Raw genomic sequence first — 575,395 nt, forward strand, 5'->3', positions numbered from 1 at the left:
GCGAAGGGCTGTGAGGCACTGTCCAGGTCCACAAGAAGCTTTCTTGCAGTTAGGCTGTTTTATAACTGTTCCCAAATCATGTTAGCGCTGGAATCTATTTTAGGAGCTCCTTTGGTTATGAACCATGTCTTATATTTAATTTTGATTCTCTTTCTCCTCCTGTCCTGGATTCAGTTAGCCTCATATCCACAAACGCGGTGCGCCTGCCATTGTCGTAGGTACCGGAGGTGCTTAGAGGAATCAGAGATACTTGGTAGGAATGCGTAAAGCATCTTGGGCCAGTGCCTGGAACAGGCACCCGAGGGCGTTAGGCCCTCCCTGTGCCATCAGCTCTTTCACGTCTCAGAGGAGCCTGCGCTGCCGTCTGGAGCCCGTCGGTCTCTGTGAGGCGCCAGGCACTGAGGCAGAGGCTTTGCTCCTCTTGCCCTTGGCCAGTGAGTGTTCTGCTAACAGTAAGAAGTTCACCCCACCCCACCCCCGCCCCAGGGGACTCCATCCTTGCACCTGCCACCTGAGGGCTCTGACGGCCCTTTGCTCCTTTCTCTCATCTGCTGTGTGTCCAGGAAGGATGGTGCCTTTCTGCTCTTTGCTGAACTCACTTCTACAGCGAGCAGCGGGGGGGAGCCGCTAGAGTCCCTGGTCTGTGACTCTCTAGGAGAGGGTGGGTTGGACAGTCCTCCCACCACTGGTTTCTGGCTCCTCGTTCTCAGCCTCGCGTGGGGCCAGAATACCAAGAAAACCTCCTGGCTGATGCCCGAGGTTCAGGATCGACGTCGCACCATTTTCAGCACAGGGCACGCCGCCCCCAGCATCCTCTGGCCAGATGGTATTTGTGAAAACACAGGTTGGCAGTCCCCTTGCTGTTTCTTGGGGACACTGTCCAGAAGTTGGAGAAAGAGGAGTAAATTCACGTGTGACAGGTCTGGTTCACAGAGAGGAGCATAGCGGGAAGCTCAGAGGACCGGTGCGTGCAGGGTGGGACTCAGACCGAGGGAGCCCATTTCTGGTGAGTGTGCTGAGGCCTTGGGGGGGCCGTGTTGACAGGGAGGCCTGACTGCCTGGTCAGCCAATCAGCAGGAGCTTAGTGCTGGAGAGAATGAATGGGGAATTGGGAACCTGGCCCCGGCCTCGTCTTTGGAAAGTGCAGACTCTAGTTGGAGGCACAGATGAGCACAGGTGACGAGACAGGACAGCTGTTAGGAGCCTCTGACGTGTAGCACAGGTTGCACATGCTGATGGTGTTTGGAGAAGGGAAGGACCAGCGTGCGTGGCTTGCCATCCGCCCCGCCCGGGAAGGACCGGCGACTCAAGGTGGGTCTGCTGCTTTGTCCCCTAGAGACCACGGGTCTCGGGTCCTCATCCAGGGTCAGCACACCATCCCCCTGCAGGAGCCTGGCCAGGTGGAAAGAGTCCTTCCAGGGAGTCCTCAGGACAGCGGCACTGAGCTCCAGGGTCAGAGAACAGGGGTCAATTCCCAGCCGCAGGAAGTTGAGCAGATTGAGAGACATAATTCATGTGAAGCATCCCACTGAGTGTTTTTCATATAGAAAAAAATCCAGCCAAGGTTTATGGACACGTTTGTTCCCAAGGTCACGATGGAAAGATTCCCGGGGAAGACGGCCCAGCAAGGTTTCCACGGGGGGGTGGGGATGAGGGGGCAGGGCAGCCACACCCGTGGGGTAAACCGGCGAGGGAGGCGGTGAGAGCCCTGCCGCGGTTCTGCCGGAGGCCCGTCTGCCATTGTGCGGCTGCTCCGGCCACCTCTGGAGGGCGGCTCCAGTTCTAGATCCCGGTGAGGAGGGAAGGTGTCAAGTGAGAGTGCGGTCCCAGGAGGGCTGCTGGCGGGGAGGAGGTAGAAGGCGCAGACCGACGTCCCCGAGCGGGGCGGGTCCCGGCAGGCGGCAGGCGGCAGGCGTGTGCTGGGCACCGCTGTAGGTACTGAAAGGACTGTCATGCGAGGTGGGTGTCAGGCTCCCTCCGTGGCACTGCAGACAGCGGCTCTGTGGCCAGTGGGTGACCGTGACAGGGAGGCCCCTGTGGATGCAGGGAGCTGGGTTATTGTCCTACCGTCTGAGTGTGAAGGGCGAGGGTGAGCACACGGGTGACTCTCTGAGGAACTGGCTCCTTCACTGGGGCCCTTGGTGTTTACAAGTAAGTCGAATGGCCGCCCCCCAGGATGCCAGGAATCAAAACGCCTCCCGAAGGCTGGTTGTGTACCAGGCAGTGGTACCAGGTGCTTTACGTATGTGGGCTCATTGAATCTCCTCCAACACTGGGCAGGGGTGTGAGCAGCTCATCAGCCCTCCGTTATAGGTGAGAAAACTTAGCTGAGCAATGAAGTAGCCCACCCTCCATCCTGCACGCTGGCCACCAGCTCCAGGCCGGTCGTCTTCTTTTGGTGAGAGGGGTCGGGTGCCTAGAGCCCCACGTTCCCAAAGGCTCCATTGGGCGGGTCATCTCAGCCCTCCTGATGGGGTTGGGGCAGGGATGGTGGTTGCTGCCCTCCCTGTGACTTCGCTGGGACTGGAGGTCAGTGGGAGGCTGGCTCCTCCAGCTGTTAGGAACTGGCCCTTCTGGGGAAGTGGCTGGGGAGTCCCCAGGCTTAGCCCCGGATCTCACCTCCTCTTGTCTAGGGTCCCGTGATCCTCTCGTGACTCTGGATTCTCAGAAGCACCAGTGGTCCTGGTTTTGTGTCAGCTGCTCCAAATCCCTGAGTGTTGCCAGCGCACTCGGTGTCCCCCGTGTCCTTGGCTCTGTCGCTCCAGAAGGGCACAGAGCACTGTCTAGGGGCCACACCCTGGAGGGGTCAGGACTTGAGCTGCCTTGGGTAGGGGCCAAGGTGGGATCACGGAGCCCCCTGTCCCCTGCTGTCCTGGTTTCCCTGTCCTCCAGCCTCCGGTGAGCAGGAAGGCCTCTGCCAGCCACGGGCAGGCTTCTCTGAGGAGGGCCCAGCACCGCGTCCGACAAGCTGTCAGGCTCAGACGCATTTTTTGGAATAAATAAGTGGCCCATCCTTGGAGGACTCGGCTGCCTTCTCAGAGCTCCCCCTGGGCCCTGAGGACTTGGTGGATTTTAGGGGGACGGTGTTGGAGGGTGCTGGGGTGCTCCTTCCCCAATGACATGGCATTGTGAGAGGGCCTTTCCGCATCATCTTTTGTGTTGGGAGGCGGAGCTCTTACTGCTGCACCGCTTTGGGGGGCAGCACACCCCCGTCCTCAGAGACCTGAGCCGGATCCCAGCCCGAGAATAGCGGCTGCTGGCAGGGGCCAGAGGCTTCAGAGATTCGCACCGCCCAGGGTTGTTCCGGCACCTCCCTCTGTAAGTGAAGCAGTCCCGGGACTGCCTCTCACTGAGCGCGTGACTCTGGTCGTCAGCCCTCCCTGCTCTGGAGCTCTGTCCACAGAGGGTGGACTCGTGTCACCAAAAGTTTTGTGAATCTCACTTCTAAGGCTTCATCTGATGAAAATAACCTAAAATGCATCCCCGCTATTGCCCCGAAACATGACGTTAAATGTTATTTATGTATTTATGTATGTATTTATTTATTTATTGTCCTTTCAGGGGCACACCCGCAGCACATGGAGGTTCCCAGGCTAGGGGATGAATCGGAGCTGTAGCTGCTGGCCTACACCAGAGCCACAGCAACGCGGGATCTGAGCCACGTCTGCGACCTACACCACAGCTCACAGCAACACCGGATCCTTAACCCACTGAGTAAGGCCAGGGATCAAACCCGAGTCCTCATGGATACTAGTCGGATTCCTTAACCACTGAGCTACGACGGGAACTCCCCTGTTATTTAGTGCATTATGTATGTATTTATTTATGTATTTAATTTGGGGGGCCTCGCCTGTTCCACGCGGAAGTTCCCAGGCCAGTGATCAGACCCGAGCTACCGCAGCGACACGCCGAGTCCTTGCCCGCGAGGCCCCCAGGAGCCCCTCCGAGCTCAGCCCCTCCTCCCTGTCAGGAGAGCGCCCTGTTTCTGCTCCAGCTCCCGGCAGGGTCGGCACTTTGCTGAAAGTCTGGCCTCTGCGCCCTGGTGTGCGCGGTGGCCCCAGGGTCGTTCCTCTTCCCTCTTCCCCGAGGCCCCAGGCTCCGGCGCGGGCGGGCCCCTGCAGGGTGGGGAGCAGGCCAAATGGAAATGAAGGCACACGTCAGCCTCTTGTGGGGAACCCCCATCCGCCTCGTGTGTGTGGCACCTGCCGTCTAGTTCTGACTCAGCTCAGCCAGGCCACGGTTGGGTCTGGGGCAGGAAAGAAGCTCCATGTTTGAGACTCGTGGTGCTAAGCTCATGTGGTCACGCAGAGGTCGGCACGGCCCGTGAGTCATCAGTGGCCCAGGTTCTGTGTACCCCAGGACCGTCTCCTCCCGCCCAGAGCTTCCCTTTCCGATCAAGATCGAGGACCCCAGGAACAGCAGTCTGAGGGTCCCCACCTGTGCCCAGAGGAGTCAAGGCCCTTCCCACCCCGGCCTTGTCTGGCCCGTGGCCCAGGCCGCCGCTTCCACCTTGCAGGGATGGGCCAGAGGTCCCTCCACGTGGGCTCCCATGGCCCAGCCACAGGCTGTCTCTCTGGAAATTATTTCTGTTCATTGACAGGGCCAGGATTTCATGACCAGCCGGCCAGGAGGCAAGTTGAGTTACCCCCTCATTCCCAGGAGGCTTTGCCCCCAGCATTGTGCACAGGCAGCCCTGGAGGCCCCTGGACCCGGGGGCTTGGGCACATCGCACTGCCCATGTCCTCTGTGCCCTGGTCCGTTTTCAGAATAGCAGGTGCTGCTCCCATCGCCGGCCTGGATTCTGCGTGAGGCTGCATGGGGAGCTGTCTGTGGCAGCAGACCTCACCATCAGTGGCCTAGCCGAAGACAGTTGGCCCCTTGCGTTTTCCCAGGAGGTGGTGGAGGAGCCAGCTTGGGCAGGACACTTCGGAGCCTAAAATTTTGGCCCGACAGACAGACAGAGTCAGTCTGCTCAGGAGAAAGCGTCCCCTCAGAAAGAGGGCACACACCCGTCACAACATCCGCCACCTACGCCTGACCTTCTCTGGGCGCGTCTGCCCCGTCAGTCACTGTGCTGGCCTTGGCATGTTCCCCTCGGCATCTCTGCTGGTGCCGGGGTTCACTCCTGCCTGCTGGGGACCCGCCCTGGCCCTCACGCATCTTCCTCCGCCCTGCACGCAGGGGAGGCCCGTGTGCCCAGGGCCGATGTCTGCCAGGCCCCTCGTTGTCTGCTTCCTGGTCCAGCTCCCCGCCCGCGGCGGCTTTTTCCGTGTCTGCCTCTGCCGTCTCACCTCTGCCAGGACCTACCCTCCAGCACAGGCTGTCCCCAGCCCTTGTCTCTCGGATTTTCACTTGGCACGTGGCACCGCATTGTGTCCTTGGAGTGTTTGTTGTCACTGCTGGGGCCTACTCTCGCTTCAGCTCAGCCACCTGCGCGGAAGTGCCACGGTCCCTTGCGTGGGGAATTTGATGGGAAAAGCTCCTCAGGAGTTCTGGGGTCGCTGTTCCTGGAGACTGACAAGCTGTGGTTGTAGGACGGACCACATCGTGGTCAGGATTGTTGATCGAAGCTATTAATGGCGCTGTTCTTTCAGGAACCTTCTCCCCGTGGGTACCATCAGACTTCCAGTCTGTGAGTACCGTTTCCGACACGCGTCCCCCACCTTGACCCCGCACATGCTTAGACTCTCTCTGATTATTCGTATTTATAGATCCCGTGTTTGTTTCTTCTTAAAGTTCCCCAAGATTAGAATTTCCTTACCAAGTATTTAACTGGCTCAGCAGTTTGGCTTTTCCTCGGCATCTCCATCTTTTTCCTCCAAGCCTTCTCCGCCTGGGCCCCCCACTTGAACACCCTCGATCTCATCTGCTTAGTCTTGTCAGGATGAAGCTAGGTGTGGTTGTGCCTGGCTCGGACGTGGTCCGAAGACCAAGATTGCCAGGAGCTGTGGGTCTTCCGAGGTGTTCCTGGGCCTTCTCTGCCGGTGCCTGGTGTGGTGCCAAGCACACCATCATCGCTATCCGTCATCGTCGGCATCGTTACAGGGATGCTGGCATCCGCTGAGCAGTAACTTTGTGTTGGGCGTTGTGCATCTGTATCGCATACCATCCTCCTCAAGAAAGCCCCTGGAAAGGATGAATGGAGCTGAAACTGGGAACTTGGGATGGTCAAAGAAGTTGTTCATGTCTCTGTAACTAGTCGAGGCTGTCCTGGCATGCAGATTCAAGCCGGTCTCGTTGGAGATTCTGAGTTTGTCACCACTGTCCACGTTATCTTTGCTTAGTGGTAGGTACTCACGGAATGCTGAACGGCAGGATTGCACCCTCGGTCTGGCTGGGCGCTGAGGCGTCACCACGGCGAGGATGGCACCTAGTGTGCTGGAGTGCTCGGATTGCCAGGCCCTGTCGGGATGTGATGAAAGGGCTGTGCCTCCGACTCATCTGCTTACCCCTCACAGCTCAAGGAGGACGGCTCCTCGCACCTCGCAGATTGGGAGACCGAGGCTCAGCAAGGCTGAGTTCACTGGCTCAGGATCAGCCCGCTAACCTGGTCCTGACTTTGACGCCGATCGTCTCTTTAACCAGCTTCGGTCTGTTCTCTGGATCGTTTCTGTCATTATCCACAAAACCCAGGCTCACGTCCCCCTCTCTGCCCTTCTTGCTGCTGTCCCCTTCCTTAGCTTCCGATGCTTTTTTCCTGCGTCTCTTTCTTCTCATCCTGCTCTTTCTGAGAGGCCCAGACTGGGCTCAGACTCTGTCCACACTGAACTTTGCTTCTCCGATTTATATTTTCTGGAACTTTACTTGTAGACATAGCTTCCTGTCAAAAATCACCTGATTGAAGGCTGGGGTGCTACACTACAAGAGGAGAACAATTTGTCTATCTGATTTTGATCAAAGGAATGGAACAGAGAGCCTAGTGACAGCCCATAGATATCTGGACACTTGATTTATGACACGGGGGCACTGTGGGGCCGTAGGGAATGGATGGTCATTTTAATAATAAACAGTACGGGGTCAGTTGGATGGCCACAGGAAAGAAATGAGTCTTGACCCCTACCTCACGTCATACACACAAATAAATTCCAGAGAGATCATCAATCTCACGGTGCAAGTGAAGGCAAAATAAAACTTCATCTACAAGATAATGTAAAGAGTCTTCGTCACCCTGAGTAGCCATGCGTTTTCTTTTAAAGAAGGCACCAAGAGCCCTGGCTGTAAAGGAAAAGATTAATACGTTGGATGACGTTAAAATGAGGAACCTCTCATCATCAAAAGACATCAGTAAAAGAGAAAAGGCCAGCGGGGTGGAGAGGGTGCATGTGATACTCAAAGCTGGCAAGTGGCTTTGTACCCAGACTATATAGGGATCCAGCAGACACACAAGAACAGGAGCCCCTTCCCCCTACATGGGCAAAAGAACCTCCCCTGCTTGTAAACGGAGTCGTGCCCCGTTTTCGGCTCTCCTTCCCGGGTTTTGACCATGCGTCCTGGATCATTGGCACGGCCTGCTGGCTGGCCTTGGGAACTGTCGAAGCCCCCGGCTCACCGTGACGCTCCCTTTCGCCGGTCCTGTGTTGCTCAGCCGTTTATTTTGCTACAAGGACTCGTGAATGCATAATACGTACCTCTCTTCCTCTTTTCTTTTGGCTTATTCACTTCTGTCCAGCTATTTTAAGACTATTTCTCTCCGGCTTCTTCTTCCCCCACCATCCCTCCCGCCGCCTCCTCCTCCTCCTTTGTTCATTTCCCTTTTCGTTCCTCCTTGTGTCGCCTCAAAACTGGTAGTTGTGAAAGTCATCCTAAAGCATCCGAAAGCCTCCGGGGAGAAGGCTCCTTCCGTGGTCTCCAGAGGCAGCGTGAAGGCTTACGGCTGGTGGCTGCTTACCTGGGGAGAGAGGTCTTCTCAGCTGTGTTCCCTCGTCTGGGGCTCCAAAGGAGGGCTGGGGTTACTGACTGAAGCACAGGCCAGGCAGTGCCTTGGTCACCGTGTTGCTTATGGGGGGCCCCGTGCCTTGGATGGTCAGCTGGATTATGACCGTCCAGTCTTACCATCATATTGCCAGCGCCCTGAGCAGACCCTTTGAGGACATTCAGAGCAGCAAGTCCCATCTGGGGGACAGGGTCCATATACAAGAATGATTCTTTGGTCCTTCTGGTGGGTCAGGATGGGGCGCAAACACGAGCACTTTATTTATTTATTTATTTATTTATGTCTTTTTAGGGCTGTGCCCGCGGCATATGGAGGTTCCCAGGCTAGGGGTTGAATCAGAGCTACAGCTGCCGGCCTACGCCACAGCCACAGCCACACTAGAATCGGGTAGAGTTAAAAATAATTCTGAGGCTCCTCCACCCGCGGCCTTCAGCACGGGGCTGGTTGACAGCCACTGACCCAAAGGGTGGGATTTTCCTCATTCTCCTCCAGGCCGTTCTTTTCTCCAGCGGCAGCATCTGCAAGGCCCATCTTTTGTTATAGTCTCTGTTGATTTTATTCACAAACTCACTTGGGCAGTGCCTGCTTCTGTAGCATAGTTGGAACACAGAACCACAGGGGACACACAATGGAAGCTCCGCAGATAGGTCTTGACTTTAAAAATTGGGGGACCACATTTAAAAATCAAGAGTTTAATGGAGCACATAGATTTTTTCGTCTTCTGAAAAACTGGACGACCTGGGCCCTTGGGGTCTCCATTCCCAGGGAACCCCAGTGGGAAGAGCGGGAGAGGGGCTTGTACCTTCTTCCACTCTCACCTTCCCTCCATCCTTCAGGACCCACCGAGCGCCCCCGCCGCCCTGGAGTCTGTGCCTTCCCAGCGTGGATGGGACAGGACTTTGGGGGCTAGCCTGGGAACCCAACTGGTATGGTTTTTTTTTTTTTAATTTATGTTTATGAAAGTATTGATTTTCAGTGTTTTCTCAATTTCTGCTGTACAGCAAAGTGCGGTACAGTAGGGCCCCATTGCCCATCCGTTCCAAGTGGAACGACTGAGTACGCCGAATGCTGTTTCAGTGGGGAAATGAATCCCAGCTTTTAAAGAGCAGATTTTGGAAATATCAGCAACACCCACTTGGGAATGCCGGCAGGAAGGGCTCTCCGCTAGAACGTGTATGTCTAGAGTGGTGGCCGGTGTCGTGTGCTTCACCTGTGCTGACGCTTGCCTTTAGCACCTAGTAGGTACTTAAGCAGTGATTTACCCGTGGGGCCACCGAGCGCCCTTTGTCTGCCCCCTCCCAGGCAGTAAACGGAAATACCTTCTCCCCCGAACCTGTCGGGTCTGCCTGAGACCAGACCTCTAGAACACTCTCTAGCCCTCAAAACTTGCATGGGGTTTGGAATCAGCCCCGGCACGGCTCCCTGTCTTGAGAGAAATGCCTTTGCTCCTGATGGAGGATCCAGCCCCTGCCTAGGAGGCCCTGATGGTGAAACAGAGAGGGCCAGAGGCCCACGCTCAGCCGGCGCTCCTGGCTGGTGCCCATAGGACTGGAGCCGGTGGCAGTGACAGAGCGCTTGCATTCCAAACCCAGGGCAAGGGCCGGGTAAAAGTTCAGCTCATTCCCTTTAAAGAAAAAAATTCTGCCTCTTTGGCATTTCCAAGTTTTGACCTAGATCAGTCAGAGGCCACGGAGCGCTCAGGATGTCTGGAGACTGTGTTTAGTTCCCGAGGCCCCAAACTGCAGAGAAGCTGGAGAGAGCCAGGGACCTCGGCGCTTGAGTCGAAGCCCTGCCTTTTCCAGCCTCCCCAGGCCTCACAGGATGGACACAGGGGGCCGGCACCTTCCCCTCGGTTCGCATTTCTCCCCGCCGCCCCCCCGGAAATCAGACGCCTCGTGCAGCACCCTGTAAACCTGCTTCCTTGTCGGCTAAGCAAACATCCTCCCATGTTTTTGGAGCTGAATCCATGTCTGCTTCCTGGTCATCCCATTTGGGTTTTCCTGTTCTGGGCGCCATGCAGGATCAGATTAATAGAAGGAAGACCTAGAATTAGGCAGAGCCATCGAAAACGACTGTTTCAATCTTAGTAAAACTGGAAGAAGCAGCAAAGGTTTAGATGAAAAGTGAAATGAAACAGAACCTCCCAATCACAGTGCTGTCAGAATGCTTTGCAAGTCAGAGTTGGTTCCTGCCGAGCCCCCGAGAAGGGGACCTTCCTTTGCATGGGCTCAAGCTCGGCTGTGCTGTGGTTGATCCACAGTCGGCCTCCGTCTGTGGGTTCTGTGGCCCCCCCTGACCCTAACTTGCTCTTGTTCCGCCTCTCGTGACTTCTCTGCCTCTTCTCTCTCGCTGCCACCCACCCGTGACATCTCCATCGCCATGGCAGTGAGCCGGCACGTCATTCACCAAGTTCGGGTGATGGGCCAGTGCCGGGCTGAGCCCTGCTTCCTTCTGCTTCTCCCTCCTGAAGCAGGAGGCTCCCTGGCAGAGCTCAGAGCCCTTTGTTTATCTGATCCTGGGCTCTTGGATAAATCAGGAATGTCCTGACATGAACTTAGGCATGTTTTTCTTCCATGGAAAAGGAAACTACGGCAAATGGTATTTAAGTGGGCAGAGGACCATTCCGGGGGACTTGCTCTGGTGCCATCAAGGCCACATTCCTTTGGTCATCAGACCAGTAGGTGACTTCTTTATTGGCATGCTCTACCCTGGAGCCCAGAAGGTGTGAATTTGAAGCACTTTCTCCCCTGCTGAGAGCCTGGCACACCGCTCTGGGCTTCTTTTAAAGCTGTGGCGTGCCACGGTTGTCTTCCAAGTGGTCTTCTTTCTGCTGGGTGAAACCTTGGCCCAGAGTTGTTGCTTGATGAAGCCTGCTTGGGAGGCGGGGTATGGCCTCTGGTTCTCAAGCCGTCTTGAAGTTGCCAGCACCTCGGTGTGATACACTTTAAGTCGGCCACGCCAGGACCCACACACGCCTCCCACTTCCGATCAGGGCGAGGCTCTTGTGGTACCATGGGTTGTCAGGAACCTTTGCGGTCTGCCTTCTTTGGATGTGGCGCTATGGGAACCCAAGACGCCCTGGGTCCGTCCGGGTATACGGGGTCCAGGGAGTTAGCAGGTGAGCTGTTCTGGGAACATTTCTGAGTCTGGGGGCAGGGCAAGCTTGGGAGCTGTGTGCTTTGATGCCTGGAGACCTGGCAGCATCCAAAAATAACCCCGGTCAGTTTCCAGAGCCTTGGTGGGAAACCCCCTCCCTGTTGAGAGTTTCCAGGTATGTGAAGGCTATCCAGTACCAGGTAATACCAGGTATGACTGTGGCGGGGGCAGCGGGAGCTGGGCTGGTGGGTGCTCGTCTCCCTTGGCCACCTGCCCCGGAGAGAGGAAGCCAGTCGTTGGCCACTCCAGGTCCCGGCTTGGCGGCCACTCTGTTTTGCTGCTTTTCATGGTGTCAGAGGCTCTTCTTGGGAACAAATGACTCAGCAACCTGAATCTCTGAGACTGAGTAGCCTAAATGCCTTTTGAGGAGTAATAGGACGTAGCCACCTAGGCCCTCAAATTCAGAGCCCAGGAAGAGCGGAGGTCCAGACTGCTTCTCCTGCAGATGCTTTAGGCTGCTGTTCAGTTTGCTGTTTGGTTTGGTTTCTCCAGTTCCTGCCCCAGTAGAAGGATCTCACTCATGGGGTAAGCAGGCCGTGTTTTAATTACGCTTTTTGTCCTTAGGAAATTCCAGGGAGAAAAAAGTCCTGGTTTGTAGCCAGAAAAGCAGAAAACAACAAAAATCAGCTACGGCTGTAATTGTGGACGTGTCTGTGGCAGAAAGAGTTAATGGGATGGTAGTCCTGAGGGCGGGGAGCGTCGTTTTCCTCGGGCCCAGGAGAAGCTCCTATGGTTCGAGAAAAGATGACGCCACATTTAGCATGGGACAGCCCTGTCTGGGTTCCGGGCGCCGTCGCTCACAGAGTTAAGCCAGTCTTGTGGCTGGGGAGCCCCCAGGGAAGGCATGGGCCTGCAGGGACCAGGCCCTCTCCGCCCCAGAGCACCAAGGTCTGGGGTAAAAGAGGGGATGAGAAGTGTGGCCGGGGAAGTGGAGTGTAGGCCCAACTCTTTTTGCCTTGTTTGACCAGCCTTGGCACTGCCCTCCGGCTCTCCAGGGGAAAAGCTGCAGTTCTGCTCTTGCAACACAAGGAGCAGACTGGAGAATTTAGATCTGCGTCACAGAGCTCAGAGAGAGAGAGAGAGAGAGGAGAGAGAGGAGAGAGGGGGAGAGAGAGCGAGCGCTCGTCGATAGGTCTGCTAGCAACAGCCGTGCTGCAGCAGAGAGAGAGAGAAATCAAGAAACAAGTCATAGCAACACCGGGCACCAGGTTCTGCCAGCTCACTTGCCAAGGGCTCAGAAATCTGCCGTGGCCGGAGGCCTCTGGGTGGCCTGGCTAAGGGGATGACACGCAAGGTGGCACGGGCGGTTCCCGCGGGGAGGAGGTGGGGCCGCGGTGGGGGCAGGGGCGGGACAAGAGATTTGGGGGCGACGGGGGACGGTTTAATGGGACCAGTTTCTGGAACATTCGGGACTGCGGCACCTCACGGCCGACCGGGATCTGGGTCTGCGCAGGCGACGATGGGTGGTCCGATGGGCTTCAGGACTTGATGGCGTAACCCCCTTCTTACCCCACGTACGTATTTGCTGGGATTGGGGGCCATGTCTGCGTATGTGGGTGCTCTGTCTTTCTCACCTTCTTTCTCGCTTTTGGCTATTTTTTTTTTTCCTTTGAGGGAGGGTTTTTTCCACTTTAATTTCTTTTCCTTTAGTGTCAGCTGCTCCAGCCTGACCGGGGCAGAGAAGAGAGGAGCAGACCGTCCCTGGCGGCCCACCTAACCTCCCAGCCTTTACCCCCATTTCCTTCTACCAGACAGATAGACGGACTGGTTTCCCAGGTTGTCTGGGTGTCAGCGTCTGTCTGTCCATCTGTGTGGTTCTCAGGTGGAAGGTAGGGCGTGAGAAGTGCTGGGAGGAAGGCGAGGGGGGCGGCTTTCCAGGGGTTGCCTTGCTAAAACGTTCGGCCCTGGGGATCTGGGTCTGGTGGGGAGCCCGTGGGCAGGATGGGGCGTGGGCCGGGAGAAGCGGGGGCACGCGGGTAGGTTTGTCACTGCGTAGTTGGGGAAAGTGGGGACTGGTGACGCAGTCACTGTGGGATCTTGTTAGGCGCTCTGGGGGGACAGGTAGTGGGGCTGCCGGGACCTATAGGGCCAGCTGAGAGGGGTTAAGGATGAGCTGAGAAGGGAAGCTAGCATTTAGAGATTAAATGTCATCCTTTTGGCGTTGGAAAGTTGTTTACCTTGCGCTCTCTGTGTCTCCATGTTGGCACCCTTCCAGTTCACATGTGATGGCCTTCCTTGTACTGCTGCATCATTAACTAAGTGACTGAGCTGGCCTTCCATTGGCCAGGGGAGGGCTCTCACGCCAGACACTTCCTCTGATTGGTGGGCGGGCCAGTGGCAGGTGAAAACCTCTTTTTGATTGGCTGAAGGCAGGGTATCAAATCTGAATTTGCATTTCACTTGCTTAAAGGGGAGGGGGAGAAGCCCAGCAGCCTTCTAAAATCTGTTTAGGGGTGTGCGTATGCTCCTGCGCGTATGCTTTCTTCTGACTGACCAGTTGAAGCCTCTTCCTGTGCCTTTTTAATTATTTCAAGCGCTATGAGGAAGAGGAGCCGAGAGCTCCCCAAACTTTTTTTTTGTTGTTGTTGTTGTTGGGGCGAAGGTTGAGGAGATGGGAGCGCAGGGGGATGACCAAACTGGAAGGAAATATTCGTTCTTTAGTTTGGTGTCAGAAAAGGGAATTTTCCAATCAGCCACACCTCAGTGTTGCGGCAAAATAATTCTTGGCTCCCCTGGAAACGCATGGGCAAGGTAGGGCAGAGCTGCTGCTGCCACCACCCTCGGCTTCCTGCTGACTCTGGGCCACTCCCCGGGGACAAGAGATTTGCATTGACGTCCCGGGCTGTCCAGAGCTGAGCCCATTATGGGAGGACCTGCCTTCTGGAAGCTGCTGCTCCCTGGTGCTCAGAAAGGTGAGGATGAGGACTGCCCCGGGCGCTGTTCAGAAACTGCGTATTTGGTGGGATTTCTGGGAAAGCCACGGGACCACGAGGCGTCTGGAGGTCCGAGGCGAGAAGGGTTTGTCATCCTGGGGTGTGAGGAGAGTGAGGGCAAAACTAGGGCAGCAGGCTGCTCGCCTCTGATTGCGAGGGGAGGACCTGGGGAGATCGGGGTCCCGACGCCCCTTCCAGGCCGTGTCGCAGTGCCCGCGTCTGTGGGGAGGGGGTTCCCGAGCCTTGCGCAGTGGCCCCCACCCGTGACTGCGCATCTGGGAGCGCACTGCGCCCGGGTCTCCGGCCTAGGACAGCACCGCCCTCCTTATTACATAACCGAGGGCACGGCTGTGCCTTCTCGGCCCTTCCTCGCAACCCTGCCTCCTGGTCCCCCCCCCCCCCCCCCGGCCTGGCCCGGCCCGGCCCGGCCCCTGGAGCCGGGGAAGGGGATGGGGGAGCAGGGGAGGACCTCACGCCCTTGGGGGGCGAGCTCCGGTCCGATTGGTGGCAGAAGTGGGCTGCGGTCCCTGGCTTGGGGTAGGAGCACAGAATGTCCTTCCAAATGCCCCGTGTCCCCATGGGCCTCAGGACCTCTCGAGGGTGGGGGTGATGCCCTCTCTTCCTTGTGCTTTCTGCCCTGGGGAGGGAGTTTCTGAAGGGAAAGCTGACAATTGCGAGCGTAAGGAAGGGTGGGGGGGGCGGGGGTCGTCCAGTCGGTGGGGAGGTGGTTGGCAGTTCCCCCCTCTGGTCTCTGCCTTCCCCTTCCCTGGCTGGTTGGTGACATTTGGGGGCTCCTTTATCCCAAAGCTGCCATTTTGGTGCTGGCCTCCACCGCGGTGGCGTTGGTGCTCCTGGTCCTGCTGTGCCAGTTCCGCAGAGTGGGCGGGGGGCGGGGGCGGTGACGGAGGAGGGAAGGGGGGCCGCAGCGCGGCGGAGGCGGGCGCAGTGGTGGCTGCCGCAGTGAAGGTGGCCCCGGGGACAGGACCGCCCTGTCCCCCGCCCTCGGACGCCGCCCCGGGTGGGGGTTCCACTGGCTGGGACCCTGCTTTGCCAGAGCCTGGGCTCTGCTCACCCAAGGCCGGGGTCTCCCCTGCCTGCCATCATCAGCCTGAGGCTTAAAGCCGTCTGGGGGAGAACCGGGCTGGGGGGCCGGGGTGGAGGCAGAAATGGGGCAGCTCCTCAGATGTGTCAGACCCAAGGCTTGTGTTCCCCACTAGGCTCTGGGTCTGGCAGCCCCCCCCCGTGGGGCCGGGGGGGCGTCCACGGCAGCGCGGAGGGTGAGGCTGGGTGGCCGTGCCTGTGGTCGGCCCTGCCCTCGCTGTCCCCCATGTCCCTGCGGGGCCGTGGTCCCTGCGGTGGCCTGTCCCCCCCCCCCCCCCCCCCGGGAGCAGCGGCCATCTTGTCCTTCTTGCTGAGACATTTAAAATGGTTTCTCGGCGTTTCCAGCCTGGGCTCCCTTCCCCTAGCAGGATGCCGGAGGCCTCGGTAGCCGGCCTTCTCCTCGCTTCCCTGTGCCCTCCCAGCTCTCTGAGCTTCCCCAGGTGGACCCCGCATTCCAGCAGAACCAGGAGCCTTCTTCGGCTGGCTCTCTCGCGCCCTGTCCTCACGAGCGGGGCGCTGCGGCCTGCCGGCCAGGCACCCACCTGCGGCGGTCCCGCCGTCTTCTGACGCCTCCCACAAGGAGCAGTCCTCGAAACCGCCCCTGCCCTCCTCAGCCAGACGCCCCTCTGCTTCCTGCCTCTTTGAGGCTACTTGACCTGTGCCGTGGTTCTTTGTGGGTGTCTTCTGTCCCCGATGAGATGGGGAGCTCCAAGACGCTGGGGGAGAGAAGAGAGGGAACACCTACCTGTTGGGGGCTTTCTGGTTGCCAGGTACCACGTCGGGCTCGTTCACAGCGGCTGTTTCATTTGTGCCTCATCCCACCCCTGCGAGGAGCGGGCCGTGGCCGGTAAGTGTGCTCTGATTGTGACTAGAACCCTGGCTTCTCAAAGCCTTTGCACTTTGCTTCTCTCAGTCGTCGGGGTCTGCAAGATGCCTCTTAGAAGGTCGAGGCCCCACAATGTGTCTATTTAAGGAGCTTTCCGAATCCCTGAGGCTCTGTGGACGCCCGGGTGGCTCATGTCCCTGCGCCCAGGGTCTGGGTCACGTAGCTCTTGCAGGCCCTGCTGCCTCGTCAACTTCCTCCTCTTTCTCGAGGCCAGGTTCACCCCAGATGACGGGGCTTTTCGGTAACTGAAGTTGACGGAGTAACACACTTCCCTTATCCCGGTTGCCTTCTTCTTAGAAGAGGAGGCGGGGGTGGCGTGGGCTGTAGCATCTTCGGAGCAGGATAAAGCAGCCCTGGAACCCGGAGGTCAGTGGAGGCCGTAGAAGGCAGGAAGCAGAGACGTTGCACTTGGCCACACCTAGGTTGGCATCACAACGCTGCCTCACCTTAGCCGGGCGGTTTCAGACCAGTCATTTGGGTTTTTTTGTTTTTGCTAAGTCTTCGTGTCCTCAGCCCACGGGATGGAGCCACGCTAACTGCTCCACAGAAATGCCCTAAGCTGCTGCCAAGCCGGTAGGTTCCCAGCAGGGAATGATGCAGCTCCCTTCCCTCTGCCCAGGTGTCTTCTGGGCTCCTAAGGAAGGAACAGGCAGGTGGCTCGGGAAGACATGAGGGAGGGGAAGCCTGCCTGCCTTTGAGGGTATCTAAGGGGCGGCAGGGGAGGAGACCACCAGGCAGTGTGCCCCTGAAGCCTGCGTGGCAGTGCTTTTCCCCCTCCTGGAGCACATATACCCCCTTTTGCATCAGGAGCTTCTGCATCGGGAAAACGCCATGGGAACGGAGCCTTGAGCATTGGTGGTGGCAGAGTGAGGGTTAACCAGTGAGCCTTCCTGGGAGCTTTTTGATGCCAGGTTCGTTTCCAAATGCAGCGGTGGCTGCCTGCTTCCTGACGCGATTGAATCCCGTGGGAGGGGAGTTGGACACCCCGAAACCCCTCGTCACCAGTTCCGGGGCTGCAGAGCAGAGAGTGACGACAGCCCGTGAGTCGTCAGCCGACGGCAGCGGGGACCCTGGTGACGGCTGCTTTGTTGTTTTTTTCCTCTTTGGATGATGACTCAGTGTGTCGGGAGCTGGGAGATGGAGCACTCAGCCGAGCGGCCAGGACGTTCTGTCAACATGAAAGCAGCAAAAACAGCTTGTCGGGGCTGGGAGCTGACCCTGGGCTGGGGTCATTTTCAGGAAGGGCTTGGCAGAGGGAAGGACAGCGCCAGGCATCGGGTTGGGGGCGACGTCCAGTAACTCATGAGGGCTCTGTAGACCCTTGAATTTGAGAATTGGAAAAGAAAACGCAGCTGTTTTGTGCTACTAGGTGAGCTTGGCCAGCGGGATCCCTTCTTGAGGTTCTCTCTCTGGTCCCTAAGGCGAGACCTCTTCCCAGGTCCAGCCGTGGCTCCTTGCCTTGAATGGAAGGCAGGTCCCTTCTTGGGGTGGGGTGGGCCCAGCTTTGCTAGCGCCTGTCCTGGGGATGGTGTCGCCTCTGCTGGTGTCTCAGGAAGACAGTGGATCCCCATGGGCGGCCTGGAGACCAGCGCTTGGGCAGCCTGCTTCAGACTCGCCTTTCCTCGCCAGCCCAAGTCAGAGCTTGTCTTCCCCCCTGCGTCCCCCTCCCTTCCTTCGTAGGTGACACGGTGGGCCTCGAGCTCCTGACCTCTGGGTGTAGCTGCGTGGCATCATGGCGGCTCAGGGTTCCAGGCCCTTCTGGCCTCTGCGGCACTGCGCTAGGTGCGCGTGACATCCCCGCCCCGCCCGCCCGCCGTGCCTTCCTGGGCGCAAGAGAGAGGATGGGCCTCCACTGCCACTGAGTCTCGGCCGAGCCTTGTCCCCAGTGTCTGGTCGCCCCTCTCTCTTCCCCCATGGCAGCCAGCATCTAGGCAGAGGGACACACACCTTGGGGGGCCCTGGCTCTGGGGCTCTCGGACCCCTTCCCGTGTGCCATTTTTCAGCCTCACGCTTTCCTGAGGATGATACCAGCGCTAACATTTGTCGCTGAGCGCCTCCTCCTCTCCCCAAGGACCTCCCCGCCTGACTCATTTGGTTTCTAGGAGTGGCCCTGGGGCCTTGGGAGCCAGAGGGAGCAGGGGAGTGAGAGGGGTGGGGGGTGGGAGCGGGCCGAGCCGCCCGGCGCAAAGGCAGGCCCAGCTCCTTGGCGTCATGTCTTTTTCAGCCTGGGAAGAGAGCAACTTGACCTAAAAACAAGTGTATCTCTGTGAGTGTTGGGTCCTTTGTGGCTCCTTGTCCTGAAGCTGTGCCTCTGATGAGAGCCCAGGGTCTGTGTTTCAGAGAGGTCTGGGGTCCCTCAGGCTCGTTTTTAGAGAGGTGATGCGTGGGCGTGAGGAGACCCCGTGCCCACTGCGACTCGCCTTTCTCTGGGACGCAGGGCCCGGCAGGTCTTGCTTCGGTCGTTGGATGGGGAGCCGCAGCGGAGGGTGGAGTCCTGGGGCCACATAGCAAGTGCAGAGGGGACCCGGACTGCCGGGTTGGTCCTGGGCGCTGAGCCCCCTTCACTTCTTCCCTGCAGAGAACTCCGAGGAGCTCAGCTCTGCGAGTAGGTGACGCCCTCTCGGAGACACAGGCTCAGCCGCTGGTGGTGCTGGTGTGCGGGCCATCGTGTGGGATGAATGGGCGCCCGTTTGCATGTATTTGGAACAAAAAGAAGGAGATGCCTGGCAGCCTGGCGCTCTGCAGTAAGTATTTCGTCTGCGTTCTTTTCTTTCTTCCAGCGTCGGAAGTGCGTAGCTGTGTATCGAGCCCCGCCAGCTGCTGTGCCCTCTCTGTTCTTCCCCGCACACCCCCGCCCTTGGTCCTCCAGAAGAGAGGACTCGATCGATGTTCTTGTGCTGCGGGAGAGCTGCGGAGAGGCTGGACCTCAGGGTTCAGCCCCCACACGTCCTCCTCCCATTCAAGAGGAGTCAGTGCTCCCAAAACGGAGCCAGAAGGCCAGGCCCTCAGAGCAGCGTGTTCGTGGGCTGAATGGAAGGGTCCTGCCGGTCCCACTGCCCCAGCAGGGGCCGAGGCTCTCAGGTGGCTGGCGGGGGAGGGGGCCTCGCCAGCATCTAGCATGGTTCTCTGCCAAGTTCTAGCTCCAGATCTCTGGGCCGGTAGGAGCCTAGACTATATATAGCGTTGTGCTAAGCAGTTCTTATCAGACGTGTCTGCCCTCCCTGCGGGGAGGAGCTGTTCTATCAGAGAACCAGAACCTGAAGCGCGAGCCCTCTCCATGGGGCCTTTTCCTCCAGGAAGGGGTGTGTGTGTGTGTGTGTGTGTGTGTGTGTGTGCACGCGCGTGTGCATGTCTGTGTCTGTTCAGGGCTGCCACGCTTGCTTTCCTTTCCCCGTTTAGATGCTGGTAGATTATTCAGAACCATGTGGATGAGGGCGCCGATGCAGGTGAGCGCCAGGAGGGGCTGGGGCCGCGTGGACACTGGGTTTGAGGCGAGGCCGGGCGCACTGCGGCTGGCAGCGCCGTGTGGCTGTGGGGTATCTTCCCGGGTCCCTGTTTGCCTAGCTCTGCCCCGGGGTGTCCTCTGGCCTCTCTTCTTTCTTTGGACCTCCTGTCCCCCTGCCCTCCTCCAGCCTCGCTTTGAGTTTCTGGAGGATGTGTGCGGTGTGGTCATCCGGAGCTTGTCTGCTCTCCGCCCTCCCTCACGTTGGGGGTTTCTGGAAATCTGGCTTGACTGGCAGTGTCGTGCTGGGAGGGACAGGGTTTTGGCCTCCTCCCTTTCGGGGGGCGGTGTTGAGCCCCCCTTTTGTGCGGCTCAGGTACCGATGGATGTGACGTGGTCCCGGTCTTGTGAGCGAACCATCACCAGGCTGCTTATTGGAAACCACGCGCAGCCAGGACCATCAGGGCGCACCTGCCCTGCCTCCCAGGTGAGCAGGTGCGCATCGCCCGTTCCAGCCCGCCCCCGCCCCTGCCCTTCACGTGGGGGGTGTCGGCCTTATTCAGGCGGCAGCCCTCAGAGCTCTCCATTCACAGTCTCCCAGACAATCGCTCTCTTCTTTCCATTTCTCCTCCTCCTGGCTTTTCTGTGAATGGGTTAGTAGCCAGCGAAGGCCCAGGGCAGCCCAGTGACTGGGCCCTGGACGTGTGGGAGACGGCAGGGTGGCGGGGTATGCTCTCCCTGGCCCCCCGCCTCTCGCAGGAGGTTCTGGATGCTGACCCCTCAGAGGAACCGGGAGTCTGCCCGGGAACGGGGCCTTCTCGTCCCTGTGGCGTCTCCTGTTCTAGAAGCTTTTAGTCTCGTGGGGTCTTAGCCTAGGGCTGTGGTCTGGCGCGGATAGACTCTGGGCTGCGCAGTGGACTTGGGGCTCTTTCAGTAGTTTGGGTATTTTTTTTTTTAAGGGAGTGGCTTTTTTCCTCTATGCCCTCATTGCCTTTACTTAAAAGAAAATTTCTGGCCCAGTGAGAGCCATGGCAAAGCATCTCCAGGCAGGTGACGTAGAAAGGGGTTTTTTCTCTTTTTTTCCTCTGCCTCACTTGATGGCTGGTCACAATAACAGCAACGGTGATTGAAGACGCTGAGGGCCTGCCGAATGCGGGGGTCTGTCGCGTTACGGAGACGGGGCACAGAGCAGACTGTGGGCGCGTCCACGTCCCCAGGAACTCTTTCTCCTGTCAGGTAGGCCCCTGCCCGCTTCTGGACCACATTCTGGTAGGGCTGGGGGCAGTGAGCTGACGGCAGGTTTATCTGGGGTCTAAGGATAAAAGGGGATAGGACTGGGTAGTTCGATGGTGCCCTTGGCTAATTTTAGGGGTACCCTTGGGATCCCAGCTTTCTGCAAGTGCCTCGTGCAAGCGGGCGTTGCCCCCGCCCCACCTCCGGGGAAACTCTGGTGCATTTCCCCCCCAGTGCTTTGCCTTCTCCCCTCCCATCAGAGACGAGGCTCAGAGTTGGCTCTGAGGAGCCTGAGATCCCCGCCCCGTGAGGAAGCCAGGGCCCTTTGGAAGGGACTGATGTCTCTTCCTTCAAGGAATTTGATGAGACTCAGCCCCTCCAGCAGTCCCACGGGGGGACGGCCAGGGGTGTTGGACCTGGACCGTGAATAAAGAGGAGAGACCAGCTTTGCTGCAGCTGGGGACGTGGAGAGGAGCCGGCCAAGTCCCTCAAGATGTGTCGGCGAGAGCCTGGCCAGCACTGGCTGTGGGGCTGGACCCAGATGGAGCTGCTGGCCCTGCTCAGGAGCCCATGGCCCTGCTCAGGAGCCTCTGCTCCCCCGAGCTGCGCGTCCCCAGACCTGGCTCGGCAGCTGCCGCCCTCCTCCACGGCCCTGCCCTTGGCTGGATGGAGAGCACCGGGGAGCAGCGCACGGGGAGGCTGGCCTTGGCCTCGAGCTGCAGCTGTCTCTCCAGCCTCTGGTGCTCCCAGGATTGGGGCTGGTGCTCCCAGGATTGGGACTGGTACTCGCCTGCTCGTTTCCCCAGCTCGGCCCCTCCCATTCTCTCCTTCCTGCTCCGCAGCCTGGCTTCTCCTGACATGGCATGGAGCGTGGCCTGTCAGAAGGTCGGGTAGCAGAACAGGCAGAGCCCTGAGAGGAGCTGGACGGAGGCTGGCGCTTCTTTCTTGACCTTTGATCTCTGCGGTCTGGGGGCCAGGAGGCAGAGTGGGGCCTTTCCAGCTGGGGTCCGCCGGAGGTTAGCAGAGCTGGGAGCCCCGGAGCCGACGGTGGGGCCCTGCCGGGAGGCCGGGGAGGGAGGGGCTCTGCCAGGGGATCTGATTGGTCAGCAGCTTCTTATTCCACTGGATCCTGGTCAGGTCAGGGCTATGAATTGTTTAATGCGTATCTTGCCCTGGCCCCTGGCGCGAGTGCCCCGAGGCTGCAGCCGCAGCTGTAGAGAGGCTCTGTACCTCGGGCTGGTCACTTTTTGGGGCACGTCGCCTCCCTCTGAAGTATGGGAGAGCGAGTGCCTTTTGCGCTCGCCGGCTGTCTGTGGGAGGCCCTCGTCCTGCATTGCTTTTCTGGGACGTGGAGTGTCTGGTGAGGGAAGCGCAGACTGGGCTGGGTTTCGCGCTAGCTCCTTCCCCAGGAGCTGCTCGTGGGCTGACGAGGCCAGCGAACGCCTCCAGGCCCCAGGCCTATGGGAGCCTGATGCAATAGCGGGGAGCCTGGGCGGGGGAGGAGGGGGCTGAGGATGGAGAGAGCCACGCCGGGAGATGGCTGTACAGCGTCTGACCACAGGATCAAGGCCAGCAGGGGTAGGAGGATGTGTCCAGTGTCCAGCGAGGGCTGCCCGCTGTGGCTGAGTGGACACGGGTGTGCATGGAGCCCAGATCGGGGTCTGTAACGCGGCCCGAAGGCCCGAGACAGGCAGCGGAGCTCTCCGCCTGCCACCCAGGGCGAGGGGGACTGACCTTAGTTAAGAAGGCTCCCCTTGCTTATTTGATCCCTCTTCAGAAGAACTGCATAAAGGAGCTGTTACTTCCCTTTTATGGTTAAAGACGCTGTGATTATTACGTGACTTCACCGAGATCACACACTCGGTAGGTGGCATGGTTGAGGTTGAAACTCAGATGCTTCTGATTCCAAAGTCTGTGCCGTTTCTTCACCGTCTGTGGCTGAAGTCAGACATTGCGGGAGCCAAGACCCTCAGGGGGTGGGCAGCCAAGCCAGCTGACGGGACCCAGAGTGAAAGGCCAGGGCCCGGGGGGCTTTGCAGTCACAGAGTCGGAGTTGGAGGCACCACGTCTGTTTCTGCGGAGGCAGGGCCCCGCTGGGATCCGTGGACACGTAGGCAGATGCATCCCTTCTCCACGTGTGTCTTCAGTCTCTGCGGTGTCTCAGCCGGGGCCAGCGAAGGCCAGTTTCTGCTCCTGGGCAGGTAGGTGCTCGTGCGGGGAGAGGTCGTTAATAAGAACAGAGAATCAACAGTAGAGCAGACGAGGTGGAAGAGAAGGACACCCCTGCCTACGAAGGGGGCCCAGGTGTTGGTCAGGATGGGGAGCTGAGACCGGGAGGACCTGGGCCACCTGGGCAAAAGCCATGCTGATCGAGCCTCCAACGTGAGCTGACGCAGATGCTCCCCCCACGCTTTTTCTAACAGCCGGGAAAGCCCACCCGAGGCCGCGTAGCTCATGGGCCCTTGCGGTGAGTCAGGAATCGAGGTGGCAGTAACCGTCGAAGCGCTGGTCTCCGGCAGAGCGGGGTTCCTTCCCTTCGCCGTGGCTGCCCTGCTCTTACACCTCCCACCCTCCCCAGGTGCCAGCTGGCCCTCTCCCGCAGCCTGGTCACCGTGCCCCTCTCTCGTCCCCGCAGCCCAGGGGGACACTCAGGTTCGGTCTTTGCCAAGTCACTAGTAAAACTCGTGCCAGCTCGGCCTCTCCTGCCGGAACACGTCGTTCCAGATTATTGTGCCACAGGGAGGGGACAGGAGGAGGGCGGGGAGGAGGGTCCCCTTGCGTGGGACTCTTGGACCAGCTTGGTGTCTCGAGAGTTGAGGCAGGTTGGTGGCTGCAGACGGGGAAGGGGACGTTTCCTGTGGGCAGCTCAGGGCTCAGGACTTGTGCCCTGTTTGGAGGGCAGCGGCTGCCGGGCCCAGGGTGCGCCAGCCCCTGCGACTCTCCCGCTTCAGCATCCCAGGCCTGACACCTGGCCCACCCCGGCCACGGAGGCTGCCGCTTGCTGCCGGCGGGCTGATGCTGCACAGGCACAGGGACAGGATGCGGGTCTCAGCAGTGGGCGGTGGGGGGGTGGGAGTGGCAGGGAGCATTCAGACGAGTTGGCAGGCCTGGGTTCTGGCTCCCTTGGCACACACCCGCTCCCTTTGCCTCTTGGACCTCAGTTTCACTCTCTCTAAAGCAAGAGTGGACGGAATCATCTTGGAGGCCTGCTCACGCCGGCGTGGGGCTCCCTGGATGGGCTTGCGGCTGATTCTTAGCTAGAAACGCGGGATGAGGGAAGAACCTAGGTCTGAGGTACAGGAAGCAGGCGTGGGGGGACTCTGAAGACCCCTCCGAGAGCAGCTGTGCGCCTGTCTTCCGAAGGGACACTGTTGGCATAAATTAGGGCGCGCGGGTGGAGACAGCTTTTGAAGGACCCCTGCCCCCCAGAAGTGAGTGGAGAGAGTGAAGGTAGCGTGAAGGTGGCAGACAGCGAGCCTCCGTCTCCCACCAAAAGGCTCGTCTGGAGCTGGGCCCTGTGGGAGCTGCTGGGGACCTGCTGTGCTCCAGGAAAGACATGCCGTCCTACTGGCCCTAAATCCTGGCTGGAACTCGGGACTGCAGGGCCCTGTGTCCTGCCTCCCCTGAGGCATCCCTTCAGGGTCTCTGCCCCTTTGCCAACAGGCAGTTTCCCTGTATGTGTAGCCTTCCTTTGCCGTGTGGTTGTTTGAGTCCTTCTATTACAACAAAAAAAGACAAGAGAAGAAAACAGAAATATCTCGGAGCCACCAATTCCATTTTGGCTTTTTAGTCTTGAGGCAGTCTCTATTTAGTATTAATTTTTTTTTTCTTTTTTGGCCCCACCCGTGGCATGCAGAGGTCCCTGGACCAGGGACTGAACCCCCGCGCCACAGCAGTGACAACGCTGGAGCCTTCACCTTCCACACCACCAGGAGCTCCTTGAGGTACTCTTTAAAAGACAGCAAACCTGAAGCACACACAGCAGAGCCCAGGGTCCCAGGCCCTTCTGGCTGTTACACAAGGCCCGGCTTGGGCCAGGGGTGGCGGGGCCCTGGCCCCGCTTCTCCCTGGCAGCTCAGGGCCTGCTGTCCACTCTGTGTGGGTAGGAGCCCTGAGGCTGGGGCACATACCGTGCAATGCACTAGACAGATCGCAGAGCTTTAAAAATAGCTGCGTTCCTCCATGATGCTCTCTGCTCGCCCCTCTGCTGGACACTGAGCTGGACTCATAACTCTGAGTCCAGCCCCGCCCCCCCCACCCCCCGCACCTCCAGGCTAGTGTGGGGAGCAGGGATTTGGGCTGGGCCGCAGGCTGGAGAGGAATCAACTAGCAACCATCGTCTCCCCGCACCCCGTGTGATGTTTCGTGGTTCTTTTCACGTTTGCCAGCTCTTGTGGTCCCTACACAGTGCTCTGGGGACAAGGGGTAGCATTAGCCCTGTAGCTGATGAGACCGAGCCAGAGAGAATCCTGCCAGGATCTAACTGCTTGTACCTACTTAATTTGGGACACCTGCCCAGGTCCCCTGACTCTGGTTGTCATGTCCTTGGGTTCGAATTGTGTTCCTCCTTGACCGTGGGGCAGGGCAGGGATGGGGGCGGGTCCTGGGCCATTGACCTGACCTCTCCAGGCCTTTGGGTCCCTTCTCTATATTAGCGAAGGGGCGCCTCAGAATATCTGGGTTCTCCTGTTATCCGCTCTTTCAACTTCTGGGTGCTCTTGTGAAAACTGGCTTGCAGTCCTCGGCTGGGAATCCAGCCATTCACTGTGCGTATCTGGTGAGGTTTCCTACCTTTGAAACTTCTCGAATACGGCTGCTTCATTCTGACCCATCTGGGTGGCACGTCATGCGTGTGTGCACACGGTCCTGTTTCCGCTGAGTAGCCCTCTTAGAAATGAGCCTCATCGCGAGGTCCTCGAGATTTTTCCATCAGATTTTTAAAGTACGCCCAGAGCCTGGCCCAGGATGTACCTTGTGTGTATGTTACATGTCAGTTAGCTGCTTGACACTCAGAACCTGCTGCAAGAATTGGCTCACGTACACTGGAAAGTAAGATACTGCAAACACTGGCCTCAGCTCTGGTTGTTTGCATCATGACTGGCGAGAAGAAGTGGGCCGTTCCCGTGGACAGGAAGGTGGGCCGGAGTGGTCTCGGGGGCCAGTGTTCCCTCCCTCTCCGAGGGGTGCTGAGGCAGAGCGGCGGCCACCGGGCTCCTTGGCTGGGTGGCCCTCTGCGTGATCGTCATCCGTAGACCCGAACTCCTGGGTGGGAGAAAGTGTTCGTTTGCAGCACCTTTAGCCGTGGTGGCTTAGGCTTCATCCCTTAGCCTCATGGTGTCCCTTGCGGAGGGACTGGGGTCGGACAGGGGCAGCGTACGTGTCTGCAGACGTCCACCCACTCGTCTGCCTGGAGCGCAGCCTCAGCTCGTAGAGCGGCCCCGTGATGGGGAGGCCACCTGGGAACTGCTCCGGGGCTGCCGCCTTCAGCAACTGTGCGTGTGAAGAGGTGGCACATCCGACGCTGTTCACCTGGAGGTGGGGACGAGGGTGGCTGGACCTGCTGCCGGGCGGGTGACATTGGCTGGACTTCAGGGACAACTGTGGCGTCTCCTTGGCTGCAGGCTTCCGGAAGAGGAGACTTCTGTATCTGAGAAAGGGAGCCTGGGCATCCCGGACAGGGTCCTTCCAGACCTGAGTCCGAGGCCACCACAGAGCAGCACGAGGCGTGGGAGCCGGGATCTGGCTGGGGCTCCGTCTTTCCTTTCTGTCCCTGAGGCAAGCCTGAGCCCGGGCTGGGCTCCTCGTGAGCGCTGTTTCTCTCGCAGAGAGAAACGTCTTGACCTGACCCTCTAGGACGGGTAGGGTTGCAGACAAGCAGGGGAGACAGCACACCGCCCTCGTCCCTGCCAGGAAGGAGCCCCGAGTGGCTCTGATCCTGCATTTGCATCAGCACCGCCGCCAGCCCTGCCGACTCCTTCCAGTCGTAGGGACCTTTGACAGACACGTGAGACGTGAGGGAGAGTGTGTATGGTGGGGGGTGGGGGGGCAGAACAGGAGGCTCCCCGGGCAGAGCCGGAGGTCGTTGGCTGGGAAAAGGCCGGAGATGGAAGGTGACAGTCTCGGGGCAGGGGCGTCCCTCGCTCTGGCCCCCCCAGCATTGCGGGTGTGTGTCGAAATGGGCACACTCTTTAGTGTGACCCTGGGCCAAGATCAAGCAGCTCGTCACCAAGTGAAGGTTGTATGAAATACAGAAAGTCGCACATCCTTCCGTCTCACGCTGCCTGCGGATTTAGCATCTAAAGGCGGGCCAGGTGGGAAACCCTTCCCTGGGCGCCCCTGTGTGTCACGTCTCGCTTCTTTTCCCTCTTTCACTCTATCTCCTTTCTTTTCTGCTCCCCGCTCTCACTCCCTGCGCAGGTACACGGGAGCGCTTGTCCTTGGGTTTGTCTGTGTTGTCGTGTCTTGGGGTACAGCTCTTCCAGTGCCTCTGACGTGGCGGAATGGCTTACCTTTACGTCCGATGTGAACAGAGCCCAGGCTCGCTGCAGAGGTGAGAGACGTCTCTGCGAGGGCGCAGCTCCCCACCTGGTCCTGGGGCGGGTCGTGCAGACCCCTCAGGAGATGGAACTCGAGGGTGACCTCGCGGGGCCAGCTCGGCGCCCGTCATGCCTCCTCTCTGGGTGGGGTTGCCCACCCCTCAATCCCACAGCCCTGTGAGCCGTTTCTTCTTCTCAGCTTGAACCCTGAGAAGTGGCCTTGAACATCTGAGACCACACGTCCCCTGCCAGGTGAACAGGAGGCCGCGAGGGAAGAGAGGGCCTGGGATGGGGAAGAAGGGAACACGGGCTTCTGGCCGCTGGCCTCTCTCCAAGACAGGTGGACTCTGCGTTCAGAAAGGAGCTCATTTCATCTCTCAGCCCTAAGTGGCCGCTATTTGCGTTTTCTCTCCTTCTCGCTTTCCCTCCTCCCTCTCCCTCGCTCCCTCCCCACCCCCACCCTGGCCTCCAAAAGAATTTAATCTGCTGGACAACAAACAATACTGTTATAAAACTTTGAAAACAAGAGGGCGAGGCCTCCCTGACAAGGAGAAGGGCATGCCGGGTAAGAGCCCAGGGAGTCTGCCAGGCCCGAGAAGGAGCCAGGCCAGAGCCCAGTGGGCTGGGCACCTGGGCGCCCGCCCCCTGCCCAGCCCACCAGCCGTGCCATCCCCGGTCCAGAGGGGAAGGAACCGAAACCAAAGTCTTGGGGCGAGAAGCGCTCGAAAAGGGGAAGTGGTGCGTGTTCCCCTCGAACCAATCTGGTGGGAATGCACTAGACTGTGAAGCTCTCCCCCCCCCCCCCCCGCTCCTTCTCCCCCCTCCCTCCTCTCCCTGCCTCCTCCCTCCGCTCCCTGTTCCAGGTCCTGAGACTGGCAGGCAGAGGTCCTGATAACAGAGCGAGGCTGGCACAGCTGTGTAGGTACAGCCGGCCGGGCCGGCTGCAGGGGAAGCAGGAGAGAAAGGGGTTCCGAGTTGGCCTCAGCTTCCAGACCTGCCCTCTGTCCACCCAGCCTCCCTTCCCCCCACCTGGGGAAGTGGAACCAGGTCACGGGGCGGGGTGGGGCGGGCCCGGGTCCACGTGCTTCTCCAGGTGTGTCCCCAGGTACCGGGTAGAACTGCGGCTGGGAGGTTAGTGGGTACGTGCCAGGCTTCCTGGTGCCCGCCAGGGGCCGTGCTCCCCGGAGGATGTGACCCGAGGAGAGGCTCTGCTCCCCTTCCAGAAGGGCTGGGAGATGTGCCTGTGGCCAGGCACACCTCTGGAAAGGCTCCTGGGGACAGAAACCTGCTTCTCCCACCAACAGGTGTGCGGTCCTTTGAGTGGGGCTCCTGGTGGGATCTTGCACCTGCGAGTGACTCGTGGTGGCGGAAGGAGGGGGTGACCCAGCCCTGCCTGGGAAGATGGGGAAGCTGGGCTCTGGGCATCTCTCCCCCAGTGTCCAGAGTTAGACCTCAACTGAGCCTAAAGTGTCACTTCCGAGTCCAGCTTCCTTGGGTCAAGTGGATGCTTTGAGGGAAGGGGAGCAGTGTTGGTGGTTCTCCTTCAGATCTGCCTTGCTTTGGACCCGTGAACTGCGGTGAGCGCTGTGCGTGTGTGTGCGTGTGTCTGTGCGCCCGTGGTAGACCTGGGCACACTCCCTCTCCCACTTGTGGAAAAGCACCCCCTCCCTGAGAGTAGGTCAGGGCTGTGCCCACCTTCTGCCTGGGTTCAGCCATGCATGAGGAGCGGGGAGGCAGCCTGGATCCTGTCTTCACCCCCTGCCTCTTCCTCCCCTTCGCTGCCACCTCTCCTGCCGCCCTCCCAGGCCCCGCGGCATCCCCCGGGCAGGGTACGCACGTGCCCCCTCCTGGCCAGCCGGCCATCCCGACGAGGGCCTCTCTGCCCGTCCTGCGTCTGGGGGGTCGCGACACCTCCAAACCCAGGTTTTTGCTGGTGGTGCAGAGGAAGGGCTGGAGGGCTCCATGCTCCTGCCCCGAGAAGAATCAGGATTTTGCTGACACGGGGCCTCCGAGGAAGCCGAGGCGGTGGTGACTTTTTGCCCCGTTACCGCGACAGGCATTTGGGGGTTTCACTGCATCTGGAGCGTGTCATCCCCACTTTGGGATCCGGGGCCTGGGACGTGTGGCAATCCCTGGAGGCTGAGCCCCGCTCTGGGTGGGGCAGGGGGCCCCCGGCTCCGGCCTGAAAGAGCCAGCTCCCCGTTCCCCCCACCCAGCCCCCTACACACAGATCGTTCATTTTATCACCCTTTCCTCTGATTCATTCGCCGCAGCTCGTTGGCAGCAGGCCCCACCCTGACAGCTCAGGACAAAGCATGCGGGGCCCTGGGCTGGGGCTGAGGGACACGAAGCTGGGCCAGGCCTCTCGGTGCAAAGCACAATGGTCTGGGGCGCACACAAGGGCACACCCCTGGTCCCCTTTTTCGAAAGGGCCTTCTCTGGCCCCTCTCTCCCCCGGATGACTCTTCCTCGCTACCAGGAGCCCCGAAACCAGCATTCCCAGTGGCAGGAAGATGGATGACCAGGCTCCACTTCCCCGGCTCCTCCCCCGCTCTGGCTGGAACTTGCGTCAGGCCCATAAGTCGCTGTGACTCAGCACCCAGCCGGTGGGGAGGGAGGGAGAAGCTGCTGCCTCGCAGGAACCTTCCTGGCGTTCTGGATTTGAACACACGGTGGTAGCGCAGAACCAGCCAGCAGCATTATGTTCTCAGAGGCCAATATCTGTTTGTTCTGTGGGTTTGCACACGGATTTCACAAACAAGGGTTCACTTCCTTCTTGCTTTCCTTCTGTGTTATTTGGGGGTGGGGTGGCACCACGCGGGCCATCAGATTTTGGGGACTTGAAACGACACAGACGGCGTCGTTTCTAGGCTGCAGGAGAAGCTCTCCTTGCCATCTAGATTCGTGTTTAACCCCCAGATGTTTGGTTTCCTTTTTAAAATCGTGTCAGACTCTGCATGCCTTTAGACAAAACATGGCCCATCCGGGTCACTTATTTCTGTTGCACGTTGTTGCTGCTTCTGTGTCTTCAGCTTCCTGCCCGACCCCTCTGTGCATTTGAACATGTCGTGACGGGCCTGTGCCAGCCCCGCTCTTTCGGGATGGACACTCCCAGGCCCGTTCCAGGAAAGCACAGGCCAGTCCCCGGAGCCCGGGCTGAGCAGGAGTCCAGCTTGCTGTGTTCCAACCCCCTGTGCAGGTCAGGGGGAACCTTTCCTCCACCCTTGGGTCCCTGCCCAGGCGGAGCAGTGGAAAAACCTCCAAAGAAAATATGGGCATAGAAGTAGCCTTGGGTGACACTGTGGCCCCCAGACCCTCTTCCTGCCCAGCGGTACCTGCAACGCTGACACAGCTGCTCATCGGGGGTGACTTCCCTCGTGGGCAGCCTCTCCCCCGTGGGTCAGCTCGGATGGCGCTGCCAGGCTCCGGCCGGAGGATCCTGCCCCTGCCTTTGCCAGCAGAGCCCTGGGGGGGCCGGGGCTGCTGCTTCCAGATCAGGGTGACCCTCAGGGTGGGTGCCAAGAAGAGCAAGCCGCTTCCAGCTGCTCCTCACCACCTGGCCACACGCAACTAGGGAACAAATGCAGCCGCTGGTTTCGGGTGAGTCACTGCTCGGCTGACTTGGAGAGAGAAGCCTGGTGCTGTTGGGGGGCTGCGACCGCAGCAGACCCTTTTATCCGGGGGACTGGAGGGTAGAAGCTTCGGGTCCTAAGATGCCTCCCCCCACCCCCCTTCTTTTGGAATGTTTACAATGATGCATTCTTAATGACTTTTGTCTCTTCTTCCAGAGAACCAGGAGCATTTTAGAACTCAAGAGTAGGGCGCCCAAACTCTGGTTCCTGTCTCTAAGCTCCCTGGGCGCAGCCTCCCCTCTGGACTCAGGGCGGACGCTTCCTGGGTGGCAGGGGAGACGTGACCGGACGACCTCGGTATGCTCTGAAGGAAAAGCAGCGTCACCAAGAGCCAGCCCAGACCGGGAGCTCTCCCAGGACAGGCTGGCTGGGCGAGACCTGGAGGCGGCTCCAGGCCACCAGGCTTCCTTGGGGGAGGGGCTGGGGGAGGGCTGGTGTCACGGGAGAGTGGATGCAGAGCATCCCAGGACGAGGGAACCGCATGTGCCAAGGCCTCGCGGTGGAGGAGGAGGCGGCAGCCTGGATCATCCAGCGACTCCTGGGACCACATCTTAGGATAGGGTTTGTGGGGAGTGGCAGTTGGGCATTGCCAAGGCAGGAGTTTGGCTGACGTGCCGAGCAGGAAAGCTGGGAGTGCCCAAATGCCGCTCTCCGACCCCCTCGTGTCTGTAGGAGTCAGGCCCTACCGCAAAACAGTCATTAGCCCTCACTCCCGACCCTCAAGCCTTAGCAGTCACCTGATCCACAACCGCTCCTGCCCTGCTGATGGCAGGTGTCCTCACTCTGAGCCCTGCAGGCAGTGCCCACCCCCAGCCCCAGTTCTCTTATCTGTGACCAGGACCTCGCCAAACACCAGGGGCTGCAGAGCTCAGCGTGGATGTCAGGATCCCTCAGGCGTGCAGCCCCAGCGCAGCAGGGCGTTCATCCCAGAGGCTTCCCCACTCCTGCAGCCGCGTGGTGGAGACGGCAGAGGCGCCAGAGGTGCAGGAGAACAAGCACGTACCAAAGCCCCCGGCCCTGGCAGGACCAGGCGTGCGTCCACCTCCGCGGGGGTTTAACAGGTTGTGCGGTCAGCAGCGTCCCCTTCCACGCAGAGGTAGGTATGGTCGCGGATTCCGCCTGCACTCAGTCCTGCTCAAAATGAAGTTCAGGAGCAGAATGAGGTGATAGTCCGGCCACAGAGCAGGCGTCAGTGGGCAGGGGGCAGGAACACAGACTTTGGCCTTAGACCTGGAGCCCCACCGTTCACCAGTCATGGGACTGTGGGCAGGTTTTTGCACAGCGCCGAGGCTCTGTCCTTCTCCTGCAGAAGTGGGAATGAGACTTGCTCTGCCAGACTGTTGGGGGGTGTCAGGAGCACAGCTTGGTGTTCAGATTTTATTTCCTCCTCTTCCCTAGAGCAGTGCATGATGTTATTTCCAGGAGGCATAAAAATACAAGCCTCTCTCTAGAGACCTAGAGAATTAGGAGGGGATCTGAGAGATACAGCTTCTGTGTCTCGTCTTTCTCCTGGTTATGGAATCAGGAGCAAAATGCACACATAGCTTCTTAACTTCAAACTACTGAAAAAGGTGATGCAGATAGGAGGTGGGAAATCTAATTTGAACACCATTTGCAAATCTTTTAAGACAGAATTTAAAGACAACACAGAACAAAACCTCATTTTTGGTGTGTGTGTGTCTTTTTGCCTTTTCTAGGGCCACACCCGCAGCATATGGAGATTCACAGGCTAGGGGTCTAATCGGAGCTGTAGCCACCGGCCTACGCCAGAGCTATAGCAATGCCAGATCCAAGCCGTGTCTGTGACCTACACCACAGCTCACGGCAGTGCGGGATCCTCAACGCACTGAGCAAGGCCGGGGATCGAACCCGCAACCTCATGGTTCCTAGTCAGATCCATTAACCACCGCGCCACAACGGGAACTCCAAAACCTCATTCTTACCTTAGAGGGTTTTCTATGTTATACAGTGATAGGACACCAGTTTTTTGTGTCACAGTAGCGTCTAAATAAGACGGGCAGTTAGTGGGGTCATGTCCTGGGCGCCGGCTGTGGCTGGGAAGGAGGAGCCCGTGCTCTCCCTGACCAGGGCACACGGAAGAGGCGCCTGGGCTCACGTGAACGTCTCCTTAGTGCAGTGGTTATGGCGCCTTGAAGGCGGATGACGGTGTCCCTCTCCTGATGACGTGAGAGAACATCGGGAAATGCCTTCCAAAGCAGAGCAGCGCAAGCGTGAATACTGACACTGTGTAGTAATAGCTTTCACTGTTTTATTTCATCTCATGCAATAATAATATATAGGGACTGGTTGCGGAATTGATTGAATTAGCCTGGAGTTCCTGAGTTTTGTATTGCGATTGTCTGTCTCTCTGAGTTATCAGCCATGACTTTGCTGTTGCCTGAATACAGCTTTGTAACTCTCCTCTGTGCCTGCACATGGATCCACATTTCTGCCCGGTCACCAGTGGAACTGCAAGAAGATAGTTCTGCTCGAGACAGAGGCTGGGCCTGCCCATCTCATCTCCCTTCTTTCTTCAGTGACACCCTCTTCTTCTGGAAGCTGGTTTCACATGGTGGCTTAGATTTTTCCATCTTTGTATCTAGCACCATTTGAAATCAGTGTTTTAGGAGTAAGAATTGCAGCACAGCCAAAGGCCAACTGCAGAGGAGCAGCTGTTCTGGGACCAGCTCCCCCCGCCTCCTCCACCTGAGCCGGTTCAAGAAAGGAAGAGCCGGAGCAGCGCAGCACACGCTCGAGTGTGTCGGGCGGTGCAGGGGGACAGTGCAGGGTGGGAATCGTTCAAAGGAAACGCAGGGGCTTGAGCAGGGCCGGGGCTTGCGAAGGTCTTCGTGTGCACAGGTAGCAGCAGCCACCAGCCGTAAGCCGCTGGTCAGACGTGTGCGCGCGTGGGTGGGCCGTGCTGAGCTGGGTGCTCCACGGCCGCAGGGACGGGAAGGCTGTGTCCCGGGAGGATTGTCGCGTCGCAGCCACAGTGTCCTCCGGCTCCTAGCTGCCTGGAACCTTCAGCTGCAGGTTCCGCACAGCTGAAATCGGACCTGCCTCCTGCAGTGCCACGGTGCTGGACCCCACCGAGCCCCGCTGGACCCATCTCTTACACAGGCTGACCGATTTCTCCTGGTGTTCAGAGTCTGTTTTTGTCTAGCACCATTTGAAATCGGTTATGATGTAGGGGGAAAAGCAGCAGCTTCGAGGCCTCACGCCACGTCTGGTCGGCGCAGCCTGTGGCTCCTGGAAGATGGATGGGCAGAGAGAAGGGAAGGAAGATCACGCTTCTTCCTACTAACTTCTTTAACTACATCTACAGGGCTTTGCGCAGGAGTAATAGATCATGAGATGGGTTTTTGAAAACAAATCCGTAGTATACCTGATGCCCTCGGTTTGCTGAAGGGTGACTGTGCTATAAACTCTATAGATTGGTTGCTGTTGAATTATCTGTTAAATCTGTTCATGCATCGTAACCTTAATAAATGTTCTACTGTATTCAATTTATCAAGTCTTTGTTTCTCATCTCTTATTTTCCATTCATAATTATACATTGAGAAGTGGGGGTCCTGAAAAGTTAATTTGCTGTGCAGTTCTTACCTGCTTCATAGAGAATTTGAAGTCAGTGACCGCGGACGGGTGTTAAACATGTAACCCGTGAAGTGAAGCATGACATTCTCTGAGCCAAGGAACAAAATGCGAGAAAAGGCTGCACAGAAGAGCTGCAGGCCTCGACGGAAGGATGCCACCCGTTGCTGGGGAAACTGAGCTGCAGCCCCGGCACCTCTGCCGTCAGTGTCCCTCAGAAACATTGGCTGCGCCGAGCCTGTACTCACATGGCCCATAGAGGGAGGAGCCCTGATGGCCTCAGCTGCCTTGTAAGAGATGCAGGAGTTCTGCTTTGGGGTTTGGTTTTTCTCAACCCTCGAAGACGGGGTTCTGCAGAGGTGCACTCAGAGAGGAGCCAGGTTTGGCCGCACAGGGGACCAAACTGCAGATTCCACGTCCTCTTAATTGACCTTTTTGCGCAGGAATTACGAGGCCAACGCTGACCTCCCTGCAGGACTTCTGTTTCACACCATTGGTTCCCAAAAGCGGTGGCATCGTGAGCCCCTGGGAAGCCTTTCTGGGTCCACACCTGCCGCTCTTCCCCTGATGCTGCCCTGCCCAGCGGGCTGGGGTCGGGTGGGGCTGGTGAATGAGCTTTTGCTGAATGGCGAATTCCTGTTCTGATTCCCACGATGGGGGGTCGGGGGACAGTTAAGACCCTGACTTCTTTCTGTTCAGTTTTCTGCTGAGGTAAAATGTAGACCTCTGGGCATAACAGCTTTAGGTCAGTTGTAACAAATTGAACGACTTCTGATTCATCTACGGTGTCCCTAACTCCAGCCCAGGTATTGCAAGAAATCAAGTGAGGCCTGGATTCTGCCAGCAGGTGGCTCTGATTTCAGTCCCCGAGAGAGAAAGTGCTAGGAGATGGAATTTAGCAGTAAAGCACAAAAGCAATGATTTGGGACACCTTTCCCAGAAAAACAGTTTGTGATGCACCCATGAATGCTTAATTGTACAACAGCGCCTGTGGCCAGGTCATGCGAAGCAGACACGCAGGCCCCGAGTGACAGATACCGTATCTCACTTAGGACTATGCTGCTTTATTCATCTGGAAGCTGACAGCCCTTTACCTAAAACTGCCACTCCCGTGTGGTTCTCCTAACAAGTTGCCAAGGAGAATGTTTCCTCTGGAGACATCCTGAGTCTCGTTTTCAAGGCCGTGCTTCCCGCCTCGGTCGACAATGCTTCGTCGGCTCGTGTCCCACTTACCTGTGTCTCGCCCTGTGTTTCCTGTAAGCGGAGAGGGAACCGGACTGAAAGCCCACGCAGCCTCGTGCGGCTTGTCCCGGCAGAGAAGTCCCAGCGAGGGGGCTAAGTGCTAGTAAGTCTGGGAAAACATGAGGACAGGTAGAGTCTTCGACCCACTTAGGGGAGACCAAAATGTTTCCCCTGAATCTCGAACCTGGCAAATCCTCATGCAAGACATTGGCCCAGCCCTGCGTTTTGAGAAGCTGGTGTATGGTTTCATGGGGGTACCTAGCACACAACTGTGTCCACGTTTTGGGGCAGTTTAAGGGTTTTCCTTGAACACAAGGAAAGCTGTGTTTTGTGTTTATTTTGTGATACTTCTCCAGCCACCTTTTCATTACATTGACCCCTTAGTGACTTTCAGATCCCACCTCTGTAGGTTCTGGTTATACTTCCATAGGAAAGGGGTCTGGATATCCACCTTTTTTGTTTGAAAGTTTCTCAGGTGATTTCACTGTGCAGTCCAGGCTGAGAGACCCTCTATGGTTGTGCTTCTAATCAAAGTGTGGCTGGAGGACCTGGAGCATTTGTGTCTTAATTTCCTGTGGCTGCTGTGTCACATATTCCGGCAAACTTGGTGTCTTCCAGCTGCTATAACCAAACGCTACAGACGAGGCAGCTTGTAAAGAACAGATTTATTGCTTTTGAGACTGGGAAGACCACGGCCCACGTGCCAACAGATTCCGCGTCTGGGGGGAGCCAGCTTTCCGGTTCTCACTGCAGTCTAGCCATAGCTTCCTGGGACAAGGGGTGAGGGGATTTTGGTTTCTATTTTTTTTCTTTTTCTTTTTTTTGGGCTGCCCCTGAGGCATATGGAAGCTCTCAGGACACCGGTGGAATCAGAGCTGCAGCTGCCGGCCTACACCACAGCCACGGCACTGCCAGATCCTTAACCCGGTGAGAGAGGCCAGGGATCAAACCCATATCCTCAGGGACGCTATGTGAGGTTCTTAACCTGCTGAGCCACAACGGGAACGCCTTTGGTCTCAATTTACAAGGAGGTCGGTCCCATTCACGGAGCCTCCACCTTCACGACCTAATCACTCCCCAGTGCCCCCGCCCCGCCCCAATACCATCACCTTCAGGGTTAGAATTTTAACAGGCCTTTCCATGGGACACAAGCATTCACACAGTAAGTGTCTAGAACAACACAGCTTCATTCTTTCAGTGATGGAAGTCAGAGTCTGAAGTCAAGTCACAGGGCAGGGCCACGTCCCATCCACGACCTGGCAGAGAATCGCTTCCTTGCTCTTTCCGGCGTCCAGAGCGGCATTCTTTGGCTTGTGGTCCCTTCCCCCCACCTCAATGCCAGCAGCATGGCATGTTGCTTCTGTGGTCCTGGTGCCTTCTCTCGTGGCAGACCCTCCTCTGCCTTCTTGTGAGATGATCTCCCCTCCCGAGATCTCACCTGCAAAGGCCCTTTGCACAGAAGGCCACATTCTGCGTCTGGAAGCACAGCGTTCCTCACGCAACCTTTCATGAGCGGGTTTGACATACAGCATAGCATCGAATGGTCCTACCTTGCCAAGCGATCCACGACATGAGTGGGGGTAAGGCACAGATAACTTTCAGATACAGTTCAAAGCGACGGCAGCTGGATGCTGAGATGCAGGGTGCAGTTCCCAGGAAGGAGCTCGCCGGTGCCACTGTCACGGCTCGGGCGTGGGCGGCCTGTACAGAGGTTCACAGCACAGTAAATGCTGAGCGATGTTTGTCTTTTTTCATACAAGCCAAAATCCTTTTCAGATTTCTTTGGATGAATGAACACAGGTATGTTGTAGGTCTTTTGTAAAAGCTTTAAGTGGCATAAAGCAGACTTCCTGCAAAGAGGCCTCCACAAAGAGCAGTCCGGGGAGCTCAGGGACATGCAGAACCATGGCCCTTTGATTCGAGAATCTGCATGTCGGCAGGATCATGTGATTCACGGGCACACGAGAATGTGACAAGCATGGTTGTATGGGACCCGACCTAAGGCTCTCTAACACTCGAGTCCATGTCAAATACAGGTTAAAGCAGGATTTTCCCTGGGGCCCCTTTCAGGAGCTAGTGGGTGATCAGGTGCTTATCTAAAGGGCGGAAGTTTCCAGAATTCCCAGTGAAGCCACAAGCCCTAACCACCAGGACACCAGATCTCCTACTTGTTTCCAAGAGTCCTGCACAAAGCTTGCCACAGGGCCACACAGCCACGGTCGGTCTCTAAAGTACACAGAGGCGGGGAAGCACGAGCGGCTGCCCGGCTAATATGAAGTTTACGACCCCATACAGCTTTTCCAGGGCTGGTGGCTCAGGCCCCAGGCGGGTGACACTCTCAGTGTCATCCGTCCTGGAGGCCATGTGGTCACAGAAGCTCGTCTGAGCCACAGGGAAGGAAAGCTCATTGACCCCAGACTCCAGTACTGTGCTTCCTCCATAGGGAAGCACAAAAAGTCAATTTCCTGGAAAGCAAGCAAAAAGAGCTCGTTAAAATAAAAACCTCATTCAGCGGGTTGAGGACCCAGCGTTGGGGGGTTGCCGTGAGCTGTGCTGTAGGTCACAAATGCGGCTCGGATCTGGCGTTGCTGTGGGTCTGGCATAGACCGCAGCTACAGCTCCGATTCCATCCCTAGCCTGGAAACCTCCATATGCCGCGGGTACGGCCCTAAAATAAATAAAGAACAGAACAGAACAGACCCAAACCTCTGAACAATCACGTCTGAACCAAGGAAGGGACTGTCAGATGCCCTGAGAGTCCACAGGAGGGCAGCAGTGCCAGGATTATCAAGGCCGACCACCATGCCAGGATAACCTTTTCTGGATGAGCCTGGACATGATGAAAGCAAAGCAGCCTAGAGAAACAAAAACCCGTGTACGTTCTCTCAATTTTGCCTTGTTTCTGGATAGACTATGCTTTTGGATACAAATATGTAATATTTTAATATGCGAAAATATCTATTCTTGGTTAGGATACTTAATTCAAGACCTTAATTCAAGCTTCAGGCATTTTCTGATTTCTTTCATAGGCTGAATTACAGAACAAATTTATTCTGGAAGCATAAGCATTCGTCTTATGTCTTTATATAAAAGTCCATATGTAGAGTGGACTCTCAGGCTTGAGAACCCCTCATGCAGAGGGTCTCAGCCTTAGCTGCATGTTAGAATCGCTTGGAAGCTCTAAAGAATCCCAGGGCCAGGCCACAGCCCAGGCCATGACATGATAGTTCTCTGGGCAGGGCAGGAACCATGCATCAGTAAAACTCTCCAGGGGATTCCAGTGTGTAGCCGTGGCTCAGAAACACAGAGGAGGCCTGATGTCATAGTTTCACATATTTAATTCAGATCTGCCAAGAGAGCAAGTATTTTTTTCCTTTTTTTTCTTTTTTTTGGCGTACATTAAAACTCCATTATCAGTTCCATGCACACCAATGCTATGCTTTCTTGGTTGGGCCTCGGGTTTCTCATCACCCAGCCACACCCATGCATGAAACCGATGCGGGAGAGACATATTCTACCACACACACGGACACAGATATCTGAAGGTAGTTCAGTCAAGGCCAGGAGATAAGGAGGACTCTCAGAGCCGGGCAGAAACCACAAGTGCTGCACAGGACAGGCACTGAGAGCTGGGCCCTGGAAGATGCCCGGACGGGACAGGCCCAGAGCTGCTTCAGGCAGCAGTGAACCAGGACCAGAGCAGAGAGCACAGAGCAGGTGGTCTGGCTTGACTGAAGCAGGTTATCTGAAGTGTGGCAGAAAGCGAAGGCTTGGGAAGAAGAGCTGCGAATTAACTATAGAAAGTCTTCAAGGATCTTGGAAGAAACTTGGGCTTCATGCTGTAGGCAGTGTGGTGCGACTGAACACATTTTGAGCAGGGGAGGCACATGATGGGCTGGGAGGGGAGAAGCCTGGAGGGGAGGGCAGGAGTGGTGACTGGGGGAGGGAAATACTTCGAGAAGGTGGGCCCCAATTAGCAGCATGTTCTGGTATGAGACGAGACACTGAAAACCACACATCATCACAAATAAAGCTGCTCTGAAAGTACGTCTTTTATAGCAGGTGAGAAGATACAACTTTCACAAAATTTACAATAATACATAGCACATATCCATCTAGTACGCATATATTCCTGCAGGTTTACGAGCCCTTTAAATTCAAATACACTTTTTTCCCTCTACATTTCTAGAGAACAGTGGTTTCCCCATATGTTTAGGTAAGTGACAAATGGTTTGACAAGCAGAACATCATATATATTTACACACCCATTTCAGTCTCACATATAAATAAAGTGGAAAGACTGAATCCGAAGTGGAAACTACGAAAGTCTGTTTTGGTAAGTGCACATCTTTGGTTGCAAACACTCCTTGAAGGGTTTTGAAGAAATAAGAACGACAGCCACATCCCTTGCTTCCAAGAAAGTGCTACATCCTTGAAAAGTATGTGAAAACAGGTCCAAACTACTACTTGATGGTTAATGCAGAATCCTTGCAAAGAGAAGCAACACTTACAGCGTCTTAGAAACACGTCCTTAGAGGGTCACATCATTTTCCCCTGGTTCCACGCTTGATTCCTCATTCCTCTCTCGAGGCAACGCTTCTCTGGCCCAACCTGAGCTACTAACTATAAAAGCGTAGATGCAAGAGTTTTAGCTGAATTGGAAGGGCAGGCCATCCTCTTCGGCCTCTGGCTCTTTGGAAAGAGTCCCTGCCAGGTGTGAGGACAGAGGAGAGGGCCGGGATCTGTGTCACCTGAACATCAAGAGCCACCTGGGCTGTTGGCTCTTTTCCTCCCTTTGCATGGGCGGCAGGGGAGCCACAGAGGTAAGTTTGCTCTTCTGAAACACGTGGCTTCACTTTCACTCTGTGCTTTACGGACGCGGCGACGTGACCTGCTCTGATGAACTTTCTCTACATTAACTGCCTACCCGTGGGTGACACGTTTTTCCCTACGAGACGCCTATTCAAGTTGGGAGGGAAGGCCACCGATGGCCAGAATTTAGAGTGGATTTCTCATCCTCTAAAGAGTGGGATTCTCTTGAGGAGAACTGGAGGCCGCTTTGGACTCGGCCGGCACTCTTGCTGTGCGTGTTAGAGCCCTCCAACTGTTTCTAGAAGCCTGGAACGGACGCTGAGTTCTTTTTGATTACTTGAGACTGCCTTCCTACTATTGAAAAGGGTGACTGCCATGTATACACTTTATAGCTTCTCTCAGTCGCCAAGAAGATACAAATAACTTTTTAAATACAGTTTTACCCCATTAAGAGTATTTTCCGATAATCATTATCAGGAAGACAAATGTGTTTAAATTCTCAGTGTTCAGTATTCTTATTTTTACTAAGAGCTGAAGCAGTGCACACACACATTTGTAAAAAGAAGTGTACACACATACGTAAAAGACATTTTTAGGACTGTAGATGAATGAACCTGAAGAGCTGGCATGAACCTTTGAACAGAAAAATTTTCAACATCGCTTTCTTTACAAATGAAATGTAAATATCATCATCTTGAATGCCATTTCTCTGAGTTCAAAGACTGCAGAGAAGCAATATTTGCCCACCCTAACACCCGGGGATACTGTGTTGGCTTGCCCTGCAAATACAAGTGTCACTTAACGGAAAACAAGAGGTTCAAACCTAAATTCATACACGTTTCAAAGAAGCACAAAGGGCCACACTCCAGCCCCAGTAAAATGTCAGCATTACAGTTTAGCAGTTCTACTCCTGATACTGTGAGAAGCCAGGAAATAATTGTTACAGATTTTTTTTCTTTCAGTACTGAGACATGTTTGACATACAGCATTGTGTAAGCTTCAGCTGTACAGCAGGATTTGATAATGTCTTATTGTAAAATGATCACAATTAAAGTTTAGTTACCATCCATCACTGCACAGACCTACACAGACCTGGTTTTCTTCTAGCTGATTACAGATTTAAGTATCTGCGGTCCTAGCAACCGGCCAATATACAGTATCACTCGCAAACTGGAGTCACTAAGCTGTGCAGTCCCTCTCAGTCCCTGTTTATCTTACAGGTGAGAAAGTGTAAAAGGTGTATGTCTTCTGCCCGCCTTCACTCAGTCCTTCCCCAACCACCCCCTCCCCCGTCCCCACCCCTTCAAGCCGATCTCCTTTGCCATAGAAAAACTTTTTTGATTCCACATGTGAGGTCATACAGAACTTGTCTTTTCCATGTGAAAAAAGGAGGACCTAGCTCCTCAAGATCTTTCTCTCAAATGCTGACATTTCCTTCATTTTCAAGGGTTTGTGGAAGTCATTTAGTCCGTCTATTCTGCTGGAGTGGCTGCTTTATCCTGGTAGGTGCTGTATGAAGCACTAATCTCTGTTTTCCTACAAAGGAAGGTAAGAACACAGCATCAGAAATGAACATAACTGAAAAAACGGGCTTCTGATTAAATGCCAGGAGCCCATTTAGAACATGGACAATTAACAAAAATGTATTTATACTAGTCAGTCACTGTACAAGTAAACAGAGGATTCCTTTAAAGTAACTTCAAATGCTCAACTAGTCTCACTTTTTTGATCCCTGTATCACATTTTCGATTCCCTCCAAGACAAGAACCAGAGCAGTCACATATACTTAGTAAATATTCCCTTATTTTAATTTAGGGCCAATGGAAAAGACTAGAGAGAAACACAAAATTTCCTAGTATTGCAATTCAAATCTGGCTCTGAGCTGAAACCTTTACAAAGCTAAAGGTTCCAACAGCGTTTCAGTTCAGCGATGCCTCATTTCCCCTCACTGTCGGGAAACCACGTGTCCTGATTGGAGAGGCCCCTCAGTAACGAAAACCCACAACATACTTTTTTGGTAACAACACTTTTCTAAGATCTATTATTCAAGTCCAGCATTATCCAAAGACATACAGACATGACATGAGACACGCAGGTAATTCTCAATTTTCTAGAAGGTGCATTAAAAAAAGAAGCAGGACAATTAGTTGTAAGGTATTTTACTTGACCCCAATTCTTTGCACGGTGTCTTTGAATCTGGTGGGTACTTTCCACTCAAGCTCACCTTACACAGATGAGCCACTTCTGAAATCCTGAGAAGCCCCTCAGGGCTGCTGGCTGTGGGATGGGGAGACACACTGCCACTCCCAGCATAGGACACGTACGCTAACAGGCAAACTACAACCAAATGTGGGTCAGTCATTTACAGTACGCCCACACCAGCGAATGCTTCCGGACGCCCACCTCGGGAAAGAGCCACCTGTGTTCATTTCAGACGTTCCTGTTGCCCTTGGGTGGGGGTGGCATCTCTATGAAGCATGACTGTCCCAGCCCTGCACTTGTAATAGTTCAGCAGCCCCCAAGAACTGGTGTGGAGGGTCAATAAAGAGGCCTGGCACTGAATCCGCCAAGACACTAGATTTTTCTACTTGTTGAGGTCAATACTTTTTTTTTCTCATAGTAGCAGAATCCCTTTTTTAAGAAACAGAATTTTAAATAGAATCCAATATTTGAAAAAGATTACATCAGCATTAATATAAATTTAAAGAAACATTCGTTTGATATAACAATGAAGCGATTTGAATTTGATTAAAATATGAAAGTGAATTACTAACTAGGGTTGTATTATATTACAACTGCAGCAGTCATGAGATTAACTTCAAATGTCTACAGACACCCTGAAGCTCATGGCCATCTGAAAACTACTTTCCTGCTTGGCTCTGGCCTCAAAGGTACCCTTAGAGAGCCCAGCAGAAAGACAGGGCTGGGGAGGCCCACACCGCCTTCCTGGCTGGTGTGTTTTGCCTTCCCCTTGTGGCGCCTGTGATCAAACACCACTGTGCTTTTACCAGGACACTGCCCTTCCTGTCACTGGCCTTTGTAGAATCTGCTCGCAAACTCACTCAGGACTAGAACCTAGGGTAGCGCCTCCCGTCATCGTAAGTCACGGGAGCATCATCTCCTCTCGTCCCGGCTCTGCAGACACACATTCTGGCACAAAAAGGAGGCACTTCCGATTCATTTCATTCAAAGACAGAGGTGGAAGGGGTTAAGTGGCTTAAGGCAATGCCTTTCACAATTTCTCAAAATCTGAGGATTTTTTGGTGGTGGTGGCGGTGGTTTCTCTTTTACATGCTGAAAATAACCGCAGTCAAGGGAAACGCGGGTCTTGACAGGATATGTACCAGCTGAAATTGAATGTCTGCAAAATCTGATACAATGTCTTTTGGCTTCTGTCCAAGAACAGTTTTCTTCTCTGCAGTTGACACGGGATTATTTCCCCATGGGCTAAAATACTGCCCTTGCTGGGAATTCACAGCTTCTAGAAGGCAGAGGTGCAGGATGGTCTGGCAAGCGGACGAGGGCACATCGCTCTGCCGGTGCCCAAGTGAAAGCAGGAGCTGGTGGGTCCTCGGCACCTCCCGTCACAGCAGGGGCCGCAGGACAGAACCGCAAGGACCCAGCAAAGGGGACAGACGAGTGTCCTCTTGGATGCCGCCTGTCCACACAGCTTAGCTGAGGTTACCGACAGCTACATGGTCATGGACCATTTTTCAGATGGGGAAAAAAACAAAACAAAACAGAAAGCAGGTACCTTTCATGACAAAAGCAAACTTTTCTCTCCTCTCTCCTCAGAGAGAAATAAGATGTGCTTGTCTGTGGCCCCCAGCGGGAGGAGGGTGCTGCACGGAAGAAGAGGAAGGGGCTGAATACCAGTGACTCGGCCCCAAAAGGAAGGAGCTGTGGCCCAACAAAGGGGACAAAAGCCAGCGGGAATGCTAGCGAGTCTCACTGGGGAGACCGGAAGGAGAGCTGACCACGAGGTTCCTACATCCTGGCTCTCCCGGTTCCCCACAGGAACCTGGACCAGGCATTCGGCGCAAGAGGGTGCTTGGAGTTGGACGCCTTATCCGGCAGACACAGATGCCACATTTCCCTGCGACCTGTTTACCGTGGAGGGCGCGTGGCCGGAACCGAGTAATGTAAACTCGCGTTCAGAGAAGGAAGCCGTATGAGGAGAAGGGTCCTGGTCTTCAGCACCTTAAATTGAGAGGCGATCACAGAGCAGGTGTCGGCTCCATGCCGATGCCGCGTCCTGCGCATCTTGCACGCGGAGGAGTTTCTTCCCGCCGCACAAGCGTCTTCCCCCGAGGGACGATCTCCGTAAAACTTCATGGATGACCTTTCATTTTCCTGGGATGCATCCAAACTTCAGCAATGTGTTCTCTCGACTAACGACGAAACCTTTGTCATGTATTAGCTGCTGTTTTAAAGTTTTTGAAACCTCTGTGGAATGCCCAAGAATTTGAGAAGAGGGTTTAAAAAAATGTTCAAGCTATTTTGCTCCTTCACCGTTTTGGCCCAAGTCATGCTACTCCCTACCACCTGAACTGGATTAACTATAGTACAGTCAAAAAGCTTCAGTAAGATTCCTTTAAGCAGGAGTTCCTGTCGTGGCGCAGTGGTTAACAAAGCCGACTAGGAACCATGAGGTTGCGGGTACGATCCCTGGCCTTGCTCAGTGGGTTAAGGATCTGGCATTGCCGTGAGCTGTGGTGTAGGTCGCAGACGCGGCTCGGATCCCGCATTGCTGTGGCAGCTACAGCTCTGATTCGACCCCTAGCCTCGGAACCTCTATATGCCTAGGGAGCGGCCCAAGAAATGGCAAAAAGACAAAAAAAAAAAAAAAAAAAGAAAGATTCCTTTAAGGAGACAACTAAAAAAATTGCAAAGTTTCCGTATCAGCATAACAGTAAATTATTTCTAAATTGCAACAAAAAACAAATATCCTTAATGGAAAAAAAGAAAAATTATTTGGTCACGGTTAGTAAAAAGCATAAATTACACAATAATTCTAATGCGTGGATTCAGTGATGATTTAACTCAAGTAGAGACAAAATCATGCGTTTAGGCAAAAAAATACGAACGAAAGGCATTTTTTGGAAGCACACAGTCATGACATGCAAAACGGGACCCAGGCAGTAGCACAGGCGAGGGAAGGGGCTGGGTTCCACGTCTGGAGAGAGTCGTAGAAGAGTTAGTTACGAAGGGAAGAGGAAGGAGGGCAAAGATGAAGCCCATCAGACCAACGGGCATCCTGTCCTGCTCTTGGCTGAGAGCTAAGACACCGAAAACTGTCGCAGAGCACTAAACATTTTAGCCATTTTTCATCATAACGTAGTGATCATAAGCGACCGTGCAGATCTTTTTCATGCTTTGCTATAAAGCCCAGAGCAGGGTCACGCTGTTCCCAGATCACCATAAATACAAGTTTACACTAAACCCACCGCGTATCACGTGTGAACACCAACTTGGATTATCTGTGCCTGGTACTCTGCTTCCAGGGTTATCTTGAGAAATATAGGAGTCAACTGCATACACTTTATAGCCTTGGAAAGGAGTTTTTAAAGCAAGAAAAGCAGTGTGTGTGTGTGTGTGTGTGTGTGTGTGTGTGTGGTGGGAGAATACGATGATTTTCGTTTTTTTCCATTAAAGGACAAGCAAAATAAAGCTAGGTGTTACTGCACGTCCTTTTAAAAAACATACACATAAATGAGGAGTCTTTTACAAAATCCAGTTATCTTGAACAGGTGAAACATTTCCCAGTAAGCCTGATGGCGGTTCTTCAAGTTTAAAGAGCATGGGCACGGCCGCAGAGGCCTACACCCTGGTTTCTCAAAATGTATTCCAGGCGCAGCAGCATCAGAGCCTGGGAGCTCATTAGAAATGGGGTCTCAGGTCTCTGATGCCACTGAAACTTTAATCTGCAGGCACGGTGATCAGATAATTGTTTGGAATTAAAACACTCGATCACTGGTCGCTGGAAGAGTTCGGTGACTCCTTGTTAGGGAACCTTTAAAGTATTTTGGATTGTGATGTTTAAAACAAAGAAGGAGAATGAGGAGCATAAAGCTATTTTGTTTTGTTTTCTTCAGAGGACATTTCTACATAAATCTTTTAGACTTGGCATATGTCACTGGTAGTATTTCCTACTCACAGACTGCAGTGTCTCCATAGTTTTAAAAATACGCTACTGGAGTTCCTGCTGTGGCACAGGGGGTTAATGATCCAGCATTGTTTCTGTGGCGGTATGAGTTTGAACCCCAGCCAGGCACAGTGGATTAAGGATCTGGTGTTGCTGCAACTGTGGCACAGGTTGCAGCTGCAGCTTGGATTCAATCCCCAGCCTGGGAATTTCCATGTGCCACAGGTGCAGCCAAGAAAGAAAAAAAAAAACAAAAAACAGTGCTGGTAGAGAAACCAAATCTGCATATTATGTGTTCTACAAATATAAGATTTAAGACTCAAATGAAGGTACTGTGGGTATTTTCAAAATATAACCAAGAAGTTATATTTTATATAACAAAAAACGCTTGAGCTCTTTATGAGTGAAGAATGTACTTTTATGATATAGTCCAAACCCAGGGATTAATATAAAAGGAATATATATCATAAAGCCATGAATACCAATAGTTTTTGTCTTTTTTTTTTTTTTTTGTCTTTTTAGGCTAGCACCTGAGGCATAGGGAGGGTCCCAGGCTAAGGGTCCAATCTGAGCTACAGCTGCCAGCCTACACCACAGCCACAGCCACGCCAGATCCGAGCCACATGTGTGACCTACACCACAGCTCACGGCAGCGCTGGATCCTTAACCCACTGAGCGAGGCCAGGGATCGAACCCACAACCTCATGGTTCCTCGTCGGATTCGTTTCCACTGTGCCACGACGGGAACTCCTACCAATCGTTTCCAATTATTAGTTTGAATTCAAAGCTATTTCAAAAGCAATAGAGGAAGAAAAATCATTAAAAATCAGAAACGTCAAAGCACCTTTTCGAGGTCTGTGCTCCAGGTTTCTTGCCTGAATTCCATGAGATTTTAGATTAACTAAAGTTCAAGATATTGTTTAAAAACTCTGTTCTCCTTAGAAGATGCATTTGTACCTTTTTTCAATTCCAAGCCCCCCACTTATTTCATTTTTATAGATTAAAGGACAGATAAAGTTCATGAGGTGCCTTGTAAATCTTACCCTCTCAGCAACTTTTACTTTAAGCACATCAGTTTTACTTCGACCTAGTAAATTAAGAGAACATAAGAGGGAAATCAAATAGTGTTGCTTTTAATTTCCCAGTGTAGCTTGTATAAAAAACTTTAAATGAAAAGAAAGCAAAGTGGGTATCTGAAGGAGCCACCTACATAATACTTCTTAGAACTAAGTTATATGGACAGCTGAAAAGGTTCACCACAAAAATTTCAGTGACTACCGCTGTCAAAGTCTCCACAGTGGATCATTTTATATTTAATCTTGCTCATTAGTCCAATTTAGGAAGCTGGATACACCCAGTGTAGGGAAGGCCCCATAACAGTCCATGATTTATTTCCGATAGCACATAAACCTCAAATCCCACAGAAAATTTTCTTGCATCATAATTAGCTGAAGCGACCTGCACAGATTACTCTTCTTGCAATGTTATTAAAAACAAAGGAAAATATTATTAGCAATGACATGTAATTCAGTGCACGCATGCAGGCACATTTTTAAAAAAAGACAGCATGCAGTACAAAAAGACGCTACACAAAAGTATGTCCACAGGAAGAAGGACTGATAAGCTAAAGAAACATACTTTCACTTACCTTTTCTTGCATTTATGACGATAAAGGCATATACCAACAGCAGCAACTACTGCAATGCCAACTAGTATGAGAAATCAGGAAACAAATGACATGTAACTATAAAAAATCATTGCCAAATTCAAATTTTTCTAGCAAAAGAAATAAATTTGTCAGATCTCCATGGGCAGAAAGTGTTACCTTCTATAAGCACATATACATGTGTATTCCATCTGGACTCTTAAGCATCTAAATCCAATTACCATAGTACACAAGCCACAGTAAGGCAGAGTCCTTGACTTAATTAGAAAGTCACTCAGACAATATTGGAGACGCAAACTCGTGTGAGTAATCACCTTGAACTATGTACTGTTTAGGGTTTGGAGCTGGCCGTGCAGACTATGAAGCAACAGACAAACAGGCTTTTTTTAAAAGGTCAGGTTTTCCCGCCCTCCCTCCCGCCCTCCCTTCCTATGTTTTGCTTTTTAGGGCCGCACTTGCAGCACATGGAGGTTCCCAGAACAGGGGTCAAATTGGAGCTACAGCTGCTGGCCTACACCACAGCCCCAGTCACAGAGGATCCGAGCCGCATCGGTGACCCACACCACAGCTCCTGGCAATGCCGGATCCCCAACCCACTGAGCGAGGCCAGAGATGGCATCTGCATCCTCATGGATCCTGGTCGGATTTGTTTGTTGTATCACCATGGGAACGCCCAGGTTTTCTTGTTTTATTTAATTTAAAGCTATAAAGCTATAGAAACTGCAAAATTATTTTAAAAAACACTGCCCTTTTTCAGAGTAATGCCTTGATTTAATGGGCATCAAAGTCTGAGATACTTACAGAGGCCCACAACAATTGCAGCGATGATTCCTCCACCTGAGAAAAAAATGAGAACATTTTGGGAGGTAATTGAGGACATAGGGTCTCCAAGTAGCAACTGTATTTTACCTTGATCAGGGCATCTATAACCATAAAACACAACTTGGGAATCTAGTTTAGCACCTTCGCTAGTGGTTCCAGGTCATTCTGATCACAGAACCCTTCCAAACAGATTCCAGGTACAGGATCCGCTTTGTGACACTCTGAACAGGAGCCTCGTTTTCATTGTTTTAGCTACTGTATCTGGTTATTTAGTAAAGGTAACCTGAACAATCAGAATTAACTAGAGGAAAAGAATTTTAATTTTGGAAAGGGGGAAGGATCAAGATGGCAGAGGAGTAAGACGTGGTGCTCACCTTCTCCCACAAACACATCAGAAAAAGCCACCTCCGTGTAGAACGATTCAAACAGAACATCTGCTAAAACACTTGCAGAAGAAACTTACACCTCCAAAATGCGCAAGAAACCCTCCACATAACTGGGTAGAACAAAAGGGGGAAAAAAAGAGAGAGAGAGAAAAGGAATCAGGACGGGATCAGCACTCCTGAGAGGGAGCTGCTAAAAAGGAAAGGAACCCACACCCTGGAGAGCCACCTGACCTCGGGGAGATCAGCAGAGACAGAAGGTCCTCAGCGTCGCAGAGAAAAGTGCAGCTGCTGGACTAGAGAAGGCAAAGTAGAGTGAGAGCTGCACAGACCATCTGCGCCACCGTCCCGGACAACAGAGCTGGAGACGCTCGGGTCGGGGCTGGGCACGGAGACTCAGGCTCCAGAGGTCAGTTCGGGGGAGAGGACCAGGGGTGGCTGTGTGGAGACGGCCCGAGGGGCTAGGGAGCGGTGCGCCACAGGCGGGGAGCCGCGGGAACCTGGGAGGAGGTCTGGGCCCACAGGAGACGCGAGGCCCCGCTGCTGGAGAAGGCGAGAGGAGGGTGGACAGCCAGAGGAATGTATTTCCCTGGGCATGTGCCGACTCTGGGAGGGCAGGGCACCTCTGGCATAGGCTATGGGTGCTGCGGCACCACTTGCGAGGGCTGCGGGCTGAGGGCAGCGGGGGTCTGAGTGTGATGTGGCACCTCTTGCGTGGTCTACAGGCAGTGGGGACAAACCACAGCAGTCATCTCAGACACCAGAGGGGGACGTGGCCTGCCACCACCAGGGGCCTGTGAACAGGGAGCACCTGCGACCCCAGTCACCTCAGAGGTCAGCAAAGAAGAGGGCACTGCAACCGAGCACCACCTGTTGTTGCTCTCACTCCCCTGGGAACACACCTGCCCTGCTGCAGCCACTGCCAGAAACTCCGGGCGCCACCTATACCTGCCTGACCACTGTCACGTCCCAGGGCCCTGCGGCTAGGAGTAGCCTACGCCACCTTCCTGCAGGTCCTTGCCACTGTCAAGGGCCCGGCAACCAGGCACTGGCTACTAGCCCTGCCCACTGCCTCCATCTCCCTGGAAGCACACACAGAACCTTAAAAATAAAAAGCAAGCTCTCACAAAACACCCAGGGGCACCTGCACATATAAATATCCCTCCAAGACTACCGTAGTTGTTCCCCCTGAACTCACAGAATAAGAAAAATATAAGTGAAATGAAGATGACCAGGAACCATTCCCAGTTAAAAGAGCAGGAGAATTCTTCCCCTGAAGGAGCAAACAATGAAATAGACCTGTGCAGCTTAACGGACACGAGTTCAAACGGACACAGCAAAAACACTGAAGGAGAAGAGCAGATTACCAACAGTAATGCAGATTGCTTTAGAAAGAAACTAGAAAATACAAGGGGAAGCCAAGAAAAATTAGAAAATTCATTTGTAGAGATGCAAGCTGAGTTAAAGGCACTCAGGAGCAGAATGAATAATGCAGAAGAACCAATTAGTGACTTAGGAGATAGAATAATGTAAATCACCCCATCAGGACAGCAGAAAGAAAACCAAATGAAAAAACATGAAAGCAATATAAGAGATCTATGGGTTACTATAAATCAGGCCAATCTACACATAACAGGGATTCCAGAAGGAGAAGAAAAAGAAAAGGGGGGTGAAAATATATTTGAAGGAATTATGGGTGAAAATGTCCCAAATCTAAAGGAAGCAGATATCAAGATACAGGAAGCACAGGGGGCCCCAAACAAGTTGAACCCAAACAGGCCCACACCGAGACATATTATCATAACAATGGCAAAAGTTAAAGAGAGGATTCTAAAGGCAGCAAGAGAAAAGCAAAGCATTAATTATAAGGGAACCCCCATAAGGCTATCAGCTGATTTCTCTGCAGAAACACTACAGGCCAGAAGAGAGTGGCAAGGTATATTCCAAGTTCTAAAAGAGAAGAATCTGCCACTCTAGCCAGCAAGATTGTCATTTAAAACAGAAGGAGAAATGAAGAAGTTCTCCAACAAATGAAAACTAAAAGAGTACAGGTACCAAACCCACTCTAAAAGAAATACTGAAAGGCCTTCTCCAAATAAAAAAGAAGTGAGAAGAAAGGATGGAGGAATCATAGCTGGAAAGCAGTTGCTTAAATAAGCCAGTATTTAAAAATTTCAAAGGAAAAAAAAACCCTATTGTGCAAGCAACAATAAACACAAAGAGCAGAAAAAGACAAACATGAACATATTAAAAAAGAACTTCAAAATCATAAAATGTGAGGAAGGAAAGGAAGAAAATCTAGATTCTTTTTTTTTAAACAATGTGTTTGAGCCTATATGACTCTCAGGCAAAAGCAGAGAGAGGAAGGGGTTAACATACTTGAAAAACAGGACAACTACAAATCAAAACCAAACATTACATTTACAAAAACTATAAATAAGAGGACACAAAAATAAAATAAAAGAAATCATGCAACCAAAAAAGAAAGGAACAAAGGAGAAAAGTACAATCGACAGGAAAACAAGGTTTAAAATGGCAATAAATACATTATTTGTCAATAAGTACTTTATCAATGTAGTGGATGCTCCAATCAAAACACACAGAGTGGCAGATTAGATTAAAAAACAAGAGCCTGCAATATGCTGTCTCCAAGAGCATAAACTCAAAGTGAGGGGACGGAGAAAGGTCATGTGTGAGTGAAGAACGCAGGAACGCAGGAAAGCAGTGTGTGCAACACTCACACCAGACAAAACAGACTTTAAAACGAAGGTCATAAAGAAAGACAAAGAAGGACACTGCTTAATGATACAAGGATCGACTCAAGAAAAGGCTATTACAAGGGTCAATACATATGCCCCTAAAATAGGAGCATGAATACTCCTATATCACAACAAATAGTAACAGACATAAAAAGGAGAAACTGATGGGAATACTAGTAGGAGACTTTAACACCCCTCTCACATCACTGGACAGACCCTCTAGACAGAAAATCAATGAGGCAACAGAGATCTTAAATGACACAGGAGAAGATTTAGACTTATTTGACATTTTCAGGTCATTACATCCAAAAAAGAAAAAAAATCAGTAAATACATTCTTTTCAAGTGCGCATGGAACGTTACCAAGGATTGACCATATACTGGGCACAAAACTAACCTCAACAAATTTAAGAGTGTAGAAATTATTGCAAACATCTTCTCAGACCACAATGGCATGAAATCAGAAATCAGCCACAGGAAAAGAAATAAGAAAAGACTGACTGCCTAAGATTAAACAACATGCTACTAAAGAACAAATGGGTAAAAGAGGAAATCAAAAGGGAAAATTAAAAAAATACCTTGAGACAAATGATAATGAAAACACAACCATTCAAAATCTATGGGATGCTGTAAAAGCAGTACTCAGAGAGAAATACACAGCAATACAGGCCTTCAACAGAAAAGAAGAAATACCTCCAATTGACAACTTAAGCTACCATCTAAAGGAATTAGAAAAAGAACAAATAAAACCTAAAGTCAGCGGAAGGGAGGAAATCATAAAGATCAGACAGGAAATCAATAAAATAGAGGTTCAAAAAATAATGGAAAAAAATCAATAAAACCAAGAGCTGGTTCTTTGAAAGTGTAAACAAAATTGACAAACCTCTAGCCAGACTCACCAAGAAGAGGAGAGAAAGACTCAAACAAAATACGAAATAAAAAAGGAGAAATCTCAAAGGATACTGCAGAAATACAAAGAATCGCAAGAGAATACTATGAAAAATTACATGCCAACAAATTCGACAACCTAGAAGAAACAGTCAACTTTCTAGAGACTTACATTACAACCCGCCCCCAAAATGAATCAAGAAGATATAGATCAACTGAATAGACTAATCACTAGAAGTGAAATTCAATATATAATAAAAATGTTCCCTATAAACAAAAGGCCAAGACCAGATGGCTTCATAGGCGAATTCTACCAAACATACAAAGAAGAACTTATACCCATCCTTCTTAAACCTCTCCAGAAGGTTGAAGAAAGAACACTCCCAAAGACATTCTATGAAGCCATCAGCATCCTTATATGAAAACCAAAGATACTGCTGAAAAAGAAAAGTATAGGCCAATATATTTGATGAATACAGATGCAAAGAATCTCAACAAAATTTTAGCCAACCGAATCCAACAACATACAAAAAACAGCATACACCACGACCAGGTGGGATTCATCCCAGGTGCACAAGGATGGTTCAACATACACAAGTCAATCAACGTCATACACCACATTAACAAAAGAAAAGTCAAAAATCACATGATCATCTCAATAGATGCAGAAAAAGCATGTGCCAAAATCCAACATCCAGGAGTTCCCGTCATGGTGCAGTGGAAACAAAGCTGACTGGGAACCATGAGGTTGCAGGTTCGATCCCTGGCCTCGCTCAGTGGGTTAAGGATCCAGCGTTGCTGTGAGCTGTGGTGTAGGCTGCAGATGCGGCTCAGATCTGGCGTTGCTGTGGCTCTGGCGTAGGCTGGCAGCTACAGCTCTGATTAGACCCCTCACCTGGGAACCTCCGTATGCCACCGGTGCGGCCCTAAAAAGGACAAAAGACAAAAAACAAACAAAAATCCAACATCCATTCATGATAAAAACTCACCAAAGTGGGTATAGAGGGAACATAATTAAAGCCATTTATGACAAACCCACAGCCAATATAATACTCAATGGAGAAAAGCTGGAAGCCTTCCCACTAAAATCTGGAACAAGACAAAGATGCCCACTCTCCCACTTTTACTTAACATAGTATTGAAAGTACCAGCCACAGCAATCAGACAAATGAAAGAAATAAAGGGTATCAAACTGGAAGAGACAGAGACGAAATAAAACTGTCACTCTATGCAGATGACTTAATACTATATATAGAAAACCCTAAGGACTCCACACAAAAACTACTCAAAGCAAATCAATGAATTCAGCAAAGTAGCAGGATACAATATTAACATTCAGAAATCAGTTGCATTTCTGTATACTAACAATGAAATATTAGAAAAGGAACATAAGAATACAATACCTTTTAAAATCACACCCCCCAAAATTAAACACCTAGAAATAAACCTGACCAAGGAGGTAAAAAACTTATATGCTGAGAACTATAAAACAGGAATTAAGGAAATTAAAGAGGATTCAAAGAAATGGAAAGATATTCCATGCTCTTGGAATGGAAGACTTGATATTGTTAAGATGGCCGTACTACTCAAAGCAATCCACAAATTCACTGCAATCCTCGTCAAATTACCAGGACATTTTTTACAGAACTAGAACAAGCAACCCCAAAATTTATATGGAACCATAAAAGACCCAGAATTGCCAAAGCAATCCTGAGGAACAAAAACCAAGCAGGAGGCATGACTCTCCCAGACTTCAGGCAATATTAAGAGCTACAGTAACCAAGACAGTGTGGAACTGGTACCAAAACAGACATACAGATCAATGGAACAGAACAGAGAACCAGAAATAAACCCAGACACCTACAGTCACTAAATCTTCAACAAAGGAGGCAAGAATATAAAATGAGGAAAAAAACAGTCTTTTCAGCAAGTGGTGCTGGGAAACCTGGACAGCTGCATGTAAATCAATGAAACTAGAACGCACCCTCACACCATGCACAAAAAATAAACTCAAGATGGCTTAAAGACTTAAAAAAGAGAACATAGGCAAAACATTTTCTGACATCAACTGTACAAATGTTTTCTTAGGTCAGTCTCCCAAGGCAACAAGAAATAAAAACAAAAATAAACCAATGAGACCTAATCAAACTTAAAAGCCTTTGCACAGCAAAGAGAACCATAAAAAAAGGCAAAAAGACAAGCTACAGAATTGGAGAAAATAGCTTCAAATGATGCAACTGACAAGGGCTTAATCTCTAAAATATATCACTGACTTATACAACTCAACAGCAAAAAACCCAACAACCCAACTGAAAAATGGGCAGAAGACCTGAATAAAAATTTCTCCAAAGAAGACATACAGACGACCAACAGGCACATGAAAAAAATGCTCAACATCTCTAATTATTAGAGAAAAATGCAAATCAAAACTACTATGAGGTACCACCTCACTCCAATCAAACAGCCATCATTAACAAGTCAACAAATAACAAGTGCTGGAGGGGGTGTGGAGAAAAGGGAACCCTCCTGCACTGTTGGTGGGAATGTAAATTGGTACAACTACAATGGAAAGCAGTATGGAGGTCCCTCAGAAAACTAATTATAGAACTCCATATGATCCAGCACCCCCACTCCTGTGTGTACACACACACACACACACACACACACACACACACACACACGACTGGGTCACTTTGCTGTACAGCAGAAATTGACAGACCTTTGTGAATCAACTATAATGGAAAAAATAAAAATCTTCAATAAAATAAATTAAAAATAAAAATGTAGTTATCTTGTTGTAATCAGTTTAGTTCAACCGTCTAGTATTACTTATGATTTTATTACAAATTTATATATTTTCCCTAAATGGGTCTGTGGAATAAGTCATAAATGGAGTGCTATTAATACATCACATATATGCTATTTGCAGAGTCTTTACAAACAGTACCTTATTGTATCTTCATAGCTCCTATTCCCTCTTACTCCAAATTAAAACATAGTCCTAACTCCCAAGGAGATTCTAAAAATGTAAATGAAACAGCAGAGCACAAGGATAAAAACTATGCAAAGAAACAAAACCCTGGCATTTTTGACTATCCAGAGAGCAATAAGTAATACCCCCAAATCTTTTATTTAATCCTTTACCCATTTTTATTTTTATTTATTTACTCATTTATTGTGGCTGTGGTGAGCAGTGGCTTGGTGTAGAATCTCAGTTCCCAGACCAGGGTCTGACCCCGGGCCATAGCAGTGAAAGTTCCCTCGGGTCTAACTACGAGAGCACGAGGGAACTCAATACTACCAAACCTTAATGCCTAGAAATGCTCGTCAGTGGTACCTCTGCTGCTAAACTGCCAATATTTTTATTATCTCTAATTCAAGGTACAAAATGTTATGATCAGCTCTATTTTTTTTTTCACTTCATACATATTATCCAGTATAAGCATCTTAAGATGGCACTGAATTCGCCTGGCACAGTGGCAGTTTGACCACAGTGTTCCAAGGGAAAATACAGCAGGCCTCAAGTGCATTTTATAAAAAGATTAACTTTATAAAGAGAAGTAATAGTTATTTTTCTTCATTCCCTTTCGATAAATCTTTCTTCTTTTGGCCACATGCATGGCAAGCTGAAGGCCCCAGGTCAGGGATCGAATCAGCGCCAGAGCTGTGACCCGAGTCACAGCAGTGACAATGCCAGGTCCTTAACCCACTACACCACCAGGAAACTCCATCCTTATCAATAAATCTTCACATTTCATTGAACTGTCACAACTACACTCCATCAAGTTCTCTAACGTGTACTGTGTGAACTCTGTGAGCCAACATCAACGGTGACTTTCCAGCCTGTTACAGGGAAACTAACCCAACTAATAGCACTTTAAGGCTTGTGTAGTCCAAGTACCAAGAGCAAGAAAATTTATCTAGACATCACCAACACAAAGTAACACTGTCACAAGGAAAGCAAGCTATGCTTTATATATTTTAAACTACACATAACTATATTATTTAAGAAAGTAAACTTACCATGCTAGGAATCCTAAGTTGGGGAAATTCTTAAAAAATTATATTATCTACATGTATCTTTACATACTACCACTTTTATCTGTCATGGTACCTGCACCTTTAAAATAAACAGTTTTACAATTAAAAATGGAACAATTATCAGCAGTTTGTGACAGGTTGTTTCTTCTCTAACTACTGATAATGGTAATATATACACATAGAAAACTAGTGCCTCATGATAAAGGGTTATTAACAACCAAAATAATACCTAAACTCTCAGCATCTTTAGGTGGTGATGCATCACTGGGACTGGGAGGTCCTAGAAAAAAGGAAAAACATAAGCAGAGGAAAGATGAAGGAGAAAAATAAAGCTTAAAGTCCTCTAAATTCATAGGTGTTGATTTTTTGCCTTTGTACAAAAATCCTTATAATTTAATTTTCCTTATACGAACTGTATTAATTTTTTTCATTGAAAGTAGTATCAAAGTACTATAAATTTCTTTCAGTATCAAAGCATTCTTCTTCCTGTCCATTAACATTTCCTGGAACAATATTCTGTGGTACAGTAAGCAAATTTATCATTTGCTTACTGTAAATGTCAGAATTAGCCTGCAGATTCAATGTGATCATACTTAAAATACATAGAACAACACAAACAGGTAGAGGTCAAACAGTATGCTACTAGGAGTTCCTGTCGTGGCTCAGCAGTTAATGAGCCCGACCAGCATCCATGAGGATGTGGGTTCGATCCCAAGCCTTACTCAGTGGGTTAAGGATCCAGTGTTGCTGTGAGCTGTGGTGTAGGTCACAGACGCCACTTGGATCCAGAGTTGCTGTGGCACTGGCGTAGGCTGGCAGCTACAGCACTCACTGATTAGACCCCTGGCCTGGAACCTCCATATGCTGTAAGTGTGGCCCTAAAAAGACAAAAAACAGAACAGAACAAAACACAACAAAAAACCAGTATGCTACTAAACAAGCAATAGATTACTGATGTAATCAAAGAAGAAATTTTTTAAAAATCTGGAGAAAATGACAAAAACACAACAATTCAAAATCTTTGAGATCGAACAAAAGCAGTTCTAAGAGGAAAGTTGACTTCAGACTATACTACAAAGTTACAGTCATCAAAACAATATGGTGCTAGCACTAAAACAGACACACAAATCAGTGGAACAGGATAGAGCGCTCAGAAATAAACCTATTCACCTACAGTCAACTAATCCACAACAAAGGAGGCAAGAATATATAATGGAGAAAAGACAATTTCTCAATAAGTGGTGCTGGGAAAACTGGACAGCTACATGCAAAAGAATGAAATTAGAGCAGTCTCTAATACCGCACACAAAAATAAACTCCAAGTGTATTAACAACCTAAATGTAAGGCCAGATAATATAAAACTCTTAAAGGAAAACACAGGCAGAACATTCTTTGACATAAATCGCATTATATTTTTTGAGCCACTTGCTAGAGTAATGAAAATAAAAACAAAAATAAACAAATGGGACCTAAATAAACTTAAAAAGGATATCATAAACAACTCATTAAGCTCAACGTCAAAAAAATAAACAACTCAATCAAAAAATGGGGCAGAAGATCTAAACAGACATTTCTCCAAAGATATACAGATGGCCAAAAAGGACATGAAACGATGCTCAGCATTGCTAATTATCAGTGCAAATCACAACTATATGAGGTATCACCTCACACTGGTCAGAATGGCCATCATCAAAAAGTCTACAAATAATAAATACTGGAAAGGGTGTGGAAAAGAGAGAATTGTCATACACTGTTGGTGGGAAAGTAAATTGGTGCATCCACTATGGAAAAGAGTATGAAGCTTCCTTAAAAAAAATTAAAAATAAAACTACCACACAACCCAGCAACCCCAATCCTGGGCACATATCTGGAGAAAACCGTAACACTGCTCTAGAACACCCTAAGAGTTCTCATGACAAGGAGAACCATTTCTTTTCTTTAATTTTAAATTATACAAGATGATGGAAGTTCACTGAACTTACTGTGGCAATCATTTCATGATGTATGATAGCCACATCATTAAGATGTTTGTTGTAAACTTTATACAGTGCCATGTGTCAAGTCTATCTCACAGAAGTGGAAGAAAAAAAAAATTAAAAGATACATGAGGGCTTAAAAACAGTTTAAGATCTGATTTGCAACAGAAGGAAACTTTAGCACAATAAAGGCCATTTGTTGAAAATCCGTAGCTAACATCATTCTCAATGGTGAAAAACTACAAGTTTTCCCCTTAAGATAAGAAACAACCCAGGATACCTGCACTTGCCACTGCTGTGCAACATAATACTGGAGTCACAGATGAAACAATCAGGTAAGTAAGAGAAAGAAGAAGCATTCAAACTGGGTAAGAAGAAATAAAATGATCTCTGTTCAAGATAACATGATCTTATAAAAGGGCAACTCACAGATTACACACACACCCCCATACACACAGACACAGATACATATACACAAACCTGAGAGAATAAAAGAATTTAGCAAAGTTGCAGGCTACAAAAGCAACAAACAAAAATCAGTTCCATGTTTACACATGAACAATGAACAATCCAAAAAGGAAACTAAGGAAATAATTCCGTTTACAGTCATTATCAAAAAGAATAAAATACTCAGGAATAAACTTAACACAGGAAGTAAAAGATTCATACAGTGAAAACTATAAAACATTGCTGAAAAAATTAAGATACAAATAAATAGAAAGACATCCTGTGTCCATGGATTGGACAACTTACTATTAAGATGTTAATATTACGCAAAGTGACTTACATATTAAATGCAGCCCTTATTATCATCTTGAAAATCATTTTGATGAAATTAAAAGATCCAACTTATAATTCATATGGAATCAAGGGATGAGCAATAACCAAGAAAAGCTCGACAAAGAAGAGCAAAATTGAGAAGGCTGACACTTCCCAGTTCCCAAACATACTAAAAAGCTACAATATTCAAAACAGAGTGGCACTAGCATAGAGACAAGACACACTAATGCAACAGAGAGCCCAGAAATAAACCCTTGACATATTGTCAAATGATTGTCCACAAGGGTGCTAAGAACATTCAGTGGGGAACAACGGGGAAAGGCATTCATTTCAACACATGGTTCTTGGAAATCTGATTTCCTCATGCAAAAAAATGATGCTGGATGCTTACCTTACACCATATACAAAAAGTAATTCAAACAGCATCAAAGAACTAAACATAAGAGCTAAAGAATAAAACTCTCAGGAGTAAACACAGAGGACAATCTTCATGGTGTTGGAGCTGGCAATGATTTACTGGATGTGACACCAAAGGCACAGGCAACAAAAGACTAGATAAAGTGGACTTTATCAAAACCAAAAACTTTGCAGAGTTCCCGTCATGGCGCAGCAGAAACGAATCCGACTAGGAACTATGAGGTTTCGGGTTCGATCCCTGGCCTTGCTCAGTGGGTTAAGGATCCAGCGTTGCCGTGAGCTGTGATGTAGGTTGCAGACGTGGCTCAGATCTGGTGTTGCTGTGGCTGTGGTGTAGGCCAGCGGCTACAGCTCCACTTAGACCCTTAGCCTGGGAACCTCCATATGCCATGGGTACGGCCCTAAAAAGACAAAAAAACACCCACTAAAATCTTTTTTGCATCAGTGGGCTCTATCAACAGAGTGAAAAGGCAATAACACACAGAACGGGAGAAAACATCTTCAAATAATATCCCTGATAAGAGATTAGTACCCCAAATACACAATGAACTCCTAAAACTCAACAACAAAACAATTCAAAAATAGACAATGGACTTGAGTAGACATTTCTCCAAAGAAGATCTATAAAAGACCAATAAGCACATGAAAAGATGATCAATTATTAATCATTAGGGAAATTTAAAAACACACACACACAATGAGATGCTACTGAACATGTGAAAAGGTGTCTATTCTTTTAAAAAAAGAAAATAATGAGTGTTGGCAAAGAGGTGGAGAAATTAGAACCTATATGTGCAGTACTGGTGAGAAGATAAAATGATGCAGCCACTGAGGAAGACATTATGTTTGCTCCCCAAAAAAAGTAGGCACAGAATTACCACATAACCCAATGTATTTTTCAGAAGAGCAAAAAGGTGGGGACAACTGAGGTGGCTATCAACAGATGAATGGATAAATGAAGTATGGTATAAACGAACAATGCACTATTAGGCAGCCCTAACAGGGAACACAGCTCTGATACGCGCTACAAGACGGGCGAACCTGGAAAACCTCATGCTCGATGAAATAAGCCAGAGGGGATTCCACTTCCTGACCCAGAACAGTCCCATTCAGAGAAAGTAAAATATTGGTCATTAGGGCAGGGGGGGAGGGAGAATGGAAGGTTACTATTTAATGGATTTAATGCTTCATTTTGAGATGAAGAGAAAGTTCTGGAGACAGTAGTGACGGTTGTTCAACCATGTGAATGTACTTTATGCCACTGAAAGGTATACTTACAATGGTTAAAACTGTAAAACAACCACAACAAATACAGCTGATCTAGAAAACTTAACAGAGCGTGAACATTTCTGAAAAGGATGTGTCCTGACAAAGAGTAAAACATATCCTAGTACTGCAATCCATTTGATGCTGGCACACGAATGGACAGAGTTCAAGGAAACAGATAAAAGACGACTAGAACGCCTATGAATTTACTTAGTGTGTGGTAAAAACTGGCACTTCAAAGCAGCTGGAGAGAAAGAATTTATTCGACAAATACTGCTACTTAGCCGCTGGATGGGGGTGAGGGGTAGAGTGGAGAGGGACCCAGTCTCACTCCACGCACCATAATGAATTTCAGGTAAACCAACAACATAATGCAAAGAATGCAATCAGGGCGCCTGTTTGAAATGTTCAGGTAATTCCAGCATGTGGGGAAGTACTGAGGCTTTTATAAGAAGGACACAATACCCATAGCCCTTAGAGAGAAGACGGACATACGCAACTACACCTATAAATGTAAACCTGCACATACAAATTTCCAGATAGGAGAATAAATAAAATAAGGTATATAGCAACATTGTCATTAAATGGGATGGGAAAAAAACAGAATACAATGCTGGTTCAAGACATTAAGTGGAAAAAGTGCAAGTTTCAGAAAAAAAGGAACAGCATGATGCCATTTTTGGTTAAGAAAAAAGAGAAAATACCAAAATATGTGGAACTACATATCTGGAGATGCTGACGTACAGGAAGAGATTAAAAGGACACCCTGAGCTACTAAGTGACGATGGAGGAAATGGACTAAAGAAAGAGAAGTAACTTTTTACTCCGTGTACTGTTTTTTTCTTTTCTTTTCTTTTCTTTTTTTTGGGGGGGTGTCCCTGGCATGTGGAAGTTCCCAGGCCAGGGACTGAACCCACACCACAGCAGTGCCCCAAGCCACTGCAGTAACAATACTGGATCCTTAATTTGCTGTGCCACAAGGGAACTCCATCTGAATGCTTTTATAATATTTGAAATTTCACAAAATTATATTCATTTAGAATTTATGCAATTAAAAGTTATAAAAAGCAACATTTATCCAGTAACATAAAATCTTAAAAGGAACACTGACTTTGAGTAAAAATAAGGCAAAGAAAAAAAAGCCGAGGAAAAAAGTTCACTTCATGAGTTCTGACAAATCAACAAGCAAAATATTTGAGACCAAATAGAAAAATGAAAAAAGGACTTGAATAAATAAATGCCAAGTGAAAAAATTCAGCTCCATTGAGAATTAAATTCATCACCATGTAAAGTTCTAAGCAATATAAAGAGAATAAAGAATACTGAACCTGGATGGCTTGGTCCTGGGGTTGCAGGTGTACCAGTAGGCTTGGAATCTGGAAAAATATATTTAATTCAATTCTGCAGCCTTATCAATGCGAAATTCAAAATTATGGATTTAATTTTGATTTTCAAAAAAGATTATTCTTCAAAATGATTTATCAAAATGAGAAATACACATATTTTCTAAACTTTGCAATTCTACTTCTGTCAGATTAACCTGAAATGTATCTTTACTTAACTACATAAGAATGTATGCCTGAGAATGCTCACTATATCTTTGTATTATATAAGGGAAATCCTAGACGTTAATAACAAATCGCAAAAATAATGTGTTCAGAATAAACATACGAATCTAAAAAAATGCCATCTACATAGTATCATAATACATAATTGTACCTTTTTCTTTTCCACATAGTAGCATGACCATTTTTCCATATTTGCATAAGCAGATTTCATCATCACTACATGTCATTAATGACCCTTTTCACAGTCTTTCTCTAACTGAAGATAAAAATGATGGACAGTCTCATGAGGAATTTTTATTTTTGATGTTTTAAAAAAGATCTTATTAACTCGTCCTCACAATCCCAATTCTCTCTTCTTTCAAACACAACTGTATCGGTATTTTTATTTATTTATTTATTTATTTATTTATTTTTGGTCTTTTTTTGCTATTTCTTTGGGCTACTCCCACGGCATATGGAGGTTCCCAGGCTAGGGGTCGAATCGGAGCTGTAGCCACCGGCCTACGCCAGAGCCACAGCCATGCGGGATCCGAGCCGCGTCTGCAACCTACACCACAGCTCACGGCAACGCCGGATTGTTAACCCACTGAGCAAGGGCAGGGACCGAACCCACAACCTCATGGTTCCCAGTCAGATTCGTTAACCACTGCGCCACGACGGGAACTCCATGTATCGGTATTTTTAAATCCTTCTGAAATGCTTATGATCAATCCTTTCAAAAGAGCATATCAATAAACTTAGTGCATATTCCCACTAGGACCATGTCTGTAAACATGGGCGGGTCGATGAGGGTAGCTTTCACATGCAATCTTCACACACCATCTGCCGAAAAACCATCTCTTTCCCCACAAAACTCCTCGGCGCTCATCAAGGTACTCGAGGAGGCTGCTGGGCACCGGGTCTACAGGCATCACAGCAAAAAGGTGTTCTCAGCATCATCTCAACATCAGTAACTCCCCTCAAGCCTTTAAAATATCAGGACAGTAGGAAATGAATTAGACGCCAATAACTGACATCCTTTGCGCTGTTAAACAACGGGAAATGAAGCCCCATGGAAGCGGTGTTCCTCGTGTGAGAAGGGCGACACCAGGACCCGGGGGGCCGCGTCCCAGGCCAGTGCTCTTCTCCCCTTTCCTCTGGTCTCTGGCTTCTGCCTCAGCCAGAGAGCAGCCCCGAGAGCAGGAGCGTGACTTCTTCCGCACGTCCGAACAGTCCCTCAAGTCTTGAGCAGAGCAGATGATCAGGCGTCCCTGCCAGAAATGACCCACCTCCTGTTGATAAGTAAGGACTTTGCCTACCTTTCGGCTGCTATGAAATTTACTTTCTGTTGCCAAATAAAAAATGCCCAGTAAAGTGAAAAATAAGAATTGAATCAGGTGAGGTTTGGTGGGGGTGGGAGAAACACCGGACCAGAGAAATTTCCCGGTTTATAATATGAACCAAACTGGCTGCAGTTCGTGAAATGAAAGAGTCCTGGACCCAGAAGATACCTTTGTAAGGTCTCCACAGACCACTTAAAATGAACAAAATAGCAATGCTGCTGACACAGAAAACATAAGTGTTTACAATCAGACATCATGGATCTTCCTCTGCACTAATTCACTAAGCACTTCACTAAGCACTTCACATTTAAGTGCTTCCTAATGCCAGGTACTGTGTTAAGCACTTTAAGTGTATCTTATTTTAGGAGTTCCTGTCTTGGTGCAGTGGTTAACGAATCTGACTAGGAACCATGAGGTTGCGGGTTCGGTCCCTGGCCTTGCCAGTGGGTTGGGAATCTGGCGTTGCCGTGAGCTGTGGTGTAGGTTGCAGACGCGGCTCGGATCCCGAGTTGCTGTGGCTCTGGCATAGGCCTGTGGCTTCAGCTCCGATTCGACCCCTAGCCTGGGAACCTCCCTATGCTGTGGGAGCGGCCCTAGAAAAGGCAAAAAAAAAAGTGAATTAGATCAATAAAAATATGGAAATCCATTAAAAAAAATGTATCCTATTTTAAACTTACTATCACTCTGTAAGGAAGGCCTGAAGTCATGACACATGGAAATGAACCTGTTTTAATTTTACTTAACTTACCACCTGCTTATATCTGAAAACTATTGCAAATAATGCTATAATCACTAAGCTTTTTATAACAGCTAAAATTTCTGTTAAAAGGTTCTTCCTCCTTTCATTTCCAAAACTGATGAGTGAAAAATCATAGGAATCTTAAAGATTAAAAAAAAAAAATCACAATGAATTTAAAAGACTTTGACATGCATAAGCAGGACGTTACTAAACCTGAGACACTAGGAGTTGGAGGTTGGGTAATAGGAGGAGTTGACTCTGGAAAACAAAAGAATGCAGATCAAACACTTGGGGATTACTGCTTTCTTCTCATTAATATGAATTATGCCTTTCGTTTTTGACTTATTTAGGTAAAACTTCCTACGCTTTAATTTACTCTGAAAAAATGGCTGCTATTCATTTTTAGGTGTAAAAATGCCAAACAGGAGAAATGTAGATGCGTATATGATGTCTATAAAATGCTAAGACCCTACAATGACGTACAGAATCACAACAGATTCCTTTGAGAATCTGAAGTCACACAATGACCACAGAAAACATAAGTGTTTACAATTAGACATCATGGATCTTCCTCTGCACTAATTCACTAAGCACTTCACTAAGCACTTCACATTTAAGTGCTTCCTAATGCCAGGTACTGTGTTAAGCACTTTAAGTGTATCTTATTTTAGGAGTTCCTGTCTTGGTGCAGTGGTTAACGAATCTGACTAGGAACCATGAGGTTGCGGGTTCGGTCCCTGGCCTTGCCAGTGGGTTGGGAATCTGGCGTTGCCGTGAGCTGTGGTGTAGGTTGCAGATGCGGCTCGGATCCCGCGTTGCTGTGGCTCTGGCATAGGCCTGTGGCTTCAGCTCCGATTCCACCCCTAGCCTGGGAACCTCCCTATGCTGTGGGAGCGGCCCTAGAAAAGGCAAAAAAAAAAAGTGAATTAGATCAATAAAAATATGGAAATCCATTAAAAAAAATGTATCCTATTTTAAACTTACTATCACTCTGTAAGGAAGGCCTGAAGTCATGACACATGGAAATGAACCTGTTTTAATTTTACTTAACTTACCACCTGCTTATATCTGAAAACTATTGCAAATAATGCTATAATCACTAAGCTTTTTATAACAGCTAAAATTTCTGTTAAAAGGTTCTTCCTCCTTTCATTTCCAAAACTGATGAGTGAAAAATCATAGGAATCTTAAAGATTTAAAAAAAAAAAAAATCACAATGAATTTAAAAGACTTTGACATGCATAAGCAGGACGTTACTAAACCTGAGACACTAGGAGTTGGAGGTTGGGTAATAGGAGGAGTTGACTCTGGAAAACAAAAGAATGCAGATCAAACACTTGGGGATTACTGCTTTCTTCTCATTAATATGAATTATGCCTTTCGTTTTTGACTTATTTAGGTAAAACTTCCTACGCTTTAATTTACTCTGAAAAAATGGCTGCTATTCATTTTTAGGTGTAAAAATGCCAAACAGGAGAAATGTAGATGCGTATATGATGTCTATAAAATGCTAAGACCCTACAATGACGTACAGAATCACAACAGATTCCTTTGAGAATCTGAAGTCACACAATGACCACAGAAAGGAATACGAGACAGTTAAAAACAACAATTGTTTCTTTACAATTATTCTGTATCACTGATACTTAACATCAAAGAAATAAAATACAGGGGAAAAAAGGAAAAGACAATATTTATACCTTTGATACATTGGGGCATCTCAGGCTCCCACATGCTGTTTGCACTGCAGACAACTGTGTCTCTGCCATGAAGGGTAAAACCAGCATTGCATTTAAATATAACCTCTGCTTTGTAGTAAAATTTTGATCCAAATCCTGATACAATTTCTCCATTTGGGACTACTGGATATGGACATTTGACCACTGAAAAGTAGAGAAATTCCAGAATTAATGTAAAGCTGCTTTTACCTAAGGCCAGAAAAACTAGTGCAGAGTAATATTTTCCAGTGGGGAGAAAGAAGCAAGGAATGAAAAGCAAGATGTTAATTGAAAAAACAAACAAAGACTTTATTTGTACATCTGAATTCCAGGCAAATAGTTTTAGAAAAATCTAACCATGCTTTTTTTTTTTTTCTTTTACCTAAAACAAACTATTATTATTATCTCTTTGCTTTCCTACGTTCACTTTCTATTACTGACAAGTTTTGAGAAAGCTCTGACTACCAGATACAAATTCAGGGTAAGTTCAAAAGGAACTTTAGATACTCTTTAGTTCTAGGATTTTTTTAAGCTCATGCTGACACTAATTATGGTACCCTGCTCTTTTAGAGAGGTGGCGGAGACTTTTCTGAGAAGCTAAAACTTGAGCTCAAATTTAAACTCAAAAAGAAGCGAGCCATGCCAAGACATGAAAAAGAGAGCTCTGAACGGACAACACATAGGAACTGGAATGTTCAAGAAATACAAAGACCAGCGGGGTTTGGGCAGAGTTTTCCAAACATTTTGGACTGCAACCCAAGGATCCAGAAACACATTTTGCCTGAGAAACACACACGCCTGAGATAACGGTAAAAGTTAATACCTGGCCTTTATACCAATGGACTCTGGTGTTTTCCATTTTACTCCTTAAAAAGTAAAATACGCATGTAGACCCGCTAGATTGACTTCGGGATCCATTAATGGGTTTGGCAAAGTTTGGAAAAAACAAAAATCGAGAAACGCTGGGCTGAGCAGTGATCAAGAGAACCTCTTATGAGATTAAATCTGAGCAGGATCTAAGTGGCAGATTAAATATATATTAGCCTTTGAAACCCAGAAGAGTGGTCCTCCTCCTTTCCTGTGGGTCTGAATTCCCATCAGGCATCGTTTCTCTTCAGCCAGAAGAGCCTCCTTTTCAATTCTTGCAGCGCAGGCAGCTAATGACAAATTCTCTCAGTTTTTGTTTATCTGAAGCTGTTCTTCCTTCACCTTCGGTGGTGAAAGAGTTCTCCCTGACCCGGAATTCTAGGTCAAGCGCTTTATTTTCCTTTCAGCCCTTTAGCAGAAATGACTGTCTTCCAGTCTGCAGGGTTACTTGAGAAAAGTCCGTCTGTCGTTCTCAATTTGGGGTGAGGAAAGGAGGGTGTAACCTGCTTAGGTTTTGTTGTTTTTCCCTCTAACGGGCTGCTGCTTTTTCTTTTTTGTTTTCAGTAGTTTTACCATGACGTATTTAGTTTAGTGGGGTTTTGTGATAAATTTTTGAAATATATTCCCAAATTTGCGGGGTGGTTGTTTTGGATCAAATTTAGATAGTTTTTGGCCGGTGTTTATTGAAATAAGTCTCTACAGTGCTCTCTCTTCTCTTCTGAAACCACGACTACATGTACGTTTGACTCCTTGCTTTTTCTCCCACAGGTTTGTCTCTGTTTCTTTTTTAAATCTCTTTTCAAATTATTGTTGGATGGCTATAGCCCTGTCTTCGGGTTCACTGATTTTTTTCACAGCTGGGCCACTCTGCTCTTAACTGCATCTAATGATTTGCTTCTGAGTTAGGTTTACTAGATATAAAGTGAATACAGTAAAACTCGCTTTTTAAAATGTACAGCTATATTAGTTTTGATAAATTCAAATAATCAGGTAATTACCACTACAGTAACAAAAGTTCCACATCTCCAAAAATACTTCCTCATGCCACTCTGTAGCCAACTCTCCCCACCTCTCAGCCACCTTCCCCAACCAGCCAGCCACTGACACAGTCCCCATAGCGTTGCTTTTCCAGAATGTCATAATGGGATCAAAGACCCTGAATGTGCTCATTCACTTAGCAGAATGCACCTGAGATTCATTCCTATTGCTGCGCACTTCAGGACCCCAGTCTATGGGTGAGTCCCGGCTTTTCATTCATTACCAGCTAAAGGACGTGTCAGTTAATTCTGGTGTGGAACAATTACGACAAATGCTGCTACGAATATTCTCATGCAGGTTTCTAAGTAAACATATATCTTTTTACTCACATTGTTGAGCTGTATGGTAAGTGTATATTTAACTTGATAAGGAATTGCCCAACAGCGTGCCGTAACGATCATACCACTTGGCAGTCTTACCAGCAATGTATTAGAGTTCCAGTTGTTCCATGTCCTTGCCAGTGACGGTATTATTGGGTTTTAGTTTTTGCTTTTAATTTCAGCCATTCTAACAGCTGTTGAGTGATATCTCGTTGTGTTTTAAAGTGCATTTCTGTAATTACTAATGCTGTGGAGCGAGTTTTCATATACTTCTTTGGCATCCACATATTTTCTTTGATGAAAAAGGTCTATCCAAATATGTTGCACATTTTAAAAAACTGCATTGTGTTCTTATGATGTTTTATGAGATGTTTATATAATGTAGATACAAGTCCATTAGCAGATGTGTACCTACAAATGTTTTCTTCCAGCCTATGGCTTATTCATTAACAGTGCATCTGAAACAGAAGTTTTGAGTTTTTAATAAGTCCAATTTATTAATATATTTTTTTAAGGATCATGCTTTCAGGATTATATATAAACCTAATCTTTGTCTAAGGCACAAATGTTTCCTATGCTTTCTAGTAAAAGCAGTATGGTTTTAGGTTTTACATTTAAGTCTATGGTCCATTTTGAGTAAATGTTTGCATACGGTGCTAGCATAAACTGAGGTGCTTTTCTTCTGTGCATAACGGATGTCCAGTTGAGCTTGTACTTTTACTATTTTTCCAGTGAATTGCTTGTATACCTGTGATGAAATCAAGTGGATATGTTTAAAAAGGTCTATTTCTAGACACTACTCTGTACCATTGCTCTATGCGGCTAGCCCTTTACCAATCCCACACTGTCTCGATTCTTAGAGTACGTTCTATAAGATGCCTTGACAACAAGTAGGATGAGACATAATTTTTTTTTCAAATTCGCATTAACTATTATAGTTCCTTTATTTTTCTAAATAAATTTTAGAACCTGTTCGTCAAGTTCCGCTAAGATTATATGGGATTATACTGAACGGACAGATCAATTACGGAGAATTGACATCTTTATTATATTGTGTTTTATAATACGTGACATTGACTTTTCCCTATTTAGAAGGGTCTTTAATTTTTTTCATAGGTGTGTAGTTTTTGTTTTTTTTCTTCCTAACCACTGAAGTCTTTCACATACACTGCTAGATCTATACACGTGTATTTCATATTTTGGAGCCAGTGCAAATACCGCTTGAAACTTTTCAATTTCTAATGATGGTTTATTAGTATATACACGTATCGTTGATGTCTCTAGGTTGATCTGTGTGTAGCAATTTTGTTAAAACTTCAGTCTTGGGAGTTTGGAACTTCTCTTGTGGTGCAGGGGATCAAGGATCTGGCATCGTCACTGCAGCGGTTTAGGTCACTGCAGTGGCATGGTTCAATCTCTGGCCCAGGAACTTCCACGTCTTTCAACTTTTCTATAGAAACAATCATATCGTAAGTGAATAGTTTATTTCTCACTGTCCAATATCAATATGTATGCCTTGTTGTACTGGCTAGGAGCTCAAGAGTGGTGAGAGCAGACCACTTGCTATCTTGTTCCTACCTTAGCGGAAAATAAAATAGTCTTTTGACCAAGTACAATGTAGCCTGGGGAATTTTTATAGTGCCTTCTGTCAACTTCAGATGGTTCCTTTATATTCCTAGTTTGCTGAATTTTATCATGAAAAGATGATGAATTCTGTCAAATCCTTTTTTTTTTTTTTGGCATGTTTTAAGGTGATCATGTGGTCTTTATTTCTTTGTAGTTACTTGATATGGTAAAAAAATATTGACCACTTTTAAAATTCAAATTGTCCGTATATCAATGGAATAAATCCTAACCTTGATTATGATGTACTCTTATTTTTATATATGAGAAGATTTTTTATTAATATTTTGTTAAGAGGTTTTGGTTCTATGTCCATTTGGCTATTGTTTGCAGTTTTCTTGCAATGTTTCTGTCTGATTTTGGTATCAGAGCAATGCTGTCCTCATGAAATGAACTGAGAAGCAGTCTCACCTCTTGTATTTTCTTGAAGATTTTGTGTAGAGCTGCTACAGTTTATTCCTTGTACCAAACACATGTTTGGTATAATTTCCTAATGAGGACATGGGCCTACGGTATGCTTTGTAAGAAGGTTTTGTAAATTTTCATTGACATATAGATGGTTTAAAATATTGTGTTAGTTTCAGGTGCAGAACATAGTGATTCCTTATTTTTTTTTTCAGACTATATTCTATTATAGGTTATTACAAAAGATTGGGTGTAATTACCTGCGCTATATAGTAATTACTTGTTGATTATCTATCTGCTGTATAGTAGTTTGTTATCTGTTAATCCCATGCTCTTAATTTGCCCCCTATGTTTCCCCTTTGGTAATTATAAGTTTGCTTTTTAAGTCTGTAAATCTGTTTGTTTGTATAGAGGCTCATTTGTATTCCTTTTTAGATTTCACATGAGTGATATCATATAGTATTTGTCTTTGTGTAACTTATTTCACTAAGAATAATATTCTCTAGGTCTATCCATGTAGCTACAAATGACAATTTCATTCTTTATTATGGCTGAGTGATATTCCATCATATTTATATGTACACACTACTTCTTCATCCAATAATCTGTTGATGGGCACTTGGGCTGCTTTCATTTCTTTGGCTATGGTAAATAACGTTGTTATGAACTCTTAGGTGTATGTATCTTTTTGAATTACTTTTTGCTTTTTCTGGATATATAACCAGGAGTGGGATTGCTGGGTCATATGGTAGCTCAATTTTAATTTTTTTTTTTTCTTTTGAGGGCTGTACCTGCAGCGTATGAAGTTCCTAGACTCGGGTTGAATCAGGGCTGCAGCTGCTGGCCTACACCTCCACAACACCAGATCCAAGCTGCATCTGCAACCTATCCATAGCTTGTGGCAATGCTGGATCCTTAATCCACTGAGCGAGGCCAGGGATCAAACCCACATCCTTACAGACACAACGCTGAGTTCCTAACCCTCTAAGCCACAACAGGACTCCTCGATTTTAATTTTTTTAAGGAAACTCCATACTGTTTTCACAGGGGCTGCACCAACTTACATTCCCAACAGTGTAGAGAGTTCCTCTCCTGCATTTATTATCTGTAGACTTTTTTTTTTTTTTTTTTTCCTGGCTGTGCCTATGGCATGTAGATGTTCCCAGGTCAGGAATCCAACCCATACCACACAGAACCTGGGCCGCTGCAGTGAAAATGCCAGATCCTTAACCCACTGTGCCACAAGGGAACTCCTACTTGTAGATTTTTTTAGGACAGTCATTCTGACCAGTGTGAGGGTATACCTTGTTTTAATTTTGACTCACGCATGTCTAATAATTAATGATGTGAGCATCTTTTTATGTATATGTGGGCCATCTGTCTGTCTTCTTTTGAAAAACATCCATTTAGGTCTTCTGCCCATTTTTCGACTGGGCTCTTTTTTTTTTTTTTAATATTGAGTTGTGTGAGCTGTTTGTATATTTTGTCTTTTTTTTTTTTTTTCAGGGCCACATCTGTAGCATACGTAAGTTCCCAGGCTAGAGGTCAAAGCAGAGCTGCAGCAGCCAGCCTATACCACAGCCACAGTGATGCAGGATGCAAGTTGCGTCTGTGACCTACATCACAGCTCACAGCAATGCTGGAACCTTAACCCACTGTGCAAGTCCAGGGATCAAACCTGCGTCCTCATGGAAACTAGTCAGGTCTGTTACTGCTGAACTGCATCAGAAACTCCCTGTTTGTGTATTTTGGATATCAACCTGTTGTCATATTATTTGCAAATATTTTCTCCCATTCCATAGGTTGTTTCTTTGTTGATAGTTTCCTTTGCTACGCAAAAGCTTTTAAGTTGGTTAAGTCCCACTTATTTATTTTTGCTTTTGTTTCTTTTACCTTGGGAGACTGTCCTAAGAAAATATCACTACAATTAATGTCAAAGAGGGTTTTGCCTGTTTTATGTTGTCATGTCTTACATTTAGGTCTTTACACCAGTTTGAGTTTATTTTTCTATATGGGGTAAGAGAATGTCCTAATTTCATTGTTTTACACGTAGCTCTCTGGCTTTCCCAAGACCACTTGTTAAGGACTATCTTTTCTCTATTGTATATTCTTATCTCCTTTATCATAGATTGACTGTAATACGTGGGTTTATTTCTGGGCTATTTGGCCCTGTTGTATATGTCTCTTTTTTGGTGCCAATACCATGCTGTTTTGATTACTGTAGCTTCGTAGTATAGTCTGAAGTCTGGAAGGGTTATACCACCAGCTCTGTTCTTTTGTTCTCAGGATTGCTTTGGCAATTCTGGGTCTTTCATGGTTCCATTTTAGGATTATTTATTCTAGTTCTGTGAAATATGTCATATGTAATTTGACAGGAATCACATTAAAGCTGTAGATTGCTTTGGATAGTATGGCCATTTTTAAAAATATTAATTCTTCCAATCCAAAAGCACAGATACCTTTCCACTTCTTTTGAATCACAGATTCCTCTGTCAATGTTTTATACTTTTCAACGTATACTTCTTTCACTTCCTCAGTTAAATTTATTCCTACGTTCTTATTTTTATGCAATTTTAAACAGGAGTTTTGTGGAGTTTGTTTTGTTTTGTTTTTTGCTTTCTCTTTTTGATATTTTATTGTTAGGGTAAAGAAATGCAACTGCTTTCTATATATTAATCTTGTATCTTGCCACCTTGCTGCACTCAGACATTCATTATAATAGTTGTTGTGTAGAGGCTTTAGCATTTCCCATAGAGAGTATTGTGTCACTTGTAAGTAGTGAGAGTTTTGCCTCTTCCCTTCTCTTTTGGATAGCTTTTATTTCTTTGCTTGTCTGGTTGTTGGCCAGATCTTCCAATACTGATGATGAGAGTAGGCATCCTTATTTTGTTCCTGAGTTGCAGGAGGGCTTTAGGCTCTTGACTGTGGGTTCGTTGTAAATAATTTTTATTATATTGAGATATGTTCCCAATATACCAAACCTTGGGGAATTTTTATTTTGAAAAGATGCTGACTTTTGTCAAACGCTTTTCATACATTTCACAATTTCCTTCTGCACAAGGACAGTTCAATATACACATATGAATCAACGGAATATGCCACACTAACAAAAGTAAAGACAGAACCCACATGTTAGAAGGTTTAAGCTGTCAAATTTATGGGCATAAAGTTGTTTTTTTTTTATTCTTTTACTGTCCTTTAAGTGTCTGTAGGCTATTTAGTGATTTCTTTTTCACTCTTGATATTGGTAATTCGTATCTTCTGTTTTCTGTGAAACTGGCTATAGGTTTATCCACTTTATCTTCTCCAGGAATCAGATGTTGATTTCTTTGATGCTCTCCATATTATTTCTTTTCAATTTCATTGATCGATTTTTCCCCCATCTTTATTATTTCCTTGTGTTTTCCTACTTGAGGTTTAATTTGCTCTTTTCGTTTGTTTGTTTCTTAAGGTGGAAGTTAGATTATTGATTTGAGACTTTTCTCTTTTTCTAACAAGTATTTCCTGCTATAAATATACTTCTAAGCAATGCCTTTGCTGTATCCCACGAGTTTTGATATTTTCATTACATTGTTTCTATTTTTAGTATATTCAAAGCACTAATTTCTCTTGTTACTTTGATGTTGATTCATGACTTAGAAGGGTCTTGTGTAATTTTCAAATATTTGAGAACATTCTAGATTATTTGTTTTGACTTCTACATTCATCTCATTTTGACCATATAATACACTCTGAATGATTTCCATTCTTTGAAACTTGTTAAAAATTATCTTATTGCTTAGAATATGGTATCAGAGAATACTGTGTGTTAACTTGAAAAGAGTAAATATTTTACTATTATACAGTGGCTCCTTTCTTTCAAGATTCAAAACCTTTCCAGTGTCTCCCTGCTTTTGGCCATATTCTAATGCCTTAAATATTGTTTTTTAAATAAGATTTGTCCAGAGTTTATCAATCATATCTGTGAAACAGTTAGTCTTTTGCAATTTACTCTACCACTTCCTATAGCCAAAACTCACAGACTTCTTGTAATACAAGATAACACTTTCTCATGTTTACAAGTGTGTGGTTGAGTTCTCTGATGCTTTCATGGAAAATACCCTAACTCATGCATAAACAAAGTATGTATAAACTGGAATGTGGGGTGAAACGTGTGAAACTCTACAACTAGAAGTATTTTTATTTGATCTGGCTGATATTGAATCGTATTTGAAACCAATTTATCAGAAGCAAGCACATACAGCACAGCTGCTTTTACTTGTAGGGGAAACTATTTATCAAGTGTTACCCCCAGTAGTTACAAATGAAGAAGAAAATAAATGGAAATATTATTACCTTTACACTCAGGGGGGTCACTACTCCACTTGTCCTTCCCAATACAAAAAAGGCTGCTCTCTCCAATAAGTGAAAATTCATCTGGTCCAGTTGAAGAAAGACAACTGTAAGTTACTACTTCATTGTATTCAAATACATCCTTATGGCTATTGGTGTATTTTCCATTTGGAATATCGCCAGGTGGTTTACACAAAATCTCTTGAAAAGGGAAAAAGGGAGGACATGAAAGAGAAAAGGAAAGAAAAAAGAGTAACCAGCATTAGTTAAGTCCTATGAATTGCCTTCAATAAGTTCATTAACATATGATTTCTATAAGGTAGTTGTGAATGTAATATCCATTTAGAAGGTTTCTGAGAAAATGAATTATCCTAAATTCAAACCATTAATGTAGAAATGAATGTTTAGGCGTTCCCGTCGTGGCTCAGTGGTTAATGAATAGGACTAGGAACCATGAGGCTACGGGTTCGATCCCTGGCCTCGCTCAGTGGGTTAAGGATCCAGCATTGCTGTGAACTGTGGTGTAGGTCGCAGACATGCCTCGGATCTGGCGTTGCTGTGGCTGTGGTGTAGGCCAGCGGCTACAGCTCCAATTAGACTCCTGGACTGGGAATCTCCATATGCCACGGATGCAGCCCTAGAAAAGACAAAAATACACACACACACACACACACAAAAGAAATGAACTTTTAGAATAAAATTCATTTTCTTAAATAACTCTATTAAATACCTACATGAAAAAACATACATTTATCTGTAAGACCATGCTAAGTTTTTTTGCATCACTTAGATGCTGACGATTTAATGATATTATAGGATTATGATAAAAAACAGAACTCAGTGCTGGTTGAGAAACGCTTCATAATTTATAAATGTATCTATTCCCTCAATCAGTTGTTCACATTAACGCCAAGTTTTACAGTCACTTTTCACTTCCATTCTTACCAACGTACGGTGAAATTTTCCAGAGGCTATAAGTTGAGGGATTTTGCAAAGACCAAATTCAGGTATCTTTCTTTAAGCCATATACTGGAGAAATTTGAAAAAATGTAAAACAATGCCGCTAGTCTATTTCAGACATGTCTGCTTTTTCATTAAAAAAAATATGTAGCATGTATTAATGAGTATTGAGCTTACTCTTCTTTAAAATGAATAACTATTTTAAAAACTTGTCATTTTCAATTCCAATATATCACATATTAATAGACATAACCCATATAAAGAAAGCTCACTGGTGCCTGTGTTAACTTCAAAGCATAAAGGAGTCCCGAGGATGAGAGCTGCAGACCTGCTGCTCTGTATTCCAGGAGGAGATACTTACTCTCACATATCGGGGGGGGGTCACTCCAGGCCATACCATTCCCAGAAACCTGACAATACACAGTCTCGGCTCCAATTATGTAAAAACTAAAAGAGAAAAGAAAAGTGCTATGTTCTTCAGCAGCTGCAAGAGGGTCACAGTAATGAAAACCATTTTCTAAGGTTGTTTTTCTTTTTTCTTTTTTTTTGGTCTTTTTTTTTTTTTTTGCCATTTCTTGGGCCGCTTCCTGTGGCATATGGAGATTCCCAGGCTAGGGGTCGAATCGGAGCTATAGCCGCTGGCCTACGCCAGAGCCACAGCAACGCAGGATCCGAGCCACGTCTGCGACCTACACCACAGCTCACGGTGACGCCAGATCCTTACCCCACTGAGCGAGGCCAGGGATCAAACCCTCAACCTCATGGTTCCTAGTCAGATTCGTTAACCACTGAGCCACAACGGGAACTCCTAAGGTTGTTTTTCTGCACTCTAGTAAGTTGAGGGAGAAGTGCCTTAAGCAAAATAGAATGCGAGTACTATAATCAAATCTGCAACTTAATCAAAGAAGAGTTTCTGCATGTGAACGCACATGGGCCGACAGCAAAACGTCTATGCTACCGTCAGGCCGGTTGGCGTGGCTCCTGCCTGTCTCCGAGAAATGGACAACACATTCACTCCTACGCTTCTGCTCACGCCACTCTGCTCTGTAAGGACCGAGCGGGGAGCCCAGGCCCTGCAGCTTGCCTGCTGGATTCCCCTTCCAGCTCGAGGACTGACTTCTTACTCGAGTCGGGCTTAGGCCAGCCCCTTACTGTTTCTCTTGCTCGGTTTCCTCATCTCTGTCAAAGAGCTAATAGATGAAACCTCACGGGTTGGTTTTGAGGACTGGATGAGTTAGCTTCTGCCACACAGTGAGTACAGGTAAGTGGGAGCTCTTATTAATAATATTCTTTAGATCAGAATACAGGCACACTTCATTTTATTGCTCTTTACTTGATTTTTAATAAATTGAAGGTATCTGGCAACCCTGCATTGAGCAAGCCTATTTGTGCCATTTTCCAACAGTTTTTGCTCACTTTGTAGCTCCTGCCACACTCTGGTAAACTTCACATATTTCGAATGTCATGACTATTGCTGTACCAGCTCTGGTGATCCGTCATCAGGGATCTCTAACACTATTACCAGGACTCTCTGAGGCTCAGGTCATGCATGGTTAACATTTTTTAACAATATAGTATTTTAAAATTAAGGTATGTACTTTTTCAGACATAATTCTGTTGGACATTTGCACTACAGCACAGTATAAACATGTGTGTGAAACTCATCTGACGTGCTTTACTGCAGGTCTGAACCACACCTATGCTTTCGCCCAGGTAAGCCTGTATCCTAACAGTGGCTGAGACAGGCCAGGATCTGGGACCTGGGACCTGGGACCTTTTGCTGCAGTGACTGTAACGCGTGCACCTGGACAAACAGCTCCAGCAGCAGAATACAAAGAAACTCTAAGGGACTAAAAATAACTGCATACATGCACAGTTGGAACAAATTATGGGCAAGAAGATACAAAAAAATTAAAAACCCAACTGACACTTCTGAAGAGCCACGAGCAAAAGCAGGATGTCAGAACCAGAACCAGGGGGACTACACAAGTCTTCTGTACGCAGCAGCACCAAAGGGTGGGCAGACCCAAAATCCAGGACCTACCCCTGCCCTTGCCACATATAAAGGACCAGCTTGCCCAGCCCTCGGCAAGGGAACCCGTTTGTTTTCGCTTCTTCTTACTATAGCAAGGGCTCCAATAAAGCCTTGCCCGAATTTCTTCTCTGACCCCTTATCAATTTTTATTGATTAAAAAAGGCCAAGAACCCAGGCGGGTCACACTGCTACTTGCTGAAATCTTCCCTGATGATTTCACTGCATGGTACACTCTCCTCCTTCTGCACTCGCGTTGTAATCATCGCGAATGATTCTATTTTCATTTACAATTTTGCTTTGATACCTCTCTCTCTGTATTGTGTTACCAGGGCAGGCTACAGGGGTTCCTGCTGTGGAGCAGCAGGTTAAGGATCTGGCATTGTCTCTATGGCAGCAAAGGTCTGATTCCTGGCTCGTGCAGTGGGTGAAGGATCTGGTGGTGTTACAGTGGTCGTGTAGGTCTCAGCTGCAGCTTGAATTTGATCCCTGGCCAATTCGAGCTCTGAGCACAGTGGCAGCGACCCTTCTTTCACTCCAGCAGACACCTGTGCATGTGCTCCTGGAGTCGCTAAAGTAGCCTGTGGATACCAGGGTCGGCAAAAAGGACTCTGCTCTCCAAGTAGCAGGGACTGGTGCTCCTATAATCGATTGCTGCTTCTGATCACAGAGAAGTAGAAAGAGGTGGGCAGCCATTGTCATCAGACCTCCCCCAAATTTTGCAAAAGCTCCTTCAACACTGGCCAAGTGACTTCCAAAGGGTTTAAAATCCAGCACCTACTGCTCCCCTTTTCTTTTTTACTTTTTTCACCATCGGGTGCCAGATATTAAACACTAGGACAATCAAAAACAACTGCTATGTGGGAAAAAAAATTAGAAAACGATTGAGCATGCTCAGGGAAAGGCTCAGAAAAAAGCTGAGATGAACTTCAGGCCAACCCTCAACACAGACACATCATACAATATTCAAAAGAAGAAGAAGAAGAAGAGTTCCCATTGTGGCTCAGCAGGTAAAGAACCCGACATAGTGTCCATGGTTCAATCCCTGGCCCCACTCAGTGGGTTAAGGATTTAGGGTTGCTGTGGCATAAGTTACAGATGCGGCACGGATCCTGAGTTGTGGGTGTGGTGCAGGATGGCAGCTCCAGCTCCAATTTGACCCCTAGCCTGGAAACTTCCATATGCCACAGGTGTGGTCCTAAAAAGAAAGAGAAAAAAAAACCCAATAAAACAGCAAGCTCTAGAAAATGGGGAGAATCTAATTCCCAGTTAACACATTATTAGATTCAAATGTTCAATTCAACAACAACAACAAAAATCACAAGGCATATGAAGAAACAAGAAAGGAGAGTATGGCTTGTTCAGGGGAATAAAAGAAATCAACAGAAGTATTTCTGAAGGAGACCTCATGACAAAGTTATAGAAAAAGACTTTAAAATAAATGCCTTGTGGAGTTCCTGTCATGGCTCAGCAGTTAAGGAATCTGACTAGGAATGATGAGGTTGCGGGTTCAATCCCTGGCCTCACTCAGTGGGTTAAGGATCTGGCGTTGCTGTGAGCTGTGGTGTAGATAGCAGACCTGGCTCAGATCCTGAGTTGCTGTGGCTGTGGCATAGGCCGGTGGCTACAGCTCTGATTCGACCCATAGCCTGGGAACTTCCATATGCCACAGGTACGGCCCTAGAATAGACAATAAATAAATAAGTCAATCAATGCCTTGTGAAAGCACTCCCAGGGGAAGTTGGTAGATGCTAGTTCTGCCTTCCTATTTTTCTTCAACAAAGGGGCCAACCAGCAGACACAGAGATGCGTGTGTCTTTATGAAGAGCTTCATGAAGATCCTGAGGGCAAGACCGTTACCCTCGGGGTCAAGCTCAGTGTCACCACTGACAACGTTGAAGCCAAAATAAAAAAACATGCCTGGCCTCCTGCCTCACCAGCAGAGTCTGATTTTGCAGACAAACAACTGAAGATAGCCATATTCTCTCAGATGGAAACATCCAGAAAGAACCCATCCTGTAGGTGGTGCTTTGCCTGTAGGGTGGCATCATCACACCTCTCCTCTTCCAGCTTTCCCAGAAGTACATGATCTGCTTCAAGTGTTATATGCACTTGTACCCCCATGCTGTCAACTGTCCCCAAAAGAGGTGTGGCCAAATCAACAACCTGTGCCCCAAGAAGAAGTTCAAATAATCCTCTCCACCAGCTCCTGTTTCGTCCATAGGGTGGCCTCATGCATAAACCCCATGGCCCTGGAGCCTCAATAAAACGTGAAGGAAAAATAACCGTCATGAAGATGCACAAAGAACTAAAGGAAAAAATGCTGAGAGTCAAGACAACAATGTGTGAACAAAACAGAAATGTCCATAAGACATACAAAACCTAAAAAAGAATCCAAAAGGAAAGTCTGGAGTTGAAAACTACAATAATGGAAATGAAAAACTCACTGGAGGGATGAGACGCATATTTGAGAAGAAAGAATTGGTGAAACTGAAGACAGGGTGATGGAGATTATTAACCCTGAGCAACAGAAAGAGGCAAGATAGAAGAAAAGTGAGCAGAGCCTAAGGAACCTGTGAGACACCAATAAGCAGCCCAATATATATCCCGGGGAGCCCTTCAAAGGAGACAATAGAGAGGAGCAGAGAGAACATCTGAAGAAATAATGGCTAAAAACTTCCCAAACTTGAATAGGGACAAATGTAAATATGCCGAAAGCTCAAAATTCTAAGAGACCCACACTAAGACATATACAATAAACTTTCAAAAGACAAAGACAAAAAAATATTGAAAGCTGCAAGAGAAAAGTCAACCATCACATACATCTAAGGGGCCCTAATTAAGATTATCAGCAGATGTGCCATCAGGAACTCAGAGGCCAGAAGACAGTGGACTGATATATGCAAAGTACTAAAAGAAAAACCAAAAAACTGTCCACCAAAAATCCTTTATCCACCAGGTGTGGCCAAAAAAAGCAAAAAATAAATACACTAAGAAAAATTAATAAATCATTGTTATTCAAAATATAATTAATTACACAATAGAGAATATATAATTAATGCTATAATTATAGTACGCCACAAATTAATCTTAATCGATAGATTTTAAAAGATACTATCATACAAAGTATCCTCTTTGACCACATCAGGATGAAGTAAAAAATCAATATCAAAACAAGCTGGAAAATTCATAGAATTATGAAAATTAAATCATATAATTTTAAACAACTAATGAGCAAAAGAAGAAATCAAGATACTTAGAAAATACTTTGACATGAATAGAATGCAAAAAAAAGCAGTGCCTATGGGGACATTTATAATATGAATGCTTACATTAAGAAATGATAGGAGTTCCCGCTGTGGCACAGTAGGTTAAGAACCCAAATGCAGAGGCTCAGGTTGCTGCAGAGGCACAGCTTCGATCTCCAGCTGGATGCAGTGTGTTATAGGATCTGGTGTTGCTCCAGCTATGGCTTGGATTCTATCCCTGGCCCAAGAACTTCTGTATGCTGTGGGCGCAGTCATAATTTAAAAAAAAAAAGACGATTATCACACGAAGGAAAACTTTGAAAAAAAGAAAAGACGGCTCGTGGCCTTCGTACCATCTTCTGAGAAACCCCTGAGCCATAAGAGCAAAGCGGAGGAGGAAGCGAACGTGCAGGCTGAATCACAAAAGGAAGAAGATGAAGCAGAGGTTCCATGTACACCCATGGAAGCCACAGGAGCAGAAAGAGGCCATGCATGCTGGCACAATTTGTTGAACTACATGTCTTCTGTCTAGAACTTGTCTCCATGGATCTAGAATATCTTTTGCCACTCTGATCCACCTTGCTCATATCAAAATGGTCCCCTTTGGTTCTTTGTCCTGGACCTGTGACATCTGAGACTAGCTCTGTTCTCAGCTGTGGCCAAATGTAACATACATGCAATAAACCATCTGCTGTCTTAGCTAAAGAAAAAACAAACCCCAAAGAAATGATAGCTCTGAAACAACAAAGTGAACAACTTAGGGAATCAGAAAAAGAACTTAAAGCTAGCAGAAGGAAGTAAATGATAGATTAGAGCAGAGATAAACAAAATGGGAAAGACAACAGAGAAAATCAATGAAAAGGGCAACAAAATTGGCAGAACATCAGTTAGATGAACTAAAACAAAAGATGAGATTCAAATTACTAAAATCAGAAAAAGAAAGTAGGGACATCAGTATTGCTTTGACAGAAATAAAAATATTATGAGAGTACTACGGATAATTTCATGCCACAAATGGACAAACGAAGTATAATGAACACATCCCTAGAAACACAAAACCTATCAATACTTAATGACAAAAAACAGATCATCTGAATAGATCTATAACTAATAAAGAAATTGAATCAATAATCAAAAATCTCCCAATAAAGAAGTCCTGGATCTCATGGCTTTACTGGCTCATTCTACCAAATAATTAAAAAAGGAATACCAATTCCCACTTTTCAAAAAAATTCAAAAAGGAGGGAAGTCTTCTGAATTTATTCTGCGAGATGAGCATTACCACGGTAGCAAAATTAGACAAAGACACTACAAGAAGCTACAGACGCATAACCCTTAAGGACACTGAGGCAAACATCCTGAGCATAATATCAGCAAACAATTCGGCAGCACATTGAAAGGATTAAACACCACGATCAAGGGGAAATTCTCCCGAGAATGCTAGGGGTGGCTCGACATGTGAATGAAAATCAATCAATGTAATAGACCACATCAAAAGAAGGAAAGGAAGAAAAAAAATACACGAGCACCTCAACTGACACAGAAAAAGCATCTGACAAAATATTTTTCATGATAAAAATACCTAACCTAGGACCAGAAGGAAACTGCCCCAAGGTAATCAACTCCATACACGAAAATACACAGCAAATACGTTCAATGGTGAAAAGCTGGAAGCGCTCCTCTTAAGATCAGAACAGGCTGCTTTGTACCACTTTCATTCAGCATAGTACTGAAGTTCTAACCAGAGCGATGAAGCGAGAAAAACAAACATATTTCCAATGGAAAGAAACAAGTAAAAGTATCATTGTTTGCCAAGGATATGATACACAGAAAACCATTAATATCACACACATACACACAGTGTCAGAATAAATAAATTCGTAAAGTAGCAGGATACAAAGAAAATATTAAAAAACCACTTGCATTTCCACAGTGTAGTACATTTACCCTTTAAGTTCACATTTTTAAAGTAAATACTCAGTATCCTCAATATATACCATTAAAACAGCCTGTAGAACAGACTATTATTAAATGGACAGTACCTCTTTTTGAGCTGCTTCACTCCTTTGTATCAGTTTCAAAAGTAAGGTTTTCCAACTAAGCGATCTGGAGCAACATTATTGTCAAGTTAAGCAGGTCAATTGTGGTCTGGTAACATTTTACAGATTACCTTGACAAAGGAATATTTTGGCATTTCTGCTGTGGTGCAGTGGGTTAATCATCCAGCTTGTCTCTGTGGAGGCGCTGGTTCAATCCCCAGCCCGGCACAGTGGGTTAAGGATCCAGCATTGCTGTAGCTGTGGCACAGACTGCAGCTCCAGCTCGGATTCAGTCCCTGGCCTGGGAGCGTCCATATGCCTCAGGCGCAGCAGAAAAAACGAACAAACAAAAAGATGATCTTTAGTTGGAAAATCCTACCTCCATGTTCCGTAAGCTGTCCTTCAACTCTGAGAATTGGCCATTTTAAATAGAGTGCATTCTGCTGTCAAGGATTAAGTCACCTTGATTAACACACGGTTTTTTTCCTTATGGAAGGAAAGCACGGGGAAGTTCCGGGGCCAGGGATCAAACTCAAGGTGCGATGCCACCTACACCACAGCTGTGGACGCCAGATCCTTAACCCACGGCACTGGCCAGGATCGAACCTGTGCTGCCACAGAGACAATGCTGGATTCTGAACCTGCTGTGCCATAGCGGGAACTCCCTTTTTTTTCTTTTGTTAAACACACTTTTAATGTTTATGACAGGTTTACTATTACATACAGTACGTATTAAACAATACTGCTTTCCTTCAATTTAAATTTCTCTTTTTTAATTATATATCTTTTCAGTCTCCATAAAAAGCCCAACAGTTATGTGGCCACAATATGACTTGTCACAGAGAAAGCAAAATGAAATTAGAATGTTGGAGTTTCCGTTGTGGCCCAGTGGTTAACGAATCTGACTAGGAATCACGAGGTTGTGGATTTGATCCCTGGCCTCGCTCAGTGCGTTGAGGATCCGGCATTGCCATGAGCTGTGGTATAGGTTGCAGGTGTGGCTCGGACTGTGTGTTGCTGTGGCTGTGGTGTAGGCCGGTGGCTTCAGCTCCGATTAGACCCCTAGCCTGGGAACCTCCATATGCCACAGAATTGGCCCTAGAAATGGCAAAAAGACCAAAAAAACAAAAACAAAAAAAAAAACAACTTTATGAGAGTGTTTAAGAAGAGAAGCGAAATGAAAATGGATTAAGTAACATGTAACCTTATTTCCTCTAAGGAGCATCTTACTTACCCACTGTTACAGGTAAACTGAGCCTTCGAACCAAACAGAGTATCCCCATTTGGGTAACTAACTTGGCCATTTGATGGGTCTGGTAGACTCGAACAGGATTTTCCTGAAAGAAAAATTACCAAGTCATTGGTATACACCAATTTCAAAACAAACTTCAATCCAATTGAAAATTCTATATGGCTTATTTAAAATCATGGGAATATTATTATTTACTATTATTATTTTCTTTCCTTACCTATCATAAGGCCAAATAAGATGCGTATTTACCTAGGCAACCAAGTGTAAAGAAAAACATTCCCTGGAGATTTTTCCAAGCCTGAAAAAATGCACTGCTATCTAAAAGCCCACGTTCACGTGAGAAAACCATCATTTCAGTAACAAAGTGTGCACCCGAAAGTGTGTGAAAATCTCAGAGCAGGAACAAAATTTTTTGAATTAAAAAAGTTTTGTTTACTTACTTCTACAAGCCTCCTGGAGGGGTGACCATGTATTATCGTCCTGACAGACGGAAAAGGTGGGAAGCGCAGGAACCATGGGCTGGAACCCGGGGCGACATTCATACTCTACACTGTCTCCGGGCCGGTAACTGGTATTAGACAAAACTTTGGGCCTCATGCTTTCAAACTTCGGTGGCTCATCACAGGCATCTAGATACAAGAGAAGAAGCGCATGAAAGTAATGTATTTTCTCTCACTTAAACACAGCCAGGGGCTCTGACCTGGCCTCAAGGAGACAGAAAAGAACACATGGAAAGGCATGCAAGCGGGCCAAGGGCTGTCGCGCGTGCGCAGGTTTTCCCCCGCGGGGAGGTGGCAGTGGAGCCCCCTCGGGGCTGAAAGAACAACCGGTTAGCTTTGGGGTTGCAGGGGAATACGCTGATCTTTCATCCAGTGGTAGACTGAAGAGGCGGAATCAAGGTTTTCAGTTTTGAAATATAAATATATTTTAGGTATGCATCCCTCTCTCCTCTTTTCTAAATTCATTTCCCAACTCCCCTCTCCGCTAAGGGGCCTTCCATAGTATTTGGCAATCGGGTCAGATGACTCTTCCACAGTTTCCAACAGAAACAAATGATCCCTTGTCCCTCAGGCTCCGTTTCCTCTCAGAAGGCAAGATCCCAGGGTCAGGGATCCCATCCCTTCTTTTGTACTGTACTCTTACTCAGCTGGTACTCAGAACCTAGAAAAGACACGCTATGGTGAGAGGTGAATAGGCATTGTGGGATTCATAAACCAAAACAAAGAGGAAGCAGGGTATTCCAAAATAGAATACTCTGCTTCACTCGTTTCATATTAGGCAACTGTACATTCTATCGGTGATGAAGAGAATTGTTTAAACATCAAAACCTACGATCTGAATGGTACTACATGAAAAAAATTCTGGTTTCTTAGATACCGCTTTAAATATAATTTGATTTTCCTTCACAGATCAATGGATCATGCATTCCTCAGAAGATCCTTGAAATAACTGTTTGAGCTATTTACCTAATATATCCCAACAGCAAAGCTATTATACTGCTTTTATTTTAGAATTTTTCACGTCTAAGTTTTTTTTGGGGGGTGTTGGGGGAAGGGACTTTTTTCCTCCCTAGAATAACAACATTTCTACTTAAGCAAGTCCTCTTCCTTTCAATTATCAGTGCACTTGACAACCTAACAAATCTGTTAGAACAATTACGTAAAATAAAGTGATAGAGACGCCTCAAGTCCTAAAGGGCTAAAGGAATGGAGAAGCCTCTCGTATAAGGTGAAGGGTCTAAGGAGAATGAGGACACACCGACTTTGGTCCTTGAGGAAGCTTTTCTTTCTTACTTTCTGGATCCGGGCCTTCAGATTGAGACTATGGGCAAAGAGAACTCTAAACAAGTGAGATGTTACCCTCTTCTCACCTCACATGCTAAATTCTCAACTCCTCTTTCAACACACTGTTCACTATTTCATTTACATCATGCCCTGAAATTGTTTCAACATTTGGCAACCGTTGTCAACATTTCCACCATGCGGATCTTGACAAAGGAATGCTCCTCCACCAAATGCCGCAAAACAAAAGCAAAAACCAAAGAAAAAACCAGACTTATCAAAAGCATTGTTTGGGAGTTCCAGTCGTGCCTGAGCGGTTAATGACCCCAACTAGGATGCATGAGGATGTGGGTTCGATCCCTGGCTTCGTTTGGTGGGTTGGGGATCTGGCGTTGCCGTGAGCTGTGGTGTAGGTCACAGATGTGGCTCAGATCCCACATTGCTGTGGCTGTGGTGTAGGCCCATGGCTGTAGCTCTGATTCGACCCCCTAGCCTGGGAACTTCTATATGCTGCAGGTACGACACTAAAAAGCAAAAAAAAAAAAAAAAAGCATTGTTTATAAAGAAGATTAATATAGGATTGAATTTTATTAACAACATTAGATTTACTGAATACCCAAATATTCTCATTTGACAACAGGGAAAAAAGGGGGGCTAGAAATGCTATATAATTCTGTTTTAGAAAAAAATGCACATCATTATTTTAGAATATCCTGAAAGCACAGGGATGACATCAAGTAACAGCATGCATGTGATTAAATTATACGAGTGAGCTTTGTTTTATGTGTTTGATTTCGGTAACTATCTTGAAAGCATAAAAAGAAGAGAGAATTCCTAATAGGACTCTCACATACAGATGGCAGAGGTATATGGAAAAAAACAGCCAATAGGAAGGGTTAATCCATTCAACCATCTTGAAGTATTTCTTCCCAATAACACGCATCATGAAAGACATGGTTTCAATAATATGCAGTTTTTACTTTATTTTATTTTATTGAGTTTTAGGTTGCATCTGAGGCATATGGAAGTTCCCCAGGCTAGGGGTCTAATCAGAGCTGCAGCTGCCAGCCTATACCACAGCCACGGCAACATGGGATCCTTAACCCACGGAGTGAGGTCAGGGATCAAACCTGAATCCTGGTGGATGCTAATCGGATTTGTTTCCCCTGCGCCAGGACGGGAACTCCACAATCTGCAGTTTAGAATGTTTGCTTTGGCAACCAGTCGATTACAAGCTGTATACGCTGTAATAATTGAGCCTAATATCTTATTTTTATAATCGAATTTCTTTTCTTGCTCAGAATACTGGGTTTTTTTTTGTTTGTTTGTTTTGTTTTTTTTTTCCTGTGAGGATTTACAAACTAAATATTCCCAGCTTCAGGAAAATCGTATCTTGACTGAGTTTTTTCTGGACAGTTTACAATATAATTTTTTGGCTGCCATGTTATACTTTACCAACAGAGTCATTATATGATAGAATAGGCTGAAATCCCTCGTTTTCCAGATGAGTTTCAGGAAGGGAAATACTCTTTATTATGGTTCTCACCTCCCGTACACTTTCAAAAATTGTGCAAGCGCTCTCTACCTGCTTGCAAAAATTAAAGTAATTCTCTGACACAAGCACACCCACACTCTGCCTTCAGAAAATCCCTGTCTCTCACCAAAACAGAAACCTCAATGCCACCTGACCAACCTACCCCCCTTCTCACAACTCTTTTTAAACTTTCTTTGCTTCCTCGAAATGGAGGTTCGAACATCAATATCTTCAATTTCCACTCATTTCTAGGCCTATAAAAAATCATATCAATCATGTGCAGAGTAATTCATTAATTCTAGGTAAATTCATCCTGTCACTGGGGTTACCCTGGCTCTAACATCTGCAGCTACGGGTCACTCTCTCCTCAGTGCCTCCTGCCTGGGAAGCTCCCTTTCCAGGTAACAACCCCCGCCCCGCCCCTGGTTTTCAGCCTGTCTTCTGGCTGCTCTTCCCTCCCTGCCTGGCTGCATAATGCCATGTGCCTCGGGGGCTGGTCCAGGAACTCTCCTCGTTTCATTCTGCAGTCCCCCTGGGTGTGAAAAGAGCTGCCCCCCAAATCCCTCTCCACCCCGGCTCTCCAGCTGGGGTGCCGAGGCTCCGTGTTCAATACACTGCCCTCCCAGCTGCCCGTGGACCGTCTCACGCTGCCTCATAAGGGGCCGCAGGGTGGCCTCCGCGGACTCATCGTGCCCAGCAAACCAGAGGCACGTCTTCCACAAGTGAAATGCGTGTTCCGTCTACGTCCACCTCCACCTCCACGCCGAGCCACTCGCGCGTCCTCCCTGGATCGCCGCAGCGCTCGCGGACTGCTGCTCTTGCCAGCTTTCACCAGTTCAGTTCCGAGATGAGGCTCCTCCGAGTCAGAGGTGCTCCAGCGGCTCCCCGAGGCCCCGTGATGAAGCCCGAGGCTCAGAGATGCGGCTGCAGACCCGTGACATCTGCTCACCCTTCTAAGCCTCGCTGGGCATCCCCGCATCCCCGCATCGCCGACTGCGTTCCGGAACCTGCTGGGCAGCACTCGCTCCACGTCGCTTGGACCAGAGACTCCGCGCGCCTCCCACCCACTCATCCTTCAGGGTCACCTCAGACGCCACTTCTTCCTTGAGACATTGATAGGACTCAGCATACGAGGCTATGTGTCCCCACGAGGGCCCAACTCATTTCTCCCACAGTACTTTTCTTTCTTTCTTTTTCTTTTTTTTTTTTTTTTTGTCTTTTTGCCGTTTCTTGGGCCGCTTCTGCAGCATATGGAGGTTCCCAGGCTAGGGGTCCAATTGGAGCTGTAGCCGCTGGCCTACACCAGAGCCACAGCAACTCGGGATCCGAGCCGCGTCTGCAACCTACACCACAGCTCACACCACAGTTCACAGCCGCACGGCATCCTTAACCCACTGAGCAAGGCCAGGGATCGAACTCGCAACCTCACGGTTCCTAGTCGGATGCCTTAACCACTGGGCCACGATGGGAACTCCATCTCACAGTACTTTTAATACTGCACATGTTCATTGCTGACCCTCCCTATGAGGCTGGATCCTTCTTGAGAACCACGCCTCACTCACCACTGCATTTCTAGCTCCCAGTGCTGGAGCTGAAGGAGCGCAGCTGCCTGCGTTCTATACACGCTTGGATCAAAATTCAAATTCTCTATACTGTTCAGCCACTTGCTCCGGAGACATCTGTAAACCATCACTTTTTCTTGGCTGCTTTTGTGTGTCCCTGACATTTTCCACTGGTTTAGACATTTCCCTTTATCAGGGTTTTAATTTTCTATGTCAAAATATTTATGCTTTGTCATTTTACTATGAACCCCTTCTCCATTACTGCTATGATTAGGAATAATACTTTAATCTTCTCAAAGGAGAACTCCAAATACTATGGATTATATTTTTTCCTAAAGGATGGTGATGAAAGATCCCAGAACTTGTTTCAAACAAACAATAGAGCCGATGTTAATTATTTTGGAAATAGCGCATTGAAGCACTACCTGTGCCAACTATATCTTAGGTGCTTTTAAACCAACTTACTCTTCATAATCATCCTATGACTTAGGAATTATTTCACCTGATTTAAGGAAAACAAACTGAGCCATGGTAAGGTGAAGCAACATTTGCTGAAGAATACATTCCCAGCAGGTGGCAGACCCAGGAGTCAGGTCAAGTAGATTAAATAATCCTGTTGAAGTTCCCTGCACTGGAGAAAGACCTGGCCACCTAATTTCTCCCAGTATCTCCCAGTTATGATAATAACCTAGCAACCGACCAGATAAGGACTGCTCTCCTTGCACTCGAATAAGCGGAGTGAGGCAACTAAGAAACGACTCTGTAAGCACTGAGTCATCCTGGCTTCTCTCATTGGGAACAAAGAATAGATCTAAAATAAGCAGATCACCCACAAAGGGAAATTGTAGGTTTTTTCCCCCCAAAGTGGACTCATTCTGGAGGAATGAGCCTGGTCACTTTTGTGGCAACTACCTCTGAGATGGCAAGCCTCCCAGGCACAACCCTGCTGACAAATCCTTCTCAGGAGCTGCTTCATTGAAATGTTTATTTTATCCGCATGCTTTCCCTGCCCAGCATAGTGAGTTCTCATTTGTATCTAACTGAAGTTTCCCACCTATCCTGATGTTACCTTCCAACCTTAAACTTCACCTTGTCTCTCCTCCTCTTCATTCCTAGTTGGACCTTCCATGATACATCCTATTCATTTTATTTCTCTCTTTTCCTCTATTTTAAATGGCGTTCATCTCTCTCACTTAAAGCCTCTTCTAAACATCATTCTCTTAAAAATTCCTTTTAATTTCTTGTTAGCACTGCTGTTCCATCACTTACACCCCTGCTACCTAGAAATAAACTTTTTAAATGATCCGTCACAAGCAACACTGGAGTTAGGTGAGCCCTGAGGAGTCTACAATCAGGGGAAGAGAGATCCTTTCTGACCCTAGCTGCCTCTGCCTTAGTTTTTCTTTTTTCTTTTCTTTTCTTTTTTCCCCCACTTTTCAGGGCCGCAACCGGGGCATATGGAAGTTCCCAGGATAGGGGTCAAATTGGAGCTACAGCTGCCAGCCTTCGCCACAGCCACAGCAACCCGGGACCTGAGCCCCATCTGCGACCTACACCACAGCTCATAGCAACACCAGATCCCTGACCCACTGAGCGAGGCCAGGGATTGAACCCGTGCCCTCATGGATTCTAGCTGGATCCACTTCTGCTGCACCACAACGGGAACTCCCTGCCTTAGCTTTTCAGGCACCACGCAAAGACCATCCTAAGCATGGCTCTTTAGAGAACCTTCCTCCTGGAAGCAAGGGAAGTTTGTCCTGGGCTCTAAGGCCCAGCTGAACGCCGCCTCGAATTTTCTAGTACTCGATAGTCATACAAGAGTGTTGACACTGAGGCAGAAACTTGGGCATTTGGACCTAGAGTGTGACAAGAAGCCCACCCAGATCTCTGCGTTCTTGTCAGAACAGAAAACACAGTTTGGGAGGTAACGACCCCCAGGGGCGATGTGAGCTGGAAAATGTGTGTCTACCGAGAAGAGCGGGTCAGAGAAGGTCCCTCTGAGGGGGTAACACCCCAGCTGAGTTGGAAGAATAAAAAGGAACCGATTACACAAGAGGCAGGAGGAGAATATGCCCCAAGGCTGAGGAAAGTGCAAGTGCAGAAGCAAAGGGACCTCAGGAGGCCTGTCTGATAAGCAGCGAGGTCATCCCTTCCACCAGGCACCTGCCAAACGCTGTCAGAGAGTCAGGCTCCTCTCCTCCTGGGCACTTCTCTTGAGTTAGAACATATCCATTGCAATTGCATTTTGGCTACTCTCTGCCACTCCCAAGAAATCCTAGAAAATACTTGATTTCCTAATGTGTGCCTAGCACCGGGAATCTGACAGTGAGCAAAACACAGTCCCACACATATCCATGTCCGTACGCAAATAGTGAAATAAGGATCGTGAAAATAGGAATGACATGTAATTGCTCACCAGGCCCTCCTCAGGGCCAGTACAGGACCTGGTGTTTAGAAGGCAAATATTAGTTGAATGAATGCTGCATGTACTGTACATGTAACAGATCCTAAAAATAACTTAGGCGTGAAAACACACATGCATATAAGGACAGGAGAAAATCTACCAAAGCACTAAAAATGGTTTCCCTTTTTGTAGTTTTATACAATAAGCACATCTTTTTAGAATATATGTATTTCAAAGCCCTTTCCATGAAACACGAAACAAACTGAGGGGTTGGTTTCAGGTTTAGTTTACATACTGTAGGGGAAAACTAGATTAATACATATTGTTTGTTTCTTAGGATACTCATTGTTCAGGAGCTTTGACTACCCGTGTTTCTTAACCTTCTGAAAGAATGAAAGCAAGGCCAAAAAGCCATTCCATAACAGAACTGAATAGTGTCTATTAAATGAGAACGGGAAGATAACTCTGTTGGAAAAAAAAAAAAGAAAAAAAGAAATCTGAAAAATAGGAACATCCTGGAAATCAATACCCATAATGTCTTGGGTACCAAGCTGCCTATTAACTTTAGTTACAAAAAGCACCCTGTGCCCTTCCCAAACCCTCTAAACCCCAGGCTCCCAGAGCCTGCTCCCACCTGAGCACTGCAGGCCCACATAAAGCAAGCAGTAAGCTTCCTCCTTCCACACTGGGCTGGGCTGGCCGCTTCCTCAAAGCACACTGTCATGCACACCTGGTCGGGCTCCCCCAGCCAAGCCCAGCAGGGCACTGAGCAAATCCTCCCCACGGGCACAGCAGAAGCCTAGCTAGCAACACCCCCTGGGCGCTAAGAGCAAGCCTTCATCACTACCACCTGGTTGGCGCTCTCCAGAGGACTTGATCAGTCCCGGAAACACCATGCAAGCTTTTGCTAGGGACCCAGCTTGGCCCCGGGTAAGCCCCAAGCGGGGCCAACCACAAGCAAGCCCTTCCCTCTGGCCATTAGGGGATCTCCCTCGCTCCCGGGGTCCCCACAGCACGACCAAGGTCACTCTGACCATGCCTTCTACCCCAACTCCGCACGACCCGGGGTGAACCCAGGCCCGCGCCTCCACCCGGAGCCACCCAGCAAAGTCCGTCCCGCCCTCGGATCCGGTCGGCCTGCCCCGCGAACCCGCTCCAGTTCGCCGCGAGGGCGCACACCCTCTCCAGGCTCCTACCTGAGGACATGGGAAGCAGGAACACTAGGGCCACCGAAAGAATCTCAACGAAGCACCTCGAAGAAAAGGGATTCTCGGGACGGCAGGGAAGGGCCTTGCGCAGCGCGCAAAACGCCATCATTTTCGGGAAGATCAGCAGGTCACCCGACACCTGCCAAGCGGAGAGCTTTTCGAGTTCCGACAGCAGGGGTAAGAATCCGCCGTCTCCGGGAGCCTCCGGCGCGGTCTTGCCAGTGGGCGTGGCCTGGGCCCCGCCCTGGGCGGAAGTGGCTCTAGGGAGTGACTCCAGGGCCCGGCGGAGCCAATGGGCGGGCTGCAAGGCGGGCCCGTGGGGGCGGGGCGGGGGCGGGGCTCCGGCCGAGAGAGGGACGCCCTTTCTGCTCCGCGGCGCCCGCTGCTGGGCCTCTCTCCCAGCGGGGGCCCGACGCCTTGGCTCCTCCTTCTGCGGAACTAACCGCTGCGGCTTGCGGGAAAGGGTGGTTCACTCTTCTTCGTAAACAGGCTGTCGCCACCCCACACGGGAAGGTGTAAAGGGCGGGTCATCATGGTCTCTTTCGGGAACGCTGAATTAGAGAATAAAGCGCAGCGACCTGAAAACAGAAACCCTAGAGCCCGGGCAGCGGTTTCGTGGGGCCCGACACCCTTCAGGGCTCTGGTGGGGACTGGGGCACTGCAGACTGCCTGGACACCCGGGCCCTGGCTCAATCTTTGGCACGAGTCAGGCAAAATTTGGGACAATAGTTGAGATTCCCAGGGTTGAGCGTCCGCTACCGAAGTGTCTCGTGGCCTGATAGATTTCAAAATCACGAAAGGTTTGGCCGTTGTTCTCCCAACAGCTTAAAGTCACTTAGTCTCGCCTGTACTCCCCGGAGAGGACCCCTGGGAAGGTAAATTATTAAATCACACTGGGCCACTAGCACGTTGGGGCTCAACTCTATGGTCTGGCCTTGGAACAACTCAATGTTTTATTGAAGATGAAATATACATGCATGAAAAAGGTAAGGACGAGGGTGCCTTAAGTGCCATATTTCTGGAAGCAGCGACCGTCGTTAGAGTTGGGACTGTTGGTGAGAGTGAGAACGTTTCTGGCAAACCAATCTCTCAATGAAGGAAAATTCAGAATGAGTAAGATTTTTTTGTAGAGTTGTGAGTAATCCTGTATGATTAGCAAAAGGAAAGAAAAGTAACATGACCAGTATTAAGCAGTAAAAAAAGACATTGACATTTTCTTCCTATTTGTTGTCAAAGAATAAAAATGTCAGCCCATGTTGGGGGGCGACCAGCAGCCTCCCCAAACTTTTATTTTTTAACTTACCTTTTTTTGTGTTAAAAGTTTTAAATGGACATGACCTTTAAACCTCTAGTTCCATTTAGAGTTTATCCCAAAGACATCGTCAGAACTGTGAGCAAGGATGTATAAATTTGGAGAAAATATAAGCCCTTAAGTGTTTAGCAGAAATATAAGGAATTTTCAATATATAGCTTTATGGATTGAAATTCTATGCAAACAGTGTATAAAAAAAAATCGATTTGAGAAACCGTATTTGTAAGCAGAAAAAGCAAGTGCCTCTTGCAATTTCTTTTATTAAAACGAATAATATATTGATACACTTAAAAAGAGATTCATTGGATATTAATCAAAATTAATAGTTGATAGGCTTATGTATATTTCTCTTTGGCTGTGCTTTTTAAGTTTTCTATATTGACCCTTTGTTACATTTGGGATCTGGCAAAGAAATTTTTTTTTTTTTGAAAAATCCAACCTGTAAATCAGCTGCTCTTTTGTTCATAGAATGGTGAGAGTTAAGGGATGAGAGGATGGTAAGGAATGGAAGCTCTCCATGTAAACCTCAGATGCATCTTCTGCAATTATAGAACTTTATTGCTTTTAAACACATTGGAACAAATGTGTGTTTTTATTTTTAAATTTTTAATGATTTTTATCTAATGGTTTACGGTGTTCTGTCAGTTTTCTACTATACAGCAAAGTGAGCCAGAGTCTCTCTCTCTCACACACACACACACACATTCTTTTTCTCACATTATCCTCCATCATGTTCCATAGCAAGTGACTAGATATAGTTCCCTGTTCTGTACAGCAGGATCCCATTGCTTATCATTCCACATGTAATAGTTTGCATCTATTAACCCCAAGCTCCCAGTCCTCCCACGTCTTCCCCCTCCCCCTTGGCAACCACAAGTCTCTTCTCCAAGTCCATGAGTTTCTTTTCTGTGGAAAGTTTCATGTGTGTCGTATATTAGCTTCCAGATATAAGTGATATCATGTGGTATTTGTCTTTCTCTTTCTCACTGACTTCTCTTAGTATGAGAGTCTCTAGTCCAGCCATGTTGCTGCAAATGGCATTCTTTTGTTCTTTTTTATGGCTTGAGTAATATTCCATTGTGTGTGTGCACCACGTCTTCTTAATGCATTCAGCTGTTGATGGACATTTAGGTCGTTTCCATGTCTTGGCTGTTGTGAATACTGCTGCAGCTATGGGTGCATGCATCTTTTGCAGCGAATTTTTTGTCCTGAGAGGTGCCCAGGGGTGAGAGTGCTGGATCCTGTGGTAGTTCTATACTTCATTTTCTGAAGTACCTCCATACTGCTTTTCATAGTGATTGTACCAATTTACATTCCCACCAACAGTGGAGGAGGGTACCCTTTAACTGTAGAACTTTATATGTATTGAAACAGTTTTACCTCGGAGATGTACTGAAGAGTTCCTGGGTTCAACAAACCATGGAATTTCCTTTTCTACCCAGACCAGCACAATGTTTGGATTCTTGGAAGAGCTTGTAAGACACTCTGTGTGGAGGCAATGTACGAAATAAACATCTTAGTATCTTGGATTATAATCTCCAGACATGATGACAATTAAAGGAGGTAAAATTAAGGAGGGAGGGAGTGGGAAACCCAAGGTAGGGGGATTATCATCTCTGTTAATTTTCAAAGCTGTAAAAGCGTGATGTAACGGAAATGTTCTCTGGCTCCATGTTGGCACTTTTGGTGAAAACGGGTATCTATTTGGTGGTCTCTGCAACTGTCTTACTTAATGCTGTATGTCAGTTATATCTGAGCAAAGTTGAAAAAAACTTCCCCATCATGGAAAATGTCTTGGAAATAAGTTGTTTGCTCATGAGAAAATTTAGAAGGGAGAAACTATGGCTAGAATTTGGTTTCCTAGTTACAGGTACTAGAGTAAATTCCAGAATTGGGGGTTTTATTGGAGCATTGTTTCAGTGAAATTTCTACACCTGGGGTTCATCAAGCTATTTCTTCTTAATATAACTGAAGGGTTTCTCATGGATTTCTTTTACTTATTTTGACTTAGCCCAGCGGCAGCTCCATTTGAAAGGTTTTGAGTCTATTTTTCTGAACAAGCTCCATGGGGCAGGAATAGCGTTTTCCTGCTGTATCTCCAGTGCTGAGAGATAGACCTATACCAGGTGCATGATATTTACCTATGGATACTGAATGAAATAAGTGGGTGTTGCTGTCAAACGCGCTTAACACGGCTCTGCCCATCCTCCCCCAGCGTGGACTTAGCAAATGCTGGGACGTTTCTGAGAGCTTTTGATTTTAATGATTTTAGGAACTAGGAAGAGAGCAGGATTTGTCTCTGAAAGGAATGAATTACAACTGTCTGTACGGAAAATGTTCCTAAGTCAGGCACGGAGCTACTGTCTATCTCTTTACCCGGAGATTGTCTTAGTGACTGAGCTCAAGGGCGGAGTATTGACCGTGAACTTCCTAAGGTCCCTCGAGGACTAGAACTCCAGAGTCAAGGCTTTGCGTGAACGAGGGGCTTAAACACTGGTGGCGCCGCCACCTCCTCCTAGAGATTTTGTCAAACGGCCCGTGGGAAGATGAGGAGGGATGGAGAAGATGCTTGTCTGTAGACCATGTTTTGAGCTCTATGGCAGCTCCTCTGCAAACCTTAGGAATGGTGGTAGGTGGAGGGAGGTGACTGGGATTCATTAAACAGAGGCTGACTGTGTTAAATAAAACAATGGCAGATGTTCCTCTTACCTCTAAATTGTATATTTACGTTCTGCTTTTCAGAGACGGGGCAGCAGCATGAAGGCAGAGGCTTTACCCCATCAGGGAGCTTTTTAGGTGTTGTGAAAACCCATAAGAGAACTGCTAAACACAGGATAGTTAAGCCATGTTTCTGCTGTTGGTCCTGGGAGCACTGCCACCTCTGCTTGCACCTAGGTGGGCACCTGCCAGCCGATGGGCCTCTTACTTCGCTGTTAACTCGAGAGCATTCCTGCTATACACAGGGATTCTGAACAGGAAGAAGGGCATTTCTCAGAAGGAACAGGCATTCATTTTGTTTTCTCTTGGGTTTGAAGGCTTTAAACAGTAAATATGTTATAAACAATATTCCATCGGTGTATTAGATTAAATCTTTTATTCTTATTATAATGCTGGAGGCAGAAAATTACATTTAATGCCATAGACGTAAAACGACTTCTCTCACGCTTTTGTACAAAAAGGCAAGAAAAACAAAATTAGAATGCTAGCAGTAAGAATGGCTTTGAAGGTCAGTTGGTCCAGCCCCTGCTTTTTAGATGAAAGATGAAAGGCCAGATGTGGACAGAATTGCTCAATAATACAAGTTAGGGGATATCATATTTTAGATATCATTAATATATGCAATATGTCCCATAGATAATTAAAAAACTCACAGATTTCTTGCAATTAAAAAGTCACAGGCATCAGATATTTGTTAATCATAGCGCCCACTGACCTCCATTATGGGAAAAACAACATACAGCATTTTTCCTTGTGATAGAGAATTTTCATTCTAAGAAAGCCATTTAATTTCTAGTTTCTTGAAGTTACTTCTTCAGAAACCCACGATGTGATAGACATTGCTCAGGCTTCCATTAGGCCGAACCCTTGAGCATCTTTTCATGTACTCATGGGTTGCTTGCCTGTATTTTTCGAGTGCCACGGGTACATGTCCTTTGCCCATATTTTGGGAGATTGGGGGAGAAATGTTCTTTAAATTTTCAACTCTCTAGAGAAGCCAGTTAGCCTTCATTTGTGATAGAATTTGCAATTTTTGGTTCTAGTTTGTCAATTGACTTTGCTTATGCTGTTTTTTTCCCTCTGTGCATGATTTTAAATGGAAATCGAAGTTGATGTCCAGCTCATTTTTTATATTTATCAAGGTAAATATGACAGACCATACTCTAAAAGCAACTAATAAGATCTAGAATTAGGAGTTCCCGTTGTGGCTCAGCAGAAACGAATCTGACTAGCATCTATGAGGCCACAGGTTTGAGCCCTGTCCTCATGCATTGGGTTAAGGATCTGGCATTGTTGTGTAGGTTGCAGACGTGGCTCGGATCCCATGTCGCTGTAGCGATGATGTAAAGCCACCGGGGCCCCGTGCTACGCAGAATTCCGGAGGTGGTGAGTTCCCATTGTAGCTCAGTTGGTAATGAACCCAATAGTATCCATAAGGACAAGGGTTCAATCCCTGGCCTTGCTCAGTGGGTTAAGGATCCAGCATTGCCATGAGCTGTGGTGTAGGTTGCAGACGCAGCTCGGATCCTGTGTCAACCGTGGCTGTGGTATAGGCCGGTAGCTGCAGCTCCAATTTGACCTCTAGCCTGGGAAACTCCATATGCCACAGGTATGGCCCTAAAAAAAATAAATAAATAAATGAAGAAGAAGAAGACCCAGAATTACACAGAAGTTAGTAGTAGTTATATGTGAATCTACTGTTAAATATTTGGAAATATCCTGATATTTTCTAGAGATCATTAGCAAAGCTCATAGTTTCTTACCAAATAAATCTATAAAGACGTAGACCGCTTGAGATCCCAGGGCCACTTATTTAGAAAGCATCAATGTATGTTTATTAATTTGATAAATTCTTAAAAGTTATCCTTTTCTGGTTAATTTAGTGTATCCTGAATCCATACAAAGGTAAGCTAGCTACTTTTATGATAAAATTTAATGTTTTATTTAAATCTTAGCATGCCTCTATATAGAATATAATACAGAGTACTTTTGAAATAGAATTTAGGAAATGTTATTTTCTTTATTTTCTTCCAGATATTTCCCTTGACCCCTCTCTCTAAATCCTTCAATCCCTTTTTAATAAACAGAAGTTAATTTTTCCTAGAGAAAGTGAAAATGGCTATGACATACATTTTATTCCAATCTATCTCTGAGGAGTAGGTTCTATAGAAGAAAAAGAAAATATTTAAAAAAGAAAGATATCTGTGTGTCTAAAGAAATATATCTGAAAAAAGATTAGTAAAAATGAATTAAATTAGTAGTTGTTATCACTAGATAGTATATTTATGTAATTGATTTTTTAAATCTCTTTCTCCTGTATTTTCTACATTCTCCCCAACGAGCCCATTCCGTATTATAAACATTTGAAAATAAGAAAGAAAATCAACACACATGTAAACAGAAATCCTGGGTGACACCTTCTTTAAGTAATCGAGGTTACTTCCAAATCCTAAGAGCAGTTTTCTCCTGACTAGTTAATTTGTGCTTTCAGCACAAGAGAAGAGGGTAGAGGGTGAGTAATCCACAGCAAAGGAGGAGCTTCCCTGGATCCTGGGAGAGCTTCGCATCTTCCAGTGCACCTTTGCATCTCTGTGAAGTCCCTCTAAAGATGTTATGAACCTTAGATCTTTTTCTTTTGAAATGAATTGGCCTTTTTCCAATCAACATTTAATTCGAGCTCTTTTCCAGCTTTATAGTACTTTGCCAAGAAAGAACACTGAAATAACAGGAAACCTTTTTTTTTTCTTTTTTCTTTCTTTTTTTTTTTTTAGGCAGCATAAGCAGCAACTGAACTACCCAGAATTTATATGCTGATAATCATTATGCAAGCATTACACATAAATCACAAGTTCAAAGGAAGGGTTTATTACCCTCTATGGTTGTTGCCATGTTGGGTACCAGAAAGTATGGCACAAAGTTGAGACACTGAGTCGATAAGAAAGAATAATGAGTAACCTGACCTTTTTGCATTGCTTCTTGTCAAAGGAAAGTGTTCTCAGAGTTGAGCAACTAAATAAAAAGAGCCTCAGCCCAGAAGACACCCAGGTCTTTCTTAACACACAAAATATATCCTTGAGTCTCTTTTTCTGCAGGAAGCGTCATGTGCTACCTGCATCATCTTTAAGCATTCTCACGTCCTGCAGCACGCAGTGTGTCTTTTTTAAAAACTGATGTGCAGTGTTGTGTTAATGCCTCCTGTGCAGCAAAGTGACACAGCTGTACGTGTACATATTCTTTTCCATTGTGGTTGATCACAGGACGTTGTGCAGTAGGACCTTGTTGTTCATCCATATTCTATACGTAATAGTTTGCACCTGCTAATCCCAAACTCCCCATCTGTCCCTCCCCGCCTTCCCTCTTCCTTGGCAACCACAAGTCTGTTCTCTATGTCCGTGAGTCTGTTTCTGCTGTGTAGGTCTGTTCATTTGTGTTGGATTTTAGATCCACCTGTTCAGTGTTATCATGTGGTATTTGTTTTTGCCTTTCTGACTTCACTTAGTATGATCATCTTTAGGTCCATCCGTGTGGCTGCAAATGGCATTATTTCATTCTTTTAATGGTTAAGTAGTTAGTATCCCATTGTTTATATATACCACATCTTCTTATTTTGAGGGGGGCTGCCCCTGCTGTATGCAGCAGTCTCAGGGCCAGGGGTCAGACTTGCTCCACAGCAGCAGCCTGAGCCACAGCAGTGACAACACCAGGTTATTAACTATCAGGCCACCAGGAATCTCCTACTACATCTTCTTTATCCATTCATCTATTGATGGACATTTAGGTTGTTTTCATGTCTTGGCTGTTGTGAATAGCGCTGCTATGAACATAGGGGTACGCTATCTTTTCAAATTATAGTTTCGTCCAGATATATGCCCAGCAATATGGGATTGCTGGATCATATGGCAACTCTATTTTTAGTTTTTTGAGGAACCTTCATACTGTTTTCCGTAGTGGCTGCATCACCTTACACTACCACCAACCGTGTAGGAAGGTCCCTTTTTTTCCACACTCTCTCCAAGCATTTGTTATTTGTAGACTATTTTATGGTGGCCTTTCTGACCAGTTTGAAGTGGTACCTCACTGTAGTTTTGGTTTGCATTTCTCTACTAATTAGTGACGTTGAGTATCTTTTCATATGCCTATCATCCGTCTTTATGTCTTCTTTGCAGAAATGTCTGTTTAGGTCTTCTGCCCATTTTTTTGATTGGGCTGTTTGGTTTTCTGTTATTGAGTTGTATGAATTGTTTGTAAACTTTGGAATTTAAGCCCTTGTTGGCCACATCATTTGCAAATGTTTTCTCCCAGTCTGTAGTTTGTCTTTTTGTTTTGTTTATGGTTTTCTTTACTGTACCAAAGCTTCTAAGTTTGATTAGGTCCTATTTGTTTATTTTTGCTTTTATTTCTATTGCCTTGGGAGACTGACCGAAGAAATAGTGGTACAGTTTATATCAGAGAATGTTTTGCTTGTGTTCTCTTCGAGGAGTTTTATGGTGTCATATCTTGTATTTAAGTCCTTATAAGCTATTCTGAGTTTATTTTTGTGTATGCTATGAAGGTGTGTTCTGCCTTCATTGGTTTACATGCAGCTGTCTACCTTCCAACACTGCTTGCTGAAGAGACTGCCTTTTTCCCACTGTATATTCTTGCTTCCTATGTCAGATGATTGACCGTAGGTGTATGCGCTTATTTCTGGACTCTTTATTCTGTTCCATTGATCTACATGTCTGTTTCTGTGTCAATACCATGCTGTTTTTGATGACTGTGGCTTTCTAGTATTGTCTGAAGTCTGGGAGGGTTATGCCTCCTGTTTTGTTTTTTTCCTCAGGATTGCTTTGGCAGTTCTGGACATTTTATGATTCCATAGAAAGTTTAGGAGTATTTGTTCTAGTTCTGTGAAAAATGTCATAGGTAATTTCATAGGGATCACATTAAGTCTGTAGATTGCTTTGGGCAGTGTGGCCATTCTAACAATATTAGTTATTCCAAGCCAAGAGCAAGGAATGTTTTTCCATTTTCTTTACTAATGGTTTATAATTCTGCACAGTTGTTTCTTTGGAATCTGTTTCTTTAGTTGCCCTCTCTGCCTCTGCACTGGCCTGGGTACACAGGTATTAAGCTTGGTACAGATGCTGACTCCTTGTCTACCATATGTTGCCAAAAATGCTTAAACATGCACTGTGGCCAAAATTTAAATTTTAAAAGGAAAATATGAAACAATTCATTAAGGACTTCCTACCTTTTTATTAAAAGGTGGCCAATAGTCCGTATGTACAATTTGAGAAGCACCCTAATGCAAATGAATGTTTCCAAAAAGTTGAGGATAAATGAAATTTTCTTAAGTTCATTCTCAAATACTTACTGTGTACTTCTCATTTGATTAAGTCAGTAGTTAAAATTTGGGGGAAAATTTTAAAAACCGTCCTTATTCATAAGTTAGTATGGGAACAGAACAAAAACTCATAAGCACGAAGTTTGGTATGTTGTAAGTGACTACTCAGTGTTTGAAGAAGGAATGAATGAGCAAGTGAATGAACGTAATAGAGCTGATAGGTAAAAAAACAAGACATGAAAGGTCAAATACCATGGGACATGTTTAGATAAAACCTAAGGGAAGTGATGGGTAAATGCTTGTCATTTGGTGAAAAAAATGTATACAGTCAATACAATCTCAAAGTATGAACTTGCAACTGTTAAATATTATGAAAGAAGCTTAAAAATGCTAACCTCTGGGTGGATGTTCTTATAGGCAATTTTAATATTCTTTATATTTTTCTATGTTTTATGTATTTTTGATAAGGAGCACATATTACTTTTAAAGAAAATAGTTGATTTTAAAAAAGCGGTATAGAGAAGAAGTGACGTGAATTCCAATGAAAGATATCACTTTGGACTGGAATTGTTTGGGAGAGCTTCTTGGGTGACTGAATTCTGAGCTGGGTTAATCCAACTTAGATAGGAAGAAAGGTGAAATGTGTTTTAGGCAGATAACCAGCAGGAATGAGGCCAAATCAAAGGACATTTTAAGCACTCTTGTGGAATATATCTATATTTTAATGAACTCTTGTAAAGACAGCCATTGCCTTCACTGCTCATGTTTTGCCTGTTTGTATTTGGTGGCAGCAAAGATGGCTATGAAACAGTTTTGCACAACTTTTCTATCCTAATACCCCAATAGTAAAGGAGAAAGAATACATCACTCAAGAGCCTTGGAGGCATAACTTCTGTCTTACTCATCTTAAATATCTTACCTTATTTGCCTTCTGCTCCCTCACATATGTTATTTGTGTTAATATAGAAATAATACTATTTTCCATTTGAACTATCAGAATAATAGAAAAAAACATTTTTCTAGGAAGCCTTGCCCTTTTTAATCTCATGACTTCTACATCCTGTTGGTATACCACCCAGGTATCCCTGGGGCATATGCAAATGCCCATCGGAGAAGGTTCAGGGTAGATGAGCATCAAAGCTTCAAAAAGTAACTTGTCAAATCTGAATTTTTAAAAAGCAACACACATTTTATTTGCTTCCATGAACAGTCATGAAAAACAAGCCTTTTTTTTTCGGTCTATTAGGGCCACACCCTCAGCATATGGAAGTTCCCAGGCTAGGGGTTGAATCAGAGCTATAGCTGCTGGCCTACACCACAGCCACAGCAACACCAGATTCAAGCTGCGTCTGCAACCTACACTGCAGGTCACAGCAATGCTGGATCCTTAACCCACTGAGCAAACATGAGTCCTTATGGTTCGTAATTGGGTTTGTCATCACTGGGCCATGACAGGAACTCCAAAAAAAAAAAAAAAAAACAAGCCCTTTGACAGAAGCAAAATGAGTAGAGGCCAAAGGATAAACATAACAGCTTTGCAAATTCATTTCTATTTAGGAGAAGGTTGATCTTATCCTCTATGCTTTTTTGTTTGGAAAAATTTGAATTGCATATGTATTCATTAACTATAAAATGCTTCTTCTACTTCCTTATCTTCCTTATCTTTTCTAGTTCTAGTTTAAAATTTCTGACATGTATATGAATATAAAATACCAGTTTTAATTTAATGCACATTGCTGAGGGAAAAGAATCAGAAAGGAAAGAAATATACTAAAAAAAAAAATGTGGTGATTTTGCTTTGGATTCTACAAGAATAGCCTAATCTCTTTATAGTGCTTTAGTGGTGTTGTTTTTGAAAATGCCCTGAGGATCTTATGGATAGGAAATTTTAGGACTCCTGGCTATAGCCAGAGTAGCAAGGACCTGGTGAATTACTGTGTATGATAAAGAAAAATGGAGTTTGGCATTTACAAGAAAACCTAGAGTTGAAATGAGGTACCTCGAGACTGCAGTAAAGATCCGAACAAAAGGAATGAGTATCTAATGTGAGAGAGGCCTGGGAAAAGGGTGGAAAGGCAAGGCTTAAACAGGGACCAGCCTGTGAGAAAATCTTCACAGTCTGATATAGCTCAGGGGTCAGCAAACTTGCCCTCTTAAGGGCCACTAGTAAATATTTTGGCTTTGTGTGCCATGCATTCTCTGGGTCTCTGTGGTATGTACTCAGTATATACTCAGTTTTGCTTTTGTAATGTGAAAGAACTGTAGACATTAGGTAAGAAATGGTGTGGCTGCATTCCAGTGTAACTACAAAACGGTTCCTTTTTAGTTCAGTGGTTTCTGCTTTTCGATCTGTGCGCCACTTTGGATTGTGGCATAATTTCCATTTACACCCCACACCTTAAGCAAATAGCTACATGTTTATTACACAATAGCTTATAGTCAGGCTACTTTGAGTAGGTAGACTAAGGGATAAGATATGGTATAATCCCAAGTGGAGGAGGACAGAAAGGAGAAAGCAGTCATAGGCGGTCAGGAGAGGTAAAGGATGCAGGGGAAGTCAGAGAGGGGAGGAGGTAAAAACCATCTCTACAGGGTCCTCAATAGATCCTACACATTTAAGGGATTTGGAGAACTTGGAGACACACCCAATTAACGAGTGTTTGGGTTCCATAAGAGAAGAACTACTTCTCCAGGTTCATGGCATAAATGCACAAAATTATAGGAATGCTTTGACAAAACAGTGCCTGCATCCAAATCATCACCTCAAATCACCGGAAACAACAATAATCCAAAAAACTACAAAAACAAAAAAAAAACAAACAACAACAAAGTTGTTTCCAGCTGCTGAAGTACTTTCCACCTTATTTGGTATCAGTGATCCACCTAATGCAATATCATATTCAAATCCTCTTTCCATTGTCAACATTCGAGTTGTTGAAAAAAACTTGTGTTCCGTTTATATATTAGGTACCTGCTATTTTCTTGATTTGTTTGCAGAGTTTAAGGATGAGCACCATTGCTTTCTTAGGGATATAAGTGGATAATCACTCTTAGATTTTTCACCTGTATTATTGCTAATTGACAATGGAGAAAAAATAGGAAAACTACCTCATTATCTAAGTTTCAGTTTTTGAAAGAAATCAGTAGCTTTCATTTTGAGATTTAGAGAATAATTTGCCTCAAGTTTCTGAACTATTTGCAAGGTATCTGAAAGGAAGAACGTAACCAAATCCCAACTTTCAAGGCTTCAGTAAAAACTTTCCCTAGGAAATAATAATAAAACCATACTATACAGTGTGTCAAAAGACTCTAAGTGCCCCCTTAGACAATTAGTCCATGCCTTAAAATAGCACATTTCACTATCCCCAAAGTAATTTTCATTGGTGAATATTGCTCACCACAACCTTGTGACATTAAGGCCTTACACTGTGAGTGACTTTGCATTTCAGTCTTACACAAGGCTTCCTTCTTCCCTGGTAGTGAAGAAGTAAGTTCTGTTTCCTGTACAATTAATATCCACAGTTAGGAGAGCAGCAGTAGTTGTCATGAAGCTATATGAGAATTGACAGTAAATACAAGTGTTTAATCATTTCAAAACAAATGTCGGTAATAATCCTGTGTCCATAACAGTAGTACTGAATTTCTAACATTCATCCTAAGTGCGGCACTGTGTTAAGAGAGGTAGAGAATATTATTTCCCCTATTTTACAGGAAAGGAAAGGAAAGTTTAGGACAAATTAGGCTCTTGCTGAGGGTCTCACAGCGAGTAAATGAGTGTGAACACAAGTCTTACTGATTACAAAGCCCAGGGTCTTACCTGGTATGTTTCTCTGCCTCTTTCTGGGTCATTTAATAAGCACTTCATTTTACATAATGAAATGATGACTCAAACAAGACCAGTGCCTTTATATTTCAAGTCTGGGTTGGCATTAGGGATTTAAGGAAGGAAGCACAGAGAATTCACTCACTCCACCCCTTCCTGGAACTCCCTAGTACACAGTTACTCTTCATCCTCTCAAGGAAGTTTGATAAGGGCAACGCTTGAGACAAAGAGGAGATTGTGAGTCAGAAGCAAGATTTTCACCAGATGAGGAAGGACAGCTTGAGATTCATGCAAGACAAAGCGTGGAGGGCTGGGCAGCCATGTGGTATGAGTTCCAGGGAGCAGTGACCAGGTGGCTGGCTGAGTAATGGCCTGAAAGGGTCTTGGACGATGAGTGGTACATGGGCTGTGAGAGGACACAAGCTTAGTGAGTGTGTGTTCAAAGGATGGCAGTGCAGGTGGTTCATGGTGGTCGATGTGAACATGGGGTAGCGCCGGGAGCCTTTGCAGAGAGTGGCCCTCACAGCTGTGAACTCCATGCGTGATACCAGTAAAGATTTAAAGAGTTCCTGTCGTGGCGCCGTGGCTCAGTGGTAACAAACCCAACTAGTATCCATGAGGATGCAAGTTCGATCCCGGCCTCACTCAGTGGGTTAAGGATCTGGTGTTGCCATGAGCTGTGGTGTAGGTTGCAATGCCAGATCCACAGCTTGGATCTGGCATTACTGTGGCTATGGCTATGGCCGGCAGCTATAGCTCTGATTGGTCTCCTAGCCTGGGAACCTCCATATGCCTTGACTTTGCCAAATTTATTGATGAGCTCTAACAGTTTTCTGGTAGCGTCTTTGCTATGCCTAGGGTTTTCTAGGCATTGCCTAAGTCTTAATAATGAGCTGGTCACTGAATTCCTCTGTACCTTGGAATCCTGTTTTTTTCTTTTTTCTTTTTTACTGCCTCACCTGCAGCATATGAAGTTCCAAGGCCAGGGGTTGAACTAGAGCTGTAGTTGAGGCCTACACCACAGCCCCGGCAGCACTGGATCCTTAACCCACTGAGCGAGGGCAGGGATTGAACCCACATACTCGTGGAGACAACACTGGGTCCTTAACCCACTGAGCCACACCACCACCTTGGAGTCTTTTGTACTTCTTTGGGATAACACAACTGTTGGGCCTCCATCGCTCACAAAGTTGTTTTGAGAACCAGAGATGATGGTAAAGCATTTTGCAAACAAGCATGTCTTAATCTTGACTACTGTACAAGTGGATCAAACAGCAGTCAGTGAAAGTTAATTGTGGTCCCTGCTCACAAGGAGCTCATTTTCTGTGCAGGGGCGTAGAGGGGCGTGTAGAGGAGACCAGGAGGACACGAGGACTTGATGAGTGTGGAAACGCCCAGCGCAGGGGCAGGAAACGCAGAGGGTTCTATGACTGCATGTCTCCCACACCCGCATTCCTGACCTCTCTTAACTCAGCTCTGTATTTTCATAACCTTTATCCCCTGATAATGCCATGAAATAAATATCGTGTTTATAGTCTCTGCCTCCCCTAGAATGCAGACTGTCTGGGCAAAAGGATTTCTGCCCATGCTCCCGAATGGACACGTAAAAACTGTCCCTGGCACAGAGAGGAGCTTAGTAAGTATTTACTAAATGAAAGGTGTCTTAAACGCCAATTCAGAGAGTTACCACGAAATGAAACATCCGTGGTTTCTGAATTGTCTCCGGCAGCAGGGGTGGACGTCAGCCGTTGCCCTTCCAGGCCTGGCTCGATCCTGTGTCTCCCACAGAGCAGGTCCTGTCGCTCTGCACCCATCTGGGATGCTTTCTCAGCTCTGACTGGCGGGATGGTCGTTAAGGCCCTCTGCACTCTTACAGATACGCCTGTGTCTAATGTGCCATCACATGGCATTTTCTTCTTCGCCTAGGAGGAAATCTTGAACTCCAGATAAGAATAATCAGTCCTTCCAACGTAACTGCGCATGCCTAGCTGTCAGCCCCACCAGCGTGGACATGTGACTGAAGAACGCATCAGCCCAGCTGCCTGTAAGGGAAGGGACTTCTGCATTCTTTTTTAAGCACAGGACTGCCCTCTTGAATTTTAGTCATGCATTATCTATAACATGAAAACAAATGGCATTTTGTTCCCCCGAGAGGTGACTCAAGCCAAAAATCAAACTTTTAAAAATGTTTTAAAATGTTCATAAATTACACATAATAGGTTTCATCGTGAGTTGCTTACTTCCTTGGGAGGTTTGCTTCCTGGAATTTTTTGTTTTTTCCTTTTTAGGGCCACACCCATAGCTTATGGAAGTTCCCAGGCTAGGGGTCAAATCTTGAGTCAGCACTGCAGCTGCCAGCCTACACCACAGCCACAGCAACACTAGATCTGAGCCATGTCTGCAATGTACACCACAGCTCACGGCAATGCCGGATCCTTAACCCACTGAGCAAGTCCGGGCATCACACCCAAGTCCTCAGGGATACTAGTTGAGTTCTTAACCTGCTGAGCCACCACGGGAACGCCTCTCAACCTTGAAAATTGAGGAGGACCATGACCTTTTCCACGGCCACTTCCCTGGCCGCCCTCAGTCAGAGAGAGGATGCTCCTGCCACGGACACGACACTTTGAGAGGGGGGAGGAAAAACAGCAGGCGGGTTTTCAGGGCTGAGATGCATGAAGAAATGGTATGTGACCTTAGGTTGCTTAGATTAGACAAGATGACCATTTCTGAAGAAATAACTTTTTATGAAATGGTTATTGAATCTTAATTACGCTTGAGGATTACTCATGAGCGTGTGATCCTAAACTATGCGGGTGAAACAAATCAATAGTTAGACTTGGGAATTTGACCGTCCAGCTGATGAGCCCAGGATAGTCCGCGGGGACAGGGAATGAAGTCGTCGGGGACGGGGAGGGGCATTGGGTCTACGAGGGGGGAAGGATCAGGTGTCCCGGAGCCTGTTAACTGCAGACTGGTTCAGAAATAGGAAATTAAAAGTCCTAACTACTTTAATTCAGCCTCAGTTTTTTTAAAGCCTACCATTTTTAAAAATCAACTCATAAATTATAGTGTTACTAAATGAGGAGCTTCAAGGGGAAAAGCCTCTGACACAGTAAAGCATCAGACTACTTGCATTTTCTTTTTGTAACCAAGAAGGGCAAAGTGCATTTTCATGCCAGGCAGGTTACAGAGGACCTCAGCGAGGACAGACAATGATTTAACCTAACTTTAAGTATCTCCTAATTATTTACGTGTTCCTGACTAGATTGTTTGCAAGAAGTTCTGTGATATTCTGCTTTTTATTTTATTTATTTATTTATTTATTGTCTTTTTTAGGGCCACACCTGCAGCATATGGAGACTCCCAGGCTAGGGGTCTAATCAGAGCTTCAGCCGCCGGCCTACGCCAAAGCCACAGCAACTCAGGAGCGAAGCCGCGCCTGCGACCTACACCACAGCTCACGGCAACGCCAGATCCTTAACCCGCTGAGCGAGGCCAGGGATCAAACCCGCAGCCTCATGGTTTCTAGGCAGATTTCTTAACCACTGAGCCATGACAGAAACTCCTGTGATATTCTGCTTTTTAAAAAGCTTTTGTTGGCATCCTTTCTGACGTATCAAAACCTGAGCTTCTGTAACGCTTCTTTAGGAGACTGAATGTGCTGAGAAGGTTTGCTCTAGAAAACCATTCATTTGAAGTGAAAAACCATTTTTCATGGGTATAGAGTTGGCTGCCCAAGCGTATTGATCTCATTAACTTTGACCTCACTGATTTTGCTATAATTAAATCAACTGCTAGAAAATCTGTGTACATTCTCTTGCCAGGCAAAATGTTTATTTAGTAAAAGGTGTTTATAAGGGATTTATGATTATTTTTTAATTCCCAAAGCAAAGTCTCAGTTCTTCCACACTGGCAGCCTGGAGATGTATGCCAGTGGAAGACACTCTCAGACCTCTAAGACAGTATCTGTACGTAGAGGTCAGAGTCTGAGGCCTCACAGCAAAACTGGAATACCAGCTGTCTAATCGACACCTCTGGAAAACCCCCCTGATCTGCTTATCTTTTCTTCTGTAAAACTTGAGTCCTTAAAACATTTTTTAAAAAGTGTTCTTAGTGTCATATATATTTATTTTAATGTAAATACGTCTCTGTCCTTAATGTGGGTCAAGGGTCTTTACAAGAATGACTTCATCTGTTTATATCAGTTTTTGTTTTTGTTTGGTTTTTTAGGCTTTTGGTCTTTTTTTTTTTTTTTTTTTTAGGCCTTCTTTTATTTTTCTTTGGCTTCCAAGAAGGGGCAACTACAATTTTGAACATTTCCTAGGAGAATATGGGTGTCCTAACCCTTTTTTTGTGCTTTAGAATTACCCAACAGGATACAGTGGTGCATAAAATAAGGAGACTCTTACCAGAGAACCCGGCAGCCAAACAAGGTAGTTGAGCGCATGGAAAATATAACCTGCAGGGGTTTTTGTTAAATTCAGGTTTAGTTAATTTTCAATATTGTGTTAATTTCTGCTGTACAGCAGCGTGATTTATACATATGTATGCAGACATATAATACGTATGTACACATATTTGTATATTTTATATACACAAGCACACCCATAGATATATGTACACTTTCTTGTAATTTTTTCCATGACGGTTTATTACAAGATGCTGACTAGTTTCCTGTGCTCTCGGAGGACCTTGTTTATCCATATTCTATATCCAACAGTTTGCATCTGCGAATCCCAAGCTCCCAATCCTTTGCTGCCCTCCTTGCTTTGGCAACCACAATTCTGTTCTCTACGTCTGTGCGTCTGTTTCTGTTCTACAGCTAAGTTCATTTGTGACCTATTTTAGATTCCATATGTAAGTGATCTTCAGCTTCCTCCCGGGGTGCGTCAGCAGCAACCCGGGTCTTGAGGCTGGAGGGCGGAAGGAAGGGAGAGTCCAGGCCGTCCCTTCCTGTCTCTGGTGCGTCTGGCAGCATCTGCTTTGGGGACGTCCCCAGGTCCCCCAGCCCAGTGGACTTCTCAGCTGGCCTCCACCCACGTGACTGGGGTTTGATGTGCAGTTCTGTTTTCAGTGCCTTCTTTCCTGATGGCAAACCTCCGCTCAGACCCAGATCCGGTCAGTGTCGCCTCAGCCTCTGGCTCCCTGAGCTGGGCCAGCCTGCAGCCCGTGTAGACTGCGTCTGATCCCTCAGACCCAGGGCCAGGCTGAGCATGCCACGGCTCCCCTCGCTCTATGCCGTGGGGGGCTGGTCCTGATCGCACCCCTCCCACGAAAGTGTGCCTGCGGGGTCCCGCGTGGTAAAGCAGAGGGAACGCAGACCCTGGGCAGTTACCAGCAAGAGAAGGGCCGGTCCTCCTGCGCGGGCTGCCTCTGCAGGGTCCCCGCTGGCGGCAGCCCCTCCACCCTCTCCGGCTGGAAGCCATCCGGGAGCCCGCTCACCGCCCCGCCTCTAGGGCGGGGCTCAGGTGGATGATTCTGGATGACGTTCTCCGTTACAGATGCTGAGGCCTCTCCAAGGCTCCCGGGTGGGTCTGTGCTGCCCTCTGCTGGCTGTGGGAGGGAGGGCACGTCGCAGCCCTGGGCTCTGCCATCTGCGGGGAGAAAGAGCCCTCCCCGCCCACCCGTGAGGGCCCGCGCCAGGGCTGGAGGGCGCACACACGCGGGGAGCACCCGCTGAACTCTTGTTGTGATGGCACAGAAGTACCAGGGAGATCCCTGTAGACCCAGGTCCCTGTCAGATGTGAGTTTTTTTCCAGGTGCAGCAGGAAGTCAGCTCAACAACTGTCGCAGGACCCTAAGGAAGGTAGTACCCTCCCGTTTTGTTTTATAGACGGTAGGTCAGTCCACAGGGGTCTTGAAGGAGCGGGGATTTAGTGGTGAACCAAGGGCTTCAGAGTCGCGACAGATATTATTTCTCCAACACAACTTCCTTAACTGGCCTCTCTCTCTTTTTTTTTTTCCCCTTCTTAGGGCTGCACATCCTGCATATGGAAGTTTCCAGGCTAGAGTTCCAATAGGAGCTGCAGCTGCCAGCTTCTCCAGAGCCGCACTGGATCCGAGACACATCTGTGACCTGCCCTACTGCCTGCAGCAACACTGGATCCTTAACCCACTGCGTGAGGCCTGTAAACCTCATGGATACTAGTTGGGTTCTTAACCCACTGAGCCACAACGGGAACTCCCTTAACTGGCATCTCTTAATCCCAAGTTAACGCAGCCCCAACTCACCTGGAATATCTTTCTCTCATTTGGGTTCCTGCTGAGTCTCCTTCTCGGTGTAACAGCAAGAAACCGCAACCCCCAGACAAGCTACCAGTGCTGGGAACACGGAGACATGACAGCACCGTGGAGAGACCGTGGGTGTCTGAAGAGCCGTCCAGTTGATTTTAGCCCAGACGGGAAGGACTGCGCTCCTTGCCCAGCCCCTTGGGGCACGGCACACATGTGCAGACCTGTGGCCTGGCTCTAGTGTGACTTGGCACGGGTGTTTCCCTGGAAACATTGCAATAGTGACACCTGGCCCTTGGCTGTGAGGGTTTCAAGGACCCACAGGTGAGGGGCTCTGGGATGCTCGCTGCCTCAGGGGGAGACATTTGTCATTATTGGGGGCTTGAGGTGGTGGCTGGCCTGCTGTCTAAGGTTCTCCCTCCTTTGTCGTGGCTGCTGTCTTTACTGTGCTCTGCTGACCCCCTGATGCCATGGCGTGGAGCAGCCCCCCTTCACCCGGCAACCGGGCCGGACACTGGTCCAGGAGTCAGGGATGCGCAGACGTCTGTGAAGATGCTGATGCACTCAGGATGGGGGGTGGGGGGAAATGTTTGTGTGTCTCAGGCCTTTCCAGCCTTCCCAGGCTAACAGGTCATGTGACTCCCCCAAGTCACAGTCTAAAAATGTGCAGCTACAGTGACTGGAAAACAGTACACGGTGCCCCCCAAAATTATGCATACAATCACCACATGATCCTGCAATTCCACTTCTGGGTATTCGCACCAAAGAATTGGAAGCAAGGACTTGAAAAGACCTTTGTACACCTGTGTTCACTGTAGCATTATTCACAATAAGCAAAAGTGGAAACGCCCAAATGTCCATCAGCGGATGAATGGATAAACAGAGTGTCCATCCCTGTGATGGGAATTATCAGCCTTGAAAAAAGGAGGGCGTTCTGTCACAGGCTACGCCATGGATGAACCTGGTGGGCCTTATGCTAAATGAAATAAACCAGACGCAAAAGTCGAAATACTCTATGACCCTGCTTACATGTGGTCCCTAGAGTCACCAAGTCCATGGAGGCAGAGTAGGCTGGTGGTTACTGGGTCTGGGGGAGGGGAGATGGGGAGCTACTGGTTAATGGAGCTTCAGTTCGGGAAGATGAGAAGGTTCTGGAGGCCTCCCCTCTAATGTGCTTCTCTGACCATCCCCAGTATTGACTGCGTGTCCTACAATTGGATTCAATTCTGACACATAATCGCCTGGAGGTACATCAGGCCCCACAGGTGGAAGGGCAAGGTCTTGACCTGCCAACCGCTGGCCTCATTTTAGATGCCGGCTGCAAGCAGGGTCCCCAGGGTACTCACACTTCAAGTCTGGGTCCCTCTCTAACCCTCTGAGGTGGGGTAGTTTGTTAGAATGACTCACAAAACTTGGGCAAATGCTATGCTTAACGGCTTACCTTATCTGGAAAGCTGTGAGGCAACAGCCAGAAGAGCAGGTGGGCCGGGGCTGGGAGGGTCCAGGGTGCAGGAGCTCCTGTCCCCATGAGTTGGGTGCCAGCTTTCTTCCTGGTACATCCATATGGTCACCAAGGGGGAAGCTCCCTCAAGCCTGGCATTCAGAGTCTTCAAATCAAGTTTTCGTTATCTGGACATTATAGAATAAACCACTGGCCACAGGATTGAACTCCAGCGCCGCTCACCTCCCTCCCAAGAGTCAGATAAAGTAGGAAGGGGGTTGTTGCTATTCTATTGGCTTAACTGCTGCCTAACAAAGGCTTACGGTATAGGAATCTATTTCTTGCAGTCATGGAGGCTGGAAGTCCCAGATCAAAGTGCTGGTTGATTCAAGCCCCTGGTGAAGGCCCTCAACCCAGCCTGCAGAATGCTTCCTGCTTGCTGTGCCTTCCCATGGATGGCAGGGGTCGGGGTGGAAGGGCTCTGATCTCTTTTTATTCTTTTTTTTTTTTTTTTTCAGGGCTGCACCTGCAGCAAATGGAAATTCTCAGGGCAGGGGCCAAATCAGACCTGCAGCTGAGACGTACATCACAGCCACAGCCACAGCCATGCCAGATCCAAGCTGCATCTGTGACCTATACCACAGCTCACGGCAACACTAGATCCTGAGCAGGGCCAGGGATCGAACCCTCACCCTCATGGATACTAGCCAGATTCTTAACCTGCTGAGCCACAATGGGAACTCCTCTTTTTCATCTTATAAGAACATTAATTTCATCATAAGGGCCCCACTCTCACGTCCTCATCGAACCCTCATCCCCTCCCAAAGGCCTCACTCCCAACACCATCAACTTGAAGGGTAGGACTTCAACACACAGATTCTGGGGGACACAAACACTCAGGCCATGGCGGTTGTGAATAACAAAAGATGTTCCAAGGGCTTGTGAAGCTCTTTTCCAGGAACCGGGATAAAACATATATATATATACATATATATATAAAATCTCACCACACCACATAGATTCTTAATGTCAATTAACAAGTGTCCTTTTTGGTCATGGAGTCCTGAAAATACTTTTGAAAATCTGTGTACCTCCTGGTAAAAATTTAGGAACTTCTAAATTTAGGCAAGGCCATGGATGTGATTTCTGGGCTATTTATTGTCCTTTTGTTTAATCATATTCCATCAAGCCTCAGGGCTGAAAATTGGGCTCATTCAATTTTCAGATATATCAGATACTCTAAACGGCAGAACTGATCTTCTTTTTTTTTTTTTCCCCCATTTTTGGTTGCCCTTTGGCATGTGGAATTCCCAGACTAGGGATCGGATCTAAGCCACAGTTGTGACCTATAGTCCCCAGACCCTTTAACCCACTGTGCTGGGCCGGCCAGAGATCGAACCTGCCTCCTAGTGCTACCGAGACACAGCTGATCCCCTTACTCCACAGCGGGAACTCCGCTGAACTCATCTTTATTTCACATCAGTCATAATAGACTTCCTGTCAGAAAAAATGGGTTCTTTTCAAATCTATTCCCATTTCTATTTGAATAGAAATCAATGTCAAATACTACTCCAATACATGTATTAATATTGGTTGGCATGTAATCTTTTCAGTTCTGAATGCTCTCTCCAGGATGCGTGGATGTCTGGGCAGACAGGGATAGAGGAATAAGGTACTAGGCCTTCCAGCCGCTGTCACCTGGAAGAAGTAAAGTCCATATTCAAGGCCTCACTATATGTTTTTTTTTTTTTTTTTTTTTTTTAAGGGCTGCACCTGCAGCATATGGAAGTTCCGGGCTAGGGTGTCAAATCAGAGATACATCTGCAGGCCTGAGTCACAGCTGCAGCAACACCGATCAGAGCCACATCTGTGACCTACACTGCAGCTGGTGGCACCTCCAGATCCTTAACATGCTGAGCAGGGCCAGAGGTAGAACCCGCATCCTCAAGGACACTGTGTCGGGTTCTTAACCCATTGAGCCACAATGGAAACTCCAAGGCCTCACTATTTTTCACCCAAACTCTCTTGGCTTAGTTTCTGGATTCTCCCTCAAGCAGTTACATTCTCGCTTTGTGCGTAGATTTGGCTCCGGAAGTCCTTATATCAGAGGGCAATGCACCATTGCAAGACTGTGATGGCTGGGTCTGGTCTTTCTTTAGCTGAGCACGAGGGGTGTCTTCATGGACCCCAGTGTGGTGACCACTGCTCGTGGCATGGGCCACGTTGTATGCCTTTAGACCTGCTGCCTTCTTCCTGGCTTGGTCTTAGTGGCTTGCTCTGGCTCCCTGGTTCTTGGGGCAGGAGAGGTGAGGGGTGGGGAAAGTGGAAAGGCATGTGACACTGCTTTCATTCTGCCAGTCCCTGTCCTTCTCTACCGAGAGGCTCCCATTACCTGGAGGGAAAGGAGCACCTGCTCAAACTGGGCCCACTCTGCCGAAGCACTGGTAGCGGGGCCAGGTGTGAACAGCCAGGCCTGCCCTCTGGCTGTGGTGGGACAGACCACGATGGCTTTTAGAGCAAGAAGAGGTGCTTTCCCAGTTGTGCTGCTTTGCCACTTGATAACTTATAGCCGTCCTAGTTACGACCTCACCTCTAAGGTACATTTCCTTATCTTGGGGTGAGAGGAACAGGAGGGTGGCCTGTGCATACGTAGTTTTCAAATGTGAGTGGGATGATATATCTGAAGATATTTGGAAGACTGTAAAGCGTTAAAGAAAAGCTGGATAGTATTTTTATAAGTCCTCAGAGTCATTTGGAGAAACTACTGGCTCCAACCCTGTAATTTTTTCACCTGCTAAGTGACAGGTGCAGGGATGTTGAGAGCTTTCATGCTGTATTTGCCCTCCGCCCCTTCCTTTGTATTGGACCATATTGTGTCTTTTTTTTTTTTTAAATGGAAAGAAGGTTTGTTCATTTCATTTACAAGGAATCAAAAGTTTGATCCAATAAAAAGGCAGTTACAATAAATTGAGAGCCACTGAGGATGTAACAGTTTGATTTTTCAAACTTGATTTCTCTAAAAGCGTAAATCCCACAGGTATTGCTTCTACAAATTATATCCACATAAAGTGAAAGGCAACAAGCATTTCAGAAGTGTGTAACATGGGGACTTCCTTTGTGGCACAGCAGGTTAAGGACATGGTGTTGTTGCTGCTGTGGCATGGGTTCAATCCCTGGCCCAGGAATTTCCACATGTCACAGGTGTGGTTAAAAAAAAAGAAGAGTGTAACATATATATATGTATATATATATATATTTTTTTTTGGTCTTTTTGCCTTTTCTAGGGCCGCTCCTACGGCATATGGAAGTTCCCAGGCTAGGGGTCGAATTGGAGCTGCAGCCGCCGGCCTATGCCAGAGCCACAGCAACACGGGATCCAAGCCGTGTCTGCGACACTGAATCCTTAACCCACTGAGCAAGGCCAGGGATCGAACCTGCAACCTCATGGTTCCTAGTCAGATTCGTTAACCACTGCGCCACAACGGGAACTCCGTGTAACATAAATCTTTAAGAAAGGAAAAGAAAAAAGATGTGGCCTTTATCTTTTAACAATTGAAAATCTGAAAGGGAAGAAAAAATACACATTAATTAATCAAAATTAATTTCCACATTGAGATAATGATAGATGTTTTAATATTAAATATCACATTTTTCAGCTCTTAATGATGTCCTAATATTATCACGTTTTTCAGCTCTTAAAGAATTGCTGTAGTAATTCACAACTACAAAAAAGGAGAGAGAAGCTGATGGAAATTGCTTTTTAAAGAAATCTGTTTACTTTTAGGTACTATTAATAGAAAGATTGGAACTAGACCAGAAAGGACATCCTAGATAGTACCATACTTCAGTCTTGGCAAGGGAACCGCAGCTGAGCTCACATGAAATTTTGAATTTCTAGATATTTTACGTAAAAATCCAGGTTTTCGGCTTGTCTTGAACAGAGCTCCGCATTGGCATGTAAAAGCAGTCAGCAGGAGCCAGCGGCGTGTGGATAGAGGGTAGCAGCTGGCTGTTTTTCATCAGCAGCAGGTAAGAAGGATGCTCCTCTTGACGAACCTCCGACCGCATCTCCACACCTGGTTGCAGCCTCCGGCCACGCGGGGGCGCACTCCGGAGGCGCACTCCGGGGGCGCGCCGACCCCGAGACCCCACACGCGGGCGCGCGCGCGCTCGCGGGCGCGGAATCCCCGGAAGGAGGCGCTGCCCGCCTGCCTGTGACGTTTAAAGCCATCCCTATGAAAACATTTAGGCATCAGTGCCTTAGGTCTGAAAAATGCTCCTAAAATGCACTGTACGTTTAAAAGCTGCTGAAAAGTCTCGTAATGCTCAGTCCGGCCAACGTCTTGCCAGCCTGGAGGGCTTGTTCTCATTTTCCGATGCAGCGGAAAGCCCGAAGAATTCTCTTCGCAGCCAGTGAATGGGCTTGAGTCCAAATCTACCCGAACGCCAGACTGTGGACTCGAGTAGTAAGAAGGCAGTCTGGCTGCTGTGGAATCTGTGGTCCTGCAGCCGAGGTACCGCAAGAGCCGCCCCAGCGAGGTCCTGATTTCTCTGCAGACAGGCGAGCACCTGAAGGGAAAGCCTGTTTTAACCCGAAGGGACACACATGCCGCTCTGTCGGAGCAGGGTTGTCAGCCTTCCGTGCGATGCTGTCGGGAAGCCGCCTGGAGACTCACGTGAGGTGTCTGATCTGCTGCGACCTGCACGGGGGAGCCGGTTTATTCCCGTCGCAGTTTCCACCAAGCAGAGCATCTGCGACAAGTGAGCCCGTCCCTGCCTGTTCCCTGGCTCTTTGAGAAAACCATCAGTCCTTTGATCCTAAGCGATTGTCCGCGGGCAGGGGCGGGGGTTGTCCAAGGCCCCGGGGGTGCTGGCAGGGAAGTGGTACCAGGGCCTTGGGAGAGGCGGCTGTGCGCTGCCACCTGTCACTTCCTCAGTGAGCTAGGGTCCCAGGGCAACCATTTACCTGAGGTTTTATGAAATGAGAAAAACGTCCCTGCTCTTTCTGAGTCAAAGGAGAAAGAGGAGGCATTCCCTTGTGGCTCAGCAGGTTAAGGATCCTGGCATTGTCACTATAGCAACAGGGGCCGCTGCTCTGGTGGAGTTCAGTCCCTGGCCCAGGAACTTCCCCATGCCAGGGGCGCAGGTCAAAAAATAATTATTATAATAAAATAATTTTTTTTTGGTCTTTTTGCTATTTCTTTGGGCTGCTCCCGCGGCATATGGAGGTTCCCAGGCTAGGGGTCAAATCGGAACTGTAGCCACCGGCCTACGCCAGAGCCACAGCAACGCAGGATCTGAGCCGCGTCTGCAACCTACACCACAGCTCACGGCAACACCGGATTGTTACCCCACTGAGCAAGGGCAGGGACCGAACCCGCAACCTCATGGTTCCTAGTCGGATTCGTTAACCACTGCGCCACGACGGGAACTCCAATAAAATAATTTTTAGAAGAAGAGATGAAAAGAGGTTTGCAGAGCTCGGCCGACTTGGAGGGAGCATTCCCTCCTCGGCCTGCCCCTTCCTTAGAGATACCCTCTTTTCTGTGTTTTTAATTTCAGACTCCCCCTTGAAACCAGTGTTTAGAATCTCAGGAACAGTTTGCCAAGTGAACAGGAGTAATACTTCCCAGGCTTGAGCTTCAGGAGACTTCTATTTCATATCACACAAAATGAATTCTATCACTGCTGATCCCTAAATAACCACAGTCTGGATGGCTTGCTGAGTGATCATTGTGTTTCTCTAAGAAATATTTATCATAGAGCAGTGAGAACATTGCCCGGGGGAAGGGAGCTCCTGCGCATAGAAAAGGGTTCCTCAATGCCTTTGGCTTGAGGACAGAGCCACCTTGACTCACGTGTAGCTCAGGTCCGCAGGTGACTGGAAACAGGAAGCCTCAAATAGTGGTTCTGCACACGTGGTCCCGAATTAGAACTTCTGTGGGCGGGACCCACAAATCTAACAGCTCTTCTAGGCGATTCTGATACAGGCTCATGTCTGAGAACAGTGTTCACAACCCAGGGGAACCCAGTCGGTTCTACTAAGAAAAACATTCCCTGGCATTTCCCTCGGGCTGCGTGTCTCTAGGGAGCCATACCTCCCTCTGCTGTTTATGTCTCACGTTACAAGTTGTCCAGGTGGAGAGTAGGTCTGGATCCGGGTCATTTACTGGAGAGGGTCTCAATTCTATGTTCCCTCCCTGCCCTCCTTTGTGGAGTGGCTTCACCCTCTTGCAGTGGTGGTTACAGCTGTCACATCCAAGGTCAAGGCCATCTCATTTGCTGTCCACTTTTCAAGAGCAAGGAAAACCCTCAAGGAAACTACAGCCGAGCACCCAACCCCAAGCCTCTCACTGGTGAGCAAAGAGCCACGGGAGACTCCTGGACCACTTCTGGGGGAGGGCATGAGATTGCATCGTGGGGCCACTGAGTTTTGCTTCTGAATCTGGAAACTTTGAGTCTCATGTAGCAGGGTGGCCACCAGAACAAAATAAGACCAGAGCTTGGCCAGCTGGTTGTTTTTATTTTGTTTTGTCTTATACATTGTAGCAAATTTCAAAAAATATGCAGCGCTACAACTTTTTAAAAACATTTTATGTTCCAGTAAGTGTAGATATATAGCAAGGTGCAAAGACAGTCCAGAGAAATCCTTTGTAACCTTTACCCAGGTTCCTGCAATGGTCACATCTCACAGAACTACGGTAGGATAAATGGCAAAATCAGAAACTGAGTGCGTGATTCTGTGCTATTTTATCACAGGCGTAGATTCATGGAAACGCAACTGAAATACAGACCTGTCCTGTGTCCACACGGTTTTCCCTCATGCTACCCTTCTGTAGTCAGATCCAACCCCCTGACTCCACCACGGATACGTTCTCCATCTTTATAACACGTTTGCTTGAGAATGTTCTATGAATGGAAGCATGCAGTATGTGGCTCTTGAGATTGACATGCTTCACTCAAGGTAATATCCTTGTGATTCATCCAAGGAATGAATTTCGTTTTTTAATGGTTGAGTTTTGTTTTGTTTTGCTTTTCCCTTTTATGGCCAACACAGACTGTCGCTCATTCCTTCTCACCGCCCGGTCGTCTTCCACTGTGCGGATCAAGGACAGTGTTTAACCCTCCCCCCTGGAAGGGCGTTTGGGTTGTTTCCAGTTTTCAGCTGTTCTGATACAGCTGCTATGAACATTCACACACAGGATTTTGTGTGAGGATAAGTTTTCATGTCTTGAGGACAAATGCCCAGAGTATGATTGCTGCTTATATGCTAAGTGTACATTTAATTTTTAAAGGAAGTGCCAAAATATTTTGGTGGCTGTATCATTTTGCCATCCCACCAGCAATATAGGAGAGATCTAATTTCTCCACAGCTGTGCCAGTGTTTGGTTTTCTCACGAAGGTTTATTTTGGCAGGTCTAAGAGGTGTATAATGCTATCTCGTCTTGGTCTTAACGAGCGTTTCCTGATCATTATCGATGTTTTCTTTTCATGGTCTTTTTGATATCCAGCGAAATGTCTTTTCATGTCTTTTGCCTATTTCCTGATTTTATTTTATTTTATTTTTTGCTTTTTAGGGCCACACCTGCAGCATATGGAGGTTCTCAGGCTAGGGGTTAAATTGGAGCTGTAGCTGCTGGCCTACACCACAGCCACAGCAACACAGGATCTGAGCCATGTCTGTGGCCTACCCCACAGCTATGGCAACGCCAGATCCTTAACCCACTGAGCAAGGCCAGGGATCAAACCTGTGGCCTCATGGATGCTAGTCAAATTTGTTAACTGCTGAGCCACGATGGGAACTCCCTAATTTTTTTTTATTTGTTGAGGTATTTTTTCCCTTTTATGGCCACACTTGCAAAAATTCCCAGGCCATGCATCAAATCCAAGCCACAGACAGACCCTATGCTGCAGCTGCAGCAACACTGGATCCTTAACCACAGCAGGAACTCCAGTTGCTGCATTTTGACAGCTCAAATATTCTAAATATCAGCCCCTTGTCAGATATGTGGTTTGCAAATATTTTCTCCTAGCCCGAGGCTTCCTTTTTCATTCTCTTATCAGTGTTTTTCACAGGGCAACATATTTCATTTAGATAAAGTCTGAGTATACATTTTTCCTTTCATGGATTATCCCTTGTGTGTTGTCTTGTAGCCTCGAGTTTTTTCTATCCTCGTTTCGCCCTCCTCTCTTTCCATCACACCAGTGGCAAACTCTGACTTTGTCCCATACGTCCCTGAGTCTCTGATGATGATTATTTTTCAATCTTTTCCCACCTGGTGTTTGGACTGGATAACTTTTATTGGTCTATCTTCAAGTTTGCTGCCTTTGTCATCTTTCCTATCCATTCTGCTAGAGTGTCTCCAATAAATGTTTCCTTTTGTGATTTTATATTTAAGTTCTAAAACTTCCCATTGTCCCTTTTTATAATTCTTTGCTGAAAATAATCATCTTTCCAGTTGTTTCAAGACTTTGTCCTTATTTCATGGAGCATGGTTATAAGAAATACTTTTTTCTTTGGCCACACCAGGAATTGAATCCAAGCTGCAGCTGTGGCATAAATCACCTGATCCTTAACCCACTGCACCAGGCTGAAGAGACAACTTGGGATACTTAACCTGCTGTGCCACAGCAGCAACTCCTAATAATTACTTTAATTATCTAATAATTCCACCCTTTGGGTCCTCTTGGGGTTGCCATCATTTGAATGTCTTTCCCTTGAGAGCTATTTTTAAAAAGGTTTTTCCTGGTTTTTAATGTATGTTGAGTAGCTATGAATTCTGCTCTTGGATTTTTTGAATATTATTTGACTGGATCCTATTAAAATCTTCCGGGGAATGTTGATTTGTTTTGTTTCAGCAAGCAGTCGGCATAGCTAGGTTCACTCTGCAAGTTCTGGTTCCATCTTCTGTGGTTTGTGCCTCCAGTATTAATTGAATTTTAGATTTGGCATTTGATTCTGCCGTCCTATGTTTCCAAATTAGAACTAGACTCTCTGGCCTTGGAGTAAAGAGAAACTGCATTTCATGTTTTAACCTGGAGCGAGAAAATTCCGCTCACATGGAAGGTACCTGAAGCCTCAGGTTGTCCCGGGGAGATTAAAAGGAGGCTGTCACTCGGTGTCCTTACTCCTGGGTCAGAGGTTTGGGCAACTTTCCTCTCAGTATTATGACTGGAGTTTTGAGTATATCTTTTTACTCTTCTTGTCTCAGTGGGCACTGGGTACCATTACAAGATGAAAACCACATGTTCCAGCCATTTTATTGTCTTTTGAACACCGAGTCTTTTGATATGTTTTGGAGTTAAGTTTTCTGTTAGAGTGAGAAGCCCATTCAGATTCACGGGCAATTATTGAAGTTAGAAAAATAGAATTTCAGGATCAGAGAAAAGGAAGTTTATTTAAATTACCCATGAGATTATATTTTTCAAGATTTCCAAATGACAGTGAAATCAGGGACAACTGGACTGTGGAAGTTGTTTAAACTATGAAACTTCTAATTGCTTATTGTTGCTCATTTCAATACAGCTTCTTAACAGAGACAGAGAGGCCATTTCACTTGAAAATCTTGAAGAATTTCATTGTAACTTTCAAAGTCCATTACCACAGCTTTCAGAGGGACCAGCCCTGTGCCTATGATCAGCCGCTACATTCAGGTTGACAGCAGGTGGAGGGGGGGGTTTATGTCTTTGGGAATGGATTGGCACTGGTGGAAGTGAGAATACTTCAGACCCAGTCTTTTTAAACACGGCTAGACTGAAGCACAGCCAGGAAAGCAGTGAGGGTGGGATTCAGCCCTCCATCCTCCCCTCCCCCATGTGTGTCTGGCCTCCTCCTCACCTTGCTAGGAATCTAAGCTTAAATCAGAGGATTAAGGTGAGTGGCAGTGGAGCAGGAAGGGGGAGTGGGGCCTGGCAAAGCGCAGATCCTGGGGCAAGCCCTGCGATAGCTCATCAATCCACCTATTACCTTTGCAGACTAAGTCCCCTGACAAGGGGCCGGTGGAGGGTTCCCATCTGTAATGACCGATGCCTGAGGCACATCGGGAGTCCGGCAGGGATCACTCGGGAGACTGTGGTCCAAGAGAGTGACCAGTTCTCCTGGGGAACCTCCAGCTTTAAGGATGACCCCCGGGAGTTCCGATCTCGTGGTTTCCTCGGTGTATTCGAGGGCCGCAGATCCCAGATCTGGGTGAAATGCAAGCATCAGCCTTCAAGTCCTTAGCCAGCCTCGCCAGTGAAGCCACAGATGCAAAGTCAGCTTCCCAGGGCTGCTTAAGCAACTGGCATTTTTGTCTCACAGAGATGGAGGCTGCACCTGGAAGGCCGCGGCCTCAGCAGGTTGGTTCCGGTGAGGCATCTCTTCCTGGCTTGCAGATGGGCACCTTTTGGCTGGGTCCTCGTGTGGCTTTGCCTCTGTGTGCGCATGGCAAGAACTCCATCTCTGGTCTCTTCCTCTTTGATAGGACACCCGTCCTGCTGAGTCAAGGCCCACCCATGGAGCCTTAATTACCTCCCTAATGGTCTGACCTCCAAATGTGGTCACAGTGGGGAGTTAGGACTTCTAAATATGAATTATGGGGGACACGATTCCATCCATACACTCTCTTTTTCTTTCCCGACTCTCCTTGTGATGTAGTTTTCACAGTAAGTGTCCCATTTCCAATCGCCGTTGAGCCAGCAGACTTTGGTTTTGTGAGTTATGGTAGAAGAGGGGCTGGTGAGCCTGCTCATGTTTTTTCCTCTAATTGTCGTGGTGACATCTGAACTTTCGTGCTTCCCTCTGTGTGTGCTGTCCGCCCGCGTGGATGTGGAACAGGTGGCTGTCTGAGTGGATGGCTGGGGTTGGGGGGCTGGTACCAGGTGAGCTGATCTTGATGCTGGAGAATGTGGGAGTGGCCAGTACGGGGCGGGGGGAGCCCCTGCTTGCTCATTTTATTTTCATAGCAGGCACTTCGAGCTCTCCTTTATGCCACAAACCGGGTTAGGTGCTTTGTCTTATCTCAGTCTGTGGTGTTCACTTCAAATCCAACCCTTGCCTGGGGGAGGGGGGCCCATCTCTGGCCCTTCCTGGTGGAGAGGCCCCTCCGCCTTCTCTCCTGTTAATGATGTCATCGTCTCTCTTCTTTACCCTTTGACCCAGCTCCTTATTGCTCTCACCATCCAGAGCTGTGCTAAGGGGGCTGGCTGGATGGGTGCGATGCTTGTCGGTAGACACAGGAAAAGAGGAAGAGAAAAGGCAGGATCCCACCATTCCCCATGGATGAATTCAGTTCGCTTTTAGCCACGTGTGCCGTGAGGATTCTGAGTGAAATGGAGGGTGGGGGGCGCAGAAAGGCAGAAGCCCTCTCTTGATGATAACGACAGGGCTGGCCTCAACGCTGGGACAGACCTTCCCCTGTGAGCTGGCATCTGTGGACCACTTGGCACACTCTGTATCCATCAGGGTCAGCAAGGAAAATACAGATCACGCTGAACATTCAGAAGAGAGGACATGTGACGTGGAAACCATTGTGTAGGTGACTGGGGAGCTGAGAAGCCGGGGGGGCTGGGGGGTAAGGACAGGCAGGAGGCCGCGGGCTGGGACCCAGGGTCTCTGCAGAGAGCCGGGCACAGGCCTCGGTAACCACAGAGCATGCCCCTGAGGCTCTCAGGGGCTGCACCACGGGTGAGGGATCCAGTTCCTCCCAACTTTTTTTATTCATCTGTCCCCTTGGCTGGGGCCACAGGCAGGCACCTGACCTGGAGGACTGGCGATTGGAAATGACAAAGCCACTCACCTCCCTCTGTGGCAGGAGGTGTGGGTGCGGGTGGGGCTGGGAAGCCTTGTGGAGCTGGCTCTCAGCACAGCAGTCACTCCCAGTGTGGGGACACTGTCTAGGAGTCCCTGCCCATAGCTCAGGGACTTTCTTCTCTCTCTCTCTCTCTTTTTTTAAGCTGCCCCATAAGCAAGTTCCCAGGCTAGGGGTCCGATCCGAGCTGCACAAGTCTGCCTACCCCGTAGCACCGCAATGCTGGCTCCAAGCTGCATCAGCATGCAGCAATGTCGGATCCTTATCCCCTGAGCGGGGCCAGGGGTCTGAACCCTCATTCCCATGGATCCTAGGTGGCTTCTTAACCCTGAGCGCCACAGCGGAGGACTCCTGCCTTCCCTCTCTGGCTGGATCACTAACGCTTCCTCCTGTCACTCCCACCCCCCAACCTACGGCCCCTGCAGGGCTCCGTGCAGGGAAGGAAGAGGTGGGATACAGCCGGAACTGTGGAGCTTCTGGGTGAGGTCTGACCTTGGCCTTGGCTGCGGAGGGCAGGGGCAACCGAGGGGCAGGTGGCCTCTCCAGATGGGCAGGTAGCCGGTTTACCACACAGGGAACTTACACACGAGGCTTGTCCTGGACAAGGACCTTAAAGTCCCTGTGCGGGCCTGGCGGGGCTCAGTCCCTTGCCCCTCTCGCTATCACCCTCCCTCTGGCTGCACTCTTGGAGGGGGGCCGGTGGGATGGAGGGGGCCAGCATGGGGGTGCAGGGCGGGCAAGGAGCCAGTATCCACGCGGGCCATTTCAGTGCACTGGGGGGGTTCAGGGTCTCTGCACACGCGGTGTCACTGCCAGGAGCAGGGGCGTGCCAGGTGGCACTTGATTGGAACAGGCATTTCTGGTTCTGGCGACCAGCAGGCGGGATGGCCCCTGAGCATCTGGGAGGAGAGTCCGTGGCCGTTTGGAGCAGGGCCGCGCGGGCTCTTGCGTGGATGCACGAGAGCATCCCCCAGTCGCCGCGGGGAGCAGACGCGGTCACAGCCCGCGGCTTCCAGCTGCTTCCATGGGGCTGCACAGCTGAGCAGAGACCAGGCAAGGTCTGCTTTCCTGAGGTGGATTCAGGTAACAGAAAGTGAACGGTTTCAAAGCGATTGTTCAGTGTGTCCCCCGTGTGGGACATCCCTGCTCCCCGGCTCCAGAAGCACGTCCTTCGCCCTGAAGGAGGACCCGGCACCCTTCACCGCCCCCCGCCCCAGCTCACTGATCGTGCCTTGTCTGCGGGCTCAGCTGTTGGGGACCCTTGGCCTGCGCTGCCTGCCTTTCCTGTCGGGCTGCTATCTCGGGCTCCTCCCGTGTCCTAGTGAGTGTCAGCATGTCACCCCTTTGTGTGGCTGAATGATGCTCCGTGCGCATTTGCCGAGCCGTGTCTATCCACGTGTCTCCTGGTGGGCGCTTGTGTTGTGTTGTGAACTCGCCTGGGGGTGCGCGTCACAGAGGTGGGATGTGGTCCCAGGGCGCTGCCAGCTGAGATCTGCCTCTTTAGACAGGGCCTGGGCACTGGCGGGAGGACTCAGGCTGGATGCTGGCCCAGCACTCTCAGGCAGGGTGACCCCTCGTGCAGGGGCCTCCTCTTAGCTCCGGCCTGGACCTCCGAGGGCAAAAGGGGCTCCTTGGAAGCTTGAGCAGGTAAAACGAGGGTAATGATGTTGTTTTGCTTAGCGGATTTGTTCAGTGTTGAGGGTTTCTCTTTTGTGTATAATTCTCAAGGCTGTGGCCTCGGGGAATGTTACACTTTTAGATGGCAAGTTGCAGAGTGGAGAATGACCTTTGCTTTGTTGGAGCTTCCAGGAGCATCATGACCATATGACTGGGCCCCTTTGCTGTTCCACAGAAGTTGGCACAACATTGTAAATCAACTATACTTTACTAAAAAATACAAGGAAAAAAAAAAAAGAACAAAGGTTGTGACGGGAAAACTATGTGCAACAATTAACGGCCCCCCTCCCTCACCTGGCCTTTAAGCGAGCTTTGCTGAAAGCCTTTCGGGAGTTCAGGATTTTTAAGGCACCAGCCACCCGTCTCCTTGCCCGGCCCTGCAGTGAACCTTTCTGCTCCAAACTCTGACATATCCGAGTTGGTTTGGCTTCACTGTGGGTCGGGCAAAAGGACCTGTTAACACGTGTACTTGCTTGAGTCCCTGTTTGGGATTCTTTGGGGGTATATACCTAGGAGTAGACTTGCAGAGTCCTGTGGCAATTCTAGGTTTAACTACAGTTTTCTTTTTGAACCTTGGAAAACTGCTCCGGGCAGCATCCCACCCTCATGGTGCAGTCGTGATGTGTGTGCCACGCTCCCGGCACCCTCCGTGGGAGCACGGAAGAGGTCAGGTGCAACCACGCAGAACTCTGGCTGCTCTGAGAAGGAAATGCGGGGGTGCTTTTCCTCACAGTGGCGTTTCTGAAAACAACAGCAGTCCCCTGTGACGTGTGTGTTCAGTGCGTTGTCTGCAGAGGGTCCTGGGGGGTGGCAGCACAGAGATGGCAGGGCTAGGTTTTGAGGGGGTGAAAGCCAAGGAGGATGTGGTGTGGACATCAGGCAAACTCACGCATGGGAGCCAACCCCCTGCCATACTGGGGAATGGCTTCACTCCGGTGCTGCAACCCGGGTAACAAATAATAGAATCCAAATTGTAAATGGTTTCTTTTAAAAAATAGATTTACAGGGTCACTGACTCAATTCCTCTGCCAATGCCTATGCCGCTTCCTGTTGCAAAAGCCATTGATGGCACATTCATAGCTCGTGGAGGTTGCATTGAAATGGAAGAGCACGAGAGTCTCGTTGCCTGGCATCCCCCGACCACAGGCGGGGGCGACAGGAGCCCAGGAGCTTCGCCTTGAGGACCAGCTGCTGCCAGCTGAGTTCCCTCCCGTTAAACAATTAAGGTTAAGACAAGTGTTGGAGCCTCAGGCCGGGCCCAGAGCAGCCCACAGCTTGCGGCTTCTGCTGCCCCGGGGGGGGGGGGGCTTGCCTGAGGTCCGGCGTAGCTGATGATGCGCTCTGTCGTTTGCCTTGCTCTCTGGTGGCAGCGCTAAGCTATAGATGGGAGAGTGACCTGCATTGTCTAACTTGGGCATCCAGGGTTTACTCACAGAAATGGGAAAGGCCGACCAGATCCCCAAGCCTTTGGGGGAAAGTGGTGAAAAAGGGGGATTGAGGCGGCGTGACCGCCCAGCCGACCTGGAGCTCGAAGCACCTGCTCTCCCCCGCCTCTCCAGCCAACACTGCTTCCGTCCTTCCCTCTCCTTTCCCTCTGATTATCTGCCAGGGCATGTCCAAAACGGAAACCGTTTTGGTTGATGAGTAGGATGGCTGGTTTCAGGGGGAGGGCAGCGATAATTCCATCCTGTTAGCATCAAGGGAGATGAGGGGGCCGCGCTCTGCGTGAGCACTGCTTCTGGCTGCTCGCATCCGTTGTGTGCGTCCTTGGACATGTGCGTGCCCAGAGGCTGCCTGTTGGAAGCCAGCCCTCCTGAAACACCAAACACTGGGTAAGATTTCTCAACAGATGCAGAACAAGAGGGACATTCGATGCCTGCCTCATTCAGTCACCAGCGATCTGGCTTGCATCACTCACTTTTGTTGGGATTGACTAATAGGCGTCTTTCTTTGCCCTGTGCCTTTGCCCAGCCTGGCAGATATAAGCCTGGTGCTTGGGCCAGCTTCCCGATGAACACAGGAGGGCAGGCATGGGGCGGGCTGGGCGCCAGTTCTGGGCCCTGCTCTGGAAGAATTGGCTCTGCAGGATCAGGCACCCGGTGAGCGCTGCATGTTCCCACAGTCCCGGGAGATCAGTGTGGTGGCTGAGGCTGGGGACAAGGGGCTGGTCTGGCTGCTTCCCCCACCTCTGCGGGGACTTGGGAAAGCCAGACAGAACCTGCCCTCAGGGCCAAATGTGACCAGGTCGAAATCATGGCTGCAGCATTGGGTCGGAAGGGCTCTACTTTAGAAAAAGTTTTAAAAAGAAGGTATTTGAACTATCACTGGTGTTTTGCGCATCTGCTGTAAGACTGAACTGCAAATCTTCTGGCTGAAGGGCTAGGGCATGACATGCCTTTAATGCATAAGCTGAGGCTCACAGACCATGAGGCTGTGAAGCCTGAATTTTGCTGTTCTTTGGTGTCAGACGATTAGAGTTAGTCCCCATCTCCTGAGAATTGTATCCCAATTGCATTGCAAGGCTCTGCTACATAGGTTGGACTCACCCAAACCAAATTCTTACTGACGCTGCACGGAAGTCCTGTAAGGGTGTGTTTTAACGAAGCAGAATCAATTGCTTATTATTACAGTTGGCTCTCCTTATTACCAACGCTGCAAGATTAAAATGAACACTTAGAATAGTTTCACTAGAAGTAGATCCTCAGTAGTGCCTGCATCATGTCTGACTTTAAGATCCGTCCTTAGCACGTGGAGGTGTTTTTTTGTTTTTTGTTTTTTTTCTTTTCTGCTGACTAATGCTTCTGTTGGAAGAAATTCGATCATTGACATTGCATCTCATTTGGCTGAATTCTCATATGCAAAATGTTCTTCTTTTCTTCCTGAAAATAAGGTAAATGTTAAAAACATTTAAACAAAGATGCTTTTTCTTTATCACGCAAAGATCTTCAGGATGAGAATGAGTCCAGTGGAAATTTGACGGCACAGAAGTTTGAAGGTCAGAAATTGACAAGTGAGATTTCTATCCATGATGGATTGCTAGTGCGCTGGTGTCTGCGTCAGTGTTTTCCGACTTAGGAACAGTGTATTTTATGGCACGTGGTAGGTTTGAGGGAACTGAGCTTATTTTCCTGTGAAAGAGTGTCGTGGGTAGAAGCTAGCTTCCCCATCGCTACTCTTTCTGCTTTTAGCTTTTAACTCATTTAAACCTCAGAACAGCTCAGCGGTCAGACACAGGGACTCTCTCGCCTTCATCATTATCAGAACTTGATTTGTTTAAACATTTTTACAACTGTTTGTGCTGTTGGGATAAATGTCCTCATCAGAAGTATTGTATGCACTTATTCGTTTGATGACTGCTTATTTAAGTGCTGGCTCCTGCATCCCATCATTCTTTGCCTGTTTTCCCCCCTTTTTCCATATTTATCAGCTCATGACACACCGTGGACTTATTTACGGGTTAATTTCCTCTGGAGCTTGCCTTAGATGCTCAGATCCCTTATAGCAGGGAGTTCTTTCTGATTGGTCCACCAACATATTCCCCAGCACCCAGAACAGTGCCTGGAGCATAATAGGTGTTCAATAAATAGTTGAATGAGTGAAAGAAGAAGGGACTACGACATTTATTGCACGTGCGCGGTGTGTGAGGTAGAGTGTGGCCAGCACACCGCACACGTGCAATAAATAAGCTACCCTCTGAGGCTCGGACAGAGGAGACCTGTGGTTTACACAAGGACGTACGGAACGAACCCACCTCTGGGGAGACATCGTGCCCATGTCCCTGCACCAGCGGGAAGTGATATTTGCCCGAGGTTACTCACTGACACGCTGCGTGTGACAGCCAAGGAGTAGAAACCACACAGGGGGTTTGGTGCAGAGAACGGAGCCCGAATCCCAGCCCGGCCACCCGCTCCCTTACTGTGCAGACAAGTGTCCTCCCTGCTAAGCGAGCTCGTTTGTAAGGGTCAGATGCATCAGTAGTGTGTGTCAGGTGCTTTTGCCACAGTGCTCAGCCTTAGATTGAGACCTGCTTGCTTATTCGGCCAGTTTCAGAGGTGGTAGAGACTTGGGGTCTCTGACATCTTGGGGGGCAGGAGGTGAGCCCACAGAGCGAGGCGAGGCCAAGGATAACTCAGATCCTCCGGCACCACTGGGTTGGAAGGCAGCCCCAGGGGTGAAATGTGAAGGGCTCACATCTCCTCGTTCGGCTGCCTTGGAGATATCGAGGCCAGGCCCCTCTGGGCGAATGTCTTTAAACTGACCTACTTTTCACAGCTTCCTCCTGGTCGCCTATGATCATCTGGAAATTCTTTTTCTCTCCCCGCCCAGTGGACTGTGGGATTGGGGTGTTGGCAGAAACTGGGGGGAAAACCCATCTGACCAAGTGACTAGACAGCCTCAAACAAGTGTTTACTCGGTGGGTCAAAATCAAGAACTGTTTTGTAAGATGAGTTTACCCCTGGAGGAAACCTGTTTGTTTTTAGATTTACTTTAAAAAACCCTTCGCTGTATTATGTTTAATAATTATTCTGGTTCCTATAGGAAACTCTTATGGACATTTCAAACGGAGGAAAATAGAAGCGTATAGAATGACCAAGTAGCACCTGTCACCTTAGCTTTCTAGATTGTTGAAATTCTACTGTTCTTAGACAAAAGATAAGTATGACTAGAAGCACATTTTAATAACTAATACTACTTATTTTTTCTCTGGAATTTTATTTACTGCACAAATAGCCCTGTAACAAGAAGGAAACGTTTAAAAATCGCCTAAAATTCCATTATCCTAACGTGTCTGCTACTTTTCTAGTTTTTTTTTTCCGTCCTTTGGACCACATCCTATGTTGGGTGTGAACATTCTTCCCAGTACTTTGCTGTTGGGAATGACGTCTTTATGTGCGAAGGATGTGTCTTATGCTAGCTTGTGACTCTTGAATGAATTTCCTGAAGCAGGGTTTCTGGGTCAGAGCTCCGGCCAGCTGTGTCTGCATGGGTGGTGATGCCCCTGGGAGTATCCCCTTGGGCTGTTTCTGAAGAACCTTCCTGACACTGGCAAAGACCCACTGGCTGTGAGCCATGCTTTTCCATGTGAACTTCTATAATTTGTTTTTATGTTTTATTCTCCCTGTAAATCATTCTGATTCTTTGAACCTCGTTTTAATAATTTAATAACAGGGAGTTCCCCTTGTGGCTCAGCAGGTTAAAAAACTGACTAGTATCCATGAGGATGTGAGTTTGATCCTTGGCCTCGCTCAGTGGGTTAAGGATCCGCCATCGCTGCAAGCTGTGGGGTAGGTCACAGATGAGGTGGCCTCTGGCATTGCTGTGGGCTGGGGTGTGGGCCTGTAGCTGCCGCTCTGATTCTACCCCTAGCCTGGGAACTTCCATGGGCTGCGGGTGTGGCCCTAAAAAAACAAAATAATAATAGTAATAATTTAATACCAAGAGAACCAAATAATGTAAGCCGGGCGTCTGCTGTTTGGATGTCTCCCGGTTCTGCAGTCTTTTGGGGTTTTTCCATGTTTTACTGAAGAGAGGCTGACACTCACCCCACACCCTGGAGATGACGCAGTTCCCATCAGCCCCTCGGGTCTGCCCTGGGCAGTGACCTTCTCTGGGTCACGATTGCCTCCGATCCCCAGCCGCTGGTGGACCCTTCCTTTCTGCTCCGTGTCTCATCTCCTGTGACTACCCCCTCCCCAGTGGGCTCAGGCTCCGGTTCCTGACTCATAATGAGAGCGGAGGCAAGCCTTGGGGTTTGGTGAGCTTTTACTGGAGACGTGGGCTCGTGGGGGGGCGTGGAGCGTAGTTTAGTGCAGAGACATCGCTATCCTAAAAACCCATGATCCACCCCAATTTCCCAACTGTGGGCTGGGGAGCGGGGGGCTGATGGAAACAACAAAACTCTGTGGCCCCGTTTCACCAGGAACACACCGTCTGCCTGGGAACCCCAACCCAGACTCCTCCCCGCACATGAAGGGCTGTATTCTTGCCTTTTTTTTTTAATATATAATGATTTTTATTTTCCATTATAGCTGATTTACAGTGTTCTGTCGATTTTCTACTGTACAGCATGGTGACCCAGTCACACATACATGCACACATTCTTTTTTCTCACATTATCATGCTCCATCATAAGTGACTAAACATAGTTCCCAGGGCTACACAGCAGGCTCTCATTGCTAATCCAGTCCAAAGGCAAGAGTCTGCATCTATTAACCCCAAGCTCCCCATCCATCCCACTCCCTCCCTCTCCCCCTTGGCAAGCACAGGTCTATTCACCAAGTCCACGAGTTTCTTTTCTGTGGAAAGGTTCATTTGTGACATATATTAGATTCCAGATATAAGAGCTATCAGATGGGATTTGTCTTCCTCTTTCTGACTCTCTTCACTCCGTGTGAGTCTCTAGGGTCACCTGTATGGTAACAGGTATACCTTCTCTTAGACACAGATAGAATTACGGTGTCTTCACCGGGGCTTCCCCTCTGGCCTGGCTCCAGGAAGCCCCTGAGGCTGTCCCAGCTCCAAGTTGAGGGGCTCTCCACTTGGCACAAGCCAAGTTCAATTCTGCCCCCTCCCATGAGCAAAGCTCCAGGGAAGCCATCCCACCCCAGGCTGCCTCCAGGCTCTTTCTGTCTCCAGCCGTCTACCTCAGGGCCCAGTCCTTAAATCACCTCCTGGGAGACCACTTTTCTTTAACGCTTAGAGAACAGACTCTCAATCTGAGCCCCAAGTGCTTGAAACCTCAGAGCTTTCTGGTGCATGCGTGTGTTTTCCCCACAAGACAGAGCCCCTCTCATTTCTTTGAGGTTTTTGTTCACCACTGGATTCAGGTGCTGAAAGCCTAACTTGGTGTTAAAGAATAATTTCCTTTTGGAAACAATTAACATGATGCCACAATTTCTGTATTTGTCTGAAGTTGCAAAACATTTTAGATATTAAGTCGTAGAAGTAAAGTAGCTCCTATTTCTTTTGGAAAAGTGCTTAAGTCGTAGAGGTTGTGTATGATTACAAGTTACCAATTACTTGTCAGATTTGCTATAAAGGTCTCCTGAGGGCATTAGCAGGAATGCGGGGGTCAAAGGTCCAAAGCTGACCCCTTTGATAGGTTGGAAAAAAGATCAGAAAATGGTTCCTCAGAAGATGCTACAGTTGTATATATGTGTATGTATGTGTGTATATATGTATATATATATATAAATATATATAAAAATAGCATTCTAGATTTATATTAGAGAAAAACAAAGTTCAAAAGTTCAGGCATGAACTGTTGCCAGACTGATTTTGGAAGTGGTGCTAGTGGAGTTCTGGGTATGACGGTCTCTGAAAGGTTCTGCAAATAAAAAAGGTTAGAAAAACGTCCCTGGCATGGGACCTCAGTGCCGTAAGGGGTGACTGCAATGCGTTTACCATGCTGTTGCATTGGCAGTCCTGTGATGACAGAATGAGGCCCACAGGCTGTTGGGGCACCGCAGCACTGACCATGGAGAGTGTGTGAGGCAGCTCGGGCTGACGTTCGCAGGTGCCACGGATCCGAAGGCTTGAACCGCAGACGTCCCGTCTCTAAGCTCTGCGGTCTCCCAGTCTGAGACTGGCTGGCGCAGGGCGGGCCCCCTCTCAGGCCTCTTTCCTTGACTGCAGGTGGCTGTCCCCTCCGCATCTCTTCAGACCACCTGCCCTCTGTACTAGTCGGCTTCTACAGTTCTCCTTTTTTCTTCCTCTGATGCGCCGTTTTACTCAACTATGCGGAGAAAATGCACGCCTTTTACTATGAAAAGAAACAGATTGTCATCAAGAGGAAGGCAAAATGTGCATTGTTTTTAAAAGACAAAACAGGCAGCTTCCAGGTCATCAAATGTCTCCTGTTTATAAGGGCACGGTTGTCTTAGCTCATGGGCCCCCCGACAACTCCAGTAGTCCCTGTTTCAACTAACTACATCTGCAATGACTGTTAAGGTGGGATTCTGAGGCTGTGAGGGGGGGCGGTGTCCCCAGGGCCCAGCCTGGGGCTCGTCATGTCAGCTCTACTCCAGCCTCAGGAGACAAACTCTCACCGTGGGGTGCTTCGGGAGTTCATAGGCGGGTAGGAATTCAGGTGTGCCCCTGGCTCCCCCCTCCCCCTGAAATGTGCTGTCCAGCACCGGGGGTCCGTCAGAGCAAGTCTCCCAGAGAACACACCTGCATTCTCTGCTCAGCGGGGAGTGAATTACAGCCACTGGTCCTGCCTCCTTCCCCTGCGTCTGGGAGGCGCAGCTGCAGCCTCACGCTGCTCTGAGAGGGGCTGGCCGAGGCATCTGTGCAATGGCACACTAAGGTTGATTCAGTATTCTAGAATACTGCGATGGGGTTGGGTAAGAAGGGACATTGAATAAAAATATGTATTGTCCTTTATATAAATTGCCCATCGCATTCTCGTCCAATGTCGTAATTAGTGGCCTGAACAATTTTTCTTGCTGATTGGTTATCAAGACTTTGCTACATGTATTACCAGTATTTCCACAGACAGTTGTTCTTTTTGCTTGTTTGTTTCCTTATTTTTATTGTTCATATTTAATTTGTATATCTTCTGGAGTTCCCGTCGTGGCGCAGTGGTTAACGAATCCGACTAGGAACCATGAGGTTGCGGGTTCGGTCCCTGCCCTTGCTCAGTGGGGTAACAATCCGGCGTGGCCGTGAGCTGTGGTGTAGGTTGCAGACGTGGCTCGGATCCCGCGTTGCTGTGGCTCTGGCGTAGGCTGGTGGCTACAGCTCCGATTCAACCCCTAGCCTGGGAACCTCCATATGCTGCGGGAGCGGCCCAAGAAATAGCAACAACAACAACGACAACAACAACAAAAAAGAGTTTAGAAAAACGGACTAAAGAGGATACAAAAAGAAGAGTAGCAAGGAAGTTGTTAAGGAGATCACTACCTTGGGGATCCCATAACCGGGGTGCAGGAAGAAAAGGTGCAGAAACAAAATGAAAAAAAAAAATTTGTATATCTTCTAATATCATCTCTTCTCTTTGAAGTATGTTTTTTATAATTCCAAAACTTCGGGAATTACATACTTCATTCATCCGTACGTTTGATGAATATTCTCCTTTTTCCTAGTTTTTCTAGAAAACCTGTTTGGACTTCCATCTCCTTCGAGTGCACTCTTGAGCACCGCCTAAGGACTTAGTCTAGCTGTATGAAAAAAATCTGAATTCAGGTGGCCTGACACCTTGTTGAATTCTTCCTTGCTTCATTGTACCAAAAAATGTTATTTTGTCATATGTTTTGCAACTTAGTGGAGTTTATTTGGGGGCATCCCATGATATGTCATTGATCTGCATTTCTGATTGTTTTTGCACCAATTTCATTTCTAAAAAAGCATCGATTCTTTCATATTTCTAATATTTTTATAGGATTATAATATTTCATAGTTCTTCTTTTTCATGCAGAATTTTCTTTGCTTTTGGAGACTATTTGCTCACAAATTATATTTTTGTATCATTTTGAGTTAAAAAATGATTCCAGGAAATTCCCATTGTGGCTCAGTGGGTTAAGAACCTGACTAGTGGAGTTCCCGTTGTGGTGCAGTGGTTAACGAATCTGACTAGGAACCATGAGGTTGCAGGTTCGATTCCTGGCCTTGCTCAGTGGGTTAAGGATCTGGCGTTGCCGTGAGCTGTGATGTAGGTCGCAGACATGGCTCGGATCCTGCATTGCTGTGGCTCTGTAGGCCAGCAGCTACAGCTCCAATTCGACCCCTAGCCTGGGAACCTCCATATGCCATGGGAGGGGCCCTAGAAAAGGCAAAAAGACAAAAAAAAAAAAAAGAACCCAACTAGTACCCATGAGGTTTCGGGTTCGATCCCCGGCCTTGCTCGGTGGGTTAAGGATCCAGCGTTGCTGTGAGCTGTGGCTTGCGTGGCAGATGCAGCTTGGATCCAGTGTTGCCGCAGCTCCGATTTGACTCCTAGTCTGGGAACTTCCATATGCTGCAGGTTAGACCTTAAAAAGAAAAAAAAAAATCTTTCTGAAGTAGAAATTTTAAAAAAATCCCATTTATTAAAAAAATTAAAAATAAAAAATGATTCCAGTTAGAATTTTGATCAGAATCGTGTTCAGTGTGAGTGGGAACGTGGGGAAGGTGGTCTCAGCTCTCCTCTCCTGGGCGCCCTGCCTCTTGGACCCTCTGTGTTCCTGTGGGTGGAGCATTCATTCCTGGACACTTGTCCTGCTGCCTTTCTCCTCGCCTGTGACCTCAGCCTCTCTCGGCTGTAGGGTCTCCATGCTCACTAGATGTAGCTGTGGCAGGAAACAATGTAGAAATTGTTTTTGTTTTTTGTTTTGGGCACAGATTTACCAGTTGTCTTCTTAAAAACATCCATTGAGTTGGAATCTTTTTACCAAAAAGTATAGACATCTACTATTTTGAAAAATATTGTTCACCTGACTTCCAGAAAGAGTGTTGTCATGTGTGTTGCTTGTTTCCTACCCGTTCTTGATGAAAGAATTTATTCCTTATTCATCTTTATAACTTACGCTGAAGTCCCGGCACAGGGCTGGAAAGAGGGAGGTGCTAGACGAATGTTTCGTTGTGTCTGTTGAAGAAAAGCAGTGGTGTTTCAATATAAAGGTTCAAAAGACAAGCAAAGGGAGAGTTTCTCCATTTCTTCCTCCTGGTACCAAACTTACTCTGGAACCAATGTAAAGTTTTGCAAAAGGTCCTCTCAAGACGGAAGTTCAGACTTGATGGAGAGGCTGCAAGAAGTCCCAGCTCTGGACCTCAGTGATGTAGGTCAACTCAGTTGAGAGTTTCCTTTTTTTTTTTTTTTCTTTTTACAGGTGCACCTGCAGCATTTGGAGGTTCTTAGGCTAGGGGTCAAATCAGAGCTGCAGTTGCCGCCCTATGCCACAGCCACAGCAACAGTGGATCCAAGCTGCATCTGCAACTTGCAGCAATAAGGGATCCTTAACCCACTGGGGAAGGCCAGGGATCAACCCTGCATCCTCGTGGTGACGACATTGGGTTCTAAACCCACTGAGCCACGACAGGAACTCCTGCCATTTGGTTTAGCCTCATGCTTTGTCTGAAGCCACTTTTCTTGCAGTATTTTATAGCTAGGACCTCATGATACTTCTGGGAAAGTCTCCTTTTCTGAGAGATTGGCATCCAGAGGCCTAGGTTCTCCAAAGACACACAATAGAATTTCACGCTTATTTCAAAGCCCTTTGTTTCCAAGGAGAAGGGCAACAGACTAATTATATGTTGTGCTACAGCTTCCTTGATATTCTAAACCTGCTGGCCTGTTTTCCTCTTCTCTCAGCCGCTGAGATCTCCTGACAAGCCCCTCCTTCCAAACAGCCTTCTTTCCTTGTTAATTCATTTATTATTATTATTTTTTGTACCAAAGCATCTTATTCTTTGTGGTTTTCAATTGTAACCAAACCCACATGCTGCCTAAGCAACTCGGAGGGTTTAAAAATGGGTTTACACTTAGTCTGTGAGATGTCTTGTTCAAGTGAGATGGGCAATTAACTTCTTTAATCTGCAGGCCCGAGATTCAGCCCAGGTTCCATCACAAACGGGTTGGAGGAAAGCAGGGAAGCACCACTCCCCTTGGTTTCCAGCTTGTAAAAGCGGGGCAGTGTTACCCACCTCACTGGCCCTGGGAGGATGAGGCGACGGGTGAACAGGCGCCGGCAGCGCTCCAGGGTGATGGGAGCGAACACCTGCAGGCCAGGGCTTGGTCCTCTGTGTGGCTGCATCCTCCGCAGAGGCTCCTTCGGGCAGTGCGGGCTCTGCTTCAGGCTCCTGCACAGGCGCCTTCGGCCTCCCCCTCCCCCTCCCCGAGGGGGACTCGGTCAGGTGTGTTCCTGCCCGAGGATGCTCTTCCTGAAGCCAGTGAGGTCCCTGGTCCTGTGGCTCTCGTACGCCAACACTTATCCATCCCTTCTCCACTTGTTTTCGGCATGACCTCCCCCCAGGTTTTTCATTCACAGATAATGCTTTTATAAGCAGACTTGAGCCCACCTTTGGTTCACATGTGCAAACCATCTCAAAAAGTTAACTATTAGGGAGTTCCCACTGTGGCTCAGTAGTAACAAACCCGACTAGTATTCATGAGGACTCAGGTTCCAACCCTGGCCTTGCTCAGTGGGTTAAGGATCCTGAGTTGCCGTGAGCTGTGGTGTAGGTTGCAGGTGTGGCTTGGATCCCAACTTGCTGTGGCTGTGGTGGAGGCCGGCAGCTGCTGTTCCGATTTGACCTCTGCCTGGGAACATCCATATGCTGAGGGTATGACCCCAAACACACACACACACACACACACACACACACACACACACACACACACACACACACACACGCGACAGTAACTATTAGGCCGAAGCTTTTTTTGTAGGTTAAAACTTGTCTAATATAGCTAAAGTGATACGGTCCAGTCTGTTACATAGTTGGTAAATTATTGAGCCATAGAATTTGCACATCTTCAGTTTCATAATATTGTCAGGCTGCTCATGAAAGATCTTGCTGATGGATGTGCTCACCAGCACTTGATGTTGTCAGGCTTTTTCCTTTTCCCAAACAGGTGGATGTCAGATGGTATCTCACGGCGACTGTGTGTCTGCCTGAGGACCACCAAGATTGGGCATCTGCTTGTGTATTTACGAGGTGCTCATAATTTGCTCTTGTCTGCTCCTATTTTTTGAGTGTTTTCTTTTTTTCTTTTTACAGCCACACTGGTGGCCTATGGACGTTCCCAAGCTAGGGGTCAAATCCGGAGCCTGTGCCACAGCCACAGCCACAGCAACACCTGATCTGAGCTGCATCTACAACCTACATGGCAGCTTGGGGCAACGCCGGATCCTTAACCCTTGCAAGGGCTGTGCTGGGTTCTTAACCCACTGAGCCACAGCAGGAGCTCCTTTTTGAGTGTTTCCTGTTGGATCATCTCCTCGTTGATTTGTGGGCATGTGTATGTATATTCTGGATACCCCGTCGTTAGTTGCATACGTTGAAATAGATTCTTCAAGTCTGTGGTGAGTCTCCCTTTTCAAATAGCTTCTCTGAGGAACAGAGGCTTTAATTTCACATGGCTGAATTTTCCTTGTGTGTGTGTGTTTGTGTGTGTGTGTGTGTGTGTGGTATGTAACACAGACAAAACTGAAGGAGATGCTCTGGGCCTTATTGTAACCCCTGGAAGTGTCTTTGTGTCCCCATTAGAGCCGTGCATGTGATGCGGGCTGCCCTGCCCCCGCTCCCTCTCTGGGGATAACCAACCCCACAGCGCTGTTTGTTGAATTAGCTAGTTTTTCTCCCATTGGTCCCTAGACCACCTTTCTAACCCGTATCACCTTTCTCTTGCTTGGATTTTTTTTTGTTTGTTTGTTTGTTTGTTTTGACCTTATGGAAGTTCCCAGCCTAGAGGTCGAACAGAGCCTCTTTCTGTATTGTTGACCTAACAGTGCCTGGTCTTATTATTATCATTTTATAGAAAGTCTTATATGTGGGAGGTCAAATTCCTTCAATTTGTTGGTGAAATTTGTCCTGGATTTTTCTTTTTGTCTTTGTTTTTCCAAATACATTCTAGAGCCAGCTCCTTAAATTTGACAACAGCAAAATCAATACAAAAGAAACAAAGCTTGTTGGAATTCTGTTGGCATTGCATTGAACCTATCGATCAGTTTGGGCAGAATTAACCTCTTGATGGGGTTGCCATTACTTATGCATCAACAATGTTCATCTCTTCATTTATTTAGGTTTTCTTGAGTCTTTCAATAAATCTGCAGAATTTTCTTCATGAAATAATTGCATGTATTTTCGTTAGAGTCACCCACCTCCAGGTGCTTTGACTTTTCATTGATAATATAAATAGTATCTTATTTAAAAAATACATAGGGAGTTACCATCGTGGCGCAGCGGAAACGAATCTGACTAGGAACCATGAGGTTGTGGGTTCTATCTCTGGCCTCGCTCAGTGGGTTAAGGATCTGGCATTGCTGTGCGCTGTGGTGTAGGTCGCAGACATGGCTCGGAGCTGGCATTGCTGTGGCTCTGGTGTAGACCAGCAGCTGTAGCACCAATTAGACCCCTAGCTTGGGAACCTCTATATGCCTCAGGTATGGCCCTAAAAAGACCAAAGACAAAAAAAAAAAAAGTAAAAAATAAAAATAAAAAATACGTAAGACCTGTGCTGTCTCTGTGAGGGTCCGGGTTTGATCCCTGGCCTTCCTCAGTGGGTTAAGGATCCAGCGTTGCTGCAGTCTTTGGTGTAGGTCACAGATGTGGCTTGGGTCTGATATTGCCATGGCTGTGGCACAGGTGTCAGCTGCTGCAGCTCTGTATGACCTCTAGCATGGGAACTTCCATAAGGTAGAAACAATAACAAAACAAAACAAAACATTTTCTTACTGATAATTATCAGAGAAGTATTGTGAGAGAAGTATTGTGAGAGAAGTATTGAATTCTTCTCCTGTGAAAGTAACTTTGGAATTTTCTTTCTGTAGTTTTAGCAATTGTTGCTTTATATGTTTGATTATATTTATTAAGCATATAAATGTATAAAATTATTATACCTTCCTCTTACTTTTTATTATGTAGCGATCCTCTCTCTCTAATAATCCTCTTTGTCTTAAAGTCTCTTGTCTGATATTTCTGTAATTTGTTTAATATTTACCTAGCATATCTGTCTCATTTCTTTACTTTTGTCCAGTTTTTTTTTTTCCTTCTTCTTTTGAGGGCCACACCTGCCCCATATGGAAGCTCCTGGGCTAGGGATCGAATTGGAGCTGCGCTGAGGTCTACACCTCAGCCACAGCAGTGCGCTAGATCTGAGCCACATCTGTGACCTTTGCCACGGCTTGTGGCGATGCCAGATCCTTAACCCAATGAGCGAGGCCAGAGATGAGATCAAACCTGCCTCCTTCTGGACAATAGCCGGGATCTTAACCAGCTGAGCCACACGGGAACTCCTCTTTTATCCAGTCTTGTGCTGGATAACTTGGTTTCTGATTATCTGAAAATTTTCTTTTACCCTCATTTTTGAGAAGTAAGTTTTCTGGATGCACAATCATAGATGGGCAGAATTCCTCCAAGTCACCTAAAGATATTTAATTATCTTCTACTTTCCTGCTACTAATGAGTCTTTGGTAAGTCTCATTGTTCCTTTGAGGAACTGTGTCTTTGTTTCTTGATTTGCTATTGAGATCCTCTCTTTGATTTTGTGCTGATATTGTTAATGTGGGTTTATGTTTCCTGATAAGTGTTAGATTTCTTTTATCAATGACTTTGTGTTTTTTTAGGTTCTGGGAAATTCTCAGCCACTACTTATTTAAAAATTGCCTTCCCTGGTTTCTCCCTATTCCCCTTGAGGGGAGCTCTCCTCTTTGTTAATCAGTCTTTACACTTGCAGATTCAGTTCATCACTTCTTTATGCTTTTTCATTTATTTTTTGTTAACGCCCTCCTTCCAGCTCCTTGGAGCTGTCTTTCATTATCATATCCGTAAGGCCAGCAATGGAACAAAGCTACGTTCTTCCGGCAGGAATTCCCCTATTGTTGCTAATCGGCATCGTATTAACTGTAGGGTGATATATTGTCAGATTTTTAATTCTGTCCCATTTTCATTTTGGTTGGATTTCACTGCTAAACCTTTCCCCACTCAGCATGCACAGTTAATAATTATCTATGTTCTTTTATGGTTGAGAATGGATTATGTTGTTTTTTTATTTAAAGGTCATTTGCAGTGGGTGCCATTTTTTTTCGGCCGCATCCTCAGTGGTCCCAGACCAGGGATGGAACCCCAGCCACAGCAATGACAATGCTGAATCCTTAACTGCTAGGCCACCAGGGAACTACTAGGTATCACATTTTTATCACACTTTCTTTCTCCTAGGACTTAGTAAATATTGATGCATTGTTATCTAGCATTGAATATTTTGAGGACATATTTGAGGAGACTAGTGTTTTTCCTCCCGTGTGGATGCTTTGCAGTATTTGTCCATTACCTTTGAAGTTTAATAACTGTAGTTCAGCTGCACTTTCTTTTTTAGAAACACAGCATACTCTTTCAGTCTTGAGATAAAGTTTTCTCTATTTAGGGAAATTTTCCTGTGTTATACACTAGAGCATATTTTTTGTTCCATTTTTCAGATTGTCTGTTTCAGAGATGGCAGTTATTCTTAGGTTGTGGAGTTTTTTGATTTTCAAAGCTGCTTATGTTAGCTTTTTTTGTTAATATTTTTGCCTTTAAAACTGTTTTAAAAAGTCACTGTTGTTATCTCAAACTGTTTCTCTAGTGCAGGAATTAAATTTAACCAGTGTCTATTCTGTTTTTGTGGTTTCTGAATCACTCAGAATTCCACAATCATGATTTTTTGTTATTTTCCCCTTGGATCTGCAACCTCTCTTTTCATTTATTATCTTTTTTAAGGTCTTGTTTTTTTGAACGTTTGTTCTTATTAAATTGTTCTTTATGAAACAGTTGTACAGACATGCTTCATTTTATTGGAGTTGTTTCTTTTCTCGTCATGCTCCATGACTTTCTTTTCTTTGCTTTATTTGTTTGTTTCCTTCCAGAATGTCTACATTGCTGTTGTGTTCTCTCCGCTCCTCTGATTCGTACTTGGGCAGCTTTGCCCAGGTGTTGTGGTTGTCCTTGACTCTCTTTTCAGTAAACTTGAGACAAGTTTGATTTCTCCTTCAAACTCCAGGGCAGTCTCTGCGCATGCTCTTTACTTGCCGGTTTTCCACAGCGGGAGGGGTGTTTGGGTGACGGCGGAAATGACTTGCAAGTCGTATTAGCCCAGCTGGGCTCTGTGCTCGCCTTTGACGTTTTGTTACGTGTTTACTCCATCCAGTTGGGGAAGTTATTCTCCGAACTTGAATTCTTTCCCCATTTTTCTGGATTCTTCTCCAGCAGAGCTAGCCTCCTTGTTCCTTTCTGACTAGGGAGAGCCCTTGAGGTTGTGCGGCTGGCCACGTTGTTATGGCTTTGGAGATGCTGGGCCAAGTTGGGACCGAGCCATGCTGGGCTTGGGTGATGTGCTCAGGAAACTTGTTTGTTGACAGTTTTTTTGTTTTTTGTTTTTTAGGCCATAGCCATGGCATATGGAAATCCCAGGGCTAGGGGTCTAATTGGAGCTGCAGCTGCAGGCCTACACCACAGCCATAGCAACACTGGATCTAAGCTGCATCTGTGACCTACACCACAGCTTTCAGCAACACTGGATCCTTAACCCACTGAGTGAGGTCAGGGATCAAACCAGCATCCTCATGGACACTATGGGGGTTCTTAACCTGCTGAGCCACAACGGGATCTCCTGTTGACAGTTTGGTAGCATTCTTTTTTTAATAATGATTTTTATTTTTTCCATTTTAGCTGGTTTACAGTGTTCTGACAATTTTCTACCGTACAGCGAGGTGACCCAGTCACACGTGCATGTATACATTCTTTTTTCTCACATTATCATCCTGAATCATAAGTGACTAGATATAGTTCCCTGTGCTGTACAACAGGATCCCATGGCTTATCCATTCCAAATGCAATAGTTCACATCTATTAACCCCGGATTCCCAGTCCATCCCACTCCCCACCCCCGCCTTTGGCAATCACAGTATGTTCTCTAAGTCCATTATTTTCTTTTCTGTGGAAAGGTTCTTTTGTGCCGTATATTAGATTCCAGATATAAATGATATCATATGGTATTTGTCCTTCTCTTTCCGACTTACTTCACTTAATATGAGTCTCTAGTTCCATCCATGTTGCTGCAAATGGCATTATTTTGTTCTTTTTTATGGCTGAGTAGTATTCCATTGTGTATATGTACCACATCTTCTTAATCCATTCATCTGCGGTGGACATTTAGGTTGTTTCCATGTCTTGGCTATTGTGAATAGTGCTGCAATGAATATATGGCTGCATGTGTCTTTTTCAAGGAAAGTTTTGTCCGGATATAAGCCCAAGAGTGGGATTGTGGGGTCAAATGGTAGTTCTATGTATAGTTTTCTAAGGAACCTCCATACTGTTTTCTGTAGTGGTTGTACCAGTTTACATTCCCACCAACAGTGCAGGAGGGTTCCCTTTTCTCCACACCCCCTCCAGCATTTGCTATTTGTGGATTTATTAATGATGGCTATTCTGACTGGTGTGAGGTGGTACCTCATAGTAGTTTCGATTTGCATTTCTCTAATAATCAGTGATGTTCAGCATTTTTTAATGTGCTTGTTGGCTATTTGTGTATCTTCTTTGGAGAAATGTCTATTCAGGTCTTTTGCCTGTTTTTCAGTTGGGTTGTTGTCTTTTTTGCTGTTGAGTTGTCTAAGTTGTTTGTATATTTTAGAGATTAAGCCCTTGTTAGTTGCTTCTTTTGCAACTATTTCCTCCCATTCTGTAAGTTGTCTTTTGGTTTTCTTTTTGGTTTTCTTTGCTATGCAAAAGCTTGTTAGTTTGGCTAGGTCCCATTTGTTCATTTTTGCTTTTATTTCTGTTGCTTTGGGAGACTGACCTGAGAAAACAACTGTAAGGTTGATGTCAGAGAATGTTTTGTCTATGTTCTCTATCTAGCAGTTTGATGGTGTTTTGTCTTACGTTTAAGTCTTTGAGTTTATTTTCATGCATGGTGTGAGGGTGTGTTCTGGTTTCATTGATTTGCATACAGCTGTCCAGGTTTCCCAGCAATACTTGCTGAAAAGACCGTCTTTTTCCCATTTTATTTTCTTGCCTCCTTTGTCAAAGATTAATTGACCCTAGGTTTCTGGGTTTATTTCTGGTTCTCTATTCTGTTCCATTGGTCTGTGTGTCTGTTTTGGTACCAGTACCACACTGTCTTGGTAACTGTGGCTCTGTATTATTGTCTAAAGTCTGGGAGAGTTATGCCTCTTGCTTGGTTTTTGTTCTTCAGGATTGCTTTGGCAATTCTGGGTCTCTTGTGGTTCCATATAAATTTTTGGATTGTTTGTTCTAGTTCTGTGAAAAATGTCATGGGTAATTTGACAGGGATTGCACTGAATTGGTAGATTGCTTTGGGTAGTATAGCCATTTTTACAAGATTAATTTTTCCAACCCAGGAGTATGGAATATCTTTCCATTTCTTTACATCTTTAATTTCCTTGATTAATGTTTTATAGGTCTCAGCATATAAGTCTTTTACCTTCTTGGTCAGATTTATTTCCAGGTATTGATTTTTTGGGATGCAATTTTAAAAGGTTTTGTATTTTTGTATTCTTTTTCTAATATTTCATTGTTAGTATACAGAAATGTGACTGATTTCTGAAGGTTAATCTTATATCCTGCTACTTTGCTGAATTTGCTGATCAGTTCCAGTAGTTTTTGGGTTGAGTCCTTAGGGTTTTCTATGTATAGTATCATGTCATCTACATGCAGTGACAATTTTACCTCTTCTCTTCCAGTTTGGATACCTTTTATTTCTTTTGTTTGTCTGATTGCTGTGGCTAGGACTTCCAGTACTATGTTGAATAGCAGTGGTGAGAGTGGGCATCCTTGTCTTGTTCCAGATTTTAGTGGGAAGGCTTTTCTCCATTGAGTATATTTGCTGTGGGTTTGTCGTAAATGGCTTTTCTCCATTGAGTATTATATTTGCTGTGGGTTTGTCGTAAATGGCTTTGGTTATGTTAAGGAATGTTCCCTCTATACCCACTTTGGTAAGAGTTTTTATCATGAATGGATGTTGGACTTTGTCAAATGCTTTTTATGCATCTGTTGAGATGATCATGTGGTTTTTGACTTTTCTTTTGTTAATGTGGTGTATGATGTTGATTGTGTTGAGTATGTTGAACCATCCTTGTGCACCTGGGATGAATCCCACTTGGTTGTGGTGTATGTTTTTTGTATGTTGCTGGTTTCGGCTGACTGAAGTTTTGTTGAGAATTTTTGCATCTATATTCAAAGATATTGGCCTGTAGTTTTCTTTTTTGGTAGTATCTTTGTCTGGTTTCTGTATTAGGGTGATGGTGGCTTCATAGAATGTCTTTGGGAGTGTTCCTTCTTCTTCAAACTTTTGGAAAAGTTTAAGGAGCATGGGTATAAGTACCTCTTTGTATGTTTGGTAGAACCATCTGTGAAGCCATCTGGTCCTGGACTATTATTTGTAGGGAGTGCTTTTATTACATATTCAATTTCGTTTCTAGTGATTGGTCTGCTCAGTTGATCTATTTCTTCTTGATTCAGTTTTGGCAGGCTGTAAGTCTCTAGAAAGTTGTCCATTTCTTCTAGGTTGTCAGATTTGTTGGCATACAATTTTTCATTGTATTCTCTTATTGTTTTTTGTATCTATGCAGTATCTGTTATGCTTTTTCCTTTTTCCTTTCTTATTTTGTTTATTTGGGTTTTTTCTCTCCTCTTCTTTGTGAGTCTGGCCAGAGATTTGTCAAATTTGTTTAGTTTTTCAAAGAACTAGCTCTTGGTTTTATTGATTTTTTTCCTATTGTTTTTTGAGTCTCTATTGATTTCTTCTCTGATATTTATGATTTCCTTCCTTCTGCTGACTTTAGGTTTTGTTTGTTCTTCTTTTCCTAATTCATTTAAGTGGTGGGTTGTTGATTTGAGATTTTTCTTCTTTTTCGAGGAAGGCCTATTGCTATGAATTTCTCTCTGGGCACTGCTTTTGCAGCATCCCATAGATTTTGAGTGGTTGTGGCTTCATTATCATTTGTCTTGAGGTATTTTTTAATTTCCTTCTTGATTTCCTCATTGACCCATTGGTCTTTTAGTAGCATGTTGTTTAGTCTCCATGTAGTTAGTTTTTTCTCATTTATTTTCCTGTGGTTGATTAGTAGTTTCATGCCATTGTGGTCAGAGAAGATACTTGAAATAATTTCTATACTCTTAAATTTGTCGAGGTTTGCTTTGTGCCCCAGTATGTGATTGATCCTTGAGAATGTTCCATGTGCACTGGAGAAGAATGTATATTCTGATTTTTTTTTTGATGTAATGTTGTGAAAATGTCAATTAAGTCTAACTTTTCTATTGTGTTATTTAGGATCTCTCTTAAAAATATGGAACCCTTCACAAATTTGCACTTCATGCTTGCATAGAGGCCATGCTAATCTTCTCTATATTGCTCCAGTTTTAGTATATGTGCTGCTGAAGCAAGCACGTTTTGTAGCATTCTTATTAGGTAAAGACAAATTGTCTTTTCCCCCCACTCCTGTCTTTGTCTGCTCTATTTTCATTTCTTTTCCTTTTTCTCCCTCTTATTTTGTTTGGGAAAAGAAAAATTCTGTGAGGAGATGTCAATATACCATTTTTCCCTGGAGCCCTGTACATACATATTTGTGTGCAGGCGTTGTCAGCACCTCCCCTCATGCCACAGCAGCTCAGCTGTACTGAAGGAAAGGGCATCTGTAAACATGGCTGTGGGGTGTGAAATCTGGGGTGCAGAACAGAACTCCCAGTGGGAGCTTCCCTCCGGGGACTCTTGGAAGAAAGAATAGGCCTTTCTGTTTGTTTGGAAGGGTGGCCACTGCTTTGTGAGCACGAACAGACTTGGCAGATGACCATTTCTCCTAGACTGGACCCTCCTGCAGCACCCCCTCCTGCAGCACCTCCTCCTGCAGTGTCCCCCCTCCTGCAGCACCCCTCCTGAAGCACCCCTCCTGCAGTGTCCCCTCCTGCAGCACCCCTCCTGCAGTTTCCCCCTATGCAACACCCCCTTCCTGCAGCACCCCTCCTGCAGTGTCCCTTCCTGCAGCACCCCTCCTGCAGCACCCCTCCTGTAGTGTCCCCTCCTGTAGTATCCCCTCGTGCAGTGTCCCCTCCTGTAGTGTCCCCTTCTGCTGCCTTTGGACGACACTAATGCCCGGATATGCTTGGGCCTCTTCCTGAGAAGCCGTGATTGGAGGCCCTGAGTGCAGGAGATCTAGAAATTACCCAGAAAGCAACTCCATTTAACAGGTTAAGATTAGTCATCTTAAGCAAGGTTTAAGCATAATAATGACACATGAGAAGAAAAACATGATACAAAAATGTGGTGAGAAAGAGAAGGCTGCTTTTGTGGCCCTGTGAGAAATGGCCCATGAAAGGAGGTGATTCACTCACTCACAATGGACATGACACAGCAGAACTGCTGCTTTTCCGTACTTTCCGCTGAAGGCAGTAATTGCAAATTCAGAACAATGAAGGTTTTTCCTGCTTCCGCTTTTCAGAGGGTCAATCACCTGTACATAAAAAACGGGGATAACATTACTTTAGGTTTAGTTGGAATTTTATTTTTAGTTTGAGATCTTCAGAGAAAGCTTTTACTGTTAAGAGGTAGATTTTTTTGGAGGGGGGGGGTGTTGTTCATTTTTAATAATGTGATTCTCATTTGAAACTAGCAATTTCCCATTGATTTTGTGACTGGCTGACAAATATTCACAATTCAGCTGTTGCCGTTGCCTATTTTGCTTTAGCTTTGACAAGCTCCTTTAAAGTATGGTGGTCTTTATGTTTAGGGGGGAAAAAATCCAGATTCTATGAATAAAAGATGATAAATTGATTGCATAAAAGATTTAGGAAGTTCCCCGGCTAATGATCTGGCTTGTCTCTGTTAAGGCTCTGGTTCAGTCCCAGGCTGGTGCAGTGGGTTGGGAGTCTGCTGTTGCTGCAGCTGTGGTGTGGGTTGCAGCTGTGGCTCAGATTTGGATCCCTGGCCTGGCAACTTCCACACACCATGGTGTGGCCAAAAAGGAAAAAAAAAAAAACAGATTTAGATGATGAAAGTGAATTAACAACTAGAGAAAATATTTGCAATACCTAAAACCAACAAAGGGCTGAATTTTTTAATTAAAATAAAGGAGGAGGAGTTCCCGTTGTGGTGCAGTGGTTAACGAATCCGACTAGGAACCATGAGGTTGCGGGTTCGGTCCCTGCCCTTGCTCAGTGGGTTAACGATCCGGCGTTGCTGTGAGCTGTGGTGTAGGATCCCGTGTTGCTGTGGCTCTGGTGTAGACCGGTGGCTACAGCTCCGATTCGACCCCTAGCCTGGGAACCTCCATGTGCCACGGGGGTGGCCCAAGAAATAGCAAAAAAGACACAAAAAAATAAAAAATAAAAAAATAAAGGAGGAAACAATGACTACAAGCCAGCAAAAACAAAATAAAATAATTTAGAGTATTTTGGTTACATCTATCCATTAAAACTCCAAATTAAAAATCGTACATATTTTGACTCAATAATCTCATTTAGCAATGCTATGTCATAGATATACTTACAAAAGCCAGTCAAATGTCTGGGAAATTCTAATAGCTCTGGACCCAAACAGAAAACTTCGTAAATTCCATAATTGAGTGATTGGTTAGGTAAATTAAATTCAACAAGAGATCATTATGTGGCCTTTAAAAATAATGAGGCAGATCTGTAAGTGCTGATGTGAAGAATTATTTCCAAACATATTAATTATATTTGTTTATGATTTTAAAAAATCAGTTAAAAAAGTGTTTGGATAACTTATCTTTTGGGAGAGTGGTTGTATTCCTTTTGTACTTTTTCAGTTTCCTAACCATACACAGATGTATTTATTTATGATATCAAAATCAGCTATGTGAGTCTTGGGTCCATAACCCATTTTCTGTTTTCTTTATACTTGTTTGTTTTTAAAAAAAACTATCTTATGTTATTAGAAATAATTTTTAAAACTCTAAATTAATTATGTATCTATGTTTCTTAATGGTGTCAAGTTATTTAATTTGAGGTCTATTTTTAATTTTTTGCCCATTTATATTCAGCCAGAATTAACTACTCCCTCCCCTCCTCCCCACCCCCAAGAAATGGTTCATTTGTTACAGAGAGTGAACAGGTGACCTGAGCGAGTTACAGTCTTCTTCTTCTTCTTTTTTTTTTCTACAACTTTCCCAGGTCCTTTCTCTCGCCGAATTCTTCTGGCCATGCATCCTGTTCATGATTCTGACAGTACTTCGTTTTCAAGAACCTCCCAGACAGAGAGACAATTGTGAGTTTCACTTTTATTACACTTTTTGAATTACAGACCTCTAGGGGAAAAAAAACCACAGCATTCCCTTTTTTGTTGTTGTTGTTCTTTGTAGATTCTGAACCCTAAGTAGAATGAGTGGATAGGGTTCTGTTGTAATATCACCATAACTCTATTTCTAGGATGTGTATCATTAAGTGTCAATTTTTTTTTCTTTTAAGAGTGATATTCACAGATGGTTGCTCAATCTAATAGGTAGATTTTTTTCCTTTAACTAAACTGCCTCAATTTGGGGGGTTCTCATCGTGGCTCAGTGGTAGCAAACTCAACTAGTATCCATGAAAATGCAGTTTCTATGCCTGGTTAATGCTGGTTAAGGATCCAGCATTGTAGTGAGCTGTCGTGTAGGTCACAGACACAGCTGGGATCCTGCATTGCTGTGGCTGTGGTGTAGGCCGGCGGCTGCAGCTCTGATTCAGCCCCTAACCTGGGAACTTCCATATGCCACAGGCACGGCCCTTAAAAGACTAAATAAATAAATAAATAAACGGCCTCAGTTCAGGAATAGGACAGAGTCACAAGAGATGAAGGAGGGGGCCTGAAAGAAACCACAGCAGGCTGGGTGACGTCAGAGGCAGAGGCCTCCCGCAGGGACCCCCGGGCAGAGAGCACCTCTCTGAACCGAGGAGGTACACGAGGGGGTCGGGGAGCTGTGCTTGTGGGGCTGGGGGAGGTTGAGGATCCATCTGTCAGACCGCCTGGATCCACTGCCCAGTCGGGCAGGCGGGTGAGTCCTGAGCCCACTTGAGTTTGGATGGAGGGAGGACCCTTAGGAGGAGAGGCCCCTGGGATCAGGCCTTGTGGGGAGCACCCCGGAGGGGCAGTGAGGAGCAGAGGCAGAAGGACAGGAGGAGGAGGAGGCCTGGGGTGGGAGCATTCAGGAAGGCAGGACGTGACAGATGTGCATTGATACGTTTCCGAGGTGTTGGTGCCATCACCCGGGGCGGCTCAATGAGGCAGGGGCGGGGGAGACACGGAGGCCAGGCTGCAGTGACATGATGTGCGGCATGGCATTTGCAGTGAAAACCTCCTAAGTATGAAGAAATCATTTCTTGAGTTATATCAACTGTCAGTCTTGATGCTCTAAGTCTGCATCCTGAAAGTGGAAAGGGGTGTTTGGAAAGGTCTTTTTATAAATAGCACGTCATTTATATAGCTTAGAAGTACAAGAGTACAAAACCTTTCACCAGTGTGCATGCGTGTGGATTTGAGGATCTATAGCAAATATGTTGGGGTGCTGGCCTGGGACAAGGGCTGGCGGTGGGGGGGTGTTGGCAGCAGGTGGAGGGGCTGAGGTGAGAACAAGAATGAAAAGAGCTGCAGGGCAGCCAAGAAAAAAGAAAAAAAAGTGAAAAGAAATAACAAACAGAAGGGCTTTTCATGGGCCAATGAGAGTGTGCTGTGCCCCGGAGGCAGGGAGAGAGAGGGCAGGGATGCTGCAACCTGGATGTCACAAGTGCACGGTGTGACATCGAGGACAGAGGGAAAGGCCCAGGTCGATGGTGGCTCAGGCAATGCCGGGGGTGACTCAGTCACCAGGGACACAGCAGCGCGTCTGCACTCCCACGCGTCACCACGTGCTACTAGTTCGATCCCGCCAGAGGGACAGGTGCCAATGTTCTTGATGCCGGAAGTCTACACTCGCTCCTTAAGCATTTATCCAGCTCCTCCTTTGCGTCAGGAGTACAGTCCCCGCAAAGAGGTGGCCTTGACGAGCCCCGGTGCAGATGAGGGAGAGTCAGGAAGAGAAGGCTTGGTCCCAGGCTCAAAGGGGTCTTGAACCCAAGTCGCTTGAGGACCAGACTTTGAAGCACCGTCTTGCCACCGACCCGATGTGTGAGCCCAGGCAAGGAGTCCAGCCCTTGTGAGTCTCTTTTCTGTACAGACAGCCAGTTTGCCTGCCTCCAGGGACTCAGCAAGGAAGCAGGCAGGAGCCTGTGCTCAGCACAGGGCTTGGCCCAGAGGCGATGACCCGCAGATGTCCCCTCCTCTCCCCTCCCACTGTCCTCAGGAGGCCTGATGTTACCACACCGGCTCCTTAATTTTGAAGACAAAGTCCTTAATCTCTGACCCAGTAATGCCCTGTTTTGGTGACCACCATTCCTGACACGTTCCTGAGGGGATGGGACACAGCAGTCATAGTAGGAAACAGCCTTTGCTACTGCTGGGCTGTGACCCAAGTCCACTGTGGTCTCCACTTCAGCCCCGGCGCCAGATCCCTTAGCTAAGAACTCCGTTTGTCCCTTTAGCTCCAAAGCCCAGGCATTTGGAGTTCCCGTTGTGACTCGAACGGGACCCGACCAGCATCCACGAAGATTCAGGTTGGATCCCTGACCTCGCTCAGTGGGTTAAGGATCTGGCGTTGCTGTGGCTGTGGTGTAGGTTGGCAGCTATAGCTCTGATTCGACCCCTAGCCAGGGAACCTCCATATGCTGCACATGTGGCTCTAAAAGACAGAAAATACACATCATTTGTCCATTCATTAAAGACTTGCTGACCGTCCTCTATGGGCAGAGCATATTGCGCTGGACGCTGGGCACAGGTAAGACCATCCCGGGACCAAACCAGACTGAGTGGAGAGGTTTTTGTCAAGGTTTTATGAGCTGCAGCATTCTAGGCTGGTGACTGTCAAGCTGTCCGCAACCATCAGCATCCCAACTCTGCCTGTCCATCTGCTTCTGTGAAGGGGGGACGTGGGGGCACACGTGAACAGCGCTTTACAGAGGAAGTGGCTTATTGTACCAACACTTGTCCTGAACAACCTTGGATCCTATCCAGCGTTTCTAAACTTTGCATTCAGTGATCTTTAGCGATTACATTTAAACATTTAAAAATCCAAGGTGTATTAAACTAGAAAAATTTACCTAACTAAGAACTCCACTTGAAAGGAGAAGCTCTCTCTGCTCCTGTTCTTCCTGCCCACAGCTCGTGTATCTGGAGGCAAGGCTGCATAGCGGAGGTACTGGCACCCCCTGAGCAGGCAGACAGGGTCACGCGAGTGTGCAGAGGGCCAGGCAGAGACATCCCGCCTTGGAGCTGTGTGCAGACCCCAGGGGAAGGAGGCAGCTGTAAAGAGTTTCATTCCTTCTTTCTTTTTCTGGTCGGAGTGCCCAGATCTCCTTAAATTAACAGCAGGAAAGCATATAATCACATGATGTGACATGTTACTGAACTCAGCAGGTGTTCCATTCCTGGGACCAGTTGGATGGATTCATTTCTTCCTTGTGTCTACACCCAGGTTATTTGCAGCCCCGGGACCTGCCCAGTCAGGGTGTGTTCCCCTTTGTCCGAGGCCTTCTTTGCAACACCGGATCCAGGTGCAGGAACACAAGCTATGAAAGGTCCATGGAGCACCATTTTCGGTAAGAGACACGCAAACACCCTTTTCAGAATTCTTGGGAAGCTGGTGAATAGAATAGGCATGATGCCTTTAGTACAGCCTCAGTAATGTGTGGATAGGCCAGAGAGCATGGAAAACACAGAATTTTGAGTTACGAGAAAGTCAGTTTTATTAAATCCAGACTCAACCTGATAACAACACCAAGTAATGGTTGATTTCCAGTAGCTCGTCTTTCCACTGCTGTTTTAAGAATCACAATGATTGCTGCTTGGAAAATTCCATTTTCTTGCCATAGAGTGTTCTCTTTTTCTTTTTCTCTTTTTAGGGCCACACCCAGTGGCATAAGGAGTTTCCCAGGCTAGGGGTCTAATCGGAGTTGTAGCTGCCGGCCTACACCACAGCCACAGCAACGCCAGATCCAAGCCACATCTGTGACCTACACCACAGCCCACGGCTATACCGGATGCTTAACCCACTGAGCGAGGCCAGGGGTAGAATCCGAGTCCTCATGCTAGTCAGATTCATTTCTGCTGAGCCACGATGGGAACTCCCAGAGTGTTTTCCGTAGATTGAAACTCTGCTCTTAAAATTATGTGCTTAGCCAGACATTCATTTTTGTGCCAAATGCCCCTAAAATAAGAATTTCTTTGAGTCCTTGCTGTTTTTTTTTTTTTTTTCTTCTGTGCTGTTTTTTGACCAGCATCCTGTTCACAGCTGAGATAGATTAAAACACCTCCTTCTCCATCTCGCCAATGCCATGGACCAGGTGACAGTTTGCTGCCTGGCTCTGATTCTGGATGCTGAGCCTGGCCGGTGTTTGCCTGTGGCACCGGTGTGGCATCAAAGACCAAAAAGGAGAAAGAGCAGGCAGTGTTTTATGTGAGAAAAGTCCAAATAAAGAGAGTTTTAATTTAGAGCACTCTGAAAACTCCGGAAACATCTCTCAGTGGGGGCTAGGAATGAAGGGAAGTGACCGGTCCTCAGAGAGTGTGCATTTCTCAAGTGCGAATAAATAATCGGGGTCTGCTTCGTCTGTCCTTCCTGGTGTGGACCAAGCTAAGACGTTTCAGTGTGACCCGTGTGCAAATGTGTGATCCGTGTCTTTCAGCCTTAAGTTACAGAAGAAAATGAAAAGTTTCTAGATAATTTGGGACACATGCACTGCAGTATTTATAACCGGCGCTTACAGGGTTTTGAAGCAGGTAATGTGAAAGTATGACGTCAGGAGCATCATTTGGAAGTAGTTCAGCATCCTAACCCTGAAATACTTGGCCATCTTGCCGCTTGTGTGGACAAAGACCGTGCCTTTCTGGGAACTTTGGAAGCGGCTGAGGCTCATCGACCTGTCCATTGCAGGGCTTTCTTACGTCTCTTCCTGGCTCGGAGTGGCAAATTAAAATGCTGCTAAGTAGGGAAGTTGGGCTTTGCCCCCAAACTCTATTGGCCCTGTCATTTTTTTAGAACCTGTGCAAATCACTTAGCCTCTTGGAATCCGTGTCTCACTTACCTTACTTCTAGTGCTATGAGTGCCAAAGACAAAATAGGAAGAAACGTCCAGCCAACGCCAGCACAGAAGCACTCCATCAGTGGAGTCTGAAAAATCATTACCAATTCTTGGGTGGTCTCTTTGTGGCTCAGTGGGTTAAGAACCCGACTAGTATCCATGAGGATGCGGATTCAATCCCTGGCCCTGCTCAGTGGGTTAAGGATCTGGTGTGGCCACAAGTGGCAGCTTGGGTCGCAGGTGCGGCTGGGATCTGGTGTTACTGTGGCTCTGGTATAGGCCGGCAGCTGCAGCTCTGATTCAACCCCTGGCCCAGGAACTTCCATATGCCACAGGTGTGGCCCTAAAAAGGAAAAGTAACAAAACCCAAACACCAGTACTTATGACTCCAGCTGGAACAGTAATGACCTCTCTTCCACATCAGGAATTCACGGCCCCTTTTCTCCATCCTTCTCCAGTCCAGCACCCTCACTTCCACCTGCCGACCCTCAGGTGATACCACAACCTGGTGACAGGCTTCCTTCTGCACTCTGAGAACCGCAGTCTGCTTCAGAGCCTTTGATGCTGATGGCCTTGAATCAAGTACCTCCCATGTCTAGTGGTGCTTGAGGCCGGGGTCTGAGAAAAACACAATGAAACAGAGAAAGGACATTGTCAGAAGCGAGGAAAGAGGGACACATGAGGAAGAGGAGCCAGAAAGGGAGGAGAAGCAAGGTCCGCTCGCCTCTGGCCTCACACCTGCCCACCCCACCGAGCAGGGCTCACCTGCTCTCACACTGGTTCCATACAATTCAGTGGATCCCCAAGGCCGTAGAGTCACTGCTGATTACTTGTCAGTAGTTGTCTCCGATGACAAGTATCTGAAAGCCGAAGTGTCCGTTTCAAGTCTATTTAAACATGATCATTGGTTAATTCACTTGTGAATTTTTGTGCCTTTTATCATTCCTTGGGGAAAGTTCACTTTGGGCAGAAACCCCACATTTCATCCGATCTAGGTTATGATTATGAAAATCAGCTTCCTTATTCCTGGCTTTCTCATGGAGCTTCCCCTCAGCTCTTACAAGAGGGTTTCAGAACTGAAATTCTGAAACGCGAATCATTACTGTCAGCAGAGTAAGCAGGTATTCTGATGCAGTATAAGGAGTTGCTCCTAATTTTTTAGCTCTTATTTTATTTTTTATTTTTGTCTTCTTACGGCCACACCCACGGCATATGGAAGTTTCCAGGCTAGGGGTTGAATTGGAGCTGCAGCTGCCAGCCTACACCACAGCGACAGCAATGTGGGATCTAAGCCAAGTCTGTAACCTACATACACCACAGCTCATGGCAACGCCGAATCCTTAACCCACTGAGCGAGGCCAGGGATGGAACCTATAACCTCATGGATCCCAGTGGGATTCGTTAACTGCTAAGTCACAATGGGAACTCTGCTCCTGATTTTTTTTAAGTAAAGCTAACAGCATAAAAGCAAAATTCAGATGCCTTATGACACGAACATGCCTCTGACTCTACTCCCCTCATCCTTTCACTCTTGGAACCTGCAGGAGCTGCTCCCCAGGCCCCATCATTCTTCATTCTCATCCTTGGCTGAGTCACCTTTCACGCCCAACCCCTCCAGATGCTCTCTTAGAATTATTCCTTGTTATTTTCTGCTCTTCTCATGTCACTGTCATCAATAGTTTGATTTAAAATATTTTGAAATTACAGTACAATGTTCTGCCAATTTCTGCTCTACAGCAAAGTGACGCAACTATCTATACACATAGCATATACATTTGTTATACATAATGTAATATATATACACATTATTTTCTCAGGTGAACTTCTGTCATGTCCTATCACAAGTGATTGGGTATGGTTCCCTGTGCTATACAGCAGGACCTCATGGCTTATCCATTCTAAATATAATAGTTTATTTTTCTTCATCAAATATTCTGAGCTCCACTGAGGACCATCTGGCCGGCTCACCTGGCACTGTGGCCTCCCTTCTCCACTTCCCTCATGGCTTTTCAGTCCTGGACGCCCTTTAAGTGTCTTCCAAACTTTAGAATCAAAAAGATTGGGATTTCCCATCGTGGCTCAGTGGTTAGGAATCCGACTAGGAACCAGGAGGTTTCGGGTTCGATCCCTGGCCTTGCTCAGTGGGTGAAGGATCTGTCGTTGCCCTGAGCTGTGGTGTAGGTCGCAGACATGGCTCAGATCTGGCGTTGCTGTGGCTGTGGTACAGGCCGGTGGCTGCAGCTCCACTTCCACCCCTAGCCTGGGGACCTCCATATGCCGCAGTGTGGCCCTAAAAGGACAAAAGACAAAAAGAAAAAAAAAAGATTGGAATCACCTCAAATCCCATGATCATGATCCATCATTCAAATTTACCTCAGGGTCTTCGGGCATAGCTTTATAATTTTTTCCGTAAGAGCCATGCATGCTTTTTAAAGTGTGATCCAATTATAGTTTTAATTTGCATTTCCTTAATCATGAGTAATGTGGGGGATCTTTGCATAAGTTTAGCGGCCATTTGAATTTTTTAGTGTATAAAGTATTTATACTTGAATCTTCTTATAATTTATAATTTTGGGTTTTGCTTTCTTGAGTACTTTACATATTTTTGTTATAAATCTTTTATCAGAAATATGGATTGTGCATATTTCCTTCCAGTTTGTGATCTGTCTTTTGAAGAGCAGGGATTTTCCCATTTTGATGAAACACTGTTTATCTTTTTTGTTTGTTTGTTTTGGTTTGTACTTTTTGTATTTTTTCCTAATGATGAAATATTTGTGTAGTTGAAAATCATCACAATTGCTACTACTGTTTCTGTTAGAAGTTTTATAGTTTTAGCTTTTGTTTAGGTGCCCAATCCATTTTGAATGGACTTTTGTGTTGAGTTTTATCTTCCGTATGGATATCCAGCTGTAGCACCATTTGTTTATTTGTTTTTTGGCCACACCTGTGGCATACAGTGGTTCCCAGGCTGGGGATGAAACCTCAGCCACAGCTGTAACAAGAACCAGACCAGTGACAGCACCTGGTTCCTTAACCTGCTGAGCCATGAGGGAGCTCCATAGTACCATTCGTTGAAAGGACTATCCTATGCCCATAAGCCTCTGTTGGCACCTTTGTTGAAAACCAGTTGATCTGATAATGCTGTGTTGATCTAGTTTTGCCCTCTTTTATTTTGGTAGCCTTCATGATGATCCTTAGGCCAATTATAGCTTTAGAGAAAAAGTCTTGAAATCTGGTACTGTAAATCCCTCAGCACTTTTTTCTTTTTCAGCCCCACCCACGGCATATGGAAGTTCCTGGGACAGGGATCTAATCTGAGCCAGAGCTGTGCCCTATACCACAGTTGCAGCAATGCCAGGTCCTGAGCCCACTGTGCCAGGCACCTCCACAGTGACAGGCTGGGTCATTAACCCACTGCACCACATTGGGACCTCTCAGCTTTTTTTTTTTTTTTCAAAATTATTTTAGCTCTTTGAATTTCCAAATATATTTTAGAATCGACATATAAATCTCTACAAAAAAAGGCTGCTGGGATTTCGATTAAGATTACATTAAAAAAGAGTCTTATGTAGATTTAATTCACATACCATAAACTCACCCATTTAAAGCATCTGATTCAATAGTTTGTAGTATAATTAGACAGTTATGCAAGCATTACCACAGTTAATTGTAGGAAATGTTTACTCACTCCAAAAAGAAATCTTGAGCACTCACTCCCCATTTTTTCCCCATCAACCCCACTTCTGGCTTAGGCATCCACTAACCTACTTTCTGTCTCTATAGAACTGACTGTTCTGGACACTTATAGAAACGGAATTTTGCAACCCGTGGGGTTTTGGTCACTGTCTTCTTTCACTTACTATAACATCTTGAAGGTTCATCCATGTGGTAGCAGGTGGCAGTACTTCACTTCTTTATATTACTGATCAATTCGTATTCTCTTGTGTACCTCTGTTCTGTTTATCTGCTCATCAGCGGATGGTTGTATGAGTTGTGTCTACTTTTTGACTATTATGAATGATGCTGCTATGCGTTGTGCTCCTCACACACAGGTTTTTTTGGTATGGGCATGTGTTTTTATTTCTCTAGCAAGGTCATGTTGTTTTTGAGTGGCTGTAGGGTGAGAACCCTGAAGCCTAACCACTTGGAGGTCCCTAGAACCTGTCCCTTTGGAGAGAGAATTCAGCAAAGAGACGGGGTAGTGAGGCAAGTAGAGTTTATTAAGAGAGAAGAGAGAGAAGACAGGTGAGGAGACAGCACAGGCGGACTCCGGTGGGGGCAGCGGGGGGGGGGGGGTGCAGAGACAGAGACAGACAGACAGAGAGGAAGAGAGCAAGAGAGTGACCCCTGCCTTGGGGGTGGTTTAAATCAGGGGCGTGGGGCCGGCCTTCCGGGCTTCCTCTGGCCAATCGCCTTGCTCCGTCTGGCCTTGAGCCCACATTTGTCCTGCCTCAGGGCCCTGCCCTGGGTGCTGGGGCATCTTTTAGCCAAGATGGAGTCTAGCTCCAGGGCCTCGGGGGAGTGGACAGGATGGACTGTGGTCTGTGCCCCTCCCTTCTCTGACCCCCGAGGGACCTTCCTGTGAGTGTGTTGGCCCCGGGGGTCCCCTGGACCTCAAGAATGAGACACCAGTGGTCCCCTTCTTTTATCCGAGCGGGATGCAGCCCCTCCCTGCTCCTGCCCTAACCTTTATCTCGAAGTGTCTGTCCACAGGGAAGGGCTTCCAGTTGCTCAGCCCAGCCCCCATCTATCTCCTGCTTCAGTATGGTAATTCTCTGCTTAATAATTTAAGGAACTGTCAGGGAGGCGTTGTTTGAGAAACATTTTGGCTCTGGGGGAGCCTCTCAGTTTGCTCATCTGCACGCTGAGCGATGGCCTGAGCGATTCCTCCCACCTCGGACCTCAGCTCCTTCTCTGAAATCGCGTGGGTATGGCTGTGTGATCTTTGGTTCCTGGCCCTTTGAGACGGTGGCTTAGATCCTAGTCTCAGGGCCCAGAAAGAGGTTCAGTCACCTGCCAAGTGGCCTTTCCTGGTCTCCCTGCATTCAAATACCCTTTGTTCCCTCTTCCAGTCACAGCCCCTCCCCTACCTGCAGGGTCAAACTTCACAAGATAAAAAGACCAAAGAAAGAACTGGATTCAGGAAGGAGGAAATTGGTCTCCACTCAAATCCAGTTACAGCACTGGGATTTCCCTGGGGCTTCAGAACTCACACGTGCATAGGCGCGCGCACACGCACACACACACACACACACACTCTCTCACACACACACACACACACACACACACATTTAATCCAGGATTTTCTGTGTATTTTTTCTTCTATAAACATTTCTCATGTTAGTACGAGTTCATAATCTGGTTTTAAGGACAGATTGAAGTAATTTTGGGATAATAATAGGAAAGAGAACTAAAAACCCGTTCATTATCACGGGGAAACTCAGCTTGAATTACCTCAATCTCTCTAATCCGGTGACTCTGGCTCCCAGGAGGTACCCAGGTGTGGGTGAGGCGGGAGAGCTGCCTCCTGGTCCATGGCCTCCAGGAGTTTTTTTTATCCTTGAATCTGAAGCCACAACAGAAGCAATAACTGATTCCTTATGCTTTTGGAATTCTGACCCACTCATGGTGAAGGTGAGAATTCCTTCAGGTGTAACAGAAGGCAAGGAGCCGGTGCTGGGCTCTTAGGGCCTGGCCTTGGCTCTGCCGTCTTCCTTGGGGCCTGGTCTTGGCCTTGGCCTTGGCCCTGGCTCTGCCCTTTTCCCTTGCATTTTTTTTTCTTTTTCTTTTTCTTTTTCTTTTTCTCCATTTTGGCCACGGCCCTGGCATGTGAAAGTTCCTGGGCCAGGGACTGAAACCATGCGACAGCAGTGATCCAAGCTGCTGCAGTGACAACGCTGGATCCTTAACCTTCTGCGCCACAAGGGAACTCCTCCAGCCCCTTGCTTTTAGCAAATTCATTGTGATTCTTGGGGCTTCATTTCTTCATCTCTAAGTGGACGGACCTGAGAGGCATTAAATTTAATTTATTTGTCACTAAATGTTTGTTGCTCCTCCTCTGACTTCATCATCGGGGTGACAGTTAAGGGGAGATGCTTGTAGAAGGGGTGACGCGAGCTCTGTCTTCCTTTCGTGGTGGATTTTCCTGTGCACAGCTGTTAGTTCTTTCCCAACATCCTCTAATCTGGGATTTTTAGAAAATCTAATGAGTTTGATAATTTTTGAATCAGGAAAAATTTCCCCCACTTTTACATTTTTGCCTCATGGCTGTGCTAAATGTGACTTTAGCATGCTTCTGACAACTGGTGAACCGAGTCCCTATTTTAAATCAGTAGCTTCTTACTGATTAAAATCAGTTCTCAGAGTTCCCATCATGGCTCAGCAGTAACAAACCGAACTAGCATCCATGAGGACGCAGGTTTGATCCCTGGCCTTGCTCAATGGGTTAAGGATCCGGCGTTGCTCTGAGCTGAGGAGTAGGTCATAGAAACAGTTCGGATCTGGTGTGGCTGTGGTTGTGGCTGTGGTGAAGGCTGGTGGCTGCAGCTCTGATTCGACCCCTAGCCTGGGAACCTCCATATGCCTTGGGTAAGGCCCTAAAAAGACCAAAAAAAAAAAAAAAAGCAAAAAATAGAGAGAGAGAAAAGAAAAGAAAAGAGAAAACTTCACGCTGACGGGGATTATTCTTGTGGGAAAACTGTAACTCCAGTTAGGTCCGGTGTAAGTCTTGGCTTTAGTACAGGTAACTCCATTCGGACCTGTCCTGTATTTATTTTTCATTTTTATTTTGTATAAATTTTGACGGCGAGGGTGAGCGTGTTCCCACTCCAGGAGGCTGGCCCATGGATTGTCTGTCTTAGAACCACCGGAATGCGTGGGATAAGGGCAGATGTCCGGGCGGGCTCCGGCCCGGGTGGGGGTCCAGTCTGTCCCTCCACAGGCCCCCTCAGTGGTCAGCGGCCACTCAAGTCTGATCCATCTTCTCTGCAGGAGTCCTTTTCCAGGAGCCTCGTTTTGAGAGATGAAAGGAAAGCCTTTCAAAACCCATGGGATTTCACTCTTCTCCTGGGATTGGACGTTTACCTGCGGCTAGAATTTTACTCCTTAGATCGTTGTGCTGATGAAGGTTATTGTAAACACATTTTACATTCATTTTGGTGTCTTCTGGTAGTAAAATGACTCAAAGATAACATGAGATTAAAGCAAAAAAAAACAAAAACAAAAAACAACAAAAAAAAAACACCGAAAACCCCAAACAGAAAACCCTGGAGAGACTGTTTCTCACAAATGCGACAGGGGTGCCCTGTTTCAAACATCGGAAGTCAGCCATCATCCCGACAAAAGGAGACGGTGGCCTTGAGCGTCGGCCTACATGGACCACCTGCTACCCCGCCCCGCCCCCATCTCTAGCCTTGTCTGAAGGGGTCTGGCTTCTGTCCTTGTTGTCCAGGGGATCGTGGACTTGGGTCTCTGCCGCACCTCCATGTCTCCCCTGATGAGGCAGCACCCCCTCCTCCCTGGAAGTCCCCCAAGGGTCCCTCTGTTCAATGCCCCGGACTTCACGGTGCCTGACTGGCTCTGATCGGGGGTAAGATGTGCAGATGAGCTACGGTCCAGAGTGACTTCTGTGTCCTCATGGACCGGCCGCCCTCCAGGGTCAGAGGTCAGCCGCCCCTGATGCCAGAGCCTCAGAAACACAGTAAAAGCATGGGTAACACGGCCCACCTTCCTGCGTCGAAGGTCCTCTCTGCCCACTCCCGGGGCAGACTTGAAGCCGGCCCCCCCTTTCTGCAAAGCCTGGTCATCCCTCTTCCACTCTTATCCTGTCTTGTCTCCACTCCAGACCCAGAGGGCTCTTCCAGAATTGTGATCAGACCAGGTCACTCCTGGGGGAACGTGTGCCAGTGGCTCGCTGTTCTGATGCCCAAGCAGAGTCCTGCCCTGACCAACCGGCCGGAGCCACGTGGCTCCACCTGCTCTCCCTTCTCCCCCTCCCTCCCCGCCCCCTTCATCTCCTTCTCTCTCTGAACCTCAGCCCCCTCCCACTTGTCGGCCTTTGCAGGGGCTCCCTCGGACCAGCACCCCACCCCCACCCAGGCCTGGCCCTTGCCGAGCCATCTCTGTCTCAGCCCCCCCCCCCCCCCACAGACTTCCTGCTCTCTCCCCATCTCACTGCCCAGTCCACTCTCCCCAGGGCGTCCACCCCGACCGACCCCCAGGGATGAGGCTCGTCTGTGGACCCGTCCTGTGTCCTCTGTGTTCAGGGACAGGGCCTGCTCGGCTCCCTGATGTCTCGACGCCCTTGCTCAGGGCTCTATAATCTGTGTTGAATGAATGAAGAAAATGAAATGATTAATAAACATCCCAGAGAGTTGGCCTTGCAGGTAATAAAGCGACTGAGAACAACTTCCCAATTTTAAATTGGGCAAGTTTTTTTAAAAAGATCCCAGTAAACAGGCTGTTAAGAGTGGTTGGTGCCTGTGTCAGCGGGTACCTCGCTTTGGTGTCGGGGACCAAGAACCTTGAAAGCACTGAGGAGACTTACTCCTGTGAAAGCGTTCTGTTTGTGGTATTTACTCCATTTATTTAAAGTTCGTCTAGGCTTCAAAATGCAGCTGCCCCTCACGGGAGGGTGGATGACCTGGCCTTCTTAAAAGAGATGCAGGACCTTGCCAAGGAAGTTTATGAAGTAATGGACGAGGCGAGAGACCTACAGAAACTTTGGGTGGAACGATCCCAGACTCCAGGCAAGTGAAGCTCTCAAACCCTCAGACCCACCTGGACAAGGGCTTTGCCCTGGGGGCGGGGAGAACCCAGAATGTCTTTATTTGTTGTTGTCCTTTTCTGTTTAGGGCTGCACCTGTGCATATGGACGTGCCCAGGCCAGGGGCTGAATTGGTGGCCTATACCACAGCTCACAGCAACTCCGGATCCTTAACCCACTGAGGGAGGCCAGGGATGGAACCCACTTCCTCATGGATGCTTGCAGGATTCTTAGTCCCCTAAGCCACAGTGGGAACTCCCCCAGAGTGTCTTTAAAATTCTGTGTACATTTTATATCCCTTCCAGCAGTGCTCACTGTGGATCTTAGGCACCTTCCGCAGATGAGGCCGGCACCTGGGGGGTTATGGAGGGTGGGGCTGGATCTTCACTGCTCCTCCTCGAGGGTACCTGGGCATGGGCCTCAGAGCGGCTGCAGCTCAGCCCTGCCTCCTCCCCCTGGCCCGAGGATCCCTCTTTCCACCGTCCCTCCTCTGTCTTGAATTTCTAACTTCCTTTCTCTCTCCGTCTTCCTCTGTCTTTAAAGTCTGTCCCCTGCCCCGCCCCCTGCCCCGCCCCCACCCCCTGCTCCCGTCCTTCTCCTGGTAGACTCGAGCAGGTGTTTCTTTGTCGGTGACACTTTGACTCTTGTCTGGATGATGCACTTTGGCTGTGATGACACACCTTTCGATTCAGGTGATCGGGCTGCATTGTTTCTGCTCATTATGAAGCGTGTCCACATCCTAGGCTCATCTCTTCCTTATTAATCTCCATTCGAGAAGGTTCGATGGAGGTAGGTCTTGGTGAGCTTGGTTGACAAGAGAAGCGTGGACCTCAGAGAGGTCCTGTCGTCACATATACCCAGGTTGTTGCCTGAAAACATCATCCGTAAACTCGGGCCACAGCCATCCTGCCCTTTTAAAAAATAGTGCCCTATCTCTGACAGCCAGAGGAAATACAGGACATTCAGCTAAATATGAATTTCAGGTAAATAACATTTTTTTTTTTTTACTGTAAGTATAGTCCAGATCCTTAGAGCAGAAAATATTCATTGTTTGTCTGAAGTTCAAATTTAAACGGGTATCTTACGTTTTCATTTGCTAATCAAGCAACCCTAAGTACGCACCTCAGATTTATATGTGTGTATATACACATATACATAAATACATGTATAACACACATATTTTTTTCTCTTCATGGAATATAGACAAGGAAATGGAATGAGGAGTCTGGCAGAAAACTGCAGAAAGAGCTCTTCAGAGGAGCGGGTATTATGTGTTATTTTTCTAAGAGAGAAAACAGCACCTTGGTTGAGGGTGGGGCCGATCACAATGGACCCAAAGGCATCAGCAAAAACCCCCCGGTAGCTTGAAGGCCAAACGACGGAGTCTTCTGTTGGGTGCTGTGAGGGCATCAACCTACTTTTATGGGATTTGGTTTTCAAATGAGGTTTTCAGCATTCTCTTGGAGAGCTAATTTCTTTCGGCGGGGGTCAGGGGGCTGAAGTGTTTCTCGAGTTTTCGTTGGCTCCGTCTGAGCCCTTTCCCGTGGTTTATGAATGAAAGAAAACCTCTTCATCTACCCAACACTTCTGACCCCACACGTGTGAGTTTTCCACACCAAGCAATTTTCCAGTTCTCTGTGGGCACCCACTGGTGTCCTATAATTGAATTCAGTTCTGACCCCTCTGGACCCCCCAGGACTGCTCTCACTGCAGAGGCCAATTGCAAGAAGGGGCCCCCTGGCTCCCCGCATTTCTGTCCGACTTGGCTGTAAGTTGGGATTGTCACAGCCCCTCCGCAGGTCCCGTGATCCTCTGGGACAGCTCAGGGAGCTCAGGGGGGCACCCTGCTTGCCGTTACCAGTTTCTTATGAGGGATTTAGACAAACTGAGATGAGGCATTGTCCCTATGCGATCCAGGCCTGTGGATTTGGGCACCAACTAGGAACTCCTTGCACCCCATCATGTCGTGCTTTTCTGGGGCTTCCGTCAGGCGCGCATGATTGATGGCGTCCTTGCCCTTGTGCTCAGCTCCATCTGCAGCCCCTCTGTCCTCTCTGAAGGTCAGGGTGGGGGTGGGGACGAAAGCTCCAGCTCTCTAAGTATTGCTGACGGGGGTCCGTGGACTCTTTCATCCGTAGAAATTCGGGCAAGGCTTCGTGGGGGCTTGTGGGCACGGGGAAGCAAAAACAGGTATCAGTACCTTTGCTCGCTCCTTGATGGGGCTGGGGGGCTGCTGGTTCTTTAAGTGGGGTGGGGGTGGATCTGTGGGTTGGGCGGGAGGGCTGGCTTAGGCGGTGCGCCCACCCCTTGGTGGTGCTGTGTTCAAGGGTCGTGCCCAGGACCCTGCTTTTATTCCTGGCACCTTGGTTCTTGTCCTTCTGTATCTTACTGCTCTTACCTGGCCCAGCTGCGCACCTGTGCAGTCATTTTCAGTCCTTTGTACTTTTTTGTGTTCTGTGGCTCAAGGAAGCATTTGTCAGGGGTGAGCCCTGCAGTAGAGTCCAGGGGCCCATCTTGTGTTATAATTATGCCTTGGCTCCTTCCTTCCTTCCTTCCCTCCCTCTTTTCTCTCTCTCTCTCTCCCTCCCTCCTTCCCTTCCTTCCCTTCCTTCATTCTTCCCTTCCTCCCTCCCTCCCTCCCTTCTTTTCATTTTGCTTTTTAGGGCTGCACCCGCAGCATAAGGAGGTTCCCAGGCTAGGGATCTAATCAGAGCTGCACCTGCCGGCCTACACCACAGTCACAGCAATGCAGGATCCGAGCCATGTCTGTGACCTACACCACAGCTCACGGCAACGCCAGATCCTTAATCCACTGAGTGAGGCCAGGGATGGAACCTGCATCCTCATGGGTACTCGTTGGGTTGGTAACCCACTCAGCCGCAGCGGGACCTCCTGCCTTGGCCTTTCTGGTGATCAGTCTCCCTCCTGAAGCCATCTAGGGCCCCAGCCCCCAGGCATCTCATTAGCATTTAGAGATACTTTTATCCCTGGGGAGATGATAAGAGTCTTAAAAGCTCCTGCGGGAACCGCACTGAGGGCTAACGTAAAAAGAGGTGCCTGTATCACACCCGTCACTCAGGGAACTATGGGGGTTTTAAGAACTGAGGGCAGAGACCAATGCATATTTCTTATTTATCACAACAGGATTCCAGATATAATCTGAAAGTCATATTTTCACTTTTCTCTCCCTCTTCAACCTTTTTCTTTGTTTTTCTTTCTTTTCCCTTTGCTCTCTCTATCCTGTCCTGAATGCTCTCGGTGCCTGTGGAATTAGAGACGGGTCAAATAGCAACTACTTGTTGGCAAACTGTTGGAATGTGGTTTACTGCTTAAATCATTTAATGTCGATGTGCTCTGGAAATCTCCAGTGACTCTTTCCTTCAGGTCTATCCTTCAGTTTGAGGGGCCAGGATTCTGGGGGCCCCTTGATTTTAGAACTAAAGTAGGTACACATCAGTGCTTTGTGATTGCTGACTGACCTCACCTATCTGCCATCTTCTTTATTGTAGATTCTTCTTTTGGTCCCCGTTTTATAACAGTAAGTATTTTAACAAAGATTTGAAGCCTACTCTTCAGAGATATCATGGTGTCAACTGAAAAACAAATGTACAACCTAAAATTTGAGAATCATGTTTTATCTGGCGGACAAAACTGAGAACTTAAGCCTTCAAGACAGGCCGGCGGAGAGCTGGGAGGGGCTGCTCTGAAGAGGTGAGGGAGGGAAGCAGGAGAAGGATGGGGGCCGGGCTGAGCAACTGGAAGCCCTTCCCTGTGGACAGACACTTTGAGATAAAAGTTACAGCAGGAGCAGGGAGGGGCTGCGTCCCGCTCGGATAAAAGAAGGGGACCACTGGTGTCTCATTCTTGAGGTCCAGGGGACCCCCGGGGCCAACACACTCACAGGAAGGTCCCTCGGGGGTCAGAGAAGGGAGGGGCACAGACCACAGTCCATCCTGTCCACTCCCCCGAGGCCCTGGAGCTAGACTCCATCTTGGCTAAAAGATGCCCCAGCACCCAGGGCAGGGCCCTGAGGCAGGACAAATGTGGGCTCAAGGCCAGACGGAGCAAGGCGATTGGCCAGAGGAAGCCCGGAAGGCCGGCCCCACGCCCCTGATTTAAACCACCCCCAAGGCAGGGGTCACTCTCTTGCTCTCTTCCTCTCTGTCTGTCTGTCTCTGCCTCTGCCCCCCGCCTCCGCCGCCCCCACCGGAGTCCGCCTGTGCTGTCTCCTCACCTGTCTTCTCTCTCTTCTCTCTTAATAAACTCTATTTGCCTCACTACCCCGTCTCTTTGCTGAATTCTCTCTCCAAAGGGACAGGTTCTGGGGACCTCCAAGTGGTTAGGCTTCAGGGTTCTCACCCTACAGCCACCCAAGAACAGGAGGAGCCAGAAAATATAGTTTTGTTATAAACACTGTAGGTAGTCAGAACTTGAAAAGGTGACTGTTAATTAGAGAAAACCAGCCTCTCAAGTCCGTGCTTTCAGTGCTTTTCTGTCTACGGGAGGGTGCAGGAGGCCGGGCTCTTGAGGTCAGCCCTCGGATGTGCATCTTCACTCTCTAGGGCCTGTGCCCTGCTTTTCTCCGCCCTGAATGCCCTCAGGCGGCACAGTCGGGGTGGCTTGTGTGGCTTGTGTGGCTTGGTTTGATGGCCACAACATCCTTCGGTTACAGGTACGCGGGCGACCTTTTCCATCCACAGTGGCGAAGTTCAGAACATTGATTTTAAGTTTATTTTTCCATACAAGTGTCTGATGGTTTGCTTTTTGGTAGTGCTGTGTAGAAACCCATTTTGAGACAGCCAGCATCCCGAAGGGCGGGTGACTCAGTGTGAGCAGCTTTAGCAGGTGGGCTTGAGGCCTGCCTGTCTCGTCAGGCTGAAGGTTCGTGAGTCTGGCCCAGACCTTGTCTCGGTCCAGGCGCACCGCGTAGTGGTTGGTTGGGGGCGTTTGGCTGTGCTCACTGGTGTGTGGGGGGGGATTTTGTGGGTACAGAAGCGTTCAGTTATTGACACTGAGCGTGTTATGATTGTGTTCAGCTCCCATAACCGAAAAAGCCCAACAGCAGTAGGTATTCTAGTTTTGTTCAAATTTGAACAATTCACTTATTTCCAAACACTATCTCAAAATCTTAGAAGCTGGCCCAGCTTATTATAATAACAGATCTCTACCTCTCTTCTCCTGTCCAAACTTCCATAAAATTAAAAAAAAAAAAAACACCCCAAACATCTAGCAGAAAAATTTTAAGATCTAATCTGCTCAAAATGGTGACACATTAGGCAGGAATCTGGACCCCCAGGGGTTCTGCATTCTTTGTTTTTTTGTCTTTTTAGGGCTGCACCCATGGCATATGGAGGTTCCCAGACTAGGGGTCCAATTGGAGCTGTAGCTGCCAACCTACACCACAGCCATAGCAATGCAGGATCCCAGCCGCATCTGCAACCTACACCACAGCTCACGGCAACGCCAGATCCTTAACCCACTGAGCGAGGCCACAGATTGAACCTGCAACCTCATGGTCCCTAGTCAGGTTCCTTTAACCACTGAGCCACGATGGGAACTTCCATTCTTTGTTTTTGCAGCACTGCCCTCACCCCATCTTCTAATTGATCAATAAAACTAAAGTATGAAGCTCTTTTTTTTTCTGTTTTTTTTTTTTTCCTTCCTTATTTTTAAGATGGACCTTAATAAGACTGAGGAGGTGCTGACGAAGTTGGAAAGTCTTCACCGGCAGCCCCACGTCTGGGAGTTTCTACTTTTACTGCCGCGACTGCGTGCAGGCAATGACCAGGGTGAAGATGGCATCCGAGGGGCAGGACACCTGCTGCAGGCAGCTGTGAAGTAAGTTGCACAAGAGAGAAACATAACTAGTTGCAGGCGATTGGTTTTCCCTCTTCAGTTTAAAATTTTTAAGTGATGTGCTGGTTTCTGGGTACAGTGATTCAGGTATACGCACACATACATGCATATTTTATGTTCTCTTCCACGTAGGTTATGACGAGATACTGAGTGTGTTTCCCTAGGCTCTACAGTAGGGCCTTGCGGGCCACCTGTTTTATATATAGGAGTGTGTATATTTTAATCCCAGTCTCCTAATTTATCCCTCTGTCCCCTCCCCTTTGGTGACTATTAAGTTTGTTTTCTCTGTTTGTGAGTCTGTTTCTGTCTTGTAAATAAATTCATTCGTATCCTTTTTAAAGATTCCACATATAAGCGATGTCAGGGAAGGGTCTCCCTCTGTCTAGCTGACTTCACTTAGTGTGCTAATCTCTTTGTGCATCTAGGTTGATACAAGTAGCAGTATTCCGTTATTTTTTATGGTTAATCGTCCCCTGTACATATTACTACGTCTTTATCTGTTCCTCCGTCTATGGACAGTTCCATGTTGGCTGTTATAAATAGTGCTGCTAAGAACATTGGGTGCACGTGTCTTTTTGAATTGTACTTTTCTCCGTATGCATATGGGGTTGCAGGATCTTAGGGCCGATTCATCTATGACAAAGGAGGCGAGAATATACAGTAGAGAAAAGAGAGTCTCCTCAGTAAGTGGTGCTGGGTAAACTGGACAACTGCATGTAAAGGAGTGAAATGAGAACATTCCCCAACACCATGCAGAAAAATAGACTCAAACTCAAGATGGATTAAAAACCTATATGTAAGATCAGCTGTTACACAACTCTTAGAGGAAAACATAGGCAGAATACACTTTGACATAAATGGCAGCAATATCTTTTTGGATCTGTCTCTGAGAATAATGGAAATAAAAACAAAAAATTAAAAAATGGGACCCAATCGAACTTAAAAGCTTTTGCACAGCAAAGGAAACCATAAACAAACCCAAAAGACAACCCACAGATGGGAGAAAATATTTGCAAACAACGTGACTGACCGGGCATATATACAAGCAGCTCATACAGCTCCATATCGAAAACCAAACAACCCAATCAAAAATTGGGCTGAAGATCTAAATAGACATTTCTCCAGAGAAGACATACAGGTGGTCAAAAAAGCAGATGAAAAGATGCTCAACATCACTAATTATTCGAGAAACGCAAATCAAAACTACAGTGAGGTATCACCTCACACCAGTCAGGATGCCATCATCGAAAAGTCTACAAATAGGAGTTCCCGCTGTGATGCAGTGGGTTAAGGGTCCAGTGTTGCCACAGCTGTGGATAGGTTCCAGCTGTGGCTCAGATTCGATATCTGGCCTGGAAACATCCATATGTCATGGGTGTAGCAAAAAATGTCTACAACTAATGACTGCTGGAGAGGGTGTGGTGAAAAGGGAACCCTCCTACACTGCTGCTGGAGATGTAAGCTGAGTATGTCACCACTTATAGACAACAGTATGGAAGTTCCTTAAAAACCTCAAAATAGAATTACCATATGGCCCAGCAATCCCACTCCTGGGCATATACCCAGAAAAAAAAATTCAAAAAGATACATGTGGAGTTCCCTTCATGGCTCAGTTTTTAATGAATCTAACTAGGATCTGTGAGGATACGGGTTTGATCCCTGGCCTTGCTCATTGGGTTAAGGACCCCGCATTGCTGTGAGCTGTGGTGTAGGTTGCAGATGCAGCTTGGATCCTATGTTGCTGTGGCTGTGGTGAAGGCCAGAGGCTGTAAGCTGTAGCTCCAATTCGACCCCTAGCTTGGAAACTTCCATATGCTGCAGGTGCAGCCCTAAAAAGCAAAAGAAAACAAAAAAAAACCCAAAAAACAAAAACCAAACAAAAACATGTATCTCCTCACTTTTTAATGGGAAAATAATCTCTGAGTAATTGACACAAGAAAAACACCAGGAAGCGGATGGAACTCTTTCAAACAGGCGTTTGACACAATTAGAAACCCGCTGAGTAAAGCCCTGACATACTCAGCTGCCTGGGGTAGGACCGTGGAGGATGGGGTGCCTGGTGCTCCAACAGGCTGCCTTCCAGGTATGAAACTGAGTGTCCTGGGTAACAGCACCCACCCGCCCCCTGAGCTGCCTGAGGGAACTTAAGAGAGCGCCTAACTCTTACGTGCAGCTTCCCCAGGGAGCTGAGGCCACGTTGAAAGCCCCCTTCCCGTGACTGTGGGTGTGTGAGTGGTCCAGCCACATCCTGCGGGGCCGGGGTTCGGGGGGAGGCGGGGCGGGGGGGGGGGGAGGCGAGGGAGGGACCTGGGTCCAGACGTGCCACTTGTATTGCTAGTGACTAACCCACTCCGCCCTGCTTCTCTTTCGGCTCTAGTTCCTTATCATCTCTAGAGGATTTGGACTGGCTGCCACTCAGCCACACCTTTGCCAGGGTCTCCAAGATGGTGCTGAATGTGGCCATTTCGATGCTGACGTTTCTGCAGGAGCGTCAAGTAGCAACCACAGGTATGGCTATCTTAGAGCTCTCGTGATGTGGCAGTGATGGCAGTGTTTCACTAGTTAAGCGTTTTTGTTTTTGTTTGTCTTTTTAGGCCCGCACCTGCGGCATATGGAGCTTCTCAGGCTAAGGGTCGAATCGGAGCTGCAGCTGCCAGCCTGCACCATAGCCACAGCAATTCGAGATCCAAGCCTTGTCTGTCACCTACACCACAGCTCACAGCAATGCTGAATCCTCAACCCACCGAGCAAGGCCAGGGATCGAATCTGTATCCTCATGGATACAAGTTGGGTTCATTACTGCTAACCCTCAACAGGAACTCCCTTGCTAGTTAAATTTATTGGCAGCCACTGTAGAGCTAAAATGCTGTTCAAAGAAATGATTAAATTGAAATATCTAATGCCAGAAAGAATCAGTTGTTTCTGTTCATAAAAGATAGAAGTAGCCTGAAAATTTAGAGCTCCAACCTGAGTTTGACTTTCTACCATTGTTGACATTCTGCAGTGATTGCTAATAAAAATGTCATTTTTAATGAAAAAACCCTGCTTTGAAAATTCTTTGACTTGATGTCCTTTAAGGACAAACCCATCGCTGGCTCTTTGATTTTAATCTTCCTTCTGAACGCCTGTGGCTGAATTCCTATTAGGAAGACATATTTGAAACACAGAAGGGCCAGTGAGAGGAGGCAGGTAAGATGGATTTAGAAGGCTCCCTAGCTGAATTGGCAGCAATTCCATAGGGAAATGTGGAATTATTTAGCTCCATTCTTGACCTAGGTATGCCTCCTTTCTTTTTTCATTAAATACTCATTTTATTTTATTGACAAATAAAATTGTACATATTTGAAGTGTACAATGTGATGATTTGATATTTGTAGACATTGTGAAATGATGACCAAAACCAAGGAATTAAAACATCTATCATTTCACAGAAGTTACCTTCTTTGGGGTGATTGTGATCTCAGCAAATCGCAAGTGTGCGGTGGAGTCTGGTTAACTAGAATCGCACGCTGTGCAGGACACATCTTATAACCGAAGGCTCATCCAGGGACTGATGCCTCTCTGTCTTCCCCACCTCCAGCCCCTGGCAACCACCTCTATGCTCTCTGTTTCAGGATACTTTTCTTTTTTTGCTTTTGAGGGTCACATTTGTGGCATGTGGAGGTTTCCAGGCCAGGAGTTGAATTGGAGCTGTAGCCACCAGCCCACACCACAGCCACAGCAACGTGGGATCTGAGCTGCATCTGTGACCTACATCGAAGCCTGTGGCAATGCTGGATCCTTACCACACTGAAGCGAGGCCAGGCGTTGAACCTGCATCCTCATGGATGCTAGTCGGATTCATTACCACTGAGCCCCAGCAGGCACTCCCAGGATACTATTTCTAGAACTGTCAACTGGACCTGAACATTTAACTTTTAATCCTCTCCTTTTGTCTTTCTCTATCTCTGTCTCCTTCTGTAAGGGAAATACAAAGAGAGAACAGTGGAGTTAGAATTCATCTACTCACCCATCCACCCCTCCATCTACCCACATGTCCATCCATCATCCATCCATGCATCGTCCACTCCTCCATCCACCCGTCTATTCATCATCCCTCTATCCTCGGTCCATCCATCCGTCATTCCATCTGCCCCATTTACCCATCCATCCATTCATTTATTCATTTTCTCATTCAGTACACACTTATTAAGAACTTTCTGGAGTTCTCTTATGGCATAGTAGGTTAAGGATCTGGCATTGTCACTGCAGCAGCTTTGGTCCCTGCTGTGGTGCGGGTTGGATCCCTGGCCTGGGAACTTCCACATGCCATGGGCGAGGTCAAAAAGCAACAACAGCAAAAAACCCCACAAACCCCAGGGAACTTGCTGTAAGTCAGACTCTCCAATGTAATGGGAATAAAATGATCAGTAAGACACAATTCTTACTTGCAGGACAAACATGTTTAGTAAATGAGACAAATATGTCAACCAAAAAAACAAAGGCCACAGAATATGACTCACATCTTTCTCAGGAAAGTCTTCAAGGAGAGGTTTTGAAGGATGAGTTAGAGCTTATCAAAGAGACCAGGGGGCACTGCCTGAAAGAGGAACCGCATGTGGGGGCTTTGGCCAGGATGCTGAGTGTTTGACATTCACCGTGTCTGGGGTGAAGTGGGTGTGGACCGGAAGTCATCCAGAGAGAGCCCAGACTGGGTCACAGAGGCCCTTAGAGCAGCCTTAGATCCGCGCTGTGGAAACATCCTCCTGGGAAGATGGGGGTGGGGGTGGGGGTGGGGTTGGAGGCAGGGGCCCCAGGGTCACAGACGCTCCACCTGCCCCTTATTCTCAGTATCTCGTCTCCTGACTATACAGCAAAGTGTTTACACGCGGAGGTTTCTATGATCCCTTCCAGAGCTTTCCTGCTCCATGGAGAAACTTGACACCTCCACCACCCCTGGTCCTGCCTCCAGCTCTTCCTGTTGCTGTGGCTCAGAGGAGGGAGGACCCCACAGACAGGCAGCGTTTCTTTGCAACCTCTGCGTTAGGGTGTAACCTGCTGCTTTTGTAGCTCAATTCCAGTAGGAACCTTTATTCCTTTGGCTCAGAATAAAACCCAGAGGGGGAACAGGAGATGACATAAAATACCCCTTTGAAATCCTCCTGGTGACCTCAACTTTAATAAACTCATTAGGAAGCTCAGGTTTTTGTGCAGGATCCAAATTACGACCTTCGATTTGCCTTCTACGGTTAGAGACAGAATTACAACAAAGAATGTAATTAAAAGATGCCCTTGCCTGTCAACTTGCCAGGGAGTCAGAGCTTAGGAATACTATTATGAAACATACTTCTGGAGGCAACTCAAAAGTGTCTGCATTTCTCTTGTCTCCAAGAAAAGCCCTCTTGCCTCGTCAAAAGCGTGAAGGGGAAGGGCTGGCCCCATAATTGGTGGCTTTGGGCTAATGGTCCAAGCATGCTCTTCACTGAATCGTGAATCCACATGCTCCGAACTCTGTCATTCAGCAATGAATTTAAGAACCCAAGTTGTCTTTCACGTTTTTTTCCGGCTGCATCTGTGGCACGTGGAAGTTCCTGGGCCAGGAATGGAACCTGTGCTTAAAGCAGCGACCTGAGCCAATGCAGCGACAACACCGTATCCTTAACCCCCTGTGGCACGAGAAAACTCCTCTTAAACTTTTCTCAGAATGATCTTATAATTTTACAGTCGTCTGTAGACTGACGTCACTATCTCCTCCCCTCCTTTCTGGAATTCTGTGAAAATTGCCTTCCGAGAGCCGCAGAGATGGGTGGTTACAGTTCAGGCCTGGGAATCAGATTTCCTGAGACCGCGTCATGACTGAGTCTAGAAGTGTGTTCGCGTCCTTCTCCCCCGAAGGGGACGATTATTGCACCTACCAGGGAGCTGCCGGTGCCCTCGGGAGGAGATGCCTGGCTTTGGGCCTGGCACCCTTTACACACAGGAAATGCCAATCTCGGAGCCAGGCTTGTTTCCCAGCCTGGAAGGGCGGCATCTCGGGTTCACGGCCCCCCGTCTTCAGTCCCTCCCAAAGTTCCTTGTGACTGGGCTGTTTTTGTAAATGGTATGATTGTACCTTTCCTGTCGCCCTCACGGCACTCACTTAAGGGCACCATGAAGTCACACAGGAGAAAGTGCTCTGCCGTGGCTGCCATGCGTAGGGAGATGCCTTTCAACTCAGGTGGCTGTTGAATAGTGATCTGAAATGACCTGGATGCTGGATTTTTAGATGAAAGTTCATCTTAGAATTTATGTGCTTTTCTTTTTTCTTTTTTCTTTCTGGCCACCCTGCAGCGTGTGGAAGTTCCTGGGCCAGGGATCCAAGTTGCAGCTGTGACTTATGCCACAGCTGCAGCAATGCAGGATCCTTAACCCACTGTACCGGGCCAGGGGTTGAACCTGCGTCCCAGTGTTGCAGAGAAACTGTCAAGCCATTGTGCCACAGCGGCCACTCTAGAATTTGTGTGCTTTTATGTTCACAGTTGCCAGGCCATACTCACTGAGATAATCTGGTCTCAGAAGCCCGGGAGGTGTATTCTGAGGATGCCACTTACAGATGCCATTGCTGGGTTACTTGGGCAGCTTATGAGTTTTATATTTTAACTCTGTTGGGAACTTTTCCTCTGATTTTAAATAATTTTTATAAAAAATAGTTTTAAAGAGTACACAGTATTTTATGCTATGAACATACCATAATTTATCTTCCCCCCCACCCCCGAGTGCTGGACCTTGAGCAGGTTTTTAGTATCAGTACAAAACTCATGCAGTAACAATTGTACGTTACGTTTCCTTTAAATATTCTAGTCGATTTCTTGAGATAGATTTTTTTTAAGATAGATTTTTTTTAATGAAATTATTGGGCTCACTAATGTGAATTTCAAAGAGGTCTTGAGATAACGTCCAGTTGTGCAGTAGAAATTTGCCGTCACCTGCTCCGGGGAGCATCTGCCGTGTCACTGTTTGTTCTGAAACATTCCGTCTCAGCTTCTCTTTGCTTTTCCTGTTCGACGGTCCACATGGCACTTGGTCTGCAGTTGCCTCTCGTTTCGAAGTGGAGAAGGTGTGCTTTTCTGCATGACTTGAGACCCGTCCCCGTGATGCAGCAGCTGACAGTCCGTCACTGGTTGTCTTGCAGAGTCAGGATACACCCTGTCCTTGACAGAGCTGGTGTGGGATCCACAGAAGGTTCGGGCTGACCTGAAATCCCAGTTTGGTTTTGAGGACCTTCACACTGACCGCATCCTGAATTATTCAGCTCAGCTACAGGAGGTATGCCTGCTTGACTGCTCATCACGATGATGGGGTCTCTTTGACAGTGACTCTGGAACTGCTCCGGGGTGGACTGGGCGGGGAGGGGCTTTAGGACAGGGCTTCTCTTATCAAATCTGAGCCAGTGCTGTGTCCGGCTGTTCTAGAAGTGTTGCTTTCCTCTTGTCATGTTAGCCTAGCCTCAGTAGGACACTTCATGGCTCCAGCAGCAGAAGCAGAGGAACCAGGTCCCGAGGCTGAGATTCTGAAGGCTGGTGGGGGTCTGGATGGCGCATGGGGGCTCCAGCGACCCCCTCCAGACCCAGCTCGCTGCTGCTGCTGCTCCCGAGGTTCTGGGAGGCCTTCGCCTGCAATGCCTTGCATCACTTAGCACATTTGTAGGCACTTCTGCTTCGCCTGGTTCAGGATCCAAGACCCACACACACACCTGTCCTCTTGGGTGAACTGACTGCTCCTCTAGACCCCTCTTCCCGCCTCTGGATTGGGGGGGTCTCTTCTGTGCAGCCCCGGGTCAGGGTTGAGGTGCTGAGGGTCTGGGGAGACCCATGGCTGCCTGCTGGGGTGGGGGGCAGGGTGGTCTGCGGTCAGGGCCTGGATTCTGCTCACTTCTCAGGGTCCCCAGGACCTCGTGCTTCCCTGAGAACACTTTCCATGCTTCCATGCAGTTCCTGTGCGGAGGCAGGCTGAGACTTTTGACCTCTGAGGGGTGGAAGCTGGCCTCCCCTGATGCAGCTGCTGACCCTTGTGTTGGCCTGGGGTTTGCAAAGACCCTTCTGCTGGGCAGGTTGTGGGCTTGGCCGCAGTATAAGGAGTTGTACCTGCTTGTCTCACACCTGGCACTGTTTTATTAACCACCTGCCTCCTGTCGGGCTTGGAACTGTGACCGTAGCTCTTCTCAGGGTGCTCCTGGGTGTGGGACGTGAGACCCCAGGGGGCTGACTGCTACTCTGCTTCCTCTGCCCTGTTTGACCCTGCTCCCTCCTTATTTTAGAGTGTAGTTTGAATCAAACTATACAAAACTTTGATCTTAGAAAGGTAAACATTTTGAAATTAGAATTAAAAGGAAACTGATCAGGAACTTGCACGGAGTGTCCACAAAGCTCCATGGGCCTCACGCATCACAGGTTTGTCTTCGTGGCCACTGTGACAAATGACCACCAAGGCGGTCGCCTCACAGAGCAGCCATTTACCATCTCAGGTCCGGAGCTCAGGAGGCTGCGGTGGCCTCTGGGCTAAAAGCGGAGTATGTGCACAGCTCCGTTCTTCCTGGAGGCTCCAGGGGAGACAGCGCGTCCTTGCCTCTTCCAGGTTTTAGAGGCCACTGCGTTCAGGGGCTTGTGGCCCCTTCATCCTCAGAGCCGATGACGGCTGGTGAGGTTTTCTCACAAAGCATCACTCAGACTCTTTTTTTTTTTTTTTTAATGGCTGCACCAGAGGGAAATGGAAGTTCCCGGAGCAGGGACTGAATCCAAGCCGAAGCTGCAGCAGTGCTGGATCCTTTAGCCCACTGTGCTGGGCTGGGGATCGAACTCACACCTCCACAGGGACCCGAGCTTCTGCAGTCGCATTCTTAGCGCACTGCCCCATGGCAGGAACTCCATCGTGCCAACGCTTACTCTTCTGCCTCTCTCCTGCATTTAGGACCCTTAAAACTTCATCCGGCTCCCTGGATGACTCAGGATAACCTCCTCCTCTCAGAGGGCAGATGAGCCTCCTCAATGCCCTCTGCAGACTCACCTGTCTCCTCCATGCCGCGCGACATAGCCACGGGTTCTAGGGGCCAGTATGTGGGCGTCTCTGAGGGACCATGACCTGCCTCCCAGCCCACAGAATGTCCTTTACTAGGGCATCAATATGAGCCCTGCCCGAGTCCGGGAACCTGCTACTCTCCTGCTCTGCCCGTGGTCTCTGTACCTGCTGCCCTGGAATGGAGTGGGCTCCCCTGCCTGTCCCTGTACAGACCCGTCAAGTCTAAAGGGCAGGGAAGGGCACTATTTCTCTAACAGGATACCTGGGACTTGCTGAGTAATTTTTTTTAATTAAAGAAAAAACAAAAAAAACACAAAAAAACAAAAACCCAATACAAAGACCATGGGGGACTCTGTGGCTTTGCGTCTCAGTAGTCGCAGGGAATAGTTTTAATCCGGATCCTCAGGGAAACTCCAAAGGGAAAAATGGGGCTTTAATGTTTTTTTTAATCATTGCCATCAATGGAATTTCTGAAAGATGACACCGCAGTTGTTGTAAAACTATGTCAGAGAGAAATGAGGTTCATTCCAGCACGACCGTAAGTGTTTTGAGTGACTTTAGAGGAAATGCAGGGGGAAGGTCGTTTACGGTGACATAAAATAATAAGAATAAAGGAGCTGTGGTTTCAAAGTGGTAAACGATTTCCAACCCAGATCTCCCGTGTGAACCCCTCCACCGTCGTCCTTTTATGATAATTAGAAAAGAAAATGCTTTGGGCAAAGCACACGTGTTAGTGCAAAGCCTCAATGGACCTGGGCCGACCCGTGGTTGCCTTTGGCCCCGCGTGAAGATGGGCAGTAGCTGAAATCACCCCCATGTCCCAAACAAGCGGCGGCGCCTGCTGTTCCCGGGTTGTCCTGAGAAATGTAACCACCTTATTGCTTGACTCCAAAGGCCTCCCATCCAGGTCATTCGCACGGACAAGCCGCTCTGTCAACCTCTCCAAAGAGAGAAACATTCTAAGGAAAAAACAACAACCCCTGACTTCAAATATGTTCCGTATTTTTGCCAGATTCCCACAGACAGTTCGCTGGAGCGGATGGTGTGTTCAGCCTTGTCCGGTTCCTCTGAGGATGAAGGTGACAGAGGGGGTCACCCTGGAGACTGCGACCCCAGGTGGTCAGCGGCCAAAAACTACCTGGTCCGTGAGGTCAGCCAGCTGCACCTCTACAAGCAGGTGATGTCCTGTCAAACAGCCGTGCCGCGGCTTGTCCAAACGTCTCCTGCGTCGTTGGCTGTTTGATTTCATTTAAGATTCCCATTTTATTTTATCGTGGTGGGAAGACTTAATGTGAGAGCCACCCTCTACCTGGTTTTTAAGTGTAAATACGGAGCTGTAGCATGGGCTGTGCAGCAGTGCCCCAGGGCTGACTCACCTTGCTCACTGAAGCTTCGTAAAGGCCAATCCAGGAAGTGGCTCAAGAAACCGACTGGTATCCATGAGGATGCAGGTTTGATCTCTGGCCTTCCTCAGTGGGTTAAGGATCCAGCTTTGCTGCAAGCTGCTGTGTAAGTAGCAGATACAGCTCGGATCCCGTGTTGCTGGGGCTGTGGTGTAGGCCTCATCTGCAGCTTCGATTCGACCTCCAGGCCGGGAACTTCCATATGCCATGGGCGAGGCCCCAAAAGAAAAGAAAAAAATGGCCAGTCCATTCATCCCCACCTCATTCACTCTTGGACTTTCTAGGGAGAGGCACGAGGAGCCCACGGCCTGGCCTGTATGTGCACCTCTGGCTACGTGCATCCGCCAGCCTCATCTCACTGGGTCCTTGACACGAATGGCACCAGGAAGTGCCTCCTGGACTTAAGCATCACAGTTGCAGGAACCATTCTCTAGGGTTTGGGGTGTGAGATTTCCACTAGGCTGCTTGGCTCCGCGGGTGTTTGGGCCCTGGGGTGCTTGGGGTCCTGATTGGCCTGTCCCTTCACTCTGGTTTTGACAAGCACTTTGCCCAATCGGTGACCGTGACTTAAAGGGAAACTCTTTTCCCAGGGATGTCCGGTAGTGCAGAGCATGAGTGGCGGTACTGCTGGTGGCCTTGGAAGCCACGGGGCCCTGGCTGCCTCGCAGTTTCTGTCTTTCCCGGGGGCTCTGCAGGGGTGCAAGGTGGAGGCCTGGTGACCAGCGCAGCTCGTTCACTTTGTTCACTTTATTGGTCGTTGCGTTTCCCATCACATGTGGTCCTCGGAGACCCACTTCTTCAACTTTTCTTCCCTAGTATGTATCACTTCTTATGATGAAGGTCAAACTCTCAAATAATGGGTAAACATCAGTAAAAAAATATGGATGTGATTGTCCACTTGGTGGCATTAAATTTATCTGGTGCTAAAATGATCAAGGGGCCGCATTGATCTGACCAGCATCGACATGGTCAGCGGAAACCTTGCGTGTGTGTGTGTGTGTGTGGTCTGGGTAATGAACTCGAGGTTAAGGCAAAGGTATTCAGCACCCTGAGTGGTTCACCATGTATTTAGCACACTTTCCGGTTTGGTGTATTTTGGTTTAAAGTCAATAAACCACACTACTCCTGGCCTTTAGTGTCCCCAAGTTCATGACATAAAATGGTATTGACTAACTGTGTATTAATTATGATATAATTCTAAGGTATGTGAATATATTTATACCATCCCAACTATGTCAGGACAGCTGATAAGCCATATTTCACTTGTTTAGCAAAGGGGTTTCTTTCTCTCTTGAAAACGGGACTGGCCGAAGGAAAGAGAGAAACTGGGTCAGTGAAGAAGTCGGCTACATTCGTTATTGGAGTTCATCACCTTTAATTTTTGAGCAGGAATTCAAATCAGTGCCGTTGTCAGCAGGTGCTTCAGTCAGCCAACCACGTAACAATGGCCTGTCTGTCATCTAGAATCGCCTGTTACTATTTCTTAACAAAATACTATTATTTCCACTTTATCATTGTCAGTGATATTGGTTTCGTTTCTAAATGTGTAGGTGTTTGCTCAGTGGCGAAGGGGCGGCCTGCTCCAGAAGGTGCTGGCAGGGCCCAGCCGTGGCCTGGAGGCTCTCAGGAATCAGTCTGCAGAGGGGAGCCTGCTGTGGAAGGTGGCGGAAGCTTTGCACACTGCGTTTCTCCTCCTGAATGACACCTTGGTAGCGAGTGGCCCACAAGGCCACCACCCCTCTACCAGGATGTAAGGCATATTTTCCTGTGGGTTACTGATTAGAGCAGGCAATCCCGGGTTTTTAAAGAGTTCGTGAGCCTCTTAGGAGTGTGATCCATGCAACTTCGTAAGACAAGCAATGGTCAGTTAGCAACTGGAAAACACGAGATGTGTGTTGTATCGTGGACCAGGGCTCCCCAGCAATGTGCCTGCTGCTCAGATGCTGAAGACAATCCGGTGAGGGCACCGTGTTTGAGAGGGTTTTAAGATTCTGGACTGTAGGTCTTATGTCTTTTGCTGTTTGTTCAAAAATGAACAAAAACATTTTAAAGGTTTTTTTTTTTTTTTTTTTCCTGTAAGGAACTAATTGTTTCTATATTTATTTAAAATTTTTGTGTAGTCGAAATGTTTCCATCAGGTCCAGAAATATTTTAGCAGCAGCCAGGTTAGAACTTGTGTTTTCATTTTCTGGCCGCACCTGTGGCATGCGGGAAGTTCCTGGGCCAGGGATTGAATCAGAGCCACAGCTGCGACCCATGCCACACCTGCAGCAATGTCAGGTCCTTAACCCACTGCGCCAGGCTGGGGATTGAACCCATGTCTCTGCAGCAACCAGAGCCGCTGCAGTTAGATTCTTAGCGCACTGTGCCACAGTGGGAACTCCTGTGTTTCCTTATTTTGTATTTTTACAGCCTTGTAGGAGTTGCTAGAGAAAGGACACAGGGTGTTCTGTCACACGCGAGCTTCAGATGCAGACCTTACTTTGGGGGCCTTGAAAACTTTCCTGCTTGCGTTGTCTATTCTGCAGCTGCCCAAAGTAACATGTCTGTGACTTAAGGCACTTTAGTAGAGGCCCCACATTAGGTCAGCTCGGTGATCCTAAAACCTCCAGCCTGCCCTTGGCATGCTCGCCTAGCATCCTGCCTGGACTCTGGCAGACAGGGCCCTGGGAGCCCCAGGAAGCCCTCCCTGTCTCCTGGCTCATCAGGGACTGGAGACGCGAGTGACTACATTTTGCTTTAAGTACCAGGAGCCACTTGGCGTCCTCCTCTAGAGTGACCCACAGCTGGAGGAACAGGTGACCCACCCCTCTTATCCCTCAGGGCCCCCATCAAGAAGCCACACGTCAGGGAGCAGGAGCCACCATGCACCATCTTGACCTCTTGAAACACTCCCAAAATGCACTTGCATATAAAATATTTTCTGATAGCTGGAGGAGTCGTGGCAGATATTTTATTTTATTTTTCAAAGTTTATCGAAGTCTAGTTGATTTACAAGCCTGTGGTACAGTCTGCTGTACAACAAAGTGACCCAGTCATGCACCTACACATCTGCATTCTCCCTCAGATCCTCTCCCACGGAGCTGATCACAGAAGCCTGGGCAGAGCTCCCCGTGCGGCACAGGGGTCCCCGCGGGCCAGTCGTGCCATGCGCCTCAGTGTGCACGTCGTGGCAGATGTTTTACGTCCCCCGGGAGCCGGACCCTGCCCCTGCCTCCTCACACACCCTGGGAGTATACGTCTCTGTGGTGGGCTGAGGAGGCTCTTGAACCCATAGTCAGTAGACAAGAGTGGCCCCAGGTCAGTGGATTCGAGGGGCGCCGTCTGCCAGGACCCCGCTTGCGGGCGCACATGGGCACGTGGGACTGCGTTCTGCGCGGGCGCTTCCTGAGCAGTGGCATGTTTTCCCGTGAGTGGAATCTTTATTTCCCGGGGCCACACGCTGAACTGCTGCCCTTTCCATTCCGTGTGTTTATTTTTGCCCTCAGCTTCCTGCACCTACAGCGACTGCAGCGCGTTGTCGCGAGCCTGCCCCCGGGGCCGGCTCTGGGGAGGCTGCTCCAGCTCGACGGGGCCCTCCGGAAGGTGCTAGCCCGGACCTCATACTTTGTCCAAGGTAAACCTGCTTCAGGGTTATTTGTCCCAACTTACCTAATTTTACCCCCATTAAACTTTGGGGGAGTTCCCATCGTGGCTGCGCTGGTTAAGAACTGGACACAGCGTCTGTGAGGATGCGGGTTGGATTTCTGGCCTCACTCAGTGGGTTAAGGATCCAGCCTCACTGCAGGCCGCCACGTAGGTCGCAGATGGAAATCAGATCCCTAGTTGCCGTAGCGGTGGTGTAGGCTGGCAGCTGCAGCTCGGATTCGACCTGTGGCCCAGAAACTTCCATACGCCACAGGCGCGGCTGTAAAAAGAAATTAAGAAAAGAAAGAGAGAGGGAGCAGCTGGGATGTCTTTGTGTTACGTCTGTTACGTCTTACAAGTGCGTGTGGTTGTACAGCTATGTCAGAATTACAAGTTGAACCTAGTTTGATTGGGAGGCAGAGTTAGCATTGCCCGCTGGCTCTGGGGTTTGGAGGCGAGCTCTGTGGACGTCACACACGTCCCCATGCCTCGTGGTGGAGCCTCTGCGGGATGTCACACCCAGCACCTCAAGGCTGAAGCGGTCGCAGGTCTGTGCGCCGTCAGCCCGCCCTGGGGCCCCAGGCAGACGCTTTCCTGGGCCGGGGTCTGAGTCCACGTTCACACCCCATCTGTGGGGCTATAGGCGGGACAGGCCGGGGGCTTTGCCCATGTCACCCGTTCTGTCCCCTCTGCGCTTCTCTGCCTGATCTGCCTGGTGTCCCTCTGTGCTGGTGGCCGGGTCTGCAGCAGGCAGCGGGAGGCTCTGCGTGCTTGTGGCCGAGGGAGAGGGAAGAGGAGCCTGACAGGCCGGCCAGGCCATCCTGGCCATCTCCCAAAGAGGAGATGGAATCGCAGGGACTTTCTCAGGTCTCCTCCCGCAGGGAGGTGATAAACTGTCTGGCGGAAGGTCCAGTCTGCTGAAATGCGCGCTTTCAGAATTCAGTGCATTGATTCTCGGCCACGTGCAGAAGGCAGGCGTGGAGCGGCCCGTCCTGGGTGAACATTAAATCCCTCTGTCCATCCTACAGAAGTCCTCGTTCGCCTGGAGACGTCTGCTAACGGCTCCAATCCGAGTGGAGCCGGCCAGTGGAAGCTGGAGAAGGCTGTGCTTTTTGGGCAGTTAGAGCAGGTAAGGCGTGTAGCAAAGGACTGGAGATAAACAAGCGGGAAAGGGCCTGTGAGAAGCCCACTCGGTGTTTTGTTTTGCTCTTGTGAACTGCGCTAGCAAAATAAAGAGAACGATAGCCCGGGTTTGGAGGAACTGTCTTTTCTTTCAACACTTGACTTCAAGGAGTGCCCATTGTGGCTCAGCAAGTTAGGAACCTCTCAGAGCACCTGTGAGGATGTGGTTTGGATCCCTGGCCTTGCTCAGTGGGGTGAGGATCTGGCGTGGCTGCACACTGCAGTGTAGGTTGCAAATGTGGCTCAGGTGCCGTGTTGCTGTGGCTGTGGTGTCGGCCTCAGCTGCAGCTCCCATTCGACCCCTAGCCAGGGAACGTCCACCTGCCCCAGTGTGGTGTTAAAAGGACAAAAACAAATCCCTTTGATTTCTCTAGCTCTTGGAGAGGGTGTTAGCCTCTCGAGGTTACCTCCTTCTGGCTCTCCTTTGTCTTTTAGTTGCTGATGAAGAACGCTACTGGGCTGTGCCTAAGCGGTCACTTGTCGGAGGTGGGAACTCTCCTGCGTCCTGGGCACCCCCGCGTCCAGGAGGGCCTCGAGGGCCTTGAGGGCCTGGTGTGTGGTCACAACTCCTCCCGTGAGGCCAGCGCTCTGCACAAGCTCCTTGAGTCAGTAGAAGATGCTGTGAGTACCAGGGTCTCTTCCCAGGGCACAGGGAGCTCATTTCTAAGGTTAGACCCACTCAAGAGGCTGATGCTGGAATGCCATTTTTCAACGCAGGTGTTGAGATCAGTGAGGCCCGGCTGCCTCTGGTCTCTGTCCCCACGTCTGACCACGCCAGTGCTCATGTGCCACCCGCTTGGCCAAAATCTACTTGACACTCAGTGAGCCTGGCCACGGGCTCTTCGAACTCTCCCCAGGCCACTTCTGCTTTCCCGTGTCCAGCTTTCACGCCCGGCTCCGTTTCTAGTTGCAAAGGCCAAAGGAGGTGGAGTCATGCTGCTTCTAGTTGCCAGCGGCACCAGCGGGCGTGCTCTCCTCACCCCCCTGCCCAGGACGTGGGGCCGCCTTTGCCCAGCTCCCAAGTAGGGCTGTAGGGTGCTGAGTGATTAGTGACCAGGACCATGTCCCGCCCAGCCCCTGTTTTTCTTACTGGGCACGGAAGGTTATATTAACGTTCATCTTTTTGTAGTCTGTTTTATTTTCGATATTACTTGTTTCGTGTTTTATCCTGAAATAAAAACCCACTAAATCAGGAAACTGGTGACCATGAACTGGGACAGTGACGTGTCAATCTGCTCAGATGGGCCCCTTTTTGAGGGAGACTACATGAGGCCTGCATCATAGGGACCCGCATTTGAATGGCTTTATGTGTCACAAGCAGTCTCTCTCTGCCTGTTAAGAATCACCTACTGCAAGAGGTTGTTACTGGGCGCACAAATACGACAGTTTTGGAACCTGAGGACTCTCCGGGCTGGCAGGATCTGGACACACAGCTCTTGGCAGCGAGCCTTCCCTGCTCTCGGCTCTTGCGGCTTCTGGGAGCTGAGGTCTCCCAAGGGGACTGCAAGGACCAGCTTATGTCCGTAGTGTAAGTACCTGTGCGGTGGCAAACTTCTGAGGAATTAGGACTTCCCGTTGTGGTGCGGCAGAGACGAATCTGACTAGGAACCATGAGGTTGTGAGTTCAGTCCCTGGCCTCGCTCGGTGGCTTGAGGATCTGGCGTTCCCGTGAGCTGTGGTGTAGGTCACAGACACTGCTCAGGTCCCGCGTTGCTGTGAGCTGTGGTGTAGACCGGCAGCTGTAGCTCAGAGTCGACCCCTAGCCTGGGAACCTCCGTATGCCGCAGGTGCGGCCCTCAAAAGAAAAAAAAAAAGAAAAACTTCTGAATAATTAGAATCAGGAAGGATTCCAACTGCTTCCTTCTACTCAAGAGACAGGTGAACATAGTATATTCTTTTGTTTGTTTTGGCTGCATCCGTGCCACGTGGAAGTTCCTGGATCAGGGACTGACCCCAAGCTACAGTTGTGACTTAAGCCACAGCTGCAGCAATGCTGGATCCTTAACCTACTGTGCCACAAGGAACTTCCTGTATTTTATTTTTTGTAAATAGACAGTTGTTCAATTTTCTTTCTATTTAAAAAAGTCAGAGTTCCTGTCATGATGCAGTGGAAATGGATCCACTAGGAACCGTGAGGTTTCAGGTTCTATGAGGACACAGGTTCAATCCCTGGCCTCACTCAGTGGGTTAAGGATCTGGTATTGCCGTGAGCTGTGGTGTAGGTCACAGACATGGCTCGGATCCTGCATTGCTGTGTCTGTGGCTATGGCTGGCAGTTGTAGCTCTGATTCGACCCCTAGCCTGGGAACCTCCAAATGCTGCAAGTGCAGCCCTAAAAAGCAAAAAGCAAGAAAAAAAAAAAGATTAACCTATTTGGTACTATTGGAAAGCATCTACAAAATGTAAAATATTGAACAGTCCCTTTGAAGTTTAGCCATTGGTTTAATCTTTCACAAGAAATCCTGGGCATCATTTAGCCTGGGGTTCTTGTCTATCACGATTCAGGATTCCAGCCTTAACTGCTGAGCGGCTCCTCATGGGAATTATGCTTTTCCAGAAACTTTGCATTGTTTTTATTTCGATTTTTATGTATGTGTGATAAATTTACACTCTCCCTGGCTTTTAGGGTGTTCACAGCATAGGAAATCTATGTCTCTTAACCTCAAACTCATTTCATATTCTACCCTTTAACTTTCTCCTTTCTCCGCTCTTGATTTGTTGCCTTATATTTTATGAATTCCCGTAAATGACTTTTCCTCAGTTTGCAAATCATTGTGGGGGAATTCATAAATAAATACCTATTAAGAAAACTATTTCAAAAGTTCTAATCTCCTATATGACTAGTGCCAGGCTTTTGTACATATGTGTATTTAGATGAATTTGTAATGCTACCTTCTGGGAAACCATTATTAACTTTTGTTTTCTCTGGATTGTTCTTGATTGCAGGCTATTTCATACACTAAAGAAAGTACAGCTTTTCCTGGAACAGACACCCTCCTGGAAAGCCTTCCTAGGATTTGTCAGGAAGACGTGTGAACTGGCTCGATTTGTTAACAAGCAGGAGAGTTTCCAGGACGGTTTGCTTGGTAAGTCAGTGATTTTACCTCCAGGTACGTAGGTATCCCCTCGGTGTGGCGGCAGCACGGCCCCTAAGCACAGCAAAGGACTGAAGCTTGATGTGTGGCCCTGAACGTGATCTATCCTAGAGGATGTTCCATGTGCCCTTTGGAACAGTGAATTCTGCTGCTTTCTGATGCAATGTCCTGTAAATATCTACTCAGTCCTTCTGGTCTAATGTATCACTTACGGCCTGTGTTTCCTTATAAGGAAGCAAGATTGTTTTTAAGTTGCTGGTCTCTTAACTGCAACTGCATCTCCAGTATACTGCACTGGTACCCTCTTCTAATCACTGTGCCTGATTTTTTTTTTTTTTTTGTCTTTTTTGCTATTTCTTTGGGCCGCTCCCACGCATGTGGAGGTTCCCAGGCTAGGGGTCGAATCCGAGCTGTAGCCGTTGGCCTACACCACAGCCACAGCAACGCGGGATCTGAGCCGCGTCTGCAACCTACACCACAGCTCACGGCAACGCCAGATCGTTAACCCACTGAGCAAGGGCAGGGACCGAACCCGCAACCTCATGGTTCCTGGTCGGATTCGTTAACCACTGTGCCACGACAGGAACTCTTGTGCCTGGTTTTGATATCACATTTGTGTGGGGATGATTCCCAACCTTTACCCATGAGCCTTCTCATTTGTAATTTTATCATTTATAGCTGTGGCCTTTTCTTTTCCACCTAGAGAATTTCCTTTAATAATTGTTGCAAAGCTGGTTTGGCAGTGTTTAATTCTCTTAGCTTTTGCTTATCTGTCAAGCTGTTGATTTTCCCTTCAAATTGGAATGAGAGCCTTGCTGGGTAGAGTAATCTTGTTTGTAGGTTTTTTCCTTTCATCACTTTGCATCATGCCATCTCCCTTCTGGCCTGTAGAGTTTCTGCTGAAAAATCAGCTGGTAACCTTATTGGAGTTCCCCTGCATGTTATTTGTTGCTTTTCTGTATCTGCTTTCAGTATTTTCTCTTTGTCTTTAATTTTGGTCCGTTTGATGAATATGTGTCTTAGGGTGTTCCTCCTTGGGTTTATTCTGTATGATATTCATTGTGTTTCCTGGATTTGAGCAAGTGATTTATTTCCGACATTAGGGAAGTTTTCAGCTATTATGTCTTCAAATATTTTCTTTGGCCCTTCTTCTCCTTCTTGCACACCTGTAATATGAATGCTGGAGCATTTAGTGTGGTTCTAGAGGTCTCTTAGACTATCCTCATTTTAAAAAATTCTTTTTCCTTTATCCTGCTCCACTTAAGTGATTTCCACTGGTCTGTTTTCCACCTTGCTTATTTGTTCTTCTGCCTCTCGTATTCTGCTATTGGTTCTTTCTGGTGAATTTTTTTTTTCTTTCTCTTTTGCCAACTCCACATCATATGAAATTTCCATTAGGTTAAGAATCAGGTCCAAGTCACAGCTATGATCTACGCCAAAGCTGCAGCAGTGCCAGCTCCTTATTGTTGCTGTTGTTGTTTTAGGGCCACACCCGTGGCATATGGAAGCTCCTGGCCTAGGGGTCTTATCCGAGCCTACACCATAGTCAGAGCAAAGCCAGATCTGCATTTGAAAAGTGTATCACATCGCATACCCAGTGGGCCATTTTACCAGAAAATAAACATTTTGGAAAATATTCTTGTATCATTCTTTGATCAATTCAAACCCTACATTTCTCTGTGTCTTTCTTTTGAGAACTCCTAGCAGCCGTAAATTGAATCTCCTGCATGATTCTCTAACTTTATAATCTTTTAGGATATTTTCTCTTCTCATTTCTGGGATATTTTCTCAATTTTGTTTTAAACAACTCTATTTAACTAAAATTTTAACTTATATTTTAAATTTCTAAGAAGACTTCCTTGTTCTGAGGAGACCTGAAACGTTGCTTTCTGCTCTCTCTGCATCTTCTTTTCTTACTCAGAAATATTCCCTTATTTTAAAGTTTGTATCTGGGTTTTCTATTTCTTCTGAGGCGTTGTTTTTTCTGTGTGTTTTGGCTTCTGTTTTTATGTGGTCTTAGCATCTGATGATGTGTGGATGAGGCGCTGACATGCTGATGAAGTGCCCTGTGCAGAGAGAGGGCTGGCTTCTCAGCCAGAGGGCTCCCCTCTAGGCGATCAGGCAGAAGCCAACTTTTGCAGGAGCGAATCCCCAACTGTTGCTCTGCACTTCTTTCCTCTTGGGGAGGTCAGTTTCTCCAAAGCTTGCTGACAGCATGGGGTAGAGGGGAATAGGCCTGACTTCCAGCATTTATTCTAGGAAACGAAAGAGAACTTCACTGTTTCAAGTAGAAAGGGTAAGTGACTCGCCACCATTTCCAGTAACACCCACACTGTTAGCTGTTTTAGGTACTCCAAGGTCAGAGTCAGTCTGGTCCCCCTTCTGCAGACCAGAAGTAAAATGCCTGGATTATCTGGTTAGTGCATGTGTGCCTTTTTAAGAAACTGAAAAGTTGTTTTTCAGTGTCAGGCCATTTTAGGGAGTTCCTATTGTGGTGCAGTGGAAACAAATCTAACTGGTTTACATGAGGATGCAGGTTTGATCCCTGGCCATGCTCAGTGGTTGGGGATCTGGCGTTGCCATGAGCTGTGGTGTAGGTTGCAGATGCCGCTCGAATCCTGTGTTGCTGTGGCTGTGGCGTAGGCTGGCAGCTGCAACTCTGTTTTGACGTCTAGCCTGGGAACTTCCATCGGCCACAAGTGTGGCCCTAAAAAGAACAAACAAAACAAAACAACCCACCCAAAAAACCCCCAAAGTTGGACCATTTTGCAGTTTCACCAGAACCCTTCCTCCCAGACGGTTCCCTCCACATCCTGGCCAACACTTGGTGGGGTCGCTTTAACCGTTTTCAGCCATTCTAATGGGTGTGCTGTGGAACCTCATTATGGATTTCATTCCCATTTATGAGTAGTGGTTTGGACATCTAGCTTCTCATGGGCTTATATATCATCTGTATATCCTTACTCATCAATCGCTTGTTCAGATCTTTTCCCCATTTTTAAAGTTGGGTTGCATGTTTCTTTATTAGTGAGTTTAAAAACTCCTTGTGAAGGCGAGACAGAAGCCCTTTACCAAATAGGAGGTTTTGCAGATATTTTCTCCTAGTCTCAAGTTTGTAGTTCCATGTTTCTCAACAGTGTCGTCCAGGAGCAAAAGTTTTAGTTTTGATCAAGTTCCAGTTATCTTTTTTTTTTTTTTCTCAGTGGGTCATGGTTTTAGTACTGCAGCTAAGAAATCTTTGCTAACTGAGGTCACAAATATTTTCACCTATGTTTTCTTCTAGAAGGTTAATAGTTTTAGGTTTTAAACTAGGTCTATGATGTATTCTGAGTTAATTTTTATCTATGATTTAGGTGCATATCAGATGGTATTGTTTTATTTTTTGCATATGGAGATCCAATTGCTCCAGAGAAATTTGTTGTGAAGATTAACCCTTCTCCACTGATTACCTTTGCATTTTGTTAAAATTTTCAAATATATGGGTCTTTTTCTGCACTGTTTATTCTGCCCAGTAATCTCTTTATGAATCTTTATACTTGTATCACCAATCTTAATTATCATAGCTTTACAGTAAGTCCTAAAGTCAGGTAATATAAGCCTTCTGACTTTGTTCTTTTGAAACATTGTTTTAGCTATTCTAGGTTGTTTGCATTTCAATTTCTCAAAATTCTGCTGGAATTTTGACCAGGATTGAATTGAATCTGTAGATAAATTTAGGGAGAATGATTTTTTTTCGTGTAATAATGAGTCTTCTGATTCATGAACATAGTATATCTCTCCATTTATTTATCCCTTCTTTATTTTTCTTAAAAAATCCTAATATTTAATATTTTTATGCTATTGCATAACTAGGATAAATTCCATTTGGTAAGATATGTATCTTTTTAATATATTATTGGATTCAACTTGTTAAAATTTTGTTTACCATTTTACGTTTGTGGTACAAGGGATATTAGACTATAGCTTTCTTTCTTTTTTTTTTTAAATGGTTGCACCTATGCCATGTGGAAGTTCCAAGGCCAGGGACTGAATCTTGAGCCACAGCTTCGGCAGTGCTGGATCCTTTAACCTACTGCACCAAGCCAGGGATTGAACCCATGGCTTCACAGTGACCTGAGCTGCTGAAGTCTGATTCTTAACCCTCTGTGCCACGGCAGGAATTCCTTTTTTTTTTTTTTTTTTTAATCTTTGTCTTACTTTGTTATCAGGGTAATTATGGTTTCATGAAATGAGTTGAAAAGTCTTTTCTCCTCTTCAATTTTTGAAAGAGTTTGTGTAGAATTGGCATCGTCACTAGTGAAGCCATCTGGGCCTTCAGTTTTCTTTTAACTATATGTTCAGTTTATTTAATAAACGTAGAGCTATTCAGATGATCTATTTCTTCTTGAATGGACTTTGGGAATTTGTCTTTTGAGGAATTTGCCTGTTTCAGCTAAGTTGTCCAACTTACTGCCATAACATTTTTCATCATACAACTGACCCTTGAACAGTTGTATGCTGTTTGCTCTGCACTGGTCCACTTGTGCGTGGATTTTTTTTTCAGTGGTAAATATTGCAGTCCTGTGCATTCTGCAGTTGGTTGTATCTTCAGCTGTGAGGGTTGTGAGATAGAGGGCTGCCTGTACATTATACACGGATTTTCTGCTGCATGGAGGGTTGGCCCCCCTGACCCTCATGTTGCTCCAGGGTCAAATGTATTCCATTTTTATTCTCTTAATATTACAGGATCTGAATAATCTGCACCTGTCTTATACATGATATCAGGAATGTGTGTCTTTCTTTTTTTTTCTTGATCTCTCTGCCCAGAGGTTTGTCAGTGCTGTTGATCTCAAAGAAGTCCCCTTTGGTTTTGTTCGTTTTCCATGAATGTTTGTCTTTTTCCTGAGTGTCCACTTTGGTCTTTGTTCTTCTCTTTCTTCTCCTTCCCGGGGGTTTAACTGACTCTTCATTTCTAGGTTTTTAACTTGAAAGTCGGGGTTTTGAAACCTTTATTATTTTCCAGTACAGGTATTTAATGGTGTCAGTCTCTCCCTGAGTACTTTTTTGAGTGGCATCTCACAAAGACTGGCATATTGTACTTTCACTGTCATCCAGTGTTAAAGTGATTTCTAATTTACCTTTTGGTTTCTTTTTTGCTCTCTGAGCTATTTGTCAGTGAACATTCTTCGTATGACTTTAATCCTGTCGTGTGTTTTAGAGCCTGGAATGTGGCCCGTGTTGGTAAATGTCCCGTGTGCATTCTAGAAGCATGTGCACAGTGTTGTTGAGTGGGGCATCCTGTAAACATCCATTAGATCAGGTTGTCTGAGAGTACTGCAGAAATCTTTTGCCTTATTGATATTTTGTCTTCCTAGTCTATTAATTATTTGGAGAGGGGTATTGAAATCTCCAACTATAATTGTGCATTTGTTTATTCATCCTGTTATTTTCATCAGCTTTTGTGTCATTGTTTTGAAGCTCTGTTATAATGTGTATAAAGATTTAGAATTGTATGTCCTCTTGAATACCTGAAGACTTTTTTGGTCATAAAATAATGGTATTATCATCTGAAGTCTACTTCATTTGAAAGCTTCCTTTTGATTAGTGTCGGTTGTTCTATCTTTTTTCTTTTAAGCTATTTATGTCTTTTATTTCAAGTACATTTTGGATACGCAACATATATTTGGTTCTTATTTTATCTGACCTAACAAGTTTTGCCTTTTAAGTGGAGTATTTAAACTATGTAGTATGAATAGTATAAACTGTTTTTATGTGATTAATGCTCGTCTCTACTACTTCTACCTGAATTCTGTCAGTTCTGGGTAAGTTTTGATTGATTATTTTTTCTCCCATCTATGAGCCACATTTTCCTGCTTTTTTGCATGCCTGGTAATTTTTGATTGAATGCCAAATATTATGAATTTAGCCTTGTTTTGTGCTTGTTATTCTATTTTCCTATGTTATTGAAACATTGCTTGAAAGCAGTTTGATTCTGTAGGGTCTTGCTTTTAAGACTTGCTGGGCAGGGCTGGAAGTGCTCAGAGTGGTTGTAAATATTCGTTGTCACCTAGTCAAGACCTTTTTTGCATCTTTTGCTCAATGTCTTAACAAATCCTGATTGCTCCAGTCTGGTTCATGGGAACAGAGTTTGTTCCTGGCCCTGTGAGATCACTGGCCACTTATCTTTAATTGTGGGGTGTCATTCTTTTTGGGGTCTCAGGAAGCGCCTTCATTTTCATGGATTGCTTCACCTTAGCTGCATACTTGAAGGAGGCAGGTGGCAGCTACCCTCTCTGCACAGCTTTCTCATTTCTGGTCCTCTCCCCTGTCTTCTGGACTCTAAACTTCCTTCTCTCAACTCAGGACACCCACTGGGCATCAGCTCTGTTCCTGCTGCCTGAGTCACAGAGTAGAAGGTCTCACCTTGTTTATTTTCTGTCATTCACGTGTCTCTGTCCTACATTGCTTGATGGCCAGTGGTACTTCATCTTGGCCAGAAGCTGAAGTCAGATCAGAACTGCCAGGAGTTCCTGTCATGGCTCAGTGGTTAACGAATCTGACTAGGAACCATGAGGTTGTGGGTTCGATCCCTGGCCTTGCTCAGTGGGTTAAGGATCTGGTGTTGCTGTGAGCTGTGGTGTAGGTCGCAGATGCGGCTCGGATCTGATGTTGCTGTGGCTCTGGCGTAGGCTGGCGGCTACGGCTCCGATTCGACCCCTAGCCTGGGAACCTCCATATGCCATGGGAGCGATCCTAGAAAAGGCAAAAAGACAAAAAAAAAAAGAGGAACTTCTAATTCTCTCTTGTATTTTCAACCACGTTAACTGAAATGCTGTAGCATTTTTCAGTTTTGTAGACGACTTTTATACGCAACTTGAAATGATGACATGAAATGCCTTTTTATTTAGCTTTCTCTGAGGAATCTCCTTGTTATGAAGAAAACATGGATTGGAAAATCATCAGTGACCATTACTTTGCATTTTTGAATAACTTACTCAAAACTCCAAAAACTTCCCTATCCAGGTAAGTTTTCAGAATTCAACTTCTAGGCCTTGATTCAACTATTATCTGAAAATAAATAAACCCTAATGATAGGAAACCCTTGCTCTAAAAGGTGAGATTCTGGTTTAGTTATGGATGCAGTGCTTCATACATGTTCACTTCTCCATAAATATTTATTTCATAGGATGTATGACTCATGTTTCCATGGATTTTGAAAAGAAATGCAGATTATAGTAAAGCTTTTTCCTTTTATTATTTATAATAAACTACTCCCCAACAAAAGCTTTCTTTGAAAAATAGTCTTATCTAGTTGCATCGAGTTTAGACGTAGGGGCACTGACTTAAGATTCTTATATTTCTGGAGACTTTTGGGAGAGAAGGGATCTTTGCAACTAAATCTGCCAGATTATATCCTGCTATGCTATTTCAGCACATGTACTGAAATGGAAATTTTTATATATAATTATGGATATTGTATATAGTTTAAAGGCACACTTTGTTATCTGTGGGGTGTGTTGAGAGGCGAGGGGACAGAAGCTTTGCCTTAGAGCAACAGCTCTCAAACTTGGGAATGGATCAATTTTATCTGTGAAGTTTGCTAAAAATACAAATGCTCGAACTTTGCCCCAGATGTGCTAAATCTTGCCTATGTGTAGAACCCAAGTTTCTGTAGATAGGAAAACGTTTACAGGGGGTTCATGTGCATACCAAAGTTTAAGAGCCGTTCCACAGCATCTGGACCTGGGATTCATCACTCCTAGGGAAACTTCTTAAGGTCAGCTATGAATGGACACAGGAGAAAGACAATGGGGTGGACCCTTAAGAGAATCAGTCCCTTGCTCATCTTGGGTTTTATATACCTTTGCCCCCCTGAAAAGTCTCAAGTATTTGCTAGCACAGGGAGACAGCCATGACGTACGCTCCGAGGGCGTGGTTAATTTTAGACCCATGGCGTCTGGCACAGTATCCTTCATGACAGGTGCTAGATAGGTAGGTGTTGACTTAGTGAATAAAGAAATGAATGAATAGGAACGGACACAAGTACCATTAATGCTAAGAAAGCTGAGCTTGAAATGAGAAGACCTGGGCTATATCTGGTTCCTGCCACATAAAAGCAGTCTGAATTTGTAACTCAGAAAAATCCTGAAATGTTCCTTTTCCCATTAAATGGAAATAACGATGTATACCTCAAAGGGCTGTTGTAGGAGTGAGCTGAGATTATAGTTGTGAAGTTTATAAACTGCAAAGTGATAAAGCCTGTGTGTCAGTATCACCACCAGTGGTACTAGCTCTACGCTGGCTGTTACATCCTCCTGTCACTACCCCATGGCCTCTCAGTTCCTCATGAAAGACAAGATGGTTTTGCATTCTGCTCCACCTAGAATGCCCTTACTTGCATAGTGGTTGTGGATGTATCTCTGTGCAGGGCTGGCTTTGAGCAAGGTTCATACTGAATTATTTTTTTGTTAAATTTTTTTTTTTCTTTTTACCCCTGCACCTGTGGCATATGGAAGTTCCCAGGCTAGGGGTCGAATTGGAGCTGCACTTTGCGGCAACACCAGATCCTTAACTCACTGAACGAGGCCAGGGATGGAACCCATATTCTCACGGGTACTAGTTGGGTTTGTAACCCCCTGAGCCACAACAGGAACTCCCATACTGAATTCTTAATAGTGAAGCTTTCTCTTTCCTGATGGGGTTTTTCTCCCAGGAAATGTTTTCAGTGTTCCATGGTTCAAAGTAGCCACTCTCTGTTGTACAAATAACAATACACTAAATTAAGCCTGTATTTTTTTCTCCTCTCAGATCTCAGCTAGGGGGAGAAACACAGCATTCCTGCAGTTGATCCATCCTATGTCTATTCTATGCCAGACAGTGTGTTACACAACAGGATTACAGAGTTCGAGGAGTTTAGAAAGTCCTTCCCCCGTTAGGGCAGTAATAACCAAGACAGGTCAAAAGCCTGTCTCCACAATTCTGAAATCTTAAAAAAGTCTGAAAATCAAAGCTTTTCTAATGGCTGGTGTCACACCTCATTCTGCAGAGACCTCAGTGTTGAGTCTGTTGCTCCCGGCCTCAGGCCCATTCTGAGGTTTCCCTGCATGAGTGTTGGGGAGCTGATGATGGGCTGCCCCAGGGCCCACACATGGAGGGACAGGAAAATGTATGTGACATACACGCCAGGTTACCTTTCTAAAGTCTGAAGCACAAGGCCCCAAGGATTTCCAAAGTGGACTGTAGTTCCTGGGTTAGTAGAGGTTAGTAACTTGTCCAGACGAGGACTTGCATTCTAAGTGGGGATTTGTCATAAGCCCGAGCTGCTCCTTTGCATTTTAAAAAGAAACCCCTGGAGAGTCCACTGTGGCTCAGCTGACTAAGAATCCAACATTGTCTCTGTGAGGATGCAGGTTCAATCCCTGGCCTCACTCAGTGGGTTAAGAAGTCGGTATGGCCTGCAAGCTGCAGCCTTAGTCACAGATATGGCTTGGATCCCATGTGGCTGTGGCTGTGGCTGTGGCTGTGGCTGTGGCTGTGGCGGAGGCTGGCAGCTGCAGCTCTGATTTGGGGACCTTGCATATGCTGTGGGTGCGGCTGTAAAAAAAATAAAATAAGAAAAAAAGAAAAAGGAAAAAACACCTAGAGGGAAAGTACACCATCTGAAATAAAGCGTTTCTAGCAGTGGGAAATAGCATTGGCTAAAGAGCACTGCAGTTGCTTTCTAGAACAAGGAATCCTGACAGTCGTCTTTAAATCATAAAGGGGTGTTTTCAAACCGTCTCGCCATTTGGACAACCTCTGTAGTCGGAGGTTCTGAGATGTGATAAGGAACTGAATCCTAAGATTCTTCCTGCATAAATAGCAAATTTATCTTTAATGATCATGCATATAAGCTCATTGAGTAAAATTTAGCTTAAAATGCATTGTTTTTGGTGCAAGAAGCAGACTTTAAGCTAAATGTGTGCATTGTAGATTTCGAAAACATTTTCAAATAGCCACATTAATTTAAGGGAAATTACATAGTCTCATAGATATTTCATTTATGTTTACTATCAACAAATTTGAGTATTAGCTAAAATTTGCTAAGTTGCATTTGTCTTAATTTTTTTTCCTGATACTGAATTCATTTTATTAATATTGCAGGCTCTTAAATTTCACCAAGGAACTTCTAACGGTGGAAGAGAAGTTGCAGCCCCTTGAGGATGAGCAGATAAACCTTCTTCTATCTTTCATAGAATTTTTGGAGAAATTATTAGTGCCTAATCCTTTTGACTCATCCGGTGTTCCCAAATTCCGTACCCTCCCGTCTCTCCCTGAGACTCTTCTAAATATAAGTTACCTGTGGATAGATCATTTAACACACTTAGAGAGAGATACAGCTGGTGTTGATACTCAGAAACTTTTGGAATCTGGCAAAGAGATGATTGAAAAAGTACAAACTCTTGAAAACCTCTGGAGAAAGAAGGAATCGAGGAATAGCTTGAGATTTCTGGAATTACTACTTTATGAAATGCATCCCAAGTTACTAGAATTGTGGATATATGACATTTCAGCAAGAGAAAGAGCTAAATTGGAAGTCTTGTCTACGCTTTTAAATTTTTCTGATCCAGAAGATGAGAGGATTCTTAGCAAAAGCTTTAACTTTTCCCAGTTATTCCATTCAGATGGGCGTCAATCGCCAGCCAGGAAAATGGATTTTGTTCACTTAAGTGAAATTGTAATAAACAGTCTCTGTGAACTTGGACTTCTGAGGCAGGAACAGGTCTCAGACGCTGTGGGCACAGTCCATTCTCTGAGGAACGCGTCTAAACTTTTCTCAGCCCTTTCTGAACCTCAAAAAAAAGACATTGATAAAATTCTGACACGTGTATATCTACACGTCTTCCAGGACAAGGACTCAGCTTTATTTCTGCAGATTTACTCTTCATTTTACCAATACATCTATACATTTTTGAGCATTCATAGTAGAGAGTCCTTGCTCCCTTTCCTCACACAAATCTCAGAACACATTTTGGATATCACAAGGCGATTTAATTTCCAGAACATCAGTAAGGCATTTGCACTTTTTTATGAGACAACAGGGGTTCTTGGGGGAATTTCTCAAGTGTCTTACTGTCAGCAGCTGCTTTCAGTTTTTAACTTTTTGGAGCTTCAAGCCCAATCCCTGCTGTCTAAAGAGGCCCCAGAAATGCAAGTGATCCATGCTACTCTGACAGACCTCAAACAGCTCTTCGTGACGGATGCAGATTTTCGTAATTCTGTATTTCAGTATGTGAGCCAGCTCCTCAATGGCTCAGGAGAAGCCCTGCTGGGTAATGAATGCTTCGTTTTGAATAACGAAAGCCTTCCTTCTGTGAATTACTCCGTAGAGAAGGGGTCTGCTTCTGGTCTTCCCTGGGCACAGATCCTTTCCAACCTCACCGCAGAGGGCAGCGCATTCCCTCAGTTTACTGCGCTTCACTGCACCGTCTCATGGCTGCAAATGTGGACTGAAATCTGCCGAAGCGCATCGCAGGTATTTAGGTTGAACCTGGGTGTTTTCACTTCGCTTCATCTTGGTCTCACTCAGCTTTTGGATGAACTGGAAAGTGCTGTGCCTGTTCCCCAAACCTGCCACGGACTATTTCCAACCCATCACCCTGCTGGACTCATCTTACACTTCTTTAGAAATGTGACTCAAGCTGATGGCTTTCACAGTTGGGATGATTTTCTAAATCTCAGGGATCTCTGGGTAGCATTAAGTGATGGATTAGTTAGAGTAAAGTTGCTCAACCTGGACCATGTAGAGAAATCCCTTCTCACCATGGAAACCGCCTTGGGTCAGCTGAAGTCATTTCCTTTACGCACAAACGGGAGCAGAGAGTTTTTATCTTCTCTCCTGGACGTTTTTATTGAGTTAAGCAATACCTCAGACTATATAGATAGAAATGTACCTTTGAGGAATCACTTTCTTTCCAAGGGCCTTACAGATTATGAAGTGAGGTTTGCAGATGTCCTTGCCGACCTCAGAGAAACAGTATCATTTCTTAAAAATGTGTCCCATGACCAGGATGTATTGTCCTGTGCTGACGTTTTCCGAAATGTTACCGAGTTTCTTTTGGAAGGCGGCTTCTTCTATGCCAATACCTCACAGAGGACATTTCACATTCTGGCCATGTTAAATTCCACATTTTCTTCTGCAGACACAGTTAGCAGGCTGAAAGGATGCAGCCGGTGCATAGACATCATCACCCATCTGTGTAGGATGTTGTCCAACTCCAGTTTTTCACAAGGCCGCCTTCAGGGTGTCGTGGGGCATTTCAGAGATGCGGAGGACAAAATGAACTCGGCTTTGAAGCTTGTGACTTGGATGTGGAATGTAATGATGGAGCCTGATTGTTCACGGAATACATCGAATATGAATTGTGTGAATATTTACTTAAAAAACATGACTGACTTTCTCAATGTTATACTTACTGCAGTCTTGGAAAAAGAAGAGGTACCAAAATTTGAGATTTTATTAACCGTTTTAAATGATTCCACAAACCAAGTAAGGCTGATTATCAGCAACGTAACAAGAGACTTTGATGCTGCACCTCAGTCCAACTGGAAACATTTTACTGAATTAATTCTAAAACCCACAGAAATGTCAGCTGAAATGCCTCTTCTGTTTCAAAATATTTGGCTGCATTTAGTAGCTCTGGGGAAGAAAATTCAAACACTCGCGAAAGCGAGTTCCCCTCCCACCCTGAAAAATAACACCTCTTCTGAAACTGAAAAGATTTTAAATGCATTTGCGACCAGTCCAAAGGAAAAGGAAATACATGGGTTAGGCGATTCGTTTGATCAGTTAGCTAGTTACCTTGCCTTCAATTTATCTCATGATCCTCAAAGTTCTCCCCAAATAACTTCACCGGAAATAATAACAAAAGCTGTGGGTCTCAGTATTCAACTGATGAGGGATGCATTCAATTTCCTAAGGCCCTCAGTTGATCACAATATCCCACAAGAGCCCGGGAAGTTGCAAGTTTTGAAGACAGTAACTTCTCTGATGCACACTCTCAAGAATGCAGACATACACCTGCTAGCAGAGCAGCTTGGACAGGTTGGGGAAGGCCTGATGGATTTCTTTAGGAATATCAGCAGGCTAGGATCCGGCACTTTGGGGGTCAGCTTCTTCGTTGACTTGATGGAAAAATTTGTCGACAGCTCCCATGCTTGGAATGTCAACCATCTGCTGAGGCTCTCACGCCTGCTCCCCAGAGGTGACGTTGACGCCGTGGTAGATCTGTATTACCTGCTTCCTCGTGCCGTGGGGCTCCTGCAGAGAGTGGTCGGCAAGAACGTCACGGAAGCCCTCAAGGATGCCTATAACTTCACGCTCCTTCATGGCAGAAGCCTTTCAGATGTCACCAAGGAAGACTTTGCCATTGTGATAAAAACTCTTTTGGACACGACTGAATTAATATCAGATAATCCGGAAATTCTTCCAGAGGCCTTAACTTGTCTTCCTGTGTTTTGGTGCTGGAATCGCACGGCTTCTGGATTGCAGCAGCATCCTAAGTCAGAGGCCTGTAATGCCCATGAGCTCACGTCTCTTTTTTACAGCAAAGTGGCCAGGATCCTTGCCCACCTCCACCTGTCTCCCCTCAGTGAAGATTCACCATGTTTAAATGAAACGTCACAGAGGGAGCTAAGTAGGAAAGTGGCCTGTGTCGTTCATGAATTAATGGACTGGACGTCCATTCTTCTAGAGCTGTCTGAAGCCCTCCATGTCAAGACTTCCCTTGTGGAAACTGTGCAAGGATTTTGGTATAAGACATTACCATTCGTCCTGTCTTCTGGAAATCAAAGCCATGGTAGCATCTCTGAACTTTGTCCTGGTGGTCCCATTAAGCAAGTTGCTTTGCAAGTCATAGGAAAATTAAAAAATGTCGACTTAACAAAAGTCACATCAGATGAAAACCTTCTTGATAAACTAGCTAGTTTAAACAAGACCCTTAATGTTACTGAAGGGGCAGAAGCATCTGTTCGAAATACTAGTTCCTTAAATCTGGGGAGAATAATCGACTTGCTGTCTAGGGATGAGAACCTAGAAAATAGGACTAATTCCGTAGTCTCCCCGTTTATGACCCTTCTGAATGCAAACCTTACAGGCCGCAGTTTGGAAGCACTATCAAGTCTTATTAGAGAGACTGGAGCAACTGACAACTTTGAGGCACTCTGGCTTGAGCTTGAGCAAATCATGACAGATCTAACCCATGACTTTAGGATCAGATCCCTGTTTTCTGAGATTAACAAAGAAATGCAAATGATTAACTCAGTGACTCTTCAAAACATCACTCTGCAACTTGCCCCTTTTTTGGAACGCCTGGATTCATCATCATTGAAGATATTAGAAATTATTGAAGATTTTTTATTGGCCATAAAAAACTGGTTTCATAAATATGCAAACAAAGATGACTCCAAAATGGTACAAACATTTCTTCTTACAGCTAACCAGAGTTTACCTGATGACACAGCTCTGTGGACTAAAAATATTGCTGCCTTTTTGAGTCACCTCGAAAACATTTCTAGAGAAGATAATTTTGATGTTGCCCTTCTTACTCATCTGCTACACCAAGAGCAGCTAACTAATTTCTCAGTTGTTCAGCTGCTTTTGGAAAGCTCCCTAATTAATTCAATCAATAACTTAGCTGAGAGCTCTCAAGAAGCAGTCTTGAATGTAAGTGATGCTGACCTTCAAATAATGAATTTCATTAACCTCCCCTTGAACCATACTCAGTCGGAAGATGGTGAGAGAACCCCTCTCCCTCCAAGAAGCCTAGTGGATTTCATGGAACAGCTTTGGAAAACATTCTTCTCCTTTTTAGTCAAGGCACATTCTGGAAACAGAATATCTCTCCTGCTAAAAGACCTCCGCAGAAACATCACTGCAGAGATAAGGTGAGTCTACTTTGCTTTGAACAGAACCTGTAGTTGTTACACATTATGATCCACTTTTTTCTCTGCAGTATATAAATGTCAGTGACAGCCCCTGTGCCAACCCCTTTGGATGATTTTTTTTTTTTTGCCTTTTTGCCGTTTTCTTGGGCCGCTCCCATGGCATATGGAGGTTCGCAGGTTAGGGGTCAAATCAGAGCTGTAGCCACCGGCCTACGCCAGAGCCACAGCAATGCAGGATCCGAGCCGTGTCTGCAACCTACACCACAGCTCACGGCAACACTGACTCCTTAACCCACTGAGCAAGGCCAGGGATGGAACTCACAACCTCATGGTTCCTAGTCGGATTCATTAACCACTGAGCCACGACAGGAACTCCCCTTTGGATGATTTTTGAAAAGATTTTTGTCTAAAGAACATTTTATTAAAATCTAGTAAGATAATTTTGATGATTGCCATCTAACTAGTAAACATGTATTGAAGCCTTGTCCCTGGCAATTAATCTCTTTATTATGTTTTCTTATAATTTTGTTATGAAAGTGATTATTAAATTCTATTTTATATGGAACTGAAATATTGTTATTATATATGTATTTCGATATATATCATGGTCATTAAAAAAAAAATTATGGTCACACCCACGGCATGTGGAAGTTCCTGGGCCAGGGATTGAATCCGAGCTGCAGCTGTAACCTATGACTGCAGCAACGACGGATTCTTAACCCTCTGTGCCACAGCAGGAACTCCTCCTGGCCATGTTTTGGATTAATTTATTAACTGCCTAATCACAAATGAAGGGCTTAAACATTTTTTCGTTCCAGTTAACCTACTGTGATATTTATATTTGGAATGGATGAAAATTCAAAATTTTACCGCAGGTAGTCACATTATGTTCTTTCTTATGTCATTTTTTCATCTCTTTTGAAGCTTGTCAATAGAAAAGGTTAGAGGGGAATTCTAGATCACTCTATGATGCCTGTATCAGTCAGGTCTCAACCACAGAAGTAGAATCAGAACAAAGATTTTGCATAAGGAATCGGCTTTTGCAATTTGGGGGTTGGCTAGACCAAGTCCAAAGCCATCAGGGCAGGCTATGAGGAAAGTTCCCTCAAGAGTAAGCTGAGCCTTTGTGCAGGTTGCTGCAGGCCTGAGCGGCAGGTTGCTGTCCACAGGTAGAGGTCAGGAGGGCAGTGGGGAAGGGGCGCCGTCGGGGAGGTATCGAGCTGCACGTCCAGAGGGGTTGCTGGGGCAGGGAGGTCCTGAGCCGTCTACAGAGACCTTCCGACTGATAAAGTCAGGCTTCCCCAGGGTAGCAGCCTTCTTTCACAGAGGCCTAAAGCTGACTGACTGGGGGCTTTAGTCGTATGTGATAAATCTCTTCCAGCCACACCTAGGTTAGTGCTTGTGATGCTGCAAAATGGCCATCCTCCACTCATGAGGGAATCACCTGCGTAGCCACCCGGTTCAGAACCATACAAGAAAGGGACTCTGGGCTGTCCCTCAGCCTGACCACGCTGACACATCACAGAGCCACTAACTGTCCAGGTGGCTTGCTAGGGCTCTGAGCCTTCAGAGAGATGTCACCTCTTAACACTGAGCATCACTTTACAGACAGTTCATGTTGCTTCCCTTTCTAAAAGCAAAGTACGTGGCTGATGAAGCTGTTTGGCTCGAGGCGCTGCAGTGGAAGGATAAAGGAAATCCATCCACTCTTTTCTTTACTTGGCAACAGAATATTAATTTTCATCTGGAACGTGTTTCAGCATGTCAGTGTTTTAGTCAGTGTTCCCCTCCCATGACGCCACTATGAAGCACACAGGAAAATCGCTGTGGCAGCCTCTTGAACACCTGCAAGACCCCACCGAGAAGTGAATCAGTATCAATAAATTCATACTACGGTACCACCTAACCCGGGGCTGGTTGAATCTGTGGATGCAGAACTACAGACACGGAGGCCGGCCGCAAGGTCAGACGCGGGTTTTTGCTCACACGGAGGGTCGGCGCCCATAACCTCATCTGGTTGTTCAGGGGTCAGCTGGGTATGTTTCCACTCTTTCATTGCTAACCACGAACTTAAGGAAATACATAGTTAGTATTGTTCCAAAGGAGAAACTTCTAGAACTTTTGAAACTGGATCCTTTTCTTGCCTCCACGAAAGCAGACAGATGGTGCACCTTCTTTCAGCTTTAAAGGAGAGGGTGTACCATCACATTGAAAGCTCGGTTGTTGGGAGTACAGCCAGTCCTTAAATAGTGCATTGAGCATGCGTTAATTTGGAAACTTCAGTGTGCCGGTGCTTTCTAACTATCAAAACGCAAGCCAGTTTAGTGATTAAAGGTGGTCTCATGAGTGGTCTCCACTCATGAGACCACTCAGCATCGGGGCTGCTGGCATGCTTGAGGAGATGGATGCTGGTTTCCTTATGGTCACAGCAGTTAATTGTAGATTAAAAGAGTCTGAAACCACTGGATACTTTCGAAAGTAAGGTGGAATTATACAAAATCCTCTAGGGAAGCCAGATGTAAAAACAAAGGAGTATTCTAGGAGTTCTTGTCATGGTTTAGCGGTTAACAAATCCAACTAGTATCCATAAGGATGCGGGTTCAATCCCTGGCCCTGTTTTAAAAACAGTGGCCGCCTGTCCTGAAATGTTCTTGGCTAGCTTAAGAAGTGTCACCCTGGAAATGAAGTGATTAAGGCAAGCAGACTGGCTAGAGTGGCAAGTATAACTTCTTGGAGCAAAGGATACAAGGCACAGAAGTCCTTAATTGGGAGGTCAGAAGCATGTCCATGAGACGTGCTATGTGCATAAAGGTTTCTCTCATGGGGAAAGAGCTGACCTAAGATCACTTCATTTCCTCTTAAGGGACAGAGCAACGTTAGAAACTACCAAGGGATTACTCGGTGTTATCCGGGAGGTGGTGGAGGGAGTCCTGTCTTGGATGCCCTTTTGGAAACGCCTAACCCTTTGGCCGTGCTGGGGAGGGCTGATGCTGACATGAGGGGTCTTGCCACATGGGCCCACTCCAGGGTGACACTTCTTAAGCTAGCCAAGAACATTTCAGGACAGGCGGCCGCTGTTTTTAAAACAGGGCCAGGGATTGAACCCGCATCCTTATGGATGCTAGTTGGATTTGTTAACCGCTAAACCGTGACAAGAACTCCTAGAATACTCCTTTGTTTTTACATCTGGCTTCGCTAGAGGATTTTGTATAATTCCACCTTACTTTCGAAAGTATCCAGTGGTTTCAGACTCTTTTAATCTACAATTAACTGCTGTGACCATAAGGAAACCAGCATCCATCTCCTCAAGCATGCCAGCAGCCCCGATGCTGAGTGGTCTCATGAGTGGAGACCACTCATGAGACCACTTTTAATCACTAAACTGGCTTGCGTTTTGATAGTTAGAAAGCACCGGCACACTGAAGTTTCCAAATTAACGCATGCTCAATGCACTATTTAAGGACTGGCTGTACTCCCAACAACCGAAACACAAGAATCCAGTAAAAGAAAATTCACGCTGGCTGAGGGAGGTGGCCCTACTGAGCCCACCGGTGTGTCTGAGCAGGATTGCCCTGTCACTGACCTGTGGTCACGTCAGTGCCACAGCAGAAAGAAAAGTTAAGCATTTTTTTCAGAAAGTTTCATGCTCCCTCTGAAGAAAGCAAATTTAGACTAATACGCTGTTGAAAATATCGAATTGCATATAGAAAAATGCAACTACTGGGGTTCCCGCTGTGGCGCAACGGGATTGGCGGTGTCTTAGTGCTGGGACTCAGGTTTGATCGCGGCCTGGCACACTGGGTTAGGTAAGGATCCAGGATTGCCGCAGCTGTGGCTTAGGTCTCCACTGTGGCTTTGATCTGACCCCTGGCCCTGAAACGCCATATGCCTCAGGGTGGCCAAAAATGAAAAAAAAAAAAAAAAAAGAGAAGACTTTGCTGTGGTCCCTGGATGCTGTGCTTTGGGCTGTCCACATGTCTTGGCACCTTCTTCATCTGCCCTGGCAAAGTGAGCACAGGCCTGGATGACGCACGCAATTAGCCGAGATTTCCATAGGGACGGCGCGTGAGAAACCAGGAGGCCTGTATCTTTTTTTTTTTTTTCTTCTTAAATGATTTCTATTTTTTCCATTATAGTTGATTTACAGTGTTCTGTCAATTTCTGCTGTACAGCAAAGTGACCTAGTCACACATAAGTATATGCATTCTTTTTCTCACATTACCCTCCATTGTGTTCCATCGAAAGTGATTAGATATAGTTCCCAGTGCTATGCAGGATCTCATGGCTTATCCATTCCAAAGGCAATAGTTTGCATCTATTAACCCCACGCTCCCTGTCCATCCCACTCCGTCCTCCTCCCCCTTGGCAACCACAAGTCTGTTCTCCAAGTCCATGAGTTTCTTTCCTGTGGAAAGGTTCATTTGTGCCTTATATGAGATTCCAGGGATAAGTGATATCATATGGTATTTGTCTTTCTCTTTCTGACTGACTTCACTCAGTACGAGAGTCTCTAGTTCCATCCATGTTGTTGCAAATAGCATTCTTTTGTTCTTTTTTATGGCTAAGTAGTATTCCATTGTGTATATGTACCACATCTTCTTAATCCATTCATCTGTGGTGGACATTTAGGTTGTTTGCATGTCTTGGCTATTGTGAATAGTGCTGCAATGAATATATGGCTGCATGTGTATTTTTCAAGGAAAGTTTTGTCTGGATAGATGCCCAAGAGTGGGATTGCTGGGTCATATGGTAGTTCTCTGTATAATTTTCTAAGGTACCTCCATACTGATCTCCATAGTGGATGTACCAGTTTACATTCCCACCAACAGGGCAGGAGGGTTCCCTTTTCTCCACACCCTCTCCAGCATTCGTTATTTGTGGACTTATTAATAATGGCCATTCTGACAGGGTGTGAGGTGGTATGTTTTGATTTGCATTCCTCTAATAATCAGGGATGTTGAGCATTTTTTCATGTGCTTCTTGGCCATCTCTATATCTTCCTTGGAAAAATGTCTATTCAGGTCTTTTGCCCATTTTTCCATTGGGTTGTTGATTTTTTTCTTTTTTGATGTTGAATTATCTAAGTTGTTTGTATATTTTAGAGATTAAGCCCTTGTCAGTTGCATCATTTGAAAACTATTTTCTTCCATTCTGTAAGTTGTCTTTTTTTTTTTTATGATTTCCTTTGCTGTGCAAAAGCTTGTCAGTTTGCTTAGTTCCCATTGGTTTATTTCTGCTTTTATTTCTGTTGCCTTTGAGACTGACCTAAGAAAACATTTGTAAGGTTGATGTCAGAGAATGTTTTGCTGTGTTCTGTCCTAGGAGTTTGATGGTGTCTTACGTTTAAGTCTTTACACCATTTTGAGTTTATTTTTGTGTATGGTATGAGGAGATCTTCCAGTTTCATTGATCTACATGTGGCTTTTTTTTTTTTTTTCAATCAACCTCCAGGTCTTATCAAGGATATTTCTTTTCAGGGCATCTCCTTGGGCCGCAGGACCCTCAATGAGTTAATGGGGCCCACAGTAAAAAGAAAAATAATTTGAAGCTTTCTTCTTTTAGAAGTGCTTCACAGACACCATGATGTACCTGCTCGGTTGCATCTGATGTTTAGGACGGTCTTGAGTTTTGTACGGAGCACATACACTCATCTGAGAGTAGAACAAAAGTCTCGTGCGGTTAGAACGATGAGAGTTAAAGCTGTGAGTTACTTTAACTCCATGGCGTTATGACATCGCTCGGAAGAAGGGTCAAATTCTGAGCAACTGGGCAGCTCATTAAAAAGTTGGTCAAGAGGCTTTTTCCCCGCATCTTCCAAGCAGACTCCCTAAGGACCCACAGCACATGTGCACACCTGTAAACACACATACGCATTACGACACCCTAGGAGTCTGCTTCAAGATCAGATCTTACTTACGTATGAATCTACTGGCAAGAGCGGATTCTCATCGCTGCCTGGAGACCACGGGAATCTTCACCTTGCTTTGTCCTTCTGTCCTGATCATGTACCTTTGCGTTTCAAGAGAACGGGTCAAGGCAAAAAAGGGAGAGAGCACCTATCAGGTTGATTGGCAACAAAATGATGCTTTGAACTAAAACAGGAGACCCACCATCTCCTAGCCTGTGTCTAGTGTGATCTCTGGGCTTGCACGTGTGTTACGACTGTGCCTGCCCGGAGAAGCGCCGTGCTCAGCTTGTAATCTTCGTCCTCTAACGCAGGTGTCTGTTTTTCCCTAAGCGCTGTGGAGGCGTGTTGGATTTTCCAGCAGCCTCTGAAGCCCCTGGGAGCCTCGGTGACTCTGCAGAAAGTGAAGTTGCTGGTCCTGCGTCTGCTTGTCATCTTCGCAGGTGGGCTGCTCACGTGAGCGAGGCGGCGAGGTGCCGCTGCCTGTTTTCAGAGCTTGGCTGGGAGTGAGTTGGGTCGGGGTTGTCCCGAGTTTCGGTTAGAATAAAGCACAGGCTTCTTGCCTGGTGTCAGAGACCCTGAGGGCCTGGCCCACACGTCCCCTTCCAAGTGCCATGACCTTCTCTAGCCGCGGCGAGCGGCCCCTCCCTGCCCTGAGCTGGGCTTCTGGGTGCTGTGTCTCTGCTCGTGGAACCTGCTGCCCTGTCATGATGGCTGGAGCTGGGCATCTCTTTCAGGGGGAATGCCTCCCTCTCCTTTGCTGGAGGGTGTGGGATGGATTGGGAATTTGGGGTTAATAGATGCAGACTATTGCCTTTGGAATGGATAAGCCATGGGATCCTGCTGTGTAGCACTGGGAACTATATCTAGTCACTTATGATGGAGCAGGATCATGTGAGAAAAAAGAATGTATACATGTATGTGTAACTGGGTCACCATGCTGGACAGTAGAAAATTGACAAAACACTGTAAACCAGCTATAACAGAAAAAAAAATCATAATATTAAAAACGCCCTGATTGTAGAGTGGCTAGTTCAGGACAGGACCATCGAATCATTGCTTCTCGGTGTGTTTCCTCCGGCAGAAAACCCTCCCCTGGCCACGGACATCCTGTGTGCCACTCTGAGCTGCCAGCAAGGCCGGATAAGGAGCCTGGTTTTGTCTGCTCTGCAAGGCGTCATCTTGGTGCACGACCACTCTCAGGTTTGTCGTCTTGGATGTCTCAGAGGTGTTTGCGGTCATGCCGATTGGCCCAGGCTGGTCTCGCCGTTCCGGGTTCGGTGCTCAAGCCGGAGGGACTGTGCCGCTGGCTCGTGTGGGCGTCACGGCCGCAGACTGTGCTCCTCACGTCGTCTGCTGGGTTCTCCTGGCACAGACTTGTGAGAGCTGCTTGTTAAAAGTGTAAGAGGTTTGCTGCTGGTTCTTTGTCCCTTATTATTTTTTTTCCTTTTTTCTTTTTAGGGCCGCCCCTTGCGACATGTGGAAGTTCCTGGGCTAGGAGTGGAATCGGAGCTGCCACCGCCGGCCTAAACCACAGCCACAGCAATGCTGGATCTGAGCTGCGTCTGTGACCTGCACCGCAGCTCGTGGCAACGCTGGATCCTGAACCCAGCGAGTGAGGCCAGCGACTGAACCCACATCCTCAACAGATGTTGGGTTCTTAGCCTACTGAGCCACAGCAGGAACTCCCAGCTCCACAGTTTGTCAAGGTCACAGTGATTTATTTATTCCAGGTTGTGCAGATCTTTGTGAGGTGTTACATGTGATTAAAAACAAACCCAAAAACCCGTATAGACGATTTGTGAGTGCTGAGATGGGAGACTCCAGCTTTTGAAACAACTGCCTCAAAGACTGTACCTAAAGTGTAAATGATGACAGAGTGGTCACCGATCTGGCTGCTAAGAGTTGGGTCAGTTTCGATGAAGTGCAGAAGTTCCTGGCTTTGATGACAGACAGGGAACGTGCAAAGCTCCTCCGGCGGGTCCGTGCTTCCAGGGCCTGAGTCCTTCAGAAAAAGAGACGTCGTCCAGGCCGTGGGGTAGGAGGTGCTCTGCGCCCGACGAGCGGGCAAGAGGCACCTTGCCGCTTTTCGTTTCCAAAAAAATCTCTCCTTGGGTGTTCTAGCACACAGTGCTCTCAGCACCAGCATGGCACATTCCATCGGCGGTGAGCGTCTGCGTGTGCGGCACACACGTGTAAGTCTGCACGCACTTCCCTGGACACGGCAGTTCTGCTGGATATCATGTATTTCACATCCTCAGAACTTACTTCGTCAGACTGGGCTTCCATCACCCAGTCCTTCCCAGTCCTTCCCAGTCCCAGGGTATGGTGATTATGGGACAGCATCAACGTTAAGTCAGTAGGTAATATTTTAATAGATACATCTGTGAGCTCCATGGGGCTCAGAAACTACGTTTGAAAATTGGCAGCGCATGCCCAGGGAGCCTCAGCATTTCTGAGACGAGCTGAGTTGGCGGATGTGGCCGGGGCTCGAGGTTGAATGGTTTCCTACCACCACCTCGGATCCACCTGCGGCAGCGCTGCATCTACAGAGCAGATCTGGTACCCGTCCCTGCCCAGTTCCTGGATGGGAACAGGCCTGTTCCAGCCGAGAAGGAGAGGCTGCCGTGTGCTGCCCTCCCTCCCCATGGTCTCAGCTTCCTGGGGGCCAGCCTCAGGCCTCCCACCTGACAGGACACTGCCCACCTGGAGCCAGTGTGCCCTTGAGGAGGGGTTGGAGCTCCCCTTCCAGGGTCTTTGCTGCTCGGGGTGTGGGGGGGGCACTTTCCTTCTCTACATCCCCCCCCCGACCCCCACATTTCAAGATTAGCATGTTATTACATTTAAGGATAAAATATATAGTGGGAATTTTATAAATGAGTGGAGTTAAATTAATTTGCATGTAAATACATACTAAAGGGGCTTTTTTTTTTCTTTCTTTTTTTAAATATTAAGGCTGCAGCTGCAGCATATGGAAGTCCCTGGGTTAGGGGTCGAATGGGAGCTGCAGCTGCTGGCCTACACCATAGCCACAGCAGCACCGCATCTGAGCCACATCTGAGCCACATCTGGGACACCGCATCTGAGCCACATCTTGTGGCAACGCTGGATCCTTATCCCATTGAGCAGGGCCAGGGATCAAAGCTGCGTCCTCGGGAACACTATGTCCAGGTTCTTAACCTGCTGAGCCACAACAGGCACTCCCTAGAGGTGCTAATGAGGGAACAGTCCACAGGCAGGGCCCACTGCAGCTCGTGTTACTCAACCTGCCTTCTCAGAGATGAGGCTCCTCATTTGTGCCCGTGGTTCCGACCTGGGTATGTCTGTGCACCTGTGGGCCGGGAGGAGAGGCCTCCACAGGGGAAGGGACGTGCGGGGCTGGGAAGTGTTGGAGGTTCTGTCCCGGTGCTGAGCCCCTCGTGGTGGCCTGCGTTTGGTGCTCTCACCACATGCTCAAGCTCCTGGTCCTGAGAAGCCCTGCTGCCCACACAGACCCCCGCTCCCCTGATCCTGGGGACCCCTGAGGGATGGACTCAGAGCTCAAGTCCCTCCACCGTGACCTTCGGTAGCCCTCACATTTCACCCGCTGGCAACATGGATTTGTTAGTTCTCTGATCATCTGAAGGATTCATGACTTTCCTTTGTAGGAAAAAATATTTAGTTAGAAGTTTTGTTTATTAAAATATGTTGACTTAGGCACTGTCCCATGTCACCATGACCTGGGACTTGCATCCGACATCAGGAAGGACTGGGCGATGGAAACACAGTCTGATGGGATTAGCAAGTTCTGATGAGGTGGAACCAATGACATACAGCAGAAGGGCCGTGGCCAAGGAAACGTGTATAGACTCATACATGTGTCTGTACACACGCACGCACATGCCTGCTGCTTTGGGGCTTGTTTTCCATTTTAAATTACCTGTATTTGTCAGTTACTATTACATACAATAAATGCTCTACATGTTAATCAATTTATTGGTATTATAAATATATATATTTTGCAACATGATTGGTCTTTTATAAAGTTGTTTATGCTTGTAAAAGATGCTGATAAGATATGCACGGAGTCTTAGAATCAGGGCCTAGAGCAGGGATTTTTCCAGGAAGATCCTCAGAGCCCTGGGGCTTCTCCCTGCCCCCCCATTCCCCCATCTCCTCCTCCCCCCACCTCCCCCCAACCCCGAGGGGAGACGCGAGACCTTCCAGCCTGCACTGCAGACCGTCGAGGCAGGCCGCCCTCTGGACACACACGTGGCTTCTTTTCAGTCCTTGGTGGCTATGAATTTGGAAAAGCTTCCGTTTCCAGGCCGGGAAGGAGCTCCAGGAGGCCATCAGTAGGGGGCGCTGGTCCCCGCCGTGCCTTCGAGAACCTGCCCTCTGGTTCCCAGCCGGGGCTCCTCGGGGCTCCTCAAGGCCCCGCAGTGCGCATGACCCTTGGGCAGGATCCGCCGGCCCCGGTCCTCGGCGCCGTGTTTCCCGAGACCCAGGCCCATCCGCTGACGGCGCGCAGTCCGCTTCCCAGACTAGCGCTCACCCGAACCAGTACGTGTGCTTCTAACCGGATCTTTGCCATGTTTTCTAGGAACTGGAGAAGACGTGGGCCTTTCCGCATCAGCTCAGTTGTGAAGGCCTCCGCAGGAATCTTTCCAGCACCTTGGAAAGCTTCCGGAGCAGCTTGGAAAAGGCCCGCGAGCAGGGCTGTGAATGCGGGCGCCGCCCGGCCCCCGGACCGCAGGGCACACGCAGGTGCGCCCGCGCCTCCCGCCTCCGGTGTCCTCCTTCGTAAAGACGATGTGTCCTGCACTTTTAAATTATGAATTTCAGACCGAAATATGCAACACACTCTTAATATCCATGTTAATACATATATTTTCTCACCGATGCCAGTTTCCCATGACTTTTTTTTTTGTCTTTTTAGGGCTGCACTTGTGGCCTATGGAAGTTCCTGGGTTAGGGGTGGAATGGGAGCCACAGCTGCTGGCCTACACCACAGTCACAGCAATGGGGGATCCGGGCCCCATCTGCGACCTGCACCGCAGCTCACACCAACAGCAACGCCAGATCCTTAGCCCACTGAGCGAGGCCAGGGATCGAGCCTGCATCCTCATGGATGCTGGTCAGGTTTGTTACCGCTGAGCCATGATGGGAACTCCTCCCAGGACATGTTTTTAAAAAACTGTAAACTGTAGGAACTGTTGGGGACCAGATGTTCGAGCAAAATAGTAGGCTCTGAGATTTCAGTATGGCACTGAATGTGTTCTCTAAGAACGGTTAACAGTTTTTCAAATTGCGTTCAAGTGGATTGATTCAGTTCTGTACAATCAGAGTGTAAACCACTGGGAGAGGAAATCGGGCCCTTGGTTTCCTGCAGGTGACCTAGTCACAGAAAGAGGAGGTTCTTGGGACTTGTTGATATCCTGATTTCTCCTCCATCCGGGATCTGTCCTCTCCGTCCCCTCCTTGTTCGTGAGACGCCGTCCCTGTGCCCCTCCTCCCCGAGTCCCCTCGCCCTCCAGGGCCGCCGTCATGTTAACGGCATCACACATGGGGAGACATCGGGGGTCTGAGTATCTCAGGAATTGTATAGAAATGTGATCGTGTGCAGCTCGTTTCCAGGGATCCGAGGGAGTGCTCTTCACTCCAGCATTGTTTCTGATGGTTTATCTTCCCTAAATGAGCTTTAGTTTTCTGCCCTTTTAGGTTGGTCCAAAGCCTCGAGAAGACTTTGTTGTCTGGGAATCCCATAGTGACTTTTCTTAGCAATTTCACAGTAACTGAGGGTAAGTACATCTTCCCACCATGTTTGCTTGATTAAAAAATTAAATTTAGTTTCTCACACAAATATATTTTTGAAATAAAACCTATAAAGGGAGTTCTGTGATCCGTATGTGATAAATAATAATTTAGAGCCTGGCTACTCTGATGTATTTGGAGTTGAGGAGAAAGTCCTAAAACCCTGGGTACCAAAGCCAAGCGGGAAAGAGCGATGAGCTTCCCTGGTCTGGGTGGCTTCCTGGCCCTGCCCTCCTGGAGCAGGAGCATTTGCGGGCCTATTTCGCCGTATGTTCCATCTGTACAGTTCCGAAAGCCCACGAAGCATTGGTCCGTCCAGTCTGAAGCATCCTGGCAAAGCTCCTCTTGTTAAGAAAAGTTAAGATGAGTAGAAAATGGAGAGAAGTGAGTTTCCTACAGCGCCCAGTCACTGTTCCCTAAGAAAAAACACCTCTTTCTAGAGTAAATCATACAACACACAGGTCTTAGAGGGAGGAACCCACATAACCAGGGGTTTTCTTTTACTTCCAGGATAAATTCTCTCCGTTAGTCCTAGAAGCTGAGATGATGTGACTTTATGTAGTGCCCCTGGTGGGCTGGACCTAGCAAAGGAATTATCCCGGCCCCGTCTTGTTGTCACAGTCAGGAGTAGCCCCAGCAGTTGTCCCCGCCTGACCCCCCTCTTGGGGTGTTTTCCAGACGTCAAGGTGAAGGATTTGATGCAGAACGTCGCCAGGTTGACAGAGGAGCTTCGCTCTTCTCTCGGCATCTCAGCGGAAACCATCGATAGCATTTTAGAAGCAAATCTTTCCCACTCGAAGGTACGGCTCGCTGCTTCTCCACTCTGCCCGCCCCACAGGCCCTCGGCAGCCCGGAGCGGTCAGCTTCGGTGGTCCTTTCTCGCTCCCTCCTCCCCCGGCCGTGGGCGCCTCTGAATGATGGAAGTGGAGGCAGAGAGGAAATGAGAGAAGAAGCTGGCAGCCCCAGGGCGTTATTGTCCCTTGGGGTCTTTATTTTCTCGTCTTTTTTCTTTCTCTTCTTATGGCCACACCTGCGGCGCATGGAAGTTTCCAAGCTAGGGGTTGAATCGACGCTGCAGCCGCAGGTCTGCCCCACAGTCACAGCGATGCCAGATCTGAGCTGCATTTGCGACCTGTGCTGAAGCTTGTGCCAAAGCCAGATCCTTAACCCACCGAGCAAGGCCAGGGACTGAACCGGCATCCTCTCGGACACTATGTTAAGTTCTTAACCCGCTGAGCCACGGTGGAAACTCCAGGGTCTTATTTTCATAGTATTGTCTTCATTGGGTTGGAAAAGATAAAATCCATGGTGATATTTATTCTAGTGATTCCCAGACGGATGCACAGCAGCCCCGGGTCTTGTCCGGATAATGGATTTCCTTTAAATAGGAAGTCATTGTACGACCTGGCAGCACACTGGGTGTGCTTAGTGTGACAGCAATGGGCACCCCTGCAGTGCTTGGGAGCACTGATTAGGGCCACAGAGATGAGGAGCTGGAGACGTGTGCTGGGCAGCACCGGGATGAGTTTGCCTGGGGAGGGCTGCCCAGGTGGATTTCACGGCAGAGCTCACCTGGATCCCTTTCAGGTACTTTGCTGAGAGATAACCTGTCAGCACTTCCAGTGGGGGTTTATTTTCCTGTACAGAGAACCTACCAGAAGCAATCACCGTGAAAATGGCTCTCAAGTGGGCATTTTTATTGACACTCAGCTGTGCCTCAGTGGACATTCGCTTTCTCCTTAATTCTTGTTACCTGGGGCTAAATTCAACCTCGACAAGTAGGTCGATTAAGAATTAACCTGCATTTGAGTTCCTGTCATGGCTCAGTGGTTATCGAATCCGACTAGGAACCATGAGGTTGCAGGTTTGATCCCTGGCCTCTCTCAGTGGGTTAAGGATCCACCGTTGCCGTGAGCTGTGGTTGTAGGTCGCAGATATGGCTCAGATCCTGCGTGGCTGTGCCTGTGGTGTAGGCCAGTGGCTACAGCTCCAATTCTGCCCCTAGCCTGAGAACCTCCATATGCTGCAGGTGCAGCCCTAGAAAAAGGCAAAAAGACCAAAAAAAAAGGGAATTAACCTCCATTAACAGAGGAATAGATTAGAAGCTAGGAACACAGAATTTAAGTTACACTATCATCAAGTGCTTACGGAAAGTCACCAGGTGCTCTCCTTCAAGGAAAACATCAAAGGTGGCTTATTGGGTCGCACATAGGCAGGGTCCGGGGTCCAGGTGGGGTGAGGAGACCACCTCATGCGCTGCCCTAAATGTAAACAGCGGTCAGATTTGGTTAGAACCTCTACTTGCTGGACCTTGTGACAGGGCAGTGGAGCATGACCGAATGAAGTAGCTGCCAGGCAGTGCTGCATGAGCAGGGCCGGTTTAGCTAACGTGGGGCTCCCTTCCAAATTCAGGAAAAAAAAAAAAAAAGATGGCACATCCTTAACTAATTCCAAAGAGGAGCTTCACAGTCATTTCCCTCTATGACAACATCATTTAATAAATCACCTTAGATATTTTGAATATCCTTTGTTCAAGTGAAATAAAATAGACACCAGGCTTGAAGCGGTCTCCAGCAGACGAACCGAGGAAAGCTTAGTCTAGTTTATTTCATGAATGTAAACAAAGCTTAAGTGACTGCCTGAGTTCTGCAGATGACTCTGATAATCATAAATGTAAGATTAATCATCTTCCTAAAATAGTGTAATAATCAATTTTAACCAATCTCCTGCTGTCTGAAAACCCCCATTTCAGTAAAGCTTAAGCAACTTCCTCGCTTTCACTTGGTAAGCCATCCTGCACTAGGATGCCTCTGAGCTCACCCTAGTTTCAGGTTTGAGGTACCCCTGTTGGCTGTTTGTTTCTCACTCAATAAGACATTCCTATCAAGAAAAACAGGAGCTCCTGTCGTGGCTCAGCAGAAACGAATCCGACTAGGAACCATGAGGTTGCGGGTTCGATTCCTGCCCTTGCTCAGTGGGTTAAAGATTCGACATTTCCATAAGCTGTGGGGTAGGTCACAGATGCAGCTCAGATCTGGCGTTGCTGTGGCTGTGGTGCAGGCTGGCGGCTACTGCTCCCATTCAACCCCTAGCCTGGGAACCTCCATGTGCCGTGATTGCAGCCCCCCCAAAACAAAACAAAACAAAACAAAACCGAGCAAGCAAGCAAATAAACAAAAAGCCCCCCAAACCAAATTCAGAATGTTACAATCTAGGGTTTGATGGTTGCTTCCCAGTTACGCTGTCGGCCACCAGGTGTCGCTGGCATCCTGCCGGAGAAGGCCTGCGGTGTGAGATGCTGTTGCTGCCAAGATGGCCTTGCTGTGCTTTTGACATTCACGCGTCTCTTGGACAATATAAGCCTTTATGGATGGTCACCTAAGTAGCTGGACAGTTAGTCGGGTCATTGGAGGAGTATTCAGAAAGCTTGCATTCTGAGGCTTCAAGTAAATAATGACAGTATTTGCTGTGATAGCTAAGGGTATCTATCCGCAAAGCTCCCATGTCTGTGGGTCTTAGGTAACAAATTCAGGTGTGGTTAGGAGGTGACGCTTTGGGGCTCTAGGCCTTCTTAGATGGTTAGGGTGCCAGCAGAACCTGTTACATAGGGTAATTCCTTGACATCTCTCATCCCTTAATGCCAGCCTCTCCCAGTTCAGGTCGGAACCCGGGAGCCCATCTTGCCCACCTTGAATCCCCTCCACCTGCCTGCCCTGGGATGCCCCTGCCCCTTAGGCCGCAGCGCCGCGTCCTGGCTCGGACTGGCAGTGACTTCTTCCTTCCTTGTACGTTTTCACTCTTAACGGTTACGAGGAGGTGGAAGACCTAAGGCCCCACAGTTGGAGAGCCATCGGAGGCCCGCCTGCTCCCTCAGCCCCTGCAGGCTGAGCACTCGGGTGGCCTCAGGAGACAAGGCCTCGGGTCCTGGCAGGCTGTGCCCTTCCAGGTTCTGCAGAGCGAGGCGGGGGAGGGCTGCCCATAGCTCAGGTCTGCTGGGAGGCTCCTCAGGGAGCAGGTGTGTTCAGAAGCTGTTTCTCATTTCCCCTGGGCATTCGGTGGACGTGGCCGACTCTCTCACTTGCGGCAGGTTCTGCAGGCATCGCGCGCAGCAGGCGGGCACGCTTTCTGGTGAGAGGGCTGCCTTAGAGGGAAGTGCATCATTCATTCTCTTTGTCCGTCTGCTGGAAGCTGCAAGGGGGAGTTCTTGGCGTATCTCACGTCACAGTAGGCACTGGTAAAAGGTGGCCTCCTTCTGGCTTTTTCCGGCTCCCGGATGGAGAAAGAAATGCTTCACGTGTGAGTGGAGTCGAGGGTTTCTGGCTCAGGCCGAGGACTTGGCCCAGGGTGCCCCGAAGGCACTACCGGCCGTGTGGAGCGTTGTCCCCCGGGAGCTCATTTTGGGCTGTGAGTTTCAGGCTGTTTCTGCAGGTAACCCCCTCATCGCATCGCCAGGCTGGCGTTATGGGCCTTGTAATTTGGGGGAACTTTACACCCTTTACCACCAATTAAAGAAAAAACAAAACAGGAGCTCCCGTTGTGTCTCAGAGGGTTAAGAACTTGAGATAGTGTCTGTGAGGATGCAGGTTTGATTCCTGACTTTGCTCAGTGGGTTAAGGATCCAATGTTGCCACTAGCTGTGGCATAGGTCACAGATGTGGCTTGGATCTGGCGTTGCTGTGGCTATGGTGTAGACCGGCAGCTGCAGCTTCAATTCAGCCCCTAGCTTGGGAACTTCCGTATGCCACAGGTGTGGCCATAAAGCAAGCAAATAAATAAACAAAAAACCAGTAAGTGGCTGCTTCTACTGAGGTACCTCTTTTCCCACTTACACTACATAAATATTTTTCATTTCAGGATTTGCATTGATCTCTGCACCAGTACTTCTTGCTAGTTCTGGTCAATTACTCCAACCTTTGGGGCGTTTGTAATCCCGATCTACTTTGCAGTGTGTCACTTGAGCACATCTTCCATATTTTCATTCACGAGTAACGCAGAAAGATGTCCGTGGCCTGGGGAGGTACCAGCCTACACTTGTTCAACAGTTTGGGTCTTGGAGTTCCCGTTGTAGCTCAGTGGGTTAAGAATCCGACATTGTGTCCATGAGGATGTGGGTTCGATCGCTGGCCTTGCTCAGTGGGCTAAGGATCCAGTGTTGCCATGGCTGTGGTGTAGATCTCAGCTGCAGCTCCAGTTTGACGCCTAGCCCGGGAACTTCTCTGTGCCGCAGGTGTGGCCCTAATAAGAAAAAGAACACTTTGGACTCTTCAATCAGCCACAGCACATCTGGGCTCCTGGTTACTTACTAGTCTAATAACTCTGCTTCAGAAGAACATGACTTTGTATTGACCTGGTCCGTTATTAGTGACGCGATCAACGTGGTTTCAGCAACTGTCGTCTTCTTTTAGGGCCTGGGGATAACCCATGATGAGAGCCCACACGAGGTTCTTATCCCTTGGTCATGTCATTTAAGAGACAAAGCTGAGGCGTTTTTCCCTCCCTCCCAACTGTAGATGCTGGGACCGTTGTCCTGTCTGAAGCAGAGAGAGGGCCCTGGACGTGGAGATGGGGGGTCAGGCAGGAGCGGTGCTCTCCCCCCCAGATCTGCAGCCAGCTGGGCAGCTGTCTCTGTGGCAGGCACCCCATTAACACCTCTCCCCGGCAGCCTGCAGGACTCAGTGGAATCTGAGACGCCCCAGGGAAGAGGGAGTTCTGCCTTCAGGTGTGAATGGCCTGAGCTGCCACCGTCAGCTCCTCCCTGGGTCTCCTGAGCCCATCTCATTCTGTAGGCTTTGGTCTCGCCAAGCCCCCACAATCGAGCCAATTCCTTTTTTTAAAAGAATCCGCAGAATGGAGTTCCTCTTGTGGCTCAGTGGATTAGGAACCTGACATAGTGTCTATGGAGATGCTGGTTCGATCCCTGGCCTTGCTTGGTGGGTTAAGGATCCAGCATTGCCGCAAACTGTGGTGTAGGTCACAGATGCAGCTCGGATCCGGTGTTGCCGTAGCTATGGTGAAGGCTGGCAGCTGCAGCTCCGATTCACCCCCTAGCCTGGGAACCTCCATATGCTGCAGGTGTGGCGCTAAAAAGAAAAAAAATTAAATTAAAAAACCTCCCAGAATATGCACATCCTAATGGTTCTGTTTCTCTGGAGAACCCAAATTATTCTATTTCTTAGTGATGGGGGGGGCACCTGATGGCATCGTACGAGAGCACCCAGTGTGTGCTTCCAGCCCGTGAGGCTCCTGGTGAGGGCACCGTCGCTCCTGCTCACAAAGCGTCTTGCTTGGCCTGAACATTTCACAGTCGTCACACCCATCACACACAAACACGACACAAGTCTGGGTGTAGCGTCCTGCGTTCTAATTGATCATATTGTGCAGATCATGAGTTGAAAGTCCTTCTGCAGCAGAGACCCAGCTCCGGCCCTTTCCTGCAGGTGACGGTGATAAGCCAGATGCGCACGCACCTGTCCTCTGTCCCCCCTTTTGACTTTGCTTCTCCTTTTCCAAAATGACAACAAGCTTGGAAATCTGGTTTTCAGTTTGGAAGCAGAGGAGAAAAAAAAATAGTTCACACTATTTTTTTGATAACAATAAAAAATGCAAACTGATAAACTGAAAGCAAAGGCGAAGCTGAATGTCAGCAGGAAAAGACACAGCAGCGTCTGAGAGCATCTGGGCGAGGGCAGGGCCCTGGCCTCGTGCTGCTCCTGAGTTGAGTCATCAAATTGCTGATTGCTTCAAAGTCAGAGCATTATGTGTGCGCTTTAGAAACCTTTCCATTCAAAATGCTTGAAATAGAACAGAGGTTTGGGACCCGTCCATCTACAGGTAGATCCTCAGCCTTTGGGGAAAATGGGCTTTTAAGGGACTCAGGGCTGGGGGGGCACTGAGTCTGGGGGTGCCTATCTCAGGCGTATTCACATCCAACCATGTTTCTCCACAGGGATGGAGCAGGTGACATCTAGACTGATGAGGGGGCAGAGTGGCTTCAGGACAGTTTTGGGGGTTCAGGAAAAGGGTAGATTTGCCCTCCCAGCCTAGTTTTCTCCATGCCCCCCCCCCCACCTCGTTACTCACACAGCTCACAAGTGGCTGATGTCAGGATTCCTGGTTTCAGACTTATTGTTCTGTTCCTATGTAGGTTTATGTCTTTTCCAAAGTCAAAATTGCTGCCATCTATATGAAGCTTCTAATTCAAGTGTAAGTCGTTAAGGTATCAGCAAGGACAGCCCCTATAAAACGTCATTATGGGAGTTCCCATCGTGGCTCCGCGGGTAAGGCCGTCATGCTTTGAATCAGGTTCTCCAGAGCGCCCTGACGGTGGCCCTGTCTGGAAGGTGCGACCAGGACAGTCTCCGCCTCCTGCTCGAGCTTCCTGAGGATGGAAGGTCTGAGTCTGCAACGAAGGAGCTGTGCAGCCTGCCCGGGGCCACAGTGTACTCCCTGGTCGTGCTGATGGCTCGGCACCTGGACCCGCGGAATTTCATTTACAAAGTAAGAGGGGCACGGCTGCAGGGCCTGCCTCGGGCGGCTTGCTGTCTGGAGAGCTCTTAAGGCCTGTGTAGATGGGTTAAGGGCAGCAGGGGCGCGGGCGCAGACGCGGGCAGCCTCGACCAATCTCTGGGCCTCCTGCGCCCTGCCTCTGGGCGGGGCTCGTGATGAAGGGGGGTGTTCAGGAGGCTTTCCGGGGCCCATCAAGACGCAGCACTGGTCAACATGCTCGAGGGGAAGGACCAGCGGTCAAAATCACGGCCATGGCCAGTGGCCGGATCCCCTTGCTGGGGTTTATCTGGGGAGGCTGCCCCTCTGAGTCAGAGCTGCTCCCACCCCTGCCGGGCCGTGACCTTCCTGCCCCCCGGTACGTCCTGGGGCGCAGCCTCTGTCCTGTGCGGGTGACATGCCCACCTCTGCCTGGGCCTGTCCAGAAGGTGCGCAGGTGGGGAGGAGCACGGGGCAGCCCCGATCCCGTGTGAACCCGCTCGTTACCTCCTCGTGCGCCCTGCACACAGCGGGTGGGGACCCGGAGGCCGGAGAATGGAAAGGTCCTGACGTGAGGTGGCGGGGAGCACAGCCGCCCCAGGGCAGCCCCCGGGGACCCCGCAGATGGTCCTCCTGCCTGCCTGCGCTCCCAGTGCTGCCTCTTCTGGAAGTGCCTCTTCAGGCCTCTGCTCCTTGACTCTTTATTTACGTTTCCAGAAACTTCGCTTCAACCTGTAGGGACTGGAATCGCTCCACGTTTCTGCCCAGGGATAGAGCGGGCGACATCTGGACTGATGAGAGGGGGCAGGGTGGCTTCAGGACAGTTTTGGGGGTTCGGGAAAAGGGTAGATTTGGCCCCCCTCCTGAGTTACTTCAGGAATCCAGGGGGTGAACGCTGCCATCTCACACACACACACACACACACACACACGCACACACGCAGAGACACTCGCTAATTTTCAGAACAAGTACATTTTAAACCCCCAAGCAGGAGGGTAAACATTTCTTAAATGTCCCCATAATCTGCAAGGCCACCTCCGCGGTAGAATCAGTGTCTCCTGACACGCGGGGAAGTGGAAGTAGGTAAACGGAAGTTGTTTCACGCAGGCTTGTTTTATTTGGACCCTCTTGTTAAGTTTCCACTCTGGGCACCCCGAAGATGGAAAGAAATATCTTGAAGATGGTTTGAAGTTTCATAGCAGGTCGCACGCATCGGCTGCTGACTTGGGTTCCAGCAGCCCTGGTGTGATTGCGTGCGCTCCAAAAACGGAGATCTCTGCGCCCAGAAAGAGGACTCTTCTGTAGCGTGACAGAGATGCCCCCAGGTTCAAGAGGGAATAAAATCAGATAATGCTGTTCCCTCTCTTTGATGCATGGGAGGTATCAGTCCAGCTCAGGATCTCCTGTTGTATTTCCCTTTGAAGACCCTGCTCCCTTCGGAGGCCGGTGGCCTGCTCAGCTCCCTGCTGCGTGTCATCTCCAGGCTCAGCCGCCTGCTTCCTAAAGCCAGCTATGTCCTCGGGCACCTTCCCGAGTTCCTTCAGGCACTGAAGGTCACCGCCTTGCTGGACGTGCCTGACTTTGAACAGGTGAGTGATCCGTCTGGGCCCTAGGGAGAGGCTCAGGTCTGCTGGGTCTTCGTAGGTGCTCCTTTGCCTTGGTTTCTCTTCCGAGTCTAAAATCTGCATTAGATGACAAAGCGTAGTGGCTCTGAAGGCACTAGCGTGACAAGGAGCAGCCCTGATGACACAGGCTCTGTGGACACACATGCTTCCAGGTGAAGGTTGGAGTGCCTGTGTTTCCCGTGAAGCCGGAAATCACCAAATTGATTATCGGCTCAAATGAGATGAACTTCATTCCAAAAGTACCTTTGCTTTTAAAAGCCTTAGTACACTTGTTTGCATAGAAATAATCGGCTTGCAGATCTTTTGCTGCAAATACAAACACAGCGTTGCGTGAGGTGAGTAGCCTGATGTTAAGTTTTGCTTGGACTTTCTCTGCCTGGAACGGAGTTGATGGGGGGGGGTTATGTGGGGCCCGGTGTGGAGGTGGGGGTGCGGGCTGAGGGGCAGAGCGCAGCATCCTTGGGGCTGCCTCGGAGGCGAGATAGTGCTGTGTTCAGGGTGTGTTCATCAGCTAAGGGGTAGTTTGATAGCCGTCAGTATCCAGGAAGTTTGTCTGAGAGGCACATCTTCAGGCGATTAATTAGCCCGAGTCAGTGGTATTTTATTAAATTTATTTATAATTTTTTTTTGGTCTTATTTGGGCTGCACCCATGGCATATGGAATTTCTAGGGGTCGAATCGGAGCTGCAGCTGCCAGCCTGCACCACAGCTCATGGCAACATCAGATCCTTAACCCACTGAGCAAGGCCAGGGCTTGAAACTAAGTCCTCATGAATACAGGTCGGGTTTGTTACTGCAGAGCCACCATGGGAACTCCCTATGGTTTAATGATTTTCACTAGACAAAGAACAAAGATTTGCTCTTGTGTGTGTGTGTGTGTGTGTGTGTGTGAGAGAGAGAGAGAGAGAGAGAGAGAGAGAGAGAGAGGTTTTTTCCTTTAGCCTCATAGACCAGAAAAAATCATCACAGTGGCGCGCGTGGCGTTTCAAGGACAGAACACGCCAAAGCCGAGATTCTGTACCTTCGACCTGTTGCAGATCTTCTGTTCGGTCGGGGAAGGGAGCACACTTTCAGAAGTGTGTAAGGGAACGTCTGAAGCCACGGCTTACGTGCAGGTTATTTTTCTCATGTTCTCAGGCTTCGTACAGCGATCAGGCCCGAAGCTCAGCCTTTGGTACTTTCCAGTCTTTGATGAAGATGGTTTGCAAGGAGCGAGCATCTTTCTTTAGCCACTCGGACACGTTTATGAACTTGCCTCGAGTTAATGAACTCTTAGAAGACGACAAAGAAAAATTCAACATTCCTGAAGATTCAAGTAAGAAAATAGTCATCCTCATTTGTTTAATTTGCATTTCGATGATTAGCTCTGCTTTATACAAATGTCCTGTCTGTGTAGGAAGTGGGTACATACTTGCAAACAGTTTCTGCCTCCACTGTCTAAACTTTATCCTTCTTTTGTTGATAAGGTCATCAGAGGCTTCTATGGCAGGTGGCTTTGCAAGACCCCGGCCCCCTGGAGCACAGGCTAATTCTCTCACCTGTGACCTGGTCTTAAATTCTAATGCACCTGAGGCCCCGGCCCTTTAGGGACCCCTGGCTGGCCAGCGGGTCCAGGCATGGAGATCAGGAGCACCATTTTGGTCCTGGCAAAATGGCTGTATCTCATGTAGCCAGGATAACTGTATGTGGCCCTGTGCAAATTTGCCTTCTATGAGGCTCACTAGCAAATGACATCAGACTCAACAGTGCTTTCCAGCCCCCATTTTAAGTGGGTGCATTTTAATTAGAAAGAAACTAAACATACTGGTAAGGGTTGGGATTAAGACAACCCCATCAAGTTGTGATTTTATCGCTCTGAATTGTGTTCATATCCTGAGTAACATGGAAACAGCGATACCCACCTCATAAGGTGGTTACGAAGCATCATGCGGATGCCTCGTACCGACTGCGATGCCATAGTCGCGTCCTAGTGTATTCATCGCTCCTCTGTGCGGCACAGCAAGTCACCACATACCTCGTGGTTCAGGACAAGCCCTGTTTGTCATCTCATAGTCTCTGGAGGTCAGAATCTGAGCACTGATGGGCCGGGCCCTCCCAGGCCTGCACAAGGCTGCAGTGAAGGTGTTGGCTTACCCGAGGTGGTTGGTGGTAGAATTCTGGTCCTTGCAGCTGTAGAGCCCACAGAGGCTGCATCTTCAAGGGCAACAATGCATCTCTTTGAGTCTGAGGCTTTGTCTCTTTGCAGGGTTTACCTGATGGCTCAGCAGGATAACCCCCTTTTGATTAACTCCAAGCCAGAATTCTGGCATCTGTCTATATATGGCTGTATAGACACACCTAACCCTGGGTGTATCTGCACAACAAGGCATGGAACCCTCTTAGAACGTGCCTACTACACACACGATGCATCTCTATGTACTTGTGTCTGGGATGGACAGAGGTGTTGGTGAGACCAGGAAGAAAAGACGGTGGGAATATGTGGAGGAGGAGGTACAGGATGAGGAGCCAGATAACAGCATCCTCGCAGCTGCCATAAAGACAGCGGGTGGTATGTTCATCTGATGGATCATGTGGGTCGCTGTCAGACAAAACATGATCGAATTTGGCAGTGTAGATACACATTAGGGCTAGTAACATGTAATACTTGTATTATCTCCTTTCCTAACCCCCATTTCCTCTTTTTTTTTGCACATGAGCTTCTTGAGGATTATTAATTTGTTCATTAAATCCAGTCATCCAGTCATTCATCCATCGATCCAACCATCCATCTACCCATCCTTCCATCTTTCCTTCTGTGGATGCGTCCAACCAGACATCCATTCGTCCATTGATCCTTCAGTCTTTCCATCCACTGATCCATCCACCCGCCCGTCTGGCTGTTCAGCTAGCACTGAGGACCAGTCTTTCTGGGTCCTTTCATCCATTTATTTCAAATGAGTGCCACACTAACCATAGACAATATTAGTTCCCTTGTTTTTCAGGTGATGTGATAGAGGCTCAGAGAAGGTTCAGTGACTTGCCCAAGTTCACACAGCTCACAAGTGGCTGATGTCAGGACTCCTGGCTTCAGACTTATTGTTCTGTTCCTATGTATGTTTATGTCTTTTCCAAAGTCAAAATTGCTGCCATCTATATGAAGCTTCTAATTCAAGTGTAAGTCGTTAAGGTATCAGCAAGGACAGCCTCTATAAAACGTCATTATGGGAGTTCCCATCATGGCTCAGAGGCTTAAGAACCCAAGTAGTATCCATGAGGACGCAGGTTCGATCCCTGGCCTCACTCAGTTGGTTAAGGATCTGGCGTTGCTGTGAGCTGTGATGTAGGTTGCAGACACGGCGCAGATTCTGTGTTTCTGTGGCTCTGGTTGTAGGCTGGCAGCTGCAGCTGCGATTCAACCCCCAGCCTGGGAATTTCCACGTGCCGCACTGCAGCCCTAAAAAGACAAACACAAAAAGTCATTATGCAGTCATGCTCTTAATTTATATCCTACAGAATTATTTCTATCAATTTTAGAAGAACTTGTTTTTCTTTTCAAATGGGGAATTTAGGGATGTGGACCTAACAATGAAAATTATCCCAACAGTAATTTTCATATCTGGGGGTTCTGAATCATTAATATTTTCACTTTAAATGTTCTCTTCAGGAGTAAAAGAACCAGCTATACTCCAGTGTTTGTCACCAGCTTATATTTTATTGCTAGTCATTGTGGCAGTGGAGGCCCTGCCTTCATTAGGTGCCTATTGGTCGAGTCCAGTAAACGTCCCACTGAAAGCAGCCAGCCCCCACCACGTCAGTGATGAGCGCAGCCTAAGGGATGGAGTGTTTGGGTGAAAACAAGGCAATTAACGTATCAAAAGCACTAAGGGCCGTGCAGTAGTTCGCTGTGGGCACAGCAGAGAGATCTGTAGCAATTTATAAAGTTAACTGCATAAGAAAAGCCTAGTTTTGGTCTCAATACTGTGACGATTGAAATGAAGACATTTTAGATTAAAAAACAGATGTATTCCTTTTTTAGTAACGTTTTTCTTTTCAAGTGTCTGTGTCATTATTTAGTATTGCTGATAAATTAGATGAAAAATGTGAAGGTCATGCTTTGCTTCCTTTCGAATTGTTGGAGGGAACATGGTATCTTAAAGTTTTGAGATAAGACCTGTAAAGACAAGGACAAGAAAAATTATTTCTAAAAAAAAAAGGAGTTTCCATTGTGGTTCAGTGGTTTAAGAACCCTATGTAGTGTCCATGAGGTTGATGGTTTGATCCCTGATTTTGCTCAGTGGGTTAAGGATCCAGCATTGCCGCAGGCTGTGAGGTGGGTCGCAGATGTGGCTCAGATCTGGTGTTGATGTGGCTGTGGCTGTGGCTGCAGCTTTGATTCCACTCCTGGCCCTGGAACTTCCATATACCACAGATGTGGCCATAAAAAGGAAAAAAAAATTATTTCTGAACTTACTGCCCAAATTCGGAATCGAATCATGAAAAAAAAATATGTAAACCTCCCACTGCAAAGAGAGGCATTGTGGATATATTAAAGAATTCCCCTATTAACCTGGGCTTCCCATATTGTGAGTAACACTTTTTTTTTTTTTTTTTTAATTGTGACAGCACCGTTTTGCTTGAAGCTCTATCAGGAAATTCTACGTTCTCCAAATGGTGCTTTGGTGTGGTCCTTCCTAAAGCCTGTATTACATGGGAAAATACTGTACACACCAAACACTCAGGACATAAATAAGGTCATTCAAAAGGTAAGTTTGAATGAATGAGGGCGCTAGAGATGCAGTGCACGGGAGGCAGTCTTCTAAAATATTTAGCATGATTATTATACAGATCAGATTACACAGCTTTTTATGTTGATTACAATTCATTTCGCCCTGTTGTGTTTTTTTTTATTTTAATTTTTTTTCCTATTCCTCTTGCTGTTAAACTTGGATGTGCGGAGTCATTCTCCCAGGGGACAGTTTGGGGGCAGAAGGTGTTCTCAGGAGTAACTAAGGCAGAGAGGACCATTAGACAAGAGAAGGGCCGTTTCAGGTGGTTCCAGGACAACCTGGAGCACAATCGCTCATCTGTTTTGCTTGGTGCGTCTGGTGGCGAAGGAAGAGTCAGACCCGCTGTATCTGTGGTCCAGGTCAGGCAGTGACATCTTCCAAGTTGATGGTGGGGCTTTGTTGGCTTCATCCTGTGGCAGGTGGGCTTGGGGAGGAGGCCAGGAGGACTTCCCTGGAGGAATCTGGACGTGGCAGGGCTCTGGTTGTTTTCCCTTTCTTAGGCTGTCTCAAACCCTTTTGCTTCAGGGTTTTTTAATATTGATATTTGCTCTTGAAAGGCTGGTGCTGTGTTTTCCCGGCTCTTGTTTCCTTGTCTGATGGTGGCTTACGTGCCTGTGGGCACCGTGGAAGGACGTCAGGGGGACATGAGGATGATCCACTCCTACTGGTCAAACCCCGAGGAGGAGATGCTGGATTCCTTAACACTAAACTTCCAAGCTTCCAATCGTACTGATGACTCAAAAGCTAAAAAGTTGGTGCTGATGCCTGGGCCTCTGAGCAGCCGAGTGATTTTTGGTCAAAGCAGCTCTTGGAGGCTCATGCTTCCTGCCCTCATAGTTGCTGAGTGACCGCCATGTCCTGCCCGTGACTTAGCTAAGAACCTGTGTTTGTCTCAGTTTGCTCTTAATGTGCTGAGCAATTTCTGTTTTTATCTTGTAAATGTCTGTTCAGAGGGGCATTTACCAAAAGTCTGGACTCACAGTGCAGTGATATTAACAGAGACATATGCCAGGAGCTGGTTCCTTGGGGACTACGCTTCAGAGAGGCCTGGAGCCAAAGCCACATTCAAATAACCTCAGTGCATTAAGCTTTTTGTTGTTGTTCTTTTTAGGACTTCACCTGCGGCATATGGACGTGCCTGCCCAGGCTAGGGGTCAAGTTGGAGCAGCAGCTGCAGGCCTGCACCACCGGATCTGAGTGACATCTGCTACCTACACGGTAGCTTTCAGCAACACTGGATCCTTAATCCACTGAGCAAGCCAGGGGTCAAACTCACATTCTCATGGACACTGTGTTGGGTTCTTAACCCGCTGAGCCACAACAGGAACTCTGCATTAAACTTTTAAGAGCTGTGGATATTTTAGAAATTTTATAGAGAATGGCTCTATATCATAGCTTTCTTTTTCTCCTTTTTTTTTTTTGGTCTTTTTGCCTTTTCTAGGGCCTCTCCCGAGGCGTACAGAAGTTCCCAGGCTAGGGGTCTAATCGGAGCTGTAACCACCGGCCAGAGCCACAGCAATGCGGGATCCGAGCCGCATCTGCAACCTACACCACAGCTTACGGCAACGCCGGATCCTTAACCCACTGAGCAAGGCCAGGGATCGAACCCGAAACCTCATGGTTCCTAGTCGGATTCGTTAACCACTGCGCCACGACGGGAACTCCCATAGCTTTATTTTCAATTCAAATTTAAATAATAGGCCGTGGATTTATTTTTATTATATAGTATTATACATTAATATCGTTGGTAATAGATGCTATAATATATCCTGTGCTATAGTCTGTAATACAGCAATTAGCGTGCCAGTGTCTGCTTTCAAAGAGCACACTCTGCGGTGGGGAAAGAGAAGACAAACATCTGGAGAAATAATTTAGAAATAATATGATGAGAGCTTTGCTTAGTGTGTCAAGGCGCTGGAGGTGAGCAGCTCGTCCTGGCAAGAAGGATTTGGGAAAACACGTGGAGGAGAGGATGTGTAGGCCTCCACCAGGTGGAGGTGTGGGCTGTGAACATGCTGCATGCATTCTGCGAATGATGAAACTTTAGTTTCTTTTTCTTTTTCTTTTTAAATTCTTAGGGTGCCACCTATGGCATATGGAGGTTCCCAGGCTAGAGGTCGAATCAGGGCTACAGCTGAGTCCTAAGCCACAGCCACAGCAACGCCAGATCCGAGCCCATCTATGACCTATGCCACAGCTTGCAGTGATGCCGGATCCTTCACCCAATGAGCAAGGCCAGGAATCGAACCCACATCCTTACAGAGACTCTCTCGGGTTCTTACCCCGCTGAGCCACAGCAGGAACTCCCAGATTGCTTTCTTAATTTGAATGGTTTCCCTAAAAGTTGACCGAAGTGTACTTCCACTTTCCTTTGGTCACGAGACACCTTCTTTGTCAGGAACCACTGGCATCTTTTTTGATGCTGACAGTGGTTTGCTCGGGAGTTACTGAAAGCAGATATGAGGCGTGCCTGTCGACGTGGGGGTCTGCTAATTTGCGCCAAAGAGCGAATTTCTCGAGACATAGGACGGCCTGTGGCTGGCAGCCAGCAAGCTGTAGGTGTGGCCGGTGTGGGACGCAGTCCCAGTTCTCCCTTTGGTGCTACTTTCTGTACATAGGGCTCTTTGCTGGGCACCTGGGCCAAAGAGGGAGAGCCAAGCAGGGCCCTGCCTCTCTCCCACCTGGTTATGTGGTCCCCCGTGCCACCTGCAGAGCCGTCCTGAGGATGAGGTGTGAGAGCCGTGGCATCCTTGCCTCAAGCGCCCCAAAGCCCAGGGTTGGTTCCTGGGACCGCTTTCTTCTTCCAACTCCACATCCTAATAGTTTTGTTTTGTTTTGTTAAATATCAATCAAACTGGTTCTAAAACTGTAGCTTTTGGTATTTTAAGTGGTTTTGATCCACCTAAGAAATTTTACTGCCTTTTCTTCCCAGCTCTTTCCATGGCATGTGCATTTTTGCTGTTTTCCTGAGCACAGTGTCCACAGGGTTATATCCTCACCTGTCAGTCAGAGTCCAGTCGGAAGAAATGATGGGGAGATTTTATTTTGAAGAATTGCCGTCATAACAGGATATTTGGGTAATGGGGCTGGTTAGTGATGTAAAGAGAATGCTCAAGGATGCACCCCCCCCCCCGCCAGGGCTGGGGAAGGGGCATCCGAGGAAGGAACACACCAGAAGCGGCCTCTCCAACCAGGGGTGGGATCCCGATAGCAGTGGGAAGAACCAACTGGATGGCAAAAGTCACCCAGGAGCCTCCCTGGAGGCGCTTCCGGGGGAATCTGCCCTCTGGGTGGCAGGAGACTGCCCTCTTGGTGAGTCTCTAAGAAGCTGCAACAGGGGAGGTTGTCTGTTGGGGGAGGGGTCCTCCGTGGGGGAGTCACCTGTGGGGGTGATGCCACGTCCGCAGCAGCCCCTGGGAAAATACAGTGTGGGATGTTGGAGAAAGAGCCTGGAAAGGCTCTCTGTGCTGTGGGCCTGTGCAGCCAGAGCCTTGAAGCCAGGGGCTGAATCTAGGGGAACCTGCTGGGGGCAGCACAGTGAGATCAGGAGGAGAACTTCCCGTCCTCCTACCCTGCAGGGTCCCTCCAGTTCTCTCTACTGGCAAAGTCTGACACAGAGCATAGAGCCAGCCACTGAAGGGCCCAGCTCCATCCTTGCAGAACAGGCCACGGGAGGTGAATCTGGTATCAGGACATGATAACTGTCAAGGCTTGTGTGTGCAGGTTGGAAAAAGAATTTTCCGGATTCAGAGCAAGGTGAAGAAAAGACAAGTTTACTGAGGCAAGAGACACTGTTAGCACAGCAGGCTGACCTCCTGATGATCGGGGAGACCTCCAGCACAGGGTCCTGTCTGTTTTTATAGCCCAAGGACAGAGGAGAGATTTTACCATACACCTGCTGGCCTGCTGATTGGCTGGGAAAAGAGGGGTCTTATGATACACTTGCTGATTGGCTGGAGGCTTATAAGGCCCCTGCAGGGTGGGTGAGGAGTGGGCCCACATGCCTTTCCTACTAGGGAGCAGGAAGGAGTAGGCCAGGCTGCTCAGGATGAAGAGGGGACACTACGGTGAGGTGGGTGCAGTGGTGATAAGGGGCTGGTAATTTTTATCTTGGCCCGTGGCTTTGAGGTCTGTCTCCTTGGAGAGGCCTTGAGGTCCCACGATAACTTGATAAAGGGCCAGCCAGTGCTAAGTGGGTTTCTTCATTTTAGAGAAATAGGACCCAAGGCTTAAAGGGTTCCTGCATGGCTCATCAGCGTTTAAATGAAGTCTGAACTCAGCAAGTATGTATTGAGGAGAGGTAGAAGGAATGATACAGGAGAGGAATAGCCCTGACACTGCTGGGAGCTCTGGGACACACCCCTGCCTCATGCCTATGAAAGGAGCTAGCAGGTGCCACACTCACTCTGCAGATGAACCTTAGGGGTTAGTAAGCTTGTTAGGATCTCTCAACAGCTGGCAGTGATGATGTTTGAACCCAGGTCTGTGCAGCTCCAAGGCCAGTGCTTAATTTATTTCCATTACGCCTCACCATATTCCCCAAGTTGGGATTCACATGTGAGCAGAACTCAGCTTCTGCCCTTGAAGGAACTTGCCGTGGGGTGAAGGGGCTGCAGATCCCGGGGAAAGAACAGAGGGAGGACTGCTTCCTGCAGGAGGAGCAGCCTCGGGCTTTGAAATCGGAATGTTAGCTGATGATGGGAGGGTTTGTTGCTGATGTGAGGGGTTCTCAGAGGCTGTGGGGCCAGGGAGGAGGCAGATGAAGGGTTTTACACCTGCTCATGGTCCTGGCAGTCATATCAGCAGTTTCCTATTTTTTCCTTTTTAGGGTCACATCTGTGGCACATGGAAGGAGCTGGAGCTGCCAGCCTACACCACAGCCACAGCAACACCAAATCTGAGCCACACCTGCTACCTACACCATAGCTTATGGCAACGCTGGATCCTTAACCCACTGAGCAAGGCCAGGGGTCGAACCCACATCCTCACGGGACACTAGCTGGGTTCTTGACCTGCTGATCCACAGTGGGAATGCCCCATGTCAGCAGTTTCAAATGCAGATTGAAGCACCATATACTGGGCACTTGCTTCTGCTAGGTTCAAGGAACTGTCCTGGGTACTTTGCCAAAACCTCTCATTCCTTCTTAGGAGAACTGGGTGGGGTGGTGTTATTAGACCCATTTTACAGATTAAGTAAAGTGTGGACTGGTGAGGTTTACATTCCCAAGTATATTAGATGGTCCATGGAAGCATATGTTCTAACCCACCCTTAGTGGGCTCCGCAGCAGGGTTCTTTTCATCGGGCCGTCTTTGCAGTGTTAGGTTATCCCATAGAAGGAGCTGCACCCTATGGTTCCTTTACTGCTGTCAGTCGGGAATGCTGGGTTCCTAATCAAACCCTTTCTGTGGATTAGTGGCTTGGAGTGTCAGTGCCTGCTGTTCACCCATCCTCAGTGCTCTGCCTGCCTTCAAAGGGGCACCTTTGGGATGAGGAGAATGAATCACACAGGTTCAAGATGGGCAGAGGCTGTCGCTATTTTTACCATTGAGTGGACCCAGGGCCTGAGGATTAAGTAACTTGAATGGAAATGACAATGCTTTGCTCTCTGCCACTTGTCAAAGATGAAAATCTCAGCGAGGTGGGAGCTGCCCGGGACCGGAGTCTGAATAAATCCAGCCCAGGCTGGAGGCACTTGCACCTGCACTCAGGACTGTTTCTGCACACAGAGCAGGGCGCCGGGGATCGCCAGGACCTGGGGGCAGGAGGGACCGTCCCCGGGAGCCCTGCAGAGGGGATGGGATTATAGCAAAATCCGCTTTGTGACTGCAGGCATCTGATCTGTGATCTGAAAGCAGGTCCTCAGTGGTTCAGCCCAGAGCGAGCCTCTCGGATGGGTGAAAACGTGCAGCACGAAACATCAAAATGCAGCAAAGTCGCCCAGAGAGGAAGTGATTACATTTGTGAAGAGACTTGTTTGGTATAATCCTAGTAAAGCAGCAGTTCCCTAGAACGCAGAGTCAGACAGTCTATGACAGTACTCGTTCTGTGACTCTAGGTGACACGCAGCCCTGAGACGGAAGCTGCCCCTGCAGGGACCTTGGGTGTTTGTGCACTGATCCTGCTGTCCTCACGTCCAGTGCCCCAGGTTCATTAGGTTCACAGCCAGGAGACGGCAGGCCCAGGACAGACAGACAACCGCATTCAACCACTGCAAGAGACAAGCGCCACTGCCAGGTGCCGAGAGCTGGGGCAGCTGGCTCGGGGTCTCTCTACCGGCCTTGGCCCACTGGGACTCAGACTCATGTGTTTGACTCAAAACCCCTCTTGGATGCCTCTAGATCAGTCAGTCCTCGCCAAAGTCCTCGGAAAGGTGGTGTCAGAATTCCCTTGCCTCTCAGAAGTGGTGTCTACACAGAGAGGTGCTGGGAGGGCGAGGTGTGAGTGGGCACAGCTCTCACCAGGCCTCCCTGTCCTCCTCTTCCTCTCTGAGTCGGCTCACAAGAGACCCTTTCCTCTCGTGACAGGGGCTGTATTGTCCCAAATTTTCAGTATTTAATCACTAAAAAGGCCCATTTGAAAATGAGCAAAGAATATACACGAAGTGTTCACAGGGAAGGAAAAACCTGCGAGGGGTCTTAAATGTGTGGAAAGATGCTCAAACTTATTTATAGTAAGAACAATGTAACCCCCGAGTGAGACAGCATATCAGAGTGACAGAGGCCCCCAGACTGATGACACACTCTGTTGGTGCAGGTGCAGGAGACAGGCGATCTCAGACACAGATGCGCGCGTGTCACAGTGAGTGACCTCGTTGGCACAGTGTTCATGAGGTCATGTTGAAAATGTATATTCACACGTGAAAACAAGGACGTTTCTGTGTCATTGTTTATAAGCCCAGGGGTGGGGAAACAAGCTCTCCATCAGTAGGGGGCTGGGTAAGTCAACGGTGGCACATTTATAAAAGGAACACACGCAGCTTACTAAGAAGGATGATTTAGGTATAGGCTGGTCTCCAAGATCTTCTGTTAAGTGTATTTCAGGCAAGGTGTGGAAAAATGTGGGGCGTCTTAGTGAAGAAAAGCAGGTCACAAGCACATGCACCTGTGCTTGAAGGTGTGGACATTTCAGGGAGGTGTACAAGGAGCTGACTGCAGTGCACCCCCCCGGGTCTGGAACGGGGTGCCTGGGGAGCAGTGTAGAGAGGGAGAGGGCCTTTACATGGGACCCTTCGAACAGTTGGAACTTGGTCCAGGGAGCGAGAGATGCATGTAGGATGTAGCATCCTGGGAAGTCTTTGCATCCTGCCGTCTCCCACATGTCAGCCTGGAAGTCGGCCAAGCATCGGACGTGTGCTTCGTCCACCTCGCTGTCCATTCTAGTCCTCCCCTTGTTCTGCGAAGGTCAGTCCGAGGTCGCTTTGTTTCTGGGACCACAAAGGGACCTTCTCTTTTCCTGATCCTGTTGAGATGCAGAGGAGGGACCACTTTGGCAAGAACTGCATCATGGGGAAGGGGCTCTTCCCTCCCTGGTTCTGGCCTTCCTTTTTCTAAAAAATCCTTTATTTTATCTACTGTGAAAATCCCTACCTGCTTCCTTTTTAAATTTTCAAGTTCCTCTGCCTCATTCCCCTCAGAAGCCGTAAGCCAATGGTCTGAATGTTAAGGAGGGAGATAGAATGAGTGCCGCAGGAAAAACGCACAGCGAAGATCTCCTGCTGTGACCTAATCACCTTTCTCTTTCTTTCTTTTTTTCTTAAGCGGAAATGAACTCTTAAGTAAGAGAGGTTAGGGCATTTTCTAAAATCAGCAGTTATTAGGTGGCATATGGGTGAAAACAAAACCCAAGCACTTTCTCCCTGTGAGATGAAAGTGACAGCAAGACTCGAAGGACAGGATCTCTGAGCGTCGTGCCTGCTTCCTGTTGAGACACTGAGCTCTGAGACTCGTAATCGTCCTGTAATCTTTTTTCGTTTCTTTCTTTTTCTTTTTTTTTTAATTTTTTTTATTATATATTGATTTCAGTATATATTTGGGTCCACATTTTTTTTTGTGTGGTGTTGTTGTTGTTGTTGCTATTTCTTGGGCTGCTCCCGCAGCATATGGAGGTTCCCAGGCTAGGGGTTGAATCGGAGCTGTAGCCACCGGCCTACGCCAGAGCCACAGCCACTCGGGATCCGAGCCGCGTCTGCAACCTACACCACAGCTCACGGCAACGCCGGATCGTTAACCCACTGAGCAAGGGCAGGGACTGAACCTGCAACCTCATGGTTCCTAGTCGGACTCGTTAACCACTGCGCCACGACGGGAACTCCTCTTTCTTTTTCTTTTTGCAGTTGCACCTGTGGCATGTGGAAGTTCCTGGGCTAGGGCTTGAATCAGAGCTGCAGCTGAGGCCTGTGCCACAGCCACAGCAACACTGGATCCAAGACACATCTGCAAACGATGCCACAGCTTTCGGCAATGTCGGATCCTTCACCCATGGAGAGAGGCCAGGGATCGAACCGGTATCCTGACGGATACTAGTCGGATTCATCTCTGCTGCGCCACAGAGGGAGGTCCTGGCTTCTGTTCGTTAACATCGTGTCTGTCCTCTCCCGAGTGCTCAGCACCAGGAGCCACTTCTTTCTTACGTGAGAACTTTGCTTGTACTCTGTCCTCCCTCCCTTCCCGTTGTTGTCTTTTATTGATGGAGTCTGAAGTCCTACAGATTATCGTAACATTAACAGTCATCAAAAGCATAGTAAGCACTGGGTGCTTATACTTTTATTGTAACTTTTCTATAGTTTTCATAATTTTTTCTTTTGAGAGTTATTGTTGGCATTTGGGTTACATGTAGAACCTTGCTCACTGTTACTTAAAATTCATTCTCTATTGGAATGGTTTCATGACTCATCATCATTTCAATATTCTTGTATTGATTTAGCCTTTGCTCAGGTGACTTTAACTTTTTTCGGGAGGATTCATAGGTCATTTCTTTCTCCTCGGGCATCTGAGGACACTTTCTCTGGTCCTCACCTTTGCTCGGTAGCTTAGCCGGACATAGGAGTTCTTGGTTTACATTATGTCCCCTTAAAAATCTGTAGATTCTGCATTTTCTGCTGAGCTTTAATTTTGCAGAGAAACTATTCAAAACTACAATAACTGTTGTTCCTTCTTCAGAGGCTTCTTGTGTACTTCCTAATGCCTATATATTTATTCTTTTAATTAGAATAGCATTTTTTACAAAGAATGTTAGCATTAGTCTCTTTTTGATAATTTTTCCTATATAAGAAATGTTCATTGCACCCGTATTCACAATAGCCAAGACATGGAAACAACTTAAATGTCCATCAACCTCTGATTTGACCTCTAGCCCTGGAACTTCCATGTGCAGCAAGTGTGGCTGTTAAAAAGAAAAAAAAAAAAAGAAAAAAAAAGGGAAGAATCTTCCTAATGCAACATGGCCAAAGTAGAGATATATCCAAATATGCTTTATTTTGCAGGCAAATTACACTTTTGATTTTGTGGACAAGCTGAAGACTTTATCAGAAACACTGCTGAACATGTCCAGCAATTTTCAGAGCAGTGGAACCAGCCAGATGCTGAACCAGCTGCAGGTGAGTGGTGGCGCCTTTGACCCCCAAGCCTGGGGAAGCACATGCTCAGATACATCTGCAAAATCAGAGGGTCCTTTAGAAGGTTCCACAGAGCCACCACTCATGGTTTTCCCAGCTGACTAGTAATATTGAGGTAGAATTGGATACATGTGGAAACATGTTATAAATGATCCATTGTTTTGCCCATGCAACATGTTGCAATTACGAGGATTGAATTGATGACTTAATTAATATTTATTTGTGCTTTAAATTCCATACTAACTTAATGCTTTTAGGGGTGGAGTGCAGACTTTTCAACGGTGGGTCTATTAAAATAATCAGTTATCATCCCCTAATATTCCGTACGGACAAATAATATATTCTGAAGTATGCGGGCTGTGATGTAGATGGCCAACCATTAACTACGTAAGAACCTTTTATTACCTAACTCACCTGAGATCTGATAGCAGGAGGAAGTACACCTACGTTTTTATTCTCGTTTGGCTTATCTCCTACTCACCAGACAGCATATTCAGTGTGGTTCCGAACATGGACTCTGAGCCATGGAGTCTGGGATGGTCTGTTTTGATTCCCAGCCCTGCCCACCTCTGCTGTGTGATCTTGAGCTGGTCACTGAACTTCTCTGTGCCTTGGGTTTCTCACCTGTGATGTAAGGAAATAGCAGTTATGAGCTATCAGGTAAATTACGTAAAGTACTCGGGATAGTGTGCGATACATAGGAAATGCTTCTATGCCTGGATCCTCCCAAAAGCAGATGCCGAGATGAGATGACATGTGTGAGAATTTTAACAGGGAAAGAGCTGTTAGAGCAGAGGAGGAAGGAGGCTGGGAGCTGGGTCCTCAGTAAGGCTGGTCTGGCTCAGGGGGATGGGGGACTCGGGAGGCTGGGTGGAAACCCCTAAATGGCCCTGCATCTAATGAACGCCTTGCCATCCTTGATGTCGGTTCTTAGTGGTGGTGAGGGGGGTCCTCTGTCCCAGGATCCCTGTGGCTCTTTGGAGTCACCTAGGTGGTGCTCACGGGCTAAGAGCAGCCCTGGAGGTGTGGCCTCTGGGCAGACTGAGATGGATTTCAGAGCACTGTCTGTTCCTGGAACTGGAAGTCTGGGCCACTCCTTCTCATGGTGGCCACGGCCATTGCTGTGGTACTCTTCTTCTTTGGGTTGTTTGCTCGGGAGTTAATCTGCTGATCCAGGGGTCAGGAGACACTTTCTGTAATGAATCAGACGGTAAATAGTTGCTGCTGCAACTACAGATAATGACATACAATGTAATAGGCAGAAATTGAGGCTACAAGATCGTGTGAGAACCTGACAGAATCAGGTGGTTTGTGGGGGCAGGAATAAATGAGTTTGGGACTAACAGATAAACACTACTGTGTATAAAATAGGTGAACGGTAAGGACCTGCTGTATAGCATGTGGAACTACACTGACTATCTCATGGTAACCGATAATGAGAAAGCATCTGAAAAAAAAAAAATATATATATATATAAAAGTCACTTTGCTATATACCTGATGCCAACACAATATTGTAAATCAGCCACACCTCAATCGAAGAAAATCAGGTGGAGAGTTCCCTGGTGGCTCAGCAGGTTCAGGATCCAGCATTCTCACTGCTGTGGCTTGGGTTGCTGCTGTGCTGAGGGTTTGATCCCTGACCTGGGAACTTCTACATGCTGTGGGTGTGGCCAAAGAAAAGAAATCAGGTGGCTTCATGGAGAGGTCTTCAGTTTAGCTGAATCCTATTGACTAAGTAGTCAAGTTAGACATTTAAGCCACTTAGCCAACCACTGGAAGAACTTTTTATCTCAGAGGATGAAATGTGGTGAGTTGCTGTATTTCTTAGCATCGGGCTGGTGTTCCAGAAAGTAGTAGCATCCTTGAACTTGCAGTAGTGGAGTTCCAGGCCTGCTCTGCCCCCCAAGGCCGAGGTCAGTGTTTTCCTGATGCTGTAACGCAGACTTCATTTCTCCTTCAGTTAAAGCATCTTTTCACGGAGATGCTGCTGAGATTAAACGACGAATACATATAACGTACCTTAATGATGTCTGGCAAATAGCTAATGCCCAGCGAAAGGAGGTAAATAAGATTTTTGAAAAGGCACGCGCCGAGCTTTCGTCGTGAAGTCCTGTCCTTTGTAGGCAGGAGTCGGTACAGTGACGGCACAGGAGGCGAAGGCGAGAATGAAGGCGTGATGCAGAAGGCGTGATGCAGAAGGCGCACGTTGTTTGAAAAGTCCCCATCAGAGGGGCCCAGGTTTCAGAGTTGTGGTCACACAAAGTCAGGTGAACACATAAAGATTCTCTGGGGACTGACACGTCCCCCGATGAGTCCCCCGCCCCCTCTTCCTGCTTCCTGTGCTTAATCCTGGCATCTGCCTCACTGCGCGGGTATTTTTCGCTCTCAGCGAGCTGTTGGCTGTTGTGACATTGTAAGTTCATGGCAGCACAGCTCAAGCATGTGGGTGCCAGCTGCAAGTGCAAAGTGTCATCAGGTTGATGGCAGTCATCTTGGAGAACCTTCCCGAGTCAAACCTTTGACAAATGGGGCAGAGGTGGGACCATCAACAGTGACAGAAGAGTGAGACAGAGGACGATACAGAGGGTGCTTTCGAAGATGAGGCTTTGAGGAGCGTAGGTTTACAAGAGGGTTGGGGAAAATGCTGAAACCTTTTTTACTGCTATTGTAACAGTGACTCCCTCTTAATAACTGGCCCGTGGACAAGGTGTATACAGGATTTATGTAAAAGATTGCTGTGCCATCCTATTGGAAAGTGTTGTCAGAAAATCAATACTCGATTCATTCTTTGTTTTTTTTTTTTTTTTTATTTCATTTTCCCACTGTACAGCAAGGGGATCAAGTTATCCTTACATATATACATTACAATTACATTTTTTTCCCCACCCTTTGTTCTGTTGCAACATGAGTATCTAGACAAAGTTCCCAATGCTATTCAGCAGGATCTCCTTGTAAATCTATTCTAAGTTGTGTCTGATAAGCCCAAACTCCCGATCCCTCCCACTCCCTCCCCCTCCCCCTCCCATCAGGCAGCCACAAGTCTCTTCTCCAAGTCCATGATTTTCTTTTCTGAGGAGATGTTCATTTGTGCTGGATATTAGATTCCAGTTATAAGTGATATCATATGGTATTTGTCTTTGTCTTTCTGGCTCATGTCACTCAGTATGAGATTCTCTAGTTCCATCCATGTTGCTGCAAATGGCATTATGTCATTCTTTCTTATGGCTGAGTAGTATTCCATTGTGTATATATACCACATCTTCTGAATCCAGTCATCTGTCGATGGACATTTGGGTTGTTTCCATGTCCTGGCTGTTGTGAATAGTGCTGCCCTGAACATGTGGGTGCATGTGTCTCTTTTAAGTAGAGTTTTGTCCGGATATACATTCTTTGTTTTCAGTAGCAGTGCATAATTATTACCTAAGCTCTTTTCAATATTAGTGCCTGTTTACAGTTGTAACCTAAACTGTTTACTTTTGTTTCCCAAGGCAAAGTCCTAAGCAAATGTTGTTATTTACCCGGAAGTTTTAGAGCCTCTCTGAGGGTGATTGACTTCCTGTGCCTTTTCCCTGTGTCAGGAAACTCGGCATAAACCTAGTTAAGTATTACTCAATAAGAGGAGTGGTGAGGTTATTTTTATTAAATGATGTTATTTCCCTTTAGGAAGCCCTGAAAAACAAATTTATAAGAAGATTTGTAGAAAGCCAGCTGCACGTCAGTATAGACAAGTTGACTGAAAACCTTCAAAAACTTGGTAAGTGGGCGGGCCCTGTGGTTGGTCCACTTGCCCAATCAGCTCCCACTCGGGTCCCGCCTCTGGCCTTAAAGTTTCTGGGTGACGGTGACAACTCACTGGTTCCTCATCTGTGAAATGAAGGCTTGAAATAAATAATATTCCAGAGTTTGTTCATAACTGACATTTTCTGATTTGCTCATTCAGGGCCTGAATAGTAAGGAAGTTAGTTAAAAAGGAGGGCTTCTGGGAGTTCCCCTTTGTGGCTCAGTAGGCTAAGAACCTGACAGTGTCCATGAGGATGTGGGTTTGATCCCTGACCTCACTCAGTGGGTTAAGGATCCAGCCTGGCTGTGAGCTGTGGTGTAGGTCACAGATGTGGCTTGGATCTGGTGTGGCTGTGGCTGTGGCTTAGGCTGGCAGCTGTAGCTCTGATTTGACCCCTAGCCTGGGAACTTCCATATGCTGTAGGTGCGGCCATAAAGAGAAGAAAAAAAGGAAAGAAAAAGAAGGAAGGCTTTTGATATAAATACAAGAATTGTGAGTTACAGCAAAAGCTTGGGAGTTGCTATCATTGAGTTCACAGTCAATTGAAAGCAGGTACATTGATTTGAAAATGTGACGCTTAGATAAAAATTTCATCAATCGGCAAACATGCATGTCATGTCTGTAGTTTATTAGTCCATGAGTTCATTTAGATATTCAATACTTGTTTTTGAACCACTCAGGGAGAGTCAGGCCTGAGCAAGGATCTGGAGACCCTGGGCCCCTGTGCAGCGGTTTGCCAGGTGTGCCCCAGAGCTGCTCCCAGGAGCCTGCCCAGCCGGATGGCCCCAGGGAAGAGAGAAAGACTTCCCGGAGGGAGGGGAGGGTGTCAGGCTGTCTGAGGTCCCTGGCACCTGGCACTCTGCTGGTGCCCAGGAAGGCACACAAGGGTGAATGGAGGGTAAGGGGTTATATTAGGGCTATACTTCCCTTTTACGAAAAAAACTTTTTTTTTTTTTGGTGAATTACTCCTTTAGGAAGTTTAGCAGTATTTTAAAATCAACGTGACTGCCTTGAATCATGTTTTTAAGTAAAGAAAGCACATTTTAAAAACGCAGTGGTTCTGGAAAGCGCATCCTACCGGAGCTCCGCCGTGAGCTGGGTCGGAGGTTTCTGTCCCGTTCCAGAGGCTCTTGTTAGCCTGCGTCTCCCGCCCCCTGCTGTCGCCATGGGGGTGCAGGGGCCAAGTCTTCCTCCAGCGCCTTGCCAAGAACCCACACGGCACGCTCGAGATGCCCGTCTTCTTTCCTAAGCCCCTGGTTAAGGAGTGAACTCCCCGCGCCCCCTGCTTCCTTCGCCAGCTCCCTACTCCTTGCCTCTGGAGACTCTGGGCCAAAGTGACTACTCGAAGGTGCATCAGTGCAGTTCCTGGAAACGTTTACCCCGTCGTGGTCTTGTTTTCATTTTTTAACGTTTTTTATGTTTATTTTTCATATTTTTTCATCATGGCGGGTTTACAGTGTTCTGTCAGTTTCCTCCTGTAGAGTGTGTTGCCCGTGCACGTATGGGTTCGTCGGAAGTGGTTAGACATGGTTCCCAGTGCTCCACGGCAGGGTCTCCTTGCCCATTAGTTGTTAACATTTAAAAATAAGTTTTTGCTTATTACAAAAGTAACTGTCTGTTGTAGAAACAATGGAAAATACATATAAGCCAGACAAAAAAAAAAAGCTGACCTACAGTCTCATCCTCAGAGATAGCTCTCGAAAAAGCCTTGGGGTAATTTTTCAGAAGGAATTCTATGGCTTATATGAACACAGGTGCAGGTACTTTTGTGAAAATGATCGCACTTGTCCGTGTCATTTTGTAACCTGTTCACACAAGTGGGCTCCACTGCAAGGATTCCTCATGGCCATCAAAACTGACTCTGTTACTTGGCCTTGGCCCCCTTCCCAGTGTCACATATTCCAAACAACAAATGATGAGCCGTACAAAAATGCCCCCAGGTTGCCCCATCCTGTAAAACTGACATTTTCTGAGTCTCTGTCCAAAACAAGAAAACAAAAATCCGAAACACCCAGAGCCCCAAGGAGTGAGCAGTGCACTTCTTGGCCTCCTGTTCTCTAGTCGTCGTGCTTAGTTTCATCAGGAGGAACTCGGTTAAGGTAACTGGTTGGCGCCCAGCTCTCCTCTTCAGCAGCTGTGATAGGACAACAGGAAGCGCTCAGTTAACACCCACAGCCTGGAGGTCCTACAGAAAGCTTACTGCACAGAACAGTTCCATGGTCACTTTGCTTTCTTCATGCTGCAGATGAGGAAGCAGAAACTGACAGACCAGGTAACTTTCCAGGGTAAACATGGACTCACAGTAGAGCTACTGCCGGGGCAAAGCTCTGTCTTGTCCCCTTTGCTGCCACCGTTGCCCGGCTTCCCTGGGCAGTTACAGCAGGGGGACAGTGTCACCCCCCTCTGCCCTGGAGCTGGGTTATCCCAGCCCGTGTCTCTCTCAGGTCTTGGCTTTTGATGGCTCTGCCGTTGAGCACACGGGCACAAGCTCAGCCTCACGCCCACACTATTTCGGAAACAGCGAATGAATCCTGTCTCAGCCACTGCCCACCGTATGGACACCAAGCCTCACCGAGGCTTTTCATAGCCGCGGTGACGACACCTGATACCTTGGTGCTTGCTGGCCGGGTGCCAGGGACACAGGGTCGCAGAATAAATACGATGCATTGCCCAGACTTTTGCTTCAGCACCTGGGGGGAGATAATTCTGTCCTAAAGCAAACGAGGAACAGACGAGTAGAATGTAACATTTTCATGGGAAAAATTAGCTTTCGCACACAGTTTTCTTCTTTCACACTCTTTCGGGGGCCCTGTCTTCCCTCCACCCTCCGTCCTCCTGTGTGGGGGTCCATGGGTGGGAACCCTGGGCATGGCAAGCTCGGCCCTCACAGGTGAGCACTGCACCCTGGAGTGGCCAGCGGGGCCAAATCAGAAAGGAGCTGCCATCTGGGACAAGGACGTAGGTGAGAAATTGGACGAGGGAAGTTAACACCTGCTGGCCTCAGCCAGTCCAGGCCAATTGTCCAGACCCTGCCACCCGGGTCTCTATCATAGCTCTCTGATTAGGTGGCAGGACAACGGCGGCAGGTTCCACCAGTGCTGCTGATGGAAATTGATCACGTGTAATGTGTTCATAGCTGTGACACATTAACTGAGTGCCTGTCCTGCGCGAGACGCGGCGAGTGCCAGGTTTATGGGACCCTTTCATTTACTCTTTAGAAACAGACCCCAGAGGAGATTATTATTATCCCGATTCACAAAGAGGAAATCTAGGCACTGCGGGTCACACATCACAGCTGCCCACCAGGGAGTAGTGCGCGGGGCGCTCCCTCCACTGACCCCTGACACGAGGCCCCCTGGACTGTGCTCTGAAGGCAGAGACCCCGTGTCTCTGTCGCCAGGCTGCACGGGTCCTGCAGCGGGCGACACTCCTTCAACCAGGCATCCCATGACCTCTTGTCTAGCTGGCCCCGAGGAGCAGGTGCGGGGCAGCCCAGACCCCTGGCCACTCCGGGAACCTTCTCAGGAGACCTTCTGTGCCCCGCGGTGCTGTCTCCCCTGCTGTGTCCCCACTGAGTTCCAGTGGGGGACACCGGGCACACAGGGGAAGGGACCCGGACACTGCAGGTCCTTTTGGCTCCCCTTGGATCGCGCCACCGACAGTCAAAGGACCGTTCCGGCTTGAGCCCTTGGAGGCTGCTGAGTGTGCAGCCAGATGGGAGATGTGAGCCCGTCCACCCACTGTGTCCACCGAGGGCCTGGGTCTGAGCTGCTGCTTCTCCCTGAACCAGTGCATGGGCTTCAATCTGACAGTCTCAGGGAACCAGCTTCTCCAGGGTCTGCAGATGTGAGTTAGGTGCTGGTCCTAGGAGCCTGTGTCATTTCATTGGCTGTCTGTTTACTAGTTACTGCATGGCTTCAAGTCTCTTTTTCTGCATGGTCTTTCCCTGAGAAGATGGCTACAGAATTTCTATTCTCTATAAAATACAGAGAGTAGCACCCAGGCTTGGAGACAGCCTCTCCCCATCCTGCAAGCAGGGACCTAAATCTTTGGGCTCCAGGGTTGTACCTCTCCGGTGTGTTGGGAAGAACCGTGTGACAGCAGTGATGCTCATGTGATGTTGATGTTTGCTCAACAGCAGCTTCACTCGTTTCTACCCAATAAACCCAGGTCGGGGTAGGTTTCAGAGGATGGTTCCAGAGCCGGACAGCTTGTGTGTGAATCATGGTTTGGAAACTTGCTAGTTACTAGTTAAATCTTTGTGCCTCAGTCCTGTGCTTTAAGACGGATGTGCCCCTGGCTACAGAGACAGAGGGTTCGGTAGAGCTGAAGGTGAAGGCGTGTGCAGAGTAGTGTCTGGCACGGGCGACACCCTCTTCTTCACTGCGGCTCTGTAGGAAAGCTCGGTTGGCAGAAATCCGCCCTCCAGATCCTCAGGCTGAGACCTGGCAATAGCAGAGTCACCCCCAGTGGTGGCAGAGAGCAAGCAAGCTGTGTACTGAGAGCCGGTGGGGACTCGGGAACACTGCTCCCAGGAGGGACCCGCAGGGTTTGTGGGGCAGAGAATGGACCTCATGGCTTGAAAAGCAAAATGACACACAGCGTGTGCTCTGCTGCAGTGAAACGGAAGGGCTGCAAGGCTGGCCGTCACTCACAGCTGTGGATCCTCTTTCAGACGACTGCCACTGTGCCTGCTCTCTCAGAAGCTGCCTTCTCTTTGCGATTTGATGCTTCCCAGACCGTCGAGGGTTCTGCTCAGTCTGGTGGCTTTGGGGTTGGTGGGGCTAGTTGTCACCCATCTCTTTACGGGTGCTTCTTGAGAGGAAGACGGGGCAGGGAGCTGACGTCCACCTGCTGTGTGAAGTCCCCACCATCAGGGGAATGGCCACTGATGCCTGCCGCGGCCCCAGTTTTGTGCCTGGCTCTCTCTGTGTGTGTAAGCTTTGCTGATGTGCTTTCTTTTTTGTTCACTTCTTCTCAAGTGGTTCCTGTGTGACATCCTGAGCCAAAGCCTTTGGGCGGATCTCCTTAAAGAGTGAGATCAATGGGGGGGGGGCTCACGTGTGTGACCCTGAGCTGCGAGCATGGCCCCCACCCCCACATCCTGGGGATGCTGTGATGTGGGTGACTTGGGTGGGGGGGGTCTGAGGGCACCTTCTGCTGGAGCACTGTGGGCAGAGCCCCCAGAGGGACTCGACTCCCCCACAGACTCGCTGGCACCTCCTGTGGTGGAATGGCCTTCCTTCTCCAGGCTGAGTTCTGGCTGCTCCCACACCGTCTGGCTCTGGGTCATGTGGTTTCCCAAGTCTGTCCCTCCTGGGCCCAGCGCCTTCCTTGAGCCAGGGTGATGTTCTCAAGCCATCCTGGGTGTTTGTCCTGGAAGAGGACGTCTGAGGCTCCACTTCGCCCCGAGATGCTGCCAGCCTTCATCTCCTGCCCCATTTCCATTTCAGAGGCACATCCCGGACAACAGGGAAGGCGGGTTTCCTCAATGTCACGGCTCCTTAAGGATCATTTGCACAAAATGTTATACATGAGTGGCTTTCCCAGCAGCCCCGCTGCTTCCGTGCCAGTCTCTTTCTAGAACACCTGTCTCCTGGCTGGGACGCCACCTTTTCTCCTCTCTGTCCTGCGAGAGGTTCTTCCCTCCCGCTCAGACTCGCCCTCCGTTCTCATTCCCCGTCACCCGCTGTCCACTTCCCCGTGGGCGGTGACCTCACCCTTCTGCAGTTGCACAGCTTTCTCTCCATTTGCATGCAGGTGTCAGCATTCCCGGGAATGTATATAAAAAGCGGAGTTTGTGCTCAGCAGCTAAGTAGCAGATTTTCTGTAGAACAAAATTCGACGCTCCTGAGTAATCTTTCATGGAGAACTTGATGGGATAGCAAGGGCTGTGCCCAGAGCAGACCTGCCCTATTCTTGCTTTACTCCCCCTAGCTTTTTTTTTTTTTTTTTTTGGTCTTTTTGCCTTTTCTAGGGCCGCACCAGTGGCTTGTGGAGGTTCCTGAGCTAGGGGTCGAATCAGAGCTGTAGCCGCCGGCCTACACCACAGCCTTAGCAAGGTCAGATCCAAGCCACGTCTGAGACCTACACCACAGCTCACAGCAACGCCAGATCCTTAACCCAGTGAGCAAGGCCAGGGATCGAACCCGCAACCTCATGGTTCCTAGTCAGATTCGTTAACCACTGCGCCACAGCAGGAACCCTTACTCCCCCCAACTTTGTGCCGTGGCAGCCTCGTAGCCAATGAGGTTTATCCGAGGCGTGATTACTGCTAATTGTTTTACTCCCCTTTAGGAGGGAAGTTGGGCAGGATGTTCAGCCACACGAGTGCGGGACGTGTCCGTTCCCTGGGCCGTGTCCTGGTCAACCTCTCGTCCTGCGTGGTGCTCAACCGCTTCCAGGCCCTGGAGTCGGTGGCCACCCTGGAGTCTAAGGCACAGGAGCTCATGCGAAAGAACAGTTTCCTGGCCAGTAAGTGTTTGGTGAAGAAATAGGCTCATTAAGGCACGGCTCAAAGGCTGTCACTTTGCGTCTTTCTCCCCAGACGTGTCTCATAATGGCTCAGAAAGAGAAGGAGTGCTTCCCAGGTAAAACAAATAAAGCAGAACTAATTGCCTTGAGTTGGTGAAAAGATGGGCCTCGTACATCATCCATGACCTTGTGCTCCTCATTAAATCTGTTTCACCAGTTTACACTAGTTTCCTAGATTATGCTTAAATCTCACATGAGAAATTGTATTTCCCTTGTCCAAGCTGTATTCTTTGTTCCATCCATTTTATTTCCCTCTTGATATCTTGATATCCTTGGGGGCTACAGAGAAGAGACAGTGGGCAGGTCAACTCTGCTGATTAATTGTTCACTTATTCAACATAAATATTATGGATTCTCGGATTCCGATTGAATAAACAGGGAATTATTTTTTCTATTTTTTTGTTTTTATATAATGACTTTTATTTTTTTCATTATAGCTGGTTTACAAAATAGGGAATTATTTTTATTCAGCTTTGCACTTGTTTGCTGAGGCTGCTGGCCAAAGCATCATGGACTGGGCAGCTTAAAAAGCGGACATTTATTTTCTCAGAAAGCTGGAGGCCGCAGACCTGCTCCTCTGAGGCCTCTCCCCTCTGGGCCTGTGGACAGCCGGCTTCTCCCTGCTCTTCCTCATCTTCCCTCTGCACGTGTCCATGTCCAGAGTTCCCCTTCCTGTAAGGACACAGGTCATACTGGACTGGGGCACATCCAGTGACCTCATTTTCACTTGGTTACTTCTGTAAATGCTCGCTCTCCAGGAGTTCCTGTTGTGGCTCAGCGGGTTAAGGACTCGACATAGTCCCTGGGACGTGGGTTTGATCCCTGGCCTCGCGCAGTGGGTTAAGGATCTGGTGTTGCTGCAAGCTGCCATGTAGATCGCAGTTGTGGCTCTGATTTGACCGCTAGCCCGAGAACGTCCATATGCCACAGGCATGGCCCTAAAAGGAAAGAAAAAGAAAGACTCAGTCTCCAAATAAAAGTACTAGGTGACTTCAACATACGAATTTTGGGAGGACAGAATTCAAACCCACGAGGGGCTTTATAGATGAAATTCAAAGAATGCATGTGTCTGAACACAGAGTGCAAAGACTTCAGTTCTTAGGGACACTGTCACCCCAGAGAGGGAGATCCTGCTGACTTGGGTTATTTGAACAGCCTTGAGTAATTTTTCAAGTCCTGCAAGCATGCAGAACGAATATTTTCTTTGTGTTAATGATAGCACTGTGTGGTTCTGTTAACACGAAAAAAAGAAGGTTTTTTATTTTTAGGATTGGGAATTAGGAGACCTTGGCTCCCCCTCATGGCTAAGGACTTGTGTTATACAATCAGCCTGGCCTCCCTGGGGTGCGGCCCCTGGGTGATGGGGGCTGAGCTGAGGTTCTTGGACCGTCCGTCCGGTCAGGTCGGCGGGGATGCGGGCTGAGCCGCTCCCGGGCCGTGATAGCCCCTTGCTTTCCCTTGTCTGACATTAGGTGTCATATTCAGCAATTCCTTCGTCGGTAAGAACCTCAGCTCCCAACCGCCGCCGCTGCCGCCGGAGGTCGCATACACCATCAGGACCAGTGTCCTGTACAGCATGAGGACAGACATGGTGAGAAACCCCTTCTGGAAGTTCCATCCTCAGAGCCTACCGGCCGATGGCTTCAAGTACAACTACATCTTTGTGCCCCTGCAAGACATGATCGAAAGAGCCATCGTCTCGGTGCAGACGGGGCAGGAGGCTCTGGGCCCCGGCACACAGGCCCAGGCCATCCCCTACCCCTGCCACACCAGCGACCTGTGAGTACCTGGGGCCCCTGACAGCCACAGGGGCTCTGCGCTTGGAAACCTGGGGAGAGAGAGCTCTTAGCGCTTGGGTGTCGTCATTCCTCCAAGAGGGCAGTGGAAGAAATGCCATCCTCCCCCTTTCCGGGCGTGTTGTTTTCTGTGCCCGAGCTGTGCAGCTGGAAGAATTATCGTTGAGCTAATGCGATCCTTTCAATTTGACACCAGGCAACTGTAGCCTCAAAGGCCTCTCCGGATAAACTTAAGGAATAACATTCAGAGGCGCTTCACGTGTCTGAGTCCTGTTCCTCTCTCCTTGGAACTAGGGAAACAGAGGGAGCTTATCTCCCTTCAGCTCAAGTCCTCACCATACAGGGGGTGTCTCCCGCACGCTGGGTGGGAGGATTTCACGGAGGCCCAGGACGGTGGCTTAGGTGAGGTCGCTCAGAACATTTAGGTGCTGAATTGTGTGGTCCAGCGGGTCGTGTGTTGGGTGAGAGTGAGAGGAGGTCAGTTAAGGGCTGGAGCAGCTGGACAGCAGGACTTAAAGGGGATCCGCTGAGGCAGCAGAGTAGACATCAGGGAGACAGGCTTGGGGCAGGGGGTGGAGAGGCGGGCTGGAGGGGGTGGTCCACAGGGCCGGCGGGCCTGTGTTGCGTTGTAGGATGCTGCGAGCTATGGGGCTCCACTGTGGTGGAGGCAGTGCTCACAGCCTCTCCTCCCACACCTGGACCAGCGCACCAGCCGTGGCCTGTGCCTTTCCTCTTTCTCTGGAAAGCCTGCTGGACAGCCAGGGCCTGAGGACCGGTTGTCAGAGGGACCGCCTTGAGTCTGGCGCTTGTGAGAGCAGGCAGCAGACCCTCGTCCTTTGGGGCGGCTGCACAGAGAACCAGACCCGCCTCTGCAGGTGATGGGGCCACACCTGCGGGAGAGGCATCTTGGTGTCTTACCCTCTTCCTGCCTCGGCTGTGCCTTCGGCATCAGAGCGCACTGGGGAAGGCAACGGGGAGCCACAGAGGAAGCTCCCCACAGAGGTGGGGTGAGAGGCTGTGCCAGTCTTGGGGTGTCCTAGTGTGGTGGAGAGGACAGAGGGCCAGGGAGGGCGGATCTGGGGTGTCATTTTAACCAGGGACCGCCTCGTCCTGCAAATCCTTGGTAACCCTTTAACTTCCTTCTTTGTAAAATGAAAGCTTTTCTTTCTTGTCAAAGCGATGGTATTTTTGGCCTTGGACATTTTCAGCCAGTGCTCTTCTGCTCCTAAAGCTTTTTCTTGGAGGTGATAACACCCAAGGCAGAAATCAAAACAGCTCCCCTGGGCAGCGGGTCACACAGCCCTTCACACTGTAACCCAAACACCAGGGTGCCGGGAGAAGTAATGCCTTGTTTTAGATACTCGGAGAGGTTGGGTTTTTATGATGCTGTAGTTCTATAATGGATCCGGGAGAATCCTGTTCTGAGAGCCTCTTTGGTCTCCACAGCAGCCTCCCCAGAAGAGGGGGTGGTGCTCGGGTGGGGGGTGGGGATGCAGCGGAGGAGGCTGAGGTTTCCTGGGCTGGCTCCCAGCATGGTGTGCAAGGAGAGCCACACGCCCTGGAGGAGCTTGGCGGACAACCCGAGCTGGCTTCGTGGTCAGCTCCCATTCCTGCTGACACTCGTGCCAGGAGAACTGGCCTCGTGGGAGGGCTGGGGGGTGAGTCAGATGACGAAGGGCCTTTTCATCCCCAGAGGTAAACGCTTGTGAATGAGAAACATTCTTGCCTTGGGCTGGGGTTGGCCGAGTGCCCTGTGCCATCTGGTGTCACCAGAGTCCTTTTCCTGGTCCACTCACTGGGCCACGCAGCACGGTTCCCCAGACGCATTTATTTCACTCCTTTGAAAAGGGTGCAGAGGTACACTCTTTTCTTCTCCAAAAGGTTTAAGTCTTCGTGATCTCGAGTTGTTGTATTTCCATCCTCTATTTTAAAAAGTACATGGACCTGGTGGAAGGTAATGTGAGAGAAAGAATGTGTATATATTTATGTATGACTGGGTCACTTTGCTGTTCAGCAGAAGTTGACAGAACATTGTAAATCAACTATAATAGAAAAAATAAAAATCTTAAAAAAAAAATTTTCGTAGTTCAGAAAAAAAAGGGCATGAACCGCCCGTGTAAGGTAGTAAAATTCCAAAGCTCTTTGGACCATAGAGCAGAGTCTTATTGGAGAATTTTTAGTGGTTTCTTTCTACTCACTGAGGGAGCTCCATATTCATTAATTTTTTTTTTTTTTTTTGCTTTTTAGGGCTGCACCTATGGCATATGGAGGATCCCAGGCTAGGGGTCTAATCGGAGCTACAGCTGCTAGCCTACAGCACAGCCACAGCAACTCAGTATCGGAGCCGCATCTGCGACCTACACCACAGCTCACAGCAATGCCAGATCCTTAACCCACAGAATGAGGCCAGGGACCGAACCCGCAACCTCAAGGTTCCTAGTTGGATTTGTTTCCACTGCACCATGACAGGAACTCCGAACTTATTAATCTGTACTACTGTTTACATACTGTTCGTCAGTCTCTAGGCTTGCGGTGGATCAGTGAAGGGAACAGGTTAAGCTCCTGCTCTTGTAGCATTTAAAGTCCAGGAAGCAGAGATGTTACAAAAGTAATAAAGAAGGTTGTACTGAAAGGTGGACGTTCCTAAGTGCCGTGGAGGTGAGCACATGTAGGATGAGGGTGACCAGGAAGGCTGAGAGGAGCTCTCAGTGTGGTCAGGGCTGGTCTTGCCAGGGAGGTGATGCTTGAGCACAGGCTTGAAGAATTACAGAGAGATAGGGACGAGTTCCAGGCCCGAGGATCGGGCAGTGCAAAGGCCCTGGGGTAGGGGGGGCAGGCTGGCGAGTGAAGGGTCACCAGAGCAGAGCACACAGGGCACGGATGTAGGAGGTGAAATCGGAGAGGGACCTGAATGACCCAGGAGGCTGCTGGAGGGGTTTGAACAGAAGTGACGCCATCCGGCTCGTGTTGTATGTGGAGAAAAGGCTGTGGAGGGTAGCTGTGGAAGCAGAAATCGTTCAGGAGGCGGGGGTGATGATCCAGGTGAGAGATGGTCGTGGCCTGGTCCAGGTTGGTAGCCAGGAGGTGGTGACAGGCAGTCGGACCCTGGTGGCCTTTGGAAGGGAGAGGGGAGAGAATTGATGAGGGTGTGATAGAGGGACGTCCAGGAAGACCTGGCTCTCTTTGTCCAAGTCCTTGGATTTCTGAAATCACGTTTACCTGTGTTGGAGAAGCTGGAGGGTGGGGCAGGTCTGGGGAGAAGAAGAGACGTTCAAGGTCAGAGACGTCTAAGTGCCCGTAGGAGCACAGATGAGATGTGAGCAGAAGGTTTCTCTAGGAGCCTGCAGAGATCCACCTGCAGACATGAACTTGGGAGGCCTCTCCATTCGGATGTATGTACAACTCTGGGCTTGGGTGACATGACGGTGGAACGAGGTGTGGATGGAGAAATGACGAGGCCAGTGGGGCCCTGAGGCCTCTGCCCTTGAAGACCTAGAGAGGGGGAGACAGAGAAGGGAGACAGAACCTGTGAAGTCCTGGTGCCCATGGATTATAAATGGGGGGGCGGTCAAGTATGTCCAGTGAGGCAGCCTCCGTGGGGAGGGAGCAATAGCCAGGTGGGTGTGGACACGGGGGAGGCTGAATCAGACAGCCTCTAGGAGCTTCCCACAAGTGGGGAGAGAGAAATGGGCAGTGGCTGGAGGGGAATTTGGACCAAAGGGGGTTTTTTAATTTTGATTTTTTTATTTAGTATAGGATGCTATTGGGAATAGTCCAGTTAAAGGGAGAATTGATGGTGTGTGTTGGGGAGTGAGGGAGAAGTTCCATCTGATTCAACGAAGGATTTCTCATCTTGTTTGAACACCTCTCTCTCTCTCCGTCTGTGTAGTATCTGTTGGTAACCCATGGAACTAATGTCCTGAGGGATGTACATTGGAAGATGCTATTTTAAGGTTACAGAATTATCTGTAACCCGCAACAGATCTCTAGAACTTATTTGCATTGAAATGTCAGACTTTGTACGGACTTGGACTTATCTTTGCCTTTGGAGTTGATAGGCTGGGTGCTGGAGGCGACCACACCCACCCTGTGTAGGCTGCGTCAGAGCTGAGATGTGAGTGACGTTTTGAGCGGCGCTATGTTTGGAGAGGTGTGAGTGCCTGGCGCATCCTTCCTTTGCTCTGACTTTCCTGGGTGAGTTAGCAAACCAGGAACAGGAAAGGGATGGATGAAATCAAGTCCCCTTCACGCAGGACTGGGGAAGCGTGCCCATTCTGTGTGTGACTCTGGTGCAGGCTGGGTTGGAGGGAACAACCTAAATATGAGCCTCGAGTGTCTCTGATTCACTCCCTCCCTGGCAGCCCTCCTCATGCAAATCATTGATCAGGAGGGACCCCAGCTGGCCACTAGGGAGGGAAGTGGAGATAGAGGGCTGGCATCAGCTCCCTGGCCCAGGCCGCTGATGGGAGGAAGATGGGGGAGAGGGGAGGGAGAAAGCTGCAGTCCTTCTCAGCAGCTGCCACGACAGCATCCTGGACTCTGCCTGTGATTAGGGTCCTGTGTGGTGGGGAGGAGAGGGAGAAAGGCAGGTGACAGGACAGTAGGCAGAGCCAGGGTGATGTGGGAGGGAGAGGTGGAAGTTGCCCATCATCCTACACTTACACCAAAATCATACATCTGGAGACACAAGAATGAAAGCTGATCTCTCTGCGTGGCTCTTCCTGTATATGTGATTTTGATTCAACGTGCTCTTCATTATTTGTCTTTGAACCCATTGAATGTTGCTAATAGAGGCAAAAGCCACGAAGAAAACACTATTAACAGGGAGTTATTAAAGTGAAAACCAAGATTTGCCACCTTCTGAAAAAGAGATGGTGACAGTGAAATGTTTATGAAGATCAGAGTATCCTTTTTAAAAGGTTTAAATAAATGAGAATTTTGATTTCCTAATTTCAAAGTTTATTGACAAGCTTTTCTTTGGGATTTGTAGGGATAAATACATGGAAGTATCTGAAACATATTTGTTTGATTCATGTTGTCTGGATAATAGGAAGGTGACAGACAGTCTTATTTCTGAGCTCATTTAAACATCCCTGGTTTAATATGTTTCTTCTTTGATGGTTTATTTTATAAACAAATTGTTATTAAGAGTTGAGAAAATAGAAAAAAAATCATACTTCATACCCTCTTCTAAAACCTCAGTTGGGTTTTTTTGTTTGTTTGTTTGGGGACTATTTTTCCCATCTATGACCTTGTGATAAATATTTGATATACTTGAAATCATGACATAAGTGTCATGGTCTGTGCACATGGGTCAGAAAAAGACTTTTCCAGCATAGCTGGGTGAAGAGACAGAAGAGTTTACTGAGATAAGAGACACGGCTAGTGTAGTGGGAAGCCTTCCTGATGATTAGGGAGAGCTGACACCAGGTGCATGGCTGTGTCTGTTTTTAAAAGAGAGAGGAGAGGTCTCACAATACACCTGCTGACCTGCTGACTGGCTGGGGAAAGAGGGGTCTTACGATACACTTGCTGGTTGGTTGGGGGTGTATAAGGCCCCTCTAGGGGCAGGGTGAGGAGTGGGCCACATACCTTTGCTAGTAGGGAGCAGGAAGGAGTAGGCCAGGTTGCTCAAAGCGGGGGAGGTGGCATTACAATGAGATGGGCAGGGTGATGATAATTCACCTGGTAATTCTTGTCTTGGCCAGAGGCTTTGGGTTCTGTCTCCTTGAAGAGGCCTTGAAGTCCCACACTAAGAGCCCAAGGTTTGTGTTGTTTCTTCATTCGGAATAATTTATGGAGCGCTTGCTCTGTGTCTCTCCATGGCTGCTGGTGAAGAAAGATGTTATCTCTGCCTCTGGAAGCTTGTAGACGAGGGTTTCCCAGGACCGGGTAAGGCCAGAGAGCCGTGGGTCGTGTCCCTGTGGGGGTTCCCAAGGAATGAGAATCAGGGGACCTCTTCTTACGCATCTTGGAAGTCAGTGGAGGTGTACAGGCCTCAACATCAGACACGACACGTGCCTTCCCCACCCTCGCTCAGGCCTGAGGGAGGATTGAAATCAAACAAAGCCGTTGTGTTCCTGTCCCCTCCCCAACCTCCTGCGCCTGCATTTCTTCTTCAGCAAGTTTGCTCCTTCTGCATTTTTAAAATTCTCTTGGTGCACATGTAGTTTCAATACTTTCTTGTTCTGTTGTTACTTTTTTCAAAGAGCCATCTTTGGACTTTATCAATTTTCTCTCTCTCTCTCTCTTTTTCTTTTTTGGTCTTTCTAATTTATTTGCTACTTCTGCTTTTATTTTTATTACTTCCTTACTTTTATGTACCTTCAATGTATTCTGCTATTTCTTTGATACTTGACACCAATGTTTGATTCATTATTTGTAGTGTTTTTTCCGCCTTTATGTAGTTACCCAAGGAGGTGACTTTGCTTTCAACCATTACTTAGCTGTGCCCGTAGACCTGATACATGGCTAAAAGTTCACTGTGTCCTAGACACCTGCAGTATGGGTTTCTACTATCCTCCTGACCCAGGAGCTGTTAAAAGTAAAGCTTCTTCTAATTCCAGAGTTAAAATTCTCTGGAGTTTTAAGCATGTGAAGTTACTCAGCTTACCTGTAATAAGAAAAAATTTAAATTAAAACTATTCTGTGATAGCATTGAAGAATCAGATCAACAGGCATTCCTGCTGTGGCACAGTGGGAACAGTGGCGTATCTGCGGGAGCAGGAATACAGGTTCCATCCCTAGCCCTTTGCAGTGGGTCAAGGATCTGGCTTTGCTTAGTGTGGCGGATGTTGCTGTGGGCAGCCAAAAAAGAAAAAAAAAATCAGATCCAGAAAAATCCAAAAATTGCATCATACACTGACGTGCCAAATACTGCTAATAAATCCTAATTTTTACATCCCCATCAGAAAATACTATGTCATTTCCACTTTTGAATTTACGGCATTTTTCTCTATCAACATATAATCTACTTTTGTGAATGATTTATGGGCACTTGAAAAGAATTTCTAATTTCCTATTTTATAGTAGTGAATTTACCTGTATTAAGCCTGTTACTTAGGAATTTTCTGTCCTTAATTTGTGTCCACTTCATCTGTCCTAAGATAGATGAATTACAGTCCCTGCTACTGGTATGTCCCCCTTGTTTTTCCTTGGCGTTGACCTTTCAGTTCTTGGGGCTCTGTTACCTAGTGCAGACCTAGGAATAATTGTGTCCGGGGTCTTATTTAATGCTTATTGTGGACTTAATTCTACCTTGTGTATATAAATTAACGGCATCTGCCTTTTTCTCCTTTCTTCTCTTTCTCTGCATCCCCCATTGGCTTGCTGTATTTTTTTTCATCTTTTCATTTAAGATTTTTCTGAAGTATTTTTTTTTAGATGTGTCCCTTGTATGCATCAAATAACTTTTTACACAGGCAAGGTTAGCTGTTCAATGGTATGGAATGATATTTCATGTGTCTGTGGTCTTTGTTATGTCATATTTTTCTACACGTATAAGTTCACTTTTAAACTAATATTAGTACTGTTGCTCTTGTATTAGTGGTTATCTTACAGTTATAATTTTGTATAAATAATATCAATCCTTTCACTTTTTTTTTTACTATGACCAATAGTTAAAAAAAAAAGTAGTTTCTCTTCTTCTATTGTGTACTTTTTCTTGCAATTTTAGTTAATATTATTACTTCACTTAATGTCCTCCTTCATTCCATTAAAGATGGCTATGCTTATATTCTGTGTTTGTCAGTGTTGAAAAAATAATCTTTGATTTTGACAGTCACCAACTTACCCTTCCTCTCTGGCTCATGTTCCCAACTTTCCAATGTTTTGTTTGTTGTATCGTTTTTACATTTCAGGGCATATAACATTGTCAGTCTGCCTTGTCATCTTATCTTTCATTTTTGTTTCAGTCTCCTTTCTACTGGAAAGTACGCACACGGCCCAGCACAGTCAGTGTAAGATTTACCAGTCGTCATTTAGTGGGCTGGCTTGTCATCTAGTGATGCCCTTGAGATGTCATGAGATAACTTAACCTGAGTTCTTACTCTTTAAACTTTTTTGCAGCATTTGTGTTTGAAAGACAGCTTGGCTGGATATGAAAGCCTTGGCTCAGTCTTTCCTTAAATATCTCATAGAAGTAGCCCCATTATCTTGGGCTTTGAAGGTTATTACAAAGAAATCTGAGGCTACCTTGATATTGTCCCTTTTTTACACGACTTAGTAATTTTGACAGATTGCTAATAACTTGAAAATTCAGTAATTTATTTCCATGGCACAAGATGAGTCCTTTCAATGCGTAAACTGAAGTTTTCTTCTTTTTTATGGAAAACCTTGGTGTATTCTAGCATTTCAAATTTTTTGTCTTCTAGTAGTTGGTTTTTCTTCTTTAGGGAATCCAATGGCGTGACTTTCCCCCGTGTGTTTCATATCAGTAAAATGTTCTTAATTCTTTAAACTCTTCCTTTCCCTTTCCTTTTGTTGTGTTTTCATTTGTATTTTCTGTGTCCTTACTGTATTCTGTGTGACATTGCTTGCCCTTGCTCTGCTTCTCATTTCGATGGCATGCTTTCTCCTTCTGTTTCTTTCTTCTTGCAGCTCCCATTCCCTATCTTCTCGCGAGCTCTCCATCCTGTCCCTGGATGGTAACAGTTCTGCTGTGCGATGTTTTTATAGAGCGAATTGCCTTGGGAGACAGTTTTAAACCGATGGCAAAGATGTTGTCTGTTTTCATGTTTCACGTCGCCCATCTTTTTGGATGTGTCCTCCGTTTGTTGATGATTGTGAGACTTTGAACCCACTTTTGTGGATGTTGTGCTAGCCTTTGGCCGTCGTTACTTGTCTTGGGTGGATTGGGTCCTCCTGACCAGTCGTTTGCCAGAGGACCCTGCTGGTGGTGACGACCAGGCCGCGTTAATGGTCTTGGCTCACAGTCTCTCTTCCGTGGTCGTGAAGACCACGTGCTTCCTGCACATGTCCTTGCTCTTCACAGGAGCCCTCACGTGGCACTTGGAAACAGGGTCTCGCGCGGGAGTGGCTGCTGACACCACCCAGTCTAACCTGCTGTCCGGACCCCCTTATCATTGGCCTTTCTCTGTATTGTGCCCCCTGGACTTTAGGAACTGTAGTTTCCTTTTTCAAAACAGAGGCTGGGAAGTCCAGGGCCCAGGGGCTGGTAGATTCTGTTTCTATCGAGGGCCCTGTCTCTGGCTTGAAGACAGCGCCCTTCTGGCTGTGTCCGCAGAGGGAGAGAGAGAGAGAGAACTCTGGCTTGTCTTCTTTTCTCCGTCTCCTCCTCCTCCTTCTTCTTCTTCTTCCTCTTCCTGCACCAGTGGCAGATGTAAGTTCCCAGGCTACAGGTCACATTGGAGCTACAGCTGCTGACCTGCGCCACAGACTTGCGGGATCTGAGCTGCATCTGCAGCCTATACCACTGCTCACAGCAACACCAGATCCTTAACCCCCTGAGCAAGGTCAGGGATCAAACCTGCGTCCTCATGGATACTAGTTGGGTTCATAACCCACTGAGCCAGAATGGGACCTCCCTGTTTTCCTCTTCTTATCAGGACACTGTGGGCCCACCCCTGTCACCTCACCTCAATCTAATTACCACCTCCAGGTATCACCGCTTTGGGGGTTAGGGTTTTAGTGTATGAATTTGGGGGGGTTACTAATACTTGATACATAACAGAGATATAGAAGAAACAGGAAAATAGAGATATTCCTTCTGGAATAGAAATAATCACTTTTGCAAATAATTTCTTAGGAAGTGTGGTTTTGACGGCATGTGCTAGATCGGCAGAGCATGGGGTTTTACTACTAAGATTTATCTACTGTTCATGTGACTCCCGTGTGACCCTGATTATTTTTAGCAGCTTTCTCGAATCCTTGGCCGTCTCTTCCAAATATTTATCAAAATTGCAGTGTGCGTTTTTTCCTTCTCTGGTTGTTTCCTTCTCCTTGTTTCCAGGAGCAGACTAGGAATGGGCTGAGTTACACACCATGAACTGTAATGTCTCATCTCCAATCTCTTATTCTGCTTGATTTCTATGAATTGGCCTCACTCAGACGTGTGTATGCAGAGCGTCTGGACCTTCTCTGGGATCTGGGGTAGTTGCCCAGATGCAGGTCTATCCAATTCCAAGCCTCTCACCACCTCTTCTTTGTAGAGATAGGAGAGGTACTCACTTGCATTCTGCTTTGAGTTTGCACACCTATGTCGACTTGGAAAAAATGCACAACCTGAAAGTTGAGAGTTAAGTTTTATTTGGGGAAAAATTAGGACTTAAGCCCAGGAGCAGCATCTCAGGTAGCCCTGAGAAACCCTTCAGAGGAGGTGAGGGAGGAGCTAGGATATATGAGTTTTTTCAACAGAGGGCAGGGAGCAGGAACAACAGACGCCTGGGCTCACAGACATCCCTCCTTTGACGTGCACCTGCGCCGTCAGGGCCAGGCTCCCGAGTCTTCACAGCCTGCGGGACTCACTGCCTTCGCACGTGATTGTGGCAGTCTTTGTTTTATCCTAACTACAGACCAGGAGGTGGTATTTCAGACGGCTCTGAAATACTGCCCCAAAGAGGGGAAGGCGGACTCTCAGGATTCGATAAAGGTGAGGGGGAGGTGCCTGCAGCCATGTGAACGTTTTACAACAGTTTGCTGCTGGTCTCAGCAAGGTCTACTAGTCACAACGTCAGTCATCACAAAGGATTTGAGTGTTTTTCTAGATATGAGGAGATGCAAGAATTGGGCTCATAAAATCTTGTCCTAAAAGTGTCTGTCTGAAGACCTGCCCTTCCAGTTCCCCCAGAGCCCAGCGTGCTTCTCTCCTGGTCTCCACCCTGAGCTCTGCTCAGCGGGTGCTGCGGGTCGGCGGCTACAGTGGCTCATGATTCAATCCATGTAGAGGCCATGGGTGACAAGTGCCAAATTCCAGGCCACACCTGTTAAATCGGGACACTCGTCACAGGCCTAAGGAGATGGTCACGTGAGTTCTTGTTCTTGGAGGAGCGCTGCAGCTCTAAGGACAACGTAAAGAAAGCGGGCACAGGTGCAGGACTTAGCGCCAGTGCCTCTCTGCGCAGACTCTGACGCTGACTGCCTCGTTTATTCACAGCTTCCTGAACAACGTCGGCTTCTTTTTCCCCCTGATAATGATGCTGACGTGGGTGGTGTCCGTGGCCAGCACAGTCCGAAAGCTGGTTTACGAGCGGGAGATCCAGCTGGAAGAGGTAAACAGCGTCAGGGCTGGCCGGGGATCTGGGCAGGGGGAGCAGCGGCCCTGGATCCTGCCCCATCCCTGACCCTACCCTGCGGCCCACGAAACTCACTGTCTGTGGAGGTCCAGTGCCTGCCAGAGCTTAGCAGGTGCTCCATCTATGACACCTATGGAGTGGCAGGAAGCTGACGGGCCAGCCCATGGTTTGGAAGAAGAAAACCAGAGTTGCTCCCTTGGCGGTTTTTTTTTTTTGTCTTTTTGTTGTTGTTGTTGTTGTTGTTGTTGTTGTTGTTGCTATTTCTTGGGCCGCTCCCGCGGCACACGGAGGTTCCCAGGCTAGGGGTCGAATCGGAGCTGTACCCACCGGCCTACGCCAGAGCCACAGCAACGCGGGATCCGAGCCGAGTCTGCAACCTACACCACAGCTCACGGCAACACCGGATCGTTAACCCACTGAGCAAGGGCAGGGACCGAACCCACAACCTCATGGTTCCTAGTCGGATTCGTTAACCACTGCGCCACGACGGGAACTCCCCTTGGCGGTTTTGATGCGACCTAGACGGACAGAATTCCCGTTTTCATTTCCTGTTGGCATTCTCTATGTATAACCTTCCTGTTTTGGGCCCAATATTGTTAAAAACTGAAATGATCAAAGCTGTTTTTTAAAGAATCAAAGTCTAGGAGTTCCCGTCGTGGCGCAGTGGTTAACGAATCCGACTAGGAACCATGAGGTTGTGGGTTCGATCCCTGGCCTTGCTCAGTGGGTGAAGGATCCGGCGTTGCTGTGAGCTGTGGTGTAGGTTGCAGATGCGGCTCGGATCCCGCATTGCTGTGGCTCTGGTGTAGGCCGGCGGCTACAGCTCCGATTCGACCCCTAGCCTGGGAATCTCCACATGCCACAGGAGCGGCCCAAGAAGTGGCAAAAAGACAAAAAAAATAATCAAAGTCCATAAGGGCATCTAGTCAAGACCCGCCTGCCAACTCAGCCAGGCAGGTGCATGGGTGCAATTATCCACTTGTTTATTAAGAAGAAGGCAGAGGGCAGAGAGTACAATGTGCTTTTCACTCAGTTTTGAATAGAACTTGAACCATTGTTTCGCGTTTCATTTACCTACTGAGAACTGACACGTTCCTGGATTTTTGTGTTTCATTCCCACCCACCTGGGCCCGGGGCACGAGGCCCAGGACTGGGCTCTGCTGCCCGGGGTTGCCCACGGGGTCCCGCCACACGAGTGGTTCTCATTTCACGGGGAAGCAGCCCTCACCCAGAGACATCGCAATGTTGTCCACGAGCAAGGGCTGGGTTTGGTGGATAAATTAGGGTTCGTGTTGTTACTTCACACAGAATTATTTTGCAAGACGTATTGTAAAACCTAAGCAATAACCTCCAAAGAGAGTAGCTTAAGGCCCACTGTTCCTCCCCTGCCTTTTTCTTTGTTTTCATTAAATAAAATCACCAGAAACCAAATGACAAACGAAGAGGGAACGCCACCACCAAAACCTCAATAAACAAGGAAGGGGAGCGAGCTGACGGCGATCAGGTCCGGGGTCTGGGGTCTGCGCCCGCTTTCCCGTCGTGCCCTCTCGCAGCGGCGACCTTCCTCACTGGCCCCAGCCACTCTCTGTAGGGGCTTCGTCACAATTAGCTGCTGCCTCTGGGAGGGCACGTCCAGTGCTGGGCCTCCGGGGGCCCGGTTTCCAGGCTCTGCTTCCCCGTCCACCCACGGTCCCTCTCTTCCCGCCGGCTGCCCTGTTCTTTCTCGGGGTCCTCGTCGCGGTGACTCCAGTGCCCTCGTTTTCACAGTACATGAGGGTGATGGGCGTGGCCCCCGCCGTCCCCTTCCTGGCCTGGCTCCTGGAGAACGTGGCCGTGCTGACCGTGAGCAGTGCCGCCCTGGCCGTCATCCTGAAGACCAGCGGCATCTTCAGGTACAGCAACGGCTGCATCATTTTCCTCTTCCTCCTGGATTTCGGGGTGTCCGTCGTCATGCTGAGCTATTTCCTGAGTGCGTTTTTCAGCCGAGCGAACACAGCTGCCCTCTGCACCAGCCTGGTGTACACCGTCAGCTTTCTGCCCTACATAGTTCTGCTGGTTATGCACAACCAATTAAGTGCTGTCATGCAGACGTTTCTGGTAAGTGAGTTTTTGGTTTTGTGTTTTCTTTTTCTTTTTTTCCTTCTTACGGCTGCACCTGCAGCATGTGGAGGTTCCTGGGATAGGCGTTGAATGGGAGCTGCAGCTGCCGGCCTGTGCCACAGTGACAGCACCCCCTGATCTGAGCTGCATCTGCAACCTACACCTTAGCTTAAGGCAATGCCGGATCCTTATCCCACCAAGGGAAGCCAGGGATCAAACCTGAGTCCCCACGGAGGCAATGTCATGTCCTTAACCGGCTGAAGCCACAACACATACTCTGTGGGTTGGTTTTTAAAACCGCAGAATAAAACTGTCTCGTGCCCTGCAGAACACAAACACTGCCCTGGACCTCTCAGAGCATCGTTTTCAGGTCCTGTGGGCTTTCCAATATCCACCTGTCTCTACCCTCAGGCGCAGACTGGAGGAGGAGGTTCGCTGAAGCTTCAGTGGCTTTGCCGAAGGGCAGCCCATTGAAAACTGGCATTTTTACTGTAACAGCGACTCTTCTCTGAAGAGTCTTGGGGAAATCAGAAGCCTCCTAAAGGAGGCATGTGACTTCAGTTTCTCTTTGTTTCACACATGGATAGAAACAGATTTCCAAAGCTATTTGAGAAGGAAAAAAAAAAGCATTTCTCTTGCAGCATCACGAATCCTATCACATTAAGTGAAAAGATCTTTCCATTAGCAATGTCAGCGTCATTCAGCCATTGAAAGTGTACCTCCTGAAAAGCATTTGAACACTTTTGGGTCTGTAATGTAAATACGTACAAGACAGAAACGCCTTCACCCTTTTATGTCTGTCCCCCGACAAGCACAGTGCCCACACGCCGTGGGGCCTTGGTCATCGGAGGGGAGGAGGGAACCAGATCACAGGGCCAGGGCCGTGGAGGTGGGGTTGTCATGGAAACCGGGCTCAAGGTCAGGTGAGCCCTTCAAAGCGCATTCCGTTGGAAGGCATGACTGGAGTGGCCGGGGAGAATCCGGGGAGGTACCGGGTGAAAGAAGTCAGACGGAGGAAGACAAATACTGCATGTTTTCACTTAAACGTGGAACCTAAAAAAAAAAAAAAGATGAACAAATATAGCAAAACAGAAACAGACTCAAAGATACAGAGAGCAAGCTAGAGGTTACGAGGGGTGGGGAGGGGAGGGAGAGACGAGACAGATGAGGGATTCGGAGGTGCAAACTGCTGTGTATGAACTGATGTGCAGTGTGCGGGTACAGCCAGTATTTTAGGATAACTTCATGTGGAAAACAGTCTGCAAAGATATCGAAGCACTCTATTGTACATTTGAAATTAGTAGACTCTTCTACGTCAACTACACTTCAAGAATCAAGAAAAAAGACTCCCAGGGCGTCTTTGGCCTTTATGGTCACCCAGGGCTGTGTGGCATCCTGAGAGCCCAGGGCCCCTGCCCCTTGCTGCTTGGGAGGGTGGAAGTCTCTGGTCATTTCGCGCCTTGCAGTGAAATACTTCCACGAAAGCCGAATTGTTTTTCTCTAACGTCAATAAACCCCTCAGTCCCCCCTGGTTTCTGCTGGTCATATACACCTAACATAGGTATGAGAGCTGTGGACTCAGCATTTTATCCACCGATGTACACTTATCCGTTTGGACTAGCTTATGTCACACCTGTCTTCACCCATAACCAGTCATTTCATGGGCTAATAGGTGTTTTCAGAATAATTAAAATATCTGGGACCACTTAGTATCCCTCACACGCTCCTTATATATAGAAAAAGAACCATTGAGCACCTGACCTAAATTGCAAATGAATGAATTTTCAGTCTTTATATTTAAGGCTTTGTATATACAAAGTCTGGTTTCCTTTTCACATATCGGATTCGTGTGTGTCTTTGTGTGGTGTTGCTCTGTGCCGTGTTCTAGCGTCTACTTTGTTTTTTTAAAATTATAGTTGATTTATGATGTTCTTTCGATTTCTGCTGTATAGCAAATTGGCCCAGTCATACATATATGTGCATTCTTTTTCTCATATTATCTTCTATCCTGTTCTATCCCAAGAGACTGAATATAGTTCCCTGTGCTATACAGATAGCCTCATTATTTATCTATTCTAAATGTAATAGTTTGCATGTACTATTTTAAATGTTATTGGAATAGAGTTGACTTACAAATGTGGATTAATTTCAGGAGTATAGCAAAGTAAATCAGGTATACCTATTCTTATATCCATTCGTTTTCAGATTCTCTTCCCATATAGGATACCACACAGTACTGAGTAAATTTCCCTGTGCTATGCAGCAGGTCCCTTCTACCCACCTCTTCTGTGTATAGTCGTGTGTATTAATCAACCCCAACCCCCCATTTATCTCGCCCCCCCATTTCTTCTTTGGTAAACATAAGTTTGGTTTTGAAATTTTTGAATCTGTTTCTGTTTTGTGAGTTCTATTATATCATTTCTCTTAGATTCCACATATTAATGATCTCATATTTTAATGTTTTCTAGAAAATAAAAATTCTAATTCTGGTGCATCATATTTTTAAACAGGATACTTTTCCAAAGAGGGTTTTGTTTGTTTGTTTTTTAACGTAGGACCTCTCCACTGGAAATGAAATAACATTTTCTTCCAATGTGCCCTCTCCCTAGTGTAGAATCACGTAGCTACTCCATCAGTCTGCTGCAGTGTGCTCCAGGGCAGTCGCTTAATAATAAAATATAGTAAATTGCTCTATTCCATTTTCCACTGTTTTGTGTTATGCATTTCTGTATACAGTGTGTTGGATTTATGACACTTCAAGCGCTGCAGTAAAGAGAAATAATTCCTTTTAACATTAAAAACTAGCTTGTTATCACACTTTTCCGAGTGGGCTGACATACAGCTGAGTCTCCAGGTTTAGATATTGAAATCACCGCCTGGAGCGATGGTTTGGCATCATTAGAGTCAAACGTGTCATGGTTTCTTTATTTGGGTTTAGCTCTGTGGACTTTCTGGTTCCAGTCAGGCAAGCACTAACTTGCTGTTTTTCTCTTCACTCCATCAATCTGTGCGCAGTGCCTCCTCTCCACAACTGCCTTTGGACAAGGAGTGTTTTTTGTTACGTTCCTAGAAGGGCAAGAGGCAGGTAAGAGGATGCATTTTTTAAAAAGGAACTCTCGGTGACTCAGGGTTTTGGCAACACAGAGTTACCGTGTTGCCAGGAATGACAGTGGAGTGTTACTTTCAAAGGGGAGGGTTTGAAATGAGATCCTGGCCTCTGTGGAGCTGATGTAGACGCCTCCCACTGCATTGCTGGTGGGAGAAGCAGACTAGAACAGTTATACCATCCTGTGCCCCAGGCGCTGCTCCAGGTCGAGGCATCTGGCCAGCGCCTGGGGCTTCCCCTGTTACACCCTGGAAACACACGTGACCAACTCAGTGACCTTCAGACGTCTCCCAAGGTCGGCTGTGCAACATCCCATCTCTTAGACTGTTAGGGAACTAGAGCCTGTCTTCCTAGACCTTCTGCTCAGTTTTCCTACTTTGTCCTTCTAATGCTCTCTTTCACATGACGACTGTTTATGTACCATTAGCTCTCACCTTTGCTTCCAGTTTCTGGATCCTTCCTGAAAGCATAGACTAGAGAACCGTTATCTCCTCTCTTTTATCTCTATTTTATCCCAATTAATTGAGCCTATAACAATTGAAAAAAATTTCATTGGCAGCATTTTTCACTTATATTGGGATTTTTGGCGAATAAAATCCTAGATCAGAACCGACGTATATTTCTTACATGTTTATATGGTTTTTGTGGTGTATTTCTGAAAACATTTGCAGGGAAATTATATGACATATGTGAAACTGAGCTCCAGATATCATCATATCAGCTTACTAATTTCTTCTCAGACTTTTCAGTAACACATGTTGAACCATTCTAAACTATAGTCTACTAAAACCACATTAAAACGGATAAGTAATCCTGAATGACCTACCCTAATTTCTTTAAACAAAATTGGATCACAAGGATACGGAAGAAAAATGGTCACCATTAGATCCTTTGAATATTTTGGACCAAATTCCGATAGGGTACACAACGTTAAAACATTTTTTTTGGGGGGGGGGGTTTCTAGGTTAGCAGCATAAGAAAATTGAGGAAGATGAATATTTTTCTTAAATTAATTTTAATTCAACGATAACTTGCAAACATAAGAAAAGAAGAATTCTTTCCTACTGTATATCTTATATATCCTGTTTCTCTATTTTCCAAGAGCAAGAAGAATAGTTTAATTTGGAGTGGGTTCTCAAGGAGCCTTTATATTAAAAAAAAAAAAAAAAAAAGCTTATTTCCCCAAATGCAGATTTTTTTTTTACTAGTTAAGCAAAGACAACTAGCTATAAGTAAAGCCACCTTTAACAAATGTTGGAATGTTAGGTATTCAAATGTTAATGGTGACCCCACCTGCCACCCTTGAATCAGTGTGAGATTACGCAAGCTGAGAGAACTGCACAGGGCTGATGGTATTGACCTTCCTTTGGTTCAGCTGTGTTCCGCTTTCGCTTGAGCCTCCAGGGCTAATGAACTCCTCTCCCCAAAGTCTGCATGGAAGGAAGATGTGCAGTTCTACCTCTGACCTTTCTCTTCCTTGCAGGCATGCAATGGGATAATATGTACGAGTCTCCAGAACAAGCAGGCATGACATTTGGCTGGGTTTGCTGGATGATTCTGTTTGATTCAGGCCTTTATTTTGTATGTGGATGGTACTTGAGCAACTTGATTCCTGGTAAGAATTTCGCACTTTATAAGATGACAGTGTCAACTTAAAAGACAGTTTGAAACAATGTATGTGAATATGAGGATAATTACTTGTTCTTTGGACAAGTCAGCGGAAGGAGAGTAGATAGGATGTATTTTAAAGGGAGCTGTGGATGTCTGCAGGGAAGATGGATCTTCCAAATCCTGAGACAAACGGCACAGACCATGTGAGGGCAGACGCTGGACGGAGCCCTCCAGGCCCATCAGGCAGCTCCGCAACGAGGGGTTCCTAGAGACAGAAGCGCCTGGGCCCCGGCTCCCACCATCTTGTGCTCGAGAAAGATGGGGTGAGGGAGCGAGGGCTGCAGAGTCTGGGCGCCCACGTGGGCCCCTGGCGGCCAGGGGTTCGGAGAGTGGCAGGAAACAGGACTATCAAGGCCCCATTCTCAGCCAGGTCAGTGGGCGGCAGCACTGGGATGGAAGCCAGGCTGGGAACCAGGGAGCTGTGCTGGGGGCTGGGGGTGAGGGGCCAGCAGGAGCTGTCAGTGGTATCGATGGAGGTGATGGCAGGGCGACCCCCAGAGATGGTCCTCCCTGCCGGTCCGTGGGGGCGGAGGCTCACCCCAACACCCGGCTCACCCCCCAAAAGCAGAGACAGCACTTTACAATTTTTTCATTTGATGTTTTTAGAAATAGCGTTTTAATGGTATTATACTTTCTTGCTGCAATTGCTGGTGATTCTGGCTCTTTATTTTCTGAACAACTGATATTTCAGGCGGCATCTAACTTTTAACGTTAAGAACTGAAAAAAGAGGAGTTCCCGTCGTGGCGCAGTGGTTAACAAATCCGACTAGGAACCATGATGTTTCGGGTTCAATCCCTGGCCTTGCTCAGTGGGCTAAGGATCCGGTGTTGCCGTGAGCTGTGGTGTAGGTCACAGACGCAGCTCGGATCCCCAGTTGCTGTGGCTCTGGTGTAGGCCAGCAGCTATAGCTCCAATTAGACGCCTAGCCTGGGAACCTCCATATGCTTTGGGAAGCAGCCCTAGAAAAAGGCAAAAAGACAAAAAAAAAAAGAACTGAAAAAAGAGATTCTAATTACATACAAGCTGAAAATGGAGGAATGAGAAAAAAAAAAAAACAGCTTCATTCTGTTTAAAAAAATATGTTGTAGACTTGGAGGGCTCAGGCATCACTTAGGAATGAGTAAAAATCAAAGTAGAGTGGATCACGGAAAAGATTATTTTACATACAAGCAGGAAAAATGGCACCAAAAGAGGCAGAGAGAGAGCACAGATGAGAAATGTGATATATTTTGAAAAAAATTTACGTGGCATTGTCTTGGCGTTTGAATAAAATTTAAGAAAAGGTGAATTCTAGGAAACGAGATTACGAGAATTAACTGAGAAGGCCAAGGTAAAGGGAAAAGGCGGAGTGGGGAGAAGCAGGTGGAGTTTACAGAGAAGCTGCTTAACGTACAAAGGAATGTGGCAGAACGTGTTCTGAGGTGGATTTAAAATGCACAAGGTGAGACCCCAGAGCAGAGCAGAGCATCCAGGCCTGCGGGAAGAGCCAGCACAGCAGGGAGCACTGTGGCGGGACAGTGATGCCTCAGACGGCCTGTGGACCTCTGCCCTGCCTCTGCCCTGCCGGAGGAGGAGGAGCAGATCCAGGGGCGCCGTCGCATTCCAAGGAGAAGCAAAACCTGGACTTGCAGCGTAAAAGTTCGGCACAGCGCAGCCAAAGTCAGTCAAAAAGAAGCCAGCCTGTAGCTGATACAAAATGATAGCTGTCTTGGAGTTCACAGGCGAAGCAAGAATCCAAAATCACGCTACCTCCAGCGCCGTGGAGACCACCAGCCCTTTGGGCCATGGATCCAGAAGGAGCTGAATTTTCCCTTAACCATCAGGCCCTGAGGCATGAGGTTCCTGGGTCCTTATTTTCATATATTACAGTGATTTGTAACATTGCACATTTTTCATAGGTGCGTCATGGTTCAGTATCTTTCTATGTTATAGCATGTTCATCCCAAAAGTCTGCTTTCCGTCTCTCTCCACGCAGCTGATCCTGTGCACATTTTGCCCTTCCTTCACCCCACTTCAGCTCTCCTAACCAGTCCGTTCCCTGTATCCAGGTATTTGCTTTTGCTTTATTTATTTATTCCACATGAGTAAAATCTTACTGTTTTTGTCTTTATCCATCTGGCTTATTTCACTCAGCGTAATATCCTCAAAGTCTCTCCACGTCATTTTAAATGGCAGTATTTCATCTTTTTTATGGCTGAGTAGTATTCCGTCTTTTTGTCTATTCATCTATGGATAGGCACTGAAGTCATTTCTGCAGTTTGGCTATTGTAAACAATGCCATGGTGAATATAGAGGGGCATACACCATTTCAAATGAATGTTTTCATATCCTTTGGGTAAATACACAACAGTGGGATTGGGGGATCATATGTTAGTCCTCTCCTTAACTTTTTGAGGAACCCCCATGCTGTTCTCCGCAGTGGCTGCACCAGTTTACATTCCCACTAACAGTGTAGGAGGGTTTCATTTTCTCTGTGTACTTATTATTTCACCATTCGTAATGGGCATGAGGTGATGTTGCGGTTTTGATTTACATTTCCCGAGTGACCAGTGACACTGAACACCTTTTCATGTGCCTGTTGACCCTCTCAATATCCTTTTTTGGAAAAATGTCTATTCAGATCTTCTGCCTATTTTTAAAATCAGATTTTTTGGGGGTTGTCAGTTGTATGAGTTATTAATATATTTTGGATATTAACCTCTTGACAGATACATGATTTTCAGATATATCCACCCATTGGTAGGTTAGATTTTCATTTGTGGCTGGTTTCTTTGCTGTTCAGATTTTTGCTTTGATACGGCCCCATTTATAGTTCCTTTTGTTTTCCTTGCCTGAGGAGACAGACCTAGAAAGATTATTGCTTAGACTGGTGTCAAAGAATGTACTGCCTTTATTTTCTTCTGTAAATCTTATGGTTTCAGTACTGATCTTCAATCTTTAATTCATTTTGAGCTAGTTTATTTTTTGGTATGGTGTAAGGTAGTGGCCTAGTTTCACTCTTTTGTATATGGCTGTCCAGCTGTCCCAACACCATTTATTGAAAAGATTGTTCTTTCTCCATTGTATATTCTTTGCTCCTTTGTTGTCAATTGTCCATATACATGTGGGTTTATTTCTGAGCCTTCAATTCTGTTCCATTGATCTCTGTGTCTGCCTTTCTGCCAATACCATGCTGTTTTGATTACTGTGGTGTTGCAGTATAATTTGAAATCAGGATAGTTCTAGATTTGTTTGTTTTTCTCAGGATTGCTTTGGCTTGTCTGGATCTTTTGGGTTCCATACAAATTTCAGGGGTTTTTTTTGTTCTATTTCTGTTGAAAATGCTGTTGTGATTTTTATGGGTATTGCATTGAATTTGTAGATTGTTTTAGGGAATAGACATTTTTGAAATGTTAGTTCTTCCAATATGTAAGTATAGAATACTTTTTCATTCCTTTATGTTGTCTTCAATTTCTTTCAACAATCCCTTATAGTTTTCAGTGTACAGTTCTTTCACCTTTATTTATTACTAAGGTATTTTATAGTTTTTGTGGTAATTGTAAATTAGACTTTAGAAAAACTTTCTGCTTGCTCATTGTGAGTATGGAGACATAATAGGTTTTACATATTGATTTTGAATATGCTGCAACTTTACTGTATTCATTTATTATTTCTAATAGTATTAAAGTCTTTAGGGTTTTCTGTGTATAAAAACCACATCATTTGCAAATAGTGACAGTTTTACTTCTTCCTTTCCAATTTGGATGCTTTTTATTTCTATTCTTGTCTAACTGCTCTAGCCAGGACCTCCAGTGCTGTATTGAATAGAAGTGGTGAAAGTGGGTACCCGTCTTTACTCCTGATCTTAGAGGGAGAGCTCTCGGTTTTTCACCAGTGACTCTGACTTTAGCTGTGAATTTGTCATACGGCTAAAGTCATTTTGAGGTACATTCCTTCTGTATCCATTTTCTTGAGAGTTTTTTTTTTTCTGTCATAAATGCATGTCAAATCTTGTCAGATACTTTTTCTGCATCTATTGAGATCACTGTACTTTTTTTCCCTTCATTTGGTTTGTGTGTTATATCGGGGTAATGTTGGCTCAGTAAATTAATTAGAAAGTGTTCTCTCATTTTCTTTTTCTTTTTTTCTTTTCTTTCTTTTTTTTTTTTTTTGTCATTTTAGGGCTCTACCCATGGCATATGAAGGTTCCCAGGCTAGGGGTCAAATTGGAGCTGTAGCCTCCTCCAGCCTACGCCAGAGCCACAGCAATGCCAGATCCGAGCTGCGTCTGTGACCTACACCACAGCTCATGGCAATGCCAGATCCTTAACCCACTGAGCGAGGCCAGAGATGGAACCCGCATCCTCATGTTTCCTGGTCAGATTTTTTTTACACTGTACCACGATGGAAACTCCAGGAAGTATTCTCTCATTTTCAGTGTTTTAGAAGAGTTTGAAAAGGGTAGGTGTTAAATCTTTGAGGTGTTCCTGTTGTGGCTCAGTGGTTATGAATCCAACTAGTATCCATGAGGATGTGGGTTTGATCCCTGGCCTCACTCAGTGGGTTAAGGATCTGGTGTTGGTATGAGCTGTGGTATCGGTCACAGCTGTAGCTCGGATCTGGCATGGCTGTGGCTGTGGCATAGGCTGGCAGCTGCAGCTCTCAACCCCTAGCCTGGGAACTTCCTATGCTGCAAGTATGGCCCTAAAAAGCAAAAGAACAAAATTTTGGTAGAATTTACCTGTGAAGCCATCTGGTGCTGGACTTTTTTTTTGGGGGGGGGATGTTTTTATTACTGTTTCAATCTCCTTATAATGATCAGTCTGTTCAGATTTTCTGTTTCTTCACAATTCAGTCTTGGAGGCTGTACGATTCTAAGAATTTACCCACTTCTTCTGGGTGGTCCAACTGTTTTTTGGTATGTCTAGCTCTTCATAGTATTGTCTTATAAGCCTTTATCTTTCTGTGGTATCCACTGTGATTTCTTATCTTTTATTTCTAATTTTGTTTCTCTGAGCCTGTACTTTTTTTTCTCGGTGAGTCTAGATAAAGGTGTATCGATTTTGTTTATCTTTTTCGAAGAACCAGTTTTTCATTTCTTTGATCTTTTCTATAGTCTTTTTAGTTTCTATTTCATTCATTTCTGCTCTGATTTTTATTATTTCCTCCTTTTTTCTGACTTTGGGCTTTGTTTGTTCTTTTTCTAGTTCCTTTAGGTGTGAGGTTAGATTGAGATGTTTTTCTGTTTCTTGAAGCAGGACTGTCTTGCTCAAAACTTTCCTTTTGCTGAATCCATAGATTATATCATACTTTTATGTAATTTGCCTTCAGGTATTTTTTAAATTTCTCCTTTGGTTTCTTCATTGATCTGCTACTACTGAACTGAACTGCTCATGCTCAGTAAAGGCAAAATCTACTGATTCCAGGTTATTGAAGGAAACTGCAGTGTTTACTGCAGGCAGCAAAGAGTGTGGGTAGCTAATGCTAAAAAAACAAAACAACAAAATCAAAGAACAAAAACACTCCACAGTGGCTTACAGGGAAAGAGCTTTTTGTTTTGTTTTCTTCTTTTTAGGGCCACACCTGTAGCATATGGAGGTTCCCAGGCTAGGGGTCCAATCAGAGCTGCATCTGCAGGCCTGCACCACAGCCACAGCAACGTGGTATCTGAGCCGTGTCTGTGACATACACCACAGGATGCAACGCCAGATCCTTAACCTGCTGAGCGAGACCAGGCATCAAACCCATGTTCTCATAGATACCAGTTGAGTTCACAACCTGCTGAGCCACAGCAGGAACTCCCAGGGAAAGGTTTTTAAAGACAGACCGAGGGAAGTAGATTGAGGGTGTGTGACCAGATTGTGGGTAATCTCCCTGGTTAATGGTAAGGTAAACAGGCATCAATATCATCAACCTTCTGGCTCCAACTGGTCTGGAGTCTATGTGCCTGCTGTTAACTTTTTCCACCTGCTGAGGGTTTCAGTATCTACAAAGCAGGTGAGAGGACATGACTCAGAATATTATCTGTAGCCTTTGAGGAGGGACGGAATGGTCCTCCACTTAGTTTAATGGGTAAATTTTTAGTTTTTCTGGCTAGACCATCTCCCTTTGTTTCTGCATTTTCTTATTTCTCTGATTAAATGTATTCTTTGGAACTCAGAGAGGACCTAGGAGGCTAAAGTTTTTCTGCAGACAAGACACGGAAGGAGGACCTGGGGTGGGGCAGTTGTGGGAAGGCCCCATGGAGGCCTGCTCAGTTACAGGCCCAGTAGAGGTCCGATAGTGTCCTATTTAGCCCCCAAATTTGTGATTTTTCTCCAGCTTTCTTCTGGTAGTTGATTTCTAGTTTCATATCATTATGGTTGGAAAAGATACTTGAAATGATTCCAATCTTTTTAAATTTATTGAGGTTTGTTTTGTGTCCCAGTATATGGTCTCAACTTGAGAATGCGTTATGTGCCCTTGAGAAAAATATGTATTCTGCTGCATTTGGCTGGAATGGTCCGTGTAAATCTGTTAAGTCCTCGCGATACAATGTTTTATTTAAGGCTAATGTTTCCCTGTTCGTTTTCCGTCTGGATGCTCTCTCCATGGATATAGGCAGGGTATTAAATTCCCCTGCTCTTATTGTGCTGCTGTCAATTTCTCCCTTTAGATCTGTGAATAATTGCTTTGTATATTGTCATGCTCCGGTGTTGTGTGCACATATGTTAATCAGTGTTAGGTCTGCTTGATGAATTGTCCCTTTACCATCACAGACGGTCCATCGCTGTCTCTTGGTACCTTTTTGGCCTGAGCTCTGTTTGGCCAGAGTTAAGCGTGAAGACACCACTTTCTTTGGTTTCCATTTGCCTGGAGCGTCCTCTTTCTCCCCTTCTCTTTGAGACGGTATTTGTCTTCAGCGAGCCTCCCGGGGGCAGCCTGTGGTTGGGTCTTGTGTTATAATCCATCCGGCCGCTGGAGCGTCCTCTTTCTCCCCTTCTCTTTGAGACGGTATTTGTCTTCAGTGAGCCTCCCGGGGGCAGCCTGTGGTTGGGCCTTGTGTTATAATCCATCCGGCCGCTGGAGCGTCCTCTTTCTCCCCTTCTCTTTGAGACGGTATTTGTCTTCAGCGAGCCTCCCGGGGGCAGCCTGTGGTTGGGTCTTGTGTTATAATCCATCCGGCCGCTGGAGCGTCCTCTTTCTCCCCTTCTCTTTGAGACGGTATTTGTCTTCAGCGAGCCTCCCGGGGGCAGCCTGTGGTTGGGTCTTGTGTTATAATCCATCCAGCCGCTGGAGTGTCCTCTTTCTCCCCTTCTCTTTGAGACGGTATTTGTCTTCAGTGAGCCTCCCGGGGGCAGCCTGTGGTTGGGCCTTGTGTTATAATCCATCCGGCCACACTGTGTCTCTTGACTCAGCCCATTTATATCAGGGCGATTCTTGATACGTGAGGACTTGGTGCTGTTGCTTTATCTCTTGAGTCCTGGTAACTCGAGCTCCGTTGCTTCTTTCTCCTTGTGTTTCTCTCAGCCGTTTTGTTTTACTGGCTTTCTATGAGGTTGCATCAGCTTCCTCCTTTCTAGACTTGATGTCTCTCCTCTAGATCTGTATTCATGTTACCGTAAGTTTTATGTCAAACATCTTCAATGCATTACACTCATTTTACTGCTGACGGCATGCTGACTTCACTTGTCTATACGGCTTCCATCCTTTCCCTCCCCTGTGGTTTCTGTTGTCTCATATCCTTCCTTATTATGCTGTGAATTTGTCACCAAGCTAGTTAGTTATTTGTGCTGCTCTTTTAGTCACTTTAGACTATGATTGTTTAGCAACATGTCATAGATGTTGAATAGTAATTTTCCGATTCTGTTAGTTGATCCCTTCCTCAAAGTTTTTTGCTTTTTATTTCAGATGCAAGAGTTCCTTTCAGCGTGTCTTCTAAGGCAGGTTCCCTGTGTTTCTCTGGGAAAGATTTTTATTTCTTCTTAATATCTGAATGATAACGTTGCTGGGTAGAGAATTCCTGGCTGACAGCTTTTATCTCTCGGTATTTCACATGCGTCCTTGCACTCTCTCCTGGCCTGTAGTTTCTGCTGAGAAATCTGCTTATAGCCTATAGTGTCGGCTCCTTTGTAGGTTACTGCCTTTTTTCCCTGGGTTGCCCTTAAAATTCTCTCTTTATCATTCATTTTTGAGAGTTTTAATGGATTGTGTCCTGGAGAATGTCTTTTTGCATGGAGACAATTAGATGTTCTGTTAGCTTCCTTGACCTGCATATCCAGTTCCTCCCCCAGGTCTGGAAAGCCCCAGCTATTATTTCCTTAAGGAACCACTCTGCTCCCTTCTCCCTCTCTGCCCCTTCTGTGATCCCATTATCTTTATGTTGCCTTTCATGACGGAGGCAGATAGTTCTCATAGCATTTTTTTTTTTCCTTTTCATAGCATATGGAAGTTCTCAAATACAGCTGCTCTGGCTGAATTTGAGGCTAAGTGCTTCTCACCCTCCAGGTCTCTGTGAGAGGTGTCCCCAGGCTAGGGGTCATGATGCAGCTGCAGCTGCCGGCCTGCACCACAGGCACAGCAGTGAAGGATCCAAGCCACATCTGCAACCTATGCTGCAGCTCGCTGCATCACCAGATCCTTAACCCGCTGAGCAAGGCCAGGGATTGAACCTGTATCCTCATGGATACTAGTCAGATTCTTAACCCACTGAGCCACAACAGGAACTCCTATTTTTGTTTTTGAAAACTTCTCTCTCTTCTCCGATCAGAATCATCTCTAGAGGTTTATCTCCAGATTCAGGGATTTTCTCTTCCACATGTTTCTGCTGTTTCCATTGCTTTCTATTACATTCTTCATCTCATTTATTGGGTTCCTTATGAGGCTCTAGAACTTGGTTGTTTTAGAACGTCGATCTCTTTGGAAAAATATTACTTCTGTTCATTAATTTTATTCCTGAGCTTATTGAACTGCCTTTTTAAGCTTTTTTATGGCTCATTGAGTTTCTGGAGAGTTATTTTGAATTCACTGTCAGATCACAAAGTTCTGTGACTTTAAGTTTGGTTTCTGGACAGTTGTTATTTTCTCTCTGTGATATTATATTTTTTGTGGTGCTTGATGAATTTCTCTTTGGCTGGTATATTTGAAGTAGTAAACATCTTATTTTCCTAAAGCTTTTTTTAAACGTTGATGCTAACAGCTCAACAGATTGGTAATTTTTTGGTTTCCCAGTAGGTGGTGCTGTAGCTCAAGGTTTTGGTTTCTCTTATGCGCTGCCTCTGGCTGTGCTTGAGACGGAGTACTTCTCACCCTCCAGGCCTCTGTGAGAGGTGTCCCTGGTGCCCTTGTGGCTTGTGGTCGCCTTTTGTGTCTCTGGGGTCATGGTTCCCTGCTGTTGCTGGCGTTGCCACGGGAGTACTGGGTTGGAGCACACCTCTGCCGCATCCAGGGTGGCCTCGGCCATGGGCATCTCTGCCTTGGTATGGGGAGGGGAAAGGGGAAGAAGCCGGGAGGGCAGCTGTCTCCACTGGGTCTGGGGTTGTGGGGTTTGTGCGTGTCATTGCCAAGGCACAAGGAAGGGGGGACCGGGATCTCTCTGCTTAGATCTTCTAAGCATTTAAAAGCTTTTAATGCCGTATTAAAAGCTGTGTGAGCTGTATGAACTATTTGTATATTTTAGAGATTAATCCATTTTCAGTTGCTTCATTTGCAAAGATTTTCTCCATTATGTGGGTTGTCTTTTCATTTTGTTAATGGTTTCCTTTTCTGGACAAAAGGTTTTAAGTTTAATCAGGTCCCATTTGTTTATTTTTGTTTTTATTTTCATTACTCTAGGAGGGGGATCTGAGAAGATATTGCTGTGGTTTATGCCAGAGTGTTCGGCCTATGTTTTCCTCAAATAGTTTTATAGCAGCTGGTCATATTTAGGTCTTTAATCCATTTTGAGTTTATTTTTGTGTATAGTATTAGGGAGTGTTCTAATTTCATTCTTTTACATATAGCGGTCCAGTTTTCCCAGCATCACTTATTGAAGGGACTGTCTTTTCTCCATTGTATATTCTTGCCTCCTTTGTCGTAGGTTAATTGACCATATGTGCATGGGTTTATATTTGGGCTTTGTATCCTACCCCACTGATCTATGTGTATCTTTTTGGGGGTGCCAGTACCATACTGTTTTGATGAATGTGGCTTTGTAGTATAGTCTGAAGTCAGGGAGCCTGATTCCTCCAACTGCGTTTTTCTTAAGATTGCTTTGGCTATTTGGGATCTTTCATGTTTCCATACAAATTAAATTTTTTTTGCTCTAGCTCTGCAAAAAATGCCATTGGTAATTTCACAGGGATTGCACTGAATCTGTAGATTGGCTTGGATAGTGTAGTCATTTTGACAATATTGATTCTCACAATCTAAGAACATAGTATTATATCTTTACAGTTGTTTGTATAATCTTCAATTTATTTCAACAGTGTCTTATAGTTTTCAGAGTACAGTGTTTTTGTTTGTTTGTTTTTTGGTTTTTGCCTCCTTAGGTTTATTCCTAGGGATTTTATTCTTTTTGATGCTATGCTATACAGAATTGTTTCCTTAATTTCTCTTTTTGAGCTTTTGTTGCTAGTATACAGGAATGCATCTTCTCATTCCTTCTTAAGCAAAGGTGTGAGAGCCATAGGTTCTGTTTTTCCTGGAAGGAACTAAAATAATAGAACCATAGTAAAATATGGATCTGTTGTGAACAGGGAGGAGGCTGTGTCTTTAAAACAGTGATGATGGTAGAGATGATGCAGATGAGGGACACGGTTGTGACTTCTGGGGAAACGGGCCTCCAGGACCATCTTGGTGTGAGCTGCTTTGACCCCACATGTCCACTCAGTGAGCGTCGTCTCCTGAGCATGCTCATCTGTTCCTTCTCTCATCTCTTTGGTTTATGTCCAACATCCATCTCTCAGGCTCCTTAGCTCTGCTTCCTGCTCCAAGAATGAGTTTGCGTGCTGGCCCTGTAGAGAGATGTACTCCTCTTGTTTGGCCCTTAGGATCTCCTTAGAATGAGGTTTTCATTACCTTTCTAATTGTTGCTCCTTCTGGCAGCTCTGGTCACTGGCAGTTAATCACATGGCTACAGGTTGTGCCAAGTTTTCCAAAAGCACTGTCTCAAGGAATGGGAAATTTGATGAATGGGGTGGAGGGTGAAGAGGTGAGCATGATCCTAGACTTTCCAGAAGATGCTCTAGAGAACGGGGTCTGAGTATTGGTGGATCCAGCTCAGGGGGCAGGACAAGAGAGAAGTGATTCCACCAGAAGAGGCTTCTTGCATGAGCAGGGAACACCAAAAAGACTGAGCCACAAAAGAATTGGAAGCAACATCTCAAAGAGATATTTGCGTACCCAAGTTCATAGCAACGATGTTCAGAGTAGCCAAAAAGTGGAAACAACCCACAAGTCCAACATGAACAAAAGTGTCACTAACGTGTGGTCTCTCCGTACAACGAAATGTTACCTAGCCTCAAAAAAGAAGGAAATTCTGACACCTGCTACCATGTGAATGAAATAATATATAAATCCTCCGTGCTTAGCCATGACTTTATTAAAACACACAATGAGATACTCACATGCTGGCCTGGGGAAAGCTTGTTTATCTTTAAGGGAAGAAAATGATTAGAAATCATTTGGTTTTGTTCAAAGTGAAGGAAACAGATGAGGAGATAAAAGGAGAGGCTAGAATAAAAGCTAATATGAAGGTGAGTAATGACAGATAAGATGCATTTGTACATGATAAAACATATGGAAATAACTTTAATTAAAGTAGGAAAAGCATGAAAGGGAAAGATGAGCTACAAACAAAGTGGACAAGAGCATGATATTTTGGTCAATGATCTGTGTCTTATTTAAAAGTGTCCTGGCAGATGGTTCTGAGTCATCGTGTGGTGCCGCTAGTGTTGAAACACGACGGCAGGGACGTCTTTCACCCCACATTTCACCCCACGTCAGTGCCCACATTCAGACTCTAGTTTCTTTGTTTTTTTACGACTTGCTTATCACATTCTTTAGTCCGTGACAGGAAATGGAGGGTGGGTTGGACAAAAGAGCAGTAATAAAGAGGGTTTATGGAGAAGATGGGGTAGATACCGGGGGAACAGCGTCAGAATACAATGAGATTGGAATCCAGCAGGAAGCTTGCATAGTAGTCCTTTCAGTGTGTGCTTTATACAAAGTGAATGAATTTCTTATTATTGCATTTCAATGTTGACATATATAAAATGACAGGGATGTAAATAGTTTACAGAAAAACCCCTTTACAAATCACGTTTCGTGTCCTCCATGAAACTGTGCCAACTTACAAGCATTTGAGTCTAAATCTGTTAGGGGCGGCCTCAAATCACGGGTTGTGTCGTTGGCGCCACGGGGCCCCGTGAAGCTCGGTGCGCTGCGGACTCAGTGAGCCGGCCCCCTGCAACCCGCGGTGGAGTTTTCTCAAGTTCTTCCGCATCGAAGATCTTCCAGCTGGCTTTTGAGGCGGTTGCATTCCTGGAAAGTGCAGGGTCTAATGAAACTGCATGGAACTATTGGGCATGTATGTCTTACACTCAGATAACCGCAAGGGCGAACCCTTGTGTGTGCGTGTGCACTGGCCTTGCACGCAGTGTGTGTGTGCAAGGGATGCAAATCAAGGGCAGCTCCTTGTTGGGCCGCGTGGTTCTGCTCTTTGCAGGACGCCCACCATCCCCGGCGCCTCCCACTCAAGGCAATGCGTGGGTACTTCTGCCCTTTGCAGAAGGCCCTTCATCTCGGACGCCTCCTACTCGAGGCGATGTGTGCTATCCCTTTTATTCATCCGGCCTTTTTATTTTCTGTATTTCAGATGCTCTGACATCCTGGGGTTTTACTGACTCTGGAGGGGCTCCTTGCAAAGACTGGCTAATCCCTAGAGACAGTGCAGGGTTTGCCCATGAGCTCGCCTTTCATATTTAAACCAAGCCACCCAGAGCCACCCCAAGCTCCACATGGGCTGTTGTACTCTGAGATGCTGGGGATACCTACACCCAGGGCCAGCTCCTGGGCCCCGGAGCTCACGGGCATTATTTGAACTGGCCAGTTCTAAGCCGGTGTGCCCAGCTTGCCCATTCCTGGCACAGAGACCATGATGAGGCTCGTGCACGATTTCCCCTCCCTTCTTCTGCTGCCACTCACGCGTCCCCATGTAGGCCTGTGGGGTGTGGCCGGTCCCCGCCTCCTGAGAACCCTGACAACCCAACTACCTGTTGGCCTCGCCTTGCCTGAAACATAAGAAAGCTTGATAAAAATACCTGTTCAGGAGTGCCTCTTGTGGCTCAGCAGGTTAAGAACCTGACACAGGGTCCCTGGAGGACGGGGGTTGCATCCCTAGCCTCACTTGGTGGGGTAAAGGATCTGCGTTGATGCAGCTGTGGCAGAGGTTACAGATGAGGCTCAGATCCTGCATTGCTGTGGCTGTGGTGTAGGCTGGCAGCTGCGGCTCCAATTAGACCCCTAGCCTGGGTGCGGCCCTTAAGAGAAATAATAAATCTGTCCACTCTGCCAACCCACAGCACCCCTCCCACAAGCCAGGAGCACTCCTGAGACTCAGCCTCTTGGGAGCTACATTCTCTGTGTGAGTGTCTCTCCTGGTGGAAGGGTCTCCTCAGGTCACGGGTGGCTGAGAACTTTCTATCTTACTCACACACTCACACACGTGCAGGTGCACACTCCCACACAAGGACTTTCTGTTTTTCCTTTTCTTTCATGAGGTGATGGTTCAAAACTGGCCCTGGCATTTCTCAAGCTTGGCATCTGACTGCGAGGCCCTGGCACGTAGCTTCCCGCTCAGGACTCAGTGTCCACTGCTGGCCCCCTCGGGGAGTTTCGCTTCCTAACCCTTCTTTGTGTGCTTCCAGCTGAATTTGATTCCATTCCATCAAATATCCGCCTCCTTCCCACATCGCTGTCAGTTTTGGGGGGCAATCAATGCTAATTAGCCTTGTGGCCGGCATTTCCCTTCGAGGAGCAAAGCTGAGGATGAGCAGAGGGCTTTTGCATGAGTAACGACCCCCTACACCTGGTAATGTGAGCCAGGCACCTGGAAAACAGGTGTGAATTTATGAGCAAAAGCAAAGGGCAGGGAGCCGAGCAGCCTCTGTGCGGATGGGGAGGTGGCAGCTCTTCCATTCACTTAGATTAATAGGTTCATTAGGAGGATTTCAAAGTCCAGACTGAGTAGAGCGAGGATGATTTAATTAGCAAATCAACCATTAATACTCGATTTATTTCTAATTTGTTTTTCTAACTCGGAAAGGCTGCTCCCGTCCCCTCTCCTCCCTCCCATCCCTTCTCTGGTTCAGGCCTCCCTGCACCTCACCTGGACCATTCAGCATCCTTGTAACGCCCGCCTGCCCGGGCCTCCAGGTGCCTCCTTTTGCCTCTGCTAGTTCTGTCTGTACCAGCCCTGGCATCTGATCCCACTGCCCACCTGCTCCTCTAAACGTGGTCCCCCTCCTGCCGGCCATGCCAGCACCCGAGCTTGGTCACCTGCGTGAGGTTCCAGCAGAAACCCCTCTGTGCTCACGGGCCAGAGGGAGAGAAGGCAGCTGCCAGCATTGCAGGCTGGTTTCCCCACGGGCTTGTTGCTTTTTTTTCCCTTTTGGTTCCACGAGCTCATCGTTCTTGCGAGGGTCCAGGGGCTGACTTATCCCACTAGGTGGTGGAGGAAGGTGGGGCTCAGGGGCCAAGGTGGGGCTTGTTTGATTTAAGGGCAGCTTGTTTGAAGGGGTGAAGGCAGGTATTGTCACTGTGGCCTGATTGTGTTCAGATAGGCGGGCCCCAGGGGAGGCCACCCAGTGGCCATGGTGTGGCTTCGGCAGCTCACCCGCCTCCTGTCCTTGACGGCCTTGCTGGACCTCCCTTCCCTGTGGTAATATCAGTGCCCCCACGTCGGGTGGTGGCAGGACCCCGGACGGTGCCCAGAACAGAGAGCCGGTGTGCAGCATGTGCTGTGACGGGATGTGATGTGATTATCCCCGGGCTGCTCGTCCCCTCCCTACTCAGGGATGGTTATTAGTTTATCAGGTCTTGGGACTCTTCCACCTGCACTGGTTTGCTAGGGCTGCCAAAGCCACGTGCACAGACCACCTGGCTTAAACAGGAGACATTTATTCTCTCCCAGTTCCCGGCCTCACAAGTCCAAGATCGAGGCATCAGCAGGGCTGGTTCCTCCCGAGGCCTCTCTTGGTGTGTAGATGCCGTCTCCTCCCCCCGTCTTCACACCTTCGTCCCTCTGTCTGTGTCCTCATCTCCTCCTAGGAGGACATTGGTCCTATTGGATCAGGACCCATGTCCGTGACCTCATTTTATCTTAATCACCTCTTTAAGGACTTCCTCCAGGGAGTTCCCATCATGGCTCATCGTTAACAAACCTGACTAGTCTCCATGAGGATGTGGGTTCGATCCCTGGCCTCGCTCAGTGGTATGAGGATCCCACATTGCTGTGGCTGCGGCAAAGGCCAGTAGCTGCAGCTCCAATTTGACCCTGAGCCTGGGAACTTCCACATGCCATGGATGCAGCCCTAGAAAAGCAAAAAATAAAATAAAAATAAAAAAACTTTGTCTCCAAAGTTATGAGGGGTATGAGGTAGGAGGGGTTAAGACCCCCAGCCTGTAGCAGATGGTATATATACCAGACCAAATGCCGGCTCAGCATCTCCCTCGGCTTCAAAGCCGCTGGCCCTGTGCTTTCCTCTGAGATCTCCTCTGAATCTTCTGAGCAGAATGTGTGAGGGGCTGTGTCTCCCGGGCCCTGTGGTCAGAGTCCCAAAGGCAAAACGGGCTTTTTGGAGAGCTTTATTGCGTCAGTCCCTTGGAGACCTTAGATGGCGCGGACTTCAGCCAGAAAGGCCGTGCTAAAGACATCGAGAAGTGTTCCGAATTAAATCTGCTTCATTTCGACATGTAATGGGGGCAAAGTGACTAGGAAGTGGCCTGAAATGAATTTGGAGAATCCGTTTGAAGCCTGATGATATGTTTCATATGGAATGCTGTCTTTTCGGTAGGAGTTTTAATTGATGAATTCAGAGCATTCGCACTCTGAGTACTGTCTTTTCGGTAGGAGTTTTAATTGATGAATCCCGCCATGCTTTTAATCATGTCTAGTAATCCATGAAGACATCGAAGAGACAGGGCAGCTAAACAGGAGGACGATGGAGCAGGGGAACATTCAGCAATTATTTAATGCTGGTTTTATTTCTACTAAATACCTGCCTGCTCTTGAACACCTGCTCAGAAGTCCTTTGCGGGGAAGGGGACACGAGGGCCTTGGCAGGTGGTCCTGGGTCAGGCTGAGGAGGGAGGTTTGGACTGATGCTGTGTCCCTGACTGTCCCTGGGGTGTGGATGGAACATGTTGAGATGGGAAAACATTTCATAGTCATTTAGTTACGATCATCTGCTACAGAATCTTCTTCTAAGTAGGAAAAAATGTTTTCAATTGTAACTTGTGTTTTAGGAGCTTTCGGTTTAAGGAAGCCGTGGTATTTCCCCTTCACCTCGTCCTATTGGAAGGATGTGTGTGGCTTGGTGGTGAAGAGGCCTTGCAGTCCGGGCCCTAACCTGCTCTTCTTCGGCAAGAACGTGGACGATAAAGGTTGGTGAAGAGGAGCCTTGTGGGAGGCATGCTGTTCCTTCTGGCCAGTTCTGTGTTTCATTTCTGTTTGAGTCTTTGAAACTGGGTGGGCACCCTTCTCCAGCGGCCCACTTTCAACCCTGTGTGGGCAGGAGCCCCAGGGTTCATGCTCCTGTTACATGTACAGCATTCTCTGGCCTCTGTGTGCACTTGCACACCTGTTACAATTCAGTAAGTGGGAAGCTTCATTTCTAATGCGAGTTCATGTAAAAAAATCAAAGCCAAGGTGAACAGCTGCCAGGTGTAATGTACTTGAGAATTTTCAAAGTATTTCACGAGTGCTAGTTTATTCAAGGCTCCAGGAAAAACAGAAGGTAGTGATATATATAAGAATGTGCTTCCCGGGAGATGGGGTAGAAGCCCGGCCCTGGGGCTCATCCCCGGAGCACGGCTTCAGTGAGAATCTATAGATGCGCAAGCTTCACGAGGGTTTTCTGTTGTAAGTCCGTTTTGCACTGGAATTTTTCTCTAACTATAGAAGTAAAATATGAATCTTGGAGAAAATTTGCAACAACACTGCCTGTTAACTCTCACCTTCTCTGAAGACTCTCACTCATGGGCATCCTGCTGTATAATGAACCTTTCTGCCATTGTTCTTCTGTGTATGTACAAATATGCGTGTTTGTGTGTGTGCACACACACTTGTTTTTACTTTCTCGCAAAATGAATAAGTGTACAAAATTTTGTAATCAGTGATGTCACTACTTTCTCCATCATATCATTCGATGCATCTTGCTCTTGGTAGAGAAAGATCTGGAATTGCTTTGTAAGTTTCACAGGGCTAGACTTCAAGCCCTCCAAGCCCCTGAGCCATCAAGTGTGACATTGTCTGGGGGGCTTTTGAAGCCCTCTCAGGGTGAACTTGCATCTTCCTCCCAGGCTCGTCCCTGCAAAATGGGGAAGGAAGGCTGGAAGGACCTCCCCCGGGCGTTGCGCTGCTGTCTGTGACCAAGGAGCATGAGCATCGCCAGGCGGCCGTCCGGGACCTGACCCTGACCTTCCACAGGGACCAGATCACCGCGCTGCTGGGGACCAACGGTGCCGGGAAGAGCACGGTCATGTGAGTGTGTGTGTGTGCTCGCGCGCGCGCGCAAGTGTGTGTGTGTGTGTGTGTGTGTCCCCGCACACCTGGGGCTTTGATTCTCACAGACCTCAGCGCACCTGTGAGACAGGCGGCCAGCGTCCTTTTCTTTTTTTTTTTTGTTTAGTCTCAGTGCCGAGTTTAGAGACAGAGTAGAAAGATAACCCTCTCGCCAGAGCTGCTGTGCATCTGGGCAGACGCAAAGGGCAGGGAGGGATTGTTAAAAATCCACTTACTTCTTTATTTCGTACGCAGATATTCACATTTTCACTTTGGTCTTTGAAAGTCCCATGATTTTTTTTTTCTAAGTTAATTCTGCTCCTTGTGTGTTTAATTCTGCTTGCCTATCTGTAGGAAAGTGAAATTTGCAATGATGCTTGCAAATTTTTTTAACACCTGAGTATTTTTATTTTTATGCTTTTTATGTGGCTGCATTTTTGTTTTTTTTTTTAAATTATTATTATTATTATCTTTTTCTTTATAGGGCTTCACTTGCAGCATATGGAAGTTCCCAGGCTAGAGGTGGAATCGGAGCTGCAGCTGCCGGCCTACGCCACAGCCACAGCAAAGTGGGATCCAAGCCACATCTGTGACCTATGCCACAGCTTGCAACAACGCAGGATCCTTAACTCACCAAACGAGGCCAGGGATTGAACCTGCATCCTCACGGACACTATGTTGGGTTCTTAACCCACTGAGCCACAGCGGGAACTCTGTGTGTTTTTGTGAAAACTTTTTTTGATTTGGGACCTAGTGGTTCCACATTAATTTAAAAATCAAATCCTGTGATCCCAGAGAATTAACTAGCTCAAACTTTCACGGCCCACAAAACAGCCCAAGCTGGCTGGAGATGAGGTGTTTTAAGGGCAAACTATGCAAATTATTGAACTTCTCTTTTGAACAAGTCACTTTCCTTTTGCTTATTAGTAGGAGTAAAGAATGCTTAAAGAGGGAGTGCCCTTCGCGGCTCAGTGGTTAACGAACCTGAGTAGGATCCATGAGGATGCAGGTTCAATCCCTGGCCTCACTTAGTGGGTTAAGGATCTGGTGTTGTCATGACCTGTGGTGTTGGTCAAGGACTCGGTTTGGAGGCTTGAATCTCGTGTTGCTGTGAGCTGGGGTGTAGGCCAGCAGCTGTAGCTCCTATTGGACCCCTAGCCTGGGAACCTCCATATGCTGTGGTGTGGCCCTAAAAGGCAAAAAAAAAAAAAAAAAAAAAGTACGCTTAAAGAAAAGAGAGGCCCTGAGAGGGACCATTTACTTCTCACTTAAGAAATGTAGAAAAATGGCATTCATAAAGCTTCAGAAATCTCTGATTGAAAATAAATCAAAGGAAAGATACAGAAAGGTTTCTTCTGTTCTGAGTTGCTTAAATGGAGCTGAAGAGTTCACTGGCAGTTTTTTTCAGGCTTTCAGATGGGAAAGTAAGCATTGCACCAACTCGGCTCAGAAAGCCAGCCTTCCACTTTGTGCTCTTACTGGCACACACCTCTTACAAGGAAGCCTGGGGTTTGTGTTTAGCCCAATGCCGAGCATTCAGTTAGGCCTCCTCCCTGTTTCCACGAGGGTCTCTGGCTGCATCCCTTCAGTGCCTGTTTGGGTCCATCTTGAGTCATCCTCAGGAGAGGCTGGAAGACCAGTTCTCGGGCTGATTGTCACTCACTCAAGAAGCTCCGAGACTCATCCAGGAGGCATACGCGTTGTTGTGTTGCATTGTATCCCCACCCCAAAGAGTTTTGAAGATAATACAGCAGGCAGCTGTCAGTGAAGTGTCCTGAGGCACAGTTCATGGGCCACAAACAACGTGTGTGCGAGTGTGCAGCTGGCCGAGCCCTGACACGCCTGACCAGGGCTGGGAGGCAGCTGGGAGGAGCAGGCCACTCGGATGGTCATCCCCTCCTGAGCCCCCTGTACCTCCTGGACCCCAGCTGCAGGCCACCTCACACTGGCTGTGTGTCACCGTGAAGCAGTGTGCGCTTTGCAGCAGCTCATGTAAACAGAGTCCTGCCTGTCCTTTGTTTAGCATAATCCTTGGGGACTCACAGCTGGTGATGTGGCATCAGCTCTCTGGTCCCCGGTTTGTCCTTTCTCCTGTCGGTGGAAGTTGAGGTTGTCTCTAGGTTTGGGGGACAATGAACGAAGCTGCTGTGAAAATTCACCGAGGTACCTTTGTGTGGCCATGCATTTTGATTTCTTCCCATAAGTAGTTTAAGAGTGGTTTTCTAGGTCCTGGGGTAGGTGTGTGTTTAAGTTGATTAGAGAAAGGAACTCGTCTAAAGCCTAAATAATAAAGTTCCCGAAACAAAGCAGTGGAGCCCGGCTGCCCTCAGGGCACCTTTGGTCAGGGCAGCATTTCTGGAGCAGGGTTGTCACAGATTGGCCGTGGCAGACGGCTGGCCGGGAGGAGGGTGGGGTCGAGGTTTGCCTTTCCGCCTGGCTTCTGTCTGATAGTCAGGAGGACTTCGCTAAGCAGCCGTCTCTTCAGCCTGCCCCCTCCTCCGGGCAAAGTCGGAGCTGTGCCGCTACACTCTCACGCAGCCGTGGTGTCCGTGGCCACGACGGGTCCCAGGGCGTGAACGTGGTCACCAGCCGTGACGCTCAGGTTACACCACCTCCCGCTGGGCTCCCTCTCGCCTTTACCTTTCCCTGTCGAGGACAGGCGGGCCGAGGCGTCCGGGCGAGCCGTGCCCAGGGCTGGGGGCAGCCAGGGCCGCAGCGGCCACATGCCTTCTCCCGCAGATCCTTGCTGACGGGACTGTACCCTCCCACATCGGGAACCATCGTCGTCAACGGCAAGAACCTGCAGACAGAACTGGAGGCCGTCAGAGCGGATCTGGGCGTGTGCCCCCAGCGGGACGTCCTGTTTGACACCCTCACGGTGCTGGAGCACCTGCTGCTCTTCGCTTCCCTGAAGGGGCCGCAGGGGCCGCAGGAGGAGCTTCGACGGCAGGTGGATAGGTAGGCATCGGCCACCCCCGCCCTCCCGCCCTCTGCCCTGCGTGAGTCATGAGGGCGAAGGGGGGACCCTCCCCGCAACTGATGGGGTCTGGACGGAGGAGAAAAACCTGAGCACGTAGTTCGTAGCTTTGGAATCATGCCGCCAACCGGGACTGTCAGAAGGCGTCTCGGGGAAGACCTCGAGCTCGGATTGGTCTGTCCTGGGCGAGGGGAGCGTGTAAGCGCAGGGGGCAGAGTGTGGGTGTCGCGATGTGAAAGGGTCCCACGGAGAGGGTGAGGGGCAGGTCGAGAGCCTGATTGGTGGGAGGCAGAGTTTGAATGTGACCAGGCAAGCAGCTGGCCCTGGGCAGGAGAGGGCGGGCACTCTGAGGTCTGGAAGGTTTGTCCTGTGACCCAGGGCAGGTGCCAGCCCGGGAGAGACGGAGAAGCCACTGAGAGCAAGAGCCGGGGACAGAGGGATTCCCGGCTGAGCTGTGGAGCCGGCGGGAGGCCCAGGTCTGAAGGCTCTTCGAGGCCATGTGGACCAAGCAGGTGTCCGGGGCGGGGAGTGGAGGAGTCGAGGGAACAGGATGCATCCATGGGGAGCAGTGTGGGGGGAGCCAGTGGGCAGGAGGCAACAGAAGGTCCCATCTCACTAGGGCTGATAGGAGCCCAGCCCAGAGGAGAGGGGAGGCGAGGCCCCGGTCAGAAAACAAAGTGATGTCTCAGGAACGTGAGCAGGGAGGGCTGGGTGGGAGGCAGGGGAGTCTTAAACCAGCGGTGGAGCCATCGGTCTGGAAACCTGGCAGGTGGTGGCAGGCGGTGAGAAGGCTGTGACTGGCGCTGGGCCCTGCCCCTCAGGAGACAGAACAGCAGGGCCAGCAAGGCCAGCGTGGACCCTTCTTGTTCTCGAGTGGCCTTTGCGAAGCAGAACATGAGGCGGCCCCACGTGGAGGGAGGTGCTGATTTGGGGCCACGGTGTGAGTACAGAGGAAATTCACCGCACAGGCCTCGGAAGAAAACAGGAACTTTAGGAACTCCTACACATTACTTTTTTTTTTCACCTGTACCCGTGGCATGTGGAAGTTCTCAGGCCAGGGATTGAATCCAAGGGGCAGCTGCAACCTACGCCACAGCTGCAGCAATGCCCGGTCCTTAACCCGCTGCACCACGGCAGGAACGCTGCACGTTACTTCTTATTGCTACCTTATGATATTTTTGCAAGGTTTAGTTTTTAAATTTTTGAAACATTTTTGTTTTTTAATAATATTTTAAAATTAAACTATAGTTGATGGACTGCATCGTGCCATTTTCTGCTGTACAGCAAAGTGACCCAGTCAGACATGCACACTCACTCTTTTCTCGTGGCACCCCCATCATGTCCTGTCCCAAGAGATGGGACGTAGTTCCCTGTGCCCATCCATTCTAAATGTCAGAGTTTGCATGTACGAAGCCCAAACTCCCCGTCCATCCCACTCCTTTCCCTGCCCCTTGGCAGCCGCAAGTCTGTTCTCCGTGTCTGTGAGTCTCTTCCTGTTTTGGAGACAGGTTCGTTTCTGCCGTATTTTAGATTCCACACCGAAGCGCTCTCACGTGGTATCTGTCTTTAACACACCTGCCGCAGTGGAGGCAGGTGTATTGCTCAGGAGTCAGGTCTGAAAGTGGAGCATCAGGTGCCTCCCGCGCCGTGGGCTACCCTGGGAAAGTGGTCCGGAGCAGCCCTGGACAAGGAGGTCCTGCTTTTCCAGAAGGGCTCTGCCCCAGGGAGGCCTTTACCTCCCCACCCCTGGGAGAGGGCAGCGCTGCTCAGGGTAACCTCCTTGAGGCAGGTGGCTGTGCTGAGGGGCCACTCACATCGCTCTGGGCGTGCATGCTCACAACAGGGGCATCAGGCATGAATTAAGTCTGAACTGATGCAGCCCGGCCTTAGGGGACAGGAGCCCGTGCGTCACCCGCTTCATTAATGGTGGTGTCTCCCCCTCGTCACCAGATCTCATGTTCGGTGGCATCCGAGGATGTCCCCTCCCGCAGGTCCTGGTCCGCATCATGGCCTCAGAAGTGGCTGAAAGAGTCATGTTAGTGACAGTGGGACGTGGAAGCGGAGGGGCAAGGTTCATTCTGTGCTAGTAAGCGTCTTACCTGAGAGTGGACACCTAATGAGAAATGGCCCCGGGTTTCTAAAGGACAGATTGGTGACGTGCCGCCTAAATTTTTTTTTTTTTTGGTCTTTTTAGGGCCGCGCCCGTGGCATGTGGAAGTTCCCAGGCAAGGGGTCGCATTGGAGCTGTGGGTGATGGTCTACACCACGGCCACAGCCACATGGGATCCGAGCCGCATCAGCCACCTACACCACAGCTCACGGCAGCGCCGGATCCTTACCCCACTGAGTGAGGCCAGGGAGGAACCCACGTCCCGTGGATACAAGTCCGGTTTGTTACTGCTGAGCCACAACAGGAACTCCGCAAGCTAAATTTTAAAAAAAGTCACAGGGCACCTATTTTCGTTCCAAACCTGCGTCCACCCTACCACAGCCAGCTCTTTTGTGGTGCTGGCTGGGCTTAAACCCCATTCCTCACCAGGTGCCCGGGGCTGCTTCTCGTGATGGGGGTGCAGCAGCTTCCGTGGTCCCGTTTGCCGTGTTACCTGGCAACGGAGCCAGGGTGCATGGAAGCAGTGGGAAGGAGAGCGTGCTTTAGGGCAGCCGTTCTCAATTAGAGGAGCCAGAACAGAAGCACCAGATTCGAAGCCGCCGCACTCCATCTCGGCCCCGGTGACACAGCTGGTTTCCTTCATGTGCAGCTTCCTCGCAGTTGCATTCAAGGCGGGAGGAGGCTGGTGGGCTCTTTAGAGTGAACACTTGTCTGGAGTCAGGTCTGTTCTGCCTCTTATTTGGAGAACAAGATAAGAGAAGTCAAGAGGGGAACTTTATCGGGGGGTGTTGGGATGTCATAACGTCAGCCCTCAGGATTCTGGCACCCACGCTTTGGCTCCAGCCGGGGGCTGGTTTGTTTGATGGTGACGCGACTGTCGCAGGCGTGCGTGCAGGTGGCCGAGAGGGGAGGACAGAGCACTGAGCCATGGACACTGCAGTGTGAGGAGGAGAGATGACGGAAGGAGGGGCATGGCCAGCGCAGCAGGTGCTGCTGAGTGTCAAGCAAGGGAAGGTTGGAAAGCAAGCCTTGGACTTGGTGTGAGGAGGTCGAATCGGAGCTGTGATCGACGTGATCGATGGGTGACCTCGATTAGAGCCGCTCAGCACTGGGACAGGAGGAAGGCCCTCCCCGAGTCAGAAAGAGCGTGGAACGGGGGACGCCTTCCCAGGAGTTTTGCTGCAAAAGGGAGCAAAGAAGTGGGACGATAGCAAGACGGAAGGGAAAAGGATGTTTCGAATACAGAGCAGACCACTGAGGCAGAGAGCGGAGGGCTGACCTGCCGGAGGGCTGTCTTGCAAGGCGGGGGTGACTCTCCCCAGGGCAGAGCCTGTGGCCGCAGAGAAGAAGGGAGGGACCTGGCAGGAGTGGGTACAGGGTGATCTGAGTATTGTGGGGCTGAGTGACGGCTGGAGGTGGGAACCAGCTGGAGGAAAGATGGGGTCAGAAGATGCCACGTGGAGCTGAGCCTCAGGAGGGGCCATTATTGGAATGACCAGTCCAGGGTGTGGCTCAGTCATGAGTGGATGAGAAGGCGTCGGTTCCAGATAAAGCGAGAATGGAGAGGTGTTTGGTTTCACTTGGAAGTGTAATCACGACATTCCCATTTGAGAACATCTGGCATTTCCCTGCCTTGCTTTGCTTTTCTGTTTGTTTTCTCTGCCACTTGGCCTCTGGTCAGTGTGACTAGCTCGGGCTTAATAGACGCCCCAGCCTTTGCGACGGGAGTCACCCAGGTGGGGAGGGCGTGGTGGCCTCGTCTAATTGGGAATAAAAGGTCAAAGCCAGTCCCCTGCTGAGAAGGGAGAGTTCGCCCTCCCTCCCATCTGGGGCGCTGTCCACAATAGGAACACTGGAATAAAAGGGCCCAAACTGGGTGATTCACCCAGCGGAGAACCCACGGGGACGCCTGCACTGACCACTCAGTGAGTGGGCTGAAAACCGGACCCCAGAGGCCACCTTGAGCTCCTTCTGGGTTGGGCTGAGCTGACAGTGAAACAGACCTGAAGCGGGTACTTAGCCATCAGCGAGCAAGTCCGTGGGGCCCGACCTGAGTCTTCGCTTTAGGGTTTCGCAGCTTTCTAGGAACTGACACGGCGGGAGCCCATGTAATCCCTCCCCGCCTCCGGCCTCCCCTCTGACTCCTCTCTGGCCTCTGGGATGTGTGAACCCTTCCCCAGCTTCGCAGGCAGGGAGTCCGCTTGTGTTTAAGTGCTGGGGAGAGGTTGCAGGAAGGCATGGCCTGAAGCGGGGCCTTGACCGTCCGTGAGGTGTGGTCGGGGATGAGAGCGAGAGCATCCGTGCGCGCTCACTCGGCCCCGGTGAGAAAGGAGAGCCAGGCCGCGGAAGGGTGGAAGCCTGCCCTGTGCCTGGGAAATGTGATCTGAACCAGCCTTGGGGCCGAAAGTTCACTGGGAGCAAAGAGAGGGCTGATTCGCACGTGCAGGGCGGCTGATCCTCTCTTGTCTCCACGTCCGTGGCCTGGAGGTGTTCCCAGTCCGCAGTCAGGCAGGGGCTGGTACGGACTTAGCGCACGTGGGTCAGGGACACGGGTGGAGGCTCGTGCAGGACCGCCTGGCCTCTGCCCGCCCCTCTGACTGCAGTGGCCCATCAGCCGCCCCACTGCCCTCGCTGTGTCCTGAGGGGCAGGGGCCCCTTGGCAGGAGGTAGGAGTGAAATCCAGGGAGGAGACAACATGCAGTTCCTCCAAACAGAACATGGCAGATCTTGTTCCACGTCGGGCATCGCACTTGGTTCCCGACGTGGTCCCATCTGGACCCCAGGGTCAGTGCTGCTGTGTCGGGGCTCATGCCCTGTGGGTTCTCATCCCCCTCCACATGGCTTAGGAAGAGCTGGGTCACAGCAAGTCAGGATTTATGGAGTGAAGTTGGAAGCAAGGCTCTGAAGTGTTGGGGCCGCTCTTGTTCCAGAACCCTCCGGGACGTGGGGTTGGTGCAGCACCGGCACAAACCGACCCGAGCCCTCTCCGGCGGCATGAAGAGGAAGCTGTCCGTCGGCATTGCTTTCCTGGGCGCGTCGAGGACCGTGGTCCTGGATGAGCCCACCAGCGGGGTGGACCCTTGCTCCCGTCGTGGCATCTGGGACGTCCTCCTCAAGTACCGAGAAGGTGGGAACCGGCCCCTTTCCGCTGTGTCTTCCCGCAGCGTCAGGTGTAGGAAAGGAGAGCTGTCTCTAGAGAGCAGATCCCAGTACGTGACCTTCTTTCTCGGGAAAGGACCGTTTCCCACGAGGCACAGAGATGCGTCCGTTGCACCATCCCTGCGGCGCCAGGCATCGCTCACTTGGTGTTTGCTCTCTGGAATCAGTCTTAGCAATGGTGTTATCAAGTGTATTATCCGTGATTTCAGCTGACATTGCATCCATCCATGCTGTGTCCTGCTCTGGAATAATTCTGGACTTATTAGGAGAGGCATCCCAGCTATATTCTGGAAGAAGCCCTCCCTTTCCTCGGCGAGGAAACCCAGCCGCAGAGAGATGGGTGTGTCATTTGCTTCCAGCGGCAGAGCAAGTTCACCAAGCCAAGGGCGAAGCTGGGCTCTGGGTTAGACGCTCCGTCTCTCTCACACGCGTGATTGTGTATTTCCAATTTAGGGCATCATGAGGATAGTTACTAATGTACAGCCTCGGATTCTTTCTATCATTCTGACAGCCAGGAGGCATTGCTGTAGGTATTTCATACAGAAACACTGGAATTTGGAAAGAACTCTTGGGGAGAGGGAAGCCTATTCAAGGCAAGCTCAGGAGTATCAGCGGCAGGGTTACTGCAGAATCTTGTAAAACATTGTATTTCTTTTCTTTCTTTCTTTCTTTTTTTTTTTTTTTTTTTTTTTGGTCCACTGCATGGCATATGGAAGTTCTTGGGCTAGGAATGGAATCTGAGCCACAGCTTAGACCTACAACACAGCTGTGGCAATGCCGGATCCTTAACCTGCTGTGCCACAGTGGGAACTCCTGCTTTTCCTTTTGGCCTTTTGGGTTCAAAGCCTTTCCTGACTTGATCTGAAGCCCCCACCTCCCTGGGGTAGATTAGGATTTGCTACTTAAGAACTGCAAAGAGAAGAGGCCTGAGACAAGCGATCAAATTCTCTCCTTGGGGCAGAAAAGATGCTCCATCACTTACTTAAAGCTTAGTCATGTGGCTGGGGTCAGGAGCGTGGGGTCAGGAGGAGACACGGGGGAACCGCCCTGCTCCATGCAGACCCAGGGGGGACGGAGAAGGTAAAAGTCCTGAGAGCTTCCCTTTAAGTCCTTCCAGGGTTCCAGCCTCTGCCCTCCTAAGGGCGGCGTGAGCCCTGCCTCCCCAAGCCAAGGTCTTAAAACTTGACGAGATGCCGGGTGCATAGAGGTGCATGTGAGACAAACACTCGTTTCAGCGAACAGTGGCCACAGCCCCACTGCCGAGGGGGGGCCTTTCTTCCTGGGGAGGCCCCTGCTCAGGCCCCCACCTTCCCCAGCTGCCCCTGCCCCTCTCCCGAAACCCACTCTCTGAGGTCCGCGGCTGCCACGAGCTTCTCCGGGGAAGAGGCAGGTGCTCTGCCTCCATGATGCGGGATGTCAGGTGCCCACGGCTGCCTCATCCCTGGCCTTGAGGGCATCCCACACACTGTGGCCACTGCCCCCAGCACAGCGCGTCCACAGACCAGGCCTCCCCTCGGGCCCACGTGAGGTGGCGGATGGGATGAGTGAAGGGGGGGAAAGATGCCCCACCCAGCTTTTCAAAAGTGTTCTCCTCTGCGTCCATTCAGTGCTCGGCTTCTGGGCCTCGCACCCGGGCTGCTGGACCCAGGGTGTGTGCCTCGGTTTTGCTCTTCATGAAGGAGGGCTTGTGGAGGTGCTGTCCTTACCCTGAGGGGGCAGCAGAGGAAGGCGTTTCAGGGCCTCGACCGAGTGGCGCCTCCAGGTCTTTTCTGACTTAAACCCTGGGATGCTCGCGACCCTGTCTCCTGCTCAGCCCTCCCGCTTGGGGGAGGGATGGGCCCTCCGGCCTTGTCACGCAGGCCTGATGCCCCCCTTTCCGGGCCGCAGGTCGGACGGTCATCTTCAGCAGCCACCACCTGGACGAGGCCGAGGCGCTGAGTGACCGCGTGGCCGTGCTGCAGCGGGGGCGGCTCCTGTGCTGGGGGCCCCCCTCCAGCCTGACGCAGGCTCACAGCCAGGGGCTCCGCCTGACGCTCACAAGGCAGGTGAGACGCCGGGATTCAGGTGCGCGGCCCCTGCCTCCTTCCTGACGGAGACCGTGTTGGCTGTTTCATGGTTAACGTCTCCCAGGCTGGATTCGCGTCATTGAACAGAGACTGCGTCTGAATCCAGCATGGGCCTTGCCCTGCTGTAGGTCTCAGGGGAAGCGACCAAACAGGACATGTGTTTTCTGCACAAGGCCCTTGGGGTCTCTGTCCTTGTGGAGCAAACGATATGCCTGAGAAGGAAAGAAACAGAATCTGGCAGCTGGTGGATGCCGAGCAGGAGCAGGAGGAGCGGGGGAGCTGGCCGGAGTCTCCTGGGGGCCAGAGATGGGGAGGTGGGAGGCAGCGCCCGGGTGGGCAGATGGGCAGGAAAGGGAGTCCGTCCGTCTGTAAGTGGAGGCCTCTGTGTGCAACGCCCTGATGCCCAATAAATGCCACAAGGCTGAGTGGGCATCCGCTGCGCCAGCCCAGGTGCACTCTGACCGCCGGGGGAGTCGGGCGACTCAGCGCACCTGGTGGGTGACGGCATCCGACCGAGTGGCTGGCGGGGCATCACCATGACCCTCCATGTGCCGCAGGTATTTTTGCAACAGTGATGCTTGGTTCAGAAGGCTAAGGCTTTACCACAGAGCCGAGCAGAGGAGAGAGAGGGGGCCGGGGTCCCGTTCCGGGTCACACCCTTGTTGCCTCGGGTCAGCGGGAGCCGCGGCAGGAGGGGCTCAGGGTTGAGATTCAGGGCTGTGGTGTCTGAGTCACCTCCCCACCCGTGATGGCTCTGTCTGGCCCCGGGTGTCCCCCGACTCCCAGGTTTCTGTTTGCTCCATCTCCAGTCAGGGTGTCTCTGTCCCGTGGGGGCTCCTTCCCTCCGTGGGTGGGAATCCTTGTCTCCCTTTTTTATCTTTGTCTTTTTAGGGCTGCACCAGCGATATACGGAGGTTCCCAGGCTAGGGGTCGAATTGGAACTCAGCTGCCAGTCTACACTACAGCCAGATCCAAGCCGCATCTATGACCTATGCCACAGCTTGCAGCAACACCGGATCCTTACCCACTGAGCGAGGCCAGGGGTGGAACCCGCATGCTCATGGATACTCTGTTGGGTCCCTAACTCCGCAGGAGCTCCCCTCCCTGTTTCTCTTTTAAGAAGACTCAGCCCCGCATCCTGTGCTCCAGTTGCTGCGCCAGAGTCCCTCCCAGACCCTCCACAGGCAGTGGGAGCCCATGAGCGCAGAGAGCTGTCCACCGTGCGGGCCCTGATGGGTGTGGGTCTCGCCACACTGCACCTGCCAGCGTAGATTTACAACGAGCAGGAGAATTGCAGCGCATCCTTGAAACACCTCTCCCTTAAATTGTGTTTCTTGATTTTGCTGCTTGGAATTTGCTGTGGGATGTGTGTAAAACCAGCTGACGTACATTTGGCACTTTTGAATGTACATTCTTGCTGCTCCCTCTCTCTTTTCTCTTGGATAGCCTTCCGTTCCGGAGGTGGACAACCCGAAGGACACAGCTTGCGCCACGTCTCTGATCCAGACCTACATCCCACGAGCATCCCTCCGAGGCTGCAGCGGGGGCGAACTGAGCTACGTGATCCCCAAGGATGCAGACAGAGCCTGCTTCAGGGGGCTCTTCCAGGCCCTGGACCAGAACCTTCAGCACCTGCACCTGACAGGCTACGGGATCTCAGACACCACCTTAGAAGAGGTACAGAGGTGATGCTCAGTTAGGCTCCTCTGCTTGGCACTTTGCTGCTCTGAGCTCAGGGCCCAGGATGGGCAAAACAGGGGGAGGGGACTGTGTGCATTTTCGCTTATTTCCCGGTTCTGATTAGTGTCAGCCAGTACAAATTGAGTACTCCCAGCAGGTGACCGGCTCTTTAAGGGAAACAGCGGTTTTGTATTTGAGGACTTTGGTGTCTTTAGTCTCAAATTGTTTCAGCAGTGGGTGGCGCAGCCATATCTCCTCGCCTGGAGGTGCCTTTCTCTTCTCTATGGACTGGATTCTGCTCAGAAGCCCCTTGCAGAAGTCATGCCCGAAAACAATATGCACCCCCCCCACCCCCGCCGCCCCCAGCTCCTCTTCCCAGACCGACCGGCATCTATGTCCCAGGGGAGGGCACCTCTCCTCCGGGGTTTGGCAGCCCCGGTCCTCCCCAGACTGTCGCAGGAGACCAAGGTTGTTCCCAGCCTCCTCCCGTGGTGTCCTGAGTCGGGGGGGGGCGGGGGCTTGGCGTTCTCCCGGGACACAGGGTGGACTGTGAGGGCAGCGGCCTGGAGTCCCAGCCGGGCTGGAGTGTGGCGACACTGCTCAGCCCTGGTCACTATCCCCAAGGTCTGGAAAACAAATCCAGATGTCGTGCCAGGAGGCTGGTAATCTGTATCGGCAGGGACCTTTGTCTTGCGTGAATCGCAGCTTCTCTGCAGGTGTAAAAAGGTGCTGCCTTTGAGGGTTGTTCCCCAGCAAGGTCACTTGAAAAAGAAAAAGAAAGGAATTGCTTTCGGATTGGAGAAGTGCTATGCTGTGTCTGTTCTGGAATCATCCAGGGTTTCCTAGCTTGAGGCGTCCGGGGCAGAGGACTAGGGATCCACGTTCACTGGGCTCTCGGGCAGGGCAGCAGGGCCCAGTGACATGGACCAAACCCGCATGCGTGATAACGCGCCTTCGCCTCAGCCCGTGGATACTCGTTTCCCGTTCAGCCTGAGCTAGAACGGTTGTTCCCTCCGAGTACGTGGCACTTTATCTGCTGCCAGCAAATTAACACACATCCGGCATCCTTGTGGTACCCAGCTCTAGGCAGTTTTGTGGAGTGATCAGTCGGAGGAGTTGATGGCTTTGAATGTCACAGGGAAAGGCGTGAGGAGGGTCTTTACGTTTGGGTGGACGCTTAGCTTTTAATGCTTGTTAATTAGTATGCTTCGTAATAACCAGTCAATACCATCTTAGGGCAAAACGTACGTCTAGGGAGAGGCTGGCTAAAAGCTATGCTATGCATAAAAAAGATGCTTCAGCATCTTCTCCCTAGCGTCCTCCCTCCGTCTCCCTCCCAGTAGAGTCAGAAGCCTCGGGACGCCTGGGATATTTGTCATTAGGTGGAGTGGAGCTTTGGGGGTGAGGGGCTTGATGACTCTGGGGGCCCAGCAAAGGCCCTGGCTCAGTCTGTGGTTGGAATCCTGCCCCCAGACCCCTGGCACTTGTCTCCCCATGCTCCGTGCCGCGCCCCCCCCCCCCGGCCCCCAGTTGCGAAATGGGGGCTGTGAAGAGCCAGGCAAAGAGACTGATGGAGGGACCTTAGTGCCTGCCACCTGATAGTTTGATGGGATCTGCATGGCATGTCCCTGGATGCCCAGAGGGCTGGCCGCGTGGTGGTCCCCTGCGGCACCCTGGGCTCCTGCCCCCTCCCCCGGATGGGTGTGACACCAGCGGCAGCTCAAGAGCCCAAGTGGGCTTCGTGCAGGGCTGTCCCTTCCTCTGACTCAGTGACTCTGCATTCCCGCCTGCTTCCCCACCCGCCAGTCTCCTTGCCCAGCCTCCCTGAGACCCTCCCTCCTGGCTTCTCTCTGATTTCTCCACCCCCTCTCTGCTCCCCTCCCTGGAGAGCTGGGGCCTGTTAGGGACTTGCCCAGAATTTTATTTTAAAGTGTAGTTGCTTTACAGTGTTGTGCCAGTTCTGCTGTACAGCAAAGTGATCCAGTCATACATACATATACCTTCTCTTTTTAAAAATTTTTCCTTCCATTATGGTCCATCCCAGGAGGTTGGATAAAATTCCCTGTGCTGTACAGTAGGACCTCATTGCTTATTCATTCTAAATGTCATAGTTGGCATTGACTAACGCCAAACTCCGTGTCCTTCCCACTCCCTCCCCCTCCCCCTCGGCAGCCACAAGTCTGTTCTCCGTGTCTGTGAGTCTCTTTGTGTTTTGTAGGTAGGTTCATTTGTGCCATATTTTAGATTCCACGTATAAGTGATCGCATATGGTATTTGTTCTTCTCTTTCTGACTTACTTCACTTCACTTGTATGAGAATCTATAGTTGCATCCATGTTGCTGCAGATAGCATTGTTTTGTTTCTTTTTAGGGCTAAGTAATATTCCCTTGTATATATGCACCACATCTTCTTAATCCATTCATCTGTTGATGGACATTTAGGTTGTTTCCATGTCTTGGCCATTGTGAATAGTGCTGCAGTGAACATGGCGGGGGGTGGGTGCATGTATCTTTTCAAATTACAGTTTTGTCCAGATAGATGCCCAGGAGTCTGATTGCTGGATCACGTGTTAGTTTGATATTTAGTTTTCTGAGGAAACTCCGTACTGTCTCCCAAAGTGATTCCACCAATTTCCATTCCCACCAGCAGTGCAGGAGGGGTTCTCTTTTCTCTACGCTCTCTCCAGCATGTGTTATTTGTTGACTTGTGAATGATGGCGATTCTGACCAGTGTGAGGTGGTACCTCTGTAATTTTGATTTGCAATTCTCTAATAATTAGTGATGCTGAGCGTTTTTTTCATGTGCCTAACTGGCCATCTGTGTGTTTTCTTTGGAGCAATGTCTAATTAGGTCTTCTGCCCATTTTTTTGACTGGGTTGTTTGTTTCTTTTTTTTGTTGAGTTGTATGAGTTATTTGTATGTTTTGGAGATTAAGCCCTGTTGGGTGCATCGTTTGCAACTATTTTCTTCAAGTCTATAGGTTGCCTTTTTGTTTGGCTTATGGTTTTCTTTGCTGTGCAAAAGCTTGTAAGTTTGATTAGGTCCCATTAAAATTTTTTTTAATTTAAAAGATATTTTATTTTATTATTTTTTTGTCCCTTTTAGGGCCACACCTGAGGCATATGCAAATTCTGAGCTAGGGGTTGAATTGGTGCTATAGCTGCCAGCCTGTACTACAGCCACAGCAAAGCCAGATATGAGCTGCATCTGTGACCTACACTGTAGCTCATGGCAATGCCAGATCCTTAACCCACTGATCAAGGCCAGGGATTGAACCTGCATCCTCATGGATCTAGTGGGATTCTTAGCCCACTTAGCCACAATGGGAGCTTCCTGGTGCTTTCCATAGGTGGTATTATGTCATCGGCATATAATGACAGTTTTACCTCTTCTCTTCCAATTTGGATGTCTTTTTTTTTTTTTTTGGTGTAATTGCTCTGGCTAGGACTTCCAATACTATGTTGAATAAAAGTGGTGAGAGTGGGCATCCTTGTCTTGTTCCATATTTTGAGCAGGAAGACTTTCAGCTCTTTTCCATTGAGTATTGTATTGGCTGTGGGTTTGTTATAAATGGCTTTTATTATGTTGAGATACGTTCCCTCTATACCCACTTTGGTAAGAGTTTTGATCATGAGTGGATGTTGGACTTTGTCGAATGTTTTGTCTACATCTATAGAGATGATCATGTGGTTTTGGATTTTTCTTTTCTTAATGTGGTGAATTACATTGATCTGTGAATGTTGAACCATCCTTGTGAACTTGAGATGAATCCCACTTGGTCATGGTGTATGATCTTTTTTAATGTGTTGTTGGATTTCATTTGCTAAAATTTTGTTGGGACTTTTTCATCTCTGTTTGTCAAAGATATTGGCCTATAATTTTCTTTTTCGTGATATCTTTGATTTTTCTGATCTTGGTATTAGGGTGATGGTGGCTTCATAGAATATCTATGGAAGTGTTCCTTCTTCAACCTTTTTGAAGAATTTAGGAAAGATCAATATAACTTTTTCTTTGTATATTTGGTAGAATTCAGCTATGAAGCCATCTGGTCCCAGAGTAAGAATTTTAGATCATTGCATATACCTTTTTTTTTTTTTAATAGGACTTATCCAATTAACAATATTTATCTTAAGCAATATCCATTTTCCTCATAACCATTATTTTTATGGCTACATAATTTCTTTTCTTTTTCTTTTTATGGCTGCACATGTGAACATATGGAAGTTCCCAGGCTAGGGGTCAAATCACAGCTTTAGCTGCAGGCCTACACCACAGCCACAGTCACACCAGCTCTGAGCTGCCTCTATAACCTTTGCTGCAGCTTGCGGCAACCCTGGATCTTAAACCTGCTGAGCAAGGCCAGGACTTGAATCCACATCCTCACAGACACTATGTCAGATTCTTAATCTGCTGAGCCACAATGAGAGCTCCTTTTTAAAGAAAAATAATTTCCGATGTGAAGGAAATTCTGTCATCCAGTTCCTCACTTCCTCACTGCGGGGCGCTTAAGTTGTTTGAAGTGTTTTGATATTATCGATGTGATACAAGCACCTGTGAACAGGGTGGGCTCCTGCATCATCTTAGACTCAGCAGTGTAGTTTCTAGGTCTACGAGATGAACCTTCAGACATGCGAATTGTCAGATAGCTGTTTCCCAAAACGATGGTACTTTTTTGCAAGCACGTACGTTTTTACCTGGGCCCTTTGACCTCTTCCCCTTTCCCAGAGAACCCAGGGTCTCCCATTTAATGCGCAGTCTCTTCAGCTGCAGCAGGAGGGGTGCCCAAGCCGTGGTGAGAAAGAGGGTTCCCGGGTTGTGTTTCCCGTGAGGGTGAAGCTGGTCAGATGTCTTAGGCTGGAACGTTACTGTTTGAACCCTAAACTAGAAATCCTCCCTAACTTGCACACACTGTTTTTGTTTGGATCATGTAATGTAATGATACTGAAAGTAGGTTACACATAGGTAAAGAAAAACCCACAAAGGGGAGGACTTAGCAGTATTCTTTTAAGGGCTGCTATCTCCGAAATATCTGTGCAGTGGTTTATTCTCAAATTAGGCGTTTCTGTGTTTGTGTCCCTCTCTATTTTTATGTCATGGTTGGCGTTCCATCATAGTATGACTTCTGAACATTCTTTTTATGCTTTGTTTCTTAAATATTCCTAGTTCTCTTTAATGTTTGCCTTTCTTCTCCAAAATATTTTATTACACTTTACCCATCCACGTGCCTTTGGACCTTTCTTATTTTTACTGAAGTACAGTTGAGTTATAATCTCGTGTTAATTTCAAGGATAAAAACAGTTACTCAATTATCCACATATACGTGTATTTTAAGACCGGTTTCTCTTATCGTTTACTGCAAGATACTGAATATAATTCCTTTTGGACATTCCTCTCTCTTTCTCTCTCCCTCCCTCCCTCTCTCATGGCACACAGACGCCTGATAGGGAGCTCAGTGACCAGACCAGGGGTTGAACCTAGGCTGCAGTTGCAACGGCATCAAGTCCTAACCACTAAGGCCATCAGGGAACACTCCATGGACATTTCTTAATCTTCCTCCTCGTTGTCTTCTTTTAAAAAAAAAATCATTAAATCCCTCACAGTAAAGTCCATTCTGAACCATTTTGACAAATGCCTAAGGCCATGGAACTCCCACGGCAGTCTGGGTCCAGAGGGGTTGCCTCCTTCCTGCCGTCTTAAAAGAATTATATTCTCCCACACGAGGTGCCCCTCTGCAAACTGCTTCTTCTTTTCCAGGATCCTCTCCCCCTCCCATCTCCCGTCCTTGGTTAATCATCCCCAAACAAGCCCAGTGAGAAGCCACAGAACCAGCTGCCCAATTACGCTGGAGACTTCGTATGGCTTCTCCAATTACTTGCAGTAATTTCCACCTGCTACGCTTAGTACATGCTTTGTACAAAATAGGTGCTAAACGAATATTGATTGATGCAATCTCATAACTTTCTTCTCTCTCACACACACACAGATGCTGAAAAAGAAGGTATCTGTGTTAGGGACAGCCAACGCTTTGCGTATTTCAGGAGATTTGACAAAATATAATTTTGTAGCGTATTTGGATCTATTTGAGAAAGCTATCTTAAATCGGAAAAAGATTAAGCACCTTTGAAAAACCTTTCTTTTGTTTAGTCTAGTATATAAAATATCTATCTCAACCAATTTTGTGTCTTCACACTTGCCAGGTATTGACTTTCGTGTCTCGGGTCTGATCGATCCGCAGTTAGCGGGGCTGCAGTGGCACCACAAGACCCTTTTCTTTGTTCATCTGCGTTTTGCCTGAGGACTTCACAGTGGGCGAGGAGGGTCCGCCAGCCCACACGTCTGACTCTGCGGCTGGAGAGCAGAATTCACTGAAAAGGACGATACATTCCTTGTAAATCATGGTCCCTAAATAGGCCCCCAGCCAGTGAGACTGGGATGGAAAATTTGATCACGGGGGGTCACAGATTTTATTAAGACATTCCCACTCCCCCCACCTCCCAGTGCACGCGACAGTGTGTTCTTGATGTGGGACAGGGGTCGGGGGAGCAGGACCCCATGGTTGTGCAGATAAAGTGCATTTGTGAACACCTCTGAGGCCAAGGCAGAGTCTTCCGCTGTAACGCCAGCAGAGCGAGTTTTTAACAGTGTGTCGTTAAATAGACTCTTTGTAGAAGTCACTGAACCGAAGTCACCAGGACTCCTCGTGTGTCCTCCGCCGATGGTTAATATCCCAGTGCGTTTTTAGTAAACGTGAAGCTTTCAGTTCTATTCTGGGTCGGTCAGACTGCCCACGTGCACTGGGCTTGCGGAGTTCCATTCCGTGGCTCCTCTGTCTCTCGTTCGAGAGGAACCTGCATGTCAGTCCCGTGGGCACACACGCCCATCTTACACAGCATGAAGAGGGTGAAAAAATCCAGTCCAGGGTGGGAATAAGGGCCTGACATACATTGATGATTGGTTGATTGACTGGCTTTAGCTCTGTGAGAACAAGGATCCCTGTGGAGTCTGACCCTTCATGTTTTTACCAGTCCCGTTCACGCCCTTGAGAGCAAAAGGATCCAACCCAAGGCTTTCTGTTTCCTTGACTTTGGTGACCTGGCCAAAGGTGACAGGTGACAGAGTAGGTGACACCTGCTCTGCAGGGGACAGAGCAGTCATTTTGCACAGGGTTCATCCTGTTTCCTCGTGGCAGACTGGGCTCTGTGCCTCTGTCTGGAGTGGTGCCTTGTCTCACTACTTCCCGCCTCGCCTCCTGGCACGAGGTCCCTCCCGCTGTGGCCAGAGCTTTGATGGTCACGTCGAGTGGTGTCATCATCGGGCATTTCCACCTGAAGTTAATTTCCTGTTTTCTTCATTACTTTGGCTCTTTTGAGGACGCGCTTTGAGACTCTTTAAATTTTCCATTCCTCAGCCCACTTCCCCGCTAGCGTTAGCAGCTTCTCGTGTTCCTTGCCCCTGTGACTAAGACATTAGCCAAGGGGAGCTCTTCCTAATTCCAGCACTCATTCTGCACCTTTTAATTGGCATTAAAGAGTAAGGAGCACTTGCTCGTTATTTATTTATTTATTTATTTTTACGCATTCCTTCCTTTTCCCCCCTTTTTGGCCGCCCCCATAGCATGTGGAAGTTCCTTGTCCAGGGATGGAATCCGAGCTGCATCTGTGACCTACACCACAGCTGCAGCAATGCTGGGTCCTTAACCCACTGTGCCAGGCTGGGGGTCGAACCAGCAATACCCCAGAGAGGAGCTGGGTCATTAACCCACTGCACCACAGCAGGACCTCCAAGAAGCACTTGCTCGTCACCCTGTTTATTTGTTTATATCTGTAGTGACTTGTCGCTTCTTGTTTTATTCAGTAAGTAACGATTTACTGCGATGCTTGTTTACACGGGTGCAAGAATCACGTCCGATTTAGCCGGTGGACCCCCCTCAGGCTGACTTCTGTGTTTCTAACACATCCTCACCATCTTTGAGCGGTTTCTTAACTTCCGGAGAGGACAGGTGCTCCCAGATCCTCTCGCACTGTCCCAGCCCTCGTGCTAGAATCCCTGTCTCTCCTGGGAGCCTGGCTGCTCCATTGCAGTCTTGCTGCCCCCCTGTCCCTTCCCAGGCAGAGCTGGGGGGTCTGTCCTTGCCCCTGTCTCTCTCTCTATTGAAAACCAGGAGTTGAAGCTCCAGAGCCAATCCAGTCCCAAGGGCTCGCCTAATCCCCAGAACCTGTACGTGTTTCCTGTATGGACCTTGTGATGAGACGATGCTCCTGGAAGGTCTGGTGTGATCAAAGCGGTGCTCAGAAGAGGCACGTGGCAAGACTGGACCTGGGAGACCGTGCGGTCTTCCTGGAGCAGAGCCCGGGATGCTGAGCTGTGAAGATGGAGGATGGGGCTGTGACCACCAGCCGGAGAACGTAGACGTCACTAGAAATGGCAGGAAGCAAGGGAGCGTATCCTCCCTTCAAGCCCCCAGAAGGAGCACAGCCTGTGACACCGTGGTCGTAGTCCCCAAGGCCCATCTTAGATTTCTGACTTCCAGAATTATAAGGTGATAGATGTGTGTTGTTTTAAGGCCCCTCATTTGGCATAATTTGTTGTATCAGCAGTCGGAAACTCACACAAGTTTCTCTAAAATAATGGGAGTCTTTCTGTGTGCCCGGTGTGGCCTGCCAGGGGACAGCTCTGCCCAGAGTCCTGCACCTGGAGAGGACTGGCCAGTAACTCTCAGTCTGTACCCTCTAAGCGTCCCCCCCAGTTTAATCTCCTGCTTCTTAAAAAGAAAATCGCATTGGGGAAACTGGGAAGAAGCAGCGTGGTACGTGGGCCACAGTGTGGAAGTCCTTCCTGTGCCAGTGTCTTTTCCCAGGGGGTGATGTCGCTGGCCCAGAGTTGGGTCGGTTTCATGGATTTCTCCAGCATCCAAGCAGAAGGCACCTTTCACTGGCCGTCTCCAGGGCACAGTCCACCAACCTGGCACTTTAAGTGCAGGTGGAGTTTGGGGTCCAACACTTCTTGAAGGGGAGAGACCCGGCCCTGCCACCCAGAATATTGAGGGCACAATCAGTATTGAGGTGACACGGGCGGTCAGAAGTATTTAGACCCTGCAGCTCTTCTAATTAAGAGTAGGCCCCCAGATGGAGAATCTCCGAAGTGTTGACTTTACTGTTCCTTTAAAGCAGAGAGCAGAAGGGCCATAGGCTTCGTCCTTAAATCCATAGTTGTGTTAAATTATAAGTTATTTTCACACTATTAATGTCCTTGGGACTTGACCTCACCATCCCCCAGTTTTACTGACATATGACGTTGTATTAGTTTAAGTTGTAAAACATAATGATTTGATTTATTTATATATTGGAAAATGATTACGATTATAAACTTAGTTAACGTTCATCACCTTACATAGTTATGTTTTCTCTTGCATGGGAAACTTAAAAAACTGTTCTCGTAGCATCTTTAAAATACACCACATGGTATGAACTGTAGTTACCCTGCTGTGATTATATCCCAGGACTGACTGACAACTGGAAGTTGGGATTTGTTGACCGTCCCTATTTCTCCCACCCCCAGCGCCCCACCGCTGGCACCCCCCAGTCTGGTCTCTGGATCTACCCATTCGTTTTTGGGGTTTTTTTCAGATTCCGCATAGAAGTGAGAGGATACAATATTTGTCTTTCTCTGTCTGATTTATCTCACTTAGCATAATGCCTTCGAAGCCCATTCATGGAGTTCAAAGTGGCAGGATGTCCTTTTTATTTTTTTTTTTTTGGTCTTTGCCATTTCTTGGGCCACTCCTGCGGTGCATGGAGGTTCCCAGGCTAGGGATCAAATCGGAGCTGTAGCCACCAGCCTACACCAGAGCCACAGCAACTCGGGATCCAAGCCGCGTCTGCAACTTACACCACAGCTCACGGCAATGATGGATCCTTAACCCACTGAGCAAGGCCAGGGATCGAACCCAAAACCTCATGGTTCCTAGTCAGATTTGTTAACCACTGCACCACAACGGGAACTCCAGGATGCCCTTCTTGTTTATGACTGAACAACACCCCCTCGTACACATACAGATATGCCACTGCTTCTTCATCCACTCATCCACTCACAGACACTTAGGTTGCTTCCACATCTTGGCTGTTGGGAACAGTGATGCCAGGAACATGGGGATTACAGCCCAGAATAATGAGGGGTTAGCTCCATCAAAGCTCAAACCTTTGAGTCCGGCAGTCATCATCACATACTTTTGACAGATGGGACCTGTTTTGGTCCTGTCTGTTCATTGGGCCGCGATGGTATTCTCAGAGCCTCCAGGAGGTTGTGCTCACCGCCAAGGTGAGCGGGCACGAGATAGCAGACACGACATTCTTATTGTCTCAGCCTGCCTTTCACCTGTGACATTTGAGAATTCTTTTTTTCTTTGCTTGAAGGCACGCTGGATCCTTAAACCCCCTGAGCAAGGCCAGGAATGGAACCCACAACCTTGTGGATACCAGTTGGGTTCTTAACCCATGGAGCCACAACAGGAACTCCAAGTTTGACAATTCTGACAGTGTACCTGACACCGAGTGCTGTGCTGTGTTGATTGTATTCCAGTGACCTGTGAGATAGGAGAGCAAAGCCTATGCACTTTTTCTCCAGCGTGTACACCAACATGTGTACATGCGTGCACGCACGCGCGCGCACACACACACACACACACACACAGTACCTTGCTAAGAAAGGAGAAAGAGAGAGAAAATTTAGAAAGAATAGATGAAATGATCATCAAGAATGCCTCCTTTGTTATAAAGATATGCTTTATATAATTCACAATTACATGTTAGCATCCAGTGAAAGTACCATTAAAATCAGATGCAGAGAAAAGTATTTGCTCTGTGAGTAAATCGGGCCTCACACTGTTTCTCCTGTTTCCAGTTTCATTCTTTGTAAACGGCCTTGGTGAATGAATGCTGATCGTGCCAGGCCTCCATGCCCTCCTCTTAGGTGGGCAAACAGTCCCGGTGTCATGGGGCTGATTGAGGAATTAAATGAGGTGATGTGGCACAGGCGTCGCGGGCATCCCGCTCTTCCTCTGCCCGCGCTGAGGACCAGGTCGAGAGAGCTTCCCAAGTGCCTGGCATTGTCCTCCCCACTTTATCTAGCAGTCCACCCACTGCTTCTGGCAATTCAGTTTTATATGTTTGGCTATGGCCATTTATCATAGGAGAAGGCTAAGCCAGAGAATTGTTTGCCCAAGGTGACACAGGGCACAGTGTCACAACTACTGTGTTATTCCTGTTGTTGTTTCTCCGTGTCCTTAGGTTTGCAGCTTTTCCTTGAGGTCTTAGTGGGAATCAGCAAGGGGTTATCTTAACCAACAAAAGTACCCACATCAGACCCAATGAAACCTCACAGCTGTTCATGAATTCGGAGGGCTCCTTTCTCTTAGCAGGATTCTGTCCTGAGCTAATTAGCCTCATGCAGAGAGGTTGGGCGCCTCTCCCTCCCACACCAGCTCTCCTGCTGCTGCTTGTCCTCCGGTGCCCCCTAGGCCCCTCCACACACCTAGAGACAGTCAACACCTCCGTGCTCGCTTCCTGAAATAAACGGAGTCAGGATGCTAGTGCTGCTTACAGAAACCCCAAGTCCAGGCAGGCTGCTGCCTTGGGACTCACGGAATGTGAGTTACCAGTGTGACAGAGCGCAGAGCGATGCAGAAGTGCGAGTGTGCTCTTGCCAGCAGACAGGGTGGCAAAGGTCAGTGCCTGGCTTGGTGCCTGGCCCGCAGGGGACACTGAGTGAGTCGTGGCCAGCTGAGTGAGTGCCGAAAGTCATTGCCAGCACATCGCACTGAATTGGCTGCCATTATCATCTCCCCCGGTCTCCAGACAGGGCTTGAGTCCTGTGTGTGCCACGGCGGTGGGGGGGTGGCCTGGACCTTTGCCAAGGTGGAGCCTCTGCCCCCAGAGCCCATCGTCCCAGTCCTTCTCTGCAGGGATGCATGGCAGATTGCCTGACCTCTTCCCTGCCTCGTGGTAGTTTATGGATGCTCCTCTACCTCGCCCCCAGGCCCTCCTCAACCTCCAGGAGCAGCCCAAGGACCCCTACTCCCACCTCTTCTTCTGGCTCCATGCTTTTCCTCCTCACTCTGGCTGATGTGGGCCCAATTCTTGGATTTGAACAGTGGGACTCGGCTTTTACTTCCAGCGCTAACCAAACAGTGACCTCAAGCAAGTTTCTTAAAGGAACAGGTTTGAGTGGCATGGTGTCCAGTAGCCCTTGGAGAAGGCTCGTCCAGTGGGGATGGTTACCCATGGTGTGCTGCCCAGGTTAAATAAGCAGTGAGCCTCTTTGGTTCACCCCCGAATTTCTAAAATGCTGGGCTGGTGCCTCATAGACTCGAGTTGAATCAGTGCACAGTGACCAGCGTTGCCTTTGCCCTACCTGCCCTTGTCCGTGGAGTTGATCAGGATGAAAGTGCCCCAAGACTCACGGTCAGGTTTCGCTCACTTCTGCGTCCTGTAAGCAGCAGGAGCTTGGAGTTATGCCCTGTAACCGCATGACCAAGTGAAACACGGTGCGTGGGAATATTGTCATAATGACTTGGGTGGGTAACTGAGGCAAAAAAAAAAAAAGGACAACGTGGAAAGGAACATAAAATAATGCGAAGCTCTTTTCCATTTTCCAAAAGGCGTTTCTGAATCTTCTGCAAGATTCCAGGAAGCCGTCTGAGGCTGCCCCAAGGATGGATGTAGAGCCTCCAGAGCCTTCTCCTGGTCACTGTAAGTCAGGGTTTCCTGCATCTCCCTTGGAGGGTTAATGTCACCATCCTCATCAAAACCTCTTATTTTAGAAGTTGAAGATTATCATGTGAAGTGAAGTATGTCATATAAAGGACCAGCATCAGTTGATACCACTTATATGTGGAATCTAAAAACAAATGATGGTATCACTTATATGTGGAATCTAAAAACAAATGATGGTATCACTTATATGTGGAATCTAAAAACAAATGATGGTATCACTTATATGTGGAATCTAAAAACAAATGATGGTATCACTTATATGTGGAATCTAAAAACAAATGATGGTACAAATGAACTTATTTACAAAACAGAAACAGACTCACAGACTTCGAAAACCAACTTATGGTTACCAAAGGGGACCGGTGGGGGCAGGGAGGGGTGGACTGGGTGGGTGGGATTGGCACATACACGCTGGAATATGCCGTGGGTGGCCAGCGGGGACCTGCTGTGTAGCACAGGAAATCAGTGCTGTGCGATAACCTTTGTGGGAGTGAAAACCACAATGAGATGTCACCTGGTATGCATAAATATGGTCACTGTAGAAAAAGAGAGAAAGAAAAGCAAATGTTGGAAATGAGATAGAGAACCTGGAACTCCTGTGCACCGTTGGCATGGATATAAAATAGTTCACCGGATGCTTTTTCTGCATGTCTGGTGTGATCATGTGTTTTTGGTCCTTGAGAGTTTTTTGAATGTTAAATTCCCCTTAGGCATGGGATATAGCCTCTGTCATACATTTCTGGCAGTTCACTGAGCTTCTTATAGTTGTATAGCTACATCTCTCCCTCAGATTTAGACCTTTCTATTGTATTTCTTTAAATAACTGTCTCTCACTTCTTTTGACACTCTCAATAATGCATATATTGGTCTGCTTTTTGGTGTCCCATAAACTCCTTAGGCTCTGTTCACTTTTCTTTATTCATTCTTTTTTCTTTAATTTTACTCCTCAAACCCCCAAATTTCCAGAGACTATCTTTAAGGTCATTGGTTATTTCTTCTGTCTCACTGTGCTAGTAAACTTCTATTGAGTTTTCCAGTTCAATTGTATTTTTCAGCTTCAGAGTTTCTCTTTGGTTCTTTTTAAAAAATGTGATTTAGTCTCTTTGTTGATATTCTCAATTGATTCATGTTATTTTTCTGATTTTCTTTAGTTCTTTGGGTTTTCCTTTAGCTCTTTGAGAGTATTTAAAATAGTTGTTTTTAAAGTTTCTATTTAGGAAGTCTAATGTATGTGTTTCTTCCAAGATTTTTTTCTGGCGATTAATTTGGTCCTTTGAATGGGCCATGTTTCCCTGTGTGTGTGTGTGTGTGATTATTTGTTTAAATTTGGGCTTTTGGAAACAGCTGGTTCTCCTCATCTTTGCAGACTAATTTGTGGAAGACTTTACTAATTAGCGGTCCCCTGGGGCTTGAGATCAGCCAAGGAAAAGGCTTAAGGCCTTCTCAGTTCTTTTCTGGGCATTCACTTTGGCAGGTCTGTGTGTGCTTTTTTCCTGACTTCTCCTGGCTTCTTTTAAATGACTTACTTTTCCAGAGAGTCTCACCCAGCTTCTTCTTGGGGTCTCAGCTATTCTGTTATAGTTCTCAACCCACAATATCGTGTCCCTAGGTGTCCTGCAGTCCCTCTGTAAGCCTTTGAAAGAAAGGAGAGGTTTCCATACCTGGGGATGTCCCCTTACTGGGAAGATCAGCTGGGACAGAAAAGAAGTTTCAGGATCTCAGAGGAGAGCACACAAATTGGTCTGTGGCAGGTCGGACAGAGCGAGACACACACAGATGGTCCATGCCACCACCCCACGTGCCCAGCCTGGGATGTGCGTGCACTGGTACGGGGGCTGCTAGGTGCTGGAATGTGGGGTTTAGAGAACAGACTGAGGGAGAGGACTTCTGCTGTCTGTGGCGGAAACAGCCCAAAAGGGCAAAGGGAGTGGCCTTATATATTTAAAGTGATAAGAAGAAAAAACCTACAACCAAGAATACACTAACCAGCAAGTCTCTCATTCAGATTCAACTGAGAAAGCAAAGCTTTACGGACAAACAAAAACTAAGCGAATTCAACACCACCAAACCAACTTTATAACAAATGCTAAAGGAACTTCTCTAGGCAGAGAAAAAAATGCCACAACTAGAAACAAACAAACAAAAATCACAAAAGAGAAAGCTCACCAGTAAAGGCAAACATAGAGTAAAAATATGAACTCATTTCCACATAAATATGGTATTAAAATCAGCAACTGTGAGAAGAGAGTACAAATGCAGAAAATGGGAAATGCGTTAGTAATTAAGAGACCAGCAACTTAAAACAATCTTGTATGTATACAGACTTCTATATCAAAAACTCATGTTAATTTCAAACCAAAAACTGCAAAAGATAAACACACACAAAAGGAAAAGCAGTACAGACATAGTGTCTGTGAGGGTGTGAGTTTGTTCCCTGGCCTTGCTCAGTGGATCCCTGGTGTTGCCAGAAGTTGTGGTGTAGGTTGCAGATGTGGCTCAGATCTGGTGTTGCCATGGCTGTGGTGTAGGCCTCAGCTACAGATCCAATTCGACCCCTAGCCTGGGAACTTACATATGCTGCAGGTGCAGCCATAAAAAGAAAAAAAAAAACAACAAAATTAAAAACATCTGCACTTCTAAGGATGTTATCAAGAAAGTGAAAAGGCAGGGGAAAATATTTGCAAATGAAGCAACTGACAAGGGATTAATCTCCAAAATATACAAACAACTCACGCAGCTCAGTGTCAAATAAAACAAACAACCCCATCAAAAAATGGGCAGAAGTTCTAAACAGACATTTCTCCAAAGAAGATGGGAGAAAAACGCATGAAAAGATGCTCAACATTGCTAATAATTAGAGAAATATTAGAGTTCCCGTTGAGGCTCAGTGGGTTAAGAACCCGACATAGTTTCTGTTGCAGATGCAGCTCGGATCTGGCATTGCTCTGGCTGAGGTGCAGGCCTCAGCTGCAGATCCAATTCGATCCCTAGCCTAGGAATTTCCATATGCCGCAGGTGTGGCCAGAAAAGAGAGAGAGGAGTTCCCATCGTGGCGCAGTGGTTAACGAATCCGACTAGGAACCATGAGGTTGCAGGTTCAGTCCCTGCCCTTGCTCAGTGGGTTAACGATCTGGTGTTGCCGTGAGCTGTGGTGTAGGTTGCAGACGCGGCTTGGATCCCGCGTTGCTGTGGCTCTGGCGTAGGCCGGTGGCTACAGCTCCGATTCGACCCCTAGCCTGGGAACCTCCATATGCCGTGGGAGCAGCCCAAGAGATAGCAAAAAGACAAAAAAAAAAAAAAAAAAGAGAGAAATGCAAATCAAACCTACTGTGAGGTACCACCTTACACTACTCAGAATGGCTGTCATCAAAAAGTCTACACATAATAAATGCTGGAGAGGGTGTGGAGAAAAGGGAACCCTTTTAGACTGTTGGTGGGAATGTGAATTGGTACAACCACTATGGAAAACTGTATGGTGGTTCCTCAAAAAACTAAAAATAACACTACCATATGATCCAGCAATCCCACTCCTGGGTATCTATCTGGAGAGTATTGTAATTTGAAAAGATACATGAGCCCCAGCGTGCATTGCAGCATTGTTTACAATAGCAAAGACATGGAAGCCACCTAAATGTCCATGGACAGAGGAATGGATAAAGAAGATGTGGTATGTATATATACAATTGAATATTACTCAACCCTCAAAAACAATGAAGTAATGCCATTTGCAGCACCATGGATGGACCTAGAGTTTATCATAGTAAGTGAGGTCAAGTCAGATGAAGACAAATATATCATAGGATTTTGCTTATATATGGAATCTAATAAAAATGATACAAATGAACTTATTCACAAAACAGAAACAGAGTCACAGATCTCAGAACCAGACTTCTGGATACCGAAGGGAAAAGTGGAGGGAAGTGATAAATTAGGACTTTAGAGTTCTCATGTACACACTACTGTGTCTACAATGGGTAACAGTAGACAACCAACAAGTTCTTACTGTGTAGCACAGGGAACTCTACTCAGTACTCTGTAATCACCTCTACAGGAAAAGAATCTAGGAAGAATGGATAATACATTTGTGCGATTCACTTTGCTGCACACCTGAAAGCTACACAACTTAGTGAATCAGCTACACTCCAGTAACATTTGAAAAGCCTTAAACATATGCTAAATGGCATATTCCTCCGTCTCTAATGAGTTTGAGCCCCTCTTCAGACTGGCTCGTGATTTGAATTTCTTGTTTCATAACAGGTTGTTGCTCACTTTGCCCATGAATTACATTTTTAAGAAGAGTGTTTTGAATTTGTTTTAACGAACATAAACTCTATGCATTTCACCGTAAATGGCATAGATCCTCGTTTACAATCAGGTATTTTCCACGGCCCACACCGTGTTACCATCACCCAGATTGAGACAGAGTATTTCCAGGACCTCAACACCCCTCCTCGTGTCCTCCTAACATTGCCTGGTTTTGAACTTGATATAAATGAAATCATATAATATGTACAAAATTACGTTTTTTTCTTTCTGTGTTTTGTTTTTGAGCTTCATCAGTGTGATTTCTTGTGTAATTTTATCTGGTGGTGTCCTACTGTACATACTATAATTTGTCTCTGTTTTATAGAACATTTTTACTTCAACTAGACATCGGCATTCTTTTCTCTTTTTATTACTCAGAATTTTGCATAAGGGTTTAATTGCTGAGCATTCATTTTTTCATGTTGCATTAGTTAATGACTTTTATATATACAAACAAACAAAAAAGGATTATGTTCTCATAAACATTTGTCATCCTGAGAATTTAGGATACTTACATGGAAAATGCATTGTCTACATATATCTTCTTCATTATGGTTATACATCTGTTTTGAAAAATGGTAATTTCCTGTTCTGAATTTGGGGAACATTATGATAATCCATGTAAATATATTAGAAATAAAACATATGCAAAAAAGCTAATGTTACATGAAAAAGAGCAGTATTTTAAATTTGAGAAAGAACCTGAAGAAAAGAAAAATTAGTGTTTTACACACCATTGCAAAGTATGATATACAAGTGTAATTTTTTTATCATTGAAATGACAGATTAAAGAACTGGAAAAGACATCATTTAAAAAGTCTGTTTAGGTGTTTCATTACTAACAAAGCAGTGAATCCAAGATGCATGAAAACAACTTTGCTTTGAGATTCCCTACATTTACCAGTTTTACTGTAGTCTGCCCAATCCTCTTGTACCTAAGTAAAATTTATAGTGCTGACTAGAGGTAACTTTATCAAAATGCCAGATCAGACCTTTGGCGAGCTCCTTTTTAATGTCTTCTGGGTAGAATGCTTTATCTACGTTGTTTGTTTGTATGACCATGCGAGGGAAATGTGATTTCTAGCATAACCCTTTGCAAAAGCTGTCTGCCTCCTACAAAGGCCGTGGAAGCCTACTGTTTGCCACTGATTCCTGCCCGGGGCCGCACCTGTCCAGTCCGCGGGCATCCCTTCTCTCTACACATGCCCTCCCTCTTTAGAGATAGTCCCCCACGGCCAGCTCCCCAGTAACTTCTTGCTTCTATGAGGGATTGATGAAGGCCAAATAAAGTATAAAATATATACTTTTTAATCACAGAGACCCTAGTGAATCCACAGAATTAGGATGACCAAGGCCTGGAGGTGCATGTCCGTCCTCGTGTCTGTGAGGCCACGTGAGCGTCTCTTCTTCACGGAGCCGGAGCGCACCTGACACGGTGCCAGGCTCTTCCTGTGTGTTGTCGCACTGAGGCCGTAGCCAGTCTGGAAGCAGGATCTCCTGCCTCTCTTGTTTGGATGAGGAGCTGAGGTTTGTGGTTGTCTAATCTGCCCACAGTATAGTGACCCGGTCATTTTTTAAAACGATTTTAATTTTTCCTGTTATAGCTGGTTTACAGTGTTCTGTCAATTTCCTGTAGTTCAGCAAAGAGACCCAGTCACGCGTACATACATACATTCTTTTTCTCACTCGGTCTTCCGTCATGGTCTGTCCCCAGAGACCTGTGCTGTGCAGGAGGAGCTCAGTGCTTATCCATTCTAAATGTCATCGTTTGCATCGACTAACCCCAAACTCCCAGTCCATCATCCCCCCGCCAGGCAACCACAAGTCTGTTCTCCACGTCCTTGAGTCTGTTTCTCTTTTGTAGATAGGATCGTTTGTGCCTTATTTTAGATGCCACCTGCAAGTGATAAATACAGTTGCTTTATAGCTGTATACGTGTGCCCACTCCAAGAATGTGATCCCAGGCGCGGGGCCTGGAGCTGCCGTATTTATTGCTGGATTCTTAGCACCTGATGCGGCATCTTTTCACGATGGACATTGAATACACCTTTCTTGCCTACCTGACTAGGTGAATGCTTACATGAATGTGTGGCCCTGGGTTTGGCCTCAGCTGGGTCACCCCACATTTCTGGAGACGTGTCACTGCACGTCTGGTCTTTGGAGGAAAGGTCCTGTCTGTGCCCTCAAGGGGGACCTGCCTCGGCGGGCCAGTGTGCTCATGTGCCATGGCCCCTGCTGCTCAGTTCAGGATGTAGTTTTAGGAAGAAAGAACTTTTTAAAAGAAACCTTAAAAATCACCTGAGTGCTTTTTTTTGGGGGGGGGGACAACTTTATTGCGTTATCATTGATATAAAACTGCATATGCTTAATGTACACAATTTGATGGATATGGACATGTGCAAACATCTGTGACAACATTGCTACAACCGGGGTGGTAAGTATATTCATCAGATCCAGAAATTCTCTCATGCTGCTCCCTTCTGTTCTTCCGTGGCAAGAAAACCTGACATGCGAGCCACCGTCTCAGTAAAGCTGTAAGTGCACCACACGGTATCCTTGGCTTTAGGCCCGAGGCTGTGCTGAAGCTGTGGAGAGCTTGATCGTCTCAGGCCACTGAAACCCTGGGAACAGCAAATCCTCTAGCCCCTTCCCCGCGCTGGCAGACACAGGGCTGCGCTCTGCGCCTATGAGTTTAATTATTTATTCATTTATAATTTAGGGAGTAGTTGGTTTACAATGTTGTGCCAATTTCCTGCGGTACAGCAAAGCGACTCAGGCATGCGTGCATATCCATTCTTTTTTAATATTACTTTCCATCGTGGTCTATCCTGGGAGATTGGATATAGTTCCCTGTGCTGAATGAACATTGCTTCTCCATTCTAAATGTCATAGTTTGCGTCTACTAACCCCGAACTCCCTGCCCATCCCACTCCCTCCCCCCTCCCCCCAGCAACCACACGTCTGTTCTTTGTGTCTGTGAGTCCGTTTCTGTTTCATAGATAGGTTCATTTGTATTGTATCTTAGATTCCACCATAAGTGAAGAGTTGATTTTCAATTCCTCACATAAATGGAGTCAAAGTATTTATCCTTCCTTGCCTGTGGCTTATTTCATGTTGTGTCCCCCAGGTTCACCCATGTTGTAAAAAATGGCAGAATGTCCCTCTTTTTTATTGCTAGATACTATTCCATGGTATATATGTATATGTGTACACGGGTTCTAACTTTTCCACATCCTTGTCCCAAATATCTGCACAGCAAAGGAAACAGTAGTGTGAAAAGGCAACCTACAGAATGAAAGAGAAAACCACATCTCTGATAGGGGATTAATATCAAAAATATATAAGAAACTCCAACAATTCAATAACAAAGGAATAAATAACTTGTTTAAAAGGTAGGCAAAGGACCTGACTAGACATACTTCCACAGGAGACATGCAGGTGACCCAAAGGCACGTGCAGAGGTGCTGCACGCCAGTCACGGAGCATCAGGGGACCCAAGTCAGAACCGCGATGGGAATCCCCTCACGTGTGTTAGGACGGCTGTTATGTTTATTTTATGTATAATTAACTAAAACAAGATGACCTGATGCTTATTGAACTGGCAGATTCTTAGGCCCAACTTCCAAAGACAAATATTTACGTCTTTAAGCAGGTGGTCCTTTTGTCTTTGATTTAGGTGGTATGTGGGCACTGCTATGGAAAAAACCCTGTAAGAATCTTTTTAAGCTCAAATATCACTTGAAAGTTCACAAATCCATCTCATACAGAGTGAGTCTGGGAAACAGTTGTTATCTCTTTATAAGGCTTGGCTAGGCCTTTATTTATTTATTTATAAAGAAGCCATATTTCCACCCCTCACCTGCCTTGGACGTCTGAAACTGCACTGAAAAAAAAATTCCTTTTTTCATTTTTGGCCATCCCACAGCATATGGAGCTCCCAGGCCAGGGATCAGATCCGAGCCACAGTTGCAATCTAAGCGGCAGCTGTGGCAACGTCAGATCCTTAACCCACTGCTCTGGGCTGGGGATCAAAGCCACGTCCCAGCTCTCCCAAGACGCTGCCCATCCCGTTGCGCCACAGTGGGTGTTCCTGCATCGAAATTCTTCCAACTCTATGGCTGTCAGTCCCACTTTACCCAAACTTCTTTTTTCTCCCACAATTTAATCCTCTGTATTTCATTCTTAATTGCTCCTTCCTGTGATGATGGGAAGCAATTTTGGCAGCGATTAATCTGAAGGGTCTGAAGCCTCTCTTCTGCTCTTTGCACAGTCCACAGCATCTGAGGGAGGCATAATTCTCTGCCTCTTCAAAGAGTTGTTCCAGGTGCAGCGTGCGTTTCCTAGGCTTGACCATGGCGTTGGACGCAGAGCTGTCTTTTCTTCTTTGTCCACATTTCCTGAAATGTCAAAAACTGCCTTCCAGTGCAAGCAAGGTGGAGAGGAAACATGATTGCTTCCGGTTAAACACGCCAAAGAAGGTGTCTTTGCCACGTTAGCTAAAATCAGCAGAGAGTTAACGGTGGGGTGCTTTGCAGAAAACAGTCTGCCAAAATAAACTTGAAATTGAGATAGACTTGGGCTGGATTAAGCTGGTGGAGGTGCCAGAAAGCAACAGCTTCCTTGAGGGGCCTTGGGAAGCAAGCGGGTGCGGATCTGTGGTCCTTGCAGACGCGCTTGTCAGACTGCCAAGGAAGGAGTTCCCACTGTGGCTCACTGGGTTAAGAACCCAACTAGGATCCATGAAGAAGTGGGTTCGACCCCTGGCCTTGCTCAGTGGGTTAAGGATCAGCATTGCCACAAGCTGTGGTGTAGGTTGAAGATATGGCTGGATCCCGCATTGCTGTGGCTCTGGCGTAGGCCAGCAGCTGCAGCTCCAATTTGAACTCTGGCCTGGGAATTTCCATATGTGGCCCTAAAAAGACAAAAAACAAAAAAACCCCACAAAAGCTGCCGAGGAAATCACCACCCAAGTTGGGTGATGAAGAGATACGATCCTCGTTTCCTGAATTGGAGCCTCATCTCCTTGTGAAATGTTTCACAGAGAACGTGTTTGATTCCTCTTACGTGCAGTTGTTGCCCCAGTGGGAGTGGTGGAACAGCCGGGTGATTCAGCGGGAGCGGCTCTGGGTGACCTTTATGGACCTGTCAGTCTTCGGGAAGCTGAAGACAGACGTGCCTCGAGGCCCCGCCATCCCTCCTCCACGTTCGCCTCCTTGTCGGAGGAGCTAAGGGGGGCTGAGCGGGGCATCCAGACCTGGTCCTCACTTTCCTTCTCCTCCCCAAGCCCCAGGCCTCCTGTCCTTCTGCCTGGTGGGTGGAGAGGCCTGGGGATAAGCAGCTGTATTTACCCCCCTGAAGCAAAGCCGTCTTTCTTATCACCTACTTTCACCTTCTCGTTTACACTGACTGAAGTCAGATTGAGATGCAGCCACTGTTGGGGGCTCAAGGGGTGCTTGGCATGAGGCCCACTGGGTATGACTGTCAGCCTTGGGACAGGACCTGGAGGAAATGCACAGGGGATGTTTCCCGAGTAGGAAGAATGGCCTGGGTGGCGGGGGAGCTCAACGCGGAGAAGGATGCTCAGTATAGCATTTGGTCAGTGTCTGCACGTCCCCGCAGTCAGACCCTGCGCAGAACAGAACCAGAGATGACGGCCAAGGCTGAGGTCATGCCGGGAGTGCCTGGAAAGTGTCCCCAATTCCTTTGTCCTTAACTGTCTGTTAGACCTTTTGGGGGAGCTCAGATTTGAAAACCCAAGCGTGAGGCCACTGAGGTGTTCCTGCCTTTGGTGCATTGAAGACAAAACCCAAATTCTGAGATTGTGACCTGCCCAGGCAGTGTGTGTAGTTGGGAGCAGAGCTGGACTCCACCCTAGTTCTCTTTTCAAGGCAGGTTTAAAGGGATGAGTGTCAGCGACCTTTAAATTAAAAAAACAAAGTGACCAGATGCAGGGATGACCGCATCCAAAGTGAGGTCCTGATTTGATTTAGCATCTTGGTTACAGCAATCATAGTGCTTTCAAAAAAAAGTTATTGAAGTTTAGTTGTGAAGTATATATTTACAATGTTGTGTTAATTTCAGGAGCACAGCATAGCGACTCAGTTATATATATATTTCTTATATATATATATATACACACACATATATAATGTATGTGTTGAATGTGTTATGTATATATGTATATATATTGTTTTCAGATTATGTCACAGGAGATTGAGTAGAGTGCCCTGTGCTGTACAGTAGGACCTTGTTGTTTATCCATCCTATTTATACTAGTTTGCACCTGCTAATCCCAAACTCCCACTCCATCCCTCCCCCATGCCCTCCCTGGTAAGCACGAGTCTATTCTCTATGCTGTGAGTCTGTTTCTGTTTTGAAAATAAGTTTATTTGTGTCATATTTTAGATTCCACATAGAAACGATGTCATATGGTATTTGTCCTTCTCTGTCTAGCCTACTGCACTATTAGTAGGATAATCTCTAGTGGTAATCTCTAGGTCCACCCCTGTTGCCACCAATGGCATTATTTCATTCTTTTTTAGGGCTGAGTAATATTCCATTGTGTAATCATATATGTATATGTCTGTCAATGAAATTTATGCTGTTCCCATGTCTTGGCTATAATGAATAGTTCTGCTATGAACACTAGTGTGCATGTGTCTTTTCAAATTAATGTTTCCTCTGGGTATATCCGCAGGGGTAGGATTGCTGGATCACATGGCAACTTTTAGTTTAACTTTTTTTTTTTGGCTACCCCATGGCATATGGAGTTCCCAGACCAGGGATCAGATCCAAGCCATAGTTGCTTCCTAAGCTGCAGCTGCAGCAACTGGGGATGCTGGGCCGGGGATCAGAATCTATGTCCTGGTGCTGCAGAGCTGCTACGTCCTGTTGTATCACAGTGGGAATGCCTATTTTTGGTTTTTTTGAGGAACTTCTATACTATTCTCCACAATGGCTGCACCAATTTACATTCCCACCAAGCATGTAGGAGAATTCCCCTTTTTCTGCACTCTCTCCGGCATTTGTTATTCGTGGGCTTTTTAATGATGGCTGTTTTGACTGGTGTGAGGTGGTGCCTCATTGTCATTTTGATTTGCTTTTCTCTAACAATTTGTCACGTTGAACATCTTTTCAGCAGTCATAGCGCTTTAAGGAACCAAATCAACGATAGACACTTTACAGCAGTTGGAACCCTCAGTGGCATATGTCATATGGAAAATTACTCTCCCACCTACATCACCTGTTTCTTTGTAATCATGGATAAGAAAGTAGTATGTTTGCTACCAGAAATGAGCAGATACAGCATTATAAAAGTTGGATAATATATTGTGGAATTATTATCAATGAAACAATTTAGATAAATAAAGACTCTACTTAGCTTTTTAAAGAATTAAACATTATTAACATCGCTTTTGCTTTTCAAAAGAATATTCAACCAAGTTGTAGTAACATGGCATGGTTTCCACTTGTGTGTATTTTGTATTACTGTGTTTACTATTTAAGAAATAATTGTATTTTGGTTTTTATGTCATACTAATAAGGGTACAAATGTGTCAAAATGTTTTACTTTTTATTTTGTCCCATTCTCTTTGCTATTGCCTCTGTTTTCTCTCTTTTCCTCTCCCCTTTCCTTCTTTCTTTCTTTTTTTTTTTTTTTAAAGCTGAAGCTGAGTTGATTTACCGTGTTGTGTTAGTTTCAGGTGTACAGCAGAGTGATTTAACTACACATATATATTCTTTTTCAGGTTCTTTTACCTTATAGGCTCTTATGAAATATTGAGTATAATTCTCTGTTACCTTGCGTGCATCTGCTAATCCCAAACGCCTCATTTATCCCTCCCCACCCCCACTCCTTTAGTAACCATAAGTTTGTTTTTTGTGAGTCTGTTTCTGTTTTGTACATAAGTTCATTCGTATCATTTTTTGAAAAGATTCCGCATATGAGCAATATATGATAGGAAGATATTTGACTTTGTTAATTTTCTTCTTTACATGGTGTGAATAAGACAGTCTAGTCATCACTTGCATAAACGCCAGACAAGCCCAGAATTGACTAGGACAGAGAGTGGGGCCACCCTGCCTAAGCCTTTTGTTTTGTGAATGGGGGTCACCGGGAGGAAGCTGCCCATCCACAAGCTCACTGTGTCTGTGGTGCGTGACACGAATCTCGGGGCAGGAGTGTCCTTTACACTGTGACACGGTTTCAGCATTAATGCCCATTGGAGCATCTCCAGCTGTTTAATTAAAAGCATATCCCCCAGGAGCCATAAGTCACTCTTAATTTTCCCTACAGCTCCGAGGGTTCTATTTTCTGGATCAGTGAGAAGAGATGAAGTCATGTAAGCCCTTTCCTGTCTGCTGATGATGTTGAAATCCCAGATCCTGACTGGGTGCAGTAGAAAGTATAGCCACCCTCAGTCTCCGAGGAAGAGGGGTGCCAGGACCCCCGAGGACACCAAAATCCCAGGATGCTCAAGTCCCTTATATAAAATGCTGTATTGTTTGCATATAACTATGCCCATCCTCCTGTGTACTTTAAATCTAGATTACTTACAATACCCGACGCAATGTAAATGCTCTGTAAATAGGTGCCAGTTTGGGACAAATCCAAGTTTTGCTTTTTGGAAAATTCTGGAATACATACATACATATATATATATATATATATATATATATATATTCTTTTTTCTTTCTTTCTTGAATATTTCTGATCCAAGGGAAATGCAGAAGGGCTGACCGTATCCCTGACATCCCACCTACCGTATCTGGGTCTCGATTCCCCCTGTTCCTGGCAGATCCGCCCCACCCTGGTCACCCCCTGCCCGTCGGAGGACACCTTTTCCTTGGAGCCCCTTGGAGAAGTGTGTGCACTGTTAAATACAGGGTGTCGTGTCGATCATGTTAATCGTCATGTTTCGTTAACATTTAGACCCTATTTCAAGACGAAAAGCGTTGAGGGCTTTATTCAAAGACACAACCTAAAGACCTAGCCTAGCACTTGCTCATGGTAAACCCTATGCTCCGTTCTCCCCAATTTAACGCACTTCACAACCTGAACTGATTGTATTCATAAATAAATGGTTTGGAAATACCCACTTTAACCCTAAAATTCTGTAACTCAGTGAACAAAAAAAGGTTAAGATACTCTTTCTGTTTCATCAAATCATGCTCCATTTCCTGAATAAGGAGATAGTCTTTATAAAATGATTATTGATTACAAGATGCATAAACATTCCTTGTTGAAAAAAAAAAAAAACGGAAAATCGTGAAGGCAGTTATAGCAGCATGATCTCACCACACAAATAAATATAATTTTTTAAGCAGGTTAAAAGTGCATATAGGAAGTTCCCGTTGTGGCGCAGTGGAGGTGAATCTGACTAGGATCCATGAGGATGTAGGTTCGATCCCTGGCCTTGCTCAGTGGGTCAGGGATCCAGCATTGCCATGAGCTGTGGTGTAGGTTGCAGATGTGGCCCAGATCTGGCGTTGCTGTGGCTGTGGTGTAGGCCAGAGCTGCAGCTCGATTCCACCCCTAGCCTGGGAACCTCCACATGCCACAGGTATGGCCCTAAAAAAGCCAAAAAAAAAAAAAAGTGCGTATAATACTTGAACTTCTTGAATCTCAAAAATTACTTTGTCAAATTCGAATAGTATATATAGAGTGTAGAAATTATTTCGTAAAATTCAACCTTTCATTAAAGTATACACACCAAAATAGTAATAATTTTTCTAGTTTAATATTAGTATATTTTTAGTAAATTATGTTCACTCTGTATGTATTATTGTGTCACACATTAACTTAATTTTGGGATACCATGATTATTTTCCTATGATCACGCATTTGATGTTTTACTCCTCCGTCGTTTTTTGAGTAACACAAGCTGTTACTCTTTCGGGTCATATTCCCTCTCCCACTGATTTTATTGAGCCGTATTCCATTTATTCACTTACAAGATGTGATAAATACTCTCCACATGGATGAGAGTTTGTCTACACCATAGCCTGAAGGGGATTAATACAGTGCACTGCGTGGTTGTATTATCAATTGTTCGGTTAGTCCCCACCTATCAGACATTTATTTCCAGCTTGTCACTGCTAATTTCCTATAAAATGTAATGTACCACCTTGCTTGCTGTATTTGGTCAATTTCTATTTCTTTTTGACTAATATTGCTCTTGGATTGGAAGTAAACTGATCAAAGGTGGTTCATATTTGCTTACCTGAAAAAGATTGTACTGGTCGATTCTCCTGGCAGCACTGCTAAGAAGACCCATTCCCTAAAATACTCAGTAATATAGTAGGCATAACATTATTTTTAATCCTTACCGTATCGATAATCTGAAGTTTTATTTTCCAGATCATTTTCTTACGCGAAAAATCTATGATTTTAAAAGTAACTAATCTGTTTTCTAGGGTTTTTTGTCCTTTTTTTTTTTTTTTTCTCTTTTGGGCCACACCCATGGCATATGGAGGTTCCCAGACTAGGGGTCCAATCGGAGCTACAGCTGCCAGCCTACACCACAGCCGCAGCAACGCCAGATCTGAGCCGAGTCTGTATGACCTCCACTGCAGCTCACTGCAACGATGGGCCCTTAACCCACTGAGCGAGGCCAGGGATGGAACCTGCGTCCTCATGGGTACTGGTCAGATTTGTTCCCTCTGAACCACGATGGGAACTCCCGTAGGTTTGGTTTTTTTAATGAGCCACATATTCAGGCATGCTCTTTTCTTTCTGGATTATTCATTTAAAATTGGCTTGAAGGCATAACTTTTGTAATGCTTGGCTTTAAAATCTTTGCGCGTATGTGGAGGAACCTGGTAAAGACGTCCTGGTGCTCTCGGGGTCCTTGGCCCTTCAGGTTATCCTTGAGTGGCATTAATGTTGTGACTGCTGAAGCCACCTGACCAAAAAAGAAAAAAAAACAAACAAAAAAGGAGACTTTGGACGTTTTCCCTAAGGACTCTGAGGGTCAGTGTCAAGGGAGTGAGTAATTATGAATGTAACTAGAGTCCTTGAATATGATTGCACGCATACGTCAGATGAGACAATTCGTAACAATTCAGTTCCGTGTTTCAGTTTTGCCTGTTAAATTATTCATGCGAATACTCCTGTGAGCTTAGCCCTGAATATTTGATTGGCAGTTGATTCATGGCATCAACTCTCTTAGCCCTTTGTGTTTTGCATTTTGGCCATTTTCCCTTTTATGTTCATTGTGGGGAGGTGGGGAAATTTTATTTTTCTTAGCATAAGAAACACCTTTCCCCACAGACTTACTAGGTTGTCTGAGCAGCTTTTACTATGACTAGAGGTCAGCATTCTACCTGTTCTGGTAGATTAATAAGTGTGGTAAGGAGTTCCTGCTGTGGCATGGTGGGTTAAGGATTTGGCATTGTCTCTGTAGCAGGGTGGGTTCAAGCACAGTGGGTTAAAGGATCTGGCATTGCCACAGCTGTGGTGTAGGTTGCAGCTGCAGCTTGGATTTGATCCCTGGCCTGGGAACTTCCATATGCTGTGGTTGTGGCCAAAAAGAAAATGAAATAAGTGTGGTAATAAGAATCCTCCTTACCTCTAGGGAAAATATTTCAAGGCTCTATCTACAACTGAGGGAAAAGGCAATCAGAGGGGTTAGGTGAGTTCCCAGGAGTCATACAGCACATTGGTGGCTGAGACTAGATTCAAATCCCGGTGTGTGTGGATTCAAAGATTGAACTGTCCCCACCCCGCTCCATGATGGTTCTCATGAGCGAGGCTCGGGGGGCAAGAAAGGCCTGTGGGACCGACTTCCGCACCGCCAGGCAAACTGACTGGGTAGCATGACACCCAGGCACTACGTCCTTGTTCCATTTTGGAGCACCCATTCCACAGAGAAAAACCTCTGTGACACAAGCCGGTGTTGGCAGTCACTGCCTGCTGGGCGCACGCAGGAGAAGTCGCAGAGCTCGGCAGCAGCTGTGAGCAGCTAGATGTGCGAGGTGAAGGATGCTGCGCAGAGACTAACCCGGGGAGTGTGACTTCTGAGGACGATGAACAGGGGCATGGTGGGAACGTGAGCCACCAGCGCCCCAGTCACCTGCCAGCGCCTCTTGAACCTAAACCCTGGGGACTTCTGTTCTGGTGGGGGAAGAGCCCCTCCGCCGAAGGCCGTGAAGATGTTAAGCAGCTAGCTCAGCAATCATTTTGGAAATCGAGGGGTTTGGCAGCCAACAGCATCTCAGTGATTCCAGCTTGACTTGTGTGATTCACATAGTTATATCCTCATAGGTCTGTATCCATAATACCATGAATTAGTATTACCCCACATTGGAATGATCACAGTTTATATTTATATCTATATTTGTATGAGAAAGGGCCCAGGTTAGCCTGCTAATGTGCCTTTTCTGCACTAGACTCTTCGAAGAGCCAGGAGATCGGGGTCTCGGCGGAGGCATCCTTTTTGGTGGCTGAGGAGGTCGGAGCATCTTTGCTTCTGTTCTTTTTGTGTTAGAATCCAAGCTCGTGTCATGGGCTTTACTTTAACCTGGAAGAATAAACACATGGCCCGTTCTCTCTGTTCTCTGCAGTCTGCCCACCTCCCTTCAGAAGCAAAGCAGGAGTTCCCGTTGTGGCTCAGCGGGTTAAGAACCCGACTACTATCTATCCATGAGGATGCGGGTTCCATCCCTGGCCTCCATCAGTGGGTTAAGGATCTGGAGTTGCCATGGCTGTGGCATCAGCTGGCAGCTGCAACACTGATTCGAACCCTAGCCTGGAAATTTCCATATCATGCAGGTGCAGCCCTCAAAGAAAAAAAAAAATCCGGAGCAGAGTGGGGTCCCCTGTGGATTCTGTCCTTTACCATTTACTATCCGGAGATGCCCTGTTGTACCTTTTCAGAGGGTTCTTACTTGGGGCAGTGTCGGCGCGTGGTGCTCCTGGGCTGGAATCTGCGTGAATGCAGGGACCTGTAGCGCAGGGACCGGTCGGGGAGGCCACATGGGCGCCAGGAGCTCATGCCTGCTGCGTCTTTCTGTCCCCACAGATGGTGCGCGTGCCAGGACCCCCCTGGTGCAGGGTAGTCCCCTGCTCCTGGCACAGATGGCGGCTCTCCTGGTGAAGCGGCTTCGCCACGCGGGCCGGGCCTGGAAAGGCACTGTCGCCAACCTGCTGCTGCCGGTCCTCTTCGTGGCCTTGGCAATGGGCTTGTTCATGGTGAGGCCTTTGGCTGTGGACTACCCGCCCCTCAAACTGACACCTGGCCATTATGACAGGGCTGAAACTTACTTTTTCAGGTAAGAAGCTTTTTGTACTTCCAAAGTTCCGTTAAGACAGATAATGAATAGCAGTAGCGATGAAACTTGAAGCATTTCCAGTATCTGTGTGTCGTCATCACTTTGGAGCTTGGTGCGCCCGAGGGTGAGCTCTGAGCAGCTCTTGCTTCTTTCAGGGCCTCTCAACAGATGCTGAGGGCAGGACAGACACGGGTCCAACTTCCGGTGCCCCTGGGAGCCCTGCCTCCTCTCTAGGTGGCCTTGACCCCTCGGTGACAGGGGACATGGCCACTGACATGTGGAGGGCCAGGCCCACAGCCTCCCACGGGCTTTCAGCAGGAGCTGGGGACCGGGTGTGTTCCAGAATGCTTAGGATTTTAGAAAAGTATGTGAACTGTACATTTCACAAAACCCTCCGAGGCTGCTTCTGGAACACCGGCCCTTAGCTGCAGGCCCTGCCGGAGCCCAGGCTCATCCCAGGCCCGATCAGGTCTTTACAGCAGTACATTCAGGGCGGTCTGCGTGCTGCTGTCGGATGCACTTACCTCAGTCCTCAGAGCTTCCAGGGGAGTCGTCTCCCCGCCTCCTCGCCCTTGTCGGCTCCCTCCAGCCCGAGGTCCGTTTGTCCCTCTGAGCACCAGCGGCGGGGCTGGGCGTGTGGGAGTCTTTGCACTGAGCACTCAGCCCGCGCCTCCTTCTCACCCCTGGGCCCAGCTTGGGGCCCAGACGCCTGGTTTATGCCGAGCAGGCCTGGGGCTGGTGTGGGCAGTTGGGAGGCCCGGGGTAGCTCTGCCTCTGTCGAGCGAGTATCTCTCCTGTAGAAGATGATGAGTTTCATTAGCTAAGCGCCGAGGGTTTGCGGCCACTTACCGCGGTGCGTACTTTAGAATTAGGCTGAAACCAGCACCGGCCCAGAAGGACGCGTGGAGAGAGGCCTCTTCTCTGGTGAGCACAGTCCCCCACCCCGGAGGCCGGGTCTGACGAGGAGGGCCCCCCACCCCAGCCCCGACCCCGACAGCCCTTCGCAGAGGCCGAAGCCTCTGTCTGAACTGAGCTCCTGCCCAGGCGGCTTCCTCCCCCTGGGCGGTGCGCTGTGTGTACCTCCGCTCAGGGCGAAAGAGCGAACATCACAGGCGGAGGCCCCTCAGTTTCACAACTTAGGTCACATTATGAGCAAGGAGAACAGCCACGTAGTTTGGTTTTAAACGTGTAAGAATGTCCACTAGTGCCTTCATTCTGGCCGAAGCTTCCGATTTCTGTCATAAGTTCCGCAGGCACGTGAGAGCTGTGACTGTTTTGAGCATCTTAATTACAACATCAGTTTCTCATAGAAAGTACAGCCAAAAAGACCCAAAAACAACCAAACAAAACCACACACACGTCTAGCAGCCTGTCTGCGGGACACTCTTGGTGTGGAGTCTGCCGTGTTACACACAGTGCTTTGAAACACAGGCGTTTTATTTTTACGACACTGCGGTCACACCACGACACTGTCCAAGGTCTGCTTGTCCACCCCACGCTTTTGTGCCTGTCTTTTCGTAGCTGCCACCACATCACCCATTTTCTTGGACTTGCCTGGGGGGCCATAATCTAGGAACACAGTCACTGCTTGGAGGCACACATACATATATTTAGGTCATTTTCCCATCATAAGCAATTATGCTGTAGGAATATCTTTGGATTCATGCAGCTGACGTTTTTGTTTTTGTTTTTTTTTTTCACCCTGACAGATCTCTCTCTAGCAAGTTTCCCAGATTAGCTTCAGTATTTTCAGGGTAGATGTTACCCAGTCATCCTCATAAATACACACCACTTTACCCTCCCAGAAAATCACTGATGTTTGTCAACAAGTATGTATTGTTCCCCTGCTGCGGGTCAGATGCTAGTTCAAAATCTTCGCATCCGTGGGAGCGAGCGAGCTTCTCTCTCCAAGTTCTCACGGTTGCTCTTGATACCCAGACCTGCTTCTGCGCATGGACGACATGAGGCATCACACATGCTTTGGCACATGTCCCAGCCGCCACCTGCAGGCTCCACCTGCTCCTCTGCCTCACCTGCAGCTCGTCCCCCTTTTCTTCTGCGGCGGGCGACCTTTTCTCTGCATAGTGTTTATGTCACCAAGACCATTTCAGTCGGCTGCAAATAGCCACTCACTGTCTCCCCCGCGTTATTCATTCAGTAATTATGTTTTTAACCTGAGAGCCTCGGTGTCCTGCACTCAGAGTATTCAGCTTTCACAGGAGTAGTGCATGTTACTTCAAGTCCGAAGTTATTTGGAGTCTGGGCGTTAGAGCTATTTTAATATTTCCTTCCAGGTTGAAGGGTAAGTCTTTCCAAAGAGGACACTTGGTTGCTCCCCTTTCTCGTAATGTGACCTAAATTGTGAACCTGAGGTGCCTTCACATTGGATGTTTATTTTTTCGCCCTGGGGACTCGCCGTTGACCTCACTGCTTCCTTCTGTGTCCTGGCTGCTCCCTTACGTGGACCACGTGTCCTGGTTTGCGCAGAGGTAGTGCCCGTGTCTTGGCGCAGGCCTTCATCACACCTCTCTCAGAAGTTTCCTCGTGTGGGTAGGAAATTACGTGGCAGTCCCATGTGTACTGATTCTGAGTGTCGAGGTCTGCATCTCAGCAAAAGAACGAGTCTCATCATAGTACCGCTCTGCACAGCCCCGGTATTTGCACGTGCACACACACACACACACACACACACATGGCCCGTGGGTCACCCTGCTTCCACCAAATGTGGGCATACCCCTGTGTCATGACGCGTGTGAGCAGTCCCCCTGGGGTGAGGGTGTTGTGCCGTTTTCCCATCACACGTCCCCACTCTCTCCTTAGATTCACTCTCTGTGAACAGGTGCATAATTCAGACCCGCTTGTAGCTTTCAGAAAGAATCAGTCACCTTAGCTCTGTGTTGACCTGGACAGTACATGCAAACTTATCAGTGTGCTAGCAAATCCTCATGTCCCTAAAACCTTAAAGTTGAGAAAATGCACTTATATACCCATATTGAACTCGTTTACAATTTCTTGGAGAAGACACGTTTTCATGAAAACACAGAGAAAATGCATTGGAAAGATTCTCTTCCAGTTGGATCTTTAATAAGTGATGTGAGCTGTTGGCAGCCATGTGGCACAGAGAATTTTGTGCTCTCTGGGCCCAGAAAACCTGGGCCTTTGGTGATTCGTGTGTAGCCCAGTGGCCTCTAGCTGAAATGCCTTGGGGGCCAGGCGTGCCACACCCAGGGCTGTTAGGCTGCAGGAAATCTCTGCTTATGACCAAACATACCTATTATACAGCTGTGGGGGGACGTCAAATGGAGATGCCTGGGCCGGTTTTGGTTCTGGCCATCCAGTCTAGTCCATGCTTCTGACCCAGTTTTATTCTGAATCATCTTGCTGGCTGATTGCTATTTTCTAAGAGCCCCAGCAATTGTCCCCACTGAGAACTGTGCAGCTAAGAGGCAGGGCCTCTGGGCTTCCTGGGGGCCAGAGCAGGCCAGCACAGGGCAAACCCAGGGGAGGCAGAAGATGGCAAGCCAGCCAGGAGCTCCCAGCCCCACACAGACGTGCCTTCTGTGTTGTCTGGGACGTCACAGGTGCCACCATCCAAAGGCCCAGCCTGAAGGCCTTCGAGCATCTCCCTGTCACCCATAGGATGATGTTTGCAGCCTGAGGCCAGATACCAGGGCTGCCCTCCTCCACTCACGCCCTCTAGCTCAGAAGGACGTCGTCCTCCGTCATGGGGCTGTGTCTCCACGTTTAAGGACATGCACAAACGGCATCCCCCTCATGCCCCCAGGTTCCCAGGGGAACAAGAGCACCTTCTCCCAGGGTCCTCAGCCCTGCCTTCTCCTCTGTGTCTGCCAGGCTGCGTGGCCCTCACTGTGGGGCAGCTTCTTGCCAGCGGTCCCTTTGCTTCTTTCTGTAGGTGGCTTCCTGGAGGGTAGAGCTCCGGTTTTATCACCCCTGACTTTTAGTTCTTGCCACAGTGTCTGTAAAGGGTTATTTACAGGGTTACTTGTTATGTTTAATTAAACAATTAGAATAAAAGCACGCAGGAAAAGTCTCCGGGAAATTAATCTGGGTGGGCCTCCACTTTAAGGCAACAACCAAAGCATGGATGGTGGGAAGAGAGCTGTCTGCACGTTGTCAGAAACAGGGGTTGGGGGTCCTGTGGTCCCATCTGCAGGGTAAACCCACTTGGTCCTCACGGGAGGGAGTGGTCCTGATAGGATGGGTCCCCCTGAGCGTGGACCTCATCCTGGCCCATTGTCTGCTGAGCGTTCTCGCAACACCGAAGTCTGCATTTCTCTATCTGGTGCCAACCAGAAGACCTGGGAGGAACACCTGTAGGACCCCAAGTCCTGCCACCACACTGTTCTCTGCGAGGAGGCAGAGGGCTGGTGGGCACACATGCCTGTCCTTGCCTGCTTGGCACCACTCCCTTCTGTTTGCATGTGGGCAGCTGTGGGCCTTTCTGCCTGGGTTTGTGAGGGCTGCTACAACAGAACCACAGACTTGAGGGGCTGCGAACAGCAGATGTTTGTTCTCTCATGATTCCCGAGTCAGGAGGTTCTAAAACAGATGTCAGCAGGGTCCGCCTCCCTCCAAAGGACCTGGGGAAAGGCGCTTCCCCGCCTCCTCCGGCTTCTGCTTGTTACGGGCCATCTCGGCATCCTTGGCTGGGGCTGGAGTCATTCTGCCTGTCTTCACCTCGCCTTCTTTCTGTGAGTCTCTGCATCCAAGTTTCCCTCTCAAGTGCTGGGATAATTCAGCAGGAGGAGGAACGGAAAGCAGCTGGCCCATTTCCCAGCAGAAGTTCAGTACTCCGTGAAAGCCAGCGTAACTGGAGTGGACTGCTCGGTTCACTGAGTACTGAAAGTAGTGTAACTGGAATGGACCTGCTGTGTCATCTGTGCTTCTGGATGGAGTGGGGAGGCACCTCGAAATCACCAGCAGGTGCTTGGAAGCGTTTCCTTGGCAGGGCCCCCCCCAGAGGGCTGCTGCCCCCCACACCCACTGTTCTCATCCGCTCTGTCCCTTATGCGGGACTTTCTCCGGGTCCTGCGCTGGCTTTGCAGATCCAGTCTGCAGCCCCGAGAACCTTCTTCTCCCCTCTCACTGGGGGGCTGTTTCCTTCCCAGTTCAGATCACACAGGATCTCTTCAGGGGGGCACCTGGCTCACTGTTCCCACACAGCCCCCCTCCCTGTCCCTCACTGCGTCCGTGTCAGACTCAGGCCGGGGAGGAACTGCATGGTGAACAAGGCAGCTGAACCGTGTGACTGTACAAGCACTGTCCCTGGACCGTGTGCACCCCTGGGTGCCATCCTGAGACGCCTGCTCATCAGTGAACTCAGCCTTCACTCTCTCCCGGACCCTGAACTGGACACACGTGTCACCTCCGCTTCCTCTGACAACCCTGGGGCCGACGGGTCTTCCAGTCAGGTCCAGCCGAATCCGGCGCTCTGCGAGTCACTGACCCTTAGGGACACCTGTTCTGTCTCTTCGTGTGATGACATTAAATAAAAGGAGACAGTGTCGCTGAGGACGAGATCCTCCTTCTGAGACACGGGTGTTAAGAGATGAGCTGAGTTCCTCTGTCGACACAGTGGCGTAGGAACAGGACTGAAAATAGGAGTCAGGGTGCTAGCGCCAATCCCCATTCCACACACACACACACACACACACACACACACACACACACAGGCACGCGTCCTCCCCTCAGAGAGTTACAGTCCCGTGGAGAGGCTAGAGCTACAGACAGATGCGACCAGCATCTCTTGAACACCGTGATGGATACAGATCCGTGGACGTGGGGAAGCGCGGGGTGGTGCCAAGGAGGGTTATAAAGGCTTCGGCCCCCAGTTGGATCCTCGGTGATAATTGGGTGTTTCCCAGGCAAGTAGAAGAGAGTGTTTCTCCACTTGGAGAAACGAGCTGAGTCACTGTAAATCCAGCAAGTCTTTATGTTTTCGAGCTGAGTCACTATAAATTCAGCAAGTCTTTAAGCTATGAGCCATTCCAAGGAGGACAGACCTTGTCCTGCACACAGAAGGAAGCGGGGCGTTAGGGGGTTTTAAATGTGGGGGTGACGTAATTGGGTTTAGTTTTATAATGGCATATTTTAGTGGCTGTTTCATGGAGCACGGACTGTTCCTTTGGAGACCAATTCCATGTGCCACCAAAAAAAAAAAAAAAAGAATCCTTGTTCCTCTTGGGATTAACTGAGCTGCTAAACACGGTTAAGTAGGTTACTTTCTGTAGACTGCTCCAGAGTGCATTTCTAGGTGGTGTGTAGCAGGTATAATACATTTTATAACTTACATGTACTGGTAAACATGGGAACATGTAGCTTTTTTTTTTTTTTTGTCTTTTTGCCTTTTCTAGAGCCACTCCCTCGGCATATGGAGGTTCCCAGGCTAGGGGTCTAATTGGAGCTGTAGCTGCCAGCCTACACCAGAGCCATAGCAACATGGGATCCGAGCCGTGTCTGCAACCTACACCACAGCTCACGGCAACGCTAGATCCTTAACCCACTGAGCGAGGCCAGGGATTGAACCCACAACCTCATGGTTCCTAGTCGGATTCGTTAACCACTGAGCCATGATAGGAACTCTGGGAATATGTAGCATCTTATATGATATATGTAGCATTGGTGTTAAATAAGGATTCTCAGGCTGGAGGGGAATATTGCACGTGGAGGGGAGCAGAATCTGCACCCCTAAAGAAGCCTGTTTGGCATGAGGATTATCTTGAGCCAGTTATTTTTAAGAAACAACAGAAGGGAGCTCCGGCTGGGGCCCAGGGGGTTAAGAATCCAACTGTGGTAGCTCAGGTGGCTGAGGAGGTATAGGTTCGATCCCCAGCTGGGGCAGTGGATTAAAGGATCCAGCATTGCCACAGCTGTAGCTGCAGTGTAGGTTGCAGATGCAGCTCAGATTCAATCCCTGGCCTGGGAACTTCCATATGCCATGAGTGTAGACATTAAAAAAAAAAAAAAAAATGTAAGAAAAGAAGCAAGAGAAGTAGGAGAAGCTCTGAAAACAGAGGGAATTAAACTGATAAAGGCGACCTCTGTTTGTGAGGGTGTCTCCCTCTCTGTTCCGGGGGGAGAAGAATGAGGAAATCACCAGCCCTGCATGTGGCCATGACTGGGCCACACCAGCTAGTTAAGCTGGGCTCCAGAATACGCGCTTACACATGGGGGTGGCAGCGCGTGGTGAGTTCTGCAGCCCAGGGCTCGTGTGCTCTCCCCTGATGCATTTCTAGCCTCTCAAGATTTACCTTCGGCTTCATTCAGAACTTGTCCATCCTCTTCTTAACTGTTATCCTAGCAGGTGTGGCGAGATACCCCCTGAACTCCAGGTACCCGCAAATGCAGACCTTCCGTCCCGCTCTGTGGAGAGGCCCGGTGGGCTGTTTGTCTCTCTGCTGCTGCCCTTTGCAGAGCTGTGGGTGGACGGCAGAGGCACTACCTCTCGGCGTCCAGGCGTGGACTCTAACTCAGTTCAGTGCATCTGGTTCTCTTTGCTTCATAGGCGACTTCGCCTGTCTGAAATCTTGTAAGGTTTCCTCTTTGGACTTGGAGGGAAGGCTCTTTTTCTCATCACATCTTCAGATGTGGGTCTTTTACTCCGAGCCAGGATAGGTTTCTTCTACGACTGATCTAATAGCTTCCTCAGACCACGTCTCTGTGCCTCCTCCTACTCCTCCTCTTATATCCCATGTGAGGCTTCACCGCGTCCATCTTTCCTTTTTTTTTTTTTCTTCTTATAGCCACACCTGCAGCATATGGAAGTTCCCAGACGAGGGGTCGAATGAAAGCTGCAACTGCCTGCAGAAACACTGTGCCACAGCCATGGCCACACTGGATCCTTAACCCACTGAGCGAGGCCAGGGATCGAACCTGCATCCTCATGGATACTAGTCAGGCTCTTAACCCCCTGAGCTGCCGAAGGAACCCCCGTCTTTCCATTTTTCGTCTCCCCCTCATGATTTCCTTTCCTTTTGTTCTTTTCTGTGTGTAATAATTCTTCTGTGTCACCATCTCTATCCAAACATCGATTATTCCCTTAACTTCATAGCCTCAGTGTTACCAGCTGGAAACTTGGTTTCAGACAGAAAGCCCTGTGCAGACACATGGCTGTCAGCTACTCTGACCTCACTTTCTTTATTTAGTTTTGGTTCAAGATGTCTCTTCAGTGACTTTGTTTTTATTGGGGTAAAAAATATATAACACCAGTGGTCCCATTTTAGCTATTTCTAGTGTATCCACACTGTCCTCATGGAACACGGTTTGAGCTTCTCTGGCTGCTGTGACCCTTGGCTGTCAGTTCTGGACTTCCCAGGCAGCACTGAGGTGATGGAGCCATGGCAGGTCCAGCCTCTGAGGAGGGGCGGGGGGCAGCCAGTGCCTCCTCTGCTCCCTGGCTGGAGGATGCTTGCCTGCGGGCTCAGGAGGAGGAAGGCATCTGCCCCCAATTCAGTTTTTTCTCAACTCCTTGGGGCCCAGAGACCAGAGAGGCTGAGGTCGGCAGGTCTCCGAGGGCTGCCCCATCCGGGATGGGCCCTTTCTGGTCCTCACCCCTGGGCGCCTTGCATCTGACCTTTGGCTGCCATCCCTGTGTGGTCTGGCCTGCAGGGAGAACAGCCCTGAGTCGTGCCTGCAGAAACGCCCGTGGAGCCAGAGACCCGCATGGAACCGGCTGCAGAGCAGCCCCAGAGGCTGCTGACTCAGGCGGGGCAGCGTCAGACTTGGGAGCAGGGCGGGGAGGAGGGTGCGCGCAGGCTGCTGTCCTCCTGGAAGCCCGAGTTTCTCTGGGTCGGCTTGATCTCCAGCCGCATCAGAGTCACCTGCGGGCCCCTGTGAACAACACAAAGTCCTTTGGGACTAGACGTTTGTTCAGACAAGCCCTCTGGGTCACGCTGCTGCACATAGGGCTTTGAGAAATGCGGACACGGGGAGAGAAGAGGTACCCTGGTTAGGAAAGGCCTCGGAATCACAGTTGGCAGTTTTCAATTCCTGGAGTCTTCACACGCTGCTAATAGCCCTTGGAAATGCAGCCAAGAGTCTGAAGACAACCGAACAGCAATAGTTTAAGATCAAGCATTTGAATTTTATGGCAACAGGGATCATTTAAAGCTAGGTGTTTTTGTTTTGCTTTGGTTTGGTTTGGTTTTTAGCAGTGACCTCTAGACCTAAGCCAAACAGTGAGCCATCACTTTGAAACTTGCTCTTAGTAATTATTCCGAGTAGACTACTTTATGGATCAGTATTTTTCAGAAAAAGTGTTTTGGGCTTTCATATTTGTTCTTGGATTAATGGGTCAAAAGAGAGCAGTTTAGAATATTTCCACAGATGCCACAAATAAAATTTTGAGCATTTCCTTGGACAATATATCCTTTTCCTTCTGAAAGTGTTTTCTCATTTGTCAGAAACTCGAAGACTATTTATTCAGAGGCCACACTGCCTACTTGTGAGACATCCCTTTGTTGTAAATTTCAGTGTGTCTCATCACCTGTATTTGTGGCCATAGCTGTAAGGAATCACATCAGGGCAGTTGGAAACCTCCTGGAGATTTTAAAACCTTGGTTGTGATTCATGCAGTAGGGAAGGTGGTGTTTTCCTGTAAAGAATTGTTCTTTTTGGTTTCGGATGCGGCACCAGTGTTTGCGTTCCAACTTAGGCACAGTTACTGCTCTGAAAGTCAAGTTGTCCCCAGCTGAAATATAAGCTTACGTGGTGTGATGGGCTGGTCTTTCTTTTCCATTAAAACTGGTCCACTCTGAAAGGTAAGAGTTCTGGGAAGATCAAATTGACAGAGGTCAAATAACTGGATAGAGATGAAGGCTTAGGTCTATGATTTCAGTACCTTAGCAAGATCAGTTTGTGCCACAGAATATTTTTGAGAATCTGCTGTGTTCTGACCACTGTCCTAAATAAATAAATAAGCCTCGTCTTTTTTTCTCATGGATTGTTTTGTTCCATGATAAGAAGCCTACGTTAAATCAGTGGAGATGTTACGGCCACTGGGAAGAAATAGGAGAGAAGAGGAGGCAGAGGAGGGCTCACAGGGGAAGGAACTGGAAGCCCCATGGCTGGGGACGGTTTCCAGCCAAGTAGCAGTAAAACAGGATGCAGGTGCGAGGGAGCCGCCCATCAGATGGCAGGTGCTCCGGGCTGGGCTGGGCTGGGGGAACCTCAGGGGAGAGGACGTCGGGCGTTTGTCCAGATGTGAAGCCTTAAGAGTGTGGAGGACTCAGGTTCTGCCTCCGGGCCAGTGGGTAATGAGGCGTCGCCGATAAATTTTGAGCAGAGAATACACCAGGTCGGTCCGTGGGAGGCCCCTGGGGGGATTATGGCAGTTAGCAAGCTGTGCAGTGCCCGTCTACACAGAGGGCAGCCCTGCACAGAGATGGAAGCGGCCCCTTCTCCTGGGCTTTTCCTTGTACTTCCAGCACGTGGGGTACACAAGCCTCATGGACCGAGACCTCCCTGTGTTTGATTGCTGGTGGCAAACCGGAAGGTGTTTGGGAATCACCTTTTCTTGTTCACAAACAAAGAAAGAGATGAGAAGAATTGGTGGTTGAAGGTTCCATTGAGGGAGTTCTCACCGCGGCTCAGCAGGTTAAACACAGGACATCGTGTCTGTGAGGATGCGGGTTTGATCCCTGGCCTCACTCAGCGGGTTAAGGATACCGTGTTGCCACAGGCTGTGGGGTAGGTCGTAGGTGTGGCTCCAGTCCAGTGGGGCTGTGGTTGTGGTGTGGGCCTCAGCTGCCGCTTGATTCAGCTCCTAACCCGGCAACTTCCATAGGCCTCAGGTGAGGCCGTAAAAAGAAAAGAAAATTACATGGTGGTTTCTTACATTTCTTTTTACTGCTTTTTATTTTTTATTTTTCGTCTTTTTTTCTTTTTCCGGGCTGCTCTCACGACACACGGAGGTTCCCAAGCTAGGGGTCCAATAGGAGCTGTGGCCACCGGACTACACCAGAGCCACAGCAACACTGGATTCAAGCGGCAACTGGGACCTACCCCACAGCTCACAGCAATGCTGGATCCTCAACCCACTGAGCAAGGCCAGGGATTGAACCTGCATCCCCGTGGATGCTAGTCAGGTTCATTAACTGTGGAGCAGCGATGGGAACTCCAAAGGTTTCTTCCATTTCTTAAGAGAAGCTAATGTTGAACTTTTATAGAAAAAAAATCATTTATGTTCAACTGCTTCTTCCCCAAAAGATTTGTGGTCATCATGCTCTTGTAAGTGCTTCTTAATGCTAATTACACATTTTGCCCTTTGCTTTTGGGGGATAAATATTCTTGGCAATATCTATTCAAAAGCATTTTGTAAATTACATGATGTAAGTTCTAGAAAGTAAGAAAGCTATATTTTTTCATAAATACTATAATCCAGAATTTTAATTACTTGAAATAAGCGCCTTTACCAATCAGCCCAATTTAGACAGGTTTAAAATATCATTTCCTCTACATTTTCTCAAGTTGTTTCTTACAATTTACGTATAAAATTTAATGTAGCGCTTGTTTCCACCCCCGCCTCAGGCTGGAAGAATAGTGTCTCATCTTTGATAGTTTCTTTAAATAAGGAAATTTCATATTGGTGGCCTTCATTCTCATGGCTACTGCTTGAACTATGAGTTAACTTGTGAGACTTGTGCCAGCAAAATGAATACTATAACTCATTGTGTACTAAAGCGTACGCAGGACTTCTTACCAAAAAAAAAAATGTTCAATATAATTCACAAATAGCAAATAAAAATAAATGTAAGAAGTCACTTTACTACAGGGCTATGCAGTAGAACAAATATTCCCAGCAAGCCAGAGCTCCAACATTAAGAGAACAGCGACATGGATTTTAATATGTTAACATGATATGTTAAGATGAATTTTTAAACCTCGGAAAAATGCCAGAGTTGGCAATATTATAATATTCAGTGAAAAGATGAGAAAAATAATACACTGTGAATGCAAGTCAATCAAAATGTGTTGCTGGGGTGGCAGAACTGTGCTCTCGGGACCGTGCCTCATCTTATTGCTGGCTTGACATCACCCCCAAAAATGTGATCAGTCAGGTTTACCTGTGCCGCTAGGATCCCTGGCCTGGCCCAGCCTGCCTGGGGCCGCCTGTGAGGGCAGGTGCTGTCCGGTATTGGCCACCTCGGGACTGACCGCGACCCTCTCTCTCCTCTTACACTGAGCAGCAGCGAGTGCGATGACCTGGGACTCGCCCGCGTGCTTTTGCGCCAGTTTGGGGATGCGTCCTGTGCTGATGGAAACCCAGAGCTGTGAGTATCAGATGCCCTTTGCAGAAGCACAGACACCAGCCGGGAAGCTGCAGGTGGTGATGCCACCTCCTGCATCAGGACAGGAGGGAACAGCAGCCAGATGACCAGGTCCTAAGCAGGCCTGCTGGGTGTTGCCATCCAGAATGGCCCGGAAGAAGCTGTGTAATTGCCCCTTTCCGTCCTTGATAAATACGTGCTTTATATCATCATAAAAAATTTATGAATGAATAACATTCATTTGCTGAATAAAACCCCAAAAGAATAAAACTAAAAAGAATAAAGGTAAGTATGAAATATGTATTAACCGTTACGTACGTTTGGGGTAAACTTGTACCTCTGAAAAGATGAATTATACTTTCTTTTTAACTAAAGGGAGTAAAAAAGTCAGTTCTATCAGTGTGGGGGTGAATCACTTGGAAGACGTTTTTTGGTAGGATTTGAAAATGATACTATAGAGATGACCTTTTTAGGAAGCCTTGGTAAAGCACGTCTTTCTTCAGCACCGTTGTCTCTGGCTCTTAATCTGCTCGACTGTTATTTACGGAGGATCTGCCATATACATACAGCGCGGTGAGAGGACCCAGGACTGAAGTAGGACATGGCCCTGGGCTCAGGCATTTACACGTGGGGAAAGTGATAAAACCATAACGATGTATTAAGTACCAAAGTGTATGTTTTTAAGTAAGAAATATAAAAAAGCAAACATTAAGACAATATTGGCGATGTTTTCCTAATTCGTGATGACACATTTCGTGCATTAGTCATGTTGGTAATTAGCTTGAGACTGAATAACTCTTAGCGGTCTCAGTAAGGAAGAATTAATAGAAAATTAATTATGTTGTTGCACTTTTGTCTTCTCTTGAAAAAAGACAGTAATTTGTTTAACTAAATAAAAGCTTTCATGGTGATGCTTTTAGTTCCCTCTCCTCTAAAGAAATGCAGGATGTAAAAACAGTCTCCCTCTGAGAAGCTGACATGTGACCTGGGGCCCTGCCTGGTGCTGGTTTAGTCACGGCTCAATGTTGGAACAAAGAACCCTTGGCAGAAAAAGATATTTCTTCATCTGGTCTTTCAAGAGGGAGGGTAAAAGTGGAATTGGTGCTTGGGACGGCAGCACATATTCCGAGTTCCCTTCAGTTGCCTCTTTTACCTTCAGAGCCTGTGCCCCTCCACCCTGCCCCCCTGCCCCCCTCTCCCCCGCCCCCTTCCCCCTCTCTCTCCGCCTCTCTCCATACCCCACCCCCACTCCACCCCCACTCCCTGCCTGCAGATCAGCCTCTGTGTTTCTCTCCTCATCTTTCCTCCATCTTCCTGGATCTGTTTTTGTTGTTTATTTGTTTGCTTTTTCCTTTTAAGGCTGCACCTGCGGTGGACGGAAGTTCCCAAGCTAGGAGTTGAATTGGAGCTGCAGCTGCCGGCCTACACTGCACCTTGTGGCAAAGCCAGATCCTTAACCCACTGAGCAAGGCCAGGGATTGAACCCACATCCTCATGGACACTAGTTGGGCTCTTAACCTGCTGAGCCACAGTGGCAACTCCCTGGGTCTGTTTTTTTGTTTCCTCCTCTTTCTCTGTGAAACTCGCAGAGTCTATTAACTCATTCCTGTTTTGTAACCATTTCTGCTCTTTTCCTTGGTCAGCTGGCAAAAAGCTGAGGGGCGAGCTACCTCTTGCAAGGAGCTGGGAACACTTAAATCGGTAATAATTTCTATCCAAGTTACACAAACAAGGCTTGGTTTACTAAAGCTCCAGATGGAAACAAAATGGTTTTGTTTAAAACAAATAAGTTTTCCTTCTGTAAGTATCAAACCTAATTGAAGTCAATATCTACATTTTCCCATTTTGGCAGACTTTAGCCATCTTTTGATTTTTAATTAGCAGAAACATTTTTAAATGACAGATGAGGTTCTGCTTATTGACTCTTTTCCTGTTCAGATGCTCTGAGCTCCTGTTGAGGCACCACAGTCAATTGCTGGCTCTCCCTCGTCTCCTGCAGAAGGCAGTACGAATCTCAGAAAAAGCTATTGTGGGGTGAGCCTTAGCTAAACCATCAGCGTCCACATTACAGTAGATGATGCATACTTTAAAATTTAAAATGTGCTGAACTTGCCAGCTCTTAGAAGCAGACTGGCAGATTTCAACCTTGAGGTTTCTTTCCGCAGGCTCGTGTTTTGTGACACTCCAGCGATGGCTTCCCCTGCTGTTGCTGTAATAAAACGGTCACCTTCCCCATGCATTCTTTTTCTTTTAGGGCTGCACCTGTGGCATATGGAAGTTCCTGGGCCAGGAGTCAAATCAGAGCTGCAGCTGCAGGCTACACCGCAATGCCAGACCCTGAACCCACTGGGGGAGGCCAGGGATCAAACCCACATCTGCATGGACACTACTGTGTCAGGTTCATAACCTGCTGAGCCACGACGGGAACTCCTCCTCACCGTTATTGACAGCATGTGACAGAGCACAAAAGTGGTCCTGAGCGCTTCTGATACTTTGATTGCACTTCAACGCCCGGGGCAATGGGTGAGGTTGGACACCCTGATGAGATGAGGGCATATCGGAGTTCCCAGCCGCCCAGACTCAGGAGCTTGGGTCCTCGCACCTGGTGTGGCTGTAACAGCTTCCCTCAGAGGGGCAGAAGCTGAGGTCGAGGGTCACAAGCTTCCAGAGCACAGCTATCTGGCACCCCGGTAAAGGGGTGGGGAGCCTGGCTTCTGGATGGGGCTGCACAAGCCCACCTCTCAGCCTCTGCAAGCTCCCTGTGTGATCCAAGCAGTGACTCTGCTTTTCTGGGGCCGCTGTGCTTCCACTCTCGAGGGAGCCGTGCTCCTCTCCGGCCTCCGGCTTGTTTTCCCTCCGGGCAGGACTGTGTCCGCACTTCCCTCCTTGAGCCTAGGTCCTCCGAGCTGTCCCTCTGGCTGTGTGTTGAAAACCGTGGGCTTTGCTAAGTCGTGGACCAGAGGACCGCAGTCAGACACGTGCGCTCAGATGCCCATCACTGCTTGTGTGTCCTGCAGAGCACAGCAGGTTCCCCGCACAGAGCCAAGGGGACCGGGGCCTGAGGTCCAGACATCAGAGAGAGATTTAAGTGGAATCATCTGATTCCTTGCCTTTCTGTTGGGAGCGCAGCTCCATGCGCCTGACGTGCAGGGAGGCTACGCCCACCTCAACGTGGGAGGAGCTTGGAGCAGACAGAGGTTTGTTGCAGGCCATGCAGGGAGACGGGTGGTTTGTGCCCTAAAAAACCCCAAACTCCCTGAACTCAAAATTGTAAGGCCTTTTAAAAGCCAGGTGAGGATTGGGGGGGTGGGTCTCAGGGAAAGTGATCAATTCCTGCCGTTCTGACCGGTTGATGGTGCAGGAACGGGGTGACAGGGGTTCTTACTATCAGCCCGAAGTGCCAGGAGCCCGGGCCACATGCTCATGGGCACCTTCTGTTTGGTGATGGTTTTCGCCTCCGCAAAACAGTTCGGGAGGTGTGCCTCAGATCCTGCTGTCTGGGTGCTCCAGAGAGGAGCTGAGCAGAGGATCCGGGGAGGCCTCCCTCCTCCGCCTCTGTGCGAGACACACAGCCTCACGGTGGCTCCTGCAGCACAGAACGTGGAGGCTGGGAAGCTCCCCAACCCGAAATCTGTTAAACGCTGCTGCTGGTCCCCATACAGCTCTATGGGCCACATCTGGTTACTTTCTAAAAGGAGGCCCAGGAGCAGAGACGCTGGGGGGTTTGGAGGAGACCAAGGGGACCATCTGGGGAATTCAGTAGGTTACACACACTTGCTAACGTCCCCGAAGCCCTGCAGCCAAACCGTGGAAGGCCCGCAGAGTTTAAGAAATGGGAACAGAGGTCCTCCTCCCCCCCAATAATGATCAGACCCAGCAGCAGGCAGTCCTGTTAAACACACCGCTCCCTTCGGCGGTCTTTCCCTGTTACTTTCAAGTCCCGAACTGGAGTCCCCGTAAGTAATTAATAAACTAAGGAAGTCGCACTGGGGAAGCCTTTAAGTTATTTTTGTTATTTCAGAAAATTACACGGAAACTGCACTTTGCTAACCTGACGGATAGAAATGGCCAGTTTTGTTTTTTTTTCCCAGCGTACCAAGTGTTTTTCACCCCAGGGCTCTGATGCAGCAGCACAGCCTGGAGCGGGGTCTGGGCTTGGAGCTTGAGAGACCAGACCATCTTCCAGAGTGTGGTCTTGGGCTGGTCACTGACCTCTCAGGCCCTCACTCCTCTGCTGGACAGTGGGGCTGGCAGGAGGTCTAGTGAAAACGTCTAGCTGGGAGCCTGTAGTTCAGTAAATGTTAACTGCCTCCCTTCTCTTCTAATTTCTGAGTATATAATAACCATCATTCCTAAAGCTGACTTTGATTTACAAACATTAGTGAAAAAAGGAAAAATCAGGGAGTTTCCATTGTGGCTGAGCAGGTTAAGAACCTGACTAGTACCCATGAGGATGCAGGTTTGATCCCTGGCCTGGCTCAGGGTAAAGGATCCAGTGTTGTCACAAGCTGCCATGTAGGTCACAAACGCGGCTCTGATCCCGAGCTGCCAGGGATCGAACAGGCAACCTCATGGTTACAAGTCAGATTCATTTCCACATGCCTCAGGTGCAGCCGTAAAGAAAAGAAAAAAAAAATCAATGTATGAGGCCTAACAAGGAGAAAAGCTATAGAGAGCTTGGGAACAAAAGGTTTTGAACCACTGTTGTAAGTTGTTTTTGTAACAGTCTCTGTTGTACCGCCTTTTCTTCATAATGGAAGTTTAATAGCAATTGTGTTTCTTTAAATGATGACTCAATTACAGAGTCATACCATGAAAAGAAATTAGCAGCTCACTGTATTTATTAATGGCCACACTGGTGCTGAAGGTACCTAGTTTTGCGATCAGGAGCCCCCAGCTTCACAGCAGCTGGCAGCCCCACCTCCACTGAAAGTCCTAGAGAGCCTTGGCGGTATGTGGAGTGCAGGAGCAGAGCGAGCATCATTTAATATAATGGAAATATTGTCATTGCAATAAAACATCGTCATCAGATTAACAGCTCCAGCTGTGAAAACTAATGTAACAGCTCTGCCTTCTGCAGCGGAAGAAGATGAGCATGGCCCGGGTTCCAGTCTGGCGGGGCTCTTTCAGGAAGATGCCGTAGCTCTGAGATCTGAAGGACGGTTTCCGTTCTCTCCTTCCTTTTGTCAGGGACAATTCTTCCTGCTGGCGCTTGGACCCCTCCTCTCACCTGGAAGCCCGGAAGCTCTGTGGCTGCCTGGTAGGTTTCTGGAGTGTTTTTGATTTTTTTTACAAGTCTCAACCTCAAGTAACCAAAATGAGTTTACCTATCTGAAAAGCACCTCCCTTTTTTTTTAAACTAAAATGTGCCTCTGTGACTTGTAGGACTTGTAGGGTTACTTGATTAGCGGCTTCTTGAAAAGTTTCATGACACAACACAAATTCCGTGGACCCCACACTGGCCCTTCTGTTCATTGCCTACTAATTGTAACCAGGAATAGCCCAATAGCATTCATGGAGCTCATGCATCTTCTTTTGATTAATGCTGAGGAAGCTAAACTGCCTTTTGGGGAGAAATTTCCCAGAATTTCAAGGCAGAAGGACCTCAAGGCTCTGGTGTGTTTATTTAAGTTTTGAGAGCTCGATTTTGAACGCTAAGATACCACTTAGCTTCTTCTAACTATGACTGATTAATAATTAAAAGCAGACTGAGGTAACTATGCCCCCATTGCAGTGAGGGCCAGTGCTGTCTAGTCTTTGAAGGAGGACGGGTTGAGTTTTTTATGGAAAATTGGTTGGCACTCATCTCAAAGGAAATCCGAAAAGCCAGTTGATAAAGGCGCGGGCCGATCAGCCCCAATCAACAAGCAATCCTAATTTATAGAAAACCGTAGGAAAAGCAAAAAAAAAAAAATCCTAATTTAAATGAATCGAGGATCTTCGAAGAGAACAGCCATGTAAACGTGTTTACAGGGCCTTTCTGCTTAGCGGCCCATAAGATGCACCCCTCTGAGTCTGCAGCGACTTCGCAGAGCCTTCTTTTCTGTGGATCTGGTCTGCTTTCTTCTCTGAGACTAAACGTCTGCCCCGGGCGCACCAGGCCGTCTTGAGGGGCTCTTCACGACCCTTTGACTTGGGCTGTCAAGAACTCAGAGCTGGGTTCAATGCTCCTTTGCCATGACCATCTGTTTTGCTCAAGTTCTTTTTGGACGCAGGGGTGTGTGTCTTCCCCTTCTTGTCTATTCCATTAACTCATCGCCCCTCTAATTTTTCACTCCATGCTCATCTTCTGTGGCCTGGATGTAATCATTCTGTTACACTGGTACCTTGTAGTGTAAGTTCCCTGAAACGGATTGGAGTTGGATGGGGTGTCCGCGGCCGAGGAATGATGAGCAGATACCAAAACAGTAGATGCCAACTTCCCTGAGCTCACCCCAGCTCACACGAGCGGGAAGGTTTCAGGATCACGTGCGCAAGAGGAAAGGGATTCGTGTGAAAAAGCTCCATAGCTGAGGATGTTTCAGAAATGCCAGCTAAAGCCCTGTTAGCGGGTCTCTCAGCGTTTCCGAGCTGCTGATGTGATTATGCTTGAATCACAATGGGGTGGAGAAGAGGCAGCGTTTCCTGCTTATCATTGGACTGAAGAATCCTTGTTTTCCGTGGCACCCGTGTGCTTCGACACGCTCTTCGAGACATGCTCGTCCACAGGCTGGGGGTCAGAGGTCTTCCGGAAAGGGGGAGTTGGGGTGAACCCAGCCAGGTAAATGTTTCCTGATTCTAAGCCCAAGAGTGGCTGCAGAAGAGGCGTTTGACTTCTGCTTTAGGCAGTTAGGGAAGAAACACATTCCTTTGCATTCTTTTTTTTTAAATTTTTATTGAAATGTAGTTGATTTATAAGGTTGTTCTGCTCTACAACAAAACGATTCAGTTATTTATGTGCACACATCCATTCTCTTTCAGATTCTTTTCCCACACAGGTGATCATGGAATATTGGGTAGCGTTCTCCGTGCTGTACAGCAGAGCCCTGTTGGCCCGTCTTTCCATAGACCTCAGCCTGCATGTGCCAGTCCCCAAACCCAGTCCGTCCCTTCCACCCACACCTGTCCCCTTGGGTAACCATATGTTTTTCAAAATCTGTGAGTCTGCTTCTATTCTGCAAATAAGTTCATTTGTATCCTTTGAATTCTCTTGTGGATCATCCTCTGATTGTCTTTCCGGTTCCTCAAATGCAAGGTCACCCCAGTGAAAACATTCTTTCCCCTTTGAGTCCTTACAGATCTGCCCAAACTTACATACAGGAAAGGATTTGAAGGTCCCAAGTGTAACTGACAGCAAACTCCCAGTGGAATTCTGGTGAATTCTCAAATGTAGGTGATTCTTAAGGAGATTTGAGAACTCAGAGCACATACAAGGCCATCAATAACTCATTTAAAAAAATGAAAGCTAGGAAAAGCCATACTTACTTTAAAGTAGTGTCAGCAGACCTGTGTGGGTTATAAGTAAGTTTCCACTTGATGTCTTTGACAATAATTACAGACCTGCCCCAACGGAAGCACCAGGGCTCCCTACCTGACCAACGGCCTGGGCCACCGGCTGCTGAACCTTTCGGGCCTCCACCTGGAAGAGTATTTGCTGGCGCCAACGGAAAAGCCAAGGTGGGTTCGAAACTGTCTCTGGGTCTTTCCTGTTTTCAGAATTCCTTTGTCAGTCCTCTTGCTCCAAACGCTAACGTTCTTCAAAACTCAGATGTCTGATACTCACCTCGATGCTCGTAAAAATTCCAAGGCAAGGCCCAGGCCTTACGGAGGTTCCCCTGCTGGCTTTCACTCCTGTGCTGGGGGAAGTGTGTCCACTGAGACCCGCCGGGGCTGGAAGAGGCTTGACTGCTTCAGAGCATAAGCGCAGAGACGATGACGGCGTGATGCAGTGACGGTCTCCCTGGAGACGCCTCTCATCTAGGCAGCATCCAGCACGGGGGCCGGGCTGCACCCGGGGTCTGAAAACTCCTCTTGTGCGTGTTTTGGGAGAGCTGTTGTTTTGGCTGAATTTCCTGGAGCCTAAGACGGTGGATGGAGATGAAGGGGTAGGACGGGCTACTCGCTGCTTTAAACTGCAGCCCCGTTCACCGCTGCGTCCTTCCCTGAGACCCCAGCACAAAAGCACCCCGTGGTCTTCCCGCAGAGCCCGGAACCCTCCCGCCCCCTGTCCCTGGCTCTCTTCACCTCTGACCCTCCCTGCATGATCTGTGCCCTCCCTGTGCTCTGTCTGCACCTCCCTGTGGTCCACTGGTCATGTCTTTGAACACATCTTTGGGCGTTCCCGTTGTGGCTCCGCGGGTTAAGAACCCAACAGAGTGTCCATGAGGATTAGGCTTCAGTCCCTGGCCTTGCTCAGGGGGTTAGGGATCCGGCATTGTTGTGAGCTGTGGTGTAAGTCACAGATATGGCTCAGATGGACCCTGCATTGCTGTGGCTGTGGTACAGGCCAGCAGCTGCAGCTCTGATTCGACCCCTACCCTGGGAACCTCTGTATGCCGCAGGTGTGGCCCCAAGAAGAAAAAAAACAAAACAAAATAGGTGTTTGAAGGTGGGAGTTTGTGTGGCCAGGACTTAGAATAGTATCTGGGAGTTCCCATGGTGGTGCAGTGGAAATGAATCTGACTTGTAACCATGAGGTTGTCCGTTCGATCCCTGGCCTCGCTCAGTGGGTTAAGGATCTGGCATTGCCGTGAGCTGGGGTGTAGGTCACAGATGCGGCTCAGATCCTGTGTTGCTGTGGCTGTGGTGTAGGCTGGCAGCTGTAGCTCCGAGTCGACCCCTAGCCTGGGAACCTCCATATGCCGCAGGTGTGGCCCTCGAAAGAAGAAAAAAACAGAAGAAAGAAAAACTTCTGAATAATTAGAATCAGGAAGGATTCCAACGGCTTCCTTCTACACAAGAGACAAGTGAACACAGGATATTCTTTTGTTTGTTTTGGCCGCATCTGTGCCATGTGGAAGTTCCTGGATCAGGCCGCAGGTTTGAGCCCTGTCCTCACGCGTTGCCCTGAGCCGTGGTGTAGGTTGCAGACGTGGCTCAGATCCCATGTTGCTGTAGCGATGATGTAGGCCACTGGGGCCCCGTGCTACGCAGAATTCCGGAGGTGGTGAGTTCCCATTGTGGCTCAGTGGTAATGAACCCAACTAGTATCCATAAGGACAAGGGTTCAATCCCTGGCCTTGCTCAGTGGGTTAAGGATCCAGCATTGCCACGAGCTGTGGTGTAGGTCACAGCTGCACCTCAGATCCTGTGTTAACTGTGGCTGTGGTGTAGGCCAGCAGCTGCAGCTCCAATTTGACCCCTAACCTGGGAACCTATATATGCCATGGGTGTGGCCCTAAAAAGCAAAAAAAAAAAAAAAAAAGAATAGTATCTGGCAGAAAAAGGAGCTTGATCAATGTCTCAGAAACGGATGAATGAATGAAAGGTTAAATGGAGCCGTTTGGGAACTGGTCTTTATTCCCTTGTCCCAGTTTTGTCTGAGAGCAGGGCACAGTGGTGAAAGTCTGCTTTTCAGTTGCCTTTTATCCAAAGACTGGGAAACCAAGCTGAAGATGTGCCTTTATTCCTAATGTTAAATATTTTTAAAACCTTAATAAGAGCCAGATACTACACCGCCCATGAAATATAAAGTCAAAAGAAGTAAGTCCTGCTGGGATGAACTCACAGAGCTGCGTGGAAGATAAACTAGCGAAAAGACAGATAAGGCCCCGTGAGGCAACCGCTGCGGTAAATGGGCGTGTGGTGTGGGTGTCATGAGAGCCCCCCCCTCGAAGGAGGCTGACCCACGCAAGCGCCCTGAGATGCCCCGGGACGAGGCGCCGCGTGCATTGAGAATTAAAGAAGCAAGAGCAGGGAGACACAACTCTTTGAAACAGGGTAACTCAGGAGTGCACGACAGACTAAGTCATTCGAAAGGGGATGTGGAGGAGAAATGACTGTTAATTAAAATGACAAAATGCAGGTCTGACCGCAGGCGTGGTCTGTCCTGACCCGACCGCAAGGTCTGAGGAGCGCACCTGTGAGGTGGCAAAGCCGCATCGGTTCCATCCTGGACGCCTGCCTTGGAGCCAGGCCGCTTCCTCCTGCAGGCTGACAGCCCCTCCCCACCCCGCCTTTGGCCCTGTCCCGGAGCCTGGAGGTCCAGCGGCTCCTGCCCCAGGGCCATCATAACCCTGCAGTAAGTCAGAGGCGCTGCCTCTCGGAGGGCCTGGCGCTCCCTGTTGAAGCGCTAACACCCTGTTTCTTCTCGCTAGGCTCGGAGGCTGGTCTTTTGGAGTACGGGACCCCGGTCAAGGTCAAGACGCACACTCGAATGTATCAAAGCCAAAACCTCTGGCAAAGGTAAGAGGCTTTCCTTCTTCTTCCTTGTTTTAGAAAGCCATTGTAAATAACCTTAGTGGGTGCAGGTGGAATGGACCCAGACCCCGGCCTTTGTGATTGTGAAATAAAAGCAGTCATACGTACACATTCCTTCAAAGAGACAATGAATTGTGTTCCTTTAGACTATATAGAAATATACGAAATCAGTCACTTTTTAAAATTTGATTCTAGTTGATTTACAGTCAGTGTTGTGTCAATTTCTGCTGTACGGCATAGTGACCCAGTCATAGGTTGTTTTTTGTGAAGACTGAAATCTCCTTAAAGCAAACGAGAAAATAATCTGTTATTAAAGACACTCTTGACCAGGGTTGTGGGACACATCACTGGTTTTCCTGGCGACCTTCCGAACGTGCACTGAAGTTTCTCTTCTTCCGAAGGCTGGGTGGACCCGAGCTGACACAAGCAGGCCGTCACCAGGCGAGACCACCCCCGGGGCGTGGATCCTCACGCCCTGCTGGGACGGTCCCTCTGAATTAGGAAAGCTTCCCGTGGCCTCAAGGCCAGTGGGTGGGAGGGATCGAGGGCTGGGAGACAGGAAAAAGTGCTAACTCAGAAGTGATGACACCCGACAGGTTTTTCCGGGGAAAGAAGTCAGTGTAACCTCAAGATGGGGAAAGGCAAGCTTTCCGTCTCAGAGGTTGAGGACGCGGTCTGGGGTCGGTCCTGAGTGACAGGGAAATGGGTGGAATGGACTGTGGGCAAGAGCGTTGCCTGCCTGGGAACCTGCCACGTATCTAAGGAGTGAGGTCGGACACCGTAAGCCCAGGGAGGCAGCCACCCCTCTCCTTTGTGGTGGGGACATCCGTGGTCCATGGGGACCCGGAGAAGCTTATCAGGCTACTGGCTCGTGCATGATGGAGGCTTCCTCAGTGGCTTAAAGGCTCTTTACCGGTTTCTCTGCAATATAATCCCTTAGGAAAATGTTAAATTCATACTTCGCAAGGCCGTCCCCGAGGAAAGTTCCAGCAGTCGTATTTCACTATCTAATCCCTGATGAGAAATCGAAGTCGCGTGTGGACCGTTCAGAAACCTCTCCTTCAGCCGAGGTGCGCTCACGTCTCTTTGCTGGCAGGCAGCACACGTGAGAAGATTTATAGCTCAGTATGAAAATATCAAGATCCATAGCTTGATAGAAAAAGAAGGGACAGGGCATCGGCCAGGTTTTGAACCCTCAATGTGGCTGATCTTAAAAGAAGCCCAGTTGCTAGAAGGGATCTGTTCATTCCGCTGAGAACATTTTAACTTTCTCACCTCTCCAAGTCCTGAGCCTTCTTACGGATAGCGGGCCGTTGCGTGTTTGCTTTCAGGGGCTCGGGGCGGGGCGGCCACGGCCCCCCTGCTTTTCTTCTTCGGGTCGGGGGCGCACATGACTGCCTCCCTGACACCTGCTCCCTTCCTCTTTGTTTGAGGAGTGACCTCTGCAGTTTTTAATGCGGTTTGACAGGCACTTTACTAGGCACAGCATGCAAGTGAGGGGTATCCAGCCCTTTGGGGAGGAAGCGGTCGGTGGTGGATTCCTGTCACACGGTCATGCTGACCTTTCAGGAATTAACCACCCGTCTTCTACTTTGGCCTTTGGGGTCCATTCAAGACAGAGTGTGTGCTTTTCAGTCCTTTTGAGGAGAAAATGGAAAATGTGCAGAGGAACAGGCCTAATAGTTAGAAATTCATTATATTGCAGAATGGCTCTCCTGAAACCTTATGAGTTATTTCATTCACATCTTGAGTCTTGAGCGGGTTTAATTAAACACCTGCTAGGATGGGTACACTGCAGTTAAATTTTAAGGCCAAACACTGTCCCCTCCTGGTGCTTGGCCTTCATTCTCTTCTCACGTAGGATTTTTTGCGTGTGACTATCCATTCAGAGATTTTTTTTTTTCCTCACACCTACTTAGCTGCCTTTCTGAGGAACTGTTCCTCAGGATCCTGACACGCGAGGTCTGTTTCGAGGTGTCGTACTATGTTCCTGGAAGGAGATTAACGTCCTCCTTCGTTACTGAATATTTTGGGGGTCCTGACTTACCGGCTGGCAGGAAAGGAAATCCCACACCTTATTTCCAAAGTGTGGTCCAGTGTTTTAAAAAAGCATTCTTGGAAGAGAAAAAGCAAAGCAAAGTTCTCCCTTTGAACTCCGCGTGATAGGTGTTAAAGACCATCGCGAAGTGTCTGTTCGTACTTAAAGAATTTACGGAACTCCTGCCGAGTAGAGGCCAGTGTATAGGAGGCCCGGAAGGAAGCGCAGAGTGTTCTTGAGACTGGGAGTCAGCGGTCCAGCCCCCGAACGATGCAGGAGGGCAGATGACCATCACGGCCCTCCCAGTGCGTTCGTTTAACTGGGGACCCGTGGGGTGGGCTGCTGGGGGCCCTGCTTGGCCAAGGCTGCCTGGCCTCCACGCCCCCCCTCCCCCCGGTGGGTGTGCTCCCTGACTCCACCCCACCCTGCACCCTGAGAGTGTCGCCATTGCCACGTGACCCTGACGCTACCCTCTGCCCCGTGCCTCTTCCCCCACCATCCGTGGCCACGCAGGAAGACAGTAGTTGGAAATAAGCCATTTGGGCAGCTTCTCAGGCTGCTTCTTGCCTGGGAGAGCTGGGCTCTCAGAACCTGTCTGGTCCAGCGTGGGTGGCAGTACCTCTGCCTTAGCCCCTGGGAGGCACAGCAGGCTTTCTGTGACCCAGCTGAGGTCCACAAGGCGCACTCGTGAGTCTTTTAGAACAGGCAGTACTCGGCACAATTTATCATTGCATTTGTGGACGTCACAGTGCTCCAGGTAACACCCTTTAGGTCCCTAGAAGCCCTTTGTCCCCGAAGAGGTGTCACTCAGCGCCATCCCGCCCTTAGCAACCTTCACAAAGTTTCATGGCCACCTGTGACGTGACCTTTATTCTGAGGTGTCCCTTTTGACGTTTGGCCTGGAGACCTGCACACCTGGGTGGAGGGGTTCACCTGCTGCCGGCCTTGGCTGGGATGATGTTGCAGGACCCAGTCTGCTCCTCATGCAGGTGGGCAGACCAGCCTGGGTGCCATGGCCACAGCCGAGGCACAGGAGGACGTGGGCACGGGCAAGCTTTGCAGCCCTCGGCCTGCCTCCCGCTCCATCGGCCACGGAGCAGCAGGGTGCCGGCGTCAGGCAGCCGGGGGTCGAGGCAAGAAGTGGGACCAGCACAGAAGCCGTGGGGCCTGGGGAGCAGCGTGAGGGCAGGACGCTCAGGGTCTCGGGCCCCCACCTCCTCTGCCACAGCAGGTCCACTTCGGTATCCGTGTTTTTGTAAGGTGTCATTTGTTGAAGCTGAAAAAAAAAACACCCTGCTTTGAAAACAAAAATTTAAACAAGCAAATGAAACAGCGGCATTTGGAAAACCCAGATCTAAAGGAAAGATGCCATGGCCTTTCACTCTTTTTCGCCCAAGACTGGGGCAGGGGGAGGTCACGGGCCACGGCCGGGGGTCCTGGGGGTTCTGATCTCCACCGGCAGGGGTTTTTCTCCCACAGAAACCTGTCCCTTGGCTTGAACAGATCGAGGATCTAATCATTTCCAGAAGCACGTCTGCCGGGGGTGTGTTTGAGGGTGCAGGATGGCGAGGGGGTGGGGGGCAGGCCCAGCTCACACCTGTAAGGACAGGGTCACTGGGCTGGGTGTAGGAGCCGGGCCCACACTGTCGGGCCTGTGACCCAGCCCGTACTTTTCCCTACTTTTCAGGAGTGTCTAAATTACACACATTTGTGAATCTGTGGATTTTTTGGTTTGGGACGTCTCAGAGGTACTCGGGCATAGCCTGGAGCGTCATAGGCTGAGCAGGTTTTCAAGGGGAACTTCTTCCTCCCTGCAGTCGGGAAGAATGACTGCTAAGGCTTCGCATGAGCCTCTTCCAAGGGGGTGCATAGCAATAGCTGCTTTCTGAATGGCTTCGTGACGTGGGTGGGCTCTCCGAGAAAGGACTGGGGGAGCGTCTGGTGGAGAGAGTTATTTCCGTGAGCACTAGCCTGTCACTGAGCTGTCCCTCTGAACCCAGCAGCTTCCATGCAGGATGCTGATCGTCACGTGACGAGGCGGAAATAAAATGGGTTGGAAGCCAAGGGGACCTGAGATCTGGCCCTTACCTTGCATAAACTATGAGAACCTGCATGGTTTCCTCCAGCATTAACTTTCTGGGGAGCGGCTCTGAATCTGCAAAGAAGCTTGTCTGTCCCAGAAGACGGCGTGGTCCAGAGGCATGAGCTTGAGTGAGAACTGAAATGTGCCCACTGATACGTTATACGTCTTAAAAAGAGTCACCAGCATGCCAAACGGAGCATGTTCAATTTTTATTAAAATAGTGATATTTTGAAATATAGATACTGATGGTTCAATTAGTATTTTTTATGCTACTTCTCATCGCAGCCTTAATAACATTCTCTCTTGATTTCTCATTCACCTTTCTCCCGTCTGACAGGCCCGCCGCTTTATTCGCCATGCTCAGCAAATGTTTGGTGCAATTCATTTCGAGAAAGAATGTTCCACATTCAGTTATTAATTTGAAAGTAATCATTTTTTTCTTATCATTTCCATGCTTTTAATTTGCAGGTCAAATTTCATTAGCTTCCCAACTGAGAAAGAGAAAAAAAATGATGGGCTTAGATTCTCTTTTTGCTGTCAGAATATAATTATAGAGTAACATTCCATTTGTTCTGGGGAAAATGAATCTATTTTTAGCTGTAAACTGTAGGCTCGAGATAAATATAAAATGAGCAGACTGGAATGGACTGCTCCCTGCCAGCCAGGCAGGGTCATTTCTCTGAGGCCGGCATCAGGTGTTCAGGGGGCCAATTGGCACGAGTTCCTGGTGTCCGCGAACGGCTGATGAGTGGGCTTATGAGCTGACTTCATGAGGGCCATTAAGTTCTCTCTCTTTTTCAGGTGTGGTACAATCAGAAGGGTTTCCACTCCCTGCCTTCCTACCTAAATCATCTAAACAACCTCATTTTGTGGAGGTTCTTACCCCCTGGCGTGGATTGGAGGCAGTACGGTAATGTTATTTTTTATGCCTTATGACTCACTCCTCTCAAAAGACAATGTTTTTAAAAGTGGAAGAGGTGGCAGATTCTGCCCGGGAAGAGGAAGGTTTCCGTTGGGCAGCCGGTCTGTATCGATATCCGTGCAGATTAGTAGGTCCTTGTCGCTTTTGTTTGTGTGTCATTTGGTGTCTTTACTTTTGTGAAGTGGTGACCTGATCTGTAGGATGACGGGAGTGACAGGTGGCTCTCCTAGCGACTTCATACCTTACAGAAGTGAGAGTAATTTCTCTCTTTTTGCTTAGGGCCACACCTGCGGCACAGGGGCGTTCCAGGCTAGGGGTGGAATTGGAGCTGCGCCTGCAGGCCTTGGCCACAGCCCCAGCAACACCAGATCCAAGCCGGATCTGTGACCTACACCACAGCTTGTGGCAACACTGGATCCTTACCCACTGAGCAAGGCCAGAGGTTGAACCTGCATCTTCATGGAGACTCTGCCGGGTCCGGGCCCTTAACCCACTGAGCGGGAACGGGAATTCCGCTCTGTGTTTTAATCTCTCTTTTAAAAGGCATTTTTCCGTGGACGGTGGTCGTAGATGATATAGATCACCTGTTATTGCTGGGAAGGAGAACCTTATAATTTGTTTCCTGCTGAGCCCTCAACTCATCAGTTCTTCGGGCTGACCCTATTCTTTTGCCTTTTGGTAAATGACACAAGTCCATTTCTGGAACCCAGCGTGGATTGATTGGCTTGAGGGGATATTATGTGCTTCATTTGAGTGGGCTGAGTTGTAATTTATCAAATTCACCGAGTTCTTTAAAAAAAAAAAAAAGAAAGCAGGCAAACAGATGTATAAATACCAACAGGCCATATCCATTATAATTTATTCGCAGAATATATTTGCTGAAACATTCATTCACATAGAAATAAATGCTAAAAAATTACCCCAATTTGCTATTGCTCGACTGCAGTCTTCTCCTATTCTTCTATGTGTGTTTGTTTTCCCTTCTCCATCAATCTTTAAAATACAACATATTTAATTATTCTGTGGCACTGTAATTGTTTTGGAATGACAGGAAGTGATCTAAAAAATGTGCGTGCCTAGGAAAAGTCCAAGAGAGCGGAAAGCCCTATGGATGAGGGACAGCAGAGTGGTATTTATTGTGTCTGAAACATCTGAGGGACAGCGTTAGATATTTAGCATCCATAGTCTCATTCGTGTGTGTGCGTGTGTGTGTGTGTGTGCGTGTGTGCGTGTGCCATTTTTGTAAGGTGGGTGGTTTGGTATGTGCCTGCTTCACTGATTGGAAAACTGAGTTCAGAGGAATTGCCTGCCTGGTCTCTGAGCAGGTTGCTTGGTGGCCAGGGTTCTAGATCTAGCTGATAGCAAAGGCTTTGTTTTCCACTGCAATAAATTGAGAGGATGCTTCTGATGGGCATGAATAGGGCTGTTTCCTGGAGGGGCCACTCACTCTGGACCTAGAACGGTGGGTGGAAGTTTGCCTGACATCAGGAAGCTCCTGTGGGCACGAGTGACAGTGATGAGAGAGAAACCCCTGTGGGAAAGTCCATTTGACCTCACCGAGGGGGAGCGCAAAGGGACTTTGCTAATCCCCCTGAGAGGTTATCTGAGGCCAAATGCTGCTTGACCTTGAATGTCAGAGGGAGGAGCATGACCATCATTGAAATGACAAAGAGGCTTTGTCTGTATCTGAGGAGGAGGAGGACGTGGTGGAGTGATAGGTCAGGATGAGCAGTCTGGAGCCACATAGCAAAGGGAAGGGGTGCTGGTTGCAACCCAGAGGTCCCTGGGGAGACGCTGCTGCCCACCATTTCGAGGCAGCCCGGCAAGGGGTGAATCCGGGGCGGAAAAGGAAATGACGACGTTCAGACAGAGGCGAGAAAAGGTTGAGGTTTCGGCGATGGGGAACCTGTCAACCAGAAGTAGAGGAAGGGTTCAGATATAAATTCAGAATGAGTGACTTAGTGCTGCTGCAGGAGAAAGAGACATTTTCAAGGAAGGGACTTAAAAAGTTCAGAGGTGGTGGGTTGGGGTCACACATTTGATGAAAATAAGCCGGCAGCAGAATTCAGACCACTAGAGAGCCAAGGTCAGGAGAGCGGCCACGAGTGCAAAACCCTTTAGCCTGGTGGTAGATTCAGCTGGCTGTTGACTCAGGTCCTGCAGGATTCAAAGATGCGGAGACACGAAGGCTGTGGGCAGGAGGGTAGGAAGGAGGCACGGGGGCTGGAAGGTCTTGGCGCCGAGGCCGGGGAAGGCAGAGCAGCAAGGAGAACAGACAGAAGACACATTATTCCAGAGTCAGCAGGAAGAACGAGGATGCGGTGTGATGGCTGGTGACCAACCGCTAGCGACCTGGCCTCACAGGGGTGGAGTGAGAGGGAAGCAGGGAGGTGGGGCTGCTTCAGGGCTTTGGGAGACCAACCAGATCAACTCCGCTCTGTGCAGGTTTGGCTGTGAAGAAGGGTGAACAGAGCGGTGTGTGTGTGTGTCTAGAATAAGGAGCAGTTCGAGCTGGGAACAGAGGCGACCAGACTGCAGGTGTCTGGTTCCTGTTTTCCGGCTTCGCCGAAGTTCCCGATGAGGCTTGTCTGATGAAGAGCCACTGGCAGGAGTGGACGTTTTGTTCGTTTGCAGGAAACTTGTGTTGACTTGAAAAAGACGTTTATCCTCAGCTATTGGGAACTTCGCTAACCGTGTTTTATTTGCGTAGGTCCAAATTTCGATTCCATTTGGCCTGTTTGTGCAGAGTCCTAACCGGAAAGGTGAAAGGAGGGTTTGTGCGGGACGTCGGGAGCACGAGGCCCCTCAGGAGGACGGGGGCGGACTTGTTATCAAAGTACCGATGAAGGGCTCCCGGGAGCAGGGCTCTAACCGAGACACCTTCCCACACCCCGTGAAGCCTGTTCAGCTGCGAAGGTGCAGAACTGGAGCCATTAGCTTGGTCGTCACAGTGAAACGAAAGGTTATGGGCTGGGGGGCTGGCGCAGACCCCCGGGGGGGGGGCAGGACCCATGTCCTGCTCACCCTTTCGGTCCGAGCAGCCACAGGGGGCCAGGCTCAGAGGGGTTTCCTGGCCGCAGTGACTGCAGGAGCTTCCTCTGAGGATGACACACCTGCTTCTCATCCTAGGAGTCCCATGCCTGGGTCTCGGCTTATGGGGGCCACCCCATCTCAGAGGTGGAGGGGCTTTCGGAGCCCAGACCCAGGCAGAACCCAGCCTGGCCACCTTGCTGGGCCCCAGCAAGCTTGCAGCTTGTCAGAGCCCCTCAGTTTAAGCACAAAACTCAGTGTAAAGCAGGTGACTAGCATAACCCATGCCATGGAGTTTTTTATCTATTTATTTAGTTTTCTTTTTAGGGCCACATCTGCAGCATAGGGCTCACATTAGAGCTGCAGCTGCAGGCCTGCACCACAGCCACAACAATGCCAGACCCAAGCCGCGTCTGTGACCTACACCGTAGCTTGTGACCATGCCAGGTTCTTAACCCACTGAACGAGACCAGGGATCAAACCTGCAGCCTCATGGATGCTAGTTGGGTTCTTAACCCACTGAGCCACTGTGGGAACTTCTCATTGAGTCATTTAAAAACCACTGGGAGGCTGGCACCAGCCTAGACCAGGTAGAGGTGTTTGGCAGTGAACATCCACGCGGACGCTTCCTCCTGAGTAAGTGCACTTGAGGGCTCCTGCTCGGTGGCTGCCGAAGGTGACGAGGACGTCCTTGGGCGAAAGCACAGGGGGTTCTGCAGCCTGGGAGGCCCTTGTAGATATGCGCCTTAGTGCATCCGAGGGATGAGCGGAGCACAGAATGTATTTCACAGGAAAGGCTTTGTGCTCACATCAGCGCCTTAGTCGCAATGTCATGTAATGATATTTTTCAGGGTCCCTTGGGGCCCACGCTGCCTCAGTCCAGACGTCCCCTTCCCCCTCTTCACCTTGAGTGTTTCTGCTCAACTTTCCTTTTTTTTCCCCCTTTTTTTCTCATTTTAGGGATGCACCTGAAGCATATGGAGGTTTCCAGGCTAGGGGTTGAATGTGAGCTATAGCCAGCCTACACCACAGCCACAGCAACGCCAGATCCTTAACCTACTGAGCGAGGCCAGGGTTCGAACCCACATCCTCTTGGATACTTGTCGGGTTCATAACCCACTGGGCCAGAACGGGACTTACCTCTGTTCAACTTTCCACATTAAACAACTTCATTAAGGTACGACTGACATACAGACAATTGTAGATATTTAATATACACCCCTTGATGAGTTTAGGGTAAGTGTATACCCTGAAGCCATCATCACAATCAGTGCCATAAATATTTCCTTTGCCTCCAAAAGTTTCCTTCTGCCCTAACCATCTGTCTGTCTATCTAATCTATTTTTATCATAAGAAAGCCAATCTAAGATCTACCGTTTTAGCATGATTTTAAGTATACAATACAGTATTTGAAACTCTAGGCTCTGTGCTGTTCACGAGATCCCAAAGGCTTAGCACCTGCACAATTCAAACTTTATACCCTCTGATCCGTGTCACCCCCTCCCTCTCCCCCCAGCCCTGGTAACCATCATTCTATCTTGTGCTTCTAGCAGTTAAACTGTTTCAGATTTCTCACGTAAGTGGGATCCCTATGGGATGAGAGAAAATACTTGCAAACCATATATCCCATAAAGTTAATATCCAAAGTATATAAGGAACCTGGAAGCCATAAAATTTTAATTATGATTAGAGGAGGCCTACTTATTTCATAAGATTGTTTTAAGAATCAAATAAAATAATTTATACACAAGAGAATTTTAGGGAAGCCATACATCCAAACAATTCCAGTTGTTGGTATTTTTCAGGAGGAAGAAATGAACATATGATTTTAGATTTATATCAAAATTATGCTTGTGTAATAGTTTAAAATAGTTTTTTTTAAATATAGCAAAATACGTGTCTCCAGACAAGAGTTTGATATAGTGAGATACTGTACAGAGACAGGAAGTATCTATGTATATTTGTGTGCAGACTGATCAGAAATATTAATAGTGGCTTTTTCTCTGGGTAGCGGAAGCACAGGAGGTTTTTAAATTTTTCTCTTTGCCTTGCAGGAAGTTATGAATTTTCTCCCATACATGTATAACTTTTATAATCTAAAAAGAGATACTTGAGGGAGAAACTAGCATTTCACTGTAAAATGGCATTTAGGTAGCTCTTCCCAGAATTTTTATTCTACAGAATTTCACCATTCAAAGCTTGGAATAGAACAGTAAGTAGAAGGCCATTTCCTAGGACCTATCATTAGAAAACTATGTCTAGTAAAATTACTTTCCTACATTACTTTTGATGGAAAAGGATGCACACTCCCCAGGAATCAATCCCCAGCTCCCGGTGAAAGAGCCCGTAGGAGAGCTGAGACAGGAGACAGATCAGCTCAGATCTTCCCTGAACTTCTGCATGAAGAGCCACTGGGTATTGGGAACTGGCTCCATCCATGACCTTCAGTCTACGCCTCAGACGCGTGGAGAGAGAGGAAGCGGTTGCATCCAAGTGGAGGTGAAAAACACCCTCGCAGGGAGGGCTTGTGAGCGCCAGCCCTTGCCCATACCTAGAAGTTATTACAAGACAAATGAGCAAGGTGTCAAAGCCAGCTTGGGGTCAGGGAACAGTCCGCACACCTCGAGGAAGAAAAACGCTGCCCATGCTGAGAAGGCGGCATCACGGGAGACGTCTTGTGCGTTCACATCCGTGTAGATGCAGGGAGAGGTGTGAACTCTACGGAACAGAAGATAAAAGATGAAGAAGACAAGCCAGACTGAGCTGCAAGATGGGGTCAGGAGGGACCTGGCTCCCATGCAGACGGTAGCCGAAATTTTCATTGGATGCAGTCGCATTATTGATGGCAAACCTTCCTGCCCCACGTGCAGTATTCTCAGAAAACAGAAGGAACAGATAATGTCAGAAAACTGATTTGCGGAGAAGAGCTTTTAGAATTAAACAGAGAAAGAAAGCAGAGGAGTAATAATTCGCGTAACAAGGAATAGTGAGAGAAGAAAATTTTCACCAAAACCAAAACACAGCTCTGGGCCAGTGGAAGGTTTTCCGGCAAAATGCTTAAACGGGAAAGTATGGGATAACAAATATTGACCAAAAACATCTGGTGCGTTTCCTAAAGTTCAAAAGTAAAGAGCAGTTGATTTGACAAAACTGTAACAGATTGCTTTTGAAGGAATACAAAGAAGATCAGCTTCTGACTTGCAAGGATTTCCTTTGCGGCCTCTTCTTTCACTCGGGGATCATTTCGAAGTGTGTTGCTTAAATTCTGTGTGGTTGACATGTCCCTGTTATATCTCTCTGTCACTGGCTTTAGTTCGATGCATCTACTTGGAGAACACACTCTGCATGTTTTAATGCTTTTATGTTGGCCGAGGTTTGTTTTATGGTCCAGGTATGGCTTAACTTGATGAGCTGTCCGGGGTGGAGAGAAAATGAGTATGCTGCCCTTGTTGGGGGGAACAGCAGCAGAATACTGATGCATAGTGTTCTGTATCTATCCATTAAGTTTTATCGGCTGATTGTGTGGTTCAGCTCACTGAGGTACTTGCTGATTTTCTGTCTGGTAGTTCTGTCATTTGCCGAGTGGGGAGGTATTAAGGTTCCCAGATACCATTGCGGACTTGTCTGCTTTTCCTTTCAGCTGTACACACTTTTGCTTCATACAGTTTGAGGCTCTGATGGTTGGCACGTACGCATTTGGGGTAGTTGTGTGTTTCAGATGGATCGATTCATTTGTCATTGTGTAATGTCCCCCATTGTGCTGGTACTTTTAGCTGCTGCGGTCTCCTTTATGTGATATTAATATAATTTTCCCTGCTTTTTAAAATTTATGTTGGCATGCTATCTCTTTTCATCCCTTTCTTCTAGCCTATGCCGTTACAGTGGAAGTGCATTTTATGTAGACAGCATATAGCTGGATCATATTCTTCAATCCGCTTTTATAATCTCTGCCATTTAGTTGGTGTATTGAGGCCATTTACATTGAATGAGCTTACATATCAGTGAGCTTAAGTCTGACACTTTACTATTTGTTTCTGCTCTTTCTTTTTTTCATGCCTTTCTATGATTTACAGAATCAGTTTTGGGATTCTGTCTTGATTTAGCTGGAGTATTTTAAATATACCCCTTCATCTGGTTTTCTTGGTGGTGGGTCCCGGTATTACAAGGTAGCTGTGTGACTTTCCCCCATCTGCTGGTAGTGGCATTTGCCACTTTGAGTAATATATAATAGGTAGAAACCTTCCTTGAATGAAGGTCCATTAACCCTTTCCCCTTCTAAAATACAACCGTTTCAGGCATTTACTCACGCACTGAGTACCGCATTATGGTTGCTGGAGTACTGCTTGTGTCGGCAAATATGACATGAGAAACTCAGACGCAAGGGCTGGTCTGCTGTGTTTGCCCCCGTCTGTAACACCCTCGGGTGCTCTCCCTTCCTTTCGGAAGCTCTAGGCCTTCCTGCGCTATGATTTCCTTTTGGTTCAGAAGACTTTGGCTATTTAAGAGTAGGTTTGCTAAAGGAAAATTCTAGTTTTCTTCCCACTGAGAATGTTTTTAGTTCTCCTTCATCCTTGACAGGTAGTTTCACGGAGTAGATTATAATTCATTGTTGTCAGTTAGAAAAGAAAATTTCAGCCATTGAAAAAGATGCCAGTTCCTAGAGTTGCCATCATATCTCAGTGGTTAATGAATCTGACTAGGAACCATGAGGTTGCAGGTTCGATCCCTGGCCTTGCTCAGTGGGTTAAGGATCCGGCGTTGCCGTGAGCTGTGGTGTAGGTTGCAGACGCGGCTTGGATCCTGCGTTGCTGTGGCTCTGGCGTAGGCCGGCGGCTATAGCTCCAATTCATCCCCTAGCCTGGGAACCTCCATATGCCGTGGGAGAGGCCCAAAGAAATAGCAAAAAGACAAAAAAAAAAAAAAGGAAAAAGATGCCAATTCCTTCTGGATCCTGTAATCCAAATGAGCAATCCACTGTCTTTTAGTTTTTGTTCCCATCTCTCTCTCTCTCTGGTTGATTTTAAGACCTTTTTTTGTTGTCTTTAGTGTTTAGAAATTTAATTATGACATATCTTGGCATAGATTTACTTGGGTTTGCCTATTTGGGGTTCATTTGAATTTCATTTTGGATTTTAGCTCCTGGGTTTGTGGGTCCACATCTTTCGCCAACCTTGGGAATTTTTCAGTCATTACAACTTCAGGCACTTTTTCAATCTCACTCTCTTGCTCTCATCCTTCTTGAACTATAGTAATGAGAAGGTCAGCTTTATTTATTTATTTATTTAATGGCCACACCTGCAGCACGTGGAAGTTCCTGGGTCAGGGATTCAATCTGAGCCACTGCCTCGACCTATATCACAGCCGTGGCAACGCTGGATCCTTTAATGCGGTCACACCTGCATTACAGCAGTGACCTGAGCCACAGCAGTGACAATGCCAAGTCCTTAACCTGCTAAGCCATGGGGAACTCCTGCTTTATGATTCTCTAAGAGCTGTGTCCTAGCCCATGATATGCAAATATTGTAACAGAATTTACCAATTTTCCATCGATGGACTTTTAGGTTATTTCCAACTGTTCCTGGTTTAAAACAATTCTGTGAAAACACTCCCATCCAAAATCTGTTTGCCCATCCATAACTCTTTCCTCGGCACCAATTCCTAAACAGGGACCTTTTGGGGTGGATGGGTAAGCATGGGGTGGGGGTTGAACCCACAGCTCTGTGGCGACGGGCGCCACAGCAGTCAGATTCTTAACCTCCTGTGCCAGCGCAGGAACTCCAAGAGCATCAGCACTTTTAGGGTTTTCCCTTAGGTCCCTGAGTTTCCGGGCTTTCTTTTACTTGGTTTTTGTGCTGGGTAGATTCTGTTGTTCTTCCTCAAGTTCATGGATTCTGTCATTTCTGTGTCCACGCAGCTGTTGAGTACATCCAGTAAGTTTTTAAAAACTTCTGTCAATTTATTTTCAGTTCTGGAATATTCCCGTTTGATTTCTTATTACCTCTGCTTCTTTACTGACATTTAAAATTTCTTTTTACATTTAACGAGAATTCACGGTTACCATCTGAAACATCTTTATGATGCCTCCTGCCAGATAATTCTGGCGTCCCGATTCCTCTCAATGCTGGTGTCTGTTTATTATCCTTTCTCTTTCGTGTTGTGATTAGTCTGTACTTGTTATGAAAGGTATTCTCAGTTGAATCCTGGACATGTTGGAGGCTGTATGATGAGATTCTGAATCCTATTAAGTGTTTTTGTTTTGTTTTGTTTCGTTTCATTTTGTTTTGTTTTCCTTTTTATGGCTCCACTTGCATATGAAGTTCCTGGGCTAAGGGTCTAAACAGAGCCCCAGCTGCCAGCCTACACCACAGCCATGGCAATGCTGGATCCAAGCCGTGTCTGTGACCTGCGCCACATGTTATGGCAATGCCAGATCCTTAACTCACTGAGCAAAGCCAGGGATCCAACCCTCATCCCCATAGAGACAACATCGGGTCCTTAACTCACTGATCCGCAGCCGGAACTCCCATTTTGCTTTGTTTTTAAGCAGACAATCCTTCTGGGAAATCTGGCATGAGAACTGGATAGATAGGTGTGTTTAACCAACCGCCTGGCTCTGCTGATGCCATCCTGGTAGAAGCTGCGAATCTGCCTTGATGTGGAGGGTGGGTTTCAGGTCTGCTACTGAGCCTTGCTGACACACACATGGCAAAATAGGGTACTGACTTGCACTGTCTCGTTACTCCTAAGTGGGGGATGTGTGTTTATCCCCCATGCCCCCCCCCAACACTGGGGGCAGGTAGTGCAGGACCAAGTACTCCCCCCTCCACCCCCCGCACGGCATCCTTTATTCTCGCTGATGCTGGGATGGAGGCTCAGCCCCACCAAGCCACGCAGGGCACAGGGTGCTGGCGAAGCCAGGGTGCCGACAACCCTCCGGCACGTGGCCACATCCAGTCTGGCTGTTGTCATGTGGATGGAGGGGCTCAGCTTCTTGTTGGTCCCTCCTGACGGGGAGAGGCTGTGGCACGTGGAGTGGTGCCTGTCCCCACCTCCCTCTGCCTTGCTCAGTGTCTTTGTGGCCAGGCCGAGGTCCTCCCTTCTGGACCCTGCTGTGGGAGCTGTGGTGCCACCTATCTCGGCCAGGTGGGCATGGGGACCAGTTCCAGATGGGATCTCCCAAAATTGCAGAGGTGGGACAGATCCGCCAGCAGTGTTTGGCTGCAGGGGGCAAATATTACCAAGAAACCCATGTTCTGCTCGGCCTCCCTTTTCTGCCTCCTCCGGCTTCCACGGAGCTTTTCTTGTCTGTACCCGTTGGCAGTTCCCATTTGGAGGCTTCCGCAGGCCGTGTCTGGAATCTGTGGGAGGCGGTAAGGAAACCAGGGAACACACTAAAGAGTTCTTCCTCATGTCCCCAGGTCCCCAGGCAGCGGCTGTCTTCTTTCCACCTGTCAGAGTCTCCTGTGCTTGCTGCTGGGTGATGCCCAAGGGTTTGGGGTCACGGTGGGGAGAACCTGGCAGGATTGGGGCTACTCCACTTGGAACGGCATTTGAACTCTGACTTTTTAACCACCATCCCAAAAGCCAGCAAGTCATGGAATACTGCCTAAACAATATGGCAAGAAAAAGCTGTACACCCCAGTTTCCACACCTCGTGAAGATGTTGCCCCTAAAGCAGGAGGCCACCGAAATATGTGGCATGTGGCTCAGAAAACGTCCTGTCAGTGTTCCTAGCAAAAATAAAATGTTCCCAAACAGTCATTTGAAAGGTTAATCAAAAGTAGAATCATAAAAATATTGAATCCACAGAATGAGTGAAATAACTAGGGAATCATTATTTCTAGTGAAGCACAGATTATGTAAATGTTTGTATTGAAAAAGTTAATTGAAGGTTATGAAGGATCCATGAAATAGAAGATACATAGTGTAAAATACAATTCAATAATAGCAATATGTATGTAGGGAAAACCCTGGAAATTTTAAAATAATTAATATCAAAATGCAAATAGTGATGAAGTCTGGCTGGTTTTGGATTGGATTCTGATTGATTTTAATTTTGCTCTCTACCCAGTTCGTTTTTTAAAACCTTTTTACTACTCAATAAGTGTAAAAATTAATCTTAATATATAGAAAGAAAGCTTTTTTTTTTTTTTTCCCCCAGAAGAGATTAAGAGGAAGAAGAGAGAGAGAAAGCCATCAAAATGCTCTGGTCAGAAAAGTGCGTACATTTCTCTTAATACCCTGTCAGATTAAATAAACCTTTCCATATCTTACTAATGACTTCATAGTGAATTAATTAAAAGAACACAGACGTTTGCACAGACGTGTTGATGCGAAGGCAGGTCTTCTCTTTTCGTGTTGATATTTACAGACCTCTGGGCATTAATACTTGCAAAGATCTATTTTATAGAAGGAATGAACCCCAAAGTGACTACTTGAATGGGAGACAAGTATTCTGTTATTGTCATGAACGTTGGACAAAAGCAGACATGTGGATTTTTACAAATGGCGAATATACAGAGTCTGGAAACCATAGGAGATGTGACTCGAAGGAAAACATGACCTCGGAAAACTAATTTTACACATTTATACGCTGCTTTGGGCCAGTTTGCAGAAAGAAGAGCTAGACCATAAATGACAAGACTATCAAAGGAAAATCGTTCAAGCGGATTCAAAATGTACATTTTAAGTGTCATTTCTGAAAACTTTTGGGGGGACCCTGAAGAGAGACTTGGGTGACGCCCTTTACTTGTTTGTGGTGCCAGAACTATGGTCCTTTCCCAAGGAGCCTCGACCTCCGCCGATCACCTCAACCCGAGAGCCCATCTCGTGGCACTTGGCACCTAAACGCAGCTCTGAGCACACATGACAACGCCGTGGAGATGACAGCCCTTTGCAGGGCCTGCTGCTGCGAGGCTGCGGTCTCTGCAAGACTGCGGTCTCTGCAAGACTGTCCGTGCAGAAGACGGGTACCCTGGGATCCAGGAAGACAGGGTGTGCCTCTCACTCTGCTGCTGACTGTGTTTGGCTTCAGAGAAGCCACCAGAACTTCCTCCCGCTGCCCCTCCCCCAGCCCCGCAGCTGCCTGTTCTCTGTGGGAGGCTCTGTCACAGGAGAATCAGGCCCCAAAGGGTTCCCAGGACTTGAGGCAGATCCCAAGCCCCCCTCTCTCCTTGGATCTGTGGGAGGAGCTCTGACTTCTAAAGTCTCCCTGTTGGAGTTCCTCTCGTGGCTCAGTAGAAACAAATCGGACTAGCATCCATGAGGATGCAGGTTTGATCCCTGGCTTTGCTCAATGGGTTAAGGGTCTGGAGTTGCTGTGAGCTGTGGTGTAGGTCGCAGACATGCCTTGGATCTGGCATTGCTGTGACTGTGGTGTAGGCTGGCAGGTACAGCTCTGAATGGACCCCCAGCCTGGGAACCTCCATATGCCACGGGTGCGGCCCTAAAAAGAAAAAAAAAAAAAAAAAAGATAAAGTCTCCCTGTTTTAAGGAGCAAGGGGCTGAGGGCTGGTGGGGGGAAAGGTTGGGGGGGAGCCTAGGCAGGGTGCTGGCTCGCAGCTGCCACCTCTCCTTCCTGGGTCCAGGGAAGAGGGGTGCCTTTCACCTGCGTCCTCTTTGCTCTTTCTCTCACTACTCTTTCACTTTGGGGAAAAGAGGCAAACACATCTCTTCTTTAAGTAACTCTAAGACCCTCCCCCGTAGAGGAAATACAAACAAAATCTCAGTACAGACAGAGAAATGTTAACCTGCTTTTCAAGTGGGTTTACTCCTGCAGAACTGCTCCTACCTACATGTTATCTGTGGCTCGCTCTTTCTTCCCTTCCTTGCTTCCTTCCTTCCTTCTTTCTTTCCTTTCTTTCTTCTTCCGTTCTTCCTTTCTTCCGTTCTTCCGTTCTGACTGCACTTGCAGCATGTGGAAGTTCCCAGGCCAGAGGTCAAATTGAAGCTGCATCTGTGGGCTCTACCAGCCACAGCAATGCCAGATCCTTAACCCACTGATCCAGGAGGCCAGAGATGGAACCGTCATCCTCATGGACACTACGTTGGGTTCTTCACCTGCTGAGCCACGATGGGAACTCCTCTCTGTGGTTCTGAGAGCATCGTCTGCAGTGATAACCAGATTACAAGATCAAAATGAAAAGCTCACTCAGCAGTCTCGTGGGTGGATCCTTCCCCATCGAGCTCCCTGCCTCCTCCCCAGCCTGTTCCCCGAAACCTCTTGGTCCTTCACCCTGAGTAGGGTCCTGTGAGTGGGCTGCGACCCCCAGGGATGAGAAACTGCAGGCAGGGGCCTGCCCAGCCCAGCCCACCTGCTGCTGTGGCCTGGGCCCCCTGAGTTAGCTGTGTGTCTCATGAATGCTCAGCCCTCAGAAGGAAGCAGTGCCAAACCTCTGTGACCCTTGGTGAAACTCGGCCACGTCTGGTGCCCAGCTTCCCACCACCAAGCTCAGACCAACATCTGAATGTTGATTGACTCCAGGTCTGACAGGGGGAGCTGTCTTAAAAACGCGGTGGGGGGAGTTAGAGGGATTTTCTTGCTTGTAGGACAAGCTTCCTTCTTAAACGCTGTCGTCTAATAAGTCCCCTCTTTCTCCACGTCTTCCTTGTAAAGAGAGCATCTTAATTTCCTGGCGGATGGGAATGGCTGTAAAGTGAGTTAGTGGAAAGGGGCCTTGAGCAGCGGACAGAGGGCTGTGTTCTGGGGCCTCAGGATTTCCTGCAGGGCTCTGGGGGAGGAAGCCTGGAGTGTGCCTGCATCTTCAGAAGGTTATATTTAAATATTTACTCTGCGAGGAGTAGACCGTAGGACTCAAAAGCCAGTGCCAAATGGAAAGCTGGGCCATGATGAGTGGAAGCCCCAGGAGGGGAAGGGCGGCCTCTTCACTGTGCGGGTTCAGGATTTGCACGGGTGGCTTCTGACGTCTCATGCTGGTGAGCCGCTGCGGCTCTCCGTGTAGACAGAAGGCTCTCAGCATCACCTTCTCCCTAGGAGGTTTGATGAGGGACTCTGGGCGCTTGGGTGCTGCCTGTGTCAGGAGCAGGCCACCTGCTCCGGGGGATTTGCCACATTCCTCTGTTCCCATTTCTGCTTCTGGATGGCAGAGTGTGTCCAAGGTGGGCCTCTTCCTGGCACACTCTTTCCTGGGGCCTGGGTGTGGACCCTGCAAACTGATTGCAGCACACGCAGCCGGTCCTGGGCTCTGCATCACAGCTTCTCATCACCAGATACCGAGTGAGGCATCGTTGTGAAAATGTCCAGAATAGGACCTGGCACCTTGGGGCCTGCTGACCGCGGGCAGTCATCCCATCACTGAGGCCATGTACTCTGGCCTCCTGGATGAAAACCCTGAGAGGACGGCAGGGATCCAGGGCATGTGCAAAAATGAAGGGGACAAATTCATCCAGAGAAAAGAGGGTACAGAAAGCAAATATTAGAGAACTTTTTTTTTTTTTTTAATTTCTTTGGCTGTGCCTTGGCATGTGGAAGTTCCTGGGCTGGGAATTGAACCCGAGTCATGGCAGTGACCTGAGCCACAGCAGTGACAACACTGGATCCTTAATCCCTGTGCTACAAAAGCTCTTAGGGAACTGCTTTTAATCTTTCTGCAAGACTCTAACGATTTATAGTAAAGACATTTCTGCAAAAGATCCAGCCATGAGTGTTGAACATTTTATTACTGAGCGCGCCCAAACAGGTTGGCAGCTTTCCCTGTAGAGCAAGCAGGGCAGGGGTGTTTATTTTCCACCCACCTCCTTCCAGTGGTGCAGATGTGTTTCTTGAAAATCAGAGGCCTGTGCTGAGTAGGCTGGGGCGGAAATGGGTCCTGGCACGGGCAAGCCCAAGGCTTGAGTCCCAGGGAGCTTCCTCAAATAGCCACGCTTCAGATGCTGCCTCTGTGACGGACGTGGCAGTACTGATGGGATGCGGGCGCTCTGTAAGAATTTACACAGACAGCCCTATACCCTGACCCACAAGCAGCATCTGACCGCAGGTTGATTTGCATTTCCCTTCGGTGCCACCCCTTTCGCTCTGCTCCTGGGGATGCTGAGAATTTCGTCCCTTCCCTGTACACCTCTGGCCCCTGGGGCCACACAGGCAGGAGACACTCTGGGCACAGAGCCTTGGGGGGCTGGGAGGCAGGCTGTCCCTGGGCTCATGGGCTCCCTTTTCAACTTGTCATTTGCAGGAATAACGCTCTACAGCCACCCGTACGGAGGGGCCTTGCTGAACGAGGACAAGATGTGAGTGGGAGCGGGGCGGGGAGGGAGGGCGGCCCCAACTGCGGAAACGCCCCTCTGGGCTGTGAGGGGTGATTCCCATCGCTCCTCTGCAGCTGCTCCTCTGCAGCTGTGAGGTGAGTGGCACGAGCTTGGCCATTGCTGTGCCCAGTGTGAGGACCCTGATGATGGAAGGAGGACGGGCTGACCGAGTTCGAATGGATGAGCGTATCATGCAGCTGTTTCCTAAGGAGAAGTTGTTCGAAGGGCTTGTTCACTAAAGCGCGTGGGACCCAACATCTTTCTCAAGTTAAAATGTTAAACATGACCTTTATGTCGGTAAACGCAGTAACGCCCCCTGACAGTTGCTCGTGCCAGACGGGCCTCTGGCCCAGGTGGAGACGGAGGTGATGAGGCCAGTCTCCTCCGGTGCCAGGTCCCACGGCCGCCTCTCCCTCCTTTCTCCATCCCTCTTCTCTGTCGTTCGGTTGATGAACTTTTAGTGAAAAATTGATGATAAGCAAAAGTAAGTGCTATTTCTGTGCTTCCTGTGGCCGGCCCCAGCAGAGGGGAGAACTCAGACCTGGTCGGTGGGGACCTGCCGGGAGGTCCTGAACGTGGCAGGAGGCCACGCTGCAGCTGCTCCGCATCTTCCTCTGTGGGCTAGAATCCCCGCTGGGGACTCTAGGTGTGGACACGTGGATGTCGCTGTAAAATGAGACACCAAGGAAGGTTTGAGCAGAGCTGCTTTATCTGTGTTTCACCTGACCTCCTAAGGGGGAGGCAGTGACGGACGGGAGGTGTCAGCCTGGCGCCAGCAAAAAATGACCAAGAAAGTGCAGTGTGTGTCGTTACCAAGCACCTCTGGCTGTTACAGAACATTTCTGGTGTTTGGAGAGACCAGATTCAGGGGCGGGTCTGCCGTGCGTGGAGCTGAGCTAAAGCCCCTCCTGCCTCCCACCCCAACGTGGGCAGAGGCCACCGTTCAGCGTGGCAGCCACTCTGCAGGAGTCTTTCATTGTAAATGGGAGCTGGGCTCAGGGTCAAGACTAGACCCCAGGCAGGCAGCCTGGGACCCGCCCTCACCGGCTCAGTCCTCAGCGTGCCTTCTAGAAGCTGGGAGCCGTGATCCAGGCCTCAAAAGGTCTCTGTGGGCATTTAGGGAGAGAAGCCGCATCCTTGAGCCTCATGTTGGCTGGTCCTGAGCTCTTTTTAAATTTTAAGAATATTTTCAAGGAAATACACTTATTATTTACAATATTAGCAGGGCTTACTAGCCATTTAAAAAAGTAAATGAGCAAATCTGCATTTTTATCTCATTTTCTTACAGTAAAATAAAATCCATGGAACAAACACTTAAAGGGAAAACATTAAGATAATGGAAGAAGTAAGTCTGGATATTTTTGTAATTTTGGCAAAATAAATTTTCTAAACCTGAGCCAAAGCCTGTTAAGTAAAAGAATGTATTATATAATTTATGTTAATATAGATCTAAAAATGGAAATTAATTCTGTGTCAAAAAAATAAACTTTTAAAAAGTGAAGGGAGAAACAGAAAAATATTTATACCACATCCGACAACAGCTCGTTTTCTTGATGTTGTGAAACCTTCTTATAAGTCAGTTGAGAAAGGAGGCCTGATTTATTTTTTTCATCTTTTTTAAAGTATATGAAAGAGTCTTTAAATTCTGTCATGTTTTACAATGTCAAGAGGTTTTCCGCACACGATTTCTGTAATCCCACAATACCCCCTTTCCTCCACCCTCCACTGCCTCCCCAGCCCCACCCTGGTGAATCAGGTCTTAATTAATGGCTCTTGCTGCCATGGTCCTTGTCACTGACTGTTGGGGCAGAAGGAGCCTAGGTCTCCATCAGCATCTGACGGCTGCTCTGTTTTGCCTGCAGCCTGGAGAGCATCCGCCAGTGCGGCGTGGCCCTCTGCATCGTGCTCGGCTTCTCCATCCTGTCTGCGTCTGTCGGCAGCTCCGTGGTGAGGGACAGGGTGACAGGAGTCAAGAGGCTGCAGCACATCAGTGGCCTGGGCCACAGGACGTACTGGTTCACTAACTTCCTGTTTGACATGGTAGGACCCAGGAGTGGTACCCTCTGTGTTCCTGCACGTGGGGACGTGTGTGTGTGTGTGGGGGGGTACGCCCAAGACCATTTGCAGAAGAGGAGTTGTTTCCTTGAAGCAGGGTTCATGTTGCCCTCTTTGCTCATCACCACCTGCCATTTGGGGTTGTCCCAGAAACGGAGGACTGAGGGGCCACAGCTGGAGATCTGGGGAGTTAGGGGCCTGCCCAGAAACAAAGAGTTTCTTGTCTAAAAGATGAGAAAATAGTCACCTTTATTATTTATTTATTTATTTTGCTTTTTAGGGCCACACCCACGGCATGTGGAGGTTCCCAGGCTAGGGGTCTAATCGGAGCTACAGCTGCCAGCCTACAGCACAGCCGCAGCAACTCAGTATCTGAGCTGCATCTGCGACCTACACCACAGCTCACAGCAATGCCAGATCCTTAACCCACTGAGCGAGGCCAGGCATTGAACCCACAGTCTCGTGGTTACCAGTAGGATTTGTTTCTGCAGAAACACAGTGGGAACTCCAAGATAGTCATCTTTAACCTGCTCTTTCCAAGGGGCTGGAAGGTGAGATGCTAAAAATCGTTAGAAAGAATCTGTCATCTGTGAGCCTGAAGCCCCATCCAGGGTGGCCAGAGCCTGGTTCCCAGCATGGGTGGCAGGCTGAGCCCATCCGTCGTGGACTCGGGTCTCAGTGGAAGCACGCAGGTGGCCCGCTGCTGTCCACGGGGCAACAGCAGTGCAGTGTGGTCTGCTTCCTGGAGTCCAGAGCACGTCACGGGAACCACAAAACTGCAGTGCTCAGTGCTTTGCTTTCATTGCCACTCACAGCAGCCCTTTTCACACAAAAGCGATCTGCTTGCCCCCAGGAGCTGCTGTCGTGGTTCAGGTGTAACAAGCCCGACTAGTATCCACGAGGACGCTGGTTTGATCCCTGGTCCTGCTCAGTGGGTTAAGGATCTGGCATTGCTGTGGCTGTGGTTTAGGCTGGCAGCTGCAGCCCCAGTTCGACCCCTAGCCTGGGAACCTCCATATGCTGTGGGCACAGCCCTTAAGACAAAAAAAAACAAACAAAGAAAGACTATATATGTGTATAAACTGAGTCACTTTGCTGTACTGCAGAAATTGACAGAACATTGTAAATCAACTATAATAATTTTTTTTAATTAAAAAAAGAGAGAGAATGAGAGGGTAACGGGATAGAAGGTGACTTCGCATAAGAAGGGCCCTGAGGCAATGACATGTCAGCCAAGGTTGGGAGGAGCCCACTCTGTGGGAGGCATGGGGAAGGGGCCCTGTCGCCAAGGCCGGGGGAGGAAGGGGGCTGGGGAGAGAGCCCCCAGGGCGGGCCATGGTTAGTCAGCCTGCAGGAGGCGCTGTGGGGGAAGCTGGCAGGGACGCCGCCCGTGGTTCTGAGTGTGGGAAGAAGCCGTCTCCCCAGGAGATGTCTGGATTCCCAGGCCTTTGCCCTGGGAGAGGCATCTGGGTGGCGTGTCAGCTCAGACCGCTGTCACTACATCCCCACCTGCGGAGTCCTAAACAGCAGAAACTTATCTTGTGGTTCTGGAGGCTGCAAGTCCAAGGTCAAGGTGTCAGCAGGGCCGAGGACACACTTGAAGCCTCGCTTCTTGGCGTGTGGACGGCCGGTCTCTCCCTGTCCCCCGTCTTCTGTGTGCATCTGTGTCCTCATCTCCTCTTTTCATGAAGACGCCAGTCCTGTGGGATCAGAGCCCATAAAGGCCTTACTTTTTTTAATTTTATTTTAGTCTCTTTGTCTTTTTAGGGCCACACCCTGGGCATATGGAGGTTCCCAGGCTGGGGGTCGAACTGGAGCTGCAGCTGTCAGCCTACCTCCCAGCTCCTGGCAACACCAGATCCTTAACCCACAGAGCAAGGCCAGGGATGGAACCCGCATGCTCATGGACTCTAGTTGGGTTCTTTAAGCACTGAGCCATGACAGGAACTCCAAAGGCCTCAGGTAATATGAATTTTGAAGAGGATACAATTCAGCCTCAGCAGCTGCCTCTCCAGGTCTCCTTCCCTTACTGCAAAACGTGTGACAGGCCTGAGAGGACCCTGCTTCCGCAGGAGCGGGAATGAGAACCTACAGGTCAGGAGAGGAGGGTGACACACCTCACAGGCCCTGTCCCTTTGCTCCCGCAGCTGTTGTACTTGGTCTCCGTCTGCCTCTGTGTTGCCGTCATCGCCGCCTTCCAGTTAACGGCGTTCACCTTCCGCCAGAACCTAGCGGCCACGGCCCTCCTGCTGGCCCTTTTCGGGTATGTGATGAGATGAGAGATTGCACAATTATGGGTTGTTTTTCTGAAAGAGAAAACCCGCCGGGTGGCTCTGAACCTGCTGTAGGCTTCATGGTTTTCTCTCTTTCCAAGCCATTATGTTGCTTCTGCACGGGGCTCTGAGCTGACCAGCCTGAGCGGATGCCCAGTGTCCCCCCCACTGAGGCGGGGGCAGGGGATGGAGATGGCCTTGGCCGAGTCAGAAGTGCCCTCAAGCTTTGCGACAGACTGCATCCTTGTCACTCTCACTTTGACATTCATCTGGGGCTCAGACGTGTAATCCACTCAGCTCCAAAATTGTGCTGCGGGAGAATCTCTCGTGAAGCCCTGGGTCTCGCCTGTTTCTCCTCTCCTGTCATGGTAGTGGTTTGGAAATGTTTGGCCTATCACTTTTCTTCTCACAGGAAAAGGAGCAAAAGCAGAAAAGTCGTTTTCTGAATGTCTCATTTATACGCCTGCATCAGGATCATTGCTAATGGTGCCAAAATGACACCTGCTGGTATCAGGAATACATAGTGTCATTTTTTCTTACATGTCCTGCATATTTGGCAGTACATCTCGGCCAAGTATGTGAGAGATACTTGCTAATAGCAGGGAAAATACAAATAATTTAAGGCTAATATGTATATACTTTAAACAGAGCATTCTGCTTCTATCGAAACCACAGATCACAAGTAAAATGATTTTTACGTGGACTGTGGTTCTGTCAGTGATCCAGACTTATTGAAAGTATCTGTTAGGGAAGAATAAATACATAATAAATAATAATATAAATAATAATAATAAAAATAATAAATAAATAGATAGCTGGGTAGATGAGGGGCAAATGGAGAGGCAGACAGAGGAACTTTTTAGGCATGCTGATCTTGCCACTAACTCTGTGACCTTGGAAATGCTCACTTCTCCCTCTGAGCCTCCATTTCTTCCTCATAGAACTACCATTCTGTTGCTGTGACGATTATATTAGATCATTCTTATCAGCATCATCTGCAGTGGCTGACAAGAGTTCCCATGAAATTAATTTTCGCTTTAATTGTTACTGCTAGAATTAATTTAATATTTTGGCGATATTATGTGTTGGGCTCTTAAAGCATGCCTGTAGTAGAGACATGCTTATTATACTCAGCTGCAAATTTATGTTCTAGCATATAAAGGTCAATATGTGGGGACTCCCAGTTCTAAAGAAATGATTTGATTTCAGTCTGTTGACCCAATTGAATGTTTAGTGTGGTCACAGTTCCTTATAGTGAGAGGAAACCATATTTTGCTATGTATTAATTTGCTCTAGGAGAGAAGATTTCAAAAATTAAGGTGGGAGTTCCCTTGGTGGCGCAGTGGTTAACGAATCCGACTAGGAACCATGAGGTTGCGGGTTCGGTCCCTGCCCTTGCTCAGTGGGTTAACGATCCGGCGTTGCCGTGAGCTATGGTGTAGGTTGCAGATGTGGCTCGGATCCCGCGTTGCTGTGGCTCTGGTGTAAGTTGGTGGCTACAGCTCCGATTCGACCCCTAGCCTGGGAACCTCCATATGCCGCAGGAGCGGCCCAAAGAAATAGCAAAAAGACCAAAAAAAAAAAAAAAATTAAGGTGAAACTTAGGCAAAATCAAATGGTGAGATACTCTTAAAAAAAAAAACCCTCTTTTTAGGAGTTCCCACTGTGGCTCAGTGGGTTAAGAACCTGACATAGTCTCCATGAAGATGTGGTTTTGATCCCCGGCCTGGCTCAGTGGGTTAAGGATCTGGCATTGCTGCAGGCTGTGGTGTAGGTCACACATGTGGCTCAGATCTGGCGTTTCTGTGGCTTTGGTATAGGCTGGCAGCTGCAGCTCTGATTCGACCTCTAGCCCGGGAACTTCCATACGATACACCTCAGGTGCGGCCATGGAAAGAAAGACAAACAAAACCCATGTTTTTAGGAATTTTTCTTAATCTCGTTTTGCTTGTCAACCCCTTTAAGAATCGGAATTAAGCTAAGATCTCTCCACCCGTTCATGACTATTTCAGGAGATTCACAGATCCCTTGAAGTTCATTCATGGGCCACAAGGTGACACACTTCAGATGAGAGACTTTGAGGTTGGAGGGGCTGAAAGGCTCTGAAAAGGGAACTTGCCCGTGTTGGAAGCGAGGCTGATTCCAGTGAAGAAGAGCCAAGAGGAGGTAGACCCGAATCTCAGGGTGACATCCGAGGGGCAGTTCAGGTTCAGATGGTGGCTCTTCCTTCCCTGGAGCTTCAGCCACACGCACAGCTCTGACACGTGACCCCCTGCAAGAGAAGACCCCCTGGGGGCCCCACATGGTACCACCATCTCCCCAGCATCCCCTGGACCACAGTGTTCCCCCTCCCATCCCCTCAAGAGCCCCAGAACTGCCTCAGAGAGGCTGAATCCCAGAACACGCTGACACTGAAGAACACAATAAAAGGAACAGTTTGACTGGAATCCGAAAAACTAGGGATCAGAGGCATGAAGCATCTCACAAAAGAGAACAGAAGAAAGTGCCTGGCACCTGTTGTCTTTTTTCTTTTTCTTTTTTTTTAAATTTCTCTCTATGGAGGAAAACTTGATATGCAAGCTGGGAAGGAGGAGAATGAGGATCAAAAAAAGAAAAAAAAATCTAAAAATATCAGACAGAAAAGAGAATCTAGCTTATAAAATTTTTGAAACTTTAATAATATATTTGGCGCCCATTTAATAGTAAAGGATTGTGAAGATGAGTTCACATAATCCCGTTCCACGCAGCATGGGAGTGATGCCAGTTTCAAAGGGAGGGAAAAAAAAACCCATAAACTGCAGAGTGATTGTGAACACGATGCCACCCTCCAGTGTTAAATCGTTGAAATGATATATATTATGTTAGATATTAGTAAAAGAATAGAGCTTGTTTGAAGCTACCATAGGTTTCACTAAAAAATAAATTATGGGGCTCTCATTGTGGCTCAGCAAGTTAACAGCCAGACATAGTGTGTCCGTGAGGATGAGGGTTTGATCTCTGGTTCAGGATCCAGTGTTGCCACAAGTTGTGTAGGTCACAGATGTGGCTCAGATCCAGTGTTGCTGTGGCTGTGGTGTAGGCTTGCAGTTCTGATTCGACCCCTAGCCTGGGAACTTACATATGCTACAGGTGCCACCTTGAAAAGAAGAAAATTATACTTTTTAAGCTAGGTTAATTTTTTTCTTGAAAAAAAAAAAAAAAAAAAGGAAGACTGGAGCTGCCAATATGTTTACTTGAACCAAGTGTTTGAAAGGTAACTCATGGGCGTGGACAGTACACCAAAGTGAGGGCTGCCTGTGCTGCTGAAAACTGCACTCAGTTCAGTTTGTTACTGTAACAGTGGGAGCTCACCCTTTGCAGCATCAAAGTCTGTGTCTTTGTCTCTGATTCTTTGTTGCTTCAGTAATGCTTTGATCCCCTGGTCCAGCATTTAAAGGACATGCCCCTTGTGGTAACCTGCGCTAATGAGTAACAAAGTGCAGATTCTGAACTACCTCCCTTGAAGCAGAGACTAGTGGGGAAGCTGAGGCAGTGACCAGATCCTCAAGGACAGAGGAGAATGACCTGGCTTCCTAGAGGATGGTGGGGCCCTGCCCCCGAATTCCCAGCCTGCATTCCTGGGTGGGAACCTGCTGCCTGAAGGTGATCCTCTCCCAGGCTTATGCTTTTGCACCTGCGCCCACGCTGTAAAATGTAAGCGAGAGGGCTGGCTGGATACCAGGTCACATGAGGAGCCAGGAAAACCCTGGTGTCTTGTCGTAGAGGCATGAGTGGACCCAGGTCCTTAGGGGACTCCTAACATGGCGTCACATGGAAAAGAAAAGCCACCCATCACGTGGTTTTCCAGAATAGCGAGTTTGAATCCATAGTTTTAAGTAAGAGGGATGTTTAGCTTCTTCTAGGAAGGAATTTTGCTGCAATTACAGTGCCCCCAAAATTGGCTCAACCACTGCTACTGGTGCTTATATTTCAGTTACCAAAAAAAAAAAAAAAGAAAAACCAAAAAACCACCAACCAAAACTTTGAAAACTGCTTCATTTGCTTGTCAAGGCGCTGCACCAGGGAGGAAGGGCAGTGCTTACTTGAGGCCCCAGGAGGGACGGCAGAGGACAGCCTGGGCGGGGGGGGGCCGGGAGCACTGGGGGGGCCGGATCCTCTCTCCATCATACTTTATTTCAGACAGAGACGCACGAAGTCATGACCCCTTCGGTAATTAATTTAGTTTAATTATTAATGCTCACTTAATCATTTGGGGCTGCAGCCGTTTAAGGACAATTGCATTAGAGCATGCGCCTCCACCTTGGATGCTCTAAAATAACTTCCTTCGTGCCTGCATTAGGAGATAGATTGCTGTTGATAGAAGGTTCTAAAACATTCTCTGATTTATGTATAATATTACACATATTTTCTGAAATATGAGGCTGTATCTTCTGACCTAGGGCAAATCCCAGAGATTTCATGTTGAAGGGGAATCTACTAAGATGAAAAGCTATCTCGAAGGTGTGGCCTCATGCTGAAGTCTCAGACTTTTCAGAGCTAGTTAACATATGAAGAAAACCTCAGGCATTTAGAAGACACTGAAATATTTCAAGAGAAACCACTAAATCACCTGGGAAACGGTGACAAGTTTACCTTGAGTGTGCAGAGAGCACACGGGGACGTTTGAAGGCCTTAGGATAAAGGTTGTGATTTCAAGTGACTGCCGACTCTGTTGACCCTGGAACCATAATTGTGGTGCCCCCACCAAGGTCAAGACCTCTCAGCCACATTCATCCCTTGCTTGACCCTGCTCAGTGCTCTGCCAGTCATGACAGTGAAGCCCTGGAAAATGTGCTTTGTCTTTCAGAAAATACTGCCGGGATTTATTAAGTAAAGTGTGCTTCTGTTCACCAGGAAAGGGAAAATTAATCAGGCCCACAAAATCTCATCTATAATTCAGTCTTTTTTTTTTTGGATGTGCAGTTTTGATTTTATTGATATTGGAAAGGAAAATGGAAAATTCTGCCTGAACAACTTAAAAAGAAAGTAATCCTTCCCTCTAGAGTCCAGATGCCTCCCATTGAAGGTACTAACAAAGAGCCCATAACCCAAAAGTGCATCTCAGTGTTCTTGACACAAATACGTGCGACAGGGGCACCACCAACTCCCAAACATGAGGCTGTTTATCAGCATATATGCCGCATCCTGAAAGTCAGCCTTTCTCTGTTGTCTGCGTCTGTTGAAGAATCTTTTTTTAATTTTTAGTTTTAATTTTTTTGTTTTTAAAAATAATTCAGTGAATTGTATTATATTCATAGCTGTACAGCCATCCTTGCAACCTAATTCTGGAACATTTCCATCCAAAACCCCCAGTCCACCCCTGCTTCCCCCTACTTTACGCAGGTGAATATACAGGATTTGTCTTTATACAAATGTTGCAGCACAAGGAACATGCTCTCCATTCTCCTTCTCAGGTACGCGAGCCTCCCGTGAATGTACCTGATCTCCAGAATCTTTTCCAGTTCCGACGTCGCCTTCATCTCCTACATCTCCTTGAACTTCATCTTTGGCCTCTGCACCATGCTGATGACGGTCATGCCACGGCTGCTGGCCATCGTCTCCAAGGCTCAGGTCAGTGAGCGTCCCCTGACAAGGGGACTGGGACAAGGACAGTTGCATCTAGACTCTTGCCTTTCCAGCTGGAATCCGATGCAGATGTGCTAGTGTCCACTGTCTTTAACCCCCACAAAGCCACCGACTCTACCTCGCAGAAACATCTATGCCACAATACACGCCAGACCCAGGCTGGCAACAGCGGCCGAAAAGCATGCATGCTTCTTCTGCCACCGCGAGGGCAGACAGAGGCTCAGGGTCCTGGCCGCGTCCCGGCCTGTGGGTGGGTTCCCAGTTGATGCCGGGGAGAGTGGATGCTGTGTGACGTCCTGTCTGGGTGTCCAGTCCAGCGGTCATGGGAGAGGGTCAGGTGCTCCTCTCTGGGCTCAGATCCCAGGCGGGACTGGCCACGGTGCCGTCCTCACTGTCAGCCCACAGCGGGTCTGGATTGGTGGGTGCGTCTGCCCTCTTCCCTCTGCCCCCCGGGAGGTGTTTAGTCCTGCTGCTGCTCAGGATGCTGGGGCAAAGGGCTGCGTGAGGACGGCCCAAGAGTGCCAGAGAGCCGACTCCTGGTTAAGGAGCATCTCTCCTGGCCCGCGAGAAGCCTCTCAGAGCAGTCCTCTGCATCAAGGCCACTCGTCTGGTACCCTCCCCGGCAGGTGTCCAGATCAAGGAATCCGGTCCTGACACATCCCCTGGCCCAGCCGGGCTCCTCCTGGTGAGGCAGGCCAGGTCCTGCCTGCTTAAGCCATCTTCCAGCTTTCTCAGCCGCCCCTGTGCTGCTGGGGAATAAGCTTTGCACTCCGCCCTGTATTTCCGCCGTCTTTCTTTCCTACTTTCTTTCCTGGCTCTGCCCACACTTTTCTCTCCCACTGTCAGCCTGGACCCATTCCTCAGGAGCGGGGTGTCTGATTGACTCCAGGCTGAGAAACCAGCCTGTGAAAGGGCCAGCCCTGCCAGTTCTGGAGGGGGCACTGCTGGCCTGCATAGTGGGGCCGGACACCCTTCCCTGGGCCGGAAATCGCAGAGGCTTGCTGGGCTTGCCAGGGAAGGCTCCTGTTATTTGCTGTGGTGCCTCCTGTTTGCACAGAAGCAGTGAGCTCTGTAAACACGGGTGTGCATGTATTCAGTGAAGGACACAATTCCTTTTTGATGATTTTTATGGATCTGCTATCGACACGAATCTGTATTAGTATGTTTAGCCTTTAAATAGAAGACTAGCAGAACAATTAATTAATTTGGTTTTAGCTCGAGGAGAACATTGACGTTAGCAGAGGCACAATGCAATTCCTCTCGTCCCCCTCGGAGCTCCGAGGAGATGTCAGCCGGGAACTAGAGTGAGGGGGAGGCGGGCTCAAGGTAGATAATCCCTAGGGCCTGAAGGGGACGCAGTTCTGGCCTGGGGCGGCCCCAGAGGAGGGGGTGGGGGCCTTTCACCAGCAGGGAGTCTTGAGAGTCCAAGGCTGTGCTCAGGGCGGGGCATTATCCCCTCCTGTTGTGAGCCGCACAACTCACCAGGAGAGAAGTCAGCAGGCAATGAGTTCTTGCAAGAAAATGGGTCAAATTCAGTTGTTAATACACAATAGAGGGCATTTTGTTGCTCTTGCTAAGGTCTTTTGTTTCCTTTTGTTCTTATTTTGATCACGTTTGCCTAAAAAACTCAACATTATGAATAGATGATTTCACATATTCATTTGTAAGTTGCAGAGCAGTATGTTCTTATGGAATCAGTGGAATGAGCCAAGAAAGGTGACCAGATTTTCAGACCAGTAATAAGTGCCAGTGTGACTGGTATTAACCATTGAGCACACCACACAAGTGTTCCTATGGGCATTTTACTTTCTTCATCCTGATGAGCGGCTGGAAAGGCATTGGGGCTCTAACTCAGCATCTGGGGCATCTCTGTCTCCCAGTGGTGAGGCTCCCTTCTGAGGGGAGGGCGAGGGTAGCTAAAAACCTCATAGTTTCAGTAATTTGTTTTTCTGTACACTTGATCAATCTCCACATGTTGTAAGTCATTCACTTTAAATCACTGTTCCAGGAATTTGTGCAGCTACACCCCTCAAGTGTAGATTGTTTGTGAACTCGCTGTCCCTGCTTTGAAGGGCTTTGTTCATGTGCAAATCAACACCACGTGAGTTCCTTGCAGTCAGACAGGAGTCCTTCCCTGAATTCTCAGATCCTGAGTTAAAAGCTGTGATGGTCTCCTGTTTCCGTCTTATAACTAGTGAGACAAAAACATTTCCATGTGGTACATTATCTGATCCAGGGGACCTAGTTTTATGAAAAAATGGGAGTAGTAAGCCCCTTTAGGACTGGTGGACACTGTAAATGGTGGCAGTCAATCAAGACAAGAATTAAGGGAAGCTTAAATGAACTTTTCATGTTTGCGCCATGTCTATATGCAAAAGATAGTGAACCATTGCGTAACCATACATGCCCCTAAAAGCCTTTATTGAAATTTCCATTGTCCTCTGATCACATTAGTTGAAACTACTAATTCTCAACAGCTGTAAGTTTGCATTATAAGGATAAACTGGACATTATTGATCGTGAACTATATGTAATTGATGGTTTTATGCACTTATTCTTTCATCTTCACGTAACATATGCTCTGCATTCCAATGTACACAGGATGATTTTGCTTCCCTTTGAAATGTTGTTGTTTAGAGCAATTACTGAGTTTCCACATAAGGAGAAGAAAGGCTTTAAATGGTGAGGCTGACTCTCAATGACATTTCGGTAGCTGTGGCTGTTAGTTGTAGTTCGAGTGGTCTTTCCAGGTTAAATATTTTAAAGTAGCTGTGTCGACTCTGAAGGTCAGTTTAATAGACCAGTTTTGGTTGATTTTCTCCAACGGCTGCATTTCCTAGTGGAAAAGCCCGTGTTCTTTGCACCAGAAAGGTGGGAGTTGAATCCAGGCTCTGGCACAGTGTGGCTTGAACATATTAATCAGCCTCTTGAAACTATGTTTGTTCTCTGGTAATTGAATTTACTTCTTAGAACCTTGTACATTTATTGAGAGAAAGAAATACAACAGAATCCAGTAAAGGCGGAAGCATACAATACTCTACAGAAAGCACTTAGTGGACAATGATTACCATTGAAATAACTTAAATTTCATTATAAAACAACAGATTTCATAAAACACCAGAAGGTAAAGACGATATTGAACTTTATGGGAGATGTTGAGTTGTTATATTCAGTTTGAAACTTGTATTTTTCACATCCAGAGTCTGTCATATACTTTTTGTTTTCTTTGCAATTACACACTGTTTTTTGTATGTGTGCTTGCTTGTTTGTGTGTTTTCTTTTTTGGCCAACCTGAGGCATATGGAGTTCCTGGGCCAGGGATCGGCCCTGAGCCACAGTTGTGACCTGTGCCACAGCTGCAGCAACGCTGGATCCTTTAACCCACTGTGCTGGGCTGGGGATCGAACCTGCTCCCTGGTTGCTGCTGAGACACCACACATCCTGGTGCTTCACGGTGGGAGCTCCATACTGTTTGTTCTTTTATCCATCTCCTCCCTTATTCATTTCTTTTGTTGTAATATCACTTAGTTTTAATATGTTAATGATGACAACTACATATGTTTAGCATTTACTCTGTGCTAAATATGAGCTCAGTATTTTTCCTGCTATTGAAATGCATATGGTCCCAGCTTATCCTGTCCACTCATTTAAATGCTCATGCCACCTTGTGATATTAGTTATCCAAGTTCTTAGTCAGTTTGGGCTGCAGCCACAAGCAAGATGCTGTAGTCTGGGTGGCTTAAATGACATTTATTTCTCATGGTTCTGGAGGCGGAAGCTCTAGGATCCAGGGATGAGAGGTGGGGCGTGGTGAGGTCTCTCGTCCTGGCTTGCACCTTCTCCCTGTGTTGTCACAAGGTGAGAGCGGAAGCTCTGACACCTCTCCATCTTCTTATAAGGGCCTGTGCCCTCGGGCCTCTCCATCTTCTTATGGGGGCCTGTGCCCTCGGGCCCTCACCCACACCTGCTCGCCTCCCAGAGGCCCCGCCTCTTAATTCCCTCTCATGGGGGTTAGGTCTTCGACACAGGGATTTGGGTGGGAGCTTTAATTTGGTTTCCCTCTATTTCTCTGCACAGCATTTATAGATCATCTGCCACATCCCCACGTGGGTCTACAAAGTTCCACCCCTTGTCCTTCGTGGGTGAAAAATACATCTATCTATGCCAGCGGCCCCCAGAGTCTTACCTTGTGCTAGCTGAGGTCTCGTCAGAGTAGCCTTTCAATCAGATCTGGGAGACCCGGAGGTACAATTCATCCTGAGACGAATTCCTCTCCCTTGTGAACCTGTGAAACCAGACGAGTTATGCACCTTCTAAACTAGAGCAGCGGGATGGGCAGAGGCTAGACATGTACATCCAGAAAGGAAAAGCTGGAAGAGAGAGAAGGAGGGCTCACAAGCAAGACCGAAACCCTTAGAGCTAAAGGCTCAAGAATAAGTGCCTTTCGGAGTTCCTGTCCTGGCTCAGTGGAAACAAACCTGGCTATCCATGAGGACACGGGTTAGATCCCTGACCTCGCTTAGCGGGTTAAGGCTCTGGCATCGCTATGAGCTGTGGTGTAGGTAGCATATGTGGCTTGGATCTGGCGTTGCTGTGGCTGTGATGTAGGCAGGCAGCTACAGCTTTGATGCAACCCTGAGCCTGGGAACGTCCATATGCCAAGGCTGCGGCCCTAAAAAAAAAATAAAAGAAAAGTATAGTGGTTGCCAAGAGCTATGGGGAGGGAGTGGGATGGACTGGGAATCTGGGGTTAATAGATGCAAACTCTTGCCTTTGGAATGGATGAGCAATGCGATCCTGCTGTGTAGCCCTGGGAACCATATCTAGTCACTTATGATGGAGCACGATGGAGGATAATGTGAGAAAAAGAATGTATGTATGTAGGTGTGACTGGGTCTCTCTGCTGTCCTGTAGGAAATTGACAAAACACAGTAAACCACCTGTAAAGGAAAAAATGAAAATCATTAAAAATAAAATAAAATAAAATTGGTGCCTTTGGTTCGATGGCTGCCTGAAAGCGCCATTGAATGGCTGGGCTGGGAGACCCACAGGGAGAAATGCACGTGACCAGGAGTCTACCTGGATTTCTCTTTCTTCCTCCGAAACAGCATTTACAGAACATCTATGACGCCCTCAAGTGGGTCTTCACAGTTTTCCCTCAGTTCTGTCTGGGTCAGGGGCTGGTCCTGCTCTGCTACAATCAGATCAAATACGACCTGACCCACAACTTCGGCGTCGATTCCTACGTGAGTCCCTTTGAGATGAACTTCCTGGGCTGGATCTTCGTGCAGTTGGCCGTGCAAGGCACGGTCCTCCTCCTCCTAAGGATGCTCCTGCACTGGGACCTTTGGCAGCGGTCCAGGTAAGTCCTGCAGGCTCGTCCTTGATGGCGCCCACGTCGGAACAAAGAGGGGGACGAAGAGCCCCCAGGGAGGGTGCGAGACAAGAAGTGTGTCTGATCTTCCTGATGGTTAGGACTCGATTATGTTGTTTGTTTTAATCAGTGAGTTGCTAACATCAGGGAGGAGAATAACAGGAGATGAGGCATCAACGGGTGAGGTAATCCATCCAATTATTTAATTGCCTTAGTAAATTTGCCCTTTAAAATCAGTTTTTCGGAGTTCCCGTTGTGGCGCAGTGGAAAAAAATCCGACTAGGATCCATGAGGTTGCAGGTTCAATCCCTGGCCTTGCTCAGTGGGTTAACGATCCGGCGTTGCCATGAGCTGTGGTGTAGGTTGCAGGCGCAGCTCGGATCCCGCATTGCTGTGGCTCTGGCGTAGGCTGGCAGGTACAGCTCCTATTGGACCCCTAGCCTGGGAACCTCCATCTGCCGAGGGTGCAGCCCTGAGAAGACAAAGGATAAAAACAAAACAAAACAGTTTTTCTCTGACTTGGATTGTAGCACCTACAGTGAGTTTGCTTGATACCATAACACAATTCACCTCTGTGGGGAAATCGCATCAACTCCTAAATGCTGGAATGTATGGAAATCCAGGACCCCGGACCGCTTGTCCTTTGCCAGATCCTGCTGTTATTAATGCTCATAATATTACTTAATTATTTATCTACTACCATTTAATAGTAATGCTAATAATTTTCTTCTCTTTGTTAGGGGAGGCTGAAAAGCCCAAGGCATGCGTGTGTGTGTGTGTGTGTGTGTATATATATATATGGCGGGGGCTCTCTACGCACATGGGGTCCGCCCACACACATCCCTACCCGCAGGTGCCTGTAGTCTACAGAGGATCTGCTAGAGTGTCCAGACTCTTGCCAGGTAACACATTTAAATGTTAAGGAAGGAACATGCCTCCTTGTGTAGCGCCTGCAAGGGCAGGTCTCTCCCTCCGTAATCCTCATGGCCTGAATCTTTGCGAGAAAGCGATCCTTTATGGAGAAGTGACTAGTGAGCACTGTATCCCTGGAGCACCTATTAAAGGCTGTAGACGCACGGTTCGCATTTTGTGGGGATTTCCTTATGGGATCGCCCTCTTTCAGGCATTTCGTTGGCGTACTTCCGGTGTGACGCGTTTTGGTCTGCGGGAGCAGAGAGCCATTCTGACCACACATCACAAAGCTCTCTTGAAGTGGCTGCAACACTCTAGAATCTGTAGATCTCCAACACGGACTGGGTTTGGAATAGAATTCTGTGTGCCTTTTAAACATAACTGGTTCTGTGATTTGCCTTCAGAAATCTATTTTAAAATCTATAGTAAAGAATCCCCTTCGGCAGGTTCCAGGATGTTCCATGCTCCTTTAGCATCAAAAGATTTTTCTGCAGATACTTCCAGTGTTACCTTTACTTTGTCAAGTGAAACCATCTTTTACAATAATGTCTTTCTTTTCCACATTGAATGCTCTTTATTTGTTGGCCTTTGTCAATGAGAAGGTTAGAGAGTCTGGAAATTTAATCTCATTTAGACACTAGTTGCTTATCACTCCCTTATGGATGGTTGTCATAGTAACTGTCTGACCAAATTAATTTGTTTTTAAAATCCTGAGGAGTGTCCTACCGCGGTCATTAATGGTTGCCTGAAGGATGAGTCCAGGTTCTCAGCCAGGTCCCTCAAGCCTGGCGCTTCCAGCCGCGACCCGCTCTGTCGTCCCTCCTCCACCCCCATGCGTGACAGTTGCTTCCGATCACCTGCTTGTTTGGGCCCTTTGCCAGGCCTGACTTCCCCCCTCCCAGGACCCTCCTCGTGCTCCCTCCTGCCTCCAAGGATTGGCTGTTTTGTTTTGTTTTGTTTCAGGGCTGCACCTGTAGCATACGAAAGTTCCCAGGCTAGGGGTCCAATTGGAGCTACAGCTGCCGGCCTACACCACAGCCACAGCAATGCAGGATCCAAGCCTCATCTGCGACCTACACCACAGCTCATGGCAATGCCGGATCCCCGACCCAGTGAGCAAGGCCAGGGATGGAACCCGCGTCCTCATGGATGCCATGTCAGGTCCTTAACCTGCTGGGCGACAAAGGGAACTCCCACCCAGGGCCGGCTGGACGCCAACCCAGTGTTTCCGTGACAGCCGTCTTTCTCCGTCAGTGCTGTGCTCTAGTCTTTGTCTTGACGCTCCTAGGCTTGACTCCCAGTCCCTTCCTGCGGGACCTCTTCTTCACTGTCCCAGGCCTGTTCTGGGGAGACTGGGACGGCCCCGCCCTCTGCATCTGGGGCAGCTCCTGCCTCCCCCTCCTAAGCTCTGTGTCCACCACCCGCTCCTTCTCCGCTGCCCTTCCCGACCTCGCCCGTGCTCCCGTCCTGCAGTCCTGCTGCCGGCCTGGATTGTTTGTTCCGAATCCAGATCTCCATTAGAACCTGAGCTCCGGCCACACACCTGTCACGCTGGGTGGTGGTGGTGGGGGGTTCTTTTTTGTCTCTCTCTGGTCTGGCGCTGAACTCTGCTCTCTGTACCCCAGGCTGGATGGGCGCAAACAGGCCCCTGGCCCAGGGCAGCCCCTTCTGATATGAGGTGTCCCGGATCTCTGGGAAGCGCTGCTGTGCCCAGTGCCCATCACGCATCTTCCTTTGTAGCCCAAATGCCATTTTTTAGTGATTGTCAGTTGGAAGAGGCTCCATGGCACATTTCTGAGCACAGGCGGACACACTGTTACGTTGGCTTGTTTCAAGGAGGCCAGAAGAAGGGAGCTCTTCCCTTATCCTCCTCCTGTTACTGAAAGTCGGGTCCAGCTGCTCCCCGTTCTAAAGGCAACCAAGAGGCAGGGTTGGTGGAAAGGGACATTTGGTTTATTTTAGAGGCCGTCAGCTGAGCGGGGGTGGCAGCCTCTGGTCCAAAGGCCGACTCCCTCTGACCATCAATGGGCAAGAGCTTTTCTAGGCTGGGGGTGGGGGGCAGGAGGTATTTTACAGCAATCACAGCCGCCCCCAAAATTGGCTCAACCACTGCTACTAGTGCTTATATTTCAGTTACAAAAAAAGAAGGAACCTTTGGAAACTGCTTTTTCGTTTGCTTGTCAGGGCGCTGCACCAGGGAGGGAGGGCCGTGCTTGCTTGAGGCCCCGGGAGGGATGGCGAAGGACGGCCTGGGCCTGGGGCCCGGGAGCATGTGGGGGGCCGGGGGGGGGGGGGCGGGGGGGATCCCTCCACCATTTCCTAGTAGAGCAAGAAAAGACCTCTAGAAGGCAGGCCAGGCTGAAGGGTCAAAGGATGCGCCCATACCTGGTGAAGGGGAGCTAACAGTCAAGACGGAAGGTGCGAAATGCCATGCATCTTCACCAGTTGAACACACCCGTGCCATCTTTGCCCAGGCCGAGGACTGTCAGCGTCTCCCAAGCTTCCTCAAAACCCCTGTCTTGTCAATAACCACTCTACGGATAACTGCTTTTCTTATTTTTATTCCCGTTGATTCATATCTCATCTTTTGAATGTTATATAAATTATATAATGTGTATTCCTGAGTATCTAGCTCTATTTTCTCATCGCCTGTGTTGGGTGTTGAGAAAAGCATATATTTTGTCTGGGGGTGATTTCAAAGATCATTAAAAAAATCAGAAAAAAATCACAAAAAAATGTTATGGGAAAAATTGGATAAGGAGCTGAGGGCACTGGGCTCTGGCAGCACGTGTTTTCTTTTAAATACCCTTTTACTTATTTATTTTTAATTTTTTATTCAAGTAGACTGATTTACAATGTTCCTTCAATTTCTGCTGTGCAGCAGAGTGAGCCAGTCATGCCTACATATACGTCCTTTTGTCCCCCTGCCGTCTTCCATCATGTCCTAACCCCAGAGATTGGACGTAGTTCCCTTTCATGTTAAAATAGTCGAAGGCTCGCAGGAAATAGCAGAATTAGTACAGAGAGTTCCCACGCACCCTTCACCCAGCTTCTCCCAGTGATACTAGGGTAATATAAGAATACCAGACATCACAATATCACACTGATAAAACCAGGAAATGGATGTGGGCACAGCAACACGATCTTAGTGGTCTGAACTCATCTTTTATTAAAGTATCGGCATATTACAGTTTGCAGAAATGGAGATTTACTTGGAAGCTAAAATGCCCCAGAAAGAAAATCGTAAGGGAGGTTGGAAAGTGAGCTTGTTCAGATGTGGAGGAAGTTCCATTGGAGCTGCAAGTTTTGTGTTCCCCCAACTGGAGTTTGTTCAGCACATTGCCAGGCCCTGTGCAGAGCGCTCACTGCACCTGTGTTTATCCAGTCAGCACAGGCTGTGCAGCTGTAGCATCTGGGGCCTTTCGTGTGACATCTGCTTTATTAAAGGACCTGTGTGGCGTTTCCTGGTGGCACAGCATGTTCAGGATCCGGCGCTGTCACTGGCTTGGGTTGCTGCTGTGGTGCGGGTTCCATCCCTGGCCTGGGAACTTCCACATGCCCTGGGTGTCATCAATTTTTTTTTTGTCTTTTTGCTATTTCTTAGGTTGCTCCCGCGGCATATGGAGATTCCCAGGCTAGGGGTCTAATCGGAGCCGTAGCCACCGGCCTACGCCAGAGCCACAGCAACGCGGGATCCGAGCTGCATCTGCAACCTACACCACAGCTCATGGCAACGCCGGATCCTTAACCCACTGAGAAAGGGCAGGGACCAAACCCGCAACCTCATGGTTCCTAGTCGGATTCGTTAACCACTGCGCCACGACGGGAACTCCCAAATTTTTTTAAAACATAAAAAATACATAAATGACCTGTTTGCTGAAAGCACTTAGAGAAGTCCATTTCTTACACGTCTGTGATCAGTGATTTGTCTGTCAAGCACAAAAGTCTGGCGTGATTATTGTTCATACAATTGAAAAGTCGTAGCTTGGTGTCCACTCATGTCCCTGTCTTTTAGGTTCATGCACATTTCCTTCTCATTAAGGGACAGATAATGACCCCTGACGGTCATCAGCCATCGGGGCCGGAGCCGATACTGCAGACTGGAGAGCGTGTCTTCTGGACGACCTCTGACCTTTCTCTTTGCCAGAGGTCCGCGTCCATTTCCCAGGTGTGAATTAATTCTGACTTGTCCTCCCAGGGGCCACTCTGCCATTCAGGGCACAGTCACATCCTCTCAGGACATAGACGTTGAAAAAGAGCAAATGAGGGTGTTGAAAGGCAGAACCTCTGGAGACATCCTGGTGATATGCAACCTCAGTAAAAGTTACACAAGTTTCTTCAGGAGAACCACGGCTGTGCAAGACATTAGCTTGGGCATACGGAGGGGAGAGGTAAGAAGGCTTCTGTTTGGACCCTCTTCTGTCCCAAACCCGTGTCACTCTCTAACTGTGGGTCAGCCTGGGTTATTCTCAGAATCTCTGATATCAGAACTAAAAGCAGCCTTCACATTTCAGGAGTTTCTGCAGCATCTGGGTGGAGAGTCTGTACCCAGTGAAAACGGAGCTGATTCTTTGATGGGGTTGATTCTGCTTTGTAATTGTTTAAATTTAAGGGATTGAGGAGTTTTAATTATTGCTTGGGCTGTGGGATGACTTTCTATGGAGTGTAAAAATTGTGTAAATCCGATTAATTAAGGAAGCCACTTCTAACTCTTGCTTGGACTTCAGTACTCTGAGTGGCCAGTTAAACCCACCTGGAAAGATGCGATTCTGGAAAGGTGATAACACTCCCACACTGCAGCAATGCTCAGAACTGTTTCTTCGTGAATATGGCATTCATTCTAGTAGAAATGCTTAATCCAAACTGACAGAAGCCATAGAAATGGTTCCCGATTTGTGCTTAAGGCGCAAAGGGACATCAGTTCTGGAAATGATTACCTTTGATTCACTCTTGAAAATAAAAACAAGCACCTTGCATTCATAGTGTTCCAACCTTCTGAGAACCTCAAAGTAAGTCATGTCATTATCTGACTGGCATCCGCCCTCTGTGCCACTGTGAGGGCGCTGAGTGTTCTGAAGTGAGGGGAAGCCCGGAGGTGGGTCTGAGTCCGCCCAGGAAAGCCCTCACCACCTGCTCTGAGGTGTGTGAGCAAATGCGACAAGACAGTGAAGAAGGTTTTGTTGCTGTTTTTTGTCTGCAGGCAAACTTCACCATCTTATGGAACTTATTTTTTATCCTTTTTTTAAAAAAAAAAAAAAACTTCAATATTGCCATTACCTCTCCATGGTTTTATTTTTTGTTGCTTTATTATTTATTTACTTTTTAGTTTAGTTTTTATTTTATATTGGAGTATAGTAGTTTTAAACTACAGGATAAGGGAAAAACTTGGAAAACATCCGATGCTCCGTGTATCTGAAATGAACCAAGATGCATGTAGGTTTGAGTTCTATTCAGTAGGTTTTTAATGACCGTCTGAGTTTAATGACGCGTATGTGAAGTCCTATGCAGGAGCCTGTGAAGGGGACAGGGATGGCTAAGATACCTCCCCTACCCTAGGAATTAGTGATCAGCTAGGATGAAAGACTGCACACACGTACGGTGTTACGTGCAGCCTGAGACAGGGCGAGGTTAAAAGACCTACAGGCGAATTGCCTTGGAGCTGTAAGCTGAGCAGGAGGAGCGGAAGGGAGGAGCTGGGGAAGGCAGGGAACACGGAGAGCCTTATCCAAAAGGAGAGTTCAGATGAACCTAAGCCTAAGCCTTGAAGGATGCATAGAGTGTGGGCAGGCTGATGCTGCTGTGCCTTCGGACAGCTGCTCAGGTGTGGTCAGTCCGACACGAGTGACATGGAGCAGGAAAGGACTGGGACAGGATGGGCCCGTGTATCAGGGGCTGTGATCCAGCCAGAGTGGGAAGACCATGGATGTTGAGAAGCAGGTGGCACCCAGGGGTACAAAATAGGGTTTTGTGATAATCAGGTGGAGTGTGATTTTGTAGAACAGGAAACCCAGAGCCATCGCTTTTCCAGGGTTCAAGGAACCAGGAAGCCAGCTTAAGTCGGTAGGCCGCAATGGCTAACCATCAGGAAACAGGTCCTGGAAGCAGATGGACAAGAACGAGTCTCAGCTGCCACCACTGGATCTCAGCTTAGACTATTCCGAGGGTCAGGATAGATGCTGTGGCTGCAAAAGCAAGCAAGGCCATTTTCCATGTGGAATATAAGACAGACTGAACCAGGGAAAGTCGGCCCGCTGCTAAGCGTGAGAATATGGACTGAGAAGTCGTCTTCTTCATTAGTGTCAGGATTGGGGAGGGTTCAAGTTACTGGGGAGAGACAAGGAGTGAGGCGGGGGAGGGGGGAGAGATAAATACAGACAGACAGACAGGGAGAGGAAGAAGGAGCAAAAGGAGGGGGAGGGGAGAGGAGAAGAGAGAAACAGAAGTGGAAGAAGGAAAGAGAGAGAGGGGGAGAGAAGAAGACAGAGGATGCTAATGCTGATGGTGGCAGGACTTCTCAAAAACGCTTTTGCCAAAGGGACACAGTTAGGAACTTGTTGGACGGCCGCAGACAGGACAGGAAGGCTCGGCAGGATTTGGCATTTACTTCTCATCATCTTGAGTTTTCCCGGACATGAATCTGCTTCCTTGTCTGGGAACTGATGCTGATCCTGTTACGCTACTCAAAGGCCATGGTGATTTCAAAAGTACCGAGGGATCCCTCGAGTGCTTTACACACATTTTATGATTGTGAAAGTCTACAGATAACACAGACCGAAGAATCAACGCAGAGGCGGCTGAAAGCGAGCGCTCTTTCGAGGTCATGTTGATGTTGTGCTTTGACTTGTTTTCTCTGCTCAGTGCTTTGGGCTCCTAGGGGTGAACGGCGCTGGAAAGACCACCACTTTCCGAATGCTGAACGGGGACCTCCGGCCGACCTCAGGACACGCAGTCGTCAGGACTCCGATGGGGTAAAGCCCAGGTTTCATTATTTTTGCTGCCTCTCGAGATAACCCTCAAGCCCAGAGAACTCGCAGCCTCCCCTCACCCCTGTGGACTAGACAAAGGGCGGGGATGTCATTTTCCCTCCACATTTACCTTCCAGTTTTCACTCTTCAGAAGGGGAAAGAGCCTCCAAATGCGAATGACATGAGCTTAACGTGTCTGGCTAAAGGGTGGAGGAGATGCTGGCAAACAGCAGCCCAGGGCTGACCCCTTTCGGGGGGAGCGCAGTGAGCACGAGTGGCCAGGGGCTGGTTCTTCCTGCTTGGCCATTGAGTGGAGCTTCAAAAGCCTTTGCCAAAGTGAGGGTGGCCAGAAGTGGCCGGATTGGTGTCACTTGTTCTGCCACCCAGAGCTCGTCTCTCAGGCAGCACGGCCATTTCCCAGCTCCTTCTGCAAAGCCATGAGGGTCCCTCCGAGTCCTGTAGTTGCCCCCTCACCCACTCTGTACCCACTGGTGTTGTTTTCCGTGCTGGGTCATGACATCCTGGCATATATCCTCTTTGCATTTTCCTACCATAGGGAATTCACTGTAATTCGGTGACAGATTTCAGAAGTCTGTTGTTGACCTGACAAAAAGAAAGCTGCATGCCTTGTAGCTTTTTATGTAATGACCTTCAGAAAGGTCATTACATGAATGCCGCCAAGGTCTCAGTATTGCACTTGATTTCATAGTCTGTCTCCTGGGCATCGACGAGTTATTCCTAAGTAGACTTGGGGATAATGTGCTTGAGATGTTTGTACACAGTTTTGAATACAGTAGTTGAAACATGTTCAAAAATATCAGAATCATCCATTAATTAGCTAATTCTTGGCCCTGACAAATAGTCGTTGTTTATCTATGATGTGCCATGCACCAAGAAGACAAAAACGTTTCCTTTAATCCTAAAATCCTGTGTTAACATTTGTATGTCTCCTACTGGTTTCATAGACATCTACGTGGATATATCTAATTTAATCTCTTCTCTGCCTCTGTGCATGTGAGGTGTAAGGTGATCGAAGGATGTTTGTGTGGAGAGATGTATATTTTAAAATCAGGCGAGATTATGAGGTTCGTTTTGTGTGCTTCATTTATACTTGCTCCTGAACATGTCATCATCCTTTTCAACAATAGTTACTAAAATATTTCATTTTTCACAAGCTTGGTGGGCATATGCAATTCCACTCTTAGATTAATTTGCATTTCCTTAATTACTCATGAATTTGACCGAGGGCTTTCTCCACATTTCTGTGTTGCCTAGGACTTATTTCTGCCAGTTTTCCTCTCAAGTCCATTGTCCCTTTTGATGTAAGGTTGTCTTTTTTTTTATTATGTAAGGGTTTCTAGTATATTCAACTGACAGCTACTCCTTTGCACACGTTACCTGTTTTAATTATTATCTTTCAGTGGTATTTTAACATTGTTTTAAAAGTTTGTGTGTGATTCAACTAGGGATTCTCATACTAAGTAAAGTCAACCACAAAGAGAAAGACACATACCATATCATATCACTTATACGTGAAATCTAAAATATGGCACAAGTGAGGCTGTCTACAAAACCGAAACAGACCACAGGCATGGAGAGCAGACTGGAGGTTCCTGGAGGGAAGGGAAGGAAGTGGGATGGGCTGGGAGTGTGGGCTTGGTAGACGCAAGCTGTGACATTTAGAGTGGAGAAGCAATGAGGTCCTGCTGTACAGCACAGGGAACTCTGTCCAGTCTCTTGGGGTAGAACATGATGGAGGAGGGTAGGAGAAAAAGAATATGTGTACATATGTGTGACGGGGTCACTAGGCTGCACAGGAGAAACTGACATAACACTATAAATCAACTAGACTCCAATAAAAAAAAGTTTGCCTATGTAGCAATTCTCAGTTTTGATATCGGTTTATTCTTTTTCTCTGTTGTGTTTTCTTGCTTTTTGAACCTTAGAAAATTCTCTCTCCAAGGTAATAATTCTCATTCCTGTTCAGAGACTTCTTTTCTGCACTCATAACATATGCAGTTGATATCTGACCGGACGGTGTAGGGATAGAACCTGATGTTTTCCTGTCCCGAGTTCCAGTTTGCTTAGTGCCATTTTCGCAGCCCAGTGTTTTTTATGCGTCACTGGGAAACCTGGAGGCCCTCTGTTGTGCACGGGAGTTCTCAGCCAGGCTGGGACTTGGCAGTACTTTCTCTTGCTTCAAGATGTGCATCCTGGGGGGCGGGGGGTGGGGGGGGGGGCGGGGGTTCACTCTACCTGTCTGTCTTGCTAGTTTTTCATTTCCAGAATGGTCTGGATGACTTTGGGACTTTTATGAGGTATCATTTGTAGAATCGTCTTGCCACCCTGGATAAAAATGTCACAATAGTTGAATTTTGATTGGAAACGAATCAAATTTTATTTTATAATGTGAAAACATTTCCATCTCTATGATATTTTGTTGGCCTTATCCTTAACTCTGGCAAAGAGCCGTTTATTCAGTTCATTTAAAAAAAAAATCATTTAATGATGCTGCGATTTTCTTTATAGAATCCTTGCATGTCTATTTTTAGATTTACTCATCCCGATGAATTTGTCTTCATCAGAAGGTAATTCTTCTCATAAATGTTCGTTTATTTATTTATTTTCCTTTTAAGGGCTGCACCTGTGGCATGTGGAAGTTCCCAGGCTAGGGGTCATATAGGAGCTGCAGCTGTGGGCTGTACCACAGCCACAGCAACACCAGATCTGAGCCTCATATGTGTCCTGTGCCATAGCTTTCGGCAACACCAGATCCTTAACCCACTGAGTGAGGCCAGGAATTGAACCCCCATCGTTATGGATACTAGTGGATTCTTAACCCCCTGGGCCACAATGGGAACTCCCTCCTAATTGTTTGTTTTGGGGGGCTTGCTTCTCGTTGGATTTTTTTTATGGCTTGAGATTTTGCTGGCATACCTTTTGAGCGAGTCTGTGTGATTTTACCCTCCTCTCTTTTTCGATCTGTCATCTTATGTGTATCAGTTTGTCACTCCTTCTGCTGTTTATTCCCTAAATCTCTTGTCTGCAGCCAGGTCCTATATTGACAGCTTTGGGTTCCCATCCTGCAGCCATAAGGGGACAGCCCACGTATGGTCACTGTGTAGCCTGGTGCTGGTTTCGCTCTGTGACCCAGCCTGAAAGATGATGAGCAGTTCCAAGTAGCCTGAGCTCCAGGTGGCTCCTCTCAGCAAAGCTGGGGCTTTGCCTTGGACTCAGCCTCACACACGGAGCCTGGTTCTGGTCGCTCTCCATCCTTATATGTGTGCATTTAGTACCCATTACCTTGCAGGAGCCTGACTCTTAGCTGCTGTGTGTAATTCATGACCAGAACTCAGAGCTTTAGATCCCGATTCCTGCATTCTCTTGTTTCTGATGCATAGAGATATTTATTTTTGAGTGTGCTTCTCTATTCTAGACACTAGTTACACAGCAATGAGGGGAGCCAATAAAAATCTAGTAGTCACTTTGGGATGTAGAGGAAAAATATGAAGCTTTGTATACACAATTCTCACTGGAATTTTAATTGGCTTTAGGCTGCCTTTATAGATTAATTTGAAAAGAACCGATGTGTGAACTCTGCTTTCCCCCATACTTTGTATATTTTTCACTCATTGAAATGTGAAAAGTGTTTGGATCCATCTAGAAAACCATGCTCTTCCCAGTAGTTCATGAAATATTGATCTCCTTTCCCCTGCGGTAATACCTTTGAATCAGTTTCCTTTTTTACTTTTCCTAAAGCTATCAAAACAATGTTAAACGATAGCACATCTTCTTACTTCATGATAGGATTTCTTTTAATTTTTCATTTTTTTCTTCCAGTTTCTTTAGGATATAATTGACATATAGCGTAAGTGTAACAACAGCACAGTGATTTGACTTGCAGCATGGAATGATTCGCACAGGTTTAGTGAGCATCCATCAGCTTTTATAGACACACCATAAAAGAAAAAACAAGTGTATTTTCCTTGTGTGCGGAACTCTGGGATGTTTCCTCATCCCAGCGTTCGTAGGGAACACACAGCAGGTGTGTTTACCACGCTGCACATTACATCCCAGTGCTGGGTTATCTTATAACTGGACCTCTTTTCTCCTCCTCCCCTTGCTACCCATCCTCCACCCCTGGAACCTACAAATCTCGTCTCTTTTTCTATGAATTTGTTTTCTCCCTTTGTTTGAGGTATACGTGACCTACAACACTGCGTTAGGTCCTTACAGCCTGATCACAATAAGCTAGTTACTAGGTGTCGATGTACAGAGATGCTACATTCCATTTGTATTACATTATATTTCTCACACTTTGCATTTCATCTCTGTGATACATTTATGTGATAAGAGAAAGACTTTAGATTATTGATCTGTTCTTATCTTTCTGCAGTACATTTTTATTTTGTCATAGACTTAAATACTTTCCTATTTGTTCAATTTTATATAACCTTTTAAACTTATGACTCATAATGAAAATTTGTTTTGAAAAAAATTCTCATTTTGAACCCTTGCTATTAAATTATTCCAATTTTTAATTTTTGTTGTAATTTTTACTATTTACATTTTCTTATAACCCTATTTACTTAATTTAAAATTTTAACAATTTACATGGAGTTATAATTATTATCTTAATATTTGTATTTTCCCTCTCTCTGTACCTATATGCTTATGACTTTTTTCTATGAAATGGTCTTTGTACTTTCCAGACTTTGACTGTTTCACTTGAACAAGAATGAAAGATTGAATCTATTTAGCAAGTCAAATGTTTTTTAAGGTTCTAAATTTATAAAATGTTATCTTTATTAACCTCTCTACTGTACTTTACCTGACTAGTCTTGCTGTTTTATTTCTAAATTTTTATTTGAATGATTTTTAAATATTTTTAAAATAAATTATTAAGCCACTAGGTCTATAAATATGCTTCTTCGTGCAGCTTTACCTTGACCCTAAAAAATTAATAAGTGGTATTATTGCTTTCATTATTCTGTAAATAACATATATAATTTTGATTTCTTCTTTCCAAAATTTACATAGAAGGGTGCTTCTACTTACTCAAAATCTTATGTTTCTTGGTTTAATGTATTTTTTAAGTTTCTTTTAAAAAATTTTTATTGATGTTTCCTTTAAAAACTTTTTGTAGGAAAGAACACCCTAATGAATTTGCACAATGTAAAAAACACTTTTACAGTCTATGTCTTGCTCAAGAAACAGCATAAGACTCTACCCCTTAAATCCCTATCAGTCACTTCTCCCTTTGAAAGATAATTCCTATCCTGAATTTTTTTTTAAATGTGTAGCTTAGTATATCATTATAAGGAAAATATTTATAACCAGGACTCGGGCCAGGACATGAAACTTCGGCAGCTAACTCAGAAGCCCATCTGTGTGACCTGTCCGAGCCACACCCTCTCCATCCAACAGATCCTGTGTGGCTTTATCTCCCAGGAGTGTCCCTGGACATTGCAGCTTAACCTTGTTCCTTTGCAAAATCTGAAATGACTTTTCAGATGCTCCATCTGTGGGTCCCTCTTCATTCCTTTCTTCCCTTCATCATCATCTGCCAGTCCTGGAACACTGGGCCTGCCGAGTGCTGCCCATGGACTTGCCGATTGCACAAGCGACGAGCTCTCATGTGAGGTTCTGTCCTGTTTCTTGCAAGTTGCAGCTGGACCCAGCGTTGTATTCAGGCTCAGGTTCTAGCCTTTGGCACAAGTAAGCAGGAGGTAGTGTTTTTGTTTTTTGTTCTTTTCCTCAAGAGGCATATGGTATCTGGTCTTCACTCATTTTCGATATTAGCACTTTTAATGCCTAATGCCTTGATGATGCATGGATCCACTGGAGATTGCAGAATGGTAATATTTTAACTCTTTTCGTTTTGTTTTCATTTACCAACTGGAATAATCTGATAAGGAGTTGCTTTCACTACATTTTATTTACTGTCCACGAGTATAGTTCATATAAAAAAGACAGATAAATGCTTGTTTTTTTTTCCTTTTCATTTACCTGGTTTTTAAGATAATCAATTGATTTTCAAATTACCCTCAGAGGTAGGAATTAGGATTTGTTTGCTGGTTTGTTTTAGGTTATAACATTCTCGTTTTATTCTGATAGATTTAGAATGTATCCCGAAGTTGACATTGTGCTTAGTTATTCCTTTCAGTTCTTTTTTTTTTCTTTTTTTTTAGGGTTGTACCTGCAGCATATGGAGGTTCCTGGGCTAGGGGTCAAATCAGAGCTGCAGCTGCCAGCCTACACCACAGCCACAGCAATGCCAGATCCAAACTGCCTCTGTGACCTACACAGCAGCTTGTGGCAATGCTGGATCCTTAGCCTACTGAGTGAGGCCAGGGACCGAACCCACATCCTCATGGATACTAGTGGGGTTCCTAACCAGCTGAGCCGCAGTGGGAACTCCATCTCTTTCCCTTCTTAAGAGCTCTGTTTTCCTGCCTCTCCCATCTCCCTTTAGTCTAGTTTTCTCATCCCTGTACAAGGAATGATTCAGCTCAGATGACTGGATGAAGATTCAGTGAGCACTCCTGGAAAAGCTGCCTCTTCCAGCAGCAGGCGTGCACCTCCTCAGGGTGGGACTGGTCCTTCTCTAGCTTCAGTGAGACGCCTGGAGAACTGAAAGCATAGCTCTCACGCCAAGTGTTGCATGTTTAATTGTTCCCCTATCTGCATTGGTTCTTAACTGTCATAATCATTGCTGACTACAGACAGAGAGTAAAATGGAACTTCGGTGAGTCTATGACTAGTGGCAGAAAGTCAATATTTGGAACTCATTGTATCCAAGGACAGAAAATTGAGAGAATTTGTCAAGAGAGTGTTTGAGGTTTGTGGTCGTGGAGATGTTGACCCTGTTTAACGCTCCAAAATTGAAACCATGTGGAATGACGCTCTCTCAAGTGTTATGTTGCTGATTTTTCTCTGCAGTCATACAAGAAGGAAGGTGGTTTTCCTGATTCTGTGGTGTTTCTTTCTCTTTTTTTCCTAACTTCTCTATTTGTAAGTACATATAGACGAGAGAATCAGAATTTCAAAAGAAACCAAACGTTTATTTTATTTCATCCCTGGAAAGCTGATTCTCTCAATAATCCTGTTCCATCTTTTGTCAAATAATTGGAAAATGATATTCACATAGCTGCTCTTGAAAGGAAGAATAAATTTACATCCTCTTAATGGTCTGTAAGACCTTTATATGGCTACATATCTGAGTAATTAGTTTAATTATAACAAAATCATACTTGCCTTCATTATATTTTTAACCTTAACATTATTTGTAATGTTAATTGCACATTGGTATCCAAGGGATTAAATGGGTAATTAGAACACAATGGGATTTTTTTTAACTACTTAGAGCGTTGGTATATACCTCTTTGCCTGTACAGTTTATCATTTACTGCTTGCTGTTTAATTGAAACACATCAATTTAGTCATTCATGCTATTCTGGTTTCTGCTGTCTCTCCTTTGAGGTTATAGTATCAGGAACAGTTGCCTTTTCTTATTTCCTTTTTTAATTTTTGTGATGCTTATCCTCCAACCTGAGATAAGCTATGTCCCGATTACCATAATTTGGTTCGGAGGGTCACAAGCACCTTATATAATGACAGTGGTCAGAAGTTAGGAGACCACGGGCCAAAGCCCCGTGCTCTTGGTAAAATGCTTACCAGCTCTGTGTCAGGGCCTTGGAATTTTCTATTCCATGCAATAATGTACCTACCAACCTTGGGAAGAGGCTCTTACCTTCATTCAGTGGATACGGGCCCTGAGATTCAGAGGACTGAGTGGCGAGCAGAAGGCAGGCTTCTGGGAAGGGGCAGAGGGTTTGAGTCCATGTTGACAACGTGTAAATAACTGAGAGATGGAATTTAGGCCTGTGAGTGTGAAAGTGGACCAACGGGAGGACTAAGGAGCCCAAACGGACCTGGTCCCTCCTGGAAATGAGCTCATTTGGGAGATGCCTCAGGGGGGTGTAAAGCAGCTTTGGAACAAGGCCCTGGGGGGCAGGGGTTGAACGCCTTTGTAAATGTAATATTCCATGAGCCTTGTGGAGGCAGACCCAGTTTCGGTGGGTCCTGCCAATTTATTATTATCCACAAAGTAATATTTACGTGGTGAAAAAAATAACCAAAAAACTGTTTACATTTTTCCTTTCATTTTCACCTCTCTTATCTTTTCGTGTTCCTAAGACCAATTTCCTTTTCCATATGCTAATCGGTAGGATTCTCATTTTGATCCCAATGATAACTTCTGACCCTCAAAATAATAGTTACATAGTAAATATATATTTCTATATTTACAAAATGTTTATGTAAATATTCATTTCAGAAAGAGCTAATATATACCAGGATTTCTATCTTTCTCAGACACATATACGCTTAAGTTATAGTACTTGTCTGAATATTTATATACTGGTCATGAATTTTTTCTTTATTTGGTAAAACCCAGACATTTTTGCTTATACTTAAGCAAGTGAACAGGCCGCCCACAAAAACAGTTAGAAAACTTGAAGTTTTACTTTCTACTTTAAAAAAAGTATAGGTCTTTGATTCATCTGTATAAATAATTTCTCTGGAAACAGTAATTAACTTTTAAGCTCCCATTCTAAAACTTCACAACTTCAAGTATTCCATGTTACAATAACTTGGGAAAACATTGCAAATTTTCCTGAGATCAATATTTAATATGTCTTGTACAAAATTAGAAATAATGCAAAAGTAAATATAGACCTTCGTTATTCAATGGGGCATTATTTCTGAACATTAATGTAAACTTCTTAATACAAAATATGATTAAATCTAGAAAGTTTACATTTTTCTATAAATGAAAACATTAACATTTAATGGCAGAAACAAGCATCACATACGACAGAATAGATAGACATAAAGTATAGTTACAACGTCAGCTAAACAATATTCAGTGACAGTTAAGGTGAAATATTGGAGTGACCTGCAAATGCTCTTATTGCTAGCTAAAGGTTAAACCACAGTTATTTTCTAAGTGTTTATCTGAGGCTGCAAGAAAGAAAGGGAATCCTGGTTCTATAAAAGAAGAAAGAACTAACAAACCAGAGTGATTGCCTGGGCTGCTGACGTGGCTGCCTGTGAATTGGAGGATGAGGTTTGAAGGTCCCTGGAGGTGTAGGAGCTGGGGCTGCAGCCCTGCACAAGGGAAAACCTTGAACTGAAGCTCTGCATGAAGCCAGCACCATGGAAGAGCTTGACCCAGTGAATTCCTAAAATACTGGCATAGATAGATGATAAGAAAATTTGTTGATATCTATTGAAGCTCAGAATTTTAAAGGAGAGTTCTCCCCTGGAACTTTGAAACTCTGAGATTCTACCTGATATGGGTAAGAGAGTCTAAACTGAATTACCTGGGGTCAAGGACCTACATCTCTTCATACTCAAGGATGAACGTCAAGATTGCTCCAAGCTGACGGTCCCCAGGGGCACCTGGAGGAAGAAAACACAAAACTTCTTTGAAGGGATGCCCTAAAAATCCAGGCTTTAAGGGACATTATTTAAAAAAAAAAATTCTCACTGAAAAGGAGTTTCCAATATTACAGAACTCACAGAAAATTATCTGTTGTGGATAAATATTAATGGATATGACAAAGGGGAGATTGGCATACTAATAATGTAAAATAGAACTGCAAATCTCAAGATAGTGCATGACAGGAAGGAAGCAACATGACGTCATAAGAAGGATGGATCCCAGGGAGTTTCTGATGTGGCTCAGCAGGTTAAGAGCCCGACACAGTCTCCATCAAGGTGCAGGTTCTATCCCTGGCCTTGTTTAGTCGGTTAAGATGTGGCTCAGATCCTGCAATGCAGTGGCTGTGGTGTAGGCTGCAGTTGCAGCTCCAATTCAACCCCTAACCTGAGAATTTCCATATGCCCCAGGTGCTACTATAAAAAGAAAAAGAAAAAAAAAAAAAAGGATGGATTGGGGGGGGGGGAACCCTCTCAGGTTGAAAAAGATGGTCATTGAGATAAAAAATAAAAAAAAAAACCTAGGTGTTGTGTTGAAGACAAATAATAACAGAGCTTATGGAAAATGTGTGAAGGAGAATTTAAGCGAGGGCTAGAAAGAATATCCAACGTGTGTTTAATCAGATTTGTGAACTCTGGAACAGAGACAGTGGACTAAAGGCACCATCTTATACCTCAGACGTTTCCAGTATTAATAAAAAGATGACTCCTTAGGCTGAAAAACACTATGCTTCTCACGCCTCACAGGTAAGAAGACAGTTTATAGTGAAACTGCAGAATTCCAAAAAACAAACAAGAAAAGGAGAGAACAAAAGCAGGTCATCGTAAATGTGTGAAATTGATCTTGTACCTGCTCAAAATGGTCATTACTAAGTACTGACGGCTTCTAAGCTTCAGTTTATATAAATTAAATTAAATCATAAATGTAATTTCTCAGCAGCATTAGCAACATTTCAAGAATTTATCAGCTTCTTTTTATTTTACCCAGCTTCTTCTGTTTCAGACAGCACAGATATAGGACATTTACAAGACTGCAGGAAGTTCCGTTGGATAGAAATACACCAAAGCCCCGCTTTCCTAGCAGAAAGAATATACAAAGAATAATGGAATAATAGCATGAATGAAAAGGCTGGAATTTTTGGAGAGGTCAACAGTTGTTACGTCTAGATAGGGGGTTATAGACAGTGCTTATTTGTTCCCTATTCCTGTGTTTTTCAAATTTCGTATCAGGATATCATGTGGTGTTTAGGTACTTAAGTAATAATCATTAGAAAAACTCTTCTAAGACAAAGGCTTTCTCTCCACATTTCAGACCAGCATTTTTGGAGCCCACTCTGGTGTAAAAACTTTTTTAAAGTATAGTCTATTTGCAGTGTTGTGCCAATTTTAGCTCTCTGGCAAAGTGCACGGTTTTACTTAATATCCTTTTCAATCGTGATCTATCCAGAAAGATCAGATGTAGTTCCCTGTGCTGTACAGTGGGACCTCATTGCTTATCCATTATTTCTAAATGTAATAGTTTGCATCTACAAACCCCAAGCTCCCAGCCCCTGCTTCTCCCTCCCTCTCCCCCTTGTCAATCGCAAGTCTGTTCTCTATGTCTGTGAGTTTGTTTCTGTTCTGTACAAAGGTTCATTCGTGCCATTATTTAGATTTCACATATAAGTGATATCATACAGTATTTGTCTTTCTTTTTCTTACTGACTTCACTTGGTGTATAATCTCTAGGTCCATCCATGTTGCTGCAAATGGCATTATTTCAGTCTCTTTAGTGGCAAGTAGTATTCAATTGAATATAGGTACTTCATCTACTTAATCCGTTCATCTGTCCTTGGGTGTTAAGGTTGTTTCCAGCTCTTGGCTATTGTGAATAGTGCTGCAGTGAACATTGGGGTCCATGTATCTTTTCCAATTACGGTTTTCTGTGGATATAGGACAAGGCATGGGATTGTTGGATCATGTGTTAGTTCTGTTTGTAGATTTATGCGGCACCTACACACTGTGTTTCTTAGTGGTTGTATCAATTTACATTTCCACCAGCAGTGTAGGAGGTTTCCTTTTCTCCACACCCTCTCCAGCAGTCATTGTAGATTTGTTTGATGATGGCCATCTGGCTGCTGTTTTGTAAGGTGGTACCTCATAGTAGTTTTGTTTTGCATTTCTCCAGTAATTAGTGATGCTGAGCATCTATTCATGTGTTTTTTGGCCATGTGTCTGTCTTTGGAGAAATGTCTGTTTTGATCTTCTACCCACTTTTAATTTGGTTGTTTTTTTGACATTGATCTTCATGAGTTTTTGACATATTTTTGGAGATTAAACTTTTTTTTTTTTTCTTTTTAGGATCACAGCTGCAGCGTATGGAGGTTTCCAGGCTAGGGGTTGAATTGCAGCTATGGCTACCTGGCAATGTTGGATTCTTACCCCACTCAGTGAAGCCAGGGATCAAACCTGTAACCTCATGGTTACTAGTCAGATTTGATTCCACTGCGCCACAGCAGAAACTCCCAGATTAAATTCTTATCAGTCACTTCATTTGCAAATATTTTCCCCCATTCTGTCTCTGTCTCTCTATTTTTCTTAATGGTTTCCTTTGCTGTGCAAAACCTTTTAAGTTTAATTACATCCCATTTGTTTATTTTGTTTTTATTTCCATTACTCTAGGAGATGGCTCTGGGAAGATACTGTGCAGTTTATGTCAGAGAATGTTTTGCATGTGTTTTCCTCGACAAATTTTATAATATCCAGTCTTAAATTTAAGGCTTTAATCTATTTTGAATTTATTATTGTGTATGGTGTTAGAGAGTATTCTAATTTTATTCTTTTACATGTAGCAGTCCAGTTAGCCCAGCACCACTTATTTAAAAGACTCTTTCCTCCATTCTATATTGTTGCCTCCTATGTTATAGGTTAGTTGACCATATCTGCTCGGGTTTATTTCTAAGCTTTCTCTCCTGTTCCATTGATCTATATGTCTGTTCTTGTGCAATTCCTACCCTCTTTTGATGACTGTAGGTTTGTAATAGTCTGAAGTCTGGAAGCCTGATTCCTCCACTTGGGGGAGAAATCAGGATTGATTTGGCTATTTGGATTTTTTTTTTTTGTATTTCTATAAAATTTAAAAACATTTTCTTATAGTTCTATGAAAAACACCTCTGTAGAGTGGCCCCAGGGAGGTGGTGGTGACAGGTGGTGTCCTGTCACAGGACCCTCTGCATCAGCAAGCTGCATCTACTTCTGGAGTCTTGAGATGGCTGCTGTGGCTTGTGCCCACGCCCATAGCCTGTGCCAGGAGGTGCCCTGCTGCCTGGGAGCCCATGCACATGGAAAAAGAAGGATGAGACCAGCACCCCTGGAGGGAGATGCCAAAGAGGAAAGGAATCTAGGCACTGGGAGGCCCTGCCCACCATCCTCTTGCATTCCCCAGCAATGGTGCCTTGCTCCCCTGGCGGGCCCAGGCTCCTCCAGCACACCCGTGGCTGTGGCACACCACTCTCTAGTCCCTGGGGATGTTTCCACACGTCAACCCTAACACACTCCCCAGGTCTGACCTCCGAGCCTGAGCCTCAGCACCCAGACCCTGCCTGCCCCAGCAGATGAGGGTCTCAGGCCGTGGGGCATTGGGCGTTGGCACCAGCCGTCTGTGTAGCTCTCTTTCCATTTTGCCTTCCGCACACCTGCTGCCCCAAGGCTTTGAAGCTCCCCTTCTGGCCCAGCTAATCTGCCCACCAGTCGCCGGGCCTCCCAGTGCCTAGATTCCTTTCCTCTTTGGCATCTCCCTCCAGGGGTGCTGGTCTCATCCTGATTTTTTTCTTTCTTCTCTCTCTTTCTTTTTCCCCATTTTGTCCTACTCAGTTATGTGGAGAGTTTCTTGCCCTTTTGGAAGTCTGAGTTCTCCCGCCAGTATTTAGTACATCTGCCAGAATCCTTCTGCACATAGATTTATTTACATATTTATTTTTGTCCTTTCAGGATTGCGCCTGCGGCATATGGAGGTTCCCAGGCTAAGGGTCTAATCAAAGCTGTAGCTGCCGGCCTACGTCACAGCCACAGCCACAGCCTCAGCCACAGCCATGCGGGATCCGAGTCACGTCTACAGCCTGCATACACCACAGCTCATGACAATGCCAGATCCTTAACCCACGGAGCGAGGCCATAGATCAAACCTACATCCTCATGGATGCTAGTCTGGGTTTGTTACCACTGAGCCACATTGGGAAATCCCTAGATTGATTTTTTTTTTAATATATTTGTGAGAGAAAGTGAGCTCCCCATCATATTCCTCCACCACCCTGATCTGATTCCCCCAACTCTCTTTTAATATGTGCTAGTGGGACAGTTTTTTTTTTTTTTGGTCTTAGCTTCCTCCTGCCATAAATGATCACTATCGGAGAATTCATGTGAGCAATAACTGTTAAGTATCGTAACACCATCAAATTGCTAACTACTATGGGTACAGGAATTTATATACAGATTCCTCTGCTTCATTTAAACCACTGCAATACCAATATAAAAAAAATATATAGGGCTCATTTATTGCTGATAAAAGCCTTATCTTCCTTTAGATGAATATGGATCACAAATTAGAGCAATTTAAATCATAACCTCACCAACTAGAAATTACTCGGATATTTATTTCTGCTTTAAATGGCAATTTAACAGTACTAGTCTGGTTAGAGAAACAATGGAGGAAATCCTTCTGTAATCTTATTTCAAGTTATTTTTATTCTTGTACTCCCAGTTTTGAAAAAAAATTATCTGTATATCTATCTACACATATACATTTGCGAACATACATAAAAACATTGTTGCAATAATGCCATTATTTCGGAGCTGAGAATGTGGTTTTTTTAGTGGAAGATGTTTTTAGTATGTAAAAAACTGCTGACTTCTCATGCATAGTAGGCAGTGTGATTGATTATTTCTTGCCGGGCCTTTATCCTGTGCCATTAAGCAGTGCTCTGTGCTCCTGTACTGATGTGCCAGCATAATTGCCTCATCTTGGGCAATCTGTGTTTTTCCTTACAAGCTGGTATTAGAATAACTCTGATCATCCCCTAGCAGAGGTATGTCCTTAAGCACTTTCTTAATTAAGGTATAGTGTTCACTGAAGAGGGTATGGGGGGCCATTTCTTCCTTTCCCAGACATTGAAATATGCAAGCCCGGCTGAGGTCTCTGTAAATTTGACGTGTTTTTTTTTTCTAAGTCTGTTCTATGTTAGTACCATATTTTCTTTAATATATAGAATGGGCTGCTATTTGATTTTTGTCCAAAGACCTTTAAATAACAAGTTCAAATGTATAGCTTATCTCTTGAGCTGTGTGAAGGGTCAAATAGGAGCTTCTAGTATTAAAATCAGAGTAAGTTGTCTAAGCTCCTTTGCTGTCCGTGAAACGTCCCCCGAGCCCTCATCACCGCTTGGTCAGGGGGCTGTCCCAGCATCGTGTGGGTTCTGTGCTCTCTGTGTCCCTTCCTCAGCAAGGGCGTCATATTCCCCACGTGCCCTGCCTCCCGAGGTGCTCCAGCTCCCCGTGAGTGTCAAGTGCGATCAGGTCTCCAGACTCACACGAGGAGGACAGGACGATTCTCAGCTCAGTCCTGGGATTGAGAGCTGACTGCCCCTCTGGTGAAATGTCCTGTCACCCTGGGTTTCACCTTTGGTTGTACGTGCATTGGCTGGCGAGCTCTCTGAAGAGAGCTCACTGTACAGGCGGCGAAGCTGAGGCCGAGAGGCAGAAGGATGCGCCCTTGTCTGAGTTTGAAGTGAGCGCCATCTTCGGACTGCCAGGGCTTGTTTCCTCCCAACCCCTCTTTAGCATTTATGGAAACAGTAATAATCAAAAAAATGCCAGGTGTGGTGGGGCCGATGATCACCCTTGGCAGCTCAGGCTTTGAGAAGAGTGTGGGCACTGCAGTGGGCTGGGGTCTGACATGGCCGTGAGCTGTCGTGTAGGTTGCAGATGTGGCTCGGATCCGGCGTTGCTGTGCCTGTGGTGTAGGCCAGTAGCTGTAGAGCCAACTCAACCATTAGCCTGGAAACCTCCCTATGCCGCAGGTGAGGTCCTAAAAAACAAACAAACAAAAAATCAAAAACAAAAAACAAAGAGTATGGACACTTACCTGGTATACCTATGGCCAAAGCCCCAACCTCAAAAGTTGTTATTTTTTATGCTGATTCTCAAACTTTTTGGTTCCTCACAGGAAATAGAATTATGCTGGCTACCTGTACTTGCATTTCACCTGTCATTTATAAGATGAATTTTCACAATCCTCTAACTGAAGCAACATGAGGAAAAAAATGATTTGAAGGATGTTTTGTTGACTTAAAAGTGAAAGTAGCCACTATATTTCCCACTGTTGAATTGATCATACAATCTACACAGATAGGACCCTATGAATGGACACAAATCATATCACTTTTAGATTAATGGAACATCTAACTAGTCATGTGGGTGGAATAAAAGCATAATCTTGGAGATTTATTAAAATAGTAACTGAAGCTATTACGTACTGCTTTAGCTCTCCAGAGTATTGCCGTTGTATCTTAACTGCATAAAACGATGTTTATTCTGTTTGTTATATATTTTCATGTATAAACCCCCGTCTCAATGGGTAAGAGGCTAGGGGCACAGTGCTTTAACAGCTTGAGCTCAGGAGCAGGGCTCAGCTGGCCTAAATGGTTTTACCACTGACTGGCTATGTGCAGTTGGACAAGTTATTTATCTTTGTTAAATATTAGCTTGCTGATACTTGAAGTGAAATAGTAATAGATTGAGATAACTTACCTCAATGGTAAAGGAGAGGGCAAATGAGATAAACCACAGCTAGAACACAGCAAATACTCAGTACATTTTTGCTGCTATTATTATGGCCTGTGTTGAAATTTTGACCTTGAGATGTCCAGAAGACAAGGATATAACATCATGGCCTCATGGACTCTGGAACAGCCTGATTTGCCGTCTCCCACCCCGCAAGTTCGTGACTAGATGGTGCATAGCTGATATTTGTGTACCATGCCTACCACAAAATTGGTAGAAAATTCCGTTTTTCATCTACTTTCTTTTATGCCAAACGCTTTGCAGATTTTCTGTTTTGTTTTTGTCATTGAACAACAAATCCCTTGAAACAAATGCTTTTTTTCTTGCGGTTGTTTTTTTTTTTCTTTTTGCCGTGGCCGACAGCATGGGTTGCATAACAACAGCATGTGTGTGTTTGTGTGTGTGTGTGTAAGTGTATGTGTTTAATATTACACTTTTATATATACAATAGTTTGCCAGGGCTGCCATAGCGAAATAACCTTTATGTTATTATTTAAGCCACCTCTTTATAGGTGGCTTAAGAAGTAAACATTCATTTTCTCATGGTTCTGAAGATGAGAAGTCCAAGTTCAGGGTGTCAGCAGCTTGGATTCTCTGGAGGCCTCTCTCCTGGGCTCCTCACGCTGCCTGTTCTCTGTGTGCGCACAGCCCTGGTGTCTGTCTGTCTGCTTATAAGGGCAGCAGTGGTTTTGCTCCACTCGGTGGCTTCATTCAACCGTAATTACCTCGCTCAAGGCCCCTCCCCCGAACTCAGTCCCATTGTGAGGCCCTGGGGCTTAGGATTTCATGTTTTCTACCTGGGGACAAGCCATTGCTGCTCCCTGGCCTCCCTGCCACATCAGCATTCACCACTGGGCATTCTGCAGGGTTTCAATCCGTTGCATCGCAGACAGGGCCAAGGAAGGCTGTCAGCTCGACTTCTCTCTCTCAGGCCTCCTCCTTCCTCGATCCCACCATTCCTACCTCCTTCTTCTTGGTCCCTTTTCCTTCTCTTTTCTGGAAAAGCTGAGATGCTGATCGGGTACCACGCAGGCATCCATGTCCCCTGAGAGGGAAGAGACATCGCCTTCACTCCTTTCAGGCTTCACTGCACTCACACTAAATTCACAAGCGTTGCTTTGGTCCAGCTTTCCTCTGCATCCGACCTGGCTGAATCACCCTGGACACACTCGTAAACCTCTTGCAGGACAGCGAGGAAGGGTGGACACGTGGTCTGTGAGCTGTCCTGATAACAGCGCCTGCGCTGCTACAGCACAGCCGACAACCTCGTGGAATAGTGCATCCCCCCAACCTTGCAGCTGGAACTCTGGACATGCCTTCGGACTTAAAACAGATAATCCAGTTCTAAATACTTCTAAAAAGCCCCCAAAACAAACTAAACATAGACCACGTTTTTTGTTTACCACCCACAGGGCAGCAAGTGACGTTACCGGCAGTCTGAATTCCCAGACTCCACTGGATGATTGGAAGTGAGATGATTTTAGTTAGTTTTTCCTTTCTAGTTGTTCCAGTGGCTTGATCTCTAACTGCTAGGACTGACTTATGACCCCTAGAGTAGAGGCCAGGGTTGCATAGCAAATGCCTTCCTCATCTAAGTAGCAGTAGTACCTAAGATAACAATTCTAGTTCTTTGCTGGTTTGGTTTGTTTTTACTTAAATCCTTGTAGATCGGTATCTATTTGGGGATAAAAGAGTGAGATAGGATTTGAATTTGAATTTTAAAAAAAGGTTATCCACTTATTCCAGTACTTTATTGAAAAGTCTATCTTTATTGTTTTGAAATGACTCAATTATCACTCGAGTATGTTTATGTAAACTTGATATGTTTATGTGCTTTTTTTGTGTGTGTGTGTCTTTTGCCTTTTTCTAGGGCCACTTCCATGGCATATAGAGGTTCCCAGGCTAGGGGTCCAATCGGACCTGCAGCCGCCGGCCTACTCCAGAGCCACAGCAACGCGGGATCCAAGCCGCATGTGTGAGCTACAGCACAGCTCACAGCAAGGCTGGATCCTTAACCCACTGAGCAAGGCCAGGGATGGAACCCGAAACCTCGTGGTTCCTAGTCGGATTCGTTAAACCCTGAGCCAGGACGGGAACTCCATGTTTATGTGCTTTTAATTTTGAACTTCTTTGTATTTTCTGGCTCAAGAGTCTCCCCCGTTTTTGTAAACTATAGTTTTAGACTAAGTTTTACTATCAAAGCAAGTCCCTTTATCATTAGCTATGAGAGTGCTCCTGTTGTGAAATATGTATAGATAGAAACATCGTCTGCACGTGGAAAAGATTTATAACATCCAGCCTTCTCATCTAGGACTAGTGTCTCTCCGCTTACTGCAGTTTTCTCGCAGATTCTCATTAAATTTGAACATATTTCACGTCAAGGCTGCTCTTTCGTGTTTTTTTGTGATTTCGTAGTGCCGTGAATGGAATTTTCCTTCTTTTATATTTTAATTGGTGGGTATTGATATACAAGGAAATTAATTTTTTTAAGTTGTGACCAACCATTTCGTTAAATTATTTTTTGATCCAATATTTTCTTAGTTAAATATCTCTGCTTTTCTTAGTAGAAGAATTTTACTTGCTAATTTCAATCTATATATTTTTTTCATGATCTTATTTGATTGAATTTATTTGAACTTGTAGAATTAAGCTTAAACCTGCTGTGATAGTAAGTATTGTTTACGAAGCACTCACTTTTTCTAAATTTTTTCATCGGGAATGAATGCAGATTTTATCTAAATCATGAATGTCACTGATTGTTTTTTCATCCTTTGAGCTTTCATTCCTTTAATTTTTTAAAGGAATATATAGACAGAGGGGTTAACTTATATTCAGCATTTATACTGCTGTGGTTATAGAAATACTGCTCATAGCTGAGCTCTGAGATGCCTTGACATCCCCCTTCATGCCTTTTTTGTTGTTGTTATTAGTTGTCTTTATTCACTTGCTTTGTTTCCTATGAATTATTTGGCTTTACAATACTTTCAAGCATCTCAATCAGTCTGTCAATCTCATCTTCTTGAGGGCACCATGCCTTTTTGCAGCCTTTTATTCCAGCTGTGTTTGTCCCTCTTCAGGTGTCAGGTGTGCTAGCCAGCTGTGCTCCTGTATCCTAGATCACCTGTCGCCATCAATCTGGGATTCCTTTTGTCCTCTCTTTTATTGGAGCCTCTGCTTCTTATTTCCATATCTGTTCCGTCTTGGTTTAAACTTTTTTTTTTTTTTTTTTTTGAGAACGTTCTCAATAAACTCTCTTTGTTCTGTTTTCAACTGTTCCGATAGCTTGACCAGGTAGAGAATCCTAGATTGGAGATTATATTCCTTCAGAATTTGAATGCATTTCTCCTCTACATCTTTTAAGATTCAGGGTTGATTTTAAGAAATCGAGTGTCACTATAACCTGATTTTTGGAGTATTTTATTTTTCTGGAAATATTTGCATTTTTTTTTGTTCCTGTGTTTTGAAATTTCAAGATGATATACTTTGGCGAGGGCTTTCTTCTTCTTTAAATTGTTCTTACACTTGAAACTGTATGGGATTCTTTTCATCAGTAAAAGCTTATGGTGCTAAGACATTTTCTTGATTTTTTTTCTTTTGTAATTTTGTGTTTCTCTGTTATCTCTTTCTTATTAAGTTGTCATGTCTCTTAGAATGCAAGCTTTTCTCTTCTTTGTAGCATATTTACCCTCTAGGTCTACTTTCTGGGAGATGTCCTCACCTTTACCTTCCAACGCCTTATTGACTGTTTTATTTTAATCATAGTTTTTATGTTTTCACTAACTCTTTCTTCTCTCTGGTTATCTTTTTACAAAACCTGCCATTCTATTTGTGTTTTGCAAATGTGGTATCATCTCTTCCTGTCTCTGAAAAATGTCAATATGCTTTTAAAATAATCTCTCTATACTGCTTCTGATACCTTCACGTTCTTGTTTTGCTTGTTTGCTTGTTTGGGTTTATGTTGTTCAGATAACTAATGCTCCTTGGATGTTTGCTTAAACTTTATATTTGAGCACTAGAAACCTTCACGAAGACTCTGTAAGGACTTCTATACCCTGTATATTAACTGGGTTTCATGTGCAGTGGGGTAACATTTTAATATAATTTGAAGGGGCAGTGAAGGTAAATGTACATTGAACCCTCATCTTTAATTGGGTGACTAGATTTGCAAACTGTAAAACACCCCTGCACTGCCACTGAGATCCCACTTGATCATGTCGTGTTTCTTTGAACCTTTCAAAAGCTTGTATTAGCAGAGCCAATAGGGACACAGTTTTTGAATTCCATTCCCTTAAGTCTAAGGGTGACTGGATCTTTTTCCTCTTCAGTCTTGATCATATACACTGGGATTTCAGATTCAGATTGTTGTTGATTTTTTTCATCGTTCTTTCTTTTTAAAGAAGGAGATGAATATGTGTTGCATGCATCATTTATTTAGATTAATGTTTATTTTAATTTCCCCAGCAGTGACTGCTGGCATTTTCATTTATCTTTGTAATGCCTAGGTCTACTTAGGTTTTATTGGTTGTTGTTTTTTAATGAAGGGTGACTGGGGTACGGAGATACAAGTTCTAACTGCTGGAATATCAGAGTTACTTTAGTTGTGTTCACACTGAGGACAACCTGGGTGCATGACCTTTTTCTCAGAAGCTTCTGGACGTAGCCCTATTGTCTTCTGCTCATCAGCCTCACTTTGCTTTTTGTTCAGTTTTCTTTCCTCTGAAATTAACTAAAACAAACAGGAAAATAAAACCGATAAACTAGTCTCCAGGAATTATCGAGGGTTGCTAGCATTTTCACTTTGGGTTATTTTTAACCCCATTCATATATTTTTTTAAAAAAATTAAATTCAAGATTAAATTCAAATTAAATCCAAGGTTTCCTTGCAGTCCTTCCGTAAGTTATTGCCCGTTATTCTCATCCCAGGAGAGTTTTATTTAGTTTCTGTGTCATTCCTCTCCCTGGACACTGTGTTTTCTAATTCACGATGAGGCTGCTTCACCTTCAGACGCGGCCAGGAGGGGCTACACGTTTCCTAAATGTTTTAGACCCACTCTTGCTGGATATTATTCCCTTTCCAGCATTCAACACTATTTTTAGGGGATGTCATTTGCTTATCTTAGGAAAGCTGGGCTCTCTATTAAGTTGATGTTTATTGACAGCCGCGGGGCGCAGGACTCTCCACATAGGTGGATGCTGACAGCACGTTGAATTCAGAAGCCCGGCCAGAGGTCTGGTGCAAGTGCACAGCTCCTGGTTCGGGGTCAGTGGCCAGCAGGTTTTACCTTTTGTCTGTCCTTTGTATTGAGGTGGCATTGTCTCCGCCTGCACTGCTTTCTCCTCCGGCTCTGAGCCCGTGTAGAACAGAGACACAGGCTCTGTCCATCGCACCCCCCAGGGTGCAAGAGCCCTGTCTTCCAGGAGGTGTGCTTCTCCTTCTCCAGCCAGGATCCAGCCGTGTCTGGGGTGGGGGGGGGGGGCGGATGTACGTTTGCCTGCCTTTCCCCCCACCACATACTCTTTTTATGATTTGAACTTGCATTACGAACTGGATTTTCAACCGTTTTTTTTTTTAAAGCCAAGTCCTTCTTTCTTATTACTATTAACGACCCCCTACAATTATGACATTGCTTTTCTCTATGATGAGTTTTTGTTGACTTTTATGGTCATTTTAAAGGAAATATTAAGGATGTAATTTTGACCTGGAAATGTGTCCTTTTATTTGTGTTAGCAACAAGGTAGACGTGAATTAATACCTGGTTAATTCATATTGGTTAATATGAATTAACACCCCCAGCCTTTTTTTTTTTTTCTTTTTCTCAGAGGAGAGGAGTCGAGGAATCAGGACGAAGAGAACTATGCCAAGAGAGTTTTGGTAGCAAAGTGGCCTAAATGTTGAACAAGGGCATTGAAAAAAGTGGACTCGAGTATGATTTTGAGCTTGAGAAGTTGGAGACAGGATTTTCGGAGGAAGAATGTGCTCATCAGCAGGAGGGATGCAGAAAAGGGACCATGGGCGGCAGAAGATGGGGTCTTTGTTTTTCTTCTTTTTTTTTTTTGTTTTATGTTCAATCTCATTTTCTCTGAAATACGTGCTCTTCTTTTAAAGGGACTAATGCACCGTAATTTGTGCCCTTTTCCCTTTTTCTTCCTAGACAGAACGGTAAATGCCAAGTATGCGTCCAGAGACAGACAGGGACAAAGTCCTGATTTTGAATATGTTAGATGATTACCCAGATTATTTCGCATAAATAGTAAACATTTGGTGGTGTCTGCAACGACACTGTATATTGTGGTTTCCCTGGGGAAAGATGATGCTTTCTAGCTTTGCGCTGTTACATAGGTCATAAAAGAGTACATTTTAAAGGCTGCGGGCTTCATATGGATTCTACTTTGGTCTAAAACATCTGTTTCCCTTTTGCATTCTTTTTATCAGATTTTTTTCTGTGGTGATGCTTTAACATTTGTTGCCCTCATTTTAAATATTTTTGGATACGCAGTACGTGCACATGGTAGAAATATTCAGACCACAGGTGTGTACACAGGTCTGTGTGCCCCTGTGTGGCAGGAGAGGGAGTGAGCAGAGGTCACTCGCCAGCATCCTCTTCTCAGTTTCTGAAAAAGTGATTGGTCTTTGTTTTGAGGCTGCCAGTCTGGGATTGGCGTGGGGGAAGGCATTTCCATTTCCTGGAAAACATAAATTTATTTGCTTCAGTATAAGCAAAATAGTATCTTTTATAGTTTTAAGTTTCCTCTATATTTGTACTGTCACCATTTTTATTTTGTGTTTTTTGTGTTGTGATTTTTTTTTCTTTTTTTTTCTAGAGGAAAGGATCATTTGTCTACTTTTTTAAAAAATAAAATCAGCTCTTTATTTGTTCTACAATTGTTTTTTTGTTTCCAATTTTAAAATTTCTACTTTATCTTTATTCTTTCCTCCAAATTCCCTTTTAAAATTTTTCTAGTGACCTTCCCTGGTGGCCTAGCAGTTAAGGATCTGCTGTTGTCACTGCTGTGGTTTGGGTCACTGCCTGACACAGCTTTCATCCCTGGCCTGGGTAACTTCTGCATGGTGCAGGTGCATCCAAAGTTTTTTTCTAGCTTTTTTATGATGATTAGTTAATTTGTTCCAATTAGTTCTTTTCTGTTACTCAAAAGCTGAAATCTGAGCATTTTCCTCTGACTGTTGTTTTTGATAATGTTCTACTTAGCACTTCATTTTTGTTATTTTCCAGACATTTTTGCAAAGTCATTTGACTTTTCATTTTGGAAAGAGCTTTTATTTTGACATATCAAAGTTTATGTGTTTTGTTGGTTGGTTTGTTTGTTTTCTTTTTAGGGCCGCACCTGTGGCGTATTGAGGTTCCCAGGCTAGGGGTCAAATCAGAGCTGTAGCTGCCAGTCAACAGCACAGCTCGCAGCAATGCCGGATCAAACCGAGCAGGGCCAGGGATCGAACCTGAATCTTCATGGATACCAATCGGAGTCATTACTGCTGAGCCACAATGGGAATTCCAAAGTGTATGACGTTTTATTTTCTGTTGGTTTTATCTCCTTCAACAGGAAATGTTCATGTCATACTTCTTGCTGGGATATTTTCTCAATTGACGTAGTCACTTTCATCACATGGACTCCGTTAGCGCTCACCTCGGAATGGAGCTGTATTTGGCATGACGATTCTGAGCACCTCTTGTTTGCTGTTTGCCTTTTTTCTGCCCTTTTACCTTTGTGTCGTTGGCTTTCCCGAGGCGCTGAGTGTGCCTTCTCCGCACTGAGTGAGGTTTTTGCCTGTGGTTTGTTCTCAGTCTTTTGCCTTAATAGTTGAGTTTCTCCATTTCTATTTATTGCTAGAGAAGTTGTTTTATCCTTAGTGCCATCATCGCATTTTATGTGAGGCTTTTTCTCAATTTAATGCTACTTCCTTTATTTGCTTCACTCCGTGGTCTATTTGTATTTGCTGTTGTTGAATTCTTTTTTTTTTTTTTTTTGCTTGTTTTTTGTTTTCTGCATGGGCCCACATTTCTTTTGATAATTTGGAGGATTTTCAGACTATTTGGCTTATCCTATTTCTTCTACAAATATAACTCAAATATAGCATAACTATATCGTGTATAATTTTATACTTCCTTCTAGGGACTCTATTGACTCCTCAGTATAAACAATAGCAGCATTCATATATTGCCAATTCCAGATAACTCCTCTTCTTTTTTAATGGATTTTCTCCTTTCATCTTTTTACCCTAAGCCTTTTTGGGGAAAGACAGTATGACATTGCTGATCTCAGAGTGGGAACTAGACAACAGCCAGAGGCTTTGGTGAGACTTGGCTCTCAGACCTTTACTGGCATGTAGGGCATTGCGTCTCTTGTATATAAACCTTAATTCTGTCCTCCCAATTTGTAAAATAATAACAACCTTGAATTCTCCATTTTTTTTCCATTGAGGAAAAAGATGTTAGAATTTCTGAAAACCAAAAACTTTAAAGAATGCTATAAAATGGAGTCATTATCATCTTTTTTTATAAATTTTTTTTTTTGTCTCTTTGCCATTTCTTGGGCCGCTCCCTCGGCATATGGAGGTTCCCAGGTTAGGGGTCTAATCGGAGCTGCAGCCAACGGCCTACGCCAGAGCCACAGCAACTCGGGATCTGAGCCGCGTCTGCAACCTACACCACAGCTCACGGCAACGCCGGATCCTTAACCCACTGAGCAAGGGCAGGGATCGAACCCGCAACCTCATGGTTCCTAGTCGGATTCGTTAACCACTGCACCATGACGGGAACCCCTCATCTTTTCTTATTTATTTATTTATTTATTGGTCTTTTTTCTAGGGCTGCACCTGTAGCATATGGAGGTTCCCAGGCTAGGGGGCCAGTTGGAGCTATAGCCACTGGCCTCTGCCAGGGCTATAGCAATGCAGGATCCAAGCCACCTCTGTGACCTACACCACAGCTCACGGCAACACGGGATCCTTAACCCACTGAGTGAGGCCAGGGATCGAACCCGCAACCTCATGGTTCCTAGTCGGATTTGTTAACCACTGAGCCACGATGGGAACTCCGGAGTAATTATCATCTTATGGCTACTGTTTATCAATAGCCTAGTAACAATAAAAAATGAAGCTGTCTTATTAATGGTATTATTTGCAACTTGTTATTTTTTGTAATAATGATTCTTAGTAGATTTTGATACATGACATAGGATTTGTTTTTTAAATCTCACTTTGAGAAACATGAAACCAAAGCAAATTTGTCTACCCCTGCTTAAATATTCAAAATATGAAGTAGGTATGGTTGTACCAACATCCTCAATTTGTCATTTTTCATAAATAGCATAGTTTTTAGTGTTTCTTTATGTGAAGATTCCTTGTATAATTTTAAAAATGAGAGAAATCCACCATTTGAAAAATTCAAACTGTTTAAATTTAAGAAACCCTCTTCCTGACAATATCTATCATGGAGTTAATAGTACATTTAATATAATTTTAACCCACATAAATACAGATATGCTCAGGGTGCGTTACAGACAACTGTCATACGAACCAGTGACATGCATGTTTCCTGACTCTGTGACCTCACTGATAAATTGCCTTAACCTTTAACATTGACCTGAGGACGAGATGTGTTTGGTAAAGGGATGCGGAGACCCTGGAACCGTGCCCCCAGTCTCTGGTCGGTTTCTGAAGTAGACCTGCCTGTGTCATGAATGATGACTTCTCAGGAGAAGAGCATCACATGTACAGTCCGAGTGACAATGGGACAGGTGACAAGCAGAAGCCAGCCTTTGTTCTTTACAAAAGTCTTTGGTGTGTTAACTGAATCCCTTCCTTGAGTGAGTGAGTGGACGGGGAAGGTGAGCAGCCTCTGTGCCCAAAAAGGATACAAGGTAATGAGCCATGTTGTTGCCAGAATTCTCAGTACTGTCTTGATGGGCACGAAGGCAAAGTCTCAGGAGTATGAAACTATAACTAGGTATCATTTTATTGTTTTGAAAGAACATGACTTAATCAGATTCATGGCTTTTCCCTTTGCCAGTTGCAAAGGAGGAAATAAAAGTGAATAAAAGCCATAGCTTAAGTGCCCCTTAAAAGAATGGCCATGTCCTTTTCATCTTGCACATGTAAGTGTGACATAAATACCAAGCTGAAGTACCTGAGAGAACTCAACCTTGTGTTAGGTGAAGGTAGAACATGTGGGGTTATATGCTGTGTCTGTGTCTGTGTGTTTAGGTTCGAACCTGGGGGATGAACTCATTCTAGTCTTTAGAGAAAGAGTTAAAATACCTTATTGATTCCTTTTTAATAAACGAAGCAACACATCACCATCAGATTCTTTCTCAGACCATGTCAAGTCATTGCGGGAATCCAGTTGCTGGGTTTCTTCTTGGGTTCTGGGTTTCCTCCTGACACAGGGCTCCTGCCCAAGAGACAGTCAGTCCGGGTGCTCAGGAGCCCGCTGTGGAAGCCCTGCACACTCACCTGATGACAGGAGGTGGCTGAATTAGTGGATAAACCCTGTGGTGAAATGTGGACAGTGTCAGCAAAACATCAAGCATTTAGAAGGCAAACAGCTTTAAAACAGTGACAGGACAACACATCAAACCAGGGCCACCCAACCGTTGTTTATTGGCTCTTTCTGACCTGCTCTGGCAGTTTCCATACTGCTGATAATGCAAAGAAAATCAAATGCCTGGAGCGAAAAGTGAAATCTCCGTAAAACCTCTTCAGACATCAAGCCATTGGTTTGGCAAAGACCCCTCAGAATGCTCCAGTCATTTTATCTAATTTCCAGAATTTCTGCATCTGTTACATCATTAAATCAAGTTAAAAGTAAGCTAGTCAGCATACATAAAAGCCACTTTGAAGTTCATTTTGATGTCAGAACTTCGACTGAAGCGTGTCTTGCGTGTCCAAGCACGGAGCATACGGAGCGTCGTGACCTCCTTCATCGGGTTGAGATGACGGAACCGCAAGCGTGTGGAAGCCGAAAAATAGATGTGCGCGTTTTCTTAATAGCGCCTAGCTGGGTTGACGTGGCTTTTGACTTAGGAGATATTTGGTTAGCATCACTCAGGGGTAGGCTGGAAGATTCCTATTGGCGTGCTCATCTTCCTGTAGGTCAGTTAGAATGAACTCTGGTTTGGTCACTAAACTTCTGCCTTAGTCCAGAGCTTCGTTGTTGTTGCTGTTGTTTTAATTATAGTTGATTTACAGCATTGTGCCGATTTCTGCTCTACAACAAAGCGACTCAGTTATATATACATATATATATTCATATATCTATAAAGTTATAAGCTTATTTATATATAACTTTAAATATATTCTTTTTTAATAGGATTTTCCATCGTGGTCTATACCAGGATATTGGACAGAGTTCCCTGTGCTGTACAGTAGGACCTCGTGGACTATCCATTCTAACTGTGATAGTTCGCATCTGCTAACGCCAAACTCCAGGTCCATCCCACACCCTCCTTCTCCCCCTTGGCAACCAGAAGTCTGCTCTCTATTTCTTTGAGTCTGTTTCTCTTCTGTAGGTAGGTTCATTTGTGCCATATTTTAGATTCCACATCTAAGTGATATCACATGGTATGTATGTCTTTCTCTTTATGATTTATTCCACTTAGCATGATAATCTCTAGTTGCATCCATGTTGCTACAAATGGCATTATTTTGTTTTTTATGGCTGAGTAGTATTCCATCTTATATATGTACCACATCTTCTTAATCCATTCCTCTGTCATTGGTCATTTAGGCTACTTCCATGTCTTGGAATTGTGAATAGTGCTGCAGTGAACATAGGGGTTCAAGTATCTTTTTGAAATATAGTTTTGGAGTTCATTGTGGTGCAGCAGAAACGAACCTGACTAGCATCCATGAGGACACGGGTTCGATCCCTGACTACGCTCAGTTGGTTAAGGATCCAGCATTGCTATGAGCTGTGGTGTAGGTTGCAGATGTGGCTCTGATCTGGTGTTGCTGTATCTGTGTCTGTGGCCAGCAGGTGTACCTCCGATTAAACCCAACCTGGGAATTTCCATATGCCACGGGTGAGGCCCTAAAAAATAAAAATAAAAAAAGGAAAGAAATATAGTTTTGTCCAGATATACGCCCAGGAGTGGGATTGCTGGATCGTATGATAGTTCCGTATTCAGTTTTCTGAGGACCCTCCCTATTGTTTTCCACTGTGTTTGTACCACTTAGAACTTCAATGTCACATGACTTCCCTTTATATTTGCAGCTTAGGGCCATGCCCACTGAGTGTCTCCATCTAGATTATAATGTGATGCCACTGAAAATGGGTCCTGTCAACCTGAACCTTGAGGTGTAAGGTTGATGTCTTCAAGAATCTTATTTTCCTCCAAATTTCAATGAAAAATTTTAGCTCTTTACAGAGCAGCAGGTATTTAAGCTCATAAAGCCAGGGAAACCACTGTATGCTTTGACTTAACAAGTCTTTAATGCTGTCTGCGTACCCAGCTCCACTGTGGTTCAGTCGCCCCTGGCTCCTCTCTGCAAATACTCTTCTAAACCACCCACAGTGACGGATGCCAATTCACAATAAAAACCATAGATCTGATAGTTATACTCTGTGCAAGATTTGAGCGGGGAGCTGATTTCTAACTCAAAAGCAATGACAGCATTTTAATTGCATAGCAAACGAAGCCCTGCTCTGAAAGGAGACGGAGAAGCTCTTGATTTCACCCCATTTTGAAGCCTTGTCAAAACATATAACTCCTGTGTAACTAGAAATTAGTCCCTGTCCCTGCACTGGGTAGTGAGTAGGTCTGAAGACGAGAAGACCTGGGCTCCTTCCTGAATCCCCGCACCCCGAGACTGCCAGCGTCCACCTGTTCGGAACGGCTCACCTCTCCCGAAGTTCAGAGGCAGCAGCTGGAGAGGAGCAAGCATGGGTGCGGGCAAGGCAGTGCAGAGGCAGGAAGCACCCCGGGATCAGACGTGAGCAGGGTAAATTAAACAGCTACTCTGTAACTTTAAGTGGCTTAGAATGTTTAAATTTATGCAAGCTGGAGTTCCCGTTGTGGTACAGCGGTTAACGAATCTGACTAGGAACCATGAGGTTGCAGGTTCGATCCCTGCCCTTGCTCAGTGGGTTAAGGGTCTGGCGTTGCCGTGAGCTGTGGTGTAGGTCGCAGACGCAGCTTGGATCCTGCATTGCTGTGGCTCTGGCGTAGGCTGGCAGCTACAGCTCCGATTAGACCCCTAGCCTGGGAACCTCCATATGCTGCAGGAGCGGCCCAAGAAATGGCAAAAAGACAAAAAAAAAAAAAATTTGATGCAAGCTTCATATCTTTAAACCTTCAGAGACCTAGTTGAGATGGAGAAAGTTGTTAGGAAACCATGAAAACTTATTCCAGCTAAGCTTAAAACTTTTAAACACTTAAAATTGTATTAAATGTTTTATAAATTACCATGTGTAGAGGAACAGCAATTTTTTAACCATAAGCTTTAATTTGAGACATGTAATACCTAAAAATCCTAAGTGTAGAGCTTGATGGATTTTGATCCCATTAACCCACCCATCTAAGCACATAAGCCAGAAATAGCCCGTTGTCAGGACCCAGAAGCCCCCGTCATGAACACAGCCAAGACCCTGTCTAAACTAAAGTTACTGGGAGGTCCCGTTGTGGCTCAGCAGGTTACAAACCCAAGTACCCATGAGGATGCGTGTTCGATCCTTGGCCTCGCTCAGTGGCTGTGAGCTGTGGTGTAGGTCACAGATGTGGCTCGGATCTAAGTTGCTGTGGCTGTGGTGTAGGTCTGCAGCTGCAAATCCGATTTGACCCTAGACTGGGAACTTCCATATGCCTCAGATGTGGCCCTTAAAAGAAAATTAAGGCACTCTTTCGACTTTTACACCATCAGTTATAGTTTTGCCTGTTTGTAAACTTCGTATAAAAAGTTTGGTGCGTGTCTTCTTTCTGGCAACATCGCCTGTGGGGGATGCATCCATATTGCTACATATCGTTGCAGTTGACGTTGGATAGTATCTCTGTGGACGGTCTTGAACCTTTGCGGGTGAACGTGTGAAAGCATTCCGGTTGGATTCACGTTCTTATGGAGCATGTGCTTTTTCAGCCTTTGTAGACACTGACAAACTGTTTTGAAATAAAATTCGCATAGCATAAGATTCACACTTTTAAGGGTGGCTCTTCAGTGGTTTTTAGTGTCACAAAGTTGTGCGATTATGTCTGCTAATCTCATCATCTTTTCATCACTTTGAAAAGAAACCCTGTAACAAATGCAGCCATTCCCTGTTGTCCCCGCTCCTGGAGCCTCTAGCGACCATTAATCCAGTCTCTGTCTTTGCTGTTCTGGACATTTGGTATGAGTGGAATCACACAACACATGGCCTTTTGCGTTTAGCCTCCTTCCAGTGGCATGTTCTCCAGGCTCATCTGGGTTGGAGTGTTTATCAGCACTCCACTCCTTTGTGTGACGGAATAATTCTCAGTGGGCTCAATCTTCCAAAATTTGTTTATCTGTTCATCAATCGAAGAACATCTGCTTCCCTATGAACATCAGTGTCCACATTTTATTTGGATGTATGTTTCAGATCTTTCACGTGTGTAACGAGGAGTGGAATTACCAGGTCGTATAGCCAGGTAACTCTAAGCGTAGCATTTGAGGAACCGCCAAACTGTTTTCTAAAGCAGCGGCACCATTTCATATTCCCACTAGTAAGTGGCAAGGATTCCAATTTCTCTACATCTCACCAGCACTTATTATTACTGTTTATCTTTTTGCTTATAGCCATCCTGCTGGGTGTGAAGTGGTACCTCGTTATGGCTTTAATTTGTGTTTCCTTAATGACTAATGATGATGAGGATTTTTTTTTCTCTGCTTATTGGCTATTTGTACATCCTTTTTGAAGAAATGTATATTAAGACATTTTGACCATTTTAAAAACTGGGTTACTTTTATTTTTATTATTGAGTTGTAAGAGTTTATATTCTAGAATCAGTCCATGACTACATATATGATTTACAAAAATTTTCTCCAATTGTATAGGTTGTCTTTTGTTTCCTTGAGAGTGTCCTTTGAAAGACAAAACATAAAATAAAATAAAAATTTGATGTGATACAATTTATCTTTCTGTATTTTTCCACCTTCATTGTGGTGTAATTGACAAATGTAAGATGTTTAAAATGTGCATGAGGATGATTTGGCAAACATCTACATTGTGAAAAGATTTCTCCCGTCTACTTAATTTAAATATCCATCACCTCGCCTATGTAGCATTATTCGTTTTGGTTTGCTTGATAAGAACATTCAAGTTACACTTTCTGAGCAAATTTTAATTCTGCCGTTGAACCGTGCCATAACTATAGACAGCATGTTTTGCGTTAGATCCTCAGGTCTTGTTCTTTCGCAGCTGAAGATTTGTAGACTTTTGCCAGCCTCTCCCTATTTTCCCCACTCTCAGACTCTGTAAACCACTCTTCTACTCTGTTTTTGGAAATTTGCCATCTTTCTCCCACAGGTATTTCACATAGATTTCATATATTTCTCCAGTATTTCACGTGGAATATTTCTGACTTCTTTTACTTAGCATAATGCCCCCAGGGTCCATTCATGTGGTTGCAAATGGCAGGGTTCCCTTCTTTTCTCATGACTGAATAATACTGCACTATATGCATGTTTTCCAAATTTACCTGTTGGTGGGCACTTAGGTGGTTTCCACATGTTGGCGTTGTGAATAACGCTATAACGAACAGACAACTCTTTGATCTTCTGTTTTCATTTCCTTTGGATGTACACCCAGACGTGGAATTGCTGGATCATGTGGTAGTTCTAGTCTTAATGTTTGGAGGAATCTTCATACTGTTTTTAGTAATGGCTGCACCAGTTTCCAATCCCACCAGCCATGCACAAAGTTCCCTTTTCTCTACATCCTCTCTGACACTTGTCTCTTGTCTGTGATGAAGGTGAGAGATTAAAAAGGTGAGAGATGGTATTTCATGGTGGTTTTGATTTGCATATTCTCTGACTGATGATTTGCCTTAGTGTTGTTGAGAACCATTTCACGTACCTGTTGGCCATTCATATATCTTCTTTCAGGAAACTCAGTTCCTCTGCTTATTTTAAAATCAGGTTTTTTTTTCTATTGTGTGAGTTCTTTATGTATTTTGCATATTAACCGCTTATTCGGTGTATGTTTTGCAGATGTTACTTCTCATTCAATGGCTGTCTTTTCATTTTGTTGATGGTTTCTTTTGTCATGCAGAAACCTATCACCTGTTTATTTCTGCTTGCGTTGCCTTTGTTTTTGGTGTCAAATTCAAAGAGTCATTGCTAAGACCAATGTTGAGGAGCTTATTAATTGTGTTTTATTCTAAGAATGTCATAGTTTTAGGTGTTAAATTTAAGTCTTCAATCCTTTTTCAGTTTTTTTTTTAATGTGGTGTGATTCTTTTGCATTTATAGTTTTCTGTGTTGTACAGATTTTACGTCTTTTACTGAAGAGACTGTCCTTTCCTCCATTGTATATTTTTGGTTCCTTTGTCATATGTTGATTGGCTGTATGTTCATGTGTTTATTTCTGGGTTCTCTATTCTTCCATTGATCACTGCGTCTGTTCTTTTGCCACCACCATACTATTTTGAGTACTATAGATTTGTAATATAGTCTAAAATCAGGAAATATGATGGCTCCAGCTTTGTTCTTCTTTCTCAAGATTGTTTTGGCTATTCAGGGTCTTTTGTGGTCCCATACAAATTTTAGATTTTTTTCTGTTTCTGTGAAAAATGCCATTGGTATTTTGATAAGGATTGCATTGAATCTGTAGATTGCTTAGAGAGGCATTGGTATTTTAACAATATCAATTCTTCCAGTCTATTCACGTGAAATATCTTTCCATTAATACCTCTGTAGTTTTCAGTGTATCTTATAGTATAAAGATCTTTCACTTCTTTGGTTACATTTATTCATAAGTATTATATTTTGTGATGCAGTTATACATGGGATTAGCTTCTTAGTTTCTCTTTCTGATACTTTGTTGTTAGTGTATAGAAACATAACTGATTTTTATGTATTGATTTTATATCCTGCAGCTTTACTGAGTTTGATCATTAATTCTAACAGTTTTTAGTAGAATCTAGATAGACTGTCTTTTATTGCTTATGCTCTTGTGTCATATCTGGAAATTATTGCTTAATGCAAAGTGCGGAAGATTTATGCATATGTTTTCTTCTAGGAGTTTTATAATTTTAGCTCTTGCATTTAGTGCTAAATGATGTGATTAGAGCTAAATCACAGCTCTTGATTTTGAGTTGATTTTTGTATATAGGGTGAGATGGGGGATCTAAATTTTGCCATACAATATTTATAGTGTTCCCTTATCAATCTTTCTCTTTCTGCAGCTTTAATAGTAATGTCTCCTCTTTCATTTTTGACTTTAATAATCTGAAACTTCTCTCCTTCTTTCTTAGTCAGCCTTACCAAAGGATTGTGGATTTTGTTGATTTTTTTTTTTTTCAAAGAAACAACATTTTGTTTTGTTGGTTTTCCCTGTTGTTTTACCTTTTCTCTTTTATATTAATTTTTGTTGTAATTTTATTTTTTCCCTCAGATTGCTTTAGATTTAGTTTGTGGTAATTTTCTAATTTCTGATGGTGACTGATAGTTTATTGTTTTGAAATTGATTTTCTTTAATGTATACATTAGAGCTCTATTCCTGTTGCACTCCTTTAGATGAATCCCAGAAAGCAGATTCTTGGTTGACGGGGGCTGGAGGGACAAGGAAATGAGGAGTTGGCTAATTAATGGGTGTTGACCTAAAACAGACGGCTTGTTATTTCTCCAGCAATCAGTGAATTCAGGGTATGCAACCATGGCAATCCATTTTCACATCCCCCTGCAAAAATAGAGAGGAGAACTCTTTTATAAAGAGAAAAAGGAAGTCAGTCAGGAGGTCCTAGTAAACTGAGGCCATGGCTTTTCATTGGCTGAGTCCTTGCTGGGAAAGAATCGTTTTTCTTCCTGTTGGGCTCTGCTCTGGTCACAGGGCATCAGAGCGCCCTCTGCTGGCCTGCTGACCCTGTTTAATTAAGGTTTCTGTGTATTTATTAGGTTTTTTTCCTGAAGTGTTCTCAAGAATCTTTATAGACTTTATGATTCTATCTATTTAAAAATGCTTAGAAATACGTCAGTGTTTTATGTTAAATGTGATGATATTTGAATAGTTAAGAAATTCGCATGACGAGGCGTTCCCATCATGGCCCAGCAGAAACGAACCCGACAAGTATCCGTGAGGATTCAGGTGTGATCGCTGGCCTTGCTCAGTGGGTTAAGGATCTGGTGTTGCCGTGAGCTGTGGTGTAGGTCTCAAATTGGGCTCGGATCCCGTGTTGCTGTGTCGGAGACATAGGCCGGCAGCTGCAGCTCCAATTTGACCCCATCATTTGCCGCAAGTGTGGCCCTAAAAAAAAAAAAAATTCCCTGATGAATATTTATCAATTTTAAAATTAGAAATAAAGAGTTCTTTTTCTTTAAGTACATACAATTTGTATAATCCTCACCCTACACTGTTTAGCCTGGTTACACATAAAGGATTAACACAAAAATATTAATTGTAGGCATTATTGAGAACTGGAACTATGGATTTTTTGTTATAGACCCTGTTATTCTGTGTGTTCAATGATATATATATACTGTTGTTACCACAGAAATTATTTTTAACAATCTGATACTGAGTGAAAGCTTAGCCTTTGATTTAGTAGGTGTTCGTATGAGTTGGTTGGGTTGGGGGACAATAACTATGCTGGCCATTTAGGGAACTGCAGCCATTAGTGCCAGATGACAGCTGCAAAGCTCTGTGCCTTCCAGATGTGCTTCTCTAACATCCAGAGCAGTTGTGTCCTCAGAGCTGCGTCTCTTCTAGACCCGTGGACTGCTACTCATTTATGGAACCCATTTATGCTCAGTTTAGTGCTTTAGATGAACTGCAATGCATGGCTCATTGATGAGCCATATTTAAGAAATGGGTGATGTCTGTCTGCAAAGTTGCATTTTCTAGACGGTGCTGCTGCTTCTCTTTGCAGAGAGGACGTGGACCTGTCGCTTGCCGGCGCAGCAGGTGTCCGCATTGGCTACTGTCCACAGCAGGACGCCCTGGATGAGCTCCTGACTGGCTGGGAGCACCTGCATCATTACTGCAGCCTGCGCGGGATTCCAAAGCAGTGCATCCCCCAGGTAGGACTCTCTGAGGGTTTCCAGAAAAAGGAACCTGCAGAGGAGGGCATGGCCAATCTCTCAGGTCCCCCAAGAGCTCTCTTGCCCCATGATAAGGGACCACGCTTTCAGATAACTGTCCCCGAAACATATTCCAATGTGATGATACTGAAGAAACATAATCCGATACCTTTATGTTATAGGTACATCGTGTATTTACAATAGATCCCTGCGAGGAAGTGGGGGTAGGAGGTAAAGCTTTCCATCATTTGCAGTTTTGTTCCCTACAGTTTCTCCTCCAAGTGTCTTTTACATTTTACTGGACTGTTCATTTGTATTCGGGGGGTGGCGGGACATCGCAGAGAAGGGCTCAGACTGCCTGTGGAATTGGGAGGGTTGTTGGGAAAGTTGACTTCCTGGTGGGTGGGCTGACAGCTGTGTGTGCCTGGGCTCCTTGCTGGGGGCTTGTGAGGATGGAGGTGTGGTGAAGGCTGCAGAGCCCCCGTCCTTGTCTGTGAGCTGGGGTGGGGGGGCGCGTCACAGAGAGAACCAGACGCAGCAGCCATCCTCTCTGGTTCCAGCAGGGCCAGTGGAGCGGAGCTGACAGCCTTGACTGACAGCTCAGTCCAAGTGGGGAGCCGCCGGAATGGCAGGTGCTCCGTGCAGTCTGACTCTTCCACCGGCACTGGAGAAAGTGCGGGGTGCTGCTTTGCATTTCTGGATTCTGAACTTGGAGCAGGAATAACGGGCAGATGTGATGCATTTTCAATGAGATTCTGCAAGAGATGGAACATCATAGGAGTCCCAGGAGAAAAAACTAACAGCTAGCTCCTTCACTGGTCCATGAAAGTGCATTTTTGTGCTGCTGTGCAAATGCTTCGGCCTTCTTTTCTTACTTGTGCTCTGTAACTCAAAGCGAAACTAGAATGAAATCTTTCCACATCCTCTGGAGGTGTCCTGGTCCATTTACCCACCTCCCATCTTAATAAAGCAAAGACAAGCCCCCCTCACTGTACCACCAAACCATTGAAATCCGGGCTAATCTCTGGCTCAGTCTTTAATAGCTGTTTGTCTCCGTCAGCTCCCCAAGGCTGGTTTTTGATTAAAAAGACAGATGCTTGCAAATGCTATACTCTGGCCCCTTCGCTGTCCTGGCAGAAGTGTGCCCTTTGAAAATGTTCTTGTTACTACCGTGAGGCGTCCTGTCATCCAGGGCCACTGCCCTCTGATCCTCAGCTGTCTCAAGTTACTCGTTTTCCTTGGAAAAATGTCATTTTAATGGTCGTCTATTAGGAACTGGCTTCATTTCTTTCATGAAACTGCAGCTGACCTCACGAATAGGACTGCTTCTTGCACAGAGGTTTCCGAGGTGTCAGCACACGTGTTCCCAGAGGAGTTCTCTCCCTCTGTGGCTGATTTCCCTCTTCTGCAAGTTTAGAAATATTGCAGCCTGTAACATGTAACCTTTGTGAAACTGGAAAAACATGACATGTTTCCTAGCTTCCTATAACTAATCAGATTTATTCGAAAGTTCTCTTATTTTCAAGTTCATTTCTGCAGCAGCAGGCTGCACTTTTAGGATAGGTTTGTTGCAGCTTTCTGTTTATCAGCTTTCGGTTATGTATGGCTCATCTTTGCATAAGGTGGATGGGAGAGAAATATAATTTCTTCCTGAAACATACATATATTTCCAATCTTTTTTGGTACAGTTTTTACAGAACTAAAGATACATTTAAACAATAAATTCCCAGTGTGTCACTTTTGTTGGTCCCACAGCTTTGTGGCACTGCCTATCGGAAGGGGTAAGCTTCCTAGCAGACTCTGCCCTTCTTGGGTTCCTCCCATTTCTCGTGAACAGAACCTCCTCTTCCAGGGAGCCTCCCTGGCTGCCTTCCCCTGTCTTTCCTGTGACTGTTCAGCTGTGGACTGGTCTTATTGCTCAGAAGACCCTCTCGGGGGGGGGGGGGGGGGGAAATGATTCCAGTCCACATGTCTTTGCGTGCCAGGCATCACGTCTCTCATCCACCTTCCAGCGCTGCCTTTGATACGTCTGTCGGCTCGTTTCGAATCACTTGTTTTGTTTGAACAAATTTTTATTTATTTCAAGACACTTTATTTCCTTTATATTCTTTGAAATTATTATACTGAAAGGAGCTGTGGAAAGGATGGAGCCTATAAAAACCAATCTGGGAAAACGATGCTCTTATTTCCAAGAAAAACAAACTGCTGACCTCGAGAAGATGTCCTCGGGCAGATATCAGGAGATTTAAGCCTGTGTCTTCAGGAATCTCTGGGGCCTTGAAGTCTGCTCTTCCTTGACTTACGCATTTTGATAACTAGGCCCTCCTTGAGATTTAAATCTTTCTGTGCCATCTTGAGGCGGCACAAATAAAGGGGGTTGAGCATGTGGTGTTGCGAGCTTTTATCAATAAATATTATGCTAGTCTTTTTAGCAGTTCTTAATATTTTATCATTGTCATTATCACATATCATTATTATCCCAACTTTCATGCATTTATCTGAAAACGTATTTACATTAGGTTAAAGCTACATTTTATTATTTCGGGTGCACACTTTTTAGCCCATCTCCAGAGTCCAGTAGAGTTTTTTCCCTTTCTTTTATATTTGAATCAAGATATGATCTTAACCCATTTGGTTACATGCCAAAACTGGAAAAAAAAAAAAAAAAACCCAAATCTGTGTTAATGCCTCTAGGGTCGCAAGGGTTAAATAAAGCGCTTCACAACATTTTTAAGTCATGCATCCTTGTCAACAAAGAAGTTTCTCCATCTGGGCTCCCAGAGGCATCCCCCTCCCCGCTGGGGGACAGGAGGAAAGCTGTCAGAGCAGAATGTGGCACAGCTGCAGCGGGAGCTTTGGGCACAAGTGTCCTTAGACACATGGCACACGCAGGACAGGAGACGAGTTTCCTGCTGAGGAGAGAAAACGGAAGGAGCAGGGGCTCCAAGGATGTATGAAAGCAGGGCGGGCTACAAGGTGGAGGAGGAAAGAGGTGGTGACCTGGGGGCCCACCCGTCCTGGGGGTGCTGTTGGGTCGCGTGCACTCGCTGTCCTCACACTGGATGAGAAGGACGCCGCTCTTCTTCCCCTCCGTTGGTTACTGTGGAAGCTCACCTCAGCGGGTAGGCTCCTGAAATGCTTCTCAGCAGAGAGGGGCTCTTCCTTTCGGGGGCGGGGGGGTATTGAAGGCTTGCTGCCTAGGCCTCCGCCCCCTGATGCCCCCTCTCCAGGTTCCTCCCAGCCTCAGGGCAGACCCAGCCTGGCCCACACATGACCCACCCTTTGGCCACATTTCTGGCCCCCGCTGTCCCCCTGAGCTCCAGCCCTGAGCCCAGTGTCCTGGCCATCGCTTCCCTGACTCCCAGGCACAGAAAACCCAGCTTTGTCAGGGGGAGCCCCCATCGGTTCATTCTCCAGAGTCCCCACGCCCTGGGGGAGCTGGGCTGGATGGAGTGCGGAGGGGCGGGCAGGGGCAACGGGGACAAGGAGCAGGGTCCCGGCCGAGATCCAGCTGTCCCAGGGCCCTGGGTGAACGGGGGCGCCCTCACGGGGATCCTCTCTCCCAGGTGACTGCCGATCTCGTGAGGCGCCTCCACCTGGAAGCCCACGTGGACAAACCCGTGGCCGCCTACAGCGGGGGCACCAAGCGGAAGCTGTCCACAGCTCTGGCCCTGCTGGGGCAACCCGACCTTCTCTTTCTGGTGAGTGGCGGTTTATCTGGGGTAGCCGATGCTTTAACCTCTCAGAGCTGCTCTAGGGGGATATTCAAATCTGCAGCTAATTCATGTTTCTGAACTAGTCAGTGTTTGTCCTAAAGTCAACATTTTCCGAAAAGAATCTAAAACACCCTTGGAGTTTTACAGAGACAAATAATTTCTCTTTTGAGTCACTTTTATTTACCGAATTGAAAAGTCGATGGCATTTTAACAGAAAAAGCAGTATTTAAGAGAATATTAGAGTGCACCTGTTCTCTGGCCTGCCCCTTTAAGTCTTTTTCTACATGCAGACATGATGGTCAGAGCTGTACTGGCACTTTTTTTTTTTTTTTTGCTTTTGCTTTTTAGGACCTTACCTGCAGCATATGGAGGTTCCCAGACTAGGGGTTGAATCTGAGCTGCAGCTGCTGGCCGACACCACAGCCACAGCAACGACAGATCCAAGCCACATCTGCGACTTGCATCACAGCTCGTGGCAACGCTGGATCCTTAACCCAGGACGAGGTCGAGGCCAGGGGTTGAACCCAGGACCTCATGGTCACTCGTCGGATTCGTTTCCGCTGAGCCACTACTGGAACTCCAAGGGAAGCAAATTCTTTTTCCTTCTTGTTCATTAACTGGACGCGTTTTGTTGGGGGCGGGGCAGCTAAAGAGGATTGAGAAGAGCTGCCTTGGAAAAATGAGCCCATCATTTAGGGATTGTCTTCGAGAATCTGGGCTGAATTTTCCTCCTGCTTGCTCTAAGCTTGCTTCTCGGTAAGGCCCCAAATCAAGGGCTACAGCGCAATTGTGTGTTCTGAAATCCGGCAAGAAAAACTTATGATTGCAGAACTTTGTGGTTTGCAGACACTGTTTTCCCTGCCAGAGGAGGCAGACTTGCCTTGAAGGGACCAGACAGGGCTGCCCTTGCCTCGCGCAGCCTCGCCCCTGACAGCTCCTGAGTGGGGTGGGGCCTCTTGGCTGGAGTGTGTCCCCAGGTCACTGTAGGCCCCCAACTTCTCCTGTCCTGCAGCCCTGCTCCTGGCCCCCCGGGTCCCCAGGGCTTTTGGGCGAGGTGACCAGAGTGGGGTGTGGACGGTGGCTCTCCACCTGTGGCCTCGCCGTTCTGCGCATGTGGTCCTGGGGACAGGGTCTGCCGAGGCCCCTGGAGATGGCTGGTGGAATCCTCCCCGTCGAGCTGAGTGGCAGTGGTGACGGCCACTGGATGGATTCCCTGACGTGAAAACCCACCAAGTCTCTGGATTTGGTCTGAATGTTCAGAACTTCTGGTGGGAGACGTACATCGAAGGACCTCTAGCATCCTGCCCAGAGAGAGGACAAGTGGCTGTCCCGGCTGCCGCTAGTGTGGGAGTAGACAGTGACACCTCCAGCTCTCACCCGGGACTGCGGTCCCTCCTGCCATTGCTTCGTTTACAGCTCTGCGCTCCAGCGCCCCATTCGCAGAAAGGACAGGTGTTTGTTTTCCGTTCAGTGCCATTTGCGGGGGCGGGGGGGGGGCGGTCACCTTCCCTCTGTTCCTTTCCTCGGGCAGCTAGTGCCCCTCAGTTCTTAAGAAAAATGTGTTGAGCTCTCCCTGACTACAAAAGCACGAAGTGCCTCCTGTGGACCGGAAGCATTTCTCTCAAAAGGGATTCAGGGAAGAGTGCTCCGGGGCTCGTTGAAGAAAAGCTTTTGGTTTCCAGAAATGTCACTTGATATTGCTGTAAAAAAGAAGAAGAATGAAGGCTTTTTCTTTCTGCTCACCTCTGCCTTTCTAGGGTCTATCGTTCTGGAGTTTGAACGAGGTTGCCCCAGGGCTGGCCTCCCTCTCAATCCCCGAAGGCGAGCTTGGTGGATGGGAGGGCGGGCCTTTGCTGAGCCGGCGCAGGGCCTGGAGCTGGAGCCGCAGTTTCCTCACATGGTCACGCGGCCCGGACGTGGCCCCGGCCCTCACGCTGCACTTTGTCTCCTTCAGGATGAGCCCAGCTCCGGGATGGACCCCTGCTCTAAGCGCCACCTGTGGGACGCCGTGATGAAGGAGGTGCAGGAGGGCTGTGCCGTGGTGCTGAGTTCCCACAGGTGAGCTCTCCACATGGCCCGCCAGCCGCGGGGACACCACCTGGAGATGTCACCATGCGTCCCTCTTAGGCGGACTAGGACACTGACCGGACAGAGCCCAAGTGACACAACCAAGGCTGCACCCCCAATGGGTGGCTCGCCCAGGCGCTGAGGCTGGTGGTCCCTCACTGACCGTACCCGGGCCGGTCCCTCCTTGCCGGGGGCTGGACTCCCTTCCTGCGGCCACGCTTCCGCCCCTTTATCCCAGCAAGAGAATTCGCCGAAATGAAAACCTGCCAAGTTTCTGAATTTGGTCTCACATTTCCTTCCTCGCAGAATTAGTCTTGCGTTGAGATTTCAGAATCGTTGGCTTGTTTTTAACTTCACGCTGCACTGTTCTCGGCCCTGGTAGCAATGCGTTTCTCAGATTTCTTAAGCCCTTCCATGGAAGTTATTGGCATTGTGCTTTGGCTGATAAACGTTCTTAGGTAGAGTGGAGGTCAGGCTTCAAAGTTTAGATGTAAATAAAATATGCTAGGAGGTAGGTGTCAAGACTGATGGATCTGGGGTTCTACCTTACCTGCAAGCTTACAAATTGGGCGGGTTGGTTTCACGGATGCTTCTAGAACAGGAGACTCGTGGGTCAGAGAGGAAAGGCTTTATTATTCACAGCGAGAGCAGTAGCCATTCAACAATGTCTTTCAGTTTCCTGAGCCCACGTTACCCATGGATGGGGGCCACTGCGCCCAAAGGATAAACACCAGACTGGGGACCCTTCTGTTTTAGAGCAGGTGACAAGCCAGCTGGCTCTGTATCTGGGGGGGCGGGTGTCACCTCATTCTGGGAGGTCGCTCATGCAAACGCAAGTTTGAGAAATGGCCCAGGTAAAGACCAGCCAGGACCTTGAAGTCTGGGGGCTCCTAGCAAGACACAGGGCAGAAGGACCCAGGACACGTGTCGCCTGAAGGTTGATGAACTGCTAAGTCTGAGCTGGAGTGAGTGGCCAGCTCCCTGTTGCTAGAAGTTAGGTGCAAAGCTGGCTCATCATTTGCTTTGGGAGATCTCTGAGGGGGGTCTCTGGAGAGACTTTGCTGGTGTCTGAGGCGTTATCAATTTACATAAAAATAAAATAACATTGTGTATTGTAAATCCATGTACCATCCAACATTTTAGAACCAATTCCTACAGTGAGTGTTGGTTGCTGTCCTTAAGGTCCAAGCAGAGTCTACCTGTTGTAAAGATGTAAAGATGCCATTCACGGGTCCTGCCTCCTTCGGGGTAGACTTTTCCTCATAATCTCCTATCTGTGGGCATTCTCTCTCTCTCTCTCTTTTTTTTTTTTTTTTTTTGCCCTTTATGGCAGCATTAGTGGCATATAGAAGCTCCTGGGTCAGGGGTAGAATCAGAGCTGCAGCCTATGCCACAGCCAAGGCAACACTGGACCCACGCTGCAGCCTGTGGCAATGCTGGATCCTTAACCCACTGAAGGAGGCCAGGGCTCGAACTGGAATCCTCACAGAGACAGTGTCAGGTCCTTAATGTGCTGAGCCACAATGGGAGCTCCTTGTGTTAAACCCTTATGCGCATTCACTGGTGGTTTGCCTGTTGCCCTGCATTCCTGAGTTTTTACTGCTGGACTAAATGCTGCCATTTTTAGAAACAGTTTTTCGTTGTTGGTTTTTTTTTTTTGTCTTTTTAGGACTGCACCCTACGCATATAGACGTTCCCAGGCTAGGGCTCATTGGGTGCTGCAGCTATTGGCCTCCGCGTAGCCACAGCAACACCAGATCCTTAACCCACTGAGCAAGGCCAGGGGTCAAACCTGCATCCTCATGAATACGAATCTGGTTCATTACCGCTAAGCACAACAGGAGCTCCCAGGTGGTGCGGGTTTTTTTGAGGTATAATTTATGTACCATGTAATTTTTGACTTTAGGTGCAGCGTTCTCTGAGTTTTTAGTAAAATTGCAGACCCGTGCCACTGTCCCCACGGGCCACTGAGGACATTTGCATCTTCCCCCAAGTGTCCTAGTCCATCCCCCCATTCAGCCCCCCACTTTCAGTCTCTGTACATTTCCTCTGAGCGGAATCACATGAGGTGTCGTGTTCTGTGTGTGACTCTGTCACTTGGGGTGTGTCTGAGGTCCTGCAGGTGGCACCCGGCACCCGGCCAGCAGCGCGCTTGTGTCTAATGTGGAGCATGACTGCCTTTGGCTCAGCCTGTCCCCCCCCCCCACCCCTTTGCACTGTTTCCAGCATCCAAGGTTCGGTGGGACGTGCTATGGGCAGTCCCATAGACGTCTTGGGGTGGACTCGAGATTTTATTTCTCTTGGGGTCGAACGGCTGGCCTGTGTGGGAAGTTGTGTTCAGCACCTTACGAAGCGGCAGAGCCATTTTCCAACGTGTCTTCATCTTTTTCCTTCCGGGGGACAGGATGCAGTTTCTGGCTTCTCCACCCTTTCGTCCACACTGTCGTTTGCATTATCACCATCCGAGTGAAGTGTGGTTTTAATCCACATTTTCTTAATGAACATGTCACCTCCCTGTCGTTTCACCTGCATCGCTTCTTATGAGAAGCCAGCGTTAATGATTCCAGCACTCCCTTGACACCGGGAGTCACTTTGTCTCACTGCTCTCGAGATGCCTCTTTGGCTTTCAGCACCTTGACCTCCACGGTCTCGATGTCGCTTGTGTTTATCCAGCCTGGGCTTAGTTTTACTTTCCCTGGGACGAGTCGATGGAAACTCCCCTGCAGTGAGTACTTCGTTTTCTGAATTCCGTTTTTATATGTTTCTTCTTCTTTTTTTAGGGCCGCACCTGAGGCGTATGGAAGTTTCTGAGCTAGGGGTCAAAACGGAGGCTCTGCAGCTGCCTGCCTGCACCGTAGCCACAGCCACGCCAGATCCAAGCTGCATCTGTGACCTACACCGTAGCTCATGGCAACATCGGATCCTTAACCCACTGAGCGAGGCCAAGGATTGAACCCACATCCTCTTGGATGCTAATCGGATTCTTAACCTGCTGAGTCACAGTGGGAGCTTCCTGTTTTTATTTTTCAAAGTCTAGGTATTAGGAGTCACCCTGTTTGTATATAGGCTGTTACCAGCCAGTGCTTGGGCAGGGGTTGTGCTGGACCTCCTGGAGCCAGCAAGGATTCGGTCCACTGCCAGTGGTCTGGGTGTGTGTGTTGGGGGGACATTCCAACTCAGGCCATTTTCTGGTTGGCTCGGTTTGGGTTCTCCTGGTTCCTCTGGTCTCTGCAGGGTTCGTGTAGGCAGCAGCTAGCCCCTGGGCTGGCAGGGAGTGCGTGGCTGGCCTGGGCCTCTCTGGCTTCTGCTGCTGTGCACGCATCCTCAGCGAGCTGTGTGGGTGACACGGGCACGTGGGCCACATACTGGAGCTGCTGGCCATTCCTGTTTGCTCTGTGATAAGAGAGCCATGCCTGCCCAGCCTTTTGATGGGTGCGGGCACTGCCCAGTGGCCCCTGGTGAGGGTGTCCATCAGCAGTGGCAGAGAGGCTGCTGAGCCCGGAGCTGAGGGAGAAGCCAGGAAGCCCCGGAGCACCCCCACCCTAGTCCGGCAGTCTGTCGGCTTTCACGTCTCTGATGCTGTCATATGCCTTTGGTCCGTTTTCCCAAGTCACAGTGTTTTTGTTATTTATTTATTTTTTTCTTTTTTGGCTGCACCCGAAGCATAGGGAAGTTCCCAGGCCAGAGACTGAATCCGAGCCTCAGCTGCTCCAGTGCCAGATCCTCTAACCCAGTATACCAGGCTGGGGATCCAACCCAAGCCACTGCAGCAACCCGAGCTGCTGCAGTGGGATTCTTACCCCACTGTGCCACAGCGGGAACTCCTGGCTTTTGTTCATTGTGTCCAGTCTCATGTCGTCTTTTGTCCATGTCATCCCTTGGCTGTACCCAGAAGTCCTGACCTTGCCCCCCGCTTTTTTGGGGTCTTTGTTCTGTTTCTCCTCAGAGAATAAAATTTTACATTGAAATGAATTAAATTTGCAAATCTTCTACTTGATCGTAATAGACACACGTCCTCACGTACAGCGATCCCCTTGCTGTGCCCGTCCGGAAGCTCGCCGCGTGTCTGTTTCGCGATGCCAGCATTGGCGTCCCCTGGGCCCGTGTGCAGGCTCTGATGAGATGGAGGTGCCCTGGCACCACGTTAAACGTCCCTTGTAATTTTCATCTAACATCCAGCTTTTGCGGGCAGTTCTCTGCAAGGCCACATATCACTGTAATTTCTTTTTCATGTCCTCCTGTTTCCTGTTCATTGATGATGTATCTTTATTGCCACAAATCTGTCTGCATATCCGCCACACAAAGATCTAAACGCCTCCCTGTGAATGACGAGGAGGGCAGCCTCTGCTGACTCCGAAGCAGCCGTCTTCGGCTGGAAGTCTCCACGTTGCAGTTGCCTTTTAATCCGAGTCCATCTCTCCCTCCTCTTCCTATTCCTCATCCCAGGGGACGCTGGTGGGAGCAGGGGGCGGGGCCCTGGGGGTGGGAATGTGCTGTAGTAGGATTTACTCCCTGCGAGGAATTAACTGAGTCCAACCAAGAGTGACCAGGAGCGCTTCCTCCTCCCCCTGGAACGCTGATCCGTGAACTGCAGCGTAAAGCCTTACGCTTCTGCGTCCCCTGACGTCCGCCCCGGTCAGCTTCACCCCCGAAAGGAAGCATGATGTTTACTTTTTGAAGAAGTGGTCAGCGGTGACACTCATTGTCACAGGACCTGAAGTTGTATGTTCTTCTTGATGCTGTGAGGATGATCGGAATCTCAGGTCCCTGCCTCTAGGCCGAGGTTTTATGAAATTCTCGTGTTTGGAGCGCAGTTGTTTAAGAGCTGCCGCTCCTCATTCCGTGGCAACTACTGAGCCGCGGCTCTGAGACTTTAGCTAATGTCGGTTGTGGCTTCGATTCCCACTCTCCTCGCCTGTGTTGAAGGAGACACTATGGAAGGGGCCGCACAGCCTTCCGTTTTAATTAGAGCACTTACTAGGCACTCCTAAAAGTGATAAGGTCGTTTTACCTTGAAATTTATTAAAGAAATATAAAGATAGGTCTGTTCGAAAAAATATATATAAAGCATAGTTGGGATGTTTTTAGCCCTTAGACTTCATGTTAAGCTACTCATAACAAAAATGACAAATGGCAGCGGCTCAGACCAGACACATTTTTCCCTCCTGCGTTCACAGTTGAGGCTGGCGGGCTGTGACAGAGTCCAGGGTCACCTGAGGACTCAGGTTCTTCAAACCATGGCCCTTATTCATCTTCTTCATGGTTGAGTTGACTCATCAGCCCGGTGTCCTCAGCCCAGCTCATGGAACGTGGACAGAACCAGAATCCAGGGCAGGTGGCTTGTCTTGCTTCAGGACCGCCCAGAAACAGTGTCTCCCATTGGCCTGCTTTGTGGCACGTCCACCTCTGGCTGCATAGAGGGCTGACCAGCATAATCTTGACCCAACGACAAACAGCAAAAGACACTGACCCCCTGAGCAGTTTTCTATCTATTCCCCGGTAGAAAAACGAACTTACTTCCTGTAGACCTTGCCTGATACAACGTGGCAAAAGAAGGAAAGAAGTTAATTTCACCTTTCAGATATTGACAGTCATACATATTTTTGTATTTTTTTCTTCCCAGTTGTTTTTAACATATTTGCGCAGTTTTCCAAATATGCATTTGTCATTTTACCATTGCTCTATCATTACCTTTCAACAATTAATGCCCTTCAGAAACCCCATGACTACCTAACACATGGATGCACTTTTGTTTATATGGATATTATATTACTCTTCTACACAGCTTGTTTCTGGATTTTTACTATTGTCGGTAAGTTGTTATATGTATTCCTAAAAAAGAAATTATGGTCAAATTGGCTTTCGGAAAGGTATGCCAATATTTTACTCCCACCAGTAGTATATGAAATCACCTGGTTAAAATGATTGAATGTCTAACTTTTGCAGGTTTTTTTTGGGGGGGGGGGGATCTGAGAATTCATTGTTTTCATTTGCACTGGAGTTGGGGGCAAAAACATTTTTCTCTGCATCATACACCTGCACACACAGCAAATGCCTTTCTGGCTTGAAAACAGTTTTAAGATCACTTGTTTGACTGTTAACTTTAGAATTTATTGATACGTTGTTTCCTCTGGACAGTCTTTTGGGGTAGTCTCTAGGCTTGATTTTCCTCTTTCCTCTATTAAATTTCTGTTTATTTTACACTAATATATATAATATAAGTTCTTTACAACAAGTACATTAAATCTTACCTGTTGTGTTTGTTGCAGTCTTTTAAATTGTTAGCTTGCTGTGTTTTGACGCACTTGTTAGAAGTTTGTAGTTTTGCCTCGATGAATATTTCACACTTTTCTCTCAGTTTCTTCCGTTGCTGTTATGCTTAGAAAGTGCACGTTCCCACCCTCTGGTCACTCCTGTGTGTCATTGGGCACTGTCCCATCTTGTTCTAATGACCTCCTGTATCATGTCCTAGCATGTCTTATGGGGAGTGATAAACTTGTTTTTGATTGGTATTGTACTGGAATCTTCATATAATTTATAGTGTACTTTTATATAATTATAATAAATTGTAAACCATAAATCTTGAAAACATTCTTGATATTAATGTATTGTTATATTACAAAATACATTATAGTTACAAATTAGTATTTATTATATATCATATTATTACTGTATTAAAATCTGACTTTTATTTATATGTCATGTAAAATTTATTTAGAATTGTATGTATTTATACTTATATTTTACTTATTATGCTTGTTATATTTTATTCTTACATGCTGCAGTTATTTATATTACAATAATTTTTATATTATAATAATTTCCCATTTGAAACCTTGTCATGTTTGGCATGACTTTTGGACACATCTTTCCACTGATTCATGATTTCATTTAGGTTCATTAGTAACCTTTTCTCTTTTTCCAAAACCTTCACATTTTTGTGAAGGTCATTCTTAGCTATTTTGCATTTTTGTAGTACTGCTAAAATTCCCCTGCTCTGTTTAGAACGGGTCTTCCTACTGCATGGAGATGCTACTGATATTACGGTTAACTGTGTATTTGGCCACCAGCACAAAGCCTCCTCCTTTCAGAAGTGCTTTGTAGGTTTCCTGAGGTCTCTCTGGGGAGGAAGCGCTGGTTTCCAGTAATTGTGTCTTTATCTGCTTGCTTGTCTCATTGGCGGTTCAAGCCCACGCCCGGGCGCTCACCCCAGTCTCATCTCTCCCTCCCAGCATGGACGAGTGCGAGGCTCTGTGCACGAGACTGGCCGTGGTGGTGGACGGCAGCTTCAGATGCCTGGGTTCCCCACAGCACATCAAAAACAGGTGCGTCGCCATCTCGGCCTGTAAGTGTTTACTGTGGGTCGGTTATGAGTGGAGGTGACCCCGTGGTCCAGCACAGGAGAGGAGCTGGAGGCTGAGACAGGAGGGTGTGGAACTGTGTACCCCCATGGGTTTCACCACAAAGGGCAGGCCTGCTCATCCTGGTGACACGGGGAGGGCTGGGAAGATGATGGCGGAGTCAAGACGAAGAGGGGGCAGAAGGTGTCCTTCTTGATAGAAAGTACCACGTGGGAATGTTGGAGCGGTGCGTCCCATCCAGATCGGTCGGTATCCAGGACCCACTTTTAGAGAGACCCCCAGGAGTTCCCGGTGTGGCTCAGTGGGTTAAGAACCCGACTAGAATCCTGGCCTCCCTCAGTGGGTTAAGGATTCCGCGTTGTGGTGAGCTACTGCATAGGTCACAGATACGGCTAGGATCTGGTGTTGCTGTGGCTGTGGCTGTGGCTGTGGCTGTGGTGTAGGCCTGGCAGCTGCAGCTCCTGTTTGACCCCTAGCCTGGGAACTTCCATATGCCATGGGTACAGCCTTAAAAAGACAGACAGACAAACAAAAAGACTCTCATTGATTGAAGACGGTGAAAGGCAGTCCTTGTGGTTGCTTCTCCGTTCAACTAGTAAGGACTAGAGACTTTGCACACATGAACCCTCAGGTGTCTTCCTGGTTAATTGCTTTTTTCATGTCTTTTTGTTTCCATTTCCTTTTTGGGATCTTAATGATTTTGCTATCAACTTGTATGAGCATTTTTATGTCCTTATATAACTTTTAAAAATTCAGTGTTGAGGAGTTCTCTTTTGAGCCAGCAGGATAAGGATTCAACATTGTCACTGTAACAGCTTGGGTCACAGCTGTGGCGTGAGTTTGATCCCTGGCCTGGGAATTTCCACATGCTGTGGGCACAGCCAAAAATAAATTAATAAGTAAGAGTCAGTGTTGCCTAAGCTATTTTCAAAGTTTATGAGCCATAGCATGTTTGATTCTGCTTTGCTTTATTGTGCTTCGCAGATAATTGCATTTTTTTACAAGTTGAAGGTTTGTGACAGCCATGCATTGAGGAAGTCTGTGGGTGCCATTTTCCCAATAGCATTGCTCACTTTGTGTCACTATGTCACATTTTGGTAATTCTAGCAATATTTCAAACCCTCCAGCCAACAAAAAGATTACTGCTCACTTAAGGCTCAGGTGAAAGCATTTTTTAGAAATAAAGTATTCTTTAAATTAAGGTATATACCTTTTTTTCTTGACATAATGTTATTGCACACTTAATAGATGACAGTAAGGTGTAAACATGACTTTTATATGCACCGGGAAACCAAGAAACTGTAACTCCCTTAACTGCCGACGTTTGTTTTATGGTGGTGATCCAGAACTAAGCCTGCGACATCCCCAAGGTGTGCGTGTAATTTCTTTGAAAGTTGGTGTTTAATCTGTTCCTTTTGATATAGGGTAATTTATTAATATAAGTCGAAAAAAGAAATCTCTTTTCATTTTCATTTAGTCAATGTTTAGAAAGTGAGAATTCCCAAGCAGAGATGTGTTAAATAGTTGTATATATTGTTGAAATCTTTTTAGTTTATGGAGGAAATGACAATGAACGGGATCCAGATGCCACGTTGGGGAACGGATGGCAGTTTTCCAGCGGCTCAGAGCCAGGCACTGCTGGATGGTCAACCTCGCTGTCGACCCAGGTCAATTCCTGGTCAGATAAACCTCCTAGAAACTGTTCTCAATATGTACTCTGCTCACCTTAATAAGGATCATCAAAAGAAAAATAATATTTCACGCTGCCTAACTTTTACGAAGGCTTACATAAAGGTTTATAGCCCTTGCCTGATTGCCGGGTAATTTATGTCTGAGCTGAGCTCCTTGCCTTTTGAGAGGTTTTACTGACATCTCTGGAAGGGCCGAGCGGGAGGCTGGCTTATCTTCTCACCAGGCTGGTCTCTTGCTCCAGGCTCTCACCTGCTGCTGGGTTTTAGGTCTGTGACACAGTTGAGGATGGAGGGTTCGTAAATAGGAACCAGAGAATTCTATTGAGCAAGGTGGCTTGTGGGTCATTCGCTGAAACGTTGAACTTAGGTTTAAAAAATAATTTGTATGAGTTCCCGTTGTGGCTCAGCAGGTTAACAACTTGACAGAGTGTCTGTGAGGATGCAGGTTCGATCCCTGGCCTCGCTCAGTGGGTTAAGGATCTGACAGCGATGCCTCAAGCTGTGGTGTAGGTCTCAGATGCTGCTGGGATCTGATGTGGCTGTGGCTGTGGCTGTGGTGTAGGCCAGTAGCTGCATCTCCAATTCAGCCCCAGGCCCGGGAACTTCCGTATGCCACAGGTGGAGCCATGCAAAGGGAAAACAAACAAACAAACAAACCGAAAATAATTTATAAAGTTGGTATTTTCCTGGAACAAACTGACGATATGTGTTTCTACGATATTGAGGTAACACGGGACTGTTCATGAAGCGGGGTTTGGGCATCTAAACCCCATGCCTACTGGTGTCTCTCTGTTGTGGCCTTGGGTGTGACTCCAGTGGCTCCATGTGACCTGTTCCCTGGAGGCCCTGGCCGCTGTGTGCTCTGGGAGACACCCAGCAGACGAAGGCCTGGCCTGGCTGCCCGGGGGGGCCCGTCTCGGTCTCTGTGTGTCGGGCTCCGCAGCCGTGGGCTGGGTTGAGGACAAGGCACGTGTGAAAGGCTTTAGAAGCGGGCCCGGCTCCGGCCACGGTGGGACCTCTGCTGCCATTATCGCTGTGTGCGCGTGATTTGGGCAGATGTGACTGTCCCGGAGGTCCCACTGGCACCTTGGAGGAGCAGGGGGAGGAAAGACGTGGGTGAGGTCTCACGAAGGACCAGGTCAGGGAGAGCTTCTGCAGTGGCTTTTGTGGCGATACCGAGAGGCAGAATGGAACCCGTGGAACAAACACCCACGAGCCACGGGTTTGCACAGCACTAAGCCGAGCCCAGCAGCCTGGGGAGCAGTGGAGATGTGTGGAGGGGGGGGGGGGGGGCGGAGGGTCCAGGATGTTCCTGGGACCGGGCACTGAGGAAGTGTGACCCAGAGCGAGGGGAGAAGGAGGGCGGAGAGCGGGGGTTGTGGGAGGCTGGGGGAGGCGCTCAGAGAAGGGAATCCGGGAGACAGCGGGGTTTGGAAGAGAAGGGCCGGGTCTGGGGGGGGGGGACAGGAGCTGCGGGGTTTCCCTCTGCAGACACAGAGGCCGAGGGTCCTGGCCTGGGTGAGGAGACCTGACTAATGGGGAGCTGGCGCCGAGTGCTGCCAAAGCCCCGCAGCAGTGAGAAGGGGCGCGGGTCCTCAGGAACCCCCCAACCATGAGGCAGGTGCAGGAAGATCCCCCCACCCCGGGGTGGGGGCTGGGAGGGAGTGAGGATTAGCCACCGTATAGCTTCTGAAAATCACACACTCCAAGGTAATTCTAGCAAATGCAGTTACAACAGCAGCCGAGGGGCCCGGCCTGTTCCCGGATAGGTGGTGGGGGGAAAGGGTGCAGGAATGAGAAAAACCAAGAGCTGCGGGAACCGCAAGGGAGGGAAAGAATATGGGCAGAGAGAATGGGGGGGGGGTAGAAGGAAGGAAAGACAGAGGAGGGGGGGAAACTGTGCCCATCACGCCCTCCCATGCCCCCCCCCCTCCAGGCCAGACGCTGCCCTGGAGATGCGCTCAGGGCAGAGACGGTGCCTCCCTGGACTTCAGAGCCATCAGCCCGGGGTCTGGGAAGCAAGACGGGTGCAGGTCATCCCCCTGCCCCGCTGCCTCTTCTTGGGGGTTTCCGTGGAGCCTCCACTTTGGGTGCTTGGTCGTCTTCCCTGCACCTTTGCTCACTGAGTTTCGTTCTGAGGCCGAAGGGCAGCTGCACATCCTCCCCCATCCGCGAATGTTCCGCTAAAGGACACGAGCCCATCCCGTGCTCCTTTCTGAGCGCCAAAGCCTGGCATCCCGCCACCCACCAAGGACCCCCCCCCCCCGCCCCCCGCTTTAAAAGCCTGCATTCGTAGACATTCATAGAGAATGTGGGTGCAGGCCCGTCAGATCAGGAGACATTGGATTGAAGAGTTTGTTAGAGCTTCTGAGAGGAGGAGACAGGGCATGAGGGGAGGCGAGGGGGCCCAGGGTCTATGCCTCTCCCCCATTTTCATTCTTGATGCCTAAAGTTTGCATGTTGGACAACGCAAGGAGACGAACATTCCCCTAATCTTAATGTTTTTATTTGAAATATTTTGTTTATGCATAAACAGCTCCATTTTGTTTACACTGAAACAGCCCCATCTCCTTCCCACTGAAATGGGCCGGGTGCCCTTCACGTGGTCACCTCTCTGCTTCAGAAACGTGATTGAGGTTCCTTCCCAGAGGGGCTGCTTTGAGCCCGGTTCTGCACACTTGTGCCAAGCCAGTCCCCAGAAAGGGAAAAGCAAACAGCGAGGTCACACACGTGTGATGCCACACAGACTGATAGGCGTGCGTCGGAGGAGAGATACCCACTGCGGTGTCCAGAGGAGACCTCTTTGGCTGGAGGAATAAGAAAGTCTCTGAGTAAAAGTCCGGGTGAAATCTGGTTAAAAGGCCATGTCGTTCTCGAGTCCATTTAGTAGTGACTACATCTGCACAGAATTAGAATGTGAGAACATGCGAGAAGGACCGATGTCATACCAGCAAAAGGGAGGCTTTCGTTTCCGCGGTGAAATTGCCGGGAATCGTGGGGCGACGCGAAATCAGCCTGGAGAAGAGCTGGTTTTGAAATACAGCTGGACCACCGTAGGTTTTCGCTCTTCAATAGGGTTTCTCAGACTCGCACTCTTTCCACCTGGGGGCGGATCCTTCTCGACCGGGAGGCTGTGCCGAGCGTTGTTTAGCAGCACCCCACCCTCACCCGGATGGGGACAATCAGCATCTCCCCAGACGTGGCCCGGTGTCTCCTTGGAGCCAGTCGGCCTGGCTGAGAAGCATGGTCTATACCAGCGCTCTCTCTGGATTCTTTCCTCAGTTGGGGGCAGGTCGTAATGTTCAACAGGCTGTGTTTCAAGACTGGCAGATGATAGGGACTGGCTGGCCATTAGTTTATGTGTGAGCACGTGTGTGTGTGTGTGTGTGTGTGTGTGAGTGTGCGTGCGCATGCAGAGGAGAGCTGCCTGATGCCAGGAATGGCCATCACCGCCCTCCATGGCACCAGTGCTTTGTCCCAGGCAGTGAGGGACACATCCCCAGGCCCTCTGCACCGTCACGAATGGAGCCCTCGGCAGCTGTCTTATCACCTGCAGGTGGTGGGCACACTCATGGCCCAACTGGAAGGGACCTCTTGCATCTGTGCCTTGCACCTGTTTGCTTTTCCCTCTCTGGGGACTGGCTTGGCACAAGAGTGCAGTCCCAGGGTTCAAAGGAGCCCCTCTAGGAAGGAACCCTCAATCACGTTTCTAAAGCACAGAGGTGACCACGTGAAGTGCACCAAGCCTGTTTTGGTGGGGAGGGGTGATGGGGCTGTTTATGAATAAACACAACAGAGCTTTAAAGGATTCAGATAAAATCTTTAAGATTATGGCATGGTTCATCTCCTTGCGTTGTCCAACTTGCAGACTTTAGGCATCAAGAATGGAAATGGAGTAAGCCTCAAAGGATGGACTCATCCATATTTCTATAGCCATTTTAGTTGAAGTATAAAGAGGCATCTGGAGGATTTGTTCACAAAGTTCCTCCGAGAGATGGAGGGAGATATACTGATGTTTGGGCTTGCAGGCTGTGACTGTCGGGTGGCTGCCGATCAGTATTTCACCTTAGTGAAATTCACTGAAATTCCACTGACACTGTGTGCCTCAGTGTGGCAGCTTTCATGTAATGTCTCCATGACCATTGCTACAAACATAAAAGCCTTGATTAAGATTGCATCACCAAATAATCAACTGGCTTCTTTAAAAATGACATTGATAATTCAGTGTATCGATGTCATTTTTACAGATGGGGAAGCGACGTTGTCCACAAGTGCGCATACCCTTCTGCTGTGAAGTGGAATTATCCACACCCTTTTTCAAAGCATTATGCCATCCCACTGCGTCTAGGACCACTGCATTAATTCTCTTCACTAGAAACGGCTCTTCTGAGAGAAAGAAGTTAGCTGTCGTCAGCATGGGTTCACCCCCGCGGATAGGCGACTTGTCATCATATTCGCCTTCGCAGTGTCGTGGTGCAAGGACACAATCACTGCTGCCCTGAGGGTTTCTGGTCTGCGAGCTCTTCTCACGCTGGACGTTGTGGGTGGATGCCTCGGGTCTCGACATTCAGATTACGAAGGATGTCACCTAGGACTGTCACTTAACCAAAGGGGGCACGGCTTTCCTTCTCTTGTATATTCTTTTAAGAACGAGCAGACCGCTTCTGACTCACCGTGAAGACAGAAAATGGAAGTGTTTCAGCGTCTGATTTTATTTTTTCGTGGATTCAGGCTTACGTCATGATTTCTATTCATTCACGTTGGTTGAATGCCTGTATCAAGAGACTAACAGTGGTCTCAGTGAGCTCACGGTCTGGCGTCAGATGCACACAGACATAGGCACATAAACACCACACACTGTGGAAATTGTTCTGAGAGGTTAGTGACCAGAACGCGGTGGGATGCAACCCAATTTATGTCATCGAATATTATTGAAGTGACAGGGTCCTGAGATGGAGTGATGAATAAGGCCTGGCCCGTTAAGAACAAATCAAACATGATATGAGAGACTGTGAGTACTACAACAAGGTTTCCAAGCTGGTGTTTCAGGTGACAGATTGCCGGGGCAGGGGCGGGGGCGGGGAGAGGAGGCATTTGCCAAGGGTATTCATGGGATGGGAGGAGGGGATGGGAGGAGGCGTGGAGAGAAATCATGCAAATCATGTTTGAGCACAGCTTGACTGACCCAGGTACCGGCTGAAGAGTGGGGCGTAGACCTGAAGGCACGGAAGGTTCTTTGGGGTTGAACCACGGAAGGTTTAAATTCTGGGGTACAAAATTAGGGGACAAAGGGAAGCAACCAAACTGGGAGCAGGAATGGCCTATTTAAAGGCCACCTTTGTTCTTTAGCTGGAAGTTAAGGGGAACTGAAGTCGGCTGATGGCAGAGGACACGGGGAGAAGAAACCATTACTGTAGGAGGCACTGCAGAAAAAATAACAGAGCATTAGAACTGACTGGTCTGGGGCTTCAGGAAGGGAGCAACCAGGGTGATCACCAGCCCGGGAGTTTGGGAGCTGGAGAGATGGGCATGCCGGGAGGGAAATGGGGAAGTCGGGAAGGGGTGCGAGGGTGAGGGGACAGGTTCTCTGTGAGCCTGTATGGGGCTTCACAGAGAAAGGCTGCTGGGTGCTACCTGCATGCTTTTGCCATGGCAGAGGCAGGAAGGAACCCAAGTTGGTAGTGATTGCCACTCTCCTCTCGCGAGACAGAGGGATGGTGTGGCTGGACTCGTCACAGCATCGCCTTAGCGTGTATGAACATCCATATGAGAGGGCAAGGCTCCCACCCCCACTGCAACTTCAACCCAAACAGTCCTGAACTCAGGCCATTTGCCCAGTGCTTTTTGTGTATTATTTCACTTAATCCTTATCACATAAATAGCTATGGGTTTACTCACTTCACTATAAAAAAACATGGATCTAAAGGCAGTTGGCTGCAAACACAGAGTTACAATTTAACGAAGCAGTTTGTGGAGTTCCCTGGTGGCTCAGGGGGTTAAGGACCTGGTGTTGTCACTGCTGTGGAGTGGGTTCAACTCCTGGCCCAGGAACTTCCATGTGATATGGGAGTGTCCAAGAAAAAGAAGCAGTTTGCAGATTCAATTCTTGACTCATAAGTGTCTAATTCTTTTCACACTATGGCTGGTGCCCCAACCCCCCTTACCTAAAACTGTCACAGCTGTACCTCAGGCAGATGTCACGGGGAGCTCCATGACGGAGACTCCAGGTTCCCCAGTTGAACTTGCTTCTGTTGTATCAACTGAGAAAGCAGACTCTCTTCATCTTAAAACATGGACCGACTCCTCTTTGAAAGCCACTATGGTTTAATGAGACCACAGAGACATAGAGTCAGACTTGTATCACCATCCATAGGACTTTGAAAAGTCATTTAGCATTTGTGAAAGGTATCTTTTCCCTTAATGGGGACAGTCATACGTATTTTTTTCTACTATGAGAAGGAGAGGGGTACACCAGTCAGGTTCCCACCTGAGGGCTGGGCTGTGACATCCTCTTTCCTTGAGATGAATGCACAGTTTACTCCCCCAGTTTTCTACTCGACTGTTACCTCTTCAGGAGGGTCTCTGGTATCTAGTCCACCTATTCATCGAAGCGTGAGGGCTCAGCAGCACAGCCACCTGGAAGTAGGCATCTTCTAGCTCTCGGGACCGCTGCACGTGGCCAGAGATAAGGAAGAGGTGTCAGCAGCTTCAAGGATGTGAATTTGTAGGGAAGGGCGTGCAGTGTTCCTGCCCCTTCTTTCCTTCTCCCTGGCCCGAATGCAGATGTGGTGGTTTGAGAGGAAGCAACCCTCTGGGACCACGAGGCAGCCTCAGCAGTGGAGGCCTGTGAGCAGAGCAGCACAACAGAATGGACCCAAGGGATGTCTACCCGCTCTGGGCTGCCTGACTTCAGCCTTTAGACTTGCTAATATCCCTGCTGCTTAGGGTTTTCTGTCTCTGTCTGGGAATCTAAATGGACTGCTACCATCTCTGACACCTGAACGTTAATGTGTTGCCCCGATTATTCTCAGTTCCTTCCCAATGGAAGGTAAATGCTCTCAGGGTAGGCCTTTGTTTTTGTTTATTACTGTATTTCTGACATTTGGGACAGTGCCTGGTACCTGACCTGTGCTCAAGGTACTTGCTGAACAAGTAGGTGAATGAGTGAACAAATGCAAAATCCAAAGTGCATGAGGGTGGGTGGGGAGGCTTTGCTAAATGCTGTCTTCTTCCAAGTTGCTACTTCTGGACTCTAAAAAGGGGTTCAATTCTGATGAAACTGTGGAAGCACTCAGGCTCTGGCTCGCTTAATGAACAACTGCGAATAACAATAATCGACCCCTTTGATAAAGACGTCTGTGCAGGTCCCATTTATTTCTAGAGAGGTGAAGCCTCTTTCTCTAAAAACGCTGCATCATTGATTCTGAGTTGGTGCTTCTAGAAACTGGGCTCTTCCTCAGCTTCCGTGTCAACGGGAGCGAGCACGTGCCTGATTCCGGCCTAATTGCTGCCACAGCCTTGGTGATATTTCTCTGTCCCCTGCTCTGCAGGAGAGCCACAGATGCATGCTGACTCACCTGGAACTAATATGCAAAGTGGGACAGAAAATTCGTGCCATTTCAAAGCTCAGAGTCCACTGTGGGATTGTGCAGTCTGATGATAAACACAGCCTAAGCACAGGAAGACACAGCCTAGCCAGGGAGATAGATTTCTGTTAGGTCAGAACTTGATTTCCTGTTTGAAATGATTCAAGGTAGGCTTTGGGGAAGTTTATTTACTCTGGGTTCAGTAATTTATGTGTTGGTCTGTGTGTGTGTGCATTCAAAGAAAAAGCATGAACCCTGAATGTTTCATTGTTTCATAGTTTGGAAGCATTTTAAACATTTGATTCGGGGTCCTATTTTATCAAAATCGTTTAAAAAAAACTTGCATGAGTTTGATTGTATTGCAAAAAGCAGCAACATGAAGTTTATAAAATTCAGGGTTTTGGTTTTTTTTTTTGTCTTTTTGCCTTTTCTACGGCCACTCCTGTGGCCATATGGAGGTTCCCAGGCTAGGGGTCGAATCGGAGCTGCAGCCACCGGCCTACAGCACAGCCACAGCAACACGGGATCCAAGCTGCCTCTTCGACCTACACCACAGCTCACGGCAATGCCAGATCCTTAGCCCACTGAGCAAGGCCAGGGATCGAACCTGCAACCTCATGGATCCTAGTCAGATTCATTAACCGCTGCACCACGACGGGAACTCCAAAATGCAGTGTTATTTAAGATCACCGTTCATCCTCATGAAGCTGCAGGTTGGCTGGAGATGGGTGGGTCCAGGTGGTCCAGGGCTGCTCTGCCCTCGTGTCCCGCCTCCTCCTCCTGGGATCGGTGTCCAGGCGGCGGGGCCACGAGAATGGAAGGGCCACATGGCACAAGTATGATTCCAGCCTGAGGGCACATCACATCTGCCCAACCAAGTCACCCAGCTGGAGAAAAAGAATAGAAAGTAGCCAGAACAGAGAGGTTATGGGGAAGGGGTGCAGGTGTGGCAAGGTGCAAAGGAATAGAGCCATTTTGACAATCGACTACAATCCCCGTACATTTTGTTACCTCCCCCCCCCCCAAATGTGGCCATCGTCTCTCTTGGCTTTTTAACAGAATTATTGAGATATATTTCATGTGAAAACCAACTCTCCCATCTGAAGTGTGACTCCATGCTTTATAGTGAGTGCAGCCCTCTCCCCGGTCAATTTGAGAACATTTTCATCATCTCACAAAGAAACCCTATCTCCTTAGTTGTCACCCTTCTATTCGCTCCACTTCTAAGTGCCCACAAATGTATTTTCTGCCTCTATGAAGCTGTCCTATTGACAGATACGTGGAGTCACATAACGTGTGGCCTTCAGCGACTGGTGGCTTTCGCTTAGCATAGTATTTTAAGCTTCATCCCAGTGAGCAGAACTTCATTTCTTTTTATGGCCAAATGATACCCAGCGCCTGGTTACCCACTGTCAGTGAGCTTTGGGGTTGCTTCCGCCTTTTGGCTCTTATGCGTTCTGTTGCTGTCAGCAATCAGGGCTGAGTTTTTGTATGGACATATCTCTTTATTTCATTGGGTGTATACAGACCTTGGAGGAAAATTGTTGGGCCACATAGTAACTCTGTGCTTACCCGTTTAAGGAACATCAGACTGTTTTCTGAATTGGCTGCACCATTTTACGTACCCACGAGCAGAGAGGGAAGGTTCCCGTTTCCCGTATCCTGGCCATTACTTTTAGTAGCTGTGTTTTTATGTCAGCTCTCCCCATGGATACTAAGTAGCATCTCTCTGTGATTTTGATTTGCATCTCCCTGAAGACCGGTGCTGTTGAACATATTTCCATGTGCTCGTTTGCCCATTTGTATGTCTTCAGTGGAGAAATGCATACTCCTATGCCTTTGCCCATTTAAAAAAAAATAGGTTTTCTTTTTATTAGTGAGTTGAAAGAGTTGCGCATTCTAGCTACAGGTGCCCTATCAGTATATGATGTGTGAATATTTTCTGTCGGGATATTGTTTGCCTTTTCACTTTCTTGATAACATCCTTAGAAGCACAGATGTTTTTTTAATTTTGATAAAGCCCAACTTCTCTATTTTTTTAAACTTTGTCGTTCACATTTTTTGTGTCCTACCTGAGAATCCCGTGTGAAATCAGAGACAATGAAGGCCCTCTGGTCTGGTCTGTATGAGTCTAAGAGTTTGATATATTTAACACTTACATTTAGGTATTTGCTCCACTTTGCATATTTATCTGTCTGAGGTGGAGGCTCCCATTCATTCTTTTGCAGGTGTTCCCCAGCTCACCCAGAACCATTTGAACGAAAAGGTTATTCTTCCCATTGAATGGTCCTGGCCACCTTGTCAAAAATCAGTTGGCCAGAGACCCACAGGTTTATTTCTGGTTTCAGTGACCCACGGAGCCATCCTGACGCGAGTACCACGCTTTCGAGTAACTTTTGAAATTACTAAGTGTTAGTCTTTCGGTGTGTTCCTTCTTTAAAATATTGTTTTGGCTGGTCTAGGTGCACTGCAATTCCGTATGAATTTTAGAATCAGCTTGTAATTTCTACAGAGAATTCCATGGGATGCTGAGGGAGATGATGTTGAATCTCCAGATCAATTTGAGTGACATGCGTTTCTGTTTCTTTAAAACTTTAATGTCTTTTAACAATATTTTCCAGTTATAAAATATAAATGTTGTACTTTTTGTTAAATTTAGCGTACTTTATTTATTTTGATGCTACTGTCTATGGAATTTTTTTTAAAAAAATTCATTTTCTGATTGTTCATCACAAGTGTATAGAAATGCAACTCATTGTCATGTTTTGATCTGATACCCTGAAACCTTGCTGGACTAATGTATTAGTTCTTGGGGTATTTCATGGATTCCTTCGGCATTTCCATAGACACGCTCATGCCACTTATAATTTTCCATTTTCCTTTTCAGTATGGATGCTTTTTATTTCTTTTTCTTACGTGATTGCTCCAGGTAAAACCTCGTGCTGAGAGAGAGGGTGCCTTCATCTTGCTCCTGATGTTAGGAGGACAGTTCCCAGTTTTTCGTCACGAAGTATTATGTTAGTTGCAGGTTCTCCTCAGTATCCTTGGTGAGAAACTTCCCTTCTATTCCTACATTGTTGGGTGCTTTTATCATAAAAAGTGTTAGAGTTTGCCAGATGTTTTCTCTGCATCTATGAGATGATCACATCAGCTGATTTTCAAATGTTAAACCAACCTTGCATTCCCACGGACACATCCAACTTGATCGTGGTGTATCATTTTTTTCGTGTTTCTGTATTCAATTTGTTAGTACTTTTGTGTCCGTATTCATAATAGGTACCGGTCTGTAGTTTGTTTTTGTTTTTTGTCTTCTGATGCCTTTATCCAGTTTGGTATCATGGTAACACTGGCCTCAGAAACTAAGCTGGGGAGGGTTCTCCTCTTCTGTTTTTCAGAAGAATTTATGATCCCCATTTTTTTGTTACAGATAATTTAGTTTTTTAATTCTTTTTTTTTTTTTTGTCTTTTTATGACCACAGCTGCAACATGGAAGTCCCCAGGCTAGGGGTCAAATCAGAGCTACAGCTGAGGCCTACACCAGAGCCACAGCAACACTGGATCTGAGCCACATCTGTGACCTATGCTGCAGCTTGTGGCAACGCTAGATCCATAACCCACAGAGCAAGGCCAGGGATTAAACCTACATCCTCATGTACACTATGTCGGGTTCTTGACCCACTGAGCCCCAATGGGAACTCCTAGTTTTAAATTCGTGTTTGGAAAAAGTCAGAGTAACACTTGGAAAATATTTAGTTTCACAACCCATGTATCACTAGGTCTTTCCTGACCTCTGGAACCTTGGGAATATCTGCCTGATTTCAAGCCAGTGAGGGCTCGGCGTCCCCATGCCAAGGGCCTGTGACTTCTGGCACATCACCTTGTCCACATGCCCTGCGTGTCTGTCGCCTGCAGGACCCACCTGCATGTCTGACTTGGTGTGGACCAAGTCGGTTCAGCGCTGTCGCTGTCATCGTTCACCCTCAGTCCCGAGGGTCCTGTGAACTGACTTCCCTGAGGTTTGTTGAACGTGGAGCTGGGCGGGGCTGCTGGGGGGTCACAGAGTACCGCAGAGCTTTCTGTCGGCCTGACGCCGGATGAAGAAAAGTGCTCAGAGATCATTTAAAAATGCAGGAAGCCAATCGAGGGCCCCAGTGTTACAAGGAAACACAACCCTGAAAACCAGATGGCGCTTGTCTGCGGGGGACAAAGATCTACGCAGCGGGAGGGGGCTTGTTTTTCCATCCTGCTGACCGTCGCTGTCATCTCATGCTCTAAAATGGCCCCTTTCGGTTATTCCCCCAAAGAAAAGAAAACTTACAGAAACATCCAGTACATTTTACTGTTCCGTTAGGAGAGAATATATTGTTCCCATTACACTCACCTCTAACAGAGAATTTCATCCACTCATTCATCAGACAGGAACCAGACGCCAGGCAGAAGAGCCGGCAGGTCTGGCCTTGGAGCAGCTCCGCTGTAACAGGCGATAAACTAGAAGGATGCGCCCCATGCTGGATGCAGGAGATCAGGGAGCCATCCCAGGCCACCCCCCCACCCCCGCCCCCCCGCGGGGCCTTGCCCAAGGACCACTAGCCCTGTGCTGAGGAAAGGCAGGCAGGGAGGGAGGCGGTGCGGGCAGAACGAGGCGGAGCTGGAGAGGAGGGCCCCTGTCAGGCCATGGGGAGCCCGGCCGTCTGAGCTCAGGTCTCCGACCTGAGGTGGAGGACGCCCAGTCTTTAGCTGGAGGCTGGCGTGGCCTCCCACGTTGTGCGAGAGCCCTGCTGCCCTTTGCTGGTGGTGACTTTGACTCACCGTCTGAATTCTGGGTCTGTGGCTGGTGGAGTCATTTCAGAAAGCAGCATCCTGGCTGTAGAGAAGCATCTTCACGGACAGAGATGTGTTAACAGGGGCCAGGCTTCTCTTTGCTGTGAGGTCCTGTCACCCACCCCCTGAGATCTTGACTCTAAGCTCAGAAGCTCACAGAGGCTCCCTTCAAAGTCACTTTCTTCCCAAGGCAGAACGCTGGCGCCAGTCGCCAAAGGTGGCTTTTTATTTGTTAATTGTCGAAGGCTCTCTGTACCTTAGTGCCTTCCATCCACAGCCTCAAAACCCTTCTGATTTGCATCTGCGATGGTTAGAATGTTTTCTGAACCAAACTTAACTGAAGTTGAAATAATAAAGGCACTTGTGATGACTAGGCATAGCTCTGGAGCAAGAGGCCTGGGTGGTCCCATCTCTGCCAATAATAAACTGAATCCGGGAGCTCCCTTTGTGGCTCAGTGGTAACGAACCCAACTAGTATCCATGAGGAAGCGGGTTCAATCCCTGGGCTTGCTCAGTGGTTTAAGGATCCGACATTGCTGTGAGCTATGGTGCAGGTTGCAGATGCGGCTTGGATCTAGCATTGCTATGTCTGTGGCATAGTCCCTAGCCTGAAATCTTCTGTATGCCATGGATATGGCCCTAAAAAAAAAAGCTGAGTCCTAGTGAAAAAAATCCAGACCTCCTTGGGGTTCGCAAATGCTGCATATTTGCATATGACAAAGAGGAAATGCAGTTTGTTCTGTTTTGTGCACAAGGTGGCTTTAAGAGTGAAACAAACTATTTATTGTGAAAGCGTCAATATAAAGAATGCAGTGAGCAGGAACAGTTAGGCAAGATCCTCTGGAATTTAACTGACCACTTTCCATCTCTCAGCCAACCCCTCCTCACTCTCCCACTGGCTTCTTATTTTATTTTATTTTTATTAAAGTATAGTTGATTTACAGTGTTGGGTCAATTCCTGTTGTACAGTGAAGTGACCCAGTCGTACATATGTATACACACATTCTTTTTCTCATATTGTCGTCCATCATGTTCTACCCCGAGCAGTGGGATGTAATTCCCTGCCTTGTACAGGAGGATCTCACATCCAGCAATCCCACCCTGAACATCTATCCGGACAAAATTATAATTCAAAAAATACATGCACCCCCATGTTCATAGTAGCGCTATTCACAATAGCCAAGACATGGAAACAACCTAAATGTCCATCCACAGATGAACGGATTAAGAAGATGGGGTACATATATACAAGGGAATACGACTCTCTCACTGGCTTTTCAAATACACGTGTGTGTGTGTGTTACTCCATTAGTCCCTTGCTTGCTCTCCTGTTTTAGCGTGTATTCCATGCATTACATTGACTGTCTCTGGTACCCAAATGCTGTATCCCGCTAGTGGTCAAATACTTCTTATAGGCATCTTCACATCTTCACTGACAGATAATGCTGTTTCTTTATCTTTGTCTAAGTACCAGCTTTGCAAATGATGTGGACAGGACAGGTTGCCTGGAAATGTGAGAGGGATGAGTGAATATATAAACGGGTGTCTCCTTGGTTACTTTGAAATTACTAAGTTCTTGAAGGCGCCGTATTTTTCTGGTTTTTCTGTCTAGATGTCTTACTGAGTATTCTAGAGAGATCCTGAGGAACTTGTCAACCCATTTCAGAAATATTTTCTCTTGAGCATTTTTTTAAAGAACTGTGTAATCCAGATTCTCTAAAGTAAAGCTGATGTGGTGGCTTAGCTCAGATGTAGCTTCATTTTGAAACTTTGTTAAACATTAGTACGCATGTATGCTTCTAGTGAGAATTGATTAGACCATTATTAAAATTTAGCGTGTGTTTTTAAAAATGCAATAGGAGCGGATCTTTATATATCTAAAAGAGAGACAGCATCTCTGCTTACTCAGTATTGCCTCACACCCTTGTACAGTAAGTGCTTCAGATTCATGTTCTGATTTTTAATTTATTTTATTGCAGGATAGTTGACTTACAGTGTTGTGTTAATTTCTGCAGTACAGCAGAGTGACTCAGTTAGACACATGTATACATTCTTTTCCGTATTCATTTCCATGATGGTTTATCACAGGATCCTGGATAGAGTTCCCTGTGCTGCACAGCCGGACATTGTTGTCCATCCATCCTATGGACAGTAGTTTGCCTCTGCTCACCCCAAACTCCCGGTCCTTCCTGCCCCCAAACCCCGCCCTTGGCAACCCCAAGTCTGTTCCCTTATGTCTGTGAGTCTGTTTCTGTTCTGTAGATGGTTCATTTGTGCCATATTTTAAATTCCACATGTAAGTGATATCTTATGGTATGCGTCTTTTCTGGCTGACTTGCTTCATTGAGTATGATAATCTCTCGGTCCATCACGTTCTAATTTTTCATTTGCTTTATCAACATTCCCCTAATAAGTTGTGAGCTTCTTCATGCTGAAGGGAGCGTTCTTTCATACGGGCCACGTCCTGCGCAGAACCTCAGTTTCACCCAATGTTTGTTTACTTAACTTCCTCAATGCCAGATGCTGTCCCCCGTGAGTGCGAGAGTCGATCCGTTCAGTCCCCTGAGGCTCTCTTCAGGGAACTGGTGTCATCAGCCCATTTGCTAGATGAGGCCACGGGGGTGAGCCAAGTTGACTCACACTTCCAGTGGCTCGAGGGAGGGGCTGGATCACACGCAGGCTGTCCAGGCGCATCAGTCCCCGCCCTCAGCATCATAGCCACCGGAGCAGACTCCCATCTCCGTCATCCAGCAGCTCCGGACTGTACTTGATGTGCAGAGCCCGCTGAGAGCTCTCTGAAGGGTGGGGACCCCTGAGACAGCCCCGCACCGGGATGCAGCCTCAGCTCTTCCCTACGCGGGCACTGGTGTGCACACCCACTTGGGGGGGATTCCTGGAGGCTGAACTAGGTAACCCTGGTTAATCAGCAGCACCGCAGTGGACACGGACTCCCCCTGTGCTGACACAGGGGTCAGCCTGCAGGGAGTCTCCAGAGGGCTCAGGTGCTTCCCTGGCTGCTTTCCTCTGTGTTTTGTCAGTGGCCTTGACAGCTCTCCCCTGAGGGGCGTCGAAACCATCACCTGGAAATCACTGGAGACAGTTGGGGTCACACACAGATCTCAGGGGAGTTGTGAGATGAGGGCAGGAGGCTGGAAAGAGAACGGGTCCTTGGATCCCTGGGTGCTCACAAGGCTGATCCCTGGGGCAGAAGCAAAGTCACTTTCTCTTTGGCTTCTTCTTCACCAGGTAGACGCGCCTGAAAAACGATTTGAGCGTGTTCGAGACACTCTCATTTATAGAAAAGTCCCTTCGATGTAACACATCTTTTTCCCAGCAAGGCTTTGTAATGAAGATGCAGGCAAGGCTGTGCTCAGGCCATGTTTACATTCATCCATTCATTCACTCAACTAATATTTATTCTGGGTACTCCCCGAGGTAGACGCATCAGAGAACAAAATCAACAAACAGTGCTCTCATCATGATGTGTCTGTGTATTTGTTTTTTTTTCAGCAGATCTTTTCTGAGATGTGACCTTGTGCCCAGCCCCATGCTGGGCTCTGGGGGGGCGCAGTAGAACAAAGTGCATCATTTCTGGAAGGCCCAGTCATCTTTGGAGGCTAGGGTTTGAGGTGGTGCAATGGTGTGACTGTAACCCCAGGTGTGGTCAGACGGACTGACTGCATCCCTGCAGCCACGGAGCCCATGGGTTGAAGTATGGTTGGGGGGTTATTTGATGTGATGAAGGAAGCCTGGCTCAATTCCTCCCACATTCCCGTCCATCTGTCCCCAGCTGTACTTTCATCTCTACAGCCCATGAAGCTGGACCGTTCTCAGGGTTGGTCTCCAGCCTCACTCTAACTTCTTGTCTTAGCACTTGGCTGTCACAGGCTGCATTTTCACCTTCCCTCTTTTGTGGGATGGGGTTGATTCCAGAATTTGCTCATTTTTAAAAAGATAAATTGGTGTCTGTGTCAATGCATTACAGCAGATTGTGTAACTGACTTATAATCAATTCCTGAATATTGTATTTTTGAGAATACAAAATCTTCTGACAGGTCAGAGGGGTTACTTTCTTCTGCTGCCTTCCTGGGAAGATGGACTTAGAATTTAGCCTTCTTACATCCCTACACTAGTAACCATATATATGTTTTTAAATTCAAACCCCCAGGTTTGGTGATGGTTATACAGTCAAGATTTGGCTCTGTAAGGATGCAAACCAACACAGCGCTATTTCTGACTTCTTGAAGCTCTATTTTCCAGGAATCCAGTTTAAGGTAGGGTTAATATTGCTTTTTTGTTTTGCGCTGAAAACATTTTATAAATGCATTTGGTTTTTTTCCCCTGTTATTCTATGCTGTCAAAATATGTTGTCTATTTTCCTGTCCTCATTGCCAAGTACAGACCACAGCCAACCCCCACCCCCAAGACATCGCACGGACAGAGGCTATTACCTGACCTCTCCAAAGGACAAGCCTAGGGTGGCCCAGAGTAGGCTGCCTGTGGTTGCTCCTCCTCCCCTTACCTGTGGGCACCTTCATCATACGATCCATTTTGTTTAGGATGGAAGATGACAAAAGTTAATCACTTCCACGCATGGGCTGTGGGGATTGTAGGTTCGGGGTTCAGCATCGATTCGCACGAAGTGCCCTGGGTTCGTCATCACGGTCCTCTGCAAACTTGCTGCCAGGTGTGGTCCCTGAACCAGCAGGGTCTTCATGCCCTGGGAGCAGGTGGGACCTGCAGAATCCTGGTCCCCAACCTACCGAATGCAAACCTGCGTTTGAACAAGGGGGCTCGGCAGTTCCTGGCACGACTGTCTGAGAAGCATGGTCTGCGACTCTCTTGGATGACCCTGTGGTTCTAGCTTGTCAGAACTTCTAAGATGGTGTGGTCCTCAAAGTAGATATGGCTGGAGTTCCCGTCGTGGCGCAGTGGTTAACGAATCCGACTAGGAACCATGAGGTTGCGGGTTCGGTCCCTGCCTTTGCTCAGTGGGTTAACCATCCGGCATTGCCGTGAGCTGTGGTGTAGGTCGCAGGTGCGGTTCGGATCCCATGTTGCTGTGGCTCTGGTGTAGGCCGATGGCTACAGCTCCAATTCCACCCCTAGCCTGGGAACCTCCATATGCCACGGGAGCGGCCCAAAGAAATAGCAAAAAGATAAAAAAAAAAAAAAAAAGTAGATGTGGCTTATTGATCTCACCAGCAACCATGGAGTACAGTCCTACCAGGTGAGGAGGATGCTGTCCAGGTCTCAGGTGTCCGTACTTAGGTACCACTCTGAACTAGTCTGGAAGCCGTTACTGGTGTCTCCAATTTGCACCTGTGAGATTGAGGCTCACGACCGTCGAGTATCTTCCCAGGAGCTGGGAGCTCAGGTGTGAAGTTCAGGTTCCCACGTGTCTCGGGAACCTAAGCCTCCCTCTTCTCAGCCCCTCTAGGCATCTTCTTCCCTTCAGAGAGGGCTTCCCTGAGCTTGGGATGAGGAGTGGGGCATGAAGGAGCAAAACAGCAACTCCCCCCAGCAGGGGCACCTCATATCAAATATGCCTCATGGCGGAGTTCCCGCTGCAGCATAATGGGATCGGCAGCATTTCTTCAGTGCTAGGACACAGGTTTGATCCCTGGTCTGGCAGGTTACAGATCTAGCATTGCCATGAGCTGTGGTATAGGTCGCAGACATGGCTCAGATTCCGTGTTGCTGTGGCTGTGGTGTAGGCCGGCAGCTACAGCTCCAATTCTACCCATAGCCTGGGAACCTCCATATACCATGGGTGTGGCCCTAAAAAGACAAAAAAAAAAAAGGAAACTCCTTCCTGTAAAACCCAAATATGTCTCATGGTGAATTATGGTCAATGGACATTCTTTGGAGACTCACAAAGCTGATCCAAATTCACCTCATTGGTATTGAAGTGTGCGGTTTGGAAAAAGAGCATTCATTTGTCAATGACAGGTAATGGGAAGGATTTTCTTTAATGATTCCTAATCATGTGACACCCCCCCTTTTTTTCGCTTTTAGGGGCAGCACCTTAATTTATTGGAATATCTTGTGCCCAAAAGGTGGGGATGCTTGGCGGACCTGTTCACTGTTCTAGAGACCAATAAACACTCCCTGCGTATCGAACACTACTCCGTTAACCAAACCGCTTTGGAACAGGTATGGTACCTTGAAGGATGCACCAGGTCGTGTTTGGCTGGGTCTTATGGCCTCTACTCCAGCCCGTTTTAAAATGAGCCAGGTTACTTCCTGAAGTCACTGTTGCTTTTATTAACCACTGTTTGAGTTCATAAAATTCTGAGAAAGACGCCACTGTGAGGGCATCTGCTTACTGTGTGCTCTCCACCCAAGACGCATGTTCAGCGGAGCTCCGTCTGCTCACGATTTCATTGGTGACTCAGGAGGCAAGTCAGGCCCCGTGAGCCTCCCGCCTCCATGTCACCCCCACCCCACAATTTAGGGGCTCCATTTAGCAAATGAATGCTGGATAACTTGGGGAAGAAAAGTGCTTAGTTCACTAAGAGTACCAGAAGGGAAAATGAAATCACAGCTCAAGCTAAAGCCCTGCTTCCGGCATCAGGAATTTCCCAGAGATTTATTCATTGTTCAGAAATGTTCATCACTCCTGAGTCCTTAGAAGATTTGCCTGTTTATGGCAATTTAGGAAGGGGTGATATGAATGAATGATATGTTTTTATCTTTCTTTTCATGGCCATACCGTGGCACATGGAAGTTCCTAGGGTTAGGTGTCTGATGGGAGCTGCATCTGCTGCTTACACCACCTCTTGCAGCAATGCTAGATCCTTAACCCACTGAGCAAGGCCAGGGGTCAAACCCACATCCTCGTGGACACTATGTCAGGGTCTTAACCCGATGAGCCACAGCGGGAACTCCAGATGGATTATTTTTGATTCTTAGGAGAAGTCTGGCAGTACTTTGAGATGTTCCTTGTAATAGTGGAGAACAAAATGTTGAGTGTTCTAAGTCAACAATTAATTTCATTATTTCTTCCAGGTATTTATTAATTTTGCGACTGAGCAGCAAACCCCACCAGCTTGTCCTGATCTGTCCGCTGACCAACACTGCCCACAGCATCTGCCTATCTAGGCACTAATGAAGACATTTGTCAGGGAAATTAAGCCTTGTCATTTGTTATAATTAATATTCAAAGATCAGAGGAGCGAGTGGGCAGCAGCGGAGCAGGAAGATAGTCAAATTTCCTTCTCTTCTCCCTTTTCTACTTTGAAACTCTTTGCTAATTAATAACTTCTTTTCTGCAGACTTTGGAGCAGTTTCTCTGATTTAGTTACTTTCTTTGCCAAGCCCAGGTGGGGCCAGCTTCCTGGGACACAGGCAGGAAGGGACTGACCTCCTTCTGGAGCTGGAAAGGCCATCAGAGGCTGCCCGTGTCAGGTAGTCCATGTGACGTTTAAGAAAACCAAGGCCCCCAACTTACTAGTATAGGGAATAGTACCAGAATTTTTTCTATTTTTGTCATCTTTCTACTAGATCATGCTTACACGTGTCTAAATAACGATTCAGTGATTTAAATGCACACTTTCTCTAATCCTAGATGACATTATAATGTGGTATAAGATGAAAACATACCTTTTTTTTTGTACAAAACATACTTTTAAAAAATGGGAATTAAAAAGCTTTTTAGTCAACCCTTTAGCAAAATTAATTAAATTTAACGTGGTACTCTGTATCATTTATATAATATTTTACCAGAATTTCACAGATTGTAAATTTAGGGGAATACAGAAAGAACTATAATAAAGATGTATTTATTTTCTTTTTATTTTCTGGACTAAAAATTGCTACTCCTAAAGTTATCCTAACTGAGTAGCTTTCCAAGTGTGTTGGTCCCGCCTTAGAGCTGCAGCAGTGTCTCCCAGGAGCTTGGCAGACAAGCAAGTTCTCAGGCCGCCCACACGTGGTGAATCTCAGACCCTGGGGTGGGAGCCCCACAGCCTGGGTTTAAACCCCACCCCTCCCACCCTAGTTTCTTATGAACATTCCAGTTTGAAAACCAACCATCCAAGGATACATGTAGTTACTTTCTAGTTATGCAAGCAAAAGTAGCTCAATATGTAGTAAACACTAATTTTCAAATAATTGTTGCATTTCTAAAATGATATCATCTCAGAATTAGTGTCCTCAAAGTATTTGCAGATGTAAAGTTCTGAGAGGTCACTCCAAAAGCCTGTGTGAGTCCGACAGCGTGCATTTTATGTTATAGTAAAATGTATAGCATCAGTGCGTCTGCTACGCGAAGCGGTTTCCAGTCGGACATATCTGAGTTGAAATATTTCTCAACCTTCTTGGAGTGACACTTTTCCAGCGTCCCAGTGGGGGGCTGTACTGACTTCCTTTTAAAATCTAACCTTAGTCAATTAAGTTTTTGAGTGATAGTGGTTGCTGAAGCACGATTTCGTTAAAATACATCTTTCCTAGATAGAATTCTGTACTAGAGATATTTTTAAATGGTAAGGATTTAAGCCAATCATGGATCATTTTGATGTGATGATTTTGCTTCATATATATCACGCAAATTATGCTTTCCTAAGAAGTTACAGTTAAGGGTTCTATGATTTTTCCCCCAATCCACATTGTCTCGTTGTCAGAATGGAAGAAGTAGTCTTTTGTTGTTGTTGTTGATCATAAATAAAATTTGTGAAACACGACCCTGTTTATATTGCCATGAATAAATGAGACGACCTTTAATTTAGCCTGATTCTTGGGATGTAGTTGTGTCTTTGCCAGCATATTTCCTTTCATCTTTAGGGATTTAATTTAATTTTGGTAGAGAGGAAATGAAACTACTACATCGTTTAAAGCGTGAAAAGGTTAAAATTTAATTGAGTTTTACTTTGCTGTGCTCTGCTCCTAGGGATTCTTTTCTAGGCTTTGCACTGCTATGTTCTTGAAGTCTATGCTTCAAGGTATGCCTTTGAACAATAAACAGGAAGAAAAAGAGAAACCCAACGAGCTAAAACGCCGTATCCCGGAAGACTGGACACAAAAGGTCAAATCTTATGTTGATGTTGAAAATGCCATTGCATTTCTAAGTCATGCAGATATGTTATGCCTTTGGAGTTAAGCATTTGTCTTAAGACTTTGGGGCTTAAGTTCACACAACTGAGACCTTTATTAAACAAACTACCATCTTTGGAAAGCATTCTGAGTGGAGAACTTTGTAAGGCAGAAACAACTGTGATTGTTCCAGTTCTTCTGATCTGACTTTTGATACATAGTTTATCTTTACCTAGATATTTAAATAGGTCATGCATTAAAGCCCTCATGCAGAATTAAGGGTGTAACGAGCAAATAAGTATACTTTTAGAATAGTAAAGAGTAGGAACTTTGGAGTTCCCATTGTGGCTTAATGGGTTAAGAACCAAACTAGTATTCATGAGGAGGTGGGTTTCCATCCCTGATCTCGCTCGGTGGGTTAAGGCTCTGCGGTTGCCATGAGCTGCGGTGTAGGTCCCAGAGGCGGCTCGGATCTGGTGTTGCCGTGGCTGTGGCTGTGGCCTGCAGCTGCACCTCCGAGCGGACCCCTATCCTAGGAACTTCCACGTGCCGCAGGCATGGCCCTAAACAACAACAACACACGAGTGGGGACCTTAAACCTATAGTTAGCTTGATTTAGTGAATATGGAATTAAACAGGCGCCACACGATCCCTCCCAGACGTCTTACCAACACACAGGTCCCATCGCCATCCTCCACTCTCAGTGTTCCTGAGTGGCACGTGAATACTTCAGCCTAGTCACAGACTTTCCTACCCAGATGGGGGATACAGACATTTTAAATTTCCAAACATGTGTGACTGTGTTTCCTCCTTTGGCTCTTGCCTGGGTTTCGTGTAGGTCCAGCTCGGTGACGGCTTTTCTAGACTGTGATGATGGTGTGACGGTTGTTTTTCTAGAGTGTGCTTATGCTGTGACGGTTTTGCTAGAGCATGTTTATGCTGTGACGGTTTTGCTAGAGTGTGTTTATGGTGTGAGGGTTTTGCTAGAGCATGTTTATGCTGTGAGGGTTTTGCTAGAGTGTGTTTACGGTGTGCTGCACCTCAGTTTCTCACCCTGGTCTGGTTGCAAGCCCTTTCTGTCACACCTGCGAGCCTGCACACAGTCATTCTCTCAGTGAACGTGATCGGCCCCCTCTCTGTACACAGATAGACATGGGGACTGTAAGTGCGATGTGGTGGATTAAGAGTGGAAAAGCCACAGCCCTTGTCCTCGAGGAGCAGGCAGTCAGGTGGGAACAGTGAGGTGCGGCCTGTGAGCAGTGAGCCCAGCCTCTTTTCTAACCAAGGGTGTGGGAACTCATTCTGTGAATCCTTGCCTCCGACGGGGCCTTCGCAGATGGAGAACAGGAAGAAGGATCTTGGGCGTTTAAGAAATATCAGAGCAAATCAGCAATAGTCAGTGAGCAATGGGTATTTGCCTGTTACTCTGGAGGAAGCTGAGTAATGATTCTGTAGGCCTTAAGTGTTTCCAAAGGCAAGTCTGTGTGCCCAACGCACACTGAGACAAAACAAGCCAAAACGGAGTTTGGAGCAAAGAAAGCTTTATTGCAGGGCCATGCAAGAAGCTGGATGGTTCATGCTCCCTAAAGCCCTGCACCCTCCGAAAGGCTTCAGCAGCGCACTTTTAAAGGCGAGGCAACCGAGGGCAAGGTGGGTTGTTGCAGACTTCTTGGTACTGGAATCCTTTGTTCTTGCAACTGTCACGATGTTTCTGCAAACCTCCAACAACACAAAGGGTATTCTCTGTTTTGCAACTTTTTAGCTCTATATCAACAGAAAACTTATACCCCTGAAGGTCAGAGCCTTGAGAATGGGCTCTCCCATGTAGTTCAGGCAAGAGCAATACAATATAAAAATTAAAATAAAAGAAACAGGTCTACGATGGAGTCAGATTTGTCCTTTCCTATTACACTTGAGAACTCAGCTCAACATCTTTAGCATTTCCCTTATCTTCCAAAGTGGCTGCTGGAGCTCTAGCTATCACAGTATTCAGAGAAGCAGAGTAAATAAATAAATAAATAAATAAATAAATTAGATTAAGGGGGGAAGTGCACCATTTAAAGTGGTCTCCTGGGCATTCCCGTTGTGGCTCAGCAGGTTAAGAACCTAACTATTAACCATGAGGATGCAGGTTTGATCCCTGCCCTTGCACAGTGGGTTAACAATTTGGCGTTGCCACAAGCTGTGGCGTAGGTCACAGATGCAGCTTGGATCTGGTGTGGCTGTGGCTGTGTGTAGACCTACAGCTGCAACGTTGATTTCAGTCGTAGCCAGGAAACTTCCATATGCTGTGGGTGCAGCCCTAAAAAGAAAAAAAACTAATAAGAAACAAAAAGTAAAGAGGTCTCCTGGCTTATATGACATTGGCCAGAAATAATGACATGGCCATAATTTAGCAAGAAATGTTTGGGCACTCCAATTCTACCTGTAGCCCTAAAATGAAATGAGGGTTCTGATTTTATGCAAGAAAAACAAAATAGGTACTGGATAGGCAGTCAGTAAGTTCTACGACAGGAATGCATAACAAGTTTTGTGGCCATTTCACATGAGAAGGGAGTGAAATCAATTTGGGGCATGTTGAGTGCACTAGGTAATGTCAAATTACATGACCATCTGCAGGCAGCCCAGGGTCTAAGGGCACTGCAGCCGTCAGGATTAGAGTAGTATGTTAACCTCTGTATATCAGATGCCATTCGTATTTATAAAGATTACATCAAGTTGAATGCAGTAGATAAGAAAAAGAAAGAATTCTATGGATATTTTCCATCTGGGGTAAATAAATAGCTTTGTCATCTTCTCACAGTGAGAATTCCCACTGAGAACTTAATGGGTAAATTTTTCTTGCTGGAAAGGGTTTCAAATTGCTGAAAGAAGTCAGAAGCATTTTTCTTAATTATTTGCTATTGCTTGTGATGGCATAGGAGACTTTTCACTATCTTATCAGTAAATGTATCACATTTTTCTTTACATGAAAGTGTTTTAAGGAAAAATGGAGTCTACTGAGTTAAAGACACATCTCAATCCCAGCAAAATTTCCTGGTTAAAAAATGCATCGAGAAGTTGCATGATTCTGTATTTCTTTCAAATAGAAGGCATTGCTGTGAATGCCATACTTACCATGGCATTTATGTTCTGGGGTGCATGACTTGGTCTGCTGAATTCCATCAGTTACCAAATTGTAGGGATATATTCAGTTTGTGGTTTTGTTCATTAAATATGGGGACGTAACTTCAGATAAACCCTTCGTGTGAGGTCATGATGTGTGATGATTTTGGCTTCTCACCTATTCATAATCACCCCCAGCGTCATACCGGGGTGAGTTCTACCAAACGTAGTCGAATGAAAATTCCATTCGTTTTTGCATAAATGGAACCGAATCAGGGTTAGGAGCCAGGGCAAGGCAGCATGTCCAGGGGAAGGCCACCAGCTGGGCATCCAGCTCCAGTCTGATCCTCGTTGGGCTCTGCCTCCAGCTCACGTCTGATCTTCTCCAGTCTCTACTGTGTGATGACCGTTGCTCTTCCAAACCTGAAAGTATCGGAGTCTTTTCTCTGGAGTTCCTCTGTTTGAAAAGCATTTCCCCTCTCTCCTGGCTGAGTGAAATGCTGTAAGATTAAGGGCAGTGGAAAGACGACGGGGTCTAGAATCAGAAAGACCTATTTCAAATCTTGCCCCTTTCACCTGAGAGTGTGAGACCTCAGGGGGTCTTACCCCACCTCCCCCAGCCTCACTTCCTCTTTGTGAAGGATGCAGGGGACATCTCCAGCTCAGAGGGCTGTTCTGAGGGTCAGATTGGCTCCTTAGTGTAAAAGCTCTTTTCACGACTGTCTGGCATGGTGTGCCCATGCAGTGGTGCCAGCCACTCTGTCATTCAGTCTCGAGGCAGGGCCCCACTGTCATTCGGAGATCCACCTCTTAGAGTAATGAAAATAAAAACAAAAGTAAACAAATGGGACCTAATTAAACTTAAAAGTCTTTGCACAGCAGAAGAAAACCATAAACAAAATGAAAAGACAACCTACAAAATGGGAGAAAATACTGCACATGAAGCAGTTAACAAGGGATTACTATCCCAAATACGGAAATACCTTCTGCAGGTCGCTATTAAAAAATCAAACAAGCCCACCACAAGTGGGCAGAAGATCTAAATAGACATTTTTCCAAAAAAGACATACAGATGGCCAAAAAAAAAAACCAACTGCACATGAAGAGATGCTCAACATCACTAATGAATAGAGAAATACTTTTCAAAACTACTCTGAGGTACCACCTTACACAAGCCAGAATTGCCATCATCAAAAAGTCTACAAATAATAAGTGCTAGAGAGGATGCTGAGGAGAGGGAACCCTCCTACACTGTTGGTGGGAATGTAAATTGGTGCAACCACTATCAAAAACAGTATAGAGGTTCCTCAAAAAACTAAAAGTAGAACTACCATGTGATCCAGCAACCCTACTCCTTGGTATCTATATGGAGGGAATAATTTTCAAACCATAATTTGAAAAGATGCATGTACCTTAATGTTCACTGATGCACTGTTTACAACAGTCAAGACATGGAAACCACCCACATGTCCACCAAGAGAAGAATGGATAAAGAAAATGTGGTCCATATGTACAATGGACTCTTACTGAGCCATGAAGAAGAATGAAAAAATGCCATTTGCAGCAGCACGGATGGACCTAGAAACCATCCCACCAAGTGAAGTTCGTCAGACAGTGAAAGTCAAACAGCATATGATAGCACCTATATCCTAAAAAAGGATGCAAATGAACTGATTTGCAGAATAGAAACAGACTCAGAAAAACTTATGATCACCGAAGAGGCCAAGCAGGGGGCAGGGATGGACTGGGGGTTTGCGATGGGCCTGTGAACACTGTGGTATAGGGCCTCGTTGGCTAACGGTGACCTGCTGTACAGCACAGAGACCTGTACCCAATGTCCTGTGATCACCTATGTGGAAGAGAATCTGAAGGAGAGTGGGTGTGTGTACGTGTGTAACTGAATCACTGTGTTGAACAGTGGAAATTACCACGACATTGTAAAAAACTATAAAAAACGTCTGGGCTTTGCTGGTATGTGCTAGCAACACAGACTAGAGAGTTTATTTAACTGTGATTCCGTTTTTACCTAAACTATCAGGATAAGGGCTGTGGGGGAATCAGGTACGATAACACATGAGAACCGGCAGGCTGTGCACACTTAATAAACACTATTATTACGAGTGCGTTAGTCAACCAGGGTGGCCATAACCGAACACCTTGGGCTGGGTGGCTTAAACCACAGAAATTGACGTCTCCCAGTGCTGGAGGGTGGAGGTCCCAGATCCCGGAGCCACAGGTAGGTCTGGCCCTAGACATCTTCTCCTGCCGGCAGGGCTGCCGGCTGGCCGAGCGCACAGCCGGCGTGAGCTCTAGGAGAAAACAAGCTTGCTGGTTTCTCTTCCTCTGTGGGCACTAACCCCGTGGGACCAGGGCCCCATGCCGTGGCCTCGTTCCGCTGTCATCATGGCCGTGATGGCCTGTCTCCAAGGACACTCACACTAGGGGGTCAGGGCTGCAGCACACAGAGGGAGACACAGACAATCGGTCCAACCTGTCTTATTATGTAATTATTATTTAAAAGTCCAACAAGAATCATCACCTCCCTCGCTCTCCTTTTTTTTTTTCACTTTTTAAACACTTCCAGTGAAGGGTGGTTGAGGTACAATATGCTGTGTTCATTTCTACTGTACAGCAAAGTGACTCGATGTGTATGCGAATATGTCAGTTGTCTGTGTACGGTTTGTTGCAGGATGCTGAGTAGAGTTCCCTGTGGTTTCGCCATCCTGTGCATCTTAGGGTTTAGCTGCTGATCCCCAGCTCCCAGTCCCCCCTCCCCACCCCCACCTCCCTGGATATCATCCTGTTTCTAAGCCTGTCTTTGCCTCCCAGGAATGATTTCCTGTCCGTAGTTGCCTAGATCATTATGCAGATCCACTAATGATGCACGGATACCTATTTCCCACCACAAGGCTCAAGTGACTTGCATCTTGCTATTCCTGACCTCAGCTGCGTAATTGGAAATACCTAAACTGTGCAGATGGCCCAGGCGCTTCCGTTTTCAGTCTTTCTGCGTTTCCTTTCAGACCCTGTGATGGCTGTGTCTTCATGTTTGCTAATCTGTCCCCTCCGTGTTGAGCAGAATTCAGCTGTTGCTCTTAGTTATTTTTCATCCCAAGACATTGTAGTTTTCACTTTCAGAAATTCAATTTGGGTTTTATTTTTTATGTCTCCTACGTCTTGTACTTTGCTGTGCTCTGCTTTCTCGAATATATCAAAAAAGATTATACTGCGTGTAGAAGTATCCCTGCTACCGTGTTTCTGTCAGCGGCATCTCTTTTTGGATCAGTTTTGATTGATTTTTATGTCCCCTTTCCTATCTGAAAATGTTTAATTAGATGCCTGGCGACATTCTAACTTGACTTTGCTGACTTCTGTATCTCCTTTTACTTTAAACAATACTTCATTTTTATTCAGTGAAATCACCTTGAAAGAGTGGGGTGTCTTTGAGACCTGTTTTTTCAGTGTTGTCAGACTGAACCGGATCAGCGTTTAGTGTTACTTGCGCCCTTCTCGAAGCAAAACCCTCCCGTGGGGTCACTCGTCCCGATTCACTATGTATGGTTTCTCCCACCTTGTCGGTGGAAGCGCCAGCCACCCTGGCCTGAGCGAGGATTCTTTTTAAATTAATTCGCTGTGTTGTGTTTGTATCAGTACCGCTGATGTTCAGTGCTGTGCCCGTTTCTCTTTACAGCGTAGTGACAAGGGGGAGGGGGAGGCTGGGGGGTGGACTTGGAGTCTGGAGTTGGTGGATGCAAACTGTCGTATCTGGAACGGGGAAGCAGTGACGTCGTCCTCTGCAGCACGGGGGACTACGTCCAGTGTGTGACTGGGTCGCGGGGGGCGCTCTGATGGCTCCGCCTGCTCTTTTTAGCTGGGTGTCCCCAAACGTCAGGCACTTTCCTCAGTGTGGCACTGCTCATCCTCTGCACACCCTGGAGCCCAGGATCCAAGCTCCGGGTTCCCTCTCCCCAGCTCTGAGCTGGGCCAGCTCTAATCTTGTTCACCGCAGTCTCCTCCCTCCATCCCCTGCCGTCAGGGCAACCCCTGGGCTCCATCTGTGTTCCTCTGCCGCTGCCACGACCCGGAATCCTCTCCAGGCAGGAAGCAAGGGCGGCTGGCGGCTTCTCGCTGGGCTCTCTAATGTCTGAAAACCACTGCTATGTTATGTCCCCTTCTTTTTAGTTCTTTCTGGTGGGAGGGCGATGTGATTCCTTCATCCTATTAGAAGCAAAATCATCTCTGTGTAGATCATTTTGGCAGAGGAGAGTAAATACCTGGTAGTGACACCACCAGGGCTTTCCAAACAATAAGGCACAGTGAACTTCACTTTGTGGCACCAGTAGACTAGCCCAGGGACAGAGAACACAGGATCATCTCACCAGAGGACACAGCCCTTTGAACTGCACCTGAACTAAGGAGCAAAACTTACCTCAAGATGTCCAGCACAGGTTTGACCAGACTAAGGACTCTAACGTGACAGGCGGGGACAGGGGTGACCGCCGCCATCCTGCTTATGACCTTCCATTGAATTCCCTTCGTCTTTCTGAACCAGTAATTGTTCTGGAATTGCCGATCAGACATTCATGGAGGTTTCCATGCGAGCTAGCCCGAACACTGAGCTGTCAGTTTTTCTTCGTCTAGAAGAAATCGTCTTAAGATTGGAATTCGCTTAGGAGGTAAATTATGACGGTAACTAGCTTGAAAACAGTTGCTGTTATAATCTGAAATCAAAATCAAAACACAGGTCTTTTGCAGTTATCTCGGCATTTCCAAAATACATTTCCACGATCTAAAGAGTTAAGCTTCATTTTGTGTGAATTTTCTCAGAAGAACATTCCTCAAGTAAATTCCTAGCATATCCTCAAATTTACACTGCTTTTAAGTAACGAAGCAATGCAAATTGTTTTTCATGCATATGGATTAGAACATTCAATTAGTTTTCAATTATGTGCCGGAGTGCTTTGAAGAAACTCTCAATTTGTACTGTGCTAACACCAGATCCTCCTTCTTCTTCCTTTTTAAACCTTAACCAATATTAAGAAATTGTCTACACAAAGACATCTTTTGAACGGAGGAAGGGAGAGTTCAGGAGCCTTCCGAATAGAAGAAGCCTCGTTGAGTTCAAAGCCTGCAGCCTGGGCTCCCTGTCTTGTCCACTACATTCGATTCATTTCATGGTGCTATTTGCTGGGAGTTTAGGGCACATCTCAAGGCATTTGCAATCTGGTGGATAAGAGAGACGACCCTTCAGAGGATGCGTGGAAGTTTCTAGAAGAGCACAGAGACGGGGCATCCCAGTCAGACTGGAGACAGGAAACACAGCCAGAGATTTGTTCATTCATTCCTTTAATAATTCACACTGAGGACAGGCGCCAGGAAAGAGCTGAGCTCTGAAGGGACGAGCGTGTGAAGGTAAGTCAGACACTAATTCCAGCCGTAAGGAGTCTCCTAAGGAGCTGAGAGCAGGTGGAACTAACCATCAGGAGGAAGGTCTCTTTGGTTTGATGCTTGTTCTATGGCAGGCGCTGCATATGCTTTAACTGGCCTCGTCTTTTCTACCACACTGTTCAGAAGATATTACTGTGCCCATTTTACAGATGAGATCATAGAGAAAATGGTGTTCACTAAAATTACCCAGAAATTAGTTGAGATGCAGCTCTAACCAAGATCTATTTATTTTTATTTTGTCTTGTTTTGTTTTTGCTTTTTAGGCCTGAACCCACGGCGTATGGAGGATCCCAGGCTAGGGGTCAAATTGGAGCTACAGCTGCTGGCCTACCCCACAGCCATAGCAACGTGGGATCTGAGTCACATCTGTGACTTACACCACAGCTCATGGCAATACCTAACCCACTGAGTGAGGCCAGGGATCGAACCCGCATCCTCATGGATACTAGTCAGATTTATTTCTGATAGAAAGGAGTAGAATATGCCATATCTGCTCGCTTCAACCTCTCTTTGGATGAAGCCGCCATGCTCACCTGGTCACCTGCTCAGGCATGTCCCCTTTACTCTTCCAGGCACGTATTTATTTCTCTGCTCACCTGCTCCCCTGGTCCTGGGGCCTCCTTGACACTCCAGGAGCATCTCCATCTTAGAACCCTTGCCCTTGTGGTCTCCCTGCATGAGAAGCCTTTTCCCAGACACCCACTGGCCAGCCCTGACTTCCACTGGTCTTTGTTAAGTGCCACCTCCTTGGTGGACACTTTCAGGACCTCACTGCTCAGCAGGGATGACGTCAGGGCCCTTCCTCATTCTTCCCAGCTTTACTTCTCCACGGCGTTTATCGGCTTTGAATCTGTTAGTGCCTTCTTTTTTATTTATTGTGTTTTACTCAACGAGAAGCTATATTAGAGTGCCTGCTGTGGCCCTGTGGGCTCAGGATCCATTGTTGCCTCTGAAGCCTCTTGGGTTACTGCCGAGGTGCAGGTTTGACCCTTGGCCCAGTGCAAGTGGCTTAAGGATTCTGTGTTGCCCCAGTTGTGGCATAGGTGACAGCTTTGGCTCGGATTCGATCCCCGGCCTGGGAACTTCTGCATACCGTAGGTGTGGCAAAAATAAATAAATAAAGAGGACGGATTGCAGGAGGCAGGTACTTTGTGGACTGATGTGCTCTCAGCTCTCGAGTGTTTGGCACTTAGAGGTGCATTCGTTTCCCAGCGTTGCTGTCACAAAGGACCACAGACTGGATGGCTTAAAACAACAGATGTTTACGCTCTTACCCAAATCCCAGCTGAAGGCCTTGGCAGTCCCACATGCTCTCTGAAGGCTCCTGGGTGGCTTTCTTCCTTGTCTCTTTCTAGCTTCAGTCTTTGGAGTCCTTGGCATCCAGCTGCATCACCCGACCTCTGCCTTTCTGCTCACGTGGCGCTTTCCCCCGGGCAACTGTGTCCCTCTTCTCCCTGTCGGAGCACCAGCCCTTTGGTTTAGAGACCGCACCCATCCAGGAGGATCTCACCCTCAGCAACCACATTGCGAAGACCCTCCTATTTGAGGTTCCAGATAGACCCACTTCGGAGGGCCACTTGTTCAAACCATGGCAGGGTGGTAAACAAGTGCCATGAACCCTTGTTGAGGAGAGACTGAACCATGCTGTAATCTGTGCATCCCGGGCTCCACACCCGAAGACACTGCAGTCCCTGGAACTCGGCCATTTGATTGAAGCAATGAGCCCAGTTTGTTCACAGTTTACTGTGTCCATGCCTGTGAACCGGCATCGTCTATGGAGCTTGCTTTGGGCAGTGAGGCATTTGCAGACATGATGCCCCAACCTGGACAAGTTCACGCATTAGGACGAGTTTGCTATCCTCATCTGAGCCTCCAGAGGACATGTTTCCTGGAGGATGAGCAGCCATGTAGACCTTGAATGATTATCTGGTTTTATTAAGAGTATTTGCACAGACTCACATATCCACGCCTAGATTTATATCCTGCTGATTTAGAAATTAACATTCTTTTCATTTTACCGAAGTCTTCCGGGTAGAGACATTTAATTAAAAGCATGTGACCCATTTAAATTTTAATCATTCTAATTCTTAAATGCACTGCATACAATTTCTAAGATGAGAGATTTTCATAGAATTACCATTTTGAGATTTATTCGCTTTGAATAATTTTGAAATGCATCCGCTTTCTTGCCAAAAGGATTGTTGTACAAAAAAGAAAAAAATTTACACTGCTGTCATTAGCTGATGTGTAATGCTGTATGTGAGTGCATTAATTCAGTTACAGAAGGAAGCGGTCTGTGAACCCTTTTTTAGTTATCTCAAATATAATTACTTTTTATAAAAATCACATTATACAATGGATAAAAAATATAATTCAAACTTCTTCACATGGAAATTTCACTTTAGCCTTCAGGTCCTACCATTTCCCTAAAAGACAATAAAATCTTAGCAGAGAGAAGTTGTATCTGCAAAAGTCTAATCTAATTGATAAAGTTAGCAAAATGCATCAAGTTAATAAAGTATTTGCAGTGAGCACAATTATTGGTGTAATGAATCTTTGAAGGTTTAGTCTTTTTCTGGAATTTTTTTTCCTACGGACAAAGCCAAGATGCTTCATTGGAGCCCGAAGAGAACCTAGGTCCTGACAGATGCATCTTTCTTAATGTAACCACAGATTGATTCTATCAAACTGATAGAATGGAAAAAAAAAATGACAGAGAAAATGCACATTAATTTCCATGAAATTTTTCTCAGGGAGAAAAGTTGATTCATGGACTCAAAAGAGGCGTCCAGACTTTCTGAAAAAGATTTGAATTCAGAAATTCACGTGCCCGGCTCTGGGGAGGCCCCGAGGCAGGTGCACTGCATTTGGAGAGGCTTTGGTGTGGGGAAAGCATTGCCAAGGGTCAGCTTCACTGGAACAGCTCTCCCCAGACTGCTTTTGGTCAGAGGGCCCTGGAAGTCCCCTGTGATGAAAGAAAGACCATTTGGAGCAGCAGCTCTCATCGCAACTAACCGGTTGTCAGTGTTTACGTACGCAGGCGTTTGTCTAAGAAAGGTGTTTTGCATTGTTTTACCAGAAAAATGCTTTCTGCATAATGAGATCCACTGAAAGTTCTTTTTCTTCTTATCAACCTTGTTCATCCTTTTATGTGAAGGCGACTGGAGGGAACACCCCTGTTTTGTTTGTTTGTTTGTGCTGTGTTTTGACCAGCGTGGTTCTACCTGAATGTTTGATATTGTAAGTGCTTGGGGCAGCCTCTAACAGGCGCCGTTGGGGGCCAGGATGAGGGTCTTTCTGATTTAAACAATCCCATCTGTTCAGAAAGACAAAATCCCCCCCCCCACCGCCCGCCCCCTCTGCCCACCCCCCCCCCCCGGCAGTTTTGGCTGGGGAGGAAGTTGAAGCTGACACTGTAAGCTTTCCCCGAATTCTAAATGGAAAATGCTTGGTAAGCTTTCCCGGGTTCTAAACTAACTCTGACTGGGGCGGGGCCTCTGCACACCTTGTTTCTGTTCCCAGGGCCTTTGTGGTCCAGAGGAGGTCAGAGTGTGGTTAGGAAGTGAGGAAATGGGCCCTGCGAGCAGGCGGTCGACTGGTCAAATGTGATACAACCAGTAACATGTGGGCAAATAACCAAATATTGGTTGGCAAAGGCAGCACTGAAGGCAGAGGGAGTGTCCTAAATGCAAGAGAAAAAGCGCCCCTTACCTGGGTATGTAAAGCTCTCACAAAAATGTGCAGGAGTTCCCACTGTGGTGCTGTGGCTTAAGGATCCAGGATTGCTGCAGCTTTGTTGTAGGTCGAAGCTGCAGCTTGAGTTCATCCCTGGCCCGGGAACTTCCATATGCCCTGGGGGCAGGCAAGAAAGAAGGAAAGGAAGGCAGGAAGGAAGGGAGGGAGGACGGAAGAGAAAAAAAACTTCAACTCAAGGTGCAAAAGTTGAGATACAGATGTCTGCGTTACAAAAAGAGCGTGTTTTGCTGAGGTCTACACACATGTTAAGACAGTGCACTTCAGAAATTCCCATCGTGCCTCAGCAGTAATGAGCCTGACTAGTATCCATGAGGATGTGGTTTGATCCCTGGCTTCACTCAGTGAGTTAAGGATCCAGTGTTGCTGTGGTGTAGGTTGCAGATGTGGCTCGAATGGGCTTTGCTGTGGCTGTGGTATAGGCCGGTGGCTACAGCTCTGATTCAACCCCTAGCCTGGGAACCTCCGTATGCCACGGGGGTGGCCCTAGAAAAGACAAAAAAAAAAAAAGTACATGAATTTGGGAGTTCCTGCCTGTGGCTCAGCAGAAAAGAATCTGACGAGCATCCACTGAGGACACAGGTTTGATCCCTGGCCTCAATCAGTGGATTAAGGACCTGGCATTGCCGTGAGCTGTGGTGCAGGTTGCAGACTCAGCTCGGACCTGATATTGCTGTGGCTCTGGCGTAGGCCAGCAACTGCAGCTCCGATTCGACCCCTAGCCTGGGAACCTCTATATGCCTCAGGTGTGGCCCTAAAAAGATAAAAAAAAAAGAAAGAAAGAAAGTACATGAATCCATGAATGCATGACCTAGCCTTGTGCGTGACCTTGTGCGGATCTGTGCCTCTTCCCGCAGGGCTCTGTGTCTGTTTAACTTCCACACCAATAGCCTCGGGTTGTGATCATCTGATTATACCTTAGTTGTGAGTGTCAACAAAATTGGGTATGTTATATTCATCTTATTTTTAGCAGAGTGTCTGATGCAGGGTAGGTAGTATGTTTTCCTGAACAGAAGTTAACTGTAGATTTTACAGCAAACTTGAACATCAAGTTCCCTATAAGCTAGTGGGCTATCACAGCTAAACAATTTAGCCTAGATTTTTTTGTGTCTCTAGAGTGATTTTTAACCTCAGGAGCAGTATTTTTTGTTAATTATGTAGAGAAAGCTGTGGCCTGACACCACGTCACGTATCAGTGGCCGTGGGCTAGAGCTTCCCTTCCCCAGTTAACAAAATGCAAGAAATCAGTCTAGAGGGGCTGCTTTAAAATTACTGCAATAACTGAAATCTTGCCATATTTGGACAAACAGCAACAAAGGACATTGACTACGAAATTACTATAGGATTCTGTTTATCTTTCATTTTACTTTTTTTTTCTTTTTACGGCCTCACCTCTGGCATATGGATATTCCCAGGCCAAGGATCGAATGGGAGCTGCAGCTAAGAGGTGCACTGCAGCCACCGCAGATCCAAGCTGCATCTGTGACCTACCCCGAAGTTGGTGATCCTTAACCCACTGAGCGAGGCCAGGGATCGAACCTTCATCCTCATGGAGACAATGTCGGGTCCTTAACTCACTAAGCCACAACAGGAACTCCCTTTTTACCTTTTAGCGAATAAGGAGAAGAGTCATAAAATTCACACAGTTTGGGATCTGTAAACTTAAGAAGATTACTTAAGAAATCTTCTTGCCACATGCGGAGTAATAAACGCTGCTTGGAGAGAAGGAGATGGAAAAAGAAGTTATGCTTCAAGCACCTGGTCCAAATCGGGAAGCCCACGCATGGGCTCGTCATGTAGGCTCTTCCTGGAGCAGAGCCTGAGACTGGCCATCCTGAGGCAGGGATTTGGGTGAGGGGAGCTCATTTGGCAAGGGGTCCCAGGAGGCTTTGAAGGAAGAAGGGAGGAGGGCACCGTGCAGAGGGGGCACCTGTGGGCTCCTCCTGGGGGCTCCTGAGGGTCTGTGGGACACACAGGCCCGGCCAATAGCATCTGCCGTCTGTTCTGATAATGCTCTCGTGGGCTTGGTCATAGTGCTCCATTGTTAGAATTGGGGACAAAATCAGGGAGCCTTGCCACCTCGTTCAGGTTCATTCATGTCGTGATGGAGAGAGCAGAGATTCAAGCCCAAGGCCGCAGAACTCAGGACTCTTGCTTCCGATTCTACTCTGTCTACAAGATAGGGATGAAAAGGAGGGAAGGCTGTAATCCTTTGTCAAAGCACATTGAAGATGCCTAATCCCAAGGCTAAAACATGGAAAGGATGTCTCGTCCGTTATGGTAACATAATGATGGGCACCAAAATCCAGTGACGAATGCTTTTATAAGAACACTATTCCAAATTTCGCTCAGAATATTTGTGACAAGAGGGATGTGATTCGGAGAGAATAGACCTTTGGGAAGGAAAATAAGCCCGGGAATACCAGTTAGAATTCGAGTTTGTATAAAAAGAGATTTTAAAAATACATGTGTTAACTCATCATATGCATTGAAAATATCTTCTTCACCCTCTTTGCTTATTTTTTAAGAAATTCCGGGCCTCTTTAAAAGAAGAGTGCTCTAAGATTCTTCCCACGTAATTATCTGAAGTTTGATGGTGGCAGTAATGGGATCTTTCCCTTCTTTGGGATGCCTGTTACATCTCCTTGTCACCGTGGTGATCCATCTACAGAGGCACCTTTCTTAAGCTAATTATTTTTTCCTCCTTAAATTATTGTACCTCCTACAAAATCAACATGATGTTAGCAGTGGCCAAAGCATAGCTATTGGGTGATATCGATGGCCAGACTCCGAAGTGAACTTGCCGTGCTGGGGTGATGGAGTGAATAAAGTTACCTTACTAAATGGCCACTTTGGCTTTTCCCAGCAGTTGCCATAAAAGTACACCTTAGGGGGGGTAATATCTCTTTTCAAAAGTACTTTTATTGCTTGTAATTTAAAGCCACAGTAATTGAGATGTTGAATGGGGAATTGGTAACAGAAAGGTAAGAGCTTGGGGAAGGAAGTATAGACCCCAGATGCTAATAACACATGATCACAGCTTGAGAAGCTGGTGTACCGATTACTCATAGTGTGTGTGTGTGGGGGGGGGTGGAGGGGGGAGTCATCTTTTTCAAAGACCAGAACCACAGCCTTGAATAGTGCCGGGGCAGGACGAGATAAATAAAGACGCTGGGGCTGTGTTGGTTGAGAAAGTTGCACTTGGTTAATGTTGGCAGTGCAGCTTTAGTATGTGAGGTCTTCCCTCCTCTCTCTGGAAGCAGAGAAGCCCAGACCTGGTGTTACAGATGTGCTGAATGTAGCACATCTGTAAGATCTCATGGTATACATTTGATGACGCATCTTTCTCTTAAATGAAACGTAATTTCCTACTTTCATTCCTTCGTCTTTTAAATGTTTTGATATTGTGTGTGCTTGCCTAAAATTCTTCATAGATGCATATAGGCAAATTCATTCACGGATTTATTTAGGGTTTTTTTCTTCTTTTCCTATAAACTGTCAAAGAGGGATGCAGTAAATATTTTAGTTCAGAATGACTGATTTTGAAATTGTGAAGATACAGCTGCAAGTTTCATTGCAGATGAAGCTCTTGGATGCTGGAGGGTAAGAGTGTGCTTTGAAGATGTGGCTCCAGGGTCTCTGAGAGCTGGGCCACAGGAATCATCTTTTAGTTTCATTTGGATAAAGAAAAGCCATTAGGGACTCTGGATTCTCTCCCTGAGAAATGTATTCTACAGCAAGAATTTCCATTCTCTACTCCATGTAATATAATATAATCCTTATCTGTAGCCTTATTATATTGGGGGATGTTTTGCTTCGTTATAGTTTTCACCAAATTGGTTTCTTCTCCAAATTCCCTTTCAGATGTGGAATGTGCAGTCTACTTTCCATGGGCGGGCCTTACAAAAAAGGGACTAAATCAGAAGAGGCCAGGAGAATGAAAAGAGGACTGCTGGCTGAGGGGATGGGTTTTAAGAGGTTCGAGGAAGGGGAGATGTAATTTTAGACTATTAATAAGCATCACACAAGCATGAACATCGCCCAAAATAACTGGAAGTGCAGCATATACATTCCAGAATATTAGGGAAAAGGGTAGAGACAAACCCTCACATTCAGAAAAAATAATGCAACAATGGGGGGGAGAAAAACAATAGAAATAAAATGGTTATGTGAAAAGAAGGTGATAGATATTAATAATTAATAAATATTAATAGCCTAAAATCACCAATTAAAAGAAAGTACAACCCTTTCTCCCATTCTTCTTCAGAAATTCCCGCATACAATGTACACAGAAGTAACACACCTATAAATTAAGGATAGTTGTAAATAAGAAGTTACATTGGGAAAATCCTAGCCAAAAGAAAGGGATATGAGACACAGTATTGTAGACAAAAGGACTTTGATTGTAAAGATCTAATGAAAGATTCAGTTCAGCAGGGAAGTATCTTTATTCCCGGTAGTAATCTTTAATTCATGTAATATATTTCTATCAACATAAATACAGGGAAATTTTATACAATTACAAAGAAAATATAAACTATCCTATCAGGTATAGGGACTATAACATAACTGTCTTGAATGGCAAGATGTATTAAGCAACACTTAAGTAAGAGATTTATTATCACAAGTTCCTCACCTTTTTCACATCCAACAAATAGAGAACTCCAGTTTTTCTCAGGAACATATGCCACTTTCAATTCACCCTTTTGCCTTTTCATCACTCTTCCTCAGAGCTTGAGACCAACATTTAAGCGTGAGTAGCTTACTTATAAGAAAAGGAAATGCTGATTGAGAAATGGGGAGTGAGGGGAAAACAAACAGGCACAGTTTCGAGGGAGTCGTCAGTGCAGGTAAGCGGAGCTTAGAAATCTGTGGGAATCAGTGTAAAAACTTGCGCATCAGACAGGACCCTGTGGGACAAGGGAGCTGGGGTGTGGCTGCACCGACTCCCAGCAGACATTGGTTGCCGGCTGCTCCTTGGGAGAAGCTGATTCTAGAACACCTCTCCTGCCAGGTAGGTGACAGCACAGGTAGGTAATGTACTAGCAGAGGCCATGACCATGGAAGAAAGTCTGCAGGCAAAGAAACACAGGTAGTGGCAGCTGGAAATCAGGCACTGGACCCTGACGTGGTGAGGGGGAGGGAGGGAGGCTGGAACAGCGCCTTTTACCAAAACACGTTCTAACCAATAAAACGAGTCTCAGCATATCTAAGGGAGCCAGGACATACTGTTTGTAATCTCAGACACGATGCAATTAAAGTGTTATAACAAAGATACTTTAAAACTCCGTGTACATTAGAAATATATATATATATATTTCTATATGTGTATATATATATATGTATATATATATAAAATACATGTACAGCATATATAATAAATAACTGTACTCAAAGGTGAAGTCACAGTGAAAATTTAAAGAAATACTCAGAGCTGAGTGATAAAGAAAAATTAGGTATAGAAACTTAGGAGATGCAGTTAAAAGAGTATTTAAAGAAAGATATACTAAAATTAATGAGCTAAACAACCACATCATAAGCAGTAAAAGAGCAAAATAACCTCAAAGAAAATAGAAAGAAGTAATCATCAAGATGATAGATGAGATTAATGAAATAGAAAACAACCTGCTAGAAAAGGTCACGGCATCATTTATTGTTAGAAAAACTTAAACTAATGGAACCAATAAATATCTGGGAGGATTAATGAAGCATAAATAAAATAATCACAAATATACAGTATTAGAGATCGAGAGAAACTCAAGTATACATATGCAAGTTATTAAATACATTTTAAAACTTATCTTAAACAACCGAGTTTCTTTCCGCTAAATAATTGAAGTTTCCTTCTATTCATAAAGGGGTTTTTGGCCATGTATTTGTCTATATAGTTTAACAAAGCACTGCCTTTGAGATTTAAAGTTACTCTGGAGACACTGGTGACATCTTATATAAATTTAGTAAATATAAAACCAGGAAATTGACATTGATCCCCTACTCTTAGCTAGATTGCAGGCTTTGTTCGGTTTTTGCCATTTTTCCATGCTCTGTTGCATGTACGTGTACAATTCTACAGATTGAAATAATTTGCATAAAGCTCAAAATTAAGAAAGTTAAGCTATATATTCTTTAGAGATACGTATGCATGTCCTAAAAGTGCCTATTAGAGACGGTAGCAGACCGTGATGTAAAGTAGGAGATGAGCGGTTACGAGGGGCTACCGTGAAGGCGTTTTTAGTGGTTTGTTCTCAGATGGGTTCTGGGTTCATAAGCTTTCATTTTAAAGGTTTCTAATTTACGTTTGTGAAATGTGATTTCTTCCATGCATGGGAGTCACTGCATAACGAAGTGTTTTCTTGAACATAGAAGTAAGGGGGTCGTTGGTAATCTCGGCAAGATTCCTGCAGAAGGAGCGGTCCTTCAGTGTGTGGCTGGACGTGAGTCAGAAGCCATGTGTCTATTGAGGAGATGAGGGCAGGGGCAGGAATGAGAGGGGACAGGCAGAGTGGCCTCTGCCTACGTTTGTCAGCCAAGGACGGGAGCCTTTGGAAGGGTGGGGACGCTGCGATTATTTGCTTGACCACCGTCAGAGAAGGTAAGGGACGGGGAGCCTCCAAGTCTCAGATGGATATGTTTGCGTGGAGAGAAAGGTGGTCCCTTTCAGATGGCACGTTTCTCTCCATCTACCAAGTTGTAAGGCTGAGAGGGAGGCAGAGGCGAGGGTCCACGTGGAGAACAGATAGAACCGCTGACACGGCTGCAGGGGAGGAGGATGAAGTCACCTGGGAGGGAACACGGGGAGCCCGAAGGTCCTGCTGGGCTTAGACCACACACCTGCGGGAGGAATGTTCCTTGATGGAAGGCAGACGAGGACCGGGGATTGGAGAGTCAGGGATCTGTGTCAGATGACACGAGTTCCGGTTTTATCCGGGCTGCAGCGACGTGGGGTATGTCTGCTGGGAGGAAAAACCATTAGATGCATCCTGTCACTTGGTGGAGGAACTTTATCGCCCCAGACGTTGTTCACCTGTGTGATGAGGGCACGACTCCCTCTGCCTACGGCGAGGGAGGTGGCCAAGCTGTGGGGTCTTGGAAGGCAAATGCTTGGTGGAGGTAAGAGGGTTCTGGAAGCTCCCTCGATTTCCCCCTCTGACCACACCTCACGCTGTGGAGAGAAGGGACCTTGAGAAGGGCAGCCGTCAGGGTGGATGAAGAGCGAGGGAGGCGGTGCTCCTGGATGCCACGGAGGAAAGGAAGTGAGAATGCAGGCCTGGGAACTGTGAGCGGGAACCCTGGTATTCCTGGGGCTTTTGACTTAGAGCCCTTTAAACAAGATGGTTTCCACCCACATTTGTATGTAAATGCACATCTCTCTCTCTCTCTCTCTAACTGTACCTGTCTGTTGGTCTGTTCATCCATCTATCCATCCGTCTATTATCTATCACCCATCTATCTAATCTATCTGTTGGTCTGTCTATCTCTCTCTGTCTCTGTCTCTCGCTCTACCTATCTATGTGATAGATAGTTTTTAATGAACGCTGGTATAATGCACAGTTTTATGCCCTGAAGGGTGATAAACAAATTTAGCACAAAAAATATCTCTGACTTTAAACGGTGCTTATGGTCCAGTGGGTAAAACAGATGGGCAGAGGAACAACTTAGGGTCTAAAAGGGGGGACTTATTGCTGGGTATGGCTCATGGATAAATGTGACATCCTCAAATTTACAAAAAAATAAATAAATAAATACACAGCCATCATCACAACAGGTACTATTTCTGAGCACCTAACTTAAATTGGGTGCTTTATAGTATCTTTCAACAATAATGTCCTTCTTTCATTTCGTTAAAAGCTGCCACCTCTTTGTGGGCAGGAACCAGGGCTGTTCTGTTCTTCCAGCTCTACCCAGGACAGACTCTCATAGCCTAGCGATCTTTAAAAGCGTAATAATAATATCACAATAATACTGAAGAAATCATCTGGGTGCCACCCCATGCTGGGCTGCTGGGGGGAGCGCTGTTAAACACCAACCGTGGCGGGCACGCCCTCACTGGCCACCCAGTCTGTTGTCAGCAGGCCAGGTAGATGGCATGAAACCCGCTCCCACAGGTGCTGCCGCCTGGCCTCTCCCCTCCAGTCAGCCCCTTGAGAATGGCCAATGCCAGGCCCCCCTGCCTGCTCGATCCCACAATGCCAGTCCACCGACAACTCAGCCACCACCTCATTTTTCTTCTCGGCTTTGGTTGCAATTTAATTTAATTCTCCTCTGCGCCCTTCTCTCACTGTACTCTTTTCAACACTAACAAAGGCTGGATTTTAGCAGCGTTCGAAGCCTATGGGAAAGCTTCCTGTTTGGCTTCTTCTGAGACCCTTTCCTCCACCTCTTATGATAATTTAGTCTGAAATGATGGAAGCATCTGCTTTGCACAGAAAACGTGCGACATCAACATCTGAAAGAGGCAGCCTGATTGGGCCTCGAGAACGGCTCACTGGGTAGCAGCCCCCTTTCGGCAAGGGCCCCAGCACCGGGGGGGCTGGAGGAAGAGCTGATCCCCACAGATGTTCACTGAATAGCACTTACGACAAGAACTGGGGCTCGAACAGCACGTGCTGGCCAAGGCGCATGAAAATCTTGAGGAAAATGAATCACCCAACTCTTAAAATTAGAAGGGGAGAGAGCGCTTTATCGGAATTTTCAAAATCTGTTATTCACGCGTTTCCTTTAGATGTACAAGCCCTGCCTTTTGTCAGGGATGTGCTGCTCTCGGTTGCCCTTTGCTTCGAAGCCTGAGTTCGGTTTCCATTGTGCCTTCTGGGCATTTAGGATGTTTATGACGCATCAAGTCTGGAGATTGTTTTTTCTATTTTTCTCAGTTATAAGATCACATCAAACTGTCGTAGGTTGCCCACACAGTTTATCAATAGGGCCAGAGTGCACAATCAGCTTCCAGCTCAGATCCCTGTGAGAAAAACACCCTCTTGATTGCTCCTTGATGCCTCCTGCTTATCATGGAAATGGTGCCAGTCTTGTATGGGGGGGGCGGGGGGGGGGCTGAGTTGTGCCACCTGGTCTTGTCATTCTAACATGCTATCACTAACTTCAAATCAGGGCCAGACTCTGCAGCCCCTCTGTTTTCACAAAAAGTGTAAAAATAATATTTAAGGTATATTAAGGCCAAGAGATCAGGAGCTGATTCTATTGCCAATGCAGTTTATGACTCACAGTTCCCAGGAGGAAGGGGCTGACCGGCCCTGGGGAAGCTCACAGGGAGACAGTGGGGCTGGCATCTCCCCAGAGGCAGACAGACGGGGAAGGGCCCTCTGGGCAGGAGCTCTGGGGTGGTTTTTTGCCAGAAGGAACAGGTGAGGCAGGGAAGCAGGCTTAATGTTGGGCAGTTTAAATGAATTCTGTGGGCTCTGGGGCACAGGCTGTCCTTGATTTTCTGGTTCCTGCCCTGGGGATCTGGAGTGTGGCAGCCTGATAAGGCCGGGGTGTTCCCATCATGGCTCAGTGGAAACGAATCTGACCAGCATCCGTGAGGATGCAGGTTCGATCACTGGCCTCGCTCAGTGGGTTAAGGATCCGGCATTCCTGTGAGCTGTGGTGTAGGTTGCAGACGCGGCTTGGATCTGGCATTGCTGTGGTGTAGGCTGGCAGCTACAGCTCTGATTCAGTCCCTAGCCTGGGAACCTCCATATGCCGCGGGTGAGGCCCCCTCCCCGCAAAAAAACGCCACCCAGAAGAGGCGGTTGGAGTGTGGGGTCTGGGTGGGCAGTTCTGTGTTTGAACAGAGCGTCTGTGGGTGAGTTGTTTACCGTCTCTGGGGATTGGCCAATCCTGGGAGAGGAGGTCCCTCCAGGGTCAGCACCGTCCCAAAGTCAAAGCCTCCGGATACAGACGGTGGATTGCTTCGGGCTAAGACTCCGCTCCTGTCATTCCCGTGGACTGCATCCTTACAGGGCACTTCAAGGACGTGATCTACCCTGGGCGACAGAGGTCGTCAGGCCTCTACAAACGCATGTGGACATGGGACACGTTTGCACCTGGTGCACCCAAAGTGTGACACCCACAAACCAAAGCTACGCCTTGTCCCATGGAATTGCTGATGTCTTCAGCTTCATGGAACATAGGCCACCACTGAGTCCAGTTTTCAGCCAACCAGCCAAGTGTACTTCCAAACTCCACTTAGCAATCAAATACTGAATTTTGAGAAAGGACGCATGTATTGACTAAGTCAGCCCGACACAGCTTGAGGCAGTCTCTGGCCAGGATCCGGAGGGTCTCTCCTGCTCTTGGACCTTATACAAGTTCCCCTGAGGCACACTTGTGCCTAATTCGCATTATGGGTCAGAAGCTATGAGACACGGGGATTGTAAAAATGGAAGATGCTAAGGATTTTCCTTATGAGGGTACTTCTTCGGGTGAGCTTGTTAGCAGAACTTCGTAAGCAGAAGAAAGTCAGTCTTCAGAAAAATGACATGACCCTGGAGCATTTCAGGATTCATGATACCTGTTTAATTCAGTTTTATCCAAACTTCCCATCCACTTCTCAGGTTGTCAGTCGTTCCCAATTAATGCCTCATTTTATTCCTAGACTTGGATAATATTGGGATTCTTTTAAGGCACCAGGGGAGATCTTGTTTTGCTGTGACTAGAACAAAGAATTTAAAATCCTGAGCTTATTATATACACATTTTTTTAAAAATTTAACCTCTCCAGCACAGTTGGAATAAATCAATCTACCCTCAGTCCTTGAGGTGTCATTATGGCTAACTCATTAGTAAAATAAAGTAGCTACCTGATTCACAAATCCTTGTCATAAAATAGCCCTTTATCCCAAGTATATAGGGTTGCTGATTTAAATAATAGTGAAGCCACTGGTCTCTAGTATCCCATTATTGAACCACAATGAGGTCATAACTAGTAAAAATTAAATTACTAAGCTGCCACCTCTCTAAATCTTATTTTAAAGGTCTCTTTTCTGAGATGACTCCTGGTGCACAGATTATGTCAATCGAGGTATAGCAAGGAAGACAGAACCTAGGCTGGGGGTACCATGAGAAGAAATTTAATATGAAGAACTGCTTCTCTGGTTATTGGAAAAGATGAGACGAGAAAGGAAAGTGAGGCCGCCCAAAGACAAACAATTGAACAGGTGAACCATTTAAAAAAACAATGACACGATGCTTCTACAGCCCTAAAGCTGGAAGGCTGTATGAAGACGTGGCTTGTTCATTCGACCCTGAGAGCTGGCAGAAAGGGGCAGCCTGGAGGAGGCTCTGTGGAGGCTGGGGCTGTCAAGGGGCTGGAGGAAGGTGGGCTGATGCAAGTAGAGACATCCCAGGAAGGTGTTAAACCACAGGAGAGACAGGGATGTCCCCAGGGTGCCAGCCGGAGCGGGGAGGGAGGGGAAGCAGCCGCGATTCTTCTGTTCTCTTGCCTTGCAGTCTCCCAGCCTGGTCTTTGCTGAGAACGTGCCTGAAAGCCCGTGGCCTGCGGAGCCTGGGAAATGGAATTTTAGGAATCGACGCCCTGCTTTACAGAATAGTAGTGTCTAAACAAAGACACTGGATCTGAAAGTATGTGTGAAAGCAAATGGCCAATATATTCCTTTTACTTCCCCTCAAACACAGAAAGCGTGGAGGAGGACTCAAGGCTGGACACAGTATCCAGCCCAAATCATTAGCCTCTTTCTGTGCTAAGTTGACCACCCTTATTCGACATTTATGTGCCAAGTAGTCATGGCTTGAAAGAACATACATGCATCTGCCTGGGCATTACACAGATCCACTTCCTGTAGTAAACAGGGCCTGCGGGGGTGTTACCCCCCCAACCCCTTAATTCTTGGGTGTTGATCAATGACCATGTCAAAGCCGATCTCCTACACTAACTCCCTGAATTATTATTCTGCCTCATGAAGGTGGAGTTTTCTCTTTACTGTTCCTCTTAGGGATTAAGGAAGAGCTAAAACATGAACATGAGCTGCGGCATAAAGCAAAGCAGTCCCCTCCCTCCTTGAATGGATCGGTTAGCTCAGTGACACACCCGATAGTTGGGTTACATGCACCCACGTTGTGTAGGTTTCATGGTGGTAAAACTGTGTTTACTCACTGTGGTCACTCATTGCGGGGATGGCAGCCAATTTCAAAAGTTTAACCCAAGCTTTCCTTGCATGCTATTTTTTATATGGCTTTTGGTGATTTTTAAAAGTTTTTTTGGGGGGAGGAGCAGCTTTATGTTCACAGCAAAACTGAGAAGGATACGTACACAGACGTGCCTGCGTGTACACGCACACAGCACACACACGCATATGCACAGTTGCACGCTTTAAGGACTCTGCTAAATTGAGCCTCAGACACAAACAGGAAATTACCTTGCTGCTGAAGCTCCCGGCCGCCCTCGCTGTCCTATCTCCCTGTCCCCCGACAGAGAGAACCACTCCCGAATATTTTATCTTAATTTCCCCCCTGCTTTTCCGTGTTCTCCTTCCCCCTCCAGCAAAATGTGCACCTCTCGCCAATATACTGTTTGGTTTTAGCAGGGTTTGGGCTTTAATCCGTACTGTGTGCATTACTCTAAAACGTTTTTTCTTTTTTATCCAACCTATTTGGAGATTCTTTTCCACGCATGTCAGATACACCATCTGACCTAGAAAAGAACAATTTAAAAATTGATTAGTAGTGGAATCACCCACTTCCAACTAAATGGACAATCCCTACTGCCGGGAAAATTACCAAAGAGGAGAAAAGCCCCAATTATACCAGGTTGAATAACAGCCTTTTACAGATTGCTCAGAGCTCGGGTGGCCTGGATTTCTGGAACCTTCCATCTTGTGGGTTTACACCTTCTGAACAACGGCTCTTGCCTTGGAGGCCCCACTTCGCCTGCTGTGCTGCTCCCGATCATCAGCCCACTCGCGCCATCAGGTGAGGCTGGGCCCTCGGGCTGCCTTCCCGCTGTGTGTGCACATGTGTGTAAGTCAGCGTTCTCCAGGGAAACAGAACCAAGGAGGAAGGAACCTAAGTGTGCTTGTGTGTGTGTGTGTGTTATGTGCATGTATACATATGTATGCATTTATGTACATTATAAAGAGATTTATCATAAGGAGTTGGCTCGTGTGTGGGCCTATGAAGGCTGGCATGTCTGAGTCTGCAGCACAACCCTAAGCTCAAGACCCAGGAAAGCCAGTGGTGCAGGCGAAGTTCAAGGCCAGCCATCCACGGTGCAATTCCCTCTGTTCAGAGAGACCAGTCTTTTTGTTCTATTCAGGCCTTCAACTGATTGGACGAGGCCCACCCACAGTATGGAGCGTGATCTACCTACTCAAAGTTCACTGATTTAAATTCACTTATATGTGGAATAGAAAAATGATATGAATGAACTTATTTACAAAACAGAAATAGACCCACAGACATAGAAGACAAATTCATGGTTACCCAAAAGGAAAGAAGTGCAGAGGGATAAACTGGGAGTTTAGGATTAACTTAAACGTACTGCAGCATATAAGATAGGTAACCAACAAGGACCTACTGTATAGCCCAAGGAACTACACGCAATACTTTGCAGTAACCTATAGGAGAAAAGAATTTACATATATATATGTGTGTATATATACGTATATATATACACACACACGTATATGTGTGTATAATAAATGTATCACTTTGCTGTACACTTGAAACTAATATAACATCATAAATCAACTATACTTCAATAAAAAGTCACTATGCTCTACAGCAGAAATTGACCCAACACTGTAAATCAAATATACCCTACTAAAAAATAGATTCGATAACCAATTTTAGCCAAAGACACCCTTCAAGTTGGTGCATAAAATTCACCATCACAATGCACAAGAATAGAAATTCAGATTTTTGAAACATCTGCTTGTGATTCTCACTTTCTGCCCATCTACCGCTCTAGGAGTGGAGGTCAACCCTCTGCCTCCTCCCTGAAGCCCTCCCTGTACCCTTTGCTGGCTCCTACCTGTGTTTTGGAAGCTTCTCAACGCATTCCTCTCCAGTAAGCCTTCAAGATGCTAGGCCAGACCATGAGTCTTGCTGACGCGTGCGTCTAGGGAGCCTCATACTGTGTATGGCCCAGCACAGCTGGGTGATTGGTGTCAGCTGGACGCAAGCAGCCAAGCCCTGGTACAGGACACAACATCTTCCGGTTTCAGTGTGTAGAGACATCAAACTAGCCTTCCCTCATAGAGCATTCGGGAAGAAAAGGCTCTTTTTCTCTCTTCTTTTCTGGTTTTAAGAGCTGACCCTGAGTGTCTGGAATGATCTGCCCGATTCAGAACTGTCTGTGAAAAAGAGGGTTGGACAGCAGAATTCTCTAAAGTGCATCTTTATGAAAAGGGCCAAAGGATTTTCATCCATGACTGACACCAGACTCCCAAATAGAATCGTGTGCACTCTACCTGTCAGCAGCCTAGGCTGGGCTCCAGACCACCACGTAGGCTCTATAGTGACACCTGTGTCTGCCACCAACTCCCACTCCTAAGGAGCCCACCTTGACCATGGTGGCAGAAAGGGCTTTTGTCCTCACTCGTCCCGTTTCCTCTTCTCCTGGATTCTGCCCCTTGTCCCTCAAGTAGGACCCAGTTCCTGGCTCGGGGATGTCCACATCCCTCTCGGGAGTCTTTTTTTTTTTTTTTTTTTTTGGTTTTTAGGGCTGTACTTGTGGCATATGGAAGTTCCCAGGCTAGGGGTCGAATCAGAGCTGCAGCTGCCGGGCTACACCACAGCCACAGCAATGCCAGATCCCTAACCCTCTGAGCCAGGCCAAGGATGGAACCTGCAGCCTCACAGATACTAGTCGGGTTCATTTCCGCTGAGCCACAGCAGGAACTCCCTCGTGAGCCCTCAATGACCGATTGCAGTTTCCAGGCTGCGTTAGCAGCAAGTACTGGGTCACCGGTGTTTCCGGAGGTCATCCCGCCCCCTCCTTGCCCCCTTCCCTTGCCCCAGGCGCAGCCCTCAAGGCCTCCAGCAGCTCCCCCTGCAGGTGGGTTGAATCTCCACACTCTCTGCCCCCTTCAGCACTGTGACTGGGGCAGCTTCTGCTTCAGGTAGATTTTTCCTCATTAGCAGTAGGTTGGCAACTATTTACACAACACTTACATTGTTGGGTGTTAGAAGTAGTCTAGAGATGATTTAAAGTATACAGGATGGGCGTTCCACTGTGGCTCAGCAGTAATGAACCTGACTAGTATCCATGAGGATGTGGGTTCCACCCCTGGCCCTGCTCAGGGGGTTAAGGATCCGGCATTGCCATGAGCTGTGGTATAGGTCGAAGATGCAACTCAGATCTGGTGTTGCTGTGGCTGTGGCTGCGGCCGGCAGCTACAGCTCCGATTCGACTCTTAGCTTGGGAACTTCCATATGCCCTGGGTGTGGCCCTAAAAAGACATAAAAACAAGCAAACAAACAAACAGAAACAGTGTAAAAAAATCCAAGTGTACGGAAGAATGAGCATAGGTTATATGCAAATTCTCTGCTATTTCATATAAGGGACTCGAGCATCCTGGGATTTGGGGATCCTGCAGGGGTCCTGAGGGCTGATTATACTGCATGTTTCTACTTACATGACGAATTTAAAACAGTCAAAGTCAAGTGTTCCTATTGTGGCTCAGCGAGTTAAGAATCTGACATAGTGTCCATGAGGATGTGGGTTCGATCCCTGGCCTCACTCAGTGGGTTAACGATCCCGAGTTGCCGTGAACTGTGGTGTGGTCGCAGACGTGGCTCAGACCCAGTGTGGCTGTGGCCGTGGCTGTGGCTGTGGCCACCAACTGCAGCTCCAATTCAACAACTAGCCTGGGAACTTCCATATGCTGTGGGTGCAGCCCTGAAAACAATACAAATAAATAAAATAGTCAGATTCATAGAATCTAAGAGTGGAATCGTGGTTGTCGGGGCTGGGGGGAGGGGAAATGGGGAATTATCAGGCCACAAGTGTGACGTTTCGGTTAAGGAAGAGGACTGAGCTCCAGAGAGGTGTCCAGCGTCGTGCCCGCAGCCCCATGTGCATCTGTAAAGGATAGAAAGTTCATGCTGGTGTGCTTACTACTGTGAAATGAAATAATTAAGTTGATGAAAACCGTAGAGGCTGACCAGGATGAGGGCTGCTGGAATTCTCCTAAATCATGGTAATAGTGTAACAAACAGTAAGTGATGTGAAAGTTCTGGCAGATTCTTATTTACTAAATATTACCTGGTGACCCAGCAACTCTACTTCTAGGGGTTTGTGAGAAACAAAAGCGTATGTTGACAAAACTTGTCCAAAATGTTTGTAGAAACCTGCCTGGGGAGAAGGTATTGTTCTACACTTAGAGGCTGGTTTTTAACCTTAGATTCTTTTTTTTTTTGTCTTTTTGACATTTCTTGGGCCGCTACCAGGGCATATGGAGGTTCCCAGGCTAGGGGTCCAATCGGAGCTGTAGGCGTCGGCCTACACCACAGCCACAGCAACGCGGGATCTGAGCCATGTCTGCAGCCTACACCACAGCTCGTGGCAACGCCCGATCCTTATCCCACTGAGCAAGGCCAAGGATCGAACCCACAACCTCATGGTTCCTAGTTGGATTTGTCAACCACTGAGCCATGACGGGAACTCCTAGATTCCTTTTTTTTCTTTTTAGGGCCAAACTCACAGCATTTGGAAGTTTCCAGGCTAGGGTTCGACTTGGAGCTGCAGCTGCCAGCCTACACCACAGCCAAGGCGACACCAGAGCCGAACCACATCTGCAACCCACACCACAGCTTGTGGCAACACTGCATCCTTGACCAACTCAGTGAGGCCAGGGATCGAACCCACATCCTAAAGGACACTATGTTGGGTTTTTAACCTGCTGAGCCACCATGGGGACTCCTAACCTTCAATTCTAATTCAGTTTCCTTATTATAAATGGTGACAATACAAGTGCCCTATAAATTTCACACAAGGATGTTGTGACTGAAAAGGCCAGTAGAAGGAAAATCCCCCTCGTCCGGACTCGGAAGAGGCGACACCCCAAGTCACTCATGAGAAGCGGTCTTGATGCAAACAGCAAGAGGATTTTTATTCCGAGCGCGCTGGGGCCCACAGTCGGACGCCACGCAGGGGTAGAGGACTGCGGCCCGAGTGCGGAGTCGGGACAGCTTTTGTGGGTTCACAACAAAGCCCGTGCTTCGTAAACCAATCATTTTAAAACATCTCCGGAGGTCCGCATTTGCGCAGGCTCCTGGGCAGAGTGACAGACTGCAGTTGAGATAGGTCACCAGGGCTTTCAATGTGTTAATCATTTCTTCTACGGCGCTAGCAGTCTCACAGAATCCAGATAAGCGATGAGTCAGCTCATTTCCTGTTATCTTACTCAGGCCAGGATCACGCACTCAAGGGCCTATTTTACGTCCTTCCACCTAGTTTCATACAGAGAGCAGGCCCTGGAACAGCAAGAAGTGTGACCTTCTACCTATCTACTGGCAGGGAGCAGGGTCTGGAACTCGGGGGCATCTAGGGCTTTTTAGGAAGCTGGAGTTAGGGCTCTTTACTACCTTCTTGGGGTCTTGGAGGGTTAGGCTGCATTTTCATCCTTTCAGTGACATTTGAGAGAAAGTATGTTGCAGTGTTTTTATAAGATACTTTATAGGTTTATCTCCTTATGATTATAATTTTAGTATTATTAGTATCAATTTAAGTCCTTATTTTCATAGAATGTCTGAGAGTCTTAGATTCGCAAACGTCATGCAGCAATGATAAAGACAGTAGTATTTGTGTATCCTAATGAGCCGTATTGGAAAATCAGTGTTCCTTTGGAATTAATGAAACACCAGATTGCCCAATTAAGGTGAGTGTTAAATTCATCTAATGAGCCTCGTCGATGCATCAGTTGTTCCCCAATGAACACAGGTGATTTCACTGGAATAGTTACATATATTAAGCAGAAAATTTATAGCTATCTCTGAAATGCTTTTGCCCAAATTGGTACAAGAGAGTTCACCTAATTGCAGCTATTATCCTTTTTCTCAAGTTCAAATTGCAGGATGCAGTGTGGCCACATCACCCACTGAACTGTGATGCTTGGGCACTGATTGTAAATTTAAGTGGGATTCATTACCTTTTTTTTTTTTCTCTCTCTCTCTCTCTCTCCTTTTCTTTTTTTAAATAGATAGAAACTACAAAATTTTGACCTGGTAACTAAGGCCCTTACACAACGGGTAGTTTTCTCCTGGGAAGGACGGGAAGGTTTGCCCTTTGAGGTTTTAGCTCCGTTTTGAGCAGATGCTGCATCCTGATGGAGACCTCACCCAATGGGATCAAGATGCTCCCCAGTGAGGCTGGCTCCTGGGAGGATGTGCCATGTGCCGGCGCTGGGGTCAGAAACGCAGCTCAAAGGAGAGGTGCACATCCTGCATAGGCAGCTAAGGTCTGCGAAACCTGAAATGACATGGCGTGTGTAATAGCCTTGAATTTTTAAGGCAGGAAGTAGCAGGAATAGCAGGAAAAAGGAAAATAATTTAACATGCATTTAAACCTGTTAGCTGGCCTGACATGGTCTCTGTAAGGATGTGGGTTTGATCCCTGGCCTCGCTCAGTGGGTTAAAGATCTGGCGTTGCGGCAAGCTGCCTAGGGTGCAGGGGTGGCCGGGATCCGGCATTGCCGTGGCTGTGGCGTAGACTGGCAGTGGCATCGCAGATTCCATCCCTAGCCTGGGAACTGCAATGTGCCATGGATGCAGCATATAAAGAAAAAAAAATACTGTTTACTTGAAAATGGGATTGGAATGTTATCAAGAATGAAGTGCGAATAGATGAACATCGTTTTGGAATCAGGCCCATTTGGACTGAAATCCTGGATGCCCCTTCAGTCCCTGTGGGATCTTGACCCGTGTTTCACATCTGAGAAGCGACAATGGTGACCTTGGACTCACTGTGTAGGTGGAGGGATGGGGGGATGGGAGGGGTACAGGAGCGGACGTGCCCGTGCCAGCACGTGTGCAAACCACCTACTGACACTGTCGTGAGCACAAACATGAGAGGGAAAAGCCGGATGATTATGAGCCGTTATCTCCAGTCTGGTCGTCTAACTGGAAATAAAACTAATATCCTGAATATTGACTTGGAGGTAAACGGAGATTGTTTTCTAGTTTATGGAAGCAAAAACACCCACCAGAGCCCAGGACCTGCCTAATTAAAACCTCTGCGGATCATTGAGCACAGCTAGTTTTGTGTGTCATGCCAGGGAAAGGTGGGAAAGGGGTAGATTTTGTGTTCAGCTTCTTTCCTTCTGTCTCTACCCCCACCTCCTCTCTTACTCATTTGATGCTTTTAGTATCCACCCCTATTCTTTTAAAACAACTACAAACACAAGTTTTTTCTCTCTCTCTCTCTCTTTTTTTTTTTTTGGCTTTTTTAGGGCCCCATCTGCAGCCTGTGGAGGTTCCCAGCCTAGGGATCAAATCAGAGCTACAGCTGCTGGCCCGCACCACAGCCACAGCCACATCAGATCTGAGCTGCATCTTCGACCTACACCACAGCTCAGGGCAACGCCGGATCCTTAACCACCCACTGAGCGAGGCCAGGGACCGAACCCGCAACCTCATGGTTCCTAGTCAGATTCCTTAACCACTGAGCCATTATGGGAACTCCAACAAAGAGTTAATTATTCAAACGAGGGTCCAATACATTGAAGGGCTCTTTAACCACTAAAATTTCAACTCCTATTGAGTGTCTCCTATGTGCCAGACGCTCTGGGTGGCACAGAATAACTCGCTACACTCGTTCTGCCTGGAACATTTAGCTTCAAACGCACAGCTAAACGTTTGCTGTCAGATGCAGGTCTGTAAAACACTTATTTGTGGTCTCTGGGATACACACCCTATTCCATCTGCTAGAATCTAAGTATCTGAGGTGTTATTTGTGGAACCATCTGAAATCACCACGTAGCTGCGATTGCTCTCGTGTCCCCATTCTGTTCCCGCGTGGAAGGAGTTATATCCTGAACAGCTTCACTAGCTGACATGTGGGAGTTTGAAAAAACTCAAACCGATAAACCCCTCTTTCCTTTGTAGCAGCCCATGGGAGGAACTTCTTTTTAATTGTTGGTTTCTATTTTTGGCACAGAAAGCTTCTCTTTTTTTGCTTTTTCTCCCCTGCACACATGGTTGGTTTTGTTATTTAGGACACTGAACTACAATTATATTTACCTGTTTGCTTCAGCCAGGGTTGTGACTCAACATATTGTCATATGCACATTTACATATTGACTTTTATAAAATTATATATTAAGATTTAGGGTATGGGTACTGGAGAACTCCTCCTCAACTGATACTAAAGGAAGTAAGGGGACAGGTTAACTTATTCCAGACATGCAGCACAGAACTGGTTGTGGTGCTGGTTAGTCCAATGGCTCAGTGAGACCACCCACCTCTCCATCCCCCTCTTCTCCCCCCCTCCACCCCCTTTCCACCCCCTTTCCATCTGCCTCAGCCTGCTTTTCTCACTGGTCTCCGCTGGTGGGAGCAGGACAGCTTGGGCAGGCAGTGCACCTGTCACATGACAATGCGACCATGTTGAAGCCAGAAAGAGGATGCTTTGCCCGCAGACTTCTCCTCATGCCTCTGGGCAAATTGTGTCACATGCTTTTCCTAATCCAATAACCAGCAGAAGGGGATGGGGAGACCCAAACCGAGCTAGACTCACAGGACAGATTCCCCGAAACCTGGAAGGCCATTGCCTTCCCACAGGAATTGGAGAGCAGGTTAAGCACAACCTAGAGACATCTGATAGCAAAGAGCAGCACATTACTGCCAAGTAAGCATCAGTTCCTTCCTGCCTCGCCTGTGTTTTCTCTTTCTCCCTTCGCTACAATGTTCTCAGCTAGTCAGTCTGCTCTATTGTATGCAAATGATTCAGATCCTTTTTTTCTGAACAAAGGGGAGGCCTAAGCAAACAAACTAGTAGTAGGTATAAATACACCCTACACGCCTTCAGGTGACACGCCCAGTGCTTGAGAGTGGAAGTGCAGATATTAAAAAAAAAAAAAAAAAAGCAGGAAGTGTATAAACTGGGGGCTCAGGCAGGTAAAATTGAATCAAAAAGCCCATCAGGCTCTGCTGATGGGCCTGAGGCTGAGCCCCAGGAAGACGGAGGCCCCCAGGGGACCCCACGCCTCTAGTGAGAGTGGGGACACTCGGCCGAAGACATTCTTGGGTTTAGATCCAAACATAGCCAGTTGGGGGTGTTCCGATGAGCACATCTGAGAGGGAGCTGCACACGTGTGTGGAAGTGCTTTCAGCAAAGCACTGTCATCCCATTTGCTCTTTTTAATCCTGCGAGGGGGAAACCTGCCTGTGAAGAAACTGAAGCTGCAGAGCATGCGGCTTTTCCCAGCAGACGCAGCTAATGAGGAGCCGCAGCCTCGTGGAAGGGTCCTCTCCTCTGAGTCCAAAGCCCCTGGTTACAGTTACAATTGTGCATCCACTGAGACTTCAAGAGGGTGGGGAGGCCCTTGGGAGGGGGGTTTCTCAGCAGATGGTACTGAAACTGACCGTATTAACGGCCTGGACCGAGCCAGAACCCCGATTGGGACTTGAACCCACGGTTTTAAATTAGAATCACTCCCCCTGTGTCTGGACTCAGTGAGGTTCAGGTTCTTCATGTCTCCGTGCAGCAAGAGACAAAGGGACAGGCAAGAAATCGACTGATTAAGACACGACGCTTGTGAGAGATGCAAGCGGGCAGGCAAGGGCGCTCTGCCCTGAAGATCCGAAGATCCGATGACTGGGGTTTTGTCACCCAAGGGGAGTGAGTGGGGGTTGGAAAAGTCCGCCTCTTCCTTTCTGGGAGTGGCAGCTCCTCCTTCGTATCTGGTGAGCTGTGTATTCAAATCCGCAGAAGGGTGGTCCTCAAACTCCTGCCCTGGGTCTGAATCTGAATGCAGGTCTCATCGCATCTCCCACCCAACGACCTGAGGCAATTCTCAAGCCTCCACTAAGGAAGCAAAGCTGCCTTGTGCTGATGGCTTTTTTGAGCAATTTATTTACTCACAGCGATCGCCCAAGGTCCCCTAAGTGTCCCTCGTTATCCGTGGTCCTTTATCGGGACTTCTGCAACCACCGGTGTCTACCCCATCCCTGTCAGTACCAGCCACACACATGTCAGCATGTGGTCACGTAGACTACCTGACTTTTGCTCTCCTGCCTTCGTTTATCCGTTTCCTCAGTCAATAGACACTAAGCCAGAACAGCTGTTTAGGGCTTGGCACTGGGTGCTGTGACACAGAGACACCGCTCAGGATAAAGACTCCAAGTCCTGTGTCAGTGCCCAGGGGCTGCACCTGTGACTTGGATCCGGCTGTTTTGCCTCAGCTCTTTGCCGTCTAGAATCTCGGTGCCCCCACATCTGCCACGTTTGCTGGATGTGCCAGCATAAAACTATCTTCTCTTGTGTTGGGAGCACGTAGCTGAGAGAAAATGAAGCTGGACCCCACTAGGTGCTTGTCCCCTGTCACCTGGTGCCCAGCAGGGATTTATATGTAAACGGAGCCTTACAACATCTGGGGACAGACATTATCCTGCTGCGCGATTGGCTGGACAGTGAGGAATCAGGGAGGTTAAGAACTTTTTACCCAGGCTGATATTCGTTAAAAGTAAATCTATTAACATGCATTTGCATGTGTAGTAAAATCATATGTATCATATAATGGAATAAGGCTAAATTCCCTTCTTCGCACGAGGTCTGTTAGGTTTGCCTAAACGGAAGCATTTTCATTTAGAAGATAAAAAAAGCGAAACTAAAATTAGAAGTGACAGGGAAATGTTGGATGCATCTAGAAACTATTCTAAGGTGCAAAGGAAGTTTTTCTTAGAACTCGACCTCAGGGGCTCCACGGTCTTCCTTGTGTCGGCGGAGGGGCCCCGGGGAGGGAGGCACTGGAGCAACTGGGGAAGAACTGGGAACACACAAGGCGTGAGGAGGTGGAGCCTTGCAGGGAAGGAGCTGGAAACTGCCCGCAATGAGCCTGCTTGCCCGACTTTGCCGCCCAGCCCTTCACCCCCTCTCGCCCCATTTCCCGTTTCCAAGCCGGCGATGGGAGCAATTTGCCCCAATGAGAGCCTTCATGTCTCTAGTATCAGACTGAATTTTCTCAAAGGAACACCACTGGGTGGTTACAGCAAATGTCGCAGAAGCGCGTCCAGTTTCACTGAAGTCCCTAGGAAGGGGTCACTTGCCCACAGAATAACAACGTGGATGGAGGGAGGCCTGGGGAGCACCCCAGGCCTCTTTCCCTCAATTGCTTCTGAACCTGAAGCTTGGCTTTGACCCTCCCTGTCCCCAATTCTGCAGGCCAGACTGATACCTGGCGATTTTGTCCTCCTTTTATTCTCCCAGACTCAAAAGAGTGCGACAACTTCAATCCCACAGATCATTGGTCAGACACTGGGCAGTACCTGGGTGGAGGCCGGTCTGGATGTTACCAGACCAACAGAACCATCACAGCTACACCAACCCACACCCTGACGGAGGCCCTGGCCTGCGTCTGCTGACCTGGTAACTTGGCCTTTTCTTCGTCTGTAGCTCCTGAGGGCATCAGGCTGACCCCAGTGCTAGAGGACATCCAGACACCCGCCCACAGTCAAACATCTGGTGTGTGCGAGCATCACACCCATTCATAGGGATGGGCGCTCGGTGGAAAGAGCACGACCCATCCTCTTCCCCCTGTTGCCAAATTTAAGATGCTTGTCCTCTTTTAAAAGCCAAGAGGTGTTTTTTTTTTTTTACTGCACCTGTGGCCTGGGAAGTCCCTGGGCCAGGGATCGAACCCACGCCACAGCAGTGACAATGCCGAGCCCTTAGCCACTAGACCACCAGGAACTTCAAAAGGCAAGACTTTCAACCTCCTCCCCAAACATGAGCATCATCAGAATTTCTTTCTCTTACGCACTCTCTTCATCAGTTCTTTCCCGAAGCCTATGAAACACTTGATGCTGTTAAATCCTGCAGCCCTTACTGTCCTACGTGTCCCGGCACCAACATCACTTAAACGCAGCCCGGATGCTCATAGTCTGTCCTCACCACATGTTCACTCTTCATTCCATAGCTCTCAGCTTCCTCTTTCCTGAAATCCTACCCGGAAGGGTCACTGAGAACGTGGTGGTTTCTTATTTGATGGGCAGCGTCTTAATTCCCTCTCTCTGTACCACTGGGAGGAAGGCTGTTTCTCCTGAAATATCATTTTGTGGTTAAAGCATCACCTCCTGAGTCTGAGTTTGGCATTTTTGGCTTCACTACTTTCTAGCTGGGTGAGCCTAGGCAGGTTACTAAAGCTTTATAAACCTCAGTTTTCCTCCTCTGTACAATGGGAGCATCTAATTCCTACAGCAAACTGTTCCTGCGAGGACTTGCCTTCGGGTCTCTGTAGGACTCTTCAAACTCACCCTAAACCCATCTGACCTCACCATCCATTTCCTAGACGGCGCTTTGTCCTCTGGGCTTTGTCCTCTGGGCTCGGGAATAAGCCAGGACTCCGCAGCCCGTGGCCCTCCGGGGAATCAACCCCAAGTTCCTTCTTGGGCTTCGCCTTCTCAAACATTATTTTTTATAGTCTTACTTCTTTTTACTACCATTTTCTAACTCGGCGTCTTCTTCTTTCTCGCCTTCTTCTTTCTCGCCTTATCTCTGATGATAACCCCTCTTCTCCCGTCTTCAGCCTCAGCTTCTCCTTCACCACCCCTTGAATCGTCCCCTAGATGGAAGCTGTCATCTCATTGCTGCCTCTGTAGTGACTGTGGAAACTGATCCTGGGCCACAGATCAAGGCGGGTCTCCAACACCCCATCACCGGCTATGAACTGAGTGTCAATCACAGAGGTTCATCTCAGAATGTTCTTCCTGACACCACCGCTGAGCTTCGGCCACAAGAGGCGGCTCTCCCCAAGCAAGCCCATCTGTCCTTCCCGCCTGAGGCCGGCGCCCCACTTCAGTCCTCTCTTCCTCAAGTGCTTTCCCTCCTGCGCACCCCCGCCCTGTCCTAAGCAAGTGGGCCCCCTTCCCGGGAACTATCCAGAAAGGAATCAGTGCATCTTCTCTGACCGCCCCACCCTGCAGCTGCCGCCACAAGGCCTCTGCCCAGGGAGCAGGACACCTGTGTCTCTGCCTTGGTTCCTTGAAGTCAGAGGCCATGGTTTGGGGGTTTGTTTGTCAGTTTTTAGCCTTCCTCCGTGCCCATGGTAAAATTTCCATGGATGATTACTTCATTGAACTACTGTCTTTAGAATTCAGAAGCCAAAGCCGACGTGTTTGCCTGGGACTGCGGACGCCATCAGTATGTGCAATAAATGGTGGCTGAAAATGAATCCTGTGAAAAGGGCTCGAAGTTCAGCAGAAAACGGGTCTCACTTCCTGTGCTGGGGAGTCCCTTGTCCTCAGCGCAGTGGTTGGTTCTCAGCGCTGGTTTGTGTCCCGACCACGGGAGGGCTGGTTTAAAAGGCCAGTTTCTGATTTAGCGGCTCTGAACAGAGGCTCAAGAGCTTAGGTTTCTGCCGGTTCCCAGGCAGGGCCAATGCCGCTGGACCAGGGTCCACGCTTGAGAGCCGCAGTCTCAGACAGCGGGTCCAGAAGAGCCTTCATTCCTCTCGGTTCCGGTGGAGTCATTGCACTGACTGCCGCTCCGTTTCACTGTGCAGAAGGCAGTCGCTGGACCAAACAATGCCCTTCGCAGCTCCGGCTTCTACCCGAAGCTGCGAGTCACGCATTCTTAGCGAGTGAACGCAATCTAGAGATTTCTGTATTCTGCTAAAGATTGTTTTTCTCTTTTCCTTCACAGCGAAAATATAGATTGAAGGTAAATATAGATTACCTTAGAATTCATCGATAAACTAAGCCTGAATTAATCAGTGTTCTCCAGAGAAGCAGAACCAATAGGATATATATAAAATATAAAATATAAATATATAATATATATAATGGTATAATGGTAAAAATATATAATATATAATGGTATATATAATATATAATGGTATAAATATATAATATATAAAGGTGTATATATTATATAATACATTATATATAATGGTATAATGGTATAAATATATACTATATATTATTATATATATTATAATGTATATAATGGTATAATAGAATAAATATATAATATACAATATTTATTATTGTATATATTATAATATATAATGGTATAGTTAATCACTATATATGAATATATTATATATAAATATTTGACGGATTTTTTTTTTTCCTGTCCTCGTGTCCTTGACCCCAGGGCTTGGGAAGTCAGTTCTTAGAAAATGATTCCTCTGGCAGGATCAGAGTCAGTGGCTTTATCAGGAAGCCAGAACATGCCCTGGCCTTTCCTTCTGGGACTCTCAGTCCCCAAAACTGACAGGGTTACTGCCCTAGGGTCAACGATTCCAAATGTCAGGGGAAATTGCTGGAAAAAGACCAGAGCCGGAGACTGGAAGGCGAGGGAGTCCCTGTGCAGCTCTGTGGTCCTTCCCTGCCGTGAGAATCATTCAAAGGGCAATTAAGGTGATACAATAAAGCCATCACCTCTAATGACAGAGGGATTCAGGGGAAAGGAAGCCTCTGATGTTGTCGCTCCAGGGAAAAGGAGCCAGGGTGCTAGCAGGACTAACTAATGGGAGAGAGCCTTGGGACCCCTGCAAATTCCGGGGGTGGGCGGCCTTGTCTATGTCACCTGATGGCTCTCTTCTCCCTCATGCCATTCTAAGAATGCACAGGGCCCTTGATGGAGCTTCCCTCAGGCATCACTGCAGCCCATTTGGGGATGGTTGGAGGACGAGTGGACCCCGGGAGGGCCTATCACTTCTGTTCTGAGCCAGAGAGTGGGAGGTTAACCAGGACCTTCCCCTGGGGATCCTGAGTGAGGCCAGTTTTCCTCCTGGACACTCAGGGCTGTGACCTCACCATGTAGCCTCCTTTCTGCTCAGATTTCCTAGCAGCACGGGGAGAAGCCCCTGCAAATGTAGGGCTTGGAACCCTCCTTCTTCTGCCTCTGCGATGGCTTAGTCTTAAATAACTTACTGCTCCTGGGCCCGCAATAAAATTTCCGAGGTATCTTCCATTGAGGTTTAATTGACTTACAATATTGTTTTAGGTTTGGGTGTTCAGCAGAATGAATCGGCTTGTATATGCATATACCGCTCAAATTGTTTTCCATTGTAGTGATTACAAGATATTGAATATGGTTCCCTGTTATTCCGTAGGTGCTTATTGAGAAGCTATTTTATACAGAGCAGTGTGTATCCTGAATCTCATACTCCTAATTTATCCCCTCCTATCCCTTTTGCAACCATAATTTTTTTTTTTTTTTGGTCTTTGTGTCTTTTCTAGGGCAGAACCCACAGCATATGGAGGTTCCCAGGCTAGGGGTCTAATCAGAGCTATAGCTGCCGGCTTATACAGCTATGCCAGATCCAATCCACGTCTGCGACCTACACCACAGCTCACGGCAACGCCGGATCCTTAACCCACTGATCGAGGCCAGGGAACGAACCTGCAACCTCATGGTTCCTAGTCGGATTCGTTAACCACTGAGTCACGACGGGAACTCCCATAATTTTGATTTTTATGTCTGTGAGTCTGTTTCTGTTTTGTAAATTAGTTTATTTGTACTTTTTATGAGTCCACATATTAGTGATAGATCATAATATTTTTGAAAGCATTTTTTTTTTATTGTATGTGAGGCATATGGAAATTCCTGGGCTAAGGGCTGAATTGGAGCTGCAGCTGCCAGCCTACACCACAGCCACTGTCACAGCAACGCCAGATCTGAGCCACATCTGCAACCTATAGCACAGCGTAAAGCAACACCAGATCCTTAACCCACTGAGCGAGGCCAGGGGTTGAACCTGAATCCTCATGGATACTGGTCAGGTTTATCATTCAATTTCCCATTATCTGAAGCACATGCAAGTTTTTTTCTTTAATTTTCTAAGTTTCATTGAGGTAGAGTTGGTTGACAGCAAAGTGATTCCGTGATACACACACACACACACACACACACACACACATCCATTCTCTTTCAGATGCATTTTCCACATTGACTCTTTATCTGGCAGCTGGCCCATGAGTTCATTCTCTGCCACACAGACACCACGTCCTACTCAGGCTTACTTTCAGCATCCAGCACAATTCGTGGAACTTTGGTCACTCCACAGGTGTGGACAGGAGAGACGGAGACAAGGAAAATGGGAGGTAAGAGCCATTGAGACAAGGACTCTGTGCAAGAGGCTCACGGAGCATTGTTCCCATAATAAATCAAAGTGAGCGTAATTCTTAATCCGAGCAGTCTTAATTCCTGCTCTAATGCTGCACCTGAAGGAGGGTATTCCTTGCCTCCTAGATGCAAACCTCCCACTCTCTCCGTGTCCATCTTTAGAAACCTCTGTGGTCTTCCAGCTTTACTTTGGTGTCAGTTAAGGACCTAAGGTTTGAGACTTATTTCTGATCTCTAATTAGTTCTGAAAAGAAAGCAAATGTATAAAGTTGGAAAATACCTTTTCTTTTCACATAGTTCTGTACTTGGAAGATGTTAAAAATATTTTTTATAATCCTTTAAGAATGGAGCAAAGCATGTCAGAATCCTTGATGACATGCTCTTCCTTTGGGTTATGGGTGTGAAAATTAAATAGATGCCCTTTAAGAGATTTTACTTCATAGGTGAGCACAAAAGGATCCAACTCTTTTTTCCATGAAAGTATTACAGTTTTCCTGCTGTTTGTTTAGTAGCTGTTCAAACTCTTTCTCTTAATAAGTCTTTTTCAATTTACGTGTTCTATTTTGTGGTGTCATTTCACCTTCAAAACCCAAGAGGGCTTTTAATAGCCCATGGCAAAGGAATGCTCCCTCGATAAGCAGCAGTCATTAAAAAGTCTACAGTCTGATTTGCTGAAATAAGGTTTGAGGCCGTGTTTTAATCAGTATGGAAGGGACAGGTAACGTGGGTTTGTGTGCAAACGTCCTGACTTAATCAGTGAGTTAAAATGGTTCTGCTCTTTTAAAACCATAATTCAAAAAAACACCCTAAGGTCTTTAAAGATTCTAAGACATGAAGCTCATAAACTTTTCATTTTCTGGAATCCAGAGGAGCCTCCAGCGCCCTTTGACGGATAGCTTTCTCCATTTCAAGTACCCATTTGGTCTGAGCTCTCTCCTGGCCATCAGACTCGCCTGCCATAACTCTGCCAGGTGCGGGTGAAAAAACGACTGCCTCCGAAAGTTACAAGCGGAGGCTGGAAGACTTAACTGTTTCCTACCAGGATTATCAAGCGAGAATCCCCGCCTGGGTCAGATCACGCCTGCGCTTGCACTCAGGCGTTCATTCAACGCGCCTCGTCTGCTCTGACCATATGGTGATCAAAACGCCCCTGAGCTCACACCTAAACCGTAAATTAGAAGAGGCCCCAGGAAGGCCTGGGAGGTAGGAACAGACTGGGTTTTAGTCGTGAGACTTCGGAAAGAGGAAGGAAAATAATGGGGGGGGGGAGATGCACGGGGCTGGTGGGGAGGCCGGTGAGGCACCTGGGCCAAGTCGGGTGGCTGTGAGGCCCCGCGAAAGAAGTGAGGGTTTTATTGGAATAAGGGAGCCAGGACGTTTTAGTAACTGGGCTCCTGCTTACATTTTGAAGGTCTCTCTGCTCTGAGGAGAAGGTGTTGTGGGAAAATTGGAGTCGTGGTTATAATGGGGCCCAGGTGACAGGCCCTGTGGCTTGGCTAGAATGTTGTCCTGCCTGATTTTACATGTCAGCTTGGCCCTGGTATTTTGCCAGACACTGTTCTAGGTGTTTTGGTAAAGATGCTGTTTATTCGAGATGAACATTTAAGTCAGTGGACGTCGACGAAAGCAGATGACCCTCTGTGATGTGGGGGGGCATCACCCAACCAGTTCAAAGAGAGAAACGGCTTCTGGAGGAAGAGAGAATTCGGCCTCCACATGCCTTTGGGCTTGAGCTGCAGCAGCCGCTCTTCCCGGATCCCTACCCTGAGGGTCTGCCCTGGAGTCTTGGGGCTGGTCAGCCCGCATGTGTGCACGAACCGCTTCCTCTTTCTCTCAGTCTCTCTCTCTCCACATATCCTGCACACACACACCACACCGTGTTGCTGCTGTTTTTTGGAGACCCCTGGCTGCTACAAAGAGTCACAGAGATACAAAGTTAAAGAAGATACATTCGAGAAATTGGGGGATCAGAACCACACTTATTTGCTGAGATATTGCTCGTGGGGATCAGAGAGAGAAAGCAAGCTTGGCTCCTACATTTGGGCAGGAGAAAAGTCTGTGATGTCATTTCCTGAGATGAGACAGAGGGCAGGGTGGTAGTTATGGCGGTGGGGGTCAGTGGGGGTCAAGGGGGTCAGTGGGGGTCAGTGGAGGTCAGTGGGCATCAGTGGAGGTCAGTGGGGATCCGTGGGGGTCAGTGGAGGTAATGGGGGTAAAAGGGGTCAGTGGGGGTCAATGGGGGGTCAGTGGAGGTAATGGGGTCCGTGGGAGTCAGTGGGGGTCAGTGTGTTCCATGGGAGGTAATGGAGATCGGTGGGGGTTAGCGGGGGTCAGTGGGGGTCCACGGGGGTCAGTGGGGTATGATGGGGTCAGTGGGGTTACTGGGGGTCAGTGAGGATCAGCAGGTGTTAATGAAAGTCCGCGAGAGTTAGTGGGGTTAAGGGATTAGCAAAGAACTGTCCTGACCCGTGGAGTTTGAAATGCCAGCCATTGCACGCAGCTGTCCCGCAGCACACACTTACAGCAAAAGGTGTGTTTGGGATGGAAGGTGACATCCAGTATCCTGGCTCAGGTCTTGACTCGGCCTTTTACAGACTCTGAACAGATAATTTGGGCCTGTTGATTCAGATTCCTCTTTCTAATACTTGAGATACAAGTGACATCTGTGTCACGGAGAATTTTTGAGATAATATTGCAGAAATGCACATATGCATATCAAAGATACGAAAGTCACGTGAATGCCTTGTCCGTGTGCCTGGAAGGTTTGTCTGGAGGCAGGTGGACGCTGCTGCTGGTTGTTGCACATCATTCGTTAGATGTTGCAGGTGGAGCTGATTTATTTAAATCGGAGCAAGGCTCTTAGGAGGCCATGGCTTGAAGACAGGCTTCAGGGCCTGGATTCCAGGTTCCTTTCGGAGAGCAGGTGAGTGAGAACGGAATTCAAAGCAGGCCACTGCCTGCCACATGCTTCTCAAACCGTCTAGGGACATTTTCCATCATTCTATTCCTTAACTGGTGATGGGGAACACCTCTAAAAAATAGAATAAAAATTAAATGCTAGAGACAAAAGATTAAGAACAAAAAGCATACCGTAAGCCCTCATTATTTACGGTTGCATTCAACACCCATAGAATCAGTCTGAAATTGCCACAAAAGTTACCAAATGCTTCGTCTATATTTTTGCATTTGTCTAGACAAGAACCCAGAACAAGGAATTCACCTGCTGTGAGCTCTGGACCATCACTTGAGCAGCATTGCCTGAGAAATAATTCTCAGAAATATTTGAGCTGGAGACTTCAGGGAACAGATGGGAGTTATGGGAATTTGTTAGATAAAGCTCAGAGCTGTAACTGGGGAAGTAACAGACCCTATTTTTGGGCCCAAGGGCACGAGGTCCAGGGAAAAAAAAGTTGCCCTTAATCTTGCTTGGAAATCAAGCCCTTTGCCTGAGAATGGGAGTGGGGTGGAGACGGACGGGGCAGGTGTCCGGTGGCCACACTCAACTCCTGCTGGCGTGTCCGGTGTTGCTTTGTCTGGGAGCCTGGCCAAGGGTTGGAGGAAAGCAAAGGAGGTACTGCCGGCTCTCTTTAAGGATGTGCAAAACAGCAACCAGGTCTACACATCGGAGACCCAGATTCCTGCTGTGAAGGACCAAGCTTCCCAGCCTAAGACACACGTGGTGCAGGCAGGTGATGGCTATGGGACCTAGGGAGCCAACACAGGGGCAGGGGAGTCAAGGGTGAGGAGAACAGCTCTGCGGGCAGACAGTGCGCAGCCCCTGATGCCTTGGTGGGCGATGTCTGTTCTAGGGAACTCCCCTGCTCTCTGATTAAATTCTAAGAATCGCCCTTGTAGGATGCCAACAAGTAATATCACTTTCTCTGAAAGAGGATTTTGCTAGCTAAGAAAGCAAAGAGTTGTTTGAGCCCTCAGAACGGTGATAGACTTGAGAAGGAGAGTGGGTAACAAGCTGATTTTCCTGGGAAAAGGACAGATGAATTTTGCCCCTGGCAGGCTGAGCAGACAAGGAGACAGTTTCCTGTTGCCTCTGACAAGTCAGAAAACCACTCCCAACATGTCACAGGCTTGCTCTCTTGAGGGGTCATACTTAGGAGGGGTTTGAAGTGGGTCTGGGTCAAGCACAGGATGACAGGTCTGGTCACTGAGTCTGGAAACTTGGTCTAGGGCACTGTTTATTAGTTTAAGGGAAGAAAAAAAAAAAAAAAGATTTGGGTATCATGTTTTTCCTTGACTTGCAGTTAAAAGAAATATGTAGACATATTGGAATCAATGCAAAAATGGGAGAAAGCCAGATGAAGATAAAATAAAAAGTGAGGAGTTCCCACCATGGTGCAGCAGAAATGAATCCAGCTAGGAACCATGATGTTGCAGGTTCGATCCCTGGCCTTGCTCAGTGGGTTAAGGATCTGGCATTGCTGTGACCTGTGGTGTAGGTTGCAGACGCAGCTCGGATCTGGCGTTGCTGTGGCTGGGGTGTAGGCCAGCAGCTGTAGCTCTGATTTGACCCCTAGGCTGGGAATGCCTATATGCCATGGGTGTGGCCCTAAAAAGACAGAAGACAACAACAACAAAAAAAACCACAAAGCGAAAACACTGGCAGGGTCATGGCAGCACATAAAACGCAAAGCTTGGAGCCATGTATTTCTAGAAGTTGGCTATGAATCTGTTTCTAAGCCTCTACTATCTCACATCAGTGGGAAGGGATGGGTAGTTAGTGGCGTCACCAGCTCGTGTTTAGAAGCATTGCTTTCCAGAATTGGAGACACGAGGGTTTTATTCTGTGCAGCCACATAAAGGGGATATGGAGTGAGAGATATAGAGAGGCTTGGTTTTCTGTTCTTTTAAATATTAAACAAAAAGCTGTTTTCAAGCCAATGGATATCGTATAGTGCATAAAAAAGTTGTCATTTAGCTGCATATTTATCACACCATGCACTCCCTTAAATGCAGTAACTGGTTGCCATGACCATGCATTATGTCAAACTCAGAAAGTAGCCTAGAGATTATTTTCTTATTTAAATGCATTAAAATGCATACAGGGTGTTTAGAAATGCAAATCACGCCAACAGACTCTTTGATTAACTCTGGCCTTATTCCAAACGGTTTATAATAGAGTCCCTTTTGCATAAATAAAATATTATGATTCCAAGACAAAGCTCTTCTGAAAACATTCGAGGGGTCCACCATGTGGAGATGGTGAGACAGAACTGTGGGCTCTATTTGAAGGGACATTTGCAAAACGGTCACACGGAGGGCTTTTCCATCAGCTGCTGCCTTTAGTGTGACAAGGACCACGTGCCCACCTCTCTTCTCTTGTCTGGATAGTCAGGGCCATTTCATTTTTCTCACACATCTGGGTGGGAGGTGAAGACGATGCATCACTTTGATTTATAGATTTATAGTTCTAGTGGTCCATTTGGTTCACTGCTGCTTTTCTAAACATCTCAAGACAGATTTTGGTGCAGCCTCTGCCCAAGTGCTCTTTTTAACAAAGTAGGGCTGGAACACAGACAGTGTACTTCTAACCAGCTAAACCTCCAGCAGTATATACACGGTAAACATGTGTAGAAATAATGAACCAATGATACTGCCAGAAAATATCACATTGCTTCTGCTATCATCTTTAGGGTATCTTTCTTTCGTCTAAAAGATAATTGATAGAAAAAGCACGATGCACCCCACTCCCTCTCTTTTTTGGTTTCTTTCCAAGCCATAGTCAAATATAATCATTTGACATAAGTAGTTTTAGGTTCCTTGATTTGTTATATGTTTGTTGCGTAATACTCTATAAACATGTTGTCATGTGTATTTTTTTCTCATCCGGCTTACTTTTAAAATTGAAGTAGAGTTGATTTATAATGCCACATCAGGGTCAGGTATAGAGCAAAGTGATTCAGTTACGCACATCTATGTTTATATAATTATTGTGTTGTATATTTAATTATTCTTTTCAGATCCTTTTCCCTTATAGGTTATTACAAAATCTTGAGACTGTAGTGTTCCCTGTTCTATACAGGAGGTCCTTGTTGATCTGTTTTATATACAGGAGTGTGTGTCTGTTAATCCCAAACTCCTAATTTATTGCTCCCCCTTTTCCCCTTTGGTAACCCCACTTTTTTTCTGTCATGTGTATTTTTAAAATAATTATTTTAATAGTTCAACATATTATAACTTTCTTCAATTAGTCTGCGAGTATTAGGATTGCTTCTAGTTTCTCACTTTGGTGCTGACGGTAAAGCTGTGGGCACCTGCTGCTCTGCTCGGGCGTGTCATTGCTCTTCGGAGACCGTCACTGAACCAGCAGCTCTGACCTGAGACCTCGCTTGTCTCAGAGAAAAAGAGATAAAAGTTGCAGCCGAATCATTCCATGTCTCCCAAGGGCTCTGCTCACAGTGACCTGTTCTCTCAGAGAGCGGAGCAGTACAGGTGGCCACGTCTGCAGTCACCAAAGCAGCAAGGAAAATGTGCAGAGAAGCTGCAGGTCCTGGGCGTGATAACCCCGTCTAGAGTGACACCACACTCTCCTGCTGCTTGAGACGGAACCTACTGCATTTTCCCGTAGCTGTCAACACCCAACTACATATTTTGTCCAGTGTTTATCATCTGTTTCCTTTCCTTCCCTACGTCTCAGCTTCCTTAGCTGAAAAGCTGGATAAACTATGTCATCGTTTAACTTACAATATTAAATGTCTCTAGTGACTCATGCCAGACAGGTCACTCAGTTAACAAGATGGGAACTGCCCTAGGAGTAGACACAACTCAGAAAAAACCTGTTGTTTTGAGGACCATCTTAAAGATTTATTAGTTTTACAGCTGAAGTACAGGCGCAAGTTAAACCATTTCGAAAGCATGGAGGAGTCACGGTATAAATAGGATCCAGAAAGTTGAATTTCTGTAGTCCTCTTATTTGTGTTTATGCCAGATTTATTTATTTTTTCCTCATTTTTAAAATTTTTGGCTATGCCCTTGGCATGTAGAAGTTCCTGGGCCAAGGACCCAAAGGGCACCCCAGCAGCAGCCCAAGCCACAGGAGTGACGATGCTGGATCTGTAACCCCCTGGGCCACCATGGAATTCCCACACTTCTTCTCCATAGTCATCTTGCTTTCCCGTTCACCAGCAAAACCCAACCGTCATTATTTAATGACTTACCTCTTTCAGTTCAGTAAATTTCTTTTTAAAAATGCCACTTAAAATTCACATTTAGACACTGGAAAAATGATGTGCAAGAAATAACATAAAATTGACCGCAGACTTCTCTTTTCCAGGCTGCATTGGCACTCTTCACTGCCAGTCTGGTGAGGAATCAGGGCTCAATTTCTCAGCAGCTGCAGGTGCTGAGAGCCATTCTTTCTTTCCTGACTCTTAGTGAAACACTTCCTTTCCTCTTTGCAGCCAGCAGAATTCCTGTTTTTGGTGATTATTTTCTATAATATTGAGGCTAATATTTTCAGTTTCTTAAGTTCAAACCACATTACTCAGGAAAATTAGCGTTTATAAATTCTTTTTTTTTCTTTTTTTTTTGGTCTTTTTGATTTTTTAGGGCTGCACCCAGAGCATATGGAGATTCCCAGGCTAGGGGTCCAATCAGAGCTGTTGCTGCCGGCCTACGCCACAGCTCACAGCAATACCGGATCCTTAACCCACTGGGCGAGGCCAAGGATCGAACCCACAACCTCATGGTTCCTAGCTGGATTTGTTTCCGCTGTGCCATGACAGGAAGTCCAGTGTTTATAAATTCATTTGAGGAAAATAAAGCTTTCCAAGTGCAATGGAATTTTAAAAATATTTTACTTATTACATCAATATTAAAAACTATAATTTTAGATTTTAAGAAAAAAAAACACTTCATAATTTTAACTCTCTTTTTTCACATTCCTATCTTTCTCTTTTTCTATATTCAAATATAAGTCTTACGTATTTATAACCATAGCAAGGTTACCATTTTGTACTCTCATTTGGTTACTTTATCTGATGCAATTATTTCCTCATGTTAATACATAGTCTTTAAAATCACGAGTTCCCATCGTGGTGCAGCAGAAGTGAATCTGACCAGAGACCATGAGTTTGTGGGTTAGATCCTGGGCCTCACTCAGTGGGTTAAGGATCCTGTGTTGCCATGAGCTGTGGTGTAGGTCACAGACGGGGCTCGGATCTGGCATTACTGTGGCTGTGGTGTAGGCCGGCAGTTATAGCTCTGATTGGACCCCTAAGCCTGGTAACTTCCATATGCCGCAGGTATGGCCCTAAAAATATCAAAAAAAAAAAAAAATCCTTAGCAGCTACATCATGTTTTATCAGGCCGGTAAGCCACAGTTCACTCTGAATAATTAAATATTTTGCATTTTTGGAGATCTTCCGCATTTCCAGTTTTTTATTAAGACACAATACTAAATAAAATAATTCTTTTTATCCTAATAGGCATTTTTCAAAATACTTTTATCATAAATTCCCAAGAGTGACATTACTGGGTTTGACGCTTTTTCAGCTCTTGAAATCTTTGCCAAATTGCTTCTCTAAAACAGACATTTCAATTTACAGATCCAAACTATGTATAAAAATGTGTTATTAAGCCATTGTCAATTATAATGGAAAATTTTGCTACATAAATTTGAATGTTTTTAGGTTTAAATACGTTTTCCATTCTTTACAATTTTTTTTTTTTTGCTTTTCGTGTGGTTTTATTAAATGTGAAAAGGGATACATTTCACAAAAGCAATATATAAATTATAAAATATCCTTTTCAACTTCTCCTGATGTTGAAGGATTTTTTTATATGTGTATAGAAGAGAGGTAGTAATATTTTAAAATACATAAAATATTTCCTTATTGGTACACAACACATTTATAGTAATGTTGATTTACTTACTTTCCTCTCACATTTTAATGACCTAACATTACAGGAAATAACTTTGAAATATATTTTCATCATTATGATTGTATATTCTGTTTTTTTTTTTTTTTGGCTTTTAAAAAATTTTTTTTTGTTATTTCCCCAATACGGTTTTTTTTTTCTACTGTTCAGCATGGTGACCCAGTTACACATACATGTATACATTCTTCTTTCTTACATTATCATGCTCCATCTTAAGTGACTAGACAGAATTCCCAGTACTACACAGCAGGATCTCATTGCTAATCCATTCCAAAAGCAATAGTTTGCAACCCCAAGCTCCCAATCCATCCTGCTCCCTCCCCCTCCCCCTTGGCAAGCACAAGTCTATTCTCCAAGTCCATGATTTTCTTTTCTGTGGAAAGGTTCATCTGTGCCATATATTAGATTCCAGATATAAATGATATCATAGGGTATTTGTCTTTCTCTTTCTGACTTTTTTTACTCAGTATGAGAGTCTCTAGTTCCATCCATATTGCTGCAAATGGCATTCTTTTGTTCTTTTTTATGGCTGAGTAGTATTCCATTGTGTATATATACCACATCTTTCTAATTCAATCATCTGTCAATAGATATTTGGGTTGTTTCCATGTCTTGGCTATTGTGAATAGTGCTGCAATGAACATATGGGTGCATGTGTCTTTTTTAAGGAAAGTTTCATCCGGTTGTATGCCCAAGAGTGGGGTTGCTGGGTCCTATGGTAGTTCTATGTATAGTTTTCTAAGGTACCTCCATACTGTTCTCCATAGTGGTTGTTCCAGCTTACATTCCCATCAACAGTGCAGGATGGCATTCTGTTTTTAATAGTTTCATATTAATAGATATTTTGTTTCAGTGCTTTAATACCTTTAAGTATAGCTGATTTTATTTGCTATGAAAAAAATTTGGATACATGTAGCCAGAGGACATTCTTATTTTCCCATTGATTGACAATCCAAGTTATAACTTCCCAGAGAATTTTCTCAGTTTTAACTCAATAGTGTTGTAAGCTGGCAAGGCCCTGTGGGGCCCCTGGGAACTAAAGTCTTTGTGTTTCTCATTTCTTGTTTTTCAGGGCTGTGGAGGCCAGGGAGGAACAGTCTCGAAGTAATTCTGCACCCTTGGGCCAGGGTCCTGGTTCCTCCTCTAGGGGTATATGTATCTTTGAGCTCTTCCGCAGAACTAACACCCCAACAAGTGAGAGATGTTGGCTACATGATGAAGCATTCTTCATTTCAGAAAGGAGGACCACCAGAACCCGTCCTGGGGACACTAAACACCCGCTTTGAAGAATGCAAGCTTGTACCTCTCCTCATCCTTCTATGTAGAGTCCAGCAGTTAACATTTTCACTCTATTTTGGACGCTTGTTCTATTTTCAACTTTTGTTATTAATAGATGATGGCAGGAACTTCCAGTTGCAGTTTCCACAAGAGCTCACACGTTACCATTTTCTTCTTACAACAAGAACAAGTGAACTAAAAATCAGCCACTATCCTTGGACTCATTGGAACTCAGCAATGAGGGAAACGTACTCAAACCATGGGCAAAAGCCAGATAACTCATCAAAGCAGACATTCATTTGGCAGATCAGCACATGAAAATATGCTTATCATTGTTTTCTATCATGGAGTTGTAAAGGAGACACCCTATGTACCTATTAGAATGACTAAAACCCAAAACACTGACAGTGTTTGCTGACGAGGGTGTGGAGCAATGGGCACTCTCATTCATTGCTGCCAGGAGTGCAAAATGTTAAGGCCACCTCAGGACACTTTGACCATCTCATACAAAGCTGAGCATGTCTCACTAGGTGATCTAACAGGTGGTTTATCAGCCTTAACCAACTGATTTGAAAATTTATGTTCACACCAACAGCTGTACGAATGCTCATAACAGCTTAAGCCATAATCGCCAAACCAGGAACATGCAAGATGGCCTCCAGGAGGTGAAGTTGAACTCTGATAAATCATATGATGGAGTGCTATTCCGTAATAAAAAAGAATGAGCTATCAAACCACAAAAAAAGACACATGGAGGAAACATAATGCATTTTGTTAAGTGAAAACGCCAGTATAAGAATGCTACACACTGTATGACTCCAATTATATGATATTCTGGAGGAGGCGAAACTGTAGATGCAATAAAATGAGCAAAGATCTCTAGGGGTTGAGGAGGAGAAGGAAGAAATGAATAGGTGGAATACCAGGGAATTTTAGGGAATCGAAATTATTTCATATGAAACTATAAAAGTGGGAGCTCCCGTTGTGGCGCAGCAGTTAACGAATCCGACTAGGAACCATGAGGCTTCGGGTTCGATCCCTGCCCTTGCTCAGTGGGTTAACGATCCGGCATTGCCGTGAGCTGTGGTGTAGGTTGCAGACGTGGCTCGGATCCCGAGTTGCTGTGGCTCTGGCGTAGGCCGGCGGCTACAGCTCCAATTCGACCCCTAGCCTGGGAACCTCCATATGCCGCCCAAGAACGGCCCAAGAAATAGCAAAAAGACAAAAGACAAAAAAAAAAGAAACTATAAAAGTGAATATAAGACCTTTCACATTTGACAAAAACTATTGAATTTTATGGCATGAAGACTGAACCTTAATGTATTAAAATAAAAAAAAAAATCATTTAGGGGGTTGGGGTCCCAGGAAAGAATGTAACTACGAGAAATAAACCGAATTGTACTGCAAATGTATAAAAACCAACCCAGTCAAGGGGATGGGCTGGGGAAGATGCTGATGTGAGGAGCCTTGGAAATGAACGGACTCTGTGAGACTAAAGGCAAAAGGAACCGTGTATAAACACAGCACTCCGGTTGATAAAGTTACTGCCCAGGGGAGTGCGGGTTAGCAATTCTGAGACTGCTTGACGCTCACACTGGAAGGGAACAAGCCGGGAAATGGATGGCAGAGGGTGGGGCCAGGTTTCTCACTGTTGGCGTGGAATTACACAAAAGCAAGAGAAGGAAGCCAGAGTGATCCACATGCTATTGGATTCAAGTTAGAGATACCAATGCGAACTGTGTTTACTTAACACGGTTAGGCATGGTCACGTGTGCACATATTTATAGATGTATGTACATAAAAGAGCTGGTAGAAACATCATTTTTTACTCTGTCGGTTGAGAGGGCGGAAAAGAAAAAAAAAGTCGTGGTAAAAATAAACATGCACAGTATCAAGATCTGAATTTGTAGTAATAGTCTCCAATAAAATAAACCAGGGCTCCTTGGAGAAGTGGTGATTCATTAAAAAAAAAAAATGTAGAAGATGAGCTTGGAGAATCTTGTAAGGTCATAAAACAAAGAAGCAGTCAAACACACAGACACACACACACACAGACACACACACACCATGCAATCACACATACACACTCTCACACTCTCTTTCAGGAGAGAGAGCAGGTACAGACATCTGCCGGGTCCGTGGAGTCCTGTGTTAGGGCATCACGACAAGAAGAGTCCGGTGAGACCCTCCCAGGAGGCTGCGGCAGGGTCAGCACAGGGTTGGAGGAGGAACAAAAGGTCTAGACGAGGAAGAAGACCGTGATTTGTCACCTCCCCTGCCCCTTCCACACGCGGGCTTTCAGCGGGCACGGGAGGAGTCTCCCTGCAAAGCAAGAATTAAGGCGTGGCTGTTACATAAAAGCCTGGCCATTCACCGGAGGTGAAAGGAGGACTGAGTATATTTATTCCCTAAGAGAGAAGAAGGCTGCGTGACCTGCACAAGCTTCCATCCAAGACCCCATCCCACACGGCGCAAGGGTGGTGCACCAGTCAGGGGCAGAGTGATTGCGTCCTGTGAGCTGTGCCCATGCCATGCAGGGCTCCTACGAGCAGAGAGGGAAGAGGAGCCATCAATAAGCAACACTGCTCAGGTGACCTTGAGAGACGTCAGGATTGTGACCCGGGCTAAAGATCCTTCACTAAGTGGTCACATCATCCACCTTTGAATGTTCTTTCCACTAAGAAACTCGTGGAAGAGAAAATTTATTTTGAATAAGGAATTGGGCATTTACACCCTCCACGAAAAATACGCCATCAAGAGAGAAAGCCAGGATTTCCGAGGATCACACTTTCTTGGGTTCTTGGTCTGGATGCACATCCTTACCTGAGCTTTGTATTGTACCAGCAAGGAAAACATAGAGACTGATGATTATTCTTTTAAAAAATAACCCGCACTGGTGCCCCTGTAACTTGGCCTGAAATGCTCCTTTCCATCCCTGATTTTTTTTTAATATATATGATGATTTTTATTTTTTCCATTATAGCTGGTTTACAGTGTTCTGTCCATTTTCTACTGCCCAGCATGGTGACCCAGTTACACATACATGTATACATTCTTCTTTCTCACATGATCCTGCTCCATCATAAATGACCAGATATAGTTCCCAGTGTTACACAGCAGGACGTTAATATCTTGCTGCAAGCACCTAACTCAAAAATAGTCGCCCACCGCAAAGCCTCCTCTCTTTCTCATTGGCTGAGTGTGACTTTTGTCTCTAAAATTTTGTACCACTTTTCCATTCGGTTCTACCATAATATTTTTATCATTCCACTAAGGCTGCTCAACTCTAAACTTAGAGCCATGTTTCCCGCGCAAAATTGCCTGCTATGACAGGCAGCGCTCAATTAATACCTGCTCAATGGATGACTGACTGAACGGGTCGAGGTGAAGGAATGGCCTTATTGTAGCATTTCCCTTTTCTTTCTTTTTTTTTTTTTTTGTCTTTTCTAGGGCCGCACCCGCGGCATATGGAGGTTCCCAGTCTAGGGGTCTAATCAGAGCTACAGCTGCCGGCCTACCCCACAGCCACAGCCACACTGGGTCAGAGCCACGTCTGTGACTACACTACAGCTCATAGCAATGCCAGATCCTTAACCCACTGAGCGAGGCCGGGGATTGAACCCACAACCCCATATTTCCTAGTCGGATTCGTTAACCACTGAGCCACAACGGGAGCTCCGGTAGCATTTCCCTTTTACAGGGGTGGAGCAATAAGCCCCAGTATTGCTCCATACCTGGCAGGTCGAGGCAGTAGAGGGATTGCGTTGGAAGAGACGCCTCACACCCACAGCTTTCTCCACCGTTCTACTCATGCTTCTCTACAAAGCAAGCCATTCTCTGAGTCCTCTTTCCCAGGAGAGTTATGAAATGAAAGGCAAAGCTCATCTAACTTGAAATCTGATGCAGTTCCAATGATGCATAATCGACTGGCTTCTCAGCCCTGTTATCAGTGGTGGATCACCTCCGCTTTGCCCTTTTAGAGAAGAATGAAGCACTGGTAACACAGGGTCAAGACCTCCTTGCTTTCACCCGCCCTGTGCTGCTGACCATCAAAGACAGGAACGTACATCTGAAAGTTACCTTATTTCATCTCTTTGGCTGCTATTCATTAGACAACGACTAGTAGCTAACAGTTATTAAACAGTTATGATGTACTATGTTTTTGAAAATTATTTTATATATCTTGAGAAAAGACAGTCTCTTTAATAAGCAGTGCTGGGAAAACTGCACAACGACATCTAAAAGAATGAAATGAGTAGACTCTATCACCACACCCAGAAATAAACTCAAAAGGGATTACAGACCTCAGTGTAAGACTGGACACCATATAACTTCCAGAGGAAAACATAGCAGGCACTCTTTGACATAAGTCATAGCAATAATTTTTGGATTTGTCTCCTAAAGTAAATGAAATTAAAGAAAAGTAAACAAATAGGACTCAATAAAACAAAATTTTTGCACAGTAAATGAAACTGTCAACAAAATGAAAAGGAATCTACTGAATGGTGGAAAATATTTGCGAATGGTATGCCCAATAAAGGGTTAATATCCAAAATATGTAAACAACTCATACAACTCAACACCAAAACAAACAAACAACTCCACGTAAAAGTGGGCAGAAAATCTGAGTAGATGTTTTTCCAAAGAGTACATTCAGACGGTCAACAGGCAAATGAAAATATGCTCAGTGTTGTTAGCCATCAAGAAATTAAAATAAAAACCACAACAAGATATTACCTCACACCTGTCAGATGGCTACCAAAAAGTCTGCAATATAGCAAATGTTTGCAAGGATGTGGAGAAAAGGGAACACGTGTACATGCTTTTTTTTTTTTTTTTCCTCTTTCTGTCTTTCTTTTTTTTTTTTTTTTTTAACTTTTTAGAGCCACACCTGCAGCATATGGAAGTTCCTGGGTTAGGGGGAATCAGAGCTGCAGCTGCCAGCCTACATCCCAGCCACAGCAATGCAGGATCCTACCTATGTCTTTGACCTACACCACAGCTCATGGCAATGCCAGATCCTTAACCCACTGAGCAAGGCCAGGGATCGAACCTATATCCTCATGGATACTAGTCAGGTTTGTAACCTGCTGAGCTACAACGAGAAATATAGCACTTGTACATTCTTGGTGGGAATGAAAATTGCTGCAGACACTGTGGAAAACATTATGGAGGCTCCTTAAAAAATGAAAATAGGAGTTCCCGTCGTGGCGCAGTGGTTAACGAATCCGACTAGGAACCATGAGGTTGAGGGTTCGGTCCCTGCCCATGCTCAGTGGGTTAACGATCCGGCGTTGCCGTGAGCTGTGGTGTGGGTTGCAGACACGGCTCGGATTCCGCATTGCTGTGGCTCTGGCATAGGCCGGTGGCTACGGCTCCGATTCGACCCCTAGCCTGGGAACCTCCATATGCCGCCCAAGAGCGGCCCAAAGAAATAGCAAAAAAGACAAAAAAAAAAAAAAGAAAATAGAACTGTCATATGACTCAGCAATTCCACTCCTGGGAATATATGAAAAAAAGAAAACACTAATGGGAAAAGATATATGCACCCCAGTGTTCACTGCAGCACTGTTTCCAACAGCCAAGATATGAAAGCAAGCTTAAGTGGACATTAATAGAAGAATGAATAAAGATGTGGTATCCATACATAATGAAATACTATTCAACAATAAAAAGAACACGATTTTGCCGTTTATAACACCTTGGATGGACTTGGAAGGTGTTATGCTAAGTGAAATGAACCAGACAGAGAAGGACAAATAGTGCATATTATCACTTATCTGTGGAACTTAAAAATGCAACAAACGAGTGCATCTAACAAAAAAGAAGCAGACTCAGAAATATAGAGAACAAACCAGTGGGGAGAGGGAAGTCGGGAGGGGTAAGCTAGAGGTAGGGGATTAAGAGGAACAAACTGCTCTGTATAAAATAAACTACAAAGATACATAGCACAAAGAATATAGCCAGCATTTTATAACTACTATAAATAGAGTATAATGTTTAAAAATTGTGTGTGTTCCTACATAAGGAAATGGTAGAATTATTTAGTCAGCTATGGAAGTATCTGGCTAATTTATAGATTTAAGAGGACAAGGATCTTTCTGATATTCAAGAAGATAAGTTTCACGGTTGAAGCTTAAATAATTCTGGTACTTACAATGATTGCCTGTGTTGCTCTCGGATGGATGCATATTTGCTAGGGTTGGTTTTGAAGATTTTTGAAATGCTCCTAAGATCACAGATAATTTCCAAGGCTTCATGGACCCACCTCCACCAACAAAAGCATCATGGCATGTATTCAACAAGAGATCAGCTAATTTGTGGAAGGGAATTCTTAAAACAGGAAAAAAAAAAAGATAGTGCAAAATAACAATCGCCCTTAAACTCACCTCTTTCCGTCTCTTTGCCATTTTCTTATGTGGAAACACACGCACACGCACACACACACACTCAGCTCCACATATTTGCAAATGCTCTGCTCTGTTCCTTCCGATCCTTTTTTCACCCCTCCCCAGAAGTCTTCCCAACACCCAAAATCTAGTTTTGGAGCCCAAGGGTAATGTGGCTGCTGGCCAGGATACCATGGTTCATTTGTTGGCCTCAGACATTCATATTTTTTGGCAGTTTATCTTGTTAGAGATTTTATACATGTCCATCTTGTGGAATTTTGAAAACATAAAAGCATAAATAGGAAAAATCATGTGTAATACAATTCAGAAATGACATCTATTTCAAAAATGTTTGGATGTTTATTTCTAGAAAACCATTTATGCACTTTCATTCCTGTGAGTATTTTTTTTTTTCACAGAATTCGGGTCTTTTGGTACACCCTGTTTGTAACCTACTTTCTTTCATGTAATAACTGTGAAGATTTTCACATCCAGCTAATCTTCCTGTTTATTGCTTATATGCCATCCATCACCTACCCCAAGAGACTTTTTAGGAAGACTGCTCTCACTAAAGTTACAGAATAATCAATCTGGATACTAAATGAAATCAGAAACACATCATATTTCTCCTTCTTTACTTGTAGTAAATACTATTATCTCTCCCATTTGGCCTCCAGCTGGGATTTATGTCCTTGAGGTATTTTTATCAAAGAGAGAAAGATGATACCTTACATGTCACTCTCAATTTTTTACAGTGTGTGATGTTTCTGACAGCATCTCACTGCTGTCTCTGGCCCCGAGGTGACAGACGAATGGCAGAGGGACGGCTCGTATCTGCAGCTCCTCTGCCCACTACCCAGCTTCTCTTCATGGCTCTCCCCGAACAGAAGCCGTCGGAACATCAAGCAAAGCTGCTGTTCAGCAAATACCACATGAAGCAGTTTTCTCCCCTTGAATCACACTTTTTTTTTTGGTATTACAATTCTTTGGGGAATTGGATCAAGATGCCAGAGGCTTAGGACATGGAGCTCACCTTCTTCCATGTATCATACAAATATAAAAAAAATGTCTACATGTAGAACAATTTTCACAGAACAACTACTGGCCACTGGCAGAAGACCCCAGATTTCCAAAAAAGCAAGAAAATCTTCACATAACTGAATAGGACAAAACAAAAAGAGAGAGAGAGAGAGACAAATGGATCAGGTTGAGCCGAGCACTGCTGGGGGAGCTGTCAAATAGGAAACTAGTTGGGTGCACACTGGGACGCCACCTAACTGGCAGGGGGATGAGCCAGGATGGAGAGGGAGCCTCGGCACCTTCGAGAAACACCCCGCAGCAGGTTCGAGGAGAACAAAGCAGAGGGAGACACCCAGCCAGTGCCACTGCCCAGATCATGCCACGAAGGAAAACAGAATTCCTCAGAAAACTAAATATAGCACTACCATATGATCCAGCAGTCTCACTCCTGGGTATACATCTGGAAAAAACTATAATTAAAAAAGATACACGCACCCCTCTGTTCACTGCAGCATTATTCATAATAGCCAAGATATGGACACAACCTAAAAGTACACAGACCGGGGGAGGGATTAAGAAGATATGGTACATATATGCAATGAAAGGCTACTCAGCTGTAAAGACAAACAAAAGAATGCCATTTGCAGCAACATGAATGCAACTGGAGAGTTTCACACTAAGTGAAGTAAGTCAGACAAATACCATGTGACATCACCTATATGTGAAATCTAATATATGGCACAAAAGAACCTATCTACAAAACAGAAACAGACTCACAGACACAGAGAATAGACTTGTGGTTGCCAAGGGGGAAGGGGAGGAAGTAGGATGGACCGGGAGCTTGGAGTTAGTAGATGCCGACTCTTACAGTGAGAATAGATAAACAAGTTCCGGCTGTGCAGCAGTGTGAACCAGACCTCATCTCCTGGGACGGACCATGATGGAAAAGAATATGAAAAGGAATGCATGTATATGCAGGCCTGAGTCACTTTGCTGCACAGCCGAAACGGGCCCCATATTGTAAATCAACTATACTTTAATAGAAAAGGGGGGAAAACAAAGAGGAATAACAGCTTGAAAGTGGGTTTAAAAAGAAATGCGAGTTCTGCCCTCTTCCATTCTCTACCCGACCCCCTAAAAAAAAACAAAAAAAAACCACAATTCTTTTAGAAAGACAAATTGAACCCTTGGGATATATAGTATTTGATACACATATTTTTAGAGAAATTAATAATTATTATGGTTTTTTTGGAGTTCCTGTCACGGCTCAGCCATTAACGAACCTGACTAGCATCCATGAGGATGCAGGTTCAATCCTGGCTTCGCTCAGTGGGTTAAGGATCTGGTGTTGCTGGGAGCTGTGGTGCAGGCTGGCAGAAACAGCTCCAACTGGACCCCTAGCCAGGAAACCTTCATATGCCTCAGGGGCCGTTCTAAAAAGACCAAAAAAAAAAAAAAAAATGATTGTTTTCAATGTTTGGCGAAGTGGCTACACAAGGAACTCTCATATACAGTGATCATGGGAAAAATTTTGTTGCAATCACTCTAGAAGTTCCTTTGCCATCATCTGTTAAAGTTTAACAGCCGAAGAAGCAGCATTTCCAGGCATAGGACATTACCCTACAGTACCACTCGCATGTTTATTATTGGATAAATAGACACAAGAGTTACAGCAGCAGCATTTCTAATTGCAAAACTAATAAATATATAAAGCCACCCAAATATGCGATGATAGACTATGAAGAAATGAATTGTGGAATGTTCCTTCGATAGAAAGCCACACGGCAGGGGAAAGGGATTGTTCCAGAAGCTGGAATGAGGACAAAGTTCACAAGCTATGTTGAGTGAAAGAGGCTGGGCCCAGACTCACCTGTCCATGGATGCCCGAAGGTGTGTACACCTTGCCCACGGGAGAGGAATCGATAGGACGTGAAGCCACGGCGGCTAACGTAAGAGGAGAAAATGAGAGATGAGGAAACAGGAGGTGGTCACGTGCGTGGGCCCTTCAGCCGCTGGGAAGGCTGTGAGCATGCGCGTGTGGAGAGAGGCGCCCAGGGCAGAGGGCTGAGGGGCGGGAGGGGTCTGTTCATTTAACGTCTTTGAAAGCAATGCTTCCAAAGGGAGCAAACTGTCAGCCAGGGCTGTGGCCAGGGCCGACTGAATTCCTGTGCCCCTTGCATGACCCCAGCCTGGGGTCCCCCTCCCTCTCTCTTCTGATCTTTATTTACATCCAGCATCACTGGTTTTTGTCATGCAAATTGTAATTCCCCAGGGCAAGCCTCAAGCCTCTTCTTTTTTTTGTCTTCTTTGTCTTTTCAGGGCTGCACCTACGGGCATGTGGAGGCTCCCAGGCTAGCAGTCCAGTTGGAACCATAGCTGCCAGCCTACATCACAGCCACAGCAACATCCAATGGAGCCGCCTCTGTGACCTACACCACAGCTCAGGGCAACTCCAGATCCTTACCTCACTGAGTGGGGCCAGGGATTGACCCGGCGTCCTGGCGGGTACTTGTTGGGAGGGAACTCCATCATGGACCTGGCTCTGATGCTGCATTCAGCAACCAAGCTCATCAGGATTCTATCACAATTTTTAAATACTATTTACCATCTAAGTTTCGATCATTTAAAGATTACTGGTGATCCATAAAGTTTACGTAGGATTGAGTTTCCTTGCCTGTACCTGCCCATCTATGAAATGAAAGTGACCCCAACTCGACCCCGCTCGGCTGGGCTGTGAAGAGGAGTCGACAGGTGTATGTGCAGAGAGGGTCAGAAAGCGCGCACTGCCCACAGTTCGTGATATTTCACGATCAGAACAAGCAGAGGAGGTGCAGACAGCGACTACTCAATCCAAACTCCAAATTCTTGACCTCACACCAGACGCTCTGTAGGCCACACGCTTGCTTTTTTTTTTTTTTTAATAAATAAATGCAAATTTTAAAAAACAATGTTGCTTGGAAATGTTAGCAGCCATGTCGCCTTGCCCATAAAGGTCAACAAGACATCCCAAGTGTGGCTTGATGGGTACATCCATATTCCTCTCAAATTTATTTTCTCGCCTTGACCTTTTCTCCTGGCCTCCGCTGAGTGATTCCACCGGTTAGCTGAACACACTGTGCACCCGACGTCATGCTTTTGTGAAGAGTGACGAGTCTTCCCCCTGTCGGCACAAATACCAATTTAACGTCAGAATGACTCCCAAGGGAGGTGCGATGATGAGTGTATTTATTAAAGCATGAATGTTACTCCTTAGCCTGGCACCGACGTATGAGAGGGAGAGGGTGGACAGGAACTGTGGTGGCGGTGGGGCCAACGTCGCCACTCTCACCGTGAGCATTGGGAGGGCCATGCCCGTTGAGAGTGGAACCCAGAGCGCCATGTATATCCTAAGTCCTCAGCAAAATGTTGTGTTTGAGTCGTTCTCCCATCAGTAACCCACAAGTCTGAGACAGGATAGAAACGGCAGACATGCAGTACAAATGCCCTGGAAGCACACGGAGAAATGACGCGTGAGGCCTTGTGCCTTTGTTTCCCAGCCCACAGAGAGAACTCCAAAACTCCCTATGTAATTTATCCTTTGCTTTTTAGCTGGCCACCTTTTAGTGCTGTGCAATTATTATAATCATTGTTCTATGAGTAGAGAAATGAGACCCAAAGAAGGTGCATGACTGTGTCAAGTCCACATGGTGAGATCAATAGAAGGATTGGAATTGCAATATTATCACTAATTTTCGGTTTAATGATTTTTTTCCCCACAACACTATTTCCCTTGTAGAATTTCCTTTTTTTTTTTTTTGTGGGCTAATTTTTCTAATTAAAATATTCTTTTTAGCTTAACTTTATTTTAAAGCCTAATTATCCCATCCACTTTACATCATCTGAATATCTGGTTGATTTATTCATCCTCTTTAAGAAGCTCTATGAAGAAATGTTGGCTCCCTTGTACTTGCTAAAATCTTTGGACATTGAGCAAAAAAACCATAGAGAGTCTCTCATTTTGCAGATGAAGACGTAGAGTCGCAGAGAGCAATTCAAATCAGAAATCTGTATTTCCTTTCCTCTGTGGAACCTACTAAATTATACTCCAAGGTTAAGGCAAAGAATATTATTGCATATCTCTTAATTATGGCTGTCAAATATGAATTAGCTAACACATGTGACTCTAGTGTCATCCAGATATACTTCTGTAATTTACCCAGTATGCTGACGTGAAACTATAATCACACACACAAATAATCACTGGCATCAAACCAATGTCCAGTTTCCCACAAAGGAACATAGTGTCTTCAACATATCATCAGTAGTTCTGTTTATAGAGAAGGCACTCACAGACACTAGCAAAAAAACCCAGCCCTTAACCTCACAGCCCTCAATGATATACACATTTGAAATAAAATAAGTAAATACAATCAGAAAAGGCAAAGAATACAGCAAGATAGAAAGTTGCAGGTGAAATTCTTACCCCCTCCACATGTCTGAGTAATATCTGCAAAGGTGAACACTGACGGAAGATTTTTGTAATTCCTTTGAAAATCAGACACACACACACACACACACACTTAGGTAAGCTTTTGTTGAATATATATCATTATATATAACATCTACAAACTTTAAATATATATTCATCAAAATATAAAAAACAAATGCAGATACATGTAGCTAGATACACGTCAATACATATGCATGTTATTTGATTTGTTTATACAAATGACGCCATCCTAGGAACACTTAATTTCCTCAATTAACATCAGATCCTGGAAGATGTGATTTGTGATTTTGTGCAGAGCTGGATTTCTTGCTTTGGAACAGAGTTGGTTTCAAGGGACTACTAACTGCTGGTCAGAGGCTTTGAGCCAGTAGGTTTCCCGATTTCCATCCCAGTCATTTCCAGAATCGCATTTCCTTAACTATAGCTGGATGGAGTTCCTATTGTGGCTCAGTGGCAACGATCCCAACTAATACTCGAGAGGATGCAGGTTAGATCCCTGGCCTCACTCAGTGGGCAGTGGGTTAAGCATCTGACGCGGTGTTGCCGTGAGCTGTGGTGTAGTGGGCAGATGCAGCTTGGATTTGGTGTTATTGTGGCTGAGATGCAGGCTGGCAGCTGCAGCTCTGATTTGACTCCTAGGCTGGGAACCTCCATATGCCGTGGGTGTGGCCCTAAAAAGAGCAAAAAGAAAGAAAGAAAGAGAGAAAAAAGAAAGAAAGAAAGAAAAAGAAAGAAAGAAAGAAAGAAGATAGGGGAGTTCCCGTCGTGGCGCAGTGGTTAACGAATCCGACTAGGAACCATGAGGTTGCGGGTTCGGTTCCTGCCCTTGCTCAGTGGGTTAACGATCCGGCGTTGCCGTGAGCTGTGGTGTAGGTTGCAGACGCGGCTCGGATCCCGAGTTGCTGTGGCTCTGGCATAGGCCAGTGGCTACAGCTCCGATTCAACCCCTAGCCTGGGAACCTCCATATGCCGCAGGAGCAGCCCAAGAAATAGCAACAACAACAACAACAAAAAAGACAAAAGACAGAAAAAAATAAAAAATAAAAAAATAAAATAAAATATGGAGAATGGAAAGAACATACATTAAGAAAAAAAAATTAAAAAAAAGAAGATAGCTAAATTTTTAAATTAACTGTAATTTCTAATATTTACAAAATTTTAGGGGAAAAAATGGTTAATTTTTATATCTTGTCCCTTCCTAAGCATCAGAACTCTAGGTTCAACTGATTTGAACACATTAACCAAGAAATCCTGCAAATCTATAATTTCAAATAAGTGTTATGACTGCAAATAACACCCCAAAGTTACCGGTTTTTCTACTAATGGCCTTTGTATTCTTTAATCATTTATGATTCTGAATTCTGAATTCTGTAATCATCTATTCCAAGAAAGTTCACTTACTGCGGCATTGCCTTCACATTGCCCAGGCAAAAACCCTGGTAAGTGGAAGGATTTTGGACATGACCCTTGGACACTGATACAGATTTCTCACAGGCTTGAGTCATCTTTGCTGGGGAGCCATGTTCACTTTAGTTGCATCGCTGGTTATTTAAGACAAATTCTTTGACGTGGGATTACTGAGTCAGGAATATGAATCCCCATCTAAAGATACATCAGGTACTTTGATGTAGGGCGTAGACATACTGATGCTTTTCTTGTTGAGCAAGTCCCTGCCCATGAATAATGCATAAGGTGCCATTTGCCAAGTGGAGGAAGAGTCATGCCCCTGGGAAATGAAATACAGGGGCGGCTTGGAGCTGTGTTTGTTCTTGGAGGGAGGGAGTAGCTTACAGTGAAAAACGACTAAAAATAAATAAATAAGGACGCTTTGATGGTACCGCATGGGATGCTCCAGAGAGGAAGGGAAGAAGGAAGGAGAAGGTGGCGGCCACAATACAGTGATGAATAGAAACTGTAAAAATGGTTTACGGGGAAGAGCACTTGGAGTGGAGGAGATGGCTCAATCTCAACACTCGAGCTGGAGCCTGGATGCACCTGGGCTGGGGAAGACTTGGGGGAGGATGACAGCTTTCAGCATCTCCGATGTGGGGGCCTGTGCACCCGGGGGGTGGAAGATCCCACGTGAGATGGGCTGGGTGGTCACCTAAGTGCAGGCGAGTTTGCTGGGACGAGCCCCATGACTCCATCAGCAGGGCTGCAGGACCCACCAGGTGCCCACTTAGAAATTGCTGGCAAAGAAGCTGCAGGATATGGCCGTCTGATCTGGAGACTCTGTGAAATATAGGAGTGGATATTTCAAGGGAATTTGAACAGTTTGCTGAACAGAACATTAACATCGAAGATTTAGCTCTCAAGCAGTGAAACCTGCAAAGGAGGGAAGAGAAGGAGGAAAGAGAGGGTTAGTGATAAAGGCTGATCAAATCCACACCCCTTCCTCTTCCTCTGCTCCAGGGACCACAGACTCGTCCAGAACGTTCTGCCCACGCCATTCTGTCAGGGTCTCAGTGCACAGCGATCCCCAGGTCAGGATCGCCTCCAGCTTTTTCTTCAGCATGTTCCATCCAAGGCCCCCAGGTCGACCGCTCTGCACAGCATTGCAAGGGATCTTGTTCGGCTCTGTTCACAGTGAAGGGGCTGCATTTCCTCATGAGGGTTTACAGCAAAACACACATGCAAAGGGAACAGCTGGGGGGCTGGCTCCTCGAACTGTCACAGGATGAAGAAGCATCGAGGACCCTGTCCCAGGCCTCCCTGTCTTTGCCTGCAAGATCCCAGCATGTTGCCTTCCAGGGTTCACTCCCCACTTTCAAAAAGAGAGGATGACATACCCCAAACTCTAACGGTTCTTGAATCCAGAGAGGTGTGTAAGGACGAGGGAGCCAAAGGTGACTCTCCCAGTTTGAAAACACTGCTAATGGTTTCTAGGACAATACAACCAGACATCACAGATATGGAAGCCTTTAACTCAGAAGGAGGTAGAAATGCCACAAACATACTTTCATAGAACTGTTTTTTCCATTAATGTCAGATTTTCCATCACATGGTATTTTAATCAGAATTACAGTAGGAAACCGAAATGGCACCATCAGGCTGTAGTCGGTTTATTCGTCTAACCAGGAGACCCGTTTCCAAGCATCTTGTTTCATTTTAGTCTCTTACTGTGTCATGTCACCTATCACGGATGCAACTGAAAATGAAATTATGTGTGACCACGTTAACTTCATAGTATTTCTTTAAAATGCAAGTGTTTTTTCTCTAGAACTTTATTCACTCAAAGATGATGATACAGTAATTTTAACAAAGTGAGATGCCTGCCATTAAATTCTAAGATGTGCTGACGTTTCAGCCAGCGAGGGATGGAGTTTGAGTGTGTGCTTGTGTAATGACGGCACACGTGGGCGTAATTGCAGCCGGAAGAGAAAGGATTCTGAAAAAGAAGAGTGCTTCCTTCACTTCACCCTCTCAGACCAGAAAACTCTGATCCCAGGAGTCAGAGGGGGTGACCTTGCCCAGCGATCTGAAGCAGAACCTGAAGAGTCCCTTTAACGTGTAGGGAACTTACAGCTGGGGTTCTCAGGAGGGAATAACTGCACATGGGGCTGTGGATGACATTCATTTTATGAAACTACCACCTTGAGCGTAATACTTACATCCAACTACAGAGAGCAAAGGGTCCCCTGATTTATTAGACAGAGCTCTTCCTCATGTAGGAGCTGGTGGGATCCTCTCTGCAGACATGGCAGTGGGGAGAGGCCCACCCGTCGGGGTCTTTGCTTAAGATGTCTTATTCTCTGCAGTTTCTTATCTCAGTGCTCCAAACTGTTTTTATGTCCATGAGTCTGCTCAAGCTCGCGTGTGTGTATGTGTGTGTGTGTTCTGGAAACCATACCCCAATTGCGACACGGGGACTGGTCCAGTGTTCATTTTAGCTGTCATCGTTATTAGTTCATGTCTGGAGATGTTTGCCTGCATCACGTAGCCCCTGTAAAGTGCCTGTGATAGATGTTTTTCTCTTTATGTTTATTTGCACCTGTCTTATTGTCTAAGCTGAGAATCCTAAACTCTAGTTTTCCAGGCATCTTTCTGTGTCTGTGTGCTGATAGGACAAATATTTTATTTCTGATTGGAATGTGACCAGAGAAGGGACTCTCCACCTGCCCCAGTGCTGAGGCTCCTGCTGTGTGTCACCTTATCACCAGGCAGCTCCCTGGTCTGGGCAGACTGGAGACTGAGCTGGCCGGACCACCTCACTCTCAGTCTTGCATGAACTACGTACGACATTCTCCTCTCGCTTCTTGCAGTGTGAAAAATTCAGTGGATAGTTCCTGTTGTGGCTCAGTGGGTTAAGAACCTGACATAGTGTCCATGAGGATTTAGGTCCGATCCCTAGCCTCATACAATGGGTTAAGGCTCCTGCACTGCTGCAAGCTGCAGCATAGGTTGCAGGTGCCTCCTGAATCTGATAGTTCTGTGTCTGTGGTGTAGGCCAGTACCTGGAGCTCCGATTCGACCCCTAGCCTGGGAACTTCCTTATCCTGCAGGTGCAGCCTGAAAAGAAAAAAAAAAAAAAATCCAGGAATTCCTTTGGATCGAAGTGACTCTGCTAGATGCACTAGGGTAATAGCATGAAATAAACTTTGGACAATGTTATGCAAGAAATCATTATCTACCACATGTAAAACTTTCTGAACTTTGGAAAAGCTTCATACAGTAAGGTCCAAAGGGGTATATAAATAAGAAGAACACATTAATCTTAATTTTTAAATTACCCAATATTCCCCGTAATAATAACAATGGGAAAAAGAAAGGTGATAATAAAAGAAAGACAGAGAGATGGAGAGAGAGAGCGAGCGACCGAGGAAGGAAATAACGTCAATAATTTTGTAATGACAGCAAAAATTTTAAACTTAAAAATAGAGCACAAAAACAAAAGCTAGAGATAGCTAGGGGCTCTGTCCCACAGAATGCGCCACCCCACTTCAGATGCCAAGTGCACCCTGCAGGTGTCCAGGTCACCCACAGCATCTGCACAATTTGGCTCCAAATAAGAGGTTCTCAGGACCCCTTCCTCAGCTTTCATGAACTCACTTGTGAGAACTCAGGAAAGCACATTTACCTGTTTGCTAGAAGACACGGTAAAGGAGTGAGAAGAGCAGCAGATAAAGAGACACACAGGGTGAGGCCTGAGTGTCCCAAGCCAGGGGCTTCTGTCCCCATGGACTTGAGGTGCCCTCCTGGGGTGTGGACGTGCTCATTGACCTTAAAGCTCCCCAAACTATGTCATTGAACTTTGTGGAGGCGTTCCCGTGCAGCCGTGATCAAATGCCATCTTCATTTCCAGCACATTGCCCCTCTCTGGAAAAGGGAGGCGGGGCTGAGCGAAAACCACAAAGCTTATACTCATGGCTTAGACCTTCTAGCCCTATCCAGGAGCCTGCCCAGAGCCCCCCTCAGTGGAACAAAAGATTCTCCCAGCTCTTTGATCACTTCAGAAATTACAAGCATTTGAGAAGTCCTCTGCCAGGAACAGTGGGCAGACTCCAATATGTATTTTCTATTATCACGCCACGGTGGTAGATAAGCTTTGCTGAAAAAAAGAAACAAGTTTAACTCTAGACAAAGAGGGGTGTGAGGAGCCTCTAAAACACCCAATTGGAGCGTCCCAGGAGAAAGTGGAGCTAAATATTTTAAATTACTGTCATAAATATAGTAATTCAATACTCAGAAGTAAATGAAAATAACAAAGCATGATGCAGATAAGTGAAAAGAAATGTGATTTGGGGACAACGGTATTTATGTATCAGAAAAAGAAACAAATCTACAAAGAGTGCTGGGAAATCAGGGTCCAACTCACAAGAAAAAACACAAGTGTATTTGGTCCTGAAGGTGAAAGAAAAATGAGAATTTTGAGCAGGAATAATTTAAAAAAAATTTTTAAATTAAAAAAATTTTTAAAGATGGGATGTAAAATGACAATTTTTTCAGTAAGTATTATACACATGAGTTAATAAAAGTAATAAAATAAAAAACGTGGACTTGACATTGGGCTAAATTAATGACCAACTAATAATTATTCTTATCAAAGCTATCTATGTCCAAGTATGAGAGAGAAATATGAGTAAGTACCCTCCAGCCATATTACCTGCCTTCGAAGAGAGCACCAGGTCACTTTATGGCCTGAGTTCCTCTATTTACAAGTTCAAAAAAAAAATTCTAAATGCCATAGTAGTTGAGAGCATGCCAATCTGAAGGTCAGCAATGAATTATTCTCTATAACATAGGAAAAAAACCTCTGAAATTGGAGGGACGTTTTCGCTCGTTGAGGAAGGAGGCGGCGTGGGGCACCTCAAGCCATTTCCCGCTCCCAGATGGAGGGAACAACCTGGTAAGGAGAAACCTCACAAAGACTTCCTGGGAAAGTTCATCCTGGCTTGGCCTCCTTCCTCCTGGCTTGACTTGACTTCTCAGAGAACCAAGTGGGTCGCTTTTCACTTTTCAATCTTTTGCATAAGAATGCTCTCTGTAAAATGCACAGAGCTTCCTAAAATTGGATTGGGTTTTAGGTTTTGAAACTCAAGGTCAAGGCTTAGGAAATCAAGGGTCTATTCCTGGTCCTGAGATGCTAGGAAGCCATGTGGTTGGTCAAGCAGAATTTTCTGCTACAAAGTGTCAACTTTGTTCTGAATCCATTGAGGATTTTGAAAGGATGAACCACAATAATGTTAAGAATTCAGAAGAGAAGTGCAGCATGACAGGCATTCTTATGGTCAAAGGTAACCTAATTTTTCCTCAAATATTTTTAGGTTAATGAAGGGGTGTAAACTTTGAAGGAATTTTATTTTTGATCTATTTTTTACTATCATGAGACCAGAGACCTGCTAACAGAATTTCAGGTTACATAATGTTTTCATTGTGACGTTTCAAGACTGATTGACAGCTCATTTCCACCATGTACTGACCTGATGCTTGGGGTCAGGTCCTTAAGGATTTGAGCCGAAGCTGCTCACAAGCGACTTGATTGTAGTAATTCTGAGCCTATAACCACTCCAGGGCTTGTACATCAGTCCTTTTCTTCATCTTTCACTGGAGCAGAGAAAAGGGGCTGCATGAGCCATGAGGGTGTGTGAAAACCAGTTTGAAGCACATCTGGAGTCTATTGGTTTATAATACACCAGAGTGCAGAATTTACTCTCTGGCTCCCGTAAAGTATAAAATAGATACAGACATTTCCATATCTTTGGATGAGATGGGTAACTGGTCAAATCTATGATAATACAATAACAAATAACCCCAAATCTCAGTGCCGTACACACAGCCATCAAAGTATCGCTCTGTCAAAGTCCAATGAATGTGGGCGAGTGTGTCCTCTGGGGTCCAGCCCGAAAGTCTAGCTTATTCTGATCTCATGGCATTTCTGAGTTTACATATTTTTTTTTTCTGGCAAGGAGAAACTAGACTGAAGAACTGATTTCAGGCAGACCTCAGAAATATCCGGAATTTGCTTCCAGACCACAGCAATAAAGCTAGCATCACAATAAAGTGAGTCACAGAAACTTTTGGTTTTCCAGCTCATATAAGAGTTATATTTATGCTACACTGTGGTTTATTAAGTGTGTAATACATTATGTCTTAAAAAACAATGTGAAAAGAGGTCCCTGGTGGCTCAGTGGCTTAAGGATGGGCATTATCATTGCTGAGGCCTGGGTCACTGCTATGACATGGGTTTGATCCCTGGCCCAGAAACTTCCATATGCCATGGGTGTGGCCAAAAAACATACAAACAGCAAAGTATATGTTTTAATTAAAATAGACTTTATTGCTAAAAATACTAACCATTCTCTGAGCCTTCAGGAAATCATGATTTTTTTTTCAGGGGAAGGGTCTTGCCTTGAACTTGGAGGCTGCTGAATGATCAGGATGATGGTTGCTGAAAGTTGGGGTGGCTGCGGTAGTTTCTTAAAATAAGACAATGAAGTTGACCAGCACAACTGACTCCTTCACGAATAACTTCTCTGTAGCATGCAATAGTTTTTGGTAGCATTTTACTCACAGTAGAATTTCTTTCACAATTGCCACCAATCTTCTCAAATCCTGCCACTGCTTTCTAAACAATACTCGAATTGTTTTGTTGTCATTTCCATAATCTTCACAGCATCTTCACCAGGAGTCGAATTCGTCTCAAGAAATCAGCTTCTTTGCTCATCCATAAAAGTGGCCCCTCATCCATTCAAGTTTTATCAAGAGAGTGCAGCATTTGGTCATATCTTTAGGCTCCACCTCTAATTCTAGTTCTCTTGCTATTTCCACCACATCTGTAGTTGCTTTCTCCCCTGAAGGCTTGAACCCCTCAAAGTCATCCACGAGGGTTGGAATCCACTTCTTCCAAATGACTGCTACTTTGACATTTTGACCTTTACACATGAATCACAAATGTTCTAAATGGCATCTAGAATGATGAGTCCTTTCCAGAAGGTTTTCAATCGACTTTTCCCAGATTCATTAGAAGAATCACTATCTATGGCAGCCGTAGCCTTATGGAATGAACTTCTTAGATAATAAGACTTGAAAGATGACGTTGCTGTTTGATACATGAGATACAGAATGGATGTTGTGCCAGCAGGCATGAAAATAACATTAATTGCATTGTACATTTCCATCAGAGTTCTTGAATGGCTAGATTCCTTGTCAATGAGCAGTAATATTTTGAAAAGAACCTTTTTTTTCCTGAGAAGTAGGTCTTAACAATGGGCTTAAAACATTCAGAAATGTATGTTGTAAACAGACGTGCTGTTATCTAGACTTTGTTGTTCCATTGACAGAGCACAGGGAAAATAGAATTAGCATAAGGTTTTGTGGCTCTATGATTTTTAGGTGGTAACTGAGCATTGGCTTCATTAAATTCACAAGCTGCATTAACCCCTAACAGAAGAGTCGGCCTCTCCTTTGAAGCTTTGAAGCCGAGCATTGGCTTCTCCTTCTAGCTGTGGAAGGCTCCGATGGAACCGTCTTCCCACTGAAGGCTGTTTCATCTACACTGAAAATCGCTGTTCAGTGTAGACACCTTCGTGAAAGATCTTACCTAGATCTTCTGGATGACCTGCTGCAGCTCCGACATCAGCACTTGCAGTTTCACCTTGACCTTCAGTGTTACCAAGGTGCTTCTTTCCGCAAACCTCCCCAACCAACCTCTGCTAGCTTCCCCCCCTTTTTTTTTTTCCTGAAGATTCCTCACCACTTCGTAGAGCTGAAGAGAGTTGGAGCCTTGCCTGGATTAGGCTTTGGCTTAGGAGAAGGTTACAGCCGGTTTGATCTCCCATCCAGACCGTTCAAACTTTCTCCATATGAGCCATAAGGCTGTTTCACTTGCTTGGCGCTTGTGTGTTCAGTGAAGTAACTTTAATTTCCTTCAAGACCATTTCCTATGCATCCTCAACTTGCCTAACAGTTTGGTGTAGGAAGCTCAGGTTTTGGCCCATCTCAGCTTCCAACAGGATTTCCACATTAAGCTTCATCGTTTCTAGTTTTTGTTGTTGTTTGTTTGTTTTTTTAACAGCAGGAGCCTCTTCCTTTCTCTTGAACATTTAGAAGCTATTGCGCAGTAACTAATTAGTTCAGCTTCAATATTGTTATGTCCAGGGAATAGGCCTGAAGAGAAGGAGCAAGACAGGGAATGGCTGGTCTGTGGTGTTATCAGAACCCATCACATTTTTAGATTAAATTCAAAGTTTTATATGGGTGTAGTTCATTGCTCCCCAAAACAATTGCAATAGTAGCACCTAAAGATCACTGATCACAAATCATCATAACAAGTACAATAAACATAAAATATTTGAAACATTGCAAGGATTACCAAAATGTGACACACAGACACACAGTAAGAAAATGCTGTTGGAAAAATGATGACAATAGACATGCTGAATGTGGGGTTGCCACAAACTTTCAATCTGTAAGAAAACGCAATATTTACCAAGCATAATAAAGCAAAGCACACAGAAAAGAGGTCTGCCTATATCTGAAATCAAATGCTTCCACACAGGGGAGAAACAGCTCTTCTGCTCATGTTTCATTGGCTAAAGCATGTCACCTGTCTACTTTGCCATCAAGTAAATCAGCTGATGGAGAGGTGCCGGTGGGCCAGCATTACTGAGGGGCTGAACGGTGGGCGAGAGGAAGCCCACCACCCTGGACCCTCTGCCCCCTTGCTCTGAACTTCTGTCTAAGTGTGCAGGTTAATTACCAGGAAGAATGTGATCTTATTTGTGATTAATCAAGACATACATGCTGTCCAGGCCAACCCCCTCCCGGCCACAGTGAACTGGCTAGAGATCAGGAAACTTCTGCCCTGCTCATCTCCTTCTTTTGGACTGTACGGCTTTCGCGTGAGAATCGAGTGCATCCTGGGAAGCTCTTGCACGGTCCTCAGAGACTAGCTGGCCCCGCAACTAGGTTGGGAGGATGCACTTCTGCTGAGGCTAAGACGATGGGTCTTCTCCTTTTCAGATGGGAGGACTGAGACGGAGGACCCACACGGCGTAACCACGTCTGCGTTAGGGATGGCCAGCAGAGCGAGGGTGAGCGGGGAGAAAGAACCTCTCATGCCCCCTGGGAGAGAAAGTCAGATGTATCTGAAAGTACTTTATGAAATTTTATTTGACTTCCTGTAAGTTCATATTATTCATGTTAGTTGAGCAAGAGATTGTCTCTAGAAAGCAGAGCACCGAGGCCTGTCCTAGGAAAACACTTCCACTGAGACCAGGTCCCTGTCCTGGACGCATTAAGACTCTAACAAGACACATAGTCAGAATTCCCTGGTACACGAACAAGAGCGGTGAAGAAGCGCCTCCCAACAGCAGCAACTCCAAGCCCCGGTTTACAGTAGGTCGGGCACAGAATCATGTCAGCAGGTCCACACCCTCTGCCCACGGTCTGACTGCCAGACCCTCTTTAGTCACCCGCTGCTTAACCTTCCTGAAACATTAGACTGGTAAATGTACCAAGGGTGACGCAGCAGGGGAAGCATATAGCCCAGGCAGAGTCTTATATATCAGATGGCAACACAGAAGATTAAAAAAATGAAAGGGATTAATAAACGGACTGACATCTAAACCTGCTAGTCGTCAAATGATTAATATTATAACCACAGCACGTATTTTTACTGTCACTGTAATGTTTTAAAATGATGGTACCCACTTTTGGGAAAAAAAATATGGTCAAATAGATAAACATTCCGTGGCAGTAAATTTCAATATTTCTTAAGCATAATAGAAGGGTTCATACTTTTGATCATAAGTTTCACTGCTTGGGATAGCTTGTGAGGAAATAAACTGCACATACAAAGGAAGGACGAGTGATGATTATAGGTATCTGGAAGTTGTGGAGAGGTTAACTGCAATACAGTACATTCGTACGGAGAGAAAATTTGCGGCTATTTAAAAAAAGAAAGCTATGGCATGGGAAATACCTGTGGCTTCCAGTCAAGTAAAATGCCAGAACATAGAAGCACAGCCGGAGCAGAGCAGTTGCTATGTTCCTCTTTAGCTATTACTACCTTCTTCCCAAACAAAAAATCATGTACCGTTTTTCAGATCAGACAAATGTCCACAGAGCATTTTGGCAGGGCTTTGCGATTGTCAGAAACGATTAAATCATTTCGCGCAGTGTCCTTATTTGCTCAACCGTGCTTAGGTACTGGTTTCTCAGGTGGAAGACTTACATTATCATTTGCCTTTGTTGGCAAATTCTTCTTAATGCTTCTGGGAATGGCTGAAATGTTGGGAAGGTCCGTCTGCTTCTCTTCTTGCCAAAACTCCTACCAGGAAGCCATCCAGGTAGAAACTTAATCAATAGGAAATAAGATGTAACAGTCACTGAGTCCACAAATAGAGCGCAGGAGAAGCTGAAATAATCTGTGCTCCTTCCATCCCTGTCTCTGGGGACAGGCTTTGAAGCGTGGCTGAGGGGAACAGGGGACTTTCACGGCCTCTTCTCCGATCTCATCCTTTGCTTCCCCACGAAGCCGGTGCACTTGCCTGGTTACCGCCTGCAGGATCTGGAGTTAGTTTACCTGCCCATCCTCCCCACGCTTCCTCACTGTCTAAACTGTCCTCAAATATACATGCCAGTGTCTGATGATCATCTCTTCAATGTAAAATATTGGAATAAGTGGGTATATTTCCACAAAATCTTTTCTCTTTGGTAGACAACTTCCTTCCTGTTGTTTTTCTCACGATTTGAATTTTCTAGAAAATAGGTAAATCCATTTATTCTTGACGGGAGTGACACTCTCCCTCTCTCTGATCTCTTCCTTCAACAGTTAAAAATCTCCTGTCCTTCAGGCACCAGCACCCCATCCCCATCAAATCTTCACACAGGCTTTCACCCTAAGCACAGCGAAATCGAGGATAAACAGTCGGTTCGTATGTATTAGGCTGTTTGAAGCCAATATCTCTGCTTCTTTACAAATGTCATTTCAGCCGTATCATGGAGGAGATACTGAATGTTGAATAAGGGCAGACAGAGAGGCATTGAGGACGCTGGTAGGGATTGGAAGGAGTTAAATTCGGGCAGTGGGAAGCTGCCCCATTAGGGGCAAGGTCCTACTGGGGGCAGCGTCCTGGCACAGCACGGCCGAGTGAGGGGAGGGCAGAGCACCACCAGGGACGTGAGCTGAGACATCCCCACAGCCACTGGCGTCCTGGACTTTGGCAAGACTATAAACTCTACTCTGCGACCCACCTTCATCTATTTTATTTCATGATCTCAGGGCGGGACCTGCTGCAGAGTAGGTAGTTCTGTGAATACCAATAACAGAGAAGTTCACCAGAGTGAACCAGTGATTTCTAGACATTTCAACACTGAGTGGAAATGTACAAGTCTGCAGTTTGTACTCGTCAGGTGTGGCTGCCAACGCTGTTCTCGCCTCCTCATCCACAGTGGCTTGCCAAAGCGAGACACCAGCCTCCTGGAACTGGTGGGAGCAATGGGACAGAATGATGTTGGAGAAATTCCTCCTGATGGAAACTCTACCCACGGTTTCCCTTTACTAAACGAGAAACCCAAGGGTGGTTGCTTTTGTGCTGCACTGTTTCTGGTCCCCTGATGGCACGTGATTGGGGACAAGAAGCAGGGTTCATGGGGTTGCAGGAAGATTTGATGACCAAATACCCTCAAATCTCCTGATTAAAGAGACAGCTGCCTCCTCACAGATTTCCAGTTCTGGGAGAAAAAGAATTTTACTTTAATTCAAGTGTTTGTTTACCTGTATGCCGAGAACAGCTCAGCAGGTTGGGGCTGAAGAACAGGTGCTGTGAAACTTAAGGAAAAAAGTTAACAGCAAACAAGACACAGAGACATTTATCTTAAGTAAAAGTGGGAACCAGGGAACTCAAGGTCTCAGGGACCAAGAGCACTGCTTTTATTGTGCTCTTGAGGATTAGGTCAAGTGAGGAGGGGGTTAGGGTTTTTTTTTTTTTTTTTTAAAGTTATTTTAAAAGTCACATAGCCAGTTGCTGATGAAGCTTTTATTCTGACCTTTAGGCATTTAACAATCATTAGCATTTTGAGGAAGCTTGGCGTCAGCTGTCTATGCACAGCATCTAGAGAATCACCATTGTGCTTCTGCAGATGGGGTGCCTATCTGCAGCAACCCGGGGCGTGCCTAGGTTTGCACCTCAGTTCTCCTTGCTAATGCGTATTCTGCTAACGGCCGCTCATAAACCACTTGGGGCCATGAGGCTCCTCTTTCTTTTATTCTTAGGAGGACGTATCATGCTGTGCAAACGGCATGCCCATCTGCACAGGTCCGCCGTGCCTAGACCAACGCATTAGGTCCTCATTCAGCTGACCCTATGAGTAACTCATGCCTTTAGGTCGTTGTTCTTCACTTGATCTTAGCCAAAAGGCCGAGAAGCGATAGGTCTTTGTGCTTAAGCTTAAGTCATTCACCAGCACTGTGACTGTTTTCCAAGCAGGAAGATGGGGTAAAGTGAAGCAGGACAAGATGGAGTTTTCAGCAAAGACGCCAAGAAAATGTTGTAGAGACATGTCTCGCGACACCCGTAGCCAGTGCTCTCCTAACCAACGTCAAGCTCAACAGGTACCGTTTACTCTTGTGCTGGGTTTGGGAAATGGAATCCCATGTTATTTCGTTCTGCCAATACTTCACTAAAATGCCGTGAATCCTCAGGTCAAAATCTTTCAGTAGAACTGGAACAGGGCATATCAGTGTTTTTGTTTTTCACTCACCTGACCTATGTTTATTAAGCACAAGCTATTCACCAAACCATGCGCTGGGCACATTTTTTTAACCTCGTTGGTAATTCAGCTTTGTTTATGTCCTCTGTCACATCCATGCACCTGAGTTCACACAGCTTTTTCCTCCTTGTGTCCTGTAAGCAGAGGTCTGAATTCAAGATGCCTCATGAAGGACCTCAGCTGATCTGGAGATGCTGGCTGTTGAAGCACGTGTGATGGATGTATGTCCTCCAGCCTTGCTGGGATTTTATGAACAAGAGTACTTTTAAGGAGTTCCCGTCGTGGCACAGTGGTTAACGAATCCGACTAGGAACCATGAGGTTGCGGGTTCGGTCCCTGCCTTTGCTCAGTGGGTTAACGATCTGGCGTTGCCGTGAGCTGTGGTGTAGGTTGCAGATGTGGCTCAGATCTGGTGTTGCTGTGGCTCTGGCGTAGGCCGGTGGCTATAGCTCCGATTGGACCCCTCGCCTGGGAACCTCCATATGCCGCGGGAGCAGCCCAAGAAATAGCAACAACAACAACAACAACAAAAAGACAAAAAAAAAAAAGAGTACTTTTAAGGAGTTCCCGTCGTGGCGCAGTGGTTAACGAATCCGACTAGGAACCATGAGGTTGCGGGTTCGATCCCTGGCCTTGCTCAGTGGGTTAAGGATCCAGCGTTGCCGTGAGCTGTGGTGTAGGTTGCAGACGCGGCTCGGATCCCATGTTGCTGTGGCTCTGGTGTAGGCTGGTGGCTATAGCTCCGATTGGACCCCTAGCCTGGGAACCTCCATATGCCATGGGTGTGGCCCAAGAAAATGGCAAAAAGACCAAAAAAAAAAAAGAGTACTTTTAAAGGCTTAGCTCTTGCTCCCTTTGCTTCTCTAAACCCGATGCTGAAGGATGGTGTCCTACTCACAGCTGCAAAGAGTAGCAGAAAAGTCGTGACGGCTTTGTCATAGCAGAACCTGGACCCCCAACTTCTCTCCATCTCTGAGAAGTTCAGCTGAACACGTGCTACTTTGAGTGCGATTTTATTACCAAAAGACACTCTTTTTGAAAGATCCATTTAAGATGCATGGCAGAGTTGGAGATTGTGCCCATTTGGTCCTGAATGACATTGCCGATTGGAGATTAGCCAGGGTTAAATATCACTCTGTCACGAATTCTCCCAACACTTCAAGCTCAGAAACTTTATAAAATTGGAACATATAACAATTAAATTGAAGGTTTTCTTTTATCTATTCTATGTGGCTTTCCAAAGCAAAGGCTTAGAAACACTAAACAGTGTGTCTAGAAGGTCCCACATGACTAAGTGGCAGGGGAGGGAGTGTCTACCCCCCTTTATTTTTTGGTGTTTCCCCAAGGCTGATGTGCAGCTTCGCTCTTCTTGTAAGTGGACCAGGCTCCCTCCGTGATGAAGACACAGCAGTGTCGTAAGTCCTGGATGATGGAGGCAAGAAGAGAGAAAAGAACGGACGACGCGTTCCTGAGGGCGTTGGCATGAAGAGGATGTCTTCTGGCCTTTTCTGTTTGGTTCAATTGCTCCTAAGCATTTACATCTTGCTGTGTCCACCAGGAGGGACAACTAAGTTCCCAGGTTAGAGGGACTTCATGAGGTTTTTAAAAGTAACTGCATATGTGATAATAAGTTAGGAGAAGAGAAGGAAGAGAGAAAGGAGGTGAGGATTCATGTTTGACCTTAAAGAATTCCAATTTCTGGCATATCATCAATACGCTGATGCATTAGAGGCCCTTGAAACTCCCTTTTCCACCACTGTCCCGATGCTGTGCGCGAACACTCCACGTAGGGGTCCCACAGGAGGAGGGGCTCGGAGACTTTACAGCAGGGCAGAGCTGACTGGCCCAAGCGGGACAAGGTGCCCTCACCATTTCTGGTCATTGTGATTGGGAAGGAGGCCCAGAGAAGCCGAGGAATGCACACTGCTGCCCTAACTATAAGCCAAAGCGCCAGAGCTTGTAGCCCCATCTGTGTGACCATCTCTTCATGGTACCTTCTCCAGGGGTGGAGGAAGGGCAAAGGTGACTTGGGATGAAACAGGGGCCTGAGCTCACCTCCAAGGCCTGTAGCGAGTGTCCAGTTCCATGGGGCTGGAAGGAAAGTCATCCACGTCTCACAGGACAGCAGGGGCTAGGACTGGATCCTGGAGGGCCAGGGGCTTCCAGCAGGAAGATCAGATGCCCTGGGTCGGGGAGATGCCCAGCAGTGAGGAAGAGTGAGCCCGCATGACATGGAAGCGCCTCTCCGATCCGTCTGTTTAGTCGGAACAAAAGAACAAACTCATGGACAAACAAAGGGAAACAAGACCCTTTGCAAAATCGGTCAGTCCAGTGCTCTGTGGCTCCCTTGGTGATGCCAGTTAGCTTGGAGAAGAGGTGCTTCATGTGGGTCCCTCCAAGCCAGTCAGCAGAGGGCGCAACCACTGAGCAGGCACTGCCCATGGTATGAAGCCATCTCTGATAGCCTCACGAGCCGTGAATGCTGGGGTTTTACTTGAACCTCCCGCCGGATCGTTTTATGTTGGAGACGATAATTGTGCTGGAGCTGGCCATTAAATGCCTATTTAGTAATTTCCTGTTTATTATGCACTTAACTGAAGTGCATCTCCTTAACACACAGGGAATTTAAAGAAGAAAATAATAGCACGACGCATTGTTGGCAGAGGAAGTTGTGGTCCATGGATACGGTTGTCAAGGCCTGTGTGATTCGCATCTGATTTTGTCTCCTTGTCCAAATGCTTATCACCCACCCGCTTGGCATCCCGGGCTCTGAGCTGGGTGCTGGGCAGAGAGTACAACAGCCCATCCCAATCCTGACTTCAGTGGGGACAGCTGAAGAAAACAGAAAGGTCAGGATGAAACATTTACCTCTAAGGGCCATCACGTAGGAGCACCTGGATTTCTGCTGAAAGGTAATTTATTTGTAAGATGAACAAACTGAATTAGACATAATTGCACACATTTGGTACAAAAGTGTGAGGTCCTGTTTTCAGTCTTCCCTTTTCATTTCATGTCCACAAAGCTTGAAGGAAGAGGTTTACAAATGCGATATAAACACAAATCCTGCCTATGATGCTAACATACCACACATTATGAAACTGGGCGTATTATACCATTTCATGAGGATGATAATTTTTTAATTGAAATGAGAGAGAAGGAATGATCTCAGAAGCTGGAAAATGGGAAGCAAATAACCCCTTCTGGTTCCTCTCCATCCAAGGAGGGGCATATAGGGACTGGTGGCAGATGACACTGGTCCAAGAGGGGTGACTCTTATGGGGGGGTCCTCTCAGGTGAACCTTCCACGGCTCCTCACACTGAGGGCGTGTCTCCTCTTGTCTGGAACACACTGCTCCAAGCCTTCGTGTATGAAAAAAATGAAACTCAAATGCATTTCTCCAGCTTTATGGAATAAGCGCCAGTTGAGATGAGCTGTTTTTGGAGAAAGGAAGGGCAGTACCTCCAATTTACCAGATACACAGTGCTACATGTAGTAGAATTATCTGCAGAATTGTGCACAATGCTGATATGATGTTGTCTTTCCAATAACTGTTACATACACACAAATATTCTCAATTAATGGATGAAACTAAGTCACATTCCAGATCCTACATGTAACCAAAGATCTGGTTTTCACACCCAAGGATGATGTTTATCCAGGGCCTGACCATATTCCCTGAACTTCTGGTCATTTTTACTATAGACACACAAAGAAAATCAGTGAGATACTTGGGAGCTGACAGTTTCCTTATGAAGATGCTTGCTGTAGCTTTCGGCTTTCGAGGTAGGGACCTCCATTCATCTTGGAAATGAAAGTTCCTCCTTGTCCCCATATGGGACTAATGATGTGTGGACAGAACACAATCTGAAACCATCCTAGTCACAAAACCATGATGTATTTCATCAAATGATTCTTTGATACGCAAAGTTAACACTCTTCTCAGGATGAGAAAATGCTCCTTCACAGGGCAGGACCAGCATCCTTAGAGGGAAGTGGGGGTGCACAAAGGGGTTCGAACCAAGATGGAAACTGGCAGAACACCTTTGGCAGAGGGACAGAGGGAAGGGTAACTGGGCTGGAGGGCAAGGCAGGAATTAGAAGGGTTCTGCTGGTCGGGGGCCCTGCCAGGGATGGGAGACTGCAGGTGAAGATAATACTCGGTGTGCAGCAACCCCCTGCACTCTTGGTGGGAATGTACATTAGAAAATTCATTATTTTCCACTGTGGGAAATAGTATCGAGTTTCCTCAAAAAATTAAAAATAGAACTGCCCTATGATTCTGCCCTATGATAATGGCAACACAAGGGCAAGGTCATGCAGCATTACTTCTCTGCTCCCTTCACCGTGATTTTGGAAAATTGAGATGCTGTGCTGGCATAAGGAAACCACTTCAGGGTAGCTATCTGAAGGGGATGAAATCAGAATCTCAGAGGTATCTGCACCCCAAGGTCACGGCAGCATTACCAACAAGCATCCTTTAAAGGAATGAGGACGGTATTGAAGAAGGAATCAGGTGCTAAAAAGAGTTTGAGACATTGTCAAGCATTTTGGAGGCCAGTTCGGAATCATCCTCTGAGTGACTGTTAGGGCAAAAGGCGGAGACTGCGACAGCAAAGGGACAGGGGCTACTGGGTGTTTTGCGGATCAAGGGGATGGGGGGGCAGAAGCCACCCTAGGACCTGCAGCTTGTAGATGCGGAGGTATGTGTGATGTCAGACAAAAGCCACCAAAATACAGACTGACGTTCATCGGAGGGAAGGAAAAGAAGCAACGGTTTCCTTATGCCCCCTCAGCATCTCAGTTTTCCAAAAGGACGGTGGAGGGAGCTGAGAATTAATGCCACGTGCCCTTGCCCTCGTGTCGTCATGATCATTCACAGGATGTTTTATGATGCCTAAAATGTTCCGGTGCATCAGGTGGTGTGACTGGTTCTAGAAATATGCAAGGGAAAAAATGAACCCCTGTTAGTGGTGATATGAAGGTGGACGTGGGGAGAAGGGGAAACCTTTCCGAGGGAGGGAAGGACCCAGGAAAGAAGGATGGGCTTGAAGTCAGCTCTGCAACAAAGCTGGTGGAGAACGAAGCAGGGGAGACAGGGCTTTGTGGCTGGGGTTTTATTGGGTTTCACATCCTCACATCCAGCTGAGCTTGTCCTCTGCTTGGTTATTGAAATTTGATCTCACTCGGGGGATGCCTCAGTCCTTCACCGGGGGGATAACTAGTGACTCTACCACAGACATTCAACACCGTGAAAGAAGGTCACATATTCTAATGAATAAAGTAATTGAAGGGAGTTCCTGCTGTGGCACAGTGGGTTCAGAACTTGACTGCGGCAGCTCAGGTCTCTGCGGAGGTGCAGGTTCCATCCCCAACCTGGTGCAGTGGGTTAAAGGAGCTGACATTGCCAAGGCTGTGGCGTAGATCCCAGCTGCAGCTCAGATTCAGTCCCTTGCCTGGGACCTTCCATATGCCGTGGGTGTGGCCTTAAAAAAAAAAAAAAAAGTAATTGAAACACAAATATTTGCACTTGTAAAGGGAGAGTTTTAAAGACGTTTCTTAAACCTGTGCCTGAATGTATGCCACATCAAAAGGCAGTGATCTTATGCGTGTGGGGGCCTTTCTTTAAGCACAGCGAACACCTTGGTTCCTACCAGGCTGCCCCGTAGGGCCAAACTGCGCAATTATTTGGAAAGTTTTGTCTTTAAAGTGCAGAAGCTTGGGCCAAGTTGTGGACTCTCTGCACTAGAAGGCTGAGGCTAAAGCCCAGAATCTGTGCCCACGAAAGCCCGAGGCAATGATACCAGCGCTCAGCCATGCTCAGCCTACTGGAATGGCCACTATTCTGGGGGAGCCTAAGGACCCAGTTACTGCGGTGGATTTCAACAGAGGGTCATCTCCTAGCCTCGTCTCTCCAGCACACCCATCCCATGCAGAGCTGTCAGAGTGATCCTTCCAACTGGGGCCTCTGACTGAGCTGCTTCCCGTAGAGGCACTGCTCAGTTTCCTCTGCCCTACAGAAGTGGCAGATGTACGGTGCTTTGCCCTGCTGTGCCCTCGGTGCAGTGTTATGTCTTTTCTTTTCTTTTCCTTTTTCTTCTTAGGGCCGCACCGGTGTCATATGGAAGTTCCTGTGTTATGGGTTGAATCAGAGTGGCAGGTGCAGACCTACCACACCCACAAAAACTGGGATCCGAGACACATCTGTGAGCTACACGGAAGCTTGTGGCAAGGCTGGATCCTTAATCCACTGAGCAAGGCCAGGGATCAAACCCACATCCTTAAGGATACGAGTCGGGTTCTTAACGATGGCAACTCTGGTGCCACGTTACTTCTGTCCGTCCGTGTGACCGTCACTTTCCCACACCTGACCCAGGGCGGCAGGCTTAGTAGCCCTGGTTCCTTGTCATGACTGCATTTAACTACTCGCTTACACGACGGTTCTCATATGTAACTATACCTTTTGTTTGTTGACATTATAAACACTTGCTATTTGAAAAATAAATATTTTTTCCTTTGTGGCCTTTTAAACAGAACATAGGCTTCCATAATAAGTATGTGAAAGTACTTTTTTTTTTTTAAAAGTATTTGATCTGCAGCGATTGGATATTTGAAAGTATTCAAAGAAAAAGTCATGGTTTTGAGAGCCTTGGAACCCTTTAGAGGCTTTGCCCCAATCAATCTTCCACTCCAACATCAGCAGCAGTCTCTATGCTACGCCCGCCCCCATCCTCTGGCTTTCAAATTGTCTTTTATCCTAAGCAATTTGCATGGTATTACCTCCATCTCTAAGGCAGATTTGCAGGGGGTGGGGGAGGCTTCTATCTTGGTTCAGCTCTATAATTGCAAGATCTGCACGGGGAATGGAAACTTCCACAAAGCATTTCCGTGCCCCTGGGCGAGTTGCCGATCCCCTGGAGCAATCTTGTCTTCTGCATGTGCAGAGCGAGGTGGCAGAGATGAAAGACAGCTTTGAGCTTCGGCTACAGATCAGAACAGAAGCATGATGCTTGACAGCCTCGGAATTATAACTGATCCAGCTTGGCTTAGCAGTGACTGGAAGTAGGTCAGAAAATGGCAGTGTTGGAGTTCAGAGTAAATGCTATAGGATAGGACTTCTTCTTCTTTAGCATTCCAACAAATTCTTGTCTTGGTCTCAAAATTTGTCTTTCTTCTCTTTCTCTCTCTCTGTGTGTGTATATATAACACACAATATAGCTAAGAAATCTTTGGCTTGACGTACAAGAGAATAAAATCTATTTAAATCATAATAGCAGTTATCAAATTGGTCATTTTGCAGAAAGAGAGAAATAGACCAATGGCTGAGAATGTGAAGCCCAGAAAAAGAACCTAAAAACAAGTACCTTAATTCAATGGTGAAAAGTAAACTATTTCATTAATCACATTGGGCTAACTGTCCATAAGGAAACTTTGGCTATTTTGCCATCAAATAAATATTTATTGGAAAAAGGTCAAAATGGATTTTAACAATTTGATGACATCACCAAGACAAGAGAATAGGAGACCCCGTTCTCCATTCTTCTGCAAAGATCAACAGTCAAATAACTATCCACCAACAAAACCAGCTGCCAGCCTGTGCCACAGCCACAGCAACACCAGATCCGAACCGCGTCTGAGACCTACACCGCAGCTCACGGCAATGCCAGATCCTTAACCCACTGAGCGAGGCCAGGGATCAAACCCATGTCGTCATGGATGCTTACACTTACACACTGCTGGTTTTCCCATGAGCTGTGGTGTAGGTCGCAGGCGAGGCTAGGAGCCAGCGTTGCTATGGCTATGACATAGGCTGGTGGCTACAGCTCTGATTAGACCCCTAGCCTGGGAAATTCCATACGCTGCGAGAGCAGCCCTAAAAAGACAAAAAAAAAATTTTTTTTTAATGATCTTTCAAAGATATTTGTATTGCTCTACTTTTTCTCTGTCATAGTGGCTTGTTTTCTTCTGTTTTGTTTTATTAGCTTTTGATTTAGTCATTTTTTAACTCATCTAAACTTTGGGGAATCCCAAACACTTGGATTGAGGGTGGTTTTCTCTAGACAGGCGTTTTCCTGGGTGCAAACGTCTAAGGACCAATGGAATGGCTGATGATAAGGACAGGGTTTGGAAAGGATGTGCTCTAAGTTAGACAGGCATGGTGGGTCTATGACTCTGCATATTAAAAACTGCTAAGTTGCATACTTTAAGAGGATAAATGTTCTGCCATTTGAATTATATCTCAATGAAACCGTTATACAAAAATGAGCCAGGGCTGCTCGGCTGACCTCTACTTCCGTGAGTATTTCTGCCAAGGAGCTCGCTGGGGTCACCGGGAGTCAAGCTTTCTCCCAAAGAATGATGAGCTTTGAAACTGTCCGCAGGGAAAATACAACCTGTCAAAGAGTGTGCCCTCTATTAATAATTCCAGAGAGGAAAAGAGGGATGAAGTTAATTCCCCATTTGACTTTTCTATCAGCAAATAAGGTGGTAATTTTCCATCAGCATTTATCAGTATCTGTTTTATTAATATCTAATTCTCAGTTTTTGCCAGTACTGCTTTATTTTGTCTAATATTTTCTAAGACGGTAGATTTAAAAATAGATTATCTTCACTACTTTGTCATCTGAGCCTCTTTGATTACTCTCGTGCCTGAGAGCTTTTCCTGTTAGCTATTCTTTTTATTTTTAAGGTGTCTTTTCAATTTTTATTCACTTTTATATAACTTTTTCTGTCGTTAAACTCTAAGAGCATTTCATAAATCAATGGTTTTAGTCATTTGCTGTGTATTGCATATAGTCTATTCTAAATTGCTTCTTGATTTCAATTTTGTTTGTGATGTTTTACGACTTCTATTGCAGGATTTTATTTATAGTTCCTTATCACAGGAAATCACTAGTGTTTAATTAAGTAGGTAAGACCTGTAAACTATTTCTTTTAATAACAAATCCAACAGAGCCATAGGAGAATAAAGGGAAATGGCAAAAACAAAACAAAACCAAACAAAAAAACCCCACAAGCTGAATAAGTGCATTTTTACAATTAGAACAGAGGAATAAAAACTTATTTAGCATTGCCAGGACCACAGAGATTTCCGTAAAGTTGCAAAGTTTTAGAGGTAACATTTACTTGCACAGAACTGAGCAGCCATCTCTGATGTAGAGATTGCAGTAAGACTATGTGCGAAAATTATGTTTGCAAGGGCAGTTTTAGGGTGTAAGGGAGTGTATTCTTTTCTTTAGTTGCAGGGAGATAGAAATGTTTTTACTCTTATTGATCTTTTTTTCCCCTTTTTGTCATTGGTTTTTCGAAGAACTCAATGGGAAGGCTAAGAAAAATAATCATTAGTTACCATGAAGAGGAAAATAAAGAGGATGGGAAGCTCCATAAATACTGCAAAGGAAAAGGTGGAAGGACTATTTAAATAGGTGGAGCAGGGTTTGTATCTCATGCTTCGTCTGTATTCATCAGCGCAGCATCTGACTTTATCACACTAGTTGGGCGGCATTCCAAGGCCTAGGGTAGAAAATAGCCCATGAAGCAATTTCCAATCATAAATATTTTTGAAGTCTTGTTCATCACATCTTTTCCTACTCAGGGATCATGGGGAACAGGTTCTGAGAGGGAGAAGAGTGAGGGAAGTGGCTCAGGGCAGATGCTCAGGGTACCAGTCTTGGTGGCGTGGGAAGGAGAGTGCGGGGAAGAGGCAGGTTATTAAAACCACACGGAAAGTCATCAAACTGGCTTCAGCAAAAAGTCTCAGAATCCTCCAAGCTGATGAGGACACTGGTCAGCAGGAATTCTCCCATGTGGCTCGGGGAGGGCAAACAGACGAAAAGCCTTCAGAAAATGGTACTGAACGTGGGGTCCAGCTGCTCTGTGCTTGGAAGCTAATACTTGGGAGGCGAGGTTGGTGGAAAGGAACGTTTGCTTTATTTTGGAGGCTGGCAACGGTGGGGCTTGTCGGGAGGGTGGGCTCCTGTCCAAAGTCCGACTCCCCCCTGACAACCAGTGGGACAACTCCCCCCTGAAAGAGGAGTTTCAGGGGTGTATTGTCAGAGAGAGAGGGGGCTACATGCAGAGAAAGCAAAGTCAGCTCTGACGGTCAGCTTACATTGGCTCTTGGTGTCTGTCAAGCACCGTCTTGATTGTTTTAACGACAGTTAGTCTCAGGTCCTGGGCCAGTAATTAGTTCCCATTTCTTAGAGGCCACTTCTCGGAATTATGCCATGGCTACAGTCTAGACATCGTAAGTTACTTTCTTCCACCGAGTGGAAGTTTTAGTATCTATAAGACACCTCCAAGTATATGGCTCAGAATATTATCTAGAGCCCTTGAGAAGGAACTAAAGGTCCTTGACTTTGCTTTTTGTCCCAAGTATTATTGTGTTGTCTTGTTTGACTGTCTTCCTTCGCGTCTGCATTTTCTCTCTTCTCTTATTAAATTATTATTTGGTTAAATTTTTTTCTACGGAAAAAAGGCATACAGAGGATATGGGGGGGGGGGACCATAGATACCTGCTCCATTTCAAAAACTTTGCTTCGTCCATGAAATCTGAGCATCACACACCCATGAGCAGCCACACCTCTCAGTCCTGTGTTCAGACAGCAAGGTACTTTCTGCGAGGAGAAATGCCGGTCTCCATCTAAGCTTTTGCTACTCAGTCGTGTGAGTAAATTTCTTTCACAGAGCATGACACATCAACAAAGTTCTTAGTGACACACAGAGATTAATTTGGTCATGAGATTTCATTACTAGAAGGCCGTTTTTTTTTTTTTTTTTTTTTGATCTCAGTTACTAACAATGGATTCCAAGCAATCAGCCACTGAGATTTCAGCGGCGATACTGCTCTGTGAAGTACTTGAGGCAGCAAACGGGTCTTGCCCTCACATTTTCCATCTCAGCATTTCATAAAATTCCAGGCGTTTTTCAAAGACTCAGTCTATGTTAAATGCAAGATTCTTAGAGGACAGCCTGACACAATCTTTGTGCACCCCCCCCAAACAATAAAACCCTGCAGATTTTCTTAAATTAAATATAAAATGAAAGAGATTGTACCTGTTGAAACTGTTGTATTAATAAAAATTGCCCTGAATATTTTATTTTCTGATGGGTAATTAATGACCTAAGTTTCTTAACGTTATTTGATGCCTTGCCAGAAAATCCACGATTTGGAATGGATCGTGCATTTTAAATCACCGCGGTAACATCCTTTACATTGTAACACAATGTGTTCAGAATGAAGCCTTGCTCTAGAGGTCCTCCCAGCGTCAATGTATGATGCAACTCTGTTAAATGGCTTGAGCGCGTCAGATTAGTCAAGTGTCGGGGGTGCTTTTGTCACCACTTCATTCATAACAGCACCACTTGCACCTTACATTTCACTACAGAGGTTTGGTTTTGTGTTGTTTTTGACCGTCCAGAGGCATATGGAGCGCCCAGGCCAGGGATCAGGTCCGAGCTGCAACCTTGACTAAGCTGCAGCTTTGGCACTGTCTGGTCCTTAAGCCACGGTGCAGGGCTGGGATTGAACCCGCGTCCCAGCACTGATGCTGCTGATCCCCTTGCACCATATACTATACAGTTTTTATTTGCTTCTCTCCCCTCTGGTAAAATACCAACTCCTTGCAGGCACTTTGTCAGTTGTGCTTATTGACAAATCTCAAACTCCTATCAATGCCCATGATGCAAGAACCCATACTTCCACTCCCTCTCAGGATACACCTCTAAACTAGCCTCTTTTAGGGGCTGGACGGAGGCCAAGACCATCAGCTCTCTCGGTTCTCAGCTGTGAGGTTTTTTCCCTCTCAGCCCTTGTCTGTAGCAAGCGAGAGCTTTCTCAGTAATTGACAGCCCCAAGCTGTGACCATGTGGGGGGCTGCTGACCGCCACTGGGCACCAGCTTGCAAACCTTAAGTGCCAGTGCTTTTCTTCCTCTGGGTATAGCAGGAGAATGCCTCCTACTCCTTTTGAGTAGCTCAAAGACAATTCTAACAGTAGAAGGGTGTCCTCCGTCATGTTCAGTGATAGCCCCGGGCAGCTGGGCTAGGGCATAACCAAGCCCAGCCTCATGGATGCAGGCCTCACAGGCCTGGGGCCCCATTCAGCCCACTGGCTTAGCTATTTTGGTACATGATGCTTTTCTCTAAGATGCGCCTCTGTCTCCCTCTGGATGAATGAATCTGGCCTTTCTAGAAGTTGTCTGGGCCACCAGATGCTCTAAATGTGTCTACACTCCAACTGCAAGTCCGTCCCATCACCTCGAATCCCTCACCATTGGTTTTCTGAAGATGCGACTGGACAAAGAAAATTCACTGCCATTAAGAATTTCTCAAATGTTCCTTGGCAGCTGGGAGCCTGCTCTGCCTTACATAAGCTGTGAACAGACCTCTGATGCATCAAGGGCTCTCTCCACATGGCAGCAAATTAGAGCTTAAGTCTGCATCAGCCCAAACAGCAAAGACACAGGATCAAATCACAGAGAAGAAAACATTAGGTGAGACTTCAGCTCCAACGCTCTTTTTCCTCAGTAATTGGTCCCCGGGGAGGAAATGCAGGATTTATATAAACAGATATAAATGGACTTCTTCTATAGTGGGTCCAGCTGAGACTGTCACGAGGGTTCTGTAAGAAATCTCTCCCATCCTGTCCCTGTCTTTGCATCTGCCAGCAGGAATGCTTCCTGACACTCACCCACGCGTTTTTCGTAACAGTCCACAGCAACAGAAAAAGCATGTCTGAGGCAAATACATGTGCCGACATGCTTTAGCACAGTGGTAAATACCTCGTGTGTAAAATATATTCATTTTAGATGTGAGCGTGCTAATGGCAGACATTTAAAAATACAATATACGAAGAAAACCTGTTCCCATATCCCTTTTAGCCGTAAAGTCATTGTCAGCAGTTTCCTCTCCATTCTCTTTAAATACCGTTGCAGGGCATCTTGTTGTGCTGGAATTCGGTTGTACAACTTGCCTTTCCACCTGCGATCCCTACTCCTCGTCATAAGTGTGACACCACAAATAATCAACTAGCCCCTTACTTGGGGAGACCTTTGGTTTCCAGTAGTAATTATTAGGGTTGATATTATTGCTATGGTCTGAATGGATCCTCCCAAGTGCGTTCGCTGGAATCTTAATGTCTAGGTGATGGTATTTGGGGGTTGGGGGCTTCAGGAGGTACTTGGTTCATGGGGGTGGAGCCCTCATGGTTGAGATTCATGTCTTATAAAAGAAGCTCAATACTCATCAGATGATAGATGAGGAGATGGACAGAGAGAGAGATGACGGATGGATGGATGGATGGATAGCTATATGGACACATAGACAGACGAAGAAAGGTAGGTCGATAGGTAAACAGATGGTAGGTAAATGGATGAAGAGAGAGACAGATGACAGAGAAGGGTTCAGAATACGCCACCCTTAAGCATGCACCTTGTCATAAGGATTATTTGGAGCTGCAATCAATTGAGAAACCATAGATGCCGAAAAGATTTTTCGGATCTCCCGTCTTCCGCCTAAAACTAAGTTTTAAGACTTCCAGTGAGAAAGATGCTCTCCCTGCACCAGGAAGAGAGGAACCCTTTTGTCACCAGAGACCAGGAGCTGACCCTGAGAGGGACCTGGGCAAACACATCCACTACAGGAACCTTTACTTTCCGCGAGTCTTTTCCATGCATTTCCCAGTCACTGTCCCACAACGTGCTGCTTCACCGTAGCATCAGTCCTCATTTCGTAGGCTGGTGTGGCCCCAGAAGCCAGGCTGCTAAGAGGCAGCCCAGGTAGAGGGCAAGGGAGCAGGCAGCCTAAACCGGCTAGGTCATCTCTTCCAAACTGCTTTCTCTTCACATTTTTTTCTTTTTCCTATGGATGAGACAAAGAGCTGCCACCTTTTCTCAAAAGATAAGAAGGATGTACTCTTTGGACTCAGAGGCAAATTGGATGGACGTCAAGAAGACACAAGGGAAAATCGCATAATTCACAGGCAGTAGGATCACTACGGAAATAAAATCTTTTTTTTTTCTTTTCCTTTAGAAACCTAGCTATCTTTTTGAAAGTGCTTGTGCAAGGAGAACCAGCTTATTAAAATGCGTAAGGTTGAGCTTGCCTGAGTGTCACCGGTAATCAGAGTATTTTTGTCTGCAGTGCACACCCCAATCTCAGTTTTAAAAGAAACGTGGTCCTTCTAAGTTTTGCAAATACGAGATCATGTGCCTTTGATTCTCCATCGCCGGCTGGTCTTCCTGTCACTCACCCACCCTGCTGTCTGGGGCCAGGACAGTGTCACCTCCCCGAGTCTTCCCTCTGCACGATCTCCTAACAGGCCATCGGCCCTGCCGTCCACTAACAAAGGGCTTCAGTAACCTGTCTGATGGACGGATGCAATTTCTTACACGCCCCAGTGCCTTGCTCTGCAGATAAGATTCAATGCTTTTAGCCCCTTGTTTCCCTTTCTGTTATCTCTGTTTTGTTGCTTGAATGTGGAGCTGCTTCTCCTTTTGAGCTCGACCTCTGCTTACTTTGAATTTCCATTTCCTTTCTTCCCACTCTCTACCCTAGAGACTTCCAGAAAGTGAGAAAACTGTTAAAGATTTCGAAATGCATATACATGTTTCCAAGTCACTGAAATCCCATTTCCTAATAGAGAGAAGTGCATTAGACGTGTTTATAAAGGTACCTTGATGTGGCAATCTGGGTTTTCTTCTGTGGATAGATTGAATCACTCCTTCAGTAGTGATTCAATTATTTATAATAATAACAACTGCATGAATTTTGTTTTTTCTTTTCAGGGCAGCACTTGCAGCATATGGAAGTTCCTAGGCTAGAGGCTGAATCAGAGCTGTAGCTGCCAGCCTATACCACAGCCATGGCCACACTGGATCTGGGCTGCATCTGTGACCTACACCACAGTTTGTGACAATGCTAGATCCTTAACCCACTGAGTGAGACCAGGGCTCAAACCTGCATCCTTATGGATACTAGTCAGGTTTTTAGCCCACTGAGTCACAATGGGAACTCCAATTGCATGAAAATTAATAATGATGAAAGGATAATGACCTTTTTTTTGGGGGGGGGTTCTTAGCTCAAAAAGATTGGAATGTCTCCACAGATTAAAGTGAGTTCCCATCGTGGTGGCTCAGTGGAAACGAACCTGACTAGGATCCATGAGGATGTGGGTTCCATCCCTGGCCTCACTCTGTGGGTTAAGGATCCGGCGTTGTTGTGACCTGTGGTGTAGGTCACAGACACGGCTCGGATCCTGTGTTGCTGTAGCTGTGGGTGTAGGCCAGTGGTTACAGCTCCAATTTGACCCTTAGCCTGGGAACCTCCATATGCCATGAGTGTGGCCCTAAAAAAAGACCAAAAAATACTACTACTACTCATAAACAAATGAAAAAGATCTTTCCAAAATTCCAACGCACCTGTTGAATGCTGACATTGACCCTCAGGGAGCCTGGCGTGATTCCTCCCCGACTGTTCTCCCATTTCAGGGCCCGGTCTGGGGGTCTCGAGGGCAAGACATGACTGCTTCAGGAAGACTGCCCTCTCCTCTCACCCCGGGTGTCGCCTGCTGTAGAATTTCTGCCAGGTCCCTGCAAGGCATTGGGCTCCTTTGACCCTGGGATTACCTGTCCAGTGTGGCAGAACTGCTGCTTTCTCACATGAAGAAAAGATGCGACGACTGCCCCAAAGGACATCTGCTCTCTGTCTGTATTCTCACTGTGCCAAGGATCACAGCAGAATCTGGAGACTCTGAACGTGTGAGAAAACAGAATTTTAGAAGTGTAAGATTTGCATCTTCTCCTGGAAACAGAGGGCTACCAGGAGTTTGTGAGTCTACTTTGAAAATATACCAAAACCAAAACCAGTTTCTTTTCTCCAAGTGAGCAAAGAAACCTTAAACCCCAGGCTCTTTAAATCTTTTTTTTCAGCTTGAGAAAGTGAAACATTAAAGAAGATCACTGAGAGAAGGGGAAGAAAAAAACTAACACAGAGATGCTTTATTCTGTAGTAGCCTTGCTGGGTACATCTTCATCTCAGGAGCTGTGTAAATACCCAGGACTTCTTTTTGCTTTTCAGTAGCAATAAAACGAGAAAAAAAAAAAAAAGTCAAATTCTCAAGTCGCACCAACCCACGTATTTTATTATTTGGAGAATTCATTTGGTAAAAGGAAAAAGAATCACACACACGCCCATATGATATTTAAAATATTTTGTTTAAATATTCAATTGTGGGGAACAAGTCGAACAATCTAAATGGACACATTTATATTTTAAGAATATTTTGTTATAATGTTTAACCAACCAGGGAAAGCGAGAATGGATCAGTTTGGCAAGAACAACGAAAGTGCACTTGCAAGTATATTTTAAAGGCTACAGCAAGTGTACAGCTGGAGCACGTGAGCTCCTGTGGGGCCGAAGCTATTGCCGTGACTATAATGAAAGGGCCCCAGCCCCGGATGCTTACGTCTGACTCTAAATGAAGGGTCCACTCCTTAAAGCCAAGGCTGGACACGCTGGCAAAGGAAAAAGCTCCAGCTACCCAGTCTCATTTTCTATACTTTATTAAACTATTTTCTCTCTATTTCAGTTCTTTTCCTAAACTAAATAAAGCCAACGACACATCCTCTTTGCACTCGGATATTTGCCCCTGTTTCATGATTTTCATTCGTCCTTGTGTCATGAACCTCTCCCCCAATTTTGCAAAACATCATTTTCAGTGTTTACTGTGCAACCCCACCCAGTTTACCTGCTCTTGCTGGCCTTTCCATACTAAGCACGTGTCGTGTGTGTGTGCACGCACGGATGTATTCATACACGTTTTCTGATGGTGAGGGTGGCACGTGTATTTCACCTTTGGAAAGTATAAAAACAGAGAAGATAACAAGGTTGAGCAGGATCTCATCGTCTGTGAGAAACCACTATTATTTTTTTACTACCATCTTTTAAGAAATCCCCTAATCCTGATTTTACATAATGATATGTATCTCCCTTGTCATCAAAATATATTTAGATGCCATTTTACAGACCATGTATCATCCAATGGTAAGAATTAATCATAATTTGCATTAAGTGTTTTCCCAGCATCGGGCCTGGACCGTTTATCGTTTTCATTCCCGTAAAAACTTTTCTTGTTACAGATGCCAGCTTTCTGAAGCTTATTAAGGTAGAACCAGTCCTTTGAAAAGTGTGATCACTTTGAAGGGCCTGATAATTACTAACGAACACGTTTGTACATGTTCCCTCTGGGGAGTGACTGTTGGAGGGCAGCTCTCCCTCCATCCTGAACTCCAGACAAACCTGGATACACAGAGGGGAGAAACAAACGTATTGCAGTCATGTCAGTTTTCAGCAAATACCCAAAGAATTACGTGGGATATTTTCAAGAAGGTACTTACGGACATGGGAAAACGGGATAATTTCTTGGGAAAATAAAAGTGCTTCAGAGAAACTGTGCTTTTGCGATTTGAAACAAACTCTGATCCATCAGAGCTGTCACTATGTTGAGTTTCTGGACAGAAGCTGGGGCAGGAAAGGGGGGGGGGCTCCCCAGGCTGGTGGAGGGTGTTTCCCAGGGGCATGTCACTTGCAAGGACTGCAGGACCCGAAAGACTGACATTCAAAACATGGGGCAGCAAGATCAATGCGTGTACCCACCAGTACAGGCTGGCCATCAGTAAACAGACTGATCGGGCAGAGGTGGTCAGGGCACTGACTCTGAGGGTTCCATGGGCACAGGGGGGGGGGTTTGATCACGGGCAGTTTTTCCATTGGCCCAGATGTATGTCTCAATGTGTGACGAGTGGTTTAGCCCTGGCTGACGCTCAGCGCAGGGACCAGGGCCAGTGCCCAGCAAGGGCCACCAAGACCCAAGTCGATGGACAGAAACCAATCCACTCTTGGTGGGAGGATAGTTATCATAGAGGAATTAGGGAAAAAAATCTCAGTCAGGCTGCTTAGGTCCCTGTGACGCTTGTGCCACTGAGAATAATAAACATCTGTAATAGGAATAGTAAAGAGTTTTATTTGAGCCAAACTGAGGACGATACAGCCCAGAAGAAAGCCTCTCACACAACTCGGAGGAACTGCTCCGGAGAAGCCTATGGCTTCCAGTGCAGTTTTATATCTTGTCAGAATAAAGACCATCAAAAAAGTCAGGGATGTATCCCTTCCAAGTTAAAAAAAAAAAAAAGATCAGCACGTACGCAGTGAGTCAGCGCAGCCGTGGTATCTGGGAACAGAGTCCTATCGTGGCAGGTGGACCAGAACTGTGTCCCCCCCAAGGGAGGAGCTGCGTTTCTTTTCTCATGGACACATCCTTCACATGCGGTCAGCGTGCCCTTTCCTTAGTGACGGAAGCAAGTATGCAGTGTTTGCTGGATAGGCCGCAAATAGGCATACCATTCACGTTAACCCATGTATAAGCCATGGCCCCATGTCTCAATATGTGACCTTTTCATTATTATTATTATTATTATTATTATTATTAGCAGGAACGAAGGTTGGGGCACCCAGGCCTGCAGAACTCTCAGCTGCTCAAGTCTGGAGGGGCTGGTGGCTGACTTGTCGCCCTCCTCACATTGTCCCGAATCGGGTGGGCTCAGCTCTAGCAAAGGCACAAGCCCGCCCCTGGCTAAAGTGTGGCGGAGACGAGTGCCCGAGAACAGTTGTCCCCCAGGCGTTTTCATGCCTGGTCTCAGCTGGCAGGGGAGTGAAAGGAAAGTGCTTCTTCAGAAATGGCCAGAGGATGAAATTCCAAATGTGTTCTCCACATCCTCCTAATTAAAGAAGCATTGTTTTCTGGGCCACGGCTGTGTCTCTAGAGGCATGTTGTCTAGCATTGTAGCCACAAATCCTAGCTGGGTATTTAAAATGAATCAATTAAAGCTCAATTAAGAACTCAGCTCCCCCTTCACACCAGCCATATTCCAAGGGCTGGGCAGCCCCCGTGGCCCCGCTGCTGCATTGGAGGGAGCTGCTCTGCATCCGCATCCTCTCAGGAAGGTCTGCTGGCAGCACTTTCAGAACATGTTACAAGGACCACACGGGGGCTCGCCTTCATCCCTGCTTTAACAAATGCTCCTCCTTGCCCGTCTTCTGTCAAGAGGAGAGATGGTACGCTTCAATTCAAAACACGTAGACACGGTACAAAAAGATGTAAAGTGATTTTTAAAAGAGTATAAAATATGTGCCGCAAACATGATACTTAATCCTGAACTGAGTCTATTGGGGGACAAACAAAAAGAGAAATATCTCTGAAGATCAGAAAAAAGAATAGACCCTCTACATGTTTAGGAAGGGTTTTCTAGATGAATTCTAGAGTCAGGGAACTGCAGAGAGTTTAGGGAAGGAGGCTCGCGTCCCTTGCGGCCCCATCAGCACTCAGGATGTGAGCACCCTTGCTGACGAGGGCTTTGCAAGTCATGCGTAAGAAAGAGCTCTTCTCCTGTTTTTGCTCTTTGCAAGTGCTCTTTTGCTCTAAGTTACCACAGACCAGTACCAACACCTGAACTGATTATATGAGGAGAGTCGTGATAGCCCATGCCCCTTTGCCAAGCATTCCATTTCTCCATCTCTTACGCAGCTCGGGGTGGTCCTGTGATTTGCTCTCACCAATGCTACTTTTTGATATAGATTTCCTTATTAATTATGCGTGAGAACACCAGTAGATCACGAGAGACTTGTTATTGAAAACATTGCTTTGAATAATTATTTTCATAGTTCCCAAGAGGAGAGGCCATGTCCCACCCCAGGTGGGAGCCACACAGGGAAGCATCTGTGTCACCAGAAGGCAGAAGGAATGAGGAGAGAACTATGGTCCTTGTTTTCTGGTGCCTGGCCCTGGGTGTTAGGGTAGGGAGGTAGGAGAGCAGAGGTGAGTTGGGATGTGAACTCCACACCCGTTGCCCGTTGAACATACAACTTGATTTGCTTGCGTTTGAAAGATGCTGAGAATGAGTCTACCTGGTCGAGGCCAGTCGAAGCCTCAACATACAGAAAATAAAAGCCCTGGGTCGGGATCCGGGATCTAGATGGAGGAGGAGAAGGATGTGGAGCTCCCTTTCTCCCCCACACACATCCCCCCAAAACCTGCACGCAGACGATCTCAGAGATACCCACTGAACGTGGGCAGAGGACACCAGACTTGCAAAAAAGGCAAGAAAACTTCCCCACAGCAGCGTAGGACAAAAGGAAAAGAGAGAGAGAGAAGAGAGAAAAGAGAGAGAAGCGGCACTCCTGGGAGAGCTGTGAAGGAGGAAGGAATCTGCACACCGCTGGGCCCTCGATGGGCAGGGAGATCAGCCAGGATAAAAATTCATGAATAAAAAACTGTTGATAATTAAGAATAATTGGAGTTTCCATCGTGGCTCAGTGGAAACAAACCCATGAGGATGTAGGTTTGATCTCTCGCCTCGGTCGGTGGGTTAAGGATCTGGCGTTGCCCTGAGCTGCGGTGTGGGTCTCAGATGCGCCTTGGATCCTATGTGGCTGTGGCTGTGGCTGTGGCTGGCAGCTGCAGCTGCAGCTGGACCCCTAGCCTGGGAACTTCCATATGCTACAGATGGGGCCCTAAAAAGCCAAAAAAAAAAATTGCTGAGGAAATAAATCATTTCATCTGGCCTGGAAATTAGATTTAGACTTTATTTTTTTTCTCACTAATAGAAAGTCTTCAGTTCAATCTCAAAATTCCTATCATTGTGTAAACCAATTTTGGCTATTTATTATAAATAAACATCATATAGTTTAAATACATTTTTTTCAGTGTCAAGAACATTTGATTTTTTAAGCCATTGAGCCAAGGTTATTTAATTATGCAAGGATGCCAATTAAGCCCAGAGGAGGGTTGATCTGATATTTGTGTGTCTGTTCTTATCTTATCCAAGGAAACCACTGATTAAAACACCACATTAGCATTATTTCCTTTGTTCACTGAGGCTGATATTTAAAGTGTTTGCTACATTGCGATGTGTTTTATTTAACAAAATCACCTGTTAAGGAATAAGTCTTATATTTCCTTGGCCAAATTTCCAAATGGAAACAGTGTGGCCATCTGGCCTCAGGAGGTCCCCAGCGACGGCCAAGGCGGGCTTGTCAATAAGGAAAGAGGAACCGTGGACTAAACCATCGATCATTGCATTTGTCTCTGATTTAAAATATGCAGAAAGCTGGGCACTCCCTGTCACACACACAACCTCTTCCCATATTTCTTTGACTCCTTCGGAAGGCATTTATGGGGGCTTACGTAAGGGCAGCGATTCTGCTGGACACTGAGACACTGGGTCCTCAGGAGCCGGTCGGGGGAGGGCGGTGTGGCCATCACAGTCCACCTCCCCCTGCCCCTATCACACCTTCGTTCACTGCTGCAGCCTGTGTTGGCAACAAGATGCAACTGGCGGGCAACGAGGCATACGGAGCTCTTGAGGCAAGCCAGCCCAATGGGTCCTGTGCTTTCAGGGAGGCGTTTCCATGGCGCTGGGGGCTTGATGGGGTTGGTGTGGGAACGGAATCATGTCCAAGGGGGCTCAGTGGAAGAGGTGTCTGCCGCGTACCTCCCTGCAGAGAGAACAAGGGTCGAACAGGAGGGAGGGCAGGTGCACAGCAGGAACAGGTGAGAGCGGAGGTGGAAGGGTCATCCTGCAGGTGGGCCCTGGAGCGGGGAAGGGTGCTGAACGACAGCCTGGGAGGGACCTGGAATTGGGCAGTGCTGCCTCACTAGTGAGGGTAGAAACAGCACCCAGAGGTGAGGAAGCATGGAGCGGGGGCTGGTCAGGAGACCCAGACTTCATGCCCAAGGGACCTTGACCTGAACATGGCCTCTCAGGCAGGGAAGTGAACCTCTGCTTCTTAGCTTCCCCAAGTGGGTCTTTTGTTTGTTTATCTAAAGCCCTTTGAGGGCTGGAGGAGGGTCCAAGTGGAATGAGGGGGTTGTCCCTTGAAAAATAAACAATAAACCAAATAAGCCCAGGGACTGACTTATACACACACCAGAAAGGAGACCTCAGACACCCCCGCCCTTGGACCAACCACATGGTTGCTAAGTTGCTCCAAGGGCAGTTTCCATCCCAGGGGAGTCTGTGGATTGAGCCTTTTCTCCCCAGGAGTAATAGAAGCCTCTCCCCTTTTCAGGTTTAAGGTGCCACCTGGGGCTCAGAGTCATCACAGCCTTGGGGGCCAAGATCAGAGCCAGACCCTGGGAAAGATGATGAATAAACCGGATGCCCCATGTGTGTTTCTTTCCATCCAGGGCTTTCGCTGGAAAAAGTCACGGCCACTGTGCCCAACATTCCCTTTCAGCTTGCTCACACGGGATGCTGTGGGCACTAAAATGGAAATGAAAACGGAAGAGGTGAGTGGGAGGAAATGCAAGGAACGGCGCCGTTTGGGAAAGAGTTTGGGGAGAAAGGAGCCTTGACCTTCTGTGAGCTTGCCAAAATTTAGAGGCACCTTGCCCCAAGGGAGTTGGAGGTTGAGGCAAAGTTACCGCAGGACTGTCCCAATCCGAGCTGCCAGCCCAGAAGATCTGGGCAGATACATACTCGGGGTAGAGATTTTGAGGCTGCAAATCACTCAACTTCAGTCTGTTGCTCCAAAAATAGGAAAAATCATTTTGGTGCATTTTTCTCCTTTGAGGTTCATGACACTCTGTCCTTAGAGCCGGCAGTACTATCCTCATTTTATAGCAGATGACACAGAGGCAAAGGGAACAGAGGCCGACCTGCTAAGCCCAGAAGCTGGTGGATGGTGGATCCTGAATCTGGATGTATAGCTTCTGAGCCAACACACCCAGGAGCGCCTCGTGATGCTCTTCTCCTTCTAGGAGAGCTTTTGAGAATGCCTCAATGATGGAAACTGAGTGGTGAGCATTGTCAGAGTAAGGAAATCCCTGGGAAGAGGGTCCCGAAAGAGGGGGCGTGGGGAGGCTCTGTGTGCCCAGAGGCCAGCTGAGGCCAGGGGAGGGGCTGCCCCCAGTCAGCAAATTTCAAATCACGTCCTGAAACCTGCTTCCATCTGAGGAGCAATGCAATGCAATGCAGGTAATTTTAAAATGCTAGCCTCTTACAGCACACGAGCAGGAGCAGAGACTTACAAAAGAGCCAGAGACATCTTTGGAATCAGCCTTGCACCCCCTCCCCATTCCCTTAAGAGTTGTTCACTGTTTTAACTTAGCATTGACCACAGTCTTGTCTCCAGGCCCAACCATTGCTGGATGGGTTTGCTGGTCTCCCCAGGAGAACTTCTAGTCCTAAATCAGATGTATCTCTCTCTCCCCTGACTTCTCTTTGACGTTTTCACTGCTTGAAGGTGAAATCTTTTATGGAACATTGTGAAAAGTAGGATTCCATTTCTTGAAAAACACAACACCATACGGCGACCCCGAAATGCACAGAAATATCTGAGAAACTACACAAACTGGTTCCCCTCCACAGCAGGGAGGGGTGCTGACTGGGAGAGGGCCCTTGACTTTTTTTTTTTATCCTCTATGATTTGTTAAGGCTTGAATGACTTTCATAATTAAAAAATATGTTATTGATAAAATTAAAATGGCAGTTAAATGTTTTTAAATGAATAAATTAAATTTTAAAATATTAAACTCTGATTTGAATTTTATTCATCTAGATTTCAGACAACAACAAAGTCCTTCTCTGAATGTTTTGTGCTATAACCCCTGGGTTCCCAGGAGTATATCTGGGTCAGAGTTCTGTTTCTGGATCGGGGATTTCCTGGGTTAAATTGTTAAAAAAAAATGAGCTATATTTTTCAGAAACAATCTTATATGTTTTTGGTGTCGGAGCTATTTAATGTGTCTGTGCCCTGAAACAATTTATATATATTCTCCCTGCCTCCTCTGCCCCAGTCTTGTGCATGAGCCTCTTAGGTTTGCAAAGGATGCCATTTGAATTGGCCCTGCAGTCTGGTCTTGACACAGGGGTCTTGATTATCTGGGGCCGACTAACAGCAACCAAAACACACCAGACGTGAGAATATGGGCATACTGAGAGATCCTAGGACGTGATTTTTCTATATGAAGAAGTTAGCTATGTTCTATTTTTTGCTACTAAAGACAAAAATCAATTGATTCTGCAAAAGTCCTATTCTCTGCTCAGAACAAAGGTAAAAATCAAAATCGTATGTATTTGTCTCACCAACGAACAATTTGAAGAAAAAGAATGAGCTCTTCTCAGCCTGATAGGCTCCTAACACTCTGTGCTCTGTGTAGTTTGCCCGTGAATTGCCCACTTCCTGCAAAATGGTTCATGCAGGCAAGCATTTCTTCTAGGAGATGCCTAACACCATAGCAGAATGGTACCTTCCTTTAAAGAACCCAGTGGGACAAAACTGTGAGGATGAATCCACAGTCCATCGCTGGGACACCCACGCCACACTCAAGCTTCGCAGGGACACAGTGTGAGGGCTCGATACCTGCGATTCCATCCATGCGTCACTCTAAGGGCTAATTTAGAATCATGCAGTCACTTACTCAACCAGACAACTCATTTTTACAGAGGAATGCTGTTTAAGTAACTTATCCAGGGCTTCCAGCTAATAAATGTGGGCAGAATTGATACTCTAACCCCAGAAAATGACTTGGAGACCAGATTTTGTGTTGAAACCTTTACGTCTCTCTTCATTCTCTCCCCACATCACGTAGATGTACATAAAAAAAAAAAAATCAAATGTAAAAACAAAGGTTCTGACTGGGGGTTCGAGGGGCAGGCGATGGGAAAACTTCTTGGAGACAAACAATTGAGATCCTTAGAGTGCGGCACGAAGATGCCTGGTAAAGCTGTCACCTCTAATAGCCTGGAAATTGTTGGCTGAAATTGTAGCTGCAGTGGACCAGGGTGGAGAATAAGAGAGTTTTGTTGTGTACTGGTTACTATAAGCGGTATTTATTTGTCAAGGTCTTGGAGAGAGAAAGGGGAGAGAAGAGAGAGAGAGTGCAGAGAAAGGGAAAAGCCTCAGGAAAGAACAGTGACTTTGCAAGCAGAAATGCAAAAAACAAAAAAACAGCAGAGAAGTCCAAAAATTTGTGGATTTCGATGGTGGGAAAAGCCAGTCACTGGGTAGCTCCAATATTAAGGCATGGGTCTGAGAAAAGGCCTTGAAGGACAAAGACCCAATAAAACTCCCCAGGTTACAAAGAATCCAGGCAAAACCCCACTAGAGGAAGGTTGATGAACGCCTCACCTCTTGGTCCAGGCTTTCCCTGGACCAATGAATCCCCCCCCCCATTTTAGCTTTCATCAAATAAGGAACCGATGTCTGAGTATAATTGATCTTCTTCTCATTTTCTTGTTGGTGTAGGAAATAATGACGACTCTTACAACAGATAACAGGGCAGGATCATGTAAGGAACGGTGTAGAAAGCAAAGCGAAACAAGAGCAAAAGCGTAAGAAGAAAAGTGTGACACTGGAATAAAAACGCCTTTGAGGGTTTTGACTGGGCTGCAAAGCTGCGTGCCCTCTGACCCCACAGGGTCTCTGACATCCACGTCCAAGGGGCCCAGGGAGAGGATAGAAAGCACAGGCCCTCCCCAGGACAGAGGGCTGACTCAGGGCTCTTGCAGGTGTTGGAGCAGAGCGATGAGGCGGGTTGCATGACCTGTGGCATGAAACGTCCAACTGCCCGAAGAGGATTTATGTGGCGCTCAGTGGGTCTGAGCTGGACCACACTGGCGAGTCATCACACAGCTCTTCTCACTCACATCCCGGAAGGTCACCACCCGTTCTAAGTCAAGCACAGCATCTTTTTTTTTTTTTATATATATATATATATATACATTCAAATTGCAGTACCTGAACTAAGTCAGATCATACTGCTTATGACTCCAGGCCTAGAGACAGCAGCAAAGTTGTGACAAGTGTGTTGGGGTCCGAAGGGAAAATGCCTCATTTGCAGGTAACATCTGCTGGCAGGGCCTGGGCCCCAGAAAGCACTTATCATGGAGGCCATTAAATATACAAGGGGCCCCTAAACGCCAACTTATTTTGTGTCTCGCTTCAACAAGCCAGCATCATCAAACGCTTTCTCTGTTCAGCATCACTGGTCATGGAGGCAGGTGAGTGTGCTACGTTGGCAGGTGCGTCTCCTGAAGAGTGAACCCATGCAGGAACGCCTCGTCGCTACCTTTGTGGATTTTCCTATTATTTTTGAGGGTTTAGTCATAATATAGAAAATATACTTTTGTGTTTTTGAAGGATGCGCGTTTCATTTATGTGACAATTTCATTGAATATGAATAATTTTCTGGTATAGTCTCCCCCCCGCCCATTACAGCACAGTCATTCAACTCAGAATAGGGAGATTTCAAATAAATTTCAGGATTCAGGCATGTGAATTAACTATATTTAGCCATAACATAGGACATTTTTAGAGGCTGAAATCAGCTGAGACAGCCTTATTTATGGTATGACCTGACTGAGAGATGAAGTTGGCTGTGATCATGAACCCAAATACATAAATTCTAACTTAGTTTAGGATTCTCCCTTTTTAACTGTTTTTAAACTTGAAGTAGACTTCATTAACTTCCAGAAGTTGGAAATATCTCCTTTACCTCAGTAGCTAAATCCCATGTACAAGAATTTTGTGTCTTCTTCTAATTAATAATGGGCTTAGAATCATCCTGGAGACATGATTTGGCTCCCCTTTCGAGTTGTGTCAAAAGCTGTCTCCACTGACTTTCACACATACTAGTAAACTCAGGTTAATTTTATCAGGAAATCGAATGGAGTCATTAACCTGCTTTTACACCTTTTGGAAAGATCAGGTATTAATTAATCTAAAAGTAGCGGTAGAGTCAAGTGTATCCTCAGCTGAGTGATAGCCCATATGCTCTTATTTCATTTGACTTTATTTTTTTATTTTTATTTTTTCATTTTGTTTCATTTCATTGATTCTTATTTACAGGGGAGACCAGTTACTTCCCCAGCCATGAGGATTCTAAAGTGGTCACTTGAGTGTGGTCATCACTGCAAAATCCAGGTCAGTGTCATCCTAGTTTAAGTCAGCTCAAAGTAAAGCTAATTCAAGCTATGTGACATCTCTCATAACTGGCTTTTACCTTCATGTGTTATGAAAGCACCTTTTAAAACTGTATGAGTGACTAGTCAAATGCGCAGAGCAAGAATCTAAAGACATCAGGGGAAACAGCAAGAGAGAATTAACCAAACCATGATCTCACCCTTCTTCCCCTGATGTCTTTGGTGAGTTGGTAGGAGTTGAACAGCTTTCCAGTTTTGAGTGGCAGGAAAATGACTGCTCTGCTTGAGCACAAAAGATGATTTCTAGTTAAGTTCCGACTGTGGATCTTCACCTTGATGAGAAATATTTTTTAGGGGGTTTTCTGTTTTTGGACTGCACCATTCAGTGGCCTCACGTGGGACCTCAGTTCCCAGACTGAATCCAGGCCACAGCAGTGAAAGCGCCACCTCCTAACCACCAGAGTGCCCCCAAAACATATGGTTTCAAAATATCCTTGTTTAGCCCTTTTTCTTTGGCCTCACATCCCTTACTAGGTACTTATTTCCCCGGGTTGAATGTGGCTTAGATTCATCGTTTTCTTTCTGTAATTTGGAGGATACTGGACTGCACACAATCTATGCGTAGTCACTGCTCTGCCATTTGCCAGCTGAGTGGAATGGGGATGACACGGTCGGCTTCACGGAATTGGCTGAAAGCGTTACCACTGCAGTGCAAGGAGACCCCTGGAACACACCTCGCTCTTTCATGAGTATGTGGGGAACTAGAAGATCTCCGTATGAAATCTTTGAAGATTCAAGTATTTCAAGGATATGGACCCAGATCACGTAATTAAGTGGTAGAGATAGGTTTGGACCCAGGCCCACTGGCGTTGTCCCAACCACCTTTAAGGGACCAAACATGTCAAGTCAAAACAATAATAAAATACATACATACATACATACACATATATAAATAAAATAATGTACTATATATGATATATAATACTGTGGTGTCAGGTGCTGTGCTGAGCCTGTAGCTGAGCTAGTGCCCTGCGGCGCTCCTGGGCACACAAGCCTTTCCGTGTCCTCCACTTCTTGTTTTTAGGGAACAAGCCGCAGCCTCGGTGACCTTCCCTGAGCTCCAAAGGGCAGCTGCTAATCAGGGAAGGGCGGGGAGGCAGAGACCAGGGAGACGCAGTCGAGAGACAATAGAGCAGCCTTGGGGCAGGTCCTGGTTCCTCCTCAAGGAACATACAGAACAATAGCTTTGAACAGTATCTGTAGAACTGAAACCCCCAACAAACGGAAGAACTGCTTGAAGAAGGCTCTCCATTCCCGGAAGAAGGAGGACCCCCAGAACCAGTCCTGGGACCACGAAACACCGCTTTGAAAGACAGAGCGAGCCGGCCTCTGCCCTGACCCTCATTCCACTCCCCAAACTGTGAAACCTCCTCCTAACCCCTTCCAAAGGGGCTCAGTCTCTAAGGCACTAGCCTGCTGGGGCCCCCCTTGCCTGGCAAAGCAGTAAAACTGTATTTTATCCTTTAGCCGAAACTCTGTCTCTCTGTTTCAATTCAGCAGAAGAAGACAGAGGCCGAATTTCGGCAACACACCTTTTGCCTGTTCTTGGCTTCATGTTAGAGACGAGGAAACCTACAGCCAGAAGCCACTAAGCCCGAAAGGACCTGGCTGATCAAAATCTGATCTCAAACCCAAGCCATGGACACTGTAGTGTAAGCAGCTTAAAAAGGGAGGTCCTTTGCCCGGGAACACTTCTTTTGGGTTTTGTTTTTCACTCCCAATCCCAGTGCTCTTAAAAATGTCCTTTGGCCATTGGGCGTGATGAGACTCTGGAGGAGAAATGTTTAGAACTTATGGAACTTAGAGGATTGATGGCTACTGAAGAGCAGACATATAGGGTCCAACAAGGTCCTTCTGTCCAAGAGACCGAGGGCATCCAGATACATCAGGGATGGCTTCTCAGTGTTCATCATGGGCCGATGCAGCCCCTGTAAAACACCCAAGGATGAGGACATGATCAGAGGATGAGACGGCCTCCAGCCTCTGCCTGGGCACATGTGCTTCTCCTCTCATTTCCTTCAAAGATGGATTTCTGAGTTATGATGAGACATGAAGAAAGAAGGTGAGGAGTGCTTTCTGTAATTAGAGTCAAGAGTTAAGATTCTCATTCCAAGACCTAAGACAGAGCAAATTTGGAAAAGTCATCCAGCTCTCTAACCATTAGGGGCTCTCATGTGATGTGGGGAGGGAGGGGAAGGTGAATTTCTGAATAAAAATATGCTGTGTGTCGTTAGAAATTAAAGAGTGGGTCCAGGCTAGTTGAAGGGAGTAAGAAGCCCTGGCGAGGTCGGCCACTGCTTGTGAGGATGGCCATGAAAGGCCTGCTGTCCTCCTGATAAGACTCCTGCCCTCCCCTTCCCTATCTCCTCTTAGACTCTTTCTACATGGAAAGGGTGCATTAGGCATCGGTTATTTACTTAACAATTATGTTTTTATGCCGCATGAAAATACTCGTATTTTTGTTAGTCTGGTTGGTGCGAGCCTTTATCTTAGATCATTTTCTCATACTTGGAAAAATGGATGAATCTCCTTATCAGAGGAGAGAACCAGGGTTGACTTAAATTAATTATGTTCCCGCAAAATATTTACATGTAAACCTGTGTGTAAACTGCTTACGCTTTCAGCTCTAATACACCTATAATGTCAAAATGCATTGATCAGCTACACATTAATTACATAGAGTGTGCTACAATGTTCTGAAACTAAATTGCTAATTATACTAGGAACGTGGATTTCTCCAGCAAGGGCTTGTTTGGGTTTTGTGTTATCAGCCACATGCAGTGTGACTTCACGCCACACCTCTTTTCTCAATTTGAATTACAGCCATTCTCTTTCTCCAACATACTTGATTGGCGGCAAAGTGCAAACTCTGGTTAAACGCAACAGCTTAGCTTTGCTTTACTTGACCAGCAACTGAATATCACTGCAGGTAAACGTGCAAACTTGATCAGATTTCACGTTAACTTCAAGCCGAAAATTTCAAACAGATGTTGACTACTACCCCTGATCCTATACCTATTCTCTAGGTATATTAGCTTTTCTATCCTCCGTAATGTCTACTTCACACCTTCTTCTCTCCTCTCAACCCTTCTATGCACATGACCCGCAATCACCAGCAAACACAGACACACAGACACCCACACACACCCACACACACGGCAGTCCTCATTTGTCATATTTGGGCTATGCTGGGAAATTAGGAGCCGTCAGAATAGGGATCCTCATCTGCCCACAACAGTAGCCATCAATTCATATGTGTCTGTTTCTTTTTCTTTATTATTATTATTGTTTTTTTAATTTTTTTTTTTGTCTTTTTAGGGAGGCACCCGCGGCATACAGAGGTTCCCAGGCTAGGGATCCAATCAGAGCCATAGCTGCCAGCCCACACCACAGCCACAGCAACATCAGGTCTGAGCCACATCTGCGATCTACACCAGAGC

The 575,395-nt window shown here is 46.9% G+C and overlaps 5 protein-coding genes, 1 long non-coding RNA gene, 1 other non-coding gene and 1 pseudogene across 22 annotated transcripts; 5 read left to right on the forward strand and 3 right to left on the reverse strand.

Annotated features, from left to right (window-relative positions):
• Positions 1 to 8,609: 8,609 nt before the first annotated feature.
• LOC125110827 (uncharacterized) lies at positions 8,610 to 13,340 on the reverse strand. The gene is made up of 2 exons (XR_007130739.1): positions 13,267 to 13,340; positions 8,610 to 11,816 (listed from the first exon to the last, which is right to left on the reverse strand). It is a non-coding gene; the product is annotated as an uncharacterized LOC125110827 (long non-coding RNA).
• Positions 11,813 to 34,362, forward strand: LOC125110825 (uncharacterized). 8 transcript variants are annotated; one of them, XR_007130732.1, is made up of 5 exons: positions 11,813 to 14,001; positions 15,894 to 15,970; positions 18,588 to 18,753; positions 19,409 to 31,948; positions 33,261 to 34,362. XR_007130732.1 is itself a non-coding variant. In XM_047752454.1 (5 exons), exons 2-5 carry the CDS (start codon positions 13,953 to 13,955, stop codon positions 20,098 to 20,100), a joined length of 984 nt encoding a protein of 327 aa, XP_047608410.1. In that variant the 5' UTR covers positions 11,813 to 12,603; positions 12,740 to 13,952; the 3' UTR covers positions 20,101 to 22,496. The 8 variants fall into 8 exon arrangements, 1 of the variants encoding a protein (XP_047608410.1); XR_007130733.1 differs by lacking the exon at positions 33,261 to 34,362 and having other exon boundaries at positions 19,409 to 20,687; positions 21,040 to 22,496; XM_047752454.1 differs by lacking the exon at positions 33,261 to 34,362 and having other exon boundaries at positions 11,813 to 12,603; positions 12,740 to 14,001; positions 19,409 to 22,496.
• A 5,357-nt stretch (positions 34,363 to 39,719) lies between these two features.
• Positions 39,720 to 93,881, reverse strand: CD46 (CD46 molecule). 9 transcript variants are annotated; one of them, XM_047752448.1, is made up of 14 exons: positions 93,581 to 93,881; positions 85,544 to 85,732; positions 85,086 to 85,188; positions 76,894 to 76,979; positions 75,576 to 75,773; positions 66,970 to 67,152; positions 66,532 to 66,576; positions 65,483 to 65,527; positions 62,969 to 63,016; positions 57,430 to 57,480; positions 49,110 to 49,145; positions 48,291 to 48,351; positions 47,686 to 47,729; positions 39,720 to 42,033 (listed from the first exon to the last, which is right to left on the reverse strand). In XM_047752448.1, exons 1-13 carry the CDS (start codon positions 93,699 to 93,701, stop codon positions 47,720 to 47,722), a joined length of 1,176 nt encoding a protein of 391 aa, XP_047608404.1. In that variant the 5' UTR covers positions 93,702 to 93,881; the 3' UTR covers positions 39,720 to 42,033; positions 47,686 to 47,719. The 9 variants fall into 9 exon arrangements, with proteins under 9 accessions (XP_047608404.1, XP_047608407.1, XP_047608400.1 ...); XM_047752451.1 differs by lacking the exon at positions 57,430 to 57,480; XM_047752444.1 differs by lacking the exon at positions 47,686 to 47,729.
• Positions 93,882 to 129,942: 36,061 nt separating this feature from the next.
• LOC125111185 (ATP-binding cassette sub-family A member 13-like) lies at positions 129,943 to 165,507 on the forward strand. The gene is made up of 4 exons (XM_047753039.1): positions 129,943 to 130,011; positions 151,730 to 151,823; positions 155,101 to 155,224; positions 165,299 to 165,507. Exons 1-4 carry the CDS (start codon positions 129,943 to 129,945, stop codon positions 165,459 to 165,461), a joined length of 450 nt encoding a protein of 149 aa, XP_047608995.1. The 3' UTR covers positions 165,462 to 165,507.
• Positions 148,885 to 148,991, reverse strand: LOC125112326 (U6 spliceosomal RNA). Its single transcript, XR_007131119.1, has one exon. It is a non-coding gene; the product is annotated as a U6 spliceosomal RNA (small nuclear RNA).
• A 3,476-nt stretch (positions 165,508 to 168,983) lies between the features above and the next one.
• On the forward strand, positions 168,984 to 183,753 carry LOC125111184 (ATP-binding cassette sub-family A member 13-like). Its single transcript, XM_047753038.1, has 6 exons — positions 168,984 to 169,008; positions 171,145 to 171,308; positions 173,704 to 173,834; positions 178,477 to 178,610; positions 181,372 to 181,536; positions 183,313 to 183,753. The coding sequence occupies exons 2-6, from the start codon at positions 171,145 to 171,147 to the stop codon at positions 183,514 to 183,516; spliced, it is 798 nt and encodes a 265-aa protein (XP_047608994.1). The 5' UTR covers positions 168,984 to 169,008; the 3' UTR covers positions 183,517 to 183,753.
• Positions 183,754 to 184,903: 1,150 nt separating this feature from the next.
• On the forward strand, positions 184,904 to 466,667 carry LOC125111183 (ATP-binding cassette sub-family A member 13-like). Its single transcript, XM_047753036.1, is given in 51 exon segments — positions 184,904 to 185,378; positions 186,418 to 186,518; positions 187,007 to 187,192; positions 187,912 to 188,099; positions 189,518 to 189,657; positions 196,554 to 196,668; positions 199,789 to 204,570; positions 210,809 to 210,918; positions 211,560 to 211,678; positions 215,058 to 215,221; positions 216,176 to 216,255; positions 216,947 to 217,068; positions 223,571 to 223,765; positions 225,175 to 225,339; positions 226,513 to 226,690; positions 229,978 to 230,117; positions 239,624 to 239,737; positions 243,421 to 243,511; positions 249,836 to 250,012; positions 251,545 to 251,851; positions 262,982 to 263,096; positions 264,888 to 265,217; positions 268,236 to 268,305; positions 269,810 to 269,941; positions 286,463 to 286,600; positions 287,519 to 287,699; positions 290,460 to 290,678; positions 295,738 to 295,934; positions 297,854 to 298,011; positions 299,479 to 299,709; positions 312,368 to 312,458; positions 329,810 to 330,059; positions 342,266 to 342,349; positions 347,537 to 347,606; positions 349,884 to 350,002; positions 352,642 to 352,729; positions 357,667 to 357,775; positions 373,009 to 373,063; positions 374,944 to 375,121; positions 377,284 to 377,399; positions 382,863 to 383,019; positions 388,143 to 388,396; positions 393,519 to 393,711; positions 396,179 to 396,288; positions 431,659 to 431,809; positions 435,376 to 435,510; positions 437,480 to 437,583; positions 444,825 to 444,917; positions 463,220 to 463,325; positions 465,070 to 465,207; positions 466,063 to 466,667. Coding segments are annotated over 51 exon segments (12,204 nt in total). The 5' UTR covers positions 184,904 to 185,113; the 3' UTR covers positions 466,156 to 466,667.
• On the forward strand, positions 249,756 to 249,864 carry LOC125112298 (uncharacterized; annotated as a pseudogene).
• Positions 466,668 to 575,395: the final 108,728 nt, after the last annotated feature.

This window comes from Phacochoerus africanus, chromosome 11 (genome assembly GCF_016906955.1).
Source record: "Phacochoerus africanus isolate WHEZ1 chromosome 11, ROS_Pafr_v1, whole genome shotgun sequence".
Classification (NCBI taxonomy): domain Eukaryota; kingdom Metazoa; phylum Chordata; class Mammalia; order Artiodactyla; family Suidae; genus Phacochoerus; species Phacochoerus africanus.

What these genes read in the sequence shown, in the direction of transcription:
- LOC125110825 (XM_047752454.1), top strand. Translation starts at nt 13,953, where the DNA reads ATGGGAGGACCTGCCTTCTGGAAGCTGCTGCTCCCTGGTGCTCAGAAA. An exon ending in CGAGGAGCGGGCCGTGGCCG is followed by an intron (nt 15,971 to 18,587) that starts GTAAGTGTGCTC and finishes TCTTCCCTGCAG; the next exon opens with AGAACTCCGAGGAGCTCAGC. An exon ending in TGGCAGCCTGGCGCTCTGCA is followed by an intron (nt 18,754 to 19,408) that starts GTAAGTATTTCG and finishes TTCCCCGTTTAG; the next exon opens with ATGCTGGTAGATTATTCAGA.
- LOC125111184 (XM_047753038.1), top strand. Translation starts at nt 171,145, where the DNA reads ATGGACCTTAATAAGACTGAGGAGGTGCTGACGAAGTTGGAAAGTCTT. An exon ending in CTGCTGCAGGCAGCTGTGAA is followed by an intron (nt 171,309 to 173,703) that starts GTAAGTTGCACA and finishes TTTCGGCTCTAG; the next exon opens with TTCCTTATCATCTCTAGAGG. An exon ending in AGCTGCACCTCTACAAGCAG is followed by an intron (nt 181,537 to 183,312) that starts GTGATGTCCTGT and finishes CTAAATGTGTAG; the next exon opens with GTGTTTGCTCAGTGGCGAAG.
- LOC125111185 (XM_047753039.1), top strand. Translation starts at nt 129,943, where the DNA reads ATGGGGCGGGCTGGGCGCCAGTTCTGGGCCCTGCTCTGGAAGAATTGG. An exon ending in TCTGCAGGATCAGGCACCCG is followed by an intron (nt 130,012 to 151,729) that starts GTGAGCGCTGCA and finishes CAACTTTCCCAG; the next exon opens with GTCCTTTCTCTCGCCGAATT. An exon ending in TCCCAGACAGAGAGACAATT is followed by an intron (nt 151,824 to 155,100) that starts GTGAGTTTCACT and finishes GTCTACACCCAG; the next exon opens with GTTATTTGCAGCCCCGGGAC.
- CD46 (XM_047752444.1), bottom strand. Translation starts at nt 93,701, where the DNA reads ATGATGGCGTTTTGCGCGCTGCGCAAGGCCCTTCCCTGCCGTCCCGAG. An exon ending in CAGTTTACCTGTAACAGTGG is followed by an intron (nt 76,980 to 85,085) that starts GTAAGTAAGATG and finishes TTTCTCTTTTAG; the next exon opens with TTTTTACATAATTGGAGCCG. An exon ending in TAAAGATGCTGAGAGTTTAG is followed by an intron (nt 49,146 to 57,429) that starts GTATTATTTTGG and finishes TTTTTTTCTCAG; the next exon opens with GTGGAGGAATCATCGCTGCA.